Source organism: Mchenga conophoros, linkage group LG7, assembly GCF_057382185.1.
Source record: "Mchenga conophoros isolate Kocher_MC1m ecotype Shallow Benthic linkage group LG7, M_conophoros_male_GT1.1, whole genome shotgun sequence".
Lineage (NCBI taxonomy): Eukaryota > Metazoa > Chordata > Actinopteri > Cichliformes > Cichlidae > Mchenga > Mchenga conophoros.
In genome coordinates this window covers 1,572,598-2,141,745 of record NC_140532.1, presented here as the reverse complement: position 1 = coordinate 2,141,745, position 569,148 = coordinate 1,572,598, and the positions used below count along the sequence as shown (strand labels likewise).

Here is a 569,148-nt window from a genome sequence, read left to right as displayed (position 1 = left end):
GCATTATTGATGCACAATCTTTGTCTTTGCCTGATTTCTAAGGTCACTACAGCTGTTGTAGGGTGTGTCTTGTTGTTTGATAGGTATGTCAGCTGTTGACATTGCAATGTTTTGGTGTTGCAAACTCCCCTGAGAGTCTACGTCAAGACATGTCGGTGCATTTCCCAGAGGTACGCTTTTTTTTTTTTTTTTTTTTTTTTTTTTAAGCAGCACAGTGTGCCACTTTGCTCAAATGGGTTTTTTCTTTTCTTCTGTGAAGATGAGTTTGCATCTTCACATCCGGTGTGGTTCATATAAAAAAAGCAAAGTTAAATCAAACTAAATGAAGTGTTCTGTGAAAAACAAAGAACACGAGTTGGTATTGTAAAGGGAGAACAGGAGAAAGTTATTTATGTCCTACATTAAAAAAATCAAGAGTAGAAATGACTGATGTCTTCTGGTATGAGTAATGTTTTGTCGTGTATCTCATAGAAAGAGCAGATTTCAGTTGCCTGTGCGATATTTCACTCATGCTTTATGATCATCTTTGAGTGTGGGAACAGTTGTTACTTTCAATCTGATTGCTGAAAAAGCCGTGTTAGACGAAGCTTCTCATCTGAGCTCTTTGCATTTTTATTCTTCATCCAGTTGTTTACTGACTTTGTTGAAAGAGCGTAATTAATGCAGCAACTATGGGCTTTTTCACATTTGTTCATAAGTGGTCGAACTCCGACCTCTAGTGGTGTCAAAGTTACCCACATGCAACATTTACATGACGCAGTGAGATACAGTGTATGGAATGCCAGGACTGCCATAATGAATTAATTAAATACACCATTAAATAATTAATTAAATGTGGCAATAATGAATTTATTAAAATGCGAAATAATTAAAACGCTGATCGAGTCAAAACCATTGCTTTGGCCTGGTGGCCATTGTTTTTAGCACACAACAACCGGCATGTGGAAGCTAACAGAACTGAACTTTGAAAAACCGTTTGTGTGTCACCAAATACCGTTTTAATATTTTTTTAGCCGAGAATGTAGTGGTTTAATCTTCATGTGTCTGGTCGGTTTGTCAAGATACAGCCTCTTTGCAAAAGTGCTTCGATGATGTCGGAGATGTCTGCCCAGTCTCACGGCAAAGCGTGGGATAGACCCGCTCGCCTCGCAAGCAATCGAGCTGTTATTGCCACTGACAAAGCGCAGGCCTGGTACACAGCTGTAATAACCCCCGCTGACTTCTTTTACTGAGGTTATATTTATCAGGGTTTTATTTCCCGATGTTCTCATGTGTCCTACGTGTTTCAGTCTGAATTATAACTAACATTAAAAACATGTTTAAGGAGGAGAGAGAGCAAATAAATCTGTTTAACATCTGATCTTTGGGTTTTTGTTCAGTAATCAGCGTGACCTGTGTATAAACGCATAAAAGAGATAACGTTGGTGTTTCCGTCATGTAGTAACTGCTGGCTTTAACTGTACAAAGGTTGTTCGACACTATGAAACACATACAGACTTCATGATGTTCGGCTAATATTTTTATTGTGAATATTAATCATGAGGGTAAACGGCCCTGTACACCACGCAGCGAGGTCAGCATGTCCACGATATCTTCAGCTCTCTGAGTTAACTCAGAGTTTCCCAGCTGACTAATCTAACGGTCATCTACGAATATTTCACGGCTCATATCAGTATGATTTTACAGAAAATCATCCGTATTACTGCCAACTATTCCAGAGACGTGAAAATCTACAGCATAAAGAACAAAAACATATAGCAGTCTAACAACACTGTAGCAGAGATGAACCGTCAGTTTGTCCAGATCAAAGTGGAATGAAAGTGATTGGTTGAACAGGTGTGATCTGTGTTTTCTGCATTTTCATCAGTGTAAGAGACTCAGCAGCAGATTAGGATAACAGTTATACATTTAATGAATCACCAAATGAATACACGCAAGAAACGAGCAAACCTGTTCGGACAGTTTGAGTTTGTGTTCCCTCAGCTGCAGACTCGCTGCTGCTTAAATGTTTGAGAGGAAGATTAGATATAAACAAACGTCAAACATAGACTCAGTCTGCTTTCACATTTGATATGAGGCCAGCACGTATAGTGGCTGTGTCCTGTTTTAAGATCATACATGTAAAATTGTTGTCTGACCTCCGTCGATCCAGCCGCTCAGAGTCCGTGGTTACCATGGTTACTGCATAAGCAGCTATAATGTTAACAGCTGGCACTGAGGAAACCTCCCGGCAGCATGGGTGTTTATGTTTTTCATTGCAAAAGAACCGTCTGAATGGTTAACTGAAGTTAACTTGGATAAATTATAGTTAAGGAGTATCACAGATAACGCCTACGTGAGCTGTGCGACTGTTCACCACTACACTGAAATCAGCAGGCTATTACTGAAATACACGTGCTATATCATAAACTATGATATAAACAGGGAGGTCCTATTAACATGTTTAGTTTTACAGGACACCTTCCTGCCTTTAGTCTTCTTCATGAGCAGTATTAGTTTTCTTCTAACATCCAGAAGTCTGCACCATGTGTTTCATAGTTTGTAACAAGCCTTTGACAGGTAAACATAACATGACCGAAAAAGCAAAAAAAAAAAAAAAAATCACAAATTGTATGTTAACCTTGTTTATTTTTAGTTAAGTAAACTCTAAAAATTCTAACAGACAGCTGGTGCTTAGAATACAGTTGAATAACTATTAAAAAACAGATGATATAATATTTCTGTCCAGGTTGCAGACTTCATGATGAGCATGCTGTTGCAAACTCTGCTCCTCTCGGTGGAAATGCGCCTTCTCTTTCCTCTTTGTATAAAAACATTTTAAAAGTCAGTTTAATCTCAAAATTCACTGTTAAATCCAAAACACACCAGATAAAGAAAAGCGAACGGTTCAGTCTAACACATGTGCCAGTGAACACTATATTTACTTATCTTGTGCAGAAAAATGCGCTGACATTGTGTTATATCGAGCACCGGCTGCCCAGTTAAACTGTGACTATCACCAGGTCACGTGGGCATGTTTCTTGAATTAGCAGCAGGTGTTAAACAGCTGACAGGTGAGGAGGAGGATGCATGCAGGTAAACTGAGGGTCTGTTGAGCTGATCGCTGGTGTCCTGAGAAACAACTCAGCTCGTTCTTTATGTTACAGAAGCACAGAGACACAAGACCAGGTGGAAAGAGACGATCGTTCGGTGAAAATGAGAATCTGCGAATGCAACATGTGGAACACGGAGAGTGGAATATGTAAACAAACTGTTTAACTTAACCCCCCCGTTAAGCTGGAACACCGGGGCTGTGAGCTCGGTGCACTCTGTCAGCTGACTGTTAGCAGAGCTAGTGACATCTCTGAAAACATCTGAGCACTTTTGCAAACATGTTCTATGTTGACAACCTGACCAGACGTGAAGATTACGCCACTACATTCGCAGCTAAAACACTATTAAAAGTGTAGTTGGTGACAAAAAAACGGGGTATTCTAAAACTGTACACCACCACCATTGCTGCCTGTTCATTCTGGGATACCTGGCTGCCCCAAGTCCACACAAGCAATCGATTATCTAGGATCGACCTGTCTTGACTTACTTTGCGGGCAACCAATCAAATGTTAGATTTGACCCCGCCCACTTAGTTTGATGGGTGAGGCTGACAGATAAAATTATTTCAAGGAGAGAGATGAAGGGGACAAAAGTGCCAAAATGAATTAAATAAATAAATCATTAAATAATTAATTAAAACTGTCAATAATTATTTAAATGTGTTATTAATTAAATATGTCAGTAATTAATTAATTACACGTGTCATAAATATTTATGTAATTAATTATTTCCAATTTTAATTAATTATTGACACAATTAATTAATTAATTATTTAATGGTGTATTTAATTAATTCATTATGGCAGTCCTGGCGTTCCATACAGGTGACACACCGTTACTTAGTGCAGTTGTAATGTGCGTTTAGGAACTGGCGTCACAGCAGTCTGGCTGCACGCAGAGGGCGTCGTTATGCGCACAACAACTTTCTAAATTACAAATATCAATTATTCTGACATTTAAAGGTTGGATTTCAAGCACTTATTTAACCTCAAGTACTTCTCAAGAATGTGAAATCGCCGCTAACAACACCTGCAATTATTTTTATACTGAGCAATTATTTCATGTATTGAATTATTAGCAATTACACGGCACTGCTGGTCGTGGTTTTTGTTTTTTGTAATGTTATTTTATTTATGGAAAAATTAACCTGCCTTTAATTGTACACTTATTAACATGTACTTAACTTTAAAATACCACATAGTTAGTATATTTAACTAATGTCAAGCAAACATTTTCAAATGTGATTCCTATTGTAGAGTGAAATATCTCCCAGTCTTCTGCTTTAATGGGTTAAATACAGAGTGACAAAAATGCAGTGAAGATTTTCTCCATTCAGTTTTGATCCACAGCGTTAGGTGAAGTTCATTTTATGAACGTTCAGATCCACATGCTGTACACGTAGGCTGTCAGCGCTAGATGTTCCCCCATAGTGCTCCAAGTAATCACGGCTGCTATTCTTATATTGTACCTCTAGATGGCAGAATAGTCATGCTGATGTGCTTTAAAAATACACTGTAAGAATCTCTACTCACTCCCTGAGACAGTGTTTTACATGACAGAGCATCAGTCAGCTTAAGTTATAGGATTCAAATTGAGATTTTATTGTTTTTAAACTGCAAAAAACACACAGAAAACCATTTGTATCACGTTTAGGGCTGCGTACTGTTTGGAATATCTACCTAGAAGTGCTTTATGCTTGCTTGGCTCAGTTGTTGTAGTTACTCTGAGAAATCGAATATTTTTTTTAAAATGAAAAACACGAAGTGTGAGCCAGTCAGTCCGAATGAGTAAACTAAGTAGCCATTAAGAACCGAAGAATCAATAAAGTCTAAGATGCAGAAAAATAAGTAAACAATAATAAATGTGTAATAAATATTAATAAATGTGTAGTGATCTTATCTAGTTAAACTAATCCTCACAATAGACATTGATCACTCACTTCCTGGACTTTCCTGGATTTTTTTTTTTTTTTAATTTTCATTATCCAGTCTGCCATCCACCCATCCTTCCATCCAGGATTGATCCAGGAGGTGACCAAGACTGCCACAGATCCAAAGTGAATCCAAAGTCCCATCATGTTGAGTGCAGCCCGCTAACATAGCATTAACAACAGAATTCAGCATGTTAGGGATGTGAAAAGGTGCAACTGAGGGCAGACAAATAACTAACGAGCTCGCTCCGTCTGTAGAAGTCGAGCTACATGACCTTCTGTTGGCCCTGTGATCCCAAAGCCTGACCTCAAGTTGGAAGTTTATACTAGAAGGAAACCAATCTGGACGACGTTCCGCATAGAGGATGGATGTGGATTAGAGGAGAATGTTCTGTGTGTGTGGAGGGGGGCGGGGGGTCTGCTTGTTCGGGAGAAGGAAGGATATAGTGTTTTATATCTCCACACAGGGTGAAACCCCCACAGTGAAAAGAACTGAGCCATATTGTTGCCTCGTGTTATTCCTTCATTCTGAATCTCCTTGTGTAATGCGTTAGATGGCTCAGGGTGATGGGAGTCATTTACAGGTTAGTGGCTGCGTGGATGTGTGTATTAACATTTTTGTGGTATATTTTAATTTAAAGAAAACTTCCCTTGATGAAGACTTCCCAGTCAAAGGTGTGCTTTGTGAAATTCTGGCAACAACAAGGATGGACTCTGGTATGAACTGTAGGATCAGGCTGATTGTGAGCGTTCACGGGGAAACTTGAATGGAATCAGAGCTGTGTCGATCGCATGCATCGCTTTGTGTTCAGCTTACATCTGTGACGCACACTCATCGAGACGCTGCACGTGCAAGGTCGGTCCAGTAGGTGGGCTTACAGTACGGAAAACAAGCTGAAGTTCCCAGGCTTCAGTGTTTTGCTGGACTAGCTGAGGAGGCCTCTTACTTGGCTCAGTCCACCTTCGGGTCCCTCCTGGCTCCGGCCTCTGTAGATTTAGACATTGTGGGTTATTTTTAACCTCTTGGCCAAGCTTTAAACTGTGAAGGGGAATAATGGGTGTCTAAAAAAACCGTTGACGTTGTTGCACGGGAACGTGTCCATCAGCTTTTCTTTTGTTTAGTACAGCAGATGTGCCTGTATAGTGCAGTGGTTAACACATTCCCATGACAAGGGTAAGGTCACTGGTTTAATGGCTGGAGACATCAGGAAGGGCATCGGGCTCTGTGCAGTCAACAATGCAACACTGACCCCTTGTGACAAAGGAGCAGCTTTTTACAACAGATACTTGCTGTATGTTTGACCTGTAGTTGTCTTTACATGCACGTAACAACAAGTATGAAGAAATCTATCATAGGAATTGTTATAAATGTGGCAACACAATCTAAAGCAATGCTGTAATATCAAATGAGCTCAACACAACAACCCAGTTGTGCAGTGTGTTGTCCTTCTATGTGGGGGGCCAATTTGAACCTTTTTGACAGACCTCACAGTATTGAAGAAATTGCCCTTTCTCCTTGGGGGCAGTTGGTCTTTCCTCCTAACTTGTCACATGAAGATAAATGACTTAATTTGCAAAGGCATGTGGCCCTAATCTGCTTAATTAGAACAAATAAATCCACCAGATTGGTTAAAGGTCACGGCAGAATTTACACAAACTGGCGTATCAGATCAATCTAGCTGATTAATTGCCGGTTGTTTGCCTGCTGTGCCTTTGTCGGTGAAGTCGGTGGTTTGTTGGACGCTGATCTCGTTCTGTGCGTGCGAGTTTGTGGCCCTGTGTTTAAGTGTCATCGGTACTAGATTTGATCACTCACGTCTGAGCTGTTTGTGGCTTCGTCTACACGTGTGAAACCATTAATGAGACCGTGATAATATTACACTTTACATTCCATCCAGGAGTTTGAAACTTGAGCTGCTAAATCTACCAATCAGTTGTGCTGTATTATTATAGAAAAGGATTGTTTGCTGTTACTTTAATAGAGTTACGACTGCATTTGTTGCTCAATGTCAGCCCAGCCCAGGCTCCGCAGTCTGGGCTGAATAAGCTGTTATGACAAAGGATTTAATGGGAAACATTTGTTTGAATGCTAAAAATTTGGGATTTTTACAGATAAAGTCTTTCGCCAGATTTTGCATTACAACAGATGCGGTTTTCGAGTGCTGTTGTTGGTGTCACTGACAGTTCTGCCCATCTGCTCCCAAATGATCCAGCACATTCACCTGGTTGAGCAACAGTACCACCCGGCCATTAGGTACCATCAGACTGCCGGTCGTCATGTTGGGCTGCGAAAGCAGGAACCAGAGCCTGCGCCTCACCGCGTTCTCCAGTCTAAACAGTCGCAGTCCCCTTCATGCTGTGTCTAGTTCTACTAATTCTGGGACCAACTACAGAAAAGTTGGGCAGAGGTCAGCAAAGCTTTGTGCATCCTTGTGTCTGTGCATGTATGCATGGTGTATGAAGTCAAGAGTGAGGATAAGGAGAAACAGGAGCATGTGGTAGACACATTGGGGTAGTGGAGGGGGTACCCTAATAGGCCCCAGAAGTTCCCCAAGCAGCACCCAACACAGAGGAACAACTATGGCCTTTGTTGGTCACCCCGTGGATCTCACACACAGTTAATATAGACTTTTCCCACTGACTCTGCCAAGAGTCTGAAGTCATTTAATGAAGTGGCGGCTGAGTTTAGAAGGAGCCAGTGTGCTCGCTGCTTGCACTGACAGAATGGAAAATGTCTGTGTTATGCAGCGAACAGCAAGTGACAAGAGGAGTGTGTTTTTAATACCTCTCTCCCTCTCTCTCTCTCTGCACACACACACAGATTAAGAAGACGAGCCTGCATGTGCACATTAAAGCCTCGTCAGGAGAGACACAGTGATTGTACATATTCGCGCAGGGATACGTCGTCTGGTTTGTGATCGGCTGCGCTTCGGTCTAACGACATGAAAAGTTTCTCCTAAACTCTCAGCGTTCGGTCTCTGCTTAAACGTGTTGAGACTGAATGTGGTAAATAAAAACTGTCGCGGCCTAAAGCGAGCACTTCTCGTATCGCTCGTATACTTGCCTAATTGTTTCACGGAGCCGTTGGAGCTATCTCATTGTTCGGGTCATCTATTGTAGTTAAACCTCACCTTTCTCGCCCATTTTCACGGCTGTCTGTTTATCCGCTCAGCTGTGAATGGACAGTATCTCTGTATGTATTTGGTCACACTTCTTTTCAGCTCCCTGTCTTTTCATCTAGCTATGAGCAGATTGCAGTCTGTTTTGCTGTCCCATTGTGCAGCTGTCAGTTATTTCCAAACACTCAAGTGTCATTTGCCTCAGATTCCATCCCTTTCATTTCTCACTTCTTTTCTATGGCTCCACCAGCGTACATCTCATTGAGTGGGCATCAGCAGGCATATTCATTCTCCTCCATTTCTAAAAGCACATTGCTTTTTCATAGCAGCCATAAGCCTCCTTTTTAAATCCACAGACAATGTGTTTTTGTCCATCCTCCTCTATCCTTTTCAGGGGAGAGTGCAGGGATTCTCCCTCTTTCTCTCTTACTCTCTCTCGCTCTCTCTCTCTTTCCGAGGGCATCTGGGCGGACCCCGAGTACGGCGCTCCTCTTCGAGCTCGATTGTCTGTCTGTAATGAGCCGTGATGAAATATAACAGACTGAAATGTAATAATTCACGCGGGCCTCGATGAGGAGCACGTGGCTAGCGGTCGGCTCGGGCTGCGACGGCCTCCTCCTCGGCTCCCGCAACAATGCCGCAGTACTGCCAGCACCGCTCGCCCCGCTCTGGTCCAGTGATCTTGTTGTGCCGTTCTCTCGCCGTTGCCTCGCTTCTATTCAGAGTCACTTAACGTTGGAGGCTGTCTGTGATCACTGGCGTGCCAGTGCATCTCTTTGGGAAACAAGGCAAACTGTCTCCTTTGAATTCCTTCATTCTTTACTCCTCACCTCTCGCTTTATATGTTTGGGTTCTTGCCAGGCTTCTGACCCGCAGCTGAGTTTGTGGAGGAGGCCTAAAAGCATCGGCCCCTCGATGCCGCCTGATCTTCCGTCTGCATTTTTGGTTTTCCTGAATGCTTCTGTCATTTCTTGCAGTTGTGCTGGGAATGCAAGCATCTTGTTTAGTTATGCAGTCGGCTCAGTTCTTCGTCAGTAACCTGCTGCTTTATATTCATGCAGCGCTACTAAACTTTAGATTTTTTTCCCCATTATGCAGAATTATTGGGGGGATCGATAGCTCGAGCAAAACACTAATGTAGTATCTTACTCAAGGTTGCTTTGAGGTCGTCTGGAGCTAGAGCAGGGCGCTATGGCCAAAAATATTTATCACAATATACATTTGAAAATTTGCGATAACGATATAACTGACGATATAATTGACGTGAGACAAAACACTTTACAACTCCTCAACTTTATTAGTGCAAAAAACCCATCAATGTATTTTCACTTAAACAAGCAGCTGTTTTTTATGTGCATTAATGTTATATAAAAATGTAACAGTGCAAATTCCTCGCTGACAGTTTAACCAAAAGGCATTTCCAGTGGAAACTGGCCGACATATCCTCAGCATAACCATGTATAATATCCACAAAACCTAAAAAGAGCTTATACACACACAATATGGTAATATTATGTTGAAGCACAGTACGTATCACTCCGCGAGGCTCCGCCTACGATAGCCGTAATGCTCCCACAATGCATCAAGCGGTGCGGCTTCGTAGCTCAGCAAAGTCGCACTGAAACATCTGACAGATGTTCGAGCGCCGTGCACATAAAATCGTTTCCAGGTCAGTAAACACGACCAGAGTTCATACATAAGGCACACGGGGTTATAAGGGGCTCTGTCGACTTTCAGAAAAATCAAAGGATTGATTTTAAGTGCGCCATATTTTCCAAACAACACGGTAATAACGACGGCCCGCTAGCATGCGCTACCAAAAATAGTGCTTTGTTGTGTATCTGACGGACGAAAGCTAAACCAGTTCCACACCAGTGAAGCTGCAGCATTTTTACAAACCAGTTCTGGTTCATCGTTTCATTCAACGATCCGCTTTCGCCCTTCTCATTCTCCGTCACCGCCATGTGCGTATGAAAACAAAGGCACTGCACATTTTACCCATATTCTATCGCGATATTTCATTTTCTTGTCGTTGCCCAACATTATACCGGTGTTACCGTGAACGGTATGATATGGCCCAGCCCTATCTGGAGCCACTTCCTTTGCCTTTGATTTTGTCTTTGGTGGCACGCCTTTTATGGCATTGTGACTCCAATTTATGCACTTCCTCCAATTGCAAGGTACTCTCTGCTTGCAAAGTCTCCTAGCGATCGTACAAATCTACTACTTGAGAAGTCAGCAGCCTCCCTGCCACACCTTCGTATTCATCAACTTTCCTAAAGGAACTCTAAGAATTTACAATTAGAGGTGAGAAACTTGTGAGAGATACACAATTGAGTACTGGATAACAGCACTGTACTACATATTAAGTCAAGCTTGCTTTGAAGGCTGCCTGTTTCCTTTGAGAGTTGTGCTTTCCTATGACAAATTATGCGGTGTGGACGTCGGCGGTGGAAGAAGGCAGTGTAGACGAGGAAGGCAAAGGGACTGAACAGAGACTCAATTGATGCTCCTGACCAGCAGCTCGGGGTTTTGACGCAGTGTGTGGATTTGTGTCTGTCTGTGTGTGTCTGCGCTCCAGTATACTGCATAGACTCTTATGAGCATGTTGGCCATCTTAAATATTACTTTGCTCATTTGAAGGCAAAAAAAAAAGACAATAGCATCATGGAAAATATATTAATATTAGTGACTCTTCATTGGCTCCCTGTTAAATTCAAAATCCTGCTCCTCACATACAAGGTCTTAAATAATCAGGCCCCATCTTATCTTAATGACCTTGTAGTACCATATCACCCTATTAGAGCTCTGCAGGCCTACTTGTTGTTCCTAGAGTATTTAAAAGTAGGATGGGAGGCAGAGCCTCCTGAATGACCCCTTAGTTATGCTGCAATAGACGTGGGCTGCTGGGGGATTCCCATGATGCATTGGGTGTTTCTTCTCACTATGTGTTAACAGACCTCTCTGCATTGAATCATATCTGTTATTAACCTCTGTCTCTCTTCCACAGCATGTCTTTATCCTGTCTTCCTTCTCTCCCCCCAACCAATCACAGCAGATGGCCCCGCCCCTCCCTGAGCCTGGTTCTGCTGGAGGTTTCTTCCTGTTAAAAGGGAGTTTTTCCTTCCCACTGTCACCAAAGTGCTGCTCATAGGGGGTCATGTGATTGTTGGGTTCTTCTCTGTATGTATTATTGTAGGATCAACCTTACAATATAAAGCACCTTGAGGCGACTGTTGTTGTGATTTGGCACTGTGTAAATAAAATTGAATTGAATTGATTCAGCAAATCAAGTTACCCTGATCCTCCCTTGATCTGATGACGGGAGATGTATTCATGTTGTTTACATATTCCAACATCACACACCTGTAACATACAAGTTAATTACCGTCTTTAGTAGATAAATCATGTCTCGTTTTCTCTCTGGGTGTCTAATAATGTGCACGCTGAGTGGAGGAGAAGGCTTAAAAAGTCAGATTTACCACTAAATCGCTTTCTTTCTAGCTTATTTTGGTACCTATAGGAAACTCATAAGAGTTTCTTAATATTCTACCAAAGTAAACCCACCAACCATGTGACCTGGTTTGGATGATATTGTTTGCCTGAAGTTTTCCGAGTCTCTTCATAACTAGGCAAAAGCACCGCAATACTCTCAACAGATGTACTACTACAAGTCAGAGAAATATTGTGCAAATTTGATTGCGAGCTGTCTCTTATGTTTGCGTGGAGTTTTATTTATTTATTTTTTTTTGTATACTTTACTGATCCCTTTGGGGAAATTCCCCTCTGCATTTAACCCATTCACTCTGTGAAGCAGTGGGCAGCCATTGGGCACCCGGGGAGCAGTGTGTAGGGACGGTACCTTCCTCAGGGTAGCAGTTCAGGGGAATCAAACCCCCGACCTTCTGATCATGGGCCACCACTCTACCTACTGAGCTATCCCTGCCCTAGAAAAGAAATGTTACCATGAGCAGGGTTCAAACCCGGGCTTCCTGGTCTCAAAGCAGCTACTCATCTCACTGAGCCAAACTGGTTCTCAAACTGGTTCTCTTTAGCTTAGCTTAGTTGCATTGGCACATACAGCACAACCTCCAGTACAATAGAATCTAGAGGATAGAGAACTAAGAAAGATTACAGAGTAAAAGAGAGTCTAACTGTAAGCGTGCTTTGAGTGTGCCAGTTCACCAGTTTGGTGGTCTTTCTCTGAAGGTTGTTAATTAGTGCAGAATGTAGACTACAGTTCTACTGCCAGCACTGATGAAAAGAGGAAAGGGAGAGAGAGAGAGAGGGTAAACTGTAGAGCTGCCAAGAAGGAGGAATTAGTGATAGGCTGAGAGTGGTTCCAAATGGTGGAGCAAAGCATGAAGAATCCCAGAGTCCCTGCCTCCTGACCCACATGTTTTCTGCAGCCCCTTTGAGACGCACACATACAGTACAGTGAACAACTGTCGACAAGCGCAGTAGGCATAATGAGAAATCCAAGCGTCAATATTCAGCATATGGAATTAGTTTTAATTGGTTTTGAAACTGTCCTGGTTGAATAGGGATGCCCCCCCCCCCCCCCCCCCCTTCACTGTTGGTATTGGATGGATGGTTCCTTTTTATGTCCTTATTGTGTAAAGGCATCTCAGAGGACATTCAGAAAGACTTGAATCTCTCTAAAGTTGCTGTCAGATTTGGCACATGTGCAGTACGTCAGGTGTGGCTTCACACAAAACACCGTTTAAGCATTTTGAAAACCTGCACTGCAGTTTGTCAAACATCTACACGCTGTGAGAAATCAACTCAAAGGTGCTTTTGGGGACTGTGGGACACCTGTCTGAGCTGTGTGTACTGTAAAAGTAAAAGGTTATTATCCTTCTCTCTCACTCACACTGCACCACACCTTGTTCAGCACTGTACAGATCCTGAGAGTGGATGGAAAACCCCATTATGTCATCACAGTTGCACCCTCTACAACTGGCCACACTGTGGAGCTTTGTGTGCAGCAGACTGAGGATGTGGAGAGAGAGGGATGAACTGATGAACTCTACTGACACAGAAATGTGAACGTTAAAGTAACAAACATTTCTGATTCATCTTCTGGAGCCGTTTCTAAGCAACAATGTTGCAACAATGTTGCTTAGAAAGTGACTGTCGATTGCAGATCAAGTCAAATAAAAACAGCTTGTTGGAATTAGTGGTTTTCACACGGCTCCTGTTTGTCCAACCAACACAACCTCGCACTGAAAGTTTTAATAAGATAAAGTAAAAACTCTGTTTCATCAGTTTACAATGAGTTTACAGCAACTAAGAGATTACCTTAACGCTTTGCAACTACAGACACGCATTTAAATCAGAAGATCTGAAAGTCCAGGGATGACATGTTTAAAGTATAAAAGTTTGCTTCTCTCTCTTTCTTCAGTCTGCCTCCTAACATCTGCTCCCAGCCAGCCACCTGTCTCCTGTCAAATGCAATATTAATGTCCGCCATGCACTTGTTAATTATTTCCCCTGAATGTAGTCGTGTCAAGCCGAATATGGATAACAGGATTGTAAAGAACCATTTTATTAGAGGTGATCACTCTCTTTCTCCCCCCTTTCTTTCTGTTTTTCATTGTCCGAATGCAGTCTCAGGTCTTTCTATCCGCTAAAGTAGAGCGGTGTATGTGTGAGCGTGTCTGTGTGAACTCAGCGTGCCTCCATACACCAACTAGAGCTTGTTTCCAGGGAGACGCACAACTGCGTGTGCTAGGAGGGTGGCAGAGGGATGGCCGATGGGGGCTGACGGAGGGGTGGCACGTTGAACCGGGGATGGAAAGAACGAGGGGGGTGTAGGGGTAAAGTAATGAGAGGTGTTATGGGAGGAGGTGGCAGCAAAGCAAGGCGAGGCCAAGCGGGTGGCATGGCAGTGGGGCCTCCTTGTGTCCCGGTCTCCCTTGTCCCTCCCGGTCCCTTTTGCGGACAGCATCTGCAGCCTGTTTTACATGCAAAACACACCCTGCAGAGAGGGCGTCTACACATGGGGCTAAGGGGAGGAGAAGAAAAGCATTCCTGAGGCAGTGCTGGGAGAAGAGGGAGGTGGGTATCTTCAACAGCCTCGCTCAACCAGTGTCTCTCCCAGATGAAGCCATGGGGGGATGCGGTAATGGGGGATGAGAGGATAAATTCACTGCAGATTATTTTGCATTGAATCGCAGTTGAGCTCATTTCCACACACGGCCAGTGCCATTGTTTTTTTTAGTTTCATTCAACGCCAAAACTGACTGTCAGCAGCTTTCTATTTAGCTCAAGAGCAAGCGATTATTAGGATTTTAGTAGAATATGCCCAGAAAAACCTGAACTTTGGATTTATTCTCACTTGTGTTGGTTGTTCTTGTGTATTGGCACTACACGTCTCCTTACCAGAGGGCAAAGCTGTACTAGAATAAGTTCTTGTCCCATTGTTGATGGAGGAAAACGCTGATGGAGAACCAAGGAATTCTAGTAATGCATTTTATTCCATGGCTTTCTGTTTTTCCTTCCATTGTGCACAGCATATAGTCGCTTTACTTCCCTGAACATCGTATTCAGCACTGACCAGATGTCACGGCATGCAAGTCAGCTCAAGTAGGGGAAGCGCACATGTGTGTGTGTGTGTGTCTGTGTCTGTGTGGGTGTCATGAAGGAAATGCCACCTACCAAGCACGCTGCACACATCTATACGCTTCACATCCACACATTGAACATACTTCTTAAACTATTTTTTGCTATAATCCCTCTGTAACAACGCAGTTTTCCTCCTTTGTTGGTCAGAGGTGGTAACTGATAAGGCTTCATTCACCTTTATTCTATTTTCAGTTTTGCTTCATAGCTTCAATTCTTTGTTTTGTTGTTAACTCGGGTTCCTTCTTTCTGCCAGCATCAGTAAAAAGAGTTGACAACAGCATATGATTCCAATGAATTGGACAATTTGGAAATTGTTCTTTACTGGAGCTGTTTCTCAGTTCCCGTCTTTAGTGTTGGTCATATGCCGTTTGAGAAAATACCTCAAAGACACTTTAATGTGTCAGAGTCATTGTAGTCAGAGCTAGACTGTCATTTGTGCCGGCTTCCTCTGGAGTCAGCCTGAGGCCACCGAACGTCCTGGCTTTACATACTCTGCCAGTGCTTGGGGAGAGGTATAATTGACTCGTTGAAGGGATTTGGGATCATCGTGCGACATTTGGTAGTGACGCAGGACAGGTTGTCTTTATTTGTTAGCCTTGACGGGAAAATGGAAATTAATTTAAAATGTGGTTTTGGTGCCACTTCTCTTTGTCAGCCCATCCATCTACTGGCAGATGTCTTAGATCTTTAATTTTTAGAAAGACTCATAGCAGATGTCTTTATTAATGTGTAACTCTGACACGTTATTCTCAGGGCAGATAATTGTTGATTTTCTCGTCTAACTAAAAGCAGGAGAAGTGAGTTGATTGAAATCCGACTGATTTTTACCTCTTCCTTACATGCAACTTTTTTTATTGTACATTTCGTGCTTTACGTCCCACCATATATACGGCGTGTGAACAGAAGTGTGTCTCTCTGGTATTTATATCAGATGTCTGTGCAGTATTAGTTCAAAACAGCTTACAAATCATTTGCTTAGGATTGCGACTCATGAAGACGTTGCTTTGTATGTTTAGAGTAGTGAGTGATTTAACTGCTGTCAAGTGAACCGACAACCTTAAAAAAAGAAAAACTCAATTTATAGATGCAAGTCTTTTTCATTTTGTACATTTTATTTTTACATTTAAAAATTGGTGCTTAAGTTAAAGCCTGAAGTTTCCTTGCAAATAAAAGAATAATTTAAAGTCTCTTCCCCTAAATTGAGTAATGCAGCTTATTGATTAAACACTAGTATTAAATCACTACTTGATACTCCAAGCCAGGTGAAATGTATGGAAGCCCGTTTCTGCCACTTAAAAAAAAAAAAAGTATCCATAATTTTGACAAAAATAAAAGGTTAGTTAATATCATAATCCCTCTTGGGTTGTGGCTTTTTGTTGTTTTGTTGTTTGTTTTCCTCTCTTTTTATTTACCAATGTTCTAACATGAGAAGCTCTGTTTTGTATTCAATGTAAACACTTTTTGTGTTATTCTCTTCTTTTTTTGTAAACTGTATCCACAATTACTCAATAAAAATATTTTGAGTAGAAGATTTTTGATAAAAATAACTCAAAATTTTGAGTTTTCTCAAGATTTTGAGTTAATGAGTCAAAATTTCAAGAAAATAACTTGAAATTTTGAGTTATGGATATTTCTTTTCTGTGGCGGAAACGGGCTTCCATAGAAGTGAAAACGTTTCAGTCTTCTGTCTCCTCCTTTTTTAAACTCTTACATTGATCTTTCAATAATGGATCAAAGAATCCAGACTTAACCAACAACAGCGAGCTACTATTGCAGCCTTGCCTACATTTTCCAAATGGCCCACAGCACTCCTGTCACTCTGTGTTTGTCTTTTCCATTCCCACAGGGGAAGCTTCCTCTTTTTTGGCTCTCCCTGGAGAAGTGAATTGTGTAAGATTGCTTTCTTTGTGTAACTAGTGTGTGCAATAATAAACTGAGGAAATGAGTGCTATTGCCTCACTTAATGTTAACATTATACATGAGAGATAGATTGCTGCTGGTTCAGGTTGCAAAGCGCAGGCTGTCACAAGCAGTTGTTTTGTGGAGAAAAGAATGAAGTGTTTTCATATCAATTAGAGTTGTTTCTGTGATCTTAATTAGATGAATACTACAGAGGATTCTGTAGACAGAATACCTGGAAGACTCATCCAGGGATGAGCTTTGAGCTGGAGTGTGAGGTGTTCAGCGTTGTTCACGAGGGTGTGTGAAGGTAACATCCAGACGAATGACAGGACCGATGAATATTATCTACTTTAGTCTGTGATTTTTATGTTAAGTGTACACGTAGCATGAAATTATAGCACAATATAATTTATTTATTGTGTTTTTGCAGCCATAATACAGCTTTAAAAAACACTGATCCTTGGAAACTTTTGCAATGTCCGTTTTTATTTTAAACATAATGCCCATGAGTCTCTAAGGAGGTAGTTTGAATAGGTAGTCAGGTCACTTCTAAGATAGCATTTAACCGATTATCTGAGCAGATTTTAAAATATTGCACAGCTCCATCCTCCAACAGTTAGTCCCATATTTATTCCCACTGTGCTCCACCATCACTGCAACCACAGACTCTCAGGTTTACCAAACAAGTAGTGCATTAACAATTTAAGATTTCAGTTTATGGATCGATAATGCAAAGGTCATCGATTATGCAGCCCTAAACAACAAGCTCAAGCTTGCATACGACTCTTGGATTTTTGCTGGATGCTGCACATGCACTCTGATGTGTGGCTGGAGCTACTGGGATGACTATTTAAATCGCTGTCTGGCAAGTTTACTGTTGCATTCTGGGCCAAAAGTAGGAAATCCAGAAATCATCTTTTGTGTTCTCCTCCGGCATATATCCCACACGCCTGCTCAATAAAAAGGAAGCCCTGCACTTTGCCAGCTTAAAGGCAAATGTGGGGTTTCCTTTTTTAAAAGTAAATGTTGAACTTCAGTTTTTTCTCTCACTTCTTTTGTTTCCCTCTCGCTGTGGTAAGAAAGACTCTGTCATGCCCAGTTCCAGATGTTGAAGCTCCTCTGAAGGGAAGAGGTGAACCTTTGCATAATTACTGTGCAAATGTACACAATTAAAATCCACTTTTAAGAGCAGCTGTGATCGAAGCCTTCGAGCTGCCTCACCGGGATGCTCAAAGGCTAACATTTTTTAAGGTGTTTTCATTCACTGGTTAGCATTTTCAAATGGAAACCCAGTCTTCCCTTCAAAAGGGGCTGTTCCACATTCTAGTTTTCAAATTTGTGTTTGTGCACTTCAACGCCCGTGCAGTCCTGAATGCTCACAACCCAAACGTGCACGTGTCCACCATACCCATGTTGCATGCCTGCATGCATGTTTGTAGTTGTTCATCCCCATGTAAATATTTGTCAGTGAAAAAGCTTCAGCAGATTCATATGTGTCTCGTTAATGCAGATGACAACATCCCCAAAGCAATAAAAACAACTAACAATACAATCGCAGTGAGATTCTTGAATGGTGTCTTTAATGAATAACAGAACCCTTTCATGGGCCTTAATGTCGTTTGATTACATTCACTGTATGATGGTTTACATTAAAAGTCATATTTCCATTGCAGCTAGTAATTGTGGGTCTTCTATACCGATCACTGCACATGTAGCCACTTAAGTCACTTTCCATTCACTGCATTGTGCGATCATCTCCAGCGTCATGTGTGGCAGCCCAAAGCAAACCCCAGCGAACGAGGCTTTCTCTACTGTGGAACGAAGCATTTGAACCTGATACCTTCCTTGGACCCTCCTGAAACCACGTTTTTTTTCTTTCGTTTTTTTAAATTTCTGTGCTCTAACCTTCAACAGGAAGTTCTTTTTTCTTTTAAGTCACACCTCTTTGACACCAAGGGTGGGATAGAAGCCACAAGTGGTCTCTCCCTTTAATTTTCCGTGTCTTCCTAAGCACAGAGCAAAAGCAGATGGAGATGCAGCGTACTGTCCACATGTGTGCGTGCATGTGCGTCTGTGTTGTGAAAGGCACAATACTGTCATGTTCTGAAAGCCTACTTTGTTCTCACTATTTCCCATCCTTGCTTAGTTCCTATTTGATAATGCACCCTGCATGTCATTTGGCAATGCTGCAACCACTGTTCGTTGCAATCTCAGAGCCTGAAATGAACCTTTGTGATAACAAATCCTCGGCCTAACCCAACCTTCTTCGTTGCCCATCCCGCCACTTCCAGCTTTGTTGAAGGTGACCTGGCCAGTGATCACAGTGTCGTCTGTCTTATTCAGAAAATATAAAAGGAATGAACACACACACACACACTCTCACTCCCCCGCCCCACTCTGACATCCCTGTCTTGTCCCTGCTAGCGGCTGCAGAGCGAGGGAACAGGAGGCCCCACGACAGAGCCAGCTGTTCCAGGCTCCCTTACTGCCGCCTTGGGCCCCACATTCCCTCATTCAAGGGAGCTTTGTAGTTCTGACATCTTGGAACAGTTGAGCAGCTCAGCTTCTAATGCTGCTGTAATGGTGAGAGAGAGAGACCGAGAGAGGGAGGGCAGGGAAAAAGAATAAGACAGACTTTATGTGTGCTTGCTTGTTACGCCTCCCTCTTTCTACCCCTTAACTGCCTCCTCTTAAATCCCCTCACTGTACGGTACCAGGGTCTACACTTGAGTGTGTGAGCTCTCCATAATGCACTTCACTCAGTTTGCAGAATCACACAATGCTGCTCTAAACTACAGTGTAATCATATTTTCATTTTCCATGTTGACTATCCTAATGTTCCATACAGTCCTGTATCTGTTGGCTGAACTCTGTTCCAGACAGTCTGAGCCTCACTGTGGCGTACTGTGTTTATACCAGCAGCACAGTGTATTTGTGGGAGTCTGCCCGTTAGATCATGCTTTACAGCATTTTACTCTGTGCGTGTGTGTAGCTGGCACCTTTGCCAGCGATGACATCCTAACCATGTGAAGGAGCTGTAAACCAATCAGCTGTTGCGATGAACTGTACTTTACAGTAAATGTGAGTCCCGTCTCTCTTCTTCACTGCAGCCCGGCTGTCTGCTTCAAGAACAGGAGAGAGTCAGAAAACAAGTTAACAGAAATCAGGTCGATGGAGTTCGAGTGGGCAAAGAGGAAAATGTTTTCTCTGTAGCTCTTCTTCAGTTGTGATGTGTTAATGTAATTTGGCTCAACCGAGACAGCGTTTTCTTAGTTAAACCTCCTTTAACACTTGCCTAAAGCCACTGTTCAATATCATAGCTGAGTGCCAATGTTTAAAAGCAGCTAAGAAGAGCGTGTGCTCATTTCGGGCTTGGCAAACAACATTTTCTTACCTGCCAAGAGAGTGCTGCTGCTGGTTGCACTTTGATATTTTCTGTGCTTTCATTCCCAGAGCTATCTCTGTCACAACTTATAATATGGATGATTGGCGTCGTTCCCATGGGGCTGAGTTTTAACTTGTTCACCTCCAGGACTTTTGCCAGCCTTGCATTTTGCACGGCCCCATTTCTCCTCAATGACATGCCATTGAAAAAAAGCCCAGTTTTATGGGGTAATCAAGAAGGTTTATCTAAAGGAATGGAACTGTAGATCATGCGGCCGGACTAATTGCACTCTACACTCCCTTGTCACAGTGGAAATGCTGTTTGCTTAGGCCACTTATCCACTGCAATCACTTTAACTCGCTTTTTGCACCACAGAAAACTTCATGGGAAACTCAGTCTGATTAGATGCTGAGAGTGGTTGCACTTGTGTGTTTGTGCACATGCCTGTAGCTGTACATCTATGCATGAGTTCACATGGGCCTGAAAGTAATGGTGCTGGTCACAATTTCCCAAAAAGAAAAAAAATCTCCATTTGCAACAAACAAACTGGGTGCGCAGCATGAATGAACCCTCTGGTCAATGACATGCAGACCTTTCAAATTCCTCCAAGTACAAGTCCCTCAATTGTCGCTCTGATGGAGCTTTCTTACGAGGATAATGCGTATTTTTGCCGCTCATGCCACCATCCTGCAGATGCATTACATTCATGTAGTGAATATCCTTTTGTTTATAAGAGAAGCAGGAAGCACGGCCTGCTAACAGGCAGGAGCACAAAGAGTAAAACATGGGCTTTGTTGTTGTTGTAGTACCTTTTAATGACCTTAAGATGGAACTGCTGCATTCATTTTACTGACTCTGTTGTGGCGCTCACATGTTATAATGATTATAGTTGCATACAGACTGCACATTACATGGCTTTAATATAGGCTGAAATAATAATCATAAAGACTCCAGGGCTCGAAAAATGAAAACAAACTATATATATCACATATGATATTATGGAATTGTTGTTTTAAGATAAACCGCTCTTATTGTTGACAGATACTCTGCTGTTTAGTTTGGGAGGCAGCCCAACCATTCTTTTGTATGCTGGGATGTCTAAAAAGGCCTATTTTACATATATTAAATGAATTTTGTATAAATTCTACTTCAACTCTGCTACTTTAATATCCTGCCTCGTGTTAGTCACCACAAATGTATGGAAGTGAACTAATAAATCACATTTGACATTCAAGTTTTTTTTTCTATTTAATTTCAAACATAAATAAATCCTCTTTGCCTCAATTTAAACCTCATTCATACATTTCTGTCTTCGTCTAAACAAATTGCTCGTGTATTACGTAGGCGTGGCAAATCCTAAACCTCAGGTACTGACTCCTGTCCCGACTTCCTCCCATCGCCCCCAATCGGTCGCGGCAAATGGCTGCCCTTTCCTGAGGCTGGTGCTGTCAGAGCTTCCTTCCTGTTAAAAGCGAGTTTTTCCTTCCCACTGTTGCTAAGGGCCTAATACCCCTAAAATTGGTATTAGTTAGATTAGTCAGAGTGACTCAAAGGTGCACTGGTTAGCGAACCTACTGGCTAGTAGCGGTGGGGGAAAAAATCGATACTGTGTAGTATCGTGATATTTTGTTTGCTAATAATGTATCGATACAGGGACAGCAGAAATCGATATTTTGTTACAAAAAGGTTTTTGTGCTCTGACTTCAGAGCATGTTGATCCTTTTTCTGAGCAAGAATCCTGACATTCCTTCACTGTCCAAATGTGTTTAACTTGTTTTTGGCAGCAATAAACATGACAGTTTACTTATTTTAATTTAAGACATGTTTTATTTTAATTAAGTTTAAACCTTTTTTATTTAATGTAAAATTATATTTTGTTTTAATTTACTTTCAAATTCTTCAGTTTTCATAAATTGCATAGTGCAGAATAGCTGTAATTGTACCAGATGGTTGCATTCAGTTAAGTTGGACTAGACTGTAATACAAACCGTTCAGTTTGTCAACAATAAAACTGAAATGAGAGAAAGACTGAGTGTGAGACTTTGATATTAGATAAAATGAATATTGATAAAGTTTACCTTTATGTACAGAATCTGAATATCGCAAAATATTTTTAAAAATTGCAATAATATCGTATCGTGCGTTAAGTATTGTGATAATATCGTATCGTGGGATGTATGGTGATTCCCACCTCTACTGGCTAGTCGAGCCCCTTTTTGGAAAAGGGTTCACTCTGACCCAACTTCCTCCCACAGTCCAGAGACTTGCTTATTTATGTCTACCCCACTTTTTAACCTATGACAGCTGGGAAAGACCACAGTCTGTATGTGAAGCTGTCTTTTACCTGCCATCTCCTATGTGCAAACTTCATGGGTTGCTTTCACCCAATCACACGCATTCATACGGTGCTTTTTTAAACCCATGCCTGTGCCAATCAGAACAGGAGTCACGTGTTTAGCTGCATGTTCTCCTGAAATTGCTGACTGTCCAAAAAAACACTATGGGCTAACCAAAGACCTAGACAGTTTTAATGAAAGTAAAACCTGACCCTTAGCCTCGTCTGCCCTAGCTGGTAAATTCAAAAAACAGTTTTATTTGCTGTTATCTATCATCCACCCGAGTTTTTTGTCTGAATTTTCAGACTTTATATCTGATTTAGTGCTCAGCTCAGAAAAAATAAGTATTGTGTGTGACTTAAACATACATGTAGACACTGAAAATGACAGCCGCAACACATTTAATCTACTATTAGACTCAACTGGCTTCTTTCAAAATGTAGAAGAACCCACCCACCACTTTAATCGCACTCTGGATCTTGTTCTGACATACGGCACAGAACATCTTACAGTGTTTCCTGAAAACCCTCTTGTGTCTGATCATTTTCTGATGACATTTAAATTTAAAATAATGGATTACACAGCAGTGTGAAAAGGATGTCATCACAGCAACGAAGTTTAAGGATATGATTCATCCACTGTTATCTTCCTTAATGCCGTGTGCCAACGCAGAGCAGAGCAGCTACCTAAACACTCGCACACATCCACGAAGGTTGATTCTGTGCATCTGGACGTTTTCAGTGGGAGAAACGTTTCGTCATCATCAGGTGACGTCTTCAGTCTCAGCTGACTGCAGGTTTCAATCTTATAAACAGGACATTTGTATAATTACTGAAACCAGCCCACTGAAGGAACAATGGGCTGGGAGGTCAGTTCCTTAATCAATAATATGTAAATTGTCATGACCACTGATCAACAACCACTGACCAAAACCCACTGATCAATGACCACTGATCAATAACCATGAGCACCATTCACAGAGAGTTGGGGAATGGCTGCAATCACAGCATTGTAAGATGGTGACAGATGTACCCTTAGGCCCCTCCTCGATTCAGAGATGGTCTTTCCCTTTTCACGTAAATGGCCACCTTGACTCCGCCCTCAAACCAGCGTTCCTCCCTGTCCAGGATGTTACATCCTCATCATTGAAAGAGTGTCCACTGGCCTGTAGGTGTGAATAGACTGCAGGTGGCTCTTCTGTGTTGTAGCCAGAGGTTGTTTGGTTTCCTCGATGTATAAATCCTGGCACTCCTCCTGCACTGAACAGCGTACACTATGTTACTCTGTTTGTGTCGGGGACCCGATCCTTGGGGTGGACCAGTTTTTGCCGCAGCATGTTTTGGGGTTTAAAAGTCACAGAGACCTGATGTTTAGAAAAAATGTGTCTCAGCTGCTCCGATACTCCTGACACGTACGGGATCACTACAGGTTTTCACTTAGGCAGCGGTTGTCCTTCCCTCCTGGATCGGCTGGAGCTTTCTTTAGGAGCCTTCCCAGCTTTGTGGGGATAACCACATTTACTCAGGGCCTTCTTGATGTTCTTCTGCCTCCCTGGCTGCTGTGTCAGTGGGGATGGTGTTCGCTCTGTGTTGTAGCGTCCTGATGACGCCCAGTTTGTCTCACAGTCACAGAAGGCTAACCTGCCACTTTTCATATCCTCCCTGGTGAATTTGATGTGTCGGTCCACCGAGTTAATGTGATCCGTGAAATGTAGTACATCCTGAGATTTGATTTTCAGCCAGGTGTCATCCACATATCTGAACCAGTGGCTTGGTGGTGTTGCAGGGTAGGATAGCAAAGCCCTCTTTTCCACTTCTTCCATGTACAAATTGGCCACGATGGGTGAAACTGGGAGCCCATGGCACACCCATGTTTCTGCCTGTAGGACTGACCCTTGTATGTGAAGTAAGTGGAATGAAGACACAGTTCAAACACACTTGGTCAATGCTGAGAGCGGTCCTGTTGCTGAGGTTGGGGTCATCCTGTAATCTCTTACGAACTAACTCCAACGCTTCCGTGACTGGGATGCAAGTGAAGAGAGATGTAACGTCGTACGAGACTATGGTTTCATCTGCCTCCGTAATGACATCTCTCACCTTCACCTTCTCACTTGTATTTTTATTTTTATTCACTTGTATTTTTATTTTTATTCACTTGTATTTTTATTTTTATTCCTATTTATTCTATTTATCCCCTTCGTATATTTTATTTATATTGTCTCTGTATTTATATATATATATATATATATATATATATATATATATATATATATATATAATATTCTGTAACTCTGTAACTTCTGTCGGTGCTGTGCTTTTTTGGAAATCGAATTTCCCAGAGGAACCCACCCGAGGGATTAATAAAGTTCTATCTAATCTATCTAATCTAATCTAAAATCCAGGGTGTTCTGGATGTGGTGTTCAGAGCTGCCCACCAGCGGGTTGAGGATCGAAGCCAGAAACTTGGAGATGTTATAGGTGACCGAGTTGATCATACAGACGATCGGTCTTAAAGGTGCACCCTGTTTATGTATCTTCGGTAAACCATACAGACTTGGTGTAGACTCTCCTGGGTACAGCCTGTGGTATGAGGTCCGGTCAATAGCCTTGTGTTGTTCTAACTGCTTCAGACAGTCTATCACCCTCTTCCTGTAGCCACTTCCTGGGTTTCATTTCAGGGGCTCATAAGTATCGTCATCACTGAGTAGTGACAAGAATTTCTTACGATAGTCCTTCTGGTTTAGTTAAACCGTGCACCTACCCTTGTCTGTCGGAAGGATGATAATGCTGTTGTCATTACCGAGTGATGTGAGTGCCTTCCTCTCCTCCATGCTGATGTTGGATGCTGGGGGCTTTGCATTGTTGAGACCGGCCGTGATTTCGTCCGCAGTTGCTCTGCTTCCACTTCTGCAATGTTGTTGTTTCGAATTGCTGTTTCTGTGGCTGTGATCAGGTCCACCAGTGGGATTTCAGCGTCACAGCGAAGTTCAACGCTTTTTCCCACAGATTATCTTGTTAATATATTTACTTCTTTACATACTGTAGCTCCTCTGAAAACGAAAATCCCAAATCAGAAGTGCTTGAATTCCAGGTATAACTCTCAAACGCACACCTTAAAGCAGATAACTCATAAAGCTGGAGAGGAAATTGCCTCTCACTAATTTAGATGATCATAATTTCTAAATAAGAGAGCATAAAAAAGCCCTCCATGAAGCTAGAACATATTACTGTTCATCACAGATTGAAGGAAATAAGAACAAGCCTGGGTTTCTCTTCAGCACTGTAGCCAGGCTGACGAAAGCTTAGAGCTGTATAGGACTGCTTTCTTTAATTTGCACAATATCTCCAGAATTAGAACCGTCCTTTCTCAGAGTGACGCTGAAAAACTAGTTCGTGCATTTATTACTTCTAGGCCGGATGACTGTAATTCATTATTATCAGGATGTCCTAAAAATTCCCCGGGGGATTCCCATGATGCACTGGGTGTTTCTTCTTTAGTCACCTTTTTCACTCACTATGTGTTTATAAACCTCTCTGAATTTAATTATTTGTTATTAATTTCTGTCTCTTTTCCGAATCATGTGTTTGTCCTGTCTTCATCCACTCACCCCAAACGGTTCTGTTGGAGGTTTCTTCCTGTTAAAAATGAGTTTTTTCTCCCCACTGTTGCTAAAGCACTTGCTCATAGGGGGTCATATGATTGTTGGGGTTTTCTTTCTATTATTGTAGGGTCTACCTTACAATATAAAGCGCCGTGAGGTGACTGTTGTTGTCATTTGGCACTGTATAAATAAAATTGCTTTGAATTGAAGTGTGCGCTTTTAATCTGACTTCACATGGACGCACACACACTCACTCCGATGGAAGCATTGGGGGCAACTCAGGGTTCAGTATCTTGCCCAAGGATACTTTGACACATGGACTGGAGGAACTGGGGAACCCAAGCTACGTGTGATTGCACTCAGATATCATGGGTCTGATTGCACAAGTGAGAATCAAGTGATTGTCCTTTGTAAGATCCGGTTTGTAAGATACTGAACCCTGAGTTGCACTTGGGGATGTGTGTATGAATGTGGGTGTACCTGTAGGAATAAGACTTGAGTAGAAGTGTTTTGGGTGCTCAACCAAATAAAAAAAACAATATTTATTGTAACTAATAACCAATAGAGTCCATTTACTCCTCCAGCACTCTGGCTAAAGCTAAATGGAATATTTCCCGGAATGAGAGCACGTCTGACACAGATTATCTACTTATATGCACAAAAACTTTGCACATGTCCCAAACTGATTTTTCCTATTTTGTTCTGGAGATCAAGTGTGTAAACAACTGAAGTTTGCAAGAATATATTTCCATAAATAATTAAGTTTAGTTATGAAGGTCAGCAGCCAACGATATTGAGGAAACAACCCGAGCACAAAACCATCCACTTTTTTCCTATGATGGCGCAACAACGTGGGCTTTAAAAATGCTGTTAATGCTTACCTCAATCCTAAAAAGTCTAAACACTGGATTTTGTTTCTATTTTTTAAATTGTTTAATACGTAATAATAAAGCCGTCATCAAAATACATCCGGACAACTAGGATCAAACTCCATAGCATCACTGTACCCTGGGCTTTGTGCTAGTTTGATATAATTATCTATTAGTGCTCATTTTGAAATTCATGAAATATGAAACAGATTTATTCTGATGATTTTGGACAAAGACGGGAGGGCTGTGAAATATTCTGCAACACAAAGTCCAGTCACTCGCTCCTTTGATGCAGCATGATGATTAAATAATTCATTCCATTAAGAAACAACATTAGACAGTTTCACCACAGCGGACTGCCAGATTTGATTGCCAACAAAATACTGTCTGCATGGCACCATCGGCCTGGTGCAAAAGCCCTCTGAAGCCAGGGAGAGTTCCTAGATGGGTCCAAAGCTTTGGCAGTAAACAAACTGTTACAGACGCGACCCATGATGTGCAAAGAGATGAACTATGACGTGCAGGATGTCATGGCAGTGAGTGGCCATAGCATTATATAATAAATAGACGCTACTATTTTCATTTCTTATTGAATTATATTAAATATTGAAATGTCCCACGTCTTTTAGTCCTAATCATCCTGCCTGATCAATCAGTCCCACACGCCACCAAAGCAACTGGAATTATCACTATTGGCAGAGTAAATTTTAAAATGACCTGATGCAGAGAATCTGTAGACCTACATACAATCATAGTAAAAAGGTTTTCTGGCTTATAGCAGGTTTTAAAATGAGGAAACTATCATCTCAGGTGAACAACAACATATGACATTTTACACTTTGTAATATTTATTTAATGTGAATTAATCAAAAATGCAGAAGCGCTGTGTGAATGATACCATTAATGCTTTATCTTGGAATTAAGACAATAACTAGCAGCCAGGTTAATTAAATACACTTGATTAACTGATCCTTGGCAAGGCGACCACCTCCATTAACCCTTTAAAACCGATCAAACCGGAGGAGTTGTACTTGCATCTTATGCCATCAGCTTGTCCTCGGTCACAGTTTCCTTCCACATATAGCTTTGCAAAAACTGCATAAAAAGCACTTGCAGCAACACAAACATAATATTCCAGAAACAGGCTTTGCCGATCCGATCAGCTGTTTTTAACACTTCCTATGTTGGAATAGACGTCAGGTCGAACTTTTGCATGTCCGCCATGACCTGCCCGAAACCGGAAGTGACGTCATTTTTACGGAAATGTAGTTTTTTACCATCAAGGCCTCATGAGCCTACACTTGTGTTTTTAAAAGTTATGTTTGACTTTATGACTTTCTGTGTCGTTTCTGGGATGCTGAGGACTCATATTGCACTGCTGGAAATAGTTTATTTTGATGCACATGCTGCTTTTTTTGCAAATTTGCATGATAATATTTATTTTCGTTTTTCCTGCAGTGTATAAAAATTGGTGTATTTCAAAAATAAAACTATGAAGACACTTAAAATAAATTTCCTGTGGTGGGAAACTAGTTTGTGCAACTTTTTTATATTTACAGTTTTGAGGGATAAGCCTCTTAAATTTCTCTACCTAGAAATACATGTTAAAAAACAAAAACGATTTTAAATTTTTTGTAGTTTATTGCACTTTTTTGCAATTTATGTGGTTACTATGCACCTAATGCAGACATATTATTAAAATTTGGGCTATAATGGTTGTATTGATGTATAGCAACTTGAAATGCTCCCAAAAATGGCTCCACAGCATGTAAACATATAATATAAGCTCTGGCGGACTTGGTTCTATGGTAGGTCTTAAAGGGTTAAAGTACAGGTTTTGGCAGTTTGCAGGTTTGGAATATTCAGGTGTGCATTAACACAATATCAGTGAGAAGAGACACCACCAAGATCTAAGCTTCAGCTTTGCAAAGCTATGTCTGGACAATTCCCAAGACTTCTGCAACAATGTCCTTTGGACAGATGATACCAACATATGTGTTTGGCTATAATGCACAGTGCCGTGTTCATATATGTGGAAATAAACACATTTTCAAAAAATAATCAGTCTATGAAGACATATACCTCATACTAACTGTGAGCACTGGTTGAGGGGTAAGGATTTGGGTCTTGCAGCCACAGCACCTGAGCACCTTCTCTGTATCCCTGTATATGAGTCAGATTGTAGATATTTTTTTATTATATCTTTATTGTCTTATAATTGACAAGACAGTGTATTTAGTTCTTTTTTTTTTTGTTAACATGAGGGTAAAATATCCAATATAAAGAATTAATTGCTTTTTTATTGTTTATAATAAAAACAATAATAATATAACTATTCCACCATTATTCTACCTTTATCTGTATATATCAGTACTTCTGTGTATTTGTTCTCTACTTACTGCTTTTGCACTTCTGATTAGATGCAAACTGTACTTCGTTACCATGTATTTATACATGTGTAATGACAATAAAGCTGAATCCTAATCCTAAATCGCATGCATGCACTGAATATAATCCACTCCCTCTCATGTGATATGGCTTAAATAAATTAAATATGGACAAATTACAGAATTTTGCAACAGCAAACGTGATAGTAGTAGTAGTAGAGGTGGCAGAAATGACTTAAAGCATACAAGTAACAAAACATAGGAATGACTATTCAGGAACTCTGTGAAATTTCAGCCCAACCAGAGTCTGAACCTAAATCTAAGAGGAGAGACAGAAAGGTGTGCTAAGCTTTCAGGATCAGTCCCGAGACGTTTTTTATGATGTTAGTACGTGTTTCCATTTTGAACAAGTACTAAGTGAAAAACGGTATTTCAGTCTTTCATTTGTATCATTTTTTTTTAATCCCAAAATTTGGCTGTTCTGTGAGGACTGAAAAGTGCATTTTCGATATGTTCAACACAAAAGGTGGAAATTTGGAAAACGTCTGACAAACTCTGGAGGTTCCTACGGGCTGGCTGTTCTTTGAGGCCCACAGGTGTGCAACCATCTGGGGCTCAACCGTTGAACCAGTGTCCCTTGAAAGATAGTCACCACTCTGCCAGCAAACCAAAAACTGACTTTGATGCAACCTCCCATTGACTGTCATAGTTTGTCTGTAGTCGCAATTAAAGTGTGTGTGTGTGTGTGTGTGTGACTATTCATGCAAATCTAAGGAGACGTGAAGATGAGTCATGTTTGTGTGTGTATTTGCATGTGATGTATGTTTCTGTGTAATCTCCATGTTTACATGTTTGTTTATCATAAAGTGTTGTGGCAGTCGTAGAGAAACGTGCACGTAGTTCCCCTGTCTCAAACCACACATTTCACATTTTACTAGAACACCACACGGTCAGTTGCTAACCTCATTATATGTATTAAAGTGTTTTTTTGGTTACAGTACTACTTACACTCTTAGATACGGTACAGTTGTAAAATAATGGCAGCAGCAGAATCATGTCATCGTGTCCTCGTGTCCTACTTCTGCGTTGCCATGACAGTTCTTGTCATGTTTTGTCCAGAATTTACTGCTGGTTTTGAAAGCATGCAGCATTTATGCAAAACAGTGTCATTTGTAACAAGTAATACGCAAACTGTCACCACAGTCCATGTAACGTAAAAGTCAGGGCATTGGCGTGTGTAAGAATCAACAAAGCAGCCGTTGTTAAGCTGCTAAACGCAGGATGGAAACACTGTGACGCAGAGAAGAGTGCATGCACGTCCTGTTCTTGGTATTCATTTTTGGGAGGATTTCTAGGAATGTGAGGCGACTGGTGTTTTGGTTTGGTTTTTCTATTTCCTGTGCTTTTTTTTTTGTATAGACGCGGCATATATACAACTTTTATTGACATTAATATTAATAGGGTCAGTGAGAGCGCTTGAGAGGTCGCTGGTTTAAATACCAGTGTCAAAGCTCAGTTTTGTTTTGAGCAAGTGAAGAAGCCTTCAGTCAGTTACGCTTTTTAAAGATGGTTTAAGTGTTGTAAAAGCTCTTATCCTTGATCACTAAATCACACTGCCTGTGCTTTGGCTGTCAGAAAATTGAAACCCATCATTTTGACTCTGTGTGATCAGGTTGATGCACCCAGTTCAGCACTGGTCCTCACCAGTAATCGGAACATTTCACCAGTTTGTGAATGTCAAAACAACAAAAAAAATGCAGCGTCTCTGAAATGGAAAAAAAATAATAATAATTTCTCTGACAGCTATGTTGCCACAGTGTATGTGTTTAGTGTTACAGACAGTGAAGTTTGTTAGATTGGCAGTTTTAGATAAACTCATAATTCTGCTTCATAATGATAATGTTGAGGTTTGACTGTCAGGTCCGGTCTCATGTACTGAAGTGTCCCTGCAGCATAGATGCATAGAAACAAGCATTATCTTCCTGCTCGACAACTATTATTTCTCTCACATTATTTGCTTCTTTCTTTTTTTGATTCACAAAGCAAAAATAACATTTTAAAGAGAAAAGTAAGCAAACGCCGGGAAAGTTTCTTTTTTCTATGCAGTCAATCTAACATTGGAGCTTTTTCTTTCTATCAGGCGGATTTTATATTTTAGGCTGTTTGCATTTAATACCAAATGTAGCATCAGTGATAACATCCATCACTAGCATCACTCTTGGCAGTTAAGAGTCACTGCCAGGAAGGCTATCAGTGAAGATTATTTCATAAGAGACTATTTCATTAGAAACGTTGCTACATATTGAAAGCACACAGAGCTGAGCGGAGGAAATGATTTGGAAATAGTGCATTCAAGTTTCCTGTTGGACACAAAATGTAGGATGTCTTTGTCCGCACATCAATCGTGTGGTCATTCTACTGACGATGGGAAAATGTTTCCGGTTGTTGCTGACTAAACAAGAACAATAGCAAAAAAATATGAATCCGGAAACCTGCGGTGCTTTGTTTCATGTTTCTGTAAATGTGTTTCCACAATGCTCGGATCAGTTTATTTGGGAATCTCCGACAAAGTAACAAAACAAAAATATCATTTGGGACCATCAGCTATTATATCTCAAGAGCATGTGACTGCCCCGCCCCTACTGAAAGCAGTAGACCTGCTGGAAAAATCTAGAGATGAGAAATAGTAAATATGTTCGCAGATTATTGCTCTGTTTGTTAAGTAATACAAAGGTACGACTTTTTAAAGATGGCAACGCTTGAGGAAATATAAATTTCAAATAAACAAAAACGAATGTAGCCACTGCAGGCAGCCTGAGCACAAACGGCTCGTGCAACATCGCTGACTGAACCTTAAACCAGCTGGATGTTCAGTGGGTGTTGGCACAAAGCAAACACTGTGAGACTCTCGGATCCTACCTCGTCAGTTTAGGGGCCAAAACAGCCATTAACATTATTTATCGACACTGCAACGGGACCTCAGGGGGAAGTAGAAAAAAAGCATGTGCACTATGTTGGCTACTTCAAAAAGTCAGGAAATCACCCAGTCTATCTGCTGTAAAGCTAGCTTAATTCCTATAGTAACTTGTAGTTGCTGACATCTGCGAGGATCAGCACGTACAGTTAAAAGTAAGGGTTGCTTACTATGAGATGATTACCTGATATAGGAGTCGAGAGAAAATGTGTGAACGAGAGATGTGCTGCATCAATTATTTGTTACTTTTGTTACCATAGTGATGCTGGAGAGAAGTAGCGATGCATCATAATGACCTACTTGTGTTGTTGGCAGTGTGGTTAATGGCGGTGTTCACACTAGCTTGTATTTGGCTGACTAGAACTGAAGACACCTTAAAAAAAGAAACATTTGTCACTGTGAAGCAAATGTTGCTTCACTTTTAATGATACAGCTGCACCAATCAGATTGCTGCTGAACAAATTCAGCCCAGTCAAGTAAACATATGGCTTCACATCTTCATTAACTAATTAGTCTCCTACTTCCTCTTTTTCAAAGCTAACACTCGTGAGTTTTTGGATTTAACTGGAAGACAAATGAAAGGAAATTGGTCCAAAGTGCTGTGTGGTCGCCTTGTGACAGTTGCTACGTTACTTATGTATCAGTTTGCTGCTGTTGCAGAGGGGCCTGAGACAGAACCAGAGCCGTCAGAGATTTCCATCAGAGGTCGACTCAGGTTTTCAGACCATCTGGCACGAGAAGGCTGGGGCTGCACTCCTTACATTGTGACTCTCTCTGTGCCGTGGCCGGCGACGTTTGACTTGTGCTTTCAAGGTCATGACCCTCGACTCATTTCCTTCCAGGCACCCATTCTGACAGCAGGGTTAAGTTTATCCGATACCCCTGGATAAGTGCTACTTGAAAGTGCCAAGTTTCTGGAAGCATCCCTCTTAGCTTTGATGCTCTGGTTTCTGTTGTGACCCCAGTCCGTCCATACTGGTCCTTAGTCCATCTGGACAGGCCACACACACACACACACACACACACACACACACACACACACACACACGCACACGCATGCATGCATAAACAGACATACCATCCGTCCATCATAGCAAGGAGCTTCCACCCCAACAGGACATTTCCCAAATTGTTTTTTTCCCTCATCATCTGCTGTAGTGGATGTCCAGCAGTCCAGCATCAACTCTCATTATAATAATAATAATGATTTCTGTGTCTATATAGATAATAGACGTCACTAATGTGGTGAATAAGCGTTTCATTAATATGCAAAGCAGCATGTATTGCCCCCTATAGGTTGACTGAGTCTATAATTACCATTCCCAAATATTTGCTAGGTTTTGGCTCTGTGTGGTCGTTCGCAAAGTAACTCTCCACCGAGAGCTGCCCTGGAATTTGATGAATCTTTGAACCCTGTGTGCAGCCGGCTGGTTTCACAGGCCTGAGGAATCTTTCAGTGGCCCTTGGTGCCAGGAGGAGGGCATCAGGTGTCGGGCTCAGAGCCTCGGTCCTCCCTTCTCTGGCTGACCCTGGGGTTTTCGGGGAATTTGGGAATTGCTGCAAACTAAGAAGAAAAGAGTGGAAGAATTTTTATGCTGATCCAGTAAATACACACTGTGTGTATATGGGTGTGCGTATGCATGTCTGCATGTTTATTATGTTCTAAATGTGGGACAGAGATTGACACTCTCACTCATAGCTGTCAGTTTCTGTGCGATAGCGGCGCTTTCTTTGGTATGTCTCGCTCTAGCTGTCCTTGATAGACTTGGCTCTCTGAGAGAAGTCAGCTGTGGCTGCAGCATCCCCCTCACAGGTGCATCCCATCCTCCATCAAGGACATACTGGCTCATGAAGGAAAGGAGAGGCTGTGTGAGCACTGGGACTTACCTTGTGAATCTTTCAACAAAATGGATAGAAACCCTCACTACACTGTTTAATTTTTATCTTTGCAATAAACATATTTATTGGAGAAGTTCCTGTTTATTCTTTTTCTTCTGTAGAGAAAAAACACATTTAGCTTGCCAAACCAAGACACACCTTGTTTTCTATGGTTCTTTTCTCTTTTTTATACCGTTCATTCGTGTAATGTGGTATCACTTGAACAAGCAGCGACTAAAAATGGAAAAGCCCCGTTTGGTTTTCATTTGAGATAAATACAAGATTTGGTTTTTGTCTTTGATCGTAGTTTGGGCTGTGGCCTAACAACGGTTTCTCAGAATTTTACGTTTACACTTTAAACTCAAACGGAGCTTCTTTTACCTCAGATTGGGGTTTATTCTGAGTCTCTATATATGAATACAACTTATGTAAAATGAGTGTAGTGCCTGCAGGGCAACTCTTCTGTAGGCACTACACTGTTACATGTTGTAGCCATTATTACTGTTAGAGTTTGCCACTTGTAACAGATGTGATACTCTGCCTTTGGTGTGACACCATCTTTGTTTTTAATCGAGTTAGCTGCAAGTTTGCGTAGGGCTCGGCAATAAGACCTGAAACTAGGTTTATTATCGATGGGGCGATGTTCGTCTTGTAATCGGAAGGTTGCCGGTTCGAGCCCCAGCTCAGACAGTCTCGGTCGTTGTGTCCTTGGGCAAGACACTTCACCCGTTGCCTACTGGTGGTGGTCAGAGGGCCCGGTGGCGCCAGTGTCCGGCAGCCTCGCCTCTGTCAGTGCGCCCCAGGGTGGCTACAATGTAGCTGCCATCACCAGTGTGTGAATGTGTGTGTGAATGGGTGGATGACTGAATGTAGTCTAAAGTGCTTTGGGGTCCATAGGGACGAGTAAAGCGCTATATAAATACAGGCCATTTACAGAATCTTAACCCTTTAAAGCCGGTCAGAGCAGCACGCTCTGTTTTGGGTAACTATTTTTAAATCCCGGTAGAACCGGAACCACGTAAGCTAGCGCAATAAGTTTTTTTGCATATGAAACCGGAGGAGTTGTACTTGCATCTTATGCCATCAGCTTGTCCTCGGCCACGGTTTCCTTCCACATATAGCTTTGCAAAAATTGCATAAAAAGCACTTGCAGCAACACAAACATAATATTCCAGAAACACGGTTTGCCGATCCGATCAGCTGTTCATAACACTTCCAACATTGGAATAGACGTCAGTGCGAACTATTGCATGTCCGCCATGACCTGCCCGAAACTGGAAGTGATGTCATTTTCGCGGAAAATGTAGTTTTTTACTTGTAGGCCTTATAAGCCTTTACTGGTGCTTTTAAAAGTCATGTTTGACTTTATGCTTTTCTGAATAGTTTCTGGGATGCTTAGAACTCATATTGCACTGCTTTAAATAGTTTATTTTGATGCACATGCTGTTTTTTTGCAAATTTGCATTATAATATTTATTTTCGTTTTTCCTGCAGTGTATAAAAATTGGTGTATCTCAAAAATAAAACTATGAAGACACTTAAAATAAATTTCCTGTTGTTGTAAACTATTTTTTACAACTTTTTTGTATTTACAGTTTTGAGGGATAAGCCTCGTAAATTTCTCTAACTAGAAATATATGTAAAGAAAACAAAAACGATATACAAATCTTTTGTAGTTTAATGCACTTTATTGCAATTTATGTGGTTACTATGGACTTAATGCATACATATTATTAAAATTTGGGCTATAATGGTTGTATTGATGTATAGCAACTTGAAATGCTCCCAAAAATGGCTCCACAGCATGTAAAAATATAAAGTAAGGTCTGGCAGACTTGGTTCTATGGTAGGTCTTAAAGGGTTAACAAACATACAAAATGAGCAACATTATGTTGATGATGTCAGTTAGAGGTTCCAAATAAAATGGCAGATTTGGTTAATTTTCAGTTAATTGCTCAGCTCTAACTTTGCAGTTGTTTTTTAATTTTCATAATTTATTGTGAGTCACCTACAGCGCAGGGTCATGGCTTAGGAATGCGATCAATGATAGCTATTTTTGCAGGATAGCTTAGAGGCGAAAAGGGGAGGAGTGGGAAAATGGGGACATGGTTTTACCTGTCCTAACGCAACATCGTTAATGGAAGGATGGATACTGTTCAAACATGAATTTCAGCATTATAATTATATGAATTTGGCTGTTGGCCAAACCTTAAATAGACACAAATTAATGTCAGAAAAATCCAGCGCTGTGAAGTCAGGAATAATTCCAGAGTTGTAGAAGAGCCTGTGTGCATCTATAAAACAAGTGATGAAGAATTTCTGTGTGTGCATAAAAAGAAACATTTGTATTTGCAGAACATGTGCACGGCTGGGGGCAACGGGGGCTTTTGGTGACAGTCACAGATATGTACCTGAAGAATTCAGTCCTTAGAGTTGCTTTACCAAACAAGCACACTCATTTAACTCACTGAACCAGATCTCAGATATCATCAGGTCACAAATCATCAAATTTACAGATCATTTTGTGCTCAACCATCTGCGCTTTGCCTAAGAACTGTATGCTTGTAATGACTGCTGTGATATTTTTGTTTTAGCTAAAATTTAATTGGTTGCAATAGGAAAAAAAAAAAAGAAATTGTCACTAATTCACTTTTTTTTTTTTTTTTATCAGTGTACGCTTAGATATGCAACTTGGTAGGCCTGCTTGATTTTTTTTTTTTTAATATTTCAGTTTGCTAATACTCTGAAATCTTTGGCTGTTTCTGTCCGAAATGAGAGACTCTGATTCATTTTGATGGTTACCAAAGTCGGTGCAAATTTTCAGGCTAATATCTTTAACAGTCTTCAGATATTCATGTTTAACCCTCGTCTCGAACTTCGACGTATCACTTTATCTCTCGGTCCTCACGCCACTGCTCAGAGTCACAGCCGTGTAGTGCACTGATGCATTACTCTGTATGACACTTGCTAAAAAACATTTTGTTCCATAGATGATGGCAAAAGGTTTACGTGCATTTTCCACAAGTGACAGAGAGCAAGGTCAGGAAGTATGAGTAATATATTTCACATAATATATGTGGTTCACAAGAACCATGACTTAAAGATTCAGTGGAACTACAGTCTGTCCAAATTTAATTTAATGCAGCAATGACTTGCATGCAGCGTAATAAAGAAGAAAATATTCAGAAGATATTTGATATTGAGGTCGACTGTGCCCTTCCTTCCTTCTGGGCCCTGGACTGCACCAGCTGCCCCTGATGTTAAAAGTTTTATTATATATTTTGTCAAAGCATCTGAATCAAATACATGCATAAAACATGTGTCTCTCCTCTTCTTTTTACTTTTAGTTTCTCTTTGTTAAGTTGTTATCTCAGTGTTTGAACCTGAAGAGAAGGAAGGGACACGGTGAACCTCGTTTGACTGATTACTGCACACTGCCCACCTTTTTTTTTTTTTCTTTTTTCTTCAGGTTAATGCACAGATATATGGAAGCCTATTTCTGCCACAAAAAAAACCCAAACATATCCATAACTCGAAGTTTCAAGTTATTTTCTCAAAATTTTGAGTTAATAACTCAAAATTTCGAGTTCGCTCTGCCAATCAGTAATCTACGTAAATGATGTCATTTTCTTGTTACCCGGAAGGATATGGCGCAGGCGAGTGTGCACTCAAAACCGGATCGCAACAAATTGGCACTTTCGAGAGTACGTTTGCTGATAGTAACGCCATGTGATTCAGCTAATAACACAGGGATTTCATCATTTGTGAAGCCACGCTGAAAATAATCAGCAATTTGTGCATTCACGACCGTAATACTGGTAGCTTAGCTGTAGCATTTGCAGCTGAGGGCTTCAGCTTTACGTAGATTACTGATTGGCAGCACTAATGCGAAACTTCGAGTTATTAACTCAAAATTTTGAGAAAATAAGTCAAAAGTTCGAGTTATGGATACTTTTTTTTTTTTTTTTAGTGGCGGAAATGGGCTTCCATACAGAGATGATGGGAATAGCACATGCTCACTAATCATTAATGACAAACTGTTTGTGACGTCTTTTCATCTCCCACGCCACAGCTCACTTTTGTCCACCTGTGTGTCCCTATTGTGGTTATTTTGTTTCACTTGTTACTTATTTATACACCGATTTAAAAGACAAACAGGCAGACGGGAGAAATGAATGCAGTTTGATGTCCAGTGTTGGTCAAGTTACTTGAAAAAAGTAATCAGTAACTAATTACTGATTACTTCCCCAAAAAAGTAATCCCGTTACTTTACTGATTACTTATTTTCAAAAGTAATTAATTACTTAGTTACTTTTTAAAAACATGATTTACAGCCTGAATAGGTGATAAAGCGATAGATCTTTCAGCCCAATTCTACTTTTTCTGCATAATCCATCATACAAAATGTAATCAAATGGAAAAGTCTCTTTTTAAAACTTGTTTTATTAGTTTTATTCTTTTAAATTTATGCATCAAGCAAAAATTAAATTATCTGCAACATTCTCTGACTGGAAGAAATTTGTTTAACTTTTTTGTGTGTGTGTGTGTGTTTACACTCAGTCTTTCAAATAGATGCAAGTAAAACACAGCAGAAAATAAATGACATCAAAGACTAGCGGTCCTTTTGCTCTATTTTCACCTGTAAAGCAGGCTTAAAGTAAGGTCAGTACTTCCACGCTTTAAACCAGCGGTCCCCAACCTTTTTTGCGCCACGGACCGGTTTATGCCCGACAATATTTTACAACAAATACAACAAAATAAAACTATTACCGGTACCGAAAAAATAAGATTTATTCATAACACACGTGAAAAGACCCAGGAAAAGCGAGTAAACGATAAAAACGATAACAAAATAACGCTGAAAACCGATAAAAACCCTGAAAACTATACATTTCACACCTGAGCCTCAACTCTCGCGGCCCGGTACCAAACGACTCACGGACCAGTACCGGTCCGAGGCCCGGGGGTTGGGGACCGCTGCTTTAAACGCTGCACGCTCATACTCTCTCCCGCACTTGATATGTGATCCATTGTTGATCTGCACACAGCTGTTGTCACGAACGTCGCACTCGCTTACGTCACTGTCGTGAGACATTCTCGCAAAAAAATCCCGGTTTTAGTAACGCAGTAACGCAGCGTTCCTACGGGAAAGTAACGGTAATCTAATTACTGTTTTTGCAATAGTAATCCCTTACTTTACTTGTTACTTGACAAAAGTAATCAGATTACAGTAACGCGTTACTGCCCATCTCTGGTGATGTCAGACAATAACTGATGACGCTTCCCTTTATTAAACTTCATTGCTGTTGATGATCACAGCACACAGTTTCACTGCTGAGATTGTGGAAAAGGTCACACCTCATCGCCTGAGGCAGTTTCCCATCCACACCTATAGGTGTGTGTAACATTTTTTGCCTCTGTCTGGTTTCCAGTCTCTACTCTCTCCGTCCTTTAGCACAAGAACTGCAGTGCAGGAAATTCAGCGGATGCTAAACTGAGACGTCGTGTTATTGTGCACCCTGAGTTTAAATTCCTTGGTTTTTGCAAGTTTCTCTGTTCCTCATTTTCAACATAGCAAACTTCATGCTTGGGTAACAGTAAGATTGCCTTTGCTTACTTAAGAAATCATTTTCCCCTCTGTGACAGTAGAAAAACGATATATTTATAATAAATACAGTATGAGAAAAGCTGCTTTATTCACGAACCATATCGGATATTTTAAGACCTATATTAAATGTTAGCAAACAGTTTTCTGTTGACGGAGGTTTTTGTAAAGGATCACACAGATTTCGTCACAGATTAGCACCCTAAATCCCACATGATACGATGTAGACAGCTCAATATAAATTTGTTCTCTTAACAGAGGATTTTAATGTTTTAGTGACAGAGGAAAGAGGTTGCAGGGTCACGAAGTTCTAACTTTGTTATATCTAAATTTGCTTCACTTCATCAAAGTTTACAAGATGTGGACTTTGACTGTGTATTCCAGCACCTTTTTTCCCATCCTTTGTGTTGTAAATTTGCTGGTGGGTCATTGTCCTGTTGCATGACCCAAAGTTGACCAAGCTGTGGGACAGATGGTCTCACATTTGACTCTGGAATACTTTGGTACACAAAGGAGCTCATGGTCAACTCGGACTACGAGGTGCTCAGAACAAAGAGAAATCATTGCTCCCTCCCTGCTATATGCTGAACGTTATGACCAAACATCTCCACGCTATTCCCATCTGTCCAACGGACGTGATTCCAGAAGTCTGTGCTCAGATCCAGCTTTGCAAACTGAAGCTATACTGCCATTTTTTATTGATTTATTTTTAAGAGAGAAGAGGCTTTCTTCTTGCAAACCACACTTGTTTAGTCTCCGTCTTTGCACTGTCATAAACTTTAACACTTAGCTCCTGGGTTTTCTGCGCTATCTCTGAGCTTTGTTATGGACACTCCTGGGAGGATTGGCAACTGTCTTGAGTTCTTCCACTTGTGAATTATCTTTTTATTGAAGAAAGATGGACTTCAGATTGTTTGGAAATGCCTTAGAAACCTTCCTAGATTGATGCGCAGCAACTGTTGGCTCTTTAAGGTCATCGGTGATGTATTTCCTCAAACCTGCAAAATGCCAAAGCATCTGCTTTTATAAAGTTGGTCACAGTCTTCTTCTGCATCTTATTTATGCTGTATATGTTTATTTGTTCCTGTTTTGCTGCTGTAACAATGTGAATTTCCCATCTCTGAGACTAATAGCGGCTATCTTATCTATCACTATCGCTTCAACCGGCTGCAGCTAGTGCTCCATGCTCACAGAAGTGAATGAACCAACCCAATATTGTATGCATTTATCTTATTTGTATTTAAAACCACTCATTTGTTTATTTATTTTGTAGACATGACCAAACTGAAATTTCTACTGTTTATGGGCTATGTCAATATCAATTAGTCATATTGGGTTATAGCATCAGTAGTTTGTTCAGTCCTCTCAACACTAAATTATCCTGATGGGATTTTAAGTTGAGAGAAGGACGACAGAGGTTGGGGGCATCACCCTGGAACCCGTGCTTTGAATGTCAAGACTGTCTGACTTGGTCAGAAGTTCAGCCATTCCGCATTCTTGACTAAAGGATAAAGCAGCCCTAATCCCCTTTACCAGGTAGCTAGAGTTGGCAGCGGAGCCAGAAATTCCTGCAGCATACCGATTTGGGGAAGTTGCTATGGTTTGGATGGACAATTTCAGCAACAATAGAGTTCTCTCATTCAAAAAAGAAAACAGGGTTTAAGTTTTGTGAGAAAGCACTGCCACCGCAGAGGTAGGGACCATATGGAATGTAACACATTGAGAGTCCTTTGAAGTCAGAGGCGTGTATTGCAAGTTTGTTTCATTAATAATGAATAAATGTTCATCATCCTAAAGTCGGGTGAGGAACTCAGACAAAGAAAGAAACGGTTACGTATCGCAGATGATGAAGGTATTTAAGGAGGCGTTTTTAATCTCGCGACAGGCCGACCAGGGTAGAGTATAGTGACAGCAGGCCCTACTGGGCTTACCTGGCTATCAGACTGAGCTGCCAGTCTTGCTTCTAAGAGTCCAATGTCAGGGAACAGGATCAGTTGGACAAGAATAACTTCAGAGACAGAAGGCAGCCTCTAGCTCCTTTATCTGCCTCAATAATGCTGCCAAAGACTAGGGCGTCCACAGAGGTGGAGCAGCATTACTGACCTGTCCTGCTGCTCCTCTCGGGCCTGGTGGATTAGCTGTGAAAAGGCCCCCAGAGAAAAACTGTGGATGAACTACACTGGCCTGTCTTTGTGCCGTCTGTCTGCTGGGCTGGGGAGCACTGACTTTAGCCCTCTGTCAGCTAAGACCGGTGAAACCGCTCAACAAAAGCCATTCATCTGTTGTACTGTACATGCCAAATGGCTGACATTCCTCTTCCAGAGTTGTTTTGTAAGCCGCATCTGTCTGTCTATCTGTGCAACTACAAGTCTGTTAAGAGAAGAATGGTTTCTGTGCAGCTGGGGTTTTCTGCATTAGATCTGATTAACCTTCTGTCTGCTCATTACTGACCAGACTGACCATTACTGAACTTTTTTTCCTGGTCATTTAGTCACTAAGACACAAGTTTATGCATCTGCTTGTACAAAAGCACCACTATCTGTGGTCACATGCACACTCTTTGTCAGACAACAGTTTATTGTAATTTGGAGAATCAGGTTTGTCAGCCGTTACATGTGACGCTCTGACTGGTAAAATCTTTTATGGGCTTAAGTTTATATCACTCGTGATTTAATCCTGCATCCTTTAATTCAATTCTTTGATTTAATTGTTGGATTATTCATTATTGTAATATAACTACATGATACAAGTGAACGCAAAGAATTTGCAGATTTCCAACTGGAACATTAATAATTCAAGATTCAAGACGTTTATTGTCATATACACTGCAAAACACAAGTGGTTACGCAGAGCAGTGAGATTCTTACTTTGCAGCTTCCCTTCACACAAGTAAATAAAGCCCTAAGTAAAATAAAGAATAGACTTAAATCTGAGCGTAGAAAATAATAAAGCAAGTGCTTATGTAGCTTATGTGTGGGTGTACTGCAAGTGGCTGAAACAGTCACAGTGGTAATATGCACAGAATATACAATATTAAGATTGTTTAAATTGTATGAAGTTGTATTATATTGTATAGAAATGTACAAAATGAGCCATATTAATATAGTTTAATCAGTTTTCTCTTTTCTGTGATCACGTTTACCTTTCCTGGTAGAGAGAGCGCCCAACTTCAGTTCCAGTTTTTTTCCTGCGAAACACATGAAGGAGATGAGAGCTGTAGCCATTTTCTCTTTTCTTTCTACTTTATTGCATTAAATTAGAAATGTATCGCTGGCTGTTAGGTTGAAGTTTGTGCTGTAAGTTAGTTTAGGTGCGTATTTTAACATTAAGAATGTGTACGTTTTATGTATTTGTATGTTGTTTTTTTAACTAACACTGATTGGAGAAACAGTTTCTTGTGTCTCTTGTCCACTGGTGGCCGTCCTTTGATTCGAGTAGTAAATTGTTTCTCGTGTGAGAATGTGAGGAATCTCCGATTGCCGTATTCTTAATAAAGCTGATGTTAGTGCTTCCTCTTTGGTACGTGTGTCTGCGTGTGGTTAGATAGCTTTGGGTGGAAACTGCAGTAATTTGTGGATTAAAAAACTATGGTTGTTATTCTGTAACAGGGCATTTATCAGTCTGGACGTGTGCAAAACATTGCTATACTAATTACTTTATTCTACAGCCATAGATGAAATGCTTTCATACTATTTCTCAAAGTGTTTATTAAATGCTTTTTCCAAGATAATATCACTCCGAACTCGAGCTCGAGCCACTGAGCTAATAGCCTTTAATCAGTCAAAGCAGAGACAGACACCGGGGGCCTTAATCCAGTTCCGAATCCTACTTTTGAAGATAAATCTGACATTTCAGACGGACACCACAAGGGCCTGATGTCACTTCAATGCACGTGACGCATTTATCACCGTGAATTCAAGCCTACACGGAGCGAACCGTTCCCACAGTTAAAGAAACGTCGCCCAGAGGACAAATGCCCATTCCCAACCGGCTCACCGTTTCAGTGGCTGGAAATCCCCTCACGCACAAAGAGGCCAGATATGATACCACAGCACTGCAGGCCAGGGAGGGACAGTATTGATACTGTAAGCACTTCTGTCTGAGAAAATCCTTAAGGGACTGCAGCCAATTGTTGTTAATTGTATGGGGCCACATTCTATCCAACTGTCGCTGGTATGTGCTACTTGTTTTGAATAGGAGACAAGTATACGTACTGGTGATCGGCACTTGTGTTTTGTTCTTGAAACATTTTGGTTTTGTGGATTGCCCCATTTTCAGATGGGGTTTTATCGATGTCTGAAGCTCACGTGTACAATCGCATTGTTCGCGTTGCACAAAGAGCTGAGCTGTTGTGCACGCTCATATAAAGTTCATTATCATTTTAGCTGCAGGCAAGCATGCTTCCACATCTCTAACAATGGAGCTGAGGAAATATATCGATACGTTTGACCTTTTCATTCAGAAAATAAAGTCGAGATTAGCAGCAGGGGACATTTATCTGTGATGACAGGACGTGTGGCACTCGGTCCTGGCGCTCGTCTAGGATCAACGAGGTACCCTTCCTGTTAAGTTGCTGTAATTTGTATTAGAAAGACAGAAAGAAGCCAATGAGTCCACAGACCCACGATGACTTTGCGTTCCCCTGGGCAGTATAATGAAGCTCTCAGTGGGACGACGTGGTTTGAATGCACTTCAGAAAGAAAGGGGAGAGATGTACAGCCCCATATGCATCTACTCACCACATCATATTTCTACAGCCATGAATGAGGCCCTCACACAGGCACCCCCTGTGCTGCCAGGCAGTCAGAGCCAAAACCTTTCACAACACGTCTTCTACACAATGCAGAGAAAACTCTTTCTTGGGTTTGCACCGAGCAGAACCCTCGGGGAGGATAGGGTCTGTCTTCATACTGCAGCAGCACGGCGAGCCTCAGAGAGCTTGAAAGAGAAAGAAAGACGGGTTGCTTTTCTCAGAAATCTGGCGAGCAACGTCGTATTACTCTCTGTCCTTCATGTGGTCTGGAGCTCTTTTTACATGATGTTTGCAAAATTTGTTTTACTTTTGTTTCCCGACCATGGTTTTGTTTTGATTTGATTTGATTGTAGATGCGATGCTGATGGAGTTTAACTGTAATGAACAGTGCCTCTTAGTGTTGCGTTGCGTGAATGTGACAGATGTCAGGCCGTCAAACTGGCCAATGAGCAGATGTTTCTCTGCAACTGTAATTAAGTCTGTGGCGGAACGCCAGCGAGCTATACTGCTAATGATAACAAATTACTGTTTCTCCGGACGTCCACAGAACACTTTCGTTCTTATAGTTTTCATTACAAAAGAAAATCTGATTCACAAAAATGTGAAATTAAATTTAGCTTTTAAACATCTAATCAGTGATATTCCCCCAAATTGTACATCAGCCTTTTTACAAGATCTCAAGTAAGCGCGCACTCCCAAATGACCTTTTTGTTGTTTTTAACCCATCAATCAACAAATATTCAGAGAATGCAAATGCTTCTCAAGTAGTATATGATGATGACTCTTACAGAACTTCCTTTTACTTTGTTTACCCACCTCAAGACAAGGTTTTAGGGGATTTTCGCTCTCTAAGCCTATTTTAGGCTTTCATTTGTGTTTTCTGTGGGTATGTACAGCGTGTTTTTGACAGCATGTGTGTCCATTGTTGTTCCTGCAACGTGAGGCACTGTTGTCTGTGGTCTAATTTGGTCAGAGTCGACTAATCTCAAAAGGTTTGCATGCCAGCTGCAGGATTAAGTAGAGATCCATCGCTCTGTGTTGCATGTGCATCGTAGCCAGTCGTGAGTTGCACAGGAAGCTAGTGTTGGTACAGTAACCTGTCCTGTTCACACTCTTGCTTGACTGCAGGGTGCGATACCTCTGCATCTATCGTCAACTGCATCTCGCCGTCTTTAAAGCTGCACTGAACCATCCTTTCCTCGCCTGCAAGTGTTGGGGGTGGGGATGGGATATAAGATCTCAATCTTATATCCCATCCCCACCCCCAATTTTTCATCCCAGTTTAATTTAGCATTCCCCTTTTGATAAGGAATATTGTAAAGCTGGGACACAGACAGGAAGCCTGGAAAAAGCAAGGTACTATTTTGAACAGTCCTATTGTCCGCAAACAGGGAACGGCTGGGGGGTGGGGGTGCATGCTCCTGCTCTCTATCTTCCCCCCTACCAGCTCTGATCATTCAGAGGGTCCTCTGTCCCCCCGCTCAGCGTTGAGCTCATGGCAGTCACACTCTAAAACATGTGCACAGGAAGGGGCAGGGGTGTGAGGTGGGGGGTCCGTTATGTAACAGTGCCTTCCTTAACAGGAGCGCTCGTCTCTTAAAGATGTAGTGTGACAGAGGTGCGGCTGAATTTGAACATCAAAAAACTATTAAAAGAGACGAGGCAGAGATGATGTCAGGTTTTTGCTCCCGCCCAACCGCCTCCCCTCAAACGGGCAATCCCTTTTTGTTTTTAGGATATAACAATATAATGATGCCACATGCTAACAATAACTGCTTTTAGGAAAGGGTGGGATGACATGATGAGAGCAAGGGAATGTTGGCCTTGGACTTTATTTTTTTTATAAATGGAGATGTAAATATGGAAAGATTTATGTGGAAAGAGAAGGGCCTGCTTGGAAAAAGTGTGCTTGGAAAATGATGCGTTGCCATATCTTTGCGTTGTCCCAACTACCCCTAAACTGTAAACAGACTTTTGAACATATGCGACAATAAGTAATTTTTATAAGGTTATGAAGCGTGTTAGAGAAGTTTCCCAGGCAGACGAGTGAGTGTGTGAACTCTGTAACACCACCACAAGGCCACACAAGACATTTACCGCACACACACACAAAAATGGGGAGGGGAATCAATGTATGTTACAGGAAATGTGTTCTTGTTTTAGTTTTACGGGTACTCGGGGTCTCATAGCTGCATCCTCCCAACTGTCAGAAGCCCTTACTTCTTTAGGTCTAAATCCCTCAGAGACAATGAAAGGCGTCGACTCGAGCAGGCGTCAATGTAAAGCATCCAAATAACACAACCAAATCAGAAATGATGACTGTAGTGTATGAAATGAAGACCGATGACCCAGTCGGCTTAAAAAGCCACAAAGTAAAACTTTTTTTTAATTGATACTTCCATGCAGGCAGCTTATCGGTGGTTAATAAATCGCTGTAACCGTTTTAATTGCTGGGATAAAAACAGCACAGCAACAAACACACAAGCTTGTCATCGTCCCAGAAGGCTGCGCAAACAAGATGAAGGTCATAGGGCTGCAAGTACATCATGTATGGGCCACCGCACTGAGCAGCATTAAAGGCTGTGCATACTCATACCAACATGTGCACATATATGCAGCTGTGGATACATGTACTGTGTCTAGCAGCACAGTGCGTATACACGTGCACGCTCCTAACACTTGTCCTCTTACACTTCAGGGGCCTCTATATAGGCTACATACAGTGTTCACCCACGCGTTCCTGTCACTGCTCTCGTCTTACTGACTGCTCTGGCTGAGCCGCTGAGCCAGCTGGTGATAACAACACTTCCTCCGTGCTTCCCTCTTGTTGCTTAGCTGTTGTGCTCTTACCATCTGTGGCAACGGGCTGGGGCCAAAGTGTCGTGTTACTCTCACAACTGGAGACCCAAGATGCTGAGGACACACAAGCACAGACACAATTCGGGGGCGACACACAGACACACACATACAGCAGTTACAGTTGTCATGAGACATGGAGGTGAAGAGGTCTGAAAAATGCAGCAGAGGGGTCAGCAGAGGGGTCAGCAGAGGGAGACCCAACAGCAGACAGTTCCTTGAAGGAATTATGCACGAGGCTGTGTAACATTTAGTAACTCAGCCAGTGCCCCGTGTTGCAGTCGGGAATCACAGAAAAATGTAATGGGTTTTGCACTCCACCTCTCCAGCATGCTTCATAAATTTTGGCCATGGTACATTTGCATACTTCTGCAAAACAGACAAACAGCACTAAAAATGTACCTCCGCTGAGCTTCTTTAGCTAACTGGATGAACAAGGTGTTCAGACAGTGTGAGAGAAGGAAGATCTTTAAATGCTATTTCAGTTTATGCTACAAAGTCATACTACTGTGAGAAACGTGAAATTAAAGTTGATGAAACGCTGTGACCAGATGAAAAAGGATCTCCCTGCAACACTCAAATTTACATGTTCACTTATAGTGAACTATTTTGAAAGTAACAACAACAAAAATAACTGGAAAATTCCAAATGGTAGAAACTAGAGGAAGTTATAACATCCAGTTCTTCTTGTGGGAAGAAATGTTTCCTCCATTTGAGGCAGCGCACGCCAAGTCACAACTGCGGTGACCCTGAAGCGCAAACTTTCCTCCAAACAAAACGACAATCTCACTTCAAAACGCTTCAGTTTCTTCAGTTACAACAAAAATAATAGAAATAAAAATAAAAATACATTTCACTTCACAGGCCAAAAAAAAAGAGATTTAATGGTATAAAAATTCCAAATCAATCACATGTAACATCTCGATGACACCATGACCTTTAACCAGTGACGTTAACACGAATTATAGATCTTGAAATTGTGTCACAACAGAAGATGCAGACAAAGTTTAATCAATAAGATCTCCTGTTCATGAACGTCCAGCTGCGGTCACGGCACGTCCAAGTAGACTCTACATCGCTAAGCTTTAGGCGAAACCTTTTTCACTTTATGATAAGAAAGGGCTCAAACTTGGCAGTTACAGCTAAAGATGGTCGACTGATGAGCCGCAGGTCACGGTGAGGTGGCGGTAAAGAGAGGTCGGGAGTGTAGGAGGAGAGCTGGAGAGGAGGAAGGCTGTTCTGAGACAGAGGACAAGAGTGGCATGTGGCTGGATGGTATCCTTGGGAAAGTTTGCAGCTCTTTCTCCCACTCCCTGGATCTTAGCTGGGGACAAATACCACATGGAGCTGAGAGGAAGCCCGCTGGAGTGTGCAGGGCCACGAGCACGCAGGAATGTTTCACTTCAAACGGAAAATGTTCACAGCTGTTGCTTAAGCGATCTCTCTCACTGTTTCTCCACTTCTATCTCTCCATCTCTCTCCTACCTCTCACTGACTCAGTGTGTGCCAGTGATAACTCGTATTTTTAGTTCTACTGTGGCTATTCTTGGCTTCCTCTGACAGCATCTAATGTGTTTGCTTTGTGTATGAATGAAAAGGATGTTCATTTTCTCTAAAAGTTACCAGGCGGGAACTAGCAAACTTTATGTACTACTCAACGCAGCGATGAACGTGTTCACGTGCACATCACTAATTTGCACCTCTTGTTCAGTTTGCTCATCTCACTAAAAGGTGAAGATTGTCCAAAATAGCCAAAACATCTAGATTTTAATATTTGATGTCGCAGCGTGCATAAGTGATGGCTTTTGACTTTTCCTAGTGCAGAAAGAGAGAGCTCTCTCTCTAAGCCTTCACCTGAAACGCAGGAGCAGGCATCACGCACTGCAGCAGTGCACAACACGCTTTGTGCTGCGTGTGCCAACAGTGGTCATTTCCGCAAGTGCAACCAGTTTTCTGTCCATGCAACATCATGCACGTACCTTCTCCTGCTTACTTTTGTTGGAACATTGGAATGAAACCGTAACACTAAACAGTGACTTATGTCTGAATGACACAATGCTGTCACTTCAGCAGATAATTAAATGCAGCAAATTTACATGTTTGGGAAAGAAAAACTCAAAGTCTTGGCACTTCTAAAACTTCTCATCGTGTGGTGGTTCGTTTTGTATCCCAACACAGATTGGGAAACCGCTCACTCGATTGTGGCATGAAAATACCGGAAGCCCTCGCCCGACCCACGAGCAAAAATGACAACAACACTGGATTTTCGTCCCCACATCAAGCAGCCTGAAGTCTGCTGACTTTGGTTTGGCCCGTGATAAGTTTGGGGGCTGCAAATAAACCTTGCACACACATACCACCATATAAAGTGAACATGTGTGTGCATGCTTCTGTGTTTGTGTGCACATTTATATCCATCGTGACTCATCTGTTTACGATTGGGTAGAGCTCTCAAGCTCCAGATCCACATATGCAAATGGTGGAGAGTCCCAGATGTCCCATTTGACCCGAGAACTGAAGAAGCTTCTCGGATCAGAGGTGAAACGTCTTCGAGCAACTTAAAGAAGTCCAGACGCTTTTCTTTCCAAGCTCCTTAAACTACGATGACCTGGATGACTGAGAACCTTCACAGACATCAGCAAGTCGTAGTTGTGCATTCAGGTGTCATTGCACTGTCTAATCACTGTACTTCCACCACCTCTTCAACAGCAGTAGGCAGGCAGCCTCATCTTTCTTCTTCACTTTTGCTCGTAGTTGATCTGATTTGTGGACAGATGACAAAGGCACAGTTCACTGGTACATCTGAGAAGTCGTCGCAGCTTTATTTTGTCTGATCTGACTCAGTGAAAGTCTGAGCGAGCGTCGCGTCTTCGGGCAGAATGCTGGAGCTCCTGATCCTACCAGCCGAATAACGAGTGTGTAAAGAGTTGGAAAATTGAAATATTCGCGACATACATTTTGTGCCAGCATTCTTGTTTTTGTTTGTTTTTACATGAAAATTCTTTGTATTGTTATCAGGATGATGATATAATGGTTCCTGTGTTTGAGCACAGCGGTGATCTTGTTACATACGATCGACCCGTCTGAAAGTCTGCCGACCAGCCTCTGGATGTACATGCATGCATATTTACACAGTATACAGTACGTTTAATGCATATTGCAACTCCACAGACAGACATACAAACCTTGGGCTGAAACCAAGGTTTTCTTTTTTCTTCTTAAACCACTTCCCTGCCTTTCCCCGGCTCCTGGTGACGACATTCTCTTGGAATTCATCATTGCACTGGTGGTGCTCTCAGGGAGACTTTGTTGTTGAGATCTCTGCGCTCTGCAGCCACTAACTAGGACCATTTGGTGTCTCCTTTCACCACACTCTTTTCTTGCTCACTCTCCTTACATTAAATGTTCTCCTTCGTGCATCGGTTGGGAAGATTTTGCATTATCTGCTGTCGCTGGGGCTTTAAAGGGGTTGTTAACTTGTAATGGATGGGTATTTGTGATAAGGCTTGAGGTTTCAGAATGTTGCTTTTATGTGTCATTGCATTTCTGCACTGTATGTGTGCAAAGTGCAAAGGCTTTGAACTTGCATCTGCATCTGCATTTGCATCTGTGAGTGTTCGTAGGTGCTATGTATGTATGGCCACTATGTAATAAAGCTCCTGCATGTTTGTATCCAGTGTCTGTGTGCAAGACAGACATGGGGGGCATGCTGCTGGGTGCTCCGGAGGCCTGCAAAGGGACAGCCTTCCCCTCCTCCCTAAAGCCTGTAGATTGATGGGGGAGGTGTTGCTCCTGCTCACTCATCCATCACACACTTTATTTGGGTTTTAGAGGAAAGGAAAAGAGGAAAAAAGGCAAAATAAAGGAAAAAAGACTTCCAAAAATATCAGAGTTGGGGGTTGGGGTGGTGTGCTCAAGAGCTGAGGAGGGGGAGGCCCCTTGTCCTGCATTGCTCCCCACCCTTGCTCGCCTCTCTTTAAGCAGATGTTGGAAAAGAAGTCTTACCCTTGTGACCCCCTGTCATTCTACAACCCCAGCCCTGCTAACAAAAGACAGATAAAGCTAAATCAGGGGCAGATTTACTGAAGATTAACAGGGAAGTTTGTGATTTTGTGCTGCGCGTAAGCGTGAATGGATGTTTTATATATTTTGGTTACCTGCAGCAGATTATGACGGGCTTTAGTTTGCAAGTGGTTGGTGGTCTTTCTCTGCCATCAAGGTTTAGTGCGAAGCCAAATGTTTGGTTGACAGGGGAAACTATGCCTGTAATCCCAGCCCTCCGTGCTCCCACTAAATGAGCGTCATAGCAACTCAGCCCATAAATTCAGATTAGACTGCTTTACATGGAATGCAGAATTCCTATATGTGTGAAGTCATACGTGTTTGTGCCGAGCGTGGTCCAGTGCTGCGTAGTCTGACGGGATGAGTGAAGTTCTACTGTTCCAAACGGATGAATCAAGAAATCTCTGTTTGCTGTGTACTTATTACATATACAAGGAAAGGGAGACTTTTACTCTGTTACTACAAAGAGAGGGTCTAATGTTAATTAGTCAAAAAACGTAAATAAACTGTATTCTCATAATGTTAAATCCAATGTTTCTGTGCTTTTCTTTAACCTTGTGCTCTGAATGTTAACCCCCGCCATGTGGCCAAACGAGTGGAATGGTTTATTTCCCAAGTGCACGCTGCTCTTGTTCATCAGTCAGAGTAAACCGAGCTAAATCCCACAGTTTTGTGATGTAAAAATATTAAAATGTGAAATTGTAGCAAAAAAGAATACCAGGTTAGCTTCTCCGTGCTGGGATGGGAGCGCGTTTGTTTCCTCTGAGATCCTTTTCCAACTCCAGACCTCACAGCGAAGCTCCCACAGGACTTATTTGAATCACAAATGTCTTTCGTTTCTCAGTCGTTCACAGGTTTTGGTCAGTTGAGGAATTTTGGGACCCATTAAAGCCTGGTGACAATGACTTTCACCCCCAGGGCCACCACAGGGGTCCGCCCTCCTACTGACCCCTCCGTTGCCGCCCAGCCCTTACTTCAACATTTCTACACCCAAGTTCTGATCAGTTCAACAAAGAACCAAAAAAACCCAAAAAAACTTCTGGGGTCAATGTCTCTTTTCTCCCTGTCGCTCTTTTACTCCTCGCCGCCTTGTTCTGGCTCAAGTCGGGGCTTATCAAAGACAATCCACTTCTGTCATGTGGCCAAATCATTCTGACACCCATTTAGCATGCTCATCAGAGGACAGTTATGAATATTCAACATGTTCCCAGGAGCCAGTGAGCGGCAGAAAGAAGACTTGGAGTGACAGATAATAATGTGTGTCCAGGAAAAACTGAGACAAAGACAGACAAGAGTACGAAAACATATGTACATGTGAGTGAGCAGGAAAGAAAGAAATCAACATAGTAACAATTGGATTTTAGGAGGGAGCCACTTTAGTATTTGCAGAACCAGAATAGTTATTATCAATAGTTTTAGTATATGTGTAATAGTATAGTATTGTGTGTAATAGTATTACACACAATAAAAATTAAAAGCACACACACACACACACACACACACACACACACACACACACACACACACACACACACACACACACACACACAGTGAAGTAGCTTCTGCGAGGTACCGGACCCTCAAACTGTGCTGTTAATGTGTAACTAATAGGGATTTCTTTGGATACTGAACAAATCTGAACCTTTGTCATCTTGAAACAAACCTCGGATTTGTTATGGGATGCTTTAAAATACAGACGGGATCAGAGGCTGATGTTAGAGGTCTACAGGAAAATAGAAAGCACAGGTGTAATTAATAACATTAATGACTTCATTCCATTTGGCTGAGCCTGTTCCAAGGCACTCATTAGGCCAGCGTAATGGGACACTTAATGGGGTCGAGTTGTTAATGTTATGAGTTACATCTGTGCTCAGCGCTAGACTGGGACAGAAAATCGGCCCCAGTATTTTTGGACCAGGCAGATAACAAAAGTAAATAAATGTACATATTTCATTTTGTTTGATTATAGATATTGAAACAGGGCTTAATCAGGTTGGTACAGTTACTGTTGGGTTCTTTCTTTTTGCACAGCTGTGACGATAGTTCATAGCTACACTTTAGCTGTTAGCATTAGCGGTGGCTCATGGTCAAATTTTACCTGAATCTCTGATTCTCTCCTTTGATAATTATGCCCCACCATCTGTTTTCTTACTGTCATGTCATGACTTTCCTCACCTCTCCACGGCTGGTGTAGCAGCAGCAGCACCTCCTGTGCCTGCGAAGCCTGTTTGCTGGCTGTTGTTGGTACTACTGTTAACGGTGCGGCAGTCCAGCAGCTAACGTGTCGGTTAATTTGACCCATTTTGCTGCATCTATTTTTAGTTTCTTTTTATTGTTTTTCTCTCCGCTTCTCAGCTCCACCTTTTCCCCACTTCTGCCACACTTAACGTTTTCTACAAGCGGTGCGAGCGCTCAGCGAAGGTAGGAGAGGGCCCGGCCAGTTAAAGTCAAAGTCAGATTTATTTATATAGCACATTTAAAACAGCAACTGGTGACCAAAGTGCTGTAATTTTAAGATTATCAAAAGAGATAAAACATAGACGCACATGATCAAATTTTTAAAAAGAAGCATAAAATAAGAAGAAGTAGTACAAACTCATTCTGATTTAAAAGCCAAGGAATAAAAGTGGCATTTCAGATGGGTCTAATGTTGGGGAGGTCCTGATGTGACGGGGCAGTTTGTTCCACAGTTTAGGAGCAGTCACAGCAAAGGCCCGGTCTCCTCTGGGCTTTAATCTGGACCTCGGGACAGCTTTGATCCGCAGACCTCAGCGATCTTGCAGGAGTGTACCAATTCAAAAGATCAGAAAGGTATGAGGGTGCTAACCCGTGCGACGCCCTAAAAACGAGAAATAAAATCTTAAATCAAATTGAAAACTAACTGACAGCCAGTGTAAGGATGCTGGTACGGGAGATATGTGGTCTGACTTGCGTGCATCAGTTAGTAACCGTGCTGCAGCACTTTGTGGGCTAGCTGATGACAGACTGACACCTGAAGAGAAATGAAGAGATGTGATTGGGCAATCCAGTGATGGATGAAAAGGAACGAATGGGCTGCTGTCCTGCTTTAATCGCCGGTGAGCAGCGACCCTTCGGGCCGGTCCGTTGGCCCAAAAGTGCGTCGGCCTGCTGGCTAAATACCCGGTATACCAGATTACCAGTCCAGCCTTGTCCGTGCTTTTCTTGCTCTGTCTTAATTTTAAGGTCTTTATAAAATTTAGATTTTTTGGGGGGGGAAGTGTGTCGTACAGAAATTATTGTTATAAAGATGATTGTGAACAATATTCTATAAATTGTTTAGCAAACAAATATTGGGTGGTTCTAAAGTGAGTTTGTCAAATGTTCGATTCTGTGACTTTGTGGTCAAAGTTTTTGTAGTTTTTAATTTTTAGCTCTGAGTGTGTTAAACACGATTAAATACTAATAAACGAATAACATTTTGTTGTGCATGTAAGCTGACTTAGTGCGATCTTTCTTTAGCACTGCTGTTGCAACAGCAGCATTTTATCTGTACAGGATATCGAGTTGCATCATGGAAGAGCTTAAAGTCGTGAATGATATTTCCCAGCATTACTGACTTGTTGTCATTTAGTGTTGAGTATCATGGAAAACCCTTTGGCACTCCTTCTGAATCGCAGACTTTCTACGTCTTTGATCCTCTTGTGTTGTTGACCACTGTTTGGTTATGAATGTGTTGGATTTTGTGAGAACAAGAGAGCTGAGCCAGGAAGGAACCAGTTTGTCTGAATGAGACTGTCTGTCTCTTTGACATCGATGTCAAAAACTTCTAGGATCACATCCAAGCTGAGACAAGTGGTCACTCGGACTTGGAGAACGTGGCACCGATCCAAGCTTTGATGTTTCCGCTGTTAAAAGTTCTACATGGAGACGTTTATCAAAGGTTGTTGCATCTTCATGAACTGTAGAATGTTTTTGTAGTCATATTTTCAGCATGTTTTCTGGTTTATGTTGTGTTGTCATTGTTGTCATTGTCATAAATCTCAAAAAATGAGAACAACTGAGAGTGCGAATGTGTCATATGATGGTGGTGGACACCTCATTGGCTGATCAATGAATCAAGTGTACTAAAGAAGTGTTAGGGTAATGAAATGTAGCTGTGTTAAAGCAGGGCCTGCTGAAGTCTCTGGATGAGGTTCATTTTTATCGAATAACTTTCTAGAGGCAGAGCGGAGTGGTTCACCTGCCTGTAGTGTGACTTTGAAGGAGACGGCCAAATAGACCAGGGGTGTCAAACTCAATCGCACTGGGGGCCAAAACTCAAGGCACACTTTAGGTCTCGGGCCAAACAAGATAAACATTTATTGAACACACTAAAACATGTATTTTAAACATAAATATGAATAAAAACAGACAACTTAAAAAAATAAACTTTAACTTGGCATCATACATGAGCTCAAAAACTCTGTTGAGAACTTTTCCCCAACTCAGCCAGCGGAGCTCTGCATGAAGGAATGTCGGCAAACTCTGAATCTATTTCCCACATAAAAGACTGAAACTGACGGTGATTTAAACTTTTGCTCAGATCAAATTTACGGCCTGTGTCACGGTGATCATTACATGCTCCATTTTTAGGACTTTACCACACATCCTTTCCTGGTGTGTGATGCAGTGATGTGCTGTTAACTCACCGGTACAGTTCTCCTGCATCTTTACTCGCATCCTGCGGACTAGTCCGCTTTTTTCACCGCACAGCACCGGCGCTCCATCTGTTGTAAGTCCAACAAGTTTGTCCCAGGGCAGTTTCATGTCGTTACACTTTGACATACGTTTTAAAAAATGTCTTTTCCTGTTGTTGTCCCGTGCATCGATTTAATGTTCAGTATTTCCTCTCCACGGACGAAGATGGCCAGCTGTGCAGTGTCCATCAGGTCTGTACTTTCATCCACAGCCGAGTATGCAATAAAGTTTTTGCTTCTTTCACACAACTGTGTTCTTAAATCAGTGGCCGTCTCACAAACCCGATCAGCAATCGTATTTCTGCTCAGGCTCACATTTGCCAAAATCTGCGTTTTGTCTGGACACAAGCCGTCCACAGCTTCATCCTGCAGCTCTTCAGAGCGGTACCGGGCTCATTTGGCTCCTCTGCTACGATAAAACTTGCTTTCACAACAGCTTCACTTTGTGATTTTGCTCTGGTGACAAACGTCTGCTGAAATGTCAGATTCTTCTTTAGCTCTTCTACTTCCTGTAGTTTCTGCGTTTAGGTTTTTCAGCTTATCCTGACGTTTTGTCTCGTAGTGCCGTCTTAAATTAAATTCCTTCATTACAGCCACGTTAGCTCCACTAATAAGACGCACGGCTATACCAGCATGTCTGTAAACAACATTGAGAGTAGCATCCTCCTCTCTGCCCCATAATGCTCTCTGGTTGCTATGGTAACACGTGAACATTTCTTTCAAAATAAGACGCACAGCTGCAACACAGGAAAAAGACCCCAGGAAACTGAGTTAACGATAAAAACCCTGAAAACCAGAAATTTCACACCCGAGCCTCAACTCTCGCGGTCGGGTACCAAACGACTCACGGACTGATACCGGTCCATGGCCCAGGGTTGGGGACCGCCGATGTAGGTAGTATCTTACTTCAGCTGAAGACGGCAGTGCTTGCAATAAAATCTGTCACTTTAGGAGACAGTGTGAACAATTTTTCAAACCTGTGAATTTTTTGTATCTCTAAAATTATAGAAATATGATGTCTTCAACTTGTTCATCCACATTTAGCTCCCTGACTCGGGCCTCATTAATTCACAGATAGTTTTACTCAGCAGTTTTATGTTTGACATGCAATGAAAGCTAAATGTGGCTAATGGCTAAGAAACGTAGGCTCGGCTTTTGGACTGACACTGAAGCACCTGCTTTCAGCTAACAGGACCCAGCTCCCCTCCCATCAGCACCATGGGGAGGAGAGAGTTTAATCATTCAAGTGAGGATATTCTAATGTTTTGTAGCTTGCACATGCTAATCGCTGCTCTCTCTTTTGTCTTGCAAAGCAGTGCCGTTGTTGATGTTGTTCCAGAGCCAAGTACATGTGCACAGCTTGTTTCAAGCAGAGAGAGCTTTAAAGAATACTTTGATCCTGATTTACTTTTCCCTGTAAGCAAAATTGCCCAGAATTCATCTTCAGATTGGATACAGTATGTGCGTACTGATTCTGTACGTTTACTGGATACGGCTCCTTTGACTCTCTTTCCACAACTTATCTGCATATATATCTCACTGAGATGAGCAGGGGTCAAGGGTCAGGGCTAGGCCACCAGAAGCAGCTCGAAACATGCTTCACAGATTCATTTGGAGGTTTGCTGTGCAGCTAGCATGTTATTTTTTAACTTAAATTGTTTAAGGGATTTTAGTGGACGAGTCTTTTAAGGTCCATTCTTTAGTTTTTAACAGTTTGCCCAGAACTGTTAAGCACTGGTGGACAAAGCTAACGACGCGAGGTCATATGGCAGACAACGGAAAACAACTTGCATAATTAGACGTTAGAAAACCACTAAAAATATGAATTATTGTATAGAGTCACGACCACACCAAAACATTGGTTTGTACCATCTGTAGGCTATAACATATGTCCGTGAGTCGTCATGAGTCTTTGATCCTCTGGTTCCAGTGATGTTTACATCAAGAGAACGTTCCTCAGCTCTGCAATTTCAGACTGACGAGAAGGGTGTCTGTCTAAAATAGTCTTAGCATCTGTGTCACAGACCTTATCTGTTATTATTCTACATTTTATTGTTCTCTCTGTGATATTTCCCATACCGCTATCCTCCATACCGCATTACCGCTAAGCTGCCGTCTCATTTTTGGTTGCATGTGGTCAGTGAAGTCTTTTTGGCTCTTGGACACAGGTCGGTGACTCAGCTGCCACTTTTCGTCGAGTCTTAAAGATGTACGACGTCACTGTCAGATACTGTTGAAAGCATCTGTAGCGCATTAAAGGAAGTAGCAACTTGATTCCTGAATGTTAATCAGTATAAACTGTGTTAAATAAGAGGAATTCTGGTGGGTAAACAGCCGTCAGTAATTAGAGGGGAGGTGGAGTAAGAGTTGGAGACGACCACATTTGAGAAGATCTCAGGATGAGACACACCACAGACGTTGTCAGTTAGACTGGGGTTTCCTGCAAACACACATCTGCCACACTGTGTAGATCTCCGTCTGTGACTGTGATAAGAGAACTGCTCATTGACTGGCTTAGTTCTTTAATGAAATCATGTTATTTTAAGTTTAGTGTTACCTGACTTTCTAACCTTACAAATGACACTTTTATTATGGAAGAATTGTTTTCTAATATTTGGTAAGCAGGGATCAGGATGCACTCGCTGATCCAGCCTAGCCAGCCAGGCAGGCACTGGAAGGTCCAGCCAGACAAATGCTGCCCATTCTGTCAGCTTGCTAGCAAGGGCAGTGAGGTAGATAATAATTGGCAGCTTGATTGTGCCATTGCCAATAATGTCGGGGGGGCATCAGATCACCGTGGGCATCAGAAGTCCCCAACAGGACCAAGAGAAAAAGGCTCACACAAGAATGACCAGATGTAAAATAAGAATAATAATATTTCAGTGTATGAAGAATAAAAATATGTTTTTAAACCAAAATTCTAAATTTGACCTCTGCATTTTTTTCTTTTACCACAGACGCAAACACAATTCAAAAATCTATGAAGGTAAGAAGAATAATGTCACGCAAACCAGAGAGAAGCAGCACCAGAAAGGCCAGCAAGGCAAGAATTAAGACCAAAGCCTGGATCAGGCTCTTTATGGGATCCCTGAGTGACAGATACTCGGCTGAAATTACACATGGAGATCTCCACCCCACTCGAAGCTGTCCAAGTTTTAATGTAAGTCATTTTCTTTCTTTAAGTATTTAAGTCAAAATAGGTGTGAAAGAGATTCTGGTGTCAGATTTAGGGATGGGTACCGGTATCCGGTGCCATGATAGCACCAGTTCTGACATAAACCGTAGTAACCAGACCGAAAAGCAGCGCACATTTCGGTGCTTTATTTTCCTGAGCTGTGATACACTTAGGTAGGCGGGTCCAGGTACGTACGATCTTTTAGAGCAGAGCTACAGATTAAAAATGTCCAAGGCGAAGCAGTCAAAAGTCTGGCTGCACTTCACAGCAAAAGATGCAAACTCAGCAGCATCAAGTGCTTTAAGCTGATACTGTGATACTGTCAAAGGAGGTAACACCTCAAATCCGATGAAACACCTGGCGACGCATAGCGTTTTTTTTTAAAAGCCGAGAAATGCGCCGTATTTGATAGCTTGCTGCGAGACCTCACACCGAGCACATCTACTGCGGGTAGAGGAGAGTCCTGGCCCCTAGCCCTGCCAGTGTAGCAGAAATGATGAGGATGATGATGCAGCAGCAGCCGTTCTTCTCTGCGTGAGTAGCTTAATGTTGTTCGTGTGTAATTTACGTTGAGTAGGCTAACCACGTTATTACATTAATGCATGTAATGTGAACTAGCAAACACCGTCGTAGTTACATGCGGCTGTCTTCTTGTTTGATGGCAGATACTCCCTTCACCCTGGCCAAAAAGGCTAAAATGACCAAAGAAAAAGAGGGAAACAGCTAAACATGAGAGGTTTTTGGACAAAGTTTGTGTTTTTCCATTGTTTAAGCACCGGCACCATTTCGAAAGTATCGGTTTGGTATCGGATAAAACCTAAACGATACCCATCCCTAGTCAGATTTCACCTTAGCAAAATATAGACATCCACATGTAGATGGGCAGTAAGGCTCTTGATGGTGACTTATGCTATGGGCTTGAAGTTGGCCTTTAGTTTTGTCCGCCACATCCCCATTGAGTTCCTGATGAAGGCTCTTAGGGTCCTGTTGATCCTGTATAGGTCTAGGCATTCCAGGATTGAGTCATAGTCCTTCTTGTAATCAATCCAGGCGGTGCACCTAGTCCTGCAGTCCTGGCTCACTGGTACACTGGTGCAGCTGGTGTTTTGCACCTCTGGTATTCTTGCTAATCCCTTTCTGTGCCGCATTCACAGGGCTGGACTGGCCATTGGGCGTACCGGGCATTTGCCTGGAGGGCCGCTCGTGATTTTTCGTTTTTATGGGCCGATGGGGTTTTATTTCTTTTCTTTTTTTCAACGGTATAAATGAAAGCTGGTGGATTGGCCAGTTGGTCATGATCGACTCTGGGCTGGACCAATTACAGCCGAGGAGGTCGGACTTTAAACTTGAGGTGAAAAGGAACACGGTTTGTCCCGCACTACTTCAGCTAGAAAGTTGCTAATTCAATCATGAAACTGATCAATGATCAGCTGATCGGCTTTTCTCTCTGCGCCGGAAAAAGGAAACCAGCGGATGTCGCGCTAAACAACAGCAGCACGTTTAAGCTTGATCAGCTGTTGTTAGAATTTATTTAATATTAATTTCTAGTATCAGCTGATGTTTGCTGGAGCCACAGCTGTAAAGCTGCTGGTCATGATGTCGGTTTGGATATGTGGTGAGAGGGAAACATGAAGACGAAACCAGGAGATGTCCTTACTGAACCATCAGAGCTGTGATGGAGAAACAGGTTTACCTTTAGGTGACATGGATGAGTTGAAGTTATGAACTGTTTCTGAGAGACAAATAACACCAGGATCCTTTTCTAAGCAGCTGACAGCTGGTAACTGTGCAGGGGCGGGTCTAGCAAAGTGTTGCCAGGGGGGCATGTAGGGCATTAACAGGGAGAGGGGGGCACAAAGAAATACTTTCTTATTCTCATTTAAAATGTCTCACTTTGAATAAATAATTATCTGAATCTTACAACCAAAGTTTTCATCTGATGTAAAATGTATAGAAATCCATTATTGTATTCAGTAAATATTAAGTCTAGTATATATCCTAGTAAGTTATAGTATTCTTTCCTTTGTTAAGGTACCATCTGTGCAGGCTGCGATTCTGCTGAAGAAAGATGTTGAATGAATTTAATTACTGGAGAAAAATAATAGATTTCTGTGCATTTGTTTTATACGTGCATTAAGTTAAAATCGGTTTTATCAGTTAAGCATCTTGCTGGGAGTTGGCAATCCTATTAGTGAGGTATATGTAATTATAAATTAGGTTGTTTTATATTTTTGCTAAGTACTGTTTAGAATAGCAGAATCGTGAGGATAATGAGGTTTAAGTTTATTATAAAGGCTTTATGGCTTTAATACCACGGAGGGCCGGTCACTATTTGGTGACCACTGAAATTGAGACCTCCTGTTTAGACTGTGGGAACTGTTGACAGGAAACCAAATTAACCAACATTTCAGCTCCTCACTGTGAAATAAACAGTCTCTGGGATGCCATGCAAACAACTCCTTCTGTAAAATATTAAAGAAATGAAGCAGCTACGGGAATGAAAGTCCACCTAACACTGTAGTGCAGGTGTATTAATTTACATGATTTTTGTGCTTTTGAGTGCCTTTAGTTCATCCATTGATACCAAAAAACAAATCTTCAATACCAGTGTGTCACCCTCTGACAACTAAGCCGACTTTGATGCAGCTGAAAATCCAGTTTATTACACTCTGCCTTCTCACAGTAATGCAATACTATTACTTACACTGACTTTGTGTGTGTGTGTGTGTGTGTGTGTGTGCGTGTGTGTGTGTGTGTGTGTGTGTGTGTGTGTTTAAAGGGGTACACTATAGTTGAGGCCTACAGGGGAGAATGCTGAACCTTAGATGGCTTGACCTTATTTTAGATAGTCATGGTAGCATTTTCTGAGCCACAAAATTGCTTGGCATCACTTACGTTAAATATCAAATTATAGGTCTTCAAACCTCAAACCAGTTATACCTTAGGTGCAGGAGCAGGTGTCACGATACCCTTCTTCAAGACATTGGTTGTTTCAGTGGATTTCTCACCTGCCACACAGGAAGCCTGGTTTCGATTCCCAGCCGGTGCAGGAGCTTTTTTTTTTTTTTTTGAAAAACATCAGTTACCAATACAATATGTGCAGATATGAACACTTTACAGCTGACTGTAATGTTCTGGAAACTTGTACACATCCCAGGTCCCCACCGGTTTATGAAGTGCTGGGGCTAACTGTGCCCGTGTGCTGGGAAGGTAACGGAAGGTAACTTCCTGCTGCAGTAATACCGGGCTAGCTCATTTTTCTTTTTAATAGTGTAATTTTATTCAACTTCAGATTCAGAAACGATATGAATTTGGCCAACAGTTAGGGTTGCCAACTCCCTGAAAAATAAATAAGGGACACCTCGTGGCCAGGGCCGGGCGACCCAATTGTCTTCACCCTTCCCAGTGTGGTGAATTTTCTAGCTCTTTTTTTGTGTGTGAAATTATTTTTTTAACCATTTGACTTGAAGTTGATTTAAGTAGATGCATATTCTATTCTTTGTGATATGAACACATGTGAAACAAATGATCATTTAGCCATTTATTTTTAGCTCAAAATGACAACATTAACACATAAAACAGGTCTCCTTCTTAAACAGAAGCCTGTCATGCTTAACTTTTGAGAATATAAGTAAATCTTTCTTTAAAAGAACTCTGTCCTGCTTAACTTAAAATAATAGAAAACAATAGAACAAAAATATTCTTGTAACAGTGCACATTTAGTGAATTTAGTACAATTGGCTTCAGTTGAGGTATTATTTCAGCTTTTCTAATGCTAATCAGCTGCTCCTGTTTGTAAACCCACTTGCTCCCATGATTACGCATCTTAACTCATCATCATTATTCATCTATGTATTACTTTTATGTATTAGTCATCTATTTGTTGTAATCATCTATCCTTGCAGTTGTTTATTACACAAAATAAATTATATTATCACACTTCTGGCCACATAGCGCTGATATTCACTGCACATGCCCATATTAACTTTTTCCAGCCAGGTGTTTTCCTTTTCCCATTCTTCCCTTTCTCTGAGGGGAACAAACATTGCTGCTCTAATGCTGGGCTCACACTGTGCAGTTTTAGGCCCATTTTGAGCCGATTTTTGAGTGATCGGACCGATTTTGGCCTTCATCATGCGTCGTGTAGTATACGTGGGGTAACGAGAAGTGATTAACACCTCACGACCAGCTCCCGATCATCAATCGCTCGTGAGGGTCTCACCACAGCCGCTCACACTGCTCGCGCGCAAACACGTAAACGTTGGTGTAAAAGATGGAGCAGCACGGCTGTGCAGCCTGTGATCTGGACACAAGCGATGGAGGCACAACTTGTAGAACTTTGGAAAGCTCATCCGAGCCTTTTCGATGTGGCATCACAAAATTATCACGACCACAACAACCGTGAAAACAGTTGGATTTACACTGCTGCTCAATCACAGCTGCCCGATCAATGTTTTTCATTAGCAATTTAGCAAAGTTGATGGTGGTGGTGTGTGTGTCTGTGTGAGTGTAAGACGGAGAGAGAGAGCGCGACAGATTTTCTGTTATAACCTTCATTTTATGGAGGCACAGTGTGAGCACTCAGGTCGCATCAGAGCATCGGGCGGTATAGTGTGAGACCTGCATCGTGACCTACCAACTGCGAGTCAATCGTGCAGTTTGAGCAGGAGCTGAATAACGTGACTGAAAAAAATTGCACAGTGTCTGCCCAGCTTTAGGTTTACTGTCATCCGAGACTTGCACCGCAGTGTCTGCGTTTGTTTCCCTGTTGGCCATGCTTCTTGTTGTGGTCATTTGTTGTCTTCCGGTATTTTCTCCGTAAGCGACCTTTCCTCGACCAATGAGATGAGCGGTAATCTGAATTGTCATACTCGTAAGTGTGCTGTCAGCTCATTGGTCACAAAGCAGGAGAGGGGCTGGGAATTATGTTTTCAAACAAAGCGTTAATTCCATTAATTATAGACTACTTTTGATTCTCACTGTATTACGGGACAAAGTGCGTCCCTTATTAGCTCAATACGGGACGTGTACTTTTGTTTTGAAATACGGGACGATTCCGTATTTTAAGGGACGGTTGGCAACCCTACCAACAGTAGAGATTTTGACTATCCGGTCTTTAAGTGATGACGTGATAAATTTTGCTTCCACGTCCAAACTAATCTGCATTTATTAAGGCTACTGTTTGGTCCGTTTACAGCATCCTGCCATGCGATTGCATTTGTCTCTAACCATCAGGATCCTTCACGTTAACTTTTATCAGTGGAAAAAAAGTTAGCTTGTTTATATTATGCTAACATAGCTGTGTAGCTAGCGATCACGTAGCACATCATTATATAGCAGCTAGCCCAACTTCAGTAACCCTACAAACGTCACTGCTGTTTAGTTTACTGTCTTCATTTATGTTGGAAGTGATAGCAGAGCCGTACGTTTGAATTTTCTCAGAAATCTCTCAGTCAGAACATGCTATATCATGTTTAGGTGGAAGCTAGCGAGCTAACTTCCTGCTAACTTCTAACTCCATTAAATTTCATAAATTGTGTTTTCATGGATGCCTGGATGTTAAACTTAATTGTTACACCTGGTAAAGCAGCAACGCTGATCATTTTATTACAGGTGAAAGAATTTAGACATTTTTTAACTCTCAGTGATGCTGGTGTTTGTTTGACTTTGGGACCTGCAGCGGAGTTTGGGCCCAGAGATGGCTAATAAGGTCAGACTTAAAGACCGAATACTGCTGTACCGCGATAGTGCATGTTGATGATGTCATCAAGCTGCGCCTGTTTTGGTCAAAAGCATCGCAGTGGCTGCAAGCATGGAGCTTACACGTGGGGAGGAGGTGCTCATAAAGAAGACCGGCGCGACGTCGGTCACATGCACCTGGTTTGGGTTTAAGCAGTCGGGTGTTAAGCAGAAAAATATCATCTGCAAATTATGCCGGGCGACAGTAATAGTGAAGAGACGAAGCACGTTTTGGAATATGAGGAAAACCCTGCACTCTCCACAAACGCCCAGTCAGTCAAGTGGAAAGAAAAAAGAGGCCCTACACACCAGCAGACTGATCTTTTCCAAAGGCACAGTTTGCACTTTATTTTAAACAACTTAGAATTTAGTGTTTTACTGATATTTAACTTTTTTATTCAAAAATTGTTGTGCATTTATCTTCATTTTTATTTGTAATGTAAGAACTTTGTGTTACAGTTTTTGGAAAAAGATCTGTTACATCGTAAAAATTATTTGAAAAGTTTTGTAATTTAAAAAATAAAAAAAACCTTTTGCACAATATATGTTCTTAAAACGGCATGCTATACTGTTCAGTCATTCTGACACACACACACACATACATATATATATATATATGAAAATAATATATCGCAATATATATCGTTGCTGCATATGCTTTGAATTACACTGCAATATGGATTTTAAGCCATATCGCCCAGCCCTATCTCCACCCATCACACCTGAGGATGATGTTAATAAAACCTGAACCAAACAACGCATGATGGGATAACATATGACAACATGTGTCCAGTAAATTGACCTTTTTCCTGAAACTCATTGAGCTCCTTGGACACAAATCTTTGGCGACTGCATTTGAGGTTTCCATCTTTGTAAGACAGACGCTGACAAGCCTCACCTTTATGTACGTCTGAGCTAATGTTGGACAATTAAAGTTAGCAACCGCTACATTCATGCATTCATTATGTTGCAATTTGTGCTGTGTTCTTACTTGTGTTCTTGGTTGAATAGCATTGTTGTGTTGCCCTGAATTGCAGCACTCTCCACATGACTTGTTCACCTTCTGTTGTGCAACACATTTAAATTGTGTTGTCTGTCTGTCTTTTAACACAGTGATGCTCATCTTCTAGCTGTGCGGTACAGGTAACAGCAGGCACGTCGTCACACAGTGATTTGTGGATCGCTTGGTGCACTTTTGCTTTGCCTTCTGTTGGAGAGAACACATAACCTGTGAAGCCTGAATATGCCTTATTTTGACAGGTTAGGACACCGACTATAACATTAAAGAGTTCACCATTAAGAACAGTGTTGGTGGTCCGTCTGCTTCACATCTCAACATAGAACAAAAGCAGTAGAATAACACATGAAGATGAAACCAGCTGTCAGAGGGTTTAATGTCAGAGCCAGACATATTCTTATATACCATAAAATATATGAAAGGTCAAAATCAAGGTCATTTCCACTAGGTCCTGTAAATAAAAGTACTTTGCTATAATAAACCGTTATTCTAGTGTAACTGTTTCATTCTTTTCTCAATTGATTTTTTTCTTATACTGAGAATAAGAAAGATTCTAAATAGAAGTAACTGACTATTAGATAAAGCACATTGTTGATCTGATTAAGCAACGTTATTCTGAAATGTGGTCAACTTTGTTTTTTGCTAGTTCACCTGTAAACCAGGTGCTATGAGCAACTCTGAAAGTAGAGTGTTTTCCGGCGAGCTGACATCATGGACTAAACACTTCAATATCATGTTTTTTAAGCTTAAATTATTCAGTTTGTCTACGTCTGCTCTCTTGTATGAAATGTGCTTTAGTGATGATTGGACTCGTGATGCTAAATGTAAATATATTTAGTGTCATATCCTCTCCATCAGCACTTTGTCTTTGACTGCTGTGGAGTTATAGATGTAACTGCTTGTTAAAAGCTTTAAAGCTCAATGCAAAAGATGTGAAAAATGATGTGTGTAGGTGGGAACACATTAAATGGAAAACAAATTAACGCTTACTGATGCTACTGTAGCAGTAATAAGGTGTTCGAGAAGAGCTTGTCAGCAGTGGTGACGAAATGCGTTCAAATGGCCCCTCTGGACATGACAAATAAAATGCAGGTGTCCAGAGGAAAAGATCCAGCAGTGGAAAGCACGATGGTGTACGTCAGGACCTTGACACGGGGAGGAGAACCTTTCCCCTTTAGCTGTAGGCTGTGCTGTTTATCTGAAGGGCAGGAATTCAGAGGAACAAGGGCACTGCAGAAACTAGAGGACTTTGATTTAGTAGCTAACTTATATACAGTCAATCTGCTTCCTTCTTGCCCACTCCTGAATGTTCAACACCTCAGTGCTGAGTTTCCCACCATCCTCATATAGTCTCCGAGAGTAAACAGCGCATAGACGTAAATAGTAACTCCCTTGCTGTAGTTTAGCTCACTTCCTGTTCACTTGCCCCTGGGCGAGAAGGCACAATGACGAACACCACCCACATTAGCTCCCCTAGCTGGCAGTCAGGCTGACGAGCAGGGTGACACGGGGGTCATTTGTTTCTGTCACGAGCACAGAAATAGTGTCCCAACTCCTCCTGGGGTGGACAAAGCAGGCACACATTCATTGGCCTGCAGCCTGGGCGGGATGTACTCTTGTTGTGATTACCTGCCTCTGCAGAGGAAGGGCTTTCTCTGAGGACCTATGGAAAAATGCTGCCGTCTGCCAAGCGCCATGATTAGCACCCCAGCCAGTTCCTGGGTCAGCTCAGAGGGCAAAAGTGTCTAGACCAGCCAGGGGGATTTCCACAGGCTCGAGCCTGAGCTGTAATTATTACTGCTAACAGCAGAGCCCCGACTCTCGGGGCCCAGTTGCACTTCATGCAGTTGTGCAGAGTTAAACTCCATTCAGTGTGCGGTGGGAGTCAGATCAGACATTGGCTTTACATATGGTTTGAATATTGCATTGTTAATGGCCCCAATTTTTCATTGAGTCGTGTTATTTGATGTGAGCAGATCAAGAGTTGGGCGGTTGGAAGCCAATTTGCTGATAAGTATCGAAAGTTAAATGTAAGAAAACTGTAGCTCTGGAAAAAAACAAACTTGATTGATTGGCGTTGCGTAGCTGTAGGGGGCCTCTTCTGCTCATTTCAGGATCTTCTGCCTTGTTTGCAGTGCTCTTACACATCATTGTACTTTACAGAGTTGTTGTTGTTGCCAGCAAAAGCACAACCAGTTAATGGTTCGGAACTCTGGCTTATCTCGGCCATCAATGCAACAAAAGCTACAATTATCTACAAAATAAACTCACTTCCTTGATTGTTGGACAAATAATGCATTAAACAGTTCCAGATAAACCTCTGTGTTGCCAGCCCCTGTGGGGAAGGAGAGACTTTCAGGCCACCAGAACTGGAAGAGCAACTCATTGAGCTGCTCAGGAAGTGCTTTGGTTCCAGTGCTTCATAAAATATGAACACCTTATATAAGCAATTATTATTTGAAAAAACACTGTTTCATTCTTCATGAAAAGAGCTGCAAAACATGCCCCTGATGCTTTCTACCTGCCAACAAACTGAGCATTTCTTATATGTCAGCGTTTTTTCTCTCCCGGAGCCTTCTTTATATAGGCTCACATGTTATTTTTGGCTTTTTTTCTGATGTCCGCCTCCTCTCTCTCTGGCCCTTCTCCACGAGGGCCAAGAAAGCCTGGCACTCGCCTGAAGCTCTCAGCCAGTCCTGGGCAGCTGGGATCTGGGGGAGCTCCCTGCAGTTCCGCAGTGTGCTGGCAGCCCCCTTTCTCTTGCCCCTGCTACTTTTAATTCTGCCTTTTTACTCCAAGCCAGGCCCAGAATACAATACAGAGGAGCCCTGTGCTGGGAACAGAGACACACACCCTTAGGCGTGTACACACACATCCACACTTTTATAAACCATTGAAAGAGACAAGACCAAAGGCGTAAAGAGGAGCAGACGCCTCTCAGATGCTGGGCTTGGCTTCGTGTGGCACTCGACACAGACGGCTGCACACAAGATAACTGTTGTTTATTGTTTATGGAGGGACCCTCTGCCACACTCCGCGCTCTCTTCATCTGGAGACTCCTAAAGGCCCCCGGCCAAGAGCCACGGGGGAAAAGCAAACTGGAACTCTGTGTATCTACTGTATGTGTGCAAGTGTGTGACCGTGTGTGCAAAACGATCACACGTATGCAGTTGTGTTCACACGTTCAGCTGGTACGTGCACTTGTTGTATCTGGGACTATTCTTCTGCGACTTCCACGTCGAGTATGTGTTGTTTGTTCAGCGAGGGGTTAAGGAAGCCATGTTCTTCCACTGTGGTATTAGTCACAATAAAGTTATTACAGCAGGCCAGGGTACGCTTCCACTCGGACCTGACAAGTGATGCAATTCTACTATATTATGTAATAGATAAGTAATTGCACAGCCTGATTGAAGTACCTGCGGTTATTGAGCGGCACCTTATCATCATAGTGATATATCGCTAGGTTTCGCTTTCTTACGGTCAACGAGTGCTGCCGTAATTAACTTTTATCCTGGAAAGAAAACGTAAAATATTACGATGTCCGCTCCTCCCAGCCATTGTCCATGTGCTAAGCGATACTTCTCAGTCTGTGCCATGTTGTCAGACCATGAGAAATTCCTCCCTGATGGTGCATGAAAGCACTGTATTATCTTTTCACATTACCAACAATGTATCAAAAAGTCCATATTCGTCTTATAGTTGATATACTTTTTTTGGATGTCCCTCAACCTTTTACCAAAATGTGAAGTTGGTAGGAAAGAGGCTGCAGCTGGACAATTATCAGTCTAATGGCGGTAGAGCATGAATAGCCGGGTAGCCCTGGGCACTGTGAAAAGGTCCTGCTGACGACTGCACCGGCGGGGTCGCAGCCCCTCCGCGAAAGAGAGCGAGAGTAAACAGGCGTAATGGGGAGAGACTAAAAGAGACTTGGACTGTGTTCTTGTAAATAATTGCATTCATTGTTCTCTGCCACTGTTGGTTATGGTCACAAGCTGTTTGGTAGGCCCCTGTCTGTCTGGTGCTCACCATGAGCCTGGTGTCAACCCCTACGCCCGCAAGGGGAGCGACTTGTGCCAGGGGTGAGGATGCCAGCTCCCTGACCCAGTGGCCCTGCGTCTGATGTGCCCACGCCAGGAGCAAACAGTCCCTAGGCCTGCTCGGAGACTCGGGGCGTGCTGTGCGCATGCTGCTCCGCTGTTAAATAAAGCTGGTTCAAAGAGCACATTCTTGCCCCTAGCGCAGCAGCGAAATAGCAAGCTTTCTTGCTTGTAGTGTCAAAGCACCAGATTGTTTCACTTTATTGCTTTGCCTTTATCTCGGCTGACCCCGCTACAATCTGATTGGATGCACCGTGTTATTAGACTCTGTTGTTTGCTGTGGGAACAGCAGATGGCTTATTTGGACCAGATTACCTGTGCACCTTATCTTAAGTGTAGAATTCGTTCCAAGTGCTGAAGAAAGCTGTTTGTCCACATTGTGTATGTGGTGCAATACAGTTGAGCTTATCTGGACGTTAACACCCACTCATACTGTAAACATCAAATATTTAACCGGTGAAAAACTGTTGTCATCATTATGCATGTTTTATTGACTGTACTGTGGCCATAATTGCTGTTTGAGATTGGCCATTAAAATCTAGCAGTAGATAAGACCGTTACTATGATGACCGCAGCAAAATTTTAAAGTGGAAGCAGACTGTATGAACTGTGAATGGTAGAGCCAAATGCAGACACAAAAGAATGTGGAACAAAACTTGATATTTAACAAAAGCAGAGCCGTTTAATAAGGCAGATTTATTTATTTTTTTTTTTTTTTGTGCAAAGTGCAAACAAAAGGCAAGACAAACTGATGAAAACTAACCATTAACCTAAACTGGGAGAACTAAACAAACAACATGAAGAACCCTGACATGACACGGGGCGACCGTGGCTCAGGGGGTTGGGAATCGCATCTGTAACCGGAAGGTCGCCGGTTCGATCCCTGGGCTCTCTGTCCTGGTCGTTGTGTCCCTGGGCAAGACACTTTACCCTACTTGCCTACTGGTGTTGGCCAGAGGGGCCGATGGCACGATATGGCAGCCTCGCTTCTGTCAGTCTGCCCCAGGGCAGCTGTGGCTACAACTGTAGCTGCCTCCACCAGTGTGTGAATGTGAGAGTGAATGAATAGTGGTATTGTAAAGCGCTTTGGGTGCCTTGAAAAGCACTATATAAATCCAATCCATTATTATTATTATTATTATTATGACCCTGAACATACCTGGACAGGAAACATGGCGAGAAACAACAGACGACCTGCCGACGAATGAAGGAAAACACACAGACTAAATACACACAGGAGGCGATCAAGGGAAGTGGAAACACAAGGGGAAACAGCTGAGGCTAATCTGACATAACGAGACAAAGAAAGCAAACCTGCACGCAGACTTCCAAAATAAAACAGGAAACACCATGGAATGACGTAGACATGATAACACAAGCTGGACAACATGAACAAGAACACAACACAGAACACCTAAGTGAAACGTAACTAGACTTAAGGCAACCAAATGTTGCCTTAAGTCTACATTTGGTTGCCTTAAGGCAACCAAATGTAGACTTGACATATGTTACTCAACATATGTCAAGGAATAACTTAAGAACTGAAAACGCAAACTGAAAACGCTGGGTCAGAGACCCACGATCGTGACAGGAACACTGTGACAAGTCACTAACAATAATGATTGTTCGGTAGCTATCTGGTCTTTAAGTCTGAAGGTACTCCAAGCTTCAATTTAACAGAGTTAGAAGTTAGCAGGAAGTTAGCTCGCTAGTTACCTAAACATGATATTGCATGTTCAGAAAACTAAACAGCAGTGACGTTTGTAGGGTTACTGAAGTTGGGCTAGCTGCTATATAATGATGTGCTACGTGGTAGCTAGCTACACAGCTATGTTAGCATAACATAAACACAGTGAAGCTGGAGAATGAACGCTAACTTTTTTCCACTCGATAAAAGTTAACGTGAAGGTTCCTGATGGTTAGAGACAAATGTAATCGCATGGCAGGATGCTGTAAACGGACCAAACTGCAATCAGGAGAACAACTGAGATAATCCATCCACAGGACCAAAGATGATCAAAGAGACAAATGTTACAAAACGGGAACGGTAATGTACAAATGTCTTATCTCTGAAGTAGAGAACAAAAACAAGCACAGCCCAAAACAGCATCACACACAACCTGTAAGGATAGAACCTCAATCATGACTGTGGGGCTCCGGTAACAGCGACGGTGCCAGCGGTGAAGTGGAACGCACGAGCTGTGCTCGGCAATGGAAGGCAGATGCTCCCAGGCTCCTTCTTACCATCTACAATCACCGCTCTCATTTCTCCATCCGCTGATAGGTTTAAGAGAATTTGAAAAAGGGGCCTCCCTCACAAGGGTGACGTCTGACTTTACTATATGGAAAATGTCTGAGAATAAATGCAGACCTCTGTAACCAAGTGGAATTGGATCAAATCTGCCCCAGGCCACCGCGTTTGATCTGCAGCCCTCTTCGGTACAGCAACCCACATTTTAGTGAACAGCACATCAGGAAGTTATGGTATTTGGTCATGTATTAATCTGACATCACAGAGGGGGAAAACAATTTTCATATGTTGCCTGACATTATGAAAATGTAAGGTCTTGAATTCGTTCATTTATTCTCATCTTGTCTTTGTTACTGCTTGTTGGGGGGTTTTTTTATTTAACATCCTGCAAAACCGGTAACCAGGTTGGTATAATGGGTTTGTTTCTTTTAGTTTGATATTGTGTACATTATGCTGTTGAGTACTTGCATCTGTGGTACATTCCTGCACAGCCAACAGAATTTCTAACCCACCAGCTGAAGTACAACACAATGCTTGGATTAAATCGAGCTTTTTATATGCCTCTTGACATCATCCTGTTGCAAATAGCATGTCCTTCATATGTGTTACAAGAATAATTGTAGGTGGGGAATGTTTTATCAAGTTGACTGAGGTCAATCACTACACCACAATGAAGCAGAGATCAAAGACAAGAGGGAACAAAAACTCTATAGACCTACAGGTAGTTTAGCAGTTAAACTGGAAATATGAAACACTCACCCACGCACATTCAGTTTCCCAGCTAGTGTGGGATGATCCCTAAAGATGTGAAACTCAAACTGTTTTGTGTGTTGGTTTTGATCATGTGTTTGACATCAGATGATGGATAGGTGTTAAACGCTATGAATCACAGAGGAAAAGTTCTTTTATTTAGCAGATATACTTGCAGGTTGTGATTTTAAAGGTCGATAAAATAAATAATGCAACAAAGTAATGTTGCTGTTTATACGGCCAATTGCTCTAAAATGTGTCTCGAAAGAAAAGATGCTATTCAAATATCTCAGCAGCTAAGCAGTTGATAGATGTCTGAGATGGTTTTATCGTTGCATGCTATTAATTCTGTGCTTGCATCAGCCATTCCACAAACTCACATGAAAGTGTGACCCACTGCTCTGCTGTGGAAATGGCATCAGAAAAAATCGAACAAAATAAAAACAGATGGAAAGAGAAATGACTACAAGTGAGCGAGAGCATGCATACTCGCACCAAATACAGTGGCTTGCAAAAGTATTCGGCCCCTTGAACTTTTCCACATTTTGTCACATTACATGAATCAATTTTATTGTAATTCCAGGAAAGACCAACACAAAGTGGTGCACACGTGAGAAGTGGAACGAAAATCATACATGATTCCAAACATTTTTTTACAAATAAATAACTGCAAAGTGGGGTGTGTGTAATTATTCAGCCCCCTGAGTCGATACTTTGTAGAACCACCTTTTGCTGCAATTCCAGCTGCCAGTCTTTTAGGGTCTGTCTCTACCAGCTTTGCACATCTACAGACTGAAATCTTTGCCCATTCTTCTTTGAAACAGCTCCAGCTCAGTCAGATTAGATGCACAGCATTTGTGAACAGCAGTTTTCAGATCTTGCCACAGATTCTCGATTGGATTTAGATCTGGACTTTGACTGGGCCATTCTAACACATGGATATGTTTTGTTTTAAACCATCCCATTGTTGCCCTGGCTTTGTGTTTAGGGTCGTTGTCCTGCTGGAAGGTGAACCTCCGCCCCAGTCTCAAGTCTTTTGCAGACTCCAAGAGGTTTTCTTCCAAGATTGTCCTGTATTTGGCTCCATCCATCTTCCCATCAACTCAGACCAGCTTCCCTGTCCCTGCTGAAGAGAAGCACCCCAGAGCATGATGCTGCCACCACCATATCTGACAGTGGGGATGGTTCAGAGTGATGTGCAGTGTTAGTTTTCTGCCACACATAGCGTTTTGCATTTTGGTCTCATCTGACCAGAGCAGCTTCTTGCGCATGTTTGCTGTGTCCCCCACATGGCTTGTGGCAAACTGCAAACGGGACTTCTTATGGTTTTCTGTTAACAATGGCTTTCTTCTTGCCACTCTTCCATAAAGGCCAACTTTGTGCAGTGCACGACTAATAGTTGTCCTGTGGACAGATTCCCCCACCTGAGCTGTAGATCTCTGCAGCTCGTCCAGAGTCACCATGGGCCTCTTGGCTGCATTTCTGATCAGCGCTCTCCTTGTTGGGCCTGAGTTTAGGTGGACGGCCTTGTCTTGGTAGGTTTACAGTTGTGCCATACTCCTTCCATTTCTGAATGATGGCTTGAACAGAGCTCCGTGGGATGTTCAAGGTTTGGGAAATCTTTTTGTAGCCTAAGCCTGCTTTAAATTTCTCAGTAACTTTATCCCTGACCTGTCTGGTGTGTTCTTTGGACTTCATGGTGTTGCTGCTCCCAATATTCTCTTAGACAACCTCTGAGGCCGTCACAGAGCAGCTGTATTTGTACTGACATTAGATTACACACAGGTGCACTCTGTTTAGTCATTAGCACTCATCAGGCAACGTCTATGGGCAACTGACTGCACTCAGACCAAAGGGGGCTGAATAATTACGCACACCCCACTTTGCAGTTATTGATTTGTAAAAATGTTTGGAATCATGTATGATTTTCGTTCCACTTCTCACCTGTGCACCACTTTGTGTTGGTCTTTCACCTGGAATTCCAATAAAAAATTGATTAATGTTTGTGGCTGTAATGTGACAAAATGTGGGAAAGTTCAAGGGGCCGAATACTTTTTGTACAATCTCCTAAATTTATGATAGCAAGAGTTTTTTTCGGTTTTTTGTACATGGCTGTAGATCTTCAAAGGATTACATTCAATTCACTTCACTTTTATTTACACAGCGCCAAATCACAGCAGCAGTCGCCTCAAGGTGCTTTATACTGTAAGGTAGACCCTACAACAATACATACAGAGAAAAACCCAATAATCATATGAGCCCCTATGAGCAGCACTTTGGTGACAGTGGGAAGGAAAAACTCCCTTTTAACAGGAAGAAACCTCTAGCAGAACCAGGCTCAGGGAGGGGCGGGGCCATCTGCTGTGATTGGTTGGGGTGAGAGAAGGAAGACGGGATGAAGACATGCTGTGGAAGAGAGACAGAGGTTAATTTCTGGACGACTGGATTTAGTGAGAATCAGTGCTGATGTGCACTTGTTTTTGTAAAGTCAAAGATAATTAGTAAAGCTCTACAAAGAGCACAAAGATCCAAGTTAAACGCCTGCTCCCACTAAAACAATCGTGTATGTAAACCTCTCGAGCATCAGAGTGCCCACAGTTGCATTAGTGAGTAATCTTACATATGATGTAACACCACATGGATGTAGACAACAAACTGTGTCCTTGAGCAAAGGGAAGGGCACCATGAGTAGATAACCCACATTTCTATACCGGTCCACTTGATTGTCATAGTTTCTTAGATTTTTTTTTTTTTTTTTTTTAAATACTTTATACCGTCCTTAAAAATCTGAGAATCTATTTCGGTGCAGATTGCAGCACATGTTCCCAGTGCTGTGCTTTTCTTTATTTCCTTCCTCATTGTGTGTAATCTTGTAGCTCCCTTTCACATCTGTTTGCTCCCTTCAACTTGAACCAGAAAATCAATCTGCCATACGTGTTGTCAAACAGTGATGTCGACGCTGGTCTACCCATCCATGGGGCCAGACGTGGCTGACTCGAGATCTGGTCTGAAATGTTTAAAATTAGTTGGCGCAGGCCGCTCGCAAACCCGCAGCTTTATACACGCATATAAGCATGCATATACACTCATACCCCCTCTTTCCAAGTTAAATTAAAGTCAGATCACTATTAATATGCTTTTCTGTAAATGCAGCTTGACTTCTTCAGCCAGCCTGTTCGCATCCCTCAGTGTGAGACTCATTCAGAAGCCATGTTTTGCTCACCCTATGCCACTCACTAATTGACGAATGCATTCGATGTGAGGTGTGGTGGATGGAGATCGGGATGCATGGCAATCATATGTGACTAAGCCCACTAAGAGTCTGATGTGGGAACCATTAGCGCACAGCATCAGTAGAAGCATGGAGGCACACGTGGAGTGTGCAGCTTGAACAAATAAGGTCCTCTGTGTTTTGGAGTGAATAACCCTGCTGCCTTATTACCAGTTTGAAGTGTGGTTTGCTGGCGATGACATCAATGACAAACAGAGCGCTCTGGTTTCCTCCTAAGGGATGGAAACTACTGCTTTGAACTTAAACAACTTCTCCATTCATTCCTTATGGGATGGAGTCCTGCGTGATCTGTGCAAAGGCTCGGATTCTCCAGTAAAATGTGACTTATTTTAATATTAAGCTGTTTTACACATTGCCATGAGACTGCCAGAGATTAAATTTAGCTGTTACATTACAATGATGCTTCAAGGAGAATGTTAACATTTTAAGAAAATGGTAAACAAGTTGAGTCAGACTGATTAGACACATTTTGTCCTAATTTCCAATGGAGCTAAGAATGAGTTTGCACCCTTAGGGCCCTTAGACTGCAACTGGGGGCTGTAATGTGCAATTTCAAGGGGTAAGGTCATATTGGTGCAACTACAAAATAAACATACAGTGGTGTGAAAAAGTGTCTGCCCCCTTCCTGATTTATTATTTTGTATGTTTGTCACACTTTAATGTTTCAGATCATCAAATGAATTAAAATATTAGACAAAGATACCACAGTAAACACAAAATGCGGTTTAGAAATAAATGTGTTTATTATTAAGGGGGAAAAATCCAATCATACAATGCCCTGTGTGGAAAAATTACACTCCCCTGCTATAACATAAGTTACTGTGGTGTATCCCATCTTTGGAAAACCGAGTTCACTTTCTCTAGCCACACCCACACTTATTCTCAATTAAGAAATCACTTAAATAGGACCTGCCTGACAAAGTGGAGTCGACCAAAAGATCCTGAAAAGCAAGACATCGTGCCGCAATCCGAGGAAATTCAGGAACAAATGACATGTCCGAGTCTATAAAAGGTTATAAAGTCATTCCTAAAGCTGTGGGGTTTCCAACGAACCACAGTTGGAGCCACCGTGCACAAATGCCAAAAACATGGCACGGTGGTGAACCTTCCCAGGAGTGGCTCCTCATCAATGACCCACCAAAAAGGCCACTAAAGACCCAGAACAGCATCCAAAGCACTGCAGGAACATAAGATAATATTAATAAACACAAAACACTGAGTCATCAGACTCGGGACCATGACAGATCCACAAGACGTTTGGGGAAATACTCTGTGGACTGGCGAGACAAAAGGTGAACTTTTTCTAAGGTGTGTGTTACATCTGGCATGAAGTTAAACAGTAAAACGTGGTGGTGGTACTGTGATGGTCTGGTGGCGGTTTTACTGCCTCAGGACCTGGAAGACTTGCTGTGGTAAATGGAACCTGCTGTCTACCAAAACATCCTGAGGAGAGTGTCTGGCCAAAATGAAGCATTGGTCAAAGGCCTGGCCTGAATCCTGTTGAGATACTGTGGCATGACCTTTAAAAGGTCGTCTATTCCCGAAAACCCTCCAATACGGCTGAATTACAACAATTCTGCAGAGATGAGTGGGCCAAAGTTCCTCCAAAGCTCTGTGAAAAAATTGTTATTGCAGGTCATCGCTATCGATTGGTTACAGTTGTTGAAGCGAAGGGTGGCCAAACCAGTTATTAGGTTTAGGGGCCAATCACTTTTTCACACAGGGCCAAAATATGAAATCAGGAAGGGAATTATTTTTCACAGCGCTGTGTTTATAAAAAGAAATTAGTAGTTCTGGTCTGACTGCATTATAAAAAAGCATCTTTCAACTATTGTCTCCACAATATTTACATGATAAGTATCCTTTGTAGAATGCTAACACTGTTAACCTGATATGCTTGATTTAACCCTAAACTGTAGCTGACATGTTGAGTCCATTGTTCTTCTTCCAACATCAGTCCCTTGATGGTGAAGCAGGGCTGCAAAATGTCCCGGCACCCTCTGTCATCCATCACAGCTCTGTTGGCCATCAATGTAAAATGACATTGAAAAACACACTTGGCTTGTACTTGTCACTCCGCATAGTTACAAAGCTAAAGCATCGCTGCTTTATTTTTGTATAAAACATCCTTCTGTGTTTGCTCTTGCCGTAATATTAGCACTTTTTCTTTTTTGTTGAGCAGAGATGGCACCATCTGATGTCAGCTGATGCTTTTGACAGTGATCTGCCCTTTATAACAACGACAAACAACTTTCTAAGCAATTCTTGAGAAATACACTTAGATGAGAAGACAAGTGTGAGGTCAGTCATTTCAAAGCTGTTATTTGTGTGTGTGTGTGTGTGTGTGTGTGTGTGTGTGTGTGTGTGTGTGTGTGTGTGTGTGTGTGTGTGTGTGTGTGTGTGTGTGTGTGTGTGTGTGTGTGGGGGGCAGTGCTGGCCCTGCAGTGGGCCGGCGACCTGTCCAGGTTGTACCCTGCCTTTCACCATATGGCAGCTGGGATAGGCTTCAGCCCACGCACCCCACACCCTGTGCCACTCCTGAAATGGATAAGTGGAAGAAAATAGAAAAATTGATGAATGGTATTAAAAATAAAGCCCTTCCTTAAAGGGCTTAGTCATATAGTGTGGGTCCACTGCTACATTGAGCAGTCGTATGTAACCTGCTTGAGTGTTCAGGCTGCTGAGTACCCTCTTCTGCTTCGTCAGCCTCACACAAGAGTTTATCAAGTGAACTGTGCGAAGGCATGACGGTGGACGACTTTGGAAGCGAGTGCTTACTGTACGTGGAGATGCAGTATGTGTGTATTAATGTGTCAGGATCCCAGTGCGCGTGTTTGTGTTTGCGTGTCATATGCGTTTGAGCTCTGATGCGCATGCATATGTTGTCTCGCTCGGGGACTTTGTCCTCTGATAGGTGTGCCAGCCAGTCAGCTGAGAGAGAGGGAGCGGAAAACAAGATCTGAAGCAAGCCGTGGTGTTAGAACTGGGACAAAGACGAAAGAAAACAAGGGTTAGTCGCAGGGAATTGGAGATAAGAGCAAATGTGAAAAAAATGTGGCGCCGGAGGGCAGTTTGTAACTTTGAACCTTGTTCCAGATGTTTGTAGATTGCAAATATTAAGAATGTAACATAGCAAGCACAAGTAGGATAAGAGTACAGGTGCTTTACAGCCAAGTAATTTATAATTTCTTTAACTTGAATAACTACTACGCTAATTTGTGTCTTGGTTATCCAGCTGAGTAAAGTGTAACTTTCTAATAAAATCATTGTTTTCTGTAAAATTGTATCGTAGATGATGATGTCAGTTTGAAGAGATTTTGATAAGTGGAAACCTTGATGATCATATGTGGTAACATTTAACTGCACATGTAAGAATGAAAATGACATTCTCACTGTTAGCTGACTGTTGGAGCAAACAGAAGACTTGCTGTCATGCATGCTGTTGACAAGAAATGATGCCTAATGACGTCATTAGGTAAAGGACAAACAGTAATGGCACTGACCGACCCAAGCACTCTTTGAACTCCAAATGAATTGCAGGTCTTGCAGCAGCTGTTCAGGATGACCTTACCCCACAAAAATCAATCAGCACAAATATACTGGGAAGGCTTTGGTGTAATGGGAAAGTATGTGTATGCGTGTGTGTTGGTTTCGTTGTCCACCAGTTTGTTTGTTGTCTGGTCCAGCGGGTGATGGATGTTGCAGAAAAACAGGAATCTTCCCAGAAAGTCTTTTGATGTTTTGACACATTATCACAGTTCGCCACGGTCCTTCCATCCCTTTCAAAGATCTTTTTTCCACTGACCCATGTTCAATAGATTGGACTACTGGACTTGAACCAATGGAAAACTCTTCCATGAGCCAGTCAAACACACATTGCAAGTGTCAAGGTGTTCTATTCAGTGATTGAAAGATGCCATTGCACTTATTAACCTTCCTGTCCAGTCCAAGCCTCGTACAGGACAATAGGCGAATAAATCATGTGGTTTAATAAGCATCAGGCACATACAGTACAGCCCACTGCTTGTTTGCCAGGGTTTTCCTGCCATTTGGGTACTGGATCAGACACGTTGCCTTTCAGTCTGACTGATTCGGGTTGCCACCACAGTAGGCGACGCTTTGTCCAGTAGCGTCACTACATTGTCTGTGTTTTATTTTTATTTCTTTTTGTTCCCGTCACACATTATGTGTCACGTTGTTGGGGAGTACCTATTGCTCTTGCACATGCAAACGTGGGCTGTGGTAAGTGTCGGTTATCTCATTCTGGAAAAGCAGTGCCCTTGTTGCTTCATATAGCCGAGCTCTAGTGACCGGCTATTGATAAGGCTAATGTCTCCCGATAGCTACCAAGCTTTCAAGTCCCGGCACAAAACCGCCGGCTCCCTTTTATGTTGTTTTCCCAAGCCAAGGACAGACAGGCCTGCCTACAGGATCGAGCTGGCTAATCAGTAATCACTAACTTGCTGAGCCCAGCAGTCCCTTTCTTTTCATCCCTTCTTCTTTATCATCTTCCTCCTTTGCTTCTTCCTTTTCCCTAAATTTACTATTCTTCTGTTTATCTTTATTTTTCATTCTCAATTCATTTCATTTCATTTTCAATCTCTAAACTTTTAATGATGCTGATTTGTTTTCTTACTTATGTTAGTTCTTTATGCTTTTTACTTTCTCTCAGGCCCCTCCCTTCTTGTGAGTTCCTCCTTTGCTCGTCTTCGTTTACTTTTTTTATGCCCCACCGCAGAGCAAATGCCGCCTCTTTAGCCTGCTGATGAATCAGGATACAGAAGGAGGATCAAGAGGTCTGTGGGCCATAACTGTGCCACAGACATATGGCATGATATTAAAACATTAGTACCACTATATGACTTTATTTAGGACTTGCCAAAGAAAATTGATTAGGTGACAGAGATGGAACAAAAGAAGAATCCTCTTTAGCCACCCTGACTGAGCTTCTGCTTTTAGAGCCAACAGACACAGTTGCTCTCCAAACTTGTTGAGAAGCGATTTGGCTGTTTGGCCTCTTGCTCCAAGACACTCCCACCTCTGTCTGTTTTCTGCAGTCCTTCTGTCTTTAGCGTTATTCCAAATTCTGGCTAATCCTCACCTGCAAGCATACAACAACATTTTTTAATTGTTAGCATTTAAATGTTTGTGAGATTTGTAGCAGTGTAAGCAGAATCACTTCTTGTTCAGTAGCATGCTGTCCACTTTCGCTTACATTTGTAGACCTTGACTGAGACAAACGAATAAAATACAGTGTAATTAAATGCTGTCGCCTTTATGAATAACCAATAAGTAATGTTGACAACCGAACATGATACCTGAACAATTTTACTTTCAAAATTTGTTCCTTGACAGGTTCAAGTTGTTACATCACAAAAATTGTACCATAGTAATAATAATACTATAGAAGCATGACCTGAGAGATCAGAACACTGTTGTGTGTTATTGAGTCATCGGTTTAATAATAATAAATATGGATTGCATTTACATAGTGCTTTTCGGGACCCCTCAAAGCGCTTTACAATGCCACTATTCATTCACTCTCACATTCACACACTGGTGGAGGCAGCTACAGTTGTAGCCACAGCTGCCCTGGGGCAGACTGACAGAGGCGAGGCTGCCATATCGCGCCATCGGCCCCTCTGGCCAACACCAGTAGGTGACTGTCTGAGCCGTGGCTCGAACCGGCAACCTTCCGATTACAAGATGAACACCCAAAACCCAACTCTTGAGCCACGAGCGCCAATGTTAAGGCATGAACAAGAAGCATTCAGAGTGCCTTCTGTGATGTAATATATACAATATCGCGTGTATTCAGTACAGAATGGCATTACAGTGTGTATGTAAATCCCTACAGTCAGCCATTTATAACTTCTCTTTTTTCCCCCGACAGAAGAAAACTCTGAGAGATTTTTCCTGGATATTATGGAATCGGGGCTTCTAGTTGTCTTTCTCACTCTTTAGTGTTCAAATTCCTGCAACATGAATATTAAAAAAAGTATTTCTTCAAATGCGTCTCTTGTTCTTTATAGGTCAGCGTTACATAACCGAGCATCTCTCTTCTGATTAAACTTCTGCGTTCTCATTTGAATTTGTGAGGTTGCTGTTTGCAGTGAGTATTAGAGAGAACAGTATTTTGTTATCATTTATATTGTAGTATTACCAAGTTGATGCTAAATAGTAACCACATTACTTTATACAGCAGAATGTTTCGTATTCGCTTCTGGGTAGGTTCAGTTCCATCCACAGTGTTAGCAATAAAAGCAATATTAACATTTTTATTTTTCACTAACATCAGAACAAACTGTATTTACTTCACATTGCTTTCTATCTATATAATCATAAGACAGGTTTCAGAATATCTCAGTTTCACCTTTAACTACAAACACAGTGTCGTGTCCTGGATAAACACAATGTGTAATTTGTAGATACCTTGTTAGCATTGTAGCTTAGTGGATATGGAAAATAATGATTTTCAGCAGCAAAGCATATGGACATTATCTGCAATATTATCCATTGTCAGTCATTTTAAATTAACACTTCAGTAGCTCGTGTGTGCTTTGATTAACTTGATGTTAGAGAAGCTGTGACACCGTGACTGAGGTGGGTGGTCATTGTTCAATTCCATTCAGCTTTATTCATACAGCGCCAAATCACAGCAACAGTCGCCTCAAGGCGCTTTATATTGTACAGTAGACCCTACAATAATAGATACAGAGAAAAACCCAACAATCATGTGACCCCCTATGAGCAGCACTTTGGCGACAGTGGGAAGAAAAAACTCCCTTTTAACAGGAAGAAACCTCTAGCAGAACCAGGCTCAGGGGAGGGGCGGGGCCATCTGCTGTGATTGGTTGGGGTGAGAGATTGTTCTTCACAGGCTCGTCTTGTAATCGGAAGGTCGCCGGTTCGATCCCCTGTTCTGTCTGTCCTGGTCGTTGTGTCCTTGGGCGAGACACTTCACCTACCGCCTACTGGTGTTGGCCAGAGGGGCCGATGGCGCGATATGGCAGCCTCGCCTCTGTCAGTCTGCCCCAGGGCAGCTGTGGCTACACCTGTAGCTGCCTCCACCAGTGTATGAATGTAAGAGTGAATGAATAGTGGAATTGTGAAGCGCTTTGAGGGTCTCGAAAAACGCTATAAATGCAATCCATTATTATTATTATCATTATTTCCCAACACTGCAGAAAACAGTATGAAAACTTAAAATTATTTACAAAATTGTATTTTCCACAAAACTAAAAACATATCAGTTATTTGCTGTTAGACAGGAGTGACTTTATGGCATGATGTCTATCTCTCCAACAGTGATGCTTTGCACGCTGACCTCCGCTGCTAATCCACAAACTAGTTCACCAGCTGGTCCAAATGCATTGTAAGTAGAGGAAATGACCTCAGAGGAGAGGAAAGCATTATCATTTCTGTCCAGGACATCCTCAATACAGCAATGTCACCCAGCAGCATGGCTGGGAGATAAAGGCCTGCAGAGGAGACTAGACTTCTATTTTTCATTAATTTACTTTTTTCTTTCCAGTGTAGTTTAGTGTCAGTGGGCCTTCCTTATTTCTGTTTTTATTATTTAAAAATATTTGCTTTTATTTTAGATTTTATTATCCTGAATATTATTTTTTCTAATAATATATTACTGGTATTCACGGGCAAGATTTCCCTCTTTACTTTCTTGCAAAGACGCCATCAATTCATCCTATGTGAGATCAACCTTACATAGACTAAAACTGAAGAGCACTTTGTCTATATTTGAAATATTTTTGAATATTTAAAATACTTCATCTACATTCCAAACAACATTCTTTTGTTTTATTTTTTATTTTTTTCTTTCTCCACACTTTCTCCTGTGAGATTTCCATCAGTAATGGGGGACATCTAAAAGCTGACGTGTACCGTAAACCTACACATATGGATCAGTATTTAAGGTTTGACTCTCATCATCCACTGGAGCACAAACTGGGCGTCATCAGGACGCTACAACACAGAGCGAACACCATCCCCACTGACACAGCAGCCAGGGAAGCAGAAGAACATCAAGAAGGCCCTGAGTAAATGTGGTTATCCCCACAAAGCTGGGAAGGCTCCTAAAGAAAGCTCCAGCCGATCCAGGAGAGAAGAACAACCGCTGCCTAAGTGAAAACCTGTAGTGATCCCGTACGTGTCAGGAGTATCGGAGCAGCTGAGACGCATTTTTTCTAAACATCAGGTCTCTGTGGCTTTTAAACCCCAAAACACGCTGCGGCAAAAACTGGTCCACCCCAAGGATCGGGTCCCCGACACAAACAGAGTAACATAGTGTACGCTGTTAAGTGCAGGAGGATTGGCAGGATTTATACATCGAGGAAACCAAACAACCTCTGGCTACAACACAGAAGAGCCACCTGCAGTCTATTCACACCTACAGGCCAGTGGACACTCTTTCAATGATGAGGATGTAACATCCTGGACAGGGAGGAACGCTGGTTTGAGGGCGGAGTCAAGGTGGCCATTTACGTGAAAAGGGAAAGACCGTCTCTGAATCGAGGAGGGGGCCTAAGGGTACATCTGTCACCATCTTACAATGCTGTGATTGCAGCCATTCCCCAACTCTCTGTGAATGGGACTCATGGTTATTGATCAGTGGTCATTGATCAGTGGTCATGAGAATTTGCATAATTAAGATTAAGGAACTGACCTCACAGCCCATTGTCCCTCAGTGGGCTGGTTTCAGTCATTATACAAATGTACGGTTTATAAGATTGAAACCTGCAGTCAGCTGAGACTGAAGACGTCACCTGATGATGACGAAACGTTTCTCCCACAAAACACTGCGTCCAGATGAACAGATTAAACTTCTGGAGATTTTCTTTCCTGGATGATTGAGATGCATCAACACATTGTTTTTTTTCTTATTTCTGTATCTTGTTGTCTTTTGTTTGTTTTCCAAACTTTTGTGAACCCTTTAGGAATACACCTCCACGGCTGTTAGCTGAGCAGTCTCCATGTGTCATGCGCCTCCTTGTCAGTAAATAAAGTTGTACGCATGTTTGAGTGAAATACACAGGCTCTATCGTGTCTCGCACAGAAATGGGACTCAAACACTGCAAAGAGTTTTTCTTTGTTCTTTCTTAATTGATTTTCTTCTTTGAACTTTAACTTTTTTAAAACTTTTTTTACACATGTTTATGCATAATTCTTTTTACTGAGCATTTCCTGTAGTGTAGCTGGAGCTGCACAGAAACTTGCACATTTTTCTTTTACTTCTATTCTTAAAGTTTTTCTCAGATGCATCAAGCAGCGAAGGTGGTGTTTTATGACATTTTTGCTTAGTATGCAGTGCAAACAAACAGCCAGAATGAAAATCTTCCTTGAATATAAAGAAGGTTCACATTGTGTGAAAGCGTGACCGTTGTAGTGGGTTATTGTAGCCCCCTTAGTTTAAGCAGGGAACACATTCCACCCCACCATCATCGTTCTCTTCTGGGTAACCAGACCCAGATGGTACCTGGTACAGACACCGGCCGCTTGTTTTTTGCCTTTTGTGAGTCTGACGCTGTAATCAGTAGCCAGGAAGTGAGGTGTGGCCCTGTGAGGCCACACCGGGGTGAAGAAAGACTTAGGAAGGGAAAGACAGGAGGGAGGGGTGACGGGAGTTAAGCTGAGTCTTTAAACTTTTTTCACAACAAGGAGCATTTAACTGAAAGCATGAGGAAATATGTAAATGTCATTTTGTGTCAGTGTGGATTCTTAGTTTCTACATAAGCTGTGAGAACTGTGAATGCGTGCGCTGTCATGTTTGAGCATGTGCAGACTCAACGGTTCGATATCCTGGCTGGTGGTGCTGCGCTTTGGTCGCACGTATTATTTTTACACTGGTTTATCTAAGTGGTCCTGTGAATGCACGTACGTGCAGGTGTTTACTGAGATTGTGCACGCTGTGGGTACAATCAACACAGCTGGTCGTGAAGATGGATGTAAACGCTGGGCTCTGGGAATCTGGAAATTGTGAAATTAACTGTGATCTTTTTAAGACGCTACATTTCCAGGAGTCCTGAAGTAAAGAGACACCAGGATCAGGCATGTTATCCATAGCATCCATGTCCCCTGATGAGTAAGCTTCAGGTAATTTCATACGACTGATGGCTTAGTCGGTGTTTTAAATGCTTTGAATGCAGAGTTCATGCATCATGCTGGAGTCTCTAAGCACTTTGTTCACACTGATAAGTTTCCACCTTTCCCTGCCGTGATGATGTGGAATGGTCGTATAAAAGCAAACACCGACGTGAAGGCGTGCCAGCGGAAACAACAGCAGCCGCCCCCTCTCATCTGATAAGATTACATGACTGTGGTCTCTATCAACTCTGGCTTTAATTGTTAAACACAGAATCATGTTTTCTTTTTCTTTTGTCCTGCGAAACATGAGTCATTGTTAACATCGGTGAAGGTGGAGTTTTACAGTAGGAGTTACAAGCTGATCGTAAAAATGTCTCTCTGAAAATGTTACTGCCAAACACACCTTTGAATTGTCGATTGCTCTTTTCAGTTTCCTTTTCTAACTGAGCTCTGCTATCAGTCCTCAAGAACTATCATAAATTCCCTTATCACATCTCAGGGTCCATCATGCATAAACAATTTTGAATGAATGAATATTGGGTTTCATTTTGAGCAATTTCACGCAGTTATAAATTTCCCCACATACCTTGTTAATGTATTAGCCTCCACATAAACTCGCTGCCATGCCCTTTGACCTTGGGTTTGTTCGTTTGTTTCGTAGTATTCAGCGTATGTAAACAGAAGAAGGCCCTTTAATTTCTAAGATTGAGGTTTTGGCCTTAAATGCCCAGAAAGTGAAAACACAAGGTGTGACGAGACAATAACCAGGATATGAAAGTATGCACAGTATTTTGGAAGAACAGGTGAAAGAAGCCAAAGCTAGAACTGAAGTGACAGGATGTTTACCAGAATGCTTTATATGGAAAATATGTGATTTCCAAGTTACGCTGCTTGCTGTTCCCATATGAGGGAAATTGTACGCTTTCTGTTTTGGCCCAGGTTCTTCATTACTGTAGATATTTTTAAGGGTTTTCCTTCATCTCAGAATGTGCATAAATAAATGTGTATGGTTCTTTTCCTGTTTTGAGTTGGGTTGTTCTCACTTTAACACCTTGACTTGGTCTAAACCTCATCCACCATGAGTATTAACACATCATGGACTTTGCTTTATGCTGTTGTTTTCTTGCCTGGTTGATGTTGTGGTTAACTTGTTTACAGCTGTCAACACACACACACACACACACACACACACACACACAAAGAGGCTAAACAAATGTGTGAGTGCAGGAAGTGTGTTAGATAACACAATCCATAATTTAAATGAAAAGTAGGCATGAATTTGTAGTTTGGATAGGGTTACGTGCACATCATTTAATGCCGCTTTATGCATTCTGAAGCCATAAAAAGTATCTGTGTGTCACTGTGTGGAGGGTGACTGATAGCATAGCAGCTGTTTCCGGGGGGCTGCACCGCTGTCTCTGCCACGAGTGCTCCTGGGGGTCATGCTGCACTTGTCCCTGTCCAGCTGCCTGCGCTTGTAGTTTCAGTTTTGCATTCAGCAGCTATTCATAGAGGGCGCTCGTTGCCGGCTGGCTGCAGTTGCCGAAAGGCAGAAAAGGAAGAGCCTCACTTAGAGCCTGCTGTTTCTGAGAGTTGTAGAAGCAGGCAGGATATAGAGTTTGCACATTTGTATGCAGGGCAAGTAAGACGAGTCATAGTTCGTTCAAACAGCTCACAATAATCAACAGGCTCTTATTGCTGTACGCTGCAGTGTAAGCCTGTTTGGAGTCACGTGACACCCAAAAATAGTATCTTATTACTTTTTTATTGTTTATTTTCTCTCGCCTCCAATTCTGTTTAACAAATAGTTTTCAATGAATGCCTTTTTTTTAAGAACGGGAAACCAGCATGATTTATCGGTGTCGAGGAAAACTGATTTGAGGAGAATCACCTCACCATACAACAAAAATACAGCGTGTCAGCATGCTGAGTCAGAGCAAGAGCCCTCAGCTGTTCCAAACCTGCAGGCTGCTCTTTGCCACACCTCACAATACCTTCTGTTTCACATCCTTCTCATACTCAAAGAACCATCCTGTTTGCTGCAGATTAGCGGCCATCAACGTTGTGTTAATTGTGCCCAATTCTGTTTGACAGAGTTTAAAAAGCAGTTAGCTGTGGAGCATATTTACTGTATCATAACGGACCCACCCTTTTGATTTATGAGTCACAGCAATGGCAGTTAACCCAAGTCAAACTGTGAACTGAAAGCAATGAAATGGCAGTGCTTTATCTTTTCTTTTTAAATCAGCCCTATCACTGTTAACTTGTGCAAACTTTCACTTTGGTTCCAGAGTTACTGTGTCTCTCATTCTCACCAGCTTCCAGTTTGAATGGAGAGAGTAACCCACCTCTAGACAGGCTGTTAGTATAGTGTTTCTGGATCAGGGTTCACCAAAGGAAGTTAGTCTTCTAACATATTGGCTTCTGTTAATCAGTGATAGCAGTTTTCCTCTTACAGGTACGTTAAATTGCCCATGAACGGTGGCAACACAGATTTCAAAGAATGTTTCCATCATTCCAAACAAGGCAATTATCAACCAATCACATGGGAATCAGTCCCCCTCTTGTCATGTGGAGTTATTTTGCCCAACAACAGTTAAAGTTTAGTCAAATCCCTCTGGGAATGAAAGAGAGGTCTTCAGCTCAATCACAGGACCTTTTTCAAGTGGCTAAATGAAGAGAAAAAAGAGATAAATGTCTCAATCCAAATAGAAAACAGTGGTGGAGTGTTTCAAGGCACAGGCGGTGATGCAGGAATTAGCTGTAGTCACTGAAACACTTGGAGAATGTTTGTGCTGCGTGCCAGAGTTTCTCAGTGGGTTATTTCATCATAAACTATGGAAACAGTATGTTGGAGCAATAATATAAGCTACACATAATTAATTATATTTAAAAATAAGTAATTCTGTCATTCTTCATTAGTCTGTGACCTTGTTTTGACATGCTTTCCTACCGTTCACTCTAACGTGGGCGTGACTACTGTAGGAGTGTCCAGACAACATAAATCTTCATTACAAATATTTCTTTATTTTTACAGAAAAAAGTGTTCCTATGCTGAAATTATTCAGATTTGTATGTTAAATGGAAATAAAGTAAATAACACAAGGCTAATATTTCTATATATTTTATGGTAAAAACTCGCTGCCCTGTTCATTAGGTACACATGCGGCGTGGCTGTTGATGCCAGCAGGTTGGTCTGAGTAGTTGAGAAACTGTTAATCTACTGGGATTTTCTTGCACAGCCATCTTTAAGGATTACAGAAACGGTCCAAAAAAGACCAAATGTCCAGTGTGTGGCAGCTCTCTGGGCAGAAATGCCTTGTTGATGTCCAGGTTGCTCAACAGGAGAGCAAACAAGCACTTTTTACAATCAAAATATGCACAAGACCATCTGTGACAACACATTCTCACTCCCAAAGCTTAACATTTTACGCTAGATGGCAAATCGTCGATATATTACGCTTCCGGGCACCCAACACGTCCCTATATTACGAGATTGGAAAAATGAGTAAACACGAGAGCGGTTTGGAATGAATCTACACATGTACGTTCGTTTTACTTAAATCGCTTTGGAAAGCACTAATGTCATTAAAGTGCTGGTTAAGGTCAGGGATAAGGTTATGGTTAGGGCTGCAATACATGGCTGGAACGTGTATTACTGCAGGAGCGTCATTCTACTGGATTTCATCCATAACCCACCGCGTAGCATAAGAACACCGAAGGTCGCCTTTCGCATTCCTCAGGAACGCTGCGGGACATGACAAATCGTCAGTATGTTACGCCTCGGGAATGAGAACGGGCTGTCTCTGAATGCACAACATATCAAATCTTGAAGCAGGCTGCAGCAACAAATGATCATATTGGTACCACTACTACCAGCTATGAACAGGAAACTGAGGCTGGAATCTGCACAGGCTGACCAAAACTGGACAGCAGAATACTGCAGAAACATTGCCTGCAGCATTCAGATCGCAGGTTTAGAATGTGGTGCAAATAGCATGAAGGCTATTCCACCCTGCCTTTTATCAATGGCTCAGCATGTTGGTGTAATAATGTGAGGATATTTTCTTGATACTCTTTGGGCCCCTTAGTACCAATGGTTCAGTGGTTCAGTGGTTCAATGGTAACTTTATTGTCCCCAATGGGAAATTGATTTGCAGTATGTCCATACAGAGATCTAAAAAACAAACAAACACAACAAATAACAAATAAGCCCAGATGACAAAAAACTAAATTTATCATCCAAAAAGTGCAATGTATAATGGCAACAGCCCTTATGGTTTAGTGTTATTAACCATAATACTAGCACTAGGTACAAAAGACAATCTATGTCTCTTTGTCTTCACTGCAGGCAAATGATCATCTGCTCTTTAAGTCTGACATTAGCCGTTTCCGGGTCCAAACTCCACTGCAGGTCCCAAAGTCAAACGAGCACTGCGGCATCACAGAGAGTTACAAACTGTCTAAATTCTTTCATCTTTAATAAAATGATCAGCGTTGCTGCTTTACCAGGTGTAACAATTAAGTTTAACATCCAGGCATCCATGAAAACACAATTTATGAAATTTAACAGAGTTAGAAGTTAGCAGGAAGTTAGCTCGCTAGCTTCCACCTAAACATGATAGCATGTTCTGACTGAGAGATTTCTGAAAAATTCAAAGGTACAGCTCTGCTATCACTTCCAACATAAATGAAGACAGAAAACTAAACAGCAGTGACGTTTGTAGGGTTACTGAAGTTGGGCTAGCTGCTATATAATGATGTGCTACATGATCGCTAGCGACACAGCTATGCTAGCATAGTTAGGATGAACACTAACTTTTTTTCCACTCGATAAAAGTTAACGTGAGGGTTCCTGATGGTTAGGGACAAATTCAATCGCATGGCAGGATGCTGTAAACGGACCAAACTTCAGTCAGGAGAACAACTGAGATAATCCATCCACAATACCAGGTTAGTTATTCATATACTGCTGCATGGGCTGGGCTGTAGCTACAGCAGAAGGGTTTAAACACTGAGCTTTAAAATGAACAGTGGCAATAAAAAGTGAGAGGCTGACAGTGATCACTGACTGTTTTAGGGGCTTGTTCAGATTAAATAGAACAAGATACAAAACATTAAAACATGTTAAAAACACTACAGCCTTAATAAATGCAGAGTAGTTACGTCATTAGTTAAAGACCAGATTGTTTAAATGCCTGCTTCAAGGAGGATAGCATTTTTTGACACTAAGAGTACTGTACTCAAACAGACTCCACAGTCATCAGATCTCAGTTTGCAGTTCATGTGGTAGAACAGGAGATTTTGCATCACGCATGTGCAGCAGTTGTGTGATACTGCCATGCCAACATGGATCAAAACCTATGGCATGAAGACCTAAAGCAGGCCTGAAGGCAAAATAGGTTCTAATCCGTTACCAGCAAGCTGTACCTAAAGAAATGAAAGCCAGGGAGTGTTTTCATACTTGTAGTTCTGTATATTTTGCGCAGACAAAGAAAAGATATGATACACTGTTGCCTTTTACTTATGGTCTGATTTTAGTAATAGTTTGGGCTATGGCTATTTAAAGAAAATACACCATCTATTGCAGGGGTGGGGAACTCCAGGCCTCGAGGGCTGGTGCCCTGCAGGTTTTAGATGTGTCCTTGATCCAATACAGCAGATTTAAATGGCTAAAGTTCTCCAGAGGCCTGGTAATGAACTAATCATTTGATTCAGGTGTGTTGACCCAGGAGTTCCCCACCCCAGATCTGTTAATTCATGTTAGACCCAAATTCTGTGCCAGCCTGGAATGAAAGAAAGGCAGATTTGTTTAAAAAAATTCTCTTAAAGTTCCTTAAATGTTTAACATTTGATTATCCAGCCTGTTTTCATTCCTAGAACATCAAGTGTTTTGTTTGTTTGCTAGTGTCTCACTGACATGAGACACGTCTCACGTGACGTCCGTCTGCCTCAAACAGACTGTCATCATTTTTAGTAAGCGTGCGTGTGAAGTGGCGTATTTTAAACCAAAGGACATTTTTTTCCTAAATGTAAGTGACCGACCTTAACCCGACCAAGTAGCACCTAAAGGCCAAAGTGAAAAGGAATAAAAACAAGCTGCAGTTCCATACTAAGGAGTCTCTGAATGCTTTATGCGTTGCCGCCTAAAACTAAATTAATAAATGCACCACTCCCTGTGCCATTTGCTGGTTGTGACCATTTTGGTCTCTCTGAACTTTCGCTTTTAAAGTTAACAGAGTCCAAAGTTTCCTTCGCATTCATGAATGATTGAAAATTGAAACTAAAGGTACCGTGTGAACAAACCTCTGGCCATTTCAACATTGCGACACTGTCCGTCTCACTCAGTCAGTGCATTCAGTGGATTAAAATATCTCAATATTTGTGAATGTTGTTGCGTGTTTGGCTCAGTCATTCAAAAACCACGGCTTGGTGATAAAAGAAACTTTTATCACAATGCAACGTCTTAGAGCTTTTATTCTCAAAGGACTTCAAATGAATGACGATAAAGTGAGCTGATAGATGAAACGACTCTGTTGGACACTAGCTTCAGATTGCATTATGAGAACAAATACAGTCATTTTTATGTGCATGCATGACTGTATCTGCAAGCATGTGTGACCATTCATATCGCTCTGCCCTTTATATCAGTGAGGTTCTCTATGATAGGCTTATTTTGTGGAATGAGCACTGAGCTTGTTCCCAAAAGGGACCGAGCCCCAGGTGTTTCAGACGCCGTGGCGCTCTCTCGCTCTTATTTGCGTACACAGATGTTAAAGCTTCCACCTTTCTGTAAAATCCCCCCAGGCGTCATTCTCAACCATATAATGAAACATTTTGTTTAAAGGGATGGTTTTGTTTGTTTATTTGTTTTTTTGTGTGTGTTTGAATTTTTTCCTTTGCATAGTTTAGATTTAAATAATGTTGCCTGAGTAACAGATCTGTGGCTGATGGAGCTTATGGAGGAGCCATAGGAGCATGCCCACCGGTCGCTGTGGACAGTTGATGAAACCACCTGGCGTCCACATCTCTCCCATCACATCTTCTTCAGACATCTGGCTTTATAACGCTGTACTGTTGATGCTACGGACACAAATATTTCAGATGCCAAAAGGTCATCAAGCTCATTCATGCACTTAGAACAGGGGTGGGCAATTCCAGGCCTCAAGGGCCGGTGTCCTGCAGGTTTTAGATCTCACCTTGGGTCAACACACCTGAATCACATGATTAGTTTGTTACCAGGCCTCTGGAGAACTGCAGGAGCTAATTTAGCCATTTAAATCAGCTGTGTTGGTTCAAGGACACATCTAAAAGCTGCAGGGACACCGGCCCTCGAGGCCTGGAGTTGCCCACCCCTGACTTAGAAGGAACTCCTACAAGTTGAATTGATGCATTTTTTTTCTCACATTTCACATGAAAAACGTTTTGCATAACAGAAAGAGAAACAAGATAGCAGTAATTCAGGCAGCACACAAATACGTGAGTGGTAAACGGTAGTGGCGATAACAGACGGACAGTGACGGGGAAGTGACAGAGAGGGGGAGACGGGCCTAATGATGGATGGACAGATAGAGAGAGGGGAGAAGAAGAAGAAGGGCTGTGATAAGGACAAAGACATCAGTCACGTTTAGGGGTTTTTCCCTCCTCCCCCTATGTGAGTGGACCTTGATCCAAGCCACACAGACTCTACTGTGTCATGGTGTGTGTGGCCCTGTGTCCGTGTGCAAGTGGTGGCTGAACAAATCATGACTCAGCAGAAAGCGAGCAGCATAGAATAGAACAGATTATAGAGCGTAAAAGTAGGTTTCTGTGACTTCACAGTTGCCACAATTTCAGACACAACAGATCCAAGTCAAGCAGCAATCTCAGGGCCTGAAACATAAGAGCATTTAGCAATTTTGTGTGTATATAAGTTTTTTTTCCTGTGTCTTCTTAAAGAAAGTCAGGTTAAAATGTCTAATTTAACAGCAGACGTAATAACCTGCTTTTAGAAAAACAACTGCTGGATACATTTTAACATAATTGTAACCATAGTCAGCAGCATTTTTTTATGTAATGGTTTGACAGCTGGTGTGTGGTTATCTTGCAAAAACACTTAAAAATAAGTGGCTGATATCACAATGGACACAGCAATCTTTTATATTCAGACGACTTTTTACAGAGCATGAGTTTGTTCCTTTGCTCTATTTTAAAATATAATGGTTGATATTATACAACCTTTATTAACTTTATGCGAAAATCATCTTACAGTTTATTTCGATGCTTGTTTATCACTCCGTTTTACAGAACTGTGAGCTTGTGTGACTATTACACAACCACGGCTGGTAGTTACAACACACATGCTAATGTATGCTAATATCTAACAAAGTCAAAAAGCCAGCTCACTCTTTTATTTTTGATTCCGGCGCCCGAGCAACTAAACCACGGTGTTTATTGTGTTGAGTAGAGATGTGCTTTATTTCCTAATTTATTATGAATTCTTTTTTTCTAAAGAATGTGGAATATGTTCATAGTTTGACTTTCATTTTTAGTAAATATCGTGAACTGAGAAAAAGAATCGCATTATAAAAGAAATGAGAACGATAATGAAATATCTCTTAAACCACCTCAGGGATGCGTAACGTTATTAACAATCAGCAAAAATATTCCAAACAGGCTCAGCAGGTACCTGAAGCTGCAAATAAAATAAGACTTCAAATCACCTGTCACATTTGGGACGTGTAATGGGCTTATTGATGCTTTGATGCTGTTTGGTACTGTTAGGTGATCAGATGATCTTAGCAATGTGTGCTAGTAGGTCAGCAGAGGTGGTCTTTAACAAATAAGCAAGTCATCTTTATAGTGTGATTGAGCATGCGGTGTACTTGCATGTGTACGCTGTCCTCTGTGTGTGTCTGTGTGTGTGCATTAAACACTTGCACTTGCAGTTCCTGTTTGGGGAGGTCCGCTGGTTCTGGCAAACAGTGTCTGGTCTTATCTCTTGTGTTTTATGTTTCTAGCAAGCTGAGGGCACAAGCAGCCCTTTGTGGCCAAGAGGTGGCTGGTCTCACTCCAGACCAAGCATGCAGCTGTTCACCACTGTTGGTCATATCCATGTGTGTGTGGGGATACATGTATGTGTGCCCACGTGCATTTTTATAAGGATCTTTGAGTATGTGTACATTTCTCTGTGCAGGTCTTTAATGGAGATGACTTCTTTCATGTCATTTAGGTTATTTGGACATGTCACAGTCACATGTTTGTCATTTCTCCTGGGGTGCGTTCATTAAGATAGAAAATTGGAAATTGACTCCAGTGTTTCTAATCCTCTCTCCCTCTCCTTTGATTAACTGAAGGCTGGTGACGCTCTCATTTCCTGTTCAATAACACATCGGGTTTTATGAATAAAACAGATTAAGAACTCTGAAGAAATGCATTTGGCAAATCCATCACAAATCTTTATGTTGTGTTAATTTCTTAAAAATACTGTCATATGTGTAAATGTGTGAAACACTTTTTAAAAGTTTCTATAAACGCAGAAGAAAGACTTCTATGAACAGCTGAAAGCAACAAACTAAGTAACCCAAACCTCAGATGAGATGATCCCACTCTGATCCACGAGGCATCGGTTTTGTCAAAACCACTGATGCGGCTTATTTATGCACAAGGCGTGCTTTGTCATCACTCAATAATGTATTACAGCTCAACATTTTTCAGCGAGCAGGTGCATATTTTGGAACCCAAACCGTGATATTTTACCTCGGTAGTCATTAATCGTTAAACTGAAGCAGTCAGTGAAAGTGGAAGTTCAAAAGCAACTGAAAAACAAAACAGCTCACCATGTGGGGGGAAAATAAAGAACAGGGTCTCCTGGCTGATGCCCTTGAGTTTGTGCCATCACCTCTACCTGCCCGTGGCTGATGTTGCAGCGGTTGGTGTGTGGCAGTACCAATAACAAAGGAAAACATTTGCATAGTGGAGAGATACAGGAGGAAGCCTTATAGTACACACTGGGAGAGGGGGTTGATTGTTACTGTTGAGTCTCATCCATTTCACCTGTCTCACACTGTGTTTTCATCACAGTACCCATAAAGCCGTGTTTTGAAAACACTGTTTTCTATCTTGTGCACTCAAATAAAACCTGGTGCTTAGATTAAGTTTGTGTAACTAACTTTGACTGACAGGGCGCCAATCTGCCACAGGCCAAACTTTGACTGTGGCGGATTTTCTTAGGAACAACTTTTCTGCCTCCACCTGATTATTTTAGGCAGAGTGAGGCGTCTCTGCAACCAGTTAGCTCTGTGCACAACATCTCCTCCTGCGTGAGCAACAGTTTTACATATGACTTCCATTCAATTCACTTTATTTATGTCACATCATATAACAACAGCTGCCTCAAGACACTTTAATATTATAAGGTGAAAACCAAACAATAACAGGGAGACATTCCCAAGAAGCAGACAAGCCCCTATGAGCAAGCACTTGGTGACAGTGGGAAGGAAAAACTCTTTTAACAGGAAGAAACCTCCAGCAGAACCAGGCTCAGGGAGGGGCGGGGCCATCTGCTGCGACCGGTTGGGGTCCACGTGTGCACCGGGTGCATTTAGCTGATTCTTGAAGAATAGATAGGTTCTTCTCTACCTAGTTCTATGGACCTAATGTAATCTTAACTGGACCCATAGCTGGACTATATCAGGATTAATTAAGTGAACAATAGTATAGGTAAGATGCAAGTGTGCATAAACTGACCTGGCCAAAGAGGATTTATTTCAGACGCACACATATATAAGAAGATGTTACATGTCTGCACAGTTCTGTCGATCCTGCACACTTGTGTAATAATAGGGACGTATACTAAATTCATGCTTGCAGTTCTTACACTCAGAGTGTGATAGCTATCACAAAAACAACTATAATAACCTGGAAAAAACATTTTCTCAATCATAACATTATTAGCTTGATGTTCATGATTATGAATAATTTCCGGACCAAATAATAAAGTTTTTTGCTAATTTTGGTTACGATAATGTTTGGTAACAGTCCGGCTTGAAACAGTTTCTGGACGGTTTAATTTTTTGTTTTATGTATTTTAAAAAGGGCAGCACGTTGACGCGGTGATTAGCACTGTTGCCTCACAGAGACTCTGTGTCTCTGTGCTCGCCCTGCATCAGGCTGTGACCTGTCCAGGGTGGACCCCGCCTCTCCACTCATGGTTGCTAGGATAGGTTCCAGCCTCCCTGATAAGGATAAGCAGAGGGGAATGGATGGATGGGTTGATTTAAAAAGATTTATTCCATCACTTGCATTAGAGTAAATTCTAACAATTAATATTATTGTTGTTGTTAAGCTCATCTGGACCACTTGTCTAATTCAGGGCTGTGGCTCGGCTGGAGCCTGTACCAGCTGTCACAGGGTAACCAGTCTGTCACCAGCACGACTGACAACCATTCACACCCGCTGCCAATTTATATTCAGCAGCTATCACAATATGCACGTCTTCTGACTGAGGAAGTCAGAGTACCCAGAGAAAACCGACACGAGCACCGGGTGAACATGCAAAAGCCTCGGCCGTTCGGCGGATCGAAACCCAAGACTTACTTTGGCCGATGGCGCTAACCACTGTGCCTCCCATCCGTGTGCTTTTGCAAGCAGTCTTGTCAAAAGATGAACAAAGTAGATAAAGCAGGTTTCTTCTACATAAAGCACAATATAATGCTTCATCAAATTCATAAAACAGCCAACCGAGTCAAAGCTTCCCTTTCTGTCTCAACATGAAAAACAGGAGAGGAATCTGTGGTTTTGTCCTGTTACCTGAATGCACCTCTTACAAACTGCCTCCTTTCTCTCCTTCTCTTATCTTTCCTTTCTCCTCTGTAATCTCTTATGTTCTCTTAATGTTTATTCAATCTTTGATGAGCTGGATCATCTCTGTCAGCACTGTAATTGTGTGTTTTCACTTATTTATGCTTCTCTGCGTCCTCACCTCTGTGCAGAAACATCTGTTTAGTCATGCTAGTGAACGGCAAATAGAGAGGCTGAATTCCTAACGGAGTCCCGAATGAACCGTTTCACAAAGGGGATTGGGGAAGACACTGAAGTCTGCCAATCAACTGAGTTTGTTCCTCCAATTAACCTGAGGTTGAAAAGATAGGTGAACCTCCCTGAACAAACGTGGGCTGAAAGTTGCTCTCGGTCTTTACTTGGGTGGCTACGCAATGTGCTGTTTACTCAGGCTTTGGTCTGACTCACAAATCAAAGTGTGTGTCAGAATAGAGAGATTAGAGAATCAGAATAGGTCTGGGATTTTACCTGCACCACTTGCATCTTTGTTGTCAACCACCTGGATGAACTGTTAGCATTGTGTAAGACACGCACATGCACAAATAGGTACGCGGACAAAAGAGTAACTTTCTAATACCCTGATAAAATGCAGCTGTTTTTATCTCCTCCTTCAGAAAAGAGGCCCTGCGAGGGCTGTTTGAATAGAACTAACGAGTGAATGAGCATTGTTCAGAGTGGGAGATTCCCCTTTCCACACTGAAGCATTCGGTTGCTCTCAGTGTGGCCTGTCCCAGCAGCTGCTGTCATTTCAGGACATGGTGCAGAGCGTTTTCAGCGCACACTGGCATGGACCTATAGGGAAGAACACAGAGGAGAAAGCGCGGTGACATGATGACAGACTTTCAAAGCTTCTGCTCAGAGCTGCACGATTTGTTATTCGACAAGGTTAATAAATAATATCAGATGCCATCAGAGTTACAGAAAAGAGGCAGTCGAGTCGGGTTCAGCTGAATAGTTTCCTGCTGTCGTTGTCTTACATTTGTTTAACAGGAAGTGAGTAACTGATGTGCCCGGCTGGGAGCTCGGGTTTCAGAGACAGGACTGGATAAGGGAAGATTGAGGGATCTAATTGAAACCTGGCTCCTTTTCACCTGCTTTGTTTTCCCAGTGCGTTCATTCTGTTTGAAAAAAGAAAATATGTGTTGTGACAACTTCGCGTTTCACTGGCTTCTATCATCCTCTCCCACTCCTTGCGGTTTCCCCTCCAGGTGAATTCAACCTCGTCTGGCTATTAAATGAAGCCCTCCGGGACCTCGGGAGGGAGGGAGGAGTGGGGCATTACCTTTCGGAAGTGAAGCTAGCTCTCTGACCCGCCGTGGTGAAAGGCCCTCGGGCTTCGCTGCATCACGCACATAAAATGATCTCTGTGGGCAAAGCAGGAGATTACACCTGATAGGAAGGAGACTTAGCATAAAGTCAATTGGCTCCTTTGCGGAATAATCCGCTTTTCTCATCCAAGGCATTGCGATGAGTGATAAGGCCTGGAAAAAAGAGTAGCAGAGTGACTATTAACCCGCCCTGAGTGCTCGCTTTACATCGGTTTTATGCTGCGCTGTGATTTTGTCATAAGAAATCACAGTCAGTTAAACTGTAACGATAACTCTGTTAAACGCGACGCTGGAAAGTGTGCGTCAGTGTATTTTATGACTGTTAGTAACAGGAATTTCCAATCTGGTCAAACCGTTCAGAATCTGCATAATCCCTGCACACTGTACAAATGTGAGATCTCTGACATGTCATTGAGCATACTTATCGTATCCTCTAGGACTGGGATCCTACCAGTGAGGTGCATATCAGGGGGAAGCCTCGGGAGATGACTGCAGGTAAGAGGAAACTACCTTATTTCAATGAGCTGCTGATTTCTGTGAGCAACTACTCATCTGTGCCCTTTTTTACGTTTCAGCTCGCTCGATCTCGGGCAAAACTAAGCCTGACTGATTCAGTTTTAAATGACTCATTGGCTGTGTATGAACAGTCATCGTGTGCCCGACGGCACGTTTGCGCCTTGATGTTTTGGAGATGCTTTTAAAAGAAAAGGTCTTTTTCTCACTGCGTAGATGGTCTCGGCGGACGGCCCTTCTATCCCCAGATGCCACCGTCTCTGTTAACAATAGATCATAGCAATGCTGGGCTTGTAGCTTTGTTTTGATTGAAACCAGTCTTGCTGGTCTCCTGCTGGAGCTTCTCTGCTGCTCTTGCTTGTAGTTTTCTTCTGTCAGAGATGTTTCTGAAAAGGTGATATATGAGGGAGGAGTGGAACTTTTTATTCATAACGCTCTCTCACTATAGACGTGAAACTTAATTTGTGCCTTTGCAGCAGGGATTACGCTCACTGCAGTCGTGCACTTTGCCTTCGCTTTTGATTAGCTAATTGACTAATGTGTTGGTCGGGTGTATTTCGATGGTATTAACTGAGCTGCGTCTATCGTAAGACGCTCTGCGAGTGTGTAATTCCCTGAAAGAGAAGCAGCTTTCAGTCAGGTAAAGGTCAGCAGAGAATCTATTATTGACCCTGTTACTGTCATTTTCAGTATCACAATGATATGATACTACTGTGTCTTTCTCTGCCATCGAAACCACATAAGCTTGGATTCCTGTAAATGTTAGCTTTAGGTGCTTTCTCTACCTCTGTCATTTTTCACACAATGACTGATTTGCTTTTTAATTTGCTAATTTAAAAAAGTATTTTCAGCAAAAAGATAGACATGAGATGCTCTTGTATCAACAGTGAGGTACTCATAGGTGTACTGTAAAATTATATTGCCATGGTAACGTGTCATCTCACCATTTTTTAAGCCCTTTTTTCACTTTCTGGTGATTAAAAAAAACAATTGAATAAATAAATAATAACATACATAATACAAATATTATTTTATACATTTATTTATTTATTCTTTTTAAATTGAAGGAGTATGCGCTAATCGGTATCTGCGAGTACCATCTCTCTGAGGAAGCAGCAGGTGGAGATGCCCTCGCTAACCTCAGCTGTGGCTTCTGTCATCTGCACCGACTAAAGACAAACTAATTAGAAACCAAGATGACAGAACATTACTGTTCAAAACATATAAACAGGTGACTCGACACTTTTGACACATGGTTTGCCGCTCAGCAACAGAAACAGAACACTTGTGTTCTGTTAGGATTAGCGCTGTGCAGCTGCCTGCTCTCCTCACAGCTGAGCAAACCTGAAACTATATGGAAAGAAAAGGGGCGGAGTCAGCGCACTGCTCTGCACAAGTTTATTTCCTTAGTCCCACCACAGACAGAGATTCTGTCACAGTCTGGCGAGGGCAGACTGTATGAATTGAAAAAAGGACCCAAAATGCAGACTCCAAGGAACAAAACTTGAATGTTAACAAAAAGCGAGCCGTTTAATATGGCTGGTAAAAAAAAGGTACAAACAAAGGGCAAGGCAACCTGAAGCAAAATTAACACAAACCTAAACTGGGAAATCTAAACAAACAATAAGAAAAACCTAGACAAGGAACTTGGAAGCATGGGAAACATGGCGTGGACAACAGACGACCTGACATCACACACTGAAAACAGAGGACTTAAATACACAGGAGGTGATTAGGGGAAGTGGGAACACACGGAGGAACAGCTGACTGACATGAGCCTAATGACAGGACAAGGGAAGTGAAACTAAATACAATGAACAAAGAACACACGACTCCTTCAAAATAAAACAGGAAACATGAGACAGACATGATAATACAAACTTGATAACATAAGACACGCAGCATGAAACACGATGGGTGAGGGAAACTAAATACAGGGGAAGAAAACACAAGGAGTCTAATAACCAAATGAACTTAGATAACCTAATGAACAAAATAAACTCAAACTTAAAACGCTGGGTCAAAAGACCCAGGACCATGACAGATTCACATGGACTGTACTTATTGCCATTCATAACGTCACAAATAAAAAAGAATATTCATAACCATCCCACATGTGTCCTTATGTACAGCTGCTTTTAACACTACTGATATTTCTTTGGATGCTTTCTCATTAAAAGGTAATAATATAATATGTAAAAGGTATTTAGATTTCATTGATTGAAGTAAAAATATTTATGGTGTGTTTATACATAAGTCTATAAATCTATTTTATACTCATTTTGAATTTAATGGGAAAAAAGCTCATTGCAAATGAAAAATAAGAAATGCTTAAAAAAAATTTAAAAACTGTATATTTATTTTGAAACACTTTAGATTTTTTTCCTCATTGCTTTTGTATTTGTGTCTGTGAAGGTTCTCAGTCATCCAGGTCATCGTAGTCTAAGGCGCTTGGAAAGAAAAGCGTCTGGACTTCAAGCAACTTAAAGAAGTACAGACGCTTTTCTTTCCAAGCGCCTTAGACTTTTGTATTTGTGAGGAAAGCCTCCTGTTATCACATTCCAGCGCTCACATAAAGATATTCTTCATCTTTGCTGTGCGGCGCTAAAACGAGCTGCATCAGCGTCACAGTCGCACATTCGATACATTGTGTAGGTTTTGGAGTTACGGAGCATGTTGTTACTTTTTATTCACTCAAAAATGTAAGTTATCCCAGCACTGATAGTATTGTGCTGATATTATTTAATTTATTTATTATTTGTTTGTTTATGTGAAATTCTGTATCTGTGAACAGGACTCGGTGTGTTTGTTCAGATTTAGATGTGCTGGTGACTTTTTGTCTTGGAAGTACTGACCTGGAAACACTCATTCACAGGCCTGTTTTGAGAATGTGAGCTTTATATGATTTTCAAAAGTCAAACAATAAAGATGTTCTGTATTGGGAGAAACATAATCATCAAACTGAGCTCAACAAATGTGACCTAACAATTAGCAAAGAGGAAACGAGAGCATATCTTCGCCGATCAGATGAAATTTACATAGTGTTAAACATAGACGCTAACACGAGAGCAAACTACAAAAACAACTGCAGCACAGTTTTCTGGTTTAAAAACATCCACACATACAATACTAACTGAGTGCAAAACATATTTCAACAGTCCTGATGTGGATTTGCTCGTGCATCGCTTATTTCTAATCTCCACAAAGAAAGAAAGACAAACATCTTGAAATACATTATAGATGCTTTGTGTGGTGGTGAGGCAGCTGTCACACTTTACAACAAGCATTTTAGTGTGTCATCGACGTCACTCGCCCTTTGAAACCTGAAGTGTAGCCATGATTTGACTCTGATAAAGCTGCTCTTACAATGATAATTTCATATCTCACACTTTCACTTAGTTTTGAGATCAAGTTTCCCCCGTCTGCTTATTAAGAAGGTTTTACTGGACATTTGAGACGCATTTATATTATAGCAGGTGAACAAGAGTCTGATAAGTAGATTAAATTCACTTTAATGCGTAGTGTTGTGGAAAGGAGTAGAACAAAGAGATAGGAAGTAAAGAAAATCGTACCTATTCTTACATCTACAAAGGAGTTAACAGGATTAATACCACAGATTTGCTCAACGTAATCGCTGAGAAATATCGCAGAATCTTTTGTTTTATCTGATGCAAAATGAAGAAGAGAACTTTTGCTTTTATATGTGTCCAGATCTTCATAAGGTTTGAGAAAGAAATCTTTTAAGAGAGCATTGCTAACTTAGTGAATGTTGGCATCCTGCCTTTGCCACTAGAGGACCTTGTCCAGTAAACACAAAGTTAGGTTCAGGCGTTTAAACAAATGATTTGTTGCCAATTTCCTGTTGGTATAATATCAACACACAATTTGTGTTTGGAGAGATCAACAGCGCTTTCAATAGATAAAATGATCCCCGGAGATCAGGCCACATTTTTGGGAAGTGGAGGCTTTAATGGTGACTGTCGGTGCTGCTGTGGATCAAACTGCCTCTCCAATGCCACAGAAATAGCTCTTGTGTGGGCCCTTTCAAAATTTTAGAATAATAACCCTTGTCACCCAAAAGGGAAAAGGCAAGGTCTCTCCTTCCCAGAGATTATGGTGGGAAGAATCGATGACTTCCTCCATCTTTCTCCCCCAGGGGACGTGGGGACAAAGTCTCACTGGTATTAATAGCAGCCCTCTGATAAGCCGGCCAGTGGTCTGCGTCGTGGTGTCACAGCCTTTCGTCTTATTGTTGTGAGAACCTCTTGTTATAGTATCAGAGAGCCCTTATAAAATATACATTTCCTCCACTTCCTGTTTTTGTACTGTACATCACAGTGTCTTTGCAGTACAACAGAGGACACTAGTGTCCCATCAGTAGGCAGTGTGTCTGATAGCTGCTGCTTCAGCTCTGTCCTGGTCACGATGGTGCTTGCTGCCTTGGGTTGTGTTGCTGCTGGATAGTTATGTTGTAAAGGACTGGGAGCAAAGGTTGAGATGCCTCTGCTATTGAGCAGGCTGTAGGTTCGGCTCAAGGACAGCCAAGCCTGTAACCCTGACTCGCTGGCACAAAAGAGGCTATAAATGTTGCTTTGCAATCATCTCTTTGTTTCTGAAAGGACGTGAATCATGTAATGCTTCACTTTGTACAGTCAACTGGGAGACAGTTGTTTAACAGCAGTTTTTTACACTAATGGAACAATGAATGTAATTATAAACAGTGTGGTTATACTGTGAAGTGTTTTGTGCCCATTGAATGGATAACTTTTTTTTCAGCTCTCAGTCTGATAGCCTCAATGCCCCAAATGGGTTCTGTGAAAGGAGAGCATGGGAAAAATAGCTGCCGTTGTGGAAAATGCTGGGAAAAGTTTTAGTTCTCATTGGTAGCAGTGCAGGGCATTGTGGGATGTGAGAGCTGAGAAAGACCGTTTTGCCCCCTGTGAGAAGAAGAAAACATGCAAAGATGGACACAGAAATCCCAGCGAGTCGTCCAGACTGAGCAGAAGCGCCTCGCTGCTTTGAATGCTGGTTCCCTTCAGTCAGAGGTGGGATGGTGAGGCGTGGGCGTCGGTGGGTAGGTGGGCTGGGTACCTGCTACTTGTTTCTCTGCCAGTTTTTTGTAAACCCCCTGACGTCAGCACAGACATTGGTGGCCTGCATACCGACATACCGGGCTGATGTTTGCCAGCCCATTAGCGAAGCCAAAGCGGCGGAGCCCACCCAGGACTGCCGACCCTCTCCTGCCCACCTTCTGCCTTCCCGCCCAGCCCTGGCTCTGGATCAGAGGCAGGCCACACGTCGGGGGACAAGGCTAATGATGGCCACAGCCATGCTATCTCTTTCAAGCCCCAACCCAAGAGTACAATTTTGGCTAATGCTATTTCCTGCAGATAAGATGCAAACAAGCTCCTTTTACTTCTTTTTCCTCACTAGAGGTTTGGGAGGTGAGGGGTGGGTGAGCAGTAGCAAAATAGTCCTCTTTCATTATCAGGTGCTTGGCTTTGGGCGACCTTTGCTGTAGATGACACGACCGCTGTCACATTACACTAATATGAAATACATGAAGTACGTTTTGTGACCAGTTACCCGAATCAAACCATTTTGCTCTCCATCAGTCCCTAAATGCCTCAATCAAGACTGTGTAATGTGATTATTTTACTCATCCAAGACTTTCTAAATTGTTTCCAGCTTAAAACAAGATTGTTGGAGATATTCTTACAGTGTGGAACTCGCACAATGCTGCCGCTGTCTTTATTCTTCAGGCAGATAAGCTCCATAATGGCTAAAAGACATTCTTTGGCTTTTCACTGCTAAAGATCCCCAGATTTTATGCTCCGGTGCAGGTTATTGTGTTTTTCCCGCATAAAGACAATAAGCTATGAAGTTGGCAGTAATATTAGAAACACTTCAAAGGGAGTGTATTTTTTTTCGTTTGACGTAATCAGATTATCATCGATATTTTTCATAATAAATCAGACTGACAATATTTTGCTAAAGCAGCATAGACTGTATTTAAATAATGGACACAGCCAGGGTGATAGCACACACTGACTGTTAGTCGACTGTTCAACGACCCGACACTCACAGGGTAACCACACAGTGCTCAGACAGTTTTAAATGAAGCTTGAAACCAGCAACTGAAATCACAAACTCGTCAGATTTTTTTTGAGAAGTTTTTCTTATGAACTTCCAAACAGTTTGGATTATTTGTGCAACCACGGGGAGTCGCCCCCTGCTGATCGGTAGGTAAAATGAAAGTACTTCTGCGCTGGCCACGCCCCTTCCTTTAGATGTTTTATGGGACTCTGTGAACATGGAACCGGTGATCTTGACTTTTGCTGTGTTCTCGCCGCCTATCTCTGCAGTGTCATCAGAGGAGATGCGTGATGGCTCGCATGGTCTGAGCAGGGCGTACACATCACACACCACGTGCCCGCCTGATCCCAATCATTCATAAATCTGCTAGAGAGATTTGTATCCACAGTCTGCCTGCAGTCTCTCTTATCTCTGTCCCCGCCTCCCTCTGGCTATTAGGAAGGAATGAGATGTGACGGTATCTACACACTCGGCCCTGTGGGGACTCTTCTATTCAGCCCTACTCTTTTCCCGTTTCTTCCTCTTTTACATCAAACATGCTTTCAAGAGCACGTTCCAGCCATGTTCTTCTTAGCTCACTTCACCCTCTTTCTCTCTGCAGGATCTGCAGTTATTCGCCGTGTCCTTTGTCCAGGAAAAAGCAGTGAAATTTCCCCTCAGTCATTAAGCCCCGATTCAGCACTACAGTCAGTGTAGAGGCTGTAAGTTAACAGAATGTAAATAGAGCAGTGTTTTCACATTGCTTCACCGCTTATTTTTAGTAGCTGGACAAGAGCAGGCGAGGGTGTGCCTTTTCAAGCCCCGACTGTGAGTCTTATCAGCTGAATGCACCGAAGAAAGGATTGAAATTATAAATCAACAAAACAATAATGACTCAATACAGGAAGTGATGTGTTGATTTATGGTTGAAGTTTAACTGTAACTGGCAGACTGTGCTAAAGGAGCTTTTTTAAACATGGAGCAGGAGTGCTGTCAGATGTGCTGCACACAAACTCGACACGCCAAATATTTCTCCTGTAGCTTGAAACAAGCGTGCAACAAGTGACCGCTCAATTATTTATTTTATAAAGTAACAGACTTTATTACTGCACTTGTCTGTTAGGTGAAACCCAAGTGTATATATTTTTCAAGTGCAGCTGCCAGGCATTCCTTGATTACTGCTCCACATTTAGCTCTTAACTCGCCCTTCCTTCCAGGAATCTAACCGATTACGCCATCCTAGTGGACACAACACCTGTAGCAGTTGGTAAGCAGTGTGCTCGGTTGTGTGTTTCTGTGCATGGCAGTATTGATCCCAGCCACCCGCTGCTCACACCAGGAAAAGACTTTTCCAAAGCGTTCTCCAGTATGGACTTACTTCTCCCCTGCTCGCCAGCAACAAAGCCAAAAGCAGACGAGATCTGTTGCTGGCAGTTTTTAGCACTTCACTGGCAACTGCAAATTTTCTGCCACCGCTTTGACACTTAGATTTTCCTTTTGCAGAAATGGCTTGTGTCGTCTCGTAAATGTGGCTGCAGAAATGAGTTACTAAGCAAAATCTCCAGCTAAGGTGATGCTCTTGGCTGCACCAGCGACACGTAGAAGAACTGCTGTTTTCACGCAGCTTCTCTCGCACAAAAATGAACAGCACTCGAGGTTTTGTGTGCTCTTAAATGATGTCAAAATGATGACTCAGTTCATTTCCGTTGTGGTCTCACTCAGTGTCAGAAAGACTGAGTCACACACACACATATACACCCATCTTCTGTCCCCAGCAGGCCTGTGGCTCAGCTAGAATTATGTGCTGAATGTTTTGAATTGAGCCATCAATAAATACAACAAAACACTTTCCCTCTCTGTGATGATCTTGGTGCACACACACACACTTGTGCTCGGCCTTGTCCCTGTCCAAACAACCCTTCTATAGTGAGGGGCTCCAATGGAGTGGATCGACTCCAGCTAAGACACCCTTTCAGACTTCCTCCCTCCTTTTCTCAAAAAGCCCTCCCTCTCGTGGACCGCAGGGCCTTCCTTCCTTCCTTTATTATGACACACAGGCCTGGTGGCGTCGCAGGGAAGTCAGGATGGCCGGATGTGCCCTGATCAGACACGCAGACAGAAGGATGCCGCTGCTACTGTGGACCTCGGGTTTGGTTTTATGCCCAAGAACTGCAAGAGGAATGACATCGTTCCTGTTTTGATAGCTCAGCAGGAAGACTGACTCGAGTCAGCGAGGTGTGCGGGTCACCGTACGAACTACAGAACTATAGCCACGCCGGCGGGGGTATATTTAACCTCCCATTCCCATCTCGACCCCTGAATGTAATAAGACAATGAAAGTCTCACAGAAGTCAGTGTTCAGTACAAGACGCAGGGCTAGAGCCTCACACAGAAAGCTATACGAGACGAGCTCGTGTCCGTGTGGTTTACGGCGCCTCTGTACCTTATTGTTTACCAAGACTCGTCTGTGACACACTTGCTAGAAACGCCTGTCTCGCAGGGAAGACGAAGCTTAGAGAAGACAGCGTCAGAACAATAATAATCATTTTTCTTTTGGTTTGTTTGTTTCTTGGAAAAGGTTACAGTAAGTAGCAGCTGCGCTCTGCTGCTGCTGTACAGTGCACGCCACCTCGGAGAAGTCGACCCCTCTGCACTCCATCCATCCACCCCATTGAACTGCCAGCCCTGGTAATCAATTCTGAGCCTTGTGCTGTCACTGAGGGCCTCTGCACACAGCAGCTGGCTGGAGGAAGACAAGCGCTCTTCCACAGTCTTTCCAAAGATCAGCTGCACCCAGCTGTCTAGCAGCAGCCCTGCTATTCAGAGCCCTGCCGCTGCTGCTGCTGATGAGGGAGGCCTCTTTCACTGCTGTCACCGGTGTCTGTTGACCGGAGTCCCCTTCAACATACTTTCTTTTTCAGTTCTTCCTTCCTAAATTTTCAACTGTATAGACACATCCGCCCCTTGAACTGCACAGCGTGCCTCATATGTCTGTCTGGGCTCAGCTCGCTTTCTGTCTTTCTCTTTATTTCTCCCAAAGTCATGTTGTCCATCTGTCTCCGCATTTACGGACTTTGAGTCCGCTGTTTTTATCTGGCTTTCTCTCTCCCTGTCGTGCACGCTGGGACCTTTAGATTAACTTTCCTTCTTTTTTGCTGTTGTAGCCTTTCTTTCAGTTACATCCATCCATGTCCCCTCTGTCCCTCTGTTTTGTGTTCCCCATTCCTCTTTCCCTTCTTTGTTGCTCGCCATGTTTCGGTTTCTCTACTCTTTTCTCTGCAGTTCTGTCCCCTTTTTGCTGCTCACTCTTATTTCCTCACAATTTCCATCTCATTCTTTGTTACTCTGCTGCAATCTAAACTATGCCCCCTTTTTCCAAATGTCACAATACTGTATCTTTTCTTCCCCCTTTTCTTTAGAGTAACTTCTTTTTCTGCCCCCCCCCCTCCCCCACCCCTTTCTGCTGTATTTTTTTCACAGGTGTCTGTAAGGCGGGGATTTACATTTTCTCAGGACAGGCAGCCCATGGAGAGAGGCCTGCTGGCAGATCAAAGGCTCCGGCTGTAAAACGATCTGAAAGAGTCCAGCATTAGCATCCATCAGGGTACCTTGAAAGCTCCCTGATCAGCCGAGAGGGAAGCTGAGGGCCCCCCAAAGTGAAAGCCCAGTCTGGAGAGGGGTGATGGAGGGGTGGAGGGAGGCTGGAAAGAGGGTACACAGAGAAGGAAAGGAGTAAAATTCCCATAATAAACTACAAATGTTTTGATTTCTCTGTTGGATTTGACCCCCGTCTCATCCCTTTACTCGTCCTCTCCACTCTCCTTTTCTTTATAGCGTTTAGACTGAGAACGTCTCCATCTGTGCACAGAGGCCAGAGTTTACTACTGGTCCCTGATGTCTGTGCATAGTTATGACTGGTCTGGGTAGTGGACTGAAGGGTGAAAGAAGTGAGGGATAGTGTGTGGGAGAAAGCTAAACCTGCTCCAAAGTATCTCTTTATAGCAGCCAGTCGGCACTGTGGGAAATAACAGCAGCATAGAGGCAGTGTGCTGCACTTTTGTGGAATAAGCTTGTTCATAGTCTTGAAATGGATAGGTATCGAACATGTGTGATAGAGATGGAGATTAGACCTGCGTTCCTGCTGTGTCCCAGTGCGTCAGTGTTTGCATCTTTTTCAGTAACAAAAGTAAATCTGCATCCTCTGGATTAAAATTCCCCCAGGAAACAAGCTATAGTAGGGTCCAAAATGTGCATATTATGAATATACATTTAGTCAGTTTTAACATATGTCGTTCTAATAAATGTAGACTTTAAATGACCTGTACTGTTTGTAGTTGCAATCTACACAGTGATTTTGTTTTAAAGCTTTTATTTTGAAATACTGCACCTGCCACTATTGATATAGTTTCCAAAAATGGCTCTAAAAAGGCTCGTGTCTGGCCAATAAATTCCTCAATTTTGCCTGTCATGATACCATTCTTCATTTTGATGAAAAGGATTCAAGATTGAAGATTCTTTATTTGTCACGTGCGTAGTTATACAAGTACAACACGCAGTGAAATGTGACCTGATACGTAGCTCCTGATTCAACACACGGAGGATAGAAGCTCTCCGTGCTTACTCCTGAAGTCCACCACCAGCTCCTTGGTCTTGCCGACGTTCAGCTGGAGGTGGTTATCATGGCACCACGATGCCAGATTCTTCACTTCATCCATGTAGGCCGCCTCATCGTTGTTGAAGATGGCGCCCAACACCACTGTGTCGTCAGCAAACTATTGGAGCCATGGTCAAAGGAGCTTGCAAAGAAAAGCGTCTGGACTTCTTTAAGTTGCTTGAAGACGTTTCACCTCTCATCCGAGAAGCTTGGTACAGATATGTGGACGACACCTGGGTCAAAATCAAGACACAAGAAGTGGAATCCTTCACTGCGCACATTAACGCTGTGGATAAAAACATCAAGTTCACCAGGGAAGACACAAAGGACGACTGTTTGCCTTTCCTGGACTGCGCTGTGCACATTGAAGAGAACGGCAAACTCAACATCGAAGTTTACCGGAAGCCCACACACACGGACCAGTACCTCCTCTTTGACTCCCATCACCCTCTGGAACACAAACTTGGAGTAATCAGGACCCTACACCACCGGGCAGAACATGTTCCCTCTAAGCCTGAAGGAAAAAAGAAGGAACACACACATGTAAAGGAAGCACTCAAAACGTGCGGCTATCCTAAATGGGCGTTCTTAAAGTCAGCAAAGAGGCACAGAAAAGAAGACCAGACACCAGCGAGGGAGGACAGACGCAACAACATTGTCATCCCCTATGTAGCCGGCGTATCAGAGAAACTCAGGAGAGTTTTCTCCAAGCATGACATCCCGGTGTATTTCAGACCCAGCAACACACTCAGACACAAACTGGTTCACCCAAAAGACAAAACGCCAAAACACAAACTTAACAATGTGGTGTATGCTGTACAGTGCAGCGAGGAATGCCCAGACCTCTACATTGGAGAGACCAAACAGCCACTTCACAAGCGCATGGCACAACACAGAAGAGCCACCTCCACAGGACAAGACTCAGCAGTCCATCTGCATCTAAAGGTCAAAGGTCACTCTTTCGAGGATGCCAATGTTCACATTTTGGACAGAGAGGACAGATGGTTTGAAAGAGGAGTGAAAGAAGCATCTATGTCCACTGTGAGCGACCATCTTTGAACAGAGGCGGGGTTTACGACACCAACTCTCTGCCATCTATAATCCAGTTTTGAGATCCCTTCCCAGACGCCTTAACGCCCACTCACATCCTGGGCCATCTGATCTCAGGAATTCGCATGATAAGGTGGGGCCAGGTTTCACAATGAACACACCCGAAACTCTGGCTGATTGGGACCCACACCCAGTTTCACACCTTGGCTCTGGCGATTAGAGGATCATCAGGGGGTCCTTTGTCCCTCTGTGGGGGGAAACTCCCACTAGGTTTATATCTGGGACTCTCCACCATTTGACCTTAGAACTGAAGAAGCTTCTCAGATGAGAGGTGAAACGTCTTCAAGCAACTTAAAGAAGTCCAGACGCTTTTCTTTGCAAGCTCCTTTGACTACGATGACCTGGATGACTGAGAACCTTCACAGACCTATTGGAGCCATGAGTGGCCACGCAGTCTGAGAGGCAGTAGAGCAGTGGCGAGAGGACACACCCCTGTGGTGCTCCTGTGTTGATGGTGATGCTGTTAGAGACGCATCTACCCACCCTCACCACCTGAGTACTGCCACCGAGGAAGTTCAACACCCATGCTTAGTGAACAGTCTGCAGGGCACTATTGTGTTGCCCTGTTTCTTGTCCGTGTGGCTGAGGGTGGTGTGCAGGACGTGGGCGATGGCATCCTCTAGCATCACAGCTTGGTCTGTGTCGCTACATATTGGCAAATGCCTGTTATATTCATCCTCAAAGCCTCAGCTACCAAGTCTTTCTTTGACAGGATGTTGCCCAGTTTGTTGCAGACTCCACATATTAATGTGAAGTAAATGTGACTGTTGAGTCAGATCTTTGGTTAAAAGTCCACTTACCCACAAACCAGTCTACCTAGAGACTGCATGCCTAATAGAATCATTGGCATTTTAGCAGTGACTTGAACCCTTACTATGGCATACAGTTAAGTTGGAAGTTTTTCACAAATGAGTCATCTATGAATGAGTCAGAATTTATGGCAGTTGGTGTGTTACTAGCTTGTAGTGCCTACAGAAACATACTGGAGACCTGCACTGTGTTTGAGGAGTTCTTAAAGCTACCTTATTAAGAGATGTTCTTAATTTTCACGTAATGAAAAAAAAAACATGTAAATATATATATATATATATATATATATATATAAATAAACACCCAGCACGCCCCTGCGGGCGGTTTATCCTTCAAGCTCGGGTCCTCTACCAGAGGCCTGGGAGCTTGAGGGTCCTGCGCCTCTGGTAGAGGATATATATATATATATATATATATATATATATATATATATATATATATATATATATATATATATGCACATATGCTTGCTTTTATCAACATGACTAGTTGTCACATCAGCGTGTATGTACACATCAAAATTCATGTAATGCATGCTTACTCTAAGAAAAAGCCCCACTCAAGCACGCACAATACTTCCCACGCAGAATCACCCAAACACACTCCCTGGTTGTGTGCCACAGTGTGCAGCTTGCTGACATGTGTGGAGCCTCCTGTGTGCGGGACCAGGGCTGCATGCCACTGTCTCAGCTCAGTAATGGATGTCCCGTTTGTTGCACACAGATATACAGAGAGACCGACAGACAGTGGCGGGACTCAGCTTGGCTGTCCTGTCCAACCAAGGATGAGTTCCTCTTCTGTTTAGGGAAAGGGATGTGATCTCATTCTTTAAAAATCCAACCTATGTCGCTTGCCACTCATGACTTAATCCGGCCTTCTCCTTTGTGCAAAGTGCTCTCCCGTTCTCCACTTCTCCTCTTACTTTCTCTTACTCTTTGGCTCTGCCTGTATACTTTCTGCCGCTCTGTTTATCAGTGTGTCTGTGTCTCACGTCTTCACTTTCTGTGCTATTGAGGAAAAAGGCCTTGTATTATGTGGGAGAGCAGCAAATTTAATAAAAAAGATTAGACAGTACTTTGCAACTTTTTGAGAACATCATTATTTCCATCATGTAAAATCATCAGAGTCATCAACACTGAATTAGTTCTGCAGCGTGGCACTGAGCCACACATACAGCGAGAGGCATAAAGTCCTCTCTGCAGAGAAAAGAAGGTCAAGGAGTTTTGCAGCGGCCTTCACAGAGCCCTCATCCCAACGTCATGGACTCAGTCCGGAATTACAAGAATTTCGCTGACAAAGCAAAATCTCAGATGCTTACAACAACTGTAGGGGCTTTAGCAAAGTTCAAATGCTACATACATGACAGACAAGCTCAACGCAAATTCAGTGGTCACGTTTGCCAGCAGTACTTTTAAGAGGAAATCCAAAAATGCTGAATGTCGTGAAAAATTTGGGCATTCCCCACATAGTCTTGTTCTTGGTATCACTATCAAGTGTAAAATTAGAAGGACAACAACACACGGAAAATAAGATGTGGTGCAGTGAATTATGCCGTGGAGTTTTGTCTGCGAGAAAGTGCTTCTAAACTCACGTTAAGCCCAAAATCAGTACTTTTTTAGGAGTGTGGAGTATTTGCATGGTGTTACACATCTGGTGAGAGGTGCACGCAGCACAGACGAGGACGCAACACAGTCTGTTTGCAAACCCCGCATTTTCCTTTCTTGCCTTTTCCATATTGCTGCCCACTGAAAATAAAAAGTTGAATGTAATCCTGTTACACATGAAGAAAGTTTCCAGCGAAAGAAATACGTTTTATTAGTTTATGTCAATTAAATCAATCATAAAAAGATATGTTTATGAGCACTGTGCTGACTGTTCGCCCGGTCCGTCAACGGATGCATTTGAAAAAGTCCCCTGCATGTTTTTTGGACAGCTGCTCACAAGAGAGGTGTCCAACCCAAATCTTTTGTGTTATTCTGAAAAACCATCGCGAGCATCTTCACTGCACAGACTCGCACGCCCCCCATCGTTGATTGGTCGGTAGTACTCAGAATCCAATCGTGTAATCTTCTGCCACCTTCAAAAGTTTATCAAAGCCAGAGAGTCAAAGGATTGTTTAAAAATGAAGGAGGCAAATATAAAATAGCAGTGGCACCGTGCAGCCGTGACACTACTGGAAAGAATTCACTTGTCCTGTAAGAGATGAGTATTGTTGAGCGTGCAGGAGCACGTTTAGCCTTTCATCCTCTTTTCTGTATACGTCTTTTGTTTGGCACATGTAGATGCATGCTACATAGATGTTCAAACAAAGTGAACACCTCTGATCAAGCTTAACGACAGATTGTGCATCTGTTACTGTTTGTATGCGACATCGCTACATGTGGAACTGCAGCATGCTGGTCAAGCATTAGCTACGCTGTGCTCTCCACAGCAATATGGGCTCATCAGAGCAGCAGTGATCATAAGTCTAAACAAGAATGGGCGTTTTCCAGAAACCTGACTCAAGACGGTGGTTTGTAAAATCTGGACCGTTAAACTGCGCTAGGAAAGCTGTAAGCTTGACTGTGTTGTGTTTAAATGAAAATCTGGACTTTTAACCTTCTTGATCTTTCTTGTGTTTTTCATATTCTTAAATATGTAATGAGTGTCTGCCTGGGTACAAGTTACAGCCAAACACACAGACATATTCAGACGGCCAGGGTTTCATATACTGTAGTATAACTAAGCTCAGGAGCCAGTCCTGTTAACCTGCACGTGAGGTTTAGTTTATCTGACATTAGCAACACGTCATTAAGGTCTCCACATAATAATATTATTGCTCGATTGGAGTTCATGTGCTAAACTGCCCTGCCTGAGACATTATTAGACATAAAGCAGAATCTTCACATGTTATTACTGAACCTCTCATCGTTGCCAGCGAGGCCCCATCTCCTTGCAGCATGTTCTGAAACCCTCACTCCATGCTCTCTCAATTGTCACAGTTTGTCAGGACAGCTGTCTGCATGCAGCAAGTGACCGTGGCACCTCATAACTCAAACTGCACGGCGAAACGAGAACCCGGCGGCTGAACTGGCACGTTGGAAACGATTTGTTGTTTGTTTAGCAAACATCAAACCTCTTCCCGATAATTTGCCGTTTCTCTTTCATTTTCTTTACCTGCTTATTAGTTCCCTGAGGCCGACACAGGCTGTCGTCCAATGCACATGTTAAAGAAATGAAAACACAATGGGAGGAGCTTCACGGTCAATAAAGACATGGGGGTTCTTGGGAGGACAATAATGGGACTAAATGACCTTGTTCTCCACGTGGTCAAACCCTTACACTGACTAAGGTTGCTGTATACGAGCCCGGTGACGTGTTGGGTCAGGTGGGAGTTTTCGGTTTTTCTTCTGTAGAAATTCTTGAATGGTTTTGGCATTATGCTCTGGATCATTATCATGTTAGTATACGTCTCTTCTGCCAAGCTGCTGTCAGATGGTATTTGTGTATTTTCACAGGAATTCTTTGTCATCTCACTGATCTCTGAGTCACCTGCCTTTTATCATTGTCTGTAATGTGCCACAAACCACAGCACGGTCTGTGCTCTACGGTCAAGACTACCAAAGTTTTTCATTTAATCATTTTTGGGGGGTCTTTGATACGTTTTGTTGTTATTTGCTCTTTGTCGACATCTCTGGAGGTTGACATCTTGGTTTTTACAAAAACTTGAATTTCCGCTGAAGCGTTCCCATCTATCTGTACAGCTTGAGTCAGCAGGACCTCGTCCATGGTGTCACTGTGGGAGGATGCCCTCTGTGGCTCTGATTAGTGGAAGTACAGTACATAGCACACCTGTTGATGGCTTCTGATGGTTGATTTCTACTCACCAATCTTCCTGTGTCTATTTTCGTCTTTGTGAAATTTCACAATCAAATTTTTTCAGTTGCTCTGGAATTAGTTTTTCGTCTGCAGCTGTGGTGCATACGTGTAGATTCAGACCCCTCATAAATACAAAAGTGAGAAAGTTCTGGTGCATCGAACAGTCACGTTTTCTAACTCGTGTGTCTTTAATTGCAGGTGTACTCACTTTTGTTGCAGTTTGATTAGTCCTGACCATTTTTTGTTTTTATTGTACACGGGAAGAAATTGTGTTGAAAGTAATATATGCGTGCTATGATTCTTTACAAACAAAATTTTTTGTGTATCTGTGAATCCTCAAAGATGACTTCATCTGCACTTGGTTATGTTTGTCCCCTTCAAAGGGTTTCTAGCAAATCCTTCCTTAACCTCACAGAGGGGTATTTGCTGAACAATATATTTACCATAATTGTCGGGCTATAAGCCGCTACTTTTTGCACCAGCTTTGAACCCTGCGGCTTTTAGTCAGGTGCGTCTTTTCTATGGATTATCCGTGATTTTTGTGATATCGTAAGACGATTTGTTTTGTTTGTTCCGCTGTTGTACGGCACTACGTTGCCTGGCGGAAGGGCATGTGATCAGACACACAGTATCAGGGTTCAAGAGTGGTATGTTGGTCACATGTCCATCCGCCAGGCAACATAGTGCCGTACAAGTAGCGCGAAAAACAAACTTCAAAGTAGCGCTACTCGTTCAGCGGGAGGCGTGGATGACGAGCGGCGATAAACTTGCGAAAAGCAAGTTATGCCCAACTCCACCGGTGGATTCTGACAGCGTGGAAAAGTGTGAAAACATCCACGATCACCAACGGATTTTGAAGGGCTGGACTGCTGCATGATGGAGAGGAGGACACCGCCACGGCCCTTCTGAGGGTGTTCGACTCTGACACTGACAACGAGGATTTCTTTGGTTTTGTAAGTGACAACGAAGGAGAGAAGCGGAGAGTGGATGACGAAGCCATCCTGAGCCTGTTCGTATCCGACACTGGAGGAGAGGACTTTGGTGGTTTTAGTGCGCAGGAAGAAGAGAAAGATGGTGAATGACTGACTTTTCTTCTTGTTAAAGCCGTGTCACTGCACCTGAGCCTAAAAGGTAGTCCGAATCTATTGTTCTGGTGTGCTGTAGGCTACTGTTATGTACTACATGTGCAAATATGTACCCATAACTTGTTTTTCACAATATTAATAAAAGTGATGTCTCCAAACAGCCATCTCTTTCCTGACAATTCGCTTTGTGCATATTCTCTTACATATGATAAGTCAACATTGAAACACCTGCGGCTTTTAGTCAGGTGCGGCTAATGTATGTACAAAACAGGATTTTCCCCTGATTTTAGCTTGTGCGGCTAATATTCAGGTGCGCTTTGTAGTCCGGGAAATACGGTAAATAATTCAAGTCCAATACTTGTACTTTTCAAGTTACTCATCAGCAAAGGTTCTTAAGTACATTGGCTTTGGGTTGCATTAGCTCCTCAGCCAAGCTTTGCTAAAAGTGGTTTCAAATAACCAAAAATCCTCCAAATCAACTGATATCGCTGATATGATGTTTTACAAACGTGTAGGAATAGAAAACAAGTCGTTGTGGTTTAATGTGAAGGTTGCCTGTGATCTGAAACTAAACACTTGATACTGATATCGAGTGTCCCATCAAACAGCTTGCTATGTGGGTCCCCCATAGGCACCAGGCTTCAAGGCACCCCTGCCCCAAACCCCCAAACCCATCAGCATCATAACCTAAAAATTACTGTAATTACTCAATGTGAATTTGTCATCCGTTTGTTTGCTAATAAAAACTGCAGTTCCCCAAGAATCGCAGTGAAAAGCTGTGTTTACACGACCTTCTGGGGTAAACGCGTTTAGGCTTTTAGTCGTCTGTGTTACTTCTCCGTGGGACATTTCCCGGTGACTTTTAGTATCAGTAGCGTAAACAGTGTTGACCACACACCGCGCCCTCATCGGCGCACACACATTCAGCTGAGGAATGTCTCTCACATCAATCTTATCAGTGTTTTGTCTGAGGGGCATCCGTAGAGAGCTTGGCGTTACGACTGATAGGATTTTTGGAATACACACCTCGCTCTTCCCTTACTCATCCCCCTCTCATCCTGTATCATTACCTCCTTCCATTTGGCACTCCCGCTTCCTTTTTCCCGTATTGTGTGTTCACGTTGTTCTTACCTGCGTTAGCATTGAAGCTCCTTCCTTAATTGAAGATGCTATAAAGATGTGCCTTTTCTTTTTACGTTGCTGCTGTTCAGCACTTCTTCCAAGGCTATACTGTTAAAACGTTTTAGACGAGACCTGGCTTTCCTCCGGTCAGAAATACCTCGTAGCCAGCGCTGTTACCTTGTTCCCAGGCCTACCTCCTGCAGCACCCTGACCCATAACAACAAACTGATTTATCCCTGATTGTTAGGCGGCCTCTGGAACTGCGTCTCGATTGGCTCCATATGAGAGGTCATCTATAACAATCATTTTCAGTGGCTCATTATTCCCAGGGCCAAACAACCCAAAGACCCAATTTCCTACCACACTGCTCATAAAAGTGACAGATGGTCAAAACCTGGAAAAGCTTTCCTATAATCGTTAGCCTGTCGAAATGCTAAATACAATGCTCTTTAGTGAGTGGAGGTTAGACTCCACTCACCCACTTCTTCCACCTTCACTAGCCTGTTCATTTTTTCCAAGTGAAGAATGTGAAGCAGGAGAACACAGTATGTTTATTAGCTTTGGGCCATATTTAACCCAGTTCAGCTTTGCTGGTCTTCACATGGACCATAGTATGGATCCAGTACACACAATGTTAGCCAGGTAGATTGTCTCCCTCTACCTTAACATGGGGACAGCACTTATAGTCACATGGACCGACAAAGACCAAGACAATGTGCTCTTTCATCCCACAGACCTGCTACTCTGTGGTATTCAAGCTCATCTAGTCACTTCAGCGAGTCTGTACCCTGCCATGACTGTTTGTGAGGGTCTTTTCTTTCTGGGGAAGTGCCTGTGTGATAAATGTGTGGTTTGGAACAACAGCTGAGACTAAGACTTGGCTCGGGCTTCCCTGTTTTAGACACAAGTGTGGTTTCCTCATATCTTGGCTCTTTGTCATGAATGACCTCTTTCATTTTTCCCCTCCTTACAATAATAACCAAATTCCTCGACTCAGCATTTAAGAAAAAAAAGTTTTTTCTCATATTTGTTTCCACTTCTGTCTCTTTGGCATGCTGAAATGCCAGGTCACTGTAGTCACTGCACGTTGACTCGCAGGATTGCAGTGTGTGGGCACGTTTTAGTGGATGTTTGTTTGAAACATGTTTAAAACATCCATCCACTTGCCAGCTTTTTCATTCACTAAAATAGTTCTCAGTCTCATATCTCTCTCTAGGTGGAGACAGCTTAGACATTGTGCTCAAAAATGTCACAAAGCATTAAATTAGATTTTGCAAAACTGTCACTTCATACATGAACTTGCGCAACGTGGAAGCAGTGGACCAACTTCTGTATCTTTTATGTTAAATAAATCATCTACCGAGCTCCAGCAGTCTGCACACTTGAAAGACTTTCAGGTTTACCTTCAGTCAGTTCATTCATTCATTCTTTGCGTTGCCACTTCAACCACCTATTCATCCTATAAAAATAGGGGGCCTAACCCCCATCTCCCTCAGCCATCTTTCATCCGGGTTTGTGGCCCTCCCATATGTTCCTCTAATCTCTCCCTTGTGTCTCTGAAATGTCAGCGCGGAGGAGTGAACATGTACTTGCTCGCTATGGATTTCTCATGGAATGCGCCATCTTCGGTTCACCCTGCAACTTTGCGTGTTTTGATAGGCGGTGATTATGGAGTATTTGTTTTCCTAGTGGGTGTGGGAACCCAACCTGTTAGTACACTACCAATGCGAGTGGGTTGCTGTTTCTTATGAAGTAGCCGTGCCTCATACGTGTTGAAGCACACAAGCGTGCTCTGATAATTAGATTAGATGGGATTAGATTGTATCTGTAATTAACCTCGAGGCCACCACGAGGTGTTTTTGTTGACAGTGGGAGACAAAACGAATGAACTGGTCCGTTGGGAAGAGAAAAACCTGTATTACTGGAGAGAGATGGGTGTCAGGCCAGATGCAGGATACTGTTCAAAAATGCGGTGTGTTTACAGCTTTACGTCAAGCTTCATAACGCACAAGCATCTGAGTTTTATGTGCAGGTTCAATTCCCATGCATGCATGAACGAGGGTGGCTGCTTGCGTATGTGAGAGAGAGCGTGCATGCCTTCTCCTGGTTGTTTGTGTTTGAGAGCGAGCGCTCTAGGAAGTCACAGAGGTTAAGCCCCAACTATCTAACTCATTGGTGAACGGTGGAGGTCTGTGATCGGCGCTTAGTGGAGGAGGGGGGAAAAAAAACAGAGAGAATGAATGATGGAGGGAGGGGAAAAGGGAGGCCCCTGCAGGACAATTCCCCTGACATTGGGTCATTCACAGACACAGGAAATGCTTGACCTCACACCCTGAGAAATGTCCACAGCGGTCCACTTGTGTTAAAGGTGTAATTGGGCATAATTAGAAGCTGGCAGAGAGAGAGAAATGTGGACGGACTCGCACGCCCCACATGCCTTCTTTTGGCAGCCTGCGACACACCGGAGCCAAACTCTTACTGCACAGAGACGGCAAATACCATATCTAAACAAGCAGCGAAAGGTTCACAGCAACAGGAATCCTTTCAGCTCAACTGCTGATTTTCCAGCTATAGCAAGAAAAGTCTTACTCTTGATATTATTCCAAAAGATCAAGAGAATGTGTGTTGTGTAATCACGAGTGTATAGCAGACATGCCAACGGTCTTTTGCCTTCCTCTAAACAAGATAATATTCTGTTAATTGGTGCAGCAGATATTGCCTCTGCGTTCTGATCCCCTTTGTTCTGGCCTCGTGTTCAGAGGAGGTGCAACCTCTGCTAGTGCTGCAGGATCTCCACAGCACATCAGCCTCTGGGCCCCTTGTTGATATTCTTCTTAACCATATGTTTCATCTTCGCTTTACCCTCCGTCGTATATTGCTTAACTCTCCTGTGTATGTCAAACACAGACGCCTGACATGAGCTCACCAAACACCCAGCTGTTTCCTTTCAGAGCCGAGGCAGGAATGCGCTTTCGTTTGGGTCTTTCATTCATAAGAAATAAACCATCGACCCGCATGCTGGTGTTTTAGCAAGAGTCAGGCCTGCCAGCCGCTGATGTGATACTAGGTTTAGGTTGCAGGGGACTGAAGGGGAGGGGCAAGTCTTGGGAACGGAAACCTGATGAATGGAGCACGAGGTGAAACTCTCTACAGAAACCTGAAGCCAATGAGGCAAGTTTGTACTTTTGAAACTTGAAATTAGGCTCTTTATTCTCTGGTCAGAAAAACCACCACCGAGAATGATCTGATCGGATTTAAAACGACAACAGAAGTGACAACAAGGGTGGAAACGCTGCATTCATCATGAAAGTTTCTTCACCTGGAGCCAAAATGGGTCGAGGAAGAACCATAAAAGAGATGGTGGGGCTACAAAGAGCAATTCATGCGAAGGGTTGGTGGAGCGGGCAGGGAGGGGGTGAGCAGAGAAGCCAGTGAAGTCAGTGATCACTCAGGAGGTCTGGAACTCTGACCTTTGACCCCATAGCAGAGCGGATACCACCATGGTGAAAATGTGAGAGGTTAGGTATGTGAGCCCCCCGAGCCCTGGCGGAAACCATTCCCCCCATGATGAATGGGATGTTAGCATTGACACAAATTGGCCCATAATAATGACACAAGGCCGCTAAGCACACAGACACAAAGTGACAGAGTGGGAATTACAGAATGAAAGAGCGGGCAAAGAGAAAGAGAAGAAGAAGAGATTTTAAAAAAGTTATTCAGGAAAGCATTACCTTACCCAGCGGGACAGCCGGGGAGGGGGAGGGGGAGATTTATGACCCAAGGTATCTTTAGTGTTTTCTCTCCCCTCCTCCGAACGTTGGGATTGCAGAAAGTCCTGGAGTTCAGAGGACTCCAGACACACTCAGAGGCAAATTGTGAGGCTGGCAGAGTCACGCACACTCACACACTTTCTTGCCTTTGTTGCACCTCTGTAATGTCCGTCCTTAACCGCCTTCGCTCTTTTCCTCTCGTCTTCAATCCGTGCCCAGTGACCCGAGAGTTCACGTCACCATAAAATACAGTATATGTCTCGCTGAAAATAGATGCTGCATTTGCATTGTGACAGCAGAAGAAAACACTGGCATCTCTTTTTGTAGCTTTGACATTGCATGTTTTTTTTCCTCTTCCTTTCACTAAACAAGCATCTCTCTGTCTTTTAGGAAACACATGTATTAGATTAGGCATGTTGGGAGGCAAGGGTCACACTCCTGTCAGTAATTGAAATGCGATTATGTATGAGCTAACATGATTACAGGGGTGAGGGGCTGAAGGGAGGGGGGTGATTGAAAGGTGAATGCCAGCTTGTGATGTACGGCTGCTGAGACATTCCAGAGGTAATGGAATATGAATGAGTTCCCCATTTTGATCCTGATGGCGACTGATCGCAGTTCACAGTATTTCTGCAGTCTCCAAGACTGAAAACAAGTATCAATCATCGTGGAATTACTTTAGTTTGGTTGTCTTCTCCAGTCTACTAATTTCCTAGTAAATAACAATTAATCTGGGACTGAATCAATGACGATGAATGGATGTGCTGGGGTTCGGTTGTCAGCACGATCACGTGGGGCAACGCACGCGTCGGAGTGATATCGCACGCTTTCTTCAACGATGCTGATTTAGGTCCCTGTGAGTAGCTCTACAACAACAACGCCGGACCACCACCTCTTTGCAAGATGACACCATTTTTCAAAACGAACAGTTTGCCGCGGTCGTAGTTTGGTTGTGTTTTAACACAGAAATAACCTGATTTGGTTTAGGAAACATCACAGTTGAAGTTCTACAGCTACATCAGAGATTGAGGTGTTTCTACCAGACGTGGAGACAGCTGTGACTTGAGAGGGGTTTACTTCATCAATCACTTCCTATAATGCAAATTGCTAATTGGGTGATGTTTCAAGAGTAGAGGGAGAGAGAAACAGACATAAAAAGTCATGTCAAAGAAAAAGAAAATGGAAGATATTAGTACTAAAGTTCAAACATATTCTGGTCATGTAGTCTGGTCGTTATTTCCTGTGAACGCGAGCCCCAGCGTACTGGGGCTACCATTGGGGACGAGCAGGTACAAAGCCTATATGGGTGTTTCTGAAGAAATGTTATGCTTGTGGTTTGTTGGCTTTGCAGCTCATGGTGCAGCCTCACTACTATGTGAAAGACCAACCCTAACCTGACCAACATTCACTGCATCAGTTACAAGTTAGAACTTGTGGTCCCTGATGCTGTAAAACATCATACGCTGCTGACTCATTTTCATATATTTAATAACTCCAAAGTCCAAAAGCCAAGTCTTGATCTCGGTGAACGGCCTCGCCGTCGCCTCCTGCCCTGCCCGCTTATTTGCAGGGACGAATGTAAAAGAGTATCAGTGCACCACAGATGAGCCGTTCACAGGAAAGCACAAAGTAGAAACTTGATGTTTGTTGTCAGCGCAGACTGTTTTCATAGTCTAGCCAATCAGAATATGCTATGGCCTCTTTACTTATTCATTTATATGACTGACAGCATGCTGTGCTCTTGCATTTTGAGATTATGTCATCTTTAGGTGATGTCTATAAGTACTGCATCCTGTTTTGTTTTCCCACTTCCACCTTAGCTTAGCTGATTTGCTAGCAGCTGTGCTGGCTTGAGGGCTGAGCCTCCAGTCTTTTGTTCAGCTCTCTTTGTCTGCCTCTCCCCATCATGCTGCAGCAGGACCTTTGCCGGGCCTTTACCATAAACATTCTGGCATTAGGCCTCCACGTTGATGTTGTGTCAACTGATACTTTCGATGTTTCAATCAGCGATGTATGTACCAGCCGGGAAAAAGTAAAAATATTTACGGGGCAAAAACATGTGAGCTGGTAAAGTAAAAGTTGCTCGCAGCTGGTTAACAGAAAAACAACCTCAAGGATAAAAACTCAGTGGACGAGTGGCGTAATTTTGCAGCTAAACTGGAGCTTAAATTAATAGTTTAAGCTGCCACCGGTCACGTCGGATGCGTCTTTTCTAGCGCGATATTTCTGCACGCTAAAACACCCTCGGAGCACTTTTTATTTAAGCGGGGGCTTAATGTGTGTGTGCCAGAGAGGTGCAGACAAATGTGGCATAAGGTAGAAGTCCATGAAAGGAAACTGAGAACAGAGGAAAACTACAAGTTACAGCTGTGTGACGTAGAGATTGCAGTTTTGTAAGAAAAACATATGCGATTATCTTTATTTCCAGTTCCAGAGAAAGCAGAGGAAAAGAAAAACAGACAAAATAAATAAAGAAGTAGTGAGTTAGTAGCAGAGGTTACTGACACACTGGTTTGTCTCTTCAGTTCAGTTTGTTATAGCAGTGTAGGCCTTTTTTGTGGGCGGAGCTGAACTAGCCCCACGTCATAAACTGTGACAGAGCGTGGCGTTCACTTTTCCAGAAATGTAACAACATGTTGCTTTAACACAGACTATAAAGTCTGTTTGTAACCGGCACAGCGACCTCAGCAAATCACAGTCTTACTAGGCTCACCTGCATTATCTTATGGTCTTTACCATTTATAACACAAAGTGACTTAAGCCGGCTGTTGTTGTGCTGTGTGCTGCATAAATAAAGTTGAACTGAATGAACTGTATCTGGCTCGCAGGATGTTAAAGAGTGAGACATGGGCCATGTATAGACTCAGTGAGCTTTGAGGGTTTCTCTTGTTCCTGTGTTTCAGTTTCACTTACTGCAGCTATGATTCAATATTTAATGGCTTTAATGGCACAAAGCACACCATATAGAGCGAGTATAAATGTCACGCCGTTGTCTACTTGTGTAGGCTACTGTGTAGGTTCTCTAAGGAGAAGAATGAGGTTTGGGGATGTCCAGACTCTTCCAGTGTTTCATCTCACTAACCAGAGGCGAAACGCTGGAAAGATTTCTTCTTTTTGTTGATGAGGGAGAAAAAATGAGTTCAACAACCTTGCAAGAATACAAAGGCAACATTAGTATGAGCACGTTTGTCTAGTTTTGGTTTTGGAGATGGATGATTTCACTTTGGGAGTTTTGCAAAACTGAAGCGTTTCCTTGGAAGCTCCAGCTCACCCAACCAGTCTCCTGAAGTGCTCCTTTCATTCGTAAACCAAGCGTGAAGGTCAAGGTTGTTCCGGATTCAAAGAAGAGAAGAGGTGTAAAACTAAACTGCCATCAAGGATCGTTCTGAACAGAACTCACACAATAATTGATCATTCTGCAGCACAAGAGTTGCACCTGACTAACCTGATGACACACTCCCCGTGAGCAGTCAGGTTACAGTGCTCTAGATGTGGCTCAAAGTGCAGCTTTGCTCATATCCGGCACTTTCAGAATCAATACCTTCAGCAGACATTTGTTGCGCCTTATTCTAATTGGGTATAAGAGATCGTCACATCTGCAAAACCCCGAGAGAGCACGCCTGCAGAGGCGCTGCAGATAGTCTGATAAGAGTAAACTCATCACAAGCTGGCACACAACAAACAGGTGCAACCAACAAACACAGGAACTGGTTGTTTTTTCCCTGAAACGGGTCGCCTCCTCCAGCTGTCAGTGCTACGCCATCGACTGATATTCATTTCTCTTCCAGATCAAAAATAGTTTGGCATTTGTGGGGACGGAATTTCCTCAGTAACAGTGGCTGAAGAAAAAGTCCCCAGCATTCTCACAGATGTTTTACTGTAGCGACTTGGATAGCCTTGATAGCTACTGAACAGTTTTCCCAGTCTTTAATTTTTACATACTAGTATATTAGATCTAGTACTCGTAGTACTAGTGTTTGTTTTTAAATCTAACGCTTGCATATCTTCTAAATTGCACTGGATATACACCAATTATCGTCTCCACCTGGCACCACCTTCCAAAAGATTATGCTAGACCACGTATGCCATCATGGCAGTGGCACCGCCTGTTGACTGGAGCCTCCCTCAGTGGGACAGGGTAACCTCCACACCTCCAAAACTCCTCAGGAACCGCTTGATGAATCAGGAAATGACTCCCTATACTCCCCAACGGTCCAGAACTGAAGGGCGAATGCACCAAAGCAAAGCTATCTGCTAAGATTGAACGTTCCAGGATGCTCTTCTGCATACCTCGGCTGCAGCGAGCGGCAGCTTGAAGTACTCTGATCGTTGTTTGATTCCCTCTGACATCAGTAAGACATTTTTGCCCAGAGAACTGTCACTAACTGGATATCTTTTCAAACACTGTGGGTCTGTGGGAAAATCCCAGTCGAGCAGCAGTTTGTGCAACACTCCACGCCTGCATGCCCAAACGCATGGCGCTGCATTAACAAACCACTGAGCAGGTGTACCCAATGAAGTGTCCATGAGGACTGAGAGATATTCTTACACATTGTGAAAAAAGGAGTAAATCATTTAATAATGTATTATATACTTTAATGAACACACCGCTGTTCCCGAGAAATATTTTGAAGGTGATGTGTGTTTGGAGTGTGTGTCGTTTTCCTGTGGCTGATCTGTTGCACAGTATAATTACCTCATTTTCTTGAACTGCACATCCAGTTCAGGGTTGTGGCCGATCGAACACGAGAGCAGATCCACACAGTTGAATAATACGTATGAATATAGAAACATTTTAAAGAAACGAGCGGTGGTCAGTGTGTATTGTTTGAACTCATTTTGTTTTCCCTGTTGCACGTTTGTCTTGAATAATTTCACTCACAGTGATCGGTCAGATTTACTGTCCCACAAATACAAACGGCGTGTTGAAACAGAGGCCACAAGGACATCAAATGGAAAATTTCCAGTCATGCTTGTATCTGCTGCTCAAGTTGCTCACACCCCCCTGGCATGTGATTTCCAACAGCCACAATACTACAGCCACCGACGGGTGGAGTGAAAAACACCGATCATCTGGATACGACACAATTGACCGGCTGAAGCCTCGGGTCCTGGCGTTCACGTGGAGCTCCTTTCACCGTACCAGCAGACCAAACATACGCCCCCGTGACAACGACACATGCTGTTTTGGCTTTCACTGATGTTAAAGGCTTGTTAGCCGTTCACATTTCAAATATAATCACCGACAGATTGCTGCCATCCTTGAAATTCTATAAAAATGATATTAGCGCATCGGTCCTCGAGCTGTTATGTGAAACCTTTTCAAAGCTTCTATTTATTGTCGATGATTCACCGTCACATTTTGGCCAAAGTAGGTCAGCAGGCATCTCGTAAACTGTGTTGTGTTTTATCCAAAATCACAGAGCCCGTGTTTGTTTGCTGTTTTTGCTTCTTGAATAGTTTCAGATTAAAAAAGGCGAGTGAGTATTACGTTAATTTAAAGCGACTGCAGCCTCAATTTGCGCTTCTTCACTCTGCCCTTCATTAATGTCCTGCGTTGAATTTTACAGTCACTGTTATGCAGGCAAGTTTAGTCGTTTTCCTCTGAGATCTCCTCAAAACTGGGAGTCAGCAGCACCCCACGTACCAGTTGTCCCACATTAGACGTACAGTATAGATACTCTGACCTCTGCCACTTATTGTGGACGAGGGATTATTCCTAGTGGGTCTCCTTCCTGCTCCCATTTATCTTTCTTTCACCTCCTGATACCCCCAACCCCACGCCTTTGCTCTCTTTCCTTCTGTAATGTCTCAGCTGTTGCCTGCAGGCAGGGCTCTCTGACTGAGTGCCTGCTCTGTTATGGGTTCATTGGGCTGGTATGCAGCAGGAATCTTTGGATCAAGGTAATTTCACACTGTTCAACTTTTTCCCAGGCTGTTAAGCTTCCCTTTACCTTTGTGCCACTCAGAGAGCGAGATAGGGAGCGACACATGTAGCCGTTAAACATACACAGCGGCTCAGAGGCTGACGCCACCGGCAGAGCCGAGGGAAAGGCTCCACAGATACGGCCTATAAATTAAAGTCCGACACCTCAGTTTCCCAAAAGGATCAGATTATTGCAGGCCGATCCAGCGTGGTGGTGGGGAGTGCAGTGCACATTCACGTGCGCCCCCTTCATTCGTCTCTATCACTGATCACTAAGAAGATCAGACACTCTGTGAGCGTGGGTGTGTGTCGTGTCTGCTTTCCTATTTTCGTGCATTTCTCATCAGATGTTTCTGCTTCCTGCAGCTTCTCTCTCACACGTGTGATTTCTGCATGAAGCGCTTCATCCCAAAGCAGAGCACTTAGTGTTGTTGTTAGTGGCAGCAGACAGACGAGCACCTGATGGAGCCGAAAAAGGAGGGAAACCCTCTAATTGTTGGAGCAATCTTGTGCTCCTGTGCCATCTGTTACCATCTGCAGGAGAGATATAGAAACAAGGGCAACAGAAAGCAGTACTAGACGCATGTGAGGGCTGCGTACGCTCAGGTGTTCAACATATTTGTGTTTTGGGTTTATTTTTAATGGCTTGGGTTATTTTTGTAACGGTGTAGTTATGTTTTTTCATGTTTACGAGCTGTGCCATCTGTTTGACAGACTCGGCGTAAAGAGGCAGATTTTCTTTGTATTGGGAGCAGTGTGTGAATCATAGGTTAACTACTTACTGGGTGATACTTATTGACTCGCTCTGTCTGTTTGTTGTGCATTTGTGTATTTTCTAATATTCAAACGCATTCGGGCTTTGCTGACGAGCTGTGAAATCTCCTTGACCTCTAGTCCTGTGTGTTTTAGTCTAAGCTTGTTGTGATCTCAACTGGAAGTCCACAGGATGTTGATCCTCCCGAAGCACCAACAGACACAATTTTAAAACATTTTTGGGCAGAAAGTCCTTGCATTCTGTTTGTATCAAGGCTGGATTAGCAATGCCTTTGTTGTTGCTGGGCATAGTGAAAAGGGGGGAGCGATAGGCTGGAACAGTGATGCAGTATCAGCAAGCAGCTGTTGAATGAGTGACAAAGTCAAGGGCTAGTGATACGAACATGGGAAAATCCTGGAGGAGCTGGAGGGGAAGAGAGCGGCAGCAGCTGAGGCAGCCTGAGTGCATAAGAATTCAGTGTTGCTGTTACGCAGAGAAACAGACGAGAAAGTCATGAAATATTCACATTATTTAGGAGCTGGAGCTCAAGACCTACCTCTGTAGCTGGCTTATTTTTCCCCAGGCTTGATGACAGTATTTGAGGTTGTTGGTGGGGTTCAAAAGACGGGTCAAGCATGTGAAGGGGGGAGGGATGGAAGCAGGGATGGAGCGCTGGGGTGGAGGAGTGGAAGAAAGATAAATGAATACCAGACGCTTCATGTCTTGTGTAAACTGAAGGTCTGCCCAAATCTGCCAGACCTTATTGTTTCGGTGACACACCTTCCATGTCACAGATTCTATAGAGAAGCGTTTCAGTCTCATGGCAAGCTGTCACTCATACCTGTGATGGGTTTAAAAGTAAGACGGTGTTTAGTTATTAATGGTGCTTTGGCTTTGTATTTTCAGCTGTCCTGCATGGCTGATTGTCTATGAAGAGATAAGCAATCTTTTTCAAAGGGGAAATGTCACTGTATTCACCCGAGTCTCTCACCCGAGTCTCTCACCCGGGTCTCTCACCCGGGTCTCTCACCCGAGTCTTTCACCCGAGTCTCTCACCCGAGTCTCTCACCCGGGTCTCTCACCCGAGTCTCTCACCCGAGTCTCTCACCCGAGTCTTTCACCCGAGTCTCTCACCCGAGTCTCTCACCCGGGTCTCTCACCCGAGTCTCTCACCCGAGTCTTTCACCCGAGTCTCTCACCCGGGTCTCTCACCCGAGTCTCTCACCCGGGTCTCTCACCCGAGTCTTTCACCCGAGTCTTTCACCCGAGTCTCTCACCCGAGTCTCTCACCCGTGTCTTTCACTCGGGTCTCTCACCCGAGTCTTTCACCCGAGTCTTTCACCCGGGTCTCTCACCCGAGTCTTTCACCCGAGTCTCTCACCCGGGTCTTTCACTCGGGTCTCTCACCCGGGTCTCTCACCCGAGCCTCTCACCAGGGTCTCTCACCCGAGTCTTTCACCCGAGCCTCTCACCCGGGTCTCTCACCCGGGTCTCTCACCCGAGTCTTTCACCCGAGCCTCTCACCTGACTGTTTTGTGTCGCTGCTTTGGCAGGACAGACAAAGATGATCTTTTTCACATTATTACCTTCTGTACCTGCTCTATTTTAAAAACGGCATCCAGAAAGTACATTAGCCTGTGGCACAGGTGCCATACGAATACAGTTCGGTGCCTGATGAGACGAGCAAGGTTGTAGTAAGAAGAGAAGAGAACATTTCCCTTGGTCAGTGTGTACACCTGAAGTGGATGTCATCTTTCCAACATGTGCCTTGTTTAAAGTAATGATCATTCCTGCTGTCTGCACTCACTATGCAGCCGTAGCTGTGACATAAGCCTTTGGGTGGAGAGAGATTTCAAAATGATTTTCTTTTTCATGTTGTCCTTTCAAGTGCCCAAGAAACACTTTGACATTGTGTTACTCAAACTAAAAGGATATGTTTCACCTGAAGGAGCTGCTGGTGGTGAAATCATCTTAAAAATGACCGTTATTGGTGTTACAGTGTAATAATAATAATAATAATAATAATAATATAATTCTTATACTTATTAGTGCAACAGACAGCGTAACAGGGAAATTATTCACGAGTGGATACAAAGACTAAAGCTGATAATACACTCTTCAGGGTTACTCTGTTTGAAAATTCAAGATGGCTGCCCTTTTAAAGATGGCTGCCCTTTTAAAGATGGCTGCCCTTTTAAAGATGGCTGCCCTTTTCACAATGGCCATCTACTCGCTTTTTTGTGTATTTTTAATTCAAAACAATTAAAAAGATTTACTTAAAAGGACATCGTGGTGTCGTAGCAGAGGGAGCACTTTGTTTCCTCGCTGTTTATCCGTCGTTCACTCTTGGGTTGATCGTTAAAGGTGGCTTACAGGAGCCAATATTTAGAGCAAGTTGTCAGCTGTTCGGTTAGCTGGTGATGCTGGTTCCTCCAGTCTGCATGTTGGACAACATGCTAAGCTCCAAACCGTCCCTGATGCATTCAGCAAGGTGTGCAATTTTCCTTGCATGTAGTGCAAGTCCAGTTTATAAAAAGTGCTTTGAGTGCTTGGTAAGAATCCGGTCTTTAAGTGATGACGTATGAACCCTGCTTCCAGGTCCAAACTGTTCTGCGTTTATTAAGGCTGTTGTGTTTTTAACATGCTTTGTATCTTGTTCTATTTAATCTGAACAAGCTCCTAAAAACAGTCAATGATCCCTGTCAGCCTCTCACTTTTTATTGCTGCTATTCATTTTAAAGCTCAGTGTTTAAACCCTTACGATGTAACTGCAGCCCAGCCCATGCAGCAGTATATTAATGACTAACCTCGTATTGTGGATGGATTATCTCAGTTGTTCTCCTGCTGAAGTTTGGTCCGTTTACAGCATCCTGCCATGCGATTGCATTTGTCCCTGACCACCAGAATCCCTCACGTTAACTTTTATCGAGTGGAAAAAAGTTAGTGTTCATCCTCCAGCTTCACTGTGTTTATGCTATGCTAACATAGCTGTGTCGCTAGCAGTCACGTAGTGCATCATTATATAGCAGCTAGCCAAACTTCAGTAACCCTACAAACATCACTGCTGTTTAGTTTTCTGTCTTCATTTATGTTGGAAGTGATAGCAGAGCTGTACGTTTGAATGCTTCAGAAATCTCCCAGTCAGAACATGCTATATCATCTTTAGGTGGAAACTAGCGAGCTAACTTCCATTCAATTCAATTCAATTCAATTCAATTCAATTTTATTTATATAGCGCCAAATCACAACATAAGTCGCCTCAAGGCGCTTCATAGATACAGAGAAAAACCCAACAATCATATGAGCCCCTATGAGCAAATGAGATTCCATTTATGTTCCGGTAAATCACTTGACTGAATGGCTGATTCAATTCAGTTTTATTTACACAGCGCCAAATCACAACAACAGTCGCCTCAAGGTGCTTTATACTGTAAGGTAGACCCTGCAATAATACATACAGAGAAAAACCCAACAATCATATGAGCCCCTATGAGCAGCACTTTGGCGACAGTGGGAAGGAAAAACTCCCTTTTAACAGGAAGAAACTCCAGCAGAACCAGGCTCAGGGAGGGGCAGGGCCATCTGGATTATTTATGAATTTACATAGACAATTAACAGATGTTGTTGAAGTCAAAGCTGTAAAACTCAGCTTTGGGTTCAGTATCGACTGTTTTCGCTCAGTTGATGCTGATTCTGTGCTGGAAAAGTTATCTGAAGGCAGATAACTGGTAAAAAACAGTTTAAGCTTTACCCAAGGTAAATGTGTAAAGCACTTTGGGGTCCTTAGGGACTAGTAAAGCGCTATACGAATACAGGCCATTTACCATGCATTAAATTTTGAATCTGAATTGAATTACAAAGCACTTAATTGCTGCTTGATGAATGTTTAATGTCTAAAACAAACTGTTTGAGTCACAGGTCCATAACAAAAGTAGAAGCAAACAAGTCTTTGTGATTGTCTTGAATTTTCCTCGAGACCAAGAACCAAATTTTTTTTCCCCTAATATAAAAATATAGAAATTAGGAGTAGAAAAAAATTCTGGAAATGATGGCCATCTTTAAAAAAAGGTAGTCATTTTTATAATTCAAGTGGTTAATGAGGTTTGTTTTAATTAATGACACCAGAGGGACAAACACACAAATTTTGGTGCTTATATCCACTTTTATTCGCTCGTTATCTGATGTGTGACATAGTTGCCTGTCTCTCTCGGTCATATTAAATTTAGAACAGCTGATGTTATGAGTTCCTAATCTAGATTATTATTGTAGCTGTATGTGATGTCTGCACAGATACACTGTAGCAAGTCCTGAACATGTTCTAACTGTTCACAAAGTTTTACACTGCCTGCCGCTGCTGTTCTGTAAGAGTTGTGAATAGCAAAGCATCATTAGGTAAAATAATCAGGAGCTAATGGAGTCACACAAACTGTGTTCACATGGTAGTTTGTAATATCTACATATGTAACAGCCCTTCATTTGGAAAAGGGAACGAAACATCTTCCTTTGGGATCTACCTCGAGTTTCTTTCGATGTTCCTTTTCCAGTAGGAAGGGCTTTCACTTCTCCCTGTCATTATACATGAGCGCAGCCGAAAGATGTCAGAACACAATTCCCGTTTTTTTAAACAGTTATTAATAAGGCAGTGTTTCAAAGAGATGAGGGAAGTGCGGGACAAGCGCTCAATGCCAAACCTGCGTCACTGTAACATTGTGGAGTAATAAAATCCCACAGGTGGTCAGAGGAGACGTTGTGGACAAACTTCAACAGTGACAGCTGCTGGAAATGCATCTTATATTGTTTCTAAATGGGGGGAAATGCCCCCAGCAGATTAAAAAAAAAGAGTTTTCCTTCGTGATGCTGATGCTGCTCATCCTGACTGATGGAGGCTGAGCAGATCTTCACCTCCGATTTCTGATCATCTGATTTAAGATCTGCTGAAATTTAAGGCTTTGTGTATACAAGTCGATTTTTTCAGACGTTCTATGACATTTGTGCGCTTCTAAACAACCTTTTTAGGCATTTTTCATGAATGCAAAATCATTTAGGTTTATATTAGTTTCTGACATTTTAATCTGAAGCTGGTAGCAGTAACTGATGTTTGTGCTTTGTTGTGTTTTTTAACGACCTGATGGGTCAGCGAGATTTAGCAGAAAGCTGGCATTTTTTGATATTGTATCAGCATGTTTCATTTCAGCCAATAAACAGTTTGTGATTTCTGCGACTAGTCGGTTGGATGATAGTTTTCCACAAAGCTTTGCATGCAACGTGGTGCTTTTTTTATCATGGATGAGCAGCTTCTGTCCGTATTGTTGTTCTGGCTCACACATCTGCAGTTATTCAACCACAAAAAAATACTGCCAAAATGGGGAAATATGGGTGCGATAAACAAATGACATGAAGTGATGTATGAGTGATGTTTTCATCAGAATTCAAATGTGATTCGTTGCTGTGACACAGTGGTTGTCAAGTTTCAAACTGAAAGCATGTAAGAAAAACCCTTTTCATGCATGTTTTTGTGTCAAGATTATTGTTATGTAACTCATGTGCTTGGCAGTGTTTAAGGTTGTGATTGGCTCGTGATGCTGCTGTCAGAGAGGACTCCTTGGTTCTTTGCATCCTCTGTCAATTCAATTCAACGTATTTATTTGTAATTAACGGATAAATCCAAAAGGTTTTGTCTCAAGCAGAGAGAGATAAGGATGCTGAATACTCAAGTCAGGACTAATGCTGCCATTTCACCTACTGACTGTTTCTTTTATTATTACAGATTGAACACCTTTGTTATGTCTTTGTGTAAGATAATAAATTTTATAATAAAAATCTAATCAATTTGTTATGCCAAATTAGTTTCTCTTTTCCTGATTTCCATCTTTCTAAACATCCCTCTGTCTCTTCTTCTTTTTTATTTCAGTGGAAATGTATCCTATCACTTCATAACATTTAAATAAAAAGGAAACCAAACTGATTTGATATCCAGAAAATTCAAAAATTAGCATTTGAAAATTATAATAATGAAATGTTTCATTTTATTTGTGTTGTTGTCTTTCAAATAATTAAATCTGTCATCTAATTTTAGAAAAGCTACCAGATTTTAAGCAATCAAAAAATAATCTAATATATTAAGAGTGTTAATACATTATTTAAAAAATAGACTAATAAACATTTTCTGGATCAATTATGTTTGTAAAAAAAAAGAAATATATATAATCTATATATTAACAGTTTAAATACAGGTATACAGCTAATTAATACATGTCAAACTAAATAGACGAAGATGGAATTTAACAAAATGTCTTTGTTCCATCACATATGCAGGATTCCTGTTTCTTTAAAGTTTTTACACAAACATGATGATTTAGAGTTACATCATGTCCGATTATTGTCTCATTCTAGTCATTTTTAAATGTTATTTCATTTGACTTTTACAGAAGGTCTCCTGTGTAGCCATTACTGACCTGTTGATGTACATGTGTGTTTGGGGTGTTTTATTTTATTTTGTCTTCTCACACACCTCCAGAGAGCTCATTTGTCTGGGCAAAAGATTCACAGGTTGTTTTTTTCTTGGTGATTTTAGTTTGGGGTTCATGGGGATGTAGTCTAATTGGACAAATAAATTTTTTTTTTTTTAAACAGCTGTTTAAGGTATTTTCTGTTGTTTTAAACCATATATATTAGCATTTCTTTGAATAAAAGCTGCCTATAAATATCTGTTATTTCTAAATAAATATTGGTAATAAAATATATCAAAGTTTTGTTATATCTGCTTTAGACTGTTTACACAATATAACACCTGCGATGACTGGCAGGTTAGTAGAAAGCACAGTGTGCCTCATCTCAAAGGGAGAGCTGTTTAATTTCTCACTCGTTGTGTTTTACTCCCAAACTGTCAGATCTCAGCTGCTGTCATTTCATAACTCAGTAGGAACTTGTCAAATTCCCCTCCGACACTTTTCTTGTCTTGTGGGACATTTTTCTGAGCATCAGATTCCCATCTTGATGTCGGTAAAAGAAGCAGATAAAAGGAACTTCGGGGCGCTGTCATTATCGGTTGTTGGCTGCTCTTCTCTGCTTGTTGTGATGGTGATTTAAAGTGTGAAATGCGCGGTGATGACTCACTGGCCGATCCTCGTTACAAAGAGTGACCACGTTTCTTTTAGTGATGAATTAAATGGGGATTTTTATTTTTATTTTTTTTTATGAAAACAAAGGATAAATGACCCGATGGCTCCTGAAAATTTGTTGTTTTCTGTTATTTTATTTCGGTAAATTTCATAGACAAGATAAATGGGTAGTTCCCCGCCGCTCGCTTCGCGAAAATAATAATGTTGATAAAACGCAAACCACCGGACTTGTCCCGTATCCTCGGGATGTTTTATTTAACTTAACTGAGCCAAACATGACATTTCAAAGTTTGAGGCAGCACAAAAGATTTTTGCTCCGACAGATATTTCCTGCAGTGTGCAGCGCATAATTTTCAACAAACTTTTAAAACATCGCTACTTATTGATCGCCCCCCTCCCGGGGTGCTTTTGCCTGCCTACTGTCGCCACTCCTTAACGTTTCGAAGTTGCAGGGCGGGTTCCCGTTTTATTCTGGTGTGATAATTGAATGCTTCCGGGGAGAGAGAAAAAACACGCTCCTGCTTTTGCTGCTTCTTCTGAACTCACTCAGAGGAGCAGTTGGTGTCACTTTTCGGCAATAGAAAAAAATAGAAACTCATCTGTTGTGTTAACAGAGTAATATGTTGGTACTTCAACCGCGTAAATGATGGAGTGAAGGCTGTGAAATGCTTTTCCACTGAAGTAGATACATGTTTGAGTCATTATGAGTCTTTTTTGGTTATTGTGTGATCTGAAAACACTTTAACACGATTGAATCGACTTCTTTTCAGCCTTCGTGTGTGGGTGGGATTTTTCCCCCCACTTTTTTCAGAGAGTGGTTTTTTAGGGATTGAAGAATGTTTGTGTGGGTGTGTGATATTCAACAGATCTAACCGCTGATTTGAATTAATGCCTCACCTGTAACAAAGAACAATCAGACTGCGTAATTGCGCGTGGTGTGCTGAGCGCAGCTGATAGGACTGGAGTACCTGTTTGGCCATATTCTTGTTGCTCGTTCTTATTTAAAACTGGCGTGTTTGATAAGAAATAATGCAACTTTGTCTCTTCTTATCCTGTGACAAGGATCCTTTTTGATCAAGTCAAGAACATATTTGTGAAGGTTTTTCTGCCTTGATGTAACTTAAAACTGTCCATTTTAAGTATGACCCATCATAAAGTGCAGATATTCGCGTTTTTCAATTGAGAATGTCTATCAGTCAGGATCAAACGCCTTTAAATTTGGTGTTTATGATTTTTTTTCTCAAGTGAGAATGATTTGTGGTGATGTCCCTGTGCGCTGACTTCTTTCATTTCAGGCAGTTGTTTAAAAAAACGTGACAGTTTTTAGGGGGCACTAAACACTGCAGACGCCAATGAAATCTGCCCAGTAACAATCGTACAGCCTCATTCGAGGGCTGAGGAGCTATTGGCTATGCAAATAGGAGGAGGAAGCAACTTAGACTGGAAAAAAAACTTTAAAGAGACATTTCCACCACTTTTCTCACAAGCACTGCTATAGAGCCAGCAAGCTTCAGATGGAAATTAACAGCTCTAAAGCTCTGAGGACTTTACAGTCCCCAGTCTTCCCCTGATGCAGCGATGTCTCGTTTCTTTCACGGCTCGCTCTTTGAAGTTGACTAAGAATGGGACGGGGATTAACATATTTACCCATGCAGATTCTCTTTGTGACTGTATGTGAGGCTAAATCATTTGGCAGTCATTTTTTTAATTATCTGCTCAACGACTTACATTCTCGTTTCCACCTGCTTGTTTTTCCATGTAAATGATGACAGAAGTCTAATTAAAAGTATATAAATGTGTGTGTGTGTGTGTGTGTGTGTGTGTGTGTGTGTGTGTGTGTGTGTGTGTGTGTGTGTGTGTGTAAATATATATATTCATATATATATATATAGTGATTTTCTTTCTGTTGATATTATTTGTGTTGTGCAAATCCAGCGCGTCTCATCTTTGTGTTATCTTTAACAGAAGATTATGCAAAAGAAAAAAAAGTCAATGCTGCTAGAAATTTCCTAGAAAGTTATCTCATAAACCACAAGCAGCTTTGTGGCGGCTATTAAAAAAAGTATAAGATGATGTGTGTCCGTCTATGTGCGCTGGCGGGTTTGACGTCTATGCGGACGCGCGCGCGTGTGCGTGCATCTTTAAGTGCTAACTTGTATTTATGGCTGCTTGCCTACAGTATCTACATGCATCACATCTGCACCAAGGTTCACCGAGTCCATTGCAATGCAATGAAAAAAGTGGCAGACATCAATAAATTAGTTCTCTCATTGGCTCCGTAATCTGAGCTAATATACAAATTATTTTCACAAGAGGGCTCTTGAAGCACTTTATCAACTAAAGCTGACTTCTGGGAGCCTTTTGATGCTGAAAATATGTGCAATAATAAAGCAACAATGAACATATTGTAACAATTCTATATCCTGATTTTGTAACGATCATCATAAGTTCATCAGGCACCAGCATCAACAAGAAGCCCCCCAATAAAAATGCACGCAAGGACTGTACCTGAATGCACTGTCAGTAGGCTAAACGCTTTAACGCAGCCACAGGAATAACTCTAATTGCCTTATTTGAACCCCAGTTAGTAAAATAACGTGGCCATAGTTGGATGGTGTTATTCTGTGCTTGCCCCTACACTGCTGTGCATCTGCATCTAAAATGCATCAAGTTTGGTGAAAGTTGTCTTTCACAGCAGGGCAGTAGAAAGAGAGACTGGAATGCAGCTTGTTGTGTCTATACAGAAGTAATGCAGTTGCGTCAGTGGCGGACGCAGGGCAGGCTAAATGCGCCTGATCTTAGGCAGCGAAAGTAGAGGCGAGCTGTGGGGAGAGAGGAAAAAGTTCTCAACAAGGAGAGGCAGGACTACTCTTACGGAGCCCCTGCAGTCTCGCTTTTTATGCCTCTAAAAGACTTTTCCTGCCATCTTTTTGCATTTTCGCTCTGCAACACGCCTTTGACGTCTCCGAAAGCGAAATCCTACTTTTTAACTTCAGTGAAAACACCAGCACCATGGAGCTGCTCTGCCTCGAAATGGACACCATCATACGAGCTCGTCCCGATCCGAATCTGCTGTGCGATGACAGAGTCCTGCAGCGCTTGTTGACTATAGAGGAGAGGTTTTTACCCCAATATTCTTATTTCAAAGGCGTCCAGAAAGATATTCAGCCGTTCATGAGGAGAATGGTGGCCACTTGGATGTTGGAGGTATAGCGAAACACCGAGTGCTGACAAGACATATTATTTCCGTGCTCGACTTTAAAGCCTCTCGATTTGTTTCATTTCTTTATCGAGCAATGGTTGAAATATTCCGAGGAGCACATATGGCATACGACTCATATTTCCGACTGCTATTTCCTTATATTATTCGTCGGTGCCGTTTAACGCAATTTCTTTCCATTTTTAAAGTCCGATCGCTGCGTTTACGAAAGTGGCAGCTGTGCCATCTGTGGCACCGGAGGATTTCCTTTATCTGCCTCACATGGTGTCTGCACATGTTGCCCGTTGATTATTTGATGTTATTATTTTAGATAGGCTGAATATTTTTCATGCACACGTATGCACTCCCCCAATTCAATGCTGACTTGCGCTGTATCGCCATGTTGGTTTTTATAGGAGTGCTTTTAAGAGGATTTACAGTGTCAAAAGCAAAGTAACAGCGCGTAAAAACCGTCGGTAATGACAGAAGAGGGTCTTAGGTGTCCACCAAATACAGACTCGATCACAAAAAGCGTTGCGATCGCTTTAGATATCTATTTAAATGTCGGGAAGGGCGAGGGCCTTATCGCTTCTTTTGGTCTCCAGTGACTTGCCGAAGATTTCTGTTCATTTGTTGACGATCCGTCAAATATTTCCGGTCAACAGCCTTCTCTAAACAATCTGCAGTCTTTCCTCTTTATTTTCATGTAAATATTGTCAGAATCTGACGCACTGGAGATTTTTAATTAATTTTTGAAATAATTATATCGGCTCGGCGGTGAGGCACGCCACACCAGCCGCTTGCGACTTGCCTCTTATTTTGACATTTTCTTGATATTTATCGCGCATGGATACGGATAGGAATTGTCGGATATGATGTGGAAGAGTCTGCTGAACATTATGGTGTGAAGAAAGTCGCTCCAGATAATTTATTTCTATTTTTAAATATTTTATGAAAATATGACGACTGTTTTAAAAAAAGTGTGTTTCCGTGTGCTGCGCTTTCCTGGTGTTTTTTTGGCTCGGCTGATTGTGACTTGAATTCATTTCTTAGTGAATGAACTGCAGGAATGCGAGTCTATTGAGAGTATGTGTCTTAAAGTTATTTCAGTCTTTGTGAAATAATTTCTTTCGAATTATTTTGTGATGTCGCAACAGATCTGGGCTGGGCGCAAATTCTTGGCTGAGCCCCAACTATGTGTGTCATTGATTTTAAATGTGCTCTTATGTGATCACTCTTTTGTTTCGTTATTTCACAAAAGTTTTCTATATGTTTCAAGCGCTGAAAAGGAAGTCACGTGTCGTCAACGTTGTCGCCTTGTGTGCTGTCTCCTTATAGGTTTGTGAGGAGCAGAAGTGCGAGGAAGAAGTTTTTCCCTTGGCCATGAACTACTTAGACAGATTTCTAGCAGTGGTACCCACCAAAAAGTGTAACCTGCAGCTGCTGGGAGCAGTGTGCATGTTTCTTGCATCCAAATTGAAAGAGACTCGTCCATTAACTGCAGAGAAGCTGTGCATCTACACAGATAACTCCATCAGACCACAAGAGCTGCTGGTAAGCGACAGTTCTACGTGTTTCACGCAGTTTGCAGTAACACATCTGCAGACTCACATTGTCACCATCAGCTGGTTAAACATATTACATAACTTCTTCTTCATCAGAGCAGGTTTGGAAGCTGGGATTTGTTCTCGAGTATTTCCTTCTTTAAAGGTTTCAAATGTGAGGTATACTCGACACTGTCCCCATTTCACTGAATCGGTTGTCCAGGCTTTAGACATGAAAGGCGCAGGAAGGAGCTCAGTGCAGGATTGTTCTACAAGGGCTCTCTTTACTGTATAAGACCCTCAAGGCTTTACAGTAACCTTCCAGCCTGTGCGGTGGTCTCCATCGCCATCTGCTGGTAGATATTTTTCACAGATCAGCGAGGTCATATTGAACTGGAGCCAAAGTTCTCTGTTCCTGTGAGCTAGAGAGGGAGAGACGGAGAAATTCAAGTTTGCCTTTTACAGTTTAGCTGGTGTCCAAAAATAACTGTGGATGCACACATTGCTGACGTGAGGTCACGAGTCACTGTTTCTGATTCTAACTGCACATGAAACCCACAGTACAGAAAAAGTCACCATTCTGTGTCCTGTTTAATGAATATAAGCTCTGTTGTGCTGGCAAACCAATTAATTAAGTCAGTTTCACATCAGATAAGTATTTTCCCTCCTGCTCTGTGGCGCTACATAAACATTCCTCAGTAAACAACAGCCAATCCCACCCATGTTGTGAAAGAGGCCACATATTATGATTCAGACGGGGCTGATGGTTGCAGGCCTGCCTCGCTGCCTGACTGGCGGCTCTACCCACTGAGCAGACTGCCGCTGCAGCACATTCAAGCCCCAGACGAGCTGCTGTTGATTTGTTGCTTTCCCGTAATTTTCTGGAATGACAATTTCATTTGTTTAATGAAGGTTCCGACTCCGAGCCAGCGTGTTAAAGTTCCAGTTTCAAACAGCTTATTTTGAAAAGAAAAGCAAAATGCGCTGCTGTGGCTGGAAACTCGTATCATCTGCATGCAGTGCTGCACTTGACAAAAAACCGTCTCTGATACCTTCATGTTCAGACTGCAGACGAAGCCCTCAGTCCTTGAACTGGTTTGCTGAGGCCTCCTTTCTGTGTTTCTGTATAAGGCAGTATTTTGGCTGACACGCAGATACAGGAAACAGATCAGCTGCTCGGGGCATGTGATCGTTTTTTTGTCCTCATCTTTAGTAAGAACTTCTTGTAAAGAGAACCACAATTTTACGAAGAAGGTGTGACCAGAGGAAGGCAGTAAGCAGAAGGAAGTGGGTGATACCAGATTGCCACCCTTGTCAGCATAAAGCATGTGTTGCAAGGTTTGTCGCAGCTATTGCTATAGGCTTTGGTGTTGCGTACTGTCATGGATGGAAAACGCCTTTTAATAGCAGGAGGCTGCTAATGATCAGACAAAAACGTTGCTGTAGCCAGAAGAAGACGGCTTTCACTTTATGAAACTCCAGATTTCATCAGGAACATGTCCTGTTTCTCAGTCTCTCAAACATCAGCAAGATAGCAAAGCATGACATGACTGACAAAGGTCACTTTGATTGGGACAATGCATGCTGCTAGTAGGGGCGGCCATATTGAATTGTCTCATGACCGAGTCCATGTGGTCTCTCCTTCTTAAAGGGAAAATGAAGAACATCCATCCTCCCAGTCACAAGGCTGCAGTGCGGAACCAAACCGCTGACATTTTTTCCCAAATTAGTCACCAGCTCTTTCGTTAATCACCTCCTCCTCTAGGAAGTGAAAGTAACAATGCAGTCTCAGAAAAGAGAACGCCACACCTAGTATCCTCACCCCGTGTTACAGACGTGCAGATGGATGAGCATGTGTCAGCACATCCTGCTGTGAGATCTAAATGAAAGACTCAGATGCTGATTAATCAAACGGAGTTTCAGTCTTTCCTCAAGACACTTCATGTGGAAAAATATAGTAACTAAGTGCTGCAGTGCATAAATAGGATTCTGATTGATATATTGAGATAAGAGATGACATACTTAATGCTGACTGTGCTCAGCAGACATAGGCTGCTTATCCGTGTTCACTCTGCGCTCACACAGCAGAGCCTCTGATGGGCCTCTTTAGGAAAGTCCCCACATGCCAGACACCAACAGGGAGGGAGACAGTGATGCCGGGTCACCTGGGTTGGTGGCACTGCTGGTGATTCTCTGTCCCAGGCCCAGCCGAGCAGAGACTAATAACAATAACACTTAACCTCCAGATGCTCGCCGTGTATGTCACATTAACACACTTTTGGCTCAAGCGCACCTGGCTAAACAATAAAAGTGCAGAGCTGCAGCTGAAGTTCTTTTTCCGCCATCCCTTTTCTGCTCGCTCTCTCTAGGAATGGGAACTGGTGGTCCTGGGGAAGTTGAAGTGGAACCTGGCAGCAGTAACACCGAACGATTTCATCGAGCACATCGTGAGAAGGCTGCCGCTGCCCGAGGATAAGCTGGCACTTATTCGGAAACACGTCCAGACCTTCATCGCCCTCTGCGCCACAGGTAGGAAACGTTCAATTCGATTCCCTGCAATGAATCGCTGAGCCAGTCTGGACGAATTGAGTCCAAAGATGACCGTATCTTTTCCTCGATCCTTTTTCTGTCGTCTGTGCCAAATCAAACCAAGCACTAATGGCTTACGCTAGCATACTTTGTAGTGTTGTCTTTGCCGTTTCTTCTTTCAGGGCCGTGTCCAAGTCTTCTTTGGAGATCTGTTATGGGCCAGTCACAGCTAGCCTTACCTTCAGTGAGAAAATATTCTTCCTAAGAAAAGCATTAGTCGTAAAAGTGTCAGCCTCTCAGGTCTGACATCCATCGTCTGTCTTCTCCCAGCAGCCTCTGAAGTAACGCTTCAAAGCCTGATTGAGGGGGTCGAAAAGACAAACGGACAAGGGTGGAGGCAGGCAGACCATTGTCTTTTTACACTTGAGCTGAATGGTTCCCGTAAGATCAAACATGCAGGGAGGGATGGAAGGAACGAGAGCCTCAACATGATATGAAGGGAGAGTGAGGTCAAAGTGGGAAAGATGCAAGAGGGGTGAGGGGAGTCAGAGCCAGAGGAGGGTATTGTTTTTGTGCTGCCAAATCTGAGGCATGTCATGTTTTCAAATTTCCTACGTTCTCTCTCTTAACTTCACACGCCTCCACGCCCCGCTGCTGGAGGACATGATGGCGTTTGCAATAGGGCAGATTTCCCTCAGGTCACCACGATCAGAGCTACAAAGCAGGCGGGGCCACGAGCACCTTCTTCCACTGCTTCTGGGCACGCTCGAGGACTTTGTGCGAACGTTTACTTTGGATAACCGCACAAGTCATCCTTAATAATGCTCTTTGCCCCCCACAAACTGGTCAGCGACCAGCAGCTGCTTCATTTTCTCTGCAGGTCACAAATAGGAATGCTAACTAACACCCCCCCACACACACACATGGGAAACACCTCCTTCTGCTGACAACATTGGGAGGAGTGTACACAGTTAGATGAATAGATACGTGACAATCGCAGCATGAGGCGATCTCCTGCACCGATTGTGCAATGGATTCAATACAGACAGCAGAGTCTGAGATGACGCTTCATTTTTTAATACTTCCCCTGTGTCCTCAGTCCGGTTCCCTCAGTTTTCTCATATCTCACTTTTTTCCTGTCTCACCCCGTATTTTTGCCAGAGGATTAATGTTTGGAATGACAGCGTGTCAGGGATCGGACCTATTCCCCAAGCAACGTTGCGAAAGACTCGGCGCGCACTTTGTCCGTAATTGCTTCAATGAGGCAGTGGAAATAAATTTACGAGAATCGTCCTCCTGACACTGTACTCTAGGAGAGCCTCGCTGTGGAGATCGCTCTGGACCGTCATCGGCCGTTTATTTGTGTACACGCTCCGTATCCAGGCAAGCACGAAGTGAGGGCAAAATGAGGAAAGATTCAGCACGAGTGAGTCAACGGTTTGGTGCATCGGAGGATCTCTGGGAATACGAGACCCGTTTGTGAAACATTGCCAGCTGTAAATCTTCGGGTTATCTGGTGAGAATCCTCCTCGAAGACGTCCTCTGAGCAGAGTTGAGAAGGTAAAGGCGCAGGAGGATTTCTCTCTCGGGAGGATTTAGGTTTACGAGCTGGTCGACAGCGGGGTCACCTGTGGCCTCGGTCCCACCGCCGCTGTCCCTTTACGGGAAAAGAAACCACGCGTAAAACCACGGCTCTCTGTTCTCGAGAGGAGAATAAGGCCTCTCGTTCCTAATGGCTCCTCTCTTTTGATGAAACAGTTCCGTTCGGGCCACTCGGTGGGATTTTGTCAGGTGGCGCAGGCTGGCTCTGTATTAATTAATAACATTGGCTGGTCCATTCAGGACTATGCAAATGGCTCAGGGGCTCAGCTAGAGACTGGGAGAAAGGAGACAAAAGGCTTGGCCCTTACATTTCATATGCAGAGCCGTGTGAGGGTCAGCGCTGCAGGGCCACTTGATAGGAAACGCCAGCGTTTCCCTCAGGCAGGCTGCCGGATAATAGCCCAGAAACAAGCTCATTAAGGGAGATTATGAACCTCCGTTCCTAGACACAGACACCGAGCACTCTGAGCTTCCTCTTCTATTCTTATTCACCCGAGTTAAAGTGGGAGAATGGACGGGGTGCGTGGGGCAGACAGATGCAGCCCAACCTGTCTGCTGCGGTCATTGAGCCCCATCTTCTTGCCATATTGGCAGGGTGCATTTTTTCTGTAATGGTATGCATGGAATGGTGACAATGGTCACAGAAGCTGATCAAAAGAAATCTCTGGATCCGGGCCAGCAGCGCTGTCCAAGAGAGACTCGACACAATGCAGATTTCGCTACAAGTTGGGATCCAAGTAATGAGCGCTCGTTCTTTTGTCTCCGAATAGTATTTGATCACTTATTGCTGGTATGTGGAAGTGTCTTTCAACTACGTATGAAGGGACTTGATGATTAACTGGTTAGTTTATCAGGACAACTAATGATTCACTAGCTGACAAACACGAGGGAACTGAAGCCGTGCTTACTTTCAACTGCAGTGTAACTTTGGTATTATTCCGTTTATTTTATTCCCAACCTCCATGATGGGAATGTTTCAATTTAGCTTTCTGGAAACCGGCAGCTTTCGGCCTCTTTGGCCTTTTCTGGGTTCTATGAGCTGCGTCTTTAAATCGGCGACAGCTCAAATGTCGCAGCTTGATTCACAAGCCCTCTTTCTTTTGTTTCGCCTGTTAAGTCTCTCTAGTCCAGAGGCAGGAATGCTCCTTGTAGCTTCGACTCCAAGCGGCCGTGGCACGGAGAATCCCCTCCAGCCTGGGCTCAGCATTGTAAAGATGGATGATTCATCTCAGATGTGTTCAATGAAAAGAGCTTTGCTGGTGTTTGTTTACATAAAATCCCCTCCGTGTTTGATGAGTCAGAACCCGAACAAATTAGCCACCTTCTCCAGCGAATTATCCTTTCCCTGCACGCTCCGCTGATGTGAGGAATCATGTCCGGTCCGCCTGCATTGTCAACAGATGAAGCAGGAAAAGGCTTCCTGACAGTATGTGCCCAGTAACGTGACACACAGGGTGAATCATCGAGTGGCACGTCCTGAGTTCTCCTCTTCACCTCGCTGTTTAATCAGCACCACAGTATAAATCCTGCGGCTGGTTGAGTCACGCCGGAGATCGCAGACATTTTGCTTCGGCTGCTACAATTATCCCAGCAAAAAGGTTTAGAAATCAAAATCTTCCGTGTTTTTCTCGGACGTCATGTTAACCACAAAGACTAATATTTGTACTAAAGTAAATGCTTTGGTTCCAGATAGTTTGACTCAACATTTTTCTCAGCACACCGTCCCCTCATTTTTGTCTTCCTCTTTAAAGGCTACTTGATACGGCCTTTAAATGCTGTCATTGGGATTTAGTTCTTTATTTCAAAAGCAGGACGTGAACAGGGAAATATAACTGTAGGATCTAATCAAAACTACTGCGACAGCACTTTGAGGTTGTTGCAGGAGCGATACACTAAACGGAAGATTGTTTTTGCTATTCGGACGGAAAAACAAGAATCGCTCACATTGATCACATCAGATGAGACTGATGAAGACACAGCAGGCAAAGGGGGTGGGTTACAAAGCAGCTTGCAGATGTGCTACACCTGTTGGCACGCTAATGCGACTTAAATGGCGTGTCATGTTATGACAGTTGCCGAGTAGATGCATAGAAGCTGATGTGAGCGGCCACTGAGGTCAGCTAAACGTCTGACCTGTGGCTGAGCGTCACTTTGTGGCCTGTCGGCGCCGACGCGATGCTTCTGTGAGAGGAGAGCGGTGCATGGTGCCGGCTGTGCCTCAGTTTGTCTGTCAGGCACAGCCGACATCGTGTTTACAGATTGTTTATTCGTTCTTTAACAATGAGCAGGGAATTCGTGGTGATTGGTGAGGTAACGATGGAGCAGCATGACAGTATATTGGGTACAGACACTGAATTACAATAGTCCACACGATGTCATCTGAAAGGGACGAATAGCCCGAGATTTTTGAATGAAGCTTAGTCGATTTAATCTAAACTGTAACTGTGTTCGGGAGAAAAATCTGTACGCTCCTCAACACTCAACTCGACCATCTCAACACTGATGTTACTCAAGACTGCAGCTGTGACACAGGATGTGATAGCGAGAGGCTAAAAGGGCAGCTTACAATTAACACACAATTCTGAGCAAGAGCGTGCAACTCTCACAGGTTTGGGTTTTTTAGTTTGTTTCCAGAGTGACAGCCAGACAGGAAGCAATGGAAATGACAGAAATATCAAGTTGTTGTTTGTTAGTTTGGCATTTGTGGAAAAAAGCCGGCGTGTGGGCCTCGGCCAGCCGCGGTAGGTGGATTGTCTTCTGAGAAGGTCGTGTTGGCTGACGGTCTGTGTTGCGTTAGTGGTGAAACATACTGTCATGCCAGTCCTAAAGAGATGTTTGCTTTTAACCTTAATCAGTCAACCAAACCCCGCGTCCTCGTAACGGCGCTCCCTTAATAAACACGTTCAATAAGCGCTACATGTATAGAATACAAGAAGCTGATTTATCGCTGTGGAAAGAGAGGTCAGGGTAAATCCGTCTTTTTCTTTGGCTGTTGTTCAACTTTCCAACTTTAATTAACTTACAATTTTAATGTGCGTGGTGTGCGTTGCAGCCACCCAGATGGAGCGGGCCATGTAGGGCAGGAGAATGTGCGACCGGTGGCCCGAGGATGAAGTTTCATGGGGTAGGAACAGGGAGGAATGGAGACGAGGGGGCACAGGGAGGAGAAAGGGCCATTGAAGGGGCTGAGAGGCGTGCAGGCCGGGCCAGCCAGCCGCTGCTCACAGGGAGCTTTCCATCGCAGGCGTCCCCACTCAGCTACATACACTGTTTATCCTCAACATGAATATCAATGAGGGCCTCCTAAAATACAGCCATTCTTCCCCCCACATGCAGCAGCCACCAGGCCCGAGTGTCAGCCCGCATCGGCTGCACGCGCACGTCCTTGTTCTGCTACAGACCTGTCTTGTCTTGAGTGCGAAAAATCAGCTTGCTGCCCACTGCCTGCCACTCAGCTCTCCCACAAACCAACATCTGTGCCGTGCGTGTGTGGGGGGGGTCAGTGTGTGTCTGCATCTGAAAGCACGCAGGCATCGGCGCATTGTTTCTCGCCTGTGTCGCTGAGGTGTCTGTTGCCTCGCCTGTCGCTCTGCGCTCGCTGCACACTTACAGTAAATCCTTGTATGCCTTTGTCGTCTCAGCCCTCTATAGAAAGTTGTGCTCTTACAGCAGTGATGTAATGCCGGGGGGCTTTGTGCGCTCTTTCCTCTTGGCTCGAGGTAGCCTTTAATAAATCGCCCCCTTGGCAGAGGCCCAGCGGCTAACACAGGGGTGTATAATAAGTTCATTTATTTGTCAACACTGAGCCCACAAGATGAGAAAGCGCCTGGCTGTGCATGTTAAAAAGGCAGTGAGAGGCTGCCTCTGCAGCTATCAAAGGGCCTACCTCTTTGATTCCAAATAAAAAAAAGAAGAAGGAAGAAAAATCTCCTTCAGAGCCATCGCACGCGGTTTGCTTTGCAATTGAATATAGCAATATGTTAATGTGCAGGCTGTTTCTATGCCCCCATTGCTCACTCCTCTAACCCAGAGGTGGCCCAGGAACAGAGAAATACTTGCAGGGAGGGATTGGGGGTGGGGGGTTGGATGGGAGGCAGGAGGTGAGGGTCACTGGAGGGCAAGTCTTTTCTTCTTCCAAAACTTCACAAGGGTCTGGACGCAGACTCGAGAGCGATGTGCAGCAGAGTCGTCTAGCTCCCCCTCCTCCCACCACGCCTGCGACCTTCCCCTCTTTTCTCCCGCTTGCCTCGTCACCGCACCGTCCATCGCTGCCCTCTTCGTCTTCCTCCCCCCCCTGTCAAGCCCCTGTCCTCAAGTCCAGCCAGGGTCTTTGTGCAGCCTGTCTAGCTGAATTGGAATCGGTGGCGAGAGGATGGATGCCGCGTCCCTCATTTGGGTGAAATGAGGTGATGACTCTGGACAATGGAGTCACACTCTTCTGCCTTCCCTCTCATAGGCCCGCCACTCCATTAATATGCTAAAAGATAGGAGGGCCGCCAATGCAAACCGCTGCCTGTTGTAGCAACAAAGACGGCGGCATGTGTGCCATTCACCGGCCGTCCAAGCGGGCCATGTGTTACCCAAGAAGAAAGGTAGAAGTTGAGCAAGACATAAAGAGAGAATGCAGAAGGGTGTGTGTGTGTGGGTGTGTGTGTGTGTGTGTGTGTGTGTGCGCGTGTGTGTGTGTGTGCGCGTGTGTGTGTGTGTGTGCGCGTGTGTGTGTGTGTGTGTGTGTGCGTGCGTGCGTGTGTGTGTGTGTGTGTGTGTGTGCGCGTGTGTGTGTGTGTGCGTGCGTGCGTGCGTGTGTGTGTGTGTGTGTGCGTGCATGAAGAGAAAACCTCTCCCTGTCTGTCTGTCTCACTGTATGCCAGTTGCCTTTTCGGGCTTCTGGCCCGTTCACAAGCTGTCTCATTTGCATTATGAATGACAGCGAGGGGAGCTAACAAGGTTATTGGTCTTTGAGACGCACGCCTGTGACCACACGTGGAAAAAGGACCTACAGCAGTGCGCATTGGCAAAGGCACTGAGCCTCTTTATTCCTTCTTTTCCAAGCGCTATGGGGCTTTTTTCAGCGAGCACACGATTTACTCAGGAGATGGAAGAAAAGGGGCCGGGCTGGGGAAAGGGGGACTGCATCGGGGTGAGGGTGGTTGCTTTTCAGCTCCTTTACAAGCCCAGTGAACCCTCATTATCCAGGCCCCTGGTCATTAGCGAGCCCAGCGTTCATAGCCGGTGCAATAGAAGGAGTATTTATTAGCTGACTGCTAGATTACTAAATCATACCGTATCTGTACCCTGCGAACTGAAACGTGCAGTAAAGAAACCAGTGGTAAATACATGCACCCACCTGACCAAAGATTGTGCTTCCTGACTTCATACGCTCGTGCTTCAGACTAACAAACTCACATTTAACTCAAACGTTTTTATTCCTCTAACAGATTTCAGATTCGCCATGTACCCTCCATCCATGATCGCTACAGGTAGTGTGGGGGCAGCGATCTGCGGCCTGCAGCTCGATTCAGCCGACCAGTCGCAGTGGGGTGACAGTCTGACGGACCTGCTGGCAAAGATTACAAACACAGAAGTGGTAAGTTTACCTATCACTGTAGCTCGATCGATTTAAATATGCAGCGTGTTCCAGCGCTAAGAGGTAATACTTACATCTGGAATGTAGGGGATTTGTTGCTGAGTAATATTTTAATCAGTATGACTAAATATTAGTGACTCTGCAGACATCGGTTACATGTTATCTGGTTATCAGAGTACAAGTGTTACAGTAACTATGATTCAGTGCTTAATCAGCTGTTTCCTGCACTGGAAGCTTACTTTTGGAAGTCTTTAGTAGACATTTCTAGTGAAGTGACACATTTAAGTTATCTTATTACCACTGAAACAAACAGGTTTTGCTTTTCTCAAGTAACTGGGTTGTTTTTTTGCCCGACCAAACATGCTACTCTGTTGGAAAGCACATGGCAAGTTAAGAAATGCCACATGTTTGTTGGGGCTGTGTGCGCAACAGACAAAAGTTGAAATGTCACTGAGTTTTGGCTTCACACAGGCATATTTTAGGGGAGATTTACTGCCAATTTTAATAAAAATGAGCACGAGACTGAGCTAAAATGTCTACATTTAAAGAAATGATCGATATTTGTCAGTCCAGCAGCTGCCTCGTGTAAAGGCTCCTCTAAATCGCTCTGTAACTGACAGGAAGGCCGGTGAAGCTGTTGTGCGGCTGCCTGGTACAGTGAATGTTGCACCAGAGGATAAGCTACGTCCAAACACAGGCAGGGCCCCTGCTAGCTCTGAGATTCCTGGCTTTCATCATACACCAGAGAGGATTTTGTCTGTCTGTAGTTCGCTGCTAAGACGAGTAGCTGGGCAGAAGCGTAACCTGTGAAGTTCTTCTTCTTTAGTCCCCGGAGGGTAAGCTGTCGAGCACAGGTCCACAACCACCACCTTGCCAGGAGTGCTGCTAATACCTAACGTGATGAAAACGTCTTTTGGTTGGTAATGGCAGACTTACTCTAAACTGTGTGCAGAGTGCACAGGGGGCACGACACAGATCCCGAGCATCGGCCGTGGCATGTTAAATTCTGCCTGAAAAGGAGGCAGAGGGGGAGGAGGAGGTGGAAGAAAGCTGTTGAAGTGTGAAAAGGACACCGAGGGGGTGTTATGCCTCCCTCGCGACAATCGGGCCTCTCTTGTCTCCTCCTATGGTCCATAATGCAGCGCTGCTGGAGAGCATGGCTCCCTCTGGTGCGAGCTGTGTGAAGTCTCGCTCAGCAGCTGAGGAAAAACAAATAGTTGGCCTCAGCAGCACAGGGCCTCGGTGTGTTTTAGGCTGCTAGGTCTTAGACTCCGGGGAATTAAGTGGCGCTGTGCCTCAGCGATCAACTCCTTACATTCCTGGATTCAGACAAGCCACGGCTCGCGGTAAACACGGGAGAAAAAGCACAAGGCGCCCGTCCTAATTCAACATATAGGGCTTTAGTATGAACTGCCAAGCAAAGCTTAGGGTATTAAAAGATTTTCCTGAGATCCTCGCATCAGGCTCGTGCACCACGTGCAACACCAGCAAAAAATCTCACTGCCCAGAATTACCTGTCAGTATTAATAAGTGGCGTCAGTCCTATTTACGCCCTTTGTCAGTCTCAGCGTGCAGGCTTTGGTGAAAGAGGAAATGCTGTGTCATTTTAGCAGCGACCCTACCTTCATTTAGACTTCAGACACCAGCGAGGTGGTACGAGTCTAAAAGAGTACGCGTAACATACCCCGTGTGATTTTGGCACAGCGGCTCGGCGAGCAGCGACTCGTAGCCGCTCGGCCAAAGAGCCAGGCGAAATATGAAGGCCGAGTTTCGCCAACCGCTGCAGCTGCTGCTGCCAACAGCGCCGTGGCCGACGCCACCCCCTGGTACCCCGCTGGCATGTGTGGTATCCAGAAGCTGCGGTTTTCCAGTGGAAATGCGATAGGGCCAAGTCACCATCTTTGGGCCATTGCAGGAATGCGTGTTGCCTCGCAAACACCTGGTGTGGCCTTGTGGGGCGAGCAGACGGGCTGTGTGTGTGTTTGTGTGTGAGATGAGCAGAAATGTAAGAGTTCGGTTTACTCTTCATTGATTAAAACAGGAAACGGCGGCAGGAGAGGGTTTAAGAGCACCGCTTCCCAGATTTGTTTTCTCTCAGTCTTTCATTCATCTTTTTCAGCCGGGGTCACATGCTAAGACACCGGAAACACATTTTCTCATTGCTCCCTTTGTTTTTCTTCCTCTTTTTTTAATCACAGTTATTTCCTGGGGACAAAATGCTTGTAATAAAAGATGCATTTATTACGACGGATTATATCTATTAGCACAGCCTGTGGCATCACTTGTGGTGTTTCAGGCATGCGGGCTAAAGAAAGGGAAAGGTCACATTTCTATTGTAACTTGTGGAAATTCAAGTCATGTGGTGACTTCTTATTTCCAGCGTCAGCCCCGGGATATTTTGTTTTCAGATTCCCTGAGATTCGTAGTGCGTCCCTGCCTGTGTGTGTGTTTCAGCTGTCTGACCACCAAATCCTCCCAGAGTAGCCAACACTGTCTTGTGTGGTACAGTCAGCAGTTAAAACACATTCCACGCTTCACACATTTCTTCCTTTTGGTTTTGTCTGTCTGCACGACTTCCTCCCGCTGCCAGTGTCACAAAGGCCGCCCAGGGATACAGTGCATGCCACGATTTGTCAGACTGACAGGCTGTTGCAGTATGATGCATGTTTGGGGTGGGCAGAGGGAGGACTATGACTACAAGAAAGGATCAGAGGTGGTCATGTGTTTTCCGGTTTGAGGCTGCAAAGCAAGATGCTTAAGTGCAACGCTGTGTCCCGTGGTGAATTTATTCAGCGCTGTTGGCCCCTTCATTGTCCGAGTACCTACAGCTTCTGTGGAAACAGCATCGGTGTTTCCAGTAGTCGCACACTGAAGTCATTAAAGGTTCTCAAAGCCCACGGGGCTTGGCGAGGGATCCGAACTGCCGCTCTAAAGAGCAGCGCAGACGGGGGGGGAATGTCTTTTAAGAAATGAAGGCATGCATTCTTGTGGTAGGACACAGGCAGTTCCTTTACATGTTCGGCGTTTGAGTCCATTTTCTCACAGGAATTGAGATTTTATGACCAATGAGGCACATGTTGGTGGGAAGACTTTGCATGTGTGCATGAACACACCCCCACATTAGTGGCCACCCTCTGGAGAAGATTAAGGGACAGACTCTGGTGGGGTTTCCTCCATGTCAAAGCCAATGCTGAGGAAAGTGTTTGCCCAGAGGCGTGCAGCCCAGATCAGTCAAAAACTGTTAGCATTAAGACGTCAGGGGAGCTCTCACTTAGTATTTTGGTAGTGGCCTTGTAATGGCTTCTTTTTTCACATAGTATATAAATCCTCTTCCTTCTGTTATGTGTTGTGCTGTTTGACCTTTGACATTGTGACCTTTAGCCACAGCTCCCTGAGAGCAACTCTGACATGAGTGAGGGCCCGGTTCCTATTTCATGGAGGCTCCGCTGCACCAGAGGCTGTAACGGGCTGGACTGAGGCCATCAGGTTTAAATTAGCTGTAAATTTCTAAAGAATGTCTCAGCGCTCCACAAGCGGTACATTTTCACCCGTCTTTTCAGTCATGATTCCCACTGACGTCTCGTGCTATAAGGCGCAGGTCATGCATGCATGTGCGTGCACAGAGCTAAAAGGAAGCAGCACGGCTTCAGTTGTTTTTGAAGTGTTTTACCACCAGAGGGCAGTGTTAGCTCTCTGTTAGGGACAGCATTTTGTTCTCAGGCCAGTTTCTCAGTCAATCAGCTCTGCAAAGTACACTTGGCATCTTCTTCATGTGCGTTATTAATGGTTGGTCACCTGCACCTTATGCTTCACTGTTGTTGTTTTGCAGCAACACAGATTTTTTTTGATTTCATATGTCATCATTTTAAATCTGATAATTAGTTTGAGCTCCTGGGACTAAAGATCCTTTGAGGTACTTTAGGTATTTAATGACCCTCCTTAAAACAGTTCGACCTTTCTCTGACGCTAACAGCCCATTCAGCACTCTTTTACACCAACCCCCCCTTCCTACCCCCGTCTTACTGCGCTGCACTGTAGCACTGTCTCCCGGGGAAGGATAAGAGGCCTTGGTGCTGTTCAGGAGTTTGTCTCCCAGGTGGATTCTCAGTTTTCCTTGGTGGCCTTTGATGGTGTAAGTCGATGCGGCTGGGTCTCAGATGGATCCCCTGCAGGCAGGCGGGCGCACAGACTGGCTCTCGTTAAAAAAGCACCACCTTTGTGTTCCCACAGGAGGTGGATGTAATTAACATAGCTTTAATACTACCTGTGTTTTCAGCCGCCGTTGTCAAGACGACTCCTGTTTGGGTTTTGTGTGTTTTGGGGAACAGCAGAGGTGGTGGGTGGCTGGATGGGGGAGGGCAGAGGTATGCATGCGAGTGTGCGTGTGCATGCCGGTGCATGTGCGTAGGCTACATGAGGACGATAGTGATGGTATTCGCTGCACAACCCCGGTGGGCTGATGTAATGCTTGGGTCTGGCCCATGTCTGTGGTCTTTTGGAAGCAGCAACTCGAAAGTCAGCTGTCATTTAAAATCACAGCGAGACGCCGTCATCGTGGCCGAAGCACTTTCTGAACAGCAGATTGATATTATAGGGCATAACATTTGTGTTACATGCTTGATAGAAAATTCAAAGGTTTAACTTCTAAGTTTAAATTGTAAGTAACAGAATTGGTTTGCTCTTTAGTTTCATGATAAAGTCTCGCTTTGAATGTGCCCGATCGTACCAAACTGGAACTCTGAGTTGATGAAGAAGCAGGAAAAACGCACTTCCTTGACTGCAGATTTAAAAAGATTGATGTAACCTCTCGATTGTCTTTTGCATTGCAGGATGTTCTAAAAGAGTGCCAGGAGCAAATCGAGCGCGTGTTGGTGAGCAGCCTACGCGAAGGACGGCAGCAGCAACAGCAACAGCAGCAAACTCAGAGAGGCCCGAGTGGGAAAGGCCTGGACGAGCTGGATCAGTCCTCCACCCCGACAGACGTCCGCGATGTCAACTTGTGAACCACCAGAGGGCATCATTGCACAGGATTTACAAAAACAAAAATAGAAACCAACAAAAAAAACTCAATTTTCTTAAAAGCAGAAAAAAAGAACAAAATGTAAAAATGTTAAAAACAAAAGACAGCAATGCTTGCTAGTTTTTTTTTTGTGTGTAGATTTTCTGTTCTACAAGTCGAAAACACCTGCTCGCAGAATAGATTTTCGATGACGTTATAGCATAAATGCATCAAATTTGATCCGAGATGAAGCTCTGTGATGCCTTGGATATCCAGAAGGGAAGCCAATCATATTTGCATTCTGCCTGATTGTATAGTATGATCTTTTAAGTTATATTCTAACTATAGATTGATAATGAGGCTGAGACGGAAACTATTTGGAAATTGCGGGATCACCCTGGGGCTTCTCTATCGTTGCGTTACGAGTACTGTCACCGTTACGTTTGAGCCGCTGAACGAGCTCCTCGACTGTTGTGTGCTGAGTGTGCGACTGAGGAAGCCGTGAGACTATTTGCCGAAAGTGGGTGGATCGCATTATCAGGGAAGACCCGGGATGATGATAATTATCAGTAGTATTAGTAATTGTTATTATTATTATTATCATTTGACGTCTTTTGAAATTAATAGTAGAGATCAATAAGCTCCTTTTGTCTGGCTGCTTGTGCGTGTCAGTTTGTGGATGCAAGCGTGTTTTTGTGTGTGCGTGTCTGAGTGTGTGCGTGTCTATGTTAACAGTGATTCTACAGCGAAAGGCACTTGAATAAAGTCGCAGGCTTACAGTTGTGTATTTAAAGACAGCGGAGCGAGCCGAGGCTACATATACTTTCTCCATCCGTAGAACTGGGCATCTATGCTACGTCGCTGCCGTCGTGCATTAACAGTGTGTCGTGATTCGTTGTTCTCCAACAATAAACCTGTGTGCGTGGACCACGAGTGAGACGACAGAGGCCGTTATCTTTCTCGGAGGTTATGCGAGCCGTTTGTTCATTACTGCCGTTCCGATAACGAAATATCGCACGTTCGTCGCGCTTTGCGATGAGGCGTTTCTTGTGTCTGGATGGAACGTGCACAGCATGCGTGGCACATGTGAGAGCAGGAGAGTCTTGAGGAAAGTTTCGTTCTTCTGTGTCGGTGAGCGCAGAGCGAGACGAGCGCAGGCTGAGGGAGAGGCACAGCACCGGGTGGCGGGACAGAGACGGTTTTAGTTTTTAGTGGTGCAGACGTTTGCTGCTGTGTGGGAGACGTGGGCTTTGTACAGCCAGTGGCTGGAAGATGACGAACAATAAAATTGGTATCCGTGGCTGCGTCAGTAACGGATGCCTACAACGACACACAAAGATGTTCCTGGTTTTCCGTTTACGTGGAAATGACACGAGGAAGTAAGACCGTACGCTGCCAGGTCACGCGTTGGGGAATCTTTTGGGGCGGGGGGGTTGGGGGAGGGGTAGAGGATGACAATAACTGTCAAAGCTCATCTGGAGTACCGCATAGGGTTGTTTTCAACACCCCTGTATGATTTTAATGGCAAAGCACTTTGCAAACATGCTCCCCAGGAGATGATTAAATTGAAATGGACGGTGATTGGAGGTGAACAGATGTTTCATTTTTTTTCCTCATTAGCCTTTTCTTTGGTTTACTTTGAAGGGCTGGTTTCCCAACATCAGTCGTTTGCCTTTAAAGGAGGAGTCAAATTGAAAAAGGCTTCCCGCGACTTTCCGCATAAGCACATTCCAAACAAAGAAACAAAGAAACAACATTCCCAGTCACGCAAATTGCAAGTTGATCCTGAACAAATAAGAGCATGAATTCACACAGCTTTCTGATCTGTGGGCTCGAGTCGATTTTCTTTTACAATGTCAAGAAATGATTTTGTTTTTACTTGAATTTTTCTTTCTATTTATCTGCATCACAGCCAGGGAGGCAGGGCGCTACCAGCAAGGGTGGTCTGAACATCCAGGTTTGCACATGTTCTTTAAAGGGCCATGAGGTTTGCAATGTTAAGATAAAGCAACGCCTGTGTTTAAAAAAGAATTTGTGTCGCAGTGGTTGGTCAGTTGTTGTTTTGTTGTTGTTTTCTTTCCTTTATGTTTGTTTCTGTTTATGGTGCTGGCTTCCGTAGCGCCCGTCCAGGCCAGTTGTCTGTCAGTGAACACATTTCCCCGGTGAGCTTTGCTGCTTCGAATCATTAGCAAGGGGATTCATCTGCCAGGCAGACAGCAGAACAAAGCGAGACGGCTGATTTTGTTTTGTTTGGTCACGTGGCTTTGTCACAGCAAGGTGTCTTTGACTTCTTTTTATTGTTTTTCCATGACCATGTGTAACTTTGCTGAGTGTGAATGTGGGGATCGGATGATTTTCAGTAAAACTGAGCGATTTCATGACCCGTTTGCCAAATCGTCCCCCATCTGAATATTTGGTATGACCCCTTTATTTTGCCTGTTTTCCTGACGTAAGCTCTCTCCCAAACTTGTGATTCCTCCTGCAATATGTTGTTGCATATGTTCTATTTTGAGACCACCTTTGTCAATTTGTGTTTGATAATATTTTACGGGGCGACCAGACCCACAAAGGGTTTTTCTAAGACTTAGAGATACTGTATTCCAAAGTGAAGAGAGGACAGAGGAGGACTGAAGACATCGACAAAAAAAAAAAGTGTCAATATTTTATTGTATTTTTTGCGCTGCTAAAAGCTATGAATTTGTTTCATTTATACAAAAAAATAACATTACTTAGTTGTGATGTGTCACTTGAGTGTGCTGCTATTTTATAAACATTTGTATTATAATATAATTATTTTACTGCTTAAGAGATACATTCAGAAACCGAAGTAGATGGTGATAGAAGAACATGAAACGAGTATTCGACTGGAAATGTTCATTGTACAGTTTGACCGTTTGCTTAGATAGCATGTCTCGTTTTCCCCTTTATCTATTTTTGCTCTCCTTCTTCAGTCACATTCTGCCCATCAGTGGTATTTCCGATACCTCAAGATTACTGGATTTTAAAAAAACGCAAAATTCATCAGCTATACCTCTGCAGTTAGGGAGCCTGAAACGGAGGGGAAAGAAAAGAACGACGTGTTCTGTTGCTGTTTTAGTTGGAAAACGACTCGCTCGGTGAGATGGGGAAACCGGAAATATGCAAGGCTTCCACTTGGACTCTTTTGGAGGGGGAGCGCCGTGACGTTGCAACAGCTTCTTTGAGGATTTTGTACCGCAGATAGTTCGAGCATGTTCACTACTGTCCGTGTTGGTGCTACATCTGACTGTGTGCAAGCGAGGGGCAAAAACAGCATTCCTATGATGGCCAAAGTACAGTTCTTGCTTTATATAACCACAATCACTATGAATGTCATTAAATATCGATTCTGTATGTGAGAAACGTGTGTTTTGGTCTAAAGATATTGTGTGTGCACCACTGGAACTCCCGCAGAATAATGGCTCGAGCTGACCTGTGGCATCCAGTCATACATTTTCTGGAAGTTTCAATGGTGCAGATTTCCCTTCAAATCGCCCGCTCCCCCTCCTCTATAACTCATATCATGTACCTCAAATGTCTGTTGCACAACCTCTGTTCAATAAACGTCTGCTTTAAAGGGTGTGACACCACATCAGCTCACTATTTCCCAGGCCTGTGTTCCTTTTCAGCTGTGTGTCTGTCTCCTGATCAGGACATTAGTTTGTCAGTCAGCAGCGACTTTAACTGCATCAGTGATGATGATGATGAACCTGGGACAATATGCACTCATCCCACCAGAATTTCAAGCAGTTTCTGCAAATGTGTATGAACCTGTTGATCCAGTCATGCATGCATAGTCACAAAACCAAAACGGGTTCTGGTCCTACTCCTCCTTTGGATCTGCTGCAGATTAAAAGAACCACAGCTCATGTGTTGGATGCAGTACCGTGTACGGTGTCTCCGCAGTGGAGCGTCTGAATCCTGTAGGGCTGCAAAATGTGAGGTGTCGTGCATCTCATGGATGCTTGAACTTGGATGCAGTGTCCCTTCAGGGAGGGATGGCAGAGGCGGGGCCTTGGAACCAGTACCAGCGTCTGCTAATAAAGAGGCAGGTAAAAGGAAATACAATTTACATAACTGGTGATTTTAAAAAAACAAAAATAATGCATTGAAAGCCATGCAAGACTAAAGTGCAATATAAGACTGGGATACAGTGTAGCCAGCAGTAAAGAGTAAAGTAACATGAAGACCTACAAATGTGATGCGTTGTGAGCCGTGTGTGTCCTGCTCAGCCAGCAGCTGCTGTTGGAGAATGTCGGAGTAATTAGGGAAAAGGGGAGGGGAATCTATATGAATGTCAGGAGTTTCCCAGAAGAGGCGCACAGTAACAAGATCATAGTAATCACTTCTCTGGTCAGTGGGCTTACTATAAAGGCACGTGTGGCGATATGCTTTTCCACATGTTTTATATTTATATGTTCTAAGAGTCGGTGCAGTCCACATAAGTCTCAAACTCAAGCCAGTATCTTTACTACTTATCCTCCAAGATTTCTAAAAGTCTTATTTTTAATTATTACCATAACTATACAGTTCCCCTTTTAGATATTCAGAGAAAGCAGCTCTTTGTTTAGAACAGTCATTGGACTTTTTGCACTTAGTTCTCATGTAGTGTGTCACAAATCACCTTGCTGCCAAGTGAAGTTCTGCTGAGCAGCTACAGTGCTCAGCAAATGTATTAGACAACCTTTCATTAAAGCAAGAAAATGTGTATTTTAGAAATCTGTTAAAAACTTGTTCAAAATCTAAATATTATATTGTTATTTATCAGGCAAATAACAATCTGACATCCAATCACAACAACAGTCGCCTCACAGTGCTTTATATTGTACAGTAGATCCTACAATAATACATACAGAGAAAACCCAACAATCATATGACCCTCTATGAGCAGCACTTTGCTTTGGCGACAGTGGGAAGGAAAAACTCCCTTTTAACAGGAAGAAACCTCCAGCAGAACCAGGCTCAGGGAGGGGCGGGGCCATCTGCTGCGATTGGTTGGGGAGAGAGACGGAAGACAGGATAAAGACATGCTGTGGAAGAGAGACAGAGGTTAATAACAGATATGATTCAATGCAGAGAGGTCTGTTAATACATAGTGAGTGAAGAAGAAACACCCAGTGCATCATGGGAATCCCCGGCAGCCTACGTCTATTGCAGCATAACTAAGGAAGGATTCAGGGTCACCTGGTCCAGCCCTAACTATATGCTTTAGCAAAAAGGAAAGTTTGATTACGTAACAGAAACTTAAAGAACAGTTTTGGTGTTTATCAATATTGTTAATTTAGGGCAGCTGTGGCATAAACCTTACACACTGTGGTGTTTTTCACACACAAATGTGTCAATGTCAGGGTCACAGGTTTGTTGACGGCAATACAGCGATAGTGTAAAAAAACTGACACAATAAGTGAAGTCCTTACATCGACACATTACCGTTTTTTAAAAAATCTGTCAACTCACGCTTAAAAACAAATGTAAAAGAAACTGACACGCAGCTTTACAAAGGTCAATATTTACATATTTGTAACATTTGTAATCAGGAGCATGTTACGTGAAAATTGTAAATGCATATATGCAAGAAATTTTATTACAATAAATTCCTTCCAGTTGTTTTTAACATCTACGCCAAAAAAAATCACGTTCCCAGTTGGTCTTTATTTTAAATGTAGGTATAACATTATTAGTATAAAATAATTATAGGATTTTCGATATACATTGTCCTACTATAATACAATTTTCCTTTTTTTTATAAAATTAAGTTATCAAAAAACATTTTGGACATTGTTAGCATCATATAACTGCATACGTGGGATTTAAGTTCACTCTGTCTTCCTAAAATTATGACAACAGGCATAATGGCTGGTAATATGCAAGGTCAATATTTATGCTAAAAACATGTTTTTCTCAAACAGAAACTCTGACCATCCTTTGCCTTGGATAATATCCTTAGTCCAATCCAGGGCCGTGCAGAGATGTTTAAAGGGGCAGGTGCTCAAAGTTAAAAAGGGGCACCTAGAACCAGGCTGAAGAGCAACAACACGTTCATGAAGAATCTAATATGGAAACGCATCAAACTATATCACTGTCATCAGGTGGGGTCAATGCAAAGCAAATGTATGTTTTTGTCATGGTCCCCGTGTCTGCCCGGCTGACCCAGGTTGGCTATGTTTCTTGTTTTCCTTTCCCTCTCGCTGTGTGTCGCCTGGGCGGAGCTCATTGCGGGCTCCCGCCCCTGGCCCTCGCACCCGTGGCTCATCACTTCACCAGCGTCCACTACTTAAGGCAGTAGCTGGAAACATCTCATTGCTGGACTACTGAGTAACCTTGGATTCTCTTTCCCTTGGAGGCCTGGGCGAGCTGAGTTGCTGGTGTGTTGTGTTTTTGGAACTGTGTGAAGAGCCCCTGTTTCCGGACCTCCCCTGTGCCCCTCTGGATTCCCCCCTCGCTCTCACCTGTATATAGTTGCACCTGGTGTTGTGTGTTAATAAAAGGAACTGCATTTAGCTTCCCTTGTCTGCACATGAGTCCATCCCGCCTTGTGACAGTTTTACTGATGGATACAATGTTGCTGTTGAGGAGTTGCTGCTGCTGGAGGGCAGGGCCGTGTTGATCTGAGAAGGTAGACATTAAAGAGTCCACAGGAGAGATGGTAGCCGATTAAACAAGTTATGAGATAATAATAAAATGTAAAGAATGGTGACAGCACTTGGAACCATAAGACAACAAAACTGTGAGACGTAAACTCGCTCTGCCTGCGACTCACTCTTTGCCTCTCTTCCATCTCCTCGTCTCATCTGTCACTCTCCACTTCCTGTCCATCTGAGAACGAGGCACAAACTGCTACTGAATTAATCTATTATTGAGTTATCCACACTTAAAAACTCCTCCACCTAATCCATAATAAAGTAATGATAGAAAAATGTTAGAGAACGAAAACATTGTGTTTATTATTGTTTTTATACTTGAATGCAATGCAACAACTGGTGCAGGTGTCATTGTGACCTGTGCTCTTTGTAATCCAGCTGCTGACGGATCCGCTGCCTCACACAGCGCCTTCTGTCACTGTTTCCTCCTCGTGTCCTGCAGAGCCTGTCTGGACAATATTATATCATGAGTAATAATTCAAAGAAATCTATACACATAAAACACGCACATACAGTGACATTTTATACCTTCTCAATGATTCTGTACATACTATGGCCACAAGTTTGAATCATAGTGCTGATCCAGAATCCTTCCCTTATTGTTTATTCCTAGTGCTACAATAATAAAGTAACGAGTATAAAACAATTAAGTAATAAATATAAAATAATGTATTTATGGCGATTCAGTTTGTTTGACTATCCACTCTGTGCAGGCAGAAAGTTTATTAAATGAGATACAATGTTGCTGCTGTAAAATCAGCATTTTATCATATTTGAAATATAAATGTAATATAATCTGTTTCTTAATGCATTTTCTTTAAAAACACGTGTGTGTGTTTTTAATCATAATTATAATAATCCATAATTATGTGGATATGCATATTAGATTATTCACAATCTAATAATTTATCATTTATATTATTTATATTTAGTGAAATATAAGCCTTCCTGAAAGGTTTGCGGTCGCTCAAACGGCAAAAAATGCGCGTGCTCTTTCGAGCTCATTCCCGGCTCGTAACCAGCGCGCTCTGCCGTCAAGTGCGAGGATTGGTTAATGATAGTCATGTGACTGATGCAAGCTAGACCCTTTTATTTAGCAAAACTGTGATTAATTGTTAAATATTATTGTTGAGGGGCACAGACAGGAAAAAGGGCACCTGGGGCACCCATCAGGAAAGGGGCACGTGCTCAAGCCCCTTCCGCCCCCCACCCTCTGCACGTGCCTGGTCCGGTCCATGATGATTTTTTGCAAATGTACCGCTCCTCCTGTCACTGACAGTTGCATTAGGTGCTTTTACACTAATATGCGATCTTCCTTACTGATGATGTTACGCATTAAAGATTTACAGCTCCTACTCCGACTGTTTGAAGTCAGCACATTTTGAGTTAAACAAGTTTGCAGCTTTTCAGAAGCTTGAGGCTTTGACACAAACTCAAAGTCACCAATTTGTTTACAATTCAGCCTTTTTTTTCTGTTGACACAGAAAAGTGCAGAATCTGACAACGTGTACATGAAAATATGACCGATTTGCATGTGGCCCCAGAAATAACTGATATCCTACAAACAGATAAACATCCTGTTTGTTTGTTTCTTATTATTTACTATTATGTAATTTTAGCTTTACTTTAGGTACTTGAAATATATTTCGATTAAACAACTTTTGTACTATAAGCTACCTGTGTAGTAGTATAATGTGCACGTCTAAATCTTTTGTAACCTGGACTCTCTTTAAGAAAAACTCCCAATCTCAGTAGCTGCTCAAATAATCTCCCCTGGATGTCGTAGTCAGTGACTGATCACAGGTGTGTCGACACCTTTCCAGAGTTCATCTTCATAATAAGATCTGTACCCTACAAGCGTGCAGTGGATGGTGTCGGGCTAAATATATCTGTGGGGGTGATGCGCTTCTGTGGGCAGCTGTAATTTCACCCTGACGCCATAAACCAGTGTTCCCATGTTCCGTCACCGTGAGACTCGTGCAATGAGTAATGCGTCTTTACCCGGTCTCTGCCTTCCGCAGCATGAAAACGCTAACATTTGGGCTGACCCTTGTTCGACAGTAAGTTCATCCGACGATAATATATGAAGTTCAGCACCACAGGGTTCCGAGGGGCGCGACTTGTACTTTGACAGACTTCAGTCTGTCGTGTTTGGAGGGGTTTTAAAACGTGTAGCAGTGACGGACTGTTTATTTCTATCGTGGTCTTAACCGGAGTTCACGGAGAGCGGCTTCTAAGCTGAAACGAGGAATATATGATAAGAATATATGATAAGACTGTGACTCTCCCAGCGGGTTTGTACCGTTTGTTTAGTCTGTGCGACGTTTCACGATGGCCACCAGGGGGCAGAATAAACGCGGAACAATAAAGGTTCATTCATGTACAAAAACAAAAAACGGATTTTTGTGGGTCAAAGGTAAAACCACTTACACACACCACATATTGTCCGAAGATACCATGAAAATAAAATCAAAATTAGCAGTGCAGACTCCAAATGTTTGTTGTCTTTGTAATTTATTTGCAGTTTGCGTGTCACTGGGGTTCAATCTGTAACTGAGAACTTGTGAATTTCTTTTTATCCTGACATTTGTTGATTTATGCATTTATTTTGGCCATTTTGATTAAGTGATTCAAAATAACTGAATCATCAAAAAGACGTGTTAGTAGCCAGTCGCCATTAAAAGTATAAGTACAGCTTTGGGCATACAGAACGTCATGGCTGTGAGCAACACGTAATAAAAGATTTGCATTCATGTGGTAACAGATGTGAAATCAAACGAGTGCCTGTTGAGCACCAAACTCTGTCAGTGTTATCTCCTGTCATTTATTTCCTACAGTGGGGAAACTCAGTACAACAAAGATGGTCTGCTGCAAGGTAAAGAATGATTCTAAATATTTGTTTCATTAGAATAAAATTACTTGTTTTGGGTAAAAAAAAAATAGAATAAGGGAGCTGCTTTATTCTAATTTCCCCTTTTCCTTCCACCCAGGCCAGGCTATAGACGCACCTTTGTCTGAGGCTGGGCTGCAGCAGGCAGAAGCTGCAGGGCGATACCTCGCCCATGTCAAGTTCACCAACGTGTTTGTTAGCAACATGCTGCGGGCAAAACAGGTAAACTATGAACCTTATACAACAGCAGTGTAAAAAAAGCGTCTGGCCTTTCAAAAGATCCAGTTTGATTGATTTATTTTATCTTGTGAGTCTGTGGATTTGTTTCTGTGTGTCATAAAAGTTCACAGGTGTGGAGATGAGATCTAAATGAAGGCTCAGTTAGAAGATAAATGCAGTCGGACCTTTGAACACTGAGCACTTATGTAATTCTGACTGAGTACTCGTGGCAGACTTATAAAAGCCACCCTCCTCCTCTCTGTAATCAGATTACATTTTGTTTTTGTTTTTCCATCCAGACCACCGAAACAATAATGAAGCACAACAGCAGCTGTTCCGCTCTAGAAATGGTGTGTGACCCTCTGCTTATAGAAAAGGCGAGTGACCTCAAAACTTACGAGAAAACTTATTGATCAGATGTTTACGTGCCAATGAATAAGTTGATCTTTCAGAGCTTTGGGATAGCTGAAGGGAGGCGGTTACAGGACGTCAAAGACATGGCCGAGGCGGCTGGTCAGACGTTTCCAGGCTTCACACCTCCGGGAGGAGAGACGCAGGAGCAGGTGAGGCTGAGGTTGTCTTATTGTAAAAGGAGAGAGTCTTGGTGAAATTCTGGATCACTGGTAATGAAAATAATATAAAAAATAAGTAATATTCAGGCCTATTGCCAAGACTGAATTATTTACTTTCTTTTTATTCTTGGGAAACAACAAAATGCTAAAAACAAAAAGATGAAAAACACTCACAGTTCTATTGTTTTTCCACTCTTCATCTCAAAAATAGATGTGGCACTGGTGATAAACACGGGCCATAAAAGTCACCCTATTGATGTCAGGTCCTTGCATCCCTGCTGATTATCTGGTTTTCTGTTATTTATGTGACATTAATAACATCTGTAATCTTTTGAACCCGACCCCTGAACCATAGAGCGGCTCAACATACCCAGGGTATCTTTCTTTTATCTGGATACACGCTATCATCGGCAGTAAGGATAAGCGGTCACATAAAGCTGGCTGTCAACTCGTTTAGTTACCGAGGGTTTCCCACCCGCATTCACATGAAAGATGTGGTGTTGGCAGCATCTGACCAATCACAGCTATGCATAAGAATACCAGCAGTTGATCAGCTGATTTTACAAAGAGAATTATATAATAGCAAAAACATGAAGAAGTTAAACACAGCACAGCAGCGTGAGTGGAAGAGCACTTTAGTATTAATAGTGCTGAGTTAGTCATCAAAACATGGGAAAATATGATGGATTATAATCAACTGTTTGATTAAATAAATGTTTCATCCTTTCAGCTGCAGCCTTGGTTTGAAACGCACATTTGATATAAGGACAGCAAGTGGGATACAAATAGATGGGATCATGTGTTCATGCTTTAGTTGTAAAACTGTTTGCAGCCAACAGGAAAAAATAAGCTCTATCTAAGAATGTATATTTCGTACTGCTCAACAGGGAAATGCAAAGATATTAGATGCTGCTGAAAAACTTTAGACCCTCACAGTGATGCAAATAGAGAATCGATTGGTCAGCTGGTCAACCGGACCTGCTTTGGAGCAGGTTAGCATAGGTTAGCGTGGACATACAGAAAACCCAGGGTTAGCCCTGACGTTGCCCATATAATATGAAATCTTGCTTCTTAGCACAGGCCTCTGGTTTTATTTATTTATTTACTTCATGTTTGTGTGTTAATGTGGTTCCTGGTAACACATCGTGTATAAAGATCAGTCACAAAGGTGCATTTGAGTACTTGGTTCCAGCACGATATAGCCATAAAGTTTTACAGTTGTTTAGTTAAGATTAAAATGAAGTCTCGAGTTCGAAGTACTCACAGGTCACGAACTACAACATTTTGATTCCATCGCAGAATTGTCTGTAGATTATTTCTTTCCTGAGTTTCCTCGTATCTCTGTTTGCTCTCTTCTTCATCTTCAATCCATCCTCTAACGCTCATCCAGTTCAGGGCTGGAGCCTATTCTCTGGACAGGTCACCGGTCTGAGCAAAGACAGAGAGAGACACAGAACTGAGGCTGCAGTGCTAACCAGCTCACCGCCGTGCTGCCCAGTTCCTTTATATATTCCTTCAAATATGTTTCTGATGCAAAAGATCCCACTTAAGCTTTTTTTTCTAAAGTGGGATCTTTTGCACATATTACACTAAAATTAAATCTTTCCGCACACTCTGGATTGATACCAGGTATCTTGGTGTAATGTACACATACTTCCACTAGGTGGCAGGAAGCATTCACCTCCTAGCTCTATAAAGTTATGATTAGCATATCATTGTCTTCTTTGCATGACTGAATGTCTGAACTGAGTGTGTGTGTGTGTGTGTGTGTGTGTGTGTGTGTGTGTGTGTGTGTGTGTGTGTGTGTGTGAGAGAGAGAGGAGGAGGGGTTGTTGGAGGGAAGGATGTTCTATTTCCAAGATACCTCGTCAGACTTCGTCCATTATGTTCTAGCTTGGACATGAACTCTGGTCAAATCCAGGACGTGACCAGCACATCGTGATGGTGACGCTGATCTTCAAATATAGATTTGACACAAGCACAGAGCACTCAAATCCTCTGCAAAAGGCCTGCTCCCTCCCTTTTTTAAACAAGTTGCAGGTTGTTGCATCAGAAAGATGTGCAGTTTTTATACCAAAGGACGTGACTATGAATAAAACGACCTTTAACCTTTATCCCTCAGCTCCGTAGGAAGCCTGGGTCTCATTCTACAGTATGTACAACAATAGAAGCAGGAGAACTTTTCATAACAGATTTTTGCTCTGCTCAGGTGAAGATGCGGTTCAAAGAGTTTCTGGAGAAAATGCTTCAGCAAATTGGGGCCGAACACTTCAGCGAGAGAGGGCAGGACGACTCGTCGTTACCTGCTCCGTCACAGACGACTCCTACTGAGGGGAAGGCCGACGATGGGGTCAAGGATATCCCCGTCCATGCTTTGGTGGTCACCCATGGGGCTTACATGTGCGTGGTGGTGCGCTACTTTGTGGAGGAATTGCACTGCCGCTTACCTCTGGGTTCTGATCAAGCACACGTGTTCTCTCTGAGTCCGAACACGGGCCTTTGTCGGTTTATAATAACCGTGAGGAAACAAGACGACGAGTTCATATTATCAGGGATCCGCTGTGTTTTTATCCACAGAGGGGACCACGTGAAACGCAGATCGTGACCTGTTACGTCCTTTTCTTAGGGTTCGTTTAAACAGTAATTAAAGCCTCGGATCGTTTGTGTTGCAGGAAATTTCGTCATCGCGTTGTTATTGTCTGGCTGTTCGTTGCTACATACGTGGGCGACTCTGTGGTTTAGCGAGGCCTCGTTTCTGAATTTCTCCTGTAGGGGTCCAGAAATCTGCACAAGAACTCGGAGTAGTGTTTACTCTTTGGAAATCAGTTCCTTTCCCATTGTTGTGAATTAACACTTGAGTCAACAAGGACGGACGAATGTTACGAGCCCATTAAACTGTGGAACGCGTGAACGGACTCTGTGTGGCTGTTTTTCAGTCCACACATTTATTTAGAGTAAAAGCTGCTGTTTCTTAGCTAAAGGAGTCTGTGGCGTGTGCGACTACTGAAATGCTTTACTGATGTAAAAATGGACGTTTGCACCTGTGATGGTTCTTTCCTGATAAAGTCGTTTCAATAAACTCAGCTGGTTGTTGGGACATTCTTACTATTCGGTGCCATTTGAGTCCTAATGACATAATATGGTATATTTAGTGTAAAACTTGTCTAATGCTTATTTCTAAACCATTTTCTTGTATGTTTAACCCCCCTCTACCATAGAACACATTGATATATACACAGGATAAATACATTAAAAGTAAATTACTTTTATTTTAGCACAAGTCACTAAAGTACTATGTCCCCAGTCATGCTTGCTCGACTTCAGTTACAAATATAACTTAAAAAAAATAAATAAATCTAGATTTTTCATCATTTCTGGATTGGCTTATTTCTAATGTTCCTCATCAAATGTTCTTTTTTATTATTAATGCATGTTTAATACTTAAAATCTTTAAAAAATGTTGTGTCCCTGAATCAACTGTCACCCCTGTTACTCTGATAAGAATTCCATAGAACACATCACCTGATTATTCTTTTAGTCACATGACACTCCCGGATGTAACATATTTTGGAGGGAAAACTTTCAAGAAGAAGACGAGTAAGTACCACTCTTTAATCAACCCTTTTTTCAATGTTTTAGCAAGATTTTGTAATGTGGCAAAGCATAACACGTCCAACCTGTTACGCTTATAATAGTGGAAACAATTTTTTTTTTGTAATTTTTATAATATGGCTAATAAACATGTTAAAAATGGTTCTTAGTGGTCACCATGTACTAGCTTGTTGTTCATCATACTAGTAGTAATGGCTAAGTTTAGCATAAAATCTCCCCCCTGTTACCGTCACCCCTGTTATTGCTATGCACTGTAACATGAAATTTCCTTGCAGATTTTAAAAAGGGACATTGTAGCTTTTAGAAAATGTAAATATTACTATAACTGTGTATTCAAAACAGTTATTAATAGAAAATTGAATGTCCTGTAACAGGGTGGACATTTGGCACGTCATGGGTAAAGACTTTGATTTTAAAAAATATTATAATATAATATCCTTAGCTGGACCAATACATTTTTCTTATAGGTTGAAAATCCCTCTTTTAGATGAAATGTTAAAATAATTCAAAATTTTGTATTTTTTGATGAAGAGTGATCACACTGAAATGGCACCGAATAGTAGGAATGACTCTGTTATTTATTCATCTTTTCATGTTGCGTACCTTTAATTTTCATTCCTGTAAGTGGGCTTCATTATTTAGGTCATTTTAGTTGTTTTTGTTCGGTTTTGCTGCCTTCATGAGAACTGTGTGACACTTATTGTCAGTAAGATTTTAAAAGAGTGTTTTAATCTTAAATCACTCAAATGCTTTCAGCTAACTGGGACTTCCACGTTTGCAGATCCCGTTTATTTTCGTTTGACAGGCATCTTAGAGGAGGAGGACGTAATCTGACAATAATGCACATGAGAAATGTCTCAGCCGTGCGTTTGAAAATGACTCATCTTCTGCTTAAAACAAGAAGCAAAAGATGTTCCAGATACTTACAATTTATTTTATTAACATCAGAAATGATACACCAACCAATATATATAAATAATAAAACAGTAGGCGAGCAAGGACGTCATTAAAACAGCTCAATAAATAAATACGTTTGTATTGCTGTGACTGTTGGTGTCCAGCACCTGATACATTTTTGACATTTTTATGGAAGCTGCATACAGGAGATATTTTTTCCCAGTCACAACAGCATCATTCGTCTTTTTGTTGTTCTTGTTGCTGTTTTTCAGCAACACTTCAAGAGTTGTTGGATGATTTAAACAATTATTTGAACAAATATTGACATATCTGACCCAGAGGTTCAAATTCTCCTCACCAAAGAGGTTAAAGGACAGCAGCAAACTGGACCAAACTTATGTCGAGTGTTCCCAGACCATTATCTTCAAACAGGAGACCTGCACGAGCCCCTGTGATGTAACTTGGTTTATGAGTACATACAAAAGGGTTAGCTCCATAAAAACTCCAGGAAGGTCAGTATCTCCCCACCCAGCAAAGCATGACTTTACAAGTGCAAAGGCACCGTTTGAGTTCATTAGAAACGTGATCTTCCTTTTTTGAGACGGTGCAAACTCCTCAGACGACCAGCAGATTCAAAGCCGCTCACTGTTACTGTCAGGCAGCACTGACATGCTGCCCACCCTGTGAGAAGCTCACACACCATGCATCAGACACCGAGACATAACCTGCTTACGTGTAGATATATGCATATATAAATAGCATAGATGTGTTTTAATATTTTGAAAAAGACAATCCACTAATTCTAGTTGTGGACCTGAAGCAGACACTGTTTTACTGTCCAACCATTTCACATCCCAACAAACAAAAACAGACACCTGCATGTGCATCACTGAAGCGACGGCTGTTATCTGTGTCCAATAAACTTTTGCTTTGGAACCGACTTCAGCCTCGACGACTGTGCAGAGTTTAGATGTCAGTTCGGCCTCTAATCAACAGGTCTTTTCAGACCTTTTCAACCAGGTCTAGAAATAAGGGACTAAGGTTTCTATGGCTCTTAATGGTCAGCCAGATTTATCCCGGGAAATATCTTCTATGGATGAGTGATGCTGCGCGACTTAGGCTTGGTCTGCAATGTTAGTCTTCACAGGGCTTCCAGGCGCGTTGGGCTGTAAGACAGACAGGGGGTCGTCGCAGGAGGCGATGGTCTCTTTAGACACAGCGCCTGTCTGAGCCTGTTCAGGCCGAACGTGATCTGCATCTCTGAGATCTTTTCCAGAACGTGAGGGATTTGCTTCTGTTCGTAAAGGATCAGAGGGGTTCACCTCTTCGCTCCTTCTCTGTCTTTTAACCGAGGGATTCAAGAGCCTCTTCAGCGGGGCTAAGTAGTGTTCAGGCGGCTCGCCATGTGCCACTCGCAGATGACCTCCTTGTAGTCTGAGCAGCCTTCTCCCGCTTGTAGAGTAAAACACATGATGGTGGCTTACTAAATCTAACCAAATGTCCTGGAAGAGACAGTCTTCTCTGTCCCTTTGCCTCTGTTTGGTAGAAAGAAAATGTTTATGGTCTGTTTTTGGCACTTTGTGACTTCATTCAAACTAAGAACATCTAAAACAATACTCACAGATATGTACAGCTTTCCCTTAAAGTCCATGCAGATGAAATGTTTTCTTCTCAAATCAAATATTGACACAAAGTTGCTGGAAGCTGTTCTCACAGGCAAAGTGACTGAAAAAAAAGCACATTTTCTATTAACAAATGTAACAAGAAAAATTATTTGATTAACAATATTCTGCTTTTAAATTTGAAAATATATTTTGAAGTTTATAAATGTACAGAATTAATCTCAAACTTTCTTTTTTGTTTTGTTTGGTTCAGTTTTTCTCTGATTTTCCTGAACTTCCTTTCAGATCCAAAGCTGATATTTACCCTCTTCAAAATCAAGTAAGCAAAGTCGGTTATACTTAACATTTTCCTTTATTATTGCAGAGGATTGTCTGTATAAGCGGTTCCAGTTGTGTGTTTATATGCAGACTTACCCAGAAAGCCGCTGTAAATGCTGTGTCTCATTGATCCATTCAGCACAGAGTAGAAGCGTCCCATACCGGCAGATGGATCTGCATTTGTTGCCGCGTTCAATCGACCCTGCTGATGTTGAGCTAGTTGTTCTGAATCCTGGAGCCTTGGCCTACAATCCACTGGTACAGACACATGTCCAGCAATCAGGATGACTAAGAAGGAAGCCAGTTGCATGATCGATGGCAATTAAAGGCCTTCTAAAAGCACGAATGTTCAGGATGGTATGTGGTCCGCTACTGGAGGAGGAGAAAGTCCAACGGGTCTATTTAAACAGAGGGTCAATAAACTGGCTAACTCATTTACCAAAATGACTCCAAGCTTGGCTGCAGCAGTTAAGGGTTGCCTAGATGCAATTGAAGTAAGCTGTATGGAAACACGATGCATCACACATGCATAAAAAACAGTTTTCTCCCCTACGTGGAAGTAAAATTTCTCATGTGTTCAAGTTTAACTAACAAAATCTAGCACAGAGCTTAAAGTCTAGAGATAAGAAAGTGCAGAAGAAGAAATGACTGACGGTCATTCTTTGACATTAATGACGGGTTTTCACAATTTTTGCTCATATTTCTTGTTACTTGACCTCACGTGTTGTTAGAAATGTAACATTTATGAAAGCGTTATATAAAGATCAATTAGATTCGTCTAAAATTGGTCGTTTCTTAATGACTGGCCCTCTGTTGCGTCACAGTATCAGGCTAAATGATTTATCCTGTGCTTATTATTAAACTGCACACACTTCCGCTGCTCTCGTTATCTTTTACAAGAGTTCCCGCCCTGTAATTATTCCTGGAAAGCCTGGCCTCATTCTTATTCATGTCTATTTAAAATGGAAAAAAACTTTCAAACTCAAACATCAAAGGAAGATTACATTTGAATACTAATGTAATGTTTATTGAAAATTGTGCAGATGATCTGCGATTATATGGCATATATTTATAGCAGAAGCTATATAAACTAGCAGTATGTCACATATTCATGAGGAAAATGAAGATTCATGTTACTGTATGGCCTTTAATGAAATCACACACTATTCAAACTGATGCTAGTGTTTGTTTTTGCTTATATTGTAATTGGAGAAAAATGATATTTTTTCAGATTAAAATTTAAATGAGATCAACATAAAGGGCTGCTGTATTCTTGACCCATTTTCTTTGCAACTACGCTTCCACACCTGCAAAAAACCAAAAACATACATAGTGTGCCTTCCTCTTCACCAGGAGGGGGCGCTACATACTGACTCATGAAAAAGACTTTGGCTGCAGGTTCAACATTTGCGCTGGTACTCGGATTTTCTCGGATTTTCTGGTCTTTGCCGTCATTCCTGTCATGCGCGTGTGAAGTAACTTAGACACAATAAAATAAAAGATTCGCAACAGATTTTACAAAAACGTATTTTATTATCGTCTCAGGAATACAGTTGACTGCTGTGCACAGCACATACGTACAAAAATAAAAGGAAAACCATTTGCAATATATTATTTTACTTACTCATCATCATATTTTTCAGAAACAAATGATTGGAGAAGTCTGTTGTTTCAAACTAATTTACAATCATTTCAATAATCGGAACTAAGGCAGAAGGTGAGGTATATGTTAAAAAAGAGGGGGTGGACTCGGAGGAAGTACTCTCCTTTCAGTGCAGGAATAGAAAAGTGAGAGAGAAACACAAAGGCTGCCGGTGGCACACCGGGAGTCTGATCCCAGAGCCGCCCGCAGGCCTCCGGTTCCCTACGAACCGACACGTTTTGAAACCAGCTGAACAGATATATAATGAGCGCAATGGCAAAACCCAGACCTGGATCCGGATCCTTAATCAAAGGGGTAAGACAAACCTAGTCCGTTCAGAACACTACATGCATAATGAGGACTTGAGGAAGTAAAGGTTAAGGACCTTTTCTCCGTTACTGCGGTATCATACAACCTTTTATGCCTCTGAACAGCAACATGCAAAAGTCGTACAATTGCGACAGTAAATGTTTCCTTAGTCTTAGAAAGTAAAAACCAAGCTTAGTTGGTGTGTGCACAATATCGATTTCAACAGAAAGCATCATGTTGGAGGAACTGCTGTGGCGTTCCTGTTCCTGCAGTGCTGACAGTGTCTCTCAGGGCCGTACAGAAACTACTCGTCATCAAAACCACGTGCTTTTATTCTTTCGCGTCAGCTAACTGCTTCTGCGCTCCATTAAAAACGCACCTTTTATATATTTTGGATAAATTAGCAAAAATAGCTCTCTGACCTTTTCCTCATGTGGTCAGCCAAGAGAAAAAGCTACATGTGATCATTGCTTCGATGGCTGATCGCTCATAATGACAAATAAGATGCTCAAGGCAAAATCCCCCACAGACACTTATAAGTGGTGTATTCAGATACACACATGACATCCTGGGCATTTCAAGTTGCTCTCTTGGATCACAGTATTCAGAAATAAGCATCCCCTCTCCTGGAAGCGTTTGATTCTTTTTCACGAGGCCTTTTGCTACATAGCTGTTGTACAGTCAGCGCTTTTCTGCTGCACGCATCCCTCAACTCACTGGCTTTGCTTCCAGTCGCTCTCATCTTTGTCCTCTCCGTTACTACCGTGCGTCAGTTTGCACGGCTGGACAATGCCTCGTCATTCCCGACTTAAGGTAAATTGATCATCGCTACAGTCGTTCTGGCTGAAACAGAACAGGACAGGAGTGTGCTCAGTCGGACACATGCATACGTGCTTACGCACACATTCGTCTCTGCTACTAGACAGAAGCTGGAGCTTAAAGGGCGCATAAACCATTGCTCACAGACATTCTGTCAGTGTTTAAAAGGGCATGAGGTAAAATATGATAACATATCTACAAGTGCCTCGCTACTTCCTTTTAATCATATTTCACCGAGCTGGCCTTATACTCGTAGCATAATGAAGGTCAAAGCCAGCTTGATAGCACCTCCTTCCAGCATTTAAAATACTTGAGAAGTTGCGAAAATCATTAGTACTTTCATTGCACATTACAAGAGAACTGTCGTTGTTTTCATCAGGAAAATGGCCTAACAGGTTTTAAACTTTAGAAAGCAAAAATGACGTGGCTGAAACGCAGCTACACGAATAACACAGAGGGCAAATCGCCCACGCCTCTGACCTTTGCGCAAAAATGGCTCAGATGCACAGGATTCTCAGGTCCCTGCGATGACCGTCCAGTCTAAGATTAACTAACAGGAGACCCACGAGTCTGCCACGCAGGTATTTCACCCGATATTATCCACATGTTCGTCAACTTAAACACTCAGTGATTCCTCTGTCCATCTTAGCTATCGTTTGCTTTGTTTGCTTCTTGTGCCCTCTCGTTTCTACTATGGAAAATTACAGTATTAGAAAGAGGAGCATGAGAGGTTGTTAAATTCAAGTATGATATGCTGTATATGCAAAGCCTGAATGAACATCACTAACGTAACCCTTTGGTTCAGCTCATATTCGGCGCTCTCCTGTGAGACTCAGTGACCAATCTGAAGAATGCATAAAAACTCTGTCATAAACGATCCGCTTTATCTAAATATCAAAAACGGAGACACCGTAAGGATCGTTTGCAAATCCCAGGATCTTGAACTGAGAGTAAATGTCGCTTTTCACTCGATTTATTTCGAGTTAAAGCAGCAGACCGTGCCTGCTCTGTAATTTTACTCAGCATGCTGCTTTAACCAACTTCATCGTCACATAAACTTTGCAGTGTAGAGTAAGAGGCCTGATGCAACAGACGGCACCGACTTGAACCGGGGGAAATGTACAGTAGGCAGAGATGGAGGGTATTTTGCGTCATAGTGTTAGGTCTATGATATTCTGTCCCTCCGCCATGTAAAGGAAGAAAACAGGCAAATCCGCATACATGATGAAAGCCAATGCATAAACATTCACATTTTCAGTTTGGACTGATGATCCGGCTACAAAAACTGTTCAAACGAACCCCGGGATTGTCAAAGCTCCCTTGGAGGTGATGGCGACTCCAAATCCAGCTTTCCTTTTTAACAAGAGGCTCCACTGGGTCCTGTGCAGCGTAGAGTCTCGCTTACTAAATTGATCTAATTATGGAAAGAAAATAAAGTGAAAAAACTTCTGGCCCTCTAGGAATTGGGCTAAAGCCCCCCCAGTGGTGTCTGAGGGAGTGATGACTTGCGTATCATTCCTATTTCTGACTTGAGCACCACATTTCTCGCATGCAAGGGTAAGGGGGGGCCGCAAGAAGGAATTCAAGGCACCGCCACCTCATGACAAAGCAAGAAGAAAACAACCGTTATTTTTTCAAGTGCTCTAGTTGCCCTGACCGTGACAGAGACACGCAAATGCAACGGGTGGGAAATGTCTATAGTCCTTGATAGATGACGACGACAACAACAAAAACAAACAAAAAAAACCTTAGAAGTAAACAGGCATTCTTCTGTGTAAAAATTTCATGCACACATTTTCTACATCCTTGGGACACGGTGCTTTGAGGTAATAACAAATCCATTTGAAAAAGATGAGCTGTCATCCACCGACAGGACAAAAACTCAACCAATTCCAGCAAGCACCCATAAAACCAGAGGGGACAAACGACGCCTCTCCGTGCCCTTCATATCATAAAAGGATGAAAATCACAAAAGCAGCAAAGAATGGCATTTTTGATCATTTCTAATACAAAGTAAACTACCCAAATATACATATAAAGTTTGAATAAATACTATCAGATATAACTGTGTTTCTTTATTTTATAGTCCATTTTTGTCTTTTTTGTGTTTGTATGTAGTATACGGTATTTATGTTACCTGGGAGATAATCCACATGTGCAAATACGTTTGTTATTGCCACTTTTTGCTCGTCATATTCGGGGTAGGAAGTGCGTTACAGTCATGGCAGTTGTGGCCTTGTTGCCCCTCTTCACGCGGCCATGCTTGCTGAGTGCGATGTAGGATCCTCTGTAAACCAGAGACTCGTAGGCGTTGTAATTGTTCGCGAGCAAGCTCTCCTTGAACTTGCATTCGTCGTGGAAGACTGTCTGGAGGCGACAAAGAGACAGGACAGAGACACAAGTTTGAAGCTTAAATAAGACTGTGAGCAATGAACAGTAATAAAAACAGTGAAATCTCACTGTTGTGGGTTTTAAAGAATCATTTTTTCAGTTGTTTGTGTTACTTCGCTGCAATGCTGTGCACTCAAAAAATGATTTTTGGATTTACTTTAAACAGTTATGTCAAATCCAATTCAATTTTATTTATACAGCTCCAAATCACAACAACAGTCGCCTCAAGGCGCTTTATACTGTAAGGTAGGCCCTACAACAATGAACTATGACCCCCTATGAGCAGCACTTTGGCGACAGTGGGAAGGAAAAACTCCCTTTTAACAGGAAGAAACCTCCGGCACAACCAGGCTCAGGGAGGGGCTGCTTCCACCTGACTGTGTTTAGTAACTATAAAGAATTAAACGTGTTTTACTCCAAAATGCTGTCCTGACTAAATGAAAAGCCACTGCAGCTCTGTGGAACCACCCAGCGGAGCTTTTTTAATGTCAGCCGGTAACTTGAAAACTCAATAAGTCATTGAAGGTTTCAGGTTTTTATTATTACCCATACTAGGCCTTGCTCCTACTTTCTGCTATCAATCTGATCTAACTCCAAATCTTGCAAGTATTGCTTTCTGAGATGCAATATTTCAGACCTAAAACCTCCAGCAAATATTCTCAAATAAATAAAATAAGAACAATTTTGGAGACAAAACTGCTCGTCTTTGAATATCTGACACTGTGAAATATCTGACCCTTCTCTGCTGTGCTGAGCTGGCTATGCATGACTTGCACAGTGTGCAACTGTCACACTCGCCATCAGAGACCATGTGGCCTAATTCAGTCTCTTATCAGATCATCACCATGCTCTCAAGCTAACGCTTCATCACTCATGACCAGATAAGTGATTCACATTCTGTCTGTCAAATATGTTTTCCACAATCACATTCATGTGTCAGCAGGGCTCCACTAAACATAATGTTCCTTCCCGCACCACTCGGAGCTAATAACTGTCATCAATGTGCTTAAAAGCAAACCGATCACGTCAGCTCAAACAAGCACGTGTTTCCTGAGCAGATGAGGAGTTCAGTGACGAACTAAATAAAAGGAATGTAAACTGTGCTCTAGCTACCATCACATTGGGAATGTGAGGTCATTGGGCAATAATAAGATGCACAAGCTTGAAACTCTGATTAAGACCCAGAGTACTCCAGTTATCCAAGTCAAGCAATGGAGGAGATGATGGAGTTGCAAAACACTAAAAGGAAGAATTATAAAGCATCTGATGAGGTCCTCAGGCAATAAAATGCTCAACCTCAGAGAATCAGAGGATATAAAATATATCAAATACAAGACTTGAGCTGACAGCTATCAATAAAAACCCTGATGAAACTCAGAGGTTTCCATGTGTCACCTTGCTTGCCATGTTGAAAGAAAACCTGCTCTACCTCAAGGCATCTTCAGCGCCTTTAAAACACTGAGTCATTTTGTTTTATTGGATCCTGAATCCATATTTTCAAAAGACCACAAAGGCTGTTGAGGAGAACAAGCAAACAAAGTCATGAGTAATAACTGCCAGGAAACTCTTAAGAACAGATTGTCTTTTGTAGAATTAAATGTTTAACAAGAGAAATAAAGTGAACATGTTTGAAGGGCAGGATTATGGAGGCCTGTGGAAGGTGCTGCCCATGTGCCTCTCAACATGTGTGTGCTGCGCCATTTGCCATTAAAATCGATTTTCAACTGTGCTGACAGGTTTCTTGTCACCAGGGGGGTTTCCCTCCTCCTCTTGCTCTCTTTCTCTCTGACACACACACACACACACACACACACACACACGGTACAGCCCTGTGATCTAAATCCCTCATCTGTTAACCTCATCATTATTTACCCATCGGCCAACAGGCCTCGCACACTTGCTTTAAATATAGCTTTAGAAATTCCTGATGAAACTGAAATATAGGTTTCGCAGGCCGTAGCGTGCAGCTCCCCTGCAGCCACATAAGGCAAGAGTCTCTTTCCAATTTATGACAGGCAAACAGAAAAAAGGCGGATCGAGCTCCAAGTGCGTCCTGATTTCAGGATCCAATTAACCAACAGTGCTGAACAATAAACGAAATACTGTGCATACCTACCGTTCCGTATAACCTCCCACGGCTGTTCATTGCGACAAACAGCTCACTCTTCACTCCATATAGGCTCACCACTCCTCTCTCCACCGTCGAGATCTCTATTAGACCTGATACATGACAAAGATGCGTTACGTTAGAGTGAGCAGTGAGGTACATACCAAAGGAGCATCCTGGCTAAGTGCGTGCGTTTTGCCACTGTAGCATTGTGCTTTCTCTGCGTCTATGGGTGTAACCTTGCAGGTTGCTGCGCAGCATGCCGAGCCTTTGTTCTGCATCTTTCACCCCATCTTCCATTTGCATCCAGGCGCATTAATTTAGCGCATTGTGGTTATCGCAATAATAGCTGTCCTAATTGCACGGCGTGCACGGCTATTGGTCTCCCGGACCGCCCTCAGAGGGCTGCGTAAAAATAAGTTGTGTCTAAAAGCGTCCATACATTCGTGACATGGTTGAGCTGGAGGAGGAGGGGGAGGAAGAGGGGTTTTCAGTACTGATGGATACGTGCTTTAACAGATTTGTCTTTGCCGTGGAAGAAATTCAGTTCTCTCCCCGACTCGGATGAGACGCGATCATGCAAATGAATAGAGGGGATAGACTAGCCTGCTCATCGCAGATCCATGCTTATTGACCGTCTCTCTTTTATGTCTATTGCATTACATTGGTGGAGATATAACTCACTGTACTGGTTTTCATTATGTACACCGTTTATCCTGCCGTCGGGGAGGATCTGAAGGTGAAACCCGATGCCCACGTTGCAGTAGAGCCTCCGCACTCTTTTGATGCCCAGCAGATAGTCACTCTCCCAATTCAGCTCCGGTTTCTCTCCGGAGATCCCGAGCACAGAGCGCGAGAAGAGGGTCTCCCATCGTTTCTCCAGTAAAGTTGCATTTGTCCTGCTGCTCGGTAAAGGGTACGCTGACACGATCCCCAGCAGAAAGCCCAGGAGAACCACTGCGGTCAGCGTCCAGTGCGGCGTGCCGGCCTCGCAGGACATACTGACGAGGAGCCTTTGCGCAACGGCCATCCGGTTTACCTTCGGGCCACGTGGTCAAAATTAATGACCCTAAAAATACCGCTCTTCTTGTTTTGCTTCCTTCGGCATGCTGACTGAGGGTTATTTTTGGAGCACAGATCAGTGCTTTGGGCATGAAACGCAAGCCCCGGTGCAGACGAGGAGAGGAGACGGGAGAGTGCGCGGCAGAGCTGGAGGTGATGGTGATGGTGATGTTGGTGGTGGTGGTGGTGATTACCATGTTTTGCAGCTCCCCCGCGCCCCTCTCTCTCACACACACACTCACTCTCTCTCTCCCTTTTCTGACAGCCTCTCTCTCTCGGTAAGAGTTCAGAATATTGCGCTCACCAAAAACCCTTCAACCTCGCCAAGACTATCGCATCCCTAGATGACATCATGCTGACTTCACCCGCAGGGTTATTGCAAAGGCAGAAAAAACAGCAGGTCTGTGGAGATGTGAGGGGGATAGCTGCTGTTTCTGCCTAACTGGAAGAGAAGAAAGCTTATTGGCGTTCCGCGGTATGGGACGCGACGGGCACTCGGGCTGCTCCCAAATTGGGTCGGTGGTCATATGTCTACCCGATCGCTTCCTTATTTAGAAGGAAGGTGTAAAAACAGGCCCACTTGTCACCGGAGAGCAATGACAGGGCTCTTGTGCTGGTCGCTCTTCTTTCCTGCCACGTTTAAGACTTTTCCCCAGCAAATCTAGGCTTTTTTAAGCCTAAACTGAAATGTCAGCTGGGCCAGAGAGCCAGCGGGGAGCTCGCACCAATCAACGGCAAAGATCAAGGTTCAAGCCTTCAGTGCAGGCTAGCATCCGCCCCCTGACCTTGAACAAGACACTGAGCGCCTCTGAACTCAACAGCACGACCGGGTAACGGAGGCCCAACGTGTCATTTTAATCATGTCAGGTTTTTCCACGTATACCCTAAGCCGTGCATTTCTCACGGCGCATTCGTGAGAACTACGAGGAGCACTGGAGAGGCCCGTCACGAAACGGCGCACATTGTCGGCGTGCCATTCCGTGTAACATGAAAGCCTGTCGTCTTTTCCATGTAATGGATAATGCCACCAACAGTATGTCCATGCGTCAGTGAGCCCAACGCAGCTGCGCACCAACAGCTCTCTCGCACACATCAGTTCCCCAAGATTTCCAAAGGATGGCACCATTTCCAAGTTCATTTGAAGCGCTCATGTAGAGTCTTTAAGCTTCGGCTTTGGCAGAATTGTGGACGCTGTAAACGGCTCATTTAAATAAATGATCCAGAACTTGTTTCAGATTTAATTAAAGAAACGCTTCTGACCTCTGTCATGTAATGTTTGATTTTTAAACACTGTCGCATGAAGGACCAAAGACACCACCTCATTGAAAACGCAGATCTTTTATTTTGTATAAAATCTATTTGGTAACTGCACATTTATACACAGCCTGACAGGTGTACAGTGAAAATGATATAAACTCTGAAATAAGTAGCTGAAGTCATGTGATAAAACAGAAAATCAAAAACAACTTCTGACCTTAAATCACTAAGTCACTTTGTTTTAATACAAGGAGAACATCTCCACTCATCCAGTTACAGACAACTGCAGTTAACGGAAACTGTTTATTGACCACTGATGAGACGTATGACCCTGACGAATCACTGCTGACAAAGGACACGATTTCTTAAATGAACCATGAAAACAGAAAAAGAAACTCAAACCATGTCGCTTGTGTAAAGGGCTTAACAGACCTCAGCAACGAGCTCTCCAGTGTCCCCAAAGCCAACAGAGGGGGTGAAATGGGTAATATTAAAATAAATTACAGCTTTATGAATGCTTCTATAACACATCTATACAAATAATTTATTTTCACAGAAAGAGCCTTCACCCCTGCACCTGTGACAGATGCCGAAAAAAAAAGTCCAATAGTTTTAATACATGCTATATTGTAATAGAAGCATAATAAATAAATACATATGTACAAAACATGTTTGGAAAATGTACAGGCACTTGTAAAACAACCTTTCAGTTAATGCTAGACATGGAGGATAAGTCGATTGCTTGGCAGTAATGTCAACATGACAAATTCTCTGGTCTTCCATGCAGGAAATAGGATCCTTCTGTTGTACCAACCGAACAGTTTGTGTAGGATCAGAAAAGAAGGACTCAACACAAATTCTCAGCAAGAACTGACACAAACATGGATTCTTCATCATTTGGCCAAGATGATGCTCCGTGATGTAAAGCATTATTCAGGCTACTCTTTCCTCTTGCTGTCGGTGCAGCAAGAGAAGAAACAAAAAACTGCATTTGAGTCATACCAACTATTACTCTCACACTTACTCATGACTTCTTGCAATCTGTCCTCCATGTTATGCATACATACAAACACGCACGGCCTCCATCGCCCTTGCTTGCATGATTTTCAGTAACCAAATGTTGACATGCACTGCATAACTTTTTGGGAGATGTTTTCCAGAACGGTTGCTATGACGTGGGCATCCATAAGACATCACTCTGCGTGTTTACCGTTCACGTCTGGGATTATATAACAAGCCCATCTGGATGTCCTAGATTGTCATTTAAAAAAAAAAAAAAAAAAACTTAAACGGGGCTTAGGCAACGGGGAAAGTGTGTTATTATTACTCGACAGGATAAGCAGTCCACTAGTCTAGATTACCTCTCTTGATTATCTACACAAAGGACATTTGATGCGATATTCCCATTCAGCTGAACAGCCTAATTGCTAAATCATCACAGTCAGAAACTTCACTTCAGCACGTTGCATAACAAATTCCCATAGGGATTATACAGTAAAAATGTATGCAAATATTCGCAGTAAACAGCACTAAAAGATGGCACTAGACGAGGAAGGGAGGGATAAGAGGAGACTCAGAGTATAGCTCACTGACTGCTGAAAGAAAAAAAGGTCTCCTAATAAGGCTTTGGGCCAGAACAGGCCTTGGCATTGCCGCTCCAAATCTTTGGAAATATACAGCAGGAATGAAACACCCTGACGGTGCACGCGATTGCTGTCTACCACTGGTACAAAATTTCCCATAGGTGTTAAATAAGGATGAGATGCTGTGACTGAAGAAAATGAGTCACATTTTCACCTTTCGGTGACTCCCACATGCCATCGTCCTCCTGGACGTGACCAATCCCAGGAGGAGAAATGGATACTGATGGCCCAACAGAACTACCACATCCCCATATGTACCCCACCCACGTATGGAGTTAGTTTACTTATGGTGGAGACTAGACAAGTGTAATGACGAAAGCACATTTGACAGAAAAAAGGTCGATTATAAAGTAGAAAGATGATGACATTTAGCAGGAAGGGACGGTCTAATAAGAGATCATACAGAGTTGGCAAGACCATCTCTGGAGGCTCTCAAATTAATGAATAAAGTAGCATATTTCTGAAGAAACCAATTTGTCTGTTCTGCCATCTTGCATTAGATTGACTCCCCCCCACGCTCACCTAATTTAATTTTAAATGTCATTATGTAAGATGACCATTATGGAAAATGCCTTAGTGACAGTGAAGACGAGTGAGCAAAGACAAAAACCGACTGCACTGTGTAAAACCGTAGCTTAAGATAATTAAAAAATACGATTCAGAAAAGTTAGTTGGTGTATTCGAGGTTGACGGGTTGTACAGTAAATCTGTTTGAAGGTACCTGAGGAAAAAGGTGGACAGAAATTATGCCGTGACAGTTTTAAAGAGACACGTCTGTTGAATTCAATAGGTTTCAGTACACACTGTGCCTCATCGGACCTGAGCAGGTGGTGACTCTTCTGGTAGCAGATAATTCCTGCTATAACACGGCAAACGGCTCCTGACTTTATCTTCGGTAAGCCAGTTTCACACGCTAACAGATATACCTTAATGCAGAGTGTCGCTGAAAGCAAAAAAATGTTACTAGCAAAAGGCTTTCTGGGAACAGTAGTGCAGCGAGTACCACTCGTGGAACCTGAAGGGTTGATTATTGGCGATCCCATCACTCAGTTTCTGAGGTCCTTTTGGTCAAAGACAATCTGACTGGCCAGGTAGATGGCGACAGCTCCAAAGATGGCAGAGCAAGCGATATAGGCAGTGACGGACTGAGCAAACTGAACAATCATGCCCATGAAGAGGGTGGGGAAAACCTGAGAGAGGAGAAAGGTGCTGTCTAAGATGGCAAAGTCCAAGCCCACACCGCGTTTCTCAAAGCCCGACTCGGCTTCGTCCTGCTCGGGGGCGTTGGCGCTGTGAGACGAACCGTTTTGGCTTTGCGGGCCGGGGTAGTACTCGTAACTGTCCTGGCTGAACAAGGCGTGCCTGTAAGGAGGCCCCGTTTGGTGGTTCAGTCCACCCTCCTCTTCCACAGGAGTCAAATACACAGAGTCCCGCATGGCTGTTACACCGTTTTTATGTCTGCTTTTGGTTATTCTTTTTGGCATGTAGACCTGAAATGAGAAAGGAATCATTGACTGTAATCATCTAAAACATGTCTTTGAATATCCAGTTCTTACTTCTATACTTACCTCTATCTCCTTGTGGTAATGGCAGGTGAGTGTGTAAGGGAGGGTCTGCAGTGTCGCGTATGCATAGCCAGTGAGAGCTGCCATTACAGTGACCAAGACGACGCTTTTGGACAGGCAGATGACCAAAGCGGAGACTGTGAAGCTCACCATGCTGCTCAGGTAAACCCACCGGGATCCCAAATGCCGAACCAAACGACTCATAACCAGAGAGAAAAAGGTTGAGGTAGCACACTGCAGGAACAGGCCCATGCTGCCCATACGGATTCCTGAAAGAAACAACAGCGTCCAGAAAGTATAAGAACGAGCAAAACGAGTGAAGGACGATAAAAGATGGATTTATGTCATCAGCTGCAGTCGAATATTCTGCACTGACTCCTTCTAGAAAGCATTCTAGTGAAAAAAAGTGCCTTGGAGTGACGTTTGCTGAACTCTGCAGCACGGACACCTAGTTTGGTCTGACTAATCGTTACACAGCATCAAGTTTAGAATAATGCTGAAAAGAGACACACACAGGCTGACCCAAGGCATGGGCTGTTTGGAGGGGGTGTCACAGGCTGACCAACAGCAAATCTTACTCACTATTGTCAAAGTTCCTGAATCCTTCCTTAGTTATGCTGCAATAGGTGCAAGCTGCTGGGGGGTTCTGGGTGTTTCTTCTTCACTCACTATGTGTTAATAGTAGTGCTGTCAGTGTTAATCTCGTTAAAATGACGTTAACGCCATAACAATTCAATTTTATTTATACAGCACAAAATCACAACAACAGTCGCCTCAAGGCACTTTATATTGTACAGTAGATCGTACAATAATAGATACAGAGAAAACCCAACAATCATGACCCCGAATGAGCAAGCACTTTGGCGACAGTGGGAAGGAAAAACTCCCTTTTAACAGGAAGAAACCTTCGAAAGAACCAGGCTCGGGGAGGGGCGGGGCCATCTGCTCTGATTGGTTGGGGTGAGAGAAGGAAGACAGGATAAAGACATGCTGTGGAAGAGAGCCAGAGGTTAATAACAAGTATGATTCAATGCAGAGAGGTCTGTTAATACATAGTGAGTGAGGAAGGTGACTGGAAAGGAAAAACTCAATGCATCATGGGAATCCCCGGCAGCCTACGTCTATTGCAGCATAACTAAGGGAGGATTCAGGGTCACCTGGTCCAGCCCTAACTATATGCTTTAGCAAAAAGGAAAGTTTGAAGCCTAATCTTGAAAGTAGAGATAGTGTCTGTCTCCTGAATCCAAACTGGAAGCTGGTTCCACAGAAGAGGGGCCTGAAAACTGAAGGCTCTGCCTCCCATTCTACTTTTAAATACTCTAGGAACAACAAGTAGGCCTGCAGAGCGAGAGCGAAGTGCTCTAATAGGGTGATATGGTCCTACTGGTGTTGGCCAGAGGGGCCGATGGCGCGATATGGCAGCCTCGCTTCTGTCAGTCTGCCCCAGGGCAGCTGTGGCTACACCTGTAGCTGCCTCCACCAGTGTGTGAATGCGAGAGTGAATGAATAGTGGAATTGTAAAGCGCTATATAAATCCAATCCATTATTATTATTATTATTATTATTATTACTACAAGTAGGGCTGGGCCATATCATACCGTTCATGGTAATACCGGTATAATGTTGGGCAACGATAAGAAAATGAAATATTGTGATAGAATATGGGTAAAATGTGCAGTGCCTTTGTTTTCATACGCACATGGCGGTGACGCAGAATGAGAAGCGCGAGAGCGGATCGTTGAATGAAACAGATGAACCAGAACTGGTTTGTAAAAATGCTGCAGCTTCACTGGTGTGGAACTGGTTTAGCTTTCGTCCGTCAGATACACAACAAAGCACTATTTTTGGTAGCGCATGCTAGCGGGCCGTCGTTATTACCGTGTTGTTTGGAAAATACGGCGCACTTAAAATCAATCCTTTGATTTTTCTGAAAGTCGACAGAGCCCCTTATAACCCCGTGTGCCTTATGTATGAACTCTGGTTGTGTTTACTGACCTCGAAACGATTTTATGTGCACGGCGCTCGAAAATCTGTCAAATGTTTCAGTGCGACTTTGCTGAGCTACCAAGCCGCACCGCTTGATGCATTGTGGGAGCATTACGGCTATCGTAGGCGGAGCTTCGCGGAGTGATACGTACTGTGCTTCAACATAATATTACCATACTGTGTGTGTATAACCTCTTTTTAAGTTTTGTGGATATTATACATGGTTATGCTGAGGATATGTCGGCCAGTTTCCACTGGAAACGCCTTTTGGTTAAACTGTCAGCGAGGAATTTGCACTGTTACATTTTTATATAACATTAATGCACATAAAAAACAGCTGCTTGTTTAAGTGAAAATACATTGATGGGTTTTTTTTGCACTAATAAAGTTGTGGAGTCGTAAAGTATTTTGTCTCGTGTTAATTATATCGTCAGTTATATCGTTATCACAAATTTTCAAATGTATATGGTGATAAATATTTTTGGCCATATCGCCCTGCTCTAACTACAAGGTCATTAAGAGGAGATGGGGCCTGATTATTTAAGACCTTGTATGTGAGGAGCAGGATTTTGAATTCTGGATTTAACAGGAAGCCAAAACAGGAGAAATCTGCTCTCTCTTTCTAGTCCCTGTCAGTACTCTTGCTGCAGCATTTTGGATCAGCTGAAGGCTTTTCAGGGAATTTTTAGGACATCCTGATAATAATGAATTACAGTCGTCCAGCCTGGAAGTAATAAATGCATGAACTAGTTTTTCAGCGTCACTCTGAGACAGGATATTTCTAATTTTAGAGATGTTGCACAAATGGAAGAACGCAGTCTTACATATTTGTTTAATATGTGCGTTGAAGGACATGTCCTGGTCAAAAATGACTCCAAGGTTCCTCACAGCGTTACTGGAGGCCAAGGTAATGACATCCAGAGTAAGAACGTGGTTAGAGACCATATTTCTAAGCTTTTCAGGGCCGAGTACAGTAACCTCAGTTTGATCTGAATGAAGAAGCAGAAAGTTAGCGGCCATCCAGGTCTTTATGTCTTTAAGACATTCCTGCAGTTTAACTCATTGGTGTGTGTTATCTGGCTTCATAGATAGATAGAGCTGGGTGTCATCTGCATAGCAGTGTAAATGTATGCTATGTCTTCTAATGATGCTGCCTAAGGGAAGCATGTATAATGTAAACAGAATTGGTCCTAGCACTGAACCCTGTGGAACTCCATAATTAACCTCAGTGTGTGAAGAGGACTCTCCATTTACATGCACAAATTGGAGTCTATTAGATAGATATGATACAAACCACTGCAGCGCAGTACCTGTAATACCTACAGCATGTTCTAATCGCTCTAATAGGATATTATGGTCGACAGTATCGAACGCTGCACTGAGGTCTAGCAGGACAAGCACAGAGATGAGTCCACTGTCAGAGGCCATAAGAAGATCATTTGTAACCTTCACTAAAGCTGTTTCTGTGCTGTGATGAGCTCTGAAACCTGACTGAAACTCTTCAAATAAACCATTCCTCTGCAGATGATCTGTTAGCTGTTTGACATCTACTCTTTCAAGGATGTTTGATATACCATACCACCTTTATTTATAAAGCACTTTAACATAAAACCAGAGTTCACAAAGTGCTGTACATGCTAAAAGCATAAGTAAAGAAAATTAAAATGAGATAAGATAAAAGAAATAACTATAAAACTAAAATAAATTGAAACATGTCAAAGCAAATTGAGTCAACCCCTCTAATCAATGCCAAAGGCTTCAGCGAATAAATATGTTTTAAGAAGACTTAAATTCAGAGAGAGAAAAGGCCTGCCTAACATGCAAGGGCAGATCATTCCACAACTTTGGAGCAACTACAGCAAAAGCACGATCACCTTTAGATTTATACTTAGTTTTTGGTACCTTAAGGAGCTGCTGATTGGCGGACCTAAGGGAACGGGGAGGTGTACGGTATATGGTTGTAGTAGCTCCGAGAGGTAGGGGGGGCCAGGCCATTAAGAGATTTAAAAGCAAATAAGAGAATTTTAAAAACAATTCTAAAATATACAGGTAGCAGTGGAGTGAAATTAAAATTGGGGTAATGTGCTCAAACTTTTTTGTTCCAGTTAAAAGACGTGCTGCAGCATTATGCACAACCTGCAGGCGCCTAATGGACGCATCACTAACCCCAAAATAAAGTGCGTTACAATAATCCAGCCTAGAAGTAACAAAGGCATGGATTACTGTCTCAAAATGCTGTTTCGATAAGATGGGCTTTATTTTGGCTAATTCCCTCAAATGAAAAAAGCTAGATCTTACAACAGCTCTGACCTGGCTTTCAAGTTTAAGATTTGCCTCTATTTTAACTCCCAGATTAGTGATGACTGGTTTAACATACTGTGCCAGTGAACCAAGATCTATAATAGTGGCCTCAGAAGCGCCACCAAAAACCATCACTTCTGTTTTCTGTTCATTAAAATGTAAAACGTTCAAAGCCATCCAGGCCCTTATATCATCAAGGCATCTGAGCAGCGGGTCTACTGAGAAGCCATTTATCTTTTTAAGTGGGAAATAAATCTGGGAGTCATCGGCGTATGAAAGGAAGGCAAATCTCTGTTAGCAAGTTAGTGCGGATTGCCCCGTGCATGGGGCTGCATGGCATTAATGCATTAACGACCTAACCGCGCTAACGCATCAACGCCGTGCAGCCACACGGCGGGGACAATTCGTGCTAACTCGCTAACGGAGATTTGCCGCATTAAGATCCAGTCATCCACCCATTCACACACACATTCACACACTGGTGATGGCAGCTACATTGTAGCCACAGCCACCCTGGGGCGCACTGACAGAGGCGAGGCTGCCGGACACTGGCGCCACCGGGCCCTCTGACCACCACCAGTAGGCAACGGGTGAAGTGTCTTGTCCAAGGACACAACGACCGAGACTGTCCAAGCCGGGGCTCGAACCGGCAACCTTCCGATTACCTTACCTTACCTTCCGATGAGGCGACTGTTGTTGTGATTTGGCGCGGTATAAATAAAACTGAATTGAATTTAAATAATGTTAACAATAAGTGGAAATTTTTAACAATGTGATGCATCTAAAACCAGAGAGACAAGTCTTGATATTACAGGTCACAGTAGACAGTTTTTCAAAAGCAGTATATAATGATTAGAAACACTGTAAATATAATTTTCTAATAATAGCATTGCCCATTTAATTTCATCCTCTCGCTTTCAAAATATTAAAATGAAAACATTTCCATCTTTATAAAGATTCTCAGAATTGTTTAGTAATGAGATTTGCTGCCCAGAAAAAGGAAAGAAGGGCAAAAACAGTCAGTGGTAAGACTTTATTTTAAAAAGGACTTGCTTTTTATGTTCCCAGTTTGTCCTTCCAAGTTTCTCATGCTTAACCCTTTAAGACCTACCATAGAACCAAGTCCGCCAGAGCTTATATTATATTTTTACATGCTGTGGAGCCATTTTTGGGAGCATTTCAAGTTGATGTACATCAATACAACCATTATAGCCCAGATTTTAATACCGTAATATGTATGCATTAAGTGCATAGTAATTACATAAATTGCGAAAAAAAAGTGCAATAAACTGCAAAAAAATTTAAAAATCGTTTTTGTTTTTTTAACATATATTTCTAGTTAGAGAAATTTAAGAGGCTTATCCCTCAAAACTGTAAATACAAAAAAGTTGCACAAAATAGTTTCCCACCACAAGAAATTTATTTTGAGTGTCTTCATAGTTTTATTTTTGAAATACACCAATTTCTATATACTGCAGGAAAAACGAAAATAAATATTATAGTGCAAATTTGCAAAAAAACAGCATGTGCATTAAAATAAACTATTTCCAGCAGTGCAATATGAGTCCTCAGCATCCCAGAAACGACACAGAAAGTCATAAAGTCAAAGATAACTTTTAAAAACACCAGTATAGGCTCATGAGGCCCTGATGGTAAAAAACTACATTTCCGCAAAATGACGTCACTTCCGGTTTTGGCCAGGACATGGCGGACATGCGATGGTTCGCCATGTCCTGGCGGAAGTGTAGGAAGTGTTACAAACAGCTGATTGGATCGGCAAAGCGTGTTTCTGGAATATTATGTTTTTGTTGCTGCAAGTGCTTTTTATGCAGTTTTTGCAAAGCTATATGTGGAAGGAAACTGTGACTTAGGACAAGCTAATGGCATAAGATGCAAGTACAACTCCTCCGGTTTCATATGCAAACAATTTTATTGCGCTCGCTCACATGGTTGCAGTGCTACCGGGATTTAAAAATAGTTACGCAAAACGGAGCGTGCAGAACACCGGCTCCAACCGGCTTTAAAGGGTTAAATGTCTTTATTTATTTATTTCTCCCAGCTGTGGTTCTGACCTCCAGGTGCTCTTGGTAAACAGTCAGGGTCAAGTTCAGTAGCATAGCAAGCAGCAGCTAACTTAACATGGAAGAGTATGTTTATGATATTACTCCTGGAAAGCAAAGTTAATGAGCTCCATTTTCAAACACTACCACATGTAATGAGCACTAAACTGTAGCCCTGACAGATAAGGGAGGGAGCCAGAATGCTACTGAATCAGCTGCAGAGGTGGGTAGTAACGAGTTACATTTACTCTGTTACATTTACTTGAGTAAGTTTTTGAAAAAAAATGTACTTTTAAAGTACCTTTTTTCCACGATACTTTTTACTTTTACTTAAATACATTTGTGAAGAAGAAACGGTACTTTTACTCCGCTACATTTGCAAAATTCGACTCGTTACTTTTTGAAAAAGTAATTCGTTTAACACATTAGATAACATGCTGCCAGTGGAGTTTCCGGTAACTTTTTACCAATCAGATGTGGCCATGCAGTCACATGACCAGTTTGAAACTGTGGCGGGCAGAGCGGCCCAAGCGTTTCAAAGTAGCGACACACGTAAAGAAGAAACATGAAAACATGGCAGAGCCAGTCGTCTACGCTAGAGCTGAAAAGGATGAACAGCCTTGGCCTCACATACAAAGGATGTTTCTCTTAAAAGCAGCACAAAAGAACAGCTCTGTCTTCAGCGCCGGTGTCTTCAGTGAGAACAAAACAACAACTTTTCAGCGTGAAACAACTCAGCTCGTGTAACCTGAGTAAGTTTTCTCTAAATATCTTTTAGCTGTGGTTAGCTGGATGTCAGTCTTATGTTACAGTAGCTGTGTCGAGCTGCGAGTCATGTTTTCGGCGCTACGTTGTAGTGAGATAAGTTTGTGGGTGTTTTGTGCAGCTTCGGCTGTCCTTTTAACTGCTCGCTGGTTAGCTAGCGTGAGCTGTAAGCTAACAGCTAACCTGGTTAATGACGCTAGAGTTCCACGCACATGCAAACAGCTCGTCTCTACTGCTTTAACTGTTAAAACAGAAGGCAATACTGCGGCTGACAGGGTTTATTATGTGAAACAGCAGCTTGTTTAGTTTAAACAGTCTGCATTAAGCTGGGCAAACACTGCGATTTTTTTCAGTCACGTTATTCAGCTCCTGCTCAAACTGTACAATTAAATCGCAGGGGTTAGAAGTTCATAGGTCACGATGCAGGTCTCACACTATACGGCCTGATGCTCTGATGCGACCTGTGCAAAGTTGTCTTTGCACAGTACAGCTGATTCAGCTGTACTGTGCAAAGACAACTTTCTGTGGTACAGATGTTACAGATAATGCACAGTGGTTACTCTTAAGAAAAAAAGGGGGCCATGCAACTGTAATCAACACAGATCACCGTCATCCGGAGGAACATCTGCAGACAGAAGGATGTGGCGTAATAACAGTCGCTGCATTTCGGATTAAACAAATGAAACTCAGACCTCAGATATGTGTGCTTTGGCCGTCTAGTTGACTTGAATGAACACGCTCTTTGTGTGCCGATTCCTTGACATTAATGCTTTTTGAGTGTGACATTCCTCATGGTCCAGCAAGCACCGGGACTAGGAACAGAAGAAAATTAGAAAGTAAACAAAGTAAAGAATGAAAGAGGCGGACAAAGAGGAGTATGAAAAGAATGTGGATGGATGGATAAAAATGTCAAATGAGAGAGGGCAAAAGGTAAAGGGGGGGGGATCCCCAGATTTAAGGATACATTTATAGTATATATGGTAGCGGTGTCGGAAGGACAGCTAGACAGGTTTAGCTACCTGTAGTGAACAGGTGATTTCTTACTGGTTTAGAGTAAATTATATTTTCTTTAAGGTCATAATGGTCATTTTTCTGAGCATATTTGTGCTTCAGATAAAATGTTGTACTTTAAGAAAACACATATTTAGAAGCAAAAACTTGTGCGAGAACTCTTAAATATTTATTTGATATTTATTGGGAATCTGCCAAAAAGTATGGGAACATGTACTTTCAAGTTATTTTAAATAGATAATGGCCGCTTTGACCTACTTTACTCAACCAAGTAGGTAAACAGGGGGGGCGGGGTGGAGGTCAAACGCAGGGTATACATTTTTCTGGCTGGATGAATCCACCAAATTACATTCCAGGACTGTCAGAAGTCTGTACACCGTCAGTTGTTGGTTTGTGAAGTAAATGACGAGGAGGTAACTAAGAAATCTCCCCATGGAGCCAAGAAGAGGCAGTTTCAGTTGACCCATCTCATTTGTCCCGTCCCCAGCAGCAAACCATTCTTACACCCAGATTTCTTTGGTGGGACCCCAGCATTTACGGCTCTTGTCCAGATATAAATACAAGTCAGCTGGAAGACGCTCCGTTCAGGAGAGAAGCTACAGGATTCCAGAGTGATTGGTACCAGTGCTGCAGAAAGTTGACGTTTCCAGTAGTGAGTGGTGCAGCTCTATTGATCTGGTGCCAAAGAAAGATGCAGAGATTTTGTATTGAATTCAGATATTTAAATTCCATGTCTGACTTTGATCCGTGCTTCACGCCTGGAATCGATGATCTGTTAGGAAAAACATCCTGGACCTAAACACATCAGCACTCTGAACTAAAGGATATCGGCAGCTGGCCTCAGCACCAGAGGTAAGAGAACTCACAGCCTTCGAGGGTATGTACCCGTTTAGTTATATCATTGGCCTCCAGGGGGCGCCAGCCACATTTCAGTGACTGAATTGCTGAGCGATATGTCCGAATTTTCAGTAGAATATCTGGATGATGTGGTGGTGTACAGTTGGGACTGGGAAGAGTAAATAAATCCTACAACATAAAGCCTCTTGGGTTGGGCATCAGCCCTCGCCGCTGCACAGGTACCCATAGAGTACCTGAGCTTTGTTGTTAGTTAGGCAGGGTCAAGCTACAAGCTGGGAAAATGGATGCTATCCAGTCCTTTCCTGTTCCACTGAGAGGAAGGGTGAGCTGAAAGGCTTCATATGCCTGGTTGGGTGGTACAGAAAATGTACCCCCCATTTGCAGAGAGTTGAGTGACTTCACCAAGAATTTAGCCCCTAACAAGGTACTAAGGTAATGGAGAAATGCACAAGAGCATTCAGAGATCCAGGCTGTTCTCCACAGCATTCATCGAGCCATTCATCCTGCAGAGATGCGGTCCTCCTACAAAGAGGGAGGCCAGTGTTATTCCTCTGTTGAAAGATGTTGGGCAGAGAGGTGAGGTACTTGATGGTAGAAATGAGTGTTTGGCAATGAAGTGGCATTTGAATCCTTCAGATATCATCTCTGCTTTGATGCCACTTCCTCATGGAGACTGATCATCACGCCCCCCAGTGGCTGTCTCATGTGGTGGCTGACTGACTGACTAGAAAAACTGAGTAGTGAAATCTTTATCCCTGCTGTAGTGAGAGGAGGTAATGAAAATGTATTCCATTACTGCTTTGCTGCATTTTGTTTTAGGTAATAACATTTTCTGGGCACAGCTGCACTTTAGGAAAACGTTTGCACATTAAAAAGCACAAACCCAGACGTCAGAACACGCGTGGGCTTGTATGGTTATATGATCTTAAAGTAAATAATATATTTGTGGGTGATGATGGTGACAGTTTTAATAGCAGGCTATAACAGAAAAAATGTTACATGGCTTAACTGTCAAATTAAGTAAACTAAAATTAATTCAAATTTCATTTGTAAATTAAATGTTTGATAAATAAAAATAACTAAAGTTGGTTGGCACCAAGTCCTGCCTCTGCCTGGCATGATTGGTCACTCGGGTCCAATCAAACAGCTCAGCAGCTTTCTGTGGTGGGGACCCTTTTGCTGCGTAATTTGCAGTTTTCTGCACAGCGCAGCCCCTCGTTTAGAAACGAGCTTGTCGATGTGTTTGGCTGGTCTTTCTGTGGTGCCGCTGTGACTGTTGCTAACAGTCATCTAAAACAATGAAGAAATATTGCAGTAAATGGCGTTTTACGACAGCAAGAAATAAAAGCGAGACTGTATTATGAAACAATACATTTTTTTATATTGTCATCTGATATATTTCGGCATATCGCACAGCCCTAAGCAGGAGTGGAGCACAATACCTGAAATTTTGGAGTGGATTTACTTGACATGCTTTAAAAAAATAAAAAAAATAAAAAAAATAAAAAAAAAAAGGTAAAACTTCACAAAACGCTCACAATCCTATCTGCAGTGTTGTATCGGTGTGTTAGTCTCAGCCATCGTTTCTGTCTATATCAGATACCCTGAGACAGACCAGAAACGGATGCATGATAACAGATACACGGGATTCCAGGTCAGCTGTGTGCCACGATGACAAAAAGAGGAGGACACGTCCTGCATCCGATTAGCACAACGAGCACCGGTAATCAGCTATTTGTGCATTTAAGACTTTTTTTTGGCAATGCCATACTGTCTAGAGCTACAAACACATTTATAAAGATGCAAGACATAAATCTTACATCATATGCACGTAATGTAAAAAGAGGAATCTGACCTTCATCATATCTTTGTTTGGACACACTCCCTGGTAATGCACTGGGCACGCCCTCATAAAGGCCTTCACCCACAAAGTCTGTGTAGAAAAGCATAAAAGACATGACAGCCATCCAGCTGCAGAGCTGAGCCACGCACAGCTGCCTCATCACCCGTGGAACGTGGCAGTAGCTCCTGTAAATGGCCGGCGTCATGGACCAGCATGTCCTCAGTAAGCACATCAGGGGTCCAGACTTGAGGAGCCTCAGCTTGCACTTCAGCAGGTAGCAGCACGAGCGTGGCACGCCACACCGGCCGGCCTCCATCACACCGGTCCCCGGCTCCAGTAGAGATCCCGACTCTCCCGCGCCGCTGTTGGCACAAGAGGGTTCCTCGGACACCTTCATGGTGATTAGCACACTGGAGATGAAGATGAGGATGAGGAGGGAAAAGAGGCACTCTGCTTGGCCTCCCAAGTAAACAGAGAGGAGGCCGTGACTCCAGTCCAGCGCAGGTAGCAAATAACCCACACAGCCTCCCAAGCTCACCATGAAGGAGAACATGGCAAAGGCTTGGCTGCAGTCCTCCTCATCCCGATACAAATCTGACAGAAGAGCCTCCAGCGGTGTGAAGCAAACTTGTCCACAGAAGTCAAGGAGCCCAACACCAAGGATCAGGAAGCCCACCTGGAACACGGAGGAAACGCAAGGTTATATGGAGGACACAGTCTTCAAACGAATAAACTCTCGGGAAGAATTTACCCTTTGTCTGAAAAACTCAAATTCAAACAAACATTTCACACACCTGGAGCGTGCGGCCACCCCATGCAATGTGGGCTGCCAGGACGTCAGCGTGGGGAATAATGAAAAGCGCCAGAAGGACTCCCATCGACAACAGCCAGATGAAAGGCCGCCTCCTGCCGTAACTGCTGTTGCACTGGTCACTGGCTGAGCCGATCAGGGGGATGAACAACAGGCCAAGCACTGGCCCGATGCCTGCAGGTACAACCAGGCAAACACAGAAGTCAGAGATCATACTAAAACCATAAGATGCAAAGACAAAGCATAAAGAAACACAGACAATGTTGGGGAAAACATGTATTCACAGATGTCGATGTGCGGAAAAATCAAAACCAATCCCTATCAACTCAAACATGTCTTTGCCACAAACACCAGTATGGTTAAAAGATACTAGAACTGGTCGAATGGAGCCAGATTTGTACTGGTTGCCTTAGATTCTTTGTTATCGACCTCAGGGGTGAACTGCATGCGTCTCTGCCATCATTAATGACTGCTGAGGTGACGGTTCCTACAGATGGCTCGCTGCCTAAAGGTAGCAGTCATCCTTCACACGTGGCTGGGTCTGGCTAATTAGAACACACCATGAGACGCTGGTCCACACAAGATCTAATGTGATGAGATCTCAGGGCTAGATTTTGACATTTAAGAAGGTGCCCCGTGAAGTACTCTTACATCATTTCTCATCAAAAGGAATTCGTGCGTGCCCAGTGGCCACGCTGTCCTTCATTTAAGTGTTTACAGAACGCACGAAAAATAAAAATACACAGAAGCCTGTTAATCATGAACGCTGTTCTGCAGCACCTCTAACGTGACACGTGTGTGTTAGAGTCCGGCGTAAAAGTAAAGCAGCAAATATGGGGAAGAAACTTAAGGTCAGAAAGACCCGAAAAGATCAATTCTACCACCAAAGAAACAGGTCATCGCTCTCGTTCCTCCAAACTGATCCAGCTTAACCGCAAGTTCCAGTTTCTGCAGAAAGTCTGAGCTCTGGTGGATCTGTGCCCTGCACCTGGAGGGTGGTTGCAAATAGCGTCTAAGTTTACGCTCGTTTCAAGTCTGATTATCGGTGTTGACTTGGTCCCCATTAAGCCCATCCCCAACGTAAAGGCCATCGCCCACTGAGAAATGCAGACAGGCTCTCAGAAAGGAGCCTCAGACTTGGAAAGTGGATGTTAAACGACAGAGCCCCAAACGTGGGAACACTTTTCCCAAGTTCGCCTGACTCTAATGGCTCTGAAGTCGCCCTGTGAGTTTCTTACCAACGGTGGCACCTTTGTCTCCAAAGAGACTAACGTTCAAAAAGTAGTAAATGGCCTGCATTTGTATAGCGCTTTTCTAGTCCATAGGACCCCAAAGCGCTTTACACTACATTCAGTCATTCACCCATTCACACACACATTCACACACTGGTGATGGCAGCTACATTGTAGCCACAGCTGCCCTGGGGCGCACTGACAGAGGCGAGGCTGCCGGACACAGGCGCCACCGGGCCCTCTGACCACCACCAGTAGGCAAACACGGGGTTAGTATCTTGCCCAAGGATATTTGGCATGCAGCCAGGATGCAGCCTGGGATCGAACCACCAACCTTCTGATTAGTGGCTGACCTGCTCTGCCACCTGAGCTACAGCCACCCAACATGGACACACAAGCAAGATCAATTTGCACTCTTTCTGCAGTTTGACAAGAAAGTGAAACATGAAGAGAATTCTTAAAAGCATGAACTGAAAGGAGCCACTTAAACTGGGAAATGGAGACAGGTAGAACAAATACGCTGCTGCCAGCGAGTCTACCCTCGATCACATTTCTCCCTCTGCAGCTGTGGAGGCCCCTCAAAACAATCCTTATCATCTACAGCTGGAAGTGTCACTGCATCACACATTCCCCACTCACTCTTACCTCTCCTAAACACAATGCAAACTCCAGTTTAGAAACACGCATGTGTGCTATGAAAAATAGCCAATACAATGAATAAAAAAGCGTCACATGTGCTCAACTAAACGTACTTACGATTAAATGCTAAAAAGCAGAACGCTCTCTGCCCCAGTAAGAGAAACTAGAGAAAGAAAGTAATTACTGTTGGATGAAGCAACCACAAATGGCTATTAGATACAGCAGACAGCAGCCATCGGAGAACTTGACACTGCTGCTTGGGGAAATTAGCTATAAGCCTCCCAAGACACGATATCCATCTTCATTCAAATAACATCCCAGCACTCCATTATAATACAAGCATATAGGAATTAAGTTGAAAGCCATTTCCAGATTGGCTTACAGTGCAGCGTGTTTGAGAGCAACGCTACAGTGAAATCATTTTTCTTCATATCACAAGCAGCTGTTAGAGAAGTGCAAGAGTAGGAGGGGATCTTGTTTTATACAGCTGAATGGCCATTTCTGTTGTGCACTCTGAGCCTTTTGTTACGGTGGAATTATATCTATCATCAGTACAGTCACAAGGCAACGTCTCAAACAGACGCCTGCAGTGAGGACCACGGGAATGCCATTTGCACTTACAGGATAAAGCAACTATTCATATTAGCACACAGTACAAATGCTAACAGTCCAATCAGACAGGTAAAGTGAATAACAGTGATCGTCTCTTTTTCCTCAGTGGGGATGTTACTTTGTCACGTACGACCCACCGAAACGCTGTTGCAGACTAAAGGTCATGAACTCGTTTTTAGTTCGTAGTCCACATGTCGAACAATTTCAACTAAAGTGGGCCTTCCCTGTAAGCGCAGTCACCGAACCGGCTCATTAATGCAAATATCCAAATAGCCAATGCCATGGCAGCAACTCATAGTATTTAGGCATATACAGATGGTCAACATGGTATGCAGGCAACCCGCTGAAGTTCAAATCACCAAAACTGGACAACAGAAGATTGGGAAAATGTTGTATTGACTTCTGCCTGAATTTGGCGTCAACAACATTAAAGCACAGATACATGGAGCCTTGTATCAACAGTGCCGTTGGTGTAATGGTCTGAGTATTGCTGGTGACCCTGTCTACACCGACTACATCCTCTGATGGCTTCCAGCAGGATGAAGCAGCATCCCGCAAAGCTCAGACATCTCAAACTGGTTTCTTAAACACGACAACGAGTTCACTGCACTCCAATGGCCCCCACAGCCATCAGATGCCAATCCAATAGAGTATCCTTTGGGATGTAGTAACGCAGGGGATTTGGTCCATTTCAGCTTCACCACCTTTGGCTGAAGCTTCCAACGATTCAGGCTACGTCCACACTAATGCGTTTGCATTTGAAAACACATCGTTTTCTCTCCGTTTTGGCCTCCCGTCCACGCTGAGACGGCGTTTTCGCTCAAGGAAAACGCAGCATTTTGAAAACGTATACATTTGAAAACGGTTGCAGTGTGGACAGCGAAAACAGAGACTATCGAAAACGATGACGCATGTTAGTCATGTGACTAATTAAACAAAGATAGCGGAGGGCATTATACAGCAGTTGTTTTGTTTGAGTTAGTATCAGTCTGCACGCGCTCCAGAGAGCTTTTCTTCAAATTCTTTAATTCTCACTCGCTTTTGCAACTTTGTACTTTTGTGTTACTCGCAGCAACAACTCCACCTCATTGTGAGTCCATTTAACAAACTCGGTGCTTTTCCTCAACATTCTGCCGCGACGTTTCAAAGAGCCGGAAAGTAAATAAGCAGCAGACAGAAATGAGGCAGGTCGAATCTTCTTGCATTTCACGCATGCGCAGGACTGGAACGTCAGCGTTTTCGGCCTTTTCAATGTGGACGCACAACTCTGAAAACGACTGAAAATGCTAGTGTGGAGCGTTTTCAGACATAAACACAGTTGTCAAATCTATCCGTGCTGGTGTGGACGCAGCCTCAGACCTGTGAATAAATGTATTCATTTGAAGAACTCCTCAAAGGGTAGTGCTAACGATCTCAGGGACTGATTACCAACCGGCTGCCAATCAAGGTGAACTTTTAGCTCGTGTTCCAAGAATAAGAGAATGCTTCAAATCAAATTATCGTTAATAATAGATCCACATTAAATGTAATTTGCCTCATTATAATTTAATAATAGCATCTTGACATTCACCCAACACAGCTGAAACACCTCTGCACCCTTTTGGAAAGAACGCGTTTGTGTGAAGAGCGGTTACATCCATTACCGTCATCATCATCAAAGGGGAAACACAAGCATGTCATCACTGTTTATTAGTTTGATTTCGAAATGAGTGTGAGCTGAAGAAACTGCGGGTTTGGAGAAATGGCCTTTTGTCTACCACTCTGCACTACTGAGCCGTCGCCATCACGCCTCACACCAGAAACGGTATCGGTTATAGGCAATAAGATCATCGAACCCTACACTCGTGACACAACCTATTAATTACTTTCAATGAAATCAGTCCCGGTGGGGAAATTCCTGCTCTCCATTTATACATTTTGCAGGTCCAGTGGGCATTTTGGAAACCTGTGGTGGGAAGGTCCTTACACACCGGCGTGAGCAAATAAGCCTCAAATACATACAGCACCAGAGGCAAAGCCAATTATGCTTTAGTGAATTGCAGTGTTCGTCAAGTTACTTGAAAAAAAGTAATCAGTAACTAATTACTGATTACTTTTGAAAATAAGTAATCCCATTCCTTTACTGATTACTTATTTTCAAAAGTAAGTTAATTAGTTACTTTAAAAACAAAAAAAACAAAAAAAAACAAAACCACGATTTACAACCTGAATAGGTAACAAAGCGATAGATCTTTAAACCCAATTCTACTTTTTCTGCATAATCCATCATACAAAATGTAATCAAATGGAAAAGTCTCTTTTTAAAACTTGTTTTATTAGTTTTAATCTTTTAACTTTATGCATCAAGCAAAAATTTAATTATCTGCAACATTCTCTGACTGGAAGAAATTAGTTTAACATTTAAACCTATTTTCTGCACATTCCAGCACATAAAATAAAATATTTTGTGTGTTTACACTCAGTCTTTCAAATAGATGCAAGTAAAACACAGCAGAAAATAAATAAAGTCAGCAGCCCTGTTGTTCTATTTTCACCTGTTTAGCAGGAGTGGGGCAGGCGGATGTTTGCCGTGGTGCAGGTGTGCCGCAGCGGTCAGTGGAAGAATCTGGGAGTTTCTCATTCCCCTGGTAGCGCACTCGGTGCTTGTTTTCTTCCCGCGCACAGCGGACACTAATGTTTTTGTCACTTTTTACAGAATCAAACTCAAAGTAAGGTCAGTACTTCCACGCTTTAAACGCTGCACGCTCATACTCTCTCTGCACTCCATATATGATCCATTGTTGATCTGCACACAGCTGTTGTCACGAACGTCGCACTCGCTTACGTCACTGTCGTGAGACATTCTCGCAAAAAAAAAAAAAAAAAAAAAAAAAAAAAAAAAAAATCACGGTTTTAGTAACGCAGTGTGCTTACGGGAAAGTAACAGTAATCTAATTACCTTTTTTGCAATAGTAATCCCTTACTTTACTCGTTACTTGAAAAAAGTAACTGGATTACAGTAACGCATTACTTGTAACTCGTTACTGTATTTTCATGTAAGCAACAAAGTTGGGTTAATATGTTCACATTACAGTGGCTCCAAACACTGAATGAAGCAGCTCTGTGTGTCTGACGGTCTGGAGGACGTGGCTCTTCCTCCCACAGTTCTCCTCCCTGCTGCCTGATTGCCACACTGACAAAACAGGTGAGTTGACCACTTACCTCCATAAAGACCTCAATTATGTTTTTATGACCTAAATGGAAGACGGCTGCCCCGACGCGTACTCGCACTCCCATGCTACACCCCCCACTGTGACACACAAATTTAGCTGCCACTGGATCTTATATACAGTGCTTCTGCAAAAATTAACGCCGATAGCTTTACACTACAGCAAAACCTACGAAATTCACAGAAACCCTGCTTTTTGTCCTTTTGATCTTCCTGCAGATGCACAAAAATTATGTTTATTAGTTTGCAACGTATAAAGTGTCACAGAATCGCTGATCAGTGTTTCCTTACAGTATATCTGGGCCGAAACACCCAGGTACTATTATATAAATTATATACTATATATCATATTATTATTGGAGATAATGTGTCATTCAGAGTTAGTGGACTAGACCAGCGGTCCCCAACCCCCGGGCCACGGACCGGTACAGGTTCGTGAGTCGTTTGGTACCGGGCTGTGAAAGTTATGGTTTTCACGGTTTTTATCGCCGCTAATAAAGTTACACAATTACACAGTGAATTCGCCTTTATTATTATATTTACAAAATACCACAGTTTTTGTTTTGGTCGTATAATTTTATTTTTTATTATTTTTCCGCTGCACCTTAAAGGCCGGTCCATGGCGCTAAAACGGTTGGACCGCTGGACTCGAGCACAGTCTCCTATTTGGTCCTTGCCAACCAGCCAGGCCTAGCTCAAGGCAAAAACCAATGTTTTATACTGGTCTGGTTTTTGTGTTTGTTTGGGTTTTTTTGTCAAAGACACTCGGAAACAGGAAATGCTCATTATTAGTCACTCTGGTTCCCAGCTCTCGTGTCTAACGTATCAATTATACCATGAAACTATTATTTAAAATACATATCGTCATTGAACCAGCCATCGAGGAGATAGACAGGACACGCAGCTGAAACCTGCAGGGTGGGCGGTCCCACCTTTGCCTTTCATGTTTAACAGAAAGAGATGAAACGACGAGAGAGCATGAATACGTGTACGAGAGTGAGGCTTAAGTGCATGCAAACACCCACACCGCGAGGTGCCGAAAAGGCCTAGTAATTAGCTTACCTAGCACCATGGTCATGTACCGCTCTTCTACTCCAGCCTCCAGCAGCAGTGGAGGAACGTATGTGATCCCAGCTGCCACACAGATCTCCAGGCCACAGGTCAGGGAGTTCAGGAGAACAAGACGCCAATGAGACCTCCATCCAGGCATATTTACAGAGGCTGGGTCGCCTTTCCTTCCCTCTGGGATGGTCACTACTGGGGGCAGGGAAGGGGGGAAGGATCTGGATAGGGACAAAGGGGGGGATGAGGGGAAGCAGATGGTGCCCCGGTCGGACCTGAGGACTGTCGCAAAGGGACAGCAGCAAAGACACTTTGATGTCTCAGATGACCTGGAGGATTCATCCTCTTCTCAGCATTCTGGATCTGAAGAGCAAAAGAAAAGCTTTCAGTGCACAGTCACATCATGACCATGGTGCAGAAATTACCAGTTTGAAAGCTGAAATAAAACCTGAGCAAAACCGATTATTCACAGGATGACACCTGTAAAGCCACAGATGTCAGTGGCTTCAGGTTACACAGGGGATTATCAGCATCCTTGTAACAGAACACAACCTCAAACAGGTTGCATTATATGTTCCAAAGACACGGAAATGGCAGCAAAAGTCAAAAAGCAATGATGGATTCTCTGAGCTCTTCACCAACAGCTTCAGGGCAGCACGAACAACAACAGGGAAAGCAGATGAGTCAGCTGGAGCAACGTGGCAAACCATTTGCTATGCAAATTACTCTCTGCTGTTTTCCTTGCTCGCTTTTTTCCGCCTCGTTTTAAAATATGCCAGAGATGTAGAAAAAAAATTAACCATTAGCTTTCGGAAAAGTTGAATTTCTCTTTTCTTACTATCCCTCACCACGACACTTGACAGGAGCACCAGTATTAGCACCCACACCTCCTGGAGCCTACACTGTCATTATTGCATTATTGAGCTCTGATTGGAGCTTTAGTCACATATTCTGCAGATTATTGTTGAACTCAATGAGCAATAAAAGATCTTTGCTGGGCAGAAAGGATTAGGCAAGATGATCAGTCGAGTCACCTGTAACGTATACAACACGTCATCCCATCACCTAACATAACGACGACTGAGACAAATTGTCGGCACGTTACGCGTTCTGAGGCGTGAGACGGGTCAGAATGAACCTATACATGTGTTTTACATGTGACATGAAAATCAACCTAACAAATCGTCATGTATGTTAAATCTGTTCACGTCCTGATCCTGAATCACTTTGGAAAACACGATGTAGTAGCGTTAAGCTTACGCGAATGGACAGCTGGAGTCTCTGCTTGAGCGTGCCTTAGCGCCACGAGCGGCTTTCTGTTGGATTCAACTGACAACCCAGAGCGTTTCATAAGGACTTGGAATAGCACCTTTCGCATTAGCATGTGACGCCCAGGGGCGGGGCAAATCATCAGTATGTTACGCGTTGGGAATGATAATGCTCTGACTGTATATGGCAGGGGTGTCCAACTCCAGGCCTCGAGGGCCGGTGTCCTGCAGGTTTTAGATCTCACTCTGGGTCAACACACCTGAATCAGATGTTTAGTTCATTACCAGGCCTCTGGAGAACTTGAAGACATGTCAAGGAGCTAATTTACCCATTTGAATCAGCTGTGTTGGATCAAGGACGGGTCTAAAACCTGGAGGACACTGGCCATCGAGGCCTGGAGTTCCCCAACCCCGGTATATGGGCTCAGCATGCCAGACACTACTACAGGATCCAATGTGATGCCAGATAGAGGCAGACTGACAACACCGTCATCGACAGTTTGGTCAAGTTGGTGCTTTTAGGTTCAAAAGAACAACAACTGTATCCTTATTGATCACGTTGACAGACGACCCAAACACACATTGAAGCATACGTTCTCCAACATGTTTTTAAAAGTTGTTTAATTCTAGTCAAATCATAACAGCCTCGTGAAACTCTCACTTTCCCAATCAAACAGCATGTATTCACTCCATATACCTGAAAGTGCTCCAATCATTCACCCGAACATGCCGATAAGGCGACCAGTCTCTCAGTGTTTTGAACTGAGTCTGAAAACAAAAAGCAGAATCTTACATAAACTGAAATATCTGGAAACAGCAGAAGAGGCAGATTGATGAAAGTCCTCTAAATAGAAAACTGCCATCCATGAACATCCATGTGCAGATCGCACTGCTTCCTGGAGCAGAAAATAAACAAAAACACAACCAAGAGAAACACTGTCGTCATCATCCACCAATGAGACGGTGTGTTCTGTTAAAGCAGAGGGGCAGAGCACGAATGGTCAGAACAGCCACAACCACAAAAACAAGGCGCTATATTTGCATTTAGTGTGACATTTATCTGCCAATGCTGCCCATCTGTTCACTCCCAGCAAACAAAATGGATGTGATCATCTCAGACGAGACTCTGTTAAGCACAGATGGGTTCAGTCGGTATTTCAAGGACTTTCCACTTTGCTGGGTGGGAAAAAAACCCAAAAAACCTCTTTAAAAAACAAACAAACAACAAAACATACAGCATACACTATTATATATCGTACATATATTTATTAGTTTCAGGTTGGCCATTCTTGTATTTTGCTCGTTTGTGTTGTTGTGTTTGCACATCTCTGTTGCTTGTGGGGCTCGCACACAAGAATTTCACTCGCATGTGCTGTGCCAGTGTGCCTGCACATGTGATGTGACAATAAAAGTGATTTGATTTTGATTTGAAACAGCTGATAAAGACATAAAATAGTGGCCAAGCCATTTTCCCCACCAGTGGCTTTTGAATAGTATAAGGTGTTAGCTAAGAGGTCCATTTAAAATCTCTGATGCCTTTCACATCATTACAAATCAGGGACATTAACTGAATGCTATCAACACCACTGCAAGACTTCCTCAGGCATTCATACATTCCCATCTTTGTCATTATGACACTTTTGATATAGAGGCTCTCTGAGAATCTGAAGGACAATGCAACAGTGTTAGCAGGCCGGGCCGATCAGGCGCCCGGGTCACAGGGAGAGAGAGGTCCATTTCACACCCGTCAGATCTTATTCCCACCCAGCCTGGACGCACTGAAAGACACTCATCAGGGGACCAGCCTTTGCCCCTGGGCCTGTCTGGCCACTACAACCCCCTACCAACATTCTGTGTGTGTGTGTGTGTGTGTGTGTGTGTGTGTGTGTGTGTGTGTGTGTGTGTGTGTGTGTGTGTGTGTGTGAGAGAGAGAGGATTTCTTCCTCATCCTTCCTCTGAGGTCAGCTTTATCTTTGACCTGCATTCTAAGAGGAACCTTCTGACATCTTTATGGTTCTCGGTGTGAACGCCTTCCACCGCAGCCCCATCTGACTCTGTTAGACTGAAAAAGTGGCAAGAGTACAGAAATCTGATTTTCCCAAATGCGCGTCAGATTACAGTGTTTTGGAAATGAAACTGTGTCGAACTAAAGAAGGACTGCAAGACAGCAGTGCAGAGTGACATTCATTCATGCTCCTTAACCTCCTAGGACCTGCGTCCACCTATGTGGACATCCCATTTTGTGTTATTTAGACCAAAATACTTAATTTTGCTCTATAAGGGCCTGATATCCACTTACGAGGACATTATGCTGCAACTGTTCTATCGAAATTTTAAACGAATATCCTCATATGTGGCTCTCATTTTTCTTAATCTGGTAATTCTTTTTTACATTCGTTAGGTCCCAATCTGCCCAAATATCAAAGAGAAATTAAAAATGCTGCTGTGGAAGAGTTCAGGTCTTAGGAGGTTAAAGTCAAATATAAAAAATAGGGTCAGTTTATTGTAAATTGTAGCTCTACAGCTAACAAAGCGTTTGTGGTGCCGTTTTAAAGCAGAACGGAGCTTTCAAGCTCTCAAGTCTGCATGTTAGGGAGAGGGGACAAAGGACACACACACACACACACACACACACACACACACACACACTCCACTGCTTACTTAATGACACTTGACTCTACAATGCATTGCAGTCATGACCTTCATCTTCACGTAGCCTCGGAGACACAAAGGCACGCTTAGGCTGTTAGACAAATGACTTTCCTGCTGCTCACCTGACAAATAACACAACCGGAGCCAGACAGGTGACGGCGAGGAGATGGAGGCTGGTTTACTGTTGTCAGCTCTCCTTTTGCTCCATTACCAATTCCTATTCAGCCTCGCCCCCTCCCAACTCACAAAAATCAGCCCTAATGACTCCGAGTGGTATTCTTAGAATACAAAACAGCCTTTGTATACATTGTGCCAGGGAGAGTAATTTAATAGAGGGAGGTATTAACGCCAGACTAAATGTTTTGATGCAGGATTCTTATAGACTGTAAGATACAGGAAGCATGTTTGGGTACGAGCAGAGGGTCTCGCAGCAGATATCAAGGTTTGTAAGAGAAGAGCGGAAGGAATTGTTTTGAGATGACATCACAGCCAAAAACACAGCGGAGGCCGTGGCTGCAGAAACAGCAGGAGGCTCTGGTTGGCTGCTTGGCTCACGCTGAATGGCTGCAGCACTATAGCCGCTCTGCCTCTCCGGTTCCTGGACATTAATGGACCCAATCGTCCGCACTGAGAGACAAGCAAGACCAGTCTTTATGCAGACCGCTTGTTTGGCCAGCAAACCTTTTTCTATGGCTCTCTCTGTAAAACAAGACAAAGTTAAGCTGGACCTTTACTTGGTCCTGGAAGCTGCTTAGAGAGGAGCACTGTAGAAAAGTAGCAGGTGAAAAGGAAACAAACAGGTTACACCTGGAAGGTCCTCGAGGTGGGCTCCCATCAGACATGGGATCTCTACAGAAACAAGTATCAAGAGGCCAAATTAGACCCAAATTATTGGATTACCATCCCCGTTTAGGAATTCAAAACGTGCACCAAGATGAGATCAAGTAAAAAAACCAACATACTTTTACTAAACAAATGCTTCAATCTCTTCTTTACACGTCAGTTCAGATGGTTTTGCTGCTTTGCACATTAACTGGCATTTGAGCTGCTTTGGCTTCCTGATTTGCGTGACTTCAACACTCAGCACGCGAAACCAAAGCCTTTCACAGGTCCGCTAGGGTCAGAGACACGTAAAGTTCGTGGCCACACAGTGAGTGCAAGGGTCGTGCGGACATCTGCGTGCCATTTATGGATTTGGTGACGTGCATGTATGAGCTTTATGTTACTACGAACCAGCTGCACATGCGTCACAGCTGAGTACGAGGGAGCGACCGCTCATTCAGTCCTCTCCAACCGTCCACGTCTGCATCTTCCCTCAGCATGTGCATAAGCATACATTATTAATTTGTCTCCAGGGGGTAAATGAGACTTCTTCATCCTGGCGTTGTTCCCGCTGGTGTAGGGTCCGCTCTTCGGCAAAGGTTTGGTTCTACATTTGGTTCTGTCCGAGGCGTCCTCAGGCGATGCGTTGACGGTCTTAATGTCTTCCTTGATTTTGTCCATCCACCGTTTGGCTAAGCTAAAGCTAACACCACACCGGCTGCCTTTACCCAGTATTTTTCTCGCCAATGTCCATTCTCTGGCAAACAAAATGGATGAGATACGGCTCTCCATCACTAACAACAGACGGATTATGGACTCAAATGTCATGTTTTTCACCGAAACATGGCTGAACAACAGCTGCCCGGACAATGCTATCGAGTTAGCAGGACGCCACACACACCGAGCCGACAGGCTAGCAGATGACTCCGGCAAGACCAGAGGTGGAGGTTTGTGCATTTATATTAACAATGCTTGGTGCATGAAGTCCACTACTACTGAGAGTCACTGCTCACCTAATGCGGAGTTTTTAATGGTCAAATGCAGACCTTATTATCTCCCCAGAGAATTCACTTCGATCATACTCACTGCCGTGTATATACCCCCCGACGCTAATGCTAGGTTGGCCATGAAAGAACTTTCTGCAGCCATTAACAAACACCAGAATAAACACCCCGAGGCTGCTTTTATTGTTGCTGGCGACTTCAACCACACCAACTTAAAGACAGTCCTCCCCAGATTCCACCAACATGTCTCCTGCCACACCAGAGGAGACAAGACTTTAGACCATGTGTATTCCAACCTGGCTGGAGCCTACAAAGCCACACCCCTCCCCCACATTGGACAATCGGACCATCTCTCCCTGTTCCTCACACCTCGGTATTCACCACTCATCCAACGTGTGAAACCTGCTGTGAGGACAATTAAAGTGTGGCCAGAGGGGACAGACGCAGTGCTCCAGGACAGATTTAAAAACACAGACTGGAATATGTTCACCCACACAGACCTGGACCAGTACGCCTCATCTGTACTGGATTACATCTCCGAAACCACAGACAGTGTCACCACCCAGAAACGGATCACCATGTACCCCAACCAGAAGCCTTGGATGAACCGGGATGTTCGTCTCCTCCTGAAGGCCCGCAACACTGCCTTTAGGTCAGGAGATGCACACGCCTACAGTACAGCCAGGGCTAATCTAAAGAAGGGCATCAAAAAAGCCAAACACCATTACAAAAAGAAGGTAGAAGAACACTTCTCCAACTCCAACCCCCGACGCATGTGGCAAGGACTCCAGACCATCACAGACTACAGGACCACCAAACCCTCCCCCGCATCCTCTGATGTCTCCTTCCTCAACGAGCTCAACAACTTTTATGCTCGTTTTGAGCGAGGGAACCCCACAACCACAACCAAAGCAGACATGACGCCAGACCACCAACCTCTGACTCTCTCCCCCACCGATGTAGGAGCGGTGCTGAGCAGGATCAATGTCCACAAGGCTGCAGGCCCTGATGGCATCCCCGGGCGTGTTCTCAGAGCGTGTTCTGGGGAGCTTGCAGGAGTGCTCACAGACATATTCAATCTGTCCTTGGCCCACGCTGTGGTACCGGCCTGCTTCAAATCCACCTCCATCGTCCTGATACCCAAAAACTCCAACCCATCTTGCCTCAATGATTACCGCCCAGTAGCACTCACCCCCATCATCACTAAGTGCTTAGAGCAGCTGGTCCTAGCACACTTCAAATCCTGTCTCCCCCCCACCCTGGACCCCCACCAATTCGCATACCGCCAGAACAGGAGCACAGAGGATGCAGTCTCCATCGCAATGCACTCTGTCCTCTCACACCTGGACAACAACAACACCTACGCCAGAATGCTGTTTATAGACTTCAGTTCAGCATTCAATACAATCCACCCCTCACAACTCATCAGGAAACTGACAGACCTGGGCATCAGTTCCCTCATCTGCAAATGGTTACTGGACTTCCTGACCAACCGCTGCTCATCTACCATCACAATGAACACCGGTGTACCACAAGGCTGTGTGATGAGCCCTTTCCTCTACTCCCTCTTCACCCACGACTGCAGACCTGCTGATGGTTCCAACACCATCATTAAGTTTGCAGATGACACCACGGTGATTGGCCTCATCAGTGACAACGATGAGGCCGCCTACAGGGAGGAGGTGGATCGTCTGGCTGAGTGGTGCGACAGAAACAACCTGCTGCTTAACACCGAGAAGACCAAGGAGCTCATCGTGGACTACAGGAGGAATGCTGACCCACATCCACCCATCCACATTAAGGGGACGGCTGTGGAGCGTGTGAGCAGCTTCAAGTTCCTGGGAGTCCACATCTCCGAGGATCTCACCTGGACGACCAACTGCTCCAAGCTGGTCAAGAAGGCTCACCAGCGCCTCTTCTTCTTGAGGACTCTGAGGAAGAACCACCTGTCCTCAGACATCCTGGTGAACTTCTATCGCTGCACCATCGAGAGCATCCTGACCAACTGTATAACAGTCTGGTACGGGAACTGCTCTGCCTCGGACCGGAAGGCGTTGCAGAGGGTCGTGAAAACTGCCCAGCGCATCGCCGGAGCACCACTTCCTGCCATAAAAGACATCTACAGGAAGCGGTGTCTGAAAAGGGCTGGGAAAATCATCAAAGACCCCAGTCACCCATCACATAGACTCTTCACCCTCCTGCCCTCTGGGAGGCGCCACAGGAGCCTCCGGACTAAGACCACCAGGTACCGGAACAGCTTCTTCCCCACAGCTGTCAGACTCCTGAACTCTGCCTCCTGACATCTGACCCACGTTAACTCATGGACTGAACATACACACACCCACAATGGACAACTGTACCCTCAAACACAATAATAACATGGACTGAACCACCACTCACAACCACTAGCACTTTATAGCCTCTGTAGAAACTATCTACACCCTCACTTATCTTAACTGCACTACTGTATAGCTCTGTGTAAATAATCATTCTGTACATTCGATAATCTTTAATCCTACAACTGTTTACAACTTGCATAGTTCCCATTTCTGTATAACTGTATATCCCAGATTCTGTAAAGTTATTTATTTCATATTCTGTATAGTTTTTCATATTTATATCCTGTTCATATCCTGTACATAGCTTGTACTCACTACAGCCTGTACATACTTATAGAATATTCACAACATACTTCATACCGTGTACATTATAACATACCATAATAGACCCATTTCTGTAATATACTCACATATCTATATTATTGCTAATATATATTGTAATATATCTATATCACTAAAGCACTTCTGGATGGATGCAAACTGCATTTCGTTGCCCTGTACCTGTGCATGTGCAATGACAATAAAGTTGAATTCTATTCTATTCTATTCTTCAGTCTGCCTCGAGGCCGGCGTCCTTCTGGGTCGATCCTCATAGCCGTTTTTGCTACAGAGTTCTCATCGCTTCGAATCACGTCCGTACCACCTCAGGCTCAAGCATCTGCAGTAAATGATATTGTAAACCTATAAATTAATGAACATACCACAGTCAGTTCATTCGAATTTTAAGCTGCAATCCAACAGTTTGACAGCGAGCCCACACTCGGCACTTGCTCCAGACTATGTGCAGTCTGTGAGCCGTTTGCTGTGTAGCAACAGATGCGTCAGTGACATTTTCCATTCAGCCCAGTCTTCCTCCTGCAGTCGCACCTCAGAAAATAAGAACTCGACAGCAGTGGAATCAAGTTTATTCTCAAGCAAGTTTATTCTTAGCTGGCTGCAAATTTAGTGATGCCACGCAGCTGCATTTGTTAAACGACAGTCCAGCTGTGAACAACAGGATACTCTTCTGTACTGTGAAGAATTAAGAGGCAAAGGAGGGCCAACCCAGTATTAGCTAGGTCTAAGTAAAAAAAAAAAAAAAAAAAGCATGTCATATTTTAATATGTATGACCTAACAAATATTGCACATACAACCACAACATCAGCAGCTATACCCGATCAGGTCGGACGTGAAGCTACAGCACAGCTGTGCAAACGCTTTCAAAATGTACAATTTACAGCACACAGTACAACTCACTGTATTTATAAACCAGGGAAAACGTCTGAATTCACCAAAGAGGCCTAAAAGTCTTAGAACTGAAGTTTGAGACCACTTTACGTAACCGGCTGAAATGAATCGTCGAGCCTTAAAATGCCAAAATATGATTTGTTAGTCCACATCGCCCAGCTCATATCTCATGTAAACAATTATTCCAAGACATCAGAGATATTAGATACTCTATGCGATTACAACAACCTCCTTTCATCCCTTCTTCAACGAGCATTACCGGGTGTTGTCATCCAGATTAGCTATGCTAATCCACCGGCATCATTCTCCAACTTCTTTGCGTTTGATTTGGATTTTCAGCCTGTTCCCAACTCTGACCCTCATTTCACTGCAAATCCTGTGACCAACCTCTTCTTTTTATGCAATTTTAAAATTTTAAAAAAGGAACAAGTGCAAAACTTTGGTGCAAATAACCCCCCCAGTTTTGTGCAGCCTGAGTAAAAATTACAGTCAATCACCGTTATTTTAAAATGCTGGTTTGGTGAGAAAATGTGAGTACGGGACATGCATCTTATATTTCAGCTGGAAAGCCAACCGAGTCTCATTTCTAGAGGGTAAAAATAAAATTCTTTCCGTTCAAATCTCCACATAATTAGGACAATGACTCAGAAGAGTCTAGACTGAAAGGATGACAAGCAGACGGTTCATAGCTCGTGAGAGAACGACGCTGTAGGTTTTCCTTCAAGACTTATTTTAATAAGAGACTAATTTCTTCTGCTAGGAACAAAATATGTCGTCACTATGAATTCTTTTTAGGATTCGTTCCCTCCCAGCACAGGAACGCATCTTCACACCAGTAAGATCCAACCATGGAAAGAGTGGAGGAGAGCACCAGTGCTCACCACACCGAGGCCAAAGATGATTCACACAGCTAGAGTGAGGTCTCACAAACACACTGTTACGACGCGGCTCAAAGCCGCAACATAAAAAAATGAGACGAATATCAGAGTATGGGTTTTATCTTAGAATGGAAAACCAGGTTGGCTAAAATGGCTGCTGTCACCAAGGCAAAGACAAGTGAGCTCCCTGGGAGCTTGCATCAGGTTTGCTTTTATCCACACCTGACTAGGTGTGGCCAATTAGCACCAGCTGAAAACATTGAGGAGATTAGGGGCTGCAGAGACGTAACACCTCCTCCCTCAAAAGGGTTCCTCTAGGACCCCTAAATTTATTACAAGCCCCTCTGAAGCCTTCAGGTCCTTGACCCACAAACCTGAAATAAAAGTAAAAGCTAACAGAAGCACAGTGTTCACATTATAGTTGGCATCTTTAAGCATGGATGCCCCTGCATGAGGATTTGAAGTTGCCACACAACAGTCAAACCCAAAATGATGACCTGACCTGCTACAACACAAAACCAAAAGTAGCAACAAATAATCACAACCAAGTGATCTGTTCTCTCCACCACACAAATGGTCACATACGAGTGGCCCTATACCACAACAACTTACTTTAATCCACAAGGTTCAGTAAAGAAAACATACTAGTGACCACCCACAAATGGAGAGCTATGGCCACACGACGACCACGTCAAGGGTGGCTCAGCACCCCTCAGTGTTATTGCCATCACCTGGCCAACAACACTCACAAGTGATCCAACAAAAGTAGCCATATTCCCCACAACACTAAAGGTCACAGCATAAAACACTCACCTCATGAGGATGTCATTAGCATCCATCAACACTGACATTAGATGCGCACACAGTGTACACACTATGCCAACTTAAAAACGACCTACCTGCCTCAGCTACAGACCATAATTAATGAATGGTCTCAAACCTCTTGCCAACCCATATGGAAAAGAAATAGTAAAAACATACATGATTTACTCATGAAAGTGGCCACTTTCATATATATTTTTTAGTAAGTATCCAAAACATACAAGTTTCATTATATAATTTTTCAAGGGATCTTATATCTGTTGTCACCCTTGTATGCTTTTCATACAAGTTTCACACAAGACAGATACAAACTTTATAAAATTATATATCTATCTCTCTCATATATATATATATATATATATATCTCGATGGCCCCAACTGACCGAGTGCTCAGTGAATACCTCAGGCAGCAGAAACCCAAGAAAGAGGAGGGAGACGAGGAACCATCATGGAAGGACAGGCCCCTGCACGGTATGTACCACCGGCAGATAGAGGAGGTGGCTGATATCCAGAAATCCTACCAGTGGCTGGACAAAGCTGGACTGAAAGACAGCACAGAGGCACTAATCATGGCAGCACAAGAACAAGCTCTGAGTACAAGATCCATAGAGGCTGGGGTCTATCACACCAGGCAAGACCCCAGGTGCAGGCTGTGTAAAGATGCCCCAGAGACAATCCAGCACATAACAGCAGGGTGCAAGATGCTAGCAGGCAAGGCATACATGGAACGCCATAACCAAGTGGCCGGCATAGTGTACAGGAACATCTGTGCCGAGTATAACCTAGAAGTCCCGAGGTCAAAATGGGAGATGCCCCCAAGGGTGGTGGAGAATGACCGAGCTAAGATCCTGTGGGACTTCCAGATACAGACGGACAAAATGGTGGTGGCTAACCAACCGGACATAGTGGTGGTAGACAAACAGAAGAAGACGGCCGTAGTGATCGATGTAGCGGTTCAAATGACAGCAATATCAGGAAGAAGGAACACGAGAAGCTGGAGAAATACCAAGGGCTCAGAGAAGAGCTCGAGAGGATGTGGAGGGTGAAGGTAACGGTGGTCCCCGTGGTAATCGGAGCACTAGGTGCGGTGACTCCCAAGCTAGGCGAGTGGCTCCAGCAGATCCCGGGAACAACATCGGAGATCTCTGTCCAGAAGAGCGCAGTCCTGGGAACAGCTAAGATACTGCGCAGGACCCTCAAGCTCCCAGGCCTCTGGTAGAGGACCCGAGCTTGAAGGATAAACCGCCCGCAGGGGCGTGCTGGGTGTTTTTTTCTATATCTATCTATCTTTTTTTTTTTTTTTTTTTCTTCTCTCCATATGGGAAGTTTGGTGCCACTGGTTTACTATGTGCAACTCCCAGCCTAAAATACTAAAAAAAAAACAACAACAAAACTTTACCTGTCTGGTCTTCAGTGGTGTACCGGGCTCGAGGCAACTTTAAACACAAACTCAAGGGTAGGCAGCAGAGCGGGGTACAGTTTCCCACCAAACCCTGAAGCGTACCCCCACCCAGGATAACCACCAAACACAAACTAAAACAACAAACAAGTGCTTCGATGGAAGGGCAGCACAGCCACTCAGCTGAAACACACTAAAGGGACGTTGCTCAATCACACACCAGTGGAGATTATTGTGGACTTCAGGAAGCACACAGCCCCACTCCCCCCCATCATCCTGACTGACACCCCCATCACCTCTGTGGACTCATTCCGCTTCCTGGGTACCACCATCACCCAGGACCTGAAGTGGGAGCCCACCATCACCTCCGTCATTAAGAAAGCCCAGCAGAGGATGTACTTCCTGAGGCAGCTGAAGAAATTCAACCTGCCAACATGGACGATGATGCAATTCTACACCGCAATCATCGAGTCCATCCTCACCTCCTCCATCACCGTGTGGTACGCTGGAGCCACTATCAGGGACAAACAGAGACTGCAGCGTGTTGTGCGCTCTGCTGAGAAGGTGATTGGCTGCAGACTCCCATCTCTGCAGGACCTGTACACCTCCAGGACACTGGGGCGTGCAGCTCGGATCTCAGCTGACCCTTCTCACCCTGGACACAGTCTGTTTGACCTGCTCCCCTCAGGCAGGAGGCTCCGGTCCATTCGCACCAGAACCTCTCGCCACAAGAACAGTTTCTTCCCCTCTGCTGTTGGACGCATGAACAATAACCATATGACTGTTCCCGCCACTAACACATGACCCTACGCTGTGTCACTGCATCATTCCATGTTTGGCACTGATCACCACCTGCACTCATGTATATATCTATCTACGTAGCACTCTTAATTCTTATTCTCATTTTTATTTTCATGTCTATTTAAGCTTAATTTATAACAGTATGTTTGCACTGAAGCACCGCAGCAATTTCCCAATGTTGTAAACCCGCTCAACATTTGGCAATAAAACCCTTTCTGATTCTGACCATGGCAGCCTAACCTAGCCTGCATTCCTGCCATGTTTGCTTGATGTGTGTGTGTGTGTGTGTGTGTGTGTGTGTGTGTGTGTGTGTGTGTGTGTGTGTGTGTGTGTGTGTGTGTGTGTCAGTCAGAGGCTGGGGGTGAAGGCTGTGCCTGTGTCCAGAGGAGGAGACCAGCTATGCTTCGGGGAGGTGACCGTTATCTCAGCGGCTCACAGAAACAGCCAAACAAAGAAGTGCGTGAGCGTCCAGCTGTGACGCCTCCTGAGGCTGATAACGTCTCCTCTCAAAGCCATTACAGTCAGAAAAGCTTTTCTGACTGGAGTCAGACCGGAGTCTATCCAAACGCTAATGTGTTGTCATTTAATCTTGATCAGGCGTGTTTACATTCAGTTAATACTGTTGTCATGCTGTAATTAGGTTTCATTAACAGGTAATTAGCAGATTTGGGTTTTTCCCGTTCGACCGCGATGCATCGTGTAAACAAAGAGATTTACAAACATCTTGATTTCATCTTGATTTTTACATCCGCACTTTATTCCAGCTTTTCCACTGCATCGCTGCATTAGTGCCCAGTGTTTACCACTTGGTTTAAAGTTTAATTACAATTTTAATGTCATGTATGAACACTTTTTTAACCTACATGCAAATATTAGATTTTTTTAATTGACAAATGTAAATGTAAATTTAAAAGTCAAAATGGAAAGCCTGTAATTATGGATGAAAAAATAAAATAGAAATGCACCTGTGTATTAGGCAGCTGCTGAATATCGTGGTAAAATGGCCACTGAAAACAAGAGCTTTGTGGCACGTTTCAAAAAGTGACAAAAAAAACCAACAAAAGAAAGCAAACGTTAAAGATGGAGAAGGTTACAGACACAATGCTCATCTGCTTAAAAATGAGTGGAAACCTTTGCAGCAGTGATCACTAGTTATCAGTTATAGAACAAGCTGTAGCGCCATTAGTCAGAGCCAGCCATCTTCCTAAAGATGTCAACACAGACAGCGCACTTCTTGCACAATTTAACTCTTAAAAAAAACAGACAAGCGACGTCCTCGGATTTGGCACAGAGGTCATCAGTGAGAATCAGTTTCTGTGAAAATACATGATTGTGTAACATTAAACCCGCATGCAGAAAACGTCCAGATTACAGTTTGCTGAAGAACTGGAAGTGTGATGACACAGATCAGATGGGGTCTGCCGTGTTCCGTCTGAACTTAGCCAGGAAAATCCCAGTGACTGGAGAATTCCCACAGTGAAGAAGAGAAGTGGGAGTGGGATGACATGTGGCTACATGAGTGCAAAAGGTGTTGGAGGGATGACATTTATAGATGGCACCACGGCTGCCTGTGGTTACACAAAACAAAAAACACCCCACAAACTTGATATGTTGAGTTCCAGCGTCACTGACAGAAGAAGATTCCTGAGTGCAAAACACCTCCCGCTGAACAACGGCATCCTTCATACCAACAAGTCAAAGTGAAAACAAACAGGAACCAAACTGACTTCAGCTGCATCGTCTGCAGATCCACAAAGTTTCATGTAGCAAGTCAAATCTCTTTCTTCTTAATTTTACATGAGGGCAAAGATCCTGTTGTTCAGAAGTAACTTCAGAGGATTTGCACTTTTGAAACGTTTGACATTTAAGTAACTCTGCGCCCTTTGCTGCACATAATATATATTTTAATAAAAGAATGTTCTTCAAAAATCATAAAAGGTCACCGAGACCTTCAGTCAACAGCATAACTTCAGTTACAGTGCAGCAGAGCTACCATTAGCCAAACAGTAGCTACAGTTTCACTTCACAGACTAACATGGACACAGCACATTCAGCCAGGCTATTAACAGCATCTACAAATCCAGCTGTCATTCAGAGGTGAAAGCACTAATATTACTCACTGGAAGCCCCAAAGATGTGTTCGCTGCCACCTGGCCGGGAAAGGCCAGGTAACAATGCATGAAAAAGGGCAGTAATAGCAAAATAGCATAGCCATAAAAGAGTAGCAATTAGGCAAAATTATACTCACCAGTGAAAGGAGAAAAACCTAAAAAGGTCCATCTGTAGACGTGTATTGCTGAAAATCCATCATCTAACCTATTTTAAAAGCTATTTGCAGGCTTTGTCTGATCAACACTTGTGACTCACAAAGCTCATCTGTACTGATGCTTCCAACCACCTGCTTCTAGCAAGAGTGGGACTTATTTATCCTGCCTCTTCCCATGTCTCCTGTTCCCGCCGCTCTTATTTAGCCCACCTCCTTTGCATCTCTCCCACCCTTCCACTTTTCCGTGTCTCAGTCTATAAGGTGGGAATTTGGAAAATCCCAAGGCACTTGAGGAATCCTGCTGGTCTTTGTCTGCTTGGGTTTGTCCCCAAACTGCTTCTCAGACAAAAACTAAAACCTGAGATGTAGTGTTAACAGAGACGCACAGCAAAAGCGGCATTTAGGAAACAAAGAATGAATTGATATCATCTAACAGCCCCACAATGAAGCCACTCCCCCAGCTCTTCTCTCTCACCGTCTATAACCACTCCCTAAAAGTTGAGTATTATACCCCCTGACCCAGTATCATGTTCAGCCGCCTATCAGGTCAGGGGGCAGCTCTCCCGCCCTCTCTTATTACCACCTTTCAACCAGCCCAGTCTTAGCTGAGCTCATACCCCTGCATGACTACTTGTCTGTGGATTTCGTTAATATTTCTTGCTTCACCAGCTCAGCAAAAGCCTATTTGAGTAGACAAACACACACAAAGTGCACATTTTCAGGGAAACACATGATCAGGCGACCACCCGGCCAGTTGCCATGTCTGTACCAAATGCCTGCAAGCCAAGACCAGCCCTCCACAGAAAAGCTTTTAAAACAGTAATGTCATTAGACTCCAAGCGACTTTAAGGAATCTCCATTTTTGGAGCGCAGAGCCTGATCAATAGAGCAGAGTGCAGGAGAATGGCTGCTGGCAGCACTTCCCTCTGCAACAGGACCGGCTTCCCTGGAATTAAGACAATTTTGAAAATCCCATTTTGGAAAGAGGCCTGGCCTCACTTACTCAGCTTCTGTCCCGACTTAAACAAAATATTTTGTCCTCTTGGTTCAGATATATTTAGAACTCCTCACAATGCACACCAACAGTGTCCTTTCTTTAAAATAGCTGCTAAACGTAGACCATCATTACTCTGCAATTACCCACCCAAAGTGCAAACACGCATGGGCTGAAAGCACACCATCCAAGTGGTGTAATAATTAACCGGGAATGAAAAACACCAGAGAAAATGTAGCAAAACACAGAGAGGGAGAAAGGCTTCCAACCCAGGTCCAAACATACCGGACACTTTTTTCTTTAAACAAATGAATTTATCGCTCCACAAGATGATAAAGCAAACTTTGCATAACGGTTTTTTCCCCTCCCTTTGCTGTTCTGCTCGAATCGCTAACAAAGGTTTTTTACATCTATCTGCAGCTTTGGCTAAAAATGCACGAGCGCTCCGAGCTGACCGAGAAAGATTTAATTCCACAGTAGCCTTTTCCACAAACCCAGCTTCCTCCTGTGCCAGTCAAACCCAAAGTGGCCATAATGGGCTATGACACACGGCGCCCAAAACATTGTTTCAGAAATAGATCTGGAGGGCCACCGCTCTTGGCGTGTAGCAGCAGGTACCCAACAAAGCCTAAATGTCACCCACATTATACATCGCACGAAGGATGGGAGGGATCGATCAGTCACTGTGTGGTCGCACAGCAAATTAACCTTTAAGTAAAGACGCGATGCTGATGTTTAACCACAGAGCGTCCATAAATGCGCGGTAGCTTTTAACGTGTAGAGTCTTCAGGATAAGCATTGCTCCCATCTAAGAACACTAGACGGCTAACATCGCCAAAGCTAAGACAGCATAGCTGGTCCAGATCTGTGTAGTTTCTCAAAGCTCCCACCAGTGTTTCATTTCCACAGAATGTCCCAGCTGCCACGTATGGCAACATTTACATTATAATGTTGGATACCATTAAAAGGCCAATCGCATATCGCAAAAGAACAATTACTCATGTCAGTTCCTGCATCTGAGAAGAGACGTGACACCCAAAGGAAAAAGGTTTCTGTGCTGGAGAATTTCATGACATGAGAGGCAAAAATTTATTTTTCAGGTTTTTTCGAGTTAAAAAAGAAAAAGAAAAAAGACACATTTTCATGCAAGAAGGAAAACTGAAAGATTTAATGATGCTCTTTTAAACATGGATTTAATTTCAAAGAAATCAGAGCAAGTGTGTAACAATTAAAAAGTTTAAATAAGTAACAGCCAAAAACAGCACTGGTAAAGACTTTGCTTACTGTGTGAACAGACAGAACAGAAAAGCAGCAGAGTAGCGATGGATCCAAACAGATCTGAACTTTATACACTGTATTTAAAAGTGACGATTCATCCATAGAAAAATGCATCTTAATAAATCCACCATCGAAAACGACCCTGAGACCACCACAAACTGCACGACTGAAACGAGCAGGAAGATCACATCCAGAGTTCAGTTCATATTCTGCAATTACGTTTTTTCTTACATCAAAATCGATTTGCAATCAGAATCAGTCGGCGCCAACCAGCTGGATCCAGTCCGTCCCTCTCCCTGTTTACTTAAGGGCAGTCTGGTCAAGCTGCTGCTGCGGCCGCTCTCGATGTCATTCAGCTGCCTCGATTCTCTCGTCCCAGGGTCGAACTAAATCCACCGTCTGCAGCTGGTCACTGCTCTGGGATGTGCTGTGAGCTTGGAAGGAAGTACGTCCAAGGATGAGGATTATTGCTTTGTTATTTATTGTGCTACTTATCAGTTCATCTGAGGACATGCCTTACTGTGGGCACAAAGTTAGAGCAGAGAATGGGACACAGTACTGGTGAGAGCGACAGATCATTCATAGTTAGGCTTAGTTTTGTAAAAGGACAGAAACACAGCAGCGTTTGGATGGAGAGGCTTCACACGAGTCTAAATTCAAGAGAGGAATTTCAACCAGGCTGCAAAAAGAGTACTTAAAGCACGCCAGTGCAAAAGTGTAGCAACAGTGGTGTTAGTGAAATTATACCCTTCACCATCTTTCCTTAAAAACAAAGTGTCATCTTCGCATTCATTTACTTTTGTTCTTGAACACGTACAGCACGTGAAGCAGTCTTCCAGGTTGTACTTTTTACAATGACTAGTATCTAAAGTCCAGCTATTGGACAATAACTCTTACTTATATGTTGCTTTGAACCATTACAGATGCATTTCTTGTTTTAGTGGCTAAAGATGCACGCAAGCACAGGATGCAGAAGGAAGGAAGCATTAACTGCTTCTGTAGTGTGCAATTGTTTTTTTAACAGTCAACAAAAAAAGGGAAAGTCCACATACTTAAATGCTGGGATGGAGTCGGTGACGGACTTGCAGGAAGTCGTGGGCTGAGAGACAGAGCACCAGGAAGCTCCTTCCAGCTTTTTCAAAAACTTTGTGGTAGTTTTGCGAGGAACGCCAAGGTCATGAACCTACAGCTGCGGGGATACAGTTAATGCAGCAGTCCACCGAGGACTGACAGACAAAAGGACAGATGGACACCAACAGGTCCATCTCCCTTTTCCAGCTGTTGTAGGAGCAGCAGTGGCCCCAGGGTGTAATGATTAACGCCTCAGTCAAATGCTGCACAAACCAGATGGTAAAGATAGATGAGACGGGCAAAGTCCCTCGTCTCTGCAGCTCTGCACCCACAGACAAACTATCACTCTCCACATACGATTAATCCTGTGCGCACACAGTGTTTAAATCATTTTTAATAAACATGGAGCCGTAGTCAGGAAGCACTGTGCCGTAAAACTGTAATCACATAGCCTTTTCTGTGCAAACATAAAAGAGCAGCATAAAAACATAATTACACAAAAGGCAGGCTTTTATAGCATCGCTATTTACTTTCCAAACCTTAAATGATGACTAAAGAGCGAGAGGCGACTTCATATATTCTGGGGAGGAAAAAAGAAAAAGAAATGTCCGGCGTCGACTTGACAAGAAAAATATCCCTGCTAACAAAAGAAACATGCAATCAGGCGAAATCTTTCCTTCCTTCGTTCTAATCGTGCCCTCCAAAGTTCAGTCGGGACGCTCGTTATGAAACGAGCTCACAAACAGGACATTGTGCATCAACAAGGGTGGACGTTTCTGACAAAAACACTGGTGTGGCGAGAAAACAGGCATCAAAGCACTCACATGCACGCTGACTCAAATCATAAGCTGGCTCTTTTCATAAGGCACAGAGCATCTCACATATCAAAGGTCTCCCTCGAACACTCAATAGCATCCCCTTCAGCTCGCTACATGAAAGAGAACACTGTGGTGTCTTATAATACGCCGTTTTCCCCGTTCACAGGGCCCAACTTCAAACATGGACAAAATCAAGTAGGAAGCCTTTCAGTGTCTCTGTGGAACGGAGTTTCCTGGAAGTTTAAGTCAGAAATTATCAGGAGGCAGCAGGCTCATTCATAATTTGGCACACTAAACGCCTTACTAGACGTGCTCCATATAGACCCGCCATCACACACACTCGCCGGGGCTCCTGCTTTGCAGAGTGCGAGTAAGTATCACGAACATCTGGCCAAGCCCTTATCACCATGGGAAAAATGTCTAAGGAGGTTGTGTTATCCCTGCTCCAGGGTCCGATTTAGATTGTGTCTGCGGTTCAGCAGCCATAAACTGTCATAGCTGTGATTCTTGTTAATGGGAATCATGAACAGTGATTGTTAAGCGTTTGTTCGCCTATTTCATGAGAGCTAGACCTGAGGCTGTTTTGCCTTCAATGCCATGCAGCCTCGCTCACGCCTGACCCACGTGGGCAGAACTAAGTCAAGTCAGAAAATGAAATTAAGCTGGCAGAGGAGGCGTTAGAAAGAAATGGCAAACAGACCGGGTGGGTGTCAATATCAGTGACATTCACCTGGACCGAGTGTGTTGGGGGGTTCAGGTAGTTTCATTGGGGCCGAGGTCAATTGCACCAACGAGTTGGGGAATCCTTTTCTTAATGGTACTGCCACGTGAAGACATTCGTGGACTCCTCAGTGAAGACCTTTCATTAAACCGTGGTTTCTCTCCGACTCACATGACACAGGGTGGCAGGTCTACCACCTGAGGTACTAACAGGAAGGTTGGTGGTTCGATCCCAGTCTGCTCCAGTCTGCAGATACTAGCCCCATGTTGCATCTAATCGGAGTGTGGATGTTAGTTAGGAAGCACTTTAATAAGAGTAGAAAAAAGTGCTTGGCTGAATGTACAAGTTGTGTAAAGCCCTTTGAGTGCTCAACAGAGTAGAAAAGCACTATATAAGAACCAGCCCATTTACATCACTACAGGATTTATTTATTAGACTTGGCACCTTTGTGATATAATTATAGAAAGTTGTGTTCAGACAAACGACCACCAGCTCAGTGAACAGTTTAAATGAGAAATGCAGAAGGTGAAAGAATCTACAGCTGAGCACAAACGTGCATTTCAACATGTGATATAACATGAAGCCGTTTAAAGCAGCGTCGTGCAGACGTACTACGATTCCTCGGACAGGAACCAGGGATTTTTTTAACCTTAATGGCAGAAGATTTGAAGCAGGCTTTCATGTCCGAGTCCTTTTGTCTGATTAGTGCACTCATGCTCCCAACTCCCATTACTACCTGACTCTGACAATACAAGCGATGACTCATTCAGTAGATTAGCAAAGGAAAAAATAATAAAAATATTCGTCAAGCTTCCAAGTGCACCGATTTGTGTTTAATGAGGGGGATCACGACTGTGCACACACTGGTCTTAACTCATCTGTACAGCTGCACCCCACGGTGTCGCACCTCAGCTAACCCCACACACATTATTATTAGATACCACTACAGGCCGACGTAAAGTTCAACGCGATAGAACGAAGCTGGAACTTCCAACATGCAACACAAATTCATAACGTCACATTACAGGCTCGAGTTAAAACTCCAGAGAGTCAGTGCACAGAATTCCTTCATTTCCTAACAAGACTTAATTTCACATCTGCAAGCAGGAACATGAAACCTAGTTTTGACATGCAGACACACAATGCAAGACTTTTACATTAATATTACATGAAAATGTTCCGTCCACAAACATGCACGCACAAAGGTTAAAAGGGTGGTTAGCGCTACGTTGTTGTGTTTCCTGTTCAGCTGACAAAGGATGAGTAACATTACTTTAACATAATGATCATTCCTATCAATCAACAGGATCCGAGACAAAAAGGAAATCTCACTAAGACTCCCACTGGGAAATAGGACCAGTGTCCCAGAAATGAGATGGCCCCATCAGATTAACACAGAGGCCTGAGAGGGGACTGGAGTAACAGAAACAGCTTAGACATGACAGGCAGTTTGTGGTGAAAAATCGCAGGAGGCACAAAAACTGTCCAGCAGTCAATATAATGACATTATGAGAGGACAAAAAAAGGGCTTAAATTTTATCTAATGTTTCACAACATCTCAGGAAAGGGAGGCATCAGGAGAATTGTGCTTTGCCTGCCATATACGAAGCGAGAGCCACAATTAGGTTTCCATAATTCACTAAAAAAAGCCATACAGTTGGCATATTTCACAGTGAATCTGAATGACAAAAATACTGAGCAGCAAATTAGGATTAAAGAGAAAAGCATTTGGCCAAGCAAGCCACTAGAGAACTGAACCAGTGCCAGTGCACCCACACACTCCGGCATGGAGCGATTCCATGCCAGCCCGGAGAGAAGACAGGGAATACTCCTTCCTTTAATCAGACAAGATATTAAAAGAGCATCGATAACCTAGATGCTTGAATTAAATATGTCTTCACCTTCTCAAATCAAGTCAATCCGGCTACACTCCCGAGTGAGGTCACGAGAGGACTCGGATCCTTAGAAGAGGACGATAAAACAAACGTGCTGCAAAAACGTTCCCAGCAACATCCCAGAGGAAGCGGCAGTAATGTGAAACACAGTGAACGGGCTGAATGATAACCATGTCACAAAGGTGACATTCCTAGCTGGAGGGAAAGCCGCCGTCTTTTCTGTAACTCGGGCCCATTAAGGTAGTCTGTATGCGGTCTTTCTTTCTGGCCCGGCTCGCTGGGGAGCACCATTACAGGGAAGCAGTTTGGACTTTGACCCCGGTGCCTGCAGAGAGCTGGGAAACACTTCTGAGCTCCTCTGCTTCCTGTCAGTGAGAGATGCAGGAATCAGACAGGTTCCTTAATATTCAGCCTTTTCCCTGCTGTTAGTGGTTACGGGGGCCTAACGATGTGCATTCCAGCACTTGTGCGATTTTCACAGTCTAGGAGCAGGTGTTGCTTCGCTTTTGATTGGTGGTTGTTGTACTCCAGAGAAACACATACCAAATGAAAGAGGGGGGAGAAAAATCTCACACTTCCCCCTCCCTCCCCATCAACTTTCTTTTGCCATTACCACTTCTCTGCCCCCTCCTGTTTCAACAAATGAGCTCACTGTTTTTACAATGATTAGTACTTAAGGGACTTAGCAGTAAATGTACGAGGTGTAAGTGGTATGAGTGTGAAGACAACTACACAATACACAAATTCATGCAGAGACAAAGAAAATAAGACAAATAAGAGCGCCAGCATGGATCCTGTCAGTGCGGCTTCAGTGACGTGAACCCCCCCCCCAGGCTATTAGTCCCAACTTAGATGAAGGTTTCAACCAACTTCCTGCAAAATCAAAAGGTTTGTATTTTCCTGTTTATAATGGACAAAACTGAGACAAAGCAAGAACTGGAAACGATCGAAAAACAGTTTGGGATACAAACACACAGAGCTTCAGGCGCTGTAAGCAAACACATCCACATAACAACGCTTTCCCAGAGCGTCTCCTCGGATGTGAGGGACGATTTCAGACTGTACCTGTGACTGCTGGCAGCACACGATGCTTTGAAGAGGACAGAGCTTAAGGGAAACAAAACGCCTTCGAGCAAATGCTTTTCAGACTCAAACCATCAGAAAAAAGGTAGGAAATAAATATATGTATCACACCCACCACATAATCCAGCACTCGTCTTTGAAAGCATATGCAAGAGCTGAAAAGCCAGGTACACACAGGAAGAACAGAAAGCACACCAAGCCGGAGCTAAACAGCCTACGAGCGATTAGAACTGCAAAGCCTTCAGTCTGCCTAAGTAGCTTGGTGTCCTCGACGGTGGGCGATTATCTTGCGCTTGGCTTTGGGGGGATATCAGACTGTCAGGGCGCAGTTAGAGAACAGCCAGCTGGTCGTGGCATGGAGAAGCGTTTCTATCACGGTGGAGCAGATGAGCAAAGCTTTCCTGGGGGCAACAAATAAATAAGAAAGTTGCAAGTACTAAGAATATAACTGCTCTGAGACCAGCCGGTCAACCGTGACGACAGCCTGCCACTGATCGTTAGCAGACAAACTTCTGGGTGATGTCAGTGCAGCAGTAAGAATTTACCGCTACTATTTCACAACCCTTATGTGGCAATAAGCTGCGCACACGTGGACGCAGTTTAATTTGATGCCGTTTTAAAAGCAAAGAAACAGAAATGACGTGTGACAGGATGAAAGAGAAGAGTCCAGTGTCCAAGGCGGAGTGACTACCAGACCTAACGCGCCCAAGAAGCGGAAAGAGGTCTTTGTGTGACGGCAGAGTCACGGTCATGGGTTAGAGCGCTTTAACCTTCTGATCCTCTGCCCTCCTCATGTGGATTCTGAACCTTGAATTTTCTCCAAGAAACCAGACTCACACAACCTCCCAAAAACATGCGAGTGGAAACTTTCAGCACCAAAGAAGTTTACTTGGTATAAAGCGTTGCTTAATTTCCTGGTGCTACATTCCTTAGATAAAGAAATTACTATTAGCGGGCTGTAAAAGTGTGAGAACATTGTTCAAACAAAAAAACAAAAAGTCGAGGAATCAAAATCCAATGATGGCTGAAAAACAGGAAACTAAAGAGGAAAGCTCGTGAGGCTTTCAGCCTTAACAGCTGATAAATCAAAGCACACACGTCTAGTTCCTGAGAGTCACCATCAACAAGCTGATGGCCGCACTGTGGAAAATCCCATCTGTTTCAGGCTGAGAACACTTGTCCATACAAGACTTGTCTTAATATGATAGGGCACCTTTTAGAGTGCCTTTACGGTCCATGACCTCACTCTGTAGCGCGCGCACACACACGCGACATTAAAAAAGGAGTAACGAGAACAAAACCAAAGCCCAGGAGTCATTCTTTTGAACGTTACCAGCCAATGCCACATCCAGCTGGAATACTTCGTAACTTTCCACACGGCGGTGTCCGCAAACGCCTCCTCCCCCATCCATCCATGTGTCAAAGCAGCGGGGTCTCGTCAACACAGCGCCAAACGCTTACGGCGAAGGTTTTGGTGTAGACACGCAGCGTTGTGTCGGCCGGGGAGAGAGTAAAGTTACTGCCACCACGGCACTTGGCACGGCATCGGTGTCCAGGGAGCCCGGTGGCAAAGTGGCGGTCTGCGACGCAGAGTGGAAAAAACTTCCAGACAGCACCACGCTGCTGAACCCTGGCTAACCGCACACCTTTTAGCCGCAGGCTCGAGCACACACCGCCTCACACCTACCTCCGTTTCCAGGTCAGCTGTATCACGGTCTCCGGCGTGGTACGACTCGGGGACGCTTGGGTCAAATTTTAAAGCCGCTGTCTGCAGTTTCGACGCGGTGAACAACGTTGCAAGGCAGCCACATACAAAGAATAAGTTTCAGCACATAGAGCAGCCGACATGTGATAGATGTGTATCACACACGAAAGCCTTACTGAACACAGACAGAATCGCGCTAACAACTCGTTTGGGTGCAAACTTAACCGTAAGTTCCGCGGAGCTCCGAGAAATCCATGCAGCAACTTGCTCGCTCCCGACAGCCCCTGTTGCTTAACTTGTAGCGAGCCAACTACCCAGCTGTGACAACCTCCGTCAAGCCAGTGGCAGCGACAGCGGTAACTTCCGGTTTGGAACTTCGAAATAAATGTAGCAAAAACTAGAATAACACGTTAATGACAATTTATAAAACAAAAACGCCACACAAAAAGAAGATTTCGTTTATTTTATTTAATCAAAGACCTAAAATAACAAATACATTCTTTGCTGTTATTTTTAAAGCGTTTCACAAGAGATATTCACGTTTTTATTTTTTTAAGCAAAAAAAAAAAAAGCATCTTCCGGTAGCAGCACCTGTGACGTATGATTTTTCTACTGGCGCTCTCGGGTTTGCTCGTTTTCATGTTCAGCATTTGTCTGTTAGCATTTTCATATCATTAAAATTTCTGTATATAAATTGTATTTAATTTTTGCCATTTCCAACCAACTGTGGAGAAGCCGAGAAGCTGCGTGTAACAGCTGACTTACCCTTTAAATTCAAATTCTGTCACATACGCAGTATGACACGTGGTGCTTATTGCTGTGCAGCAAGAATTGACCGTAAGATAAAGGGTATAGTACAGTAAGTGATATTTATGTAAATTACACCTTTACTTGACTTTTTACTTTTGCAGAGGATTGTATATTACATCATCCATTACCAATCACCGGTAATACCAGTGTAAAATAATATTTCTGATTGTTATCGCATCAAATAATGATGCATTTTTATGCATGTAATTACATGTTTGTGACTGTACACACACTTTGTACAGCAATTTGGGCAACGTTGTATTTGAAAGCTCATTTAAAAATAAATTTTATTTGCTTACTGAATGTATGCAAAAGTACTTTCAGCAGTTCTCTCATTTCTGTGCCTGGACTCTATATACACACACACACACACACACACACACACACACACACACACACACACACACGTAAATTTTCATGCATTTTAAGCTTGTGCACAATCAAAGCCTCCAAGACCAATCCTGAGAATGCTGAACACTTTGCAACACATATTCTTACAGCTTTGTGGCTTCTCAGCCTGGCTGCATGATAAAAACAGTTGCAAGTTTCAACACAGCACCATTCAAAAATCTCATAACTCTCTCTGGGCACAGCTGATTGCTACACTGTCAACTCTTTTAATCAGACTAATGCCACCACTGAATGCCGCAGTGGCAAACTTTGTGAGAAACTAAATGGATTATCTGTCTGAAATGGCTCGTAGGCCAACCATTAGACGTGAAGGAATGTAATTCCAATGAATGACATGGATTATTAACTTTAGGGAGATTAGGTCCCCGTGGATAACCAATCAAGAGTAAATACAGCCTGGAGACGAACTCACTAGAAGTGCATCAGTTCTGGCAGACGGGTGGGGGCACAGAAAAACTAATCCTCCAGTGCTGAAGTCTGTCAGAGGCTTATGAGGAATACACCACATCAGTGTAGAGTGTTACTTTATTAAAACATAAAAAAATGTACACAGATAAAGTAAATATACAGAGTGCACATCTAAGTGTTTAACATAAAATACAACCGAGCTGTACTTTCAGTGCCGTTTCCCTCACTTAGAATAGATTGAGATGAATTTCAATAGGCAAAACGTTTCCTCCGATAAGCAAAGCGTTCAAGTACAGTTACTCTTTTTCACATTTTTGTCTTTAGGAACAGTGCCATCTACTGTTACGCAGGTGAGGGGGGAGGGGGACCGTACACATTCACACTCCCACAGAGAGTTAGCGGCAGTCGCCTCAACTGTCTGCAATGCAGTACAAAATCACAAGCACACCGCTCATATGAGCAGCAATGCAATTTGTCACTAGGACTAAAAGAGCCAAGTCCATGTCACTGAAGCCACAGCACCACGACATCATGCTGCTAAATCTCACTCGATGGCTGAACTGTAAGATCGTCTGTCACCACAAGAAATTCTTTAAGAATTAAATATGACAACAGCAAAACTAGCATTCAAGTTTGAGCCCAGATTGGTGATTTTTTCCTGCAATAATCAACATACTGTAAAAAGAAAAAAGTAAAGATATGACAACATGAAGAGTCACAAGTTTTTTACCGTTCAGCCCACTTTACACATTTGGTTGTCTCGTTTTTACCGACTTCAAGCAGCTGAATGTGAACAAAGTTGCTTTAAAGGAAAGTGTCTGCAGTGCTGGCAGCTAATGTAATAAAACGCTGTCACCAGAACCACACCCTGGAGACTAAATGATAACTGCAGCAGCTGTTTTAGCGTGCCAGTGAATCCAGTCCTCTTCCAGTCAGAGTGAGTAGCTTTGGAAGGTGCAATAATAGGATAGTTCATCAATTCTTTTGCACTGAATGCCACCATAACTTAATTGTTTTTAAACAAATGGAAGTTATCTATGTCACAAAGTTTCTATATTCATCCTAGTTTAATAAAAACAACACAAAAACCCAAGACTTTACTTGTCTTCATTTGCCCGAATGACCTGAGGTGCAACCAATCAGTGCTTGGAGGTGAGAGTAAGGGTGGAGGAGACGCGGAAGATCTGCGGCAGCATGTTGCTCAACTGGTAGAACATTTCCTCTGAGATAGTCTGTCAGTACAAAGAGACACACAGAGGGGTGACCAGGGTTAGTGGGCGGTTTGCACGGAAACATCTTCTCTCCCCGTGCTGTGATAATGGAAAGATGCTGTTTAAAGTCCTCAAAAAACAAAAGTACAGCTGAACTCTTGGCGTCCAGTCAAGTATTAACAGCCTCTGTGGCGTCCTGAAATGAAGTGAGCTCAGCAGCTGTGACTGGAACAGGGGACACACTCTAAGCACTGCCACCCGTCAAGTAAGAATGTTAAGTAATCCTAAAGCAGAAGCAGTCCCGCAAACACACGGCTTATATTTAGACACAGTATTTCTTTGAGTCGCAGACAACAATGTCGTTTCAGAAGCTGCTATTTTGAATGGTGTCTGAGCATGTAGCTGACAGGAAGCCGGTACAGTCAGAGTCCTTTGATGCCACTCGTTTTATCATCTTATCCTGTCAGCGGGAGCTCATTCTATAGGATCCACCGCCTTCCTGACAAACCGCAAAAACTCTGCATGTATAGCTTCGCAAATAGTAACGGCCGTGATTCATCCTGCACGGCAAGCTTAAATCAAAATATAACAGAAAACCTCGCTTCAAAGTTAACCCCGAATCTTTTTCCCTTTCCTTTATAACAAATTAACATAAGACCTGGATTTCCAACAAAGTGAAAGTGATTACACCTCAGTGTTGGCAAGCTGCACACTAATCCCATTGCTTATCACACATTTATGTGACTGAGTCTCTGAGCTTTCTTTTATCACAGCAGTGCAAATATGGAGCTAAAATATCCTAAAGCTCTGTAATCTATGATTTATGGCACGCTTTTCAAGCAGTCAACTCTTCGTAGTGTGCACTCGGAGACATGCACTGCAAGGCCAGGTGTGCCTTTTGTTACATTATGTACGTGCGAGGCCTTAAGTATACAATTCTTTAAAAGAAGCATGAAGCATTGCCGGAAGGCAGTCACTCAGAGAACAGCAGTGTATCCACAGGTACACGTTTTGAAGCCTGAATAACTGATCTCACCTTTGGCACTAGAAACTGGACTGTGCGTGATACACCGCCGTCCCACGAGGCCATTTCCATCATAAAACCTGCAAAGAAAATTTAGCATGAATATCACCATTCATTCTTACATTGCTGCATGCAATGTTAAGTGCAATTATTGTGTATTAATACATAATAAAGTAACACAGTATTAAGGATTCTGTATATTTATGTTTGACAGACGGTTGAACAAACAAGAAAAAACCCACCAAATGACCAACAACAGCTATGCATAACATCCATGTTACCTTTGACACATTTGAATACGAGCTCCGCCCTTTTAAGACACCACGGTATGGTCATCTCCTGCAATGAACAGAGAAGGAAGGTTGGTGTGAAATGAGACACACGGCGGTGAACTCAGACTGACGTACGACTTCATTTCAAAGACTTCATGTAGCACCACCATCACCTGCAGCGTACGAGCTCCACAGACCAAACAGGAAAAATAATGTGATCAGTTTTTGTAATGTGAAACAATGTTTCAAAAGACGTTTTGGCATCTTCTTTCATTTCTTTCAAATTTGTAACATTTTTAACGTTCTCGTATTACTTATATCTGTGCTACAGTTCAAACATGATAAGAGAAAGAAAAGCAAACGAGTTGGTGGTGAATGATGTTACGGGTTAAAGTCACAGAACATTAGTACACAGATACTGTTTCTACAATATTACTCCACACAGAGCTGAATGCCGTCCTACACACTACAGAGCAGAGAGAACCTGTTATATGATGCGTCTTTGTGTCAAATCCAAAGCTTCTTATTAGGCAACTATGTCTAAACTGATGTTGTCAAAATGTTCTTTGTGCTAAATCAAACACTTCTATTTCCTTTCAGCTTTGAGTGTACTCCGCTGCAGTTTGTGCACAGTGATCTCATCTTGCAAACTACCTGTTCTCACTGCAAGGAGTGTAACAGAGAGTCTTTGCCACAACGCACACTCTTGTTTACTTGTACGTTTTGTATTTGGATAAGCTGCACAGGCTTTAGTGAGGGATTTCTGAATATTCATTCAGCTTTTTGGTAGGACTGAAGCGTAAACAGGAGCACTGAAGGCGACTGTGGCGTTTGCCAAACAGTTTGAGGCAAGAACAAAAGTGTTTCTTACAGCCAGGAAAATGAACACAGCAGTCGTGAAACAGTCAACGTCTGCAAAGTGGCTCCAAATGAACCCAGTTTTCAGTTTTATCTGCACAAACCTTTAACCATATATTATAGTGACACTGAGCATTTATTATGTGAACCTCTTTCCTCAAACTTCAAAGGAAAAAGAAAAACCAAAATAAGAACAAGAGCAACAGCCGTGCTGGATTTGGACTGTGGTCTGTAGTTCATGTAGACAAACTAAACCAGTTGTTGTAACACTACAATAGACTTGTACAAACAGGCAAACATCTGTGCTCAAAAGGGAAATGCCTGAAAAAGAAGCTGGCAGATGGAAAGTTTTGAAATGAGAAGCCTTCAATCAAGTATCCTCTGCTTCTCAAGGCTTCCAGAGCTCCAAAACTTTAGTTTTATGAATCTAAAGACTGTTGATTAGGCAGCAGAAGAAAAATTAGGCATCTATAAAGAGGCTTGTTGAACTGATTATGTTATTATTGGTAACATTACTCAGTTAAATAACCAACAAAGGACATCTAATGTGATTAAAAACAAAGAAACAAATGTAACAGACTAAATACAAGAAGTTTCACAGGAAAATACTAGAAGTGTCTGCTCGCTTCACATCGAGGCTTTTTCTGTTATTGACCCAAACATGTGAGCACTGACTGTCGCTGTGCGTATGTGCTCTGTACGATCGGTGACCCAAATAAAGTTGTAGTCTGAATCTACAGTTCGTGTCCAACGAGTCAGACGTTACCGTACAGGAATAAGCACAAGCTTAAAGTCAGTCTGGGTGCTGACAGTCGGGAAAGTTGCACAGCCATCAGGTTTTGGGGTTTGACGCAAGTGCAAGACCACAGACGAACCTCACAGTTTGTGACATACCCTGTTACAACATCACTGAGTAACAATGCACTCATAGCAGTTTTTCTGGGAACCGATCCTGATTACTCAAAACCCCTTTTGCTTCCCCCCCACCTGTATCAAATAGCTGACAGTAGAGCTTCCAGGTAACACAAGAAAAGAAAGAAGGCAATAAAGCACGAATCCAAGACCAGAGTCATCGAATAACGAACGTTTCAGCCCCAGCCGGCTGAACTCAAACGCCTCCCATCAACATCGGCCGCTTTGAAAACGTTTCTCAGCACCATTAATCACTAAAGTTTCAATTCTCTACTTTTTAATACAACTGAATCATTAACGTTCAATCACAGGTATGACAGTTTGAAGAGTTTATTACAGTCTAATAATACAAGTACAAATACTCAGGTTGATCTAACAGGAATACTCCAAATGAGACTTTTTTTCTACTTGCCCAAACTAAACCATCAAGAAGAAAGAAGAAGAAAGTGTACTTTATTGGTCCCCGTGAGGAAAATCCCTCTCTGCATTTAACCCATTCACTCAGTGAAGCAGTGGGCAGCCATTGGGCGCCCGGGGAGCAGTGTGTAGGGACGGTACCTTGCTCAGGGGTACCTCAGGGTAGCTGTTCAGGGGAATCGAACCCCCGACCTTCCAATCATGGGGCCACCACTCTACCTACTGAGCTATCCCTGCCCTCAAACATCAAACATCCACGGCAACCCTGAAACGTCTAATAACCCCACAATGGATCTGTCCGGCTCAACCATTTACCCGTACTGTACTTCCTGATCCTTTCTCTATTTGGAGAAATCTGATCAGTTTGTGTACTCGTGCAGTTTATGGGGAAAAAGCAGATTCTGTGAAGGCACAATACCTGGACGTCTGCTGGTCCAATAAACTTGCAGTCATTTGCTCCACTAAGATTATTATATTACAATATGCAGTTTACAAGCGTTTATTCTTGCAGCTGCACTCATGCAAGCATTGAGAGCGTCTTCTTACCTCGGACATGTCGTGGACGAGCAGCAGAGGGATGGTAACGGTGGTGATGTCGTGAGTGCAGCACACCTTGAGGATGTTTCTCAAGCCCATGATGGCTGGGTCCCGGGCAGTGATGTTCCCTGATCGGACGTTGTCATCCACACACAGATGGAAGACGGCGTGGACCTCCGACAGGTTGGAGTGCCGCGTGATATAGAACTCACCTTTAGGAAGAGATGTCGCCGACAGAGTTAAAATATAAAATGATGCTCTAGAAATAATCTGCTGGATAATCACAAACTGTTTTCTTAATACCTGGTAAGATATTCGAGGGATTTCTTTCAACATTTTTGCTCTTATCATCACCGCCGTTCTTTTGAGTCTCTGTAAGGATACAGGATTGCAGAATAAAGCACAAATCAGCAGGAACAATGCTCATCACACTATGTCAAAGGGACAAAAAGTGTTAGCAGTGGATCTGTGACAGGCTTGGAAGCCAGTGGGCCTGTATGTGTACACCTCTACTCAGTAAATCACTTATGCTGTGATAAAATCAACATCTTCTATTTCCTGACAGCTTAATCCCGCTCTCATACTGCTAGCATAACACTGAAATGTCCCAGCTCCACGAGGAGCCTTTCAGTGTGAGCTTCGTGTAAAAGCCAGACTCGTACAGGCAAGTATACGCATTTACTTGCCTCCTATAACTTTTATTTTATTGTTTGTTTGAGAAAGGCTTGAATTTTACTCATATGTTATATTATGGTATTAAAACAGGAGATAAACATCTTGTTTTCCTGAAGAATGGCTGAAACTATAAAAAACCAACCATAGCATCAAGAATAATCAAATTTATTCCCCAAGATTTCGGGACCTCCAGGCTGAGCGAAATGTCTCACCAGGCTGGTCTTTGTGCTTGCTGCTCCGCTGGGCTCTGGCGTACAGCACCACCTGCTGCACCTCCTCCAGCTGCTCTTCTAGGCAGGGGAAGTGGAAGTCTGTGCACTCCTTTGCCACAGTTGCAAAGTCTGTGGGTTGACATAGAGCAGGCCCCAGATGAACTCAAACACAGTGGAACCAAATGACTGCTTAGCCTCAAGTTCAAACTTAAAGTTAAATGAAACCCACAGTAAGTGAATAAAACACTTAAAGTTTGGCTTCTCCCAGTAAAAGAAAAGAGAAGGTAAACAGAAACAAAATATCCACGTTACAGCCAAAAACCACTCTTTGCAGGTAAAAGCAGGAGTCAACATACATATATGTAGCTACATTATACACCGCGTGCTCCCTGACCTCTCTTGATGCCACTGTAGGAGTTGACCCTGTTATCGACCAGGAGCACCAGACCGCACAGTGAGAAGGAGTACAGCGAAAGAGCCGTCTGCAGCCGCCGCAGCTTGGCTCCGCTGCTGCCGTGTCGTCTGTGTTTGCAGAAATCCAGCACATCTGCTCGGACCAGTCGCAGGTTGTGCATCGTCTTTAGCTGCGCTCCTGCAAATTTTTATTGTGTTAACTGTAACAGCGATCCCTGATCTGCGCACAAATACTGGGGAAGCATGTGAAGTACCTAAGTGTATGGTGAAACTCTCCTCCAGCTGAGGCTGTTCCTCGAACATCCTGGCACCCAAATCTGCGGCTTCTGACAGCTGGCTGGGCTGCACCTTAATCTCCTCGCTGGAAAATTGAGAGGGACGAGAAACCAACCCTTAGCACGTCTGCGGATTCAAGGAAATCATTTTATGGAACCGACGGTTATAAAAAGCTTGAGCTTTAGTTGCAGCTGAGGTTTAGTGGGCGAGTGGGCGTGGGTTATACAGGTTAGTAAAGTGAAGAGTTTGATCCCAGGATCTGCTAAAAAAGTTACTTCTGCCGTGGCAGGTAAACGCACACCTTAGCCTTGTTTATCAAGTTTAAGAAATATATTCTAGAAACAGACCCACGAGTGACACGTGCATTGCATTAACTATTCTCACCAGTGTCCGGTGTAAAATTTCATAAACCAGCATTAAACCCAGGAAATCAGCCTGTTTAACCAGTGTTATTATCACAGCACATATCAGATAATGATGCTGCACTCACTGCAGGGTTTCTCCTTTAAAGGAAAGAGTAAGACTCAGCAGCTGACTCTGGTGTTTATCATCTCGAATCGACTGTTTTTGGTAAATGGCCTGTATTTGTATAGCGCTTTACTAAGGACCTCAAAGTGCTTTACACATCCAGTCATTCACACACTGGTGATGGCAGCTACGTTGTAGCCACAGCCACCCTGGGGCGCACTGACAGAGGCGAGGCTGCCGGACACTGGCGCCACCGGGCCCTCTGACCACCACCAGTAGGCAACGGGTGAAGTGTCTTGCCCAAGGACCCTTCCGATTACAAGGCAAACCCCCAACTCTTGAGCCACGATTTTGTTGTACCTCGAAATCCATGAGAGTATTGTCACACACCTGAAAAGGCTAGCTCGGGTAAATGCGAGCAGAAAGTGAGGTTTCATATATCAAAGAACAAACACAAAGACAGGCTGCACTGCACTGTGCACACACAGATACACAGAGAAGAACTCACTTTATTTTGCTGCTGTTGTTGGATTTCTGCAGGTCCTGGTGCAGTTTGACCACCCAGTCTTGGTATTCATGCTTCTGAATGCCCGTCACTTGTTTAAGCTCGCTTGCCCACTTGTTTTCGAGTACCTGTTCATCGATGACAATGTCAAACATTCAGGGCTTTAAACAAAAAGCTTACTTGAAAAACAAACCACCTGTATCTCCTGAAATGTCACAGGTGAAATCATCTTTTTTTAACCAACACTTCTATTAACACTGAGACAAACTTCCTTTCAAGCTTCCTTTCACCTGTTGTGCATCAAAGTGTTGAGAAGCTACTGCGTTCACATCCTGGTCACTCAGTGTGTTTCCCAGCTCATGCATGACTTTGTCCATTTCTGCCGCTTGCCTACAAAACAGGAAAGCATTTATTGATTTTTAACAGATTGTTGGGAAAGTACATAAACATTCATAAAACATGATAAAAATTATCTCTGTGGTAGGAAACAGATATTAAATCATCTTAAGTGTGGTTGCTTAAAGGGAAAAAAAGATCTGACCTAATTTTAGTCCATGGAAGAAATTTGAGATGATGATCTATTTGATAATAGTTGTGTAAGAGGGGAGGGCTGAGAACTAACATTGGCCAACAAACTAAAGGCAAAACTGTTGGCAATAAATATTTAGAAATAAGACAGAAAAACATGTTCAGGAAATCCAAAGCTCCCAATCAAATGCTGCCTAACACCAACCTCTCCTGAAGCTTCTTAATCTCCATGTCTCTCTCACTGATGAGCTCAGAGATGCTAACAAAGTAGTTGTGCTCCAGGTTGAGCAGCGTATCTGAGGCGGGGGAGTGGATCAGTTCATGGTACACATTGGCAAAGTCCTCATCCCAGCTGGGCTCTTCAGGCCGCGCATGTTCCAGCGTCGTCTGCAACAGTGACGGCAGGAAGCAAAACATCTTCTTGTGAAACGACAGTTGTAAGCAGTTAAAGAAGGGTGGAGGTACAGTGCTTAACCATGATCAGACTGTGAACAAGAACAGTAAGCAAGCAGCTTATTTTCAGCACAAGTAGCCAAACAAAGAAGGCAAAATACAGAGTCGCAGTTTCTGTGTTATGACCTGCAAAACATACGAGGCCAGTTGACCCAGTAAATGCAAAATAACAGCACTCTTCAGTGTGAACACCCCTCATTTACACAGGCTCGAGAATGTTTAGGCAACAAACTCCATGCAAGCGGGACTGCAGGCAAACTGCTAAATGTGCGAGTGCAGCGGGAGCTGATCTCAGCGGCCTTCCTTAAACATGAAGCGAGGCATTTGGGTTTAAATAAATGTCTCAGTGAACACACCATACACGAAACCACAAAGTCTGCTTCTCACAATTGTGTTTGTTTGTATTTATCCACAGCACAAAAGTAATGACTCAATTCTCGGGCATGTGAATATATCCCATCTCTGGTGGGAAATGCATCAAAGTAACCAAGTAAAATGCTTGCGAGAGACATTAAACACAGCGTGAGGGCTCATGTAATGAGATTTTTTTTGTTTGTTTGTTTGGGGGTTTTTCTTCGAGGGGTCCAGAACTCATGAATAATCAATTACTGCTCCCGTTCTGTTTAAATGACTTTAATGATCCATGACCGCTCCAAAGTTAGTGAGAGTGTTCAAGGACGCTGCTGTGCTGCTGCAGAAACATGGAGCTGTATTTATCAGGGTCTGTTAGGCAGCCAGCGCATGAAATGTATTTTTGGAATACCTGCCAAGCTTAAAAAGCACCGTCCATAATATTAACAGATATTTTTAACAGAAACATTTGTCCACACAGTTTTACAAATTTCTGTATTGAATCTAATCTGTTTCCTGTGTCACTGAATGAGACAGTCGCAGCACGATTCTTTATTCTAACGGCCACATGGCATTTTGAAGTTACAGTTTAAACACACAGTGTTATATAACAATAGCGACGCTTATGGAAGATGTTTTCTGTAACTAAGGCTACGTTCACTCTGCAGGTCTTAATGCTCAACTCCAATTTTCTGATCAAATCAGATTTTTTTGTCTGCTTGTTCACACGACAAATAAAATGCGACAGCAAACGTGCTCCAGTGTGAACGCTCAAAGCGGCCGCGTGCGCAAAAGAAGACGTCACACACGACGCGCTCTGTTTAGACCCAGAGCAACAGCATTGTTTGACTGATGGCCTTAATATAAAGACTTGTTTCGTACTCTACGTTTCCCACTTTTGCTTTAAGTTATAAAGTTATTTTGTTATTTACATTTGGCCTAATAATGACCCTGATTGCTGTGTTAGAGGAGCGCTGCTTCTAGCTGCAGATTTCTGTCAGACTCTGCAGATTATACACAACAAATAAAATGTTCACGTTGTCTTCCCAACAGTTTCACTGACATCTACACCGGATGGTCAGGAAGCGTTCGCGATGTCTTCTCCGGCGCTGATAATGGCGTCTGTCTTGTGTCAGTGACGTAAAAGACGGATTTAATGCGACATGACCATCAAACAGCAGTCGCTTTCTGAAACATCAGATATGTATCGGATTCAGGACCACATACCAAAGTGACCCAGATCGGCTTTGAAAATATCGGATTTGTGCCGTTCACACTGTCAGACCATGATCGGACAGATGGTCGCAGAGGGTCAGAAAAGTCGGATTTGATGCGCTTTCGCCTGCAGTGTGAATGTAGCCTTAGTTATGGTTAGTTATAGTTAGGCACCAAACAAGACTTTACTTTAAGACAAATGATTTGTAACTGTTAATAAAATATCGTGTGTGAAGTTAAATGTTTTTCATTAAAATTATACATCCTTCAGCCTAAAATAGATAACATTAGAAACAGAAACTTGCTGTAAGGTTGTACAAACAACTAAGGCAGTAAAACTTATAATCCAGCCTCAGCCTCCTAGAAGAGCCACCTATGGTTTATATTTGAAAGGTGATTTTCAGAAAGGTTGACCTCTGAACTATCCATAAAATTCATATTTAAAAGAATTAATCAAGGAAGTTACATCTAAGAATCTATGATTCTTACTGATGCCAATCAGAGAAAGGCAAAAACTTTAAGACACTCCCACTCTCCATCCAAAGGGATCTTTCAGAAATTTCTGGAGAACCGATTAGTCAGTAAGAGGTGATCGTGTACCTGCTGATCTCTAATCTATAGCATAACCTGCTCCAGAGCATGTTAGGTTTTCAAGCGTTGCCCCACTGGTAAGAAGTGAACCACCTCCTTAATTCTGAAAACTCAGGGTTCACCGTTAAGGTGCATGGATACAGCGAATTCCTGCTGTGTGGTACCAGGCGTCTGGACAGGTCACCAGTTCATCACAGGGTGGACGCACAGAGACAGACACCCACTCCACACTCACATTCACACCTACTTTTCCTGACGTGCACGTCTTTGGACTTTGGGCCCCAAGCAAACACACAGAAAGGCCCCAGGTGGCTGATGGATTCGAACCCAGGCCCTAGTTCACACAGTGCTGTGTTTAACACGATAAAAGCACAATGAAATGCGTTATTACCTCCACGTAAGACCTGGTCCATGCACTGGTGAGCTTGTTTACATCTACGTCTCCTGTCGTGAGTCTTTGCAGTGCCAGCTCTGCCTCTCTGTCATAATCCAGAATCGTCTCCTTCTCAACGAAACTGGAAAGTGAGTTTTTCAGTTCTAGAGCAACAAAGGACACAAAGTAGATATTTAAAAAAAGAAAGTCTTTCAGGTCTGTGCAAGCAAAGTGGAAAGTGCAACTCTGTAGCTTTGTACAAGAAATGTAACAAGCTCCTGTAATCGAATGCTTTAGTGCAGCTTCTAGCTGTCTTATGTTACAGTTAGGGCCGTGGTTATACTCAGGGAAGGGGAAAGAATAACAATCTCACCACTTTCTAAGTAGCAGGGTATTTTGTGCAGCAGCATCAGGCGTCCGTGAAGGTCACTGATGTTCTCCTGCACAGGAAGCTGCAGGGGCACTTTAAGGACACAGTTGTGTTTACCTGCCCTGAACTCGAACACAAACTCCTTCTCAGTATTGCTGCTTGCCTTGGCTTTGTTCTTCTTCATGGTCACAGCTGAAAAAACAAAACAAGATAGCAGAAAACCATGAATGAATTCAAGCCTCCGGTGCTGCGCCACTTTTACACTGTCGCATCAAATCTGTGACACAACCGATGTTTGCACACAAAAACACGGTATTCACGAGCTACAACAAAGGCCGTAAATATTTGTAACTTAATCCCTGCTAAATAGCTGCTCAGTTTGTTAACGTGAATCTCAACGTTGGCTAGCAGTGCGGCTAACAACTTAAAGTACCACATATCTAACAATAAATAAATAAATAAACAGAATAAAAATAACAAAACACAAATCTGACAAGACGGCCACAGTATTATTTTTTCAATATCATGTGATGAACATAAAACCTTTCTAAAACTCAAAATTACCTGCGTCTGGATGAATGTAATAACGGTATTTCCTGTAGCCTTCCTGTTTATCGTTGAGCTCGCAGTCAGCTGACTGCATGTGACAGCAGAAGCAGATTCGCGGCGCAGAAGCTCGGGGGTTATTTTTATAATTTTTTATATTTCAACTCTGGGTCACCACTGATAACACATTTGTATGCAGCTCTGATCAAATTTAATTTTTGTATATTTTTTAGTGTTGGACTTTTTAAAAACGTTATTACCGTCACGAATCTGCTGACTTGAAAGATTTAACTTATTGGGATTTTTTCCCTTGGGCACTAGCTCCCCCTGCTGGTTTAAAATAGTGTCGGCTGGATGGCGTGGTTATATATCAGCTGCCAAAAGGAATCTATTATTTCTCTTAACAATAATTCCAAGAAGAATAATTATTTATATAATATTCAGTATATTAATATTTATTGAGCTATTCAGAGGTGGACTGACTGGTGTGTTTCAGATCATTGTTCCCCTGCGAATTCCAACTGCGCTTGAGCTTCATAACATGAACCGACGGGCAAACACTTTTCCTCGGTATTATCTGTTTTGATTTTATATACTGTTTTGTTTGTTTGTTTGTTTGCTTGTTAATTAGTTAGTTAGTTTATTTGCTTGTTTTAATCAATTTTAAATCATGCTTTTTATTTGTTCTTGTTTCTAATGTCTCTGTAAAGCACTTTGAATCACCTTGTTGTTGAATTGTGCTATACAAATAAACTTGCCTTGCCTTGCCTTAGGGAGAGAATTTATTGTTCCATCACTTACAGCAAGTAATTCAGGTCCCGAAGCAGCAAAGCAGCTTCAGACCAACAGACTACCACCACCACGCTTAATGGGTGGTATGATGATCTCTTTTATGATCCAAACCTTCCAAAAAGTTCAACTTTTGTCTCATCAGTCTTTTTTTCTCCAAATGTGGTGAGATGACTCTTGTTTTACTTTTGATCAGCAACGGGTGGTCACCGATCTTAACTAGGGCCTGCATTTCACCACTATTCCAAGTTTTCTCCATTTGTAGATAATGACTCTCATTAGCCAAGGGAATTAGAGAATGATTTTTTATTTATTTTATTTTATTTTATATACAGAGGGACGTGGATAGCTTTTTTTTTTTTACTCCTTAATAAAATATTAATCATTTAAACACTGATTTTGTTGAATTTACTACTAAGAAATCAGGAAGGGATTAACAAAAATTTTCACACGACTATAAACGTCAGCTTGGACTTTGTGTAAGATGCTTGTCTAAGTTGGTGGTAAACCAAAACATTCAAATGAACAATCTGCAGTGTACAAAACTAGCATGCCGACAAAAAAGGAGAAGTACACCACGCCTTTCCCTAATGTTTTCAACCGCATGATCTTTTTTCGCAGATAAACATTTGAATTTGGTCAGGTGCCATGAAGAGTCAAATTATAAATACTAGAATATGAATCACTGATACGTGTACAAGCGCGTTTAATATATAAAAAACACAAGATTGTACATTTAATATACAGACTAAAAATATGTCGTGCAGTCTGTGGGGCAACTTATACTATTTATTTATATAACGTATATGAAGATATTTGTGTGTGTGTAGTTTTAAAGGACTTCTTAATTCTAAATAATTCTAAATACTCTATACTCTACTATCCTAGAAAGTAATTGCCCGCGCGCACGCAAGCTAGCGTAGGCGTGTACGTGCTTTGACGCGTGCGTGTGTTTTCTTCAAGTTTGAGTCAGTAAGGGTGCGTCTGAAACTAGCACTACTACATTAATCCGGAAAAACTCAGTGTTGTTGCTATAAACGAAAATAACAGCGAAAAGAATTTGCAAATTAACCTTTAATTGCGAACAATAGAACGGCGCACTAGAAACAATGTAATGACTGTACAAGTCTTGGCGCTGTCGCTTTATTCCACAATCTTTGACGATGGAGTTTTCGCAGACACTCCCTTGAATGATTGAACCGTCCCGTCATACCTCGCGTGGCCAACGGCTCTCCGCCGACTGTTCGCTCATTGAATTACCGTGTTCAGCCTGTTCGGCTTGATTTGGGGCAATAAATTGGAGAAACGCGGGTTACACCAGCACATTTGAAAGCCGTCGCGCTATCCCGGCCTTCTGCTTATCTGACTGGGCGTGCTTTCCTGGGCTCGCTGGCTGGTTTTGGTCGGGGAGGCAGGGGGAAGTACGGAGCTGGTCCCGAGTGATGATGGAGCTGGAGTCGGCCAGTAACAGAGGCGACCTGGTAGCTGTGGGGGACTCGCTGCAGCCGCAGACCCCGAGCAGGCACGAAAAGAGCCTGGGGCTGCTCACGACCAAGTTTGTGACTTTACTACAGGAGGCGAAGGACGGGGTGCTGGACCTAAAAGCTGTGAGCATGCAACCCGGGGTCTTTGTTGTTAGCTAGCACATGTCATTTGGAGCCTGTCCGCTGTCGTTACACTTTCGCTAGCTTGTTAGCCTAGCCTAGCTGTATGACAGGCTAATTCGAACGGTTTTCTTTCGTGGCACTGCAGTTTCAATACACCCGGGTTACTTTCAAACGCAACTTAAATGTTGTTTTCAAGTTTTTAGCTAGAGAACTGAGCAAAGACAACAAGTGAACTTTGAGAACACCGGTCAACTTTTCAGACTCTGCCCCCTGCAGATTCAAAGTTTAAAAAGTGGGTCAGCTTTTGTCGCTTTCTTTTGACTCGACCCTGCTGCATCTTCACACATGAACAAATTTTCTCTGATTGATAACGTCTTTGTCACTTAACGACATGCATTCACTGTGTTAGTTTCCCCGCAGCTACTCGGAGAGCATGTGTCCTAAAGGACAGTGCATTCAGTCACCGTCCTTGTTATAAGCGCTTCTGATATTACACAATGAGCTGCTTTTAGATTAACCATAAGTAACTGGGTACTTGATAATTGTGCTCTTCTACACTTATAAATAGAACTACAGTCTGAAAAGTCTAATATTGTACTATTTATACTATTTGGCTTCAAAGTCGTAAAGTTTAAAACGTGTTTTTAAAGTGAAAACCAGACTTTACCAAACTTCTCAGCTCGTGTTATAAATAGAAGCCTTTCACAAACTGCCATTCATGTTTTCTTAAACCAGTGAACCAGAAGGCAGCCTGACCAGCCAAGCATTACTTGGACTGTATCACAGTGGCTGCTGGGTCTTAGCAGATAGATTGGCTTCATAGCTTTTGACACTCGCAGCTGCACTGTGCAATGCTGATAAAGTGCCAACCCTCTTTTTCCCCTCCCTGTCTCCTCAACTTTAATTTTCAGCAGTTTATTAGAATAGAATGGAATAAAATAGCCCTTTTATTGTCATTGTACATTTACAACAAAATTATGTATAGGTTAGTAAAGACATCAGGAATAAATGGCAAACAGAAGAGATGTATACAGTCTATAAATAAAACAATAGAAAGGCACACAATGGAGAGCAAAGTGCTTGGAGGTAGTGCAAAAATGCTATGATAATGAAACAAATTTACTGATTCATTCTGTAGTTGTGTAGTTATACTCTGTAACTTTCACACAACAAAGGACTTTTTTTCATTTTTCCAGGGATCCTGTTATTGAGATATGGAGCCATTACGAAAAAACTGACAGAAATTAGTTTGGTGCCAAAAAACAATTTTCTCCCCTGATTTTTAGGCTGAAAATAAATAAATAAAATAATTGAAAGGCCATTTGCGTGCTGCAGGGTGAAGCATTTTATGTTGGGAATGTATATGAATTTATGTTACGTGAATTTTCAAATAGAGCTGTCATTAAGGAACTTCCATGAGTCCACTTTAGCCACAGGCCCTGACGATAACGCGTGGGCTTACAGTATCAGCACTTGCCATATGGTTAATGTTAGCATGTTGCACATCAGATGATTTGGGCTAGAAAGGAAGGAAGTTAAAATTATGCCACCATTTTTGGTGTGACTTTAAAAGTTTTTTGTTGCAGGGCACCTGTTGGCCTAGATACCACAGTCCCTGTCTATGCGTTAGCTACATAAGTGCTGTCGTCTGTGTTTTAAATGAATTTTTCTTGTCTTTCAGGCGGCAGACACCTTGGCTGTGCGTCAGAAACGGCGTATCTATGACATCACTAACGTGCTGGAAGGTATTGGGCTGATAGAGAAGAAGTCCAAAAATAGTATTCAATGGAAGTAAGTCCACATTTCATTTTGTTCTTCAAGTGATTGACAGGGCTTTCATGACAGAAGGATGATGTGCTTAGGTAATGATGGTACAAGCTATTTGAAACCATAAATGTTTTACAAGAACTTGCATCACTCCCAAACCTTCCACTCTGCACAAGAGGCATGTGCTACAGATGCAGAGAGAGGCGGGCAGTAGGTGAGAACCTGAGGACTGTGGTGCCTGTTGGTGTTATTCTTTGCATGTTTGCGTTTCATGGAAGATGCTCTCATGGCGTTAGCTTCGTGGTAACGGGACAGAAATGACTAATGAACTGAAAAGTGCACATTCAGACTTTCAGTTTGCATAAATCATGAGGGCTGTAGGACTGACCACAGACCATATGCACTATAAATGCCACCTGAGTTACAATAACACCGCATGAAAAATAGAAAGACCCCGTCTACCGTAGCTGCAACTTCTAGGATATATTATAATAATATATTATAATAATATACTTTAACATTTCAGTTTACTCAGGAGAGAAAAGAATATCAAAGCTTTAATTACGCATAAGTAAACTTTCTGAAATTTTCAAATCTTTCAGGTTCGGGCAAATTAATGTGACTCTGAGAGTCCAGGCTCTAATAAAAAACAGATGATCAGTGGCCAAGAGTTTTGTGTGTGCATGAAGGCGTCTTTATCTCCTCTCTGTACAGAAACGTGCTATTACCGTTGTGTTTTAGGGGTGTTGGTCCAGGGTGCAACACCAGAGAGATAGCCGATAAGCTGATTGATCTGAAGGCGGAGCTCGATGACCTGGCCCTTCGGGAACACGAGCTGGACCAGCAGAGAGTCTGGGTCCAGCAAAGCATCAAGAACGTGACAGATGACTCCAACAACAGCCCATATCCTTCACTGCACAGTCTGTGGGTTTTAGCTGGAAGTGGTCTGTCCTGTGGTCAGGGATGCTTTAACACGATGGCTTTATTGAAGCTGCTTGTTAGATTGTACATTCAAATTTTATTTGTCACGTACACAGTCATACACAGTACGATATGTAGTGAAATGCTTGGACGACTGCTCGTGACCTAAAGAAAAAAATGAAAAGGCTATGAATAAGATAGGAAATAAATATGAAAATTAAAAAGGGTAAATTTAACTAGGAAGGAATAAAATAAAATATAAAAATTAAAGTTAAAAAATAAAATAACTGTACAACACAATACACAGTATAGAACTATATAAGAATGTATGAAGAAATATAAATATATATATATATATATATATACACACACACACACACACACACAATAACAGCAGCTGTACATTTTGTGTTTTCTAGTATTTAATTAGAGCAGTGTCAGATCTAGTGCATACCTGTGTGAGAGTTATAAACTAGTGGGTACTGCAAGGCAGGTTTATTTATAGAGCACAATTCAGCAACAAGGTGATTCAAAGTGCTTTACAGAGACATTGAAAACAAAAACAAAAAAAAGCAGGATTTAGTTAAATGTAGGTTTTGAAATTTAAGCTTAAAGTGTGGATTTGGTGCTTTATTCAAATGCAGCTGAGAACAGGTGAGTCTTCAACCTGGATTTAAATAAACTGAGTGTTTCAGCTGATCTGAGGCTTTCTGGGAGTTTGTTCCAGATATAAGGAGCATAAAAGCTGAATGCAGCTTCTCCGTGTCTGGTTCTGACTCTGGGAACTGATAAAAGACCGGATCCAGATGACCTGAGGGATCTGGAAGGTTCATACTGGGTCAGGAGGTCACTGATGTATTTTGGTCCTAAACCATTCAGAGCTTTATAGGCCAGCATCAGAACTTTAAAGTATATCCTCTGACGGACAGGCAGCCAGTGTAAAGACCTCAGAGCTGGACTGATGTGGTCCACTTTTTTGGTCTTAGTGAGGACTCGAGCAGCAGAGTTCTGAATGAGCTGTAGTTGTCTGACTGATTTTTTAGGTAGACCTGTAAAGATGCTGTTACAGTAATCAAGCCTACTAAAGATGAATGCATGGACTAGTTTTTCCAGGTCCTGTTTAGACATCAGATCTTTTATCCTTGATATATTCTTGAGGTGATAGTAAGCTGACTTTGTTATTGTCTTAATGTGTTTTTCTAAGTTTAGGTCTGCATCCATCACTACACCCAAATTTCTCGCCTGGTTTGTGGTTTTTAGATGTATAGATTGAAGTTCTCTGGTGACCTGTAATCGTTTTTCTTTGGCGCCAAAGACTATTACCTCAGTTTTGTTTTTGTTTAGCTGGAGAAAATTGTGGCACAACCAGTCATTGATTTCCTCAATGCATTTACCAAGAGCCTGTACAGGGTCTCGGTCTCCTGGTGACATTGTGATATATATTTGTGTGTCATCTGCATAGCTGTGGTAGTTTATTTTGTTGTTGTTTATAATGCTGCAGGTTCATAAATGTTACTCTGAGCAATGCCAAAGATCTGACGTGATTCAGCTGTGGGTATTGGCATACACTGCCAGTCAAAAGTTTGGGCACAGCTTGTCATTAATGGTTTTTCTTTATTTTTATTTACATTGTAGATTCTGACTGAAAGCATCAAAACTATGAATGAACACCTTGGAATTAAGTAGTAAAGGAAAGAAGTGTGAACTAACTCAGAACATGTTTTATATTTCAGATCCTTCCTAACAGCCCTTTGCTTTGATTCCTGCTTTGCTCGCTCTTGGCCTTCTCTCCGTGAGCTTCATCAGGTCGTCACCTGAAATGGTTTCCAACAGTCTTGAAGGAGTTCACAGAGATGCTGAGCACTTGTTGGCCCTTTGCCTTCACTCTGCGCTCCATCTCATCCCAAACCATCTCCACTGGGTTCAGGTGACTGTGGAGGCCAGGCCATCTGACACATCACTGCATCTCTCTCCTTCTTAGTCAAATAGCCCAGACACAGCCTGCAGGTGTGTTTGGGGTCATTGCTCTGTTAAACATAAATGATGGGATGGCATGTTGCTGCAGGATGCTGTGGTAGCCGTGCTGGCTCAGCGTGCCTTCAGTTTTGAATAAATCCCCAAGAGTGTCACCAGCAAAGCCCCCCCCACACCATCACACCTCCTCCATGCTTCACCTTTGCACAAAAACACGGCAGGTGGAACCAAAGATCTCAAATTTGGACTCATCAGACCAAACCACAGATGGTCTAACGTCCACTCCTTGTTTCTCAGACCAAACAAATCTCTTCCGCTTGTTGCTTTTCCTCAGTCGTGGTTTCTCAGCAGCTATTTGACCATAAAGGCCTGATTCCCACAGTCTGCTCTGAACATGTAGAGATGTGTCTGCTACTGGAGCTCTGTGCGGCATCTATCTGGGCTCTAATCTGAGCTGCTGTTAATGATTTCTGAGGCTGGTGACTCGGATGAACGTATCCTCAGCAGCAGATGTGACTCTTGGTCTTCCTTTCCTGGGCGTCCTCATGTCAGACAGTTTGATCGTAGTCTTGATGGTTTTGGGGGACACATTCAGAGTTTTAGTGTTTCCTGGACTGACTGACCTTCAGTTCTTAAAGTAATGATGGGCTGTTGTTTCTCTTTACTTAGCTGATTGGGTCTTGTCATAATATGAATCCTAACAGTTGTCAAATAGGGCTGTCAGCTGTGCACAACACACCTGATGGTCCCAACCCCATTAACAAGGCAACAAATTCCACAAATGATCGCTGACAGGCACACCTGTGGAGTGAAACCATCTCAGGTGACGACATCATGAAGCTCGTTGAGAGAAGGCCGAGTGTTTGCAGCGCTGTCAACAAAGCAAAGGGCGGCTGCTTACAGGAATCTAAAATATAAGACACATTTAGAGTTATTTATCAGCTTTTCCTTTGCTACATAATTCCATAAGTCTTGCTTCATATATTTGATGTCTTCAGTATTTATATAAAATGTAGTAAAAATAAAGAAAAACCATGAACTGAACAGGCGTGTCCAAACCTTTGACTGGTAGGTTGGACTACAGTCGGACTCGTGTCTGCATTGCACAGTGAGCTGCAGCATAATGAAAGACAACCATAACCCTCTATATTAGTGTTCAAAGGTCTTCAGAGAGTATGAACTACAGGTGAAGCATTTCTTCCGTGACTTTTAATGTCTGAGGAAATTCTCCTAATGATGTCACAAGGTGTTCGGGGACTTTCTGAGGGCGTCTAATAAATATGCAGTTTAGTTACAGATGTAAAGGTTTCTTCTTTCAAGCTTAAACTTGAACTCTTTCAAATACTCATTAAATGTCTGTCAGTCATTGTTAGTGTTTGTGTACAAAGGTGTGCTGTTGAGAACACTTGAGTTTGTGTGCCAGATGTGGTTGCTGCTGCACTTAACACATTCATACTATGGCCTATGTAAAGCACGAAGATCTCTGTGGAGCATTTAAAGGTAATTGTTTCGCACGCTTGGATTTGCAGGCATTTCGCTCTTTCACTCAAAGCAACTGTTCTCACTCGCCACCTCCTTCCACAGGTGACACTCTCCTCGCCATCCGTGCTCCAATAGGCACACAGCTAGAGGTGCCCATACCAGAATCTGTAAGTGACGTCTGTGGTGGATTTTCCTCTCTCGGGTCCGGTTGTTGTTTCGCTCACGTCTCCGACTGTGCGTGTGTGCAGGTTCTCAACGGACAGCGAAAATACCAGATCCGTCTTAAAAGTACATCTGGTCCCATTGAAGTTTTATTGGTCAATAAAGACCCCTCCAGTGCCTCTCCCGTTGTTTTGCCCGTTCCTCCTCCAGATGACGTCCTACAGAACCTCCCAGCTCCAACACCTACCTCCCAGTTGCCCACTGCCACCACACAGGTCCATTTTCTCTTTGTTTAGTGAGTCTGAAGTGCCAATAATAAGAACAGTGATCTTATACTAGAGTACTGGACCACCTTTGTTTGTTTCCTCTGCAGGTCCCTAAAACAGCTGTTGCTCCTCCCACAAAAACAGCTCCTATCACATCGGCCATCCAGACAGCAACGGGTAAGGAGAATCGAGTAATCTTTTAATTGTCCCACACGGGGAAAATTGGTTGTAACAAATGGCGCCTGGAACGTTTCCTCTCAACACCCACACCGTTTCCTATCGTGGTTCACATTTTGTCCAACATTATGTCAAACTATGTTTTTGTTGTGTGATTCTTGCCTTTATCTCAGAGGTGACAGCCACCACAGCGCTCAGCCCAACAACCGAAACGCCCGCTGCAGTTACTCAGCAGCTGCAGTCGTCCGCCTCTCTGGACGGTCCCGCGTCGTCTTCTGCCTCTGCAGGATTCGAACCAATGAAGTCAGGTCCATCTGAGTGTGAGTGTTACCCCTGTTCTAATAAAGGTTTGGTTACAGTTGCCTGCGACACTGTTTTATTATTATTATTTATTTTTTTGGTTGTTTTTGTCTTTTCTCTGTAGTGCTGGACTTCTCTGAAATGTTTGACCCAACAAAAGGTAAACTTCTCCTGAGCTTACGTAGCTACATTATTGGTTGCTGTACATTGAACGAGTGCATTGGAAATATTTACCAGATCCTGACGTTCTGGCTTCTTGCAGAAGTTGACGTTTCCTTAGGAACGTTTCTGCTGATGCAGGCCACTTGTCTTCATTCTCCTGCAGACTTGGTGCTTTAAAAATGTCTCTTGATTTTATTGTTCCTCTGACAGAGATCATGAGTGGTGACCTGCTGGAGGACTTGATGTCATCAGAAGGTATGTTTGCTTACAGACGAGCTGGGATATTTGTATTTCTCAGATATTCCCAGAAAGATTCCAAAGTGGAGCGTTTGTGCAGGAAAATCTTAGCCTGAACGTGTTTGGGCTCATTTGGACGAAAGCATCATTTATCCCTCGAGAACCAGTAGAGCTCAACTGCTGAGATGACTCTACAAATATCTGCGTTCTGTTTGGAATTGAATGTCGAGCTGTTGGAGAAGAAGGAAATTGCAGTGAAGGATTTTTGGAAAAAATGATTTGCTTGTGTATTTCTAATTTATACCACGCTGTAAGGTGCCTGATCTCAGTTCTCTATAATAGGTCTCATGTATTTCTCTCTTTCACCCCCAGTGTTCTCTCCTCTCCTTCGCCTGTCACCTCCACCCAGTGACCACGACTACATATACAACCTGGACGAGACAGAAGGTCTGTGTGACCTGTTTGACGTCCCCATTCTCAACCTCTGACCTCCGAGATTGTCGTCAGAGCAGGAAACAGTTGGCCCAAATATAATCGACCCTCATTTTATCCGAGTTTTGCCCCTCCCTCTCCGTGACGGTGAAGGCGGGAGAAGGTGCAGGACAGCCATCCCCACCTGAGGAGCATTTAGGGGCACCTCTGCACTGACACGATGAGCTCCAGCTGAGCTCTGATAGCAGCTCCATGTGCCGCCTCCTGAAGAAACGCAGGCGAGAACAAAACGTTTTACTTACCGATTTTCCAAGGAAAAAAGAGTCGGAATTATATTTTTGGGGGATTTTTATGTATCATAAGGGGTTACGTTTGTGTATCGGCTGCGTGGGCACACTTGATGCGAGCGAGCTTGTGTGTCTGTGAGTGTGTTTTTGTATAGACCGATCTCTTAAGTCAGAAGTCTCCGGGATTTAAGAGAAACCTTTTACTATCAGGTTAAAAGTCATGGCACGCTAAGTTCATGCATGACGTCACTGAGTCCAAACAGAGCTGGTTAAAATGCACTGTCCTCATGTACATAGAGAATATATATTTTGTATTACCAGCGCATTAGAACTTCACAGAGAAATCATTTGCAGGTAAACCAAGTCGCCACACTCAGTTAATCATACCATGTAATCTTATATGAACTGCTTTCTTTAGCATAATGGGACATTTTCAAATCCTTCAGAGTTTGAGTGTTTTTTGTACCAGTTTCATGATCTTAATGCAAAACTAAGCCTATTTAAATTTGTGATACAAGGAATCATGGACCAAAAAACATCATTTAATTAAACGGTAAAACTTGGTGCTTGCTAAAATCAAAAATCTTCTGCAAACTTCGCTGTATAACTGACTTCAAGCTGGTACTAGTGCTTCTAAACTTGCAATTTTCTCCTTTTTTAAGAAAATCGGGCTCACTTTAGTCATTAACTCCTGTTTGTCAGAGGACAAACTCCCCTCCTTCCAAAATGACTTCTTTCACTCATAACGTATGTATATCAATGGCATCATTTGTATGTAAAAGGCATTTTTGATGTACTTTTTTATTGCTGCAGTGAAACGTGTATTTCTTGAATTATCCTTGTTTTTTTTTAAGTGTATATGTGGCACAGATCCCTTTTTCTGTAGTTTTAATGGTTTTTGTTGTAAGCGGAAAATCTGCCCATCACTCTAAATTACACCTTTCACCTTAGTTTATTCTCTCTGCGCAAAGAACACGTAAGTGCTTTCTTCTGTAAAATCATTTCAATGTGTAACATCCTGTTTTACCCTGGAAGATGTGTGTTTGTACAGTATGTGCTGTGTATATCTCCCTCTACTGCTTGTATAGAATAGCATTTATTTTTTATACCAGCTAGATATATTATTACAGGATTCTTGCCACTGATTCTGAGCTACTCAAGAAATTTATCGACAAAACCTGCTTCAGCAAAGCATCCTTTCCCGTCGTTGCACTTTTGACGTCACTGTGGACAGACTGGTTGCTACTCATCCTCTCTTCGGTCGATATCCAGTTTTCGTGTTTTGGACAGTGTCGTGAGCTGCCGGGGTTCCAGCAGTGGTCGCTGAACAAATTGTATCCATGTAAGACTCGAGTATGCAGTCAGTTTTTAACAGGATCACAATTGCTAAGCTGTAGTTGCATCAAATGGAACACAATAAACACTTAAATATTATTTGCATGTTTTTGAGTGGCTTGTTACTTACTGGTCGTTTCTTACAGTACACACTTGATTTATTCCAACTGTAACTGGTAACCTGATTATGAGGAACTGTTGAAGGATAAAAGTAATGGGATTCTGGGATTAGGCTCTTAGACTACTGGTCAACACATAGTGGACCATCTGCGTAGAGTATCCTTCTATTATGTATCTGCCATATGGCCTTTAAAGCTTCTGCACATTGTGATGAAAGTAGAGAAACTGAGTCATAGCAGCCATTTGATAAACATACATCCCATTTTATGAGCTTCCTGTTGGCTCTCACTCCCGCTTATCTTCCTCCTCGCATTTCGTGTCAATTTTACTGCCATCTGTAAACAAAGGCAGAAAATCTGTGGAGAAAGTATTTCGCATATAAGGGGAACATAATATCTTGATAGCACTTTATCAGGACAGGAAGGTCTTTCTGCTTCCCTTTTTTCTGACATTAATCCTGATACATACAGAAGTCTTTCTGCTGGACAATGAGGCGACAGCAGGGGGCGGCTGCAACCAGCTGTACGCCACCGGAACTTTGAATTCAATTTTATGTGCTAGTGAAGAAATGTGAAAGAAATATGATAGAAGTCACCATAAGCAGCAACGACACCTCCGGTATGTATGTCGTTTGTGTTTCAAAGTAAAAGCACTGTATCGCTCGAAAGAAAAAAAATGTGACGGTCAAAGGTTTCCTGCATGGACAATAAAGTAGCAAAATATAAAATAAAATATGGCGTTGGTTATTGTTCCCATTTTAATTTTTCTCTTCCTTATCTCTAGTTTTATTTTCAATTTAAACGTTCAATTAATGTGAAACGCGGGAGGGGTATTATTGTGAAAATCCAAATCGGAAACTGCTCTGTTAATCAGAGACGATTGACTCCAAAAAAAAAAAAAAAAAAAACCCAGAAAAAAACGCTCGACCAAGAGACTCCAGCCGACCCGGAACTTTTAGGTCAACTTATCACAGTTAAAACTTTCTGCAGAGACGCTGGTACAGATTTTGTCAGCGGTCGGATGTTTTTGTAGGGGAACACACCTCCGCGGACCGACTCGGTTCCTCCTGAAGAGTAAAAAAGGAGCTGCAAATGTTTCTCGGTCCGACTGCGGCGGTTCCTGCAGGATAGTAGCTCTTGACTCGTCTTCTCATACCAGGTAGGAGACATTCAGGGAAAAAGAAAGCTGTGCTCACATTTCTTTCACGACTGTTGTGTTGACTGTTTCCAACACGCTGTGGCTGCGCTCATATCAGATTAGCTGCACTTTTAACTTGTTGCACTGAGTGGTTTACTTTAACTAAAACATTGTTTAGCTGCTAACTTGATGCATGACTTTACTTAACTGACATGTGCTATATGTAAAGCACAATTGTCTTATTCATAATTATTATAAGAAAAACTCCGAATATAAGTGTTTCTGTGTTTTATTTTTATTTTAGAAAGGCAGCTTCCAGTTTTCTCTACCATATAAATCCCTTTTCTTGGAAACCTGTAGCATTTGAGATTTACCGAGTGTATGTGCGACTCTGTCATGTCAGGAATTTCAGGCAGCTGAGCTCTTCCCTCCCTACATACACACTTCCACAGTGGGTAGGGGGGGTCTGCCAGTCCAGGGGGTCTCAGACAGACACACACACACACACACACACACACACACACACACACACAGGATCTGCAGGCTAACAAAAGCTCTGAGCCTGCTTGTGGTTTTAAGCCTAACTAAGCAAACTGTTCACTGAATATAGACGGTGACAGCTGAATGTGGTGGGACTCTAATCTGTCTGACATCATCTCCTTTAAATGCATTTATGCTTTTAATGGTGCGCAGCTCAAACTCCACCTGTTTCAGCTGCACAGTGAGCGAGTGCACAGAGATGTACTCTTTGAGTTCTCGTCTATTGTAGCAGCTAGAACTTCCCATATTATAACGACCTGTTTGTTGTTGCATTTCTAACAACTTCCGTTCAGAAAAGCAGAAAATTGTATCTGATTGAACCCAGCAAGGCTGATTTTTCTTCTCCTTCTTCTTTGATTTACACATAATTGGGTTTGAGTAACTGCTGGCCTGTAAAATGAACCATGTCTTGTCTTTGGCTGTCAGATGGAAGCAGCTATGATCCATATGTATTACACTGCTGAGGCTTCGGCTTTTTTGTGTCTTTGAAAGATTGGCTAATCTCTTATTTGACCAGTTGTTCAGGTTATTAAAGGATTTTTGTTAACTGGGATCATTACATTTAGAGTACTAAAGTTAAACCTCAACTTCTCTTCTGTTTTAAGCCAGACAGTGGGTGTGGTTTCAGCTTCCACTTGGTTAATTCTGGGGGGCATCACGAACAGGCACAGACAGGTACAGACTGAGGCAAGCACGCACTGGTGGTTAACCTCTGGAGCCTCACATGAAAGCTTCCCTCTTTTCCTGAGTTCCTGAGTAAATGAAGCAGCTTACACAGTTTTGCTGATCAGCAGCTTTTTAACTTTCGATACAAGCAAGTTGGGTTTAGTTAAAAATGCAAAAAACATCTTTTAGTTCATCTTTCCTTGTCTGGGGACGTTAGTTCCCCTAAAGAAATGGTAACTTCTATTAATGAGAGGTTTTAATTTATTCTAATTTGTATTTCTGCCGTCGTGTTCCTGACCACTAATGCATTAAGTGTAAAGCTGTATAAAATCAATTCAGACACTTTAAAAATACTTTGTAGGAAATGCTTAAAGGATTAGCTTAAGTTGATTCTTCTTGGACGACAGGAATGCAGGCTGATCTCCGCCCTGGTCAGGCCACGGTGAGCTCTAGTCTGCTCAGATTATATCAATGTTCAAGCTTCTGATCTAGACGAACTGTACTGTGGTGTTCTATTCCTGTCGCCGGGCCACATTTGTCTACAACCTCATTTCCTTCTTTCTGATAGATCGTATAGTTTGCTTATAGATGCGACAGCAGCATCGCAAAGCTGTGAGCTCTGAATGCTCTGGTCTACAGATTATCCTTGTACAGTGCCACAGTGTCAGATGAGTAGTACTGGGTTGAAGCCCCTTGTGCCTTCAGAACTGCCTGCAAAGATTCATCAAGGAGCTGGAAACACTCCTGAGGTTTTGGTCCAGCTGCAGATCCATGATGCGAGTGTCGCCTTCGACCACATCTCCACGACGCTGTGCTTGGACTGAGATCTGGTGACTGTGAGGGCTCTTTGGGTGCCCTGAACTCACTGTCATGTTCAAGAAAGCAGCTTGCAATGATTTGACACATGACACAATGTCCTGCTGCAAGCGATCATCACAGGACCTGTACGCTGTGGTCATAAAGAGCTGGACGTGGTCTGCTACAGTACTTGCTGCGGCGTTTAGACGATGCTACCGAAAATATCGCCCACATTGAGACTCATCAGACCGTGCAGCATTTTTCCAATCTGCTGTTGTCGAGCTTTGGTGAGCCTGTGCGAGCCGCAGCCTCAGTTTCCTGTTCTTACCTGACAGGAGCGCCACGTCATCTGCTTCAAGGTCCGACGTGTTGTGCGTTCACAAACTCTCTTCTGCTTACCTTGATTGTGACGTGGTTGTTTGAGTTACTGTTGCCTTTCTGTCAGCTGGAAGCATTGGCCATTATCCCTGAGCTCTGGCATCAGCCATGCATTTCCTCCCAGAGAACTTCTGCTCTTTGTCTCTTTGTTTATGCCAAGTGGAGACGCTTGAGCAGAAATCATCTAAAAACTGGCTGATTTGAGAGGAAGTGACCCAATTATATTTGATGACGTAAATGATGCCAAGCAGGTAGCGTGTTTACTGTGAGTGCCATCCTCTCTGTATTTATCATCACAACATCGTTATCCTGCTATTATTGTAAATCACGACGCTAGTCAGTGTTGACCTGATGATTGTGCTTACTAGGAAAAAGGGAACTTCTTCAGGGGTTGAAAGACTCTTTGTGCCAAGTTTCACTTTTACAGCGCTTTCTTTGACTGATGTACTCGTCATTTTTTTATTGAAATGTTGGATTTTACACCCAGACCTGAAATTAAGTTCAGTTTCCACTTGCAGGCTGATTAGGAAACTGGTGTAGTCAAAGCTGTACTATATGACGCAACTCATGTGTACTTGTTTGGTTAGTTCTTTGAGCCAAAGCAGTAACCACAGCAAGTAGCCTACATGGGCTCAGTTTCACATTCTTCATTAAGCAGCTTGGACAGCTCAAAAACCGCAGGTACTCTCAGTTATTGTTAATAAAAACCGTAGCGTGACAGGTTGGCCTTTGAATTCGGTCACTCAGAAGCTGAGTAGGCCTCAGTTTCTATAAATCTCTATTAAGATTAATACTTTATTTTCAAAGGGAAGTTGACCTTTGGCACCACACCAGATCCAACATACCCAAACAGGTTTGGCCCTTCAGACTTCTCCTTCCATCTAGTCCATGTCAATTACCCCCAAACAAAGATGGATGTTTGAGAGGTGACATCCAGGTATCGGCTGCATTCTTATCGTCACTTAAAACGGCCCTTTTTTCTCAGACGGCGCCTCAGGGAGGCGAGGAGGCCTCGAAGCATGCGGTTGTTGTGACAGCAGTGGGAGTGTTGCTTTGTTAAAAACTGCGAGCTTTCTTTTTGAGGCTGGAAGTGACAGAATGCAAAAAGCATCCAAGAGATCGAGCACAGGCTGGGCTGTTAATCACACCGAGCCAGTGAGCGCACAGAAGACTCAACATCAGACTGTATGTGTTGTCCATGTGTCGACAGACTGAGGAGGAGGACGAGGAAGGGTTTGAAGCGCAACAGCAGCTTCTTCTTTATCCTCTGGGAAAAGTCTATCGGAGCCGAGGAGGAAGTGAGAAGAACGATGGAAGGACTGGAGGTGCCTGTACGGGCAGGAGGTCACCTGTTTCAGCTTTACTCAGCACTCCATAAATAAACCGTGAAAGAGGAACCGCCGTGTTCTGCAGCTTCACGTGTAAAACGGTTGTTGGATCAACGCGAGGCAGCCATCAGATTTACAGACTGTCAGCTCTCGTTTTCTTATTCCACCTTTCTGTTGTCGAAATGACGGAGACTCGTTTTTTGTGCAAACTCGAGTCCATTTTGGTCACATGGTTTTTATATATGTTCTTAAATGGGACTCAATGTATTTCATATAAATCCCACAGGTGCCCAATAACTCTGTTTTCCCGTTAGCAGCTGAATAGCGGTGTAACCAAGAGGTGCCATCATGCCGCAGCAGAAGGACATAGTGAAGATAGCCATCCAGATGCCCGGGGCCTACCCCCAGCTCATACAACTGGACCAGGTAATGCACACATTTATACAACGTGCACACTTTTAACTGATAACGTCCGTCGCGCTCTGGTTGGTTAAAATAACGCAGTCTGTCACACTGAGTGTCTGATGTGCTTCTCTGATGTCACGTTTGATCTACCTCTAAACCACAAGAGGACTTTGTTTCCCTCTGCGGAGCATCTTACCCAATTTACTTGTCTTGGTAGAGTTGAAAGCCGTTTTCACACGTGCACCGCAGCCGTGAACAATGCCCTGCGATCGTGCAAACGTCTGATGCAGCAGGACTGAACTAAGCTTTCTTTAATGCGTGTGATCTGACTGTTTCTGTGTGAGACAGGTTCAACGAGCTCGTCACTGTAACCAGTCGGCTCGTAGTGACGTCGTCGCTCTCTCGATGCTACGGGACAACTTAGAAGAGTGTCCTGATCTTATGTTTCTGGCATTTTGGGAGTTTTTGTGTGAGAAAAGATGAGATGGTGCAGGAATGATGGCGCATGAGGACCTGGCAGAGCTGTGACCCTCAGCTCACATTTTACACCTCTGAGTTTGTTGCACCGTCAGCATCGTGGTGAATATAAACCTGCTCGGTGGAATCAAACAGGGGAACCTGAACCACTTTGTTCTGCAGCCGTTATGAACACATTTCATCAGAGAGTTGGTCAAAATGCGAAGGCTCTGATTGGACTCCAGGTTGTGACATATTTCAGTCAGGCTGCATCAGGTAATTTGGTCGATTAATTCTGCCCAGGTTGGTTTTAGTCCAGTAGTGCTGAGACTTTCTGGCACGTTCATAGCAGCACTCACGCTAATGAGTCAACACCAGACCACAGAGACGTGCATTCATCTGAACTATGTTGGGCATTTTCTTGCTGGGGGGGAATAAAAAGGTGTCACCATATTGGCCCGTGCGTCTGTGAAGGCTCCGCCCACTCCTGCTTGTATCAGTTCAGAGGGAGAGAGAGAGGGGGAGAGAGCGCTTTGGCAAAAGGTTTTAAAAGGGGAGTTAATTATGACTCTAGAAACTGAAAGACACTAATAATACTGGCACTTTTAGGTGTGTGTGTGTGTGTGTGTGTGTGTGTGTCTCTCGATGGTGATGATCCCCACTTCCTTACCGCTGTGGTTTGAAACAGCTGCTATAACATGACATGTTTAAACTAGCTGTCAGAATAACGCTTCGGCTCCCGACTGTAAACGTGATGTAAGACTAACAGTTAAACTCAAATGTTCCCACTTCCTGCTGCATCCTACATAAACTTCATGAAGCACATGTTGATATAATATCACAGAAGTCACGCCGCTTTCATGCGTTTCTCAGTGATGCTGTGGAAAGAGCTGCAGCTCACTTTCTCCACTTTCTCCCTGCGTCTGCCTTCACTTCAAATTTGCACAGTGAACATGCACCGATGTGAGTTTTCAGCTTCCTTTCAGTCGCTCTTGTTGGCGACTCACATGACCGGACTCTGCGGTCTGTCTCTTGCTTGCTCGTGCCTCGGGAGTGACTCTTTCACGTGAACGTGTTGTTATTAATACACTTGTTACTCGTTCTGGGGTTTGTGTTGATATGAGCCATAAAGTGTGAAAGCTTTGTGACTAAAGTAAAAAGTGTTTCATAGCAGTGATGGCTTTCTGTGATTGTGGGGAAGTTTTCCATATGTTTCCCAGAAACTTGGGGGAAGTTGTTTCCTTGCGCAAGACAGTTAAGTCTAGAGTGTACAGCAGGGCCGGCTGTGAGGTCTCTGAGTTGCACACTAGCGTAGGCTTAACCAGGTTCCCAGCCAGCGCCTTTCACCCACTATTTGAACAGCTGATAATCTCATCGGGATTATTCTTAGAGGAACCGTCACAATAAGTTATTCAGGAGTGTTACTTTGGGCCTTTCTTGACACAAAATAGTTTCGTTTTAAATCGCGACCAATTCTACCTCGCCAGGAAAACTTCCCATTGGCCCGAGCGTTTCCAGCAGACGCATCTGATTCGTTGACCCTCTTTGCTGCCACTAATGACAGACTGTCCACCGGGTCAACCACAGAACCTGAAGACATTTTGACAGGGTAACCACAGGGCTGACCACTAATAGCAGGATAGCTGAGAGGCAGACATGGAAGTAGTCTGGCTTTTATTTCCGTACAGAGAGGACTCTGGGCACCGAGGGCAACATTGTTCACAGAGTGTCGGCGAGCTTTCCTCTGCCCAGCAAACAAGGTTTCCAGCCAGCGGGAATAGTTGTGGAACCGCGATCCCATAACAGCATGTCATTACTGAAGCATGAATTCAGCTCCCCGACAGAGAAACATAGTAGTTGTGCAGCAGGTGTGTGTCTTTTATGCTGCGTCTGCATGCATGTGTGACTAAGTGCTGTTTTGTTGTGTCTCTGCAGAAAAAACCTCTGTCTGCTGTGATAAAGGAGGTGTGCGACGGGTAAGTCTGCGATGGAGGTTGTTTTGCTTGACATCATCGTGCTTCATTGGTCACACTGAAGAGTGTGTGTGTGTGTGTGTGTGTGTGTGTGTGTGTGTGTGTGTGTGTGTGTGTGTGTGTGTGTGTGTGTGTGTGTGTGTGTGTGTGTGTGTGTGTGTGTGTGTGTGTGTGTGTGTGTGTGTAGATGGAATCTCCCCGGGTCCGAGAACTACGCCCTGCAGTATGCTGACGGAGTGCAGATGTACATCACCGAATCGGTCAGTCGGCAACAGTCAACACAAAAACGTCTGTCGTTGGCTCAGGTTTCTGCAAAAACGTCAAGTACCAGACCCGAGTCAGCCTTCCAGATGTTTCCATGGTTACGAGATAAGCATCTATCTCTGCCACTAGATCAGTGAATCACTACTTTGTCAGCACTTCGCCTGCGTTTACGAGCGTCTCCCTGGAGCTCAGTCATCAAAGACGAGCGTGAAACAGGAAAAACAGAAGCTAAAGCGAGAAGCAGCTTCACTCAGATTCCTCTCGAAAGGTTGCTGCTGAAGCTTTCCTGCTCTCTGAGATAAGACTATCATCCCATCAGGAAAAATGCAGACGAGGCTTCTGCAGCTCCTTTACAGTTAGCGTAGGGATGGTAAGCTTCAGGCTTTTGCAGTGATCACGTAGTTAAACACACATGTTTCAGTTTAAGGTTGGCTTCTTGAGGAGTCTGTGGAACAGAGGCGGTCTAATAATGGTGCTGATTATTTCCTGCTTTTAGTGGCAGACTTCAGAAATGTGCATGTTAATATTATCAGCAGTCAGGTGGTCGGTGGGTTGGAGCCCAGGCAGGGCCCGTTGGTTTTCTCTGAGCTGTTTCTCCGACCACCAAAAACCGCTAACGTGCTGGGTTCATCCTGTCTGCACAGGCCAGGGGCAGCCTCACAAAACACAGACTCGATTGCAAAGATTTTACTTTGTGCTTAATAAATGTTAAGAAGAAGAACAGCAGAAGCTCTTGGCTGCAGCAAAGCTGCACGGCTCATTTGTAAGTGGCACGACGAACAGGGACTGAGACGCTTTATTGGAGATGAGGTGTAAATTTGGGCTGAAATATTTTGTCACATCTGTGATCACGTGCATTCAGTCTTAATGTTCTGCTCTAGACTTAAAAGCCAAACAGGGTCACGGTGCAAACAGCAGCCCGAGCCCCAGACGGCCCGCTAACCCCGTTTTAACGTTGGTCTGTTTGGCCTTTGGTAAATAAACAGTACATATGCAGGATGAGTCATTCTTTGATAATGTGAGGAATGAGCTTCTCGTTGACGTCTTGAGCCTCTGTGCCTGGATGTGCAGTCCTCTGATAGACACAGATTATGTTTGGTGTTCTTCTTAAACCTTTTCTCCGTGTCTGCCTGCTTGTTTGTGTGTCGTAGAATCGTCTGGACATTAAGAACGGCTGCATCCTGCGTCTGACCAAGGCACCGGTGAGTCTGCAGCCTGTTTCACCTTCTTCTCCCTCTAACACAGCGAGAGGCTACGTTCTGCTACGTGCTGACCAACTAGAGCTCCAGAAGTCTAAACTGTCGCATCAGAGCTCGATGGATGACTTTTCTGAGCCGGTGTGTTTCTCTGTGTGTGTTTCGTTGGCGTGGATGAACTCAGGGCCGCTGCGCGGAGGATTTGTTCAAGGGTATCCAGAGCTCAGACGCAGGCGTGCGCTGCGATTCGCTGAAGGAACTGGCGAGCGTTTCAACAGACGTGACCTTTGCTCAGGAGTTCATCAGCCGAGACGGACACCTCTTATTGGTCAAGATTGTAGAAGACTCTAATGAGTTAGTATCCTCGTCACATATCACCGACTGATTCATTGAAGCTCTTTTCTGTGATGGTAGCAGCAACACGATTGGCTGAGCTCTCAGCGATGCAACGCTTTACTGTTACTGACTTTAAAGCACCAACGGCATCACTGATCGTGTCCGTGTGAATGTCTCATGCTTGCCTCTTTTTACTGTGTCATTCAGGAGTAATGTGATCATGACGCACACGCTGACGGGGTTCATGGAGCTGATGGATCATGGGATCGTTTCATGGGAGAACCTCTCTTCTGTCTTCATCAAAAAGGTCCCCGCTGCTCTCCGCACGCCTCTCGCGCGTTTTCCGAGTTTGATTTTCTGAAGCTCACATTTCTCCCTCAGATCGCCGGCTTTGTGAACGCCAAGTCGACGGACGCCTCGATACAGCAGGTGTGCTTGGACATCCTGGAGAGCATGGTGCTCAGCAGCCACAGCCTTTTCCTGCAGGTCAAACAGGAAATCACCATGGAGAGGCTCATTGCTCACCTGCAGGTGTAAGTAGTTTATCACGCAACAAGTCACACTCGCTTGGTGTCTGTTGCATCTTAAAGTTCAAAATCATTAATCAGCATCATTTGCTTTCGCTTAATCTGGCACAAAGATATAGTGTCACGTGAAACGCGTTCGAGTAATGCAACGAGGTCACAGCATTGTTTCTGTAACAGGAAGTTTTAAATATGTAAACTGTCCAGTTTTTACTGCACGAGTGCAGCGATACGAGAACTGAAATCTGTCAAAGGAGCATGCACGCATTTCCATGTGGCTGCAAAGCTGTAAAAATAATGTTTTTGTGTGTCTCTAACCTTTTTCAGGACAAATCAGCAGATACAAACCAAAGCCATGGCCTTACTCATGGCCCTGCTGCAAACAGCCGGAGACTCGGACCGAAAGGTGCCTCTGCTACTTTCAAACCTTTCATGCACTTCCTCTTTTCCACACTAGTAAAACTTCAAAGCTTGCAGATGATCAGGTGTTTTAGTTTGGCTCGCAGTTCGTCCTCGGTGTCTGCCTCCAGGCAGCACCGTGCACACTGTTCATCAGCAGTAACCTTAAAAGTTTGGCTTTTCTATCGCAGGATGTCAGATTCAGGTGCTTCTTCACTGATACTCATACATGTGTCCTAGTGACAGCTTTTAAGGATCAAAAACATTTAAACTTGATGCTTTGTGTGAATATGTGACCTTGTGAATCTGTGGGCTGAAAGTATGTGTTAGTGTAGCTGATGTAGGCGTCCCTCAGGTAAAAGGTGGCTGTAGTTCTGGGCCACAGCAGAACGGAGCTGCACTTGTTCCTGGAATAATTTCATTCTCTTTGTTTTTATCTCATAATCTGAGGAGACTGTAGCTGCACATGTGCCTCGGGGTGAAGGACAGTTGCTGTTCATGCGTGTCAGAATCCCACAGGCACCGTCTGCAGACAGTCGAGTCTTTCTGCGCCTCTGCTCCTCTCTCCATGTGCACAAACGGTTCCTTCATTCGGCTCTTTTCTCTCAGGCTCTCTTTGTTACTTCCTCACTTTTACATCAGGTCAACAAACCCACCCTTCTTATCAGCAAAATAGTTGCGAACAAAAACGCGGTTGAGTCAGAGATGCACGTACCAGCAAGCAGCGATTTCGTCACAGAGGTCAAAGTCCCTCAGGCTGATCCTCCTGCCTTACGCTGCCTGTCGACACTGTATCGCCACCCGGTGGTAGAAGCAGGTCTCTGCAGTCCAGTGACACACGCGCTCTTCTTGTTTTACAGGATATGTTTGATTTCCTGACTAAGAAGAATGTCCGCCAGTACATATATAAGGTGAATCATCTTCACGTGTACGATCACGTTTCACAAATTCTTTTAATAATGATGAAATATAAAATGTATTCATGTCAAATGTGTGTCTCTGGCAGAATATAATCCACAGTTCTGGTTCAGTCCAAGACGAGATGGCCCACTACCTCTATGTCCTACAGTCGGTTACCTTGAATCTCCAGGAGCCCCGCATGAGGACACCTCTGGACTGTTGCAGCCAGGTGAGCCGCAACACAGCGGGTCAGGTTTCAGAGAGCTCGGAAAGAAACGCGTCCGGACTTTAAGTTTCCTTGAAGACGTTTCATCCGAGAAGCTTCTTCAGGTGTAAGAGTAAGGCTCACGTCCAGACGCCTTTCTTTCCGAGCTCCTTAGACTACGATGACCTTCACAGACATGTTAAAGCCACGCCCGGTCGGCTGCACATTTATGTTTTTACATTTATAATCCTGAAATCTTATGAATAAAATACCGTTTCTAATGTTCTGTCGCGCTCAGAAACGTAAAGATTCTAACAGCCCACTGTGTGTCTGCCTGCTTTCACCTCAGGAACAAAGAGACATCCTTCACGGTCTGAGGCAGGCAGCGTTCGAGACAGAAAGCGAGAACAGTCTGAGTCACGAACGACGGCGTTCGCTCTGTGCTAAAGAGTTCAGGAAGCTGGGCTTTTCTGTAAGCGTGAGATCATACAAGGTAACTGTTTGTCTGCCAGCTTTTCTCTCGTTTATATGTGACACTTTGTCTTCCTTCCTTTCAGAATAATAGCAACCCCGGTCAGGACTTGTCACGAACGCCTCCTGGTCTCTTAGCTTTGGACACCATGTATTACTTTGCCACACGTTATCCCGACGCCTACAGCAGGGTGAGCATGACTTATCTGCAGTTTAGTTAGACATAGAAAACCTCTGCTGGTGCATGTTAAATGAAAAAATGATCGAGTACAAGCGGCTTGTTTGTTACATGAGCTCAAAAATCAGGTGACTGCATAATAAACACTCAGCTTAGTTTCTGTTCTGTCTCTGTCGTCAGTTTGTCTTGGAGAACAGCAGTCGAGAGGACAAACACGAGTGTCCCTTTGCCAGGAGCAGCATCCAGCTCACGCTCATCCTGTGTGAAATCCTTCGGATCGGAGAGCCACGTCAGTCTGATCTCTTACGCGCTGCGATCTCTGCTCGCTCTTGTTCGAGCTCTAATTTATTTTGTCTGTTCACAGCCTCGGAGACGGGGTCCGGCTACCACCCCATCTTCTTCAGTCAGGACCGGCTGATGGAGGAGCTTTTCTGCGTCTGCATTCAGCTGCTCAACAAGACCTGGAAAGAGATGAGAGCCACACAGGAAGACTTTGACAAGGTACAGCAGCAGAGGCGCTCGCTTTGCTAGAAGGAACTCAGTCCTTGTACACCGGGCAGTTCTCACATAGACGGGAGAGTTTGCTCTGGTCGTTGGCTGTGGCAGTGTGTGAACCGGTGACGTGGGGTACGTCAGATCCAAACCGTCCACGACCACATGTGGGATCTTTGCTAAATGCAGTGACAGTCAGTCTCACTTTCCCACGGAGTACTTGGAGTCATTTGCGGTACACCCAACCACAAAAACGCTTCCATAAATCAGAAAACAATGAGTGGAATCGAGCCGGTGACCAAACTGAAGTGAACGGTGGCTTTTTGTAAATTCTTCTATGTGACATTCGTCGTTTTACACAATAGCACCATGAGTTGGAACGAAAACACAGCTCTTCATGTTATATACGTTAGATGCATGTGTGTGGTCGGGAACAAAACACTTTATTATATTCATAGCACACAGTCATACATGCATACGAGTGATGTGTTTAGCAATCGTGCACTCGTGGATGCATCGGAGGAAACTGTGGTTCAGTGTCCAACCCAAGGATGCTTCATCGTGCAGACCGGAGGAGTCAGAGAGGGAACCGCTGGCTCAGGAAGTTCAAGGGTAGTACAAGGTGTCATCAGAAAGTTCAAGAATCAAAGAACGTTACCTTATTTAAATATAGTCAGGCAGACAGAGGTCAGTAGTCCCAAAGTAGTCCCCCCCACCGCGGGTATTTGTGCAAGCTATGCTGGATCTCTTCTGGTGAGCTTTTGTTCAGGAAGTAGAACAAATGTGGTGAATAGACTGCTCCACAGTTAATCCCATTTCTGCCGAACAATACAAATCAGTTGCCCTCTGAATAAACGGGAGTTGAAATCAGAGTGCAAAATTTCAATCCAATTTTATTTATACAGCAACAGTCTCCTCAAGGCGCTTTGCATCGTAGACCCCCGACCTTTTTTGTGCCACGGACGGTTTAATGTCAGACAATATTTTCACAGACCGACAAACCCAACAATCATATGAGCCCCTATGAGCAGCACTTTGGCGACAGTGGGAAGGAAAAACTCCCTTTTAACAGGAAGAAACCTCCAGCAGAACCAGGCTCAGGGAGGGGCGGGGCCATCTGCTGTGATTGGTTGGGGTGAGAGAAGGAAGACAGGATAAAGACATGCTGTGGAAAAATGCTAATTCAGAGGGCGGGGAAGCCAACACTTCTTCATCTTGCCCCTCAGTTGATGTTTCTTATTCGAACCGCTGCAGAAAATTGTGGTCAAAGCTAGAGATGACCCGCCAAATTAAAATTGAGGCCAGTGTGCAGTAAAATGTAATTTAAGGTCCGTGGAGAAGCCGCAGAGTGCAGGTGCTCAGAACTGGACTTCCGGGGAATGATCTGAGAATAGCTGCACTTTAATCCCTGTGGTCATGTGGGTGACCTTGCATGGGTTGAATGGGAGACCTTGAATCCATTAAGGCCCACTGGTGGACTGTTTTGATCACACCTCACAGGGTGTTTCCACTCAGTTATCTTAATGAACTGTGACACAAGTAAATAAAAATGCTGATATAGTAAAAATGAAGCACAGAGACTGAAATTTAAAAGCAGAATGCTTTAAATTCAATTTTAAATGTACATTTGTCTAAGTTTGTATTTTGGTGGGTTGGATTGGTTCTCCTTCCCCGCCCCGCCCCCACACGCACAGTTAGCTTTGTGGTTTAAGCCGAGCTGGCGGCAGAGCGCTGTCATCTGGGAGAAATACTGAGAACTCAACAATCCTTCATCCACACAGTGCTCATAGAACTCTGTGACCTTTTGACCTCTCCGGTGCACGCCAGTGTCCTGTGTGCCAGACCAGCAGACTGGCCTTTTGTTTCTGCTCGTGTCCAACCTCCCAGGGTGCTTTGAGGCAAGGACAAAGCAGCATTAGGTGGACAAAGAGAACCGCGGCGAACGGCAGAAACGGAGGGAGAAGGAAACGAGGAAAACAAAGCGCCCAGGGCATCGGCAGTAATGACACGACAACAGAGGGGAACGTAAAACCTCTGGAAACGATGTGAGAGGGAGAGAAGGAAAAGGTTCGACAGGGAGCAGCAAAGAAGAAGGAAAGCTGAGGCTGTGACGGCGATATCGCTTATTTAGGTTTTAGTTGCATGTGCGCCTCCAACATTAAGAAATCTCCTCAGTCCAGCTGTGTTATGATCTGAACAGCCGTCCTCCGCTAACACACATACGCACACTTAGCGTCCGTGAACACGCTGCCAAACAGAGAGACAGCTGCCGTCGCTCCTATTGGCCCGCTGAGCTAAACGACAGAGGGGCCGGACCCGGCTGGGCGTGTGCATGTGAGCACCGGGGTGTCTGTTTACCAAACACTCAAAGGCCTCTGCTGTCATAGGTGATCTCACTTTGACTCCGCGTCATCCCCGTCACGTTTCTGCGACTGACCGAGGGTGAAAATTGAAGCCAGGGTTTTAAAATAATTGTCTGTTGAGGAGGAAGAATGGAGGTAAGATAGTAGTTTTTAACTAACTGGTAACACAGAGGCCAATATGAAGTATTCTAGTACAGAAGTGATTCATACATCAAAGGCTAAAAGGTTTTTTGTTTGTTTTCAGTGTGTGACACTAGAAGCTGTTAATAAATCGTTACAATGTGTCGATTAGATTTATTGTCGTTACACGTGTATAAACACACGGCAATGAAATGCAGTTTGCATCAATCAGAAGAGCAATAGGAGCAGATTGCATACAGATAAGGGCAGAATAGAAGGTGGGAACAGTTACGTACAGATGTGTACAGCTGAGTGGTAAACAGATGTACAGTGGTGGGAGCGCAGACCGTGTCATGTGATTGCTGCTGGACGATGAGTTTATTTTGGCTCTGAGGACGTGAGCGGGGAGCCGCGCTGTGAAACCCTAGACGCTCGTTTCGTGTTCTGTACGACGGTCTGGATTTCACAGATTGTGTTTCCACTGCTGCGGGACAAAAACGACTTCGCTGTCGTCTGCAGTCACAAACACTTTGGTCACGCTTCACATTCTTGGAGGACATTTGTGAGACCGAGCGATTACTCTGAGCTTTGAGAATGAGTCGAGGCTTATCGACACTTTAGACGCTGATTGTTTGCAGTCAATCAAATTGGGCGTGAACAGGAATGATCTAGGTCAGCTGCGTACATGTGTGGGTGAGGGGGTGTGACCGCAGCAGCGCAGAGTTGGCTCGGTCTTTTAACACTATTGATTTTTATATAGATTTTCCACTTTTACGACTGAGGGAACCATAGATTTAACACGTATGTCACTGCGCTGAGGGTCACCTCCCGTCTCTGTGTGAGCGTCACTTTAACGAGTAGAAACACAGACTGAAGCACGGAGCTTCAGAAAACGCTGGGCAATTCAGTCTGACCACCATCTCAATAAAAACAAAGAATAAAGTAAAAATTGAACTAAAGAAACACTTTACAGGTAACGATAGAAACCAGTCAGTCTGTCATCGAGCAGCACGAACCGTTTCCCACACAAAGACGACGACCTTACCAGTGTATGTATCAAGACAGCTGCTGGGTGGAGACCGCCCTCACTAACTCCTGATGCATGAACATTTTATTCTGTAAGCAGAAACCGAGAGCTCGAGGGGGTTTGCTCCTAACCTCAACCCCCTGAACCCCACACGACCGACAGGTGAGCTGTGGACAATAAGAGACGGGACAAGAACAAACTATTATTCTTCACGTTTAACATTCAGCAGCTTAATAGAAGAACGTGAAAGAATTTGAGGAGCAGTTTTTGTCTCGAGGGTGCGCGAGACTCGAGCTCGAGAATACTGCTAACGCTGTCCCTGTTACTCACATCCTGCTCATTAAAGCAGCGCATACAGAACGTGTTGCAATAACAGAATGATAAAAATTCTATCAAATATTCTTAGAAACACTGAAAACTTTCAGCTTCTGCAAAAATAAATTCTTTGTTGTCCTCGTTTAACCGCAGTTTCTCGTGTTTATATCAGATTTAAGCTGCGAGTCGAGCGTTCCCAAATATTTACACAACTTGGAGTCTCACTGTGTGTGATTCTGGCCTTCGGTTTACCGCCATCTTTCCTGTAACCAGTGATTAACTCCTTAGTCTTAGTCACATTAAGGTCAAGGACGTTATGATGGCACCGTTTGACAAATGCAAGCAAGGCCATCGTGTGAGCGCGTGCGTGGAGAGGATATCGCACTGATGACTGAGCGGCTCGGAGTCTTCTTTTGCCCACATGAAGGAATAATGTTCAACCATTGTGCACAAACGTGTTAAATAGGCAGGCTGACATGCCCTGTTTATGTCAAAGCCAAGCCGTGAAACACCAATCCCTATCACACCAACAGCATGTCTGTGCTCCCATATCTGTCCTCAGGTGATGCAGGTGGTGAGGGAGCAGATCACCAGGACTCTGTCGAGTAAGCCGACCTCCTTGGAGCTCTTCAAGAACAAAGTTAACGCTCTGAACTACAGCGAGATCCTCAAACTGCGGCAGACGGAACGACTGCACCAGGAAGAGACTCTGGCTCCGCCTGTGCTGTGAGCATCAGCAGGTTTACGTGCTGCGTACCGGTCTGTGTTAAAGGAGTTGCCATGTGCACCAACTGTCCTATAGTCTGTATAAACAGATGTTTGTCTATCTGTAGGCAGGAGCCAGGTCTACTGGTTATGGATGAGTGTGTTGTACAGTCACGTTCGAGTGGGCACACATGGTAAATCCATCTGTACTGCAGGCGAGCCGAGGCCCACCGCGGTGTGATAAACGGATAGGTTGTTTAAAAGCTGCCAGCATTCATCGGATCAGATGAGCGCCCACTGCTTCCCAGATTGACTTCTTGCCTTTTACAGTTGAACTCATTTACTTTCTGCATGTCAGAGAAATGTCGAGGTCTGCAGTTCCCGCCGTGTAGCATCCCTGGCTGAATGATGGTCTCTTATACTGATGCTTCAGAGGTTTTATTGGAAATGTTTTTATTGAAACATTCAGTGAAGACACCGTAAGAGCTAGGAGCAAAACAAAGCCAGCAATATTAATACCATAACATTAAAGGAAACACATTTCCCCTGCTCACATATAGCATATACATCAAATTTACATCATTCAATTCATTATATCACCTCACTAACTTACAGCTACACATAAAGGTCAAGGTTAACAACACAAACTCTATTAAACCACATGTTGATTGCATGTAACTTATTCCGTTAAAGGAAACATTAACAAACCTTGTGCCACTGTCAGCCAGGTACTAATTGGCAAAGGAAACGTACATATTTTTCACTTTAAGGCACACTATTTACCATATCCTAAAAGAAACCTTACTAACAAGCCCTTTAACGGTTTTGCGCCAGTTTCCTGTTTCAAAATAAAAGCCTGGATTTCAAAATAAAACCGAAGTACCTTTCAAACAAACGTAAAAATATTTACCAAATTTAAAGGTCATTTACACGCCGTCCGTACTGATTCAGTCATGCAAAGATCAGATTTGTAACAGAATAGAAGCTTGAAATAAACGAGCTCAGGTTCAGTGTGTTTGTGATCCACACACAGTTCGGCTGAGCGTCCCGTGTGTTGACCCCACATTCTGGAAACGATTCAATAAAAACGGAGTTTGTGGTTTGTTAAACTGTCCGATCAGCTGTTCTGCTGACGACTCCAAATAGTTTCCACCCGTATGGAGCAACCAGCAGGTCACACTGGTGTTTGTCACTAAACACTCAGTGTAACAGTTCTGCTGCTTGATTTTTGATTAGATTTGAATAAATGTCATCTGGGCAATAGTGACGATTTATGTCTTAGAACAACGAGAAAACTGCTTGTGACGTTTTCAGAATAATTTTATAGCTCTTTGCTGCTTTTCTTTCCAGTGAACTCAAAGAGCGGCTGAAGCCGGAGCTGCTCGAGTTGATCCGGCAGCAGAGACTCAACAGGCTGTGTCAGGGCACGATGTTCAGGAAGATCAGCAGCCGACGCAGACAGGGTGAGAGCGCTCACAGGCTCGCGTGCAGCGAACGGCAGACTGGGCGTGTCAGGCTAACCCGCGTCTTTGTCTCTTCAGATAAACTGTGGTACTGTCGCTTGTCGCCCAATCACAAAATGCTTCACTACGGCGATGTGGAGGAAGACATGGAAAATCCACCAATAGAAACACTGCAGGAGAAGAGTGAGTTCAGTTTTTCTACACCAAATGGCTCGAGCCATATTCATGCTTAGGTTTATCCATTAAAATTAAATTGTGAGAAACTGTCATGTGTGGAATTCCAGTTTATTATGCTCATTGATTAATCTTAATAATCATCAAGCATCAGTGCCCAACAAACCCTGATACAAAGTGCAGAACAGTGCAGGTGTGTTGAGCTGCTGATCAATTCAGTTTTATTTACACAGCAACAGTCGTCTCGAGGCGCTTTATATTGTAAGGTAGACCCCACAGTAATGCATACAGAGGAAAACCCAACAGTCTTTTTTGGTGACAGTGGGAAGGAAAAACTTCCTTTTAACAGGAAGACTCCTCAGGGAGGGGCGGGGCCACCTGCAGCTACCGCTTGGCACTGACGACTCTTTGTTATTCAAAACAGAAGAAGGAACTAATATGACTCCGACAGATGGTTTTTATTGTCTGAAGTATATTAACCATATGTGTGTTTTGACGCTTCCTCTTCAGTTCCAGTCGCAGATATCAAAGGCTTGCTGACGGGTAAAGACTGTCCTCACATGAAGGAGAACAAAGGCAAACAGAATAAGGTCAGCTGTTTCACCTTCTCAGTACCATGGTGATCACCTCCTGCTGTAGGTGGTGTGGACAGTCAAGGGAGAAATATGGAGAGAAACTAAACATGACTTGAGGAAATAAGATGCAGGTCCATCGATGGGCACAGAAGGACCTCCCTCACTCAGGGTATCTGGGGTCACGCTGAGGCGTTCCCAGGCCAGGTGAGAGATGTGGTCTCTCCAGCGTGAAGTCCTCACCCAAGCACACTGGGATGTCTCTGATGCTCTCGAGCTTCTTTCTGTTTAACAATGATTCTTGTTACTGGTGATGATTGATAATAAGTGTGGACGGGGGAATGTCTCACTGAGCTTTCTCTGTAGGAGGTCCTCGATCTGGCATTCAGCATCACGTACGACGTAGAGGAGTACAGCCTGAACTTCATCGCCCCGTCCAGAACCGACGTGAGTCTAAACGCTGCTCCGTTACCTCCTTCAGTTTCTTTGTGATATACGGTGAAGAAACTAAATCTAACCAGCTTCCACTACGTCTTCAGTTCTGCCTGTGGACGGACGGACTGAGCGTGCTCCTCGGCCGGGAGATGAGCAGCGAATCGATGCGGAGTGAGCTGGAGATCCTCCTGTCTATGGAGATCAAGCTCCGCCTCCTAGATCTGGAGAACGTTCCCATACCCGACAACGCTCCGGTCGTTCCCAAACCTCCGAGCAACTTCAACTTCTGCTACGACTTCAGCCAGACGGAACAATGAGCGCGTGACTGTGTAAATATGTGTGAAACGAGACGTTGGTGTGGGCGGAGCTGCGCGTGCACGCGCTTGTCATCTTAATCGCAGATTTATAACTTTGACGCTTGAGTTTTCTTATTTTAAACATCCAAGTGAAACGAGTGAAGCAGGAACAAGGTTGAGACGCCGTCAGTGTTTGTGTGACGCACGTCTGCTCCTCCCTGCACTCAAACCTTCACACAGGTACCGAGCAAAATGTAATTCAATCCTTTTTAATATAACCACTCAAGTAATGGTACTTTACACTTGTTTTACAATCATTTTATATTTTTGAATTCTCTAAATGTGTGTGAGGAATACTGCGTTTTTTTAAAGAGGGCATTAACTACAACACGGTACGTCGTTTATTCTCCAGCACATCAGACATACAGCAGGTGTTCAGTGTTACGCAGCTTCATGCACCTGCAGGCACTCGTCTTCATGTGGATCTCAGCAGCTCTGGAGCAGAGATGCATTAAATGATTTTGAATCGTTGTTGCAAACAGGCACACGTCCCTCTGTCACAATCACACGGTACCACATGCGTTGGATGACTTTTGGCTTTTTGGATCAAATTTCATTGTAACTTTAAAACTGATGCTTTTTGTCCACGGCTGGTTTTGTAATGTGAGCACTCAGTGGCGCCACCTGGAGGAGCTACTGGGGAACTGACTGATTTCGTTTCAGCACAGCTGCTCCACACTGACACACTGACCTCTGGGATAATGTCCACGTTGAATCATGTGCTTTGATTTAATTCACATGAATAAAAACATTTGATTTATACAGCAAAAAGCCAAACTTTGGTTTATTTATAAAAGACACCTTTGCACACTTTGGTCCATGATGAGTACTCCCTCTGTCTCAGTGCTACAACAGCGTCCACAGTGGGCTGGAGTGGAAATGAAACTCGCTAGTTTTGGCATGATGCTCCCTTTCCAAGAACATCTGACACTCTATCATTTTTGAAAAGCAATTAGTGATTAAAACCCTGATTTACTTTGTTTTAATCTAAAAGATGAAGTTGGGGAAACGTTTTCACTCCACAGCTTTAGCAGCATCAAAGTGTCCCATCCTACATCCTGCTTTTAACAACATCACTGAGCAAACAAGCAAAGACTGCCAGCATTAAAACAAAGGAAATGGAGCGTCGCTGGCATCGGTCTACAACAATCTACGTCTGTGACAGCAGTAATTCATTTAAAAGCACCTCAAAGAATTTAAATATAAAATTTTCCGAACAGTAAATACATGAAATGCTGACTACTTTCTTCCTCCTGTGGTGCTCGTGTGTTGCCGTCTTCGCCTTCCTTTGAAATCTTTAAAAATAACCTTTGGTCCAAACTGGTGATTCCTACTCCACACAGGAGCAGATATTTACTCGAGAGATGACATAATTAGGTCCTGCTGTAAACTTTAAAGTATTTTTCCTCTCTTGCACAAAATACTGACATGTGCCAAAAGCTCAGCTGAGAGCAGACTATAGTCAGCAGGTTTTCTTCTTTTTCAAGTCCCAGCAGCCTCTCGGGATGTTCACTCAGCCTGTCAGAGGCTTAGGCTAAGATCAGCCCCACCTATGAACTTGTAGTGGAGATTCTCCAGGAAGGGCAGCTGTGTCTGGAGGAAGTCCACTGCTGCTACGGAGATGTTGTTGCACCTGGAGATGTCGAGCGTCCTCAGACGTTTGCAGTGCTGCACCAGGAGGAGCAGGGATCTGCGGGGTTTAGAGTGCAAACAGCTTAAGAATTTGATGGCTTTCCGATGAGCTGCAGCTACTTGCGAGGCGTGTGTGCTAATCACCTATCGGTGATGTTATTACAGCAGGAGAGGTAGAGATGTTGCAGTCTGGGGAGGTAGGGCGCAGCATGCGCCACGCCGCGGTCGCTGATACCTGGGCAGTGGCTGAGCACGAGACTAGTGAGACTGCGGCAGTGACGCGCCGTCGACACTAAGCTGTCGTCTGTGATCTCCGGCAGCATGGAGAGAGACAGATGGTGGAGATCTGGGAAACGCATCACCTGAGAGAGGAAAACAGAGCTTTTCAAATATTTTGCATTCCAGACTGGAACCTTCTGCTGCCCGTCCTCCTCCTACCTGAGTGATGCTGCTGTCCGTCAGTTTGGAGCAGGCAGAGAGGTCCAGTTCCTGCAGCCTGCTGAGAGCTAAAAGAGAAGCTCCAGCCTGCTGTCTGAGCTGCTCCAGGTCATTCGGAGTCACTAGCTTGGGTCGCTCCTCGAAAGGCAAGCGAGGAGGCTTGAAGAAGCCCATGTTGCCAAAAGTCCGGGTGAACCTGGGCCCCTTGTCTCCCTGTTAGAGCGAATTATTATAACAACCACACGTGCTTAGAGCAAAACAGACACAAAGCTGTGATTCTCACCGTCTCCTCGTCAGGCTCACATTTGGCTCTTTGCACCATTCCCAGCAGACCCCAGTCTGTCACTTCTTTACACCAGCCGAGCCGCAGCACCACCAGCTTCTGCAGGTAGGTGGCGACTGCGCACACGGACAGGTCAGTCACATTACTGCAGGAAGTCAGGTCAAGCTCGCAGAGAGTGTCCCCGAGCAGCTGGGCGAGAAAGAAAACTGCAGGATCCTAAAAGAAAGGCAGGAAGCTAAGATTTTTCCATCTGGTTTAAACCGAACGAAGCGACGCAGACAATGACCGACCCTGATGTAGGTGCAGCTCCTGAGGTTGAGCGTCTCTAGCTGTCGTCTGGCAGCATCGGATCCCTTCAAGCCTTTCACCATCTCTGTTCCATTGATGTGCAGACACTCTGACAGGTCCAGAGAGCGCAGGGAGGGCAACAACAGCAGGTCCGACAGGCCTGTTGGTAACACGATGTTAATCACATGGAGGCAGTGCGATGAGCTGCGAGCGTGAAACTAATAACAGAGCATCATAAACTTGCAGTTCTATTCAAATAGAAAAATGCTGATTATTTCGTTTGTTTTCCCCTTAAAGCTGCTTTTAGTTTGTTCCATCATCGTGATTACGGTCACTCCAAAGATAATATCAAATATAAAAATGATCACACTGGGTGACAATTTCAGTTAAATACACAAGAATGTGCACGGGGGGAACCTTTTTCTGTGATCCTCCAGTCCTGCGACAATGAGAGGTGTGTCAGTGACCTCAGACCTCGCGCTATGGCCTCCACAGACCTGCTGGTCAGCTCCGTGCAGCCGCTGATGTCCAGTTTGAGGAGGCTTGGCTGGTGCTTCACCAGAACTTCCACCGAGTAGTTGGTCAGCTCCTTACAGCCGTGCAGGATCAGCTCCTCTAAAAACAAACCCTGAACCTGCAACACAGAATTACAGCTCTCAGTGGAAGTATTCTTAGTGATGCTGAAACTTGTGCTGTGCCAACATCCCGACCTGTGCAACAGTGCGCAGCGACTCAGGGGTGATGGATGTCCTGCTGAGGTCCAGAGCTACGAGGGTGGATTTCTGCTCCATCAACAACCTCCTCAAGTTCCTAAGCGACAGCAGAGCTGAAGAGTCCTCGACGGCCCCCACCGGGCACCCTCGATACGGGTCAAACTCAAAAGCAATATGGCAGCCAGCCAGCGAGAGCCGACGGAGACGCGGCGTGCATCCGGTCAGCCGGTTGAAGGTGAGGTCAGACAGGTAACGGAGGTCAGACAGGTCCAGCTCTTCCAGACCACACAGTGCTGACCGCACCTGGAAGCAGATTATGATTGCTCACATTTTTATGACACCATAAAAAAATAAAGATTTTTTTAAAATTTCTTGTTTGAATTGTTCAGATTGTTTATTGCCCGTCTCCACCCACCTGCTGTCTGTGCTCCTCCCTGGAGAGGAATGCTCCAGACATGAAGAGGCTGTCCAGACCTCTGAGGTCCAACCTGCGGAGGGAGGAAAGCCGAGGGAGCAGGGCCAGCAGGGAAGCCTCTGTTATGCTGCTTCCAGGCAGGGCCAGGCTCTCCAGTTTAGGGCCCAGGCAAAGGCCCACCTGAGGAGGAAGCAACACAAAACAGGAAGGTTAGCAAAGGTGTGTGTGTTTAGTGGGAAACTCGGTGCTTACACGTTCACACACACAGACGCACATGATTGTGATAAGCATGAATTATTAAGTAATGACCACAGCTGCTCTGAACTTTGGCGTTCATTTATGGCCTGTCACGTGTTTATCCTTGTGACAGGAAATTAAAATAATAAGGCTGTGATTGAGATATATATAAAAATGTTAAAACAATGCTAGTGTTTTTCTAAGATGACTAGAGTCCAGACAAATCCACTGTAAAAAAAGTTTCCATTGCCCGGAGGTGTGTGAATTATGTGAGCCTACCAGGAAGCGTATGACTGCTTGTTTGTGGGTTTGTCATCACATGACGTCAGGAATATAGTTTCACAGAAGGAGCAATGGATGCTGAGACATTTTTAGGTACTAAACACAACAAAAAACCACCTGTACCCCTAATATGTGTCAGACAGGAGCTGTTTAATTCGTCAGAGTACTGCACCTCCAGCAGCAGCGATCTGGAGATGCTGAAGCCATCGAGCTGGCTGATTATCAGGCTGCAGCGTGGCTTTCGGCCCAGACCCCTGATGAGCTCCAGGGACGAGGCCGAAGCCGGGAAGCGGAAGGTGATGTTCCTCTGCAATTTGAAAAAAAACACAGTTAAAATGTGCAGCCACCTTTCAATTCATCGTCTCTGTTGTGGTCTGGGGAGAGTGACCTGGAAGCGGGGGTCCTGGCTGGCACTGTACCAGCTACGGCAGACCAGCGAGGCTTCCTTCCTGTCTGAAGCGTGGAGAAAACTCAGGATGTAAACTACGACCTGCAGATTGAGACAGAAATGCTGGATTAGATTAAACATCCGCGAAGAGCTCGATCCGAACCAGCTCCAGCGAGAGCACACTCGACAGGTACAGCAGGTCATGCGCAGTAGCTGACTGCCATTAGAACACTGTTACTGTAGCTCACGAGCACTGCGTTTGTATTGCACTCACCTCCACGGGCAGCGCAGGAGTGTCCACTGCGTCCTCCCCATCGCTGTCTCCCATCGTCCAGACCATCTGTGACTCAGCTAGCCAAACAGTAGCTATCGTGAACTAAGTTTAGCCTTTAAGCTAATGCGTCCACAGCACAGAGAAACGGTGTCGCCCGTCAACTAATAATTACAGCTACAGCTTTCCTTTCATTACAAGCTGCGTTACCTGCTGTCGTTGCCCTGAAAGCTCCTTTACGTTAGGCTCTGTGCACGCTCAGTCCCTTCAGGTGCGATCAGCTGACCGCAGAGGAGGCGCTGATGACGTCAGGGGGCGGGGCGCTGTGTTTTTTCCAGCACGCTTGGTACCGACGAGCTTTGATCTGATTTGTTTTTGACGCTTTGACCTAAATGTGTGGAAAGTGTTCTGTTTACCCCACACAGACGATGGTGCGGCCCAGAAGAAGCGGTTAGCTGTTAGAGCCGAATCAGAAAGGCTTTTGTTGCCAAATGGTGAGCAGGTTTACAACAGTATTGCTTCGGTACTTAGTGCAAAACATAAGTAAGATACACTTAAATAAACAAAAATAAAACTTAAAAGTGCAAAGCGGATCGATATATACATGAATGCAGGTGATGATCTGTGCAAAAATGGAACAGATATGACTGTGGGTCAATAACACGCCGTAAAAATACTAAACATCCGCAGTGAAAGTTAACGTTTGGAAAATCTTGCAAAAACATTTAAAATGACTTCATGCAGAAAAATGTCCCCTGTATGAGAGAAGACCGCAACTTTACTGTGGGGATTGGCTGTTAAGAATTAATTAACCCACGTATTGACCTGCAGAAAATAAAATAAAAACAAAGATATTAACTAGATTTATCATTCAAGCCCCTTTCCCCCCAACAAATACTACAAACCTCCAGTTTAATATCAGTAAAGTTAAAATATGTTGGAACAAACACCAGCAAGTAAAAATGTCAAATTTGTTCTTGATTTGAACCAAGAACCAGATCCTGGTCTGTGGTTAGTGTTTCAACCACCAGAACTAACTGGTTTCACGTCCTGTTGTTTCCTGTTTAGTTTCGGTCTTTTTTTCTTTTTACCTTTATGACAAGTCAAAGACAAGAACAGATGCTAAAATATGACGAAAACTCATTTATTTCAATAAAATTTACTCGAAAAAACAGGCCTTTGTCGATGATTCCTTTCTATGGTCTGGCAGTACGGATCGCTGGCTTGTGGCTACAGTTAGCACATCTATACAAAAGTACTGCTGTGCGATTATATTAAGCATTTACAGCACAAGTGAAGCATTTTGCATTTCTACAGTTATTGCAGTCTTGTGACAACACAACCAGCACAGTGACTTAAAATTAAACTGTGAGAGCTAAATAAATACAAAAACAGATATATTTACATTATTGTACAAAACAAAAGAAAACATAAAAAGATCGACCGTAGTGAGGTTAATTCCATCAGTAGGCTGGTTCTTAGTACATAGTAATAAACTGTTTGCTTTACAATTACACATGTATCATGTATCAATGTGTAAAATATGCTGAAGTTAGGAGATGTTGCTACAACCTTACCCAGTATCTTTGTTCAAAACAAAACTTACACCAACACAACAGAGTCAGACATGTAAGGCATCTTTCAAGTTTACAAAAAGAATCTGTAAACATTCAGCAAACAACAACAGCAAAAACATTTTCTCCTTTCCTGTTTCACAGAAAGACAACAAGTTCAATCCTGCAGAATTTACTCATCGTAGCTACAATGAATTTACTCACATAAACTCAGTGCAGACGATGAAAATGGGCCAGAAATCGTGGGACTGACAGTTTCCTGTTACATTACATGAGCTATAAAACTTAACTAGTACAATGTGTTAAATGCATTAGGCTATAATTATAGATATTATTATTTAACGATCATTCAAACTATTGAGACCCTCCCTGAGTTTCTTCCTGTTAAAGGGGAGTTTTTCCTTCCCACTGTCGCCAAGTTCTTGCTCATAGGGGGGGAATCTGATTACTGAGGTTTTCTCTCTAATATCATCGAGTCTTTCCCCTAAAGCGCCTTGAGGCAGCAGCTATTGGGATTTGGCGCTATACAATTGAAAATACATTTAAATAAATAGAAAGTAATCACGACTTTTTTTCTTTCCTCTTCCCGTTTCCTTCATCATCACTGATTGGCTCCTTCGTGACTGTGTCGCTGTGGCACTCAGAGGGTGACTGAGGCATCGCAGAGTACCGACACCGGGAAGCAGAGCGAAATGTCGGAGAGCCGGCAGACATGGGTGATGGCGTGTCCACTTCCCTGTCAGGTTCCAAGCTGGAGGCGGGGGATGGAGGTGGGAGGGGGGAGGAGATGGACGGCTGGGAAGGGAAGAGGAGAGTAAATAAATCTTCTATTCAAAGTAGATGATTTGCTGGGTTAGCTCAGGGTTTGAGCATGTTTACCTGTAAGGAGATGCTGGACTTGTTCGTCTTCTCTTTGACTTTTGCCAAAGCGCCTTTAAGTCCCGACGATCTCTCCGTCATCTCAAGAGCTGCTTTCAACAGTTTGGGCGTCTCTGCCCTGACAGGAGCTGCTGGTACCAGAGGGGGTTCCTTAGCCTCTTCTTTAGGTTCAGGTTTCTTTCCTTTGTTAAGCATCTTCCTGTGTTTGAGACAAGGATAATCCGGCTAACGACAACTGTAAGCAGAAAAAAGGGGGAACTCGAGCTGCCCTGCATAGTCATACCTTCTTGGGAAAGCAAAATGTTTTAGCGGTTTTCCAATCTGGTTTTAAACCCTTTCATAACACTGAATCAGCCCTTTTAAAGGTTTTCAATGACATATTTTTAGCTACCGATGCTGGGACTGTGCTGCGTTTGATACAGTGGATCCTTTTACTCTCTCCTTTGGAGCACTGGGTGGGCATTAGGGGCACAGCACTGGAGTGGTGAACTTTCTGTGTCGTCCTCCGCTCCCCTCTTGTGTGGTGTCCCACAGGGCTCAGTTCTAGGCCCCCTCCTCTTTTCTTTATATCTGTTTCCTCTTGGTTCTGTACTGAGAAAGCACAGCATTGCTTTCCACTTGTATGCTGATGACTGTCAGATCTATGTCCCTCTAAAGAAAAAAGGCAGATTCCACACAGCCCAGTGTGTTAAACCAGCTGTCACAAACCTGGGGGTCAAAGTGGACTGTGATCTGAAGTCTGACAGTCAGATTAAGGCAGTGGTAAAATCTAGCTTCTTTCAGCTGAGGCAGCTGGCTAACATAAAGCCAGTTCTTTCACAGCAGCACTTTGAGACAGTGATCCACGCCTCTGTTAGCGGTCGGCTGGATTACTGTAATAAAATTCTTTTAAACCTCTCCATGGCCTTGCCCCATCTTATCTCTCTGAGCTAAGATGTTGTTTTCTTGCTTGTTTTCTTTTAATATAGGGCTGTTTTAATTTTTATGTATTATGTGTTGTATATATTTATAAATTTTTGCTGTTTTCTGTTATTCTTTTGTTTTTAACTGATTTTCTGTACAGCTCTTTGGTCCTGTGCTGGGTGTTTTAAAGTGCTTTTGGATTGATAGCTACTTGAACTGATGATGGGTGGCCGACAGCACCGGAGCGTTTGATGAGCTGGCAGTGAGGGGAAATCATACAGTACAGATACAGGACAAATATTATTTCTATTCATATTCAACCTGGCTTTCTTGCGCAGCAGTTTCTTGGACTCTGGATAGTGGACCAGGATCTCATTCAGGTCTTTTTTGTCCAGGATGAATAGATTGGCAAAGCCATGAGCAATCACATTGGCTGTGCGCCTGTTACCACCGCCGACTGCAAGCAAGCTACCAAACAAAGAGCACTGTGGTTAAAAACAGCATTATTTAAAAGAAAGGTGCATTTTTACATTTAGGAAAGAGGAATTTCTCTATAAGTGTAACTGTTTGATTTGATGTATAAAATGGTTCTGGGACCTTGGAGTGTGACCATCACAGTTTTTGGCTCTGTGCTTGTCTGCATGTGTGAAAACACTGTAACTCTGTTTGAAAACTTTTACTCTTAATTGTGCGCCACGTCTTTACCTGATTTCTCCAAAGACTGATCCTGCTCTAAGAGTGACAAATACAGTCTTCCCATCTGGGCCTCCAACCACCTGCACCTCTCCAGCCTTTATGATATACATCTCCCGACCCACCTCGCCCTTAGACAAGTGAAATACCCGAGCCAGGTGATTAGACAGAGATCAAGCAAAAAACATCAAGCTGAAAATATTTGACATGATTCATACACCAGAACATGGAGAAATAAGCACATGTACCTTTTTGCAGACATAATCCCCCGGGAGGTAGACGACAGAGCGCAGGCTTTTTAGCATGTCGAAAATCATCTGTCTGTCACAACCCTGTCAGGAGGGAGAGCCAAAATAAAACAACCTGGCGTCACTTCTCCAGATGCATAAAAGTATTTTAAAAAGGGAGATTAAGTGAAGCCTACCAGTATGTTCTACATTTTGTATTTCTAATTCCTACCTGAAAAAGAGGGACTTTGCTCACAATGGAGTAGCTGACATCTATCGCTATGTCCAGACGCATTTTATCTGGCAGCTGATTCAGCAGCTCCTGCTCGTCTGGACGGTAAAGGAAGAAGCAAAGGGTCAGGTGTGACTGAAACATTGCATGCGTAAGATGAATGCAAATATATCACGTCCTCCTCACCCAGCATGCCTTGTGATTGCCAGGTATAGTTATACCAGGTTTTGACCCGGTTCTGGACGTCTCTCGGGATGCGGTAGGAGGACATGTATTTAATAGTGCTGTCCATGCAGCTGCGGTAGTAGGTTTGACTTGCTGTAGCTGCACCGACAACATCGCGCATCTGACAGACAAATGAGCAAAATGAGGATTATTAGTGTCCCGAAACAATCACAAGCTTTTAATGTTACACACGTTTGCCCCCTTTCTGATTTCTATTTCGATATTTGTCACATTTAAATGTTTCAGATCATGAGAGCAGCCCAGACCATCACGCTACCACCACCACTGTGGACCGTTTGTATGATGCTCTGTGTTAGTCTTACACCCGTCCACACAATATTTCCCCAAAGTCTTGACAATCATCCAGACTTTTTTTCACTCCTTTGGAAGCTTCACCCGTTACGTCCTGGTCTAGGAGTACAGGAGCGCAACATACTGCGGTCAAGTGAGCCCTCACTTACGAAGTCGCAGTCAAGCTAGCCGCCCCGCCAGCCGCACCGAAAATGTGGTTGCACTACTCTTACGTATATTACGGTATGGATGAAAACCGGCTTAGAAACGCAGTGTTTTGTGTCCTGACACTATTTTACTTCACAATCCACTCCCATTTTTAGTGTATCTCCACTTTCCCCCCTGTGATCCACAGCCCAAATTACTGTATGATTCAGAGAAAATTAACAATAAAATTTACCCAATTTACTCAACTATACTTTTAATGTCCTCATCTTTGACCTCAGATTACAGGAAAATTGTAAGAGGTGACGCAGATATTTCACTGGATTCTGACTCTAGGCTGTCGCCACTCTTCACCCTGTGATCCACAGCCAAAATTACTGTATGGATTTTGAGAAAATTCATAGCAAAATCTTCCCATTATGCTTTACTGTACTCCACATATTGACATCTTTGAGCTCTGATTACAGGAAAACTGTAAGAGGTGACGCAGATATCTCACTGGATTATGACTCTGGGTGACCCCCACTCTGCACCCTGTGATCCACAGCCAAAATTACTGTACGGATTTCTGATGAAATTAAATCCTATTCCATTACCAAACAAAATGAGTTCATTGAAGTATTTGCTTAACTACAAGAAATGTCTTTCCACACACAATTTAAATTTTTCAAAATGTCATTCACACACCACCTCAAGTATCAACTTCAGTTTTAGACATTATTTATTCAGTGCTTAATCACAACAATAGTCAACTTAAGGCACTTACATAATAAGTTAAACCTTACAATAATACATACAGAGAAAAACCCAACAATCATATGACCCCCTATGAGCAACAGTGGGAAGGAAAAACTCCCTTTTAACAGCAAGAAACCTCCGGCAGAACCAGGCTCAGGGAGGGGCGGGGCCATCTGCCTCAACCGGTCAGGGTGAGAAATTACATTTCTCAGATTACTGATTTCTCATATTACTACTACACAGTTTAGATACACTCAACAAAAATATAAACGCAACACCTTTGTTACTGCTCCCATTCCCCATGGGATGGACGTAGAGACCGAAAATTCATTCCAGATACACAATATAACCATCCCTCCCAAACAGTGGTCACAAATCAGTCCAAATGTGTGGTAGTGGGCACATCTGCTATATTGAGATAATCCATCCCACCTCACAGGTGTGCCACATCAGGATGCTGATCTGACATCATGAGTAGTGCACAGGTGTACCTCAGACTGCCCACAACAAAAGGCCACCCTGGAATGTGCAGTTTTGTCTCACAGCAAAATGCCACAGATGCCACAAGCAATGAGGGAGCGTGCAATTGGCATGCTGACAGCAGGAATGTCAACCAGATCTGTCGCCCGTGCATTGAATGTTCATTTCTCAACCATAAGCCGTCTCCACAGGCGTTTCAGAGAATATGGCAGCACATCCAACCGGCCTCACAACCGCAGACCTCGTGTAACCACACCAGCCCAGGACCTCCACATCCAGCAGGTTCACCTCCAAGATCGTCTGAGACCAGCCACCCAGACAGCTGCTGGAACAATTGGTTTGCACAACCAAACAATTTCTGCACAAACTGTCAGAAACCGTCTCAGGGAAGCTCAACTGCATGCCCGTCGTCCTCATCGGGGTCTTGACCTGACTCCAGCTCGTCGCCGTAACAGACTTGTGTGGGCAAATGCTCACATTCGATGGCATCTGGCACGTTGGAGAGGTGTGCGCTTCACGGATGAATCATGGTTCACATTGTTCAGGGCAGATGGCAGCTGAGAATGTCCCAGTTCTTGCATGGCCAGCATACTCACCGGACATGTCACCCATTGAGCATGTTCGGGATGTGCTTGACCGGCGTATACGACAGCGTGTACCAGTTCCCACGAATATCCAACAACCTCGCACAGCCATTGAAGTGGAGTGGACCAACATTCCAAAGGCCACAATTGACAATCTGATAGACTCCATGCGACGATGTGTTGCACTGCATGAGGCAAATGGTGGTCACACCAGATACTGACCGGTTCTGGGTCCCCAGACCCCCAATAGCGCAAAAAACTGCACATTCCAGGGTGGCCTTTTGTTGTGGGCAGTCTGAGGTACACCTGTGCACTACTCATGATGTCAGATCAGCATCCTGATGTGGCACACCTGTGAGGTGGGATGGATTATCTCAATATAGCAGATGTGCCCACTACCACACATTTGGACTGATTTGTGACCACTGTTTGGGAGGGATGGTTATATTGTGTATCTGGAATGAATTTTAGGTCTCTACGTCCATCCCATGGGGAATGGGAGCAGTAACAAAGGTGTTGCGTTTATATTTTTGTTGAGTGTATCTAAACTGTGTAGTAGTAATATGAGAAATCAGTAATCTGAGAAATGTAATTTCTCACCCTGACCGGTTGAGGCAGATGGCCCCGCCCCTCCCTGAGCCTGGTTCTGCCGGAGGTTTCTTGCTGTTAAAAGGGAGTTTTTCCTTCCCACTGTTGCTCATAGGGGGTCATATGATTGTTGGGTTTTTCTCTGTATGTATTATTGTAAGGTTTAACTTATTATGTAAGTGCCTTAAGTTGACTATTGTTGTGATTAAGCACTGAATAAATAATGTCTAAAACTGAAGTTGATACTTGAGGTGGTGTGTGAATGACATTTTGAAAAATTTAAATTGTGTGTGGAAAGACATTTCTTGTAGTTAAGCAAATACTTCAATGAACTCATTTTGTTTGGTAATGGAATAGGATTTAATTTTATCAGAAATCCGTACAGTAATTTTGGCTGTGGATCACAGGGTGCAGAGTGGGGGTCACCCAGAGTCATAATCCAGTGAGATATCTGCGTCACCTCTTATAGTTTTCCTGTAATCTGAGGTCAAAGATGAGAATATTAAAAGTACAGTAGAGTAAATTGTGCAAAGTTTACTATCAATTTTCTCAAAAACCGTACAGTAATTTTTTCTGTGGATCACAGGGTGCAGAGTGGCGACAGCCTAGAGTCATAATCCAGTGAGATATCTGCGTCACCTCTTACAGTTTTCCTGTAATCTGAGCTCAAAGATGTCAATATATAAAGTACAGTACAGTAAATTGTGCAGTTTACTATCAATTTTCTCAAAATCCGTACAGTAATTTTGGCTGTGGATCACAGGGTGCAGAGTGGCGACAGCCTAGAGTCAGAATCCAGTGAAATATCTGTGTCACCTCTTATAGTTTTCCTGTAATCTGAGGTCAAAGATGAGAATATTAAAAGTACAGTAGAGTAAATTGTGCAAAGTTTACTATCAATTTTCTCAAAAACCGTACAGTAATTTTTTCTGTGGATCACAGGGTGCAGAGTGGCGACAGCCTAGAGTCATAATCCAGTGAAATATCTGTGTCACCTCTTATAGTTTTCCTGTAATCTGAGCTCAAAGATGTCAATATGTAGAGTACAGTAAAGCAAAATGGGAAGATTTTACTATCAATTTTCTCAAAATCCGTACAGTAATTTTTGCTGTGGATCACAGGGTGCAGAGTGGGGGTCACCCAGAGTCATAATCCAGTGAAATATCTGCGTCACCTCTTATGGTTTTCCTGTAATCTGAGCTCAAAGATGAGAATATATAGAGTATAGTACAGTAAATTGTGCAAAGTTTACTATCAATTTTCTCAAAATCCGTACAGTAATTTTTGCTGTGGATCACAGGGTGCAGAGTGGGGGTCACCCAGAGTCATAATCCAGTGAAATATCTGCGTCACCTCTTACAGTTTTCCTGTAATCTGAGGTTAAAGACGAGGATATTAAAAGTACAGTAGAGTAAATTGTGCAAAGTTTACTATCAATTTTCTCAAAAACCGTACAGTAATTTTTGCTGTGGATCACAGGGTGAAGAGTGGCGACAGCCTAGAGTCAGAATACAGTGAGATATCTGCGTCACCTCTTATAGTTTTCCTGTAATCTGAGGCCAAAGATGTCAATATGTAGAGTACAGTAAAGCAAAATGGGAAGATTTTGCTATGAATTTTCTCAAAATCCATACAGTAATTTTTGCTGTGGATCACAGGGTGCAGAGTGGGGGTCACCCAGAGTCATAATCCAGTGAGATATCTGTGTCACCTCTTACAGTTTTCCTGTAATCTAAGCTCAAAGATGAGAATATATAGAGTACAGTAGAGTAAATTGTGCAAAGTTTACTATCAATTTTCTCAAAATCCGTACAGTAATTTTGGCTGTGGATCACAGGGTGAAGAGTGGCGATGGCCTAGATTCATAATCCAGTGAAATATCTGCGTCACCTCTTACAGTTTTCCTGTAATCAGAGCTCAAAGATGTCAATATGTAGAGTACAGTAAAGCAAAATGGGAAGATTTTACTATCAATTTTCTCAAAAACTGTACAATAATTTTGGCTGTGGATCACAGCATGCAGAGTGGGGGTCACCCAGAGTCATAATCCAGTGAGATATCTGCGTCACCTCTTTCAGTTTTCCTGTAATCTGAGCTCAAAGATGAGGACATTAAAAGTATAGTTGAGTAAATTGGGTAAATTTTATTGTTAATTTTCTCTGAATCATACAGTAATTTGGGCTGTGGATCACAGGGGGGAAAGTGGAGATTAACCAAAACTGGGAGTGGATTGTGAAGTAAAATAGTGTCAGGACAGAAAACACTGCGTTTCTAAGCCAGTCGGCACCTATACCGTAATATGCGTAAGAGTAGTGCAACAACATTTTAGGTGCGGCTGGTGGGGCGGCTAGCTTGACTGCGACTTCGTAAGTGAGGGCTCACTTGACCGCAGTCGCAACATAAGGGTTAAAAGGAGAGTGACCCCGGCCCGGTCCCCAAAGTATGGAAGCCCGTTTCCGCCACTAAAAAAAAAAAAAAAAAAAAAAAAAAAAAAAGGATCCATAACTCAAAATTTCGAGTTATTTTCTCTTAATTTTGAGTTACTTTCTCGAAATTTCGAGTTATGGATACTAGCTTTTTTGTTTTTATTTAGTGGCGGAAACGGGCTTCCATACCAAAGCCATATCCAGAAGCCAATTTACAAGTTAAGGTGGTTTTATTGCTACCAAAAACCAAAAGCTTTAACTCCGGGGTGAACAAAGGCCAAAATAACAAACAGAACAAGCTATTCCAAAAACGGAGGTGCTAGCAAACACAAGGCAAGCGCTACTGCTAACTCCCTAACTGAATAAACAAGAGAAGGAAGGCAGTCCACGCCTTCTGCTTCAGAGCCTCTGTATAAGTGAAAGCATCTACACACTGTATACAAAACTTAGCAATTCTCTGAAGTCACACACAGAAGTTTATCACAGATAAAGGTTTGGAGGCGGAGGACGGCTCTGCTGCTGTCAGGGGGAACAACTGCTGGAGAGAGTTTTTAAAACAGCCACTTGATGATGGAACCAATCAGCAGCTGCCAGCTCTCCAATCAGGAAGGACCTGCAGAGACTCTTAAAGGCACAGGACACACAGAACAAAATCCAGCCAACGTGATCCAAAATATGGCCAGGGCCATAACACACCATAGTTCCAGGCTCTTTAACGCTGGAGTCCCAAAGCCTTAGAAATGCACTGTAACTCTTTCCAGACTGACAGGTGCCGATGACTTTCTTCATGTTTGTTTACATCGTGCAGTGATGAGCTGCTTTCTGTTAGCGGACTTCGCTTTGTCAGACACGTTCCAGTGTCGGCCTGGGTGCGGTTAGTGAAACTGAACTCAACTGTCAGTCGCAGTTAATTCATCATTTAACCAAGGGTCAAATACTTTTTCACACAGGTGCAGGTAGATGTTGGCTTTGTTTTCATCATTTAAAAACTATTTTATACTTACTCAGGTTATCGTTGTGTAAAATTAAAATCTGTTTGATGACCTGAAACATTTAAGTGTGAGAAAAATATTTGAAAAAGAAATCAGGAAGGTGGGCAAAGACTTTTTCATGGCACTGTACATGAGGCGCACGTGTGCGCCTACCTGTCCAATCATGATTGAGAAAGCAAAGACTCCGATAAAGTAGTTGATGAGTTGGAAGATGATCTCAGACAGGGTGGTGGGATCTGGCAGACCCCCAATGGTAATCAGGGTCTTCACTGCGAAGTAGTAACAGCGAATGTAACTGAGAAGAGAAACACTCTGTTCTTATCTTCAAAGCAGTCATTTGGTTAAAAGACACATGGCCGCTACTAAAAACAGCCCACCAACCTGTTACCCTCGCCATCGTACACCCACTCAGTCAGTCCCAGTCCTATGAAGTCAGAGATCCAGTAGTAGAGACAGGCATTAAAGTGCAGACAGTAAAGAAGATAGGTGGTGGTACGAATCACCCTAAGAGATGGAAAACACAGGAAAATACATGAAATGCATATCTAACAGCAGATTGGTTCTGTGACTCGGTAGCTTTGTATGTCTCTTAAAACTTTATTTCAAAAAGGAAATGAGGACAATGCAGTCACAATTTTTCCTGCCACTCGAGTGCTAACATATCAGGACACGACCAATGCAGTGTGACGCTGACCTGTAGATATAGGCTTTGGTCAAGATGGCCTCTAGACGATCATTGAACTCAAAGAAGGACTTGATCTGCAGATATGGAAGGAACATATTTGTAGAGCTTAGTATTTGAAACTGTGACGAAACTGTAAATGACTGATTCCTAAAACTAAAGGTGATGTGGAGCCCAGGAAATGAGCGAGCAGTGAGATTGTTGGAGGAGACGTTCGGTGTGTGGTGTCAGGGTTTCACCTTCAGCAGCCGTGGTAAGCGGAGCAGAGGGTTGATGCCAGTTTTAAAATAGAAGAGCTCAAGGGGAACAAGGCTGGCCACATCAAACTGAAAGTGAGACGACAGGATCTCACTTTAATGACTGATTCTACCCTTTAAATGCAAAGAAAACACAACCTTTGACATGTACCTCACTTTCTTAATGTTTTACCTTAAAACGTTTGGTTTTCATGTAATTCTTTCTCATCTCCTTTTGGTCACACTGTAACAAAAGCAAAATGTGCACAATTATACTCTTAAACTACAACAAGTGTCCACATTACTCCTTTGACCCACTCACCACTATGTCCCCTCCACGCACAAACTGCAGGCGCGGCTGAAAAACAGCGATGTCCAGGATGTAAATGAGGTCACACAGGTAGTCGGTTAACAGCCAGTAGTGAATGTTGTCCGGGGTTTGGTAGGGGAAGGCCCAGCGCACCGGGATGAACCACACGTTCCAGTTCCAGGCCAGAGACACCAAAAACATCCAGAGCACGTACATCAGGTCTGACAAGAGGAAGAAATCAGGGAATTAAGTGAGTGGACAGTTCACAGAGGTGCAGAGTGTAGACCAGGAGAGACTGGATCGGTAACTAAGAAAGCATCAGCTACCACCATGCAAGATCCAAGTGCTATTAAAGAAAACATGCAAAAGAATAAGAAAAGATAAAGTCTCACAAAGAAAAGTAAATGATTGGAACACGGGTTTCTGTAAAAACAGGACAATGCAGTCGTTTGACCTTTTCCCAAACCTCACATGATGTCATGTTTCTCGTGTTCTTTTCCTTTAAAGATAAGAATCAAAGCACTTGATAAATGCGTGTGGGGTTGTTTCTCAGAAATATCTGGTCCGATTTGTGTGGCTTAGCCTGTGGGTGTGTGTGAGGTATGATTCCAGTAACTGTCCAGCACAACACTGAAGGCGGTAGAGGGTGACGCATTCGCTGGGTTCTCACTGGTGAAAGGGTCGATGCTGGCGGGGAAGCGGAATCGCACACAGGCTCGTATCCACCGAGGTGTTTTCACCTTGCAGCAACGGCCAGGCTGCTCCTCCTCCGTTCCGCTCTCTACTCCTCCTCCTCCTGACGGACCTGCTTGCGTCTCGTTCTCATCTGGCGGCTGAGCTCCAGGAGCAGGCTGAGGAGCTGGAGGCTGAGGAGGAGCTGGAGGAAGGAAGAGCCAAAAAGAAAGAAAACAGTGCCTTCAAGACAGGATTCAGCAAAGCTTTATTACCTTCTTAGCATTTGGTAGACATTTATATAAATACTGGAACAAATAAAGTGTTAAAGGTTTATCCACCTGTAAGCAGACCACAGGACTCCACAGCTGTTTACAGGGTGCCACAGATGACATGTTGGACTTTAGCACAGGTAAAAGTGACACAAAGGGTTAGCTCTGACCAGCTTCTCACTGGGTGCTACAATAACAGATGCTAAATGTAACTAGAAGCTGTCGTGACAACAAAAGAGAAAAATGCGATCAGCCTGTTGTCAGAGGTGTTTGTGGCACACGTGTGCACACAGACCTTAGTTTGGTTTTATTAGGATCCCATTGGCTGCAACATTTTAGCAGCTTCCTGGGGTCACAAATCTTTATACACTGACATTTCTCTGTAAAACAAACCCCCTCGCTAAAAACAAAGCACTGATTTATCTGTTTGTCTTTAAGACTGTGACCTACAGGAAGCTACTTTGGGAAGGGCTTAACTACATAGTGGGATGAATGAGGGACACTGTGGGTAAAACTCTGTGGGTGGCTGAGGAGTGGGTGGCAGAAGCTGCTCACCTGTGTGTGACAGTCACTGGGCAGTTTTATGTAATTTTATCAGTCTTGTGTTTGAGTGGCAGCTTTCATGGCTGTGCAAGGCTCGAGATCTTCGTACCTGGAAGTGAAGTGCACCGTAACATCCACACACACATGCTACTATCCACATACACTGAAATGTACCGGCAAATCTTTTTGACTTCTTTTGTTTCTCGAACGTGTGTCAGTTCAGTTTGTGTGCGAGACTCACAGGTGATAATGCTGTCTTCATCCGAGCTGTCTGGGTCAATGAGTTTCTCCTTGGCCTTCTCCGTTCTCTCCTTAAACATCCTGACGAGCTCCTGAAGCCTCTCGTTGACCACCGTGCTGGTCTGACTGGCAGAAGATGCTGGACGTTCTTTCAGACTTGGACACGGAGACATCAATTTATTTAGATGATGCCAATTTTTCTTATTGTAAATGTCACTTATTTATCTTGGTGTGTGCACGCTCACACGTCATCTGTGCTGTGCAGGCTGGACTGGCTGGGCCAGGCTCTGACGGGGATGCTTGCCTCTTCATCGTCATCCTCGCTTTCGGAATGAAGCCTCCTGCTGTCAAAGTCAGGCAGACGGGGCAACTTTGAGACTGTGCTGCCTTAGTCACATTATTCTCTTTATTTCACACAGGAAAGCCTAACATCACTGCAGATTATGGAAAAGCTACATGCAGCTATCCATGTCAATGACTGTGAAAATAGAAATGATGACTGAATAAATAAGTGAGCAAGGACTCAGATGGGAAAGTGCACGGATAAAATATTAGAAAGTGGATGAAAAAGCAGCAGGACACCAGTAAGGATCGGATATCTTACATCTTTGTCCAGATGCTCCTGCGATTCCTTCCACTACTGTCAAACAGAAGAACGGCGTTTCAAGCAGGGAAAAACACGGAGTTAATCCAGGACACAGATAAGGAAGTCTAAATCACTCACAGTAATGTGACCAGCAGGTGACACAGTGATGAAGCAGGATTGTGATGCATTTGTTTATTGACTTTTGCTACGTTATGAAAACAACCAAAAGCACAAAGCCGTGCAAAAGTAGAAACAGTGCCATCACAGTTTACAACAGAACATCACAAGACACAGCAACACAAAACAGGAAGCGCTCTTTCCAAACCACTCATAAAACAAACTGTTTTCTGTGTTCTGCATAAACTGTACGTGCCCGTTTCCTTGTGTGCGTAATCTTTTTGGCAGCTTTCAGAGTTTTTACGTGCAGAAAGGATAGGATATGTTTCTGAGTGCACACACATTGTTCTGCAGGACACTAAAATACAGACAAAAGCAGCAGCAGTGACTCTGGAAAGACTGCAGAGCAATAAGATGGACAGTAGGGGGCAGTAGGATGAATCACAGAAAGCATAACAGACTGTAGGAAGTGTGAAGCATTTCACTCCAAAATGGAAAATGTAACAATGAAAGACATATGTGACAATTCTGACAGCAAATGCCTTTTATGATGAAACAACTGCATTTCTGTTTTTGCTGCTACAAATATTTGGATGAAAATGCTTCACATGACAAAGAGAAGCTCGCACCCAGATCATGTATCCCAGTGAGTCTACTTCTTATTTCTGTGTTATGAGATATAATGGCAGGATTGCATATATGCTACACAAATACATCTATAGTGTCATGGTGGAAGTGGTCACTGTTGGAAGAGCGTGCACAAAAGCCCCAGGAGACAATTCAAACAGGATCCTTACTCTTTATCTCCTTTACTGTAGATGCAAAGCGTAAGGAGAGAGAAAAGGGTTAAAAATATTTAGTTGAGATGAACTGAGATCAAAACGTGAGTGCAAAATGTTAAACGTAACACACACTAGTCTGTTGATAACATACAACCAAAGCTGCATTTACAGACAGAGAAAACAACAATATTGATATTGTTCAGCATGAACGGTGCCCTCACAGACGTGCTATGGGCACTAATCTGCCCCCGTACCATCTGATTACAAGCTGCACAGCTGCTCTCCTCTTTAGGAGGACGCGGCATCCACGATTTCCCAACACGGGAAAGACAGCAGGACAGCTTCTTATCTTCATCGTTTAGTGTATCTTACAAAAATAACATCTAACAACGTATCGTTAAATATTTAGTGTTTAATTAAATCTTACAGCGAGTTTTATAGAAGCCAGTCAGTTAAGAGCATAATTATTTTAGTTAGTGATCATATTAAAAATATGGATGTTTATGCAGTTTTACTGCTGATTCAGTCTTCTGCTGTGAATTTGTAGAGCAGTGTTAATCGTGTAAACCATGTCAGTGGATGGTGGTGTTTATGAGGTCAGCGTTTCACATGCGGAGCCATCCATAATGGAAAAATGGAAAATGTTGCCCCTTTAGTTTCCCAGCTCGTCACTCGTTGTTGTGGCCGTGAAATGTTTCAGAGTTTTTTAGGTAAATTAAATTGTCCCTCAAGCTTTTCGGCTTTGCCGAAACAATTGTAATAGCTGTAAGGAAACACCTCCCTCCAGCTGCTCACTGCGTCAACGCGACGTGCAGTTACATCCGTAGGCTTTGCACCTATGGGATAGATTTAAAGTATAAATCCCCTGTTAGCTCACCTTTGACGACCTGAAGGGGTCACAGGAACAGTGAGGGTTGTAAGCTTTGGGTCCTGTGGGGTGAGGATTTGGGGGATTTGTTCTTCCCCTCCTCCTCCTCCTCCTCCTTTTGCTCCTCCTGCCCTCTCATGATCAGAGTCAACATCCTCTACATTAACAGCTGGGCGAAGGCTGATGTTGGAGCTCTCTGGAGAAACAGACATTTATTTTCATTTAGTCAAGGCCAACCGCATCACTGCAAACAGGCAAAACTGATGCTGCAACGTGAGCGTCACGAACTACTGAAAGTACTGCAAAACACAAAACAAGTAAAGCAAAAGACAAAGCAGGTCACGAGTATAAGCAGGAGCAGGGCAGGCTGGGAGAAAGGTCGCGACCTACAGCGGGCTAATGAAGAGGATTCACGCGTGAACTAGGCCATGTATAGACGCCCTGGTAGTGAAGGACTAGTTTACTAATCTTGCAAGCCAAACAATCTGGTTAATCTGGCTCATGATTCACTGGCACACTTCTGTCAACAGTCATTTGACAGACTTCATCAAAGTGATGAAGAAAATAGATGGCATCAGTATATTTCAGTCCTTTGGAACACCTTAGCTCCGTGCGGCTCTTTACCTTACCCGTCTATGATCTGAGCAAACTCGGGGTCAGAGGTGAGCTTATTCGAGGAACGACAAAGCAACACAAAAAGACACAAAAATGTACTTCAACAACACAAAGAGCTACTTTTTTACCCTGCACAGACTCTCGAGCTAAACATCTGAACTCAAGCATCCTTTACTGATGGTTCGTATTTGATTTAGTGTCAGATACCTGCCAGGTTGATTTTAGAGTCTGTCACATATGACGAGACGGCCGTTTACTCGCATGCAGTATGACTGAGTTCAGGATGTACAGGGAGTGAGAGGACAGTGAACGCTACACTGATGTGGATTCACCTGCAGGTCTTATTGCTGAGATGTCTGAGTCATCTTCGATGAAGAATGCTGGGTTAGATAGACCAGACAGCTGATGTGATAGGGGTCTGGGTTGCTTGGAAGGGGAGCTGACGATGGGCGGCAGGCGTGGATAGGATGGCACGTTGGGCAACTCGAGGATGCTGCCGTTAGGGGAGGAGGGAGAAGGGGATCGGGATCGCAGCTGTGGATGATGAGGAGGAGGGAGAGGGGAGTGTCGCACGAGCCGGCTCAGTTCTACATCGTGCTGACTGTTGTCTTGTTTCTGTTTTTGCTGTTGTTGTTGTTTCTTAGGCATCTTGAGGCATAAGGCTGTTGAGGTGGTTCCGAATGTTCGTGAAATACTGCTGCGCCAAGCTCGGAAACCGGGAGAGCTTCTGCGGGACGTTCGAGAGGCTTTGGGAAATACCGGACAGACTAGGGCCCACTGAGACTTCCGAGCTTTGGGGCAAAAGCTCGGTGAAAGTCTGGGCAATATTTCGGGGAACTTGTGTGAGTCTGATCTGGGAGAGCTCTTGGCGTATCTCTGGGGGTAGGGTGGGTAAGTACTTGGTAAAGTCAGAGAGCCGGGTGGGTAGTTTAGGCACCGAAGGTATTTGGGGAGGAGTGATGCCGTTCTCTTTGAAGAATGCGTTGATGTTGTCGAGGCACTCAGAGGTGAAGGGAATGCGCATCAGGCAGCTCTTAAATGCATCGCAGCTGACTGGAGCTACAGAGAGAGGGCGACAGGCAGATACAGTAGGAGAAGGGCACTGCTGGCAATCAGACAGTCAAGAATGACAATATCAGACTTCTGGTCTCCAGATGAACTCTGCAGTCACACTCAAGCAGTGAATGAATCGACTATTTAAAGTCCAAAGAGATGAACTGGCGTTACAGTCAGATAAGCAATCTGAGACTTTCCTGAAAGACAATAAGAAGACGGTACATACCACCGCAGTCATCCCCAGTAGCTTCCTCCTCCTACAAAAACACACGCACAACAGTTGGGAACTAGTAACCAGTTATCCGATGAACATTATTATTCGATTTCTTGATAGTAACTAAAAAAAAATCTTTTTAGCTGTACTGAGTCAGTCGGGCAGTTTAGCATGACAGAGTCAAGAGTAACGCAGTGATACGGCCCGGGATGTCAAACGTTACTTTTTCAGGAGCCTTGTCAGCGTTAGCAGTTTGACCGACGTCTTCGTTTTTCTGCGGCTGCTCAGTGATGGGCTCAGCTTCTGGAGGAGCTTCTGGGCTCTTGGTTTCTGCTTCTAGTGCTTGTTCTGGCTTAGGCTCAGAAATCTCCACTGGTTCACTGCTCGGAGGCGGTGAGGTCGAGGCTTCTTCCTGCGGCTCTAAGATCCAATAAGCAGGGGTGTCACACTCAAATACACAGTGGGCCAAAATTCAAAACTGGAACAAAGTCGCGGGCTAATGTTAATATGAAAAAAAACTTCCTCCAGATATAAGAATGAATCTTTTCTTATGGACTCAAACAGGTTTTGCTGGAAAACTGAATATGGAACAAGCAAAGCTTAATACTAAACAATATATACATTAGCTGTATAATACCAGTAGGCCAGCTCTGATAGTCATTTGGTATGGCTTCGCAAATGTAATTAGGCTGCGGGCCAAATTTGGCCCATGGGCCAGAGTTTGACACCTATGATCATACACACAGCACAATGTCCTGCATTTGTAAATACTGTTCAGAAGAGTGTTGACGTTACTTAAAGATGTCACGCTGAATGAGAGAAACTCCTCTTAATGATAAAAACATTTTTAACATATATTTGAATTGCATCTACCTGGCTCGTTGACGGTGGGCTCCTCAGTCTCAGCTTTCTGCTCCTCCTGGTTCTTCCTGCAGAACAGCACAAGAGAACGGGTTGTTGGGCGGCCCAGGAGCGACAGGGAACACAGCTGTCCTCTTATGGTGACCCAAGTCACAGCCAGAGATGGGCAGTAACGCGTTACTTGTAACTCGTTACTGTAATCCGATTACTTTTTTCAAGTAACCAGTAAAGTAAGGGATTACTATTGCAAAAACGGTAGATTACCGTTACTTTCCTGTAGGAACGCTGCGTTACTAAAACCGTGATTTTTTGCGAGAATGTCTAACGACAGTGACGTAAGCGAGTGCGACGTTAGTGACAACAGCTGTGTGCAGATCAACAGTGGATCATATATCGAGTGCAGAGAGAGTATGAGCGTGCAGCGTTTAAAGCGTGGAAGTACTGACCTTACTTTGAGTTTGATTCCATAAAAAGTGACAAAAACATTAGTGTCCGCTGTGCGTGGGAAGAAAACTTCTTTTTACAGCAAAAAAACCCCTAAACTTCCAACAAGCACCGAGTAGCTACGACGTAATGGGAAACTCACAGAGAAACTCGCGGATTCTTCCACTGACTGTGTGATCCACACAGAAATGTGGTCACAATTGTGAGTTAAGTGTCGTGATATATGGAGATTATTTTGTATGTTTTATTTTGCTGGTTTATTGGTGTAATTTAAAGCCACAATGTCATGTAAGTTCCCTGTTGCCAGGAGAGTGTATAACACTTTGGACAGTAGGGGGCAGCAGCGTGCTTTGGGAACTGAGTCGGGTGCATAGCTGCCGTAAGTTTTCCATTCTGGCAAGACTGACCAGGCGAACGGCAGCGTGTCTCCTGTGCTCACTTTCTCTCCTGTTTTACAGGTCAGTAACGTGGTCAAAAACATAAAGAAATACACAGCTGGACACTGTGATACTTAAACTTTCATGACATAAGACGGGTCTGTGATATGTGATGTATTATACTGTCGCTATGTGAGCTACTTTAGCTCTGTAAGATGTTATAGCTAGGCTATATGCCTGGGTAACGCTAGCAAGCTGTTGCAACTGCGTATAATACTCCATATAATAATAAGAAGCACCAACCCAGTTAGGTTTACAGTTCCTGATAAACTTGTAGCTTTGTGTTCATGACAAATGTTTTGTATAACGCGTGTGTAAAGTGTTCTGAGCCCGCCTGAAGTCATGTGTAAACTTGCTGTTTCAGTGTTAGAATCTAACTGGTCTGAAAAGGACATATGAAGCGAGAGCGCTAATAAGAGTACGGCCAACAAAAATGCTGGCAAGGAAAGTAGTGCAGTAATGTTGAAAGTAGAGTTTCCTTTCTATGATGAGACACTACCATGATGATGTGAATTATTTTGTTTATCTCATTTATGGGAAAAGAGGTGTAGTTTTCATTTGTTTCATTCATTTAAACCCTTTGTTGTTTTATGCCAGTAGTGTGGACTAATATTGAAATGTACTGGTGGAAAACAAGCCATGTGAGGGAATGAGCAGTTATTGTGAAATTGAGTTAACGAAAGAGTGGAGCAGATATGCTTGTGTTGTATGAATAAATTCTGGCAAGACTGACCAGGCGAACGGCAGCGTGTCTCCTGTGCTCACTTTCTCTCCTGTTTTACAGGATCGTAATCTGGCTACGCGCCCATCATAGTGGGGCCTGTAACAGATTTCTGGGGGCTCGTCCGGGATCGGCGGCGTCTGAGGAGCACGTCCGGCTGATCCAGTGATCATTGGACCCAAAGTGACAGTGTTGCTAAAGAGGGTGGGACCGGTAACGCCACCAGGCTGCAACAAAAGTCATGTCAGGCGACGAGAGGAGAAGACTCAGCTGGTCCATCAAAAAGAAACTCTACCAGCTAACGGCTGATGAAGCATACGACATTGCAACTCACCTTGACCCGGTGGCTGAACTGGACTCAGAAAGGCTAAACAAGGACGATGAGGAAGGTTGTATTGAGTACATCACTGCTTATATGAACAGCTCCACACTCCTACAGCTAGAGGATGAGGGCTTGGTCACGTTGTTATGTTTACAAGACACTATTGACTTGGTTATTACTAACCGGGATAAGGGTAGACCACCCCCCAAAGATCTGGCTAGTGGTGAAGGGACGCCTGTGATGCCACCAGCCAGTGATAACATTAATGGCAAACATATATCTCCCATGGGTGGCTACGCTCCCGAAGTGGCAACCCCAAACTTTGACATACACCAACTGCTCACAGATTCAGGGGAGGGGCAGAACAAATCTCACAGACACAGCATCAACGCACCTGACCCAGAGGGACCACAGTGTAGGACGGGTAGCTGCGGTCACATCAGCGGGCCTCGTGCCACTAACTCACCACCAACTGACATCAGACATCCACTGATTCCCCAGCAACACCACATGGCTGCAGGAGCACTGCCTGCCCCAGCCCACGAGAGTGTGATTGCCCTTCGCGACCTGCCCCTGTTACAGAGGAAGGAATTCAAAATACATGGTGGGCAAATAACTGATACTGCATCGGACATTAGTTTTAACAGTATCTGCAAACAGATTGATGACGGTCGCAGGGAACAACACACAGATGACGACATAATTAGAGGAGTCCTACGCGTAATCAAGGGTGGAAACTTTAAAGACATGCTTGTGAACAAGGAAGACCTGACAGTTACAGAACTGAAAAGTTTCCTACAGTCCCATTTGAGAGAGAAAACCAGCACCGAGCTCTTTCAGGAACTGATGTGTGCTAAACAACACGAGAACGAATCTCCACAGCAATTCCTGTATCGCATGATCGGACTGAAACAGAGAATAATGTTCACATCCAAGCAGGCAAGTTCAGTCATAAAGTATGATGCCTCCACACTCCAGGGCGTGTTCCTGAACGCAGTTTATCAAGGCATGGGAGAAAGGCACGAGGACCTCAGGCGGGACCTGAAGCCGCTCCTGGCTAACCCCACTGTTTCTGATGAAGCTCTCTTAAGACAGGTTATCCAGACCACGATGGAGGACAACGAGAGAAAACGCCGACTGGGGCGTAGCGCCAGCCGGAAGTTCACACAAGCCCACAGCACAGTTGCAGAGCCAGAGGGAATGACCGGCGTTGTGGGCGAGACTAGAGTCAAAGGTAAAGACAATGTAATTCAGAGACTGAGTGCTCAGGTCGAGGCTCTAACGGAGGCCATGGAGACACTGAGAAAGCTCACTGCTCCAGCCCTGGTGCCCGGGGCTGCCCATCAAATTGTCCAACAGAGTGCCTCTGACAAGACCAAATTGGACAGAAAGACACAAAGATCATATGGGTGTCCACAGTGTGTAGCCCAAGGCAGGCCAAGCTGTAACCACTGCTTTTCGTGTGGAGAAGTAGGCCATCGTGCTATTGGCTGCTTGAAAAGGAATATGCAGTCGGGAAACGAGTGCCGGTCAGGGCTGAGGGGCAACCCCTGACCAATCCAAGGGACAAATCCCAGCCCCATGATGCCACAGTACTAGAGTTAGGAAAGAGGGACCAGTCTATGAGCTTACAGATGGGTAACCACCTACCCCCACCTGAGAAAGTTGCCCCACTGATTGGCCGAAAATCCCTATTGAAATGCAGCATGAACGGCTATGCAGTGACTGCCATGTTAGACACAGGGGCAAATGTGAGCATCATAGACCACGCCTGGAAGAACAAGTACCTACCTGAAAAAGAGATCCGCCCACTGAGTGAACTAATGGATGAGGAACTCAGTGTAACTGCTGTCACGGGGGAGGCAGTGCCATATGATGGGTGGATGGAAGTGGTGGTAAACCTGCAAGGCAACAACGATCCAGATCTATCCATTAGAGTACCTTTTCTAGTTAGTCGACTAGATTTAGAAAGACCATTGGTTGGTTTTAATGTCATCCAAGAACTCATCAAGAGTAACGAGAGCAGACCCAAAATCATGTCCATCCTCGTCAACCTGCTGACTGGTGCCCTAGAGATCAACAGTGCAAAGGCAGAGGCTATTGTAAGCTTCATACAGACCAAACCAAAAGTAGAACAGAATGCGACTGTAAAGGTGGGCAGGAAAGGTGCCACTATTAATCCTGGTCAAGTAGCGTATATTAGGTGTGGAGTATCTTTAGACATTAGTGACTCTAGCCCACTCGTGCTGTTTGAACCTAACCTAGATGACACACCACTGTTGCCACTGAGTATAGGTGAAGGGCTATTGGCAATCCAGCAGGATGAGAGACCCTTCGTGAAGGTACCAGTTTCCAACCACTCTACCGAGACGGTGGTCCTGCCCAGCTCCACGGTCCTAGGCACCATTGAAGCTATTGATGGAGTAATAGGAACAGGCAGCCCAAGCGGCGAGCACAGTCAAGCCCGGGGCAACACTGACCCGCCACCAAGCTCCATGAGTGACCTGCCCCCTACTACACTGTGGCACCCGCCAGTGGATGTTAGTCACCTAAGTGATGAGCAACAGAGAAAGGTGAAACAAATGCTATACGAGGAGTCAGGAGCTTTTGCTTGTGATGACGAAGACATAGGGTGTATTCCAAGCCTGCAAATGTCCATAAATTTAAAGGACAACATCCCAGTACAGCGAACCTATGCTGCAGTGCCCAAACCCCTCTACAAAGAGGTTAAAGAATACATCCAAGATCTGCTTGCCAAAGGGTGGATAGTTAAGTCAAAGTCACCGTACGCAGCACCTGTCGTGTGTGTCAGAAAAAAAGATGGAACATTGAGATTATGTATCGATTACAGGCTTTTAAATCAAAAGACTGTACCAGACCGCCACCCACTGCCTCGCATCCAGGACCTCATAGACACACTAGGAGGCCACAGCTGGTTCACCATCCTGGATCAAGGCAAAGCCTATCACCAGGGCTACATGGCAGAGGGATCCAGACACATGACAGCATTCATCACTCCTTGGGGTCTCTATGAATGGGTGAGGATCCCATTTGGGCTCTCCAATGCCCCAGCCGCTTTTCAACGCAGCATGGAGGAGATGTTAGATTCCCTGCGTGATAGCTGCTGCATCCCTTATCTCGACGACATCCTCTGCTACGCAAAATCTTTTGACGAGCATGTCGAGGGAGTACGTCAGGTCCTGAGGTCTCTAAAAGCCCATGGTGTCAAGCTTCGGCCCACAAAATGTGAGCTGTTCCGGCAGGAGGTCAGGTATGTGGGGAGGCTGGTCTCAGCTGATGGTGTCAGGATTGACCCAAAAGACACTGATGCGATCAGGCTGCTGCAAGAGAAAACACCCAATACAGTGGGTGAGGTGAGGAAGCTGCTTGGGTTCCTGAGCTATTACAGAATGTACATCCAAAACTTCTCTAGCATCGCTAAGCCAATCTACGAGCTGCTGAATGTGAAAACCGCCCCAGCAGTAACAAGTGGAAAGCTCACGAAGGGAAAGGGGGCCCAGCTGCCATCAAAGACACCTATCGTGTGGACAGATGAGCACCAGAGGATATTAGAGCAGCTGATAGACACTCTGTCGCACCCACCCGTGTTGGCGTATCCAGACTTTGAACTCCCGTTTGTACTCCACACAGATGCCTCTAAGGAGGGACTAGGCGCTGTGTTGTATCAGCGCCAGGGTGGAAGAATGAGGGTCATCGCTTATGGCTCGAGAACTCTGTCCCCTGCTGAGAAAAATTATAACTTGCACTCAGGGAAACGAGTTCCTCGCCCTTAAGTGGGCGGTATGTGAGAAATTCAGGGATTACCTGTTTTATGCACCCCATTTCACAGTCTATACGGACAATAATCCCCTCACCTATGTGCTGAGCACTGCAAAGCTTAATGCGGTGGGCCACCGCTGGGTGGGTGAGCTGGCAGATTTCCGGTTCGATGTCAAGTACAGGCCGGGGAAGGTGAACATAGATGCGGACACATTCTCCCGGTTCCCACTTGACATCGACACCTATCTCACAAAGTGTACGGAAGAGCTCACGGGAGACGCTGTCCATGCTGCCTGGGAGGGTTGTGAGTCAGCAAAGACAGAGGACGTTGCATATGTTGCTGCCCTGAGCTTAACATGCCCGGAGCCACCGGTGAACGGATCACCATTTACAGTCTGTCACAGTGATCTGGTGACATCACAAAGGGGGGATCCTGTTATCAGCGAACTGATCAAACTGAAAGAAACAAAAACAGTAATAACGAATGACGACAGAAGGAGAGCCAGTGGCCCTGTGAGGAAGTTGATGCACGAGTGGGGAAAGCTCAATATCGAAAACCAACTACTGTATCGCACGGCAGGACAGCGGAGACAGCTTGTGCTTCCAACACAATACCACCCCCTAGTGCTGAAACATCTTCATGATGACCTGGGTCATATTGGGGCAGAGAGGGTCATTCACTTGGCAAGGGACCGTTTTTACTGGCCTTTTATGAAGAGGGACATTGAAGCGTATGTGACCAGGAAATGCCCCTGCATTAAGAAAAAGAAGCCGGTCAAACAGATCAGAGCCCCGATGGGATCAATCTCCACTTCTGCGCCGCTTGAACTGGTGTCTGTGGACTATATGCACCTAGAAGCCAGTAGGGGGGGCTACGAGTACATCTTAGTAGTCATCGACCACTTCACCAGGTTTGCTCAGGCCTACCCCACGAAAAACAAGTCGGGAAGGACGGTGGCGGAGAAGATATTCAATGACTTCATCCCCAGGTTTGGATTTCCAAGGCGGCTACACCATGACCAGGGCAGAGAATTTGAAAATGACCTGTTCATGGCCCTACGACGCCTGGCTGGGGTTGCTCACTCGAGGACGACACCATATCATCCACAGGGCAACCCAGCCGAGCGATTTAACAGGACGTTGCTCCAAATGCTAAGGACGCTGGAGGAGAGGGCGAAGAGCAACTGGAAGGAGCACCTACCCCAGATAGTGCATGCCTACAACTGTACCAGGCATGAGGCCACAGGCTTTTCACCCCACTACCTCATGTTTGGTCGGCACCCCCACCTCCCAGTAGACCTAATTTTTGGCCTGTTAACCAGAGATCAATCTGAAACACCTCAGAGTTATGCCAAAAAGTGGGCATCACGGATGAAAGAGGCTTACCGTATTGCAGCTGAGAACAGCCAGCACTCCAGTGCAAGGGGTAAGAAGTATTATGATCGTCACATACAGAACACAGTCACTCTCCAGTCTGGTGACAGGGTCCTAGTCCGTAATATGAGTGAGAGGGGAGGACCTGGAAAATTGAGACCCTACTGGGAGCAAACTGTGTATGTCGTCAAGGAACAAGTGGGTGACAGTCCCATTTACAAAGTATGCTCTGAGGCAGGTGGTGCTAAAACCCGCATACTTCACAGAAACCTTCTACACCTTGTAAATAATCTACCTGTGGACTTACCTGACCTGCAGAGGGGGCCATTGCCATCCAGAGGGGCTCGAAGGAAAAGGAGTGACCCTGCTGTGGGACATGATGGGATGGAGACGCCCGAAAGCAGCAACTCTGAAAACTCAGACAGTGAAGCACCCAGAGTGCAGTACTGGCTCAGAGTATCACCACAGGCTCAACGCCAAACAAAGAATCTGAGACCAATGCATCAGTCCCAGAGAAATATTGAAGGAGCCCAGAATGTCCCTGGAAAACAAATATACATGCCACGGTCAGGAGGTCATATGGCAGAGCAACCCAGAGGCACTTCTCCTGAAAGAGAAGTTGAACAAGAACAAGGTGAAAACCAAATTGCAGACTGCTCTGTTGCTGATCCAGAACACCTTGATGCGGAGGAGTGTCCAGAGACAATGACTGAGGGTGATGAGGCTCGACCGCTGACTCCTCAGGAAGCCACAGTGAGGAGATCCGCCAGGGGCAGGAAACCCCCTCGGGTTCTCACATACGAGTCCCTGGGCCAGCCATCTTACCGAGCACACGGGTCACTTAACCCCGCTGGACTTTGTACAGTACAGGCCCTGCCAGTCTGGGGAATGCCACCCCTCACTGTGCCACACTACATCCCATACCAACCATTCCCCTGCACTGTTGTACCATACACAAACCCATATTGATACACACACTGACGAAATACCTTCGCTCTGAAATATGAAGATCAAGAACTGTTTCTAGGTGAGCGAGTTAAAGTGTTAAGAAGTGTGAACTTTTTGTGTATTTTCTTGAAATGTCTGGAGCCATCTTTTTTTTTGTTTGGGAGCATGTGATCCACACAGAAATGTGGTCACAATTGTGAGTTAAGTGTCGTGATATATGGAGATTATTTTGTATGTTTTATTTTGCTGGTTTATTGGTGTAATTTAAAGCCACAATGTCATGTAAGTTCCCTGTTGCCAGGAGAGTGTATAACACTTTGGACAGTAGGGGGCAGCAGCGTGCTTTGGGAACTGAGTCGGGTGCATAGCTGCCGTAAGTTTTCCATTCTGGCAAGACTGACCAGGCGAACGGCAGCGTGTCTCCTGTGCTCACTTTCTCTCCTGTTTTACAGGTCAGTAACGTGGTCAAAAACATAAAGAAATACACAGCTGGACACTGTGATACTTAAACTTTCATGACATAAGACGGGTCTGTGATATGTGATGTATTATACTGTCGCTATGTGAGCTACTTTAGCTCTGTAAGATGTTATAGCTAGGCTATATGCCTGGGTAACGCTAGCAAGCTGTTGCAACTGCGTATAATACTCCATATAATAATAAGAAGCACCAACCCAGTTAGGTTTACAGTTCCTGATAAACTTGTAGCTTTGTGTTCATGACAAATGTTTTGTATAACGCGTGTGTAAAGTGTTCTGAGCCCGCCTGAAGTCATGTGTAAACTTGCTGTTTCAGTGTTAGAATCTAACTGGTCTGAAAAGGACATATGAAGCGAGAGCGCTAATAAGAGTACGGCCAACAAAAATGCTGGCAAGGAAAGTAGTGCAGTAATGTTGAAAGTAGAGTTTCCTTTCTATGATGAGACACTACCATGATGATGTGAATTATTTTGTTTATCTCATTTATGGGAAAAGAGGTGTAGTTTTCATTTGTTTCATTCATTTAAACCCTTTGTTGTTTTATGCCAGTAGTGTGGACTAATATTGAAATGTACTGGTGGAAAACAAGCCATGTGAGGGAATGAGCAGTTATTGTGAAATTGAGTTAACGAAAGAGTGGAGCAGATATGCTTGTGTTGTATGAATAAATTCTGGCAAGACTGACCAGGCGAACGGCAGCGTGTCTCCTGTGCTCACTTTCTCTCCTGTTTTACAGGATCGTAATCTGGCTACGCGCCCATCATAGTGGGGCCTGTAACAACTGCGGCACACCTGCACCAGGGTAAACCTCCGCCTGCCCCACTCCTGCTTTACAGGTGAAAATAGAGCAACAGGACCGCTGAGTCTTTGACTTTATTTATTTTCTGCTGTGTTTTACTTGCATCTATTTGAAAGACTGAGTGTAAACACAAAAATATTTTATCTTATGTGCTGGAATGTGCAGAAAATAGGTTTAAATGTTAAACTAATTTCTTCCAGTCAGAGAATGTTGCAGATAATTAAATTTTTGCTTGATGCATAAAGTTAAAAGATTAAAACTGATAAAACAAGTTTTAAAAAGAGACTTTTCCATTTGATTACATTTTGTATGATGGATTATGTAGAAAAAGTAGAATTGGGCTGAAAGATCTATCGCTTTATCACCTCTTCAGGTTGTAAGTCGTGTTTTTAAAAAGTAACTAAGTAACTAAGTAATTAATTACTTTTGAAAATAAGTATTCAGTAAAGTAACGGGATTACTTTTTTGGGGAAGTAATCAGTAATCAGTTACTGATTACTTTTTTCAAGTAACTTGACCAACACTGGTCACAGCTGGTTGTGTTGGCAGATTCTTACAGTGCTGTTATTGTTAGCTGGACACATACTGCAAATGAGGATTTGGACCCTAATAGGCTGTAAACTGAGTGTGTGAACTGCTTATTGTGGAAGTCAATTTAATCGTAAAGTTTAGGAGAGGTTCTCCTCTGTTTTAACGTTATGAGATTACAGCAAAATCACATTTCATAGACTTCAATTATGACAGAGTTGGTTCCTGCTATTTATTTTTATATTTCAGCAGGTTCCAACGTGACACACATAAACCAGGTTACAGTCATTTAAGCCGTCACGCTTTTTACTGGATATCAGAAATATTTGTTGTGGATGAAGAAACTTCAGCTTCTGTTTTCTCTCTTTGAGCACAAATTTACCGACTTTGTGACCACCTGTAGCAGAAAAGCTCACTCTGTACACGAGTTACTGTTTACACATGAAAAACGTTAGTTATGATAAATAGAAACTCTGTAAGCTTTACCGTCACGTTTTTTTAAATAGGCTGTGTTTACCTTTATTAGTCCCGACAGAAAAATGTCCACCAGCATCGACACGCGTTAATTCGGCTGCTGAGACGCATAAACTGCATCAGGTGGTTTTAGGAATATGAGAAAAACAACGAGGAAAAGGTTCTGTTCCGATATGTCCGTCCATCTTTAATCCAGGGACGCGGAGCAGCTGCAGCAGGTGCGCGGGGTTACCGGGGCAACAGCTGAGAGGAGGAAACGAGGCGGGCGCGCGGAGGTAAGAGGGTCCGCTGTTGCCAAGGGAAGCTGTGGTTGCTACGACACAGTGATGTGATGCAAAGATCACATAACGAGAACCCGCGGGATTTGGACCTGCTGATAACAAAATGACCGTGCTAGTGTCGTAACAGAGAGTGATTATTTATTTCTTTATGTCCAATATCGATGCTTGTATTGATAAACAGACTTTAGTCAACAAGATTTACAAAGGAGTTGAGCTACATGTCACCGTGTCTGCGCTCTGTTCTGCGTTATAATAAACTGTTATGGTAGATTTGTTACTACTTCTATTGCCCATCTTGTACTGCTGCTCACTCCTGCCACTTACATGCAATTACGTGCCCCCCCGACACACACACACACACACACACACACACACACACACACACCTCAATACCCGTCACTTTCTATTTCTCTCTGTAAAGTTTAGTTTAGTGCTCAGAATGTCTTTATTTAAACATGTGTACATTTATATGTATAATAGTCTGTTATACTGTTTTATACTGCTGAGAGATTTGTTGTTGAGCTTGACACATTTCATTGCAATGTTGACCCTGTGCTAACTTGCATATGACAAAGAAAGCTGAAACTGAAACTCCCTTAAAAACCACATTTTTAATGTCAAGATCACTTTTTACGCGGATAAATAAAAGGACATAAAATTCACTTTGCTAGAAACTGATGGTAGCACAGGCCTGCAGACGTCCACACATTAAACTGCCCAAAGGTATAGAAAGTAATAAAGTTTATGAAAATGCATGACGTTGCTGGAAGATGCAGTTACACACTATTCTATGTGTATTTATTAGTAGAACATCCTTTATTTCCTATCAAATAACCTAATAAAGTCCTGACTGCAGCTTAAAGTAACCTGTATATTATATTGTTGCATTGCTACTTATTTTTCAACAAGCTGCTGGATCAATCGGGGGAACAGCAGCAACAACATCAGCATTTATGCACATCTGCTATGCACAGCACAAGACTACTATGATATGCACGGTGACACAGACAAAGTCCTACAACGACGTTAACAACCAGGAAGCTCTTATTTGAATTCTTACTCTGGGGCTTTGCTGATCTCCACCTCGCTCTCCTCTTCTAGCGGCACCGGCAGCCTGGTCAGAGTGGACATGGAGCCTCACGTCAAATCACAAACAGGCTCTCGCTGCCAAAGCTAACCTGAGCATATGTTCAAACTTTTGCTCTGGGTACACCGTCTTACTCGGCTTCAGGCTCCTCCAGGAGCTCTTGACTCCCCAGCGAGAGCTTGATGGACTGTCCCTCACTGGCCATCTGTCTAACGGCCATCTCAGCTGTCTGCCTGGCAACCTCTTCAGCCATCCGGGTCATCTCCACCCTCTCCTGAAGCAGACTGAAGGAAAACAGGACAAAATGCTTGTGCTGTGAGCTAAATATCATTTGATGATAAAGAAAATCTCGTGCCTCACATTAAATCAGGTTCATTTCTCTTTGTTGGCTGTTTTCATTGTCTTAAGGTGTTAAATATGACAGCAGAGAATATCTTTAAAAAAGCATCCAGGTGCTACAATGATGGATGTAAACATTCAGTATCTGATAAGGGACGCAGCTGTTTCTCTTCATTTGTCCGCCATCCTTACCGCTCCTCCATGGTAGCCAACGCCACCCCTTCGGCCTCCTTCTTGATGTTTTCAATAAACGGCGTCCAGCGGCCTGTCTGGGTCTCTGCATCTTCCAGAGATACTTTTGTGGCACTCTCTGACGGTTGTGGCTCCGGAGGGGCGGCGCTGCATTTCTGTGACTCCACTGAAAGCGACTGTGAGGGTTGTGTCACTTCCTGTTGCTGCTGGGGTGCAGGTGATGGTGGAACCAGGGATGCGGACGGAGCTTGAGCTTTGGGAGCATCTGCACATTTGTGCTGGCCCTCGTTGTCCGACTCCACGTCTTCCAGCACCATGTCTGGTTTGAGTTTGGCTGATGCTGTGAGAGGGCGATAAGCATGAGAACTGTTTGGTTGGTAAAACTGGGGGATTTAACCTTAACTAGTATAATCCTGTTATAATTCTATTGGGCTGCGAGGATCGTCAGCTGCGATTTCATTGGTGGTAGGAAATGTTGTTGTTGTTAGGATTCGAAGACCTCTCAGTTATCGGTGTTATTGATGAAAGCGCCACAAAATCAGTTCACACACTGATCCTTTATTATTCTCACTTCATGCTTCCATTACAGTGTTTACTACATTCATTTGCATGACAAGCGTGCTTCTCTTAAATCACAACACACCCCCAGGCCACATTTCACAGTTCAAGGCTACACAGCAGATACATACGCAGATCAAACCAGCCTCACGCTGCAGCTCGTCTTACACTGAGTCGTGCAGGCTCTGCTTGATGTTAAGTTTTAAATATACAGCAACATGACCAAGAACCAAACTGAGCTCAACTTTCTTTAAGCAAAAAAACACAAAATATTCTGAAGAAACAGGACTAAAATTAAATACGCAGGTCCTTTAGAGACACAATAATAACTGAACATAGCTGCCATTTAATCATCATATCAAGGATAAAAAGGTGTGTAACTATGGTAGGTACGTCAGGATTGTTACAGTGTCTCTTGCTGCTGTTTTTTATAGTGAAATGGCAACACGAACATACGACGCACCCTGACGCAGGGAACGTTCCAGTAATGTCACAGCCCGTTTTTGGAGCTGCAAATGTAATCACCAAACCATGACTGGACATCACTGTTACAGTCATTTAAGAGAAAAAAGCATTGAAATGATTTTGGGTGCACAGCCTACAGTAATTTCAAGCAAACGGCGACTTCTAAAAGCTCCGGTATGAAACAGGAAATGTGAGTATTACAGGATAAAACACATTTTCTGTGTTATATTTAGTTTACATTCATATTAAACTGCACAGAGTACAGTAAGGTGAGTTTAAGATATTACTATGTTCATGTGTGTTCATTCACAGCTGCCTATAGTCCCTATTGTCTGCTGACAGTTCAATGAGCCTATTGGTCTATCTGTGCGGGTCAGAGCATCCCCCAGTCGTCTCCTCCTGCTGTTTAAGGGGCTCGCAGCACCTTCCCCCCTGAAACAGAAGGAGAAGAGGGACTGAGTTAGGCTCCGACCGTCCGACCAAAACACCTCTTCATTAACTATAAGGAAAAAACAAGAAGCTGCTTCAACAGAAAGCATGCATGCAAGAGTCTGCAAATGTCACACTGATGCAGAGGAGCTGTTCAAAATCAAAATAGAGTTTTTACTGGTGATGAGACGGGTTCACTCTGTTCTGTTCTTTTCTACAAACTCTACGCTCTTCTCTAGAATTAGAAAACACAGAATAGTAATCCAGCTGATTGAACTGTGAACTGTGGCGCTCAGGATCCAAAAGTACTGACAGGAAAAACTCACCTTTCTGAATGAGTTCAGGTACCGTCTGAAACAGGGGACACATAAATCAGTAGATGGCAGAAGAAAAATCAGGTGTCAGGGTTTTGTTGTTTGTTCCCCACAACTTACAGTAGCTTCATCCTTGGATGGAGAAACAGGCTGCGGCATCTTCAGACCCAGCCCTGACACAAACCAGTTCACCACACTGTGGAGCAGAAACCCAAGTGTCAGGAGTGTGCCGCACACTGTGCAAACACATCTACCACGAGCAACCCCCAAAATGCTGCTTTGCTAAAAAGGAGGCACTCTCAAGTCCCGCTTCATCCACGTGGATGTTATTCAAGACTTACCCAGAGGCCTTGCTTTCAGTATCCAGTGAGATTCCACTGAGCGATTCAGGCGGCGGAGACAGAACTGTGGAGCAGACAACATGAAGCACTTTACAAAAAATATATCCTCAAACAAAGTCACAGTTTCTGGCTGTTAAACTGGGATTTTCAGGCTTTCTTTACTTTTATCCAGAGAGGTGCAGGAGGACTTGGTTGACGGTTCCACGGGCACAGCACCAGGGGGCAGTATGACCGGCTGAGGAACTATCTGCTTTATCCAGGTCACCACACTGAAACAGAGCGTGCAAGGGGGCCTCCTGAACGTCTGCAGAATATTTAACTCGGTGATTTGTGTCATTAGTGTGTATTTAATATTAGGACGCCTGTAAGTGTTTGGAGAGCAATTCAGACAACGCGGTGCAGATTATTCCTCGCTACGGCTGCCATGTGTGCACGTGGAGCAGGAGGTGGTTTACACTCACTTGGGAGGAAAGTGAGGGGCCAAACTCTCTGTGTCCTCGTCGTCTGACACCATCTCCACCACAGGGATGTGGGGAAGTGGATCGGAATCTGAGTTTAAACCCCCCCACAAACATTTCATTCATGCATTTTGTTATTAACTCACTGCATAATCATCAAGGGTGATTTTAGAAACATGCATGCAGTGTGTTTGCATGATTGTGGAACGTACCTGGCATCGTGGCTACGTCGTACACCTGGAACAGCAGACAGAAAGAGATTAAAAGAAGCCGTAACACAGAGACGATGGCAGGTGCAGGATGTCGGTGTTGTTTTGTTTATCAGTGTTGGTGCCCTGGTTTAGATAGCAGTGAAGGTGTTTAACAGGATACCCCCCCAACTTCCTTTATACCCTTGATCCTTATATGCGATTAGTCTTTTAAGCCTGTGGGACAGCATCACGCTGCTTCACAGTGTGGCTGATTTAACTGTTCATTGAACTCCATTAAACACTCAGTAAGTTTAGTGTTGGTGTTGTCGTTTCCTAAAGACAAACATGCTGCACAGAGACGATGTGCTCATAGGACAAACTGACACTTTTTAAATGTTAAATATTCTCTGGCTTTGTTTTCTAACCTCCGTGTGCTCCTCGTCCTTCGAGTCCTTCTCAGTCTCTCTGTACTTGTCGTCAGGCTGAGGCAGCACTTTGGTCAGACCCTGAGTGACCCAGGTGATCACTCCAGACCTGACAGGGAGGCACGATTTCATTTGATTTCATGCGAGTTCATTATAAACTCAGCACATGTTCAGTCATACTGTACCTGTCTCCATCTTCTCCGGACTGAATATATAGAAACAAAGAGAGAAGAATAGAAAATAAAATGAACCTTAAATAAAACAGCTCAGAAAAAGTGCATCTTTACACCAACAAAACAAATGCAATGATTGTGACACACTCGTGTGTGTTGGTTCATCAGTCACATGGTTGGCGAGGTGATCATGAGGAGGTCCTTCTGCTTTCTTATAGTAATTTGAACTAATAACTGTACAAGCTGCACAAACTCAGCTGATAAAATAGCTTCACGTGAGGATTTCTTCATGAGAAGGAGCCACAGTGGTGAGTTTATGCATGCTAGTGTCGCTGGAATAAAGCTGTTCATTAGCCTCATTTACAGCAGCTCCTTAGGACACGAGCCCCCGGCAAACTGTGTGAACATTTGGTGTTGGAAAAAAGGTGCTCTGTTAGAAACGCCTTGAATGATGATGTACCTTATAAAATATTATTAAACTGTGCTCAGGACATTTCCACATCGTAAGGGAGACGAGCAGCTTAGATTCTGTGTTTTATAGATCATCTCCTACGACTACGACTTCACAGAAACTCACTCCAGTCATCTGCAGACTTACCTTGGCTTCAGAGTTGGCTCTGCTGAGTCGGGGGCTGCCCGCAGGCTGTGGGAGCGCGCTGACGAACCCATTAGAAAACCAGCCCAATACTCCAGTCTGCGCTTGGCTGTAAAGGATGCGCACGCAGACAGGTAGAAGTCAGCAACTGTGCACGCCGCGAGACACAAAGATGCTGATGGACAAAAACATTTACCCTTCCTCTGAAACCTCGTCTGCATCTTTCAGTGCAGCTGTCTTCACTGCAGCTGCAGGAGAAGTTAAAGACATTTGCTGTAGATCCATGTGCACGTATAAAGATAAAGGTGGAAATAGAATAAAAGGTTACAGATAATCCTCACCCGCTTTATTTTTGGTTGGCTGCAAGGAAAGAAAACAGACTTAATTACTCTGTATGAGTGTGTGTGTGTGTGTGTGTGTGTGTGTGTGTGTGTGTGTGTGTGTGTGTGTGTGTGCTGTCGTACAGCATCAGGGGTCTTGGCAGCATCGTCTGTCCCAGCATCAGGAGGCTGGGGAACCACTTTCACCACCCAGTTAAACATCCTGTTGAAGTAAAACACAGAAACACACAGTCAGCCTCTTAAAGAGCCGCTCATCAAACACGGCTGATGGTCCTGATGATAATGATAATAAATCAGTAACTCTTTACTGGTGGCTTCATTAAAGCAGCTTCTTCAGCTGCCTGAAAGAGACGTTCAGCTGCTTCATTGTTGCTCACACACTGTCAGCTCACAGGAGAGACACCCAGAAATCAGGATCATGCATGCCATGCAAAGCCCACACAGAAGTCAAGAGTTAGAGGACGTTAGGAGGCAGGACTTTGTTCCAGCAGCAGCAAACCATAAGCTGCTTTAGCGAGAGGCTCCGCGGGGGGTCGATCGCTCAGAAAGGAAGAAATGTGGGAACGAGAACATTTGAAGCGGCCTGTGCGCACGACTGAAGATGGAGTGTCTCAGAGCCTCCAGGAGAGCCACTGTGCTGACTGATCTCACTCATATATGCACGAGTTATCCATATTGTCCTCGGTGACAGTTCATCAGCCCACTGAGATAATCCTCATCAGCAGGGGGGAGACGTCAGTAAAACCGGAGGATGTCCTGCACCGTGATCTCACCATCCAGGACACGAGACAAACGCTGGGATTATTTCTAAATGTCAATCACAAGATTGTTCTTTTAAAACATGCGTTTTAATTTTCCTTTGTCAGCATCACTCGAGCCTGGCTGAGGGGGCAGCTATCAGTGATGGTGAGCTAACGAGGGCCGGTCTTAAAGATTCATTCATTCAGCTGCATCTACAGGTTGGCTCTAGACACATAATACAGCACAACAAAGGTCTGGTAAAGGCTTCACAGCGCTCGGAGCTGTCGCGTGTTTTCAGCAGTGGGAATCGTTTCAAGGAAGAATCCTCTCGTGGATGATCCACGGAGAAGACTTCTTTGAAAAACTGTGTGAGCTGCTGTCGTCCCCATCAGCAGAGATCAGAGGCGCCTCTTCTCAAATTTGTGGCATTAAATAGTGCAACTCTGGCCCCAAGTAATCTACTAACTGTCATCCTCAGTGCCTAGGATCAACTCATATCCTTATTATAAATGGTCCCTTCACTTATAAAAAAAAGGAAAGAAAAAAGAAAGAAAATAGTTCAAGATTATAATTTAACTTTGATTGTATTTAGATTTTTATTTTTTAAAGTTCAAATTAAAGTCCCGGCTTCAAACGATCTTTAAGGAGGGTCACACGCTCACTCAGCACAGGAAATGAAACCACATTAACTTCACCGGTTGTCTGCTCCATCAGGTTTTAAAGCACCACCTACGTAACCCACAAAGTTCCACATTTCACTGTGTACGTGATAACAGAGCTGCGTTGCTTACCTGCGTGCCTACAGGTGGTTCTGCATGCCGGTGGTACACGGATCTAGAGTGTGGCACAGCCGGCGCAGGTCTGCTGAGATCTTCACAGCGGATGCCCGCGGGGCTAACGGGATTAACCCGCAGCACCTGAAGGTCAAGGCCCAATCCCAGACCGTGAGCAATCGCAGATTAACGGCGAGGAAACTTCTCCGTAACCTATAAACTGCTGTCACGGGAAAACACGGAGCAACCAGCAGGTGGTGGATTGTTTGTAACAGTAAGGGGAAAGGTCCCTTTTCTGTCAGATCACAGTCGTTTAAACATGTGAGCACATGCAGCAGAGACTTCACCTGAATCATAAACGAGTGATGAATTCAATTCAATTTGATTATTAAAGTAACTAAATTTCTTTCATCTTTGCTTTTCACAGGAATGTCGATCATTTTGGATTCGTTCTCACTATTCTGCTGATTAAATAAGCTCCCACACTGCAGGGTCACTGAACTCAGCTGCTCAGCATGTGTGAGTCCTTCATCGTGTCAGTGCGTAGTGAGGGATAAAGCGTCAGGCTTAGAAGTGTATTACTGATGCAGTCATAGATTGGAACGACAGGAGGAAGAGGAGTGAGAGGAGGAGTGGTCAGCTTTAGTCTGCACTGCCCTGCTGGGTGTTTCCTGTGAGTTTATAAAACTTCTTATATTAAGTTGCTCTACATTTGTTACGTCATGTATTTTACTTGGTTGTGTTTCCTCCATGACAGAAACCTATGACACCACGAATGAAGTGAGTCGCTTGATCATCGTTGCCGTGTTGGAGCACTTTCACCTTTTCCCATCCACGTCCGAGCTTTTTCAGCAAAGCTCGTTCAGCTCGTTCAGCAGTCTAACAGTTTCGCTCTGTCAGCCTAAATGTCACTGAATCAGTAAAAATATGAAGAGAGCATACTGTGTCTTTAGGCCTCTGTCGGAACTTCCTTCCTCCAGACTTCTGTTTATTGAACATTTTCAGACTCAAAAGTTCCACGCAGATGTAATATTTATAGTAATTGTGAAAAGAGTCGCAGTTATCTTTCATAATCTTATCTGAATCTTATTCGTTTCATTATATTCATCACATTTAAATATGTTTGTAAAATCCCAGCTGTAGATCAGACTGGTAGGCATGGATCCACTTCTGTCAGCAGTCAAAGGCGGTGGGGACGCTCTTGCCCTTATTGTTTGGACACCACAGCCTAGCGGACTATTGTTGCTGACGTCCATCCGTCTATGATCAGTGTGGGCATCTTCTGATAGCAGGACAAACACAAGATGTCACAAAACCAAATCATTTAAAACTGATTTCTTGACTGTAACAGTGAATTCGCTGCACTCGATGGCCTGCACGGCCTCCGGCTGTCAATCCAATGGAGCGTCTGGTGAAATAGGAAATTCCCATCACGGATGTGGAGCTGAGAACCTGTGTGATGCTGTCAGTACAGTATGAACCAAACATGTCTGAAAACACCTTGTTGAATAATTAAGAGCCCAACCTGATGCCTGAATGTGTTTGAATTAGCAGTGAAGACTTTGAAGTAAAAATCACTCCTTATCTTAGAATAAGGTCAAGATGAGGAAAAGTATGAATCCTTTTTTTCCTATTTCACTATTTTATATCTTTTATCAGCTGGAGCCCAAACTGTACACCGGCCCTGCATGTGGGACTCACAGCCCGATCGAAGCAGTCACATCTATGAAAACGACGCCCACCAGTGAGGCATCATCGGTCGGATCCAACACACTGACACGAAGGTAAGGCGTCCAAAAACAGTTCAGATGCTTCTGGTCATCACTAGTGTACAGTGTCGAGGACGCTGGTGCACTGACACTTGAAATGGGGATATTTCAGCCTTTTTTGCATTATGGTGTCATTTTTACTCGCCAACCTGAGGAAGAGTGGTTGCAACTATAACAGAGGGATTTAAGAATGAAAGCAGAAAGAAAGGAAGGTGGACAAAGCTAATGAGAGGATTGGGAAATAGGTATGAGAAAGAAAGCACGGCCCGATGCCAGAGGGTGATTAACGAGGATTCAGGACAGCCGTTGTTAAAAAGAAAACTGGTAAACAAGACGTGGCGTGTTGGTCGCCCCGGCTGATGGCGTGCGAGCTCTAAGGTGGAGCTGAAAAAGAACAACTGCAGGAAGAGGCAATTTTATGGCTATCAGATTCATTTGGTTCAAAGAGCAGATCGTCGGTCTGATCATCCAGGTAAACACAGACTGTCCCTGGCAGGTGGACAAACATTCACCAGTTCAGATAAATGTCCATTTAAAAAAGCCTCGTGCTGCATTTGAGAGTGAAAACCATTTATGGTGCTGATGAAGCAGAAGGCAGCAGGTAGATCTCATTATCAGCTCAGCAGGAGATAAGCTGAGAAAACAGGCTGATGACACAGAGCTGGGCCTTGGCTGGACACAGTACTTCCACACTGTCCTCAATTCTAATTGAACAGCTGGATTAGACCCGGTGAGGCGGCTGGTTTGGGAAAAGAGGAGGTAGGAGAGAGCACAGGGACACACAGCTGTGTCCAGCTGGGACACCCCCCCCCCCGATTTGTCATATTTGAGTTAATCTGAGAGTCAAAGGAAAAGAGAGAGCAGCTGAGGAGTGGATGATCTGTGACGAAACTAATCCTCATTACCTCTGACATCAAGGTGCTCTCATGTACAAGACAAAGGAAGTCACGCAGGAGCCTCATGCGCACACACGCGCGCGCGCGCACACACACACACACACACACACACACACACACACACACACACACACACACACACACACACACACACACACACACACGTGCAGAGCTCAATACTTTGGTCCTTTACTCAAACCAACAGAAAAACACTGAAAAAGGATCAAAGTCAAATTTCATATGCTTAAAAAAAAAAAATACACAACTGCAAATTTACTTACTGCGAATATTAGACGAGTGAAACTGTTAGAGGTGGAGCTCGTTTTCATTTCCATCATTTTATCGTTTAGAGCAGCGGTCTCCAACCTTTTTTGCGCCACTGACCGGTTTATGCCCGACAATATTTTCACGGACCGGCCTTTAAGGTGTCGCGGATAAATACAACAAAATGAAACTAGTACCGGTACCGAAAAAAAGAAAATTTATTCATAACACACGTGAAAAGACCCAGGAAAACCGAGTAAACGATAAAACGATAACAAAATAACGCTGAAAACCGATAAAAACCCCGAAAACCAGACATTTCACACCTGAGCCTCAACTCTCGCGGCCCGGTACCGGTCCGAGGCCCGGGGGTTGGGGACCGCTGCATTAGACCGCAAATAAAGTTGTGATTTACAAAGTTACTGCTGACTTTAGATGTAAATAAATGCAACAAAGATATTTCATTTGAAAGATTCTTATTATTCAACATCGACATACATTCATAATATTAAAGATTTAAGTAGGAAAAAAAATGCAGTTTTGTGAGATCAAGTTTTCACCATTTCCTGGAGCAACGACTCCCTCTTGTGGCCAAAAGTATGAATAAAACTGCTGAACTTGAAGTTTCAGACACAGCATGGAAACACGCAGCAGCAAAGACGACTCGTGTTGCTTTTTATTTGAGTTTTATGTGAAACCTTTAATGTACTCTACACTGGAGTGCACAGGCCTTATCGAACATGCCCTGCATGCATCATCATCATCATCATCAAAAAAAATCTACTGCTGCTCTAACAAAACATCTGAATGCACACAAAATGTGCAAAACTACAAATGATAATGTAAAAAAAGTAAGAAATCCTTTCCCCGTACTATCTATATAGTTCTTTAAAAAACGCCGCCGCAGTATCCACAGGAGGGAAAACAAGTCACAACGAAACTCGATGCAAAGGTTAACAAGTTTAAAATGCTGATCGATGAGCCGGGAAAGACAATAAGACGAGATCCCGTCCTGCAGATGCTTCTGTGGATTCATTATCTTGTATATGCTTGAGCTGACTTTCCAGAAGAGTGGAGGAGAAAATGAACACACCGGGGAAAATACATGAGTGAAAGAAAGAAAAGCGAGCAGAGAAAAAGCAGACAGTCATCTGTAGCCGTGAAAACAGAGCGCAGCAGAAACAAGAGCTGAAAAGGAGAAGCGGACTTGAGTGGCCCAATGTAGGTCAGGAGGCACAACGCCAGCATTGCTCCTCCTCTAAATCCTTCTAACCTCCCTTTCTCCTTCCTTCCTTCCCTCGCTCGTCCTTTTATGCAGAAACCTGAGGAAACACTGACAGAGCCCTCCCTCTCCTCATCTCCTTCCCTCTCATTTCCCTTCTACTCTTTACTCACCGCCATCACTTTTTATAACTCCCCCTTCTGCATTTTTCCCGACTCCCCCGCCTCCCCTCATGCCTGACGGCCCTAAATCTGCAACATGTGGCCTTAATGGAAACCAGACCCTCACCCATTCAGGCCTCTCCCTCGTAGACATAATTAGCTTTAACTCTGTTTAGCATTAAAAAAGCAATAGAGACAAAAAGAGGACACAGTTGCTTTTTCACTCTCCACAGGCTGACACTGCAGATTTTATAAAAGACCTCGATAATTCTCGACAGCGCTCATAAAAAGGCGAATAAATCCTAACGCCGGCACCGGCCGTATATCAGCACGTCTCCGCTGGGATCGTGTTTGTAGCGCTGCAGTCTGCAAGAGGCTGCGGCAGGAGGAGGGGAGGCTGGAGCCTAAGTGTCTGTGCACGAAAAGAAAAGCTACGTGCTGCGGGTGGATGAGCGAACATGCATGCACAAATCAGTGCAGATACAAGCTGTTTTTGAGCTAATGTGTGTCATGTGTGCAGGAAAGGTCAGACATAATGGGCTCAGTGGGAAGCGGGCAAGTCATGGACACGCAGCTGTCGAACATTCCTGCGCTGTTGGAGGACGAGCTCGGCCTGCAGAGACGCAAACAGCACAACAGAGACGGCAAAGTGCAAACGATCTGTTCTAAACAGAAGAAACGCTGCTGAAGCATCTTCATTAAAAAGCTTGTTCTTATTAATGCAAGCAAACGTGTTTATGTGATTCTAATATATGTGCTCGAAAGACTTGGTCTGCATTTACACTACAAATAATCCCCCAAACGTCCTCAGTCCAGTTGGAATTGATGCAATCACACATCCCTGGTGAAAACTTATTTTAAAGAAAGGGGTTTTTTGGGGGGGGGGCCTTTTCAGACTTTTGGAAGGCACAGAGAGAGGCACAGTAGAAAAACCTGTGGCCGAGCTAAAGCTCCACAGGCACTGAATTCACAATTTTTTTATCACGTCACACGAGCAGTGAAAGTTCTCCCAATGACTAACGGGCCCATCGTCAGCTTTTTCAAAGCTTCTTTTCCTCTAACGCCAAAAGTAAAAACTGGGCGGCTGCACCAGATGAACGACGGACACCTGAACTCTCTCTTCGACTCGAGCGTCACACCCAGTCCTGCAGCGAGCGCTTGCAGTGCACCAAGGCCCTCGGTGTCTCTTTGTTCTGAAGAGTCCTGAGGATGGCATAGATTAGGACGAGGATGCACAGGATGAGCACCAGGGGAACGACCACCATAATCAGGGTCATGACCTTTGATTCGTTGTCAGCCACAGCCACGACCACGTTCACGTCTTTGTCCTCCTCTTCCTCTGTGCTGTCAGGCTTAGCGGTCTCCTCTCGCTCCGAGTTTGCGTCTCTGTCTGGCTCTTTGTGCTCGTCTTTGCCTCGGTCTGAAGGCTCGACCGGTTTGTCTTCCGGCTCGGCGTCTGCGTCGGGCTTCGGGTCGGGGACCCCCACGCAACCCATGAAGTCCTTCAGGATGGAGCGGGGATAGCCTTTGTCTGCTTCGGATCTGCGATTGTCAAATCTCCAGTAGTTGGTGCCTTTGTAGAAATAGGTGTAAGCTGCACGAGGAGAAGAAAGGAGACATTTTCACTTGATGCCGATTATACAGCATGCACAGTGCTGATGTTTGGGAGCAAGCCCCCCTCATGTGAATAGAGCCTTTCTGGCTGTAGACCATTATAGAGTCAGATCAATCTAACAGGCAGTGAATGTACGTAGTTATCCGTACAGCTACAGCTAGCTCTCACAAACAAGGAAGAGGCTCCGTCCAAAGATACCAAAATAAATTCACTCATCGCATCTTATTAGTCAAATCATCAAAAACATGAACTTGTGGTTTTCCAGGGTTACGTGCCGACCTCGTCGTGTTCAACAGCGAACCTGCAGAGGCGACCCGCGCAGATTAATCCTGTAACTGTATTTTGTAAAGAGTATTTCCCCCTCATGATTTTGCATTATTGTCACAATGTTTCAGATCAAACAAATTCTAATAACAGAAACTTTTTCAGAAGGTGGACTAATGAATAAACTCATTTAAAAACAGTCTTTTCTAGTTACTCGGGTTACTTCTCTCTAATATTGTAAACTTGTTTGATGATCAGAAACGTACGAGTGCGACAAACATGCAAAAGAAAGAATCGCTGCACATTCAAAAGGTCGTGTGCGAAGACTCACACAGTGCGCCGCTTTGGTGACAGCCAGGCCTGACTATATTAGTCAAGTCTGCCAAATTATTGGATAAAATAAAACCAAAATGCAATAAATCCTTTGAAATCTGTCGCCTTCGTGCACTTATTGACAACATGCTGCATGAATAAGCACAGATTCTTCTCTGTGCTGCACAGGCTGCCTGCACAGCGTCTGGGTGGAGATGTGATCCGACTCTTACCGAGTGCATTCAGAGCTGCTCGGACACAAATCTCATTTCCAAAAGGAAGGACGGGCCAACCCACAGACCAGCGCTCTCCTTCCTCTCTCTGCTTCGTTGCTTCACTGCCTTCTCCAACCTTTCCTTCTTTCGCTCCCTCCACCTCCACCCTGCTGCTCTGTCAGGCTGTTCTCTTGCTTCCAACAGTGAAGGCGAAGCTTTTTATGTTTGTTGTGATTCTCATAAACCGAAGCTGTTGGATGTTCCCACTGCTAAAATAAAACCCGGGCAAATTGCTCAATTTAAACTCCTGACTTACCCCCATCATCGCTGAGGAAGGCTCCTTTAGGGGAGGGAGGGATCCTGCCCCATCTGCTAATTGGTTTGGGGAAGTCGCGGTCTGTGGTCCGTGTCTCCTCGTTGTATCGCCAGTACCTGCGAGACAATAAGACGTATTAAGATGTCTACGCGGCATTAAAACCTCCGCGCTCCGTGTAGCCGAATCATACCTGTCTCCAGAGAAGAAGTACGTGTGCCCGTTGGGCTCCCACCAGATCGCTGTGTCGATCCCGTGTGGAGGAACGCCTTTTCCATAGTGATATAAGGGCTGTGGGTACCCTGGCATCACGTCAGCCTCCCTGAACAGCCAGAATCTGTCACCTGTAGGCACAGATGGAGACGACGCTTTGTCCAAAGAAACAAAAGCACACCGAGTCGAGCTTTCTCGCACAGCTCGTGTTTCTGACACGGCCAACAGAGGGAAGAATAAGGCAAAGGTAAGTCTGAGGAGAAGAAAGGAAGATGAAAAGAAGCTCATGGTCAGCACACATGGTGTACATCAGCAGGTTTACTCACTCCAGAAGAAAAGCAGAAAAGACAGGCGAGGTTGAAATGGCATGCATTCACACATTTTCCAAGACTTCCATATGTGAGGGTTGACTCCTCTCCTAAGCCTAATCTTTGGACACACTTTCAGCCACTTTCCGCTTCTACTGCCAGGCTGCTGCGCTGCGCTCCAGGCCAATAAAATGTACTGAAGTGTCCGAGCCTGATCAGAGATCCTGAAAACGCACAGCAAAGCACCACAGCTGCTCACATCTGGAGCAGCGCAGTCAGAGAGGCTGATGTAAGCCCCTCCACCTCTTTCATGAGGCCGTCCGGGCTCAGCTGGAGCCAATAACAGCTGCCACGCTGCACAGGCCTGTTCAAAACACCCAGTGAACTCACAAACACACATTCATAAATGCAAACTCGGTGCTCTCGTTCAGTTTGCAGCAATCGTGTCGTAATGTTTTATTCTTTTGAGGGGAGTTTTTTCTTTTTCTGTGGTGTTTTAAACATTTTTTACTCAAATCCGTGTGATTCAGAACCTTGTAAATCAAGTTGTGCAGGAGACGAATGCAGAGTTTGCATCGAACAGTTCATGTTACGCTGCTCCTCAGAGAGGACGCGAAATGAGGAACTAGAGCTAAACTAGAATAACGTCGAGGCGTAACGCACTCGCTGCTCAGCAGGTGGGCGACGCTTTGTGGAAGTGGCTGGTTTTATTTGGAATAAGCAGCTGTGACGTACCTTTAAAAAAGACAAATTTGCCGTCGTGACGTTCGTACGCTGCGTCAATGTCGGTGGGGAGACCGTTCCAGAATACAGATATCGGCATGGGGTAATTATCGAGGACGCGGTTCCTCCGAACCCGCCAGAACCAACGACCCTGCAAAAGCAAAACAACGATGCACGTCTTAGTTACTTTCCCTCGCATGACTCGAACATTGCAGCTGTGAGCAAAGCCCTGTTTGTTTACCTTGAAGACAAACATCTCCCCCCTCAGCATGGTCACTGTATCAAAGTCTCCATCGCAGATGTCAGGGGGCTGGTTGTCTGGCAGCTTGGGAGGCCGAGGAGGAGGAGGGATGTCTTTCCGTGGAGTGACGGGTTCTGGCACAGGCGGGGATTGGGTGGTGGTGGAGGAGGTAGGGAGGATGGGAGGCGAGGTGGGACCGGGGCTCGGTTCGGGTTGGGCCGGAGGATCCGGGTCGGCGTCCGTCGGGACGCGTGGGGCATCGGCTGGAGAATAAGTGGTGGGCTCTTCTTCTGGGACAGAAGGGGAGGTGGGGGAGTCGACGCTGGGTTCATCGTCAGGGGCGAGCGGAGAAGTAGGCGAAGCATCTGTGATGAGGGGAGGACCTTGGGGGGAAAAAAGAGGCAACAGGAAAGGCTCCAGTCTGTGTGGCATTAGACATTAATACTTGCTTTTATTCGCTTCCTTTCGACTAAATACTCTGCAGCAGAGCGAACGCAGTTTTCCATTTTGTGACCGACTGTCACTCTGCTGCTGCTCGTTGGAAAAATCTGCTGGTTGCTAAGAGAGGAAAACACACAGATAAAGTCAGTTATGCAATAGGTATCAGCTGATGGGCTCCAAGATGCGTGGGTTACACTGGACCAAAGGCTTTGCTCAGAACACATCGAGGCCAGTATGTGAAGAAATCCACCGTCTGCAGCAAAACAACAAAAGCTCAGTGCTGCCAAACGAGAACTGAGGCCATCGCAGCACAAAGATACTGTCATCAGTTTTCTTCTTTTAAATTCAGCTGTGTTTCAGTGGAATAAAAACTTCACATTTACAAAGACCCTAGTCGGCCGCTATCCTCACAGGAAGACAGTGGGCGTGTCTGCGTCTCTGCACAAAGAAAGGAAAAAGCTCCAGGACGAGGCTGACTGCCCGCCGATGTTACAACATTTTTGGCTCCAAAGCAAAATACATCCCAAACCCAAAGATGTCAGCGAGTCTTCTCAGCAGCATTCACTCGTAGCCAATCAGGAGGAAGCTGTGAGCAAACACCATAACGAGCAGCACTTGGATTTATTCGGGTCGTGTGTCTGACCACACGGTAAACGTTCGCTCTTGCTTTAAGCTCAGTTTTGTATCAACCATCTCCAGCTCAGAGCGCTAAAAGCTCCGAGCTGTTACTCAGAGGCGGATTTATATAAAACAGCTGATGTGAGAGAATCAAACGTCACGGGATGTAAAATCAAAACAAGCGTGAAACCTGCGGAAAATCCTCGTTTTTATCTAAAGCAAAAGAAATGCAAAGTTCATAAATCATCAAGTGTGAACAATTCACGTCTGTGGTTTTAATGCAGCGCGATACGCCGACAAACGGCGTCTGTTAATCAACAACGCCATCTATTCAGGAGGAAGAAGATGGGCTCATCATACTGGAATGCATGACATTCTGCATCTGCTGCTTCCTGCATCCTCTGTAAGGATCCAGATGTGACGTGAGAGCGATGACTGACGTTTGGCTCGCTAACAGCGCAGCGATCAAAGCTCAGCATGGAAACAGAAGATGATGACACCCCTCTGAGGATGGTGAGCCCGACAACACGGACAATCAAGAATAGATGGAAAGGCTTTCGCTGCAGGGGTAGGGCAGATTTGAAATGTTAATCATGAAAGACAAAATAAAGTTTGGGGCATTTGCTTTTAGATTCAATAGTGTTTTTCCATAAATACTGCTAATATGCATTTAAGTAGCCCCAAACACTGCACTGGACCGCTGTGCAAGGATTCACCATGAGGATAATCAGCATCATTTCTAGTAATATCCATAATTTCCAGAGCACTGTGGGGTTTCACATCTCTTCTGCATACAGAGATTTAGAAGCTCTGCAGCCCAAAGAAAAGAACATCTCATGCTGGTAGAAATAACTCTGTATCACCAAAGACATCCATAGAGCGCGTTCTTCTCACCATATATGTGCTGTATGCCTCTGATGTCATCCTCATGGAGCGTGAAGTTCTGTGTGTGGACCCACTGGTAGACAGGAGCCATTGTGGCTCTGGGGTTATCCGAATGCTGCAGACCCAGAGCGTGACCGAGCTCATGAACCGCAACCAGGAACAGATCTATACCTGCGAGAGAGACAGGCGTAGCTGTGGGTCATCTGCTTTGAGTGTGCACAACAAGGAAAATGCACATTGCTTTGTGGTTGGTGCGCACACAAACGAACACAAAAGGCACTGAGAGCTCTCGGCCCAAACATTTATCACTGCGGAGTCAAAGCGAGTCAGGTCACCGAGTACGACCGCATCCTTCCAGGTTGCCTCCCAGCTGATATCGACCAAAACGGCGACTGTTCAGAGATTAAGTTGAATTTCTCACATAAGCAGAAAAAAACAAACCCACTGACCTTTCGGGTTTTCGTTGTCCAGTGTCCAAGGCTCATCTGAATCAAAGTGCGTGTCCCCACCTATTCCCGGTCCGGGATAGTAGGCGTGGGCCAGAGACCCACCCTCGCCATCGAACAGTGACATATCACCATGGAAACCGGAGGCAAACAGCAGCAGGATATCGGCGAGCTTCGTCTGGCTGCTGTTGACGCCGTGTCCAGGTGGTAGCTCCTCAAAGGTGAGCGGCGTGACTCGTCTCCAAACACCGAAGGCTTTGCGGATCGCATCGTACGTCCGTTCCTCTCCCAGGGACGGGGGCATGTTTTGGTCCATTATACTGAAGTCAGAAGTAAAATCGTATCAGAGCTGCGGAGCACTTTGATTTATTGCAGTCTGATTGTTTCATTTGGTCTGGAAACCTGTAGGTGATGTGATCTTTGTCCCAGCGCTGCCCAGTCAGAACGTAGCGCTTCTTCCTGTCAACCAGATCCTCGGGCTTTCTGTCAGGGAGGCCACAACGAGGCCGCCGCATGGCCCTGCGCACACACACGCACGCACGCACACGCACGCACGCACACGCACGCACAATAAAGGATTTCTCAGTTCCACATTAAGCTGGATGAGATTAGCTTTCTCATTCTCACCAGACTAACCTAGAAACGTGTACAGTCAGGTCCATAAATATTGGGACATCGACACAAGTCTAACATTTTGGGCTGTATACACCAGCACAATGATTTCAAATGAAACGAACAAGATGTGCTTTAACTGCAGACTGTCAGCTTTTATTTGAGGGTGTTTACATCCAAAGCAGGTGAACGGTGTAGGAATTACAACAGTTTGCATATGTGCCTCCCACTTGTTAAGGGACCAAAAGTAATGGGACAATTGGCTTCTCAGCTGTTCCATGGCCAGGTGTGTGTTATTCCCTCATTCCTCCAATTACAATGAGCAGACAAAAGGTCCAGAGTTCATTTCAAGTGTGCTGTTTGCATCTGGAGCCTGTTGCTGTCAACTGCCAAGATGAGAGCCAAAGAGCTGTCACTATCAGTGAAGCAAGCCATCATTAGGCTGAGAAAACAAAGCAAACCCATCAGAGAGACAGCAAAACCATCAGGCGTGGCCAAAACAACTGTTTGGAACATTCTCAAAAAGAAGGAACGCACCGGTGAGCTCAGCAACACCAAAAGACCTGAAACAACTGCGGTGGACGACCGAAGAATCCTTCCCCTGCTGAAGAAAACATCCTTCACAACAGTTGGCCAGATCAAGAACACTCTCCAGGAGGTGGTGCATGTGTGTCAACAATCAAGAGAAGACTCCACCAGTGTGAATACAGAGGGTTCACCACAAGATGGAAACCATTAGTGAGCCCCAAAAACAGGAAGGACAAATTAGAGTTTGCCAAACAACATCTAAAAAAGCCATCACAGTTCTGGAACAACATCCTGTGGACAGACGAGACCAAGATCTACTCGTACCAGAGTGACGGGAAGAGAAGAGCATGGAGAAGGAAAGGAACTGCTCATGATCCTGAGCATACCTCATCGGTGAAGCATGGCGCTCGAAGTGTCATGGCGTGGGCATGTATGGCTGCCAGTGGAACTGGTTCTCTTGTATTTATTGATGATGTAACTGCTGACAAAAGCAGCACCATGAATTCTGAAGTGTTTCGGGCAATATTATCTGCTCATATTCAGACAAATGCTTCAGAACTCATTGGATGGTGCTTCACAGTGCAGATGGACAACGACCCAAAGCAAACTGCAAAAGCAACCAAAGAGTCTTTGAAGGGAAAGAAGTGGACTGTTTTGCAATGGCCAAGTCAATCACCTGACCTGAATCCGACTGAGCATTTCATGTGCTGAAGACAAAACTGAAGGGAAATGCCCCAAGAACAAGCAGGAACTGAAGACTGTTGCAGTAGAGGCCTGGCAGAGCATCAGCAGGGATGGAACCCGGCGTCTGGTGATGTCTGTGTTCCAGACTTCAGGCTGTGATTGACTGCAAAGGATTTGCAACCAAGTATTAAAAAGTGGTTCTTATTCTGCCCCATTACCCTGCCCTGTTCACCTGCTTTGGATGTAAACACCCTCAAATAAAAGCTGACAGTCTGCAGTTAAAGCACATCTTGTTCGTTTCATTTGAAATCATTGTGCTGGTGTATACAGCCAAAAATGTTAGACTTGTGTCGATGTCCCAATATTTATGGACCTGACTGTATATCGATGCAGCTCTTGGGAACTTTTGGAAACATTCCCCAGCCGGCTGCTGTAACCTGGACTTTTCAGCAAAGTGTGGGCGGTGTTGTGGCGCTTTGCACCATTAATTCACAGTCAGAGTTCAAATCCTCTGTGGAGTTTGCATGTTCCCTTTGCATGATAGTGGGTATAAGGGGCTGGGTTTATTGGCAGTCCTAAATTATACCCTCCCCTCTTGCCCTACGATACCCGGGACAGGCTCCAACCCCCTGCCACTGTAAATTGGATAAGTGGAAGAAGATGCAGATGTATCCCTCAGTTTCCAGACTTTATGAACAGCTAATCTAAGATGCAGGTCTTTGTAGTTTCACTACAAATCTACCACACAGACACAAACTGACCGTCTTCACACTTGACAAGAAAACCACAAACAGCGTTTCCAGCCGAGAATTTGCAGTAAAATTATTTTGAAAATCTTTGAAGGAAAAGCCATGCTCGTATTTGGGATTTGTGCCTGGAACTGTCATTCCATCCATCCCCCCCCCCCCACACACACACACACACACACGCACACACGTTGAATTCATAATATGCAAATGAATAGAAAAAAAAGTCTATACAATATCCCTGAGCTCTCTTTGTGGTCACTGCTCTCAGCACATAAAGAGCTTACGCGAGCGTAGCAGAGTCCACCTTCCCGGTCACCTCCAGTCCATACAAGCGCTGCATGTCGCTGATAGCTTTGGACATAATCTGAGCCGACTGCATGGTGGACATCTGCCTGCTGGCTTGAGACAGGTAGCCGAATTTACGGAGCCATGCCTGCGTGGAAGGAAAATAGAAGAGGTCGTCAGATTTCCTTAAGATAGCAGGTCTCTGTGCTTGTGCATCAGGAATGCATGGTGTATACATGAGCGTGACAGCCCCAGCTGTTGGAAGAGCAGCATCTGAGGAGTCGGGAGGAAAGAGAAAGTAGAAACAAACCAGATGGCTTGCATTAATACCAGGACATTCCTGCTCCTTCGTTCCTGCGGTGACAGCCAAGACGGGGAGAGAGGACAGAAACGGGAAAACTGACATTAAATAAATTGCACGTCAGTCCTGTGGGTACACCAGCTAAACCTATAGCTCTGCATGAGTGCCTGAGGTCCCTGCTGAAAGAAGCGTCACATGTTGTGAATTATTCTTCTTCGTTTCATGTTTGATGGCACTGAAACTGAGCCACGAAGTCACAGAACAGGCAAAACAGGATGATGGCTCCAGATGGGTGGGGGGAGGGTCCTGATGTTAGGTAACATGTGCCTCAGCAGGAGAACACGAAAAAACCCACATGCAACGCGGCTTCATGCGTGCGCACTGAGACAGAAAATCCTTAGAGGGTCTTTGCTAGCAGGACAAATCTTAACCAATCAAATGTGTCGTTATGAAGCCGGACGGGCCAAACCTGCCAGAGAGAAACTTTCCTACAGCAGTGTGGTTTACGTGACAAGTTTGAATAATGTCCCTATTAAACCTTTAAAAGCTTAAAAACACATTTAATTAGCCTTCGTGTTGTGTTTGGGGGATAAACTCACTAATAAATAATCACAGGTAACACAACACATCAAAGTCATTTCCAGGTGAGTTTCACTCTGCGGTCTAAAGATGCCGCTTCAGACACATTGTTACCACTCAAAGGAAACACTCGGGTCTAATCGTTTCCTTGTTGACGGACGTCGGTCACACCTGCACAGCTGTTATCTGGAAAGAGGACAAAGGTCAAACGAGCTCCCGCTGTAATCTGTAATTCTGCAGTGAGACTGTTGAAAGCAGGATGATTCGTTTCAATGTGCAGCAACAACGATTTAAATAACAACATGGCAGTCTCCCCCCTACGGAGCCTTCAGCGTACCTCGGCGCTGAAGCGTTCTTCCTCTGGGTCATCTGGCACCGCGCTGCACAAGACCAGGGAGAGTAAGGACGCGGACGTGATGATCTGAGCCCAGGTTTGTTGGGATGTCATCCTTCCCTCGGACGCAAAGACTTGTTGAATGGCAAATATCAAACCAAGCCGCTTCCTCCGACAAGCAGATGCTTTTACATTTAACTCCTGCGGAAAGTGATCTATCGGGCCATTATTGTTCAGCTGAGAAACTTAAGGCACATTTAAAAGCCCGAGAAAACAAAGTGTTTCTACTCCATTCTTGGTCGATCCGGGACAGCTTCCCTCACGGAGCATCCAAGTGTTTGTTTCCTCATACGGAGCTGATGCAGCAGAAGTCCTTGCCCCTTTCTGACGGTCACAATGGCTGATCGGCAGCTGAGGAGAAATCCTGCTGAAAGTCACAACTTCAAGCGTCCGAGCACCGAAATGAGCGCATGAAAAGTAAAGTACTTGTTGCGCCGTTTCTGGGGTTACTGCAAAAACCGACCGCAGTAACCCCCCAAAAATCAACCCGAGGGAGAAACTTCACTTTTCCCCGCTGCAGAAATCGACTTCTTTACGTTTTAACCGCGCAGCATGCCTGAGCCCATCATCGGACAAAAGAATCCGCCATAAAATATCTGTTACCGACTTCCTGTTAAGACCTCCCCCTCATGGCTCAACAAACCTGACCCCAACAAAAGGCCACACAAGGTAATGGTCAGTTTGCCCTCTGCTGCTGTGAATGGGACGCTGCAGCAGGTCCACGTGACCACAGCCATTTAACTATAGAAAAATCTTCATGGAAAACACGCGTCGTGTTATTTCAAGTCCTCAAAATAAAACGATTAAAATTCGCTTTTTCTTTAACAAAATTTCCAGACACTAGAGTGACGCGCAGTGACGTCACAGATATTTGAAGCTACAGGACAGTTTCATCTCATCTCCATACAATTTGCTGCCTTCATTAATCGAGTTACGGAGAAAATTAGACATTGAAATATCTAACATTGCATTTCTAATGTTAAGCTTTCCTAACAACACTCAGCCTCCAGTTCACAAACTTGCCATAAGCCTGGTTGCTTTTGTTAATGATGAGCCCACATGTGTCTGGATCTCAGTTTTTGCAAATATAACAGAAGTTAATCTCTTTTGGGCTCACGAGGCATCATCTTAGATGAAACTTGATTTTTGCTTAAAGGTCACCAGTTCCTTCTGCAGCCATGCTTTCCTCAGCTGACACCCACAGTCTGTGAGAACACTTGTTACGGTCGTCATAATAATAAAACAAAGGAAAAAAATGCACATTTTAATGTTTTATTTGTGCTGCCAGCAGCATTGTCATCACTGCTCCTCTATTTTCGCTAGCCTCTTTCTGCCAGCCTTGGCCACAGTGATGAGGATGACGAGGAAGAAGCCGAGAGTCCACACAGCTGCTACGGGCAGCACCACCGCCAACAGTACGCCTGAAACAAATGTGAAATTTAAAGAGAATGAAGGGACACGTTTCTCATTAGCAGAAACCTGCTGATGCTACAGGAGCAGCAGGCAGAGTGTAAAGATTGATATAGAAACAGGAGCTTACTGGACTGAGATCTGTCTGGTACTTCGATCCTGATGGGGCCATAGGTGAGGAGACCCTGAGCGGGGTCGGCACTCACTGCTTCTCTCTTACTGATCGAGTTACAATTCTGAAAAAGAACGATGCTCCTGAGAAAAGTCAAAGATGATGAGACGATAAAAACGATGCACTTCATCGTGTCCACACACTCCTAAATCGCCCTCAATAATAATAGCAGCAGCTCACGGGAATGCAGGACTCGTGGTCGTCCAGGTCACACAGCTGTACGGTGCAGTGCAGGTAGAGGTCGTGCGGATCTGCTGAGAAGCGAAACATGTCGAAGCTGTAGCGGACGGTGGACTTCTGCCCATTACGTCCAGACTGTCCCTCGGTTATATTAAGGAAGGAAACCGTTTGGTCCTTCACACACCTGGATGAGAGAAGTCACTGGATGTGAGGAGTTCATCGTTCACGTGCCAGAAACAACACAAAGAGAAGTTCTGACCCATTCTGAAGCAGGAAGTGAACAGATCCCTCTGTAGAGTTTGGCTGGGGATACTGTGTGGCCCAGCACTCGTTTACTCGGAGCAGAAATAAATCTGCAGGCTCCATCATTGTAACCTCGACATATACCTGTGCAAAACAAAACAATTCACTTTAATTAATATTTGGTTCTTCAGAAGGCACTTAAACCAAGACGATTTTCTAAGAATAAATGTCAAAATTCCCAATCTTCTGATTTGATTCCACCACACAGTACTGACCCACACATATGGTTCTTACACACACACTGGACTTTCTGGACTTTGGTTTTGCACAACACTGGTCACTATATTCTTCATTTCCAGTTAATACTTGTACAGCTGCTGTTATTGTGTATATATTTATTTATATTTAGATTTCTTCATACATTCTTATATAGTTCTATATTGTGTATTTTGTTGTACAGTTATTTTATTTTCAACTTTAATTTATATATTTTATCTTATTCTCCCAGTTAAATTTACCCTTCATTCTAATTTGTGTTGTACAGTTATTTCATTTTTAACCTTAATTTATATTTTATTCCTTCCTAGTTAAATTTACCCTTTTTAATTTTTCATATTTATTTCCTATCTTATTCATAGCCTTTTCCTTTTTTGTTTTCTTTAGGTCACGAGCAGTTGTCCAAGCATTTCACTACATATCGTACTGTGTATGACTGTGTACGTGACAAATAAAATTTGAATTTGATTCTTTGATGGCAGAGAAAGGATTGACCTGCTAATCCCAGTTGAGGTCATCTCTAATGGGAGCGCGTGCTTACAAAGGCAACATCAAAGTCAAAGCCACCATCAGTGTGTAGAACATTAGCTGGGACTAATTTCACCCCGAGCATAAACTCGGCTAAACGTTTCGTCCCTTTAAACCTCATTTTCAGCATTTAGCCTGAACGGTCAAACGCGTGGTTCTCCAACTCAGTGCTGGGAACCAGTTGTGGACAACAGAGCCACACAGGTGAGGTGTGGAGGACCAGAAATATGGTTTTCGTCCAGAAGCCCTGAGCAACCCCTCATTTCTTGATATTTTGTTAGGAAAATAGGACAGATTTATTGAAACGTGCAAACATAAATGGAAACATTTGAGGCAAAGAGAGTTTCTACATCGTCAACCAACCTTCAAGGACATTCAGAGCTGCTCTTTGGATGTTGGCTGCCTTTTGTTACATTGCTTCAGTAACGTTAAGATCTGGAGGCCAATCACCAACTAACCATGTATACTGTCACTGCATTTGCAGTTCTTGGATTCATGTTGAAAAATGGAGCTGCTGCCAATCACAAGCTTTGCAGATGATAATGTAAATCTGATGGTACTTTTCATATCGTTAATGACTTTGACAAGATCATCAATACTACTGAAACCCAAACCATAACAGCCTCCGTGCTTCACAGGTGACTTTAGACATCCTGGTGTGCTGCTCTGACCTCGTCTGTAGAGACTGATGATATTTGGATGCATCGCTCCGTGACGCCTGTTGCTACCGTTCGTGTACCTTGGCACACCTCAGGTTTTCCCTCCCTTGTAAATGCCTTCATGACAGCCGCTCTACCACAGAGGTAAACGGTTCATGAATTACTCAGCTGAAGAACCAGATGCTTCTCTCAGGTCTTCACTGGATTCCCCCATTTTTTTAAGGACATGACTTTCATGTATTGTTCATCTGCTGCAGATATCTGTCTTTTAGCCCGGCCAACTCGTTGTGTCTTCCACCTCAGTACACACACACACACACACACACACACACACACACACACCTCCAAGATGTGCAAACCTCCCCCTCAAACTGAGCCTTCTTTTCTGAGTTTGAGGTGACCCTGCACACCACCTCCCCCTTTACCAGGGCGTTTGTGTTGTGTGTCCAGGTGAGATGGACGGCGACGTGGGTGCCCAGAAACCTGAAGGTGGAGACAGATTCCACCACTTCTAATGGGACCGGTCTGTGCCTCCTTAAGTCCATTATGAGTTCGTTCAGCTTCAGGTTGTTTTCTAAACACCAGCGGGACAGGTTCTCTACCTGCGCCCTGTACGCCGTCTCATCTGCATCAGAGATGAGCCCAGCCACGGCCATGTCATGGTCAAGCATGCCAATGAAACCCCCGTGATGTTTGCCATTTATTCCTGTTTTCTACCATCTATATTGCATTCTGGCACCGTTGGTGTGGAGCACCCACAATTCTAGTGTACACATACAATGACAGTAAAGGGCTATTCTATTGCATTTGAACCAGGGCACATCAGCATTGTAACCTGTGCATAATCAAACTGCTCTTGGGCAGCTTCTGTCCAAGATAACAGATCAGCATTTACAAAACCACCACCCAACAGTCTTGGAAAATGGCACCACCATTGCAGCTGGCATCATGAGTCAGACCGTGGTCAGGCGGGCAACAGTGCTCAGGATCTGTAGTTCTCTGTATCAAACAGACTGATTTTAGCACTAAACCCTTCTACTTGTTGCCATCAGATATGAACAAAACCCTATTAATCAATCTGAGTAATATTTCTACAGCCCTGAGTGCACGTTGACTAGCACTACATGTACCTGCTTAGCTCAGGTGTTGCATAAAGGCAGGCTGCATCACAGCACAGGTGAATTTGAAACCTGCTTCAAAGAACCAAAAGTCCATCCTTGTGTCTAAGCATCAGTTTCATCTGTGACTGGTTAAAATCTTAACCCACCTTGTCTCGGAGCTCAATGGTTGGAGAGCTTGTGTAAGGTTTAGTGTAAGTGTGGTCTGTGTACAACATCATCCGTATCTTGGCTTCAAGTTCGTCTACTCGCATCACCGTCTCGCTGCACGTAAACAGAAGAAAGTCAAGAAAGGCGGGTTGTTCGTGGCTCTGAATACTCAATGGACAGAAAATCATTAACTCATTGCAAAGACTTCAGCAGACGGGTTTCAGAGGTCCATCAATTGAACAGACTTATTACAATGCTCAAAGGCAGCTTAAAAAAAAAAAGAAAAGTGAAGTACCATGGATGGAAAAGATGCGTTTATTTCGCCCCTCACCTGGAGATTGGTGAAACTGAAAAAGGCAGACTGACTCTTCTGATGAATGGATACATGCACGTGAAATCCATCCTGATAACTGGATCTCTAATGATGTTTCCAGTAACCCGAGGGTCTGACCTCACACTCAGGGAAAACCAGATGTGAGTTACATTTTTCTGTAAGGGGACAATAAAAGAAACAAAACATTGAGGCGCTCATCTTTTTCTAGGCTGGCGCAGACATTAAAGGAATTGTGCTCGAGCTGCACCTCAAACGGCAGTCCTCCACAGGTCACGTATTTGTGTTTGGAAACCCTGAACACGTAGTAGGGGACGCCGTCGATATGCTCTCTCTTAGCACCACAAGATTTGTTTGGCAAGTGAAGCGATTCCAGCGGCACGCCGTGATACTCGAAAAAAGCTTCCGCTGCTCTGATTGCTATGTGGTCTTTCCCACACATAACCTTGAGATGTGCATCTGTAAGAAGCAAACGTCAGCGAGTCTCTAACAGAAACACGTATCAAAGGAAACGGCTCAGTTGGTGAATCGCATCCATCTGAGATTCCAGTTTGTTCGTGTAAATGAGAAGTTTGATGCACACAAAGGTTAGCCATGGAGTCCCACAAGGCTCTGTGCTAGGACCAGAGATGGGCTGTAATCCGATTACTTTTTTCAAGTAACGAGTAAAGGGATTACTATTGCAAAAACGGTAATTAGATTACCGTTACTTTCCCGTAGGAACGCTGCGTTACTGCGTTACTAAAACCGTGATTTTTTGCGAGTGTCTCACGACAGTGACGTAAGCGAGTGCGACGTTAGTGACAACAGCTGTGTGCAGATCAACAATGGATCACATATGGAGTGCGGAGAGAGTATGAGCGTGCAGCGTTTAAAGCGTGGAAGTACTGACCTTACTTTGAGTTTGATTCCATAAAAAGTGACAAAAACATTAGTGTCCGCTGTGTGTGGGAAGAAAACTTCTTTTTACAGCGAAAAAACCCCTAAACCTCCGAACAAGCACCGAGTAGCTACGACGTAATGGGAAACTCACAGAGAAACTCACGGATTCTTCCACTGACCGCGGCACACCTGCACCAGGGTAAACCTCCGCCTGCCCCACTCCTGCTTTACAGGTGAAAATAGAGCAACAGGACCGCTGAGTCTTTGACTTTATTTATTTTCTGCTGTGTTTTACTTGCATCTATTTGAAAGACTGAGTGTAAACACAAAAAATATTTTATTTTATGTGCTGGAATGTGCAGAAAATAGGTTTAAATGTTAAACTAATTTCTTCCAGTCAGAGAATGTTGCATATAATTACATTTTTGCTTGATGCATAAAGTTAAAAGATTAAAACTGATAAAACAAGTTTTAAAAAGAGACTTTTCCATTTGATTACATTTTATATGATGGATTATGTAGAAAAAGTAGAATTGGGCTGAAAGATCTATCGCTTTATCACCTACTCAGGTTGTAAATCGTGTTTTTAAAAAGTAACTAAGTAATTAATTACTTTTGAAAATAAGTAATCAGTTACTGATTACTTTTTTCAAGTAACTTGACCAACACTGGCTAGGACCACTACTTCTCACGTTAGACAACATTATTAGAAAACACTGCATACACTGAAACAAAATGACATCAGTTGTCTCAAAGGCCTGGATGAACTTCATTTGTATTCCATCGTTTCCATTTTACTTCTCATCGTTTTTAAAACTAGTTTTCATTGCAGTTAGTTTAAATGTCTTCTTACACCAAGCTTTCTGTTAGGTATTTTAGTACCATGGTAGCATTTACTGGATATTGTTTTATAGTGACATTATACAGGAAAACTCTGTCATTCAATAAGGCCCCTTTGTTTTAGTTATTTTTCTCTTTGACCCAAGAATTGATGTGTGAGAATCACAGGCTGGTACAAGGTTGAAATACCACAGAGATCACTCCCTCAGCTACATTAGTTTCTTAATCTTTTAGACACCTGTTGAAGGCCAAATGGTTTGTTTCAGATTTCACTAATGTAAGAACTCTTTGTTTTGTGCCTTGAAAATATGTCGCTGAGATAATCACAATTGTAGCTGAACTGATAAACTATACAAAGGATGCTTCTTCACCCAAGGGCAGGAAGACGCTGCCTTATCTTGGTCTGTACTGGTTTAAACTGAGAATCTGCTGACTCATGAATTTTTCCCTCTATATAAACTGTTGTACTTGTGAATAAAGTTGAGTCGATTTGGGAAGACAATCTAAAGCAGTCTCTGTTTTCTTGTTCTCCCAAGCTGCTCCCGAGCTCGTACTAACACGCTGAATGGCATGCTTGAATGTTACTTGAGAATATATTTGACTGTGTTACAGACTAAGGGACATTCTCTGCTGATAGACGTCCACGCCTCGGAGGAAGTCGATCCACGGATTAGGCCTTGGAAACCGTTTCCTTCACTTTCGTTAACTGTAATAACCTGGGTTATATCCCACCTCTTGAAACACGTCAGATGACAGGCAGCCCTGTCATTGTTTGCTAGTTACAAATGTGACTATGCCTCAAGTTTCTAGTAGAAAATTAGGAAAAAGTTTTTCCACATCAAACCATAATTTGACTGAAGATTTCTTAGGGGCAGTGTGCAGTACTGTAAAACACCAAGTAAAAATGAGCACACCTTCAGAAGATTAGATTAATTAACATCAGGCTTTGCTGAATGAGACGGCAAGAAACGTCACAGATATTGACTTTGCTACATAAGAAAACACGAGCCTGCGATCAGGAGAAGCACCGTTAACAATGCGGTCAGAAAAAGAAGCATCTACACTAGTCGGGAGAAAGCTGTGGGTGGGTTGTTGCATATCAGCATTTTAAAGTAGAAGAACCAGGGAGGGGAGATCCAAGTTTGTGGCAGTAACAGATGGAGAAGCAGAAGGGTACTGCAGAGTGAAACGTGGTGGAGGAAAAGTTTAAATCTGGGCTCGTTTTGGCTACTCTTAAGTTGTTCGTCCTTCAGAGACACTCCACCCTCTGGTTTGCTTGTTTGTGGATAAGGATTCATACACAGCAGTGGGATAATGAGCCAAACACCTCAATCTTTGTGAAATTGGACTATCACGGGCTGCCCTCCAAAAAAAACAACACTACATATTTATGTTGGAACAAGACGTGGAAGTGGGTATAAGAGGACTTGCAGAACAGTGTCAGTGCAGCTAAATGCATGCTATCACAAACCAAACGCATGATTCGAAAACTCATTTTTCACAATGACAAGCTTTGAAATAATATTCTAAGAGATATTAGCACCGGGATCAATCTGAGAAGCTGATCTTAGACAAGTATACATTTTTGTACTTGTTATGATTTAATCTCCAATTCAAAAGCCCTAAACACAATCAGCCCAACTCAGCATAATTCTGGGGTGCATTCAGTTTCTCTTTGACAAAACTGATGATGAAATGCATTGAAATAAAAGAAAAGACAGGAGAGCCTACTTCGGTCACACTTGTCAGCATAAAAGCCGAGAGCACATTTGCAGCTCCTCTGGTCTTTAGACAGGACGCATCTTGTGGGGTCGGTGCAATGCTCCACACTGCAGGTTCCTTAGAAAGGACACAGTAAACGAACTTGATGAATCTCCACGCTGAAACACATCTCACATTTTTTTTAACCTTCTTACCCTCAACCCCGTCCAACGTGAACCCGAGGAAAAGCAGCAGAGCCACGGGAAGCTATTTTGGAGGAAGGATATTTCCGCTTTTACTCTTTTTATCCATCTTTCTTTTCTTTTTTTTACACGAAAGGACAATAAAGCTGTGGATGTTTCACCCGGGCCTACCTTCAAGCCGGTTAAGCTCATTGCAGTAACGATTTGTGGGTATATGCAGGACACGCTGGCGTTATATTTGCAGTCAAACGAGACGTCCTTCTCCGCTCCGTCGTTACTTCACCTGCCGGTCTCCAATCAGGAACACCTGCTGTGTTTTTCCGTGGAGGGTTTTGGAGCTTTAACCCCGCTGTTTGAACCCCGCGAATTAATTCGGCTAAATATGTCATGTTTAAAGTATCAAATAAGTTTGAACACTCAGCCCCACCACGTCGAGCTCCTGCGTTTTATTGATTAACATAAATAATATTCTGATAATTGATTATATTTACATTTTATAGTTTCACGGTTTCCCTTAAAACAAAGGGAAAGAAAATAAAAAGAGGCAAAACACAAACATCTTTTTTTTAGTTCCTTCGTGGATGTGCTGACAAAATTGGTTTTATATATCAAGGTTTCCAGCAGAGGGCGCTATTGCCGCCTCAAACTAGTTCCGTGCTTCGTCATCCCCATCACCGTTTACAGCAGTGGTTCCCAAACCTTTTTGCTGGGCCCCTTTGTTTTACAAGAAAAATGTTCCCCACGCGCGTGCACACGCACAAACACATCCTCCAACCACACGCGCTCATCTTTTGCTCCATTGCTGTTTATTTCACACCTCAAACATTTAGTAAACAATTAAAAAACACAAGTAAACTGCAATAAATTACAGGTGGTAATAAAAGAAACTACTAACTCTTTTATGCTGCGTCCGCGCCTACACGGGTGATTTTGACCACGCAGCTGTTTCGTCCACGTAAACGGCGTTTCCAATCACCGAAAACGGAGATTTTTTTAAAACTCCTTTTTTGCGTTTAACGTGTGGACGAGGAATACAGAGTTGGTCAGGCAGCGTCAAAGGTATGCGCCTTTATTCACGTCACGCTGTGGCCACGTTATTGTTTACAGGAGATGAATCACAGAATGATAGAGACGAAATACTGTTAATCTGACTGTCTGCAGGTTTACACGCAGTTACTGTCCCTTTGTTTACAAAGGCAGAGGCGTCACGGTGTCATTATTTTACATGTACTTGTTTTTTTCCTGTGTAATAATGTTCAACATTGCTGTCAATACATTTTTAAAAAGGTTGGTGAAGCCAAAGGGAAGATTTGCTTCACCACATTTTCTAGTCTTTGGCTTAGAATGAAGTTGGTTTGGAAACATATTCAGCGACGCTTCATCTCCTGCTTTGCGTTTCTGTGGGCGCCCCGTGCTAGCAGTGTCCAAGCGTTTTGTTTTGACCCCCCCCCCCCCCACACTTTGGGAAGGTCTGGTTTACAGTATGCGTAAAAACGCCGCAGTCACTCAGGTGACTTAAAGTTCAGCTCTCTAGTAAAGTAAAGACTTTGAGCCAGATGCATCTGGACACTGGAAAATCACTAAAACCACTTTGATTCCATATTTGGACCACTGCGGGCACAGAAGGTTTAGTGTCAGCAGGTCAAAACAGTGGGGCTCCTGCATGATGGGCCTGTGGTTGGAAATATCTGTGTCTCCAGGGAAGCCATAAGTGGGTCAGTGCATTTCCTTCTGTTCCAACTCGTCACACCCCGAGGCTGGGGTCCATACTCTCAGGCATCACTGGCCAGGCCTCCCTTCTCTGCTGCAGAGGCACGAACAGCACCGAGGAGCAGGTTCTTTGTCTCTGGTTGTTCAGAGCTGTACACTTCATTTTATTATTCCAATCTTCAGTTTTGCAAATTTGAGTAGATGTGACACGATGTTACAAAACCTCTGAGGAAAAATCGGCTGAAATCCAGCAAAGAGCAGAGGCCAAAGATTTTGAAATTACCGATAAATAATGGCTCGGCACACGTCACATTTTGGTTTAAGATGAAATACTGTTACAGTACAAAGATGTCCTCTTTTTACACTGTTGGTAATTAGCTTTAGATTTACAATGTAGCCATGTGTGCTCTTGTCTTTGCAAGCAGAAAAAGAATCATTCTGCTACATTTGAAATGATCTGTTCTGTGCTTTGATGCTTCCCCTCTAGCTGTAGGTAATACAATCCACTGTGTTACTATAATCTCAGTCAAAGAGAAAAGAAACATACTGGACTTTATTAATGGACCAAAGAGGGAATCTTATGCTTTACAGCTCAACGCGGTGAGTTTATGGAAGATTTCATCAAGCAGATGTACCTGATATCAGAGTGAATTTGACTAAAATAACTGAAAAAGAAAGAAAGAAAAAAATGATCTCGGCAGATTTAACTGACAAAAACGCGATCATTATTTTCCCTTTTCAAAGTACCGGTGTTGTGCCAAAAAGTGATTGTCTGCCAAAAACTGATTTCCGGTATTTGCCAAAAAGCGATTGCTCATATTTAAAGTGCTATAAGTAACTTGTTGGGCTATAATATGTTAAACATATGTCAAATGCATCCCTTATGGATGACATAAAGTCATCTTGAGCCACAAACAACATTCGTGTAACAAGATACAAGCCGCAATCAGTTTTTGGCAGTGACTTTTATATAACCTTTATTTATGCAGTAAAAAAAATCTCATTAACATTAAAAATGTATTTTGTAAGAGTAAGTTGGCCAACAGGACAGCAGAAACGGCAGCAAATATTACAATAGTTCTGTAAAAATATTTTAAGTGGGGATAAAGGACCGGATTGGTTATAATGTAAGTACAAGTTGTAAAGATACTTAAAAAACAGATAATTTTTTAATTCTTTATGTAACCCCTTTGTATCCCCTGTTCACTGAAGTCTATTTACGAACATACGTAAAGATATTACACATAAAAAATACACAGAAACACTGGAAATCAGTTTTTGGCACAACACCGGTACACAAATGATCGTTGTAGGACTGAAGACTTGAGCTCTCCCAGCTCTGCTCCGTCTGGCTGAAGCGGGTCCTCGTCTCGTCGGCAGCGGTGCAGGGCCACCCTGGTGTTGTGAAATAGCCGGGTTATAAGAGGTGTGTGTCATCGGCCTGATTCACAACACCAGCTGCGGCACACACACCTGAGAGGCAGATCTTCGGGTGACGGAGCTCTTAAAAACACGCACGAGCATTTTCCTGAGAGACTGCACCGCCCAATACAGTCTAACGCGGCCCTGACGACGTAAGCAGGAAAAACATAAGGAGGCGATAAAACAACAAAGCGTGGGCCTCCTGTACCGTTCAGCTCAGCTGTGTTTGTGACCACGAGTGATTCCGACCCGTCTGCAGTTATGTGGAGCAGCAGAGACAGAATGAGCCTCCATCTGTGTTCTCTCAGGCCAGACTGAAGGACACAGAATGTGGGCCACAAACAGAGGAGATGGAGGGCCAGTTTTTCTAGCAAACCTCAAGCGATGTCTGGTTGTGCTGCTGAATGTTCAACAGGGGCTCCAGGAGGGGCTCGGTCTGAGTTCAGGTAGCTTATAAAGGCAGGAGTGGTTAAGATGCTGTTCTAAATGCTGGCCGGAGCGCGGCCGGGCGATTACGGTGCGCCCTTACAAAAGATTTGAAGGAACTTTGCATACAAACGTATCACAAAGTTAAACAACGTCCACATTTTTAGTCAAAGATTAGTTTTTGGTTTCTTTACTAATAAAATAGTTTAAGACTACCTCCTTTGAAAATACGCACAAGGAACGAGCATCACGAGGACGCACTCGTTCTGCAGCGTGCGGTAAAATGTTTTGTTCCACTGATTTCCCCTCTGATGGAAACAGAAATATCCCCCCCAAGTCCGATAGCTGAGCTTGAGCCAACCAACCATCTGCCAGGGGACAGGACGCTCCACAGCCTGTGGAAACGGCACGGCTATGGCCTGCGACACTCGGGACTGCGTAAGGCTGAGAGGAACGGTCGTTTTGTTTCCCAGGGAGACGATTCAATTAGATTTCACCTGATTTATTCCCTCAGGGGGGACATGGAGCATTTCGAGTCTGTTGGGTAAAAAACAAAAGTGTTTGCACCTTCTGTTTTAGACGAGTTCACTCTCAGGATGTGTTCTCCAGTATTTCCTTTGTGCGAGTTAATATAGGTGCGTGATGACTAATGTGCTCAAGCCTGCGTGTAACGGCTCCCGTATTAAACACATATATCATAATATTGTCACAACTTTGACAGTAGCACTGAAATAAAATGAAGCCAAATGAGGAAAAAAAGGAAGAAAATGTAACGAAACATAAAATGTTTCAAAATAAAAAAGACGAACGAAAAGCAAACTTTTTATTCTAAATCATCACAGATACAAATATGAAACAAAACAATGGAAATAACAAAAACAGACTGACAGGATTTCAGATGAGCAAAAAAACCAACGTATGGCTCAACATGGCGATGAACGCCGCCGCTTTTACACAACAAGATGGCAGGTGAGCGTGTGAATGAGCCGGTCTTCCCAGAGGTTTCTGCTCATCGTGTGTGTGTGTGTGCGTCTCAGTTCATCAGTAACTCCATCTGCACCAGTCTCGCGTTGGTGTCCCCGGCCATGTTATAGGGAATCATGCCAGCGAAGGTGATCAAGGCTCTGGCCTGACCGCGCAGTTGCTGTTCAGAGAAGAGATGGCGTGTTAACATAACGCATCAGTGAGACAGAATATTTAACAACCAGCGAGCTGGGCATAGACTAGCCGGCTCGACACAACCTAAAATCCTTCTGTAGACACCAGCTGCAGTCAGCAAGCTTCTGGGTCACCAGGCTTTCTATGTCTGATGTAAGTAGAAGTGAAAAGGTAGAATCCAGAGGAGCGACGGAGACGTACTGACAAGGGACGAACGAGAAACTCTGCCAAAAATGTCACATGAATATATTCAGTTTGCCACTAAATGTGCTCGTATCAGCTCAAATATTTAAAGTAAACGGATCTTTGTATAAAAACAGAATGCGTTAGGTTCAGATCTACCTATAAACACACGTCTTTAGTGCTGTGCTCATTCCCTCACCGTGTCTCTGTCCTCCATGGTCCTCTGTGGCCGTCCCGGTGTGCCGGCTGGCGCCCCCTTCAGGCGTTTGTACTGCGTGTAGAGGATGTTCATGGTGGCCAACAGCACCTCGGAGAGGTTGTGACGCACCTGGAGGAACAAAACGACATTTAAATAAAGAGAAAGCAGAGAAGTGGAGCCCATATAAAGACTGAGTATCGGTTTTGTGTCTGGTGTCCAGAACCGAGTCGACACCTCATCGCTGAAGTTCCTGAAAGCCGCCACTCTCTCCTCCACGCTGTCCTGACTGAGCGGAAGAAGCTTTAAGCGCTCCATCACCTGACAGAGAGAGGCAGCGTTAATGTGACGAGGCCGCGTGCGTCTCCCTTCATGTCTGTTTGTTCATTTTCAGAGTTGCACTCACATCATACGCTCTGTCGACGTGCCCCGCGTGGTACTCGTCGAAGAACGTCATCAGGTCTAAGAGCAGGTAGAAGGTACTATCGACCGACTTGTCTCCTGCTACGCCCTGAGAGCGATACCTGCAGAGGGAAAAGAAAAGGTTACGGAGGTGCGTGTGTAGATTTTGACCAGCGCACGGCGTGTCCGTGTCCTTACCTCTCGGCGATGGCCACGGCGGTGTTTTTTAGCCTCTCCTTGTTGGACTGAGGCGCGCTGACCTGGGCGATGACGGGACTCAGGAGCCGATTCATCAGCTCCAGCACCTTGTCTGAGTTCTACGCAGAGACACACGTAAAGTGAACGAATCCCAAAGCGACAGCTCTGCAGAGATACTGCGCAGTGCACGGTCTGCTCACCTTGGCCAGCTCGTACAGTTTGACCGCCTCCTCAAACAGACCTTTGTTCTCGGCCTCCAGAGCCACTTTACTGATGATAGCTCTGGTGTCCCCAGCAAACTTATCTATGACTCCGGGCTAGACAGGAGAGGATGGGAGACGGGCGTGAGGCTGAGAGAGGTGCAGTCCTGACAGTAACAATGTGCCTTCTGTTCTATTGTGTTACTCAAACAAAATAAAACCCGTCCTTAAAGTCTGACTGTCCATCAAAATAAGTCGATGCATATTTTTAAGTAAGCCGTTAATACAGAAGCTGCACATCTAACGATGCGCCGTGACGCATTTAACATTGTCAGTCGTGAGTGGGACGACCCGTGACAGCAGAACCGAGTGCTGCTGAACGGGGCGTGTTGAGACATGCGGGACACGTGCCAAAGGACCCCCCCAGGGACAGGGAAGACAAATTCAAAGCAAGACGAGGAAGACATGGGTAGACAGTAGGTGAGGGAGGCAGGTTATAGAAATAACCATCGACCAGATGACAGTGAGCCGAGACATCGGAGACGTGTCCATCGTCCTACCTTCCTACTGCCGTCCTTCTCCAATCTGCCCAAAAGCATGTCGAACTAAAAGAGGACAAAGTACAAATCACCACATGACAATAAATACATGAATGCAACATCGTCAAAGTTCACATGTAAACTTGTTTTCCAGGAGAGATCAGTTATTAAAACCAGACAGAGCAACACATTGTTCTGAATCTAAAATTCACTCCATGCTCCTCACACCTGTTTTTATTACAAACATTTGTCAAACGTTGCTTTAACATATACCTATTTTTCATATTCTTTAAGTATTTTTTAAACACATGAGCTGTTTCAGAGCCAATCGTATTTAACGAGGACAACACCGGGAATCATGCAGGTCTCATCTGCCCCGCGGGAAGCACAGTGAACCAGCTCTGCTCTTCTAAGATGTTCAACATCAGCTCATCTGTCACCAGCGCAAAGCTTCTGTGCTAACGTTCGACCACAGAGTAAGACGGGCCGCCCACCTCTCGACTCTCAATGACAAGTTCGCTGACACAGCGCATGAACATGTTCTCGCCCTGGTTGTCTTTTTCATTGCTGCAAAAAAGAAGAAACATGAATTTAAACTTGGAGCTGTACAACATATCGTGTGTGTGGTGCAGGGCGAGAAATGTGTTTACCGCAGGAAGTAGAAATACTGCAGCGCTTCTCGTGGATCCGTGGACTCAAACTTGCGAGTGTAGAGCATGAGCAGGCGGATAAAATTGAGCCGACGCACCATGGGAGGGTCACCGGGCTCCTGGCTCACTGCGGGGACGATGTGATCAGTGAGATCGACAGGAAATAGAATATGCATGTGCATTACCCTACAAAATAAAGGTGATACTCACGTAGCTGAGCGCTTTGACCGGTGGACTTCAGCAGCAGCCGTAGCTCATACAGGACCAACGCCACGTGCACGGCGTGACTCCTGAGTCGCTCGACTCGAAACAGGAAAGCCACCGCCGCCTCAAACTGAGCCGTCAGGAACAACACCTGGAAATACAGGAAGGGCTGCTGGCTCGCAGAAAAATGGGACTCGCCTGCAGAGAAGAGGCGGAATAAAGACGGCAGGTGGGAAAATCAAGTGTCTGTGACCAAAACCTGCAAACAAGTTCAGGAGGAAACGGGTCGCGCTGCTCACATCCACATGAACATAGTAAACGAGCGTTTCCGATCACTCTGCGGAGATGGATGGAAGTCACCTGTGTGGGTGTTTCACCGTCTCAGACAGAAACTCTGCGCTTCACAGAGCTGTGCACATGGCCACGTCCGGCTTTTTTAAACATGGGAGGACAAATTTAAAGACGTTTTTTGAGTGCAGGTACTTAGTCATCAAGTTTACTTTTTAATTATAATTCCTAATCCTCTTGTTGGCTGAAAGTTTGAGGAGGAGAGCAGGGTGAACCATGTCAGCCATTTTACAGCCTTATCGCAGACTCCCAGCGTTTTAGTTCAAAACGGGAGAGCGAGGGAGAGAGGAGGCGAGAGAGGGGGGAGATGAAGGGAATAAAAAGGACAAAGGGGGAGAGATAGGAGTGTGGGTGTGAGAGGGGGGAGAGGGGGAGGGCGCTGCAAACAAGAAAAGAGAAAGAAGAAATGCACAGCAAAGAATGTGAAAGGACAAAAATCAGTGGGACGGCGATAATAGAGGACGGGGCTGCAGGAAAGCAGACGAGCCCGGCACCGGCAGCGTGTGAGAGAAATGAAGACGGGTTTTGGGCTTCGTGTCCTGCTGTGAAGCAAGATGGAGGACAACGAGGAACGCTGTGCCAGACAACCGAGGGAGGCGAGCGGCAGCGAGAGAGAAAGCAGAACGAGGCTCCGGGCTGTGCTTCCCACCGAGCAGCGAGGGCGGGAAAATGGGAGATGGACAGAGAGAGGGAGAGTAAGAGAGAGCTCCGAGTCTTATCTGAACAGAGCAGGATCAGCCTGGAGAAGGCAACACCCAAGGGAGAAAGCTGTGCTTTTCTCCGTCTGTGGGAGGGAAGGCCTCCTCGCGCCCTTGCACTTGTGTCCCGGACATGTTGAAGTCTTACTTTAAATCGATTCTGGATGAAGAATCAAAGCGTGTCTGCTGGTGCCTGTTCACAGGCGTGAGCAGCTGACCCACAGCTCTCTTTAAGGCTGCTCTCAGCTTTCTGGTGTGCAGCTCCGTGCTCAACACCACGCATGCCCCAAAAAGTGCCCCGAGTCTCTCGCTGTAATATTAATTATGGTGAGACATAAGCTCGGCCCAGTTTGTTTCGGGCACTCTTAACGGCGTTTGACCCATTTTCATCTCCCTGCTTTAAGCTGAGGAGCTTTGCTGACGGTGTTTGATGAAGCCTGTGGAGATGTGGTGGTAGGTGTTGGTTAATTTGATGCAGGTAGCTGTAGCGCTTCCAAAGCAGGAAAGTCTCATCATCATGAGCACAAAGATGAACGACTGCTGCTATTTCCACATTTCCAGGTTACAGAAAAGAAATCAATTCACAAACAGACTCGTGAACTTTTGTTCCTGCCGACTATGACGAAGCTCTGAGTCACACTTGGCTCGTCGTCCATGGCAACAGCTGCTGAGGCTTATGGGGAGGGTAGTACTTCGAGCTGTTGGTACAGCAAAGAGAAGCGAGAATATTCATGTGCAGGAAACAGTTGAAATATTCATCGAGCGATTAGTTACACAGGAAAATGAATCACTTCTCTTTAACGATCACCGATGTTACTGATGAAAACTTCACATGTTTAGCATTTAACATCTATATGATGTTTTAAAGATTGTGAATCTGACATCATGTAAGAACACAACGAGACGCTGACAACAATAATCACCTGATGAAGCAAATCCTGAAGCATGCTGTGATTCGTCACCAGCACACACACATTACAGGTTGTGCACCTCGACTCTGTGCACAGAGGTGCTCGCACCATCGCTAATACGTCTGTTTGAACATTTTAACGGCTTAAACCAAACCAGCACTCAAGGAAACTCATTTTGATGTAGTTAAAAAGGTTTTAACGGACTCAAATTTAACTTAAGATTTTGTTTCTCAGACGACTCGCTCCTTACGAGGGACCGGTCGTCCGTGTGCACGCCGTCACCCTGCGTTCTACGTGTCCACACAAACATGGATGCAGTCTCACAACAGCACGAGAGGCAAAGAGCAAACAGTAACCCAAATAAAATCTGCATCCCGGGAGGTGCAAACAGCTCGGCCGTGCAAGCCTGTGCTTGTTCCTCTGTGCTCGGGCAAAGAGATAATGGAAAAAGAGGAAGGTGGAGAGGCAATGTGATGCACCGCAATTCTCAGGAAACTCAAGTTCATATATTTGTAGTTATTTCGAGAGCTGAAGGAGAATTTCAGTCCCCTACCATAGTCTTCCAGCAGCTGTTTCTGTAGCTGTGGCAGGGTGAGTCTGTCCTGAGGAGAGCTGCTGCCGTCATCATCGAAACACACCTGGTTCAGCTGTGGGGACACAACGCGACGCACATTACGCAAGGGAGCAGCACAGCCCCGAGATATCAAACTGGGACGATGATCTCTAACCGACCAGGATCAGGAAATCGTGCCTTTAACCCAAAAACAGCAAACCAGGGGAACGGTACCTTAAGCCAGAGGTAGTCCTCAGTCTTGTCTGCTATCTCGCCGTGGTTGTCATTGATGTCGCATTTCCCAATCATGCAGTAGACAGCTCTCTTGTATGGATCGGCACAGTTTCTCAGCACTCTGCGGTAGTGCAAGCGAAGCTTGTTCTCTGAAGTCGGGGAAAGTCTAAAGAGGAAAACCAGATAAAACGGGAAGCGCGATAAGACCGGTTTGACCTTCAGGACTTCTCTGTGTGCAGAGGATGAGAATGAGCTGAGCGGAGCTCACCGTCTGTCAGGACTCTTCATGTACTCCTGAAACCAGGTCTTGAAATCTCCCAGCTGATGTTGCATTCTGTTCACCACCTGCATGGCTGCATGCAGGTCGCCACAGCGCAGGCAGTAGTAGATCACAGCCCACACCGGGTGGCCTTCTATCTCGCCGTCCTGTTGTGCAAATTGAACAGAGTGGTCGTATTATTTATTTATTTTGCAGCCACTGCTTAATTCTTCAGACGGTCGGAGCTTCGCACTGCAGATGTGACCTGTCAGCCAAACAGACTCATCAAGAATCAGTGAAGCAACGGTGGGAAATTAAACCGTTTGCACCTACCAGTCGCTGGCTTTTAGAGCACAGGTGTGCATGACCAACTGCATGAATGCCAAAGAAAAGATAAACTCTTAAATATAAATGACATTTCTGATCAGCCCATCAGATTATTCTGATTAGGTACTCATGCACCAAGCCTGGGTCACCCTGCACAGACAGTATTACTGCAACAGTGAGGAAAGCAAATGAGTGTGGTAAAGGTTATTCAGGTAACGACTGGAGTGGAAATAATAAAAATGCAATCCAATGCAATTTTTAAAAAAGTGATGAGGCCTGTAGGAAAGTTAAATAAAGCTGCGTGTTGCAGGCTTTCTTTATTAGCCAAACATTTAAACAGTGTATACACGTGTGGTACCTGCATGCCAGGCAGAGGCCCTGGTAGCTTGATGTTGAGGAAGCTGCGCACTAGTTGGTATGTTCCAGGCACCCCTCCTAGTTGGGCCTGATGGAGGTTCCCAAAGACAGTCACCATGGTGTAGTTTTTATAACTGGGAAAGACAGAATTCATATTTATGGTTCATCCATCCATCCATCCATTCACTTCCGCTTATCCTTCTCAGGGTCGCGGGGGGCGCTGGAGCCTATCCCAGCTGTCATAGGGCGAGAGGCGGGGTCCACCCTGGACAGGTCGCCAGTCTGTCGCAGGGCTAACACACAATATTTATGGTTCATTCTAGCTTAATTTCAGCAAACTGTAGATCCATGCATGTATCCACAAAAACAGGACCGGCTACCTGTTCTCAAGGAAAGCAAGTGCCTGGCGCACAAAGGCCATTTGCATTTCAACACTAGTGCGACTCTTCAGAGTGTCTTTGGCTGGAACCAACAACACGTCTGTCATCTGCTTCACCATCAGCCACAACTCTGACACGTTCTGGAGGAACGAGAGAGAAAGAAAGGTGCGTTCATACCGAGTAATCTGTTACATCTGTCAGTAACAAGTAACTTCAGGCTGATACATCAGTGAGAGATCAGCGTTCCTACCTTGTCGTCCAGGCTTTCTGCTACTGAAGCACATAAATCTCCCAGATTAGGCTGAATGTGACCGTTCACTATCTTCTCATTGAAAATGTAGATCTGACGGAGAACAAAACGGAGGCAGGTCCACAAACTGTTAAATGCTCGTTTTATAAGGAAATGTCAAAACTTTCATATAAACTTAGCCTCCGGTTAAAAATGAACCTTTTTTACGACCACCGAGTGAAATGGTTCACAATAAAAAACAGCACGAAAAGTATCAAAATGTTGACGAGGTCGTCAAAGAGGATCACGAAAATCAGACAAACGACGCCGCACGCAATGTGTCGACACATGGTCGAAGTAATAAAATGTGGTGCAGCGAGTGGAAGCGACAGAAGGTCATCCTGGATGATGCTGGGTGGAGCGCTGGGGCGGGGACACGCGCCCCCTCTGCAGAACAATTAATCCATATGTTTGATCTGCAGCTTCCAGGCTTTGCTGTAACCCCGTTTCAACCAAACCATCGGCCGACAGCTTCATGTTTAACAGAACACAGCTAGAGATGATTATTATTATTATTGCTACCAAGCTCTGCGGCGCTGTTTGTATTAAAACACACTCTGCTGATGTCCTCCTTTTCCCCTTCATTAGATCCCAGTATGTAATCAATACACGTTTCTTCTTCTTCTATGCATTTATTACATAAGAAAAAGCAATAAATAACAGGCATTATTAGGCATTAGCACAACACATTTTAGTGCCACTAAAAATGTATTTCCCTTATAGTAACATTTGCATTCAGATTTTGCAGCGTTAACCTGATATAAAAATGCTTCAGTAACAATAACCTGCTGTGCAAAATGCCACAATATGAATGCACTGAAAGGTAATTTGCATAAAACAGGAATGTTGATGTGCTGTGTGCATTTACCTGAAATTTTCACACCAAAATAATTAGACTATCGGGGACCCACCTGGCGTCCGTAGGCCACCTCCACGCTGTCCAGCGCACTTCTTCCTGGAGCGGTCACCTCACTCACAAAGCTGGGCTGTAATGGACCGCAGGTCAGGTGGTAAGCAAAGACAGAAGTAGATCAGTCGCGTGCTGCTGAAACGTTTGTGTCTAAACAGGAGAACTTTTGCTGCTCATTACTTTGCATGTTGAGAGTCTGAGACAGGAGGACGTCCTGTCCCGACTGATTACTGCCCGCCTGCTCGACACACGCTGGGACACAATCCCACACAATAAGATCAAAGTCTTGTTTTTGTTTCTTGCTCAGGGTGATGATAAAAATAGTGTTTCTGAGTCTGAGATGAAAACGCTAGCTTGTTTGTTTTAGTTGAGCAGGTAGACAGGTAGTGTGTGGCGTCACAGCCCTGACATGCTCTTTGAAGCAGACATATTCAGTCCAAGAAGTTTAACTGTGTTACAAAAATGATGCTATCTGTAAGACCTAATGAAGCGGGAACGATGCGGCACTTGACAGTTCTGATCTCCACACAGCAATGTTTCCTTCATACTCAAACGAGGTCACGATTAATAAATCCACCGTGTTGTTGACACACCTGCACGTTAACTGAGACACAACCTCTGAATTTATTGTTCATAACTACAAATGACAGATTCATGAACGCATTAAAAATGACACAAACATGGACCGACTCGCTGCTGCAAAATTCATTTACAATGTGCAGGTGCCACCATGAGCACCTATACGGCTCCCTGTCCCGTACCTCCACGTCTTGACTGAAGTCCAGAGCGTCTTCTCCTGCTCCCAGCAGCGTGTGCAGCACTCTCTGCTTCACCTGCTCCCACTGAACCAGCATCGACTCCCGATGGTACTCTTCAGCCAGCAGGAACGTCTGAACAAACGGCGATGGGAAGCAAGCCTCCAGTCATATTCGAGCGTGCAGAAAAACACAGTTCACTGGGGTCAAGCTGTGTTACAGATGCTAAACAGGGGATTGTCCTTAACATGGTCATCTCTGCCCCAAGCACCAGCTACTCAAACCCTCCCGTTTGTGAGTGGTAGCAAATCACAAATAAGTTGGCTTAAAGTCAAGATGACCTTAAAGTTGAAGGAGCTAAAACAATGCATTTGCCAGGCAGGATGAGTGGAGGGGTCTGCACTGAGCTCCATCATACAAAAAATAAGAAGCGCTAGAAACGAGCAAAATAATTTGTCCTTGTAGTACAAGTACGTTAATCCACATCCACGAGGTAAGACGAACATCGCACACACTAAACTGGATTTAACAGCAGACCCCTGTGAAGACGAGTCCACCAGGACTCGGTGGCGTCTATTTTAACCCTCCACAGAGACTTCAAAGTGAGATAATGGGAACTCGAGATAATTGAATCTCCAGCTTAGGGAGATGCAAATCTAGACTAAAGCCACCATTTACTGGGTTAACTTGGTCAAAGCTTTAAACAATTTAAAAACGGCATTAAGTCTAAAAAGATATTAAAATTGTATTTAAATCGTAAGTATAAACGTTCCTGGTCAGCGACACATCGCAGTAATTTAACAATTTAAAAAAGCAGTTTCATGTTATACATGTATTACGTTCTGTTATCGGGGCTTTTTCCTGCCCAAATACCTTTTTGGTTTTAGAAGCACACAGCATGCAGCAGCTCCAGTGGTTACTGTAACATGCCTGCCTGCCCTGCTTTTCATGTTGATGTCAAAACTAAAGCTACGAGATAAAAATCTGCAGGAACATCTAACACCCACGTTCTTTTTAATCTTCAGTGCATTTGTTTTTCCCCACCCTTGCACATAAGTCCCTTTCCTCTCTCGGGGAGCGGAGACAGATAATGGGAACGGCAGCTAATTAAACGCGGGGCCTATTAGCTCTGCACATCAGGGAAGCCATTTCAGAACCATTCCCCAAAGGTTCACACCAGAAGGACTTTTAGATCACAGCGAGCAGAAATGACTAAAAATGTCGTTTTTAAGTGTTCGGTATTGTGATGTGCTGATGCTACGAGACAGTGAAACGAATGCTTTTGTAAACCTCGGTATATGACAAACAAACACACACTGTCTGTGACTGTTGGGACTAATTATGTCATCTTCTTTTTTAATCATCTAAAGAATAAAAAGTATAATCGCACTCGGACGTGCGCCCTGCAGGCCTGCGTTACTCTAACAGTGCCTGTGAACTAGTTTCCTACACTGCAGGACTAAAGACTGCGAGGCCACGAGACTCTGGACAGATACCGACCCTGCGGCGAGACTCCTCGATGGCGGACAGGAGGGCGTTGTCCCTCTCGTTCTTCAGGAAGCCCTGCAGACACACAGACAGATGTGGGGAGAAGAGGAGTCACGGTGATGAACACACTGTGCATCATGTTCCTGTTGGCTTTGGCTTACATTAACACGTTTGTCAATGCAAAGGTGCACTTCTATCATGTGCAGGTAAGTACTGCCGCTAACCTTGAGTTATTCTGCTTTTTTAGGTTTATATAACTGCAAGTCGTGCAGCCCTGCCATAATAGCTTCTTAGACTGGAGGAAGGTTGTTCCCTTTGTCAGATAACAGAATAATCATTTACTGGTGACATTGTCTGACTTTAAATCTGAAGCAAGCAGGATAATTCAGCCTCAAACCCCCAAAAGCAAGCAGTTGATCAGAGACAGCTAGTTTCCAAAGCCAAGGACGGTTTATTCAGCTCTTAAGAAGCTGAATTCGCTCCGGTCCTCTCATGTGCGTCTATGTCCAAATGCTTAGCTCAGTCCAATTTCTACCTCTTCCTTTTACAAGCTCACACACACATCACCTCTGCCTGACGCTAAATGGGCAATTTGCATGAACACCTTTCTGAAGAACTGTCAATAACAAAATACCATCAAGTAACTCACAACTAAGGTACAGCAGGCTTACCACAGGTTACCGATCCGAACTGGATCAGTCAAAGAAAGTGATTATTGGATTTTACGTGCTGATTTTTGCTGACCACTCTGTGGGTGAGCCTTTTTACCAGTGAGAATAAAAACAGACACATAAAATGTTCAGAAGGTTTATTATAAAGAAAAAATGAGCCCTATATAATCGTATAGTTGTACTTCCTGTAATACTGCAGCCTTCTTGGACACGCACACAGAACTTTATCTCTTTTGGCTTTTTCACGGTGTGGCGTTGGTTCTGCGATGAGCCCACCGACACTTTAGCAGACTGACGTCTACGTGCTGCTGCCGTTTACCGTCACCAGGGGGCAGTGTCCCACGCAACCCGCGCAGACACGAGAGAAGTTATAACAGAAAGAGCAGAGAAATGTTCGCTGCTCTTTTCATGCCGATGTTTGAAAATATTTTCTTTACGCTTTTTCACACTTCTCCCGTTTATGTACGACCTCACTTTTCAACCAATCACAGTTGAACCTGTGTGTGATTTGCGGCCTGTCCGCAAAGCATGTCTGCGTGGGTTGTAGCACAGGCAAACACCTACACGCACCAACAGAACGTGCTACTATAAATCCATGTAGGTGCACTCTTAGATAAAGCAAGAAATTTGAAAACATTGAAATATTCATTTTCACTATTTAGCTCCGTAGATTTATGACAGTATTTCAACTCTGTTGGCTCTTTGGGTCTAAACATTAGGAAAATGTCTTTTCAAGAGTAAGTTACAGCTTAGCTATGCATGATGAAAATGTGCAGAACGCTAAATTTGACTATGAATAGCACAACCTGCCACCACAGACATGTCAGTAACTGATTATCAGTATTTGTATTTCTCCATGTTAATCATTTCTGGGCTTGCAAACACTAAACATCTGACACTACATGTGGAGCAGTATTGATATCTTTTGGGTTTTATTTCGCTTCAGGCACTCTACAGTCTGTCAAACAACATCTTTATAACTAGCATATTTTCCATCTTGGAAACAGCTGAAACTACTTATATTGTGACATCTTCAAAGCTGCAGAAGAAGAGTTCCCGTCACAAAAGATGATGTCAAGATCCAAAAAAAGTCTATGCAGAGGTCGGTCAGAAAATAGGACAGAAACGTTTCCTGCTGCAGTCGCTGCAGGTGTTTGAGTTTACGTGGAAAATAACCAGTGGCTAATCTGGTTTTGTGCTACAGTTGACTTTTAGAGACGTTGTCGTGTTAAACCGTAATGGATCGCGTCTCCTCTAAAACGGGTCAGTACCGCGTCACTGAGTTTAAGCCACAGCATTCATTCAGGTCAGTGTAAAGTGACAGAGAAAGACATCATTTACTTCCTCGTATTACTGTGTGAAAATCTAATTATCTATGACAGATTATCCACTGCAAATTAAAGACTTGAAAAACTGGTGTTTGCACGGCTGACAGCCAAGTTAAAGGTAAACTTAGTGAACTTACATGCAACACCATTACTCTGGTAATTAAGAAAGAAAAGAAGCGACTCCAACGTAGCCCGTTTATAGCAGCAGCTCATCCCTGCTACCCTTAGCTTCCCTTTCCTGCTCTGTCCCTCTCTCGTTTTTTCCCCGTCTCACTTTCCCAGGAGAGGCTGACAATAGGTCTATATTTAACCACTCAAACCAAAGAAGAGCTCAGGTCAACACTCGCAGGAGAGCTGCACTGGAAAAATGAAGAGAACAGAATGAAACGTTCACAGATCAGAGGCTGATTGCGATGACTCCAAGTGTTCTTGTAAATTGGAGAAAAGGCGATGAGACTGACGATCCTTACAGAAACAGGCAGGGGGCGGGGCTTAAAGCATCTAAAACTACGGCGGTACATTGGGCACCGAGGGGGAACTGCCTCGTCATTTTTCCTTCAGCAGGTGGCAAACATTTGTGACTGATGTCATTATCAGTGCTGCCAACCACTGGCCTATACATTACTTTTTGTGCCAAGTGTAAATTGATGAGTTAGCCAAAAGCTGAGGCCAACAATCCCATTTATCTGACATGCAAATGATTTCTGTCTTTTTGGCTTTGGTTGATAAATCACTAAATCAAATATGAATATTACAGCAGTTAGATATCTGATAAAAAGGACTGCTGGTAGCTGGATACACTGTTTCCCTCTTCACCACAGGGGGTGGCCAGTTTCACGTAACTGCTCCTTAAAATGTTTGAAGCTTCATCGCAGGCAGGCACAGCATCGCTGTCGCATATAACCTCCTTATAATTTTGATCAGCACTACACAGTCCGAAGATCTGGCACGTTGTTCAGGCCCAGACACCGGCGTTTCGCGCTGACTAATCGCTGCCAATGTTTTAATTCCTCCTCGTATTTGTTCCCAAACTGTAAAAATAACCATGAAATAGAGAAACGCATTTAAAAAAGCAACGCTGAAGCGTTTAGAAGTAAGAAAGATGAAAAACACATTTTAATAAATGTGCTTATCACACTCGATGATGCACTGAGCACTGGGGTATCGGCGTATCAAAGATGCACGTTTCTTTTGCCCCACCCCTGTATTGTGTATCCTCAGAGATCTGCAACCTGCTGTGAACACCCACAGCCTGCTGGCCAGACAGCCCAGAAGCTTCTACAGGAAGAGGAGCACTGCCACCGAAAATTATTTGATCATGGTTGATAAATCAGGAAATACTGATGGGGGTGGGAAGAAAGGTAAAGGCGAGGACAAGTCGGCCTTCAAATATAAATACAAATGATCCAAGTTCCATTCTTTGTCTCCAAATTCATCGACAGTATGGAGATAATGTGAAAGATCGGTGCACATTTGACTCTAAAAATATTATTTTCTATACGCCAAAATGAAACATGACTAAATTTTAGCATACAGTATAAATGTGATATTTAAAAAGGTTTCTCTTCAAACTTGTACGCATGCTAAATCTCTGTGCTGGCATACAGGCCCCCGTCTCCACTGCTAATGACAGTCACGCCATCTACGCATAAAGGTAATCTTATTTTATACTCATTCAAATCAGAACATCTGAATTTTCACTCTTTTGAGCCAGCTTCATGCTTATGACACTATACGAAAAATATTAAGATACCGAGCCGACGCAGAAACGTGTGATTTCCAGGAATCTAGAGGTTACAGAAGGGCACGTTCAACGAGCTGACGGGGAAAAGCCTCACTGTGGAAGTCATTATGAACCAAAGCAAAAACATTTACCATGACAGAATGAACCGACCACTGCCTGCCTGAGTGTGTGTGTGTGTGTGTGTGTGTGTGAGAGAGAGAGAAACCCCACCCTTTCACTCTTTCACTTCCTGTGTGGTGAAATAGAAATAAAGAAAATGAATAACATACATTTATAACATGTAAGTATAAATGATCAGAGTGCCTCACATTCACAAATGACTCAATCATCTCCATCATCATGTATGTCTGCACACACTGTAGCACAGCAGAGAAGACATGACAAAAAGTAAGACGCACAAAGCACATACCCATCAGTGAGTACATGTATATGTGTGTGTATCCGTGTATGTATATGCAATACTCACTCATGAGGAGAGCCTTTCTGCCTGTCTGGCAGACAGATGAGAGGGCAGGATGAGACAAGGAAAAGTAAAAAACTGGTTTTCAGTTCTTTGTCTGAGCCTAGGTACGTGGGCTCTGACAGCCCAGGACATTTGCATCGTCTCTTCGCCTCTCCATCCCACCGTGTCACTGTGCCAGGGCAGCAGCAGCGGCCGCCATGCTGGGGCGTGTTCCCTGTGCCCCGTCGAGCCGGCATGGCGGTCCGCTCGCAGCCTTTTCCCCGTTCAAAGCAGGCCAGTGACTCTGGTGCGTGAGCCGGAGAATCGAGTGAAAGTGCCACATCAAGACTCGCTGGAGGTTGTTTTATTGTCGGAGGGCTGTACCAACTGAGCGCTCAGACACAGGGGGAACCCGCGAGAAAGAACTATGGATTCATATAGAATATCAGTTCCTGCCATCAGCTGACACCCCCCCAAACAGCCATTCTCCATCCTCTGTCTCTCTCTCCATCTCTCACTTCGTCCTAGCATCTCTGACGGCCCTCCCTCAGTCCCACTCATTTTCTTCTTTTTTTATCCATCTATGCATCCTTCTTTTCTTCCCTCCTTCTCTCCTCCCTCCTTCAGCTCAATGCAATTATAGTAATGGATTTTTTCCCCCTCGGTTGATGGCTTCCGACATCCTGTCTCGAAATGAGGCTAATCATGCTCTTAAGGGTCATGTTTAGTTAATGAAGGGTTTGGGAGGCACATGGGGAGAAAGGGGATGGGTTGGTGGGTGCGTGGGGGGTATTCCTATATGCAGTCTGTCTATTATAGTGCACACGTGCACACACAAACAGCTTCAGGCATGTTAATCCATGCACTTCCGGAAGTTTTGTGCACATAGTCTCTCTCTCTCTCACACACACACACGACTGGATTCATGTGTGCAGGCAAGCAGACAGGGATGCACGCAACCACGTGCAGACAAATCTATGCTACACATTCATTCATAAATACACGGTTCAGACACCGTATACAGCAGCGATCGATAGCGCCTGACACACAGGCATGCAATCTCAGCACACGAGGCTTGTGCACGAGAGACACACACATCGTGTGAAGCTATGTCAGGAGCGTTCGTGTATCTCAGCAGATGCTCTGGGCTTAGCCAACTGCGTCCGCTGAACGCATGCCATCACTGCTGAGGGATATGTGTGTGTTTAAGGGCTGGGGAGGGCAGAAGAACAGGAGAGGAAGAGAAAGGATGTAAATGGGAGAAGGATAAAAAGCAGAAAAATGTGAAAATATGCAATTTAAGAGAGAAAGGGAAAAAATGAAAGCAGAGAAGCACGTAGAAAGAGTGCGATGTACGAAAAAGGAGAAAGAGAGCATTGGCAGAGAAAGATGGAACAGTGAAAAGTGAGACAAGGACAGGGAGACGGAAAAATATTGAAGCCGGTCGCCATTTTTCTACCCGCTCTGCTCTCTGCCTTTCACTTCTACAGTTTCATTTTTCTGCTCTTTTCATGTGATCTCTTCTCTTTCTCTGCTTTGCTTTGATTTTGAATCCTTTCCTGTTAATCCTTTGTAAGCACTGATGGGAACACAGGAAACAAAAACATGTAAGCAGACTGCACTCTGATAAAGACCCTAAACATGAGATGTAAATATATTCACGTTTGGAACAGACTCAGCCTCATCTAACCAACCACATAATCTTACTAAATATGAAGTTGTCCATAGTATGTGCAATCTAAAAACATGCTAATTCCTGCTAGCAGCTCCGACGTCCACGAAGCCCAAAATCTAAGACGAGCTATACGGCCACAACCTATAGGAGCGCTTCAGCATATATACAGGCGCATCATTCACACACCACTGCCCTCTACATGCACGCGTGTGTGAGCCGCAGAGGCATGTACCAGCTCACTCATGCGCAAACACACACATTTACACACACACACTCATAAAAACACAGCACATTTTCCATTTCCTTTGTGTCCCGTCTATCCTGGAGAACTGCAGCCTCTACTGCCTCGCACCCCTTAAACCAAATTAAACCCAATCTGACGCACTGAGGTCGGGTTGGTTGAGGAGCGAGGATGCACAGATGGATGATGCACGAGGCACACGTTAGAGGTCCTCGGTTACATTTGGATACATTCTTTGATTTCAGGGTTGCCATGGGTGCACATGCATGTGTGAGTCAGCAACGGTAACGAGGAAAATGTAAAGCGTAGATTTAAATTGAAAGTTAAACTGATGATGAAAAGTTGGCTGATGAATAAAATCATTGACAGACTGCAGATGAAACACAACAATATGTGATTGTAAAAACGGAGACTCTGTCCATGTGCAGCGATAATATCTGGGGTGTTAGTTAAATATAGACAGGCTACATCCTTTGTGTGGTTATAGGAATGCATCTGTACGAACAATAACTTCTGCAAATAGTCTACTGTGAGACTGTGACAAAGAAAAAGTCTAATATAAAGTGTATCGTGACAGGAAAGGAAGCAACAAGATCAAAGTTTTAGTAACAGTAAACTAAAGCTAAACTTCACTCCTAATTAATCAAAGCTAATTAAAAAATAACAAAAATGTGCACTGATTTCGGGGATGCTTCCATTTGAGTAACTCCATCACGTACAAACACAGGTGGTGCTGAAATGTGTGTTTGATCTTAAAGAAGAACATTTGGGTGTGAGATTGAACTGAGCAGCGCGAGAACGTGACAGAGGTCCTGAAAGTGGCGATGACAAACGCATATGTTAGCATTTACACACAAAAGGCTTGAGTCTCCAACGATGATGACTGAAGAGCGAACGCGGCCCTAAAGAAAGTGTTCTTGTCACTGTAACAGTGACGAGAAAACGTGTTGTAAGTACTGCAAATATAAACTACTACAGTCTTTCAGAGTTTTATTAAATATTTAATAAGAATACTCCTGTTACTGCACCAGCTGTGTAATTATAGAATAAACCATTTATTTCTTTTCAGTAGACATTATTTCCACCTTTCTTTCCAAAGTAACTAAGATTTGAGCGACTACATCAGTGCATTTGAGCGTAAATTGCAGGTCAAATGTAGAGTCTGTGTGTTAAGAATACTCTGGAAAGGCTGTTTGCTTTCAGCTGTTCAACAAAGTGCATCAAACAGCTTCTTGGTGATGCCTTCTTCATTATCATCGTCATCATGATCAAATAACCTCTGTGCTCCTTTGTGTATACTTGATGATATAAAGTGGCTGAGACTGCCATCAGTTAAATGGAGGGAAAAAAAAAGCTGAGCTCAGTTTCTCTTTTCAATGGTTCAAATTTAAACTACATTTCTTCGTTGTTTCCTTATTCTGGCTGAAATTCTGCTTCATTTTTGGCACACTGTCATGGAGCCAAACACGCCCAGTTAAATGAGGTTCACAATTAGTCACAATTTGCAATTAAATTCAAACTGTGTGTATGTGACGTTATGATCTTCATTAAAAGAGAATTTCCCATGGGGGAGCAGACAGCTTTCTAAATGACTACTCACCTTGGTCTGCCTAGATTAGCTTAAACTGTTGTAAAGCAACTAAAAAGGCTAAAACATGAATCTTTTTGATGCTGCTAAAGACTAGATTTACCTTTAGTTTGGGGGACGGTAGAGTAGAGCATCACAACGTTACGATTTAAGACCAAAGTAAACAACTATTTTTGGCAAAGGCTCACTGCGCCACTAAACAGAGGCTTAATGGAGATGGTGAAGACTTTGTTTAAGCTCCATTATGCAGTTAGCCTGGCTGTCCAGAAATCATCCTATATTGTGCTTATAGATTACACATATATATGAAAGACTACTGTGTGCAGTCTATGCATCCAACAATCTGACATCTGGAGTCCAATCCTGACTCAACAAGCTGATCTACGGAGCCGATCTTTTCAATTCTCTGCTGTTCTGGGTTTACCTCACAATGCCTCAGCAGCAGAGCTCCAGAGGAGGAATACAGCTTATTAGTTTAACACTGGTATCAGATAACTACTTGGCATCAGCAGATACCCACAGCAGCATCAGTATCATATGAAAAACTGTACAGTGCACTCCATTAATTTTCCATTTTTGATCATAATTATTTATACTGAATATGCTCAGCGCAGGGCCCATTAGGTAAATGCCAATACAACACTACTATCTCAGCTGACTTTCCATTTATCTGACCAATTCCTGTAATGTGGCTGTTTAAACTGAGCAGCTGTTTGTCTGAAACAGCTGTGGAAAATTTCTCCTGAAATAAAACGTAATGCAATGTCATCTTCTAGACCCAGAAGAGCAATCGCAGGGAGGCAGAGTGCCTCACAGCTGTGTGTGTGTGTGTGTGTGTGTGTGTGTGTGTGTGTGTGTGTGTGTGTGTGTGTGCGTTCACCCTCACACTGCCAGAAGCTAAGTGCTTTTCCAGTCAGTGAGTGAAACCCACCCTGGCCAGGATACATCTGGCCGACCAATAAGAATAAAGAAGATTTCAATGAAACAGAGAAGAGGCTGGACTGCAACAGTGGAAGAAAAAAAACCACAGAGATAAGAAAGGAGGGTGATAGAGTGGTGGCACATGTATGTGGAAACCTGATGGAGAGAACAGATACAGTGGAGAGAAATAAGTAACCAATACAGGAGGATTAAGCAGGGTGGGAATAAGGGACGGAGAGAGCACTCAGGGAGCAAAAAGTCTGGTACTCAACATTAAAAGAATACTGGGCAACTTTGATATTGCACTTTCAGACTTCTAACAGAACCTTTGTTTTACATTTAAACCTTCTGTCTCCAATACCGTCAAAACAGTTCAAGATTCACGTGTACCACAGGAGCAAATGCAGCTTTGAGCCTCCAGCCTAAAACAAAGGACAGAAGCGCACGATAAGCTCACTTTGTTCCACCTCCCTGCATCACAGTTTCTCCATAACTTGCATAATCTTCAGATCTAACCAACTTCTACTAGAGCAGCATGGCCTCTGGCAATCCATCAGACGTCTTCACGCTCAAACCTGCCAAACTACAAGACAGTTTCACACACATAACACAACTACCTCCTCACGCCTGACTAAATGCGACAACATGCCAACCATGTATCCATCACAAATGCTATTAATTCTGTTCAGCTCTACAATCGTGTACACGCACTCAGTCACAGCACAACCTCCAGAGCCACATCTATACATTATGTGACATGCACTGCTTTTACATGGGTGAAAGCTTTTTTAATTCAGTGCAACTCCACAGATGTAGTTTAGTGTGACTGATGATACATGTCATCATATAGTAAAGTACAGTCTAATGAATGTGCAGAAAGAAAATATGATCAAAACTCAAAGTTAAAGAGAATAAACAGCACAATGTGACCTTGAAACCAATGAGATTTTCCATGAAAGTCATTTTTCTTGACTGTCCACAAAAACAGAGCCTGTGGGTCACACAGCAAACCCAATTTTCCACTGGAATAATTAACTCATTGGCTTTGTGTACTTATTTCTGTTATCTCTTAAATCTTTGTTCTGTTCAGCCTCCAGTTATAAATTTCAACATTTTCAGCCTTTAACTAACAAACTTCACACTTGCTCAGTTTTTATCAGGCTTATCTTGTCAGTGGGGACAAAATGCAGACTTATTATCTACAGTTAATTACTTTCAGACCTTAGCCACAAAACAAATTTAATCCTCACTTCTAAATGCAGTGAAATATGCACATGCTTATTAAAAGACTAGGTACTAGTTTCTTACCATCTGTCAATGGAATATTTCTTATTTCACTCCACAAAATACCTCTCAGTGCTCTCAGTAGTAAGCGAGTCTTCCTCTAGTGAACCAGTTCATTTAGGTTAAAAACACTGCATTAGCAGCTAGCTAGCAGCTAGTTTATGGTACCTGTATGTAGGGCTGCTCGATTATGGCAAAAATGATAATCACAACTATTTTCACTGAAATTGAGATCTCAATTATTTGACAATATTTATTTAACAATAACAATGTGTTGAATAATGACTTTAAGGATTGTCATAAAATAATATAAAACAGTGCAAATACTGATAACAGTGCAAATGTTTGCAGTATAAGAAATAAATGAAAAATGTAAACATCTGTGTTTAGTGAACTTTGCAGTGTTGCTCTGTGGTGCAGCTACACTGTAGCAAAGTTTACACACTGTGTCTACTTGATCCACGTCTGACTGAACCCATAATGTTTCCACACCACTCAAGTTTTTTTTACCTCTTTACAACCAACGGCAGTCACTCTCCTCTCCAAATAACTTCTGCTCAGCTTTCCGAGCTTCCCTCGGGTCCTCTTAATCAGCGGTCCCCAACCCCCGGGCCTCGGACCGGTACCGGTGCGTGAGTCGTTTGGTACCGGGCCGCGAGAGTTGAGGCTCAGGTGTGAAATGTCTGTTTTTCAGGGTTTTTATCGGTTTTCAGCGTTATTTTGTTATCGTTTTTATTGTTTACTCGGTTTTCCTGGGTCTTTTCACGTGTGTTATGAATAAATCTTCTTTTTTTCGGTACCGGTACTAGTTTTATTTTGTTGTATTTATCCGCGACACCTTAAAGGCCGGTCCGTGAAAATATTGTCGGGCATAAACCGGTCAGTGGCGCAAAAAAGGTTGGAGACCGCTGCTCTTAATTGTTGTGACACGTGTTCGAAATGCAGAGAGGTGCGCTCGATTTGCCACACGGAGCAGCGCGAGAGTAAAGCACGAGGGAGGGGCTAATAATCAGCTCAGTCATTTTTAATGATCGTTGAAAGCCCAGATCGTAATCGAGATTACAATTCGATTAATTGAGCAGCCCTACCTGTATGTCCGTGTCTTTGACTGGCTCCAGGGGCTCAAACGTGGTGGCAGCGCTGAGACTTTCTAGTCTCTGAGAAATGTGGAAGATGTCTAAACCTCTGGAACCAAGGAGGATGGACCTGAGGTGAAACAGAAAGGTGATGAAGAACTGACTGACAAATAACTGTAGTTGCTCCACGTGACCACTAGAGGTCGCAGAACGCTTTACCACCGTTACAGAAACCACTGATGTGAACTGTTACGCATCAGATCAGGTGTCATCACATACATCACAGAGAGAATTTCAATCTAATATCAATGCAGTTTTAAAACTAATACATTAAATCCTTTAAATATCACTCAAGCTTATTGATTAAGGAATATCTTCTTTAAATCTTTAAAACCAAACATATAGTTTAGAAATGAGTGTGTCTATCATAGAGATTAATGGGAAACAAATGAAAAATGATTTTATACTTTACATTTTATTTACATGAGAATATATTGCAGTAGATTATACTAAATCTGTCTGTTATACTAAGTCTGTTATTGTGAAACGTGTATTATTATTAGTAGGATTCTTACCACTATATATAAAAAGGAACTCTTCCCAGGCTCTTTTTTTCATGTTGATCTTTAAAAATTAGACCTGATGCCTTGTGTGACTGTTTACCACCAATTTAGTTCCCTAATAGCCCGTCCCTTTCTTTACTGGTATTGGGATCTAATTACTTTATTTATACAACTTTGTACACATAGATAACCATTCATTTGTTATCAATTACCATTTTTGCCAGTAGCAGTAATATTATGATTAACAGTGGGACATTTTCTGCCTATCTGCACATACTGATGTTCATATTTCATACCGTTCTTGGTTGTATCTTGTTATTTTATAGTTCAGCTTTATTTTGTTGTTTGCTGGTTTACTCTGTGACTACTAAGTGTTTTTGTTTCCACTCTTATAGTACTGTGCAATAACAGAAACCACAAGAATTTCCCTCAGGAAAAATAATAAAGTTCTATCTTATATTTCTTACGCTTTTACGTCTGCAGCATCTTGGGAGGTGCGGGTCAGGGTGCGGGATCGAAGCCTCTCCCCCGCCTGCTGGATCTCCTGAAGGTTCCTTTCGACGTGAGGAAGTTCAGACACTGCTTCAGTCTCAGCAGCCAGCTGCTCTGCCTGCTGCAGGAGCTCCCCAAATCCCTCTGTATCCATGCTGCTATAGAGAAACAAATGAAGATATTTACATGTAACATCATCAGAGGTGAGATGACTAGTGTACAGTGGTTTGGGGAGCTATAATTTTAGGGTGCTCACATCCTTTTGGGGGGAAAAAGGTATAATTGGCCTGGACAATTTTGCATAAATATGTTGCTGTTATTTTAGAAACCTAATCAACATTGTACCTCACCGACTAAAGGTTTTGTATGTATTATTTGTTGTTCATTTTCAATCCTTAGAAGAAGGGACTGGGTTAAAATGTACTGCAGTTCCTCAACTGCGTGGATGGAGATTTACACAAATTCAGAAGTAAACGTAAAGTGAGCACGTAAACGTTTCAGACGTAATATAGCTGAGAACTGCCACAACAACAACAAAACACGTTTAGGACTAGGCCTAGTCGATAACATACAAACTGTGAATAACATAAACACCCATGTATATAAGGACATACAGCTGTGAGCTTTCGGACAGTTGACAGCAACACCTGGAGCGCGCGCATGGAGCGCTGTGGTGTTAGCTTAGTTGCTATAAACTCGCTTTAGGAACAGCAACAAAAATGTACAGTTTCAAATGAAACTTAATTCCGGCTGCTGTGAAGTGGCGTGATGTGAATCACGATAAAAACATGTTTGAATTCATTTTATTTTATTGTAGTGCTGTCCTTTTGGCTAAGCTTCGTTAGCATGCTAACATGTAGCTACAAGTCAGAATGAATTACACTGTGCAACGTTAGCTAGCATGCTAAGCTGCTATTATTCTTACATATGCTCAGTGTTGCGTTAACTCAAAAAGTTCATTTTGATGACGCGGCTGGAAGCAACTACACTTCATACCTGTTGTGTGAGGTGGGAGAAAATACGGTCCTGTTTATACTCCACGCGTGAATGTATTTACAGTTATCTTCTGTTACTCCGTTTCTTCAGCACGCAAGTACATTATTTGCCCCGACCGGCACTTCTGGAGTCGATCGTGATTGGACAATCCCGCATCCCTCCCGGAAGTTCTTCTTCTTCTCTAGTTTCAAATATTAACGAAGCATATCGTCACCTACTGTCATAATTTATTATCATCATCATCATCATTATTATTATTATTATTGTTATTATACATACAACATCTCCCACCCCATGCAGCAGACTGTGACAGCACTGAGCAGCTCCTTCAGTGGGAGACTGCGGCACCCACGGTGTGGGACGGAGAGATTTCGCAGGTCTTTCCTCCCCACTGCTGTCAGACTCCATAATAAAGACTTTAACTGATCAAGCACACACATCCACACATATGCAATAATACTAAGTGCAATAATCCTTTCTGTCATCGTTGTATTTTTACTCAGTTGTATATAGTATTTGTATTTGTATTCTATTTTTATCTTATTGTATATTTATTTTATTGTATTCTACTGTATATAGTATTTTATTCTATTCTGTACAGTTGTGTACTGTATTTATTCTTATTGTATTCTAATTTTTGCCTCATAACTTTTGCACTGTCCACTTCCTGCTGTGACAAAACAAATTTCCCACGTGTGGGACTAATAAAGGTTATCTTATCTTATCTTAACACTAAGTAGTAGGATAACTCTTCTAAATATAGGCAGAAACGTGTACAGTATGAAAAGCTGTTCTCGCTTTTAGAAGTATTCTTTGTCAAAAGTTTCAGTATTAAAATGCTTGTTTTGTTACTGTAATGCTTACTTGGGGTGGCTGTGGCTCAGGAGGTAGAGCAGGTCACCTACTAATTTGGAAGGTTGCTTTAGCCTGTGTGAAAAATATCCTTGGGCAAGATACTAACCCCAAGCTGCTTGCATGAATGTGATAGAATTTGTGTAGGAGAAGCATAGAAAAAGAGTACATGAACAGTGTATGAATGGGTGAATGAGGCAATATGTGTAAAGTGCTATGAGTACTCAGTTAGAAAGGTGCTATATAAGAACCAGTCTATTCATATGGAGTTGAACTACCTCTATGTGGGCATAGAGGCAGGTAGACTTTTGCTCATAGAGTCATGTTGACAAGTTTCAGTCATTTGCTGCAGCAGCAGTCCTTTATCAAATAAAAAATAACAAGACACGCAGTTGAAACCTCAGTTAAGATATCTCATGAATTCGATGTGCAGTTAAACGTTTGTACAGTGACAGAAAGCAAAGTGTCACTGGTCCAGCTCACTTAAAGGCTACATGTGACCCATTGTGTAAAATTAAATTGTTATCCCTGTCTTACATAGTCTCAAGATTCAGCTGTTGTCTGTGGGGAACAGGCATACATTTAAACTCTATTGACATCATTTGATTTTTATTTATCTCAATTTTGCTGCTGCCTTGGGACAAAACCACTGGCTTCAGGTTAAATCACAAAGATCAGATGGGTGATCCACACCTGCTTCCAAGCTGCAGTCTGTGGCTTCATCAGGAGAAATCTGGTCATGTGGCGCACAGTCGCCTTGAGCTACTTTGTTATATAATACAATATGTATGATCCTATTATACAACAAAAAGCAGACACAGAAAGTGAGGCACAGGGATTGCATTACTCTTGAATACAAAAGTACAGAAATCTGGAAGCTATGCCGAGTCTTCCGCTGGTCCCAGGGATCATCAGTTAACCTCGTGACGGGAAAAACTCACATGTGAGAGAGAAAAACAACCAGTGAGGACAAATGAAAAAAGACCCAGTTCACATTGATCAGTGACAAAGATCACAGTAAGCATAAAAATGATAAGCATACTGTGTTGGATCTCAGTAACAACAGTTTGTACCACAGAAGAAAAGTGCAAATGTAGCCAAGTTATTGGTTTTAGTTGTGTCTCCAATTTATTTTGAAGCTGTTTGTTTTCATTACCATCAGCATCCAAAGCCACAAATACTTTGGCTCTTCTGTCAGTGACGTTGAGATCCAGTCCAGGCGACTCATTGTTCTCCTAATTTGTCTTGTATTTTGTGGCCTACATTGAGTCTGGTGTGCTGGTCGGACACTGCCCCAGTTATTCTATCTTCTCATTAATCACAGGATCTTTTTTTAGCATTTGGGCTCCTCAACAGTTCAAGGCCTCGTTTGTTGTCAGTTTACCACCTGAATCGTGGAGCCATGGTGTATTAACAAGCTGCTTCATAAGACACGAACCATCATTGGTCAGAATCTGGAGGCGTGTCAGTCAGTAAGAGACAGAAGTCACCAAACTTTACACCAGGGGTAGGCAACCCCAGGCCTCGAGTGCCGGTGTCCTGGAGGTTTTAGATGTGTCCATGATTCATCACAGCTGATTTAAAGGGCTAAATGACTCCTCAGCATTTCTTGAAGTTCTCCAGAGGCCTGGTAATGAACTAATCATTTGATTCAGGTGTGTTGACCCAGGGTGCGATCTAAAACCTGCAGGACACCGGCACTCGAGGCCTGGAGTTCCCCACCCCTGCTTTACACGCTCCACACCACACAGACAGCAGAGCCTTTCTGTGACAGGTCCACAGACCTGCTCCATATTTATATTTCTGTATTTTTGAATGCAGTCTGCACGTCTTTATTGCCCAGTGTCAGTCTTACTTTTCTTTATCTTAACCTTGTATTTATTTTCTTTTTATCCTGTTTTATAAATAAAGATCTGACAGCTTATGGCCTTCCCCATGTGCCTGTGGAACTTTAATTTAACTCTGTTATTTATTTTTTTATCCTACTGCTGCAACACAATCATTTCCTCTGTGGGATCAGATATTTAAGGAACTCTCCTGAAGAGTTTGGAAGAATGCTCTAATCCAGGGGTGGGGAACTCCAGGCCTCGAGGGCCGGTGTCCTGCAGGTTTTAGATCTCACCCTGGGTCAACACACCCGAATCACATGATTAGTTCATTACCAGCCTCTGGAGAACTTCAAGACATGCTGAGGAGGCCATTTAACCATTTGAATCAGCTGTGTTGGATCAAGGACACATATGAAAGCTGCTGGACACCGGCCCTCGAGGCCTGGAGTTGGACACTCCCACAGCTTTACAGATGCTTTCTTTTGAACTATGCACTGATAACAAGTTGGATAATCATCATATTTGACCTAGACTGACTACAAAGATTTTCCCAGATTCTTGGCAATGTTGTTCCTAAATGTTTCACCCATTCTGAACACACAAGTCTGAGAGTAGTGAACCCTCTTCTCTATCTTCAGTCTCTCTGGAATGACCTCTTTTTGTGCCTAATCATGTTACTAACCTGCTGCCAGGTCCAACCTGGAAAGTTTCACTGGCTCAAATAAAAATGAGCGAAAGAAAATAATACAATAAAAAAACTAACGATGTTTGTTCTGATGTGTTTGTAGCTTTAAAATTACATTTTTTAATTAAATATTTGGTTTGAATTATACACAACTCAAAACTGATGGTGACAACTTTACCTACAGGCTTCCGTTCATTGAGCTGTTGCTAATAAAGTTTTCCCCCTCGTGTGGGCTGACTCTTTCAAACAGCCGAAGCCTTCTGTGAGGTTTAAAGCACTCTGCTGGTGATAACTACAACAACAAAACACTTTTTAAAAAATACCAACAACAAAAAATGTTTATTTTGTCTTTTCCTGTATGTACAAAACATTATGACAAACTAATTTAAAGGCCAGATCACATTCTTATGATACGACTGCTACACTCATCAGTCCTGTACACAGAGTCCCAGGCAGAGTCTCCTCAGACTCCAACTATTTGAACTGATTATCAATGAGAGTGCCCTTCATCTTGGCCTTCTTGGCCTCCAGCTCAGCCAGCTCCTGCAGCCTCCTCTTGCTCATGCCCTTCCTCTCCAGCTGCTTCTCGATCACTTTGGCATTCTGGGCATAGGAGTCCGCCACCTCCCTGGCCTCGATCTCCTCCTCCTCCTCGTCGATGGTGGAGACGGTGACGGAGCTGAACTTGCCCATGTCTTTGGTCCGCTTGGTCATCATCACTCGGACTTTCTTGGGAGCCTCGGGCTGCTTCTGGCTGTAGACGCTGGTGTTGCCGAAGCCCTGCCCGAACTTGACCACGGCCCCGTCCACGATGAAGGTGGCCGGGTTGTTCTTCTCCTGGTGCTGGTAGAAGAGCAGCAGGCCGCATTTGCCGCACTTCTTGCGGTACTGCCTCTCGATACCCTCGGCTCTCTTGATGTACGTGTTTTCGTCCTCCTCCACGTTGCAGAACTTGTGAGCGTGTTTGGCGGCGTCGATCACCCGGGCTTTGTCCCGGGGTCTCATGGGCAGCTTCTCCAGCTGGCAGTCCAGGACCAGAACCATCTGGCCGCACAGGCAGTAGTAGACGTGGAGGGGCTTCTCTCCGTCGTCGTACTCCTCCCGGTCTCTGGTGTCCGAGCACACGACGCTCCTGGAAACCACCTTCGGCATGTTCACACGCGTGGGTGTATTTTACTACCAGGACGGGATCAGAAACACCGCTACAGCCAAACTTGCCCAGAAAATAGAAACAACGCAATAGTTCCTGTGTGCACCGACGATATTGTTCCCGCGAGAAACCCAAGTGCCGAATATTTGTTCCGCCTTCACAGATCGTTCCGCGAAACTCAAAATAAATAATTTTATTACAACCCCAAACCAAGAAATACAACTTTATTACAGATTAAACGTATGTATGTAACACTACCTCACAACAATAGTGCTCTTTGCAAGCACCTCCAGGGCAGGTGTCCTGCAGGTTTCAGATCTCACCCTGGGTCAACACACCTGAATCAAATGTTCAGTTCATTACCAGGCCTCACGTTGAGGGGGTCATTTAAGTCAGCTGTGTTGGATCAAGGACATCTAAAACCTGCAGGACACCGGTCCACCCTTGGGCTACAGTAACAGAGCAGAGGAGGATCCTCTTTGAGCCGGCACGTAACAGGCCATGATTGGAGGTGAGGGGAAAGACAAAGGATCAAGAGCCTGCAAAAAGGATATTACGTATTTGCCCCCACCCCATTCAACTAGGCAAACGGGCTAATAAGTTTAAATTCCATTTCTGGTTAAACGGGGCAGACATTTTCAGTCTGCTGGCTCACAGCCACGTGTAACAGTTCTGGACTAATTTTATAGCAGCTTTTGTTCAGTTCAAGTTACAACTTCAGTTTTCCAAATGCTAATACGCCAGCTAATGCATTTGGACTTCCAACTTTAGATTTGAGAACAGTTTCTTTGCATCCCTGCAAGAGCCTTTTAAGTGGGCCACACAGTTTAGTAGCAATCATGAGTCAATTTAACTTTAGTCCTTATTCCAAGATGAAGATTCCAGCATTACACAAAGTACCACAGAGCGTGACCAGAGTGAAATGATGCACTGACATCAGCTGAATTAATACACCAGACAGGTCATAGCGTCAATAAACATGTTTATTTCAGACACCCAAAGACAAGTACAAAATCATCCGTCACCATTTCGTGGACGTGTAAATTTATGATTAGTGGCAAATAAATGACTCCATAATTTCAGCAGAGAGCTGATGCTGCAGACTCCTCACTGGCAGCAGCTGGTGTCGCACGTCTTCCCTTTGCACACGCAGCCAGAGGCGCATTTGCTGCAGCCGGATGGGCAGCAGTCGCAGCAGCCTGCAGTGACAGACATCATTACTGACAGAACACAAAGAAAACTACAGATCTCACTAAAGCAATTCGAGCCGCTGCGCATTTTGTTTTTTTTAAATGGCATCAAATGCGGAATTTTGAAGAAATGGCGCATGACTATAAGACACAATCTTCACACTATGCATGTTGGGAAGATAAACAGGAGCGTAACATTAACAGGTCGACAGATTACTGTTTGCTGTGAGGTGTTAGACTTACTCTTCTTACAGCTCTTGCATGAGCACTTTGTGCACGTGCAGGATCCTCCGCAGTTGCAGGTTCCAGCTGCACATAAAAAAAGTCAGTTGAGTTTCATGTGGTCCGCTGGTAACAAGCAGCGCATTAAATAGCCTTGTTAAACAGCGGCAGGAATACTCACTCTTGGCGCACTCGCAGGGGTCCATTTCTCAGTTGATGGCTCGTTCAGAGTGATGCTGGCGTTGCTCTCGTGTCTTCGGGACTTGAGTGAATGTTGTGAATGACGGTGTAGGAGTGGCTGTTTTATAGCGTCCTGGGAACAACAGAGCCGAGTGCAAAACACGCCTGTCAAGCTACACGCAATCACGTGGTTAATGATTACAAAGAGGTTTGTGCACACGGCATGGTCCAACCTTTCAGCAGCGGGAACAGAGAGATCCTCATAGCCAGATCTATGGCCTGCTGCCTGAACATTATATAAGAATGTCAACTCCTGGAGAAATTCAAGCATGCAATTAATTCATGTATTTAAACAGAGGAGAACATCTTCAGGCTACACGGAGATGTGAACACACGGTCACAAACGCTCACCAACACTGATTCATGTAGAATGGGCTACATGAAGTGCGGGTCTCCAATCAGAACGTCTTAGTTTTATATGGATGGAAGTGACTCTCATATTAACCATTTGGAGCTAATATGAGAGGATGTTGGGTGGATGGGCGCACGAATGATCACCAACACTATTATTTTAAAAATTACAAAAAAACTTTTCAGCATCTGCGAAGATTCTTCACAGAAAACATTTCCGTTCAGTATTTTCATAACAAACTTAACCTCATACTTGATTAAATGAAACTAATACACTCTATGCCGGTATTATTTTGACAGTGTGATCATTTCATGGGAGTAAACATCCACATTAAATATCCTAAATCCAAATCTAACCGCTCATTAAAAAAATAATAACACATGTAATATATCGTGTGACTCCTCAGTTTTGCTCATTTTTTTTATAATAAAAATAATATAGTCATCATGTTGTTGAACAACTGCAGCGGAGAACACGGGGTGTTTCTGGCGCTGTGCACACGGTGCAAACCAGCTGGCGTCTGTCTGCCGTCGGTGTCGAGCTGCACCCGGCCGCTCGTGAGCAAACCGAAGCAAACAGGCTATTGTAATATGCTGCGTTCACGTACCGTGTGCTATCGGAAATACCGGATTCAGCAGCGAGCCGTGTGCATATGGCACGTGAGACGTCGCGTCTCCCCACAGAGGACAGAGAAAATTGTTGTGCATTGTTGTTACACAAAATATATATATTTTTAATAATAGCAGTCTTACAAGAAATTAAACACCAAAATCGCACAACGCATAAAATATCCGTGGGGAAACATCGGTGCGCAACAATAAAGAATCAAACAGAATAGGCGAGCTTTAAAAGAAGTGCTTTGTCGGTATGTGTGAGTACAATAGAACAGAACAAAATTAATCTCGGCTTCCGTAATCCTGGATGCTTCGCACTTGGTTGCTTAGTTTTTTATGTCTATTTGTCTATAAAGACGATCTGTATTTACAATTCTTAGGTTTTCCATGACGGGAGCGTGAAGGCAGCATCATTCACTGCACTCGACACAGTCACTGGAGTGTTTGTCCATTAACATGTAGTTTCTAGAAAGAGTGTGTCAGCCGATGTAAACCGCAGGGAGCGACGAGCGAAACGAGCTTTAGAGATGAGTGCTACTCTTCTTAGCGAAGCAGCTGAAAATGGCAATTATGAGGGGAAAAATCGGTCATAATATAATAATACTGCAATTAGATTCAGTCCATCCATTTCCTATCGTTCATCCAGGGTTGGGGAGGGGCAGAGTACTCCGGTCTGCTAACACAGACCTACAAATCAAGAAGAAGAAGACACTTTAAATAACTCAATTACCTGAGCTGACTGTCCAAAAACATTGGTGAAAACAGAGAGGGGAACTACTGTGCTTTCCCCCGTTTCTTTTTGTTTTCTTGGACTCTAGTGGAGTCCCAGCTATGTTCACACAACCTTCTGTGCCTGCACAACTTTTCATTTAGAGTCATCAGACCAAAATGTCTCTGGGGACAGAGGACACTTTATAGGACTTGGAACAAATTGAATGCTTCTGTCTGGGATGCAGTGTTACATGTTGGTGCAGTGATTAGCAGCAAAGTCCAAACACAGGTTTGTTGGTTTAACTGGTGATTCTAAACTGGTCACTGTGTGATTGTGAGGATGAATGACGTTGTTGGGTCTGTGTTTCCACAAGCCCGGCTAGTTTAGAGACTTATTTATCATGAAGAAAACAAGACATAACAGAACATCTTCAAGCGGTTTTTCACTCGCTAACGAGGGACGCTTTGGTCAAGAACCAGCTCTTGGAGCCCACGCTCCTGTCTCCAGCCCAAAATCCTTCCAAGAGCAGCTTCCCTCACAGCTATTTATTGACAAACTGTTACAATACACATCACAGCACAAGCACCTCCCTCTGTAAAACCCCCTTCTAAGACAAGGCACTATATGTGTGTATGTGTAAGCACGTATATGCATGTGCAAGAATGTGTGTGTGTGTGTGTGTGTGTGTGTGTGTGTGTGACCTCCTGCTGACCAAAAGGGTCATAAAAGCAGGAAGCTTACAACAGAAGCTTCTTCTACAATAAAACCTCCCCCAGCACAGAGTGGCTGGAGAGGTGGTCAGGATCAAAGGAATGTCTTGAACTCAGACTTACAAATTTAAGAAGCCCAATGACAACATTCAACAATTAGACTTAACAGACGTCCTTCTCTCTCCCAGGACCCCAAGACTACGCCATGCTGGGTCATACATGTTTTGTTAACCCTTAAATGAAACACTGCCACTGAAAAACACGTTTGCATTATTTACGGTTTAAAAATGTCAGTGCAGCAGTGCAGTGTTTCAGCCACTGTCTGAAACAAGCTGTTATAACTCCGCCTCTGTTTGGCCTACGTCCTTTTGATTGGCTGCTTCTTACAAGCAGAAGTTTTGAACAGCTGCTTTTAGGGATTTTTGTTCTCCTAGCCACAGCTGTGTGACTGAGATCACACCATCAATATAGTCATGTCATCAAAATAAGGCCATCCCCTCACTGAAACATGATGTGGTAAATGGCCTGCATTTGTATAGCGCTTTTCTAGTCCTTAAGGACCCCAAAGCGCGTCACACTACATCCAGTCATCCACCCATTCACACACTGGTGATGGCAGCTACATGGTAGCCACAGCTGCCCTGGGGCGCACTGACAGAGGCGAGGCTGCCGGACACTGGCGCCACCGGGCCCTCTGACCACCACCAGTAGACAAACATGGGGTTAGTATCTTGCCCAAGGATATTTGGCATGTAGTCAGGAGGCAGCCTGGGATCCACTGACCTTCTGATTAGTGGCTGACCTGCTCTGCCACCCCCGCCACATGATATGGAGCCAGGAGCAGAACATTTTCATTATTTGAAATTTTAGCCATGTTTTATGAAAAGCCAGCATTTTAACAGCAAACGTGACACAAAGTAAAACAAGAGAGAAGAAAAAAGCTCCACCTTACATGTAAATAACCTGTCATACATCCTTTATGAATACACTGCTTGGATAAATATGCAGTAGTTCCTGTTTTTGTACATGATTCATTTTGGACCCTGGATGTGAGAACTGTCCATTACTCCCTGAAGGTGCTGTTTCAGTCCGGGAGCGCTAGAGGGAGACAGTTACATGTGTATCTACTGGTGGACAAGAATGCATAATATGAAACAACTCAGCTGCAAGTGCAAGTAACTGGTGTTAAAATATTTAAAGGCAGATACCAACAACCCAAATTCAAATGGCACAGGTGGCCTTACGTGCTCTATTTGAACTAGAATGCCTGACTTAATGTGATGGACACACGTTAACGAGCAGTTATAGGAGAGGAAAGTGTGGAAGTGGCATAACAACATCCCCTGTCCTGGTCAGAGCCTCTTTGCAAGTGTTGCTCTGCTCATTCTGAGAAGTGATTACGCTGTCTTAAATTTCATACTCAGTGACTGTCTGCATGTTCTGTCCACCAAGATGTGTGTTTATGTCAAAGGTCAGTAATGCCGACAGACAGACTATACTTTACACTGATGGGATATTCTAACAAAGTGTTAGGCATGCTCCCAGCAAGACTCGCTTCTCTTAACTCTGTGTGTGTGTGTGTGTGTGTGTGTGTGTGTGTGTGTGTGTACAGGGCAGACAGCTGAGCTGCTATATTTGATCCTTCCAAGCCCAGCATGGGACAGGGTACATCCACTACACACACGCAAAAATGACATGCTGACCATTGCAAGGGATTTTATTTTGCATTAAAACTGAGATAATACAGCTGAGTTGCTACAATGCACTTTTCACAACTGTGTAGAATATATATATAATATTTAATTCAATGAGCACAGATATTGTGAGAAAATGGTGTCAGCTGAGGAGCGCTCCTGCCGCTGAGCTCTGAGTTATTTGCTGAGCATGCTGGGATCTTGTTCCACCTGGACAGGCATGTCTGTGTCTTCTTGGATCCACTGAGCACACGGTGTCAACTACCTCGCAAAAAAAAGAAAAAAGAAAGAAAACCGGAGCTTCTCTTGCAGTTTGTGGAGACGGCGGCCTATTGCACGGTAAACCCATGTTAGCAGCGGAGCAGTTTTCCGTATGGGCCACGTTTTCTCTGTTCCAGATGATCTGCTGTTGGACAGACTGTGAGAGGAGGAGTGAGCACTCATCAACTTTCTAGGAAGGTTCTTTCTAATCTGGTGACAGAGCCCATCCTCAAGCAGGTCAGTGCAGCACAAATGATGAATTCAGCAATAAACGCTTCACTAATAATAATTTTTAAATAGTAATGAGATAAAACCTGGAAAGTTGAGGTGGATTTTCTTAAACTGACCGCTGAGATGAAGCTGCAGTAGGTGCACTAAACAACGGTTTGTTTTCAGTCACTGAGTGAAGAGGGTGAGTAGGTGTGAGAAATGCTCATGATTCATGTTGAACCAAACAGATCCAGAACAGCTTTTCGATTACTATAGAAACAAGCTTGAGAGCACTTCTGTAGTCATGCAGGGACGCGGGGAGCAGGTACGTAACGAAAAAGTTCAAATAAAAGATTTAAAAGTGAACAGCTGAGTGTTTTATGCATCGGCCTCGCAGGGGCAGTGTTGGATTTTGTACCAGCACAAACTTATATTTCACTGTCTTATTATTGTTGCTCCTTTTGCAGTATTTCATGCACTTAAATGTGAAATGTGTACATGTGCTCTCTGACAGAGCAGCAATGATACAGATTATCCAGTTTCAAAGCTCTGGCTGAAGCAGCCCTGAGTGTGTGCCGTGCACACCACAGAGCTTAGGCTATTCAATTCTCGCTAAAACATAATAACGTTTCCACTCCACCTAATTTTAGCAAAGCGGGCTGTGATTGGTTTGCTTTCTCTCATGTATGCTAAGAGCACTACGGGACATCATTTACTGTCTTCACAGGCTGCCATGGATCATGTGCTGGACATAGCTGACTGTTACTTCTTCACTCCTTACATTTACCCGGTCTCATGGCCTGAGAGCTGGGCTGTGCGCCAGATTATCAGCCTGTGGGTGGTAACCAACGTGGGAGCTCTGCTGGTTTACCTGGTTTTTGGTGCTCTTAATTTCTACTATGTGTTTGACCATGTGCTCATGAAGCATCCGCAGTTTATTGAGGTAGGCCAGTGGATGGATAGCCAGCTTTGGTACCATTTCCAAACCAAGGTTGTCCTAAACCCCAACTTTGTGCATTTGCTTCACTAACAGCATCAAGTAAGAAAGGAGATCCAGCTGGGAACAGTCTCCATCTTCTGGATGAGTTTTCCCACCGTGGTGCTTTTCTTCTGGGAAGTCAGAGGACACAGCAAACTTCATGACAGCGTCAGTGAAAACTCCCTGGGTGAGAAAACGGTTATTTACATATTATAGCACACGATTCATGTTCGCTCCAGTTAATGTAAAACTAAAAATGAGATTCTCCAAGTGAGCCTACTGTATTTAATGAATGTACTGTTAAAATGCTTATATATGGCTAAAGGCTCAAATCAGAATACTTTATTGATCCCTGGGGGAAATTATTTTTCATTACAGTGCTCCATTATAAACAAACAGTAAAAAAGACAGACAATACACAAGAATAGCACAATATATGCAGGCATATATATCAGGGCTCTAGACTAACCTCTTGCCATGGGCGCACCGGTACGCCTAACTTTAAAAATTTAGGCGCATCGGCACAAAAGTTAGGCGCACTCAAATTTTTCAACCACATCGCTTAACACCGCAGTTTTACATGTGCACTTTCTTTGGGGGGGGAGTCCATACAGACAATATTCATTTCTAAATTATTAACTAACAAACTTGTGCTTAAAGTGCTTTGTCAATATTGTAGAAAATGTTAAACTTAATCATCATCTCGGCTCCTCTGACGACCTGTTTGCTGCTGTCTGGTGCTGACAGGCAGTGTTAGAGGGGACACTCGGGCATTTATTGCAGCATATAATGTGTTTTCTGGACACACTGCTGCTTTTTCAGCATTCAAAGATTGATGACACCGTGTCAGAGCTGGCTATGAATTTCAGACGGATCAGGCCTTAACTTAACAAAAAAGTTATCAATAGTTCTTTTCATCTTTTCTTATTACAGCTACATCCACTCTGTCGGGCCCAGGCTGCTCACTAGGGCTGGGTATCATCACTGATTTCTATAATCCATTCGATTCTGGTTCTCAAAGTCCTGATTCGATTCAACTTAGCCTCAGACAGTCAGAAATATTATAATTCTGATCATTTATCAGCACTGATACACATGAGACCATTAACACCATAATTCCCTCCACACTCACCACCAAGCTGGAGCATCTGGGACTCAGCTCATCTATGTGTCTGTGGATCTCCAACTTCCTAACTGGCAGACCACAGGCAGTAAGGATGGGCGGACATGTCTCAGCCTCCACCACTCTCAGCACTGGAGCCCCCCAGGGGTGTGTTCTGAGCCCCCTGCTGTACTCTTTGTACACATATGACTGCGTGGCCACTACCAGCTCCACCACCATCATCAAGTTTGCTGACGACACCGTCGTGGTGGGCCTGATCTCTGATAACAACGAGACGGCCTACCTGAAGGAGATTAGGAATCTGGAGAACTGGTGCCAGAGGAACAACCTCCTTCTAAACGTCAGTAAGACAAAGGAGCTGATAGTGGACTTCAGCACTAAGCAGGAGAGGAACTACCAGACCCCCGTCATCAACGAGTGCCCAGTGGAGAGAGTGGACAGCTTCAAATACCTCGGAGTTCACATCACGCAGGACCTGTCATGGTCCTGTCACATCAACACCGTGGTGAAAAAGGCCCGACAGCGTCTCTACCACCTCAGACGCTTGAGAGACTTCCAACTGCCCTCCAAGGTGCTCAGGAACTTTTACTCGTGCACCATAGAGAGCATCCTGGCGGGAAACATCTTAACCTGGTTCGGGAACAGCACCATGCAGGACAGACGAGCTCTACAGAGGGTTGTGCGGTCAGCTGAGCGCACCATCCGCTCCGAGCTCCCTGACCTGCACTCAATCTACAGCAGGCGGTGCTGGACCAAGGCCAGGAAGATGGTGAAGGACCTCAGCCATCCCAACAACAGACTGTTCTCTCTGCTGAGGTCAGGAAAGCGATTCCGCTCCCTGAAGACCAACACAGAGAGACTGAGGAGGAGCTTCTTCCCGCAGGCGATACGGTCTCTCAATCACACCACCACACAGTACTGACCCACACATATGGTTCTTACACACACACTGGACTTTCTGGACTTTGGTTTTGCACAACACTGGTCACTATATTCTTCATTTCCAGTTAATACTTGTACAGTTGCTGTTATTGTGTATATATTTATTTAGATTTCTTCATACATTCTTATATAGTTCTATATTGTGTATTTTGTTGTACAGTTATTTTATTTTCAACTTTAATTTATATATTTTATCTTATTCTTCCCAGTTAAATTTACCCTTCATTCTAATTTGTGTTGTACAGTTATTTCATTTTTAACCTTAATTTATATTTTATTCCTTCCTAGTTAAATTTACCCTTTTTAATTTTTCATATTTATTTCCTATCTTATTCATAGCCTTTTCCTTTTTTGTTTTCTTTAGGTCACGAGCAGTTGTCCAAGCATTTCACTACATATCGTACTGTGTATGACTGTGTACGTGACAAATAAAATTTGAATTTGAGACTTCATCAGAATTGTGAACATCACAGCAGACGCCTTTGGGTGAAAGTAACTGAGAATAAAAACACAGAAAAACATGAGGGAGATTTTCCTGGTCTGGCTTTTTATAGCAGATAACCTGAAAAATATTCTGCAATTTTGCATAATTTTAAGAAGTTTAAATTTCTTCAGTATTGAACAGCAGAAATTAGGCTTTCTTGTCCGAGGTCATTTAAGTGAAAAAAGAAGAAGACAGCGCTGTAAACAACGGTATAGTGAGTAGATATCCCTCATATGGTCATCTCAGCTGCACAGCTGTGTTTAGCACAATCGGGTGCTTCTGTGAGGCAGCCAATCAAAAGACAGCTGCCTTAAAGTGAAGGGATGAGATTTAAAGTGCTTTTTTCAGGGAGAGGCGAGTGGCTGCACTAAGGACAAGTATGAAGTGAATGAGCGTGTCCACTTTAAGGCTGCGTGCGATTAACTCACTGAAACTAACCAACCCACAAAGAGTCTGCAAAAATGAAAACTCATGTATGTCTCTGCTCCAGGCTGGTCACGACTGTTCGTAAGCATCACTGGTTTCTTGTTCTTTACTGACATGTGTATATACTGGATTCACCGCGCCATGCACCATCAGAACATTTACAAGGTGAGCTTCAGCATCTGTACTGCCAACCTACACTTGCCCCAGGCAGTCAGTTACCTTTGTCAGTGGGTGGCTTCCTATAATAAAAGGGTCCACCTGTACCAATGAACCCATGAAACAATGATTTCATGACCTTTTGGGCTTCTCAGCACTTTTATGCTCACAGTTGTTTTTACCAAACAGGTTACAGGCTCGGTTTAGCACACAGTAAAACACCGAGCAGCCGAAGGAAACATGTAGAATATTCTTTTACTCTTATAGTTATTTTAACTCCACAGCTTTGACTTCGTTTGTCTTGTGTATCTTCTCATTAAAAGAAAATCTCAGACTTGACACCATTTGTGTTTCTCCCCCTCAGCACTTACATAAGCAGCACCATACCTTCAAGATACCAACACCGTTTGCCAGCCATGCCTTCCACCCACTCGATGGCTTCCTGCAGAGCTTACCGTACCACATCTACCCTTTCATCTTCCCTCTCCACAAGGTGCATATCATCTGCTGTTGCTAGGAAATACTGACATGCCCGATCTGAGGTCAAAGGAGGACCACGCTGTAAACCAGGGGTTGGCAACTCCAGGTCTCGAGGATCCTGCAGGTTTTAGACGTGTCCTTGATCCATAACAGCTGATTTAAATGGCTAAATGACCTCCTCAACAGGTCTTGAAGTTCTCCAGAGGCCTGGTATTAAAACTAATCATGTGATTCGGGTGTGTTGACCCAGGGTGAGATCTACAACCTGCAGGACACCGGCCCCCGAGGCCTGGTGTTTGACAACCCTGCTGTAAATCAGGGCTGCATTAAGTTATTGCTATTAAACTGCAGTAAAACGTCTAAGTGACTGGACAAAGTGTATGTTGATACACTGAAACTGAGAAAGTGCACCGTTGTCTTCAAACTGTGAAATGCTTCAGCTGACATGAGTTATTTTAAACTGCAGGTGGTTTACCTCTCCCTCTTTGTCTTCGTCAACATCTGGACCATTTCCATCCACGATGGAGACTACCGCCTTCCAGGCCCGCTGATATTTCTGATTAACGGCGCTGCTCACCATGTTGATCATCACCTGTACTTCAACTACAATTACGGACAATACTTCACACTCTGGGATCGCCTGGGAGGCTCGTACCGACACCCATCGGCGCTGCTGGGGAAGGGACCCCGTGACCAGATTCGCAAGCTGACGACAGAAGCAGCACAGACACAGTGATGATGGACGCTCAGAGCAGAGAGCCATTTCTGGACATTAACAGGCTATTATGCTGCCAATGGTCTAAAGCAGAAGAAAGAGACAGCCGGTACGAAATATGCAGATGCCCTAGCTAGATACTACCCAGGCAGAAGATGAAAATGATAAAGCATAGCAAAATAACACACTGTATGTTAGCAACAGTGTCATAGGGTTAAGTAGTACTACTGGTGTGAATGTAACGAGCACAGATTTGGTGTTACACACAACTGTAGCAGAAAACTGAAAGTTGAATCGATGTGTTTTAAGCATGTTTAAGCATAAGAGCAAACCTTTTCCCCCAATAATTTGGCTGCTTTTATAGTACAGCGACATCCAGTGGCCAGACTACCTGCAAGATAACTCTGGTATTACTGCATGGGTAAAGGTGAGATGATTGTTACAAACTCAGGAGACTAGATCTGTTCAAAGCCAGGGCTCCTCGTTATAACGCTGCAGAAATAAGAGCCGTGGTTTAATAAATGCACACACAAACAGGAGGACTATGTGCTCACATTTATCACAGTTTCATAAAGTATAAACAATGTTTATGTTTTACAATAAGAGTGATGGATGGTTCACCACCAAGTAAAAGGCCAATGCGCAGAGAAGATACGGCACATTTGTGTGTCAAAACCGACACAGCGCGCACCACGTCTGTGCATTTTATTTGTACAGTTCGATTCTGTGTTAGTCTTTCAGCTTCCGGTGCTCGGTGTGTTCTCATGTAGGCTCTGCAGGGCGAGGTCTGTCCACTTCATCTCTTGCTCTTTCACAGACTCTGTCGATCCCCCGTTGTCCTGCTCAGCCTCAGGCAACTCACTCTGCAACAAACCAGCATCAGAAACTGGTGATCTGCTGGGATTTTCCCACAAAACCGTAACTTGTGTTTAAGGTAACATACAAATGGGTGAAAATGTGTTGTTGACGTTAGAGATCAGAGGAGAATGTGCAGACAGTTTCAAGCTGATAGGAAGGTGAAGGCAATCCAAGCACGCAGAGCTTTGAACGCACAACACACCATGAAGCAGATGGACTACGGCGGCAGAAGACCACACAGGGTGCTGCTCCGGTCAACTAAAGCCGCAATTCACACAGGCTCATGAAACTTTGAGAACAGAAGACTGGAAAAATGTTGTTGTTTCTTGTACACGATGTGTTCACGGCACATGTAGTGCAAGTAGGAGATCTGGATCGTGGACGGCCAAATCAACAGCAACTGCGTGATGCTATCATGTCAACATGGTTCAACATCTCAGAAATGTCTCCAGCATCTTGTTGAATCTTCGCTATGACAAATCAGAGAAGTTCTGAAGGCTTTAACCCTGGCAAGGTGTATCTAATGAGTGTATATAGTAGAAAGCAGGTAAGCATGCGCATGTCATCTTCTGTAAACCGAGAACAGGACAGAGAAGTATACCAAAGCAAAATCCCCCCCAAAACCACGTGTATATTTAAGCTTATGTTCATATCCTCTCATTCTTTTCTATTTTATACTCGAACTCTGTAATATGCAACTTCTGTCGGTGCTCTGCTACTGGAAACTGAACTTCCCGGAGGAACCCACCCGAGGGATTAATAAAGCGCTAATCTAAGTCACTGGCATTAAGTAAAAAGCTGGATATTATGGAGTGTCCTCTCATAAACTGCACTGCTCGGGAACATCCTGCAAAAACATTCTGCTTCCTGTAATCGTTGGTCCTTGTTGACGTCAACCTTAGCATTAACATTTACCAAAGGAATGGTGACGTCTTCGTACGGCAGCCTGTCTTCCCTCCAGGCATCATCGGTGAGATCCAGGACTCTCCCATCCCGTTGGATTTCACTGTCCATCCTCCCGCCGAGACACAGCCGGCTGCCAACTAGCCTCAACAGGACCCCAGATTTACGTCCGAGAACAACGCCGTTGCTGTTTGAGAAGAGCAGTCGCAGTAATTCTACGTACCCCGTTGTCACGTGCTGATGACGCAGTGAATGGCGCCTTTACGTGCAGTGGAAAAATACGAATCTGACGAGTTGTACTAGCAGGAGATCCAATACAATTTCTCGAAACCACAGATTGTATATATGCAGTACATTATATGCAGTATATATGTATGTTTATGTACAGCCATTGGTCCAAATATGTGAACTTACACAAGAGCAACATTTAGACTGCTACGTGGCATTTATGCTCCACAGTATACAGCCTTGTATGCCACCTGAAGGCAAGTTTAGCCCATCAGGAGTTATTTTAGAGTATTATCTAAATGACCTGATTCACTGATCATTGGGACCCAAAAACTGTATGCAGAAAATGGTCAGTCACCATTCAAGTCCTTGCTTTGTCACAGCCCTCCCACATATTTAAAGTGACGATTAGTTGAGTTTCATGTCTCTGTCTTCTACCACATGCATGCATGCATGTGTGTCTATGGTTATTTAGTGCCCCATGGGTTGTGGTATGTTCTATATTTTGGTGAGCAACACATACCGTCACTCTTTCTCCAATGATCATTTTGCACTTAAGATCATGCAATATCAAACAGTGACCACACACTGTGGTTTCTTTTGGTTTCTTGTTATTGTTGTTTTTTATGTCTTCCTTTATTTGACCACCAGACTGCCTGATTTTTATCTCTGACAGCAAAGCAAAAAAACCTGCTTTTCACATCTAATCTGTATTTTTCTTCTTCTCAGTCTTCTAATCAGGCCTCTTTATGTTGTGATATAACTTGGTTTACTCTGATTAGTGTTTGCTTGTGAGACTGTCCAGAGCATGTCTGAGAGGAGGCAGTTAGCAGCATTACATCTGACATATGAGACTCTTGTATGAGTTCAGGGAGATGTTTGAAGAGAGGAATAAGGTGGTGCTGTGTTTAAGGTACCTGATGGAAAATAGTGCTCATACTTGAATGTTAATTATTAGTATAGCGAGCTGGGGGATACTATTAAATATTTTAAGGTAGATTTGAACCAAAGTTCGGAAATATAGGCAAGTTATTACGTTTTTTTGGGTTTGTTTTTGCCAGGGCCAATATCTGTCAGTAGCTGTAATTATTTCTTTAAACTATGTCCAGCTGCTGATGACAGAGAGTCTTTTTTTTCCAGTACAAAAGAGTCGGAGCCCCATCCTCTCGCGCTTTCTTTGAAAGTCTCGTGAGATTATGTGAGGTCAAGCGCCTGGGTCGTCATTGCTATGGTAACCACATGTTTCTCTGTCTTCAACCCGTGACCAGTCGGTGTATTTTGTTGAGTTCACGAATCTAAGGTAATTATATGAATCACATCGTAGTTTGGAAACAAAAACGCTTCAGTCAAGCAATAAAAAACCCAGTGGCGCGAAATTTAGCGCTAGATAGTGAAGTTAAAAGAAATGAATAGACATGAATCACAAAGATCGCTGGACCGCTCTGTGCTCGAAAATAATTTAACTGTAATCACTGAAATATATATATAATCTTAAATCCGTGTAAAACTAATACCCGCTATATGCAACTCTCCATTGACCATTAGTGAGTCCATATACACCTGGTCAGAGGGCCCGGTGGCGCCAGTGTCCGGCAGCCTCGCCTCTGTCAGTGCGCCCCAGGGTGGCTGTGGCTACAATGTAGCTGCCATCACCAGTGTGTGAATGGGTGCGTGAATGGGTGGATGACTGGATATGTAAAGCGCTTCGGGGTCCTCAGGGACTAGAAAAGCGCTATATAAATACAGGCCATTTAATGTAAATGTGTAAATAATCTCCTAAATCGTTTCCCCCTCCTTTTTTAATAGAAGATCAACAATGCCTGTTTCTCCAGAGCAGCAGGCAGAAGATGCCAAAACATCAACCAGTCCCGGAAACCCAGTTTTTACCTGCGTGATTACTCCACAAGCAAAAGATCTGATGTCTGCAGGGGGAACAAAGCTCGAAAGCATCATGTATAAGACCACATCCGCCGACTACGGTCGCCTCCCTCCAACCTTTGAAAGCTCTCCGTGCACTTTCCACCCCAAATCACAAAGGTTCACCGAAGTGCTGAGGAAGACCGGGATGTATCGGAACTACTCCTTTAATACATCCCTGGACCGCAGCAGGGTGTGTGACTGCTTTGCAGGACATGTCTTTTGAGAAAAAAAAAAAAAAAGCATAAATCTCAAATGTAACGACTGCAGTATTCAATATCTGCACATGTGTGAAATTAAATGACATTGTTTAGCATGTGTGTTGATGTTTTTGTTTTCCTAGGCGTTTGATTTATTTGTCTTAACCTGTTAATATTATATGTATATATTATTTTGAACCTCAGATGAATTATAAACACATAGGTAGTCCATCTGGCATTACTAAATAGATAAAATATCCTTAATTGATGTTTCGGAGAGTAAAAAAAAAAGAAATCTTTCTTTCTTTTTTTTTGAAGGGGGGGGAGGTCGCTTTAGTAAATGTTTCAGGCTGAACGAATAAAATGTGTACAAATTTAAAGGTTACTAGTCTTATAGTCCCCCTCTGCTGTACTGAACTCAGGTGTAGCATGCCATTTCTTTAATTCTTTGAACTTTGTGTTGCGCAATCAATTTCCTTTTAAAATTAACAAATTAATTCATATATTTCTTATTTCCTCATACACGTTTTAAGAGAAAAAGTAAAACCATCAGGCAGAACTCCTATGTTCACGTAACATTAGAGAGAAAAATCCTCCCTTCTCCTCCAGTCTCGCCTTCGCATCCACAGCTGACGATGACCAACCTTTTAGCTGGCAGCGCTACGGAACTTAGCGACCAGCTAGCTCTCCTTAGTAGCGTCGTTTAAAATGTGTACGCTATGACCGTGTTGCTGTTTTACTTCAGCGAAGGTGTGTTACGGCGGAATATAGACGGGTGGTGTAAATGTGTCCTGATACCCGAGTACCACGCTCAGCTTGTTGTTCCTCTCGTTACCTAACTTGTGTAGTCCGACGGGAGAATCGGAGGAGGGTCCAGCTATCGAAGCTAACAGCTCGGAGGCTAGCTCATACACAACGCAGCTACCTTGTTAGCCTTCTGGTTTGTTAACTACTTTGGTCTGGCTCGACTGCGCTTTGAATGGTGTTTGTTTTACAAGATAGCACCGTAAGTATGTCTTTAGTTCAAAATGGAACCATTGTGGCTTTTAATGATAAGAACAAGTTCGGGAAACTTGAGTTTCCTTTTTAACGTGACAACTGCTTGCTTTGTGGGTGGCTAGCTTGCAAGTCAGCTAACTGAAAAGCTCTTGTTTGTCAACAATACTAAAATGTGTCATCGTTTAGTTGCTCCGTGTGATACACTGTGCCTTTTTAATTGAGCAGCACAGCTATAGATTGAAACAACTGAACGTCGTTTAGTGGCGCTTTTGTGTGAGAGAAAGGGGAGTCATGTTTAATTTCAATAATTAACTTCTGTAATCTGCTGACATTTATCGTACGGGGTGTGTCGTTTCCGCAAGTCTAAATATTTGCTGCTGGCGGCACTGACAGATTGAGTAAGCAGCTGAGCTAAAGGCTTTCTGTTTTGTGTTTGTGTTGCCTTCACAGCGATCCATCCAGTCCTGGATGAGAGGTTGACTGAAGCCTTTGGTTGCCTGTGATGTTCCGAGCTTTCCTGGCTGCATCACCAGACCTTTTCTGGTTCATTTTAGTAGCCATTTATCACTAGTCCCACACAAGTCTCTGCTTGGCAACAGTATGGTCTTTTGCGCTGGCCCCACCCAGCCCACAGGGACAAGAACCCCCCAAAACCAAGCTCTCCAAATGATATGATAGTAGCCACCTGGATTACTTTCTGTGCCTGCAGGAGCCTTGTACAGGTTCTGCTCTTCCTCTCTTCCTCAAAGTCCCTTCATCCATTCTGGGAAACACTTGCCAGTTTGGTCTCCAACTCTGGAACCATGGGTAATAGCTGTGTATGTCGAGAAGATAGTGACTTAGAGGACCAACATCATGGTTCATCGAGAGCAACCCGAGGACAAGCTAGGCGGGTGGATCACAGTGCAGGTGTGGGTGCTGACGCCGCAGAGGCTCGGAGCAGTCGGCCCAGGGACCCGGTCAGGCCACCTCGTCGAGGTCGAGGGCCTCATGAGCCGAGACGGAAAAAGCAGAATGTAGATGGCCTGGTGCTGGACACGCTGGCTGTCATCAGGACACTTGTAGACAAGTAAGTTGGAAAATGCCAACAACTATTCAATAAGCTCAACAAAATGAAAACTTAGGGTGTTCTTGGTCTACAGCTCTTAAATTCTGTCTATCCTAATTCTTGTTGGGTTTTTTTTTTTTGTTTTTTTTAAATAACGTCAACCTATAATGTTAACAGTGGGTTAACAATTAGGTGTCAATTAGGGTTCAGTGTTATTCTTGTGGTATTATAACAATAAACTGGGGAGTTATTCTTTTTTTCAGGAAATTGGGATCTTTCATAAAGAAAAGATTAATAATAAAGCATGCAGCTGCAGCTTATTCATGAAAAAAATCAATACTTTCACACAAAAGCCTGCTTAAAACAAAGGTGATTAAGAGCCCTGAGCTGCAGTTGCAAGCATTAATTTGTAGAACCTGTGGCTTTGAATAAGTAGAACCCATAAGCCCGTGCCACCTCCTCCACGTATTTGTTGTCGTTGAAGAACCAACTTGCATTTTGAGGCGTAGTATAGTGAGTCATGTTTCTGAAGTTCATGCAATAAGAAGAGATGCTCCCAAGGAAAACTGATTTCCTTGTGATTGTAGATAATCAGAAAAGAGAGATTTTACTGTCCACTGGGACTGTTGTCACAGATCTGTGCAACTGTCTCTTAGTATACACCAAATAACAGCCACGGTGTCTTTATTAACTCTTCTTTCATCGTGTTTAAAAGCCTTCTGTACAGACATCTCAGTTTGTACCTAAAGCAACAGAACAGATTTTCCATCACAGCCTCTCGGTGGTTTGATGTTGGCTTCAGCACGTTCTGTCTGATTCAGCCACTTGTTCAGTTGCCCTTTTTTTTTTTTTTATTTCCAGATTTTTCATTTAACATCACTGACATCTGTTTTAACAGCGTGTTGCCACACAACTAAACCTCTTCAGGATAACAGTACATGTATGAATCGACAATAAGCTGCAAAAAATCGGACTAACAGTGTTTTAGAGGTTCACTGTTTGTCTTAAAATCAATGTATTGGCAAAATAAAGTAGACTTAAAATACTATTGCATAATCTCAGTTTGAAAATGGCTGTGTTTAAAACATTATTCCAACAGTGTGCAAACAATATGACTAATTAATGAAGGACATCTCACTTGCAGTATTACTAAGTAATGGTAGGAAATCTGAGAATTAAGCCGAGTCTGTGGCTGGCTATAGTGATAGTAGTGGGTTTGATTTTTTTGGGATCAGCTACAATAAGTAATGGTAACAGAAGCGTTATCATCAGTTACATCCACTGAACCAGATACATCGTAACTATACACTCGCTTCAGCCTCTCCACAGGATAACACTGTTGTCCATATCCATTACTGTGATCACAGAAACGCACAAAGACATGAGTCATTTGTTGATATTATTCCAGATGCTGTGATCACAGGGTCACAAACACTTTGGCTGGTTGAGTGCTTTTAGTGAGCATCACTACATTTGTGTTAATTGTGCACGCCCAAGTTTGTTATTTTTGGGTAAAGTGAAAAAGATGTAAAACAAAAAACCCTGCCTTGTTTTTCAGTGATCAAGAGCCTCCTTACTCCATGATCACGCTGCATGAGATGGCAGAGACGGGTAAGGAAACTTCTCTGAAACACGTTCACATGCTCAACACAAAACATGAAGCCACACAGCAAACAAACACCACTCTGGCACGTCGGTGTTCTTTAAAAATGTGAAGAAGTGTGGCTCTGTGTGACATAAGAGCTTTTATTGTTGGTTCAAAGGTTATCAGATGTGTGAAAGAAGGAACACTTGCTCTGTGATGAAAACACGATATGATAAGGTGACAAAAACATTTCTTGGTTTGTCAAATGAACCCATTTCTCTAATATCGAGAGGGTTTATCTTTATTAGTGACTAGAGAGGAGTTCCAGGAATTAACAGTCCTGTGTGCATATGCTTTCCCTTCCCCCCCCTCAGGCTCAATGTCTGAGTTGTTTATGAGAAGTGCTAAGGAAGTATCATTACAGTGCATTGAACTCAGTAGATGTTTTTCTGCTTTGATATATCTGGACTATTTGAAAACTTGCTTGCTCCAAATTTACCTGTGGTATTCTAAAATGCGCACTTCTAGACATCATACTGACTGGTTACCATTTCGTGGCAATTCAGCAGCAGAGTTTGCTTTATCTGTCAGAAAAGACCCCGTATGTGTGACAATGGCTTTATCCTTCTAAAGCTTTCCCACATGCGCTGCAGCTCTCGCCTCGTCTAAGAGTTGCCCAACAGAGGTGCTCGTGAGAAACGAATGCAAGGTGCCACTGGATCAGATATTACCTGGTCTTAAACCTGCTCCCCAGTACAAAGTCTTGGTGAGATTATGCTAGTGGTCAGGAAGTGCAGCTAACAGTTTGTCACATTTATGTTGTGCCTCTATTTTCCATCTAATCTCGCCTTAACCACAAAGGATTTCCAAGTGGATCCAATTATTTTCAGGTTATAATGAAAGCACACCTGTATGGTAGCACTGCTAAGTTTAAAGTTGGATGACACCATGCATTAGCACTTGGATGAGATCTGCTCAGTGTATGAGCTTGACTCCCACCAGTTGTGGCCTGTTTCTTCTAGTCATTTTTCAGTCCCCGTTTGTTTGTCTTGAATTGATGTATCATCTCCCTTATTCAGATAAGTGTGCATGCACGCTTCAATTGTGCAATTTGTAGTGTTCAAAACTGGTCTGGGTTGTGCAATCTCTTGTTAACAGTAAGCACAGTTTTGACCAAAATACACAAAACCTGCACGATCAGGTTTGAGTGGACTGAATGTGAGCAGAGGAGTGGGACTGCAGCAGTCCCGAGCTAAGGTTGCTTCCTCAGCATATGTACTCCAGCTTGCCCAGCCTGAGGGGAGCAGTTCATCATTTGGGGAAGGGACACAGTCGTGATTTATCCCACATACATAATGTATTAGAGTTCACACTTTTACCCCAATCTAGTGAGTTTTATTTATGGAATAATTTTGTGCTAGTTTGATGTTTCTGTTCGTGTGCATATGGTTGAAGCCCTCACATTTGCTTGAGGCGTGCAGTGTTTGGATGTGTATGCGGTACCTTGTGAATTCTTGCACAAGCCTGGTGTCATGCACATATGGTGTTTGATGCTCACAAGGCTCGGTGTTGTGTGGCTTGACAGCAGCCAAGCTGGGTATTAGCTTGCAGTCCTGAACCCTGAGTCCAGCCAAGAAGCAAATCAGTCAGCTAGCCAGTCACTTTCTGTTTGACACGTGCAAGCAATGTAAATTATTCATAAGATAATTGGCTTTCATGAGTGATATTACAGAAAGGATTTCTCACTGAGTCACCTAATGGGCAGGAAATGCATGCTTTAGTAGGCTGCGTATTATACTCACAACCGAGGGTTATGTTGGTGAGCACGGATTTATACTCAAACATCTTCTTTCCTTGTGAGAGAAACAGCAGAGGAAGCTTTGCTTGGATGAGGCTTTAACAGCAGCTGTGAAAGGAATTTATATTTTGCACTTAGTATTTATTATTTAAGAGTTTATGCGAAAAACAACCCAGACATGCTCATTGATTTCACACAGTGTTGACTGTTTTATTCTTTTTCTTAGTTTTAATTTTCCAACCAGCATCGTCAGTCCACAGATACTTGCTCCTTTCAGAAACATCTCACTGGAGATCATTCAGATGAAATGGGCAAATCATGGAATTTGAGCCAGATTAAATACACCTTGTACAAATGAACAAACAAGTCTCAGAAAAGAGACCAAGAAGTGTGCTGCTACTTTTGCTAGTGTGGGCTCAATGACGGCTGGTTTGCCCTACAGACAGAACACGAGTGTCAACTATATAATGCCAGTATCCAAACAGCATCTGTGTGCAACTCTGTTCTAGCTGAATACATCAGAAAATGAGGCAAAATCTTGTGGGACCATTTAATAATTGCACCTTAGATTTTAATTATGTATTTTGGAAGACACCACATGCTCACTACCGTGAGGTAGAGCAGGTAAAGAACCGTAAGATCTAGGGCATTCATGCCACGGCTGACCTGGCCTGTGCCTTAATTTACATCTCGCCTGGTAGAGAAGGACCAGCAAAGGCTCTTTTTTCCCCAGAAAGCTTAACCTGTTAAGCCCCCAGCGGCTTTATGATCTCCGCAATCTCCTCCCTTTTGCACCCTTATTTGGGTGCTTAAGAGGTTAAACTAACTGGGCTTCCTTCAAGGCTGCTGGCGAATTGTTGCAGAACCACAATAGAAAAGCATCTTGTGTCTTAGTGTAAGAGTATGGCAGCTGCATGAAACAGGACAGAAAGGACTTGGCCAGGCTAGTGAGAAAAACATAGGGCTTTATGGGACGGTCTCTCCCAGATCTGGATCCAGTGTATGCTGGCCATGTCCAGAAGGAAAGCTAGCTGTAGACTCCGCCCACCTGGTGATAAACTTTGTCCCTGTTCTTTCTGGAGGACGGTATAGGACCACTGAAGCAAGAACCAACAGACGCACGCATGCAGGCACCTCGGGCCATGCACTGGACTCCTGCACTTTAAAACGTGCGGCTACAATGCTGCCTCTTTATTCGTTTCCCTGTTGTGTGTATTTATTTATTTGAAGTCTTTCTGTGTTTTAAGCTGAGAACTATCATACAGAATTATGTTGGGTGACTGCTTAATGACAATGACGAATCTTTTGATTCTCAAGGAGGCAGATTACCAAAAACCAACAGTGTAAAATAACAAAAGTGATACAAAATCTCGGTTGAAAGTTTCTTGTTTTCTCTTAGATGACGGCTGGCTGGAGGTTGTCCAGTCTCTGATACGAGTGATTCCACTGGATGATCCACTAGGCCCTGCAGTGATCACACTTCTCCTGGATGAGTGTCCTCTACCCACCAAGGTATCAATCTGACCTTTAACCTAGGAAGTAATGGATGTGATCTTAAATCTGCCGTTCCTTGGCCTTTCTGTTTGACTGCAGCTCTAATCAGAATAACAATCTTTGACTTGTTCTTTCCCCTTTTCTGTATTTTGATGACGCTCGCTCACTCACATTTCTCTGCGCATATGTTTCAGTTAAAATGATGCTCGTTTATATTTGGAAGCAGCATTTTAAATCATTAGTTTCGATTTTCGCTCAAGTCACACAGATTAAAGGAAGTGCAGCTATTTTTGTAGATTTCTTATCATTTCTATTAATTAGAAATGATAAAAATGAAATCACAGTTATTGTTATTATTGTCCGGGATAGATTAATCTTGTGTAGAACAACAAGTGCTCATTCAGCTAAAACTTTTTTGTTTTTTCCCTCCGATCCCCCCCTTCACCCACAACCTTTTTTTTAAACTTCTTTGAACAAATAAAATGTGCCTGCTGCTTCCATGATCAGTGATGTGGGGACAGAGGCCGTACCGTTACACTCTGAACAGAGTGAGCTCCTCACAGTATCCCACAGAAATGCAGTGAATCCAGTGGAACTTATATTTCACACAATATCATGTAATAATAATAATAAAGTGTACTTTATTGATCCCTGTGGGAAAATTCCTTCCTGCATTTAACCCATTCACTCAGTGAAGCAGTGGGCTGCCATTGGCCGCCTGGGTAGAAGTGTGTAGGGACGGTACCTTGCTCAGGGGTACCTCAGGGTAGCCGTTCAGGGGAATCAAACCCCTGACCTTCCGATCACGGGGCCCTAAGACTCAATCAGTACAATCTTAGAATAGAAATTGTGGGTGCTCCGCGCCAACTGTGCATGGAATAATCCTGGTTTATGTCCTTGTAGCATCATCTGTCAGGATCATGGAAGTGTTTTTAAATGTTTAAAACAGAAGCGTTCCAGCTTTCTGTGGTGCTTGACTTTAGGTTGTTTGGAGAAACAATGAATGATCCTCGCTGAAGTTTTCCTTTTCTGTTCAGGATGCTCTCCAGAAACTCTCGGACATGTTGAGTCTGAGTTCAGCCGTTGCACAACAAGACGCTCTAAACCCCGCTAAACACAGAAACACCACTGCGGTCCTGGGATGCCTGGCAGAGAAGCTAGCCGGTACAGTCCACAGTTCTGGTTTATTTGTGTTTAATTTTTGGTATTTTTATGTTTTCAATAAACCTAAAGAAAGACCAACGTTTGCCCTGTTTCTTACAACACCTTTTATTTTGTAGGATTGCCCAGTATTGGGTTGTTGAGCCCTGGAACCCTTGAATACCTTCTAGAGAGCCTGGTGAGCAGACCTTGACACGCGGTGTTGTTTAGTGTGTGGTATGCTGCACGAATGACACTGTTGCACATTGCCTACAATTTGCTGATGCCTTGTGGTCCGAGAGCTTTTATTATCCTTCAGACGGAGCTCTATAACACCGGGTAACCTAGGGCGGCTCGATTATGGCAAAAATGATAATCACGATAATCATCTCGATTATTTGACAATATTTATTTAACAATAACAATGTGTTGAATAATGACTTTAAAAAATAATATAAAACAGTGCAAATACTGATAACAGTGCAAATGTTTGCAGTATAAGAAATAAATGAAAAATGTAAACATCTGTGTTTAGTGAGCTTTGCAGTGTTGCTCTGTGGTGCAGCTACACTGTAGCAAAGTTTACACACTGTGTCTACTTGATCCACGTCTGACTGAGCCCATAATGTTTCCACACCACTGAAGTTTTTTTTACCTCTTTACAACCAACAGCAGTCACTCTCCTCTCCAAATAACTTCTGCTCAGCTTTCCGAGCTTCCCTCGGGTCCTCTTAATCAGCGGTCCCCAACCCCCGGGCCTCGGACCGGTACCGGTGCGTGAGTCGTTTGGTACCGGGCCGCGAGAGTTGAGGCTCAGGTGTGAAATGTATAGTTTTCAGGGTTATTTTGTTATCGTTTTATCGTTAACTCGGTTTTCCTTGTTTCTTTTCACGTGTGTTATGAATAAATCTTCTTTTTTTCGGTACCGGTACTAGTTTTATTTTGTTGTATTTATCCGCGACACCTTAAAGGCCGGTCCGTGAAAATATTGTCGGGCATAAACCGGTCAGTGGCGCAAAAAAAGGTTGGAGACCGCTGCTCTTAATTGTTGTGACACGTGTTCGAAATGCAGAGAGGTGCGCTCGATTTGCCACACGGAGCAGCGCGAGAGTAAAGCACGAGGGAGGGGCTAATAATCGGCTCAGTCATTTTTAATGATCGTTGAAAGCCCAGATCGTAATCGTGATTAAAATTCGATTAATTGAGCAGCCCTAGGGTAACATTCTACTTGCAAGAACAGTGAGAAAGCTTCAGGTTACTTAAAACGAAGTCTGGTAAGGTCCAATCACGTCGAGCAGCCCAATCCCCGATGATGCACGGCAGAGACGGTGGACTATAAAGATGTGGACACCACTCTGCTACATCTGCTGGGATCGCTCTCGCTGTTTATTAGATAAGAGCTGCACTGTTTTCTGTGACACTGCGTCACCAAGTTTTGTCAGAGCTATAAAGAAGTCGGGTCTGTTGCAGTGCGCATTTCAGGCTGGTCTAACAACAGCAACAAAACACATCAGCATTTTCTGACAAAGACAACAGACGCAATATTGAAGTGGCCAAATTTAGTGGGAATAAGTGCGTTTCTTTGGACTGGTTGTATTTGTGCCACTGCGAACATGAGTGCGATCACGTCACTGCAGCGACTTTTTATAAAGTACTCAAGGGAGCGTTAAGGTTGAATTATAACATGAAAGTTAATGGTTTGTTTAATTGGTGAAATATGTGGAAAATGAATGTGTAATATTTGTGGTTCCTCCAGAGCTCCGAGGCCCACCCCACTGTCATGCTGTTTGCTCTCATCGCTTTGGAGAAGTTCTCTCAGACAAGTAGGTTCACTCACTATATGAAGCCAGTTTAAAAACGAAGACTCACGATTAGGCTGGTGAAATAAGACGTGTGTTATCAGATAAATGAGCCGAGGAGCTGTAAACGGCTCTTCTGCTGTCGATTAGTGTTTCACAGAATTCAGATGAGTGCTTTTGTTTAGCAGTTTTATTACCTGAGCGATGAAGCATAATAGCACTAAAACCCACCACTTCTCTGTATTTCACGACTAGGACGTAATGGTCTCAGTTACAAATCTTTTCTTATAGTTTCTCTAAAATGTCAGCATTGAGCTGCCCCCTACATATTTAATTGAAGTCACTGCATAAAGAACTGTGAGGTCTGTTTAGAGACAGGGTTTCATGTGATTTGTTTTGCTTCATTTCAAATGGCTCACGTTTTATTGATGCTGTTTGTTCTTGAACATGTTTTCTCCCATTTGTGTTGTCAATTCTGCTCCGAGTGCTCCTGAAACGTGGGCGACTGTAGCTCGATGCGGTGCACAAACAGCACTGAAGCTGCTGATGCTCAGCTAATTGAGATCCTCCCGTGTAGGGATGCTTTTACACACAGCAGGGTTGTGACGTATTGTGCGAGGTTCACAGACGTTCTGGTTTCCTTTGCTTAGGCGAGAACAAGCTGACTGTGTCCGAGTCTTCGATCAGCGATCGTCTGGCTGTTCTGGAGTCTTGGGCAGAACATCCTGACTATCTAAAGAGGCAGGTTGGATTTTGTGCACAGTGGAGCCTTGACAACTTGTGTGAGTAGCCCCATGTTTCACCCGTTCTGTGCCGGTGTAGTTTCTTAGATGAGCCAATTATAATCCTCTGAGTCACCGACAAAAGAAAAGCCATCATTTTTCTCCCGCTCTTCTCCATCCAGTCCTAAAGGACGGTCGTCAGTTCACTTACGAAAAAGTCAACCTCACGAATATCAACGCCATGCTGAACAGCAACGATGTTAGCGAGTACCTCAAGATCTCCCCGACTGGACTCGAGGTCAGTCTGCGTGTGAATGCAGATTAGATGCAGAGTTTTTACTGTAACTGAAAAGTCTGAACCTCCTTCTGTTTGCTCTTGTCTTCAGGCGCGATGTGATGCCTCATCCTTTGAGAGCGTGCGCTGTACATTCTGTGTGGATTCGGGCGTTTGGTACTACGAGGTGACGGTTATCACATCGGGGGTGATGCAGATCGGATGGGCCACCAAGGACAGCAAGTTCCTAAACCATGTACTTGAACACTTTTACAGTTTGCCCTTAGCAAAGTGTTCTGAATCTGATGAGATATTCTCCTTTGGGTTGACTGCACCACCTAATCTGTGTGTGTGTGTGTGTGTGTGTGTGTGTGTGTGTGTGTGTGTGTGTGTGTGTGTGTGTGTGTGTGTGTGTTTTACAGGAAGGTTATGGAATAGGAGATGATGAATACTCGTGTGCGTACGATGGCTGCAGGCAGCTAATCTGGTACAACGCTCGCAGTAAACCTCATGCTCACCCCTGCTGGAAGGAGGGTACGCAGTACTGACATACATGTAGTTATAATCAGACATTGCTGCCATCTTTTTGCTGACTTTAATGACATTTTCAAATGTTCCCATTTTAAGAAACCTGTGTTATAATGACATGAGTGTCAGTGTTTGGAAATAGCTTTGTTATTTCGGCGTGACTGTTTTGTGATTTTTAGCGCCCACGCTGTCACTGCCAACATTCAGGCTCTGGCCCACATCCCACACAGATAACAGTAATAGCACGCCAAAGCTTCATTCTGCTGCGTGTGCGTTCCCTTTAGGAGATGCCATCGGCTTCCTGTTGGATCTCAGCAAAAAGCAGATGATCTTTTACCTGAACGGACATCAGCTCCCGCCAGAGAAACAGGTGTTCTCATCTGCCACGTGAGTCCACACAAAGTCTGTCATCTCCTCTCGTCATGTTTCACTTCCTCCCTTCCTCTCCTTTCCTCATTTTTCTCTTTATTTTGTTCTGTGTCTCCACATTTTCTCTCATTTATCCCCGTGTTTTCTTCCCCTTTGTGCCAGGTCCGGCTTCTTTGCGGCAGCCAGCTTCATGTCGTACCAGCAGTGTGAGTTTAACTTCGGGGCCAAGCCTTTCCGTCACCCACCTTCTGTCAAGTTCAGCACCTTCAATGACTTTGCTTCACTGCTGCCCAGTGAAAAGATCATCCTGCCCAGGTAAGACATGAAACAGGTCCGTGACATATTTTATTTATTTATTTCGTGGTGTTGGATGATGCTGTGAGAGGTTGGGAAAGCAGTGTGTAATCTGCTGTAACTAAACTGTCCTCTGAATGGTTCTTGTATAGCTTTTTCACTCTGAGCACTCAAAGCGCTTTATACAACGAATTCATTCACTCATCATTCTTTAAACCTCTCATTAGAGTCTGTCGGCTGCATCAAACCAGCACTTTTATTTCAACGGTAACATTAAAATCTTCAGTGCATTTGTCTCCTAAACGTCAAACTTTGCTCTGGGCAGATGCTCGGTCTTGGCTCAGTGTAACCACGCAACCATACTCTGAAAGTGGAGCAAAAACGAAACCCTGATGTCATATCTGATTTAATAAGACAGGATGGAGACGGGCTACAGCTGCTTAATACAAAGCTCTAATGTTCCTCTGTGTCAGATAAGATAAGATAAGATAGAACTTTATTAATCCCTCGGGTGGGTTCCTCTGGGAAATTCGACTTCCAAAAAGCACAGCAACGACCGAAGTTACAGTTACAGAATTGTTATATATATATATATATATATATATATATATACACACACACACACACACACACACACACACACACACACACACACACACACACACACACACACACATATATATAAATACAGAGACAAATATAAATAAAATATACAAAGGGGATAAATAGAATAAATAGGAATAAAAAATAAAAATACAAGTGAATTGCACATTTCAAGTATTGAGTCTATTGCACTGTTGACTATTTACAAAAGTATTGCACAAGGTATTGTACAGTGAGGTGAAGAGGCACTACAGCTTAGTTGTTCCCCCCTCCCTTGTCCTCCTGTTTCCCCTCCCTCAACTTTGCAGCGATCTGTTGCAACAACGGGACCTTGAACGTTACCACAGTTGGATCATCGCGTCTCTAAAACATCATCAACAAAAATAGCAAAATAATGTGGACAAAGAAAAGACTCGATGTAGGTGTTTGTTATAGTGTCCTGTCACTGACTGACAAATGAAAAGGATGGACAGCTTTTCATTTCCTCTGTTTTTGTCTTTTCTTTGAAACACAGTCGGGCTAAATGAAGGAAAGACTGACGCAATAGAAATGGCTGCATCTAAAAACCAAGCGTCTGTCCACACCACCGTGTGCAGCATGCAGTGTTGGGAAGGTTACTTTTAAAATGTATTCCATTACAGAATACAGATTACATGCCCCAAAATGTATTCTGTAACGTATTCCGTTACGTTACTCAATGACAGTAACGTATTCTGAATACTTTGGATTACTTAATATATTATCGTGCTTTTTACAACAACGTGAATGTCCTATTGCTGTGTGATTTATTACTGTTACTGAAGGTCCGCGACTCCGAACTGTAGTAAAGGGACCTCTGACTAATACGGCGGGGTCCCTGTCGGCTCGTAGCCGAAAAATAGCTTTACTTTGTTGTCTGTGTCAACTTTGCTAGCAGAGACAGAGAGAGGCGTTGAAAGACTGCTCCAACGGAACTTATTGTTTTCGGAGGAAAACACGAACACGGCGTACAGTCGAGTCTTAATAGCTTACTTACAACTGGGCTCGTCAGGCTCTCTTCTTGGCTGCAGTGGTTATTATTATATTTACATGCTTCCAGCTCCCGTTTTTCCTCGATGACAACTCGTACCTTTCCACTCGCCTTTTTCTCCCTCCTCGCGCTCACAGACACATAACGTGTATGGCAGTCCATTCTCCCTGCAGCACGGACTACACTGCCCATGATGCTACATTCTTTAGAGCTATGCTTGTAGCATTCTGCCTGTTAGCTTAGCACAACAACAACAACGAAAAGGCGCTCTCTCACCCAGGAAACACACAGTCGCAGAGAGAGAGAGCGTCGCCCTGTAACCATGGCAACCGTAACGCTGCTGCCTGGAACGAAAGAACGTAGCTGTCACACAAACCCAAACAGTCCTGACCCGCGACAATATGAAACAGGAAAGTACCACAGTGTAATCCATTTATTTCAACAAAGTAACTGTATTCTGAATACCACCTTTTTAAACGGTAACTGTTACGGAATACAGTTACTCATATTTTGTATTTTAAATACGTAACGGCGGTACATGTACTCCGTTACTCCCCAACACTGGCAGCATGACGCATTAAGCAGCTGTCCCACAGAAAATCTGTCAGCTGAGCTTCAGCAGCTCAACGTTAGCTTGTTCGTCCTAAAAATGTACATAAAATGTGACCTTTTAAAAAGAAACCTAAATGTAACCGTTTGAGTTGCATATTCCACATCTGGATTTTATTTTATTTACTGATTTATTTTTACATTTGCAAAAAATGCAACAATTAACATTTTTTTTAATTAAAAAAAGGGGTTAAGACAGCTTGTTTCAGAGCACCGTAAGGTAATTGGGGATTATTTTGAACTTGAAATGCATGGCTCTAAATGAGTGTAATGACTCTGATCAGTCACTCCCCCCACACATCGATTTTGAACGCTGTGGGAAAGGGAGACGGCGTGAAGAGAAGGAACGATTGCATGAAAACTGTCCGTGTGTGTGTCCAGTCTTCTTTTTCCTTAGACAGAACAAACCCCAGCAGACGGTGCACCTGCATGTGTATAGAAACGTCACGTGTGTATTTGTGTGTGTGTTTCCTAGACACCGGCGTCTGGCCTTAATGAGGCAGGTTAGCATCCGAGACAACTGCTGCACGCTGTGTTGTGACGTCATGGCCGACACAGAGCTGCGGCCCTGTGGACATGGGTATGTGTTCTTCTGCTGTCAATAAAACGTCTGTGAAACTCAAGTTCATTTTTGTTCACTCCTTAAACAGGAACAATCTGACTTTGTCCCGTCTCTTTTCCCCAGTGGTATGTGTATGGAGTGTGCCTTACAGTTAGAGACGTGCCCCCTCTGCCGCCACGACATCCAGACCCGCGTCAGACTCATTGCACACGTCTCCTGACACACTTCCTGCGCTCGCTCCAGTAAACGGAGGCACACAAGCCCTTTAGCTTCCTCCTCCTCCTCCTCTAATCCCCTCTTACCCCACAGGGCTGCGAGGACGTTGCCACAGTGTGGCGATGATGGCAGAACGCTGAATTCTGGTCAGACGAGATGGCGGCAATGGAGGGGTGGATAGATGAAAGAAAGGAGATGAGAGGAGGGGCAAAAAACCGACAGCTGGAACCCCCAGGAGCTTTTCCTCGTCTATCTACATCTCCTCTTTTATATCCTTCTGACAACTCGCTGCAGAAGCTGGGCCAAGAAAACTTTCTACTTTTTTTTTTTTCCAAATAAAAGCGCAGAGACCGTGTAACTCGGCTACAGACAGAACCGAGTTCTTATCTCCAGGCCCGTGTAAAGCTATTTAAAAACAAAGAACCTTTCCATCACGAGGACCCCACTTGTGCTTTCAGTCCTGAGGCTGCTACTATTTAACCCCATCGCCGTCATGCACACGTCTGCAGACGTGACAGGGCTTGGTCACAGAGGAAAACGCAGCCTGTAGTACAGTATTAAACCGAAGGTACAAACTTGAAATGTGTCTTACTTTCTTTTTTTGCTTACAGATGCGTGAGTGATTGTGTTCTCACTGTAGCATTTTCATGTTCTCCAACACTCAAACCCTGGGCAGCTTTCCCGTCTGTACTGATCGATCACCCAGTAGGAGGTTTTTCATTCTATTGTTGGCTAAAATCTCAGATTCTACTCTGTCTAATTGACTTTAATCGCTTGAGTTCAATTTTCTGATTAAGTTTACAAAGCAAATCACAAAAGAAAGTAAATGGCAGAAATAACGTGTTTCTGTCTGAATAAGAACTGATTGATTTGACCCTCCCTTTTGTGCTTTACTCGTTTATAAAGCAACCACAGAATGTGGGGATTAAAATTTACATTAAAGTCACATACAAGTGATCGCAGTCAGGTTTCTTCCTCCCGGTTATAAATGCACATTTTAAAGAACCAGTGTAAGGGAAGTGTGTACTCGCACCACCACACACTGTAAAACTTGATTAGTGCCAACAGTTGGGGAACAGGGGTCGAGCTTGTCTGAGAGGCTGTTTGATTTTTGGTTTGTGATGACAAACCTGACACTTTTCAGTCCACAAAAAGAGTTTTTAGTTGGTCACTTAAAATGAGGCTGAACGCTGATGTTGGCTCACGAGCTGAGCGGTGAATTGCAGGAGGAAATGTGGATTGATCGTTCACGTGCTGCACGTCACAGCGCTGCTGGTGATCTTGTGTTAAAAGCAAAGTTTGTCAGAAGTGCTCAGGCTGAGTAAAAACGCGGGTTCTGTACAACTCCTGCTCCCTTTTCTTCATCTTCCCTCTTCTTGTCTTTTGCCTTGTGTTTGTCTTTCTGTCCATCCTTTACTTGAAGCATCTCTGGGTTGACTGAATTATGTTTGTATTTTGGAAACAGGTGACAAAATTAATCGTACGTTAAATCATAATTCAGTAAAATTGTATTGTACAATTTTAAAACGCCCAATGGCATTTCAAATGACAGCAATTTTACATATATCCTGTTCTTATAGTTTCTGAAGGAGTTGATGCTTCATGCTGCATGAACAAAATCAGTAAAATCATTCACACGATACTAGAACGGTTTATGACAACAGCAGAATCTCTCGGTATGACAAAAGACCGGTATGGTCGTTGTTTGCTATGTTGTAGTTTCCTGGAGCACCTTATCCATGGAGGTGAGAGGTGAATTTTGTGTGTGTGTGTGTGTGTGTGTGTGTGTGTGTGTGTGAGAGAGAGAGAATGTATTTAAAACATCTGTAAAGGAAAATCTCCCCGAGTTCCCAAAGATGTGATTTATTGAAGAATTGTTTCCTGGATTGTGACATTTGTAATAAATGTATGTTCATGTGATTCTTTTGTGTGACTCCTGCTACAAAACCAAACTATTGATACACTCACTGATCATTTTACCCACTGGCCTGTGAAATGTGGACATTTTTAAACACACACAGCAACTCTTTAAGTAACAGCTGATCTCCATCTCCTCTGGATATTAGTCAGGGATCTATTGCTATGTTTTTGTCTCTTGGTGTGTTGGTAATTTATCACAAAGAATTACAGTGCAGAAAACACTGGGCACTGTCTCAGGCTCACATGAAGCCCGATGCACTCAGGACAGATGTGTCAGGGGAAAAGTGACACAGCAAAACAGTTTAAACGTTATTTTGTATTTAATAACTCCTTTAGGAAAGTCCTAATCCTGCTTGGTATGATAATAACCTACGAAGTCGGATTTGGCATAAAAATGTACATGAAGTACTTTAAATATAATACGTTATGCTACAGGATAATTACAGATTCGTTAATACCTCACGTTAATGTTGCAGCTGAAGATGATTTTAATTACTTTTACATAATATTACCGATATTAATACGACCTTTTAGATTTCGATTTTAAATTTCCAATAATATCAATAATAAAACTTTAATTGATACTTTAAAATAAAAGTTATGGTCGATCCACCGTCTCATTCACTCTTCTCTTGTGGCACGAACAAAAGAAGTATATGATCTCCGATTTTCAGCGCTTCTGATGGACGTCAGGCAGCATCTGAGTTATACGTATTTCCTTTTTGCATCTTTAAGCTCCAACAATCATCTAGTTCCGCTAAAACAGGCTAATGATCGTCTGTAGGTGACGGTTTAAAAGTAACAGGCCTGATGGAAGAAACGTGAATCGTCCTCATGGCGAATGATTTGGTGAACAAACAAGTGTAATCTGCAAAATTCGTGAACATTTTGATGTATAATATTAGTAGTAGTACCAGCTGTTTCCCTTCCAGATAAATGTGGGAACCGATATACGGTAGTTTTTGTTTTACCCGACGGAGCACGAAGGCGCACAAAGTTCACTCGTTTCCTTGGTAACAGGATTACGTACGCTAGTGAGCAGTTTAGCCGACATGGACATCAGGGAGCCGGGTGAGTTAAACACGTCACGACACTTCTGTAAATGAACTTTTTCACTTATGAGAAATGGCGGCAATTTAACGCCGCGTGCGTCTTTGATTGGCCGCCTCGGCTAACTGACGTTGCTCGCGCGGGGACTCTGATGAGAGCAAGTAACGGAAACACACTTCAGAGCCGATGTTGCGTTTGTTGTGAACGTTAGCGCTGGCTACCTGCCTGTTTTATCTTACAGGTGTTAGCAGAAGGGCAGTGCTCACCTGTGTGCTCGCTTTATCTTCTCAGAAATCCGGAGTAGTGGAGACAACATGGTAAACGTGTTCGATACGGACGAGGAGCACTTTGCTATTTCCAGGTGGGTTGTTGTGAAACGCTTTCTAACCGTCTGCAGGAAGCTGACGTCCTGTTTTAAGTCAGATTTGATGCACTCATCGTGGGCATGAATATCAGGGTAATTTTGGGCTTTTTAGCGATTTCTCACTTTTTCCAGGGTGGAGTGATTGTACAGCAAACATGTTTAACGGGTGCAAAAGTTCAGAGTCATTTGGGATTTTCTCTTGCTGTGTAAAATCCACCACAGAGCAGGAACTCGTGGAGTTTGTGCTGATTTCTCTCACTTCTCTCCCTTCAGTTCCTCGGCTGCAGACACGGCCTTCGATGGAGTTATTGGCTGCATAGAGGACATCATCATGGGTAGGTTCACTGACAGTGCCACCAGTTAGTGATGAACACGCGCTTTCTACATGTCCACTGCTTCTCTTTCAGAGGACGACTTCCAGCAGATTCAGCAGATTTTCATGGAGAAACATTACCGTGAGTTTGATGACTCTGATGAGAACAAGCTCAGCTACACGCCCATCTTTAATGAATATGTAAGTGTGGGCAGATTTCACTCTCACAGTCATACAGAGATGTTCAGTTTTTACAAATACGTTGACTTAAAGCAGAATCTTGGCTGTTATTTAGGTTGACCTGCTGGAAAAATACCTGGAGCAGCAGCTGATGGAGAGAATTCCCGGCTTCAGCATGGACACCTTTAAAGAGTTACTCATGTAAGATGTGACAGAAGTGGAACCTGAACTGAAAGCAGCCCATGTGTCAGTTATGTTGTGTTGCTCGTAAGAAATGTTATTTTGCAATAGACCACAAGGTGGCACACAAGTACACTGAAAAAGTGACGAGTTTATCTCCTTCCTCTGCAGGCAGCACAAGGAGGAAGTGTCAGGTGACATCTTTGACATGTTGCTGACGTTCACTGACTTCATGGCTTTCAAGGAGATGTTTCTGCAATATAGAGCTGTGAGTTTTCTGTGAGCTGGAGAATAACTATAAAAGTGGCCCCATTTAAATAACAGGGCAGCTGTGACACGTGGCTCTTTGTTATGAAGTTTTGAACCGTGTGTGTGTGTGTGTGTGTGTGTGTGTGTGTGTGTGTGTGTGTGTGTGTGTGGTACTGTACATTAATGCTGAATGTATTTGTGTGTTTCTAGGAAAAGGAGGGCCGGTGTCCAGACCTGAGTCAGGGACTGGTGGTCACATCTCTGAACCTTGGAGGCTCCAAGCATGCTGACTTTAATGAATCTCAGTGAATCTCTGGAAAATTGTTCCAGGGCCTTAATGAAAGTGTTCGATTCAGAGTCTTTTAACGTAAATCTTCCGTCTGTAACGGATAATTTATATTTGTTTCTCTGCGTTTTATGTAGAGGGGTCAGTGGAAGAGCCTCTGTGTATGTTTGCCATGAAAGTTTGAAGGTTTTGCCCACTTTCTGTTAACAATCACTCGACTGCATGTGACTCCTTGAAAAGTTAATATTTCTTCAACTGTAATTCACATTTTCATGCTTTCACTCGTGTGCAGTGATTCTGTTTAGCTTTTACTGGAACGGCCTGTTTGAAACAGGAAGTCGAGTATTTCTGTCCCTGTGCTGTGAAACAAACATGCTTCGTTTTTCAGAAAGTAGTAAAGTAGAACTAATATATGTTTCATGGACATATAAATTATATTAACAGTGTTTAAGTTTCGAACTTGTCAAAGTGACGTTTAATGTAAAATGATTGTGTGTGTCTGCAGTTAGTTTTTGGTACAAATTGTTTTTACGTGTTTAGAAATGTTTCATTTTCCAAGTATATTTATTTCTCCGGTGAAATGCTGTTGTTGTTACGATTGTCTGTAAAAAACAAACACAAACAAAACGATATTTTCAAATAAGCACAAAAGAAAAACCTCAGTCGTTTATTTGAAGTGTGTAGCTGAGCTCTAGCACTCAGCGCAGGATTTCACCAACGTCCAAACTCTTGGTACAAAAAGACTCGCGTGGTTCATAAAGGCACGTACAGTACAGCAGGAGAGGAGCAGACTTTCACTTAAATCACACAAAAACAGTGTTCCACGCCTGTGGATCGATATTTGAATCATGCAGAAATATCCAGTGTCAGTGTGTCAGCATCATGATTATTTTCTTACAGGTGCATTTTGGGCGGTTTTATTGCTAAAAGGCTCTGTTAGGCCCAGTAAACCCAAACTGTGAAGCCAACTTTCAGCGGTTTCATCCTCCTCTTCTTGTTGGTAGATGCAGAATGCAGCAGAGAATCAGAATCAGAATACTTTATTGATCCCTGGGGGAAATTATTTTTTGTTACAGTGCTCCATTTTAAACCAACATTAAGACAAGACAGACAATACGCTAACTAAGAATAGTACAAACTGCCCAAAGCTGGAGGTCGAGATCTGCGGTCCTCCCTTAGCTAACAGGTTTTTCCACTGGTGATCTCAGACTAACCAAACAACCCTCCACTGTAGTTAGCACATGCAGCCTGTGCTTATTTTTCTTTTAATGCTGCTCACATTTTCAGATTTTGTTCAATTATTACTGAAATTTATAACTTTATGTACATAATGATTCAAGTGTATTTTTAATGCAATCTAGGATTATTACATTTCGTAGTAGTAATACAGTATACTTACTGTATTACTGGGATGGCTAAAACAATAAACCACCTGGAACAGATTTCATCTCGTGGTTATTATCAGGGTTTGCCTCAGTCAGGATCTGAGTTTTGTGAGCTTTGTTCCTGGGAGCAGCACCGCTGGCCGCACAGCCCTAAGTCGGCACTGTGTTGGTGGCGGCGTTTCCTCCGTCCCCCTTCCAGTCCAAGTAGGAGAAGAAAGCACTGGCTGCGTACACAAAGGTCACCACAGCACCAAAGAACTGCAGCGAAAGAAAATGAGAAGAGACGCGGTTACACCGCCGAAGGGACTCCAGGAAGCTGAGCAAAAGTCTGAAATTCTTATCAGCCATCATAAATCACAGTCATGTTTATATTTCTGAATTCATATCTATACCAAGCCCAGCTGTGTGATTTAGCAGGTTAAACAATGTACTAGTGGGACCTTACCTCTATAATCTAGACAGGAGTGGCTCAGAGGCAGTTTCTGATAAGAGTGTGTGTGTGTGTGTGTGTGTGTGTGTGTGTGTGTGTGAGAGAGTGAGTGAGTGAGTGAGTGAGTGTGTGTGTGTGAGAAATCATGTGATCAATGCTTCTGCTAAAGCTGTAAACCAGGACAGACTTTGACCTGCAGGAGGAACTGTAAAACACACTGATACAGGAGATGTTTCTGCCAATGTAAGTCATAGTCACCTGCCACTTTATAAGGCACACCTATTCAGCTGCTCATTATTGCAAATATCTAAACAGTCGATCACTTGGCAAGAACTCAGTGTGTTTAGGTGTGTAGGCCTCGCCAAGACAGCCTTTGATTGTTGGTGTCAGACAGGCTGGTTTAATTATTTCAGACATTACTGATCTGTTCCTCAAACTGTCCTCTTGAAACGAGAGTGAGTTCACTGTACTCGAATGGCCTCCACAGTCACAACATCTCCATTAAATAGAGAAGCCTTCCGATTTGGTGATGTGGAAAACCTTCATCACGGATGTGTAGCCGACGAATCTGTAGAAACTGTGATGCTGTGATAGCGTGGACGAAAAACTCGGATCAGTATTTCTAGCATCATGTGGAATCTGTGCCATGAAGAAATTAAGCTCTTCTGAAGACAAAAGGTCGTTCCCAGCACTAACAGCACTAGCGAGCGGCACACCTAATCAAATACACCGAGTGCGTTATAAAAGGCTGTTCTGTGTTCCCTGGACATTGGGCTAGTTTGTGAGATAGTGTGAGTGGTGACTTACTGCAGCAGCTGCCAAATGTCCATAGAACCATTGGAAGGGAGTCACATAAGCTGCGTTGGTGATGAAAGCAGTGAGATAGAGGACTGTGGCTGCGCTAAAATACACCATCACCTGAAACAAATGGAGAAAACACACATTACATCAATGCACAACGACTCGCCGTCTTCCTGCCACACTGTGCCCCTCTGTGGCCTCGCATCCTCGTCTTTTTCTCTTTCTGTCTTTGAGCTGTTTCTGCAGCCTTGTCATCGTCACCACTTCATCAGCCTTTTTGTTGCTCTGTGAGAGTACACATTAGTATCGCTGACGTTCATGCACCGTCTCTCAGAACTGATGACCAAACATCCAAACTGCAAAATCAAGGAACCGGTAACTGTTTCTAATACAACCCGTGACTAAGGGTGTAATTCCCCTGTAGACTGAACTTCAACATATTTTATTTAAAATTATGATGTCATTATAGTCACATACAAATATTTCAAGTTATTAACAGTAGACTGAGGATGTAATGAGTCGTGGTTTTACAGGAAACAAAGGAATCATTACACTGTAATTAATTCAAATAATGTAATTTTAAGTTATTTACTAATCATAAATCAAACAATTTTCCTATTTTACATAAATGGTAAACGGCCTGTATTTGTATAGCGCTTTTACTAGTCCCTAAGGACCCCAAAGCACTTTACACACCCAGTCATCCACACACTGGTGGAGGCAGCTACAGGTGTAGCCACAGCTGCCCTGGGGCAGAAGCAAGGCTGCCATATAGCACCATCGGCCCCTCTGGCCAACACCACTAGGCAGTAGGTGAAGTGTCTTGCCCAAGGACACAACGACGAGACTGTCCGAGCCGGGGCTCGAACCGGCAACCTTCCGGTTACAAGGCAAACTCCCAACTCTTGAGCCACGATCATAAGTATGCTGCACTTTGAGGTGTGCAGGGTGTGTTGTGCTGGAGACACACATTATACTGTAACTGCGGTACAATTAATTCTTTGTTTCCTGGTTTTTCTAATGTAACAACTTTTAAGTAGTTAAATGCACTGAAATGATGCCCGAAGTCACAGGTGGTTTATAAAATGTTGCCAAGGAACATCTCTGTGTACGTTCTTTGACTTTATTCGTCTTTGCCCTCCGTCTCTCACATACCGTCAGGGGCCATGGGACAGCAGGCAGTGTTTGTGTGACACCAAACAGGATGACGAAGAAGAGGATGGTGGTGAGGATCCACAGAGTGATGGCGACAAACAATACCCAGCCATACGCTCCTCCCACTATAGAGGTGCCTGCTATCAGCGCCCAGTGGAGCAGCCCAAAAACCTAAATAGGTGAGAGGGAGGAAACAACAGGTGCATCAGTTTGGGGGCACGAAAAATAAAATTATGTAAACAGTTATTACATTATTAACAAACAAACAAATGGTGACTGGTGCTCATGGAGTGCTGTTCTACTCTGAGCACTCAAAGTGCTTTTTACGATGAATCCATCCAGTTAAACAGACATTTCTATACCTTGGCTAACATTCACATGGGGCAACTACCGACCTTCTGATTGGTAGATAACCGCCTCTATCTGCTGAGTCACAGGTAAGCAGTAGTTATTGTGTTAGACGGAGCATGCAAGAACAACGTAATCACCTCCAGCAACTGTATCCATTATGTATGGGTTCATTTTTGAGTAAAATCTTAGAATTCATATATACCAACATTTACAGTACACATGGCTGTTGTAATCTTTCTTCAACCATCAACTTCTGAGGAAAACACCAGCTGTTAAATGCTTTGCGATGCTCAGCAGATATTCGTCAGCAGATCTCAGATTTTAGAATAATCTCGTAACCTGAGTTTACTGCACTTGACGAGGTCACTGATGCCCAGATAAGCACCACAGACTGTCTGTGACACTGAGGTGGGCAGACTGTTTTCATGGGGATCTTAAAAGTCAGTCTGACCGACTCTTGCAGGTACTGTACAAAACACACGAGGCGTCCCTCTTTCCCTGCACGCATGTCTTCCTGCTTCAGTCTCATGAGAAAGGACATGACAGTCCATTATGTATGCACAGGTCAGGTTTCACTTTTTACACACATGCATACACAGCACGCTCTCCTAAGTAGACCTTTGCAAAGCGGCTGCATCATAACGAGCTTTTCTCTTCTGAACCGAAGGAAGAGGAAATCATTTGAACTTCCTGAGTAAAACAGTAAAGTCCAGCTGTGATGCACATGTTCGACCAGGGAGTTTGCTGTGACACTGCTGTGTAAACTGTGTTTACCAAAATGAGCGAGGAACTTGAATGAAACGGAGGGCATTCACCTTTGATTTAAAACAAAAAAGCAAAACAGTGTCGAGCTGGATGAAGTGGAGAGGACAACTCTGCACCATAAAGTGTTCTAAATATATCGTTTAATGGCCAAAGTTCAAACATTGCTCAAGTTAAACTGTGTGCTCTAGCACAGCAGCAGGAGTTTATGCATTATGCAAATGCATTTTATAATGGAGTGTGCAGGGCATGTTGTATATTAATACTGCATCAGGACCTGGAGACCTGAAACAGGAGACTAATCGTGTTCTGCTAATTTCAGAGTAAGGACAGGTGAAAAGATGCAGTCATGGAGATATGAAAAAAGGTTTGTTTTTAAAAATGTGTGCAAAAATATTGCTGAGACTAACTTGTTGTTTTTTTATGTTGATGTTGTTGATGTGGAGATGGAAAATCAACAAGGTGGTGCTAAACATTATGGATATCAAACAATGATGTCACAATGTTTCAGCCGCAGCAAACTTTACTCTCACATTACTACTTCTGTTTTTTCATTGTGGAAACAGCGTCTGGGAAGAAAGGCTGTGTTTCAGTTTTAATAAATGCTCGTCAAACAACAGCTAATTTAGCATTTTGAGGGGGTTGTTTTCAATTCAACTTTATTTATACAGCGCCGAATCACAACAGCAGTCGCCTCAAGGCGCTTTATATTGTAAGGTCAACCTACAATAACACATACAGAGAAAAACCCAACAATCATATGACCCCCTATGAGCAGCACTTTGGCGACAGTGGGAAGGAAAAACTCCCTTTTAACAGGAAGAAACCTCCAGCAGAACCAGGCTCAGGGAGGGGCGGGGCCATCTGCTGCGACCGGTTGATGAGAGAAGGAAGACAGGATGTGGACTGATACACAGAGTACGCAAGGTACAGCAAAAGTTTGCAGCAGTGAAGGAATACAGTGTAGGTAATCCAGGATAACTTTATATTATAATATAATATCTTTATGTTATATATCAGTCATGTGACTTAAACCTGTGATGAGCTCTTTCCGTTTATCTATGACTGCTGGTGTCATAGATAAAGACGTGTGTGTCTGCACCATTAATCAGATGACACAGAATTTGAATGTGTGTCAACAAGTTTCCGTTTATGCTCCATAAACCTTCCTGGTTATCTATAAACAATAAAAATGACTGCATGCTGCTTTACTGTGCGGTGCACAGTCGGAAAGCTTCACTATCAGAAAGTGGCACAGAGCCTGGAAAATGAAATCAATGATGGTGTCTGCTTATGTAAATCGTTTTTTCTCCAGATAAACCTCATTGTGTGAAGTACCAGGTGAACAGTGATACGACAGCAGCTCTCAGCCTCGGTCCAATCTCCCCCCCCTCAGGTATGTACTGGCTTTAGGCAAAGGAAACATGGCTGACTAACGTCTGAGAGGTGGCGGAGGTCTTTGGCTCCTCCTGTCACACTCCACTGATCTCCCCAGCATTGCACTAAAACTGCAGGAACAACAGTGCACGGCGGCGTCCCTGTTAATGTTCAGACTGTGAAACGTGTCACCTGTCTGGGCTTTATTAGGTGCAGTTTTTGCTGACATTTCATGGTGTTGTAGTAGTAGGTCGGGCAAAACTCAGCACGGAAAAGTAATAACGTTTTGCTTTAATCATTAACTCAGACAAATCACTTCATTTAGTCTTTTTAACGTTTAAATTGCCAATGACAGGCACGGGTGTTAATCCATGCTAACAATGTTTCTTCCCAGGTGAGAAACACGTGAACAGGAGTTCAGTCTTTTGCAGCTGCATTGAGCTGCGTTCAGCCCACCATAAGGATCATTACACTTCTTGCTGCAGTGGAATTTATGGTCTTCGGTGTTTAAATGGGTCAGGCTGTCCAAAGGTTGATAAGACGCGCATATTGCCTCACTGTACATCAGGCGATGTGGGGTAAACAGCTGCAGCTCAGGGCTTCTTGTGTTTGTTTATTAAGTTTTTATGACTTTTTTTGGCAACTCAGCAAACGCAGTTCTGTCATAAACCAACAGCACCGTCATACTATCAAATTATAAAGCAGATACTGTAAGGGGAGCACTCAAGCTTGTAAGGAGTTGTGTTTGAGGTCTAACATTCTGCTTTGATCTCCACCACCTCTGAAAGCAAAAGTCTCCCTCACAGATGTTTGAGTTCTAGTTAGTTTGGTTGCTGCTCTGTGCTGAACATAAACCGACGCTGACAAGTTTCTTTTTCTACTCTTGTATTGTGTCATTAAAGGCTTATATGCTTGAAATAGTCCACTCAGGCACACGGGAGCTTCACCGAGCTTCAGTATAAGATAATTAATGATTATTTTAAAAATATAATTTGTGTAAAGCAAAGAGTTTGACAACAATAAAAGGGGAGGTGAAAATAAGCATCATATTTAAAGGACCTTTCCAGCACCTCCCACCAGAGGTAACGTACAACATGTTCATAATGCAACACTCTTCAAAAAACCTCCAAACATTCAAAGTAAAAACAATCTTCAGTGCTTTTAAAAATAAAGCATCGAAGGCAGTTTTAAAATTCACTTAAAGTCTTTTCAGCAATAAGGGGCGTGTCCATCTCTAGAGGTTGAGTCACCTTGATTAGCTTTTCCATGCTGAACAACCCCAAAGCATTTTAAATTGGCCATTCATAAACAAATCACACCATCATTTATCATTAAATCCTTCTCTCACCTCAACCAATCGCAGCAGATGGCCCCGCCCCTCCCTGAGCCTGGTTCTGTCGGAGGTTTCTTCCTGTTAAAAGGGAGTTTTTCCTTCCCACTGTCGCCAAAGTGCTTGCTCATAGGGGGTCATATGATTGTTGGGTTTTTCTCTGTATGTGTTATTGTAGGTCGACCTTACAGTATGAAGCACCTTGAGGCGACTGTTGTTGTGATTTGGCGCTGTATAAATAAAGTTGAATTGAAAACAACCCCCTCAAAATGTTAAATTAGCTGTTGTTGTTTATTAAAAACTACAGTTACAGGCTGTTTTAGGAACTTACTTTTGTATCTTCAGTGTGAAAATTGTGTTCGAACACTAAATATTTTTATGTTTCTGTCCGTCAAAAGTCACAATGGCTAAGATGGACCGAGGCCCTGCTGGTTTATAGTGCAAGAGGTTTCAGAACATAAAATAAGTAGAGTAGGCATCCCTCCCACTAAACAGAGCAGAGTGCAGGACAGACAGAAGAGTAATCATTTAGTTGGTTACATACAATTTCAGCGATCATCAGCATAGCTGGGATGCTTCGGATAAATGAAAAGTCCACCCTGGAGGATATGCTTCCAGGCAGCCCTCGGATGCTGTTCCCACCGTGGGAGTTCTGGGAGTTAGGGACGCTGGTCTCTGTGGTAACTTTGGACGGGAAGTCTGCCATGACTGAGCTCTCGCAGACGCAGGTGCCACAATAATAGAGTCCTTAAGTGTTCTCAATAAAAGGTTTTGATGAAAAATCGAATCCCTACGTTGACTGGAGGCACCAGCAAATCTCAATCTTCAAATAGTCAAGAAAAATAAAAAATATGACAAAACAGAATCATTCAAAACCCGATGCCTTCAAAAATAAAAAAATAAATAAAAAAGAAACAAAAACCCTCCACTGAGTTAAAGAGGAGCCCTCCAGCCAGACCTCCAGGTTCAGGTATCAGCTGTCAGTGTCTCCACCTGCTCTGACAGGTGTGTAATGGTGGAGGCGGTGTGAGTCTCTCTACACATTGCCTTCTCCTTTTCCCTCTGACACACCCACACACATATTGAGTGCGTCGTCATCTTCTCCCCATCTGCTTTGGGTTGCTCTCTTTTGCTCCCCTGGCACCTCCCATATGCTCCTGCAGGCTGCTCACCTGCGGCGCTTCAGTCACTAATGTGTTTGAACTCCAGGAGGAGGGAGGAAAAAACAACACAAGCTGGTGGTGCCCTCTAGGCGTGGAGCTCGCACATGTTTGTTCTTCCCCTGTGGACTGATAAGAAGGGATGACACAACGCTACATTCCTTAGTTTAATCAATAACACATATGGATGGATGCTGTGAATGTTTCAATGTTTAACTCAAAAAATCCACTAACCCAATCTGTCAGTTAAGGAGGATTTTTGTGACTTTTGAAAATTGCAGCATACTTTGTTTGCTTTTTCTTCTGTCGCTTTCTTTATTATTTGCTGTGCTGTTCATAAAGACCGTAGCTTGAACGATTAAACAGTCGGAATACACTGAAAAATATGGAGATATTAAAAAGAAATAATTTTAATTCTTTGCAACTATTAAAGAATTACTGCATAAATAGACCAAAACAAGAAGCAAAGAAAAAAACATTAAAGCCAGAAATATTTTTCTCACTGATGATATAATGAGAAACAAAATCTCCATAAATTTATGTTAACTAAATTTTATTAATTAATTATTGAAATTCTTATCCTCTCCCTGGGAGACATGCCATCTATTTGAATATTATGTATTATAGTGTTTGTGGTGTAGTGAACATTGATTTTGAGCGTGTGGAAACAGTTTTAAACATGTAAAACATTTTTAGAAGTAACAATCAAACAAAAAGGTGATGTCAGAAGTGGGATTCGAACCCACGCCTCCAGGGGAGACTGCGACCTGAACGCAGCGCCTTAGACCGCTCGGCCATCCTGACTTATAATAGCACGTCAACAAAATCTGGTTAATATAGCTCTACATGCAGTTTTATTTTATTTTTAATTTTTTTGCTCAAATCATGTAAAGACTGAGCACGGAAACGTTTTTCTGTTTAGCGGAACATCGGTTCCGGTTTCCTCGCCTTCCCTCTGCTGGTGATTCTGGTTAATAAGCGTCTCACGGAATGACTCCACGTGACACAGGTTACACAGTCACCCTCTATCTATTACCTATACGGTTTCAGTTTTCTTTCCCATATTATTATAATCGTATTCTCTCCCATTTCAAGTTTATTTATTTATTTATTTTATTAACCTTTATTTAACCAGGAAGATCCCACTGAGATTAAAAACCTCTTTTTCAAGGGAGACCTGGCCAAGAGCAGCAGCAAGTGTCTCACAGTTACAGAAATTACTCAATTAAACACAGGCAGCAACAACACACATGCAAACATAAATGAAAAAAATAATGAATTAATTAATTAAAATTCAATAAAATTCTAATAAAAAATTTAAAAATCAGTTAAAATAACAAATTGATATAATTGAAACAGTTGCATGTTATGGGCTTGTCCTCAAGGATTCGTAATTTAGATTTAAAAACAATTAATGAAATGAATTCAGTCATTTTCCATTCTTTCTGCAGTTTGTTCCAAGCCGAGGGTGCTAAACGAACAAAAGCTCTTTTACCAAATTCAGTTCGGGCAAATGGAACAGAAAGCAACAAGTAACCATGCGGACGAAGAGAATACCGACCAGCATGTTTCATTGCAAGCAGGGAACATAGATAAGAAGGCAGCGACCCAAGTATCACCTTATATATAAAACTGTATAGATGAGAGTTCCTCAGACTTTCCAAAGCAGGCCATCCTACCTGAGAATAATGGATTGGATTTATATAGCGCTTTTCAAGGCGCTATATAGGCAAGGCACCCAAAGCGCTTTACAATGCCACTATCCGGTCGTTAAGTGATGACGTGATGAATCCTACTTCCGGGTCTAAAGTAGTCTGCGTTTAATATGGCTTTTGTGTTGTTAACATGTTTAATGTTATGTATTTTCTTCCATTTGATCTCAAAAAGCTCCTAAAACAGTCAGTGATCACTGTTGACCTCCCTCGGCTTTTATTACCACTAATCATTTATTGAAGCTCAGTTTTTAAAACCTTAGGATGTAACTACAGCCCAGCCCATGCAGCAGTATATGAATGACTAACCTCGTATTGTGGATGGATTATCTCAGTTGTTCTCCTGGCTGAAGTTTGGTCCTTTTACAGCATCCTGCCATGCGATTACATTTGTTCCTGACCACCGAGAACACTCACGTTAACTTTTATCCAGTGGAAAAAAAGTTAGCTTGTTTATATTATGCTAACATAGCTGTGTCGCTAGCGGTCACGTAGCACATCATTATATAGCAGCTAGCCCAACTTCAGTAACCCTACAAACGTCACTGCTGTTTAGTTTTCTGTCTTCATTTATGTTGGAAGTGATAGCAGAGCTGTACGTTTGAATTTGTTTCCAAAGCCCCGCAGTCTATGGGGCGCCGTTTGTAAAGTGAAATATGCTGAAATTAACGGCAACATTTTTCCACATTTAGCTCAAAACCTTACAAAAACATATTTTTTCGAGTAATTTTTTCCAACATTTAGTAAAATATTTGTAACTTTTCATCAAATGTTAAATATTAAATCTAAAAGTTAAATGTTAAATATAAATGTTAAAAGTTAAATCTAAATGTTAAATCTAAATGCTAAATGTTAAATCTAAATGTTTAGGCTAATATGCAAATTTATTGTACAGATCAACGGAAATACCAAAATAAAAGCTTCCCGAAATGCTCAGACCTCTACATTGGAGAGACCAAACAGCCACTTCACAAGCGCATGGCACAACACAGAAGAGCCACCTCCACAGGACAAGACTCAGCAGTCCATCTGCATCTAAAGGTCAAAGGTCACTCTTTCGAGGATGCCAATGTTCACATTTTGGACAGAGAGGACAGATGGTTTGAAAGAGGAGTGAAAGAAGCATCTATGTCCACTGTGAGCGACCATCTTTGAACAGAGGCGGGGTTTACGACACCAACTCTCTGCCATCTATAATCCAGTTTTGAGATCCCTTCCCAGACGCCTTAACGCCCACTCACATCCTGGGCCATCTGACCTCAGGAATTCACATGACAGGGTGGGGCCAGGTTTCACAATGAACACACCCGAAACTCTGGCTGATTGGGACCCACGCCCAGTTTCCCACCTTGGCTCAGGCGATTAGAGGATCATCAGGGGTCCTTTTGTCCCTCTGTGGGGGGAAACTCCTACTGGGTTTATATCTGGGACTCTCCACCATTTGACCTTAGAACTGAAGAAGCTTCTCGGATGAGAGGTGAAACGTCTTCAAGTAACTCAAAGAAGTCCAGACGCTTTTCTTTGCAAGCTCCTTTGACTACGATGACCTGGATGACTGAGAACCTTCACAGACATAAAGTAACTGGTAGAAAAAACTTCTGTATATGTTTTTATATATTGGCTGAAACACAAATATTATAAAAGTGCATTCATTTGAACTTTGTGATTACAAACAGTGAAAAAGAAACAAAAAAAATACAAACAACAACAGAATTTCCTTTATTAGAAACCTTTAAACTGTCGGCCAGGCGCCAAAATTCAGCAGAAAAACCAAACCGCAAAAGTCAAAGGCAAGAAATGAGACGCTAACGCAGTGAAGCCGAAACAAAATGCAAAATATGATAATGCAAAGTCAGAAATGTTCATACCTGGCACATAGTGGCTTCAAACTAATGCTTTATCATCATGTATTTGTGGACTTTCACAGGCTGATGTATGTGGAACATGTTTTATTCCACATACATGCGGATTGCTCGATGGCTCATCCGCTCACAGGACACGTCTCAGATTATTTAAAGGTTGCTTAATAAAATTCGGTAATTTCAGCAAAGATATTTCTGTACTTCTTGCGGACGACCACTGTGGTGACTCCCTTGACATCTTTCAGTCGGTCAGAGTCAAAGTCCACCAGCAGCTTCCTCACCCCAGTCCTCATGGGTGAGAAGGACACCACAATGGACACCGTCTGTCCTGGAGAAATGTCCCCACTGGAAGAGAAGATGCATCTTTATTTTGTTTTTTACTGACTTCTGTATTTGTGCCTCAGTGCCACATTAAAGTCATCAGGAATAACCTACAAGGGCAGTTTATTACAATCAAGCCACTGGTTCACACATGGAAAAATCCCTGTTCAAGGACTGGCCTTTGGACCAACTCTGTCCTGGCCCAGAAAAACTGTATTATTACACTGAGGGATCCAAATGACCACAGCGAGTCCCTACTGCGCTAGGCAGATTGTAAAATACTGATACTTTTAAGTGATTGAGAGGGCTGCTATAAGTATATACTTATAGTCTCTATGTAACAACGCCCACCCACGCACTCATTTATCCCACATTTTCCCAATGTTGGACCCATTGCCTCATTCTTCATACACGCGACAAGCTTTGCTTTGTGGGCTAAACTTTTGTTCTAAACAGCAGACCCATTACTTACCTAACATGGATCTTAGTGGAAGAGAGTAGGCCTGCGCCCTCCACAGTGAACACACCTCCTTTCAGTGGAACTGGTAAGGGATTGGTGAAGGAGATGGAAGCTTTTACTTGTTCACGAACAAAAGCCTTCCCAGCAACCTGGAGAAAGAGGAGACCGCTCTGTGTTCTAGAACGTCTGAAACTGAATGTCTACAAGGCTGCGAATCAACTGCATTCACAAAGAGTTTTTACTGGAATACTGATTTTCCAAAGTCTTCCTCTGACGTGTCCCCTCCACACAATAATAACTGAAAAGACTCAAACCAACACTGAAACTAGTAAAAACTAAAGTGAAAGATTTTCAAACAAAAAAACCTGAACTGGGACAAACAAACCAGCTCTGACTTACAAACAAAAAGTTAAAACGTGTTAGAAAATATAAAACTATAATAACCCAGGTGACCTCTACAGGTGTTCCCACCTGTATGAAGACGTCAGGTCTGCTGAGTGGGATGTCAGTCACAGTCAGGAGGGGCTCGTTCTCGCCTGGAGCCTCTACGAATGCTTTCACCCTGATCAGATGATCGTCTGAGACACACTGGGCATAGTCATCGTAGCGCAGACGCAGCACTTCCTGCTGAGCTGGTAACACACAAACACACAGCATCAAACAGCATCCAGCTCTTACAGAATTACAAGAGCAGCTGAGATGTTACTTTGTAACATGTCAGAGCTCATCTAGGCTGCTGACCTTTGTGAGCAGGCACCATCACAGTGGTGGTCTGCTTCTGGCAGTTCCCCCGATAGAGAGAGCTGTAAGTAACAGCCGTAGCCAGCATGGTCAGCTGGACGTGAGCATCCTGGTCTCCTTCATTCTTCACCTACTGACAGAAAGACTGTGTCATGAATTCAGGTTTAGTTCATCCACTCATTTAGCTGCAGTGTGAATAGTCCATACCTCAATAATCACATCAAAGTCTGTCCCAAACACAGGCTTGGCGTGCTTGATGGACAGCTGCAGTCGTCCTGGTTCTGAGCTGTCACTGAGGACGTCTGTCACCCGACGCCCCGCCTTCTCGTACACTTCTCTCTCCTTCTTGGATCCTGTGGAGAAGAGAGTTTTCATGAAGAACTGCCATGAACTCATGTAAACGTTATTTATATGCTCCTGCGTGTGTTCTGCTTTCCAACTAACCTTCAGGATATTTGTATTGCACAGTGACGTCGTCTCTGAAGTCCCCATAAACACTTTTGGTGCTGATGTTCCTACCCACAGTGGTCTGGTCCACTCTGATCTGTGGAAGTCGGAGAGACCATTAGAAATGATTATCTGTTATAAAAACGTGTGTGTGTGTGTGTGTGTGTGTGGTTACTGCTTTATGAGTTGGAAGATAGAAAAACTGACAAAAACAACACATACTTTTCTCCGTTGGCCATTTCTCTGAACGATCCAGTGGATGATGTCAGCGTTCACCTCTGCAAACACAAACGGAGCATCGTACTTCACTCCCAGATTTCCCTCCCTGACGGCCGTCACAGGGCACGGACCACAGCAGAAAACCCCTGAAGCACAAACGTCCATTTATTTAAAAGCATTTCCTGCATCAGTAGAGAATCACTAAGTGACATCAAAACACTTTTAACAATTATTATTCAGTTTGATGACCACCCAAGTCCACCTGGAACTAAGTTTTGACACTCAGGAAACAACGGTGGGACTTTTCTGAACTAAATAAGGTTTTGAAAAGTATTTTTTTCAAGTGGAAGTCAAACTATCAACATCTTTGTTTTAGCTCTAAAGAAAGGCAGCGGTGACAATCCTCACAGCCGTTCATAACGATGAAATACAGAAATGAGTTTACACAGAAAAGTACCAGAAAAACATGTGGACTAAAACAGCAAACGTTAGGACCGTACCATCGCTGAGTTCTTGAGGGGTGGGATCTAAAACCTGCCAGCCATCATTTCCTTTGGGGAGATCATCTCTCCTCATCCAAGACTCCACCCAACAGTGGAAATTCCTAAAACCGTGAGGACGGAAAACGTATCACCTCCCGTTAGATAATGCCATATTTGTGTATTTTTTCTGATCGTAGGCGTTCCTGTGATCCTACCAGCTGCTGTCTCTCCCTCCTCTGCTCTCCAGTGGTTGCAGGTTTTCATCCAACAGGAAGTCTATAGAGAGGTTTCCATCGACATCATGAGCTGAAGAGAAGTTGGTGATGAGGCGTGTTGGGATTCCCAGACAGCGCAGCACTGTGAAAAGATCACACGCTCCAACTGAGACAAAGGATTTGTTTCTACATCTGATGTTGTGAATGTGTTTGTGCTGAAGATCTGGAACAATGGAAGTAGTTTAAATGACAACTGCTACAGAAGGGATGCTTTTAAAGGAATGATTTAGCTATCCTTGAATGCAGGGAAGTCTGTGTTACCTGTACATGCAACAGCAGCAAACACCCAGCACTGGCCATATTTCACTGCTCTGACCCCAGCTTTGCTCCACTGACGGAGGATCGGTGCGCTGCCGGTCCACCGGTACGGTGCAACTCCATCAGAGTACGGCTCAGTCCAGCGCCCAGTCAGCACTCCTCTGTCATCATTAGAGTTCACCTGCAAGAGTTCACCTATCAGACTCAGGATCGCTGCTGTGGCATTCATGAGCTGCAGATCATGTTCATCATGTGCTCACACAAATGAAACCAAATGTTTTCCAGCCGTTAACATTATTTTCAGCCGAAGCCAGAAATGCTTCTCACCATTGCAGTGATGATCCTGCTGACGTAGACGGGGTCAAATCTCTGCTCAATGTCCATCTGTGAGTCTCGCAGAGCATCGTTGGAGTTATTCAGGACTTCAAAACAGATGTCCATCACATAGTCCTCAAACTGCAGGAGAAGGAGAACGCCAGTGAGAGAGGCCATAGAAGAGCGCCTAAAAACAGGAAAGAGATTTCCTGAAGAACCTTTTTCTAAATACTAAATGTTTCCCATCGGCTGCCCAGTGTGTGCAGTAGGGGAAATAAGTTTTGGATTCTGTGCTGATGACTTTTGATCCTCAAGAAGATTATAACTTAGTACTTGGTGAAGAAACCCTTTCTGACAACCGCACATGTCAGGGGGGATTTTGGTCCACCCCTCTTAACAGAAACACTCCTTCAGGTTTATTGGCTGCTCCTTAGCAACTCAAGGCTTCAGCTCCCTCCACAGATTCGTATTATTTCCCCCACTGTACGTGTGCATCTGTTACACCCACAGTCTGCCTGTTAGTCATCCTCTCTGCCCTCGCAGCTACCTGTGAATGGGTGAGCCTTTGTTTGTGTGGTCTGGTTACATTCTGACACATCGCATCCAGATGTTTCCTCCAGACAACTGACAGATTTTCAGATCCAGCCAAAGCCTGAGAGTCTCTGCCACACTGCTGTGACAGTTCACACCAGCCCCCTGTGGTAGGACTCGACTTAAGCGGTCAAAGAACTGCAGGAGACTGATGCTGTCCAGTGTAGCAAGTGATTTATTTTGTGACCCAAACAATATTTACAAAGAAACAAATAAGAAACTCAACTCTATAATTAACTCAGTTCAAATAAACATAACTGAACTTAAATCAGTGGAAATTAAGGTCAGACTGCACACAGCTACACTGACCTGGACCTTTCTCTTGAAACACCTGAGTTCTTCTGCTTAAATCGTCCACTTAACCAAACACTTTCTCCTCTGGACTATTCCATTCAGTAGGTAAGATGAACATGATTATATTCAAACCTCTACTGCTCCTCTTTACTGGCAACATAAACTCTATTGCTGTAATCAATACATATTACAACAATAAATCCATTTCTTCATAAACCCTCTAAAACCAACTTTATTAAATTATAAGAGTTCTTCCCCTTCTGCACTTGGTCTCTTCCTGTGACCTCAGATGAACCCAGAAGCTATAAAGCAGGAAGTAAAACTACATTTCCTTCTTTTGTTTCTGGAAGACAGGTAGGTAAGGTAAGTCAGGATACATATGATGGGTCTATCGGTAGTGTTTGATTGGGTCCCGGCTCACTATGGGGTTAAGGGGGAATGAAGCAGCGGACAGGTTAGCAAAGGCAGCCACTAATCATGAGATAGTTGATCTGGTGGTGAATTTTGGTCAGGAGGAAGTAAAGAGTATTATTAAGCTCGAAATGAGGGGTAGATGGCAGAAACAGTGGGACGAAGACAGGAGGGGAAGGTGGTTATATAAAATTCAAAGGGGGGTGGGAGTGAGGAGATCCACAAGAAGGAGTAGGCGAGAGGAGGAGGTGGTGTCAAGACTGAGATTTGGGCATATGGGTTTGAATTCCACACCGTTCTTGATAGGGAAGCATGCCTCAGGGAAATGTGATTCTTGTGGAGCGGATGAAACTTTGGAGCATGTTGTTTTGCAGTGTCGGAAATATACGGTAGAGAGGAGACGGTTGGTCCGAAATCTCAGTAGCATTGATATGAAACTTGATGTTGTAGGGTTACTACAGAGGGAGGCGGGGGATAAGTGTTATCAGGCATTGTTTCAGTTTTTGAGAGAAGTAAGGTTGTTTGGGAGGATATGAAGTGTTTTTTTTGTTGTTGTTTTGAGCATGATTTCTGTCCACACTCCATAGCAGTGGTGGCGGTAATGCACCATGCAGTTGTTTGCCAACCGCCAATAACACGTAAAAGAAGAAGAAGGTAAGTTGTAAACAATACAAATTAACAGTTGAAATGAAGAACATGTTAACTTAACAAACTTGTAGGGATTAATTTAAACTAAGATGTTATATTATATAATCTGTAAAAGTGCAAAACATAAACAAACCCAGGATAGTAGATGTTTGCCTGTTGCAGACTACGTGTGAAATATGGTTAAATCAAAACAAGAATGTTAACTAAGAATATAGACAAATGGTCTTCTCGCCCGCTTTGTCACACCCCACTGGGCTGACAGACACAGATGTATTCAGCACAGTCACACTTTAAATGTTTGTGTGTGTTACCTGTCCATAATTCCAGTGAATGCTTTTGATGTATTCCCAGGTCCCCATGTAGATTATTCCTTCTTCGTTCATGATGTACTCCTGAAGCTGAGTCTCGTCAGGCAGATACACCACATCATCTGGTAAACGCATAAAGACCACGACAGTGTTGCTAATATGAAATCTTCAGTTGTAATCTGATCATTTTGCTTATTGTGGAATTTAATTCATCGTAATCGCAGAAAAAGCAAATGAAACTCAGAGTGTGTCAGTGGCTTCAGTCTGACCTGCTGAAGCAATCAGACACACAGAGAGCGCACGCTTTACCTTTGCACCAGGGGTTATAGAGCAGGTGGAAACTCATTTTGTCCTTTTTCTCTAAAACGCGTCCGTCCGGTGACATCAGCAGCACAGCCAGACTGTACTGGCCAATGATAGCATCTGCTGGACTGTGCAGAGTCAGCAGCATTTCATCTTGTGCTCCCTGCTGGTTAAACCACCACTTGTCCCCAGCTCCATGCACCTTCTGAACCTTGATCTCCACCTCGTCTCTCTTACCTGGTGAAACAAACAAAGCCTTCTGGGTCAGAAACAACAGCATGTATGGAACAGGTGTTCAGCTTTACACAGCAAGTGATGGTTATAAATCTGAACTGTTTTAATGATCAGGAGGAGTTCAGTGTTGGGGATCAATAGACTTATGTCTGTGAAGGTTCTCAGTCATCCAGCTCATCGTAGTCAAAGGAGCTTGCAAAGTGTCTGGACTTTAAGTTGCTTGAAGACGTTTCACCTCATCAGGGGGTCCTTTTGTCCCTCTGTGGGGGGGAAACTCCCACTAGGTTTATATCTGGGACTCTCCACCATTTGACCTTAGAACTGAAGAAGCTTCTCGGATGAGAGGTGAAATGTCTTCAAGCAACTTAAAGAAGTCCAGACGCTTTTCCTTGCAAGCTCCTTTGACGATCAATAGACTTGTGTAGACCCAGTTTTGCTACATATAAAACTTAAATTTAAGGTAAAAGTACAGTCTATTGTACACACAATATTTACTAACAATCAGTGTTTGTATAAGATTTCTTCTTTTACAAAGGTACAAACAAGCTGTGTATAACTGTATAAATATACATTAAAACCAATATTGTAACTTGTTATGTAATTAAGTCAATTTGTAGTTGAAATTGAGACGGCATAAGGAAGGACGTACGAACTGATACTGACTTATTAATGAGTTACAGTTCTTATAAGGTGCTGACTGACTAAAGAAATCTTCCAAAACAAGATGCTTTCTTTGCAATGTTCCCCAGAAGACTTGAGTTTAATCTTTTCTATCTTTACAGCTCCTTCCTGGTCAGCCTGTACTCACCGAGGTGCAGGACTAGATCCAAGTGGTGTTTGGGGGGCAAAGAGCCATTACACTGCACAGTGATGGAGAAGGGCTGACCCCTACGGACAATCAAGCGCTTCTGATCGATCTCCCTGGTGCGGTGTGCCGAGTTGTTCTCACGACTTCTCAGATCCACATCACTAATCAAACCTAAGACAAACAGCAGAAGGTTTGGACATCGGTCATGCACTGATATCAGGCTTATAGAGGTTTCTGTCATATCGCCAAATAACACATTTACAGACTTGGGAGTTTCAGCTTTTTTTAAGCTGCGACATTGCTAAGAGTCAAGTCCATGATCATAGTCAAGATGTACGTCGGCTGTGCTGCTCTGCCTATGATTTTTCCAACTGTTGATTTTTCTTCCCTTTAAATCAGATTATTGACAAAGTATTAACTTTGCATAATCTGCAAAATTACACGTATTTGTTCTCAATGCATAGCTGCCTTCCTTCCTGTCCTAGTTTTGCTCAAAAGCTGTGAAAGCCTTCGGTGGGGACCCAGGACGAGTCCTGTAGCACCCAAATGCTGATTCACCCGTCAGCACATTTCTCACACATTAAAATCCAAACTAATTTTGTACTAGCAGTAATAGCTGCAGTCAGCAGCAGACGTTCACTTGCCTTTGTGGTTGGCCATTGTGAATATCTGCTCCAAATGTCTTCACGCTGTCTCAGATTCGTGCTCGATGTCCACCAGGCTCATGTATTTATGCTCTAGAGAGGACTTCCCACTTATCTGACACACACTCACCCCCCAAACACTCGGTCATGCTGCTTCTCCTCCCTCTGTGACCTCTCACATACCAAAAATTACACTCCTCTGTGGGTGTAGGCATGAGTGAAAGCTTCAGAGGCTCTTTATTATCTCTCTTGAGTCTTTAGTCATTGTAACAAATAGAATGAAATCAAGAGAAAAACAAGAATATAAACTTCATTCTGCACATTTATAAAGAAATAGCGACTCACGTCGACCAAAGCGCTGAACAAACACAACGGAAAAACAAAACCCATCAAATACCAATCAGAGTGGGCTGAATTATAACACCATGCAAAGAAAGCAGAAGCCAAAGCAGATGAGAAAGAAATCTGGTGCTAAACAAAGCTCATGAAATTACAGAATATATCGAAGCTGTCAGAGATATTAGGTCTTAACCAAATATAGGCCCAGTGACCCCAAAGTGACACCAGAACAAAGGTGGTCAGGATCACGTGCCCACTGGTCTGGATACACGTCTTTAAAAAGATGTCAAATCATGCACTCGTACAGGCGAACTTGTAAGTTGCGCTTTATCTTAACGTTTCTTACTCTGTGATCTGAAGTTGAGCTGAAGCAGGAAGGTCAAAGTTGGGTCAAAGAGTCACAAAGTTGAGGTCAGTTTGCCCTTCTTGAATTACTAAATACAACTTTAGTCATCTAGCAAATGTCCACACCCAGATTATTCAAGAGCAGGGTGTCTGTGACTCTGAACAGTTATCTCTATCTAACCCATACACCAAATGTCAGCACCTCTGCAACACTGACACGCTCGGACTGCTGAATTTTAATGTTCAAGTAAAGCTGAAAAATAGCTTTAAGCTTCATGCTGCTGTCCTAAAAAACAGGAAACCACTATTTATAGTCATTCTAACGTATTTTAGCTACACATGACCTTTTGCCTTATTCTATGTAGGATTTAATTTAGTGACTTAAGTACACTGAGTCAAGTAGATAGTTGTGATAAGCTCCCTGAATTAGATAAGCGAATAACACTATGTAAGGATGGAGTCATGTCAGAATAACCACAAAGAATATATAGTGAGGACTAAATTTAGACTTTAAAGTTATAATATCTGATGCTTTTGGACAAACTGAAAACAGACTGAAATCATATAAAGTTACGGAAAAGGTGAGAAAATAACTCATGCACATCTGTACACATATAAATCCAATGTTATTGCTGATGCTAAATCTTCCGGTGTTCTTTGAGTGGTCAGTAAGTTGTAATTGGTGCAGGCTGGTGGATGACCTCTATGAGAGGGAACGTATGCTTTGAGCTGCTGATGTAAACTAGAAAGAGACAGCATCACTCTGACGAGGACTGATTCAGAAGCACTTATGTTGCAACGTGTTTGTAAAGCCAGACAGTCAGATTTCTCTTTTAGAGCCACATCAGAACCGGCTCTTTTGCTGTCACAACAACACGACGGTTTCCTCACACTGAGCTTTTCCCGTCAGCCTGCTGAAACAGTGAGGCACACATCCAGAAATCTTGAATGAGTTCAACACGTAGTTGAAGGAGGTTAAGAAGAGTCATTTGTGTTTCGGGGGTTTCTGCAGTTACATTTTGTAGAGTCAGTAAAGGTGCTGGAAAACGTGGACCCCGTCCTAATCTGCTGATGTAAAACAGTCTCTGTGACTTTGGTTTGAAGAAACTGAATGTGTTGGTGCAACTGGAGCTCTTCCTGCATTGTGTTAGATTTCTCAGTGCCCACCGAGTGTCTGTGCCTGATAATGAGGTCTGTGACAGACTGAGAGCACTGACAAAGCAAACACAATGAACACAGTGCAAAAAATAGCCTGAGGTGTCACTACTGTGTTAGAAGGATGACGCACAATGGGAATTAGTTTTTTGTAAACTACACACACTTACACACTTTCACTAACACTTATACAGTATTGATATTCAGTACTGAGTCAGTTAAACGTGTACGGCCACTTGACTCATTCATTTATGCCCGGCTCCATCTCATTTACAGCTGAAAGAGGCAAATTTGATGGAAATATCACCAGGACATATCAAAATTTGATCTGAAATCTGTTGTGGTTTCAGCAGCACCTGGTAGTCCAGACTGGGTCGTCATTTTGCTGAGTGGAGCCAAAAAACAGCAGAAAATCCACTTCTTAGATTTAATATGTTTGAATGGACTTTTTCATGAGTTCTCCACCAGTTTAGAAGTTTTATCTCTTTAATGGAATTACAAGGGCGCTGGCCTCATCTGACCTTGAAGCTTCTTGCCACTAAACTTCATCCTACTCCTTTTCGAGCGCACACATTGTGTAGACATAGAGATATACATGAAAACTTGATGTTGTTTAAAGTTTTAGTTTGTTTTTTTTGTTTTCTTCTTTTCTCTTGTTATTTCACTTATATTTGCATGTTCAAAATAAAATTCTATCTATCTCTATCTCACTCATTGCCTGATTACCTCTGAGCCTCTGACCATGTACGCCCGTTCCTGTAAATTTAAAGCAGTTTATGGAATATTTCTCTTACAGCGCTTGGATTAACGCTTAGATTCTGCACTGCAATCGCATTTTAATTGTTTGATGTAATATCCACAGCGATGGTGAACAGAAGCAAAATCCAGACTGAGTTACAGGAAGACATTGTTTGTCTGATGCTGAACTGAGGAATGCTGGGATGGTCATGTTCGGGAAACCAAGGTCTTTAACTGACCTCAGTGTCCTGATCGCACCAAAGTGTTATCAGAGTGACACACTGGTCTTTCACCCAATTTCAGCACAATTCTGTGGAAAACCCCCACTGCTAAAAAGTTTAAAAAATCTTTTAGATCAGTTTAACTTTTATTCAAAGGACAAATTACGACGTTTATTAATACACTGATGCTTTTAAAGAAAAAAGTCTCCTAGATATAATTTGTCCTTTTTCAAATATACAGTACGTACACAGTACATTCCCTGCTTCATGAAGTATTTCTCTAAGATGAGTCTGAGACAGAAGATGTTCTGGCGTGAGCATCAAAGTGCATGCAAATGAAACTTTAAACGAAACTGTGAAAATGTGTGATGGGAAGAAACCCAGAATAGACGAGATTTGAGCTGAGGTTGTGTGGAGTGACTGCAGACAGCTGGATATTTCAGGAAGTGATGTTTCCACAGATGGTTTCCGTAGAGTTGATACTAGCAGGAAAACACCAAGGAGGATCTCAAACATGAAGAGAACTGTAGGTAAGTGCTTTGGGAAATGGGAAATTACAACAACATCAAACTACTATAACAGAGTCTGCACACGAACATGACATTAGTTATGCTGTAAAGCTAGATGATTGAGCTGGTCCTTAAATATACAAGATGGAAGGTGAGTGGATGAAGTGCAGGTCAGGGAGTCAGCTGGTGAGAGAACACAGCTCTGCGGACCTTACAGGGAATAAAAGATCTACCTGCTTTCACACAACAGAAGAGAAGCTGAGGGAGAGGACAGAGACGAGAAGCAGGGGGGTAAATCCGGTTGTTCAGTCTGACGTCACTAGCCGTGTCTGGGTCTAAACTCCGCTGCAGGTCCATATATCAAACGATCACTATGGCATTACTGAGAGTTGAAAAACTGTCTAAAGTCTTTCATCTTTAATAAAATGATCAGCGTTCTGCTCTACCAGGTGTAAGAATTGAGTTTAACATCCAGGCATCCATGAAAACGGAATTTATGACATTTAACGGAGTTAGAAGTTAGCAGGAAGTTAGCTTGCTAGCTTCTATCTAAATACAATATAGCATGTCCTGACTGCGGGGTTTTGGAAACAAATTAAAACGTACAGCTCTGTTATCACTTCCAGCATAAATGAAGACAGAAAACTAAACAGCAGTGACGTTTGTAGGGTTACTGAAGTTGGGCTAGCTGGTATATAATGATGTGCTAGGTGACCGCTAGCGACACAGCTATGTTAGCATAATATAAACAAGCTAACTTTTTTTCCACTGGATAAAAGTTAACGTGAGTGTTCTCGGTGGTCAGGAACAAATGTAATCGCATGGCAGGATGCTGTAAAAGGACCAAACTTCAGCCAGGAGAACAACTGAGATAATCCATCCACAATACGAGGTTAGTCATTCATATACTGCTGCATGGGCTGGGCTGTAGCTACATCCTAAGGTTTTAAAGACTGAGCTTAAATAAATGATTAGTGGTAATAAAAGCTGAGGGAGGTCAACAGTGATCACTGACTGTTTTAGGAGCTTTTTGAGATCAAATAGAAGAAAATACAAAACATTAAACATGTTAACAACACAAAAGCCATATTAAACGCAGACTACTTTAGAAAAAGGCAGCTGACACTAGAGACAACAGGGGAGAGTGACCGAACTCTGTATGCTGTAAAGGTGTTTCAAATAGTTTTACATTATTCCTGATTCACTGACGTATACTGAGATATAACTACAGAGATTTAACCTGAGATCTGGATGTCACAGGTTCGAATGTATTTTTCAAATGTAGCTCTGTTACTGGAAAGTTAGAGACTGTTTAAGTACATTTTAAAAAAAGAGAAATAAGCAAATAGATTCAAAACTCAAAGATTTATATCTGACATCTAAAACTGCGATCTCACTCTTCATTCGAAAATCAATTTTCCTTTCCTGTTAGCTCGCGGATTAGCTACTGGATTAGCAAAATTCCGAAGCAATCCGAATTAGCCACAAGGTGCGATGTAACGAGCTCTCTGATTGGTTGGACAGACACAGGCTGGCTGCCTGGATTTTTCTATGCTGCTGTTTGTGCTAAAAGCTTTGCCCTGCTAACACCTGTGTCCTTGCACAAAGGCCGTTCAGCCTCGGGATTTACACTCTGCCCGACACCGATATGTGATGAATGAGGGGACCGTGCAGTGAAACGTGGAGCTGAAACTCTGACTGTGCGCCTGTGGACTCAGCCTGACCACCTGTTGAAGGTATGCTAACATGGCTAACGCTAGCATCACCGAATGTAGCCCCGTTATTTGAAAATTTTACATCGCAGCTGTACGAGCCAGCTACGTGTTTTGTAAGCTGTAAACTACAAAACAATTGAAAATCGTTTTTTGGTTCTTTTACATATATTTCTACTTGGAGAAATTTAAGAGGCTTATCCCTCAAAACTTTAAATACAAAAAAATTGCAAAAAATAGTTTACAACAACAGGAAATTTATTTTGAGTGTCTTCATAGTTTTATTTTGGAGATACAGCAATTTTTATATACTGCAGGAAAAATGAAAAAACAATCCTATGATGCAAATTTGCAAAGAAAACAGCAGGTGCATCAAAATAAACTATTTCCAGCAGTACAATTCGAGTTCCAAGCATCCCAGAAACTATTCAGAAAAGCATAGAGTCAAACATGACTTAAAAAAAAACACCAGTATAGGTTTCGGGCAGGAAATGGCGGACATTCGATAGTTCGCATTGACGTCTTTTTCAATGTGGGAAGTGTTACGAACAGCTGATCGGATCGGTACAACTCCTCCGGTTTCATATGCAAAAAAAATTATTGCGCTAGCTTACGCGGTTCCGGTTCTACAGGGATTTAAAAATAGTTACGCAAAACGGAGCATGCTGCTCTGACCGGCTTTAAAGGGTTAACAATAACAATGTGTTGAATAATGACTTTAAAAAATAATATAAAATAGTGTGCAAATACTGATAACAGTGCAAATGTTTGCAATATAAGAAATAAATGAAAAATGTAAACATCTATGTTTAGTGAGCTTTGCAGTGTTGCTCTGTGGTGTGTCTACTTGATCCACGTCTGACTCCGCGAACCCATAATGTTTCCACACCACTGAAGTTTTTTTTTTTTTACCTCTCTTTTCAACCAACGGCAGTCCACTCCTCTCCAAATAACTTCTGCTTAGCTTTCCGAGCTTCCCTCGGGTCCTCTTAATTGTTGTGACACGTGTTCGAAATGCAGAGAGGTGCGCTCGATTTGCCACACGGAGCAGCGCGAGAGTAAAGCACGAGGGAGGGGCTAATAATCGGCTCAGTCATTTTTAATGATCGTTGAAAGCCCAGATCGTAATCGAGATTACAATTCGATTAATTGAGCAGCCCTAGGCACAACACAGAAGAGCCACCTCCACAGGACAAGACTCAGCAGTCCATCTGCATCTAAAGGTCAAAGGTCACTCTTTCGAGGATGCCAATGTTCACATTTTGGACAGAGAGGACAGATGGTTTGAAAGAGGAGTGAAAGAAGCATCTATGTCCACTGTGAGCGACCATCTTTGAACAGAGGCGGGGTTTACGACACCAACTCTCTGCCATCTATAATCCAGTTTTGAGATCCTTCCCAGACGCCTTAACGCCCACTCACATCCTGGACCATCTGACCTCAGGAAATCACATGATAAGGTGGGGCCAGGTTTCACAATGAACACACCCGAAACTCTGGCTGATTGTGACCCACACCCAGTTTCACACCGTGGCTCAGGTGATTAGAGGATCATCAGGGGGTCCTTTTGTCCCTCTGTGGGGGGTCACTCCCACTGGGTTTAAATCTGGGACTCTCCACCATTTGACCTTAGAACTGAAGAAGCTTCTCGGATGAGAGGTGAAACGTCTTCAAGCAACTTAACGAAGTCCAGACGCTTTTCTTTCCAAGCTCCTTAGACTATGATGACCTGGATGACTGAGAACCTTCACAGACAATTTAAGCATTCACTGCACCTACAGTATCTACACCTGTGTGGCAAAGATACAGATGATGAAATTGACTAATAAAATATAAATAATGAAAAGAAAATCTGTAATTGAGTAATTGAGAGTGTGCCTCAGTCATGATGCACCCTACATCCGCTACTTTACTTCCTAATCTCCATCTCCTTTAACACACAATGTAAATTACTGTGGAAAAGTGTACATGTAGACAAAGTCTGTAACCTGTGCACACTTGTACTTGTTTATGAGTTACATTTAAGAAGAGTAAAGTTATTCACATCGAGTTTTTATTCTTTCGTAATATGTACCACAATCATTCAGCTCCAGCAGTTTTTCTATCCATCTTATCAATTCCAGTCTAATCTGAATTCACTGCTCGAGTTCAGTTTGGGTCTTAAACTGCAGAGAATACCTCCTGAATCCAGTGTTTTTGCCTGATAATGGCAGAAAGCTAACAGCGGTTTTCTTCTGAGAGATGCTGCTGAGGCTGAAATTAATCCAAGAGCAACAACAACTGAAAATAAATGTGTACATAAATCTCTTGATGAATGAGTTACAGGCAAGGATATGCCCAAAAGTTCAGTTCCTCTGGATGTTTCCATGGAAAATAGTTTCATCACTCATCCAAGTGACTTCTCAAGTGTCACGGATGACTCCCACTGAGACCAGTGTGTCCAGTTAAATTCAGTCGATTTTTTAAAGGAGAGTTGTTAGATGCTGTGCTCATGAGGACAATTAGTTTTAACTTCCAGCACAACACAAAGCTGCCATATTTGATCATCAAAACACTTAACTGAGCAGAATTAAGTGAAACTGTAACATCCTCATACGATGACACACCACATCATTGTTGTGAGAATGCAAACTTTCTAATTGGAAGTTTGCACGGCTGCCAGGAAGGGACAGTTTGGTTTCTGGCTGATGTTAATGAGCGGTCGTTGCTCTCTCGTTCTCTCTGGAATGGCTGCACGGAGGATGTAACACCCAATAAGCGCTGAGGTTGGTGTCCTTGTCAGGAATCAGCCATCCTCAGCTTCCAGGTTAGGAAAATTGGAACCAGAAGATATTCAAATACATCTCTCCACAGCTGCTGATGAATTCCACAAAAAACAAAGTTTGTTAAAAACACCGATTGATCATACATTTATTCAAAAATCATAGATAAGTGGATAACTGCAATATATAGTTTATAATTTCAACAATGTCCTGTAAAAAATGGAACCATATATGTCAGATGTAGCGTGGTGCTTGTGTGAGTACTCATGTTACTAGGTGGGCAGTTCCTGCTTTAAATGCATTCACTTAGATTTAGAAATCTAAGAGGCCAGAAATGTTTGAACTCACGTATGAACCTGAACCAATAGTGTCATGATGCATGCTCGATCATCTTTGATTGAAGAGCATCACAAGTTGATCTTGTTAATCTGGACGCACCTTTTTTTTTTAGTGGGAGAAACGTTTCGTCACTCATCCAAAGAAGGTACATCCAGATGAACAGAATCAACTTTTGGGGGTTAAATCAACAGTGTCACTGCCCTCTGCTAAGACTGCAACACTGTCTTTCCCTGATGTTTGCCAGTCTGCATTGCTGACCTTCCACCTGTGTGTTGTCATTCCTCATGCGTCTTCAGTCCAAACCTTATTGGATAGTGATCACTGCCACTTGCTGGCCGGTTTAACAATTTCCAGGCAAAGATTTGAAAATTCAAACTTTTGAAGCTGGACTGTTTATTAAGCTCAGTTAAATGTGCCAAATAAAAAAAGAAATTAAATATCAAATTGCATATATGAGTTTTGACTTTTTTTTTCAATTTACTGGTCAAAACGTTATCTTGCAATTTATTTTTGGATGGTCAGGTAAAAACATCACACTCATGATGTAGTTTTCAAAAACGGAGTTTCCATCAGACTTGATCACAATTTTTGATCACTTTGAATTCCTCATCCTGTTTCACTGTTACAGTTCAAGTTTAATTTCACTCGTTTTTTTTCCTCTGATCTCTGCCTATAAAAAAAATCCCGTTTGTACTTGACCCCACCCATCGTTACTCCTCCACCCACCTGCTTCTGTGCTCATCTTTGGCCTCTTCTTTCTGCCGTCTGCTGTCCATTCACAGTCCGGCCGAAACCATGGTAACACTCGCTGATGATCAGTTATGAGGTGCATGTGATTATGACCGCTTACCCTAACCTCGTACAGATGTGTATGACAGATACAATAAGGGTGAAATTAGTTTCTCGGGCTTCTTCTGCATTTTGACTTTGTTATTTTTAAATAATGACGTGTGTAATGTATGATGAGTCTAATTTTACCAGTTTGTTTATTACCTGTTAAGGCGCAGATTACTCTAATTATGTCCCGATACATAACACCTTAGAGAAGATTACAGGACTGCTGTTCATGTCATGGATTCTGGGATGTTTCAGTGTTCACAGTTTTGTTTTATTTCTAGTCTGTGGTATTGATTGAGTTCGTTTTAATGTAGTTCAGTAATGTTTCTATTGTGTTTTGTATTTGTTTTATTTGTGTATCATTGCTGTAGTTTCAGCTTTGTCTAATTCCCAGTGTCTTCACTTATCTTGAGTATTTAAAGCCTCAGTTTAATAGTGCTCGTTGTCAGTGTTATCCTCCCTTAGTGCACCTTTGTTAAAGAGCTTCGATTCCACTCTTTGCTGTTTGGTTTTTTGCTCCTTGCTGCTGCCTTGTGAGTCCTCCATTTGGGGCCTTTACTGCAGTTTGCTTCAAACACTTTGCTTCAAATCTTGTTTGATTTACAATCAAACAAACCTAAAAATCATTTAAATGAGCACATTACCATGGAAACAGGAAGATACACGGGCTCTCCCCCTCTATCAGTATTCACCTCAGCTGCGATGCATTGAGAGAACTCACTGGCTTCTGTGTTTTAACATGGGCAGAGTTTAAAAAGAAAATACTCAAGTCTGACACAAAAACATATGGTTTGGTTTAACAGTGGCTCTCACTGAAAACCTGCAAAACTCCAATGGCCTCCCTCTTTAACAGCCTCTCTGAACTTTGACTCAGAGGACAAAGTAAACACTTACAAGAGACAGGGCTACTGCTACTACTAATGGCAAGTCAGCCAGCTTTCAGTACAGTCCAGTTTGACCATGTTCCTTTCTGTTGTGCTGCTGTGGCTCTGTGTTTGCTTCATTGTTCTTCAGCTCAAATCTCGGAGACCCAAGAACTTTCCACCGGGACCCCCTATCCTGCCCCTGCTAGGCAACACTTTGCAGCTGAGCCTGGAGAACCCTTTAAAGGACTTCGAAAGGGTAAGAAAAAAAATGCTGCAATAAAGAGGATTTTGTTTAAGGTGCATATTGTTATGGCACTGGTGAAATTACTACTATTAGCATTTAAATATGTCTAAATGTCTGGATGCTAATGTAGCCGGTCTGGCCTTAAACTCTGATTGCCGTTAGTTCTCTGCGTTGTGTTGTGCGAATGACCAGAGGACTCAGCTCTCACTTTGCCAGCTGGGTGGATTTATTCTCCCCGAACTGTTTAAAATAAAAACAAAACAGCACAGCGACTTCACTTTACTGGACTTCTGCATGAACACCTTCAAGGGAGAGAGAAGCATAGCGGCCCACATGAGAAGCCACCTGCATGCTCCTATGCTCTGGTCTGAGATGGCTAACTAGCATGTTACAATAAAGTGCTGTACTCGACAGAGAAACTAATTCACACTAAAACATCGAACAAAATGCAGAAAGGGAACGAGCAAGATAACACTGCAGGATGGATCTTTGGTGAAATATAAATTATTTTTTAATACACCCGTTACACTAACACATCAGGAAATTTTTCTGCTTTTCCTGAAATGAATGAAACCGTTGCTGTTACAAACTGAATGAAACATAATGACAACCAAAAACATCTTGAGCTGTAAGGGCACAAATTACCTGGCAGCAACAACAGTGCACCCGTTTGCTCTGTGTGATTGCAAAACATGAACTTGGCGTCCCAGCAGTACTGCACCTCTTACACAACAGGAGTTTTCTAACATCTTTATGTAGATATTTATTAAATATGTTTATAATTTGAATGAAAGGAAGTTGTTATTTTTTGTCCTTCAAGTTATTTTAAAAACAGTTTTTTTTTTAATAAACAACAGCAGACTACCAATATTTCACCAAAGTACTGCATCAGATAAGATAGTTATTCTACAATGTTGGGTGTGTGTTAGTACAACACACTCATTCGTTTCATAGTTCAGCAGTTATAAAGGAGACAAAAGGTTTTGGTGGGTTAGGACACGTGCCAGCAAGCAAACTGTCCAGGGGCGAGTCTCTTCTGGTTGGACATGAATACATTTGCATCTGATTGGTTGACAATAACCATATCACACAAAAGTGCCATTATGCCCGGTCTTAGATCATGTTACAGCAGGCTGCTATATTAGGAACCACACAAAGCTCTACACAGGAGGTTTGTCCCTAAATGCATTTTATCCTCTCTGTATGTTTTGTAATATTTAAATGCAATGTTTCTATATCATGTGCTCAGCTGTGCAAATATGTTTAGCCCACTTTAAACATATGACTTATCCTGTGCTTGTTATCGCCTTCCCTCCCAGCTGAGGAAGTCTTATGGAGATGTCTACAGTATCTTTATTGGCCCTAAACCAGCAGTAATCATCAATGGGATGAAGGCCATAAAGGAGGCCATGGTGACCAAGGCTAGTGATTTTGCTGGACGACCTCAAGACTTGTTTGTTAATGATGTCACCAAGAGTAAAGGTAGGAATGGATGTTTGTATCTGTGTGTGCCTGTATGTCTGTGTCTATATGTCAGGTTGGGTATCAGACGCCACCTCTCTGGGGACATCTCAGGCCCTCCAAGGTTTGGAGGCCTATCTCCCCCCACCACCACTTCCCCTGCCAATGGCGGACTCCCTCAGGTGTCGGTGCGTTGGTGGTTCTTTGTGTCTGGGGGTGGGCGTCCAGGTACACACCGGCTCACTCCTTGGCGGCCGCTTATCGGGGCCTGGAGCCTGGGGCTCGCTCGGGCCACTTCGGAGGTGGGGTGCCCCCGGCCTCTCGGCCTGGGGCTCGGTCACTCAGGCACAGCTGGCTGCCGGCGGAGCTCACGGGCGCGTCACTGCAACTCCCCCTGGCTTCTGCTCCGCGGCTGCTGAGTGAGCTCTTTCTGGGACAGTGGCGCGGCTGCCCCTCTGTTGGTCTTCCTTGGTCTCTTGTGTTCTGGGGGCCTCTGGATGTCTGGAGTTTTGATCTCCTCCATACCTGCTTCATGCCCTGGAGGACGGGGCTGTGGCCCCCCCACACTCCCTAGCAGATCGTTACATGGAGAAACCTTTGGAATGCAAGCATGCTGATCCACACAGGTATGCTCACAGGTGTACACACGGGTATTCACAGACGCGGACTACACCTTTCTTGGCTGCTGCCTCAAAGCACATTGTGCGCTGTCTATCTTGCGTGCTGCACAATATCGTTTATTATTCAGTATCTACTGATATCTACTGCTAGCTAGTTTATTGTGATGGTGCCGTTTTTTTTATTATGTTGCTCTTTGTTGTTTGCTTTCTCTTCTGTTTTTTTTCTCCATACAGGTGACCCAGGTGTTTTTCTTTCTTTCTTCCCCCCCTTCTCACCGTCTCTTCTCCCCTTTGGTTTTCTTTCTCTCCCTCTCTTTCTTTCATTCTTTCTCCCTGTCCTATCCCCCAGTCATGTCTGTCCCGTTTGTAGCAACTGAAAATAAAATAAATTCATAATTATAATAAAGGTCAATCAAATGGACCAATATGGCAAGGCCATGATGATCCACTTGGTAAAATAAATCCGCTTGGCATCTTTCTTGGCCTTAAGACAACAATTCTGATGCTAAAGATCCAAAAGGGACACAAAAAAACAACAAAAAAAAAAAAGATGTCACCAAGAATAAAGGTAAAGCAGGTATTATATTGTATAGGACACATTTTTGTCTTTATATTTTTATCATTTGGTAAGCAGTATATGCATATTTCACCTTTGTTCTTCTTGCATTATTATCTCAGGAAATGACTTTGAGGTAACACTCAGATAAGAGTGTTTTATACACTGTGTCAGTAACATGTCACAGTAGTATTTGACATGTGAAACAAATGAAAAGGAAATAAGAGCACTTTGTGTATGTCTTTGTAAAAGGCATCTCAACATAGTGTGCAAAAATCACAGAGCGTAAGCATGTTGGAAATATGATACACTGATAAAAAAGCATCTGAAAGAGGCAAAACAGTGAGAGTTAAACCGTGGCTACACCAGAGTTTGTTTCTCTTTAAGAAAACCAGTTTTTTGTTCAGTGTTCATGTGAAACAGGACGTGTGGCAGGCAGAGAGTGAACCCAGTGTGCAGGACTCAGCAGATACACTTAGATCACATCTTTATTAATGCTGGAAATGAGACAAAGCAACTATCCATCCATCTTCATCCGCTTTATCCGAGGCCGGGTCGCGGGGGCAGCAGCCTAAGCAGAGAGGCCCAGACCTCCCTCTCCCCAGCCACCTCCTCCAGCTTATCCGGGGGAACACCAAGGCGTTCCCAGGCCAGCCGAGAGATATAATCTCTCCAGCGTGTCCTGGGTCTGCCCCGGGGCCTCCTCCTGGTGGGACATGCCTGGAACACCTCACCCAGGAGGCGCCCAGGGGGCATCCTTGTCAGATGCCCGAACCACCTCAGCTGGCTCCTTTCGATGTGGAGCAGCAGCGGCTCTACTCTGAGCCCCTCCCGGATGGCCGAACTTCTCACCCTATCTCTAAGGGAGAGGCCAGCCACCCTTCGGAGGAAGCTCATTTCCACCGCTTGTATCCGCGATCTCGTTCTTTCAGTCACTACCCACAGCTCGTGGCCATAGGTGAGGGTAGGGACGTAGATCGACCGGTAAATTGAGAGCTTCGCTTTTACACTCAGCTCCCTCTTCACCACGACGGACCGGTGCATTACTGCAGCTGCAGCCCCAATCCGTCTGTCGATCTCCGGCTCCCTTCTCCCATCACTCGCGAACAAGACCCCGAGATACTTGAACTCCTCCACTTGGGGCAGGAACTCATCCCCGACCCGGAGTGGACACTCCACCCTTTTCCGGCTGAGAACCATGGCCTCAGATTTGGAGGTGCTGATCCTCATTCCCGCTGCTTCACACTAGGCTGCGAACCGTTCCAGTGCGAGCTGGAGGCCCTCACCCGATGAAGCCAACAGAAACACATCATCCGCAAAAATCAGAGATGAGATTCTGAGCCCACCAAAGTTAAAGCCCTCCACCACTTGGCTGCACCTAGAAATCCTGTCCATAAAAATTATGAACAGAATCGGAGACAAAGGGCAGCCCTGGCGGAGCCCATCACCCACCGGGAACGAGTCCGACTTATTGCTGGCAATGCGAACCAAGCTCTTGCAACGGTTGTATAGGGATCGAATGGCCCGTAGCAATGGGCCAGACACCCCATACTCCCGCAACACCTCCCACAGGACACCCTGAGGGACACGGTCGAATGCCTTCTCCAAGTCCACAAAACACATGTAGACTGGTTGGGCAAACTCCCATGCACCCTCAAGTATCCTCGAGAGGATAAAGAGCTGGTCCAGTGTTCCGCGACCAGGACGAAAACCGCATTGTTCCTCCTGTATCCGAGGTTCGACTATGGAGACTCTGAACATGGTCCATTCGGACTCAATGTCCCCAGTCTCCCTCGGAATGCTGTTGAAGCTCTGCCGGAGGTGTGCGTTGAAGATCTCGCGGACTGGGCCTCTGCTAGACGTTCCCAGCACACCCTCACTACGCGTTTAGGTGCACCGGGTCTGTCCAGCGTTTTCAGCAGGTTGGTTCCAGAGTCCAAGCCATGCGTAGAGGTGAGCCCGACTATATCTAGCCGGTACCTCTCAACCTCACGCACAAACTCAGGCTCCTTCCCCACCAGAGAGGTGAAAGTGAAACCAACTAGGCTGTTTGATCGAAACTTAAAGTGTGGTGTGACGTGAGAGCGAGTATATAAATAACTAGGCTTCCGTTTGTGCTTCAGACCTGGAGTTGTGTGTTTTGTCTTAAGGTCTCCATATCCAGAAATGTAGAATAAAGATCATTTTTTAAAGTAAAAGACCACTTTGAGCCGTGTCTTTCTTGGCCCTAAAGAATCGAAAAGAACTGAAATTTAATACCCGGTAACACTATCCCGGGCAGGGTAAATTGTTCCCTCGATGTTTTCTTCATAAGGGTCTTTTGAAAGCAACTAAACAAAGAGAAAACACTGTTACGACCCATCTAGGGCCAGGCAATAACACGAGTGAGGCACTCGCGCTCCCCCCAAACACCCAAGCAGCGGCAGGGAACAAATCTGTTCTTTACAGTGGGGCAAAAAAGTATTTAGTCAGTACCGATTGTGCAAGTTCCCCCACTTAAAATGATGACAGAGGTCAGTAATTTGCACCAGAGGTACACTTCAACTGTGAGAGACAGAATGTGAAAAAAAAAAAATCCATGAATCCACATGGTAGGATTTGTAAAGAATTTATTTGTAAATCAGGGTGGAAAATAAGTATTTGGTCACCTCAAACAAGGAAAATCTCTGGCTCTCACAGACCTGTAACGTCTTCTGTAAGAAGCTTTTCTGTCCCCCACTCGTTACCTGTATGAATGGCACCTGTTTGAACTCATCATCTGTATAAAAGACACCTGTCCACAGCCTCAAACAGTCAGACTCCAAACTCCGCCATGGCCAAGACCAAAGAGCTTTCGAAGGACACCAGGAAAAGTATTGTAGACCTGCACCAGACTGGGAAGAGTGAATCTACAATAGGCAAGCAGCTTGGTGTGAAAAAATCAACTGTGGGAGCAATCATCAGAAAATGGAAGACATACAAGACCACTGATAATCTCCCTCGATCTGGGGCTCCACGCAAGATCTCATCCCGTGGGGTCAAAATGATCATGAGAACGGTGAGCAAAGATCCCAGAACCACACGGGGGGACCTGGTGAATGACCTGCAGAGAGCTGGGACCAAAGTAACAAAGGTCACCATCAGTAACACACTACAACGGCAGGGAATCAAATCCCGCAGTGCCAGACGTGTTCCGCTGCTGAAGCCAGTGCATGTCCAGGCCCGTCTGAAGTTTGCCAGAGAGCACATGGATGATACAGCAGAGGATTGGGAGAATGTCATGTGGTCAGATGAAACCAAAGTAGAACTTTTTGGTATAAACTCAACTCGTCGTGTTTGGAGGAAGAAGAATACTGAGTTGCATCCCAAGAACACCATACCTACTGTGAAGCATGGGGGTGGAAACATCATGCTATGGGGCTGTTTTTCTGCCAAGGGGACAGGACGACTGATCCGTGTTAAGGACAGAATGAATGGGGCCATGTATCGTGAGATTTTGAGCCAAAACCTCCTTCCATCAGTGAGAACTTTGAAGATGAAACGAGGCTGGGTCTTCCAACATGACAATGATCCAAAACACACCGCCCGGGCAACAAAGGAGTGGCTCCGTAGGAAGCATTTGAAAGTCCTGGAGTGGCCTAGCCAGTCTCCAGACCTCAACCCCATAGAAAATCTGTGGCGGGAGTTGAAAGTCCGTGTTGCTCGGCGACAGCCCCAAAACATCACTGCTCTCGAGAAGATCTGCATGGAGGAATGGGCCAAAATACCAGCTACTGTGTGTGCAAACCTGGTAAAGACCTATAGTAAACGTTTGACCTCTGTTATTGCCAACAAAGGTTATGTTACAAAGTATTGAGTTGTATTTTTGTTATTGACCAAATACTTATTTTCCACCCTGATTTACCAATAAATTCTTTACAAATCCTACCATGTGAATTCATGGATTTTTTTTTCACATTCTGTCTCTCACAGTTGAAGTGTACCTCTGGTGCAAATTACTGACCTCTGTCATCATTTTAAGTGGGGGAACTTGCACAATCGGTGGCTGACTAAATACTTTTTTGCCCCACTGTATAATGTGACAACAAAACGGGAATGTCAACACTTCAGGGTGAGCCAAGGCCAAAATAATAAACAAAGCTAAAATCTAAACAAATCCCGCACCCCTGACCTTACCAAAAGTCAAAAGTAACGACAGGGTCTGACCTCCTTAACTAATTCAAAACAGGAGAAAACTGGTGGTCAAAAGAAATGGCAGCTCACCCCTACCCACTCCACTTCCACAACTGTCAAAACAGCACTGCAGGGGTACACTGCTGGGTCGTGAGGAGAAACGCGAGAACCTCTCCCACCGCAGCACTCCAGCCTCCTTTTAATGGGCTGGAACCAGTCACGTTGGAGCTGTATATCCACACACCAATCGGAGCAGGGCCCTGGCACAGCTGAATTAACATAAACAGATGCATTGACTGCACAAAACAAACACATAAAAATAGGGTCAAAGACCCCAGACCAGACAGTTCAGGCTCCACCAGCCTCCTGAAAGCCAGGTTGCTTCACTTTTCTAGTCAAACACTTAAAAAGAGGCAGCATGGCGGCTCAGTGGTTGTCTGGTGGTCTCCCTGTGTCTGCGTGGCTTTTCTCCTGGTTCTCTCTCCCAGAAGGTTGATTCTGTTCATCTAGACATAGTGTTTTCAATGGGAGAAACGTCTTCTTCAGTCTTACTTACATGGATGATTGAGCATGCACCAAGACATTTTAATCCTGGTTCTCTGGTTTCTTCCGTCATTAAAACATGCTCTCTGTGTCGGAGCATGTCACTCTCATCAAAGACCTTTTTAATCTCAAGAGTGTAACTTCTTGGTCAAATAAAAGATGAAATAAATATTACTAATACTAAATTCTTGAACTTTGCTGACAATGTCCAATTGTGTAGTTTGGCACTGTTAACACGACAATCCCAAACTAGATACTGCATGTGTACCATCAGCATGACTCTGTAAAGTGTAATGGTACTAAAAAGGTCTGCATGCAGTTTATACCTGTCACCCAGCGATTTTAGTGAATTTTCTCTACATTAACACAATTTAGAGTTCTAGAACATAACAGCAGTGATGATCAAAGGTTCAAATAGATGATTCTTAAGTTTGTTGTTCCCCTTTTGTGTTGGTGAACTTGTTGTAGGGGTTATTCTGGCAGATTATGGCTCTAGTTGGAGGGAACATCGTCGCTTTGCTCTGATGACTTTGAGGAACTTTGGTCTGGGGAAGAACTCGATGGAGGACAGGATTCATGAAGAGATTAAATACACCGTCAGTACCCTGGAAAAGAGCATTGGTATGTCATTTAACATAGAATTGTTCATTGTGCTGTTGTTTCTGTTGTTCTTGTGTATTCCTTTGGTTTTTATAACTTACATTACGCCTCCCACAGGTAAAACCATGAGTCCTCAAGTTATGTTTCACAATGCAGCGTCCAACATCATCTGCCAGGTCCTGTTCGCTAGACGCTACGAGTATGACAATGCGCTAATCAAAGTGATTGTTAGGTGCTTCACTGAGAATTCCAAGATAGCCAATGGCCCGTGGGCTATGGTGAGTAAAACAGCAACAAAATGATAAAATAAAAGAAATGACTTAATTATTGCAAATACAGCGTCCTGTAACCATCTTCTGTTACAACTGAAGCATAGAGGAAAATAAACGATTGTCCTTCTTTGCAGCTGTATGACTCTTTTCCTTTAATTCGTTACCTACCACTGCCCTTCATGAAAGCCTTCAAGAATGCAGAGGTAACATTTAAAATCCCTTTAATTACATTGAAATAATCTGTGGATTTCATCAATATTAAGAAAAAGTCAATGCTAATACAGTCATAGTTACTTGTGTTTTTTTAGACAGTTGAAAATCTTGTAAATGAGTTTATAAGAGAGCACAAGAAGACCCGAGTTCCCGGAGAGCCACGGGACTTTGTTGACTGCTATCTGGATGAACTGGAGAAGGTGTGTGTGAAATGAGGAGTTTACTATCCCAGATATTATAATAAAGCAATTGATTACATTTAAAATAACTAGAAAAAATCGATTTTACATTAAGGAGACTACACATATGGCTGTGACCTTTTCACCCTGTAACAACAAAGTTGAATTTCCTTATTTGCATAAATCATTCCTCTGACTCAGAGAGGCGATGATGGGTCTTCATTTTCAGAAGACCGGATCTGTCTGTACGCTTTAGACCTTCACTTTGCTGGCACTGACACTACATCCAACACCCTACTTACTGGATTTCTTTACCTTATGAACTATCCGCATGTACAAGGTAAACCTGCATATTTTCTTCTTTTCTTTCAGTTCAACTGATGTTTGTCCATTTAAAATTGGTTGCACTTACCTTTGTGTGACACATGCCACTTATATGCTGTAGACTATGACAATCAATGGAAAGCAACTATTTTCAGCCGATTGGTTTAACTCAACATACTGCTGATTCACTGAACATATTTGGTATAATGTTGTTGTGTATCATTGCTTGTGGTGACTGCAGTGTGTAGACGGTAACGTGTTGCCCTGCTCTGGCAGAACGGTGTCAGCGGGAGATAGACCGAGTGTTGGAAGGGAAAGACCGGGTCAGTTTTGAGGACAGACACAACATGCCCTACGTGCAGGTGCCGTACAGCAAAGTTTTATTCACTATTGAACTTATTTTTAAGGTTCCCACCTGGTTCTGGGTGCACACATACATTCTGCTCCAAGCCAAAGCATGAGAAATGTCTTCTCTTCATCCAGGCTGTGATTCATGAGATACAGAGAGTTGCCAACACTGTTCCTCTCAGTGTCTTCCACTGCACCACTAAAGACACAGAGCTGATGGGTTATTCCATTCCCAAGGTAAGGGCCAACTGGTTAAATAGGTAGAGGCAATAAAGTGACGAGCATCCTTAATGGTTTTGAGGTTGATTTCGTCCTCAGGGAACAATGATCATCGAGAATCTGACCTCAGTGCTCAGCGAGGAGGGACAGTGGAAATTCCCTCATGAATTCAACCCTGAAAACTTCCTCGATGACAAAGGAGAGTTTGTTAAACCAGAGGCCTTCATGCCTTTCTCTGCAGGTACATGAAGACACGATTCACATACCGACATAGATGATTAAATCTTCTGTCGTAGATGATACTGAGGTATTTTTTTCAATGTCTCAGGTCCTCGGGTGTGTCTCGGGGAAGGTCTGGCTCGCATGGAGCTCTTCCTCATGATTGTGACTCTGCTGAGGAAGTTCAAGTTCATCTGGCCCGAGGACGCAGGAGAACCAGACTTCACTCCAGTCTATGGGGTCACTCTGACTCCCAAACCTTACCGCATGAAAGTCCAACTCAGAACGCCGCAGTGAGGTCACAAACTAACCATGGAAATCCTGGAAATCCTGGTGGGAACGCATCTGGGATACTATTAAGTGAAAGATTATAGAGCATTCCAGTTTTTGTCTTCTGTTGTATTACTGAAACAAGAAATAAACACATGAAACTCCCCTTTATGTTTCTAACAGTTCCTGCAGTCTAAATATTTATTTTCACACAGTCCTTTTTTTCTTACTGTAGCATCCCCGGTTGAAAAGATGGTCTCTCAAACTGATGGTTCACAATCCTTTTATTAAACAGCCGTGTATGTGAACACACCGTAAGAGCTACAACATACAGAATAAAAGACTATTAGTAAATCAAACAGTGTGTTACCTTTAACCCTTTGACTTATTCATTTATTACAAATTAATTCTCCTTACCTTACATAACAAATAACACTAAAACTTGTAAATTATTGCATATAACAGGGAAATCGTTGCATCGCTGCCTAAACATGACGAGGTACGTTAGCGCCCTCTAGTGGGTGAAAACTTAGCCTTTATGCTTAGTAGCGGTCAGCAGCTACATGCTCCGTAAAACAACAAAATGCATATCTACAGGACAAACTTTGTTACAAACCTTGTTCCCTCATCAACCAGGTGCTAAGAAACTGCTTTCGACTCAGTGTTGCACCTTAATAGCCGTTCTTTTCCCCATTCCTGTCCATTAACCATAGAGCACACCTCTCTGTGCATTAAAACTCGCGCTTCTGCTTTATGGTTTACTCCACTTGATTTACGGCACCTTGTCGCTCTGTGACTTTCAAAATAAAAGCATTCACTCCAACAATATAATAGCCACTCATAAGTTTACAAAACACTTTACCAAATATTAATGAGGTCATTTACACTTAGCTCACAGCTCTAAACATGGACTAAAGGCAGCTACCAGCCAAACAACGTTAAAACATCAAGCAACCACCTTACAAAAGTCTCTTGCACTACTACAGGCGTCTGACCACTGTCAACAGTCAGTTTTCTTGTCCCGGGCTCTGTGGGGCTGGGCGACGCTGCTGTTCTGGGCCCCGGTCCGGATGGGCCTGGGCCCCTGTGACGGAGTTACACCGTCCCGGGCTGCAGACAGCTGATCTGGGCGCATACACGCACCACCACCATTAGTTTCTACAATTACCGTGGCTGTGCGTCTTTTCGTCGACCGGGCAGATAAACAAAAAGGGGTGAGAGGTATATTTTGAGCGGCGCAGAGGGTGGCCAACATATTTTCCCACTTACCTTTAATAAAGCCGGTCGCGTAGACTCGCTGTGATCGCCGATTATACGGGGTTATGCAAGCCGATGGTATGGTGTTCCGGGGTTTAAATGGTGGGTTCATGCGCGCTTGAAAGATCACGTGAACTGCATTATTTTTTTTGTTTGTTTTTTTTTGTTATTATGAAACACTGTAGGCTGCCTGGAATTGGCCATAAATGTCTCTATATACATATATGTATTGTAGGAATACAGCTGGAAATAAGCTGAGGGGGAAAGATTGTTTGGTAAAAGGAATAATAAAGAGCTTGCAGAGAAAAGCGTCTGGACTTCTTTAAGTTGCTTGAAGACGTTTCACCTCTCATCTGAGAAGCTTCTTCAGTTCTAAGGTCAAATGGTGGAGAGTCCATGGCTCCTTTGACTACGATGACCTGGATGACTGAGAACCTTCACAGACAATAATAAAGAGATGACTATTATGCCTAGTGGGAGGGGCCATGGGGTATAAAAGAAGGCTGTCAGGGCCTACCTGGTTTCTTTTCAGTGAGATGTTACAGAGAGGGTAACATGCAGACTGTGTTTTGTATATAGATGTATAGATGTTGTATATATGTTTGTTTTGTGTTGACTTAAGTTAGTTTCCTATTTTCTTTGTAAATAATCTCTATGTCTGTCTCCACGTTGGTTGAGTGTGGAGTAAGTGCATATGAGAGCATGAGGGTGGGAATGGATGTTTGTATCTGTGTGTGCCTGTATGTCTGTGTCTATATGTCAGGTTGGGTATCAGACGCCACCTCTCTGGGGACATCTCAGGCCCTCCAAGGTTTGGAGGCCTATCTCCCCCCACCAACACTTCCCCTGCCAGTGGCGGACTCCCTCAGGTGTCGGTGCGTTGGTGGTTCTTTGTGTCCGGGGGTGGGCGTCCAGATACACACCGGCTCACTCCTTGGCGGCCGCTTAACGGGACCTGGAGCCTGGGGCTCGCTCGGGCCACTTCGGAGGTGGGGTGCCCCCGGCCTCTCGGCCTGGGGCTCGGTCACTCAGGCACGGCTGGCTGCCGGCGGAGCTCACGGGCGCGTCACTGCAACCCCCCCTGGCTTCTGCTCCGCGGCTGCTGAGTGAGCCCTCATCTGGGACTCTCCTCAGCTCTTTCTGGGACAGTGGCGCGGCTGCCCCTCTGTTGGTCTTCCTTGGTCTCTTGTGTTCTGGGGGCCTCTGGATGTCTGGAGTTTTGATCTCCTCCACACCTGCTTCATGCCCTGGAGGACGGGGCTGTGGCCCCCCACACCCTCTAGCAGATCATTACATGAAGGAACCTTTTAAAAACACAAACGCGTCCATGCTCACAGGTGTACACACGGGTGATCACACCCACAAACTACACCCTTTTTGGCTCCTACCTCAAAGCACACTGTGTTCTGTTGATCTTATGTGCTGCACAATAATGTTTAATATTTAGTATTTACTGTCATATTCCCATATATCATTGTGATGTTGTTTATTCTATTACTCTTGTTCTCTTCTGCTTGCTTTCTTTTTTCTTTCTCAGCAGGTGATCCAGGTGATTGATATATGCTTTTTTTTGGTCTGCTTATTTAGTTGGTTTTTGTTTTTTTTGCCCTTTATCCCCGTCCCTCTTCTCAGCTGTTCCCCCCTCCCCCCCCTCTTCCTTTCTCCCTTTTCTTTTCCTCATTCAAGTCTGTCCCGTATCTAGCAAGTGAAAATAAAAAATAAATAAAATAAACAATAAAAGGTGAATCAAATGGACCATTACGGCAAGGCTGGGATGGTCAATTTGTTAAAGTAAATCCGTTGGGCATCTTTCTTTGCCTTTAGACAATAATTCTGATGGCAAAAGAGCCAAACGGGACAGGCAAAAGAAACAACAAAAACAACAGTCAGTTTTCTTGCATTTATATGTTCATTTGTCTCATCATAAACAGTCACACTGAACAAAAAAGTCTGTGTGTGGGGCACTGAGTCACAGGCTGACTTGCAGTCTATCCAGGTGGTGCACAGGTTGGGGAGCGGGGTCTTACAGCATCGAGCGACAGCCATGTCTACCATGGAGCTGGTGCTTCACCCCTCTGCCGAATCCTTTCTGCGCGCCGCTCATGTATTGACCCATGTGCCTGTTCATCTTAGACGCTGGCAGGAGCATCCATGTGATACTGATACTGATACTGAGGTTATTGGCCGGTAGTTGGATGGGACCGGTCCCTTCTGGGGGTCCTTGGGGATCAGGACTGTCCGGCCTTCGGTTAGCCATTCCGGCTGTCTCTCATTGATTAGCAGCTGGTTCATTTGTGCTGCCAGATGCTCGGGGAGTGCAGTCAGCTTCTTCAGCCAGTAGGCAAGAATCATGTTGGGGCATGAAGAAGCAAGTTTTCATACTGGAGACCCTCTGGATGTCTGCCACTGTGATGGTTACTGGACAGCTGTTCTGTCCTGTGACCTAAAACTCAAAGTTGCCAGTCAGAGCTTTTAAACCCTGTTTTCATCACGTTTGATGAACATGCTTCCTGCAACATCCCCAAGTCCTAGTAGTAATAATAAGATGATAAATGAATTCTGAATAATAATTCTCTATATAATAATAAGATTAATAATAATTATGGAAATACTGTTGTAATGGTCCCTATTGCCAGTCTTGGCAGCTGGGGGTCAGTCCGCCAGGGTCTCCGCTCCTGGCCGCCACCCGGCACACAATGCACCCGACCCCTATGGCGCCTCCTGCGGGTGGTGGGCCTGCGGGAGGATGGGCCCATGTCTCCTCTTCGGGCTGTGCCCGGCTGGGCCCCATGGACTAAGGCCCGGCCACCAGACGCTTGCCCTCGGGCACCCTCCCCGGGCCTGGCTCCAGGGTGGGGCCCCGGTAACCCTACCCCGGGCAGGGTAAACTGTTCCCTCGGTGTCCTTTTCATAAGGGTCTTATGAATCGCTCTTTGTCTGGTCCCTCACCCAGGGCCAGTTTGCCATGGGAGACCCTACCAGGGGGCAAAAGCCCCCAGACAACATAGCCCCTGGGATCCCTGGGACACACAAACCCCTCCACCACGATAAGGTAGTGATTCAAGGAGGGTTCGCAGCTGGAACGGTTCGCAGCCGAGTGTGAAGCAGCGGGAATGAGGATCAGCACCTCCAAATCTGAGGCCATGGTTCTCAGCCGGAAAAGGGTGGAGTGCCCACTCCGGGTCGGGGATGAGTTCCTGCCCCAAGTGGAGGAGTTCAAGTATCTCGGGGTCTTGTTCGCGAGTGATGGGAGAAGGGAGCCGGAGATCGACAGACGGATTGGGGCTGCAGCTGCAGTAATGCGGACGCTGCACCGGTCCGTCGTGGTGAAGAGGGAGCTGAGTGTAAAAGCGAAGCTCTCAATTTACCGGTCGATCTACGTCCCTACCCTCACCTATGGCCACGAGCTGTGGGTAGTGACCGAAAGAACGAGATCGCGGATACAAGCGGCAGAAATGAGCTTCCTCCGAAGGGTGGCTGGCCTCTCCCTTAGAGATAGGGTGAGAAGTTCGGCCATCCGGGAGGGGCTTAGAGTAGAGCCGCTGCTGCTCCACATCGAAAGGAGCCAGCTGAGGTGGTTCGGGCATCTGACAAGGATGCCCCCTGGGCGCCTCCTGGGTGAGGTGTTCCAGGCATGTCCCACCGGGAGGAGGCCCCGGGGCAGACCCAGGACACGCTGGAGAGATTATATCTCTCGGCTGGCCTGGGAACGCCTTGGTATTCCCCCGGATAAGCTTGAGGAGGTGGCTGGGGAGAGGGAGGTCTGGGCCTCTCTGCTTAGGCTGCTGCCCCCGCGACCCGGCCCCAGATAAAGCGGATGAAGATGGATGGATGGATGTTGTAATGGTATTCAGAGAATTCTGATTTTATTTCATTATGGTCACTAAATATTGGTGTTTATTGATTAAATGCAGTAACACAACGGTTTTACAGACTGGGGATTTTAAGCTTCCCGACGAGTGTTTCTTGCTTCTCTCTCTGTCTTTGTGTGACGACTCCCACCGCTCTGAGTTTTCTTTGAAGGAGACTGAAACCATCAGAATCAGAATCAGAATGGGTTTATTGCCAAATGTTGAGCAGGTTTACAACATTAGGAAATTGCTGCGGTGCTTCAGTGCAAACATAGTGTCATAAATAGCACTTAAATAGACATGGAAAAAAATAAAAGTAGGGATAAGAATTAAAAGGATCCACTACATCATTCATTTAAGCTGAGTTCACCTGTGTGAAAGCACTATTTAATTCAATTCAGTAGCACTGTGGAACTGATCCTGACTGGACGCTGACTTGTCTGAGGAACGCTGAACATCAGGAATGAACTAAAGAAATTCCAAACTCTTAAACATTCCAAAGATGCTTTTCCAGGATTACGAGATTAATATAATGCACACTTTGCTTATAGTGCTAACACTTGTTTGTGGAGCTCTGTGAAATATTCACTGCTGATTTGTGCTCAGGTGAGTTTTGAGTCTGGACTTAAAAAGAGGGATGAGTGATGTTTCTTATCTCAGGAGGAAGGACGTTCCAAAGATGGGGGGGCAGAGCAGCAGAAAACCCTGCGCCCCACGATGGCTAGCCGGGGAAAGGGACGGAAAGAAAAGAAGAGCTGAGAGACCGAAAAGGAATGATGATCTGAACAAGGTCAGAGGTATGAAGGCGAGAGATGATGGATAGCCTTGAATGTAGTGAGATAGTGAGATATACCTAATAAAGTGTCCAGCGATTATATGTATTGAATGTCCCCCATCAGCAAAGAACACATCTATGGTTGGTGTTCACAACTGTTATCATCATCTTATATGATGATAACAGTTCTTGCTGATTGGAGCTGGCTTGGCCCTGACTTATCGACGAATTGAGAAAGCAGAACCGGCTGTTCAAACCCCCACAAGGCTGCCCGCTGGGATTGAAACGATGGGACGAGGCGTGAATTCTCAAAATGGGCTCATTGAGTGCAGCACGGATAAGATCTTGGAGAAGCTTACGGCTGCCGTGAACACTCCGAATAAGACCTCTGAGTGCAAATTAGATTACATCTCGGAGAAGCTCACTGCCGGTCGTGAGTTCTCAGAAATCGGCTCTTTGAGCACAAGAATGACAACATCACGGAGAAGCTCACGGCTCTCCAACGGGAGATTGAGAGACCAGTGTTGGACTGTTAGAACAGCTTTGAAATTCATATGAGTTGTTCGCACTAAAGTAAAAACCACCATCACTTCATGCGGAGACCCCCTTTGGCGCCAGCTGTGGTCTCAAGGCTGGAGCTGAACAACAACACCCTGATAACGACTGTGTTGAGTCTGTTCCTTCCCACTCCCTACAAGGCCACCTGGGTTGGCTGGAAGACTGTTTACTTAGCCTGGCAGGACGAAGGACACTGTCTCAGCTGAACTCTGGACACGCACACAGACATATATACACATGCAGATGTACACTCATCCCCCCTCCAAACGCCTTCGACGCTTATTCCCCTCCGATGCTGACGGTGGATCAAGGAGACCAGCGCTTATGCTGCAGGCCCGGATGTGCTGTCTAAATCGGCGGTCTCTCACCCTTTACCCCCCCTGTTGCTTGTCATGTGTTTCTTTGGTGTGTTTAGAGTTTTTTCATGTGCAGAGGTGTTTTTTCTGTTCTCAAACTGATCTCCCTGTTGGAGCTCAGTCTGGGGGGAGTTATTTTGTTCTCCTCGTCTTTCCTCATGTTGTGCTTTTTTCATGTTATACCTCTCTGACCTGTGTTCCCCATGTGATGTTTGTGTAATGTATATATGGTGGGAAGGGTAAGACGGCGCTGGCACGGCTGGCAGCCTTAACCAAATTTCCCTCGGGATGAATAAAGTATGATCAATCAATTAATCAATAACAGTGGAGTTCAGTTTTTTTCTCTGTCAACTCCAGCACTTACCTTTGGCCTCCAAAGCTCGCTTACTTACCTTTGGTATTCCAACTTCTTGTTAATCAATACGTGACACTGATTAGGGCTGTTCGATATAACAGTATATATCGGATAACGATATGAAAACGTCTATCGTTTCATATTACGCTATCGTTTGTTTCGTGGTGTTGCAAAATAAACCTTTTATGGTGATGGTCACTGTAGAGGCTATATTAATTTCTTAAAGTTGTCTTTTTTTCTTATATTTAAAATAACCACACTACAGATGGACAAGCAACTGTTTTAATGCGTTGTCATTAGCAACAACAATGGTAAACCCATCGTGTGACTCCGCTGTCCGCTTGTGTATTTTCCACATAAACCTTTCAGAATAAAGCTGAAGATCCTGTTGAGGTTTTTCAAAATAAACTGGAATGATGACAACAAACATTATTCTCAAACATCAAATTTCAGAATATGCATCAAACAAATGACCTCAAATAAAAACATAAAGTAAGTATAAATGGCACTTAGAGTCACCACGTGGATGCAGGCACAAAGAATACCAGTATGACCAGTAAAGATGAGGCAGAACCAGGTAGCTCCAAACAGAAGTACCAGTCCAAACAAATCCAAACTTATTCCTAAATGAGTGGCTACCTCTGTAGCATGGACATGGTTTGGTTATGAAAAGTGTGACATAGACCAGAGAACTGTACGATGCAAGTTATGCAGGAAACCGGCCCCCACCTCAGACTCAAACACGGCAAACCTCTTCTACCACCTACGCAAGAGTCATGTGAAAGAGTGTGGAGAGAGTTTATGGATGAGAAGCAAAAAAGAGCCGTCAGGTGCTCAAAATAAACCTTAGACTCAAACATTAGAACAGGCTCTTCCCAGCAGCACGCCGTGTAATAAATACATAGAAGATGGCGGCTGTTAAATTTATGTCTAAAAATGTATCGTTTAATGCATCGGTCAAAACACTCGACTCCAGGTACACGACACCCTGCTGAACACGCAAGTCAAGTTGCCCGAGATTCGCAGAAAGTGTACAATTTTTGTGAAATATATTGTTGTTGGGAGGATAAATGTCTTATATCAGGATATGAGATTTTGGTCATAGCACTGATTAATCTGCATTTATCTGGAGGTGGTTGAGTCAGAATGACTTTTCTCCTCACTTACTTTCACACAGAACAAAAAGTAAACACCATGCTTTCAGCAGCATGATAGCGCCATATCACAAAACTCAGATAATCTCAAACCAGTTTTTTGAACGTGATGTGGAGCCAACAAATCTGCAGCTACTGCATGATGCTTTCCTGTCAGTACAGACCAGAATCTGTAAGAAGTGTTGCAGGCACTTTGTTGAGTCTATGTCTGAAGGCAAAAATGGGTTAAATTAGGTAACATTGAGGTGTACCTAATAAAGTGTCTGGAGAGTAAGTAAGTAAAATTTATTTATATAGCACATTTCACAGATAAAAACCACAAAGTGCTTCACAATAAGATCAGACATACAAGTTAAAATTAATTAAAAGCCTGTTAGTGTAAAAATGTCTTCAGCTGCTTTTTAAAGGAGTCAGTAGAGTCTAGACAGCGTAAAGACAACGGCAGGGAGTTCCACGGCCTCGGTGCCTGACAGGCTCGATCCCCACGTGTTTTAAACCCAGTACGTGGGACCACCAGTAGCCTCTGACCTGAAGACCTAAGTGCTCGGGATGAAGCATGAGGTTTCAACAGGTCAGAGATATACTGGGGAGCTTCACCGTGCAGAGCTCTAAAAGTTACAACTAAAAGAGTATGTGCACTGTTGGTGTCAGTGGTGGCAGTTGCACTGCATCTATAGTTAACTTTGATAATTAAGATAAACTTTGAACGTGTTAGTCCAGTGGAGATAACAGAGGAATATAACAGTGGAGTCAAGTTTCTTACAAAGAGCATTTACCTTTGGCCCTCCATTTCTACGAATTCTTGTTACTTATTGTCTGATAAGTAACTTCGCCTGCCGCTGAGTTGTCTGCCTTAATCTGAAAGTGGTTTGTCTCTTGACACGAAGTTGGCACAGGGCGAAAAGTCAACATTAGCAAAGGCAGAGCTGAGCTAACATTTTCTGGCAGGTTATCCAGCTACTCCTCTTTTTGCAGTCCAATTGATTCTATCATGTTGATTTCAGTTTTGCTGCTATGGCTTTGCATTTTCTTTATCATCCTTCAACTCAAGTCCCGAAGACCAAAGAACTTTCCACCAGGACCCCCAATTCTGCCTCTACTGGGAAACATTTTACAGCTGAGACTGGAGAACCCCTTGAAGGACTTTGAGAGAGTAAGAAAACACTTGCAATGAAAGCTATTTTCTTTAAATAGGCTATTTTATGGCACAGATGTAACGACTGTTATTAGTATTTAAATGGGTCTAACTGTTTAGTTACAAAGACATATGATCATCATTATGCTTTTCCTAACATTGACAGATTCCATCATTGCTATAGGTTAAAAACTACAAATGTAAAACAATGGTTGTAAAAATTAATATACTTTTTAAAGCACTGAAAATCTTGCAATATAATGGCACAGGTAACCAATCCTGCGTTCCTTTATGTGATTGCATAACACAATGTCTGCATAGAGTGCACTAGCTACACACTTTGGTGTATCCATCCCATATTCCAAGTCATACATTTTGTTATTTGGATTGTTTTGAAATCAAATCGGATTTGGACATGTGTAATTAAATCTGTTAATCTGTACAAAGGTTTGTGAGTCTGTGCAGGGATCTGCAGACGGGTATTCAGAATGTTCAGTGTATAAATCGGATTTTTTAAATGTGTAAATAATCATTTAAGTGTGCATAGAGATTATTAGCAGAAAAACATTGTTGGAAGCACTGAAAATACAAGTAAGTCATCAGTCATAAATCACCCAGCTTTTCAATTTAATAACTTTTGCCATTGCCAGTGTTGGGGAGTAACGGAATACATGTACCGCCGTTACGTATTTAAAATACAAAATATGAGTAACTGTATTCCGTTACAGTTACCGTTTAAAAAGGTGGTATTCAGAATACAGTTACTTTGTTGAAATAAATGGATTACACTGCGGTACTTTCCTGTTTCATTTTGTCGCGGGTCAGGACTGTTTGGGTTTTGTTTGACAGCTACATTCTGTTGTTCCAGGCGGCAGCGTTACGGTTGCCATGGTTACAGGGGGACGCTCTCTCTCTCCGCGTGTTTCCTGGGTGAGAGAGCGCCTTTTTGTTGTTGTTGTGCTAAGCTAACAGGCAGAATGCTACAAGCATAGCTCTAAAGAATGTAGCATCATGGGCAGTGTAGTCCGTGCTGCAGGGAGAATGGACTGCCACACACGTTATGTGTCTGTGAGCGCGAGGAGGGAGAAAAAGGGGAGCGGAAAGGTACGAGCTGTCACCGAGCAGAAACGGGAGCTGGAAGCATGTAAATATAATAATAACCACTGCAGCCAAGAAGAGAGCCTGACGAGCCCAGTTGTAAGTAAGCTATTAAGACTCGACTGTACACCGTGTTCGTGTTTTCCTCCGAAACAATAAGTTCCGTTGGAGCCTTTCAACGCCTCTCTCTGTCTCTCACTAGCAAAGTTGACCCACACAACACAGTAAAGCTATTTTTCGGCTACGAGCCGACAGGGACCCCGCCGTATTAGTCAGAGGTGCCTTTACTACAGTTCGGAGTCGCGGACCTTCAGTAATAGTAATAAATCACACAGCAATAGTACATTCACGTAGTTGTAAACAGCATGATAATATATTAAGTAATCCAAAGTATTCAGAATACGTTACTGTCATTGAGTAACGTAGCGGAATACGTTACAGAATACATTTTGGGGCATGTAATCTGTATTCTGTAATGGAATACATTTTATAAGTAACCTTCCCAACACTGGCCATAGCAGATCTGCAAATGTATGTAACTTTAAGGTTATACTGTGAGTTTCAAGCACGTTACCGTCGCTTCTACTGTAGTTAGATATCAGTTCCTCCACTGAGCTTTTTTTTTTTTAGCTAGGTACTTTATTATTTTGTCCTTTCTGTCAGATGATGTAAGAGCTTGCTTAGGTGAACCATAAGTTGAACAAGTTATGGGTAGCATTTTATTTTTTGCAAAAAGTTCCAAGTGGCAGGGATAGCTCAGTAGGTAGAGTGGTTGCCCCATGATTGTAAGGTCGGGGGTTCGACTCCACTGAACAGCTACCCTGAGCAAGGTACCATCCCTACACACTGCTCCCCGGGCGCTGCATTGGTGGCTGCCCACTGCTTCACTGGGTGAATGGGTTAAATGCAGAGGAGGTTGTGTTCATAACCTGGTTAGTGGCTCTGGTCGCTCTTAGAGGTTGTTCTCCTCGTGGCTGCGTGCAGCGGGGCTGGAGGATGGTCTGTACTGGTGGACGTAGGTTACTGGCCTGGTGGCCTGGCCGCCCCTGAATGGATCCGGGGCAGGCGTGGGGGTTTGGGGTTGGGGGCTGGGCCTTGGGGGCTTCAGTCCTCGTCGGTGTGTCACCGAGGTTGTGAGCGTGTGGGTGCACGGGGGCTCAGCCCTGGCGCAGGGGGCCTCTGGTGCATCGGCCTAACTGGGGGGCTCTTCAATTGGCGGGGAGGTTGTTCCATCCTTGCAGGAGTCCACTCTGCAGGTGGGGGAGAGACATAGGAGAGGTGGAGAATAAACTTAACCTGGGTGTCTGTTGTCTTGTGTAGTCTGGGAGATGATTGAATGTTGGGGTGGGTACAGTTTCCTCTGCGGTGGGGTCGGGTGGGCTAAGGTTGGGGTATATTTGAGCTAGTCTGGCTTTAGTCCAGTGTACACGGTGCAAACTCTTACATTGAATCAGCCTGTGTTTGGCACATAATGAGGAGCCATGGACCCGGTAAAGAATTTTATCCCAAGAGTCATCCTGAATCACACACCCCAAATCCTGCTCCCATGCCATTTTAATAGCTGAGGTTGAGGAGTTGCCAAAGGAACATATTCTCCCATACAAACAAGAGATCAGGCCTTGCTCTCTCTTGTTTTAAATGCACTTTAGAACAACACGCAGCAACACTACACATGAGCGGGAGGAGGGAGGTATGGGGTCTTCACACACCCCCGTTCTCTGCTAGCCATCGGGGCGGGGGGACTGGGAGGAGATGTTGGCTGTCCGATTGGCCTCCCTGCTGCTGCGGAGCCTGGGACGGTCTGCTTGCCTCCATCCCGGGGGAAAAGGTAACATCTCCTGGGTCTAGGTACCGTTTCCCCCTCCAGGGGTGAGGGTACCTGGACCTGGGGTATAGAGTATGTTTGGGGAGTGTGATTGTGTGTACAATGTCCATTTGTGTCTATCGTTACGTTGGCTGAGTGCTGAGTATTTGTATATGTGTGCATGAGGGTGGGAATGCATGTTTGTGTCTGTGTCTATATGTCAGGTCGGGTCTTAGACTCCACCTCTCTGGGAACTCCCAGGCCCTCCAAGGCCTATCTCCCCTCACCACACTCCCTGCCGGTGACTGATGCCCTCAGGGGTCGGTGCATTGGTGGTTCTTGGTGTCCGGGGCTGGGCACTCAGGTATGTACCAGCTCACTCCCGGTGGCTACCTGGAGGGGCCTGGCGCCTGTTGCTTGGTCAGGCCTCCTCCGGGGTGCGGGGGGCCCTCGGGCCTCCGGCCTCTGTGCCTGCGGCTCGGTTCACTCTGGCACAGCTGGCTGCCGGCAGAGCCGGCGGGCACGCCGGTGCAGCCCCCTCTAGCTTCTGCTCCGTGGCTACTGGGTGACGCCTTGTCTGGGGATCCTCAGCCCTTCCCATGAGGGTGGCACGGATGCCCCTCCAGTGGTCCTCTTTGGGCTCTCGCACTCTGGGGCCTCTGGATGTCTGGGGCCTGGATCTCCTCCATGCCTGCTTCATGCCCTGGGGGACGGGGCTATGGCTCTCTACACCCTCTAGCAGACCATTACATGTGGAAACCTTTTGAATACAAGCGCGCTGATCCACCCAGGTGTGCACACGGATGTTCACTGCTCGTAGACTTAAATTACACCTTACCTGGCTGCTACCTCAAAGCACATTGTGCGCTGTCTGTCCTGCGTGCTGCACAACAACATTGAATATTTAGTATTTACTGCTGTTTACACTTAGCTAGATTAATGCGATGGTGTTGTGTTTAGTATGTTGCTTTGTTTTTTGTTTTTTTTTGCTTGTTTTCTATTCTTCTTCTCTCAACAGGTGATCCAGGAGATTTTTTTTCCTCCCTCTCTCACTGTCCCTCTCCCCTTCTGTTTTTCCTTTCCTTCCTCTTTCTTTCTCCCTTTCCTATCCCTCACTCATGTCTGTCCCATCTGTAACATCTGAAAATAAAATATAATAAACAATAAAAAGAGGAGTAATTTCCCTATGGGGACTAACACATACACACAAGTACTAGTTACTTATGACACCTACTGAAAAAACCTTCAACATCTACTTACAGTGAACATAGAGCACATCTGTTGTGGTCTGTCCATCTGAGCTTGCCTTACGTTGACACAACCACCACTAACAGCCGACTAATACCACGCTTAAGGACTGTATTACAGCCTTACAAAGTATGACGTTAGACAAATCTCCATGCACATTTGCACATAGCAACAATTGTCTGTATTTTCAGTGCTTCCAGTAAGACTCAGATACACTACATCCAGATGAGCAGAATCACATTTTGAGGTTTCCTTAACTGGATGATTGAACCCACATCAAGATTTGATGAAAATATCCATCTGAATTTGTCATAAAATAATTGCAAACACTTGTTATTTTCTCTGCCAGCTGAGGAAGTCCTATGGAGATGTCTACAGCATCTACATCGGTCTCAAACCGGCTGTAATCATCAATGGGATGAAGGCAATCAAAGAAGCTATAGTGACAAAGGCTACTGATTTTGCTGGACGACCCCAAGACTTGTTTGTCAGTGATATCACCAAGAGGAAAGGTACAATAAACATTACATGTAATATAAGACATATGTCATGTAATATGTCCCCAAATCCCAACAACTGTTCGCTCATATAAAGCGCCTTGAGGCGACTGTTGTTGTGATTTGGTGCTATATAAATTTTTTTTTTTAATGAATTGAATTCAATGCGATGTTAGGTAGGACTACAAAAAAGACGTGCATTTGTATTCACACATTCAAATTAAGATTCCACCAAAGGAGAAAAAAAGATCACAAAATGTTGCCAGTTTACTTAAGAGGAGGCAAAGTTCAGCTCTGTCCTGTAGGATAACTACATGAATTATACTTAGGTTCTCTCCTCTTTGTGCTACTAAACTTGTTGTAGGGGTCATTATGGCTGATTATGGCTCTAGTTGGAAGGAACATCGTCGCTTTGCTTTGACCACTTTGCGGAACTTTGGTCTGGGGAAGAACTCAATGGAGGACAGGATTCATAAGGAGATAAAACACATCATTAGTACCCTGGAAGAGAGTGTTGGTAGGTCCATCTGTGCATCCATAGCTAAATTGGGTAGTGCTTTTTTTCCTGTCACGTTATTGTGCATTATTTCACAATTCTGTGCTGTTACATTATTTCTTGCACAGGTAAAACCATGAGTCCTCGAGTTATGTTCCACAATGCGGCCTCCAATATCATCTGTCAAGTCCTTTTTGCCACACGCTATGAGTATGATCATGCGTTAATACAATTTATTGTCCGATGCTTTACTGAGAATACCAGGATAACCAATGGACCATGGGCTATGGTGAGTAAAAGCACCTTAGTCTATAACAATGATAGCTGCTTTATGTGTCACAACCTCTGTGGAGTCTGTAGAGTTTCAAAAGGAACTAAGATCCAGAATGAAGATGCAGAAAACACCAACAAAAGACAAAATGTCCCAGAAACGCAAAATCATTAATTTGAATTTTCAATCATGCTCCTAACTTTGTGGGAGCAGTTTGGGGACGGCCCATTCCTGTTCCAACATGACTGTGTACCAGTGCACAAAGCAAGTCTGTAATGGATGATGAGTGAGTTTGCTGCAGAAGAAGCTGACTGGACTAAACAGAGTCCTGACCTCAACCTGACACAATCCTTTTTGGATGAATTAGAGTGGAGACTGTAAGCCAGACCTTCTCGTCCATCATCAGTCATCAGCCAAAAATTGCCATGAACACTCTCGTGAACCGTGTCGAAAGCTTTCCAAAAAGAGTTGAAGCTGCCATAGATGAAGAGGGTGATTCCACATGATCTTAAACCCTTTGGGTTAATAATTGGATTTCACTCATATGCTTGTGCAGCCAGATGAACGAATACTTTTGGCAATATAGTGTATATCAGTCAGAAACTGAAAACCTAAGCAAGACAAACGATTAAAGTAATTATCATATTAAAACTGAAAATAAACTCTTACTGAAACATGAATGAACTAATTCAGGGGAAAGATGTGGCAGAGGCAGAAACCGATGAGAGAAATAAATGCAGATTAACTCAAAGTAGGAATTGAAGCTAAGTAGAAAACAAGGATTCAAAACAAATGTTGAAACAGTAAATCACTTGAACAAATTGTCACGGTTCTGGGTCCGTTGGACCCAGTATTTTGAGTTTATTATGTTTTGGTTTACTTTTGCATTGTTGGATTGTTTTCTGATGTTCTGGTTAGGGATGGGTATTGATAAGATTTTAACGATTCCGATTCCATTTTCGATTCTGTTTAACGATTCGATTCTTTATCGATTCTCTTATTGATTCTGTTTAAAAAAGGAGAACACTAAGGTCGATTAGCTTAGAACTTTGTTTTTTATCTTCTCTTTGAACAAGGTAGAAATTTAGGAGTAACATGGCCTTACAAACCCAACATGAGATCTTAAGAGATCCAGCCTACGGCTCTTCAATGGGGTGTCACAGGGTCCCAGGAAAAAAAATGTAAATGTAAAATAATAAAATAAATATTCTCCTGTAGCAATAACAAAGTGTAACATAAATTATTCTGTAGCAATTACACAAGAATATCCAGTAATGTCCTGCCTACAATTAAACACATTCACTTACCGAAAATCATCTGCTGTGGCAAACGGGTGCAAGCCTTTGACCACAAACTGAGTCACTGCTCGGTGACATTCGTCTATCCTGCCTGAAAGGAGACGCTACCGGTAGACTGCAGCGAGAACTGCCAGCATCTGAGCCAGACTCTGTCTGTCTCATCATGGTCACTAAATGCACAGTAATGGCAGGTTTGTAATAAGGCAGATCACGCTAACATAATATGCACTGTTGTTGATTATTTACCTGCCGCATTAACGGGAGAGGACGTGCAAATGTTACCGCTGCTGCTGGGTTGAGATTCACGAGTCCGGAGCGGAATTAAAAACACGACATTCATTTAAGGTCATCGTGTGTTTTGTGAGCAAATGCTTTTGCATATTCGTAGTGTTTCCTCCCTTAAATGAAATATCTACTTTGCAAGTATTGCAAGTTGCCCTGTTGTCATCCGTTCTCGTAAAGTATAACCAAGCTTTTTAGCGTTTGAGCCGCTGGCGCCGTGTTTCCTGCCAGGTAAATGACGCTCCGCAACGTGGTGACGTCATTCGGGGCGACTGGAATCGATAAGGGAATCGTTTGCAAAAATGGCAAACTATTCCAAGGAAGTGAAACAGTGGGAACCGGTTCTCAACAAGAACCGGGTTTTGATACCCATCCCTAGTTCTGGTGCTTTGTTTATTATTATCATTATGGATCTGTTTCTGTTATTCTTGGTGAGGGATCAGTTCTTAGGTTTTGGGTTCTCATGTGTATTACAGTTTCTGTTCAGTGTCTAGTCTGTCTCTCAGTGTCATGTCTGCATCTGGTTTAGTACTTCTTGTTTCCTGTCTTATTGTGAAAGTCTTTGTCTTATGTTAGTGTGTGCAGCTTAGCTCCTCCGTCTCGTTAGCCCTGATCTCCCCCAGCTGTGTCTCCCTTCTGTTGCCCATTCCCTCATTACTACCCTGTGTATTTAAGCCCTGTGTTTTCCAATGCTCGGTGTCGCGTTGTACCATCAGATTATGCCTGTGTGTTTCGGGTCTCCATATTCCATGTTCACTTCATGTTTTGTTTTCGTACCAGCAATAAAGCTGAGGTTTTTGAGTTTCAAGTTAGTGTCTGAGTCCTGCGTTTGCTAGTGATGGGCAGATGAAGCCCCATGAAGCACTGAAGCTTTTCATCCAATTGGTTCACCCCAACGCGAAGCTTCATGAAGCTTCATTTGCTCTAGCAGGACACCTACTGGACGTAAAAATAATAGCTGGCATGAATTTGAAGAGTGTGGCATTTTGCACACAGCCTGTAAATGTCAACAACAAAAGGAGTGTGTAAAACATGTATATTGTAGTGATGGCAGTATACTGTGTATATTTATAGTGGCAGTATGGGAAATGATTATTTGGAAATGCTTGAAATGGAAATGATCATTTACTGTGAGGTGAGGTGTGGTTGGGGTGTGGACAGTAGTTGTGCTTTTGTAACGTTGAGGTATGGACAGCTACACACTGAGGCTTTGAGCCTCAGTCCTGCCTGTTCACATTTTATTCTGTAAAAACTAAATTTTCACTGCTTTTACGACCTTTTTAGTGGGGAGAACATAGCTGGGATTTAATGATTTAACAAATCTTTTGAATCCTTTGTCCTCCACAATGCTAAATGGCTGGGAGTCCTCAATCACCATGCTGACCAGGTCTTCATCTATTTGAGATTGTTCTCCTGAGGAAAGACAATAAAGACAAAGCACAAATATAAATATCACACACGTAACTTATAACAGTTGTATAATATTGTTATATCATTTAGTAACATTACTGCATGCTATATTATCATTGCATTTGATGGCTCACCTGGTCTTGCTCCACAATCGGTGTTCCTCTTATTCTCATGCAAAGCTCTGCAGTGCCTAAGCATGGATGTTGTTGTTATATCCCAGCTCCCTGGCACATAGCAAACACTTCACCTTGTACAAAAGTACAGACAGCTCAACATAAATTGTATTGCACCATCAGTATCATGACAATACATCTTCTGTAGAAATGTACATACCTTGTTGGGAGGAATAGAATCAAAATGTTCCCACACAGGGGAGGACATCCTCCTCTTCTTAGCTGGCTCCATTCTCTCCTGACTTTCTCTCCTCACTCTCATAAACCTCCAAACGGTCTCCAAACTATGGAACTCCAAAGTGTTCAAAATTAAATAAATAAATAGGTCAAGATGAAATAAATAACTATGTGAATAAATAAGACACAGATATGTAATGTGAGAATGATATTGTGAAATAATGGAACACATTTTGAAAACAATGCTCATTATTGTGAAACATATTACATTCTGCTATATAAATTTTCTTATTATTGTGAAATATTATTTCATGGTCATTATTTTTCACAATAACAGAGATTATTCCTGAGGCATTTTATTTATTTCCAGCCGTTTATATTCCAAAATGACCTTTTTTCAAAGTCAGTCTTTATTTCAAAATCCCGTTTTTCCCGATGGTCTATTTATTTCATAATGCGACTTTTCAGCAGAATGACTTTGTCTGTCAATCAAGAAAGACAGGGCGGAGCCAGTTGTGTGATTGGTTGCTCCTTTACTCAGACGTAAGTAATAGCACATGAATTGTCGATTTAGGTTTAATGGTGCAATGCGTCTCCTATGCAGCTGGCGGCAGTATGCAGCTCAAAATAAACTTAAGGCACCGACAAATGCAAAACACTGGGCGCGAATAACGTTACAGGTGTATCAATTCTTGTGAAGGGCATGGCTGCAGGAAACAAGTCCGTTTCTGAGTTACTCAGAGAACTTGCTAACCGCTTAGATTGAACGTCTTCACCTCAGTCTGCGTATTGCAGCAGTGTACTGGAGATGAAGTGGTCCCTGGTCCAAGTTCTCATCACAACCGCACAGTGTTAACGTTAGCAAATGCTAACGCTATCACAGCTAGCTCCACTCCACGAAACGCTGTTCAGGGTAAGTAACGATATGTTATTATTGCTTGGTTAGTCTGTCTGTCTGGCAAAAATGAGCTTTTTAATCAGTTTAGTCACAGATTTTTTTTAATACTGTTTTTTATCATAGCAAAGAATTCTATAAATTAGGTAAGAGAAAATAATTGTCTTCTGGGTTAATGTCTGTATTACTATTTACATTGTTGTAGGTAATAGTTATTCATGACTGTTTTAAAGTGGCTTATCTTCTGTGCTAATATGGAAGACAAGTAATCTATGTGAAAGAAAAGAAAGCAATTTTAGTTCAACGTAGTGATTTTGTAAGTGGGTATAATTTGAAAATGCTTTTACTAGTACAGTGGATGTTCTTTAAATATTTAACATTTAAAGTGTGTGTCACTTTACAGACTCCAACTTCAGTTTTGGTTTGGTCTCACCATTGTAGGTCATAACACAAACAAGTCGTCAAGTCAAGCAGCTGAGGAAAGGGCTTAAGGAAACCATGGTTTGGCCGCTTCTGACAGAAAGATCAGACATCATTCCTCCTTTCTTACCAAGGGAATCAGAGACTGCTCCCTGTTGTGAGGTAAGGTCAGGTCACATCTTTTAACATCTGAATAGTAAAGCTATTTGGTTAATTTATGAAGGATGAACATTAATTGTTGACACAAAACACCAATATACTGTTTTGTATGCGTGGGTTAGTTGAACAGCTGGGTTACATTTAATAAAAATACACCTAATGTTGCTGATGCTCTTAAGACTACAAGATAAGTAAAGCTATAAAATGACTGTGGCCTGCCACAGAAGATGAAGATGAGGAAGAAGAGGAATGCTCTCGAGGATAAATGCAGAGTGGCAGGTTACCTTCGGTCCTTCATTGAAAATGGTAAGTCTGCTGCGATAGGTATTTTGCCATTGGTTTTCTCTGATTATACTTTGGTAAATTACATACAGTCCAGTGATCTTGGGTCATTAACAAAGTACACTATAGTAGAGCTGGGCGATATGAGATTTTTTCATATCACGATATTTATTTTTATTTATTTTTTTATAAAAAGGACAAGAGCGGTGAGGTCTATCGCAATAGTTTAATTTTTCTATTGAGAAAAAGTTATTTCGCAATACATATCGTTATCGTTCTATCGCCCAGCTCTACGCTATAGTATAATTTTGTTTTGTTATTTGCTCCATGCAATACATAAGAGTGGTGGCATTATCAGTTGCACTAGAATTGTATGTAGACTACTTTTAGCTTTGTTAACATAAAAATATCTATAAAAGCTACAACAGCAATTTGAGTGGGGCAAAAATGTCTGGTGCCCTGTATGTAAGTGGTCATCTTTATGGTATTTCTCCATAAAAGATTCAAAATAATGAATATAGGATGTCATTATAGTTTAAAACAATCTTCTGTTGCAGCATCTTGTGCACAACAAAAAGCCCTCATCAAGTTTTGGACAGGATGGGAAGTCTTGCCGAGAAATGACTGTGGAAGTGGTCAACAGCAATCTTCCAAAGTCTTCCACCGGTTTTGAAGTACTATGTCTTCCTGCACACTACTGTACCTATGAGTCATTTCTAATGGACATTCAGGTGTGTCTCAACTCTACTGACTCAGGTTTTGGTTTGGTTTACGATTGATTCCATAACCACATGGTAAAATTAGACCATTTCTTCTTTCTTGCATCACATTACTGTACTCGGTGTTCAAAGAAACGGACAATCTAGTGAGTTCTAGTTCTTTTTAATACACTTGACAGTGAAAAATACAGAGTACAGGTGTGCATTTATGGCTTTTTTAATATAAACTGATGAAGAGTTCAGATATCAAAATCAGTTGTTCACTGTACATTATAAATTACACAATATGTTTTGTTTATACTCGCTACTGATACAAAAAAAATTTCTAGAAAAAATTATTTGAATTAAGATGTTACACTACTGTACTGTGTTCATTGTATTAAATCTGCTCAGAGTTGACATGTACTGTATATCCAACCAAGAAATGAATATCATTAAAGTGACAGCTGTATAAAACAAATCCTGTTTTATAGCCACTCACTGTTTTGTTGAAAATGAAATTGGTTATGCTGTTTTGAGTCAGTATTAGCTACAAAGCTGTAGAAATTTAAAAAAAAAAAAAATCCTCCTGACATAGAAACTGATTAAATGTAATAATGTCTTTCTACAAGTGATTTTGAAGTATTGGTAGCACAGCAGGGTCTTGTTCATTCAGTGCATCTGGGAGCTGAATCTCAGGAATGGTGATCTCATTTGATGGGCAGCGATTATGTTGTCCTGTCCAGTCCACACCATAATCCTCATCAACCTGAAAGAGCATGCACATGTTTTAAATCTAAACTGAAGAGGTGTTTCCTGCAGCTGTTCCTAGATGGACTTATTGAGTCTGCCAGGGCCTATGTGAGTTGCTTAGGCATTGGCTACCAACTAATTATTCATTCACCCATTCTAGGTCAGGATTGGTTCTCTTCAGGTATAACAAATTTAACTTTGTTTAAAGTATTGCCATCTATACCTGACAGGTGGGATAAAAGAGAATGGCTTGGGAGGCGCACAGCAAATCTCAAGTTTTCCAATTAATGCTGAAAGAACCAAGGATGTAAATGTATTCTTGTTTTAGCTTTACCGAAGACACCAGAGAAAGTATATCTATAATGCTGCTGAAATAGACAAAACCATTTCAATAAACTCGCTATTTAACATCAACCTTGTTATGCGTTATCAGAGAACAATCAACTGCAAACAGCAATGAAACATTCAACTATGTACTATTTAAAGCACTAATGACCCTGTTGTCTAACAAGATGTGATAAGTAAGTAGACTGTGGAAAGCTGGTGGGTCTACTCTCTGTGTAAAAGGTTCCTACAGGCTCCACTGACCCCAGTCTCCGAGTTAACACACTAACAGCTAACACTGCTAAACGTGTCTCAACGCCGAGATGGCGCCGATAGCTTTAGCCGTAGCTGCCCCACTTAGTTTAGACAGTAACAAAAAAAAGTAAGCGATAATAATTCATTGTCAAACGTCATAATTAAGGTCAACACCTAAACAATGCTGTGTACAGAATCACACAGGTGCTCAATTACAGCATAAACTTACCTTAGACCATCCTCCGTCATTTTCCTCCTAATTGTGCTCGGAGACACAGAAAATGTATCGGCAATTACCCCGACGGTTATCCCGGACAGCACTAAAGTCCTGAGTGCTGCACTGGGATTTCTAGACGTGGACGGCCAACATTTGAAGACTGTTCTTCCTCGGCGTATTCCAAACGAACACGGTGCTGAATTGATCTTAAACCTTTGACAATGCTGTCATCGATGCGAACATCTTGAAGAGCAATTATCATCCCAAGCATTTCAGAAACATCTAAACGACTCAAAACAGTATCTACAGGTAAATGATCCCTCTCTATCTGATTTGCTTAAATGAGCAGAACTGGCTGAAGTTCACACCAGTCCGCCATCCTCCGTGACTTTTGACCTAGCACGCTGTTGCTAGCTGCAGTAGCCGTCCGCGGAGCCGGTATCCAGGAAAACTAGTCGATGGTAAACGATAAGCCAATAGGTGCAAAGGTCCAGCCCACTTACATTGATTGACAGACAAAGTCATTCTGCTGAAAAGTCGCATTATGAAATAAATAGACCATCGGGAAAAACGGGATTTTGAAATAAAGACTGACTTTGAAAAAAGGTCATTTTGGACTAAAAACGGCTGGAAATAAATAAAATGCCTCAGGAATAATCTCTGTTATTGTGAAAAATAATGACCATGAAATAATATTTCACAATAATAAGTAAATTTATATAGCAGAATGCAATATATTTCACAATAATGAGCATTTTTTTCAAAATGTGTTCCATTATTTCACAATATCATTCTCACATTACATATCTGTGTCTTATTTATTCACATAGTTATTTATTTCATCTTGACCTATTTATTTATTTAATTTTGAACGCTTTGGAGTTCCATACCAAACTCTCTCTAACCGCAACTCTCCATCAAACACCCACATTTTGAATGAAGTCTGAGGGGTTTATATTGCTGTCATATCTCGCGGCAAAGTTCGAACCACTTCATGAACCAGTCACGTGGTACAGCCGGGCAGCGAGGCTTCGGACGTCATCATTTTCAGCTCCTCCCATAAATGAAGCAAGCCTCGATACGCGCTTCGCGGAAACGCCCCCTCCATTACTCGACACACACTCCGAAGCCTCGATACAGAACGTCCCATCACTAGCGTTTGCATCCTCCTCTCCGCCTGCCCGCACACAGAGCCCTGACAGAACGACGCGACCAGTAATGGATCCAGCGGACTTCCTGTGGAAGCGCAGCTCCCGTTTTGACGGGACCCGGCTAGCGCTTGGAGGGCCTCCGTGCTGCCGTTCCTTGCTGGCAGCCTACCCTTCGGCCCACTCGTCTGTTTCCTCCCCGCGGACGCCCCGGTCTCACAGAAAACGCTCCAGCCGGTCCCGGGAGGATTACTACGAGCTTGCAAGCAACCAGCTTACGCCTGCACAGGCGTTCTACAAAATGTTAGGAATCATTATTGTGCCACCCGACTCACCCAGCGTTTCCACACCGCAGAGGGAGCAGCCGCAGCAGAGTTTTGCCACGTCACCCTCAGCCAGCCCCGATCCCTCTTCGACAGGAAAGCGGCGGACCCGCCGCCAGCATTCACAGCTCCAGTGGGTGCCTAGGATTTTTTCTGAACAGCCGGCTAGGGTGAGTGGTGGGGCTACTCTTTCGCCCCCTGCTGAAATAAGAACTGTAAATGAAAGGAGTGATTATTTGAAGGACAGTTCTCCCGGTTCATTGCACTATTTAGACTGTCCCATACCTCACCTTTCTAAACCTGTTGATGAAACCAAGGAGATCTATGACTCTATGCCTCAAAAAGTTCTGGATGATTATCATGCTCCTAAACCCGTCAAGCATATAGTGACTGCTGTTCGTCCTCAACTCAACACTTCTGTGAGAGCAAACAATGTGTGTGTCACCCCAGAGACTCTTAAGCCCATGTCAGCTCAGTTTTCTGATCAGCAGCCACCTTCAGCTCAGTTTCCAGTGTTTCCTGCTCAGCAGCCACCTGTAGCCCTGTCACCTACTCCACCACCGCTTTCATCTCAAGTGGGTCACCCATAGCTCAGTCTTCACCCTCACTATCCATAGCTCAGTCGCTACCTCAACCAGATTTTCTGCAAGCTTTGTTACAGTCCATAACCCAGTCAGTAGCTCAGTTAGTGGAGGAATCATTAGCTTTGTCATCTGCTAAGTCAGTCACTCATCTTCACCCTCAGTCAGGGGTCCCTATTGCCTCTGGTCCTGCTTCCGCTCCAGCTGGAGGGCCCGAGGAGCCAGTCCAGCCTAAGGTTTCGTCAGCTGGGGGTTTGGGAGAACCCAGCCAGCGTCCTGCCTCGTCAGCTGGAGGGCCCGAGCCGCCCGTCCACCTTCAAGTCACGTCTTCTGGAGGGCCCGAGCCGCCCGTCCAGCTTCAAGCCAAGTTAGCTGGTGGGTCCGAGGAGCCCGCCCAGCACATCCTCACATCTGCTGACGGTCCGGGGAAGTCTGTTCAGCCGTCATCTGCTGAATCATCCCCCCCGACTTCTACATCATCACCATTTGCATCACCGCCTGCAGTGTCGCTGCTGTCAGGTTCCGCAGCCGTCCCTTCATCCACGCCTGGTCCAGCCTCCGTGTCTTCATCCACGCCTGGTCCAGCCTCCGCGTCTTCATCCACGCCTGGTCCAGCCTCCGCGTCTTCATCCACGCCTGGTCCAGCCTCCGCGTCTTCATCCACGCCTGGTCCTGCGGTTGCCACGCCGCCTCTAAGGTGGCGTCATGGCCTTGGGGGACGGCCTCCGGAAAGGGTTTGTCGCCGCCACTGGCATCGCGGCCGACCTCCGGAAAGGGTTTGTCGCCGCCGCTGGCATCGCGGCCGACCTCCAGACCTGCTCAGTGGCCGCCACTGCCTTCCAAGTGGTCGGCGTCCAGAACTGTTTGCCCGTCGCCGCCGTTGCCGTGTGCACGGTCGGCCTCCAGAAATGTTTGCCCGTCGCCGTGTGCACGGTCGGTCCCCTGAACTTTTCGTGGACTCTTGCTCCTTGTTTTTTGCTTGGTTTCTGGCCCTCCATCCTGGACCCCCTCTGCCCACCCTGGCCTGGTGCTTTGTGCTTTTTTGTTTAGGGCTGTCGGGAGCCAGCCCTTAGAGGGGGGGTACTGTCACGGTTCTGGGTCCGTTGGACCCAGTATTTTGAGTTTATTATATTTCGGTTCAATTCTGCTTCATGGATTGTTTTCTTATTCTCGTAGTGATGATGATTATTTCTTGTTTCTGTTTATCTGTGCTTAAGGATTTGTTCTCAGTTATATCTCACGTTTAGTTTAGTTCAGGTTCCATGTGTCAGTCTCTCTCTGTCTCTCAGTGTAAAGTCTGCATGCTTGTTTAGTAATTCATGTGTCCTGTTTTATTGTGAAAGTCTTTGTCTTATGTTAGTGTGTGCAGCTTGGTTCCCCCCGTCTCGTTAACCCTGATCCCTCCCTCCTGTTGCCCATTCGCTGATTACCACCCTGTGTATATTAGCCCTGTGTTTTCCTGTGCTCAGTGTCGCGTCGTACCCTCAGATCCTGCCTGTGTGTTCCAGTTAGTGTTTTCATGTTTGGTTTATGTTTTGTTGGTGCCAGCAATAAAGCTGTGGTTTTCAGTTATATTTCCGCCTGAGAGTCCTGCACTTGGATCCACATCTCCACCTGCCCGCACACAGAGCCCTGACACAAATAATCAAACTCCAAACTGAAAAAACAAAAACAACACTGACAGTTCATCCAAAACACTCTAAAGCTATTCAAAAACTCTGAGGCGAAAAAGCTGCAACCATGACAGTAAGAGAAGGAAGCACTGGACATAAGGAGACGTAGAACAGAGAAGTCCTTTTTAGTGGTTCGAAATACTGAGGATCTTTTATTTATCAGGTACAACTGAAGCTCAAAGGAAAACTGAAGACTTCTCTTTATTTACAGCTGTATGACTCTTTTCCTTTAATTCGTTACCTGCCGCTGCCTTTCAGGAAGGTCTTCAACAATGCTGAGGTAATACAACGAAAACACTAACTACAAGGACATACTCTATGTACTTTATTTGTTGAAAGCAAATTGTAAGAAATGAAGAGTCCCTTGTATTTTTTAGGCTTTAGAAAATCTTGTAGCTGATTTTGTGAGGGAGCACAAGAAGACCAGAGTCCCGGGAGAGGCGCGCGACTTTATTGACTGCTATTTGGATGAACTGGAAAAGGTGTGTGTAAAAGGAACAGTTTACAATGTCATATATTAGAATTTATATAAATACAGGCTGCAGTTTAATGAATTAAAAACGAATCAATTTGAATTCATTCTAACACAACTCTTTAAAAAGAGATTCATAGTTTTAATGCAGAAAGGTGAACATACGTGTGGCTGTGACCGTTCCGTCTCTCGTACCGTGTCTGTCACTTTCTTTTCCATTTATAACTTTTTCTTAGAGAGGCAACGATGGGTCTTCATTTTCAGAAACGCAGCTCCTTAGGTTCACCTTGGATCTTTACTTTGCTGGGACTGACACTACATCCAACACCCTGCTTACTGGTTTTCTTTATCTTGTGAACTACCCACACATACAAGGTAAACCTGCACATATGACTTGGCTTTTTGTTATCAGCTCTTGTTCTCTTGTACCATAAAGTCATGCACACTGCTGTGCTGTATACTAAGGCCCTTAATGTAAAACAGCCATTTTTGCAAATGATTTGTTGATGTTTAGGTCCAATATACTGGACTGCATACACAGTACACCTACAGGCTCGTCCATGGAAACCCATGTCACGAAGCTGCCGATGTATATTTTTAATGCCAGAGGAGGACTGCTCTGCATTGTCATTGATTCAGCAGAGCATTAGCAAGTTTAATGCACCGTGTGCCTCCGCATTCAGCAAACCCACTGTAACTTAATATGGTCTGTCACTTTGTGGCTGACTTCAGTTGATTGGAGTACCACACTCTGATTCACTGTGCTCTGTGTAACAACTCATTCTTTCACAGATGTTCGTAAAGGCACATTGCATGGCTACGTGCTTAATTTGTTACATCTGTGGCAAAGACACTGAAAACACCTGAATTCAAATATTAAGCATTGTGGTCAAATACTAGTCCATATAGTGTATATCAAATGTTGTATGCCTACGAAGTTACTTTTCTAAAATCATAGTTATATCACTGGTTATGGTGTACTGCAAAGTGTTTGTTGTCCTGTTCTAACAGAACAATGTCAGGAGGAGATAGACCGAGTGCTGGAAGGGAAAGATCAGGCCAGTTTTGAGGACAGACACAAGATGCCCTACATGCAGGTATTTTTTTTTTACTTACATCTAAGTTGTTTGGTTGTGAGTGCCGTGTTTGTTAGATGGTGACACAAAGCCATGTAAAGTTTAGAATTAATTTATAAATGAGTAAAAGTGAAACGGTAACTCTATTTGTAGCTGTGTCGAGACTCTCAAACCAAAGCACAGACTGTCAACAAACAGCTGCTCTGTGGAACTGCAGATCCACTGGATTATTCATCAAAATATTGCTCAAAGCATATATGCATTGTTTTTGTGGCTGAATTTGACAGCATGCATGTATTCTGCTCTAAGTCAAAGAAATGTCTTCTCTTCATCCAGGCTGTGATTCATGAGATACAGAGAGTTGCCAACACTGTTCCTCTCAGTGTCTTCCACTGCACCACTAAAGACACAGAGCTGATGGGTTATTCCATTCCCAAGGTAAGGGCCAACTGGTTAAATAGTTTTTGGCAACAGAGAAAGTGACGAGCATCCTTAATGGTTTTGAGGTTGATTTCGTCCTCAGGGAACAATGATCATCGAGAATCTGACCTCAGTGCTCAGCGAGGAGGGACAGTGGAAATTCCCTCATGAATTCAACCCTGAAAACTTCCTCGATGACAAAGGAGAGTTTGTTAAACCAGAGGCCTTCATGCCTTTCTCTGCAGGTACATGAAGACACGATTCACATACCGACATAGATGATTAAATCTTCTGTCGTAGATGATACTGAGGTATTTTTTTCAACGTCTCAGGTCCTCGGGTGTGTCTCGGAGAGGGTCTGGCTCGCATGGAGCTCTTCCTCATCATGGTGACTCTGCTGAGGAAGTTCAAGTTCATCTGGCCCGAGGACGCAGGAGAACCAGACTTCACTCCAGTCTATGGGGTCACTCTGACTCCCAAACCTTACCGCATGAAAGTCCAACTCAGAACGCCGCAGAGGCGGTGTGCAGATGGACATTAACTAGCAGTTGGTCCTGGTCGGAAGTTATCTGGGAAACTTTTATCCATTTCTTATTTCTACTGCATTGGTGAAATATGAAATAAACGTATGAAACTCACATTTGTTTCTTGTATTTCACACTTTCCGCAGTTTGAATCAGCTTCTTTTATTTTCAGGCTGTTCTTTATTTGTTAGCTCATGACTCCATAAATAGATTAAAGATTGTTTCTGGCCCAACAACATAAAACTTCAAACAAACTTTTCACCTCAGTCATTTTCTTAGTTACATTTGATTTGGCTTTTCACTAAGTTGTTTTTAATCTTGGTCTATTTACCACAATATAACTGAGCTTTGGTCAGTTATTAGTACCAGACCATGATCATTATGATCTTTAAAGGCCTCGAAGAATTTCTCAAAGAATCTCTTTAAACTCAATATCAGACACTTACAGGATCATAAAAAGTATTAAAATTTGATTATTTCAAACTTCAAACGTGAAACATTGAAGATTTGAACTTGCATTAAATCTACTGAAACCCTGTTGTGGAAGTTTTCCCTTAAATAAAGCCTGCAGACGAGCGGTGAGCGGTAGCTAACATTCTTTAATCCAAACACACAAAGAACAGAAAACCAAGCTTGTGGAGAGCCTACATGTCCGCGGGGCAGACGGTCAGCAGAGTCTCCCTGAGCCTAGCATGGCTCTCAGTTAAATACCTTCTTCAGGAACAAAGGCAGTGCACAGCTGTTTCACACTTTAAGGTTCGCACTCCCTTGCTACCTCCCAGAGTCCTCAAAGAGACAAAAGACTTCCTGTGGAGTGGTCTGCTTCCCCCAACTTCCTTACTACACCCCCACCATTTGTCTTAATGTATGAGTGTGAGACTTGTTAGAATCCAGTGGCACCAAGGTATCATACAATAAAATAATGTGATTAATACATAAGTAAAAGAAATTCCTATACAACCCTTATTTAAGAAATGCACATCCTCAACTTGATCCAACTGCATGTTTTGTATTCTTAGACTTTTATAGCCACGCTTTCACGATAAAGTCCTCCCTGCAGTGCAGCACTTGCAAACATTAACAAGATTCTTTTAGTCTTGATGTAATGGACTTCAGTAACTCTGCTAGCCTTAATGTTTCCATAATGCTAGCAGCATTAGCAAGAGCAGCTAGGTGAAGATTTTGTTGCAAAGCAACAGTAACTTTTACCATTGCTCTGACTCATCTACCTTACAAAATCCTTGCAATAAAACAAGGTTGGTTGCTCAGCAGCAGCTGGCCCTTTGCTACTTAGCTGATTACGTAATGTGCTGTCTGTATAGAGTTCAGCACCTGTACAGTTCAATGATCCAACAGGCCTTTCAACTCACACAAATGGAGTGTTTTCTTTTTTCATTCTTTTTCTCAAAGAAGAGTTTGAAAATAGCCGACTGATATTTTACAGCCATTAGAGTGATCGTTGTACATGGATACATTTTCATTTTATGATTTTAGTTTTTCCATATCACAGCTGTGCAATCATTGCTGCCAGTGCTACATAAGAACCACACGTATGTTACACATTTATAAAATACAGAAGCAGGTCTTTTTATCTAAATCTTGTTTACGCTTTGTCTCTTTGTATCTTAATATTAAAGTTTATTTAGTTTATGATCTTATGTGAGGGTTTCCTGCTGTTTGAGCATGTTCAGCTCAGTTTTTACCTGGAAATTCTGACTCCTTCACTCTTTTCTTTCAGATCTTTACAAGTCACAGCAAATTCTTGTAGATTAGTCAGTTTACCCAGTTTACTTCCACGTTCTTCTTCACATAGAAATGAGGATCCTCGTATTCAAATGTGTTTTATTAACAATGGAAGAAAATGAAACACAGAAAAATGCCTGACACTATGCGATATCTAAGGAAATCTGATACCGCTGTACAGTAGCCTGTCACATTACGCTAAAGGTGGTGGAGCAATGTGCTCTGTGTGAAGGGTGAAACACGCTGTGTTTCACCCTTCACACAAATCTCAAGGTGTGTAGGTAGAAGAGGGCCGGCTGCGCTACATATTTAAATGTGGGTCTGCCAGCTACTCCTCTCATTTCAAGTCAAGAGATCAGTAATAACTAACACTTTTTCATAGTGCAGTCCAAATCGTCTCACCATGTTTGTTTCAATTGCACTGCTATGCCTCTGCCTTTTATTCCTTATTCTTCAACTCAAATCCAAGAGGCCGAAGAACTTCCCACCAGGCCCCCCAGGCCTTCCCCTGGTGGGGAACACTTTGCAGTTGAGTTTGGAGAACCCCTTAAAGGACTTTGAGAAGGTAAGAAAAAACATTCAATAAAATAAAAATGTCCATAATGTTTTATAATATTTTTTTTATCCTATTGATGGATTTACTATTATTAGTACTAAATGGGTCTAAATGTTTAGCTACTAAAACATTAGTGTGCTTTTCCTGACTGTGCTGTTAAAGACAATACCAATGCTTGTGGCTGTAAAACTAAACACCTTTAAAATCCAAAGTTCTTACACTATAGTGAGCTCCTTATGTGATTACAAGATAGTTTAGCATAGTTTAAACCCCCTGCAATCATCACTGTATATGGATCAATGTTCAGCTTATCGTTTAAGAAATGTCATGTGACAGTGCTACATGAGAAAAGAACCACATGCATCTCTACAAATCAGACACACTGTGCTCCGTTTTTAAAACTGACCAACATCAACATCTTACAAAATGAAACACTGAAGTCCTTTGGTCTCATCACTGCTAACGTTTGCTTATGCTGTATATCGTTTTTTGTTTCGCTGCAGGTCATCAAACTACAGAGAGAAATGTGTCTTTAACAAATGCATATGGCATGCTCTGCAAGCGTAAAGTTAATAAATGTGTGCAGTGTGTAATGCGTGCTTCTATCCTCACACAAATACAAAGCAATTTTACACCACGTCAAACTATTTTACAAATGTGTATGCCCAGACCTGAATAAATACAGATGTATAATAACTGATTTATAACTTAATTTATTAATTTCAGCTTCAGGAATTGGATAACGTTCTCCTTCAAAAAGCTGTTTGTGCATACACATATTTCTAAAACTACACGTTACTTCACTCTCACTTGCTTAGAAAACCTGCAATGCACGTGCACGAATCATCTGATCAGTCACGTCGTCACGTGGAGTCTTGAGACAAATCTCACGCTGCCAACTTTGCACAGATCCACAAATGTAAGCATGTCCCACTGTAAATATGTGGGCTTCCTCTGTATCCCTCCATGAAATGTTCAGGATTAGTTCATTTGATGCTTTTTTCTCTCCACAGAATAACTGAAATTACTGGACAGAAATGTTTAACCGTGTTGGAGGGAAATGTCCACCTGAGTATCTGGTTCATAAATTTCAAAAACTGCCATGTCATTTTGTTCCCTCCCAGCTGAGGAAGTCTTATGGAGATGTCTACAGTATTTACATTGGCCAGAAACCAGCTGTAGTCATCAATGGGCTGAAGGCCGTAAAGGAGGCGATGGTGACTAAGGCTGCTGATTTTGCTGGACGACCCCAAGACTTGTTTGTTAATGATGTCACCAAGAGTAAAGGTAGAACAGATGTTATCTAGCACATGATACACTGTGTTCACACACATTTTACCATCAGTACCCAAAACAGCAAAACGAAAAATTAAATAAATAAAACAAAACAAACTAAAAAATCCAGTATATACGTTAGCATATACTGGATTCTATGGTTTCAAGTTTTAGTGCATTATTATTTACTGCATGCATGAGGAAAAACACCCAGTTTGAGATAAGCACGCAGGGACAGCATGGGTTAGGAAAATTCACCTTTTGCTGTTATCTCTTTGTAGAATACTCCTCTTCATCACAACGGTGCAGCACTCATGCTGGACCATGTGAACGATCCATGTAAACAATAGAGTTCTTTTAATGAATGTGGAACGTAATAAAAGATGACACAGTCCAGAAAGTAAATGATCTTGTTTCCCTTTGTGCTGATAAATCTGTTTTAGGAGTAATTTTGGTCGATTACGGCTCTAGTTGGAGGGAACATCGTCGCTTTTCTTTGATGACTTTGAGGAACTTTGGTCTGGGGAAGAACTCGATGGAGGACAGGATTCATGAAGAGATAAAATACATCGTTAGAACCTTGGAAGACAGTGTTGGTAGGTCCGTCTGTGACCACAACCACGTTGCATTTGCTGTTGTTTCCTTTGCATTCCTGTAAAATTCTGTTCTGCTGAATAATCTCTTCTACAGGTAAAACCATGAGTCCTCAAGTTATGTTTCACAATGCGGCCTCCAACATCATCTGCCAGGTCCTGTTTTCTACACGCTACGAATATGATGATGCGCTAATCAAACAGATTGTTCAGTGCTTCACTGAGAATACCAAGATGGCCAATGGACCGTGGGCTATGGTGAGTAAAAGCATGTTTCCCATGTAATCGTGCTTACTTAGGAATCCTGTCGTGGCTGAAGTTTTACGGCGACAATTCCACTGATACCAAAACTAAGATGCAGAAGTTCTGTGTTCATCCCCCCCACTCTCATTTAACTCTCTTATCTTTCCTTTCAGCTCTATGACACTTTTCCCATAATTCGTAACCTGCCACTGCCCTTCCAAAAGGCCTTTGAGAATTTAGAGGTAATTTCAATTTTCACTTTACCAGCAGGAAGAAGTAAAATTTGTTCAAACTTTGAGTGACTACGTTTGCTTTTTAGACTTCAAAGAAAATTGCAATTGGTTTGATCAATGAGCACAAGAAGACCAGAGTTCCTGGAGAGCCACGAGATTTTATTGACTGCTATCTGGATGAACTGGAGAAGGTGTGAGTGTGAAAAGAAACAGATCTGCTCTAATTTGAGTATGCAAAATATAAAAATGATTTGACTTTATTCAACCTACACTTTTCCAAAAGGAGATATTTGTATAGTTTTAGTTCACAAGATGGTTAAAAATTCTGTTTCAAATGTAAAGAGCTGAAGGCATTTCTATCATATTCATTATTCCCCTCCTTTTAGAGAGGCGATGATGGGTCTTCATTCTCAGAGGAGTGGCTCATTATGAATGCTTTAGATCTTCACCTTGCTGGGACTGACACCACCTCCAACACCCTCCTTACTGCTTTCCTTTACCTGATGAACTACCCGCACATCCAAGGTAAACCTGCACATGTAAATAAGACATATTATGGTTATTTGTCATTGGTGTCTGTGGTCCTGCTCGAGGTTTTCCAGGTGTTCACTTGTACTTCAGCCTTCACATAATACAATCTAGTCTGAGCCACACCCGATAGCAACAAAAGGGGCCATGCCCGTCCCAGCATGCTATATTCTATATGCTCGTTATATTAACTTAACAAAGGAGAGTCCCACTCAACTCAATTCCTTACTGGTACAAATTATTTGTATTAGATTAGGTGTGGATGTGGTGTTTGATATGACTAATATCATCTCATGTTAAAGGTTGAAGACAAATTGAATGAATACAGAAGGTTCCATCTCTACGGGCCTAATGCTTTAGTGTTACATTACTTGTGTGTAGTCTTCCTTTGTCTCACCTACAGATATCTGAAATGTGGAATTTAATGTGTGGTGTAATCCCTCCTGCACAGAAAGATGCCAGCAGGAGATAGACGATGTGTTGGGAGGGAAGTATCGGGCCAGTTTTGAGGACAGACATGAGATGCCTTACATACAGGTACTGTATATCAGAGAGATTTCTACTTATAATTGCCTTTTATTTAGCAGGCATTGTTACACAGCATAGCGAGTCCTACAGGTAATCATAAAGAGAGAACACACACATGCACAGGGTCCACAATAAGACGATAGCTCCAGGACAAGCAGTAGGTGGAAAACAGAATAAATATCAGCCTGAATCTCCTCATTTCTCAAAACAGTTTATGTTGGTTTATATTGGCAACAGACACAAAAACTCAGACCAGTTTTGGTCATCATTAATAACATTAGGTGATGCATTTAAACAACTTCTTTTCAGGAAACCGTGGAGCCTCCATTGTTGTAGAAAGGACTGGTTTGACTGGAACTGGTCTACTCATAATAAAAAGAGCGTTTCATGTCGAAATCATACTGCAGAATCATCATGACCTTTTTCCACACTGTGAACTATGATGTTTGAATGTTTTCATTAGTCATGAAACAAACGTGTTTTATCTTAATGCATAAAATCTAGTAAGGCTGCTGTGTGATGACATTGACTAAGAAGTTTTATGTTTCCACATCAGGTAACTGTTTATTTAAAGCAGAACATTAGACTGATGGTCCACAGCAGTGTCAGCTAACAGGGAGAGTAGCCTCTCTGTCGTCGTGCGCTGTCACAAACATTGAGTGTCAGGTTCATGCTCCAGAATATTTAGGAAGCCTAACATGGTAAATGGGCTGGTTCTTATACAGCGCTTTTCTGCTCTCGTGGAGCACCACATGCCACATTCACCCATTCACACTTTTTTCTGTCGTTTTACGTGCTTCCTTATTAACATTCACACATACTGCTCTACCTGCTGAGCCACAGGAACCCACTGATTTTATAAGAAACATACGCACTCAACCATCAGGGTCGTGTTTGCCTACTTTGAAAGAATTATATTGTAATTTAAAAGCTTGTTTTGCATAATGTCCTGGTTACAGACTGTAGTTAGGAACTACCAGGATAGGTAGGAAGGATGTTAGGAACACCCTTTCCCTAACAAACCCCTGGCTTACAAACACAATAACATGCAGCTCTGGCTGCATGAAGGGCCTGCATGTCTGAACATGTTGTGGGTTATGCCCAACGCTCATGTGATGGCAGGAGTGTTTCATCACATGACTGTGAAGATTAGATAGGATTAGATTTCCTGGCACTGCCAAAGGCATGTGATAGTCCACGTGACCCTGTCTGAATATTTCTTAAGGTTACATCAGCTGAAATGATCTCATTAATACTGCATCCTGTCTGTGGCTTATAGGGAGAGGTCCCCACGTCTGCAGCCTTGAATTTCTGTTGTGTTTTTATGTCAAAGTACTTAAAAATTGCTCAGTCAGATAAAGCACAGAAAATGTCTTCTCTTCATCCAGGCTGTGATTCACGAGATACAGAGAGTTGCCAACACTGTTCCTCTCAGTGTCTTCCACTGCACCACTAAAGACACAGAGCTGATGGGTTATTCCATTCCCAAGGTAAGGGCCAACTGGTTAAATAGGTAGAGGCAATAAAGTGACGAGCATCCTTAATGGTTTTGAGGTTGATTTCGTCCTCAGGGAACAATGATCATCGAGAATCTGACCTCAGTGCTCAGCGAGGAGGGACAGTGGAAATTCCCTCATGAATTCAACCCTGAAAACTTCCTCGATGACAAAGGAGAGTTTGTTAAACCAGAGGCCTTCATGCCTTTCTCTGCAGGTACATGAGCACAAACACGCTGAGTAACAGCACAGACATGGCCAGTTCAATCAATGTGTTTTTGATAATTTTGTGGTCTTTTTCAATGCCTCAGGTCCTCGGGTGTGTCTCGGGGAGGGTCTGGCTCGTATGGAGCTCTTCCTCATGATTGTGACTCTGCTGAGGAAGTTTAAGTTCATCTGGCCCGAGGACGCAGGAGAACCAGACTTCACTCCAGTCTTTGGAGCCACTATGACTCCCAGCCCTTATCACATGAAGGTCCAACTCAGGACCGCGCACTGAAGTGGCGTGCATAGGTGGAAGATGCAGAAAGAAAAAGTGCCGCTTAGTTTTGAAAACCTATTTAATGAAGAATGCTGTACTTAGTAGTTTAAATAGCTTCTGCTGGGAAAATTTCCCTGAGATGTTTTTAACACAATGATTCTCAAACTGTGGGACATGGAGCCTCTGCAGGTGGGACGTGGGTAACAAAGGGAATGATGAGAAAAAAAACAAGTTGATTAGCATCTGTTGAGTGGTATTTATTAAAACTCAGCTGTGATTTTTTTTTAGATTAAAATGGTCGTGGAGTGAGACGTGCTTTGGGCTTCTTAGCGGGGTGATGCCAGTTAAAACTTTAAGAACAAGTGTATTAAAACACTAGACAGTCTCTGATAAACATGCCAAACTCACACTTGTCTTACTCCTTTTTAAATCACTTTCTCAAACATTAGGAACTTTGTTTTGGAGCTCCTCGATTTTAGATAATATTCATAACTCTTGACTAACTCTGAGTCAGTATAAATGGAAGCATCACTGAGGCTACGAACTACTCTGAATGCTACAGTCACTTACATTATCCCTCTTTTCATTAAAAAGGTGCATTTTTAAACTCTAAAAGTACTTTAGAAAACAATGAATGATAACCAACAGCACTGGTCTGAGAAATGGTGGAGGTATGCTTTGGAGACCTGTCATCAAAGCATTCAAATTAAATGTGTACCAGCTGCTGCAGCATGGGTGCTGTTGCTGTTGTTGTTGAGTGTGTGCAGCAGTGTTGTCACAGCAAAACGTTGTCCTTTAGACGTCTCATGTAGCAGAAAAAATGACAGAGTTAAACCCTTTCTCCTTTGGCCTTACTGTCTTTGAACAGGTTTTGTCAACACAACCACTCAAGATGTGTCAAAAACACATGTGTAGTTAGAAGATGGGTCTGGTCCACGATGGGAACACATCAGTCTTCTGCTTTATGTCAGCAGATTTGCCTCCACTAGTTGAATATCAGTTGTTTTTGTTTACTAGCACAAGTTAAAAAGAAATAATCACTTTGCGACTGACCATCAGAGCCAGACTTTGGCCATTTAGCACAACTGTTACTGTTCAACAACAGTTTGAAATAATAACCTAAACTGAGGATACGCAGTCATTCCTGACTGCTGAATCATGCAGTTTTTCAAATGACCTAAATTATTGATGAATATTCAAAAATATTACTGAACAATATAAAGCACCTTGAGGCGACTATTGTTGTGATACAGCCAAGTGTGACTCACTTCACACTTGGCTGTATCCAGTGAATACTGTGAGTCAGTTCTTTGGCAGTTCTGAGCCTTCCTTTCTTTATAAGCCAATATTTGCAAAGATTATTTTCTATATGGGTGAAAGGGCTTGTGTTACATAACTGATTGCATGTTGATAAGATGTTTGATCCTTAGCAGTCTGCAAAGACTCTGTGTGCCTCCCAGAGCACTCTGGCATACACACGCATCATAAGGTCATGAGAGAGGTCGTACCTTCTCTTACTGATTTATGCTATGGGAAGACACCTACTCTGTATCTGCTTAAGTAAGACACAGAGAAAAAACCCAACAGTCATATGACCCCCTATGAGCAGCACTTTGGCAACAGTGGGAAGGAAAAACTCCCTTTTAACAGGAAGAAACCTCCAACAGAACCAGGCTCAGGGAGGGGCGGGGCCATCTGCTGTGATTGGTTGGGGTGGGAGAAGGAAGACAGGATAAAGACATGCTGTGGAAGAGAGACAGAGGTTAATAACAGATATGATTCAATGCAGAGAGGTCTGTTAACACATAGTGAGTGAGAAAGGTGACTGGAAAGGAAAAACTCAATGCATCATGGGAATCCCCCGGCAGCCTACATCTATTGCAGCATAACTAAGGGAGGATTCAGGGTCACCTGGTCCAGCCCTAACTATATGCTTTAGCAAAAAGGAAAGTTTGAAGCCTAATCTTGAAAGTAGAAATAGTGTCTGTGACAGGGGATTTCTTTAAATCACCCGTAGTTCTTCAGCTAAGACACCTGAGTTAGAAAACACAAACACTGCAGTTGTCTTTACTAATTCATGAACGCAAGACCTGCGACCTGCGTCTCATCACTGTCTGCGTTCTTTATTTATACTTTTCTGTGTGTGCATGTGTGTGTGTACAAAAATAACAACGTCACTCAGAGCAACAGGTTTTCCCCTTTTCTACATCTGTATGTTCTCGGAAAAGAGTTGAGGTTTCTCTTCTCTACATCTAACTGTTCTCTGAAAACAGGAAGCGGTTAGTAGCTGAATAAGTTCATCATCACAAAAGTTATTAGGTGAAAAGTCACGTAGACATGTAGATTGCTTAGTGATCAATAAAAAGCACATTTCATGAAGCTGATCACATTATATAAAAACAATTTCCCTTTGACATTCCCTCCTGTTGATCAAAAAAAATGAAATGTACAAGTCATCAGTAAGTAACTACTTGTCTTTCACATTTTCAGTTACTACATAATTAGTTGCACGTCATCTTCATCTTACAAATAGGAAAGAAGTCTTCATGATCTTCATCGGTTTGTGGTACATCTGCGTATGCTGTGAGTGATAAACGTATCATCTGTGAAATTACAGCTTTTAAACAAGGAATAACACAAGTAAAGAAAAGCCAAATAAAATAAAATAAAACCAGGAAAACTCCAACGCCGATCAGCAGTCTCTTTAGAATCTGAAGCCATGTTTAAAGAATGTACATTATCTGGTATGTAGGTGCAGCAGATGGTGTTGAAAAAGACACACAATCCTCCTTTCTCAGCCAGGATCATGTCCAGTGCTACACGATGTTGCATTACAGCAATTCTGAGAGCGTCTATTTCTTGGTTTTGTCCCTCGTTGACCTTGCAGGATGCATTGAAGAGCAAGCCGAATCTATAGTCCAGTGTCTCACTTCCGAGACCATGAGAGAGATACTCCCATACGGTTTATGACAAAATTTGATCCGATTTGATTGATGGCCCTAATCATGACCTTTTGACCTCCCCCCTCCCCCCCGGAAGTGTGTAATTTGATCCCCTAAGCGTGACGAATTGCATCCTGAGAAGGGAGGGGGGAAACCTCCGGAAGCGCGGCACCTGTTGTTGGGAAAAAAAGAAAAAAGTTTTTAGAGGGAGGGAGGGTCTGCGGTATGGGAGGAGAATAAAAGCAGAGAGGAGGAGTCCGTCACAATTTCTAAGGCACAGACGCAAGATGGATTTCCTTCTGCAGCCCAGCAGCGCTCCTGTGTACTTGGACGGTGAAGAAATCTGCTCCCCCGAACCCTCGAGCATGGGGGGCAGCAGCAGCGAGTGGTCCTCGTCGATTATCAGCGATACCCCCGTCACCGTCTACAGTAACAGATCCGGAGCAACTGCCGCTCCGCGGAAAGAAGGGAGAAATAAGAGCGTCTTTATGTTCCGCAGCCAAATACCAGCACCGAGAAACTTGCGGGGAGAATGGACTCTGCCTTTTGAGGGCTGTGGAAAGTGGGGCTACATATTCAAATATGAGGTAGGAGAGCTTTGGCTTTATCAGCTTAATGAAGGAGAGAGCTTGATGGAGTCGAGCAGCATTGTGAAGCTGACTTCCGGTGACTGGGCCGTGCTGAAGCTGCTGATTGCGATGGTTATCGGAGAGGCTAACGAGGATTTTCCCATTCCGGAAGAGGAAGATGTTGCCCCTAAAAGACGCCGGAGAGAGGTAGATCCCCCTCCTCCCCCTCCTCCTTCTGATGAAAAAGAGTATGATGATCCTCCTGCTGAGAATGATGAAAAAGAGCATGATGAAAAAGAGCATGATGATCCTCCTGCTGCTGAGAATGATGAAAAAGAGCATGATGAAGATCCTCCTTCCCCTCCTTCTGACTCCTCTGATGAAAAAGAGCACGATGAAGATCCTCCTTCCCCTCCTTCTGACTCCTCTGATGAAAAAGAGCATGCTGACCCTGCTGCTGAGAATGATGAGGATAAAGAAAAGACCCTCTCTGTAGAAGATGTTTCCTCCTCGGATGAATCATCTGATGAGGATGATCTCTACACCATTACAGAAGATGATGAGCCCCTGGCTGAAAAACTTCCAGAAGATGACGATGTTCCCCCAGCTCCTGAAAAAAAAGAGGAGAAAGCAACCCCTGCTTCAGCCGCTGAGAATAAAGAAAACATTCCCCCGGCTCCAGAAAAAGCTTCTGAAGAAGAAGAAGAAGCTATTCCCCCTCCTCCACCACGGAACGGGGGCATACGCTTCAATGACGAGGAACTGATCAAGACTAAAACAATCTTGTCAACCGTCTGGTCTTCAGGAACCACAGCCACGGGGAGATGGAGAATGCGTGCCAGCCTGCGCTCGACGGATGAGTCTGATGCGCCTGACATTTTTGTCATGGAGAAATTCAACCCCGACTGCGGTTTATTTCGCAGCATGATGGTTTTACCAGCCAAAGAGTGGGTCGTAAGAATGCTGCAAGTGAGGAAGGATATTACAATTCTTTTTCAAACTTGCCGCTGCTGGAGAGACGCTGTAGGAGTGAGAAAATCTCTCAGCTTTTGAAAATCCCCGCCCCTCCCGGACCACGCCCCCCTTCCTTCTGTTTTAAAAAGGAAGCCCGTTCAAAAAGCCTTTTTTAGCTCAGAGAGAGAGATGGACTCTGCACCCCTGCTTCGCGATGAGGAGATCAGTTTTTCGGACGAGGGCGAGCTGGTACCCGACACTCCCGGCTACTACGGACCTCTGAAGCGACGGCGGCGGCAGCAACAGCAGCAGCATGCCGACAAGATGGATGGCTGGGCGTCTTCTTTATTCATCAACACTGTGAAAACGGCCGTGTATCATCTGGTCAACTTGGTGATCAACAAGTACCGCACCGAGGAATGCAACGGCTGTAAGATCGATCATCCCAGCCAGAGACAACACGAGTGTCTGCAAATCCTGGAGGATGATTTTTACTCCGACAACTATTACAACATCAGAAAGAAACTGCTCACCCCTCGCTTTGTCCCTTCCATTCAACGTCTGCTGATAGCCCGCAACATCAAGACTGATGACGTCAAAGTCGGGACGGTGGCGGAGACTCTGCTTCATGATTTGCAACGAGGGGGAAAAACACATTGGATAAAGCCTACAGCAACATCCAAAAAGGCTACAGAGCAACCCCTCTACCACATCTAGGTTTGTCAGACCACATGTCCATGCTGTTGATCCCTGCATACACTCCCATTAGGAGAAGAGCCCCCCCAGTCACAAAAACTGTGAAAACCTGGCCAGAAGGTGCATCACATCAGCTGCAGGACTGTTTTGAAAACACGGACTGGAGCGTGTTCGAACATCAGGACCTTGAAGAGCACACAACATCAGTGCTCTCATATATTAACTTCTGTGTCAACAGTGTCACTGTGGACAAACGTCTCCGGGTGTATTCCAACCAGAAACCCTGGATGACTAAAGAGGTCCAGGTCCTGCTGAAGCAACGTGACGCCGCTTTTAGATCCGGTGATGGTATGCAGTACAGTGCAGCCAGATCTCAGTTGAAAAGAGGCATCAGAGAGGCCAAGGCAGCGTACAAGAGAAGGATCGAAGACCACTTCACCACCAACAACTCACGACAGGTATGACAGGGAGTTCAGCACTTAACCAACTACAAACCTGGCAATACCACGTTGACTGAGGGTAACGCGGAGCTTGCAGAGGAGCTGAACCACTTCTTCGCACGCTTTGAGGTGAAGGGACCAGAGGCAGCAGCAGCAAAAACATCGGACAGCAGCAGCCCAAGCCTCATAGTGCAGGAATATGAGGTGAGGCGCACACTGAGGGCAGTGAACCCCAGGAAGGCCACCGGACCAGATGGGGTAACCGCAAAGGTCCTAAAAGAGTGTGCAGACCAGCTGGCTGGGGTCTTCACTAAGATCTTCAACACTTCACTGTCCCAGTCCTGCATCCCGCCGTGCCTAAAGTCAGCCACAATTGTCCCACTGCCAAAGCGTACTAACATTAGCAGCCTCAACGACTACCGACCAGTTGCTCTAACACCTGTTATAATGAAGTGCTTTGAGAAACTGGTCCGACGTCACATCATGTCCTGCCTGCCACCCACACTCGACCCGCTCCAGTTTGCATACAGAGCTAACAGATCAACTGAAGATGCCATTGCTACAACGCTCCACACCACCATCTCTCACCTGGAAGTGCAGGGCCGTTACGCCAGGCTGCTCTTTGTTGACTTTAGCTCTGCTTTCAATACGATACTCCCGGACAGACTAATAGATAAACTGCTGGAAATTGGACTTCCTTCCACCACCTGCCGCTGGATCAGAGACTTCCTCTCAGACCGTGTACAGAGAGTTAGAGTGGGGCCTCATCTTTCCTCAGCCCTCAGCCTCAACACCGGCTCTCCACAAGGCTGTGTACTGAGTCCCCTACTGTACACTCTGTACACACATGACTGTGTTAGTTCCCACCCAGACAACACAGTCATCAAGTTTGCAGATGATACCACTGTGGTGGGGCTCATCTCAGGGGGAGATGAGACTGCATACAGAGCTGAAGTTCAGAGGCTGTCAGATTGGTGTGCAGACAACAACCTGGACCTCAATACCACCAAAACAAAAGAACTGGTAGTTGACTTCAGAAGGAGGAAGTCCGAGCTGCAGCCTGTCAGCATCAACGGGGAGTGCGTGGAAAGGGTCTCCAGTTTCAAGTTTCTGGGTGTGCACATAGACACAGACCTCCAATGGAGCTCTAACACCTCTGCGGTCTTAAAGAAGGCCCAACAGCGTCTCCACTTTCTGAGAATCCTCAGAAAAATGGACCTGAAGAAGGAGCTGCTGACCGTCTTCTACCGCTGCTCCATTGAAAGTGTGCTGACATATTGCATCGGTGTGTGGTTCTCCAGCTGCACCACAGCACACAGAAAGGCACTCCAGAGGGTCATCAACATGGCACAAAAAATCATTGGACATCCTCTTCCCTCCCTGAAGGACCTGTACAGCACTCGCTGTCTCAAGAGGGCACGCAGCATCCTACGGGACTGCACACACCCAGGACACCGGGTGTTTAAGCTGCTGCCGTCTGGCAGGAGGTTCAGGCTGCTGAGGTCCCGAACAAATAGACTCAAGGACAGCTTTTACAACAGGGCAATAGCCCTGATCAATGTAAATAGCTGACCTGAATGGATACCTCCCTGGACTTTTTAGGGGGAGGTAACAATGTTTAAAACGATAACAATAATATTTATATTTATAACAAGGTGCAATAATAATTAATGTGCAATAATAACAGTGTGCAATACACATACACTTATTCTTCTTTTTTATACTAAGTTAATATACTGTGTTGTGTTGTTTGTTACGTTGTGATGTGTCATATCGTGTCGTGTTGTGTTATATGTAGTGCCGACGTAGGACAGTTTTTCCAATTTCATTGTACTACTGTACTATGTATGACTGTGCAATGACAATAAAGAGTTATCTTATCTTATCTTATCTTATGAGCTGAAATCGGTGAGGAAAGTCTTTGACGCCATCACCGATGCTTATGACAATTTGGTGGGTCAAGACGTAGTTAAAATCGGGGAACTGCGTTTGGTCACAGAGTGCTACAAAGGGTACTGATTCTTATTCTGCATGCAACCTTGTTTTCTGAATCATGTATTCTTTTTCTTTAAAAAGAAAAAAAAAAAAAAAACTACCTCGTTTTTTAATCCTGCTTTATTTTTTAAAAAACAGAACAAAACGAAAAAACATGTATGCTGCTTTTTTTAATCATGTATTCTGTTTCTTAAAATCCTACCTCATTTTTTAATCGTGTATGCTGCTTTTAAAAGAAAAAAGTATCCTGTTTGTTTGTAACCTTTTAGCATGTTTACCTCAGGTTTTTTAAAAAAAAAAAAAGTTTTTGTAATTGTATTCCTGTTTGATTCTATAAGTGTGTTTTATCTCAGGGTTTTGAATAAAAATGTATTCCTGTTTGATTCTATAAGTGTGTTTTATCTCAGGGTTTTGAATAAAAATGTATTCCTGTTTTTTGCATGTTAAACCCTCTGGTTTTGAATAAAAAATATTTAAAAAGCATTCATCTCTGGTTTTTGAATAATGTATTCCTGTTTTCTGCACATTAAGCCCTCTGGTTTCGAATAAAATAAAATAAAAAAAATAAAATAAAATAAAAAATAAAAACATTCATCTCTGGTTTTTGAATAAAATAATAAAAGCCGACTCCTGCGACGCTATAACGCAGACGGGCTTTTTATCAGAAGACGAGATGGCTGAGGAAAGAGAGATGAAAAAAGTGTATTACGACCCCCTTCACCCCGGTAGTTTCGGAGGGGTAGATAGACTCCGACGTGCTATAGAAGATGAGACCGGTAAAAAAGTAGATGTCCGCAAGGTGCAGGATTTTTTATCTGAGCAGGACGCCTATACTCTACACAAGCCGGCGCGAGTAAGATTTAAGAGAAATAGAGTGTTTGTGACCAAACCCCTGAAGCAGCTTCAGGCCGACCTGTGCGACATGAGACACCTGTCTGAATACAACGACGGATTTAATTATTTATTAACCGTCATAGACGTATTTTCAAAAAAGGCTTACGCCCGTCCCCTGAAAAAGAAGACGGGTTCGGAAGTGACTGAAGCTTTCGAGTCTGTGTTGAGAGAGAGTGAAATACCGGAAAATTTACAGACCGATGCGGGAAAAGAGTTTTTCAACAAGAGTTTTCAAGCTCTGATGAAAAATCACAGCATCTCCCATTTTGCGACCGCCAGCGACCTAAAGGCCTCGGTGGTGGAGAGATTTAACCGCACCCTGAAAACGAGAATGTGGAGATATTTCACCGCACACAATACCAGACGCTATCTGGAGGTGTTGCCCGATCTGTTAGAAGGTTATAACCGCAGTTATCACAGCAGCATTAAAATGGCACCTGCCGAGGTAAGCCTCGAGAACGCGGATCGAGTGTTTCGTAACCTGTACGGAACGACCCCCGCCCGTCCTAAAATAAAGATGAAATTTAAGAGGGGTGATCTGGTGAGAATATCCAAATTGAGAGGAGTATTTGATAAAAAATACGAACAGAGTTTCACGGACGAAACCTTTACTGTGATCCGGGTCCTTCGGCGCTCGCCACCCGTGTATAAGCTAGAAGATTATGACTGGGAACCTATCGAAGGATCGTTTTATGAGCCCGAGCTGCAGAAAGTGAAACTGACCGAGGACAAAGCGTTTCATGTGGAGAAGATTTTAAAGCGGCGCGCAGTCAGAGGCGAAAAACAGGTTTTTGTCAAGTGGAAAAACTGGCCGGATAAATTCAACAGCTGGGTGAAAGCCTCGGAAGTGGTCGGCGTATAAAAAAAGAGGCCCCTCGGATCATTCGGCTCATTTCTTTTAATTTTCTCATGGAGTCCGATGGGTTTTACGTGACCCTGCCTTCCAACGCCAGCAAGGACTTATTTAAAGATAACACCAGCGGCTGCTACACGGTGGATCTGGCCAAACCCCTCGAGCTGACCGGAGAATGGACCGTGGGCCTCTGCGAATTTATTTATCCGCACACCTGGTACAATCTACCGTCGGACGCCTCCTACTTGGAGCTGATGCGGACGACGGAGGAGGAAGCTCAGCCCGTGGTGATTTTAAAATTCGGCAGGGGAGGTCATTACGGACGCGTTAAAGATCTATTGGATCACCTGGTGCCGGCGATCAAAAAGTACGACCCCTCCTTCGAGGCCTCTTTCAACAACATCACCAAACGTCTGGATGTCAAAGGAGACGGGAGCCATAAAATAAAGGTCTTCCCTCCTCTGGCTTACATGCTGGGATTGAAAACGAACGAGTGGTGGACTCTGACGAAGCGCTCTACCCCCTATCCGTGCGATATGAGCGCGGGCGTATATAACCTGTTTCTCTACACCGACATCGTTCAGTACCAACCGGTCGGTGACAGTTACTCGCCACTACTGAGTGTGCTGAACGTGAAAGGCGATTACGGAGACGTGGTGAGCGTCAGACACAACACGGTGCATTACCTGCGCGTATCTAAAAAATACATTAAAACCATACGCGTAGAAATTAAAACGGACCGCGACAGATTCGTGGATTTTGTTTACGGGAAAACGATAGTCAAGCACTTTAAACCGGCTTGAGAATGGCGGCGCGTCTCCCACAGGACCCCCACCGTTTTGTGAGATATTATGAGGGTCAGGTGGGCGGATCCCTTCCGGGTTTTTACGGAGCCCCCGTGATGTACGGCAGAGGGATAGGATCCATCTTCTCCAGGCTGTTTCGTTTCGTGTCTCCTCTCTTCAAATCGGGGTTCGCCGTAGCTAAACCTCACCTGAAAACAGCCGCTACCAACATCGCTACAGACGCTGTGAAAAGAGTGATGGGTAAGCTGACCGAGCCTCGCCAGGAGGGGGCGGGGGGCATGATGGTCCTCTCCCGCAGGAAGAGGAAACGCCCTCCGGGCGAGCGGGTTAAGAATAAAAGTGCCGGAGTAAAAACTAAATCAGTCAAGACCGGCGGCGGAAAGAGAAGGAACCCCCAGCGGAGCTCGGACATATTTTAGAAGAAAAAAAAAAAAAAGTCTCTCTTACACAAGAAATCTACCGAATGCACCCTGGCCGAACTGGATCTATTTTCGGCTCCCATGACCCAGCTATCTATAGAGGATAAAAAATATCAAGAATGTCAGCCCCTCTCTGCGTTGAACGACAACTCACCCATTGAATTTTTCATTCCCGGAGACGGGGAAAAGTATCTCGATCTGAACGACACCATGCTCCATCTGAGAGTGAAAATTACGGAGAGGGACGGGAGCGACATCCCGCCCGACGCCGGGGTAGCGCTCATCAATTACCCCCTCAATACAATTTTCAGTCAGTGCGACGTTATTCTGGGGGATCATTTGATTTCACAGTCCAGCGCCACCCATCCTTACAGGGCCATGATCGAGACGCTGCTCAACTTTTCAGAAGACACTCTAAAGAGTCAATTCAGCGCCAGTCTGTTTTACAAAGACACGGCCGGAGACATGGATTCTATAGTTATAAGCAACGGGCCGAACAAAGGGTTAAAACAGAGAGCCGTTTTCACGGCCGAGTCGCGAGAAGTGGACCTGCTGGGTCCCCTCCACGCAGATATTTTCTTCTGCGAGAGGCTCCTGCTGAACTCTGTGGATTTGAGAATTAAATTGATACGCAACAGCGACGCCTTCAGTCTGATGGGAACTCGGGATTCGCAGTTTGCCCTGAAAATAACTTCGGCCTCTCTGTTCGTTAAAAAGGTCACGGTCTCGCCGGCCGTCAGGCTGGGGCACGCCGCGGCCCTGATGAAAGGAAACGCCCTCTATCCTCTTTCGCGCGTTTCTGTGAAAACCTACTCCATCCCTGAAAATTCCAGGATCTGCAACCAAGAGAATCTCTTTCTGGGAGCCATGCCCAAATACGTGGTCCTGGGCATGGTTCATCACGACGCCTTCACCGGGAGGAGGGACATGTCGCCACTTTAGACACAACGACGTGGAGTATCTGGCGTTGTGTCAGGACGGCAGGCAGGTGCCCGCCAAAGCTTTCCAGCCACAGTTTGACCGCGGAAATTCGGTCAGGGAGTTTTACCACGTTTTCCGCCACGGGGAGACACCTCAAAGATTTGCCTCTGAGCATCGACCGCCGGGAATTTAACGAGGGGTACGCCCTGTTTGCCTTTAATCTGGAGCCCTGCGAGGATGCGGACGCCCTGTCTCCTGTCTCCAACGGGAATTTGAGGCTGGAGATGAGATTCAGAGTTCCTTTGCCTCAGACCACCACTCTCATAGTATACGCCTGCTACGACTCCATTTTGGAGATTGACTCTAAAAGGCAGGTGCTGGTGGATTATTACTAAAAAAAAAAAATACATGGATAACCTTCAGCTGGAGCACATTCTGCATCGCGCCTTGGGAGACGTTTTCTGCGGGGTTTGGGCCTCGGACCAGCTGGCCTTTTTGAGGCGCGACTTTAAACCCCCCGCCTACTTTATAGTAAACACTCACCCCTCGCACTTGAGGGGAGAACACTGGCTGGCTCTGACTCTGGAAAGGGACGGTTCCTCCACTTTTTTTGACTCTTACGGATTCCCTCCCGACTTTGCTCACTATCCCTCGGTCATCTCAGAGTTTCTGGAAGACCGCTCTGACAAAATACTCTATCATGATCGTCAGCTTCAGCACCCTATGTCTGTCGTTTGCGGGCAACATTGCATTTTTTATCTATGTCACAAGGCTCAGGGGTTATCCGTCGGTAAAATACTTTCTCTGTACTATAACGATGTGTTTAAAAATGATGACATGGTGTCTGACTTTCTGAAAGGACACTGCCCCGCTCGCTCTCGCAGAGGTCATCACGGGGCGTGCTCCTTACAAAAGTTTAAAGATGCGTGTATCGAATAAAGAAACGTAAACAAAAAAAAAGTTTGTTGCAGCGTTTTTTATTTCATTTGTAAAAAAAAACAAAACGTTTGTTTCACATAGAGGTCCAGGTCGGGGAAAGCATCTTTTTGACCCGAGAGGGTTTTCTCCCCCTTCGCGCAGGTGTCTGTACTCCCTCCTCCTCCTCCACAGATTTAAGACGCGCGTACTGGTCGCGAGCTCGACGGTTATGTATGGAGGATGAGGGGATGTTTGATTCGACCAAAGTAGTTAAAAACGCGTTCCATCCTTTCGGTCGCGTTTGGTTTTTACTTTTAAAAGAGAGGGAGAGGTTTTTAAATAGATCGATCATGTGCGAACCCCGCACCGCATCCCCCTTGTAAACAAATTCTCCCCTCTTTGTCCATCCTCCTCCCCCCTCCGCTAATTTCTGCATAATGTAGCGGGCGTTTTTGCGGTCTCGAGGGGGTAAGGATTTTAATACTTCTTCCACCATTTCATCCTCCTCCTCCTCCCTGGGCTGCTGCACCTGCTCCTGCACTTGTTGCTGCTGCTGCTGCTGCGCCTCCTCGGGCGGGAGGTGGAAAGTCACCTGACTCTGTCACCTGACTCTCCTCGTCCCGACCCTGTTTAGAGAGTGTGAGATATCTCCGCAGCAGAGACTCGTATCTTTTGACTTTTTCGTACGAATTTAGCCGCGGATCCTCCAGTATGGCTTTCATCTTTTCGTCCAAATCATCTTTGGCAGTTTCTCTGACGGTTGGCTCGGTGGGTCGGGTCAGTTTTTTCAACTCGTGAGAGGGAACGAGAATCATTTTTTTAAACATCTCAACGTTTCTGAAATATTCCTCCCAGCAGGTTCCCCAGAATGGGTACGGCTGCAGACAGCAGAGGGAAAAGAAACCCACCCGTTTGTTTCTTTAAAACTTGACGTTTACGGTTTAAGCTCGTTTTCTTGTCGGCCAGCAGCCTGATGATCTTTTGCTGGCGTTTCAGTTTTTGGTATTGAGAAGCGGAAAGAGGTATGTTCCCCTTTAAAAGATTTAAAGCTATCTCGCACAGCGCCTGGAGGAAATCCGGGGAGCTGTGAGCGAGAATGTCTTTGCGTTTCTGCGGCGACGCGTGGTACAGAGCTTGCAGTAAGACTGCGTTTCTTTTTATACGCTGAGACATGGCTACTTGGGTTTGGGCAGGTAAATGACGGGGTACTGCCCCGGAAGCAGACCGGCGCGCACTCTGTAGCGTTCTGGGCACGAGGGAGTGAGATCAAGGATTAAATACCCGTGGGGCTCCTCGGTGGCGTCTTTGAAACTGTCTGAGAAAAATGTTTTTTGCGAAGGGAAAATCTGACGGGCCAAAATCTCAATCTGCAGCTTGTCTCTGGGGTTTTTAAACAACACCATATAATTGGAGTTTAAGCTGATGGTGCGGCTGTATTTACCCTGATGGAAAACGTTCTGGGTCAGCATCATGACCGAGACGTTTTTATGGTGGCGGTATTGAGTGAAAATTTTAACCACTTCCTGGTGATCCGAGGCCTGAAAGATGACGTCATCCCGCACCACCAGAACGTCTCGGAAATCTTTGAAAGAATCAGGCAGCCCCTCGACAAATTTAATGTTTTTATTGGTCTTTGAAAGTCCCTCGTACATGGGTTGAAAAGAAGTATAAATCCACACAATATTCGCGGGCACAGTATCCATGACGCGTTCGCAGTTTTCCAAAACACACTTTACAAAATGAGTTTTCCCACACCCGCTAGGCCCCACAACGAGACAGGAAAAAGGCACTTCAGTCTGTGATCAAAATCAGTTTCCTCCATTTTTTAGAAAAAAACAAAAAACAAAAACAAAACAAAACAAAAAACAAAAAAAAAAAAACACCCTAGTACCCGAAAGGCAGAGTTGTGCCGTCTGGAAAGAGACGTCTCTTGTCGTAAACCACGCGAAACTTTTTCTGAAATGATCTGTTTTTGAGCACAAAGCCTCTCTTATCCCTCTGAATCCCGTGCTGAGGGGTCTCGAGCTCCGCCTCCTTCATACCAGAAAGGTAACTTTCCACCAACCCGCTCATACTGTCAAAATTCCTGGATGGTGTCCCCGTCTAATTCGTCCGTGAGATCCCCTAGATAGTTACCCAGCTCTAAAGGTTCCTCCCCCTCTTTCACTACGTAGATCAGAGAGTCGGTGTCGGTGTACAGAACGCTGCGCTGCAATTTTTCTAAATACTTGTAGAGTTTTAGACGGGCGTAGGCTGTGGTGAAAGCGGCGATGAAAACGTTATTGGTCGCGCCGGGAGGTATCACGCACCGCTCGTTATAGCTCCACTGAATTAACGCCACTTCCTGTTTTTTGGTCTTTAAAAAAGAGACGTGTTTAAAGTCGTACTGGCGTAGTTAGTACGACTTTAAACACGTCTCTTTTTTCCCGGAGAGGGAAAGACGTAGTTAAAAAACTGACTGGGCTTTCTGACCAGAGTGGTCTGAGTCAGGTTGGTTCTCTGAGCAAACTTTCCCCAGAAACTGTTGAGACACAATTTCGATACCTGCCTTTTGGCCGGATTCACCTCTATTTTTGACGGGTCTAAACGTATGCCCTGATGCCTGTGGTACTCTTCCACGTATTTGCTCCTCTCATCCTCGTCGCGAGCTTCCGGAGGATAGCCGGAGACTTCCTGTTTGCCTTTGAGAAAAGTGTTAATATAACCGGCAAAAATGTCGCTGCTGCGGCTATCAAAGTGCCAGACCTCTGTGATTTTTGCCACTCTGTAACCCAATTCTAAGGCTTTGTTAAACTCGACGGTGACCCAGACCCCTGTGAGAGCTCTGGTCTCGTCGTCGTGAAGGCACGGGCCGCTTTGATGATTAGTCTCGGCGCAGGTGCGACAGAGGGAGAATATTAATTTACCTCCGGGGGTTTTGTACGGTAGAACGGGGAAATAGAGCCCGCGCGGCGGGTAAACGGTGGCTCTGATCAGCCCGAAATAACTGCGAGGGTCTGCAAAATTCTCTCTGATGAATTTGGGGGTGATGCAGAGGGTAAGCGCGCTTGGCGTTGACGTAAGGGTACAGGGATGTGACGTCTACGTAATACACATTTTCTCCTGGCGAGGCGCTGTAACGCAGCCTCAAGGCCGAAGTGCGGCCTCCGTAAAGTCCCGAGTGAGGAGACAGAGGTTCCGGGGCTTCGTAGCTCCGCATAAAATTTTTAACCTCCTCGTTCGATTTTTTCATCTCGTTCCATTCGTGCTCCCACAGCGTGACCGTGCGGACTCTGTAAACGTTTCTCAGCTCCCGGAGCCTCGCCTCGGCGGAGGCGTGCAGGTCCCCGTAAGGAGCGCGGGTCAAAGGGCAGATTTCCTCGGGCCTGTAGCATTTTGGACAGCCATGATAAAAGCATCCCAGAAATTCCCACACCCACTTTTCCCCGTTAATCAGCGCGTATCCGTCGACAAAGTACGGGCCTATTTTTTTCTCCCCTCCGGTTGTGAGAGCGTGTTGAATGGGAATTTTCTGAGAGCGAGCTACCCACTCCAGCCACTGAATGGACGCGTGCGAATAGGCTTTGAACCTGCGGCCATAGTTGTCGGGCGAGGGGATGGCCAGAGTGTTTTCGGGTAGGAAATTGGTGAGAAACACTTTCATGCAGGCTGAAGCTATAGTGACGCAGCTGAAAGGGTCGACTTTAGTTTCGCCTATAAACCCGTCTCTGAACTTTACGCACGCCTCCCTCAGGATATTAACGTCGTTTCGGCAGTAATACAGGGACTCTTTTTCAAAGTTAAACACCCCACGGGAGGCCTCGCCGTGCCAACGCAAAAACTCCTCCCGTTCGGAGAGGGACATGCGTTCTACCCCGTAATCTGAAGGAGGCGGGTACGGACCCACGTATTTTAAACGGTCCCGCGAGCTGAATTTGTGAGGAAAAAATCCCTTGGATTTGTCCTCGAAGCCTAAAGCTTTGGGCATAGCGCTGAGACGCATGGTGAGAAAAGAAAGCGAGTCTATGAATTTGAGAAGGAAATCGGATTCTGTGAAACATATAATTTTACTGCCTTGCATGATGAGAGAGGGAGTCATCCCCTCTCCCACCAGGTGACTTAGAATTAAATAGCTGTCAAACCCTTTCGCGTTGTGCGCAACGAACGTGGTCTCTCTATATCTTTTCCTTCTGTATCTTTGGAGAAACTTTTCAACGCAGTCTACACCGTAAGCATGCCACTCTTCTCCTTCTAGAGATTTTGTGCACACTAGGTAAGGGACGTGCGCCCCCTCCCTGTCTGGGAAGGTTTCAAAGTCATAAAAGATTATGGAAGCGGTGTCGAAGCTTTCGTGTTTCAGAGGTTGAATGTAACACAGGTGCTGATTTTTGTCGGGAGGAAGCTCCACGTGGCAGATTTTACATCTGGCGGCTGTGCACCTGTGCTTTTCGCGACGGGAGAGGAGTTTGCAGTCTGGACATTTATACAATTGTTGACAAACGCTGAGGCCGGAACTGGAGTGAATTCTGGGTTGTTTGTGTTTCAAATAACACATGCGTGTGCGACATGATCTGTTACAATCCGTACAGATTACAGAGTCCAGAAAGTGAGTGGGGCACGCGGGGTCAAAACAGAGGTTGCAGCGGTTTTGACAAAAGTGTTCCTCTCTTTTATAATATATGACACTCCTCGCAAATGTACTGGATTCCTAAAAATGTTTTTAGATTTTTTATCCCGTAATAGTGATGTCGGAATAAGAATAAGTACAGCGGGTGAGACGTGTTTGGGTAGTCTGTTTCGATTAGCGAAAGAGTTCTGTCCTCGGGCGGGCGGTAAAACACGACGATTTTACGATTTAGTATTTGCTCGAATTTACCTATGTCGGTGAGGGTTACCTGGGTGCGATCGCTCAGCCCCGCTAAACGTTGCAGCTCTCTGCCGCGTTCCAGGGCCTGTTTATCTGTGAAATGAGGTTGAGTGAGGTGAATCAGGTTAATGGCGAAACACAGATTATCGTTTTTGTTTCTTACCACATACAGACAGCGTCGCTTTTTGACTAGAATTTCATCATCTAACGTTTTGCGAATCTTTTTACGCGGGTCATTGCCGCCTCTAGGATTTCTAATTACTTGCACAACAATTTCTAGGGGAGAGCCCGCCACGATCGCGCCGTTTGATTGTATCAGCCTGGCCAACAGGTCCTCAAAAACCGGTACAATGTTTTCAACGCTTTCGTTGACGTTAAAAACAGAGTGATTTCGCGCGTGCTCGCTGATGATCTCCAGTTGAACCCGGTCGTTACGACTAACTTCCGGTCTCACCCTATCCGCTAGATCTACAAAATTATCCCTGACGTCGAGGTAAAATTGAGCGAGGTCGGTCGCTTCATCCGGAGAGGGAATGTTAAATACTCGCCTTATTTCAAAATTATTAAATTGTTCGCGGCGAGTCACCGCATCGTTCTGTACCCGAGATCCTCCTTGTTGATGCTCCGCAGGCCGCTCCTCCTCCGCGGGCTCCTGCTCCTGCACTTGTTGCTGCACCTGCTCCTCCTGCTGCTGCTGCTGCTGCGCCTCCCTCTGCCGGTCGTAGAGCTGAAGAGCATTTTCTAACGGTTGCAGAGGATCAAAGTTCAGTAGACCGGCACGCCGTTCGTTTTCAATGTTTTGAAGGAGGGCTTGCAAAGCGTTTTCTAAAGGCTGTAGGGGGTCGATCGGTGGTGGGGCTATATTGTTTTCTATCGGTGGGGCTATATGATCAACGTCTCTGTTCATTTCTGCCACGGCTTCCAACAAAGCGTCAGGAATGCTGCGTTCTTCTGACATGATTTTCTTTATTTCTTAATTCACAGACTTTTACATGTGTATGCTTTTACTTTGCATCCCTTTACAGGTCCTTGTGTCGATATATTGATGCATATGCGCGGACTGTTATGCGTGAATGAAAGCGAGGTCTCCGAGGATTCTCTTCTTATGAAGTAGCCGTCGACCTGTAAGAAAAGACGGACAGAATGTAATTTTTAAAACTTACATTTTTTATAGAGCGGAGAAGTTTATTAGGATCGATTCATCCCTCGTCAATTACCTCTCAGTCTCCTGAGAGGAGGAGGAGGAGGAGGAGGAGCTCTGGACGGTTCCTCCTCCGCCTGATTTTCTGTATCGGTCTCTGTTGAGAAATAAAAACAGAAGAGAGAAAAGTTTTAAGAAAACAATCTCCTCCTTCCTATTTTTGAGAATGAAAAAAACTTTTATTTACCTCGCTCCTCCGTCCGATTGTCTGTAGCGGGGGTTTGAATAGGTATATCCACAATCTCGGCTGTCGAGAAATAAAACAAACTTTTAAAAATCCGCTCCAAGTCGGGAGGGGCGGTATAGCACACTCGGATTACTCCGTCACATCCTGTTATTCAACAAAATGACGGATAATGCAACATATTGTTTACCTTCGGATTTAAAAGCTATTTTCCTGCTGTTCTCCTGGTATGCGGAGACGAAAATAACATCGTCTTCTTCTTTTCGCTGCGGCGGCGGGGTCTGTATATTCTCGATTACCGCTGTCGAGAAATAAAACAAACTTTTAAAAATCCGCTCCGGGTCGGGGGGGGGGGGGGGCGGTATAGCACACTCGGATTACTCCGTCACATCCTGTTATTCAACAAAATGGCGGATAATGCAACATATTGTTTACCTTCGGATTTAAAACTTTTTTCTCCGCAGTTCTCCTGGTTTGCGGAGACGAAAATATCGTCGTTTTCTCGCCGCGGTCTTTCGCCGATCGGCAGCGGAGGTTCTGCGGGGAGGATGGCATCTAAATCGCCTCGGAAAACGGCCGGATTTATGCTGGTATTCACCGCACTATCAATAGCGTCTGTAAGTAAGTAACAGAGTTTCATTGAAAAAAGTCTATCTAAACTTATTTAAAAAATGATATATACTTATTTAATCGCACCGTAGTCCACTTGCGTGAAATCATTGATGTAGAAATCTAAAAGAAAGTAATCAAATTATTGACATCTCTGTTGATATATAATTTAAAGTCGTAAAGAAAAAAAGGCTTACCGGGGTGAGGTACGAACAGTTCTGGCGAGATGGCCCTGGCGCTCTGATCGGCGGCGTTGTTTGAACGGAATGCTGACATAATATTCACGGATTCTTCCTCGCAATTGGTAGAACTGTCACAGTAGGGGCTGAGCAGATATCGGCTCTTTTGACTCCCCTCCCGTTTCTTCTCTCATTTTATCCTCGTCTAGCGAGGCATCTGTTTTTTCGCATCTTTCTCCTGACAATATTGTCAGTTAGAGAGGGTTTTTTTTTTTCTCATCCTTCGGGTCTGTGTGTGTGTGTGTGTGTGTGTGTGTGTGTGTGTGTGTGTGCAGTCGGGAGAGTCGGGGTATCCAATTTCCTTTTTTTGAATGCCTTCTTGTGAACGCTGTCTGTTTTCCACATTCTGCAACGGTAAAATACGACTTAGAGGTATTTGTTTTACCTTATGGGCAACAGTTGTTCTTGCTCGCCTCCTGTTGACAAAACTCGCCTCATGGTTGACTCTGAGAAAAAACCTCTTTCCCACAGAGGGGAATAAACTTATTCGAATATGAGCTTTTTTCCACTAAGGCTTATTTTATGGGGAGATGTACGAAATTATTTACCGGGTTACAAGCAATGATAATATCGGCTGTTGACTCCTCATTTTCATTTTCTGTCTATTGAGAAAACCCATTGTAAAAGTATTGAAAAAAAAAAAAAAACTCTACCAAGGAGCAGGCTGCGCAAAAGCTACCTCATATAGATGTTTTAATAATAATAATAATTTTTTGGAGGACGCGTTATAGGTTATAAGCATTGAGAAAAAACTGATATCTGCTGTCTCATTCCTCCTTGACCCGCGGTGTGTGTGTGTGTGTGTGTGTGTGTGTGAAACAAGAGCTCCTGTCACGGCTATTATGGTTTGTTTTTCAGTCTCTTGTAAAAAGGACTCTCAAAGGGAAAAGTAGTATTCACTAAGGGATATTTATTCATACACATACGGGGTAGGCAGCCTGTAGGTTACAAGCGGATAGAAAGTTCTTCTTTTCATCACAAGCTATGGTGTATCTTAAAGGTTTTTTTTACTGCGTCTGTATTATAGGAAAATAAAATACTATTGAAAGAAACGGTTCTCTACAGGAAGTCACTCTTTTTTCCCATTACAAATGCCGGTGCAGCTTAAGAAAGTAAAATTACATCCGCTATTGTAAAAAAAAAGAAATACAGAGAAAATTGTCATAATATCGAAACAGAATTCAAACTATGAGTTTGCGGAAAACTAACTGCCGCTCTGTCTCTCTATACATCATAGAATCATCTGCTGCATCACCGCTGTGCTTCAGGAACCCTCTCTGATCTCCCCCCAGCAACCATACCCCTCCCCTCATGCTTAGGGAACATGACGCATCAGGTCTGAAAATGACTAGACACTTCCGGAGTATTTCCGGTAGGGTCATAAGGTCCGGATCGAGGCCTTCCATAGTAAATATGCTGTATTTGAATATGTCATATTCAAAGCCTTCTTCGGGAGAGCAGATTTCTTCGCCGTCCAAGTACACAGGAGCGCTGCTGGGCTGCAGAAGGAAATCCATCTTGCGTCTGTGCCTTAGAAATTGTGACGGACTCCTCCTCTCTGCTTTTATGTCTGCATTAAGTGCATAGTAATTACATAAATTGCAAAAAAGTGCAATAAACTACAAAAGAAATTGAAAATCGTTTTTGCTTTTTAACATATATTTCTAGTTAGAGAAATTTAAGAGGCTTATCCCAAACAAGTTGCACAAGATAGTTTCCCACCACAGGAAATTTATTTTGATTGTCTTCATAGTTTTATTTTTGAAATACACCAATTTTTATACACTGCAGGAAAAACGAAAATAAATATTATACAACAAATTTGCAAAAAAGCAGCATGTGTATCAAAATAAACTATTTCCAGCAGTGCAATATGAGTCCTCAGCATCCCAGAAACGACACAGAAAGTCATAAAGTCAAACATAACTTTTAAAAACACCAGTATAGGCTCATGAGGCCCTGATGGTAAAAAAAAAAAAAAGCAAACTATATTTCCGCGAAAATGACGTCACTTTCGGTTTCGAAGAGGTAATGGCGGACATGCAAAAGTTCACGCTGACGTCTATTCCAATGTAGGAAGTGTTATGAACAGCTGATTGGATGGCAAAGCGTGTTTCTGGAATATTGATGTATAGCAACTTGAAATGCTCCCAAAAATGGCTCCACAGCATGTAAAAATATAATATAAGCTCTGGCGGACTTGGTTCTATGGTAGGTCTTAAAGGGTTAACAGTACTGATCTTACCTTTTTACTGTGATTGCCTAATATGTTGTTGGTATAAAACTGACTCTCTGCACAGTTGGCATTTACCCAGCCAATACAGATTGGACCTTACCTTCTTGATAAGTCAGTATTTGCCAACAGAGTTTTTCTGTATGTGTGAAGGGGGTTATAATTATAATAATAATAATAATGGATTGGATTTATATAGCGCTTTTCAAGGCACCCAAATCGCTTTACAATGCCACTATTCATTCACTCTCGCATTCACACACTGGTGCAGGCAAGCTACGGTTGTAGCCACAGCTGCCCTGGGGCAGACTGACAGAAGCGAGGCTGCCATATCGCACCATCAGCCCCTCTGGCCAACACCAGTAGGGTAAAGTGTCTTGCCCAAGGACACAACGACCAGGACAGAGAGCCCGCGGATCGAACCGGCGACCTTCAGGTTACAGAGACGCTTCCCAACCCCCTGAGCCACGGTCGCCCCATCTTTATGTTTCTTTATATAAAATAATAAAAGAGCAGTATATGCTTCAAAAAATCAATTATTTTATTGAGTATAATTTGTCAATATAGCTTTACTAATATGCCACAAGATGTGTCTAGCAGGATGCGTACACAGGGTCCTATTTTCAGGTCATAGTAGAAAAATATTAAGGACATAAATTACATTTAATTCAATTTTTTTCATAGCTGCTTTAGACCATATAAAATGTTAATTCCTCTGGTCGGTAAATATGTTTAAAGCCCCTTCAAAATGTAATATTCATCTGAGGGTGTGACGCATGGATTTCAAACATGTCATTTTGTTTCCTCCCAGCTGAGGAAGTCTTATGGAGATGTCTACAGTATTTTCATCGGTTGTAAACCAGCTGTAGTCATCAATGGTGTAAAGGCCATGAAGGAGGCTATGGTGACCAAGGCTGCTGATTTTGCTGGACGACCTCAAGGCTTGTTCATTAATGAGCTCAGTGATGGGAAAGGTAGAATTTACATCATATGTTATATGAGGTATAATGGAATAATAGTAAAATCTTCTTTATCAGAAATTCTAAGTGCGACTCAGAGTCAAATGTACGTTTTGGTGGGTATTTTGTTGCTGCTTCTCCAGTGCCCCTGTTGTGACTTTCGCGTGCATCAAAACAAGCGAAACAGACTCACAGTGGTTTATGTTTCCTACCTGGGAAAGTTGATGTTGCTGATGTTTTACTGACTTTAAACTACACTGTGAGGATCAATTGTTCACTTACGTTTTAGGCCAAGAGGTTGGAGAGCTTTGGAACAGGGAACATTTTTGAGTTCTTTCTTCTTTATGTTGCTCAACCTGTTGTAGGAGTCATTATGGCAGATTATGGCTCTAAGTGGAGGGAACAGCGTCGCTTTGCTTTGATGACTTTGAGGAACTTTGGTCTGGGAAAGAATTCAATGGGGGAGAGAATTCATGACGAGATCAAACACATCATCAGTACCCTGGAAAAGAACATTGGTATGTTCATCGATGGGTTCACACAACAGTTTTGCACAGTGCTGTTGGTTTCAGAATATTGATTTGTACTCTCGTACAGTGCTGTCTTGTTTCATTATGTCTCCTACAGGTAAAACAATGAGCCCTAAGGTTATGTTTCATAATGCAGCCTCCAACATCATCTGCCAGGTTCTGTTTGCTAGACGCTACAAGTACGATGATGAGTTAATCAAACTGTTTGTTGAAGTCTTTACCAAGGTTTCAAAGATAGTCAATGGACCGTGGGCCACGGTGAGTAAAACTGACAGCAATGCTATCGAGGCAAAGTGTTTACAGTTTCCTAACAGGTCTGTGAGACTGCCTGGAGCATGCCAACATGGCTACAGTCTTCAGCTCAGTCTAGAGCTGAAGGTGAAACGTCTTCAAGATCAAAATCCACTGTGAAATCACTGCTATGCTCTTATTGTTTAGAAGTCAGAATGGACTTTGTATCGACTTGTTGACTGTCCATCCAACATAGTTTTGCCAGTCAAATAAAAATCTTAAAAGTTATCTTCAGCAATACGTCTTCTTCCACCAATTATGTTGTTTGGTTGTTTTTCTGCAGCTGTATGACTCTTTTCCTATAATACGTAACCTGCCACTGCCCTTCCAAAAGGCCTTTAAGAAAATGGAGGTAATGTTGAAGATCATTCTTAACACACGTTTGTACAATAAAGATAGAAACATATGCATGCACACTGTCAGTGAAAAACGAAAAGTAATGAAGAATTGCATGTTTTAGATTTATAAGAATCTTTCACGTCGCATGGTGAGCGAGCACAGAGAGACCCGAGTTCCCGGAGAGCCACGAGACTTTATTGACTGCTACCTGGATGAACTGGAGAAGGTGTGTGAGCGTGAAAAGGAAAGCAATAAATAAATGGAAATTCTCAGTATTTACTCAGTATCTTGTTACACAAGTATAACACTCATACTCTTATATGTATGATAAGATACATTTTTGTCTTGCTTGAATGTTTCGTACAATTATCACTCTCTGCATTTTTAGAGAGTTGATGAAGAGTCTTCATTTTCAGAAGAAGAGCTCATTATGTACTCGCTGAATCTTCACTTCGCTGGGACTGGCACCACCTCTAACACGCTTCTTACTGGTTTTCTTTACCTGATGAACTATCCACACATACAAGGTAATACAACTCCCCCCGTACTCATTTATAATCAAGAAAAATTCAACTTGTTGGCACATTTATAGTAAAATATTACACTACACTGCCGTGTTTTATTTGCGTTATCTGTGCACTAGATATTACTTTGTGCACACCAGATGTTTTTGTACGCTGGACTAAAACAAATGATTTTGATCCAAGATTTTGCTTTTTACTGTGAACAAAAAGAGTCCCTGCTAGAGCTGTGCTTTCACAATCTTTTAGTAATATGCAACAATTCCCATGTTAGAACCTAATAAGGTATACTTAGATAGAACTTTATTAATCCCTCGGGTGGGTTCCTCTGGGAAATTCGATTTCCAAAAAAGCACAGCACCGACAGAAGTTACAGAGTTACAGAATATTATATATATATATATATATATATATATATATATATATATATATATATATATATATATATATACATACATATATATACACACACACACACACACACACACACACACACACATATATATATGAATACAGAGACAATATAAATAAAATATACGAAGGGGATAAATAGAATAAATAGGAATAAAAAATAAAAATACAAGTGAATTGCACATTTCAAGTATGGAGTCTATTGCACTGTTGACTATTTACAAAAGGTATTGCACAGTGAGGTGAAGAGGCACTACAGCTTAGTTGTTCCCCCCTCCTTTGTCCTCCTGTTTCCCCTCCCTCTCCCCTCCAGAGAGGAGTTAAACAGTCTGATGGCGTGTGGGACAAAGGAGTTTTTAAGTCTGTTAGTTCTTGTCTTTGGGAGAAGCAACCTGTCACTGAACAGACTCTTCTGGTTGTTAATGGCCGTGTGCAGAGGATGCCTGGCATTGTCCATAATGTCCATCAGTTTCTTTGATGTCCTTTTCTCTGCCACTGTCACCAGAGTGTCCAGCTTCATGCCGACCACAGAGCCAGCCCTCCTGATCAGTTTCTCCAGCCTGCATGAGTCCTTCTTTGAAGTAGCTACTTAGAAGTAGCTGGAAATGGTCTATAAGCCTGTGAAATTACATATGAATTTGTCTTGAATTTGTTTGGTTTTTTTTTCATGTTAGGGTGTCGAAAAACAATGCAGAATTACAGCAAATGAAAAGCACCCATTATTAAAAACTTGACTAATCCTATGTTTAGTTCATCATTCACTCGTGGCATTTACCACATTGCTAATTCACTTTGTTTACTCCTGCAATACTCCATCATGTCTACCCATCACACGTAATCACAGCACACAGTGCAGTGCTCTTAGGCTCCCAATGTTCGCCAATCCTTGAAAAAGGAATATGGCAAATTATTGGAGAGGTGGAGAAACCAACGAATGAATAGAAACCAAAAACTTCCTTTGGCTCTATCATATTTATGTGACGTCTTCACTCGCGTTTAATATAAAGAATCAATGTTCATAGGACAAAAGACAGAGGCAGAACAGTTGAGCTATTAGATTGTAGCATGTCAACCAGCTAGCCTCTACAGTGAACTAAGGGCTGTGGTATATTTAAGATGCTTCACACATAAATGACCACCTTAAGACTGAGACATGTTTCGTTAACTGTGGAGTGAAGGATCATAAAGAGAGATCCCCTTATCTTTGTTCTTTCATAACCTCAGCTTCTTGTTGCATATTGTTAGAGAAGACAGGTACTGATGTACAGTAGCCTATATGCACGCTAAAAGTGGTTGAGCAATGTGTGCTGTTCTTTCAAAGTTGTGACTAACCTTTCACATAGAGCAAAGGGTTAACAGCTGGCTGAGTTACGCGTATATAATCAGGTCAGCCAGCTACTGCTCTCAGTGCAGTCCAACTCATATGATCATGTTTCTTTCAGTTGTGCTGCTATGGATCTGCGTTTTCTTTATCATCCTTCAGGTCAAATCCAAGAGGCCAAAGAACTTCCCACCAGGACCCCCAGTCTTTCCCATACTGGGAACCATTTTGCAGCTGAGTTTAGAGAACCCCTTGAAGGACTTTGAGAGGGTAAGAAAAACCTTGCAATGAAATGTGTTTAAATGTCATATTCTTATCCCACTAGTGGATTTATTAATTAATATAAATTAACATCTGTGACTGGTAAATGAAATCATTTGAAATCCAAAAATCTTACACTGAAAGTGAAAATGCCACCATGAAACTAAACTACACTGGAAAAAGTAAAAATAAATAAATAAAAACTAATTAGGAAATGGAGACTATAATAACACCTGCGTCTCTAATCGGTCACACACTCATTAACATCTTTTAGAATATGAGTAAAACCCTAAATAATTGTGAAAGTTCATGCTAAACATGCACCTTTATGCAATAAACAACTTACTGGTTACCAGTACAGTTCCTTTTATGTCATGACTGTTAACTTTTGCATACATAAACTTTATATGGTACTTCCCCCGAAACACTTAGCTTAACTAATTTGGTAAATATGTTTAAGTCCTTTAGAAAGAAATGTTGATCTGAATATGTGTAAATGATTTCAGTCACTGTCATGTTACTTGTGGCACAGATCCACAAATGTAAGCATGTCCCACTGTAAATATGTGGGCTTCCTCTGTATCCCTCCATGAAATGTTCAGGATTAGTTCATTTGATGCTTTTTTCTCTCCACAGAATAACTGAAATTACTGGACAGAAATGTTTAACCGTGTTGGAGGGAAATGTCCACCTGAGTATCTGGTTCATAAATTTCAAAAACTGCCATGTCATTTTGTTCCCTCCCAGCTGAGGAAGTCTTATGGAGATGTCTACAGTATTTACATTGGCCAGAAACCAGCTGTAGTCATCAATGGGCTGAAGGCCGTAAAGGAGGCGATGGTGACTAAGGCTGCTGATTTTGCTGGACGACCCCAAGACTTCTTTATTAATGATGTCACCAAAAGGAAAGGTAGAACAGATGTTATCTATCAAAAAACATAACATCTGTTACAAAAAAAGCCAAACAAAGTCTTTCTATTTCTTTCTGGATTCTAATGTTGGAGGTTGTAGTGTGCTGTTATTTGGTGCGTTCATAAGAGAAAAGACTCATTACTTTGGAAATAATCATGGTGGCAAAACAGACACAAAACATTGCAAATAAATTAATGTAAAATAAAAAAATACATCATGCTACATTATTACTAATAACTTCCATCCATCATACAAAAAACTACAAACACATTTTTTTTAAACAGCAAATATGAATCTAAATTATAGGAAGACTCTAAGATGATCTAAGTTTTCAAACCACTTTGGTTCATGTTCTTTGAAACAAGCTGGTTAAAAAATGACTTGCTTCACATGTTCAGGCAATGAAATGTTTTTATTGCACGTGTTTGCATGTTTAACCAGAGTCTAACATTCCCAGAGCAGCTTCTATCAGTTGACCTGTTGCTTATTTTAAGATCCTCGTAGTTATCCTGGAATTGCACTACTGTTCACGCTTAAATCAATAATTGAATTTTAGCATGCATGCTAGAGATGCTAAGTCTTTTCTGACTGCAGTGAAACTCCAGTGAGATGCTGGTGTATCGAGCTGTACTGAATAAAATAAAAATAAAAGATGAAATAAGCCAGAAAGTAGAGCAATGATGACAAATTGTCAGCATTGATGATCTTTACGTCTTTCCCTTCTTTGTGTTTCTAATTTTGTCGTAGGGGTCGTTATGATAGATTACGGCTCTAGTTGGAGGGAACATCGTCGCTTTGCTCTGATGACTTTGAGGAACTTTGGTCTGGGGAAGAACTCGATGGAGGACCGGATTCATGAAGAGATAAAACATCTTGTTAGCACGCTGAAGGAGAGCGTTGGTAAGCGTTGGTCCACATAACTGAATTTTGTGGTGAGCCGTTGTTTCCATAATGTTCTTTTGTGTTGTTTTACAATGCTGTGCTGTTACATTACCAGGTAAAACCATGAGTCCTCGAGTTATGTTTCACAATGCGGCCTCCAACATCATCTGCCAGGTTCTGTTTGCTAGACGCTACGAGTATGACAACGCATTAATCAAACAGATTGTTCAGTGCTTCACTGAGAATACCAAGATGGTCAATGGACCGTGGGCTATGGTGAGTAAAAGCATGTTTCTGAGGTAACAAAGTTTCCTCAGGAATTTCGTTAAGGCGGAGATTTTACTGCAACAATTCCACCTGTAACAAAACTAACATGCAGATGTTTTTGTCACATCTAGCTTTAGCATGCTAGCGTGGTCATTTGATAAGTAGAACCAGCAAAAAAGGAAAACCAGGATTGGTCGCCTCTGATGATATTTAAGCAAATTACCCAGCTTGTCTTTCCTTTCAGCTCTATGACTCTTTCCCTATAATTCGTAACCTGCCACTGCCCTTCCAAAAGGCCTTTCAGAATGTGGAGGTAATTTTAATTTTCACTTTACCAGAAGGAAGAAGTAAAATTCTTTCAAACTGTGAATAATGTCGTTTGCTCTTTAGACTTGTAGGAATATTACAATTGATTTAATCAATGAGCACAAGAAGACCAGAGTTCCTGGAGAGCCACGAGATTTTATTGACTGCTATCTGGAGGAACTGGAGAAGGTGTGAGTGTGAAAAGAAACAGATCTGTTTTTCATATTCTGTTTTACATATGTATTAGGCATATTTAAAATCAAATTAATTTAATCCTACTTTCTAAAAGGAAATGCCTAAATACTTCACAGAAACGTTTTTGTTTTTATTTTACAGTTTTTAATTAATTTCCAGGAACAGATTAAGACATTTGTCTTACAATAATTGTTCCCCTTTTTTGTAGCGAGGCAATGACAGGTCTTCATTTTCAGAGGACCAGCTCATTATGTACTCTATAGATCTTTATATTGCTGGGACTGACACCACCTCCAACACCCTACTGACTGGTTTTCTTTACCTTATGAACTACCCGCACATCCAAGGTAAACCTGCACATGTAAATAATGCATATTATGGTTATTTGTCATTGAATTCTATGACTTGTCTGTAGCCTTCACATAACAGTCTAAATTGAAACACAGCTTATAAAAAATGTAGGCGGGGCCAAAAGGAGACCTGCTTAATCATTATGCATTTTCATCTTTCTTTTGAACCCCAAATTATTACTTACAAAATACAGTGTTATCATGTTGTGTAAGCTGTCGAGGATACTTGAGGGCACACGGGAGTTTGCCCAACTGGTCTATATGTGTTTTGTGGACTTGGAGAAGGCATTCGACCGTGTCCCTCAGGTGTCCTGTGGGGTGTCTGACCCATTGCTACGGGCCATTCGATCCTTATACAACCGTTGTAAGAGCCTGGTCCTCATAGCCGGCAATAAGTTGGGCTTCTCTGCTTGGGCTGCTGCCCCCGCGACCCGGCCCCGGATAAGTGGAAGAAGATGGATGTATGGATGGATGGATGGAAGCAGTATTGTGAAATGTGGATGTTAATGTGTGATGTTATCTCTCTTACACAGAAAAATGTCAGCAAGAGATAGATCAAGTATTGGAAGGGAAAGATCAAGCCACTTTTGAGGACAGACACAAGATGCCTTACATTCAGGTACTGTATATATGCTGCCCTCATGACACGTGACCATGTGAAGCTAGACAGCTAGCGAACAAAATAGAGGAGATCTTCCACACAAGGCTTGCTTTTCTTGCTTTTAATGAAGATCCTTTAAAACCTTATCCTCTCTCAAGGCTTCTCCTTGCTATTTCTTATTTGTAACTGAAACATACAGAAAATGAAAATAAATTGCTAGCTAATATACATCTTAATGACAAATTTACTGATTAGCCTAGCTTAACACGTGCGTTACATTAGCATCGCAGTTCACTCCAGTTAAACACATATAAAAGTTATTTCTGAACATATAAATACTCACAAAGACAAACGTTTCCCAAGGTACAAGCGTGTAGGGCACTCTTAGCGTGTACATGAACTCGTTCACTCTTTTAATACTGCCGAAGCACTTTTCACGGCATTAACGGAAAAAATACATCAAAGATAGGCAAATGATCAGAGCGCTCCCTCACTCCCATTTCCGCACATACAATACAAAGATCGCTTGTGATAACGATGTCTCACTCTGAGCAAATTTCGAACCCAGACATTTTAACTGTTTTTAGCATGAATTACTTAGAATATTTCTTAACTTTGAACTTATTTATCACTTTGCTTATGTAACTTAATCAGACTATGCACTAACTACTGACCTTTGACCAAAAGGCATAACAGTATATGTTAGAGATCTTGCTACTTACAGTTGTCCTCTATTTAGACGAGTTGCACTGGGTCTTCATAGATTGAGGGAAATCATATGATAGGATGCCAAGAGAGAAACTATGGTACTGGATGAGGAAGTCAGGAGTGGATACAAAATATATTAGAAAAGTGTAGGACATGTACGAGGACAGCAAGACAGTGATCAGTAATGTAGCAGGATTTGAAAATTGGTTCAAGTTGGGGCTGGAATCACTTCAGTATTGGACCTTTTGTTTACAATGACAGATGAGATCAGGCAGGAGTCTCTGTGAACTATAATGTTTGTAGATAACATTGTGATCTATAGTGAGAGTAGGGAACATGTGGAAAGAGCCTGCAGAGCAGACGTATGCTCTGGAGTGACTATGATGGTAAACATTACAAGTCAGTATATCAGAAGGACAGCTCACGTTGATCATTTTGGAGATGCAATGCTGAGATGGTTTGCTGTACACATGTACATCCCTCCTCTGTGAATAATTTGGACAAAGTATAGTAAAGACTGAGCTGGCAGGTAGGAAAAGAGGAAGACCATAGAGAAGGTTCATGGATATATTGAAGAAGGACATGCAGAGTGTTGGCGTGACAAAAAGAGGATGCCAGAGATAGGATGAGATGGAGACAGTAAGCACAAATTCCAGCATTTCAGCTGAATTAAATTGTTGTCAAATTGGTGTCATCCTGAATCTTTTGCTTCTTCAAAACCTTTCATGGTCTGGTTGTCTTGGCAACAGATCCAAAATCTTAAAACTACAAAATGAATTAGAAGATGCACATAAACAGCATTATTCAGGAAATCCATCCAACCATGGCAGCTCTGCTTTTACTGAAGGAATTGGTCTGACTTGATGTAGACTTGATCTACTGACCAGAAAAGAAGCATTTCATGGTAAAGGAGTATCATCATAACCTTTTCCATGCTTTGAATAGTTATTTGTAAGGAGTAGAAGGAACATTATTTATGCAAACAACATGTTTTAACGTAACGCATAAAATCTAGTAATGCTGCTGTGTGATAAAAAACACATGGAGTACTTGGACAAACTCCACTGGGTGTTGTTCTTGCAGAACACTGGTGTGTGCAGACAAAGTAGTTTTCACGTGATTGCAGGTTAATTAATAACAACAGGTAACTATTTGTTTTAATGAGGAAAATTAGACTGATATGGCTTTTTATCAGGATTTCTTACTGTGTTCAGATCAGTTCCATATTAAGTAACAGTGAAGAGAGCCCTCCCTCTGAATAGAAAAGGTCTCTGCTCAGACAAAGATAAAGCACAGATAATCTCTTCATCCAGGCTGTGATTCATGAAATACAGAGAGTTGCCAACACTGTTCCTCTCAGTGTCTTCCACTGCACCACTAAAGACACAGAGCTGATGGGTTATTCAATTCCCAAGGTAAGGGACGACTGATTAAATCATTTTTAACATTAGATACAATAAAGTCAAGAGTGTCCTTAATGGACTTGTCTTTGCATTTGTTTTCTTCTCAGGATACAGTGATCATTGAGAATCTGACCTCAGTGCTCAGCGAGGAGGGACAGTGGAAATTCCCTCATGAATTCAACCCTGAAAACTTCCTCGATGACAAAGGAGAGTTTGTTAAACCAGAGGCCTTCATGCCTTTCTCTGCAGGTACATGAGCACAAACACGCTGGCTGACACAGACAGGGCCGATTAACCTGTAAACCCTGCTTGAAATATGCAAGCCCAAAATTAATTGATTATTTTTCTATGATTACAAACTCGGTGTAAAATATCTTGGTATCATAATAAAGTTAATAGGTAGAAGCATCAGAGCAGATGTCACTGTGTCAAACATGAAGGCTTTTTTTCCTTTTTGTCTTTTATAGCATGTAAAATATGCCGTAGTTAGTAGACCAAAAACCTAAGAAAACTGTGAATCCACATATGGACATGCCCCTGTTCCCACAGTACCAGGGATGTTGGGTAAATCTGTTTGTTTTTGATAACTTTGAAGTGTCTTGTAATGCCTCAGGTCCTCGGATGTGTCTCGGAGAGGGTCTGGCTCGCATGGAGCTCTTCCTCATCATGGTGACTCTTCTGCACAAGTTTAAATTCATCTGGCCCGAGGACGCAGGAGAACCAGCCTTCACTCCAGTCTACGGCATCACCATGACTCCCAAACCTTATGACATGAAGGTTCAACTCAGAATGCCACAGTGAGCCAATGTGCTTCATAGAAGGAGAAAGAAACAATTTAGTCTTAGTCTTTAGTCAATTTAGTCTAATTTTATTTTCATTAAAATTATTGTCCTTTATTCATTCATTGTTGGTTGGTTGATGTCCTATGATTACTGAAAAAACAGTGAGACTTTGTAGAACATGTCCTATTTTATAAAATCTTCTTTCACGTTTAAGAAAAGACTTTTTAAGATTAGAAACATGTTCTGCTGGGCAGGTTTCACTGAGATGTGCATCAGCACAGCAGTTCTCAAGCTGTGGGACATGGAGCCACTGTGGGACATGAGCGTTGATGACAAGGGGAATAATGAGAAAAACTAAGTTGAATGAGAATAATTTATGCAGGATATGTATATCTGTACGTAGGGCTGCTCAATTAATCGAATTTTAATCTCGATTACGATCTGGGCTTTCAACGATCATTAAAAATGACTGAGCCGATTATTAGCCCCTCCCTCATTTATCCGCGACACCTTAAAGGCCGGTCCGTGAAAATATTGTCGGGCATAAACCGTCCGTGGCGCAAAAAAGGTTGGAGACCGCTGATTAAGAGGACCCGAGGGAAGCTCGGAAAGCTAAGCAGAAGTTATTTGGAGAGGAGAGTGACTGCCGTTGGTTGAAAAGAGGTAAAAAAAAACTTCAGTGGTGTTGCACACTATTTTATATTATTTTTTAAAGTCATTGTTCAATACATTGTTATTGTTAACCCTTTAAAGCCGGTCAGAGCAGCACGCTCCGTTTTGCGTAACTATTTTTAAATCCCTGTAGAACCTGAACCGTGTAAGCTAGCGCAATAATTTGTTTTGCATATGAAACCGGAGGAGTTGTACTTACATCTGATGCCATCAGCTTGTCCTCGGTCACGGTTTCCTTCCACATAAAGCTTTGCAAAAATTGCATAAAAAGCGCTTGCAGGAACAAAAACATAATATTCCAGAAACACGCTTTGCCGATCCGATCAGCTGTTCAGAACATTCTCCACAGTGAAACAGACGTCAGCGCGAACTGTCGCATGTCCGCCATTTCCTGGCCGAAACCGGAAGTGACGTCATTTTCGCGGAAATTGTAGTTTTTTACTTGTAGGCCTTAAAAGCCTCTACTGGTGTTTTTATAAGTCATGTTTGACTTTTCTGAATAGTTTCTGGGATGCTTGGAACTCAAATTGCACTGCTGGAAATAGTTTATTTTGATGCACCTGCTGTTTTCTTTGCAAATTTGCATCATAGGATTGTTTTTTGTTTTTCCTGCAGTATATAAAAATTGCTGTATCTCCAAAATAAAACTATGAAGACACTCAAAATAAATTTCCTGTTGTTGTAAACTATTTTTTGCAATTTTTTTGTATTTAAAGTTTTGAGGGATAAGCCTCTTAAATTTCTCCAAGTAGAAATATATGTAAAAGAACCAAAAAACTATTTTCAATTTTTTTTGTAGTTTATTGCACTTTTTTGCAATTAATGCAGTTACTATGGACTTAATGCATACATATTAGTAAAATATGGGCTATAACAGTTGTATTGATGTATAGCAACTTGAAATGCTCCCACAAATGGCACTACAACATGTAAAAAAAAAAATATAAGCTCTGGCGGACTTGGTTCTATAGTAGGTCTTAAAGGGTTAAATAAATATCGTCGAATAATCGAGATCTCAATTTCAGTGAAAATAATCGTGATTATCATTTTTGCCATAATCGAGCAGCCCTATCTGTACGATTTGTGTAGGAAAAAATAAATGAAAGATCCCCGTACGCTCTTGCTGAGTGTCATTTTTATTTGATTTTGTTTATTTTTTGCCCCAAAACATTTGTGGAGCTTTGGGGGGGCATGGCTGTGAAACGTTTAATGACTACTGCTATTATCCATGAAGCAGAGTCTCCAAAACTCATTTTTGTCTTGCTTCTGTCTGAATCACTTTCTTCCACATAAAGGACGTGTCCAGCAACATCAGGGCTACAAACAACCAGTTAAATAATGAATGCTCTTTAAAAAAACCAAACCAATGGTTACCACATCCACTGAGAAACCATCAACTTAAACTTTACAACTTTGTAGTTCACATCAACGATAGTTAGTCTGATAACAGTCAGCATGGAAGTGTCATGGTTCTCGGTCCTTTTGACCCAGCATTTTGAGTTTTTGTGTTTCTACGTCATTTTTCTTTAAATCATGGTTCATAAACTCAGGATTTTGTAATCCTGAGTTTATTCCATGTTAGTTTCTTTTACATCCAGGTCCTCCTTGTGTCTCGGTCCTCTGTGTCCCTCTCTCTATGTTCAGTGTCCTTGTCTTGTTTCCCTTTTCTGTTCCCGTGTTCCTCTCCTTGTGTTCCACGTCCTGTCATCACTTCTCACTGTTTCCTGTTTTATTTTGACAGCCTCGTTGATAGGTTTGTAGCATAAACCTATTCGCTGGAACGTTAAGGACAATTTAATTACACAGCAAAGCAAGACACGAGTGGGCAAAGTTCTTCATGTTTCTCATGCACGGGAGAGAACCGGACAAATGCCGTTCCTTCGCTTGACCCCAGTTGCTCTTGTCTGCTCCCCCGTAACACTGCTCTTTTATTGAGGTTACATGAATATGCATAGGTGCATTAACATACGACGTATACATACAAACAAAGAGTACCTTGCCTGTGCGTTGTGTAAGTGTGTGCGTGTGTGCGTGTGTGTGTGTGGGGGGGGTCAGAGTGTGACCCCATAAACGACTTCCCTAACCCTGCTGGTTTGGAAGTCCAACAGTTCATCTAAACAAAAGGCACTTAGACTAAAACAGACATAGCTACGTTTATCCTACCATAAAACGATAAGAGAAGGTACGACCTCTCCCACGCTCCCAGAGTGTGGGTGTGAATGCCAGAGCCCTCTGGAATGCACACAACGTCTCTGCAGACTACTAAGGATCAAACCTCTATCAATCTACAACTAATTATAAAACTCTAAGCATATATAAGTAGATATTTCTAAGCATAAATGATAATCAACAATACAAATCCAACACTGGTGTTTGGTGTGTTTGTTCATTTGTGTCAGCTGTGTTCCCCGTGCATCTCCACTTCCCTCGTTACCCTCCTGTCTGTATTTATGTCTGTCCTGCATCGCTGTCTCTATCGTGGGTGTGTTTTTCCCTGCATGTTTCTCTGTATGTTGTGTTTATGTTCCTGTATTCCAGTTTAGATTAGCTTAGTATTGTATCTCCAGCACTCTGTCAATAAAGCTGTTTGAGTTTCTAGGTCCTGTGATTCTGCACTTGGGTCCTAACCTGCCTGCGTCACACAGCTGTTTCATGACAGGAAGTCACTTTAAAACTCAGATTAAATAATCTATGAACCAGGGTTAAAGGGCTGTGTCTTTTGGTTAGTTATTTTGTTCTAATTCTGATCTGATTTGACTTGTAAGTACTTTTTGTATTTTGTATTTTCGCTATTTGGTGATTTTGTGTAGTATTGTGCATGTTTGCATACATAGTCTGTGGAAATTCTGAATTTGTGAATACAGAACAAACAAATTCAGAGAAGAAAATACTAACAAGTCATAATTTTGTGCATGAAATATTGGTAAGTATGGTTAATGCAGGCATTTCTGGGTTCTGTTGTGTTCAGTTTTTCTAGAAGGAAGTACAGAAGAAATATGTGTCTTTTAAAAACATTTAAGTTGCTTCGGCAGTTAAAATTACAAGTGCTGGACTTCTCTGTGAAATCAGTCGTCTGTCTTCACACGAAAACATGACTCTGAATCGGGCTGTACAGTTTTATACCTCAAGAATAACACATTTTATTATGACTATCTTCTTCCGGAAGCAACATGGTGTCGCGTTCGAATTTTGAGGAAGAGACATACGACTGAAAGTCCACAGTGGATCAACACAAATTATTTTATTAAAACACATATATGTGGTGAAGATCGGCTCTGCAAAACATCAAGCTCCATCTCCCCCTACACTAGGTGGGTGTAATATTTATACTTATGATGACCAGTACCTCGCGTCACTAAAACAGAACAGTTCCTCTTTCAGTTCCTCCAGATGCATCCTGTTATTCTGCTTGTCCAGACTTAAACAACACTTGCAGTCAGTTTACCCAGACAGGCTATGTGTCTGTGTCGTTACTCTAAGTGCACGACCCCCCCCCCCCCCCTCTACATCATCTGTGACCAGGCAAACTCCAGTGCAGCCTGCTGAATTCACACAGGCAATATGTAGTAAATTATACTGTAAACATGTAGGCAACCTTTCAATAGCTGAACTTTGCTCCATTGATCGGCCAGACATCGCGCTGCCCGTAGCTTCAAACCATTAATTAACTTAACCGAGCTTCAACCCTTTAAGTATGCAATATGTGTATAACATGATTACAGTTGCACCTGCAATGAAAGATTATTATGTGCTTATGCTAACACCTGAAATACAGACTTTAATATAACCTCACCAGTTTCAATAAATGTGTCAATAAAATGATAACAATGATAAATCATAAATGATGCAACAGTAATAATAAGGATTATGAATAGTGACAGTAAAATAATATTTCATCTCGACAATGGCCTGCTGTCTCCTTATTGTCTTCTCTCCATCCACGTTCAACCTCGGATCTCCTCCTTTTCCTGGAATGACAGAGCCAGAAAAGAAAACACCTCCCTGCCTAGCCTTGATGAATTAATATCATCCTACTGATTCTATTTATTATCTAAGATCTGGACATTCTGTTCGGACTTCCTTTTCCCAGAAAATATCATCGTGACTGTCAACCAGTGTGATGTGTAAGCATGCTGCAAGAAGACGCTCTGTGCTCTACGTCAGTCTCAATCAGTGTTGGTCAAGTTACTTGAAAAAAGTAATCAGTAACTAATTACTGATTACTCCCCCCAAAAAGTAATCCCGTTACTTTACTGATTACTTATTTTCAAAAGTAATTAATTACTTAGTTACTTAGTTACTTAGTTACTTTTTAAAAACACGATTTACAACCTGAAGAGGTGATAAAGTGATAGATCTTTCAGCCCAATTCTACTTTTTCTACATAATCCATCATACAAAATGTAATCAAATGGAAAAGTCTCTTTTTTTAACTTGTTTTATCAGTTTTAATCTTTTAACTTTATGCATCAAGCAAAACATTTAATTATATGCAACATTCTCTGACTTGAATAAATTAGTTTAACATTTAAACCTATTTTCTACACATTCCAGCACATAAAATAAAATATTTTTTGTGTTTTCACTCACTCTTTCAAACAGATGCAAGTAAAACACAGCAGAAAATAAATAAAGTCAAAGACTCAGCGGTCCTTTTGCTCTATTTTCACCTGTAAAGCAGGAGCAGGGTAGGCGGAGGGTTACCCTGGTGTAGGTGTGCTGCGGTCAGTTGAAGAATCCGCGCGAGTGTCTCTGTGAGTTTCCCATTACGTCGTAGCTACTCGGTGCTTGTTGGAAGTTTAGGGTTTTTTTTCGCTGTAAAAAGAAGTTTTCTTCCCACGCACGATGGACGCTAATGTTTTTGTCACTCTTTATGGAATCAAACTCAAAGTAAGGTCAGTACTTCCACGCTTTAAACGCTGCACGCTCATACTCTCTCCCGCACTCGATATATTATCCATTGTTGATCTGCACACAGCTGCTGTCACCAACGTCGCACTCGCTTACGTCACTGTCATGAGACATTCTCGCAAAAAAAATCACGGTTTTAGTAACGCAGTAACGCAGCGTTCCTATGGGAAAGTAACGGTAATCTAATTACCGATTTTGCAATAGTAATCCCTTACTTTACTCGTTACTTGAAAAAAGTAATCAGATTACAGTAACGCGTTACAAGTAACGCGTTACTGCCCATCTCTGGTCTCAATATTTCAATTCAGTCGAAGCGCTGAATGAGGATCCCGACCCTCAAAAACACGGCAGCAAGCTAATGGGGGCGACCGTGGCTCAGGGGGTTGGGAAGCGCCGGTTCGATCCCCGGGCTCTCTGTCCTGGTCGTTGTGTCCTTGGGCAAGACACTTTACCCTACTTGCCTGCTGGTGTTGGCCAGAGGGGCCGATGGCGCGATATGGCAGCCTCGCTTCTGTCAGTCTGCCCCAGGGCAGCTGTGGCTACACCTGTAGCTGCCTCCACCAGTGTGTGAATGTGAGAGTGAATGAATAGTGACATTGTAAAGCGCTATATAAATGCAATCCATTATAATGAGCTGAAATGTGTATATAAAAATAATTAAAAAAACAGCTTTACTTAATCATTCTAACAGTTCACATAGTTTGTGAATGAATTCCAATGGGTCTTCAAAAATGAGTTTGAGGATCTGCTACTTACTAGACACCCATATGGAAAAGACTTGCATAAGATGTGGCCTACTTCATATAGTGAATCATATAAGGCTCATATGATTTACTCATGAAAGTGGCCACTTTCATATATTGTTTTAATAAGTATCCAAAACATACAAGTTGTCACGGTCCGCAGTGGCAGACCGTGTGGAGAGTGTGAGGAGGACTCAGGTGCAGACACAAGTGAGGATACGGGAGTGAACTTAAACAAAAGCGAGCCTTTAATTGTGGCTGATGAACACAAAAGAAACAAGAGTGAGGGCAGCACAAGAGCAGTAACTAAACAGAAACCTAAACTGGGAACAAACTATGGTAAGGCTATGGGGTGGGAACACAGACGACGCGACACAGACTGCATGAAACACCGAGACTAAATACACATGAGGGATGATCAGGGGAAGTGGCCACACATGAGAGCACAGCGGACACACATGAACCTAACGACAGGACAGGAGAGGTGAAACTAAATACACTGACATTGAATACAGACTTTCAAAGTAAAACAGGAAACATGGAGATTAGACATGACATGAACTAAACATAACCATGCAGACATGACTCATGACAGGTAGACGCACGAACCAGGGAGACGGAGTACAGGGGAAGATGACAGAAGCGACAGCATGAACTTGACAACACAAGACACACAGACATAAACACATGAAGGGCAAGGGAGGCTTAATACAAGGGTGATATAATTACAAATGAGCTGGAATAACGTAATGAACCTAAACAAACAATAAACATCAAAATAGACTAAACACAAAACACTGGGTCGCACGACCCAGGACCATGACACAAGTTTCATTTATATAATTTTTCTAGGGATCTTATATCTGTTTTCACTCTTGTATGCTTTTCATACAAGTTTCACACAAGACAGAAAATTTATAAGATTTCTATATATATATCTTTTCCATATGGAAACCATGCACATCATTTTATTTGAAAGTACACAAACAGAAAAGGGAGGGCCAACGACTGAACTACCCCTTTAAAAGAGGCTAACCATGTACACTACTCTTTTTTTCAGTGCATTCCTATCTGTCTCAACATGTTTGCTTCACTTGTGCTGCTATGGCTCTTCATTTGGATCGCCATCCTTCATCTCAAATCCTGGAGGCCCAAGAACTTTCCACCAGGACCTCTTAACGTGCCCCTACTGGGCAGCATTTTTCACCTGAGCCTAGAGAACCCCTTGAAAGATTTTGAGAAGGTAATAAAAATGCTGTTTGTTGAATTGTGTTGTTTTATCATTTTAAGTAACGATAAAACAACACGCATCAACATTGCGTGCAGCAGCAACCACAGCCTCCCAGACACTGTTCAGAGAGGTGTACTGTTTTCCCTCCTTGTAAATCTCACATTTGATGATGGACCACAGGTTCTCAATGGGGTTCAGATCAGGTGAACAAGGAGGCCATGTCATTAGTTTTTCTTCTTTTATACCCTTTCTTGCCAGCCACGCTGTGGAGTACTTGGACGCGTGTGATGGAGCATTGTCCTGCATGAAAATCATGTTTTTCTTGAAGGATGCAGACTTCTTCCTGTACCACTGCTTGAAGAAGGTGTCTTCCAGAAACTGGCAGTAGGACTGGGAGTTGAGCTTGACTCCATCCTCAACCCGAAAAGGCCCCACAAGCTCATCTTTGATGATACCAGCCCAAACCAGTACTCCACCTCCACCTTGCTGGCGTCTGAGTGGGACTGGAGCTCTCTGCCCTTTACCAATCCAGCCACGGGCCCATCCATCTGGCCCATCAAGACTCACTCTCATTTCATCAGTCCATAAAACCTTAGAAAAACCAGTCTTGAGATATTTCTTGGCCCAGTCTTGACGTTTCAGCTTGTGTGTCTTGTTCAGTGGTGGTCGTCTTTCAGCCTTTCTTACCTTGGCCATGTCTCTGAGTATTGCACACCTTGTGCTTTTGGGCTCTCCAGTGATGTTGCAGCTCTGAAATATGGCCAAACTGGTGGCAAGTGGCATCTTGGCAGCTGCACGCTTGACTTTTCTCAGTTCGTGGGCAGTTATTTGGCGCCTTGGTTTTTCCACACGCTTCTTGCGACCCTGTTGACTATTTTGAATGAAACGCTTGATTGTTCGATGATCACGCTTCAGAAGCTTTGCAATTTTGAGACTGCTGCATCCCTCTGCAAGATATCTCACTGTTTTTGACTTTTCTGAGCCTGTCAAGTCCTTCTTTTGACCCATTTTGCCAAAGGAAAGGACGTCGCCTAATAATTATGCACACCTGATATAGGGTGTTGATGTCATTAGACCACACCCCTTCTCATTACAGAGATGCACATCACCTAATATGCTTAATTGGTAGTAGGCTTTCGAGCCTATACAGCTTGGAGTAAGACAACATGCATGAAGAGGATGATGTGGACAAAATACTCATTTGCCTAATAATTCTACACTCCCCGTACATCTTATGCCATCAGCTTGTCCTAATTTCCCTAATAAGATGGAGCGGCCGAACTTTTCACATAACTTTTTGCAAAAACTGCATAAAAAGCACTTGCAGCAACAAAAACATAATATTCCAGAAACACGCTTTGCCATCCAATCAGCTGTTCATAACACTTCCTACATTGGAATAGACGTCAGCGCGAACTTTTGCATGTCTGCCATTACCTGCTCGAAACTGGAAGTGACGTCATTTTCGCGGAAATGTAGTTTGTTTTTTTTACCATCAGGGCCTCATGAGCCTATACTGGTGTTTTTAAAAGTTATGTTTGACTTTATGACTTTCTGTGTCGTTTCTGGGATGCTGAGGACTCATATTGCACTGCTGGAAATAGTTTATTTTGATGCACATGCTGCTTTTTTGCAAATTTGTTGTATAATATTTATTTTCGTTTTTCCTGCAGTGTATAAAAATTGGTGTATTTCAAAAATAAAACTATGAAGACAATCAAAATAAATTTCCTGTGGTGGGAAACTATCTTGTGCAACTTGCAGTGTTGGGTAAGTTACTTTAAAATAGTAACTTAGTTACATTACTAGTTACTTCTCTCAAAAGTAACTCAGTTACTTCAAGTTACTCGTTACTTTCAAAGTAACTAGTTACTAGGGAAAGTTCAATTCAATTCAATTCAATTCAATTTTATTTATATAGCGCCAAATCACAACAAAAGTCGCCTCAAGGCGCTTCATAGATACAGAGAAAAACCCAACAATCATATGACCCCCTATGAGCAAGCACTTTGGCGACAGTGGGAAGGAAAAACTCCCTTTTAACAGGAAGAAACCTCCGGCAGAACCAGGCTCAGGGAGGGGCGGCCATCTGCTGCGACCGGTTGGGGTGAGAGAAGGAAGACAGGATAAAGACATGCTGTGGAAGAGAGACAGAGGTTAATAACAGATATGATTCAATGCAGAGAGGTCTGTTAATACATAGTGAGTGAGAAAGGTGACTGGAAAGGAAAAACTCAATGCATCATGGGAATCCCCCGGCAGCCTACATCTATTGCAGCATAACAAAGGGAGGATTCAGGGTCACCTGGTCCAGCCCTAACTATATGCTTTAGAAAAAAGGAAAGTTTTAAGCCTAATCTTAAAAGTAGAGATAGTGTCTGTCTCCCGAATCCAAACTGGAAGCTGGTTCCACAGAAGAGGGGCCTGAAAACTGAAGGCTCTGCCTCCCATTCTACTTTTAAATACTCTAGGAACAACAAGTAGGCCTGCAGAGCGAGAGCGGAGCGCTCTAATAGGGTGATATGGTACTACAAGGTCATTAAGATAAGATGGGGCCTGATTATTTAAGACCTTGTATGTGAGGAGCAGGATTTTGAATTCTGGATTTAACAGGAAGCCAAAACAGGAGAAATCTGCTCTCTCTTTCTAGTCCCTGTCAGGACTCTTGCTGCAGCATTTTGGATTAGCTGAAGGCTTTTCAGGGAGTTTTTAGGACATCCTGATAATAATGAATTACAGTCGTCCAGCCTGGAAGTAATGAACTAGTTTTTCAGCGTCACTCTGAGACAGGATATTTCTAACTTTAGAGATGTTGCACAAATGGAAGAAAGCAGTCTTACATATTTGTTTAATATGAGCATTGAAGGACATGTCCTGGTCAAAAATGACCCCAAGGTTCCTCACAGTGTTACTGGAGGCCAAGGTAATGCCATCCAGAGGAAGAATCTGGTTAGATACCATATTTCTAAGCTTTTCAGGGCCGAGTACAATAACCTCAGTTTGATCTGAATGAAGAAGCAGAAAGTTAGCGGCCATCCAGGTCTTTATGTCTTTAAGACATTCCTGCAGTTTAACTCATTGGTGTGTGTTATCTGGCTTCATGGACAGATAGAGCTGGGTGTCATCTGCATAGCAATGTAAATGTATGCTATGTCTTCTAATGATGCTGCCTAAGGGAAGCATGTATAATGTAAACAGAATTGGTCCTAGCACTGAACCCTGTGGAACTCCATAATTAACCTCAGTGTGTGAAGAGGACTCTCCATTTACATGCACAAACTGGAGTCTATTAGATAGATATGATACAAACCACTGCAGTGCAGTACCTGTAATACCTACAGCATGTTCTAATCGCTCTAATAGGATATTATGGTCGACAGTATCGAACGCTGCACTGAGGTCTAGCAGGACAAGCACAGAGATGAGTCCACTGTCAGAGGCCATAAGAAGATCATTTGTAACCTTCACTAAAGCTGTTTCTGTGCTGTGCTGAGCTCTGAAACCTGACTGAAACTCTTCAAATAAACCATTCCTCTGCAGATGATCTGTTAGCTGTTTGACAACTACTCTTTCAATGATGTTTGATATGAAAGGAAGGTTGGAGATTGGCCTATAATTAGCTAAGACTGCTGGGTCTAGAGATGCTTTTTGAGTAAAGGTTTAACTACAGCCAGCTTGAAGGCCTGTGGTACATAGCCGATTATTAGAGATAGGTTGATCATATTTAAGATCGAAGAATTAATTAATGGCAGGACTTCTTTGAGCAGTTTTGTAGGAATGGGGTCTAAAAGACACGTTGATGGTTTGGAGGAAGTAATTATTGAAGTTAACTCAGAAAGATCAATTGGAGAAAAAGAGTCTAACTTAATATCAATGGTACTAAGAGTAGCTGTAGATAATATTACATCTGTGGGATGATTATTGGTAATTTTTTCTCTAATGATAAAAATTTTATTTGTGAAGAAGTTCATGAAGTCATTACTAGTTAACGTTAAAGGGATGGTTGGCTCAAAAGAGCTCTGACTTTTTGTCAGCCTGGCTACAGTGCTGAAGAGAAACCTGGGGTTGTTCTTATTTTCTTCAATCAGTGATGAATAGTAAGATGTTCTGGCTTTGCGGAGGGCTTTCTTATAAAGCAACAAACTATTTCTCCAGGCTAAATGATGATCCTCTAGATTTGTGACACGCCATTTCCTCTCCAGATTACGAGTCATCTGCTTTAGGGTACGTGTTTGAGAATTATACCACGGAGTCAGGTACTTCTGATTTGAGACCTTAGTTTTCACAGGAGCTACAGTATCCAGAGTCGTACGTAGTGAGGAGGTGAAATTATTAACAAGATAATCGACCTCTGTTGGGGTAGCGTTCAGATAGATGCTCTGCTCTGTGTTGGTACAGGGCATTGAAGATGATAACAGTGGGTGGATTATATTCTTAAACTTAGTTACAGCGCTTTCAGAAAGACATCTACTTTGATAAAGTCTACTCTTCACCGCTGTGTAATCAATTATTGTAAAAGTAAATGTTATCAGGAAATGATCAGACAGGAGAGGGTTTTCAGGAAACACTGTTAAATGTTCAGTTTCTATGCCATATGTTAAAACAAGATCTAGAGTGTGATTAAAGTGGTGGGTGGGTTCTTTTACATTTTGAGAGAAACCAATTGAGTCTAATAACAGATTAAATGCCATGTTGAGGCTGTCATTTTTAGCATCTACATGGATGTTAAAATCACCCACAATAATTATTTTATCTGAGCTCAGAACTAAATTAGATATAAAGTCTGAGAAATCAGACAGAAACTCTGTAAGGCCCAGGTGGACGATAGATGATAACAAGTAAGACTGGTTTCTGAGTTTTACAGCTGGGGTGGACGAGGCTAAGCATCAGGCTTTCAAATGAATTAAAAGTCTGTCTTGGTCTTTCATTAATTAATAGGTTGGTGTGAAAAATTGCTGCCACACCGCCCCCTCGGCCTGTGCTTCGAGATTTCTGGTAGTTAGAATGACTCGGGGGTGTTGATTCATTTAAACTAACATAATCATCCTGCTGCAACCAGGTTTCTGTAAGGCAGAGTAAATCAATTTGTTGATCAATTATTAAGTCATGTACTAACAGAGACTTGGAGGAGAGAGACCTAATATTTAATAATCCACATTTCACTGTTTTACTCTTTGGTTCAGATGTGGATACTGTATTGTTCTTTCTTTGTGATTGTTTATGTTTAAGTTGTTTGTTGCTGGTTTTTAGTTTGTTTTTTGTCTTTTTGGAAGCTGACACAGTCTCTATGGAGATGGGTTTTTGGGGGGGTAGCAGGAGGAGAGACGCTGCAGAGAGGCGTGTAAGACTGCAACTCTGCTTCCTGGTCCCAACTCTGGATAGTCATATTTTGTAACTTTGGTTTTACTCAGAATTCTCTTGTTAATGTGTTGCTTCCATAACTTTGCAGTCTTCTAGCTTGCTTACTTGCCACAAGTGCACTGTGCCACCGACAAATAGAAAGGAAAAGATAATGTGCATATTTCCACGAGAGAAATCCCACGCCTGGACCGTCATTGACTGCTGCCATGATTCTAGCCTACGTCACAGCGTCATGTGCGCCTTTTACATCCAACACAAAAACTGCAGTCGTGGTGCTTTGATTGTACTCAGAACTCGGAAATTCTGCCTTCTGAATAGGAAGATGTAGGTAACACCAGACTGCAGATGAGCTGCATACAGGGCTGGACTGGGACAAAAAAATAGTCCCGGGCATTTTGACCAGAGACTAGCTAACCATTATAGGAAAAATCATAAAGCCTTTGAATGAAAACAAACGCTGTTGTGACAGTGATGTACACTGTTTTGATGGTATATATGCATCAATCTATCAATCGTTTGTTGTAAGATTCAGATAATTATTTTTTAAAAGCTAGACATTTTAAATGAGAATAAGAAAGAAAAGTATTTCTTTGTGCCCCCCTTTCCCTGTTAATGCCCTACCTGGCCCCCCTGGCAACACTTTGCTAGATCCGCCCCTGCACAGTTACCAGCTGTCAGCTGCTTAGAAAAGGATCCTGGTGTTATTTGTCTCTCAGAAACAGTTCATAACTTCCCTTCAACTCATTCATGTCACCTAAAAGGTAAACCTGTTTCTCCATCACCTGTTCAGCTCTGATGATCCAGTAAGGACATCTCCTGGTTTCATCTTCATGTTTCCCTCTCACCAGATATACAAACCGACATCATGACCAGCAGGTTTACAGCTGTGGCTCCAGCAAACATCAGCTGATACTAGAAATTAATATTAAATAAATTCTAACGATAGCTGATCAAGCTTAAACGTGCTGCTGTTGTTTAGCGCAACATCCGCTGGTTTCCTCTTTCGGCGCAAAGTGAGCGATAAACAAACGAGAGAGAAAAGCCGATCAGCTGATCATTGATCAGTTTCATGATTGAAGTAGAAACGGGAGAGGGAGGGGGAGAGAATGAGAGGCAGCTGTGCAGCGTAAACACAGAATAACTCCAGCTTTGTGTCTTTTTCATTGCAGCTGAATTACGGGACAAACTGTTCCTTTTCACCTCAATAAGAAACGCGTAATATTTTCTCTGAATACCAGACGGGACAGTTGGCAACTCTAATAACTTATGAACAAAATAAAGTTTAACATCGTTAACTTCATAGCACCACCCAGCTGTATAGAAACTCCGTCATGCTAGCTAACACGCAGTACGGAAAAAGTCAGAATAACGAAAATAAACTCCACCTACACTTGGTTCATATCTGACCCAGAGAGACTGCAGGTCATAACTTCTTACCTGAAGTTCAGTTCACACTTGGACCGGCGGCCGCCTCGGGTCTCTTTTCCTTCTGTGTCCCTTTTCCTTCATCCACCCGCTGGCCTCCACCACTTGCTAATGTTACTGAATCTGTGGAAGCTCCGCGATGCCACCACACGAAGTAACGAGTAACGACCCTATCTAAATCCCAGTAACGAGTAACGCGTTCCTAGTTTTGGCATAATAACTAGTTACCGTGCTCGTTACCACAATAATAACGTAGTTACTGTAACGCGTTACTGTAACGCGTTACTTAATAACGCGTTAGTCCCAACACTGGCAACTTGTTTGGGATAAGCCTCTTAAATTTCTCTAACTAGAAATATATGTTAAAAAGCAAAAACGATTTTCAATTTTTTTTGTAGTTTATTGCACTTTTTTGCAATTTATGTAATTACTATGCACTTAATGCAGACATATTATTAAAATTTGGGCTATAATGGTTGTATTGATGTATAGCAACTTGAAATGCTCCCAAAAATGGCTCCACAGCATGTAAAAATATAATATAAGCTCTGGCGGACTTGGTTCTATGGTAGGTCTTAAAGGGTTAACAGTACTGATCTTACCTTTTTACTGTGATTGCCTAATATGTTGTTGGTATAAAACTGACTCTCTGCACAGTTGGCATTTACCCAGCCAATACAGATTGGACCTTACCTTCTTGATAAGTCAGTATTTGCCAACAGAGTTTTTCTGTATGTGTGAAGGGGGTTATCTTTATTTTTCTTTATATAAAATAATAAAAGAGCAGTATATGCTTCAAAAAACCAATTATTTTATTGAGTATAATTTGTCAATATAGCTTTACTAATATGCCACAAGATGTGTCTAGCAGGATGCGTACACAGGGTCCTATTTTCAGGTCATAGTAGAGAAATATTAAGGACATAAATTACATTTAATTTAATTTTTTTCATAGCTGCTTTAGACCATATAAAATGTTAATTCCTCTGGTCGGTAAATATGTGAAGGACCAAAAAGCTCTCCAGAGAGTGATCCGTACAGCAGAACGCTGCTGCAGGATTGCTCTCCCCCCGCTTCAGGACACCTACACCAGGAGATGCCGGACTAGAGCAGCGCAGATACTGAAGGACCCGTCCCATCCTGGCAACAAACTGTTCCAACTTCTGCAATCTGGTAGAAGGTTCCGCATCTTCCGGGCAAGGACAGAGAGACTCAAGAGGAGCTTCTATCCCCAAGCCATCCGTGCCCTAAACACACACACCCGCCCTCTCACTTCATCTATAATTGACTGAGACAGGACTCTTCCAGACACTAAACCAAGGCACAATGTACATTTCAATTCCTTTAATTTTAAATATGTTTATATTGTCTACTCTGTAAAATAGTCAGATGTCTATTCATATTAATGTACAGAATTCACCTGCTTGCTGCTACAACTGCACATTCACCCAATGTATATACTATGTGTATGTATATATATATATAATGTTCTTCCTCTACACCCCCCCCCCCCCCCCCCCCCAATTTTTGCACATGTCGAGGAGCGTGTCAGGCTACATTTCACTGTGTGTTATACTTGTATAACTATGCATGTGACAAATAATAAAGAACCTTGAACCTTGAACCATGTTTAAAGCCCCTTCAAAATGTAATATTCATCTGAGGGTGTGACGCATGGATTTCAAACATGTCATTTTGTTTCCTCCCAGCTGAGGAAGTTATATGGAGATGTCTACAGTATTTTCATCGGTTGTAAACCAGCTGTAGTCATCAATGGTGTAAAGGCCATGAAGGAGGCTATGGTGACCAAGGCTGCTGATTTTGCTGGACGACCTCAAGGCTTGTTCATTAATGAGCTCAGTGATGGGAAAGGTAGAATTTACATCATATGTTATATGAGGTATAATGGAATAATAGTAAAATCTTCTTTATCAGAAATTCTAAGTGCGACTCAGAGTCAAATGTACGTTTTGGTGGGTGTTTTGTTGCTGCTTCTCCAGTGCCCCTGTCGTGACTTTCGCGTGCAACAGTTTTGCACAGTGCTGTTGGTTTCAGAATATTGATTTGTACTCTCGTACAGTGCTGTCTTGTTTCATTATGTCTCCTACAGGTAAAACAATGAGCCCTAAGGTTATGTTTCATAATGCAGCCTCCAACATCATCTGCCAGGTTCTGTTTGCTAGACGCTACAAGTACGATGATGAGTTAGGGTGTCGAAAAACAATGCAGAATTACAGCAAATGAAAAGCACCCATTATTAAAAACTTGACTAATCCTATGTTTAGTTCATCATTCACTCGTGGCATTTACCACATTGCTAATTTTCATTTTCTCTTTAAATATCATTAACTGTTGTTTGTTATGTAACATTTGTTTTTGACTTTCTTTACAACACATTGTATGATGCAACATCTCCCACAGAACGATGTCAGCACGAGATAGACCGAGTGTTAGACGGGAAGGACCGCGCCAGTTTTGAAGATAGACACAATATGCCCTACGTGCAGGTACAAATCATACAACATATGTCTGGTCATATGTTTACTCATATTTTACAATGAAGACAAGAAGACCCAAATGCAGGGTATTGCAGACTGAACATTTCGACTGGTTATGTCGCTGTAGTATTGTCATGATCGAGCCAGCGTTTTGAGTTTTCATTTATGTTGATGGTTTGCGTTTAAGTTCATTTAGTTATAAGCTTCTAGGTTTCCCAGTTACGGTTCATTGTTTATTAGATTATGTGGGCTCAAATTTTGGTCATAAATATTTTTTAACCTTGTAAACCCAAATATCTGAAAGTTTTATGTTTCCGCATCTATAGAGGAGAATTTGTGAGTGTGTAAAAAGGATTTGTGTTTGTAAAAGATATTTACACAAGTTACAAATTTTTTTGCTATGGTCTGCTTACAGATACAAAACAAAACAAAAACAGAAGCATTTATGTGTCGACTAGGCGTGCGACAATACACAAAATTGATGGTTCGGTTCGACACTTTGGTGTCATGGTTTGATATTTTTTCGATACAAAAAAATGTTCATGCCTTTTTTCATTTGCAATTTATTAGAATTATAAATATTTCTTTTACCTCAAAAGTACAGTTTTTCAATTAAATGCTGCTGAAACAACAAAATAATCTTCTTCCTCCCAGTGTTATTTCCGCTCTGCGGGGTCCGCTTTTCTGCAAAGCCGCCTCCACTCAGCACGCTCAAGGGCGTCGTTCAGGTTGGCGCCAATCTTTACGTCGTCTTTAATTCGGTCCATCCATCGCCTTTTTGGTCTGCCCCTTGGTCGCCGGCCTTGGGGGCTGAGTCGCACTGCTGTTCTTGCCACCAATTTTTTGTCACTTCTGACCACATGCCCGTACCATCGCAGTCGCGCTCCTTGCATCTTCTCCGTAATTGGTGCGATGCCCAGCCGCTTTCTGATGTCGATGTTCGTGACGTGGTCCCATCGTGTCAGGCCCAGGCACTATCGCAGCATCCGCATTTCCATTGTGTGAAGGGCCTGTTCGTGCTTTGCGGCGGCTGGCCAACACTCTGATCCGTAAATGGCCACAGGGTGCACAACGCTCTTGTAGATCTTTGACTTGAGGCGGTCAGGCATTCGTCGGTCGCACAGGACACCATTGACTTGGCTTCACTTCATCCAGGCCGCATTAATCCTGGCTCGTACGTCTGGCAGGATGTCGCCATCGTTGCTGATCATTGATCCGAGGTACTTGAAGTGAGATACTCTTGCCAGGTGCTGTCGGTTTGGGGGCCGGCTTCTAAGTACTCAGTTTTTTTCAACCTCAGCCCGTACTCAATCAGGCGTGTCTTCCATTGCTATGTTTGGTGTTGCAGCTCCATTCGAGATTCAGCTGCGAGGAAGACATCATCAGCATTGAGGAGTGTCCAAGGGTGGGGAGCTTGGAGGTCAGCGGTCGCAGTGTCCATGCAGAGGATGAAGACAAGCGGGGACAGCACGGAGCCGTGGTGCACGCCCACAGTGATGTTGAAAGGTGGTGATGTTCCCACTGGGCTTCTGACTCTGCTGGTCACATTTCTGTACAAGAGCTTGATCCAATTGACGTAGGCCTCGGGGACCCTGTGTGATCGCAGAGAGTGCCAGATCAGGTCATGAGGGACTCGGTCGAAAGCCTTTTCCTGGTCGAGGAAGACCATATAGATGGTCTTCTTCTCTCGGTGCTTCTCCAACAGCAGGCGGGCCTCATAGATGGCATCTATTGTGCCGCATCCTTTGACGAAGCCACACTGGTTGGGCGTTATTGTGACGATTTCTTGCAGCCTGGCGTTGATGATCAGCTCAAAAATCTTCATGGTGTGGCACAGGAGTCGAATTGGGCGGTAATTGAGAAATACTTGCTCCAACGTTTGAGAATGATGGGCAGGTCATGGAGGATCTGATGGTTGGCATCCTTGATGTGTTTGACCTGGCCGATGTCCTGCGTTGCTCGATGGCGGTTTCTGGCGAGGCGGTAGATTTTGTTCGCTCCCCCAGGCATGTCCAGTTCTTTGTAGAGTTTGTCATAATGTGACGCCTTTGCCGCTACTATTGCCTTCTTCGTGGCCGATTGAAGGGCCCTGTAGTGTTGATAGTCGCCATCGTTGCGAGACTGAAGCCACATCTTGAATGCTGTCTGACTGTTTGCTGCACGCTGTCATTGACAGCAATAAAAGTTGCAATTGCCCTGTCTATTTCTTTTGCCCTCTTATAACCATGTGCTAACGGCTGTCTAAATGACTCGGGTAGAGTTTGTAGCATGTGTGCTTGTTGTTGTTTTTGTCTGCTTCCACTTGTCTTTGCACTAGGGTGATGTCGACATAAATGTGCAGTCATATTCGTTGTGTTCCCACCGATGGAATTGAGCATTGCGTGACACAATCCAACATACTGTTGTACTTTTGTCCATGACGTGTTTACCATCAGGGTCATGCTTCACATGAAAACCAAAATAGTTCCAAACGCCAGATCTGAACGATGGTGCGGGAGGTTCAATTTCAGGTAGCGTTGAGGCAGTTGCCATGTTGCAACGAGCTTAACTTCTGTCTCGCTAGCTTGAGTGAATGCATATGGGCGGTGCTTAGTGGATCTGTGCTCGACAATGCAGCCTAGGCGGAGTAGTCAAACGCAGATCCACTGAACTCTCAACACAGACAGCATCATCAGAAGAAAAGTTGATAAAATAAATGAAAAATTTTGTATTGTTCGATACATATGCGTACCGAACCGAAAGCACTGTATCCAACAGTTCAATACAAACACATGTATTGTTGCACCCCTAGTGTTGACAATGCACAACTTTCAAGGATAGAAGACATACTAAAGACAGAGACAAGAAGACTCACATTAAACATGAAGACGGAGACAAATGCTTTGCAATGGACCTTATGCTTCTCACCTTATAACATCTGGGAGAGGCTTCGGACAAAGTTTGCTTTGTCATTGATTGAAGCCATTGATTTGGATAGCTGTTGTAATCATTCATTCATTACAATCTCTTTATAGAGAGAAACTAGATAACTGCTAGTACTAGTGAGCCTGCACTGTTTGTCTTTTGCTCTATGCTACATAAAACATGTCTTAATCCAGGCAGTGATTCATGAAGTACAGAGGGTTGCCAACACTGTTCCTCTCAGCGTCTTCCACTGCACCACCAGGGACACAGAGCTCATGGGATATTCCATTCCCAGGGTAAGAGGCAACCGGCTATATAGGTTTTAGGAATAGAGGCAATGAAGAGTTTTCTTAATGTCTTTTATTGTTTTGGTGTTTTTTCAGGGTACAGTAATTATCCAGAATCTGACCTCAGTACTCAACGAGGACGGACAGTGGAAATTCCCTCATGAATTCAACCCAGAAAACTTCCTAAATGACCAAGGAGAGTTTGTTAAACCAGAGGCTTTCATGCCTTTCTCTGCAGGTACAAGAGCATAGACAAATCTTACTTGGAGCAGCAGCAGAGACAGGGTTGTAATATGTTGTCAAATATGTGAACTACATGGTACTGAGACCTTTTTTAATGTCTCAGGTCCTCGGATTTGTCTCGGAAAGGGTCTGGCTCGTATGGAGCTCTTCCTCATCATGGTGACTCTGCTGATGAGATATCAGTTCATCTGGCACGAGGACGCAGGAGAACCAGACTTCACTCCGGTCTACGGGATCACCTTAACTCCCAAACCTTTTAGCATGAAGATCCAACTCAGGACACCACAGTGAGATGGTGTGCCGACGCTGTAGCTCAGTGACTCAGATAAAAATAGAGGCATACTTAGAATTGAATAAAAATAAATTTCTGCTGCCTTAAAGTCAACAGTCACAAAAGTAAAATATACATAAATTGGGCGAGTGCACCTATCCCAACATAGGGTTTGATCCTTAATTAGTCTCTAAACTATGTATTAGATTTTCCCAAATACTGCAGGGTCTACCCTGAGGCAACGCTTTGTGTGATTTGGAGCTATATAAAAAAAACCTGACCAACAGTCATCCAACATCTAATTTGGAAAAAAAAAAAAATGTGTGAATGTGAATCAAATCAAATTCAAATTCAAATTCAAATTTTATTTGTCACGTACACAGTCATACACAGTACGATATGTAGTGAAATGCTTGGACAACTGCTCGTGACCTAAAGAAAACAAAAAAGGAAAAGGCTATGAATAAGATAGGAAATAAATATGAAAAATTAAAAAGGGTAAATTTAACTAGGAATGAATAAAATATAAATTAAGGTTAAAAATGAAATAACTGTACAACACAAATTAGAATGAAGGGTAAATTTAACTGGGAAGAATAAGATAAAATATATAAATTAAAGTTGAAAATAAAATAACTGTACAACAAAATACACAATACACAATATAGAACTATATAAGAATGTATGAAGAAATCTAAATATAAATAAATATATACACAATAACAGCAGCTGTACAAGTATTAACTGGAAATGAAGAATATAGTGACCAGTGTTGTGCAAAACCAAAGTCCAGAAAGTCCAGTGTGTGTGTAAGAACCATATGTGTGGGTCAGTACTGTGTGGTGGTGTGATTGAGAGACCGTATCGCCTGCGGGAAGAAGCTCCTCCTCAGTCTCTCTGTGTTGGTCTTCAGGGAGTGGAATCGCTTTCCTGACCTCAGCAGAGAGAACAGTCTGTTGTTGGGATGGCTGAGGTCCTTCACCATCTTCCTGGCCTTGGTCCAGCACCGCCTGCTGTAGATTGAGTGCAGGTCAGGGAGCTCGGAGCGGATGGTGCGCTCAGCTGACCGCACCACACCCATCATTGTGTTAATAAAGAGTGTTTTCTCTCATAGAAGTGAAACAATAAATCCATTACAACCCAGATTTGTGTGTGTTGTTTTACACTCTCATGGTTATGCAGACTCTTTTTTGAGGTCATCTTTTGTGACAATTAATTTTAGTTATTGGTTGTTCAGCAGATCTTCCTGGTTTTCAGACATTAACAGAAACTCATTTACAACTGTCCCAGATTTAAAAACTCACAAAACACATGTATAGTCTTTACATCAGCCCAAATTACAGGTCTTTATAGATTTTGATGGTAAGAAACACTTTAACTTAAAATGGGTTAACAGACAATTTTTAATTTCATCATTTCACAGAAGTTATTATAAATACAAATAAAAATAACATCATTAGTTTTTTCACTTGATATAATAATAATAATAACTTTCGGTTGTAGTTTCTTGTTTTGTATTTTGACAGTTTTATGGGCTCATATTTCATCTTCTTACCTTAAACATGGATTAAAGATTTTTATTGTAGTACATATGTATTTCATTATCTTTTCATGTTTAAATACTATTTATTCAACATGTTTGTCCTTAAAAATGAAAATTATGTTAAATCTACAACATGTATTTTAATTTACTGTCTCTTAAAAATACAGAAATATTCTAAATATTAATTACAGAAAGCTTATATATTTTTATGTGATGGTATCCATCCATCCGTTTTCTACAGCTCATCCAGGTTCAGGTTGTGGGGGCGGAGTCTGTGGAGAGCGGCACAAAGAAGCCCAGACATCCTCTGCCTGTATAATGAGACATTTACAGTTTTACCAGGTCTAACTGATTACAAATAGCTTGGGGAAAAAATGGATCCCATTGATGCGACCGTCTCAGGAGTACATCACGCCCACCCACATAATATTCAAACCTTTGATTTCCGAGGAGCAGCCAATCAAAGGAAAGTGGGTGGAGCTGCTCCAAGTACCAGTACAACATTTTTAAAAAGATGGTTTGAAATGCAGTATTTTTCCAATATTGTGAATCATGCAAATCCAAGAATAAATATCTGACATTGTAAAAACAGTCCTAATACAGGCATCCATTGTTTTTCTTTTTTTAAACTTTTGTCAGTTAAACATTAAAACAAAAAGTACAATTTTAAATATTTGCATTTCTATATATTAAATTAAAAGTGAAGTAGGCATCATAGGTACCATTATGTTCTGTGGCAACAGTGATAGCAGACATTTGCTTGCCTATGATGGCACAGACATGCGTAGATCAAGTCGGTGTCGAACAAATGACTAACCCGATTCAGTGCCTCTGCAGGCCCCACGACTGTGCAAAGGTTGTCTGTGTTTGTACAGTAAAGGGTTAAGGTTAGGGTGTACAAAGGCCCGATGAAACAGAATACATTGAATCACAGCATCACCATGTTTGCATCTGTTGCTCTGATATTGTTGTTGGTGTTGTTGCTTCTCCTGCTGCTTTTTTCAGCATACAGACCCAATAATTTCCCTACAGGCCTGCGACCAATCCCCGTCTTTGGAAACCTGTTGGATCTCAATTCAATTCAATTTTATTTATATAGTGGCAAATCACAACAAAAGTCGCCTCAAGGCGCTTCATAGATACAGGGAAAAACCCAACAATCATATGAGCCCCTATGAGCAAGCACTTTGGCGACAGTGGGAAGGAAAAACTCCCTTTTAACAGGAAGAAACCTCCGGCAGAACCAGGCTCAGGGAGGGGCGGGGCCATCTGCTGTGATTGGTTGGGGTGAGAGAAGGAAGACAGGATAAAGACATGCTGTGGAAGAGAGACAGAGGTTAATAACAGATATGATTCAGTGCAGAGAGGTCTGTTAATACATAGTGAGTGAGAAAGGTGACTGGAAAGGAAAAACTCAATGCATCATGGGAATCCCCAGCAGCCTACGTCTATTGCAGCATAACTAAGGGAGGATCCAGGGTCACCTGAGGGAAGCCAATGCAGGATCTGGAGAAGCCTATTGCTGGTCTAGAGGGGGTAAAGTTTAATATCTTTTCTAATATTTTAAATATATAAAACAATTCTAAAAAATTTTTAATATATGCATTCATTGATGTACACACTGATAGGTTTGTCTGAGATTCCTGCATCTTTAATTGTTTCCTGGTGTTAGTTTTTGTTTTCCGTTCTATCTAAAAATAAAATATTAGATGGGATTAGATAAAACTTTATTAATCCCTCCGGTGGGTTCCTCCGGGAAATTCGGTAAGCTGCATACAGGTTAATAAGGGAAATGACTGTTTTTAGTCTAGATATAATGATACTCACTTGTTGAATAAATATCTTAAAAGATGAATGAAAATAAAGTTGAATATGCCAAAGGTTTTTTTTTCGTGGTAGTTATTTCACTCGGCTGTTTGTCTGCCCGAGCTGATGAGCTGAGCTCCTCACAGAACAGAGGGGGCTTGGCTCTGTGACCTGATGGTCAGTTATTTATCAAAAAATCGAACTTAAAAGAATAAAAATGCTCTGCAGAGCTGCTGTGAGGTGATTTTAGTCCAAACAAGGTCACTCGTTTGGACTAAATCTTTACGACGACGATAACTTTTTAAAATCAACTGTAAATCAATGTTACAGTGTCTCATAATTGCACTGAATCTGAATTTCATACCCTATTTTTATAAAACATGCCACTTTATCTCCCCCAGCTGGCTGAACACTATGGTAACATCTACAGCCTTTTTATTGGTCCCAGGCCTGCGGTTGTTATCATTGGGCCTTAAAGGAGGCCCTGATCCACAAAGCTGCTGACTTCTCTGGCAGACCACAACACCTAATGTACAATCATGCTGCACAAGTGAAAGGTACGATAGCTTTCTGTGACTTTCTGTCTCTTTATGCAGCCCCCGCAGACATGTTTCATCTCGTCTCAATTTTTACACCAGATCCTCTTCCTGATACAGCTCCCAAGGGATTTGTGTCTCTTCCAATCAATCAATCAATCAATCAATCAATCAATCAATCAATCAATCAATCAATCAATCAAAGCTTTATTCGCCACATGCAGGTTGCCCTGCAGTGAAATGGGACCCCACCCTCCCGACCTTACACACACAATACAGACATCACATGGGGATACAGGTCGGAGATCGGTAGCGTTACAGAAAAAACACTGAAATATACACTACAATGGGAAAGTACAAGAGGAAAAAAGGAGACCTCTACTCATGCTGTGCTTCCATGGTAGGACAGCATGAGAACAGGAAACAAAAAAACTCCTCTGCACAAAAAGCACATAAATGTCCACAGCACAACTTTGTGAAAGACATGACAAGTCACAGGATTGGGTGGGGGGTGAGGAGTAATCCGAAGCGAACACAGCAGCCGCCCTGCACAGCGCTACCATTCCAGCGCGGCGCACAGACCCGCCGTGTTCCCCCGCAGGAAACAAGCATCGAAGGCGTTTGGAAAGGGAGGGGGATGAGTGTGTGCTTATCAGTGTAAGTGTGTGTGTGTGTGTGTGTGTGTCCAGAGTTCAGCTGAGACAGTGTCCTTCGCCCTATCATGCTAAGTAAACAGTCTGCCAGCCAACCCAGGTGGCCTTGCATGGAATGGGGGGAGCAGTCTAAACACAGTCATTATCAGGGTGTTGTTGTTCAGCTCCAGCCTTGAGGCCGCAGCTGGCGCCAAAGGGGTCTCCGCATGAAGTGATGATGGTTTTTACTTTAGTGCGAACAACTCATATGAATTTCAAAGCTGTTCTACAGTCCGACACTGGTCTCTCAATCTCCCGTTGGAGAGCCGCGAGCTTCCTATGATGTTATCAAACTTACGTTCCGTGATGTTGTCGTTCTTTTTGCTCAAAGAGCCGATTCTGAGAACTCACGACCGCAGTGCACTTCCCCAAGATGTGATCGAATTTGCGCTCAAAGTTGTTATTCGAGCGAGCCCCTCCAGATGTAATCCAGTTTTTCACTCAGAGATCTTATTCTGAGTATTCACAGCAGCCGTAGCTTCTCCAAGATCTTATCCGTGCTGCACTCAATGAGCCCATTTTGAGAAACTCACGCCTCGTCCCATCGTTCCAATCCCAGCGGGCAGCCTTGTGGGGGTTTGAACAGCCGGTTCCGCTTTCTTAATTCTTCGATAAGTCAGGGTCAAGCCAGCTCCGATCAGCCAGAACCCTGTTACCATAGTTCCGAATAGGTAGATATCTTCAGCAGTCAGGCTCACCCGAGCCCAGACTTCTCGTTGAGAAAGGGGTGTCAATTGCATTCAGAGACCAGTTGATCAAATCCATAATTCCTCTTTTAGGTTTTAGAGAACAGACTGTGAGAGAGTGTCCAGGGAAAAGTACACGAGACAGGACAAGGACACAAGAGGCTAAGCAGCGAAGATAAGGGGAAGAGGAGAGGAGAAAAGTGCGACCGCCTTCGCCGTGAGCCAAACGAAGTTTGGAACTGAACTGCATAACTTTTGCTTGTGAGGTGAATGTGTAAACCACTAAACTATGAAAATGTAACTGCTGTGGTCCTGCGTTTGTTATTTTAATGGTAAAGGAGTAAGAGCACAATGACAGCCTCGGGTCTCAGAGTTGCATCGGATAACAGTGGCCACTGGAAATGTAATGCAGACGTATTAGTCTGCATGTGGTTGGAGTGCAAGATTAAAATAAATTAAGTGGGAATACTTTCTGTGGTGACATGAATGTGATGTAAATACTGTGAAACAAAGTAAATGCTGAATGTCAAAACTCCTTACACTGGCACCATCTGGTGGTAGCAGTGAGAACAACAGGTGATGTGCTTGTAATTACTGAAACATAATTAAAGGGATAAAAGTTTCCGTTTTTGCATGTAGCTCACCCTCCAGGAGTGGTTTTAGCAGATTACAGTCCCGGTTAGAGCACAGACGCTTCTGCCTGATGACCCTGAGAAACTTTGGTCTGGGGAAACAGTCCATGGAGCAGAGGATTCTCGGAGAAATGCAGCACGCTGTGAAGCTTCTGCAGGAAAGCGTTGGTATGCTTTTCTCCAGCAGTGAGTAACTAATTGTTTTTGTTGCTCTGTTTTTAATGACGTGTGTGACTAAAAACGTCTGTTCACATTGTTTCTCCAGGTAGGACCACAGACCTTCAGCTGCTGTTCCACACTGGAGCCTCAAACATCATCTGCCAAGTTCTGTTTGCTGAGCAACGAGGATGAATTCATCAAGTTTTCTGTTCGTCTTTTTCATGAGACATCCAAATTAATCGCTGGGGCACGGTGAGCTGCTTTCATAGTGACGCCTCTGAATATCATGCTGTCACTAATATTATGCAGAATAAATACAATCTGCAAACAAGGTCACACCATAACAAGACCTTCAGTAAAATTACATTTCATCACTTTTTTCATCTGTACAGACTTCCTGTGGTGCGCACCTTCCCGCTGCCTTTCCCGAAAGCCTTCAAGTATTTCAGGCTATGTTTTGGAAAGTTTTGATTTGCAAAACTTTTGTAAATAATCCTTATTTTATGTTTTAATGCAGAGACAATAGCAAAGCTGTCATATGTTTGATGATATACTCCTGTAGAAGTGAAGGAGCTGACAGGTGAAACCTCTTCCTTAGATGAACATGATCAATAATCATGTATAACCACTATATTAAAAATCAAATATTCTCATTCAAACCAGGAAAATGTTCGTATTAAAAATTAAAATTATGTCACTTGAAATTGAAATGTTGAGGTGACCACATGTGACCACATTGAGGCACATTTGAATCAGGCACAAATGACACAAGCACTGAGTGCTAGCTCTCCATATATTTTCAAACATTTCCCCCAAAAGCAAGAAAAAGCCCCAAAATTCTGTTATTTTACTGGACGTAGTATGATGCAACACAGGATCAACAATACAGCACCTGCAGTATTAAGTGTGAGTCAGTTTTATCCATGTGTTTAAAAACATCCATGTCAGCATGACACACGGTGCAGTCATCGAAACAGCTCATCAAAGCTTTTTTCCTGTTAGATCGCCCATGAAAGAGATTTGGAGAAGTTGACAGAGAACAAAAAGAGCAAAGTTCCCGGTAAACCACGTCGTTTATAGATTGCTACCTGGAACCTGGATGAACTGGACAAGGTGTGTGTGTGTGTGTGTGTGTGTGTGTGTGTGTGTGTGTGTGCTGTCTCCTGCTCAAACATTTCAGTGTAAACAACTGATTAAAAAAACACTGACGCACTCGTTTCCTCTCGTCTGTTCATCAAGAGAGGAAACGACGGCTCGTTGTTTTCTGAAGACCAGCTTTCACTGCGCACCGTCACTATGCTGGAACTGACCCACCTGCAAACACCATGCTTGTTGCAATCCTCTACCTGATGAATTAGCGCGAGGTGCAGGGTATGCTTTTTATACAGTGTCTCGTTTAGCCAAGGATTAGCTGCATGTTTGATGCTTTGTGACCTGCAAAACTAACGACATCTTAATAATAATAAATAATAATAATAATACATTTTATTTAAAAGCGTCTTTCAAAACACCCAAGGACACTGTACAGAACAAACAATACAGCCATAAAAACAGGAAATAAACACAATAATAAAAAAAATGTTTACGAGCATGGAGAAGTTATATAGAGAAGGCTATCTTGAACAGGTGGGCTTTGAAGGTGGACTTAAAAAGAGGGAATGAACTGATGTTTCTGAGGTCGGGGCATAGGGAATTCCAAAGTCGAGGGGCAGAGCGACTAAAAGCCCTGCCTCCCATGGTGAAAGGAAGACGAAAGGAAGGAACAGAAAGAAAAAGAGAAAAGGAGGATCTGAGGCACCGGGATGGGATGGAGATCTGTACCAAATCAGAGAGGTATGGTATGAATAGCCTTATAATAGACTATAAAGGAGTATTTTAAAATTAATGCAAAGTTTAACCGCTAGCCAGTGAAGCTGCTTCAGGATAGGGGTGATGTGGTGTGTAGGGGGAGTCCTAGTGATAATACGGGCAGCAGAGCTCTAATCCTGCAGGGATGATGGAATGTGTGTGAGTTTGGGGTATCACGCTTGGTAAACATGTGTTACCATCCTGCAAGGATTCGCTGTGTACCGGCTGATATGAAAACCAGATTTACAAAATATGTAGACGATAAGGAGAATCAGCACCTCCAAATCCGAGGCCATGGTCCTCAGCTGGAAAGGAGTGGAGTGCCCACTCTGGGTTAGGAATGGGTTCCTACCCGGAGTGGAGGAGTTTAAGTATCTCAGGGTTTTGTTGAGTGCGGGAGAAGGGAGCGGGACGCTGACAGACTGATTGGTGACGTGGACACTGTGCTGGTCCACTGTGGTGAAGAGAGAGCTCAGTGTAAAAGCAAAGTTCTCAATTTACCAGTTAATCTGCGTCCCCACCCTCACCTACAGTTTGAGCTGTGGATGGTGACTGAAAGAACGAGATTGCGGATACAAGCGGCAGAAATGAGCTTCCTCTGAAGGGTTTCTGGCCTCTGCCTTAGAGATGGGGACTCAGGATAGAGCTGCTCCTCCACATCGAAAGGAGCCAGCTGAGGTGGTTCGGGCATCTGACAAGGATGCCCCCTGGGCGCCTCCTGGGTGAGGTGTTCCAGGCATGTCCCACCGGGAGGAGGCCCCGGGGCAGACCCAGGACACGCTGGAGAGATTATATCTCTCGGCTGGCCTGGGAACGCCTTGGTGTTCCCCCGGATAAGCTGGAGAGGGGTGGCTGAGGAAAGGGAGGTCTGGGCTTCTCTGTTTATGCTGCTGCCCCCACGACCCAACGCGGATAAGTGGAAGAAGATCGATGGATGGATGGATGGATGGATGGATGGATGGACGGACACCACCAACATAGCATTTGAATGCAAAGCAAGGAGATCTGCTCATTAACTAACCTCCTTTAAAACCCTTGGAGGCTCTTAAGGACATTTATTGTCTTTTGAATTTTTAGTTTTAAACCATTTTCACTGTGTTGAGTGGATTAAAGCCAAATTTGTCAAAGAATTTTTTTTTTACTTTTTTTGTTTAATTGTGGTGTAAATTCATTAAATTAGCCTAAAATGGCTAAGCTACAGCAATGCATCCACCTTTATGCCTTTGGACAAAAATTGTCCCATTGAAACCCATTATAAACGCTATTTTTCACGCCAGAAAAAATACGGTCAAAGGGGTCGTCAGGTTTCCAGCTTGGGTTTTGTTTTGGACTACAGGCCTTGGAGTTGTAATTTTTTTATTTGTCCACCGGGTGGTGCCCTTGCTTCACATTTGACCTCTGCTGGAAAACAGCGGGCTGCTTGGACAGACCTGCCGAAAATGACGCCTCTTTTCCGGCGTGAAGCAGCGGGTTCGCCCGCTGATCGTGCGGACCATTTTTTGGTCCCTAGGACCATGAGAGGGTGCATTTTTTTTTTAGTCAACAGGAAATGACGTATTTGTTGTCACGTGGTATCGGACGTGTGGGCTGGAAAAAGCAGTCCCCGGTGATCGTGCCCCGGTGATCGTCGCGACTTACCCCGGCAACATGCACTTATTTCGGCCTAGAGGAGGAGCATTTGCCGCCTGGAGACCATTTTCTGGTCCTGAAAAAAAAAATAAAAGGCGATCGAAATGACTGTTTGTGCCAATCTTTAGTCCATCTAAAGGCCTAATTATAATAACAATCAAATATTACTTCAAATGTTTTTTTGGGAAAATATTTAGTTTTTTAGTTTTTTTTTTAGTTTTTTTGTGATTTAAAGGGTTAAAACAACGAAAATATAATTAAAACTTTATATGAATATTTCAGGGAGAAGTAGTTTTAAAAGACTGACCAATTTAAAGTTAAAAAAAAAAATTAATTGGCCTGTAATTAGTATTTTGAGGCCATAACAGACGTCGGTCAGCCAGGACAAACTGACACCAGGTGCAGCTACTAACGTCTTTGGAATTGTGGTTGTATACACAGCTTAAAGATAACTGTGTTTCTCCGAGCATTGTCAGCAGGAAATAGACATAGCTGTGGATGGGAAGGATCAAGCCAGTTTTGAAGATGCTCTGTGTGCAGGTAGATTCAATTTTGTTTATTTATTTATTTAGACAGACTATTAACCTGTCATTGCTTTAAAGTCACCAATAAGACAAACAGGTACAATAAATGTAGCCTGAATATTTACATAGTCTGAAATAATGTATTATAGAAGGATGCTGCTGTTTCTTTGATGTGGTAACAACATAGTGTCATATTTGTCATGCAGGCTGTTATTCACGAGGTCCGGAGGATGGCTAATATTGCTCCCCTCAGCATTTTTCACCGCACTACTAAAGACACTGAGTTAATGGCGTACTCGATAGCCAAGCTAAATATGAAAGAAACAGAAATAATTTTCTTGAATAAAACATTTGAGAAAATGTTACTGCTGTGCTAAACAGCTGAGAGAAAAGTGAGGGCAGCAGTTATCGTTTTTACAATAACGTATATTTACAGCATTGGAAAATGTATGAAAGCATATGTGAGGTGATGAGGGTCATCTTTGTATTCTTTAGGGAACCATCGTCATCCCCAACCTGTCATCGGTGCTTTTTGAGGAGGGGCAGAAACTTCCTCAGTGTCAGTGGAGGGTTTGTTAGACCAGAAGCCTTCGTGCTTTCTGTGCTGCTGCACAAAAGATGTCAAATGGTCTCTCTGGTTCTTACTAACCACCAGAAGATTACAGGCTACCCTTCATTATCCTTCAGTTTCACAAAATGCTACGTGTGGGTTTTTTGCGAGGTTGTTGGTGTGAAGTTGAAATAAACAATAGCTAATAGTCTTTGAGCATTAACAAATTTATCCTTTACATCCTCAACATGAAAGACAGACATGGTCACTAAGATGTCTTCTATTAGTTTGCACTTTTTGTTTTTTGGAGGTTTTGGAGATAACAGTTACCAAATATAGTCAAGACCTTTGACCTGTGACTGATCAGTTAATGAGTCTGTTCTTTATTCTACAAACTCAGATACAAAACGAAGATAAAACTACCATTTATATGTGGACAGGAGGATGGAGTGCTAAGCTATCCACTGAGGCTAGCAGTCTGGGTAGAAAGCTGCATCCATAAACTGTATGTGTGCAACCCACACACACATAACAACTTCTAAGTTTAGCAGAAAGCTGTTGACTACACTTGTGTCAGCAGTTTCTGACACTTTTGTGTAGGCTTCATATTTCTGCCCTGGACATTACTGCTTGGTCAACATTATAGTTTAGAGGTGAATGATTGGCTCCTCCGGGGAGCCGGAGCGTGCTTCCTCATTAGTCAAACGGGAATCTGCTGGTGAACTGCTAATAATTTTATGTGTACTTTTAAAAATGTGGCCTGATTTTGGAACTTAACGACAGAAGGACTTAATCTCTTGAGATGAAACCCGCAGTGATAGATATCTGACACGAGTCATCATTCGTTTGTGATTCACTCAGATGATTAAAAAGTTGGTCTGTTGCTGTGGTTTTACTGTACAAGAGTTACATGTGTACTTAATAATGACACAAAGATATTTAAGATATGCTCACAAATGAATCAATTCTGTCTTTTCTGGCTGACATAAAGGCACACTGCACGCTGTTCACTTTTACCAGTAGCCTTTTGATAGTAGGACAGCACTGTGTTATTGAAGCTTTTGTGTGGATGCTGTATTGTTTGACTGGGCGGGAGGCCGGGGTGGGGGGCGGGATTGTGCATGTGTGTGTGCTGACATGGACCTTCTGTGATGGCTTTCAGCTGGATGGATGATGTGGTACTGAGGACAGTGAGAGGAGAGTGGAAGAGAAAAACAGGCTGAAGGAAGATTTTAAAAACACTCATTAAACAAACGAAGCACGCGGCGAGACGCACGGCTGACTGAGATGGACTCGAAGACACTGAGACAAACTTGGGATTATCAGTAAGGGATCATCAGAAGAGGAGTTTCTCAAACATGGACTAGTCTGGGAGCGTGCACATATATAGACAAACACACACTCACCCTCATACATTCGCACACTCTGTTCCCTCGTGAGAGGCCTTGGAAGCGGACAGGTGCCATTATGCAGGAGTCTCCAGGTGCGGTTGGTGTGGATGGCAGCTACACTAGTAATGTTCCAGCCTTTCTAACTAAGCTGTGGACCCTGGTTGAGGACCCAGACACCAACCACCTTATCTGCTGGAGTGCCGTGAGTCACATCTACATTAATATTAATGGTTACTACTTAATATTAATTTTTAGTACAGTATATATAAGAAGTGAATATGGCATAGGTTGTCTATGAGAGACTGACCAGCTTGTTAAAGCTCTGGGGAAACTGTTGAAGCTGATGTTGCAGCTTTAACAGTACAAAAAATCCTACATGTCTTTATTGTACGGTTGCAAGATCTTTATTTGGTGGTGACTTAGTGGTTTCAGTATCAAGGCTTTGTTATTGGGTTGTTTAGCTTGTTAAGTAGTTGCATTTCTGATATTGATCCTATGTAACAAGTAACTCCATCAGTGGACTAAAGCTTTGAACAGTATCGTAAAGTAAATATTTCTGTTAATCTGAAATAGTAACAAAAATCTATTTGTGTAGTGTGAAGGCATCGAGTATGATCACAAATCCAGCACAGAGGCTCTGCCATGTGTCCTCGAGAACACCGCTGTGCATGTAAAGCTCACTGCTCATCCATGTTTGAGTTATTTTAACAAATGCAAACAAAAGCCGCTAACAAAAGCGTTACCCCCTTCAAAGCGTGTAACGTTTAGTTACAGCAGACCTTCCCAAAGTGTGGGGCGCTGAGCCATTGCAAGGGGGGGGGGGGGGCGCGGTATGAAAGGGGGGGACGCTTGGACACTGCTAGCACGGGGCGCCCACACAAACGCAAAGCAGGAGATGAAGCATCGCTGAATATGTTTCCAAACCAACTTCATTCTGAGCCAAAGACTAGAAAATATGGTGAAGCAAATCTGCCCTTTGGCTTCACCTGCACAGGTGCTGAGGTAGGTCTCCCTGCAGGGTTGGTTTTCCCTGTGTCGGGAGCAGCGCTGGGCTGTTCAAATCACGGACAAACAGGATCCCACATCCTTGATTTTTAGTTCACAAACACTTGTTGTAATGACTAACTGCTCCTGACATGTTGGAGATGTTTGCTCTGTATACAGTAAAGTTACAGCAGGATACAAATAACATCAGGCTGATCCTGCCACAGTTTGTTCCCTCGGTTCAAATCACGGACAAACAGGATCCCACAGCTATTTATGTTTTTACACCCATTTTGCACAGAGAGGCATTTTTGAAAAATGTATTGACAGCAATGTTGAACATTATTACACAGGAAAAAAACAAGTACACGTAAAATAATCACACGGTGACGCCTCTGCCTTTGTAAATGGAGGGACAGTAACTGCGTGTAAACCTGCAGACAGTCAGATTAACAGTATTTTGTCTCTATCTGCCATTCTGCGATTCATCTCCTGTAAACAATAACGTGGCCACAGTGTGACGTGAAAAAGGCACATACCTTTGACGCTGCGTGACCAACTCCGTATTCCTCGTCCACACGGAAACGCAAAAATTTCGGAATTTCGGTAAAATGTACAAATTTATACCTGCTGGTAAGAAAAAAAAGGACAAAAATGGGCAAAAACTGGGTAAAAGTTCTGTTGTTATTCATTTAATGTTCCCCAATACATGCAGCATCCATATAACGTTGATTTCACCTGGTTTCAAACAGTGATGTTGCATTTTATCACTGACAGACTCTCTGCTTGACCAAAACACCAAATTCCCAAATAGACAAACATTTACTTTCATGTTTACACCGAGTTTGTGCTGCGCTGCGTTACTGGCGTTACTCACTGCTAGTTCTGATTAAAATGTGTTATTATTGGGATCAGTCATCTGTAGACGAACCCCGGCATCGGCCAGTTTTCCAGATGACTCCCTATTGTTAGTATTATTTAATAACTCATAACGTATTATTATTTAAAGTTAACTCAGCTACTTGTAAGAGCTTACCTGGATGTCTGTGAAATCCAGAGATGGAATCAAACGCAGCACGATGGTAACCGCACTCAATGTGTAAACACATTTAAAAAGGCTAAAAGTTAACCTGATCTTCAGTTTCTTCATGTTTTTGGTTGATCTGAGGAAAAGTACATCACAGCGGTGTTTCCTGTCACACTGAGCTGCCGTACGCTAATGTTTGCAACACAAAAACGATTCAGTACAGATTAGTACGCACATGAATGATGTATTTCTCTCAGTGCTGGATTAGCTATGCACAGAGATCCTGAAAACTGATTCTGCATTTCTGTGTTTTCTCTGTTTCAGACTGGGACTAGTTTCCATGTGTTTGACCAGGGTCGCTTTGCTAAGGAGGTTTTGCCCAAATATTTTAAACACAACAACATGGCAAGCTTCGTCCGGCAACTCAACATGTGTGAGTTTCTCCTCTCCTCTCCTCTCCTCTCCTCTCCTCTCCTCTCCTCTCCTCTCCTCTCCTCTCCTCTCCTCTCCTCTCCTCTCCTCTCCTCTCCTCTCCTCTCCTCTTCATTCTCCATTTATTTATCAGTCCTACTTTTTGCTTATAGATGGTTTTCGTAAGGTGGTAAACATCGAGCAGAGTGGTTTGGTGAAACCTGAGAGAGACGATACAGAGTTCCAACATCTGTACTTCCTCCAGGGACATGAGCACATGCTGGAACACATCAAAAGAAAGGTATGGATGCAGATAGGAGCAATGTCTCTGAAGGAGTTCTTCATTATGCTAAATTGTTTGTTTTCCTTCATAAAAATTATTAAGATCCAGTCCAGATGCTTTTCTTTTCAAGCTCCTTAGACGACGCTTCTATCCAAGCCAATAACAGTGTGGTGCTTTGACCAAAGTCCAAGACCTTGCTATTGGTCCAGTTAGGTGAAGCTGCACGTTTAGAGAGGGGTTTTGCACAAAAAATTTTATTTCTCTCTTACAAAAAGACATCTGAGAAACAGAAATCATTGTTTTCTTTTTATATCAGTCTGTAACAAACCATCTCCCTCAGCTCTGGACATCCAGTGACAACATCATACTTCAAGAGTTCAGGCGCAGCTTTTTTCACTGAACACTGTTCAAATTTTCACATAAAGGAGATTTTAAAACGTGACATGAAAACACAGCATTGGTGTAGTTTGTGGACATGAACTACCATTCGTGTAAAACGCCCGTAGAACTGTAGTATTTCTGTTGTCATAAATTAATTCTATGCCAAAGTTCTTATGATTTATCTTAACATATAATTCAAATCATTCAAAAATGAGAAATGTGATTTTTCCTTTGCATTTGTGGGAAAGTGAGAAAAATGGACCCGATATTGATGCTTGATAATTGCTGGAGTTATTCATCATTTGAGGTGTTTTTACCTGAACACACAACATCAATGTTAGTTTGGAAATGAGTTACCCAGAATGCATCATGTTTTCAGGTGTCCATAGTGAAGAGTGAAGAGACTAAAGTTCGTCAGGAGGACCTCAGTAAGCTGCTGTACGAAGTCCAGCTTCTCAGGACACAACAGGACAACATGGAGTGTCAGATGCAGGACATGAAGCAGTGAGTACAGGACGTGTGTGTCTGTGTGTGTCTGTGTGTGTCTGTGTGTGTCTGTGTGTGTCTGTGTGTGTCTGTGTGTGTCTGTGTGGGTCTGTGTGTGTCTGTGTGTCTGTGTGTGTCTGTGTGGGTCTGTGTGTCTGTGTGTGTCTGTGTGTGTCTGTGGGTCTGTGTGGGTCTGTGTGTGTCTGTGTGTCTGTGTGGGTTTGTGTGTCTGTGTGTGTCTGTGTGTGTCTGTGTGTGTCTGTGTGGGTCTGTGTGTGTCTGTGTGTCTGTGTGTGTCTGTGTGTGTCTGTGTGTCTGTGTGTGTCTGTGTGTGTCTGTGTGGGTCTGTGTGTGTCTGTGTGGGTCTGTGTGTGTGTGTGTGTCTGTGTGTGTCTGTGTGTGTGTGTGTGTGTGTGTCTGTGTGTGTCTGTGTGGGTCTGTGTGTGTCTGTGTGGGTCTGTGTGGGTCTGTGTGTCTGTGTGTGTCTGTGTGGGTCTGTGTGGGTCTGTGTGTGTCTGTGTGTCTGTGTGTGTCTGTGTGGGTCTGTGCGAACTGATATCACAAGTCCCGCCCCTTCTTGATTTTGATTTGTCATTGTCACAGAGGCGACACTGTTTCAAAAGTTCAACAGATTTTTAGGTAAAAGGGATTTTAGTGCAGCAGAAAATAAAAACACTCAACTTCAGACGATTCGCACAAACGTGCTGAAAAAAGTTCCCTTTGACTCAAAGCCTGAAGTTTCAGACACACGTTTCAGTCCAGTGTGAACTGGAGCATCAGACGTTCTGCAAAATCACTTTGTTTATTTTACTGTAGGTGCAAAAACTACATTTGTAGATTATTACAGTCATAAACACGTGTAAGCACAGAAACGTTTAATAGTTTATATTTGACTGAAATTTGAATGTGAATTACTGTGATTGTGGAAGAGTGTTGTGCTGTTCTCTGGAAGAATATAAGCACAGTCTTTCATATTAACTAACAATTATTAAAGCGTAGACACCTAAATAAAAACAGTTAGCCCTTTTGGATCGTTGTGATCCTGTTTTTATTTATTTTAACATTTTAACCTCTGAGGGAGCTGAAAAGTATGATGTGTGTGTGGAGCCCAGAAACATGACTGACGCTTGTTGGGCTGCATAAAGTGTCCTTGTTCAGTTTTACACTGGCAGAGAAACGATGCCCTTCCTGACTCTTCTGTCTCCTTGAAAAAATATTTCACATTTTTCTAGTTAAAAACATTTTTTTTATTTGTCCTCTGAACTTGTTTTTGGTAAAATAAATACAGCCATGCTACAGCGATGTCCGCTCGTGGTCATCTGACCCACACACTCACACATTGCTGGCCCATGTTGAAGACAGGGATTGTGTCAGAGCAGCAGCTAACCTGTGCTTTGTTTCTCTTGCTAAGTAGATGACCTCACTTTTTTTCTACACACTATTGTTACTGAACAGAGCTGCTGTGCCTGTTGTGTGGCTGCTTTGTGCTCCGTATTGTTTGTTAATGAGAGAAGAGAATGTTCACCTGCTCACCTGACTAACACACACACACACACACATCGGTAACCACTGGTAATCTTCTCAGAAAGGTGAGCACACGTGAACACAGGTGCGTGCATATGTATGTGAGCAATGGTGTGGACATCCATCACAGAAAGTCAGTGTGTCAGCAGGTGGATGATGAACATCATCGCTGTGTGTTTATGTCGACGTGACGCCATTGCTTCCTTTAGCTACCCTGCACACATTTCCACATTGAGGGAAATTTGGGATTTAACCAACACAACTATTTAAACTTTTCTTCTTTTGCACATCAACAAAACAAAGACAGAATCTTCATTTCCTCAGGGTGGATTGTTTTTAGGCAAATGGAGGAAAAGACAGCTAATAGAGTCATAAATACATTATGGAGATTGCACATGATTAAACTTGTTGAGCATGTTTGGCTGAAAGATTTCTGCTGTGCACTGATGCCTGACAGGTTAAATGAAACACTGCTTGTGCCTGAAGCACGCGTGCTCGTGAGATTAACCTGAATGAACCTAAAGTAGTGAAAAAAACCTACATGGAAGAATCGACTGTGCTCTTTTCTTTGCATCACATCGAAACCCAGTTTTTAACTCTGCTTATTAAAAACGTAATTAGTCTATAAACAGGTGGCTATAACAAAACGTTCAGGTCGTACTTGTAATGTTTCGCATTCGTTCTGCTCGTTCCGCCTTTCTGATCTCTGCAGTGTTTCCCCTCCGTTTGCAGGCAGAATGAGGTGCTGTGGCGGGAGGTGGTGTCACTGAGACAGAACCACACGCAGCAACAGAAAGTCATGAACAAGGTCAGTCTATGGGTACTCATGATGCATTTATATGTTTATGTAAAACACAGATACAAAAGTAAGTAATGAAAGTTTTTGCCTTCACGTTTGACTCACGGGGCGATCGTGGCTCAAGAGTTGGGAGTTCGCCTTGTAATCGGAAGGTTGCCGGTTCGAGCCCCGGCTTGGACAGTCTCGGTCGTTGTGTCCTTGGGCAAGACACTTCACCCGTTGTCTACTGGTGGTGGTCAGAGGGCCCGGTGGCGCCAGTGTCAGGCAGCCTCACCTCTGTCAGTGCGCCCCAGGGTGGCTGTGGCTACAATGTAGCTCCATCACCAGTGTGTGGATGTGTGGATGACTGGATGTGTAAAGTGCTTTGGGGTCCTTAGGGACGAGTAAAGCGCTATATAAATACAGGCCATTTACCATTTACCATTCACGCTTCTGTATTTCACATGTATCTTCCACTCTAAAGGAATAAACACTGAACAAATACTTCAAAGCTATATTTCGGTGATGTTACCGTTTCTTTCTGTTATCGCTGAGCTTCCAGCATCTTTGTAACTGATGAAACCTGCCAGAGGTCGGCAGCAGGAGTATAATTTTCCTTCCAGACGTTATTCAAACTACACAGTGGATGTTTGTTCTCTGTGGGTTCGTCGCTGTGGTGGAAAGTAAATGAAGTTCTTTTCACAGCTAAGGTGATTTATGTATAAATTTGTGAGACGTTTGAATGCAGGACCGACGGCACTTGTATCACAGTGTTTTACAGTATTTCTTTTGAACTTTTTGTTTTAGAGTTGAAGGTAAATGTTCTGGCGTCATAAAGCATTGTTTCCTTTGCTTTGATAGAGTGCTGTTTTAACACCGTCAGCTAGCTTACTGGATTGTTACTTGAAGCATCAGCACTTTTGCTGCATGTCTGATTCACAAAAAGATGAATCAGTTTATAAAGTGAAAATGTTCAGACCATCAGACCTGAGAAACACAAAGGTTCATCGTCTGAACATGTGAGCGGGGAGGTTAGGGCTCGTGTCTCTCAGTTTCCTGTTCTGTTTATATCTGAAGGTAAAAATGAGAGTTGGTGATGTTTTCCTGTGTGAGCTGCTGATTCACACATGCTCGTTCTGTCTTTGCCAGCTGATTCAGTTTCTGTTCAGCCAGATGCAGTCCAACACACCCAGCACTGTGGGCCTAAAGAGAAAGCTGTGAGTAGACACACACCTACACACACAGAGCCGTGCACAAACACACACGGGCGCACAGTAGAGCAATCAACAAAAGTGAGACAAACAGGGCCACAGTGGGGCAGAGGGAAGGGCTGGCTCAGCTGACAAACTGAATAATCGAACTCAACAAGCGATGTGAATGGAGACAAGTGCTGAATCAGTCAGTCAGACACAAACACACACACACAGTGAAGGCAGAGCAGGGTGCGCGACCCTGCACGACAGGCTGTGTGTGTAAAATGCTGGTTCAGCTTTGTTACTGAGAGTGAACGAGGCCGACGTGAGAAAGCAACGGCACGCCGCAACACAAAAGTGCCAAAGAAATGTGTATTTCTGGGTCGGGAAGAGTTCAGATGTATGCTTTGCAGAAATGTGTGTCTTTTTTTTCATACACTTCCACAATCTGGGTTTTGTGTCCTAGTTCATCTACTCTCACTGCAAGTTTCCTTGCTCCAAAATTAACCTTTTAAAAAAGCTTCGAGCTCATTTCTGCATGGGTCTTAACATGTGCACAAGTCTAGCATGTTTGCCATCATAGTTACAGTGTTAGCATGTAAACTGAAGCACAGATTCCTTGGATGGTCTGTATCACCACAGACAAGCATACAGTTTGTTGGTTAATCCATTAAAAACATTCCACATACACATCACAGAGGTCCAGTTTAATGATTTAAAACAGTGGAGGTGGGGTCTAGCACACCACTGGCTGCTGCCAGCTGACTTTGCCCTTCAGTGTTGAGATTATTATCCGTGGATATAAAGCACACACACACAACCATGTGTTTGCTGCATGGACTTGTTGGTTAATAAATACAAAACCGAAGGAGCACATGAGCTCTTGAAAGACTGAATCTTGTGACACAGCATTGTTAATTACATGAAGCCGTGTAACAAAGACGGATCGAAAAGAACTGTAGCATTCAGCAGGTTTCAGTGTAAACACCACAGACAAACAGACGTCTGCTCCAGTCACACCAATTAACCATTTGTTAATTAGTACATTGATGATCATTGTGCGTAGCTGATATTACTACTGTTTTATAACTTAGTGAAACAATAACGCTTCCTCCAGGCCTCTGATGTTGGACGATGGCTCTCCCAGCCCTCCTGCCTCCAAGTTCAGCCATAGTCACCAGATGGAAGCCATCCACGAGCCCTTCTACATCCAGTCGGTGAGAACGACACACCTCAAGTCTGGTTTTCAGTTTGTTGAAAGTACCGTGTGGACACATTTTACTGGGAACTATAATTAATAATCTGCTGTGCTGCTGCTGACCTTCCACATTCAGCACAAACAGCGCTGGTAGCAACATGCAGTCAAATCAGCTGTGAGGTAAACAGCTGGCCTTCCTAAGTGCTCGGCTATGTGCGATTCTAAAATGACCTTTAAAACCAACTGATCGAGTACATACACACTTCCCAATACTGATGAATCTAAATGTAGAACCATGACAGCTACTGTGTTAAATCATAATTTATTATACAGATGAGGACAGAATCATTAGCACCTCTGATACTAATAATGAATCATATCATTTTTGCTGGATAATAGATTCTATTCTTTTGTTGTAGGTTTTGGCAACTCGCACCTACATCGCCTGAAATATCACAGCCCATTCTTCTTTGGCTAAGCTCTCAGGCTTCTCCATGTTTGATGGTCTCTTCTTGCATTTACCTCAGTCTGAAGAACTTCAGTGGGATTTAAATCAGTGCATTGTGCAAGCCATTCAATAACATTCACTTTGGCCTTCTGCAGGTAGTTCTTCACTGTGGAGTGCTTGAGGTTTTCTTTCAAAATCTTCTGTTATCTTTCCCAACTCCCCACAGTTGTGTCTCACTGTGGGAATGGTGTCCTTGGGGTTGTCTAAGGAGCTTGGGAAGAAAAGCATCTGGAGATGCTTGAAGATGTTTCACCTCTCATGGTGGAGAGTCCCAGATTTAAGCCCTGTGGGAGTGTTCCCCCAAGAGGGTCATGGACTCCCTATTGATCCTCTACCTAATCCCACGAGCCAAGGTGTGAAAACAGGCGTGGGTCCCAATCAGCCAGAGTTTCAGGTGTGTTCATTGTGAAACCTGGCCCCACCTTATCATGTGATTTCCTGAGGTCAGATGGCCCAGGATGTGAGTGGGCGTTAAGGCGTCTGGGAAGGATCTCAAAACTGGATTATAGATGGCAGAGAGTTGGTGTCGTAAACCCCGCCTCTGTTCAAAGATGGTCGCTCACAGTGGACATAGATGCTTCTTTCACTCCTCTTTCAAACCATCTGTCCTCTCTGTCTAAGATGTGAACACTGGCGTCCTCAAAAGAGTGACCTTTGACCTTTAGATGCAGATGGACCACTGAGTCTTGTCCTGTGGAGGTGGCTCTTCAAACAGGAGAGGCCTCTTCAGATATAAGTAGTGTTTCTAGCCAAAGAGCTCTAGTTTTGTCTTATCTGACCAAAGTCTTCTGGCTTGAAGACGTCTCTTCTGAAGAAGTGGAGTTTTGTTCCTGTGCAGGCTTCTCGTGATTATCTTCTTTGAGACTTCAGTTCCCAACTCGGCCAAGTCATTCACCAGTGTCTCGGTCGTTCTTCTGCTGTAAACACATCTCTCACTAGTTTCCTTCTTTGAAATCTTTTGCTTCCTACCTCTGACAGACTGGCTCTTTACTGTCCAGCTTTCTTTGATGAAACTTCTCACTCCAGTTCATGATACTTGGATTGATAACTTTGGATCCATCTCCTATTTTATGAACATCAACAATTATTTTTTTCCATTTTATAACTGATGCACTTTTTAACCTTTAATAGGAGGGGTTAATCATTTTGTCCTCATCTGTTTGAATACATATCCTAACACTCCAGCGCCATCAATCCAGCTGTTACTGTACGTCACCACTAGGGGGAAGCAATGTGCAGTGACAGATTTAGGGGGCCACCGATGTGCTTCACTGCAGTCCGAGGTCAAACACATGAGTCTGTAAAGGACTGTTACATACAGGCTCTGCTGCAAAGGCAACAATCACAGAAGTGTTGAAGTTGAAAAAAGGTCTAAACGAGTCCAACGAAATTCTGACTTCAACTGTTTTCAGGAACCAAAAGCATTTATGTGGGCTCACAACCAGATATGTTTGAACAGATTCTAGGTTGTGTGTTGTTTTGTTTTTTTAACTAAATACAAGCATCCTGAAAATCTTCAACTTCATTGGTGCTAAATTTATTAGAGCAAACATGCATCACAGTCCTCTCCTCTTTGCCCTCAGCCATCCAGTGATACTGCTTCCTGCTCTGCTAGCGGACTTGCAGGAGGACCGATTATATCCGATGTTACTGATATGTCTCAGGCGAGCATGGCTCTGCAGATGCAGCCTGATGAGACTAGGTAGGAGATCCATGTGTGACTTTCTTGGCTCACTATTAAAAGCTACTTTTAACACACAACGTGTGACTCTGCTTGTAGGGAGAAGTGCATGATGCTGATCAAAGAGGAGCCTGTGAGTCCAGGGGTACGAGGGGGAGGAAAAGGAAGCAGTGTACCGGGAGGAGAGGCTGTAGCGTTGACCTCCCCGTGTGAGGTGTGCTCCTCTGAACCACCTGTCCTTCCTGTTGCAATGGTCCAATCTGTTCTGGAGGGGAGGGGCTCTGTAGGCTCCATGCTGGAGAGGAGGAGCAAGAGACCTGCTCTGGAGAGGTAGGTGCTCACAGGTGGACGAAGTCATGAAAAATGTAATGCAACAGAAAAGTACTGTGAGGTGTATGAATTGTATAACACATCCTCCATGTGTGTGTGCAGAGCTGAGGTTGCAGACACAGTGGAGAATGTGGACATGAGTCTGGAGGAGCTGCAGCATCTGCTTCTTAGGAGCCATCAGCAAAACGCTGTGGAAGCTGGGACCAGTGCTGTCATGGATGTCAGTAGATATTTGCGACATCAGGCTGACCGATGTCAGTTTGATGATTATTAGGGATGGGTATCGTTTAGGTTTTATCTGATACCAGTACCAAACCGGTACTTTTGAAACGGTGCCGGTGCTTAAACGGTGCTCGAACCGGTGCTTAAAGAATCAAGAACACCAACTTTGTCCAAAAACCTCTCATGTTCAGCTGTTTTTTGTAAAAAGATAACAATGTTAGCCTTTTCTGCAGCTATGGGGGATTTATGGCATCACTCTTGGCTGGAAGCAGTGCTTAAACAATGGAAAAAACAAACTTTGTCCAAAGTTTAGCTGTTTTCCACTTTTTCTTTGGTCATTTTAGCCTTTTTGGCCAGGGTGAAGGGAGCATCTGCCATCAAACAAGAGGACAGCTGCATGTAGCTATGATGGTGTTTGCTAGTTCACCTTACATGCATTAATGTAATAACGTGGTTAGCGTACTCAACGTAAATTACACACGAACAACATTAAGCTCCTCACGCAGAGAAGAACGGCTGCTGCTGCATCATCATCCTCATCATTCCTGCTACACTGGCAGGGCTAGGGGCCAGGGCTCTCCTCTTCAGGTTTTTGGGGGATGTTGCTAACTCCGGGTCCGATAACAGGCACCACACCCGCAGTAGATGTGCTCGGTGTGAGGTCTCGCAGCAAGCTATCAAATACGGCGCATTTCTCGGCTTTAAAAAAACGCTATGCGTCGCCAGGTGTTTCATCAGATTCGAGGTGTTACCTCCTTTGACAGTATCACAGTATCAGCTTAAAGCACTTGTTGCTGCTGAGTTTGCATCTTTTGCTGTGAAGTACAGCCAGACTTTGACCACTTCACCTTGGACATTTTTAATCTGTAGCTCTGCTCTAACAGAACGTACGTACCTGGCCCCGCCTACTATCCTCGGAAACGTAAAATGATTGGCTAGAATCCAAAGTGTCTGACATCTCAGTAAAAAAAGAAGAAGAAATAAAGCACCGAAATGTGCTCTGCTTTTCGGTCTGGTTACTACCGTTTATGTCAGAACCGGTGCCATGATACCGGTACCCATCCCTAATGATTATAGACAGCAGCCAGCGGAGTGTATTATTGTATTCATATCATTATGCTGCTTCCCCCCTGTTTCTTCTAGCCTTTCAGTCTAAGTCTGCCTCTGACTGAGTGGAACTTCACAGAGATGGAGCCCAACCTCAAACCAGTAAGTTTAGTCATGTGACTCTCAAAGCTTTAGTCACTGGGAGGTAAACCAGCTCAATAATATTGAAAATACCCAACAATCCCCTACGAGCAAGCACATGGCGATGATGGAGAGACTTTCATCTTCTATTTTATTTCCAGTTTCAGTAACATTAAATTCAATGTTCATCTGATTCTTAGACATTTTTCCGCACAGCAACACAAGTGCTTCAGTTTCACTACGATGATGTGCATCAGTGTGAAAACACTGATCAGCTACAAAGTGAATGCTGTAACAGGATCAGTCACATCAGTGCAGTGTGAAAAAGCCCCAGCAGGTGGAGCTTTACTACAGCAGCTCCATACTGCTCTGTGACAGAGACACTTAAGGAAGCAGAATGTGACTCTGATACAAACTCCAGATGTTTTTATACCGTTCACCTTGTGGGAAGCTCTCACTACCAGCAGCTGCAGGAGGACAAAATATTCTTCTTACAGCCTCATATTCACCGGAGTTTAGTGATGTTTTGTATGAGACCTCTCCACCTTTGAGGATCTTTGAGAGTCTTCTGCAGATCTCCTCCTGATTGGTTGATCCCATGGGCTGGCCTATTGATGTGTCACCTGCTGATTGGTTCCTGTGAACATTTTAAAAACACTGGTTCCTGCTCAGCCTCCAGTCAGTGATGATGAACTGACTCTGACACCGGAGCTCCCCAGTCTCTTATTTTGTAAAGCATCTCAGCCTTTCCTGTGGTGCCAGCACTCTTGTGTGGGGGTAAAAATGAGTATGTTCAGACCCTGTAGCACAAAGTTTCTCTCCTCTCAAGCCTTGGGGTTCTCATCAATCAGTCACCATGATACTTTGGAATGATCTACAGCAGCAGGGGAAACCTGCTCGTGTGTCTGCTGGAGTTGAAACTTCTTTTGAAGTAAATAAACATAATTTGTCCATGCACTGCAGACCAACCCAACTCTGGCTAAATGTCTGCTGCCAGCTCAAGCAGTGAAGGTTTTGGGAACACTTTGGAAGGCTGTGCCTTTTCTGGCTTTCTCCTCGGTCACTATTGTTGGAGTTTCTTCAGTCAGATTTTCCCCCACTTTCGTGCCTCAGAGGTGCAGCCCTCTTTCTCGATACATCGTCACCAACATCTGGCTTTTTAAAAACCCACTTTGAGAGATCTGCATTTTTAAAAATTGCCTTGAAGAATGGTCACATGGTAACCTAGTGCCATGAAATGTTGATCTGAAGTCAAAGGAGCTTGCAAAGAAAAGCGTCTGGACTTCTTTAAGTTGCTTGAAGACGTTTCACCTTCATCCGAGAAGCTTCTTCAGTTCTAAGGTCAAATGGTGGAGAGTCCCAGATATAAACCTAGTGGGAGTGACCCCCCACAGAGGGACAAAAGGACCCCCTGATGATCCTCTAATCGCCTGAGCCAAGGTGTGAAACTGGGTGTGGGTCCCAATCAGCCAGAGTTTCAGGTGTGTTCATTGTGAAACCTGGCCCCACCTTATCATGTGATTTCCTGAGGTCAGATGGCCCAGGATGTGAGTGGGCGTTAAGGCGTCTGGGAAGGATCTCAAAACTGGATTATAGATGGCAGAGAGTTGGTGTCGTAAACCCCGCCTCTGTTCAAAGATGGTCGCTCACAGTGGACATAGATGGCTTCTTTCACTCCTCTTTCAAACCATCTGTCCTCTCTGTCCAAAATGTGAACATTGGCCAGAAGAAGCTTCTCGAATGAGAGGTGAAACGTCTTCAAGCAACTTAAAGAAGTCCAGACGCTTTTGTTTGCAAGCTCCTTGACTACGATGACCTGGATGACTGAGAACCTTCACAGACATGTTGATCTGAAGTGTTTTTTCAGATCAACCACTGCTAACTGCCTTTTCCTAATTGTTGACCCTGAATGTTCCTGCTATCCTACAAAAACACAAAACCCCAGCACTGCACTCTGTTAAACTGTCTTATAATTACAGTGTTTTCTGATCCTGTGTCACCACATTGTTATATCTGCCATCCTATATTTCACATGTGCAACACGGGTGGCTTCAGATACCCCCCCACAGCCCACTCATGTTGACTGAAGACACAAAGACCAGCTGTGGAGCCCTGCTAGTTCTGTTTAATACAACTGTTACTTTAACTTGTGGTCTGAGTCTTAATTCATTCTTCATCCTGCTTCTGTTCCTCTTCAATTTAGATGAGAACACTTGATTGTTGACATTTTCTCTGTGTGATTGTAGAGTCTTTACCTTACAGTATAAAGTGCATCGAGTTGGTTGTTGTAAATAAAATTGAGCTGAGATTATTCAGTAATTATAAATACATAAAATTCAGAGTTTTGTATGAAGAACACATAAAGTGTGATTTGGTGTATTTTGGATGTTTTAAAGCCACTAAAATTACAACCTTTTATTAAATGTTCAAAGCTCCCTTTAGTGCCACGTTTGTTCATAATCTTTTCTGTTCCCAGCATTTACAGCCTTGGTGTTTATTAGCATGGATATTTCATAACAACATGAATGAGTGAATGATTTATTAGCTCATACTGAGTTTTGTACAGTGCAGTCCTCACATATTTGTTGTGTAAACAAATTGTTTGATATAATATGAAACGTTTCTGTTGGGATTTATTTTAACGTGTGCATGTTTATTTTCACAGTACATGTTCCAGAACCAGGAAGTCGAGGCTTTTCCAGCCGCTGGCTGTGAAGAACAGTGAATTTGTGCCGTGAACAGTCCTTTCTGAGGTGAAAGGTAAAAGTCTCTTGTTTAAGACTAATGTCAATGCAGCTTCATATTGTCAGAGGATCATCAGACTAATCGAACTGTCAAACAAATCCATTTCTTTGTGCACGAATGCAGGACTGTTTTTTACAGTGTTGTCACGTCACGAAGAAATGATTTAATCAGCGTATTTCTCACATCAGCCACAAACCACACGCATGCTGCATCTGACTGAATCGTATTCGTTTAGCTGCTGGAAAGTGTTTTGGTAACTTTTTGTGATTTAAATAGACTTTTTGCCCGTACACAATGAGACACAGCTTCTCATTGTTCGTTCATAGATCCCCCTGGTATTACACTGAAAATAAACATTGTAATGTATTAACAGATATAAAAATCGTGACACAGCTCCTCGCTGCTCGCACACAGCAGACCTGCTCTCTGATTCCTGTTCAGGTTTGCCACCGTGTGGTCAGAATCAGACTTCAGAGGTTCAGAAGTCTTTGGATGACGAGAACATTTTAGCTTCTGTGTATCGACCTCGTAGATCGTTAGTTAAGCAACCTGGGACTGAGGGGGCGGCTGAATCCTTGGTTTGGGCTCAGGAGGAGACTCACGTTGCTTTGGGATGTGTCAGGGAGGAAGTTTAAGAATCTGCTGCATCAGATCTGTGGAGGTACCTGCTATGGTGACCTCTTGAAAGTATAAATAGTTGTTGTCACTTTTAAATAAACTGAGTGGCTTTAATGCTTGCATGAATGAAGCCATTATTATAAAGACATCACTTGACCCACATGTCCAAACTCCTGAAAGAGTAGCTGATCGCAGCACAGAAACAGCTTTAGTGAAGGTTACAGCTGATACTCTTAGAGCCTGCTAGACCTCAGGTTGACACCTCAAACCTTTATATTTTATTACAGAGATTAGCATGCTGTAGGCTTTAAATGTACTGCGTGCAGCGGATGAACCAAATCTCTTTAATATGCTCCAATTTTTAATATAAATGGGGAGTCTTCTTCACAAATTAAGGTTAATTATGGGGTTCCAGTGGGCTCTGCGCCGCAGCCGGCCCTGTTTACATTATACATGCTTCCCTCAGGCAGTATCATCAGCATACATTTTCATTGCTGCTCAGATGATACCCAGCCAGAAACAGAGAGCATATTTCTCCCATATTGACTTCCTGTTAAATCTGGAACTGAATTTAAAATCCTTGAATAATCAGATTGGCCCTTATGTCAAAGACTTCGCAGCACCACATCAGCACAGAGCTCCTCGCTCGCAGACCGCTTCTGGTTCGTTTAAAGGAGAACGGGAGGCAGAGCTTTCAGCGTTCAGGCTGCTTTTCTATAAAACTAGACGTTTTTTGTAATGTAAAGGTTTGTAACCTCATCTGCATTATTTTTAATAAGAAAATGAACGTGATGCCACACCGATGACTGAAAACTGTGTGCTCAGTTTCTGACGCTCCTTTCTCCTGTTTGTGTCTGCAGGTCACAGACGCTGCCGTTACGCTTTGTACTCCAGTGGGCACCAGTTTGAGCCCCAGGCCCTGCCAGGCTATTTCCTACAAGTGACTTTGATTTTATTCTTTATACATCCACATGCCTACAACAGAAAAAGGTCTCTGCAGTCGTTTTGATCAAAGCTTTTACTTCCTGGTTTTTTGACTTCATCGGATCTATCAGCTGTCTGATCTGTGGGCGTGAACGATACCCACATGGCGAAAAAAGATGTTAGTGACTATGATTTTCACAGTTAACCAATCACAGAAGAGCATTACGACAGCCTTACATCTAGACTCTGATATTAAGCCGGATGGATGCAGACGGTGCATTCTTGGCTCCTGCACTTTAGTCTTTGTGTGAGAGGGAGTTCCTGCTTGGAGAGGTGACTTTTTCTTCCTATAAAGATTTCACGACAGATGAATATTTTTTATTAGTTTATCCTTATTAAGAATATGATGTATTTGTATCAAAGAACAAACTTTGGCAGATTTTATGTGATTTTCTCAGTCTGTGTAGGAGTGTAGATTTTGAGGTATACTTTAGGCATTTGAAAAAAATCATATCCTTCAGAGAGATAAGCGTGTTCGCGTTTCTATCAGGCTGTGTTAAAATCCATAAAGAAGGCTCTCTGAAATCTATCGCAGTAGAAGGTAACACCCATCTTTGCACAGTCCCAACGTGAAGCCTGGGATTAGGTTATTTCTCTTCTGTCTGATTTAAGTGTTAAGTTTTAATAGACAGATTCTCATTTGACAAAATCTACACTGGACACTACGGCATATTTGCACAATCGGTATATCTAGTCATTTATCTCTAGTTACAACAGTGGGTCATTGATTTCCTGTTTGTAAATAGCCAGCACTGGGTTGCTCAGTAAATGAATGACAGCATTTTTAAACCGTAATCTTTCATCTTGGAGACGAGTGGTCACACAGTGTTGCTGCACTTGTATCTGTGCTCAGTGCTACACATGCATAAAAACCAAAGTCAGGACAGGGGGCTACGCCAAAACCACAAGGAGACGAAGAATTCGTCAGCTGTCCAGGAGCCGGTGTTTACTTTGACTTTGTTTCACTGAATGTACGGTGGGGTGATTACTTGATAATTGAATCTTTTACCTGCTTGAAGGAATGCGTCTTATTTACTCTGGATAACGACAGTTTATGACAGATTATGACGTTGGACATCGAATATTAGTCCTCACCACTGTTTGGAGGCAGTAGATGAACTTGAATTGTGCAATACTGTACAGAACTGTGAGAAACTGCAATGACCATAGGAATGTAGAGAGCAGCAGCTGTAAGTGGTGGACTGGAAAGCACCATAGAAAGATGCACTGCAGAAGGATAATGTTAGCTTGTGAGCCTAAAAGCCCCGCTATTCATACAGAGTCTGACAAAAGCTTCAAATTTTAGTAGCATTAGTGAGGAGGTCAGCTGCAGCGCTGCCTGCAGCAAGGCCACGACCAACATCGTGCTGCATCGTGTAGCCGCGCCTCAGTACCTCGGCGCTCAACCAAAATCACGACTTGTGCAGAAAATCTGCAGCTTTTGCCCACGATGTGAAGCTGACTATCATGGTTTTTCCCCCATATGTATATATATATATACATATATATGTATGTATATATGTTTTTTTACATACACACACACACTTATACACTTGCAGGCTAACATTTGATAATTTCATTCTCCATGCAGCTTTTGGAAAAGGGACGGAAAGCAAGTTGTGGTGTAAACAAATGAAATTGCACTAAAAATGACAGTTGTATGATATTTGAGAGTACACAGTACATTTTAGACATAGCATTTATTTGTGTTCCTCATAATAAATATGAGTGTAATTACTTTTTTCCAAGGAGTGATGAATACATGCATTCAGCTGCTGTTGTGTTCTTAATTTATTCCGTTTTCCACTTTTAATCATTTGCACTGGAAATGATCAAACTGTGTGTTCAGATGACATTATGCCTGTCGGGATTGCAGACAGATAAATAAGTATTGATGTTCAACGAGTGAAAAGATCTCTGCTGTAACAAAGCCTGGCATCCAAAAGCACCTCTGCACGCTAAATGGACTCTAAGAAATGTGCATAGAAACACACATCACGTATATTAAAGCAGAAAATCCTGTCGACACCGGCTGTCAGTGAAGACAAAGACATGATCTCAGTGCTTAGATGCTTTTGAAAGTGGGCCGCTGAAAATGTGAATTGTTTTAAATGGATTTTTATTTTTAAAGAATAAAGTGTATCGTTACAGGGAGTCAAAGAAACTGAACATGTATTCCACCTGTGTGTGAAATATTTAAATGGAAACTCCAAATAAAAATTCATAACAAACAAATTATTTATTTGAAGGATTCATCAGAATGTGTTAAACTGTATTTATTCTGTTTTATGTAAACAGCTAACAGGAGCATGCTAAGTTAGCTTGTTAGCTAGCTTAGTAATAGTTTATCTAAAGCAGGGTGACCAACCGTCCTCTTTTTCCCGGACATGTCCTCTTTTCACGTTCTGTCCGTGGGGGATTTTCGAGATTGATAAAAATGTCCGGGTTTTCCTATATTCTGACAGAGGACCCATGTGTGTGACGTCATCCCCAATCTGCTGCTTTGTGAGCACGTTCTGCGCTCACAGACTAGTGATGGGATTTCCGGCTCTTTTTAGAGAGCCGGCTCTTTCGGCTCTGAACCGGCTCTTCAGGTTGTTTTGTTGCTTTAATTAATTTATTAACAATAATATAAAATTATGCACAAAAGGAACTACTAATGTAAAAAAAAAAGTGGTTTTATTTCTATATGTTTATATATAAATATTTACGGTGGCCCCTAGAGACAAAACACGTACAAACTCCAAATCACTTTTCTAGCATTAACTGAACTTCCAAAACAGAGCTACTAGATCACTTAAATTACACAATTGAAAGCATGTGTGTATTGTTTGTGTATTCATACACAAGCACTCATATAT

The 569,148-nt window shown here is 43.3% G+C and overlaps 30 protein-coding genes, 3 long non-coding RNA genes, 1 other non-coding gene and 1 pseudogene across 60 annotated transcripts; 19 read left to right on the top strand and 16 right to left on the bottom strand.

The window, feature by feature from the left end:
• The first annotated feature begins 139,232 nt into the window (after positions 1-139,232).
• On the top strand, positions 139,233-157,325 carry ccnd2a (cyclin D2, a). 2 transcript variants are annotated; one of them, XM_085281495.1, is made up of 5 exons: positions 139,233-139,649; positions 140,980-141,195; positions 143,555-143,714; positions 150,755-150,903; positions 155,733-157,325. In XM_085281495.1, exons 1-5 carry the CDS (start codon positions 139,455-139,457, stop codon positions 155,904-155,906), a joined length of 894 nt encoding a protein of 297 aa, XP_085137621.1. In that variant the 5' UTR covers positions 139,233-139,454; the 3' UTR covers positions 155,907-157,325. The 2 variants fall into 2 exon arrangements, with proteins under 2 accessions (XP_085137621.1, XP_085137622.1); XM_085281496.1 differs by lacking the exon at positions 139,233-139,649 and adding an exon at positions 140,174-140,543.
• A 7,180-nt stretch (positions 157,326-164,505) lies between these two features.
• On the top strand, positions 164,506-173,935 carry tigara (TP53 induced glycolysis regulatory phosphatase a). Of its 2 annotated transcripts, none has more exons than XM_085281493.1 (7): positions 164,506-164,621; positions 165,399-165,436; positions 165,552-165,673; positions 165,970-166,020; positions 166,123-166,233; positions 168,452-172,692; positions 172,831-173,935. In XM_085281493.1, exons 1-6 carry the CDS (start codon positions 164,551-164,553, stop codon positions 168,845-168,847), a joined length of 789 nt encoding a protein of 262 aa, XP_085137619.1. In that variant the 5' UTR covers positions 164,506-164,550; the 3' UTR covers positions 168,848-172,692; positions 172,831-173,935. The 2 variants fall into 2 exon arrangements, with proteins under 2 accessions (XP_085137619.1, XP_085137618.1); XM_085281492.1 differs by having other exon boundaries at positions 165,970-166,047.
• On the bottom strand, positions 170,773-173,052 carry LOC146569308 (fibroblast growth factor 23-like). Its single transcript, XM_085281494.1, has 3 exons — positions 172,788-173,052; positions 172,373-172,476; positions 170,773-172,286 (listed from the first exon to the last, which is right to left on the bottom strand). The coding sequence occupies exons 1-3, from the start codon at positions 172,999-173,001 to the stop codon at positions 171,867-171,869; spliced, it is 738 nt and encodes a 245-aa protein (XP_085137620.1). The 5' UTR covers positions 173,002-173,052; the 3' UTR covers positions 170,773-171,866.
• Positions 173,936-174,202: 267 nt separating the features above from the next.
• LOC146569306 (fibroblast growth factor 6-like) lies at positions 174,203-181,452 on the bottom strand. Its single transcript, XM_085281491.1, has 3 exons — positions 180,644-181,452; positions 179,969-180,072; positions 174,203-177,828 (listed from the first exon to the last, which is right to left on the bottom strand). The coding sequence occupies exons 1-3, from the start codon at positions 180,987-180,989 to the stop codon at positions 177,652-177,654; spliced, it is 627 nt and encodes a 208-aa protein (XP_085137617.1). The 5' UTR covers positions 180,990-181,452; the 3' UTR covers positions 174,203-177,651.
• An 888-nt stretch (positions 181,453-182,340) lies between these two features.
• LOC146569305 (solute carrier family 45 member 3) lies at positions 182,341-229,251 on the bottom strand. Of its 7 annotated transcripts, none has more exons than XM_085281485.1 (7): positions 229,144-229,186; positions 228,901-228,981; positions 203,875-204,237; positions 197,105-197,295; positions 196,323-196,986; positions 185,490-185,755; positions 182,341-185,411 (listed from the first exon to the last, which is right to left on the bottom strand). In XM_085281485.1, the coding sequence occupies exons 3-7, from the start codon at positions 204,020-204,022 to the stop codon at positions 184,968-184,970; spliced, it is 1,713 nt and encodes a 570-aa protein (XP_085137611.1). In that variant the 5' UTR covers positions 204,023-204,237; positions 228,901-228,981; positions 229,144-229,186; the 3' UTR covers positions 182,341-184,967. The 7 variants fall into 7 exon arrangements, with proteins under 7 accessions (XP_085137611.1, XP_085137608.1, XP_085137609.1 ...); XM_085281482.1 differs by lacking the exons at positions 228,901-228,981; positions 229,144-229,186 and adding exons at positions 221,632-222,059; positions 222,678-228,514; XM_085281483.1 differs by lacking the exon at positions 228,901-228,981 and having other exon boundaries at positions 229,144-229,251.
• Positions 229,252-230,646: 1,395 nt separating this feature from the next.
• ferry3 (FERRY endosomal RAB5 effector complex subunit 3) lies at positions 230,647-242,860 on the bottom strand. Of its 2 annotated transcripts, none has more exons than XM_085281479.1 (14): positions 242,774-242,860; positions 242,213-242,401; positions 241,858-242,003; positions 239,062-239,273; positions 238,619-238,718; positions 238,332-238,456; positions 237,334-237,440; positions 237,060-237,257; positions 236,666-236,794; positions 236,082-236,150; positions 235,788-235,990; positions 233,064-233,121; positions 232,795-232,862; positions 230,647-231,779 (listed from the first exon to the last, which is right to left on the bottom strand). In XM_085281479.1, the coding sequence occupies exons 1-14, from the start codon at positions 242,850-242,852 to the stop codon at positions 231,687-231,689; spliced, it is 1,776 nt and encodes a 591-aa protein (XP_085137605.1). In that variant the 5' UTR covers positions 242,853-242,860; the 3' UTR covers positions 230,647-231,686. The 2 variants fall into 2 exon arrangements, with proteins under 2 accessions (XP_085137605.1, XP_085137606.1); XM_085281480.1 differs by having other exon boundaries at positions 239,062-239,243.
• A 1,864-nt stretch (positions 242,861-244,724) lies between these two features.
• Positions 244,725-254,752, top strand: e2f4 (E2F transcription factor 4). 2 transcript variants are annotated; one of them, XM_085281489.1, is made up of 11 exons: positions 244,725-245,151; positions 246,833-246,942; positions 247,633-247,821; positions 251,270-251,313; positions 251,398-251,462; positions 251,544-251,732; positions 251,831-251,900; positions 252,074-252,220; positions 252,325-252,360; positions 252,573-252,617; positions 252,972-254,752. In XM_085281489.1, exons 1-11 carry the CDS (start codon positions 244,987-244,989, stop codon positions 253,085-253,087), a joined length of 1,176 nt encoding a protein of 391 aa, XP_085137615.1. In that variant the 5' UTR covers positions 244,725-244,986; the 3' UTR covers positions 253,088-254,752. The 2 variants fall into 2 exon arrangements, with proteins under 2 accessions (XP_085137615.1, XP_085137616.1); XM_085281490.1 differs by having other exon boundaries at positions 244,732-245,151; positions 247,660-247,821.
• A 921-nt stretch (positions 254,753-255,673) lies between these two features.
• Positions 255,674-275,592, top strand: elmo3 (engulfment and cell motility 3). 2 transcript variants are annotated; one of them, XM_085281474.1, is made up of 21 exons: positions 255,674-255,931; positions 259,938-260,046; positions 262,417-262,457; positions 262,642-262,714; positions 263,870-263,920; positions 264,099-264,268; positions 264,458-264,557; positions 264,632-264,783; positions 265,102-265,180; positions 266,034-266,084; positions 266,180-266,302; positions 266,628-266,750; positions 266,836-266,940; positions 267,108-267,216; positions 267,292-267,428; positions 271,807-271,970; positions 273,300-273,412; positions 273,491-273,595; positions 274,097-274,176; positions 274,525-274,605; positions 274,698-275,592. In XM_085281474.1, exons 2-21 carry the CDS (start codon positions 259,969-259,971, stop codon positions 274,908-274,910), a joined length of 2,148 nt encoding a protein of 715 aa, XP_085137600.1. In that variant the 5' UTR covers positions 255,674-255,931; positions 259,938-259,968; the 3' UTR covers positions 274,911-275,592. The 2 variants fall into 2 exon arrangements, with proteins under 2 accessions (XP_085137600.1, XP_085137599.1); XM_085281473.1 differs by having other exon boundaries at positions 259,935-260,046.
• A 108-nt stretch (positions 275,593-275,700) lies between these two features.
• On the bottom strand, positions 275,701-280,188 carry fbxl9 (F-box and leucine rich repeat protein 9). The gene is made up of 11 exons (XM_085281477.1): positions 279,900-280,188; positions 279,626-279,727; positions 279,410-279,544; positions 278,719-278,898; positions 278,301-278,606; positions 278,008-278,224; positions 277,593-277,750; positions 277,303-277,518; positions 277,020-277,232; positions 276,726-276,943; positions 275,701-276,639 (listed from the first exon to the last, which is right to left on the bottom strand). Exons 1-11 carry the CDS (start codon positions 279,963-279,965, stop codon positions 276,471-276,473), a joined length of 1,980 nt encoding a protein of 659 aa, XP_085137603.1. The 5' UTR covers positions 279,966-280,188; the 3' UTR covers positions 275,701-276,470.
• An 836-nt stretch (positions 280,189-281,024) lies between these two features.
• Positions 281,025-317,508, bottom strand: LOC146569300 (uncharacterized). Of its 8 annotated transcripts, none has more exons than XM_085281464.1 (38): positions 316,975-317,508; positions 315,566-315,644; positions 315,443-315,461; positions 315,298-315,349; positions 315,105-315,210; positions 314,519-314,538; positions 314,334-314,442; positions 313,930-313,954; positions 313,721-313,808; positions 313,422-313,528; positions 313,260-313,347; positions 313,039-313,114; positions 312,931-312,955; positions 311,153-311,492; positions 310,756-310,905; positions 310,595-310,648; positions 298,960-299,015; positions 298,310-298,506; positions 298,099-298,129; positions 296,211-296,397; positions 295,349-295,363; positions 294,453-294,488; positions 294,094-294,192; positions 293,850-294,004; positions 292,792-292,998; positions 292,134-292,342; positions 292,005-292,055; positions 291,815-291,901; positions 291,588-291,652; positions 291,275-291,397; positions 291,047-291,188; positions 284,591-284,750; positions 284,405-284,502; positions 284,194-284,277; positions 283,958-284,076; positions 283,574-283,720; positions 282,350-282,548; positions 281,025-282,265 (listed from the first exon to the last, which is right to left on the bottom strand). In XM_085281464.1, the coding sequence occupies exons 2-38, from the start codon at positions 315,641-315,643 to the stop codon at positions 282,032-282,034; spliced, it is 4,038 nt and encodes a 1,345-aa protein (XP_085137590.1). In that variant the 5' UTR covers position 315,644; positions 316,975-317,508; the 3' UTR covers positions 281,025-282,031. The 8 variants fall into 8 exon arrangements, with proteins under 8 accessions (XP_085137590.1, XP_085137591.1, XP_085137588.1 ...); XM_085281465.1 differs by lacking the exon at positions 316,975-317,508 and adding an exon at positions 315,751-316,946; XM_085281462.1 differs by lacking the exon at positions 315,443-315,461 and having other exon boundaries at positions 315,298-315,374.
• LOC146569299 (uncharacterized) lies at positions 316,955-320,651 on the top strand. Its single transcript, XR_014893266.1, has 2 exons — positions 316,955-317,629; positions 317,714-320,651. It is a non-coding gene; the product is annotated as an uncharacterized LOC146569299 (long non-coding RNA).
• Positions 320,559-332,685, bottom strand: mmp15a (matrix metallopeptidase 15a). Its single transcript, XM_085281476.1, has 10 exons — positions 331,938-332,685; positions 330,720-330,868; positions 328,265-328,381; positions 327,866-328,182; positions 327,426-327,587; positions 325,473-325,855; positions 325,244-325,382; positions 324,181-324,331; positions 323,991-324,106; positions 320,559-322,862 (listed from the first exon to the last, which is right to left on the bottom strand). The coding sequence occupies exons 1-10, from the start codon at positions 332,046-332,048 to the stop codon at positions 322,402-322,404; spliced, it is 2,106 nt and encodes a 701-aa protein (XP_085137602.1). The 5' UTR covers positions 332,049-332,685; the 3' UTR covers positions 320,559-322,401.
• A 567-nt stretch (positions 332,686-333,252) lies between these two features.
• zpd (zona pellucida glycoprotein d) lies at positions 333,253-342,796 on the bottom strand. The gene is made up of 10 exons (XM_085281478.1): positions 340,859-342,796; positions 340,700-340,751; positions 340,515-340,622; positions 337,312-337,520; positions 337,062-337,219; positions 336,730-336,844; positions 334,016-334,143; positions 333,757-333,940; positions 333,535-333,640; positions 333,253-333,415 (listed from the first exon to the last, which is right to left on the bottom strand). Exons 1-10 carry the CDS (start codon positions 340,877-340,879, stop codon positions 333,294-333,296), a joined length of 1,203 nt encoding a protein of 400 aa, XP_085137604.1. The 5' UTR covers positions 340,880-342,796; the 3' UTR covers positions 333,253-333,293.
• A 123-nt stretch (positions 342,797-342,919) lies between these two features.
• Positions 342,920-368,660, bottom strand: nup93 (nucleoporin 93). Of its 3 annotated transcripts, none has more exons than XM_085281470.1 (22): positions 368,506-368,660; positions 367,485-367,667; positions 366,467-366,584; positions 355,497-355,559; positions 354,003-354,131; positions 353,243-353,317; positions 352,293-352,385; positions 352,043-352,182; positions 351,664-351,796; positions 350,988-351,145; positions 350,720-350,885; positions 350,486-350,579; positions 347,982-348,173; positions 347,772-347,898; positions 347,616-347,688; positions 347,143-347,187; positions 346,583-346,699; positions 346,383-346,501; positions 346,189-346,306; positions 346,020-346,103; positions 345,786-345,914; positions 342,920-345,389 (listed from the first exon to the last, which is right to left on the bottom strand). In XM_085281470.1, the coding sequence occupies exons 2-22, from the start codon at positions 367,661-367,663 to the stop codon at positions 345,279-345,281; spliced, it is 2,463 nt and encodes an 820-aa protein (XP_085137596.1). In that variant the 5' UTR covers positions 367,664-367,667; positions 368,506-368,660; the 3' UTR covers positions 342,920-345,278. The 3 variants fall into 3 exon arrangements, with proteins under 3 accessions (XP_085137596.1, XP_085137597.1, XP_085137598.1); XM_085281471.1 differs by having other exon boundaries at positions 367,485-367,664; positions 368,506-368,655; XM_085281472.1 differs by lacking the exons at positions 366,467-366,584; positions 367,485-367,667; positions 368,506-368,660 and adding an exon at positions 359,694-359,984.
• Positions 368,661-372,180: 3,520 nt separating this feature from the next.
• steep1 (STING1 ER exit protein 1) lies at positions 372,181-373,207 on the bottom strand. The gene has a single exon (XM_085281071.1). The coding sequence runs from the start codon at positions 373,021-373,023 to the stop codon at positions 372,346-372,348; it is 678 nt and encodes a 225-aa protein (XP_085137197.1). The 5' UTR covers positions 373,024-373,207; the 3' UTR covers positions 372,181-372,345.
• Positions 373,208-373,986: 779 nt separating this feature from the next.
• Positions 373,987-374,770, bottom strand: mt2 (metallothionein 2). The gene is made up of 3 exons (XM_085281461.1): positions 374,615-374,770; positions 374,455-374,520; positions 373,987-374,220 (listed from the first exon to the last, which is right to left on the bottom strand). Exons 1-3 carry the CDS (start codon positions 374,637-374,639, stop codon positions 374,129-374,131), a joined length of 183 nt encoding a protein of 60 aa, XP_085137587.1. The 5' UTR covers positions 374,640-374,770; the 3' UTR covers positions 373,987-374,128.
• A 3,951-nt stretch (positions 374,771-378,721) lies between these two features.
• Positions 378,722-385,009, top strand: LOC146569293 (lathosterol oxidase-like). Its single transcript, XM_085281457.1, has 6 exons — positions 378,722-379,253; positions 379,954-380,169; positions 380,260-380,392; positions 383,245-383,345; positions 383,701-383,829; positions 384,283-385,009. The coding sequence occupies exons 2-6, from the start codon at positions 379,960-379,962 to the stop codon at positions 384,550-384,552; spliced, it is 843 nt and encodes a 280-aa protein (XP_085137583.1). The 5' UTR covers positions 378,722-379,253; positions 379,954-379,959; the 3' UTR covers positions 384,553-385,009.
• A 62-nt stretch (positions 385,010-385,071) lies between these two features.
• Positions 385,072-386,518, bottom strand: anapc13 (anaphase promoting complex subunit 13). The gene is made up of 2 exons (XM_085281458.1): positions 386,305-386,518; positions 385,072-385,394 (listed from the first exon to the last, which is right to left on the bottom strand). Exons 1-2 carry the CDS (start codon positions 386,401-386,403, stop codon positions 385,269-385,271), a joined length of 225 nt encoding a protein of 74 aa, XP_085137584.1. The 5' UTR covers positions 386,404-386,518; the 3' UTR covers positions 385,072-385,268.
• Positions 386,519-387,684: 1,166 nt separating this feature from the next.
• pierce1 (piercer of microtubule wall 1) lies at positions 387,685-388,753 on the top strand. Its single transcript, XM_085281460.1, has 2 exons — positions 387,685-387,820; positions 388,327-388,753. Exon 2 carries the CDS (start codon positions 388,337-388,339, stop codon positions 388,661-388,663), a length of 327 nt encoding a protein of 108 aa, XP_085137586.1. The 5' UTR covers positions 387,685-387,820; positions 388,327-388,336; the 3' UTR covers positions 388,664-388,753.
• Positions 388,754-389,241: 488 nt separating this feature from the next.
• rspry1 (ring finger and SPRY domain containing 1) lies at positions 389,242-405,606 on the top strand. Its single transcript, XM_085281459.1, has 15 exons — positions 389,242-389,643; positions 390,087-390,705; positions 392,243-392,295; positions 395,467-395,579; positions 396,599-396,725; positions 396,842-396,900; positions 398,458-398,524; positions 399,151-399,282; positions 399,405-399,520; positions 399,609-399,752; positions 399,919-400,030; positions 400,309-400,411; positions 400,556-400,708; positions 403,384-403,488; positions 403,594-405,606. The coding sequence occupies exons 2-15, from the start codon at positions 390,308-390,310 to the stop codon at positions 403,688-403,690; spliced, it is 1,779 nt and encodes a 592-aa protein (XP_085137585.1). The 5' UTR covers positions 389,242-389,643; positions 390,087-390,307; the 3' UTR covers positions 403,691-405,606.
• An 804-nt stretch (positions 405,607-406,410) lies between these two features.
• arl2bp (ADP-ribosylation factor-like 2 binding protein) lies at positions 406,411-408,885 on the top strand. 2 transcript variants are annotated; one of them, XM_085281455.1, is made up of 7 exons: positions 406,411-406,677; positions 406,948-407,017; positions 407,294-407,355; positions 407,428-407,534; positions 407,629-407,714; positions 407,865-407,961; positions 408,153-408,885. In XM_085281455.1, the coding sequence occupies exons 1-7, from the start codon at positions 406,659-406,661 to the stop codon at positions 408,249-408,251; spliced, it is 540 nt and encodes a 179-aa protein (XP_085137581.1). In that variant the 5' UTR covers positions 406,411-406,658; the 3' UTR covers positions 408,252-408,885. The 2 variants fall into 2 exon arrangements, with proteins under 2 accessions (XP_085137581.1, XP_085137579.1); XM_085281453.1 differs by lacking the exon at positions 406,411-406,677 and adding an exon at positions 406,793-406,817.
• On the bottom strand, positions 408,869-417,032 carry pllp (plasmolipin). Its single transcript, XM_085281456.1, has 4 exons — positions 416,364-417,032; positions 412,000-412,170; positions 410,851-410,961; positions 408,869-409,871 (listed from the first exon to the last, which is right to left on the bottom strand). Exons 1-4 carry the CDS (start codon positions 416,523-416,525, stop codon positions 409,764-409,766), a joined length of 552 nt encoding a protein of 183 aa, XP_085137582.1. The 5' UTR covers positions 416,526-417,032; the 3' UTR covers positions 408,869-409,763.
• A 668-nt stretch (positions 417,033-417,700) lies between these two features.
• On the bottom strand, positions 417,701-417,783 carry trnal-cag (transfer RNA leucine (anticodon CAG)). The gene has a single exon. It is a non-coding gene; the product is annotated as a tRNA-Leu (tRNA).
• A 2,604-nt stretch (positions 417,784-420,387) lies between these two features.
• tgm2l (transglutaminase 2, like) lies at positions 420,388-428,447 on the bottom strand. Its single transcript, XM_085281452.1, has 15 exons — positions 428,313-428,447; positions 427,669-427,839; positions 426,633-426,863; positions 426,327-426,445; positions 424,084-424,212; positions 423,760-423,937; positions 423,439-423,580; positions 423,242-423,345; positions 422,745-422,887; positions 422,520-422,619; positions 422,283-422,428; positions 422,076-422,205; positions 421,806-421,966; positions 421,347-421,483; positions 420,388-420,898 (listed from the first exon to the last, which is right to left on the bottom strand). Exons 1-15 carry the CDS (start codon positions 428,326-428,328, stop codon positions 420,715-420,717), a joined length of 2,091 nt encoding a protein of 696 aa, XP_085137578.1. The 5' UTR covers positions 428,329-428,447; the 3' UTR covers positions 420,388-420,714.
• Positions 428,448-433,183: 4,736 nt separating this feature from the next.
• LOC146569285 (cytochrome P450 2F3-like) lies at positions 433,184-448,520 on the top strand. Of its 2 annotated transcripts, XM_085281445.1 has the most exons (12): positions 433,184-433,355; positions 438,284-438,391; positions 439,699-439,861; positions 446,180-446,332; positions 446,429-446,589; positions 446,718-446,786; positions 446,892-446,996; positions 447,177-447,315; positions 447,576-447,661; positions 447,783-447,884; positions 447,966-448,107; positions 448,195-448,520. In XM_085281445.1, the coding sequence occupies exons 3-12, from the start codon at positions 439,768-439,770 to the stop codon at positions 448,380-448,382; spliced, it is 1,239 nt and encodes a 412-aa protein (XP_085137571.1). In that variant the 5' UTR covers positions 433,184-433,355; positions 438,284-438,391; positions 439,699-439,767; the 3' UTR covers positions 448,383-448,520. The 2 variants fall into 2 exon arrangements, with proteins under 2 accessions (XP_085137571.1, XP_085137570.1); XM_085281444.1 differs by lacking the exon at positions 433,184-433,355 and having other exon boundaries at positions 438,148-438,391.
• A 101-nt stretch (positions 448,521-448,621) lies between these two features.
• Positions 448,622-449,236, bottom strand: LOC146569284 (uncharacterized). The gene is made up of 2 exons (XR_014893265.1): positions 448,972-449,236; positions 448,622-448,676 (listed from the first exon to the last, which is right to left on the bottom strand). It is a non-coding gene; the product is annotated as an uncharacterized LOC146569284 (long non-coding RNA).
• An 8,266-nt stretch (positions 449,237-457,502) lies between these two features.
• On the top strand, positions 457,503-476,879 carry LOC146569282 (cytochrome P450 2F3-like). The gene is made up of 11 exons (XM_085281440.1): positions 457,503-457,814; positions 462,296-462,458; positions 462,808-462,960; positions 463,068-463,228; positions 474,490-474,558; positions 474,656-474,760; positions 474,987-475,125; positions 475,762-475,847; positions 476,163-476,264; positions 476,350-476,491; positions 476,579-476,879. The coding sequence occupies exons 1-11, from the start codon at positions 457,653-457,655 to the stop codon at positions 476,785-476,787; spliced, it is 1,491 nt and encodes a 496-aa protein (XP_085137566.1). The 5' UTR covers positions 457,503-457,652; the 3' UTR covers positions 476,788-476,879.
• Positions 463,261-469,482, top strand: LOC146569283 (uncharacterized). 2 transcript variants are annotated; one of them, XR_014893264.1, is made up of 3 exons: positions 463,261-467,463; positions 467,887-468,330; positions 468,864-469,482. It is a non-coding gene; the product is annotated as an uncharacterized LOC146569283 (long non-coding RNA). The 2 variants fall into 2 exon arrangements; XR_014893263.1 differs by having other exon boundaries at positions 463,261-468,330.
• Positions 476,880-478,774: 1,895 nt separating the features above from the next.
• LOC146569281 (cytochrome P450 2J4-like) lies at positions 478,775-484,853 on the top strand. The gene is made up of 11 exons (XM_085281446.1): positions 478,775-479,078; positions 480,194-480,356; positions 480,788-480,940; positions 481,035-481,195; positions 481,354-481,422; positions 481,500-481,604; positions 481,800-481,938; positions 482,393-482,478; positions 483,858-483,959; positions 484,041-484,182; positions 484,277-484,853. Exons 1-11 carry the CDS (start codon positions 478,917-478,919, stop codon positions 484,462-484,464), a joined length of 1,470 nt encoding a protein of 489 aa, XP_085137572.1. The 5' UTR covers positions 478,775-478,916; the 3' UTR covers positions 484,465-484,853.
• Positions 484,854-495,095: 10,242 nt separating this feature from the next.
• On the top strand, positions 495,096-496,330 carry LOC146569280 (uncharacterized protein F54H12.2-like). Its single transcript, XM_085281356.1, has 2 exons — positions 495,096-495,943; positions 495,991-496,330. Exons 1-2 carry the CDS (start codon positions 495,096-495,098, stop codon positions 496,328-496,330), a joined length of 1,188 nt encoding a protein of 395 aa, XP_085137482.1.
• An 8,926-nt stretch (positions 496,331-505,256) lies between these two features.
• On the top strand, positions 505,257-508,876 carry LOC146569279 (cytochrome P450 2B4-like). The gene is made up of 7 exons (XM_085281355.1): positions 505,257-505,268; positions 506,977-507,139; positions 507,490-507,642; positions 507,752-507,912; positions 508,229-508,297; positions 508,406-508,510; positions 508,673-508,876. Exons 1-7 carry the CDS (start codon positions 505,257-505,259, stop codon positions 508,874-508,876), a joined length of 867 nt encoding a protein of 288 aa, XP_085137481.1.
• A 1,758-nt stretch (positions 508,877-510,634) lies between these two features.
• On the top strand, positions 510,635-518,991 carry LOC146569278 (cytochrome P450 2J5-like). Of its 2 annotated transcripts, XM_085281442.1 has the most exons (11): positions 510,635-510,807; positions 511,546-511,708; positions 512,458-512,610; positions 512,708-512,868; positions 513,104-513,172; positions 513,250-513,354; positions 513,569-513,707; positions 514,244-514,329; positions 516,333-516,434; positions 516,530-516,671; positions 517,036-518,991. In XM_085281442.1, exons 1-11 carry the CDS (start codon positions 510,640-510,642, stop codon positions 517,221-517,223), a joined length of 1,476 nt encoding a protein of 491 aa, XP_085137568.1. In that variant the 5' UTR covers positions 510,635-510,639; the 3' UTR covers positions 517,224-518,991. The 2 variants fall into 2 exon arrangements, with proteins under 2 accessions (XP_085137568.1, XP_085137569.1); XM_085281443.1 differs by lacking the exon at positions 511,546-511,708 and having other exon boundaries at positions 510,681-510,807.
• Positions 518,992-524,611: 5,620 nt separating this feature from the next.
• LOC146569277 (cytochrome P450 2K1-like) lies at positions 524,612-539,214 on the top strand. The gene is made up of 6 exons (XM_085281451.1): positions 524,612-524,773; positions 533,257-533,419; positions 533,969-534,054; positions 537,144-537,245; positions 537,333-537,474; positions 537,583-539,214. The coding sequence occupies exons 1-6, from the start codon at positions 524,612-524,614 to the stop codon at positions 537,768-537,770; spliced, it is 843 nt and encodes a 280-aa protein (XP_085137577.1). The 3' UTR covers positions 537,771-539,214.
• Positions 539,215-540,403: 1,189 nt separating this feature from the next.
• On the top strand, positions 540,404-544,275 carry LOC146569276 (cytochrome P450 2J2-like; annotated as a pseudogene).
• A 47-nt stretch (positions 544,276-544,322) lies between these two features.
• Positions 544,323-568,508, top strand: hsf4 (heat shock transcription factor 4). 3 transcript variants are annotated; one of them, XM_085281449.1, is made up of 15 exons: positions 544,323-544,710; positions 544,807-547,821; positions 549,518-549,948; positions 552,082-552,190; positions 552,342-552,469; positions 553,212-553,336; positions 555,575-555,650; positions 556,770-556,837; positions 557,931-558,030; positions 560,103-560,221; positions 560,300-560,530; positions 560,633-560,750; positions 561,896-561,961; positions 564,606-564,700; positions 566,164-568,508. In XM_085281449.1, exons 3-14 carry the CDS (start codon positions 549,823-549,825, stop codon positions 564,663-564,665), a joined length of 1,326 nt encoding a protein of 441 aa, XP_085137575.1. In that variant the 5' UTR covers positions 544,323-544,710; positions 544,807-547,821; positions 549,518-549,822; the 3' UTR covers positions 564,666-564,700; positions 566,164-568,508. The 3 variants fall into 3 exon arrangements, with proteins under 3 accessions (XP_085137575.1, XP_085137574.1, XP_085137573.1); XM_085281447.1 differs by lacking the exon at positions 544,323-544,710 and having other exon boundaries at positions 544,876-544,917; positions 545,044-547,821; XM_085281448.1 differs by having other exon boundaries at positions 544,323-544,917.
• Positions 568,509-569,148: the final 640 nt, after the last annotated feature.

What these genes read in the sequence shown, in the direction of transcription:
- ccnd2a (XM_085281495.1), top strand. Translation starts at nt 139,455, where the DNA reads ATGGAGCTGCTCTGCCTCGAAATGGACACCATCATACGAGCTCGTCCC. An exon ending in TGGCCACTTGGATGTTGGAG is followed by an intron (nt 139,650 to 140,979) that starts GTATAGCGAAAC and finishes GTCTCCTTATAG; the next exon opens with GTTTGTGAGGAGCAGAAGTG. An exon ending in AGATTACAAACACAGAAGTG is followed by an intron (nt 150,904 to 155,732) that starts GTAAGTTTACCT and finishes TTTGCATTGCAG; the next exon opens with GATGTTCTAAAAGAGTGCCA.
- tigara (XM_085281492.1), top strand. Translation starts at nt 164,551, where the DNA reads ATGCGTCTTTACCCGGTCTCTGCCTTCCGCAGCATGAAAACGCTAACA. An exon ending in ACATGCTGCGGGCAAAACAG is followed by an intron (nt 165,674 to 165,969) that starts GTAAACTATGAA and finishes TTTTCCATCCAG; the next exon opens with ACCACCGAAACAATAATGAA. An exon ending in ACCCTCTGCTTATAGAAAAG is followed by an intron (nt 166,048 to 166,122) that starts GCGAGTGACCTC and finishes TTGATCTTTCAG; the next exon opens with AGCTTTGGGATAGCTGAAGG.
- LOC146569308 (XM_085281494.1), bottom strand. Translation starts at nt 173,001, where the DNA reads ATGCAACTGGCTTCCTTCTTAGTCATCCTGATTGCTGGACATGTGTCT. An exon ending in CATTTACAGCGGCTTTCTGG is followed by an intron (nt 172,477 to 172,787) that starts GTAAGTCTGCAT and finishes CTTTTTTTTCAG; the next exon opens with TCACTTTGCCTGTGAGAACA. An exon ending in AGGGAAAGCTGTACATATCT is followed by an intron (nt 172,287 to 172,372) that starts GTGAGTATTGTT and finishes TCTACCAAACAG; the next exon opens with AGGCAAAGGGACAGAGAAGA.
- LOC146569306 (XM_085281491.1), bottom strand. Translation starts at nt 180,989, where the DNA reads ATGGCCGTTGCGCAAAGGCTCCTCGTCAGTATGTCCTGCGAGGCCGGC. An exon ending in ACATAATGAAAACCAGTACA is followed by an intron (nt 180,073 to 180,643) that starts GTGAGTTATATC and finishes GTCATGTATCAG; the next exon opens with GTCTAATAGAGATCTCGACG. An exon ending in GTGGGAGGTTATACGGAACG is followed by an intron (nt 177,829 to 179,968) that starts GTAGGTATGCAC and finishes TGTCGCCTCCAG; the next exon opens with ACAGTCTTCCACGACGAATG.
- LOC146569305 (XM_085281483.1), bottom strand. Translation starts at nt 204,022, where the DNA reads ATGCCTGGATGGAGGTCTCATTGGCGTCTTGTTCTCCTGAACTCCCTG. An exon ending in GTACATGACCATGGTGCTAG is followed by an intron (nt 197,296 to 203,874) that starts GTAAGCTAATTA and finishes TTGTACCTGCAG; the next exon opens with GCATCGGGCCAGTGCTTGGC. An exon ending in CAAACAAAGATATGATGAAG is followed by an intron (nt 185,756 to 196,322) that starts GTCAGATTCCTC and finishes TGTTTCTTTCAG; the next exon opens with GAATCCGTATGGGCAGCATG.
- ferry3 (XM_085281479.1), bottom strand. Translation starts at nt 242,852, where the DNA reads ATGCAGTCAGCTGACTGCGAGCTCAACGATAAACAGGAAGGCTACAGG. An exon ending in TTACATTCATCCAGACGCAG is followed by an intron (nt 242,402 to 242,773) that starts GTAATTTTGAGT and finishes TTGTTTTTTCAG; the next exon opens with CTGTGACCATGAAGAAGAAC. An exon ending in GGACCAGGTCTTACGTGGAG is followed by an intron (nt 239,274 to 241,857) that starts GTAATAACGCAT and finishes TTTCACAAGAAG; the next exon opens with ATGTTTTGCTTCCTGCCGTC.
- e2f4 (XM_085281489.1), top strand. Translation starts at nt 244,987, where the DNA reads ATGATGGAGCTGGAGTCGGCCAGTAACAGAGGCGACCTGGTAGCTGTG. An exon ending in AGGTGCCCATACCAGAATCT is followed by an intron (nt 251,463 to 251,543) that starts GTAAGTGACGTC and finishes GCGTGTGTGCAG; the next exon opens with GTTCTCAACGGACAGCGAAA. An exon ending in AATGTTTGACCCAACAAAAG is followed by an intron (nt 252,361 to 252,572) that starts GTAAACTTCTCC and finishes TTCCTCTGACAG; the next exon opens with AGATCATGAGTGGTGACCTG.
- elmo3 (XM_085281474.1), top strand. Translation starts at nt 259,969, where the DNA reads ATGCCGCAGCAGAAGGACATAGTGAAGATAGCCATCCAGATGCCCGGG. An exon ending in CTCATTGCTCACCTGCAGGT is followed by an intron (nt 264,784 to 265,101) that starts GTAAGTAGTTTA and finishes AACCTTTTTCAG; the next exon opens with GACAAATCAGCAGATACAAA. An exon ending in AGAAACACTGCAGGAGAAGA is followed by an intron (nt 273,596 to 274,096) that starts GTGAGTTCAGTT and finishes CTTCCTCTTCAG; the next exon opens with TTCCAGTCGCAGATATCAAA.
- fbxl9 (XM_085281477.1), bottom strand. Translation starts at nt 279,965, where the DNA reads ATGGTCTGGACGATGGGAGACAGCGATGGGGAGGACGCAGTGGACACT. An exon ending in GGAGCTGCACCTACATCAGG is followed by an intron (nt 277,519 to 277,592) that starts GTCGGTCATTGT and finishes CCTTTCTTTTAG; the next exon opens with GATCCTGCAGTTTTCTTTCT. An exon ending in CGGACAGCAGCATCACTCAG is followed by an intron (nt 276,944 to 277,019) that starts GTAGGAGGAGGA and finishes TTCCTCTCTCAG; the next exon opens with GTGATGCGTTTCCCAGATCT.
- LOC146569300 (XM_085281462.1), bottom strand. Translation starts at nt 315,643, where the DNA reads ATGTTTAACTGGGTGGTGAAAGTGGTTCCCCAGCCTCCTGATGCTGGG. An exon ending in TGAAAACCAAACGTTTTAAG is followed by an intron (nt 291,902 to 292,004) that starts GTAAAACATTAA and finishes TCTCACTTTCAG; the next exon opens with TTTGATGTGGCCAGCCTTGT. An exon ending in AGTCCAGCATCTCCTTACAG is followed by an intron (nt 282,266 to 282,349) that starts GTAAACATGCTC and finishes TTCCCTTCCCAG; the next exon opens with CCGTCCATCTCCTCCCCCCT.
- mmp15a (XM_085281476.1), bottom strand. Translation starts at nt 332,048, where the DNA reads ATGACATCCCAACAAACCTGGGCTCAGATCATCACGTCCGCGTCCTTA. An exon ending in AAGAACGCTTCAGCGCCGAG is followed by an intron (nt 330,869 to 331,937) that starts GTACGCTGAAGG and finishes CCTTCCACGCAG; the next exon opens with GCATGGCTCCGTAAATTCGG. An exon ending in GGGAGATGTTTGTCTTCAAG is followed by an intron (nt 325,383 to 325,472) that starts GTAAACAAACAG and finishes TTGCTTTTGCAG; the next exon opens with GGTCGTTGGTTCTGGCGGGT.
- zpd (XM_085281478.1), bottom strand. Translation starts at nt 340,879, where the DNA reads ATGAGCTTAACCGGCTTGAAG. An exon ending in CACGTTGGACGGGGTTGAGG is followed by an intron (nt 340,623 to 340,699) that starts GTAAGAAGGTTA and finishes GTCCTTTCTAAG; the next exon opens with GAACCTGCAGTGTGGAGCAT. An exon ending in ACCACGAGTCCTGCATTCCC is followed by an intron (nt 333,641 to 333,756) that starts GTGAGCTGCTGC and finishes GTTCTTTTTCAG; the next exon opens with AATTGTAACTCGATCAGTAA.
- nup93 (XM_085281470.1), bottom strand. Translation starts at nt 367,663, where the DNA reads ATGGATACAGAGGGATTTGGGGAGCTCCTGCAGCAGGCAGAGCAGCTG. An exon ending in GATGCTGCAGACGTAAAAGC is followed by an intron (nt 366,585 to 367,484) that starts GTAAGAAATATA and finishes GTTTCACCTCAG; the next exon opens with GTCCATCCTCCTTGGTTCCA. An exon ending in CTTGCTTTCCTTGAGAACAG is followed by an intron (nt 351,797 to 352,042) that starts GTAGCCGGTCCT and finishes TGTCTTTCCCAG; the next exon opens with TTATAAAAACTACACCATGG.
- steep1 (XM_085281071.1), bottom strand. Translation starts at nt 373,023, where the DNA reads ATGCCGAAGGTGGTTTCCAGGAGCGTCGTGTGCTCGGACACCAGAGAC.
- mt2 (XM_085281461.1), bottom strand. Translation starts at nt 374,639, where the DNA reads ATGGACCCCTGCGAGTGCGCCAAGA. An exon ending in CCCCTGCGAGTGCGCCAAGA is followed by an intron (nt 374,521 to 374,614) that starts GTGAGTATTCCT and finishes TTTTATGTGCAG; the next exon opens with CTGGAACCTGCAACTGCGGA. An exon ending in ATGCAAGAGCTGTAAGAAGA is followed by an intron (nt 374,221 to 374,454) that starts GTAAGTCTAACA and finishes CTGTCACTGCAG; the next exon opens with GCTGCTGCGACTGCTGCCCA.
- LOC146569293 (XM_085281457.1), top strand. Translation starts at nt 379,960, where the DNA reads ATGGATCATGTGCTGGACATAGCTGACTGTTACTTCTTCACTCCTTAC. An exon ending in CGTCAGTGAAAACTCCCTGG is followed by an intron (nt 380,393 to 383,244) that starts GTGAGAAAACGG and finishes TCTCTGCTCCAG; the next exon opens with GCTGGTCACGACTGTTCGTA. An exon ending in ACCATCAGAACATTTACAAG is followed by an intron (nt 383,346 to 383,700) that starts GTGAGCTTCAGC and finishes TCTCCCCCTCAG; the next exon opens with CACTTACATAAGCAGCACCA.
- anapc13 (XM_085281458.1), bottom strand. Translation starts at nt 386,403, where the DNA reads ATGGACAGTGAAATCCAACGGGATGGGAGAGTCCTGGATCTCACCGAT. An exon ending in AAGACGTCACCATTCCTTTG is followed by an intron (nt 385,395 to 386,304) that starts GTAAATGTTAAT and finishes GGTTTGTTGCAG; the next exon opens with AGTGAGTTGCCTGAGGCTGA.
- pierce1 (XM_085281460.1), top strand. Translation starts at nt 388,337, where the DNA reads ATGCCTGTTTCTCCAGAGCAGCAGGCAGAAGATGCCAAAACATCAACC.
- rspry1 (XM_085281459.1), top strand. Translation starts at nt 390,308, where the DNA reads ATGATAGTAGCCACCTGGATTACTTTCTGTGCCTGCAGGAGCCTTGTA. An exon ending in ACAGCAAGTTCCTAAACCAT is followed by an intron (nt 399,753 to 399,918) that starts GTACTTGAACAC and finishes TGTGTTTTACAG; the next exon opens with GAAGGTTATGGAATAGGAGA. An exon ending in GAAAAGATCATCCTGCCCAG is followed by an intron (nt 400,709 to 403,383) that starts GTAAGACATGAA and finishes TGTGTTTCCTAG; the next exon opens with ACACCGGCGTCTGGCCTTAA.
- arl2bp (XM_085281455.1), top strand. An exon ending in CATAGAGGACATCATCATGG is followed by an intron (nt 407,356 to 407,427) that starts GTAGGTTCACTG and finishes CTTCTCTTTCAG; the next exon opens with AGGACGACTTCCAGCAGATT. An exon ending in CGCCCATCTTTAATGAATAT is followed by an intron (nt 407,535 to 407,628) that starts GTAAGTGTGGGC and finishes GCTGTTATTTAG; the next exon opens with GTTGACCTGCTGGAAAAATA.
- pllp (XM_085281456.1), bottom strand. Translation starts at nt 416,525, where the DNA reads ATGGCAGACTTCCCGTCCAAAGTTACCACAGAGACCAGCGTCCCTAAC. An exon ending in CTGTCCCATGGCCCCTGACG is followed by an intron (nt 410,962 to 411,999) that starts GTATGTGAGAGA and finishes CATTTGTTTCAG; the next exon opens with GTGATGGTGTATTTTAGCGC. An exon ending in GACATTTGGCAGCTGCTGCA is followed by an intron (nt 409,872 to 410,850) that starts GTAAGTCACCAC and finishes CTTTCGCTGCAG; the next exon opens with TTCTTTGGTGCTGTGGTGAC.
- tgm2l (XM_085281452.1), bottom strand. An exon ending in GCAGGATCATCACTGCAATG is followed by an intron (nt 423,938 to 424,083) that starts GTGAGAAGCATT and finishes GAACTCTTGCAG; the next exon opens with GTGAACTCTAATGATGACAG. An exon ending in ACTTTGATGTGATTATTGAG is followed by an intron (nt 422,206 to 422,282) that starts GTATGGACTATT and finishes TTCTGTCAGTAG; the next exon opens with GTGAAGAATGAAGGAGACCA.
- LOC146569285 (XM_085281444.1), top strand. Translation starts at nt 438,230, where the DNA reads ATGTTCCTTTCTGTTGTGCTGCTGTGGCTCTGTGTTTGCTTCATTGTT. An exon ending in ACAACATGCCCTACGTGCAG is followed by an intron (nt 447,662 to 447,782) that starts GTGCCGTACAGC and finishes CTCTTCATCCAG; the next exon opens with GCTGTGATTCATGAGATACA. An exon ending in CTTCATGCCTTTCTCTGCAG is followed by an intron (nt 448,108 to 448,194) that starts GTACATGAAGAC and finishes TCAATGTCTCAG; the next exon opens with GTCCTCGGGTGTGTCTCGGG.
- LOC146569282 (XM_085281440.1), top strand. Translation starts at nt 457,653, where the DNA reads ATGTTGATTTCAGTTTTGCTGCTATGGCTTTGCATTTTCTTTATCATC. An exon ending in TACCCTGGAAGAGAGTGTTG is followed by an intron (nt 462,961 to 463,067) that starts GTAGGTCCATCT and finishes TTTCTTGCACAG; the next exon opens with GTAAAACCATGAGTCCTCGA. An exon ending in GAACTACCCACACATACAAG is followed by an intron (nt 475,126 to 475,761) that starts GTAAACCTGCAC and finishes CTGTTCTAACAG; the next exon opens with AACAATGTCAGGAGGAGATA.
- LOC146569281 (XM_085281446.1), top strand. Translation starts at nt 478,917, where the DNA reads ATGTTTGTTTCAATTGCACTGCTATGCCTCTGCCTTTTATTCCTTATT. An exon ending in TGATGTCACCAAGAGTAAAG is followed by an intron (nt 480,357 to 480,787) that starts GTAGAACAGATG and finishes AATCTGTTTTAG; the next exon opens with GAGTAATTTTGGTCGATTAC. An exon ending in AACCTTGGAAGACAGTGTTG is followed by an intron (nt 480,941 to 481,034) that starts GTAGGTCCGTCT and finishes TCTCTTCTACAG; the next exon opens with GTAAAACCATGAGTCCTCAA.
- LOC146569280 (XM_085281356.1), top strand. Translation starts at nt 495,096, where the DNA reads ATGACCCAGCTATCTATAGAGGATAAAAAATATCAAGAATGTCAGCCC. An exon ending in TTCACCGGGAGGAGGGACAT is followed by an intron (nt 495,944 to 495,990) that starts GTCGCCACTTTA and finishes GCGTTGTGTCAG; the next exon opens with GACGGCAGGCAGGTGCCCGC.
- LOC146569279 (XM_085281355.1), top strand. An exon ending in TGAGCTCAGTGATGGGAAAG is followed by an intron (nt 507,140 to 507,489) that starts GTAGAATTTACA and finishes AACCTGTTGTAG; the next exon opens with GAGTCATTATGGCAGATTAT. An exon ending in TCAATGGACCGTGGGCCACG is followed by an intron (nt 507,913 to 508,228) that starts GTGAGTAAAACT and finishes GTTTTTCTGCAG; the next exon opens with CTGTATGACTCTTTTCCTAT.
- LOC146569278 (XM_085281442.1), top strand. Translation starts at nt 510,640, where the DNA reads ATGATCATGTTTCTTTCAGTTGTGCTGCTATGGATCTGCGTTTTCTTT. An exon ending in ATCTGGAGGAACTGGAGAAG is followed by an intron (nt 513,355 to 513,568) that starts GTGTGAGTGTGA and finishes CCTTTTTTGTAG; the next exon opens with CGAGGCAATGACAGGTCTTC. An exon ending in CTTCATGCCTTTCTCTGCAG is followed by an intron (nt 516,672 to 517,035) that starts GTACATGAGCAC and finishes GTAATGCCTCAG; the next exon opens with GTCCTCGGATGTGTCTCGGA.
- LOC146569277 (XM_085281451.1), top strand. Translation starts at nt 524,612, where the DNA reads ATGTTTGCTTCACTTGTGCTGCTATGGCTCTTCATTTGGATCGCCATC. An exon ending in CCTTGAAAGATTTTGAGAAG is followed by an intron (nt 524,774 to 533,256) that starts GTAATAAAAATG and finishes GTTTCCTCCCAG; the next exon opens with CTGAGGAAGTTATATGGAGA. An exon ending in TGAGCTCAGTGATGGGAAAG is followed by an intron (nt 533,420 to 533,968) that starts GTAGAATTTACA and finishes CATCTCCCACAG; the next exon opens with AACGATGTCAGCACGAGATA.
- hsf4 (XM_085281449.1), top strand. Translation starts at nt 549,823, where the DNA reads ATGCAGGAGTCTCCAGGTGCGGTTGGTGTGGATGGCAGCTACACTAGT. An exon ending in CAGATGCAGGACATGAAGCA is followed by an intron (nt 553,337 to 555,574) that starts GTGAGTACAGGA and finishes CTCCGTTTGCAG; the next exon opens with GCAGAATGAGGTGCTGTGGC. An exon ending in AGCCCTTCTACATCCAGTCG is followed by an intron (nt 558,031 to 560,102) that starts GTGAGAACGACA and finishes CTTTGCCCTCAG; the next exon opens with CCATCCAGTGATACTGCTTC.